Raw genomic sequence first — 576,716 nt, 5'->3', positions numbered from 1 at the left:
GTAACCCCAAGATGGAAGCCAAGATGAGGATGAGAGCAGAGGATGAGTACAAGGATTCTGCATGCCCACGGGTGGTAGTGTTCGTGGAGGTTGTGACGGGTGATGTTCCACTTGTATTTGAAGTGGATGATGCATTATGCCCCGCCAAGGTCGTACTGGTATCATTGAACTTAGGAGTAATCTGACTGTGGACCTAAAATATTCAGATATAAATCAGAATAAGTTATAAATTGAAACCTATCAGTATATCAGTCAAATGCATACAGGGTAAGCCAAAATACAAGAATAAGAAATAGTTCAAGATATCAGAGAGGTTAAACAATCTACTACATAGGAGCAGTTCTTTATCTTACACTGTTTCTCCCATCAGAGTTTACGGCTGCCTATCTGCTCGTGGCTGCAGATGCCATGCAAAGATTAATATATTTGAATGTGGCTTTTTTAGGATAATACAGAACTATACTAATAAGTTCAGTCCAACATTATAGGGGACCTGTCAGCTGATTCATGTTTCCCGAACTACGAGCAGTGAGCTACACATAACTAATTCATTATTGCAGAGGTTTATGCTTCACACAGTGTTTCAGAGAACACCTACCAAATCCTGTCTTTGCCATGCCCTGCTCACCTAAACTTACCAGTCTCTTCTTATGTGTATATAGGGAGATACTCATCAGTCTAGGTGAGAGGGCAGAAAAAAGTCACTGAGGACCTTGGTCTTGGTCCAGTCACTTGGTCTCTGTTTTTGCAGAGATGTAGGTTTTAAAATGCCTCTTAGGAATTATGTGATTAGGATGACCAGTCCAAGAGGCAGGTCCCATGAGCTCCTCCCACCTTGCTCACCTAGACTGACAGGTCTCTCCTTATACACACACACACACACACACACACACACCTGTCAATATAGATGAGTGGATCCAGGGGAAGGGGTATGTTTTCTCTGAAATGTCCCAGTGCCTCAGAAAAAAAACATACATGTTTGCAATAATGTCTCCAAGTCTTGCAGCTTGTCCTTACAGAAGCATGAATGAGTTGTCAGGTTCTCATTAAATATCCTACTCAGATATTACTCTTGACTTATAACTAAGGGGCACTTTGCACACTACGACATCGCAGGTGCGATGTCGGTGGGGGTCAAATCGAAAGTGACGCACTTCCGGCGTCGCTGTCGACATCGTAGTGTGTAAAGCATTTTTTATACGATTAACGAGCACAAAAGCGTCGTAATCGTATCATCAGTGTAGCGTCGGTCATTTCCATGAATTGGGAATGACCGATGTTACGATGTTGTTCCTCGTTCCTGCGGTAGCACACATCGCTGTGTGTGAAGCCGCAGAAGCGAGGAACATCTCCTACCTGCGTCCCGGCCGGCTATGCGGAAGGAAGGAGGTGGGCGGGATGTTTACGTCCCGCTCATCTCCGCCCCTCCGCTTCTATTGGCCGCCTGCCGTGTGACGTCGCTATGACGCCGCACGACCCGCCCCCTTAGGAAGGAGGCGGTTCACCGGCCATAGCGACGTCGCAGGGCAGGTGAGTGCGTGTGAAGCTGCCGTAGTGATAATGTTCGCTACGGCAGCTATCACCATGATATCGCAGCTGCGACGGAGGCGGGGACTATCGCGCTCGGCATCGCAGCATCGGCTTGCGATGTCGTAGTGTGCAAAGGGCCCCTTAGAATCTATGTCATGTTCTGTAGGTTCTTTGTAAAATCAATGTCAGCCTAAGGTTGGATTGACACGTGAAGTTCTTGATACTTTTGAGTTGGATTTCAGTAGCTTCCTCAGACCACTTTATTTGTTGTATGTCTCCATTTTCTATCTAGACTATAACATCTGTAATGTGAAAACGCTATTGCCCTCAACCAATTCCTTGGCAAATGTTTCCTAGATGTTTTCACATTTGCCCCATCTGTGCCCTATATGTGTTACAATATGAGGTATGTTCACCAGACTTTGCTCGTAGCTATAGATGCCATTTTTTTTCTGACAATACAATGCATATCTAATAAAATTACATGTTTTGGAGACATTTTTCTTTTGTGGTTGGTTCTACATTTTTTTTTTACATTTGAAATGAACAATAATTTCACTTGGCATTAGGAAGGAAAATTTAAAAGTACTGTAAGTACTTAAATGTAAGCTAAACATGTCCCTTTATGAAGGGAGACATGAAACTTTCACCAAACTTTCCTTTAGTTGTAAGCAGTTGACATAAAAATGTTACGATACAAAGTAAAAAAAACACTAAAAAGAAACAGTAGGTACTCCTTCTGCAATATGATGGCACCATATTTAGTATTTGTATGTGTTTATGTTTCAGAAAACTTAGAAATATCAGACTATTTCCCCTTCAAAAGACAGATGCACCTATTGTTTGCCCAATTATAAACTCTACAGACCTTATAAGTTACTGCAAATTGAGTACAATAAGCAAACAAAGAAGGTTTAAAGTGTAACAATCAGGTATACAAACATTGCACGTACAAGGATCGCAGCCAAAATTGTGGACTTGAGGCTTCTAAATATACGTTTTCTAAAACACGACTCAAGACTTGTGAAGCTGATGGACTACGTCTGCGGAAATTACTATAGAAGTGATACAAGACTGGTTACATATGGCTGGGATCACTAGATGGGAATTATAATCATAGTCTTGTTACTTCTTAGATACATGGGAACTGATGGTAAAATCTGAGTTACATTGGTAAGTAGTTATTTTATGTCAGATTGCTTAAAAGTGGTAAATCAGTGTCTATAGCTATAATGAGAATACATTAATTACAGTATCACCTCAATCGCCAATTTGGATCAAAATTAGAAGATAAAAGTTCTGCACAAATAGAATATGATCAAGACTTTGTATAATATTATCTGTGTAATGTATGTCTGCTCTTGTTACAGTAAAGTACAGTAAGATTGTGCAGAGCAATGTAATAAATGTATAAGCCTCACCTGGCTGGGTATGAGGAGGGTCAGGAGGACCATTCCTAGACAGAGAACAATGAGCTGATTCATCCTGTTCTTGCTCTTGCTGTGCCCCCTGATTTCAGTTTTGTCACAATTTTACTCTTGCTCTATTTGTAGTCACCAGCTGTTGAGTTCCTTTCTTTTCAGAAGGGTGAATGCCTCTGGTTGGGGCTTTTATGGGTTATGTATGAGATAGCAATACCCATGACGTGCAGGTTTCCTCCCCCATCACATGGTGCTGCACTTCATCCACCCTCATTCTTGTCTCTCTTTGTGCAGACCCCTTTCTGTTTACTTATCTTTTTTGTGTATGCAGTTTTATTGTGGTTATGATCTTTGTCTTTCCACTTTAATATTTCTCTTTCTATTGCTGGTTTAATCAGTGTGAGGTCTGTATATTTTTTCTTCTTCACCCAAAGATTACTTTTTTAAGTTTGCAATTTTTGGGATCTTAATGGTCTGTTTATTATACACTTTCCATCACAAATCAATATATTGTTAGGTTTTTGTTTTTAATATTTTACTTACAGTTTTGGTTCACTTTTATCTTTGTTTTTTAAATTGTTCTTGTTGTTGAATCTTATTAGATATATTAATTTTTCAATGTATGATAACATAAAAGAATTGTTTTTTTTGATATTTTTTGTTTTCAGTTTTTACTTACAGTTTTGGTTCACTTTTATTTTTTCTTATTAAAATTTGTTGTTATTGTTGGATCTTATTCGATATAGTAATTTTTCCATGTATTATAACATAAAAAAATCTTTTATTGTTGTTTTTTAATTTTTTACTTACAGTTTTAGTTCACTTTTATATTTTTATTAAAATTTGTTCTTATTGTTGGATCCTGTTGGATATAGTAATTTTTCAATATATTATAACATAAAATAATTATTGTTTTTCTTGTTGTTTTTAGTTTTTTACTTACAGTTTTGGTTCACTTTTATTTTTTTTAATTAAAAATTTGTTCTTATTATTGGATCCTGTTAGATATATAATTTTTCAATGTATTATAACATAAAAATTTAGTATTCTACATTTAAAGTAAGTAAATTATTCTATGTGTTTATTAGCCAATCAGCTATCCTTGGCAAGTTTTTGGAGTGTTTCGCTAGGTAAAGTACAGAACGCTGTCAGTAATCACAACAGTGACACCTACAGGCTGTCAACCAGAAAACTAGATGAGACCCATTCCCCTTACATCATGTGAACTAAGGCTATATGTGCACGCTGCAGTTGAACTGCACCCAAACTGCAACCAAAACTGCACCTTGTCACAGAGAGCCTGGAAATGTAAATAAACACTTGTAATGATAGTGTGTTTTTGCCACATTTTTGTTAATGCATTTTTTTAAAGGAGAAACAAAATATGATTGGATAGAATAATTGATAGATAGCTAAAATAGATAGATAAATAGAAAGAATAGATAAATAGATAGAATATATAGAGTAGATAGAAAGAACATATAGAATGGATAATAAGAAAGAACAGAATACTTAGAAAAAACAGAATAGCTCGATAGAAGGATAACTAACTTGGCCAGCTTTTTTAATTTTTTGTGGGGTAAAAAAATGACATGGGGTCCTCCCCATTTTTCATATCCAGCACAGGAGCAGCAGCAGCTGCAGGCTGCAATTCTCAGCTGTCTGCTATACCTTGGCTGGTTATGAAAAATAGAGGGGATCTTATGCTTTTTTTTTTTTTAATTATTTGTTTGTTTGTTTGGTTGGTTTTTTTTTTAATGACGTGGGGTTCCCCCGATTTTTCTAAAACCAGTCAAGGTACAGCAGACAACTGGGGGCTGATAATATTAGGGTGGGAAGGGCCATGGTTATTTGGCACTTTTCAGCTTAACAGTACTAGCCCACAGCCGCCCCAGAAGATGCGCCAATCCTGGTGCTGGACCCGGCTCTTCCCGTTGCCCTGGTGCAGTGGCAATCGGGGCAATAGAGAGTTAATAAGAGCCCACGGCTGCAACTAAGCCCTAGATTAGTGATGGCAGGTTCTTTGAGACACCCCCCATCACTAATCTGTAAGTGAAAGTAAATAAACACAAACACCCCAAAAATCCTTTATTTAGAATAAAAGACAAAAAAACCCTCTTTCACCACTTTATTAACCCCAGAAACACCCCTGCAGGTCTGACGTAATCCACCTGAGGTTCCACTACACTTCCAACACTGCTACATCTGACGCTCACAGTGAACGCCAAAGAACATGACTCCCCGCCGTGAGCTCCAACTGAAGTGAGCTGCATGATAAGCAGTGACGTCACTCTGGTGATTTGCGGTCACAGCTGGAGTCCTCCACTTGTGACCACAAATTGGGCCGTGACTGAAGTGAGCCATAGGTGGAGGACTCATATGAGAGACATCACTGCTGATCGAACGTCACAGTGGGCAGTAATGTTCTATGGCACTTGCTGTGATAGTCAGATGTAGCAGTGTTGGAAGCGTTGTGGGACGCTTCCAATGGGTGACAAAATGTGACAAAAATGCAAGAAGAATGATCATGCTGCTTCTTTTTTGTCAGACCATTTTGACAAATACACTGCAGACAAAAAAACTGCAACATGCACAGCAAGTGAATTCTCATAGACTTTGGTGGGAAATCAACAGTCAGAACTCGCAGACAACAAAACTGCGCCAAAAAAACGCAGAAAAACCCACAGCATGCGCATGTAGTCTGAAAATGCCTCACTATTGCTCTTGGTCTTTATAAGAGTATGGTAGGGATGCATTTTTGTTCTGTTTTTGCTTTGAATTCTATGCAGACACCTTGAATATCTCCTGAAGTAATTGTTTTGAGGAACGAGTTGTAGTATTGAATGACACAATTTTTTTTACCATTCTGTGTACAGGAAAATGGGAGAAAAAAAATAAGAATTAGACCTACCGGTAATGATGTTTCCAGGAGTCCGTCATGACAGCACCACAGGAGGTTGCTCCCCTATCCTCTGTAGGGACAGGAAGCAAGCAAGAGGTTAAAACCCCTTCCATCCCCAACCTACTCAGTGACTTTCCAAGAACCACCGCAGGATGGGTACAACGCCATTTTATTTGAATCAAAGTTACAAAAACTGTGCAATACAAGACAGTAACACCAGACAAGCCGGAAAAAAGGGAGGGAATAAGAGTGCTGTCATGACGGACTCCTGGAAACATCATTACCGGTAGGTCTAATTCTTATTTTCCAGGACGTCCTTACATGACAGCACCACAGGAGAGTACCAAAGGAATCTGACTTAGGGGGGGGTCGACTGCCTGAAGTACCTTCCTACCAAAGGCTAAACGTTCGTCAGCCGACAAATCTAGCTTGTAATGTTTACAGAAGGTACTGGGCCCCGACCAAGTAGCTGCATCACAGACCTGCTCTAAGGTAGCCCCTGCCATAGTAGCCCAAGAGGCAGCCATAGCCCGGGTAGAATGAGCCAGAGGGAGGGTCCCGGGAGGGTCCCGCCCCACCCCGGAATAGGCCGATAAGATCAAGGACTTAACCCATCTGGCCAGTGTAGCCTTGGAAGCCTTTTTGTCTCTGTTTTTACCTCCGAATTGAACAAATAGACAATGGTCCAATCTCCAGCTCTTAGTTGCCTCCAGATAGGCCAATAGTACGCTACGCACGTCCAAGGAACTAAGCTCATGTTCTCTAGGAGTGGCAAGAGTGGTGCAGAAAGACGGAAGAACAATCTCTTGATTGAGGGTAGCCGGATACACCACTTTGGGAGAGAACCCAGGATCCAAGTTCAGAATGATGCAGTCATTGCGTTTCTGTAGATAAGGCTCCGATATGGAAACAGCCTGGATCTCACCAATTCGTTTCGCTGTAGTAATGGCGACGAGAAACACCGCTTTGTAAGTGAGGTCTTTGATGGATTACGCATCTCCCGATTAGAAAGGCGGGGAACACAGGAACTGAAGAACTAGACTCAGGTCCCACAGAGGTGAGGAAACACGAATCGTAGGCCGAAGACGCTGTGTAGCCTTGATAAAACAGGCGACCCAGGGATGGACAGCTAGGCGCATGTCCAGGTAGACACTAAGGGCTGCTACTTGAACCTTCAGAGTACTAGGCTTCAGGCCTTTACTGAAACCTGTTTGGAGAAAATCCAGCACTCTGGCAATACTGACGGTGCCTGTGGGCAAGAGACTGGTATCCTGATGGGCACAAAACGTCTTCCAAACTTTCCGATATATGGAATTCGTGACTGGTTTCCTGCTGCTCAGCATAGTGGCTATGACCGGATCTGAAAGACCCCAGGATTGCAAGACTTGCCATTCAGGATCCATGCTGACAACTGAAGCTGTTGAAGGTTCTGATGGAGTAGAGGCCCTTGGGAGAGGAGATCCCTCCGGAGAGGGAGAATGAACGGGGCATCCTGGGCCAGAATCTGCAGAAGAGAGAACCAACTCCGTTTTGGCAAGAAGGGAACCACCATAATCACGCGAGCCTGATCCACTTGAATCTTCCATAAGACCCTGGGGATGAGGGGAATCGGAGGGAAAGCGTAATGCAGAACGTCCCCCCAGGATTGGGAGAGAGCGTCCACTGCCAACGGCCGGTCCGCTGGATTGAGGGAGAAGAAGTGAGGCAGCTGTGAATTTCGCCAGGTAGCAAACAGATCCATCTGTGGCTGTCCTCATCTCCGGACGAGACTCTGAAAAACCACTGGGTGGAGACACCATTCTGAAGGATGAACCTGGTGATGGCTGAGATAGTCCGCTTCTGTGTTTTCTACTCCCCTCAAGTAAACTGCAGACACCAAAAGGACCGTCGTCTCCAAGAGCTGAAATATCTCGTCTGCCAGCTGCTGTAGAGGTGGGTGTCGTGCACCTCCCTGATGGCGAATAAAGGATACTGCTGTCGTGTTGTCGGAAAGGATCCGCACATGTTTGTTCATGATCCAACGCCGACACCGCAGGAGAGCCTCTAGGATTGCAAGCAGTTCCCTGAAATTCGAGGACCGTAACGTCACGTGATGGGGCCATGGTCCCTGAAGGTAAGACTGGTCCACCTTGGCACCCCAACCCGAAAGACTGGCGTCTGTGGTAATCAGTACGCATGGAGACGCGCCCCAATGGACTCCTCGCAGGAGATTGCTCGTGTCGCACCACCAGTGCAGAGACTCTCGGGCCACGTCCGTCAGAGAAAAACGCAGTTCCAAATTCTTGTGGTGACTGCCAGAGACTGTCAGGATGTTTCTTTGCAGCGCCCTGGAATGGTACTGACTCCACTGCACGCAGTGAAGGCAAGAAGTCATAAGACCTAGAATCCGCATGGCCCGTCTTACTGATGTCCTGGGCTGTGTGGCGAATCTTCCAATCTCTTGACTGATTGAGGACACGCTTTCTGCCGGAAGAAATGAACACTGACTAGTAGAGTCCAAAACAGTTCCCAGAAATATCCGCCGCGGGTGCGGCCGTAATTCTGATTTTTCGAGATTGATCATCCAGCCTAAATCCGCCAGGGTTTGTGTGACTAGCTGAAGATGAAATTCCATAGCCGGAATGGAGTCTGACACCAGGAGAAAATCGTCCAGATACGGAATCAGATGTATGTGTTTGAGCCGAAGGTAAGCCACCATCTCCACCATAACCTTTGAAAAGATGCGTGGGGCGGAGGAGAGGCCGAAAGGGAGGCAACAGAACTGGAAATGGAACACCTCCCTGCTTTTCTGAAGAGCAAACCGTAGGAAACATTGACTTGCGGGATGAATGGGAAGGTGGTAGTAAGTATCCCGCAAGTCTATGGTGCACATTAAGGATCCCGGGGATCTCAGGGGAACCGCCGAACGGATGGATTCCATCTGAAATCTTTTGTAGATAACCCACTGGTTCAGAAGTTTTAGGTTGATTATTGTACGGTGCAGTCCAGAAGGCTTTTTGACGGAGAACAGACGGGAAAAATGACCCCGAAGTTTCTCGGTCTGTGGGACAAGGAAAACCGCACCTTTTTGTAAAAGGTCCGTGACATCTGTCCAAAGACGAGCCATGGAGGAAGGGGAACCTCATGTAATGACGAATCGACTGGGGGGGATGCGAAAATTCTATCCTGTGCCCCTGAGCAATTAGTGACAGAACCCATGGATTGGTGGTGACTCGCCTCCAGCCCTCTAGAAAATGGGATAGCCGGCCCCCCACTGGAAAACCGTCAGGACTGTTTTGAGTTTGGCAGGTAATCCGGCGTGGGTTTGGAAACTCTGGGACCTCTATTGGACCAGGAAGAAAAACCCTTTCTGCCTCGAAAAGACTGCCTACGGGAAGAGGACGGTTTATTATGGGGCAAAAACCTGCGTCTTTCCTCAGGGAACCCCTTCTTTTTGTCAGAGGCTTTCTCCAGTATCTCATCCAATGCTGGCCCAAATACCCGCAATCCTGAGAAGGGAATGGTACACACCTTCTGCTTAGACGCAAGGTCACCGGACCAGGACCGTAGCCAGATAGATCTCCTGGCTGTATTAGATAGAACGCTGTTCTTGGCTGCGAACCGAACCGATTCGGCCGAGGCATCAGCCAAGAAGGCAGTTGCAATTTTCAACAGCGGTAAAGCCTCCAGGAGACTCTCAGTGGGAGTACCCTGCCTAAGATGGTCCTCCAAATTATTGAGCCAGAAGCCCATAGATCTGGCGACCGAGGTGGCAGCAATATTGGTCTTAATGAGCGCGGCCGACGATTCCCAGGTCTTTTTCAGCAAAGCGTCGGCCTTGCGGTCCATGGCGTCCTTCAGACCTGAAGAATCCTCGAAAGGAATCGAGGTCTTTTTAGCAATTTTTACAATCGGTACATCAATTGTGGGCACAGTGTCCCACAAAGTCACGTCCTTCGGATTGAAAGGAAGACGAGACTTAAAGTCTCGAAGTATGAAGAGACTACGCTCAGGGTTTTCCCACTCCTCTAGGATCATTTCTTTTAACTGGGAATTGACCGGGAAAACCCTAGAGTGGCGGGAGCACAGTCCTGCAAACATTTTATCCTGCACTGATGCAATGTCCTCAAGTTCATCCATCTGCATGGTGTACCTGACCATTTTAAGCAGCGCATCTGAATCTCCGGAATTGAAGATATAACGCTTTCGTTCCCCTGCTGGGGATGAAGAATGGCTATGGCCGTCCTCCGAGGATGATACGGAGCAAGAGCCCTCCTCGTTGGAGGACAAGTCAAATTCCCGACGGGGTCTTTTATGGGTCCCCTGGGAGGCGGAAGAGCATGAGGTCAGGGAGACCATGGACGCCTGCACCTCCTCCCGAATCATGCTTCTCATATGTGCTAGGAGGGAGGACTGTTCATCATTCATGATGGTAGCAATACAGGCAGCACATAGGTCCTTAACATAGGAAACTGCCAACTTCACATGACAGACAAGGTAGTGTTTTGACTTAGAAGCGACCTTCAGGCCAGCCGGCCTTTTTGGAGCTGGCACCGGTGAGGAGTCCCTGCCCTAAAATACAAGTAATGCAAAATAAGGCTAGTGGACACCCTAAAACTGGTTACTGGGCGAGTAAATCAAAAACCGCCTTACATGGACCAGGGGAGAACCCGGGGGGGCATCAGGCAGGGTAACATCAGCCATGACAGTGAGGAAAAAGCACATATTCACAGCGTTCCCGGATCCCCCCCTTTATACTGTACCATATCCTTGGCGTCCCTGGTCCGACCCTGCTGCTATGTTCAAATCTCCCGCTTCCACGTGGAGTGACGCGCCCGGAAGTGACGTGCAGAACGCAAGTGCATCCCAGAACTTACCGCACGCTGCAGCAGGGGACCCAGCGCTCCCGTGTTGGGAGATGCGGTCTGAGCTGGGAGCTCCCGCTCTACCAGCGCGGCTGAGGGACCAGCTTATCGGTTTCAGCCGCAGGGGATCCGCTTGAACGGGGAACAAGAGGCCTGTGCCCCCCTCTCTCTGGATCCGGTAAGACGCGCTCGCTAGCACGTGCACTTTTGCATGCCCCTGTCCTGTGTAGGGACAGGAAAAACACTGAGTAGGTTGGGGACGGGAGGGGTTTTAACCTCTTGCGTGCTTCCTGTTCCTACAGAGGATAGGGGAGCAACCTCCTGTTGTGCTGTCATGTAAGGACGTCCTGGAAAGTGTAATTAAAAAGAAATGGCAAAAAAATAGTTTTGTGTTTTGTTTTACGGCATTCTTTATGTGGTAAAAATTACCTGGAAACATGATTCTCCAAGTTAGTTGATTACAGTAATTCCATTTAATAGATTTTTTTTTATTCAGGTGGTAAAAAAAAATTACCCTACAACGCTTGTTAAAAAAAAATTGTTGTTGCTGCCGTCAGTTACCAATCTGTGTAAGAGCTGATTTTTTTTGTGGCGAGCTAATGGTTTTATTGATACCATTTTAAGGGTAGATATAACTTTTTTTATTGTTTCTTATCGTATTTTTTGGTGGGAAGTGTAGTGGCAAAACCCCCCATAAATATTTAATTTCCATTTTTTTCTGTTTATGCTGTTAAGCATATAGGTTAATTAACTACAGTATATTTTTAGAGAATCGACTGTTACGGCTGCAGCGATACCTGATACATATATTTTTTACATTTGTTTATTTTTGATAGGTGGGAATGGAGTATGATTCAAATTATTTTTATAGATATATATATATATATATATATATATATATATATATTTTATTTCTTTTTACATTTTTTATCACTTTTACAGTATTTTTTTCAATCCTTTTGAGAATATTATATTATTCAACCTTTTGATTTATCTTTTGAATTCCTATGTGTGTTTCCTAGATATTCATTTATTGTACTATATTTGGTGTGATTATAGAAACCTTTGGAGCTGAATATCATTTTCACATCTTTTTCTTTCTCACTTTACCATTACTTACCTTCCCATATTCACTCTCACTCTTTTTTCAATATATGTAGATACAGTCATAATATCTTATACTCTGTTTAATAACTGCATACTTCTCGATTTTACTTTTTAGCCATTGATAATTTATATTCAAACTTAATGTATTAACACCATAATAGTAGTGATGAGCCCGCATGCACACCAATGCTCGATAGTTGATTGAGCATCAGAGTTCTCGGGTATGCTCGCTACTCGATCAAGTATCGCTGGTGCTTGTGCGCTATGCTCAAGTCTTATCCCCGCATGTTTTGCATCTGTTAGACAGTCAATAAACATGTGGGGATTGCCTGTCATACACCGTAATGCTGTGGACATGTTGGCTACTGGCATTACTGTGATTGCCCAGCTACTGGCATTACTGTGATTGCCCAGCCGTATCACGTCATCTGGTTTTATATAAACCCAGTGACTTGATGCTCGGCACACTCTCCTCTGGAAGTTCAGTACCGCTGCTGCTGTAAGGAGTACCGGGGTGGATGGAGTTAAGCAGCCTGATCTTAGTCCCTCCACAGGTAGGGATGACCCCGGGTTCAGGGGTTTTGGTGGTTGTTTGGGAGAGCAGGGTGCAGGGGGATCAGAGTACTCACTGTAGGTAATCATGGTACAGGATGAGGATTACAAAGGAGACACACATGCTGCAAGTAAACCAAATTCTCTATGCATCACAGTCAATGTGGGAAGCCCGTGGAGGTATCCGCTCCCACCGGTGTCACTTGGTAGTCTGGAGCCTACATCCGTGCACAATTTAGTTGTCTGTTTGTGGCCCCGTGGCTTGAAGCTGTTAGGGCCCCGCTCACTATGTGTAGTGTAGCGGTGCTCTTGAGAGCTGGCACTTGGGACTTCAGTGGGCTGCTTTTTGACTGGAAAAACCTGTCCCCCGTGGTGTGCTGATGCCCCCAATCTCTGAGCTCTGTGGAAAAGTCCCTGAAGGTCTCCTTCCTCTGCAGGTTAATTGCCAGGACGTTGAATCGGCTCCTGACCTAGGGTCCTGTACCCCTTTGTGCTTGGTACCGGTCAGTTTCTTTTGGGTCTGCTAGTGCCGACAGTCCTCCTAGACTATGTTCGTTGCACCCCTTCCAATGTCACTGCCACCGGTCCCCGACTCCTCTGGTCCCGGACCACCGTCTGCGACCCAACCTCGGTCTAGCTCCCCGGGAGATCACTCTCCCCAGCTCCTCACTCTTTGATGTCTCTCACTCAACTTCTTTACCTCCCTCCCACCAGTCTGCCTGACCACTAGGTGGGTGGCCCTTTTCCAGCTAGACCAACCCACTGGTGTGTCTGACAGGTCATGATGTGAGGTGTTGATTGGGATTTGTGGTGCTGATGGTAGTGACACCGGTTTCTTAGGAACCTGGATCCATGGGGGGTACGCCCTGCACCCTGGGTGACAGGATACAGTTCCCTGTGGCATCCTGATATATTCAGGGGCGCCACACTTGCACCTTTTAGTGCCTTTCATGTGGCACTAAAGGGTGTTTAGCATGGTTTAACCTAATAAATAGTTTAAAAAAAACATGTGGGGTTCCCCCTATTTTTGATAACTAGCTAAGGTAAAGTAGACAGCAACGGGCTGATATTATCAGGCCTGTAAGTCCATGGTTTTTGGGCCCTTCCCAGCCTAAAAATAGCAGTCCGCAGCATGGGAACATACTGTATGTCGCACATACTGAGCCCTTATGCCATCCATCCTGGGCCCTCATGTCACCCTATCTTTGGTCCTCATGTCACCTATCCTCGACTCTTATGTCACCCACTCTGGACCCATATGTCACCTATCCTGGGCCCTTATGTCCCTCATCCTGGACCTTTATGTCCCTCATCCTGGGCCCTTATGTCACATAAGGATCCAGGTTGGGTGTTATAAGGGCCCAGAATGGGGGACATATGGGTCCAGGATGGGTGGCATGAGGACCCAGGATGAGAGGCATAATGGCTCAGGATACGTGACATACAGACGCAGGCTAAGGTACATGATGTTAGGAAGGGCCAGGATGGAGGAAATTATTACAGGATGGGTGACATTATTACAGGTAGGGGCCAGGATGGGTGACGTAATTACTGTATGGGGGCTAGAATAAGGAACATACAGTACATCATTGGTTTATGGTGGCAACTGGGGGTAATAATTACTATAGGGGCCAATTAGGGGATATCATCACTGCTGCAATATACTGTATTTTACTTTTGAGGATATTGTTTCCCATGGGGAGGGGAAGCAAAAGGGGGTTCTGTCAGGGGCGTACATAGAAATCAGGGGTCCCATAGCTGAATTTCTGATTGCCCCCCCCCAAAAAAAAACCAAAACAATCAATAATAATAAATAAAAATATTCAGCTGGGACACAGAAGAGCATATTTCACAACTTTACAGCCCTTACCAAGTAATTTTCCTCTTATTGAAGCCCCTAGATTCATTTCATTGCAGCCATAAAATATGATTGCAACAAAAGTGCCCCCTAAACACAGTCAGTATCTTGCATCAGTATTGGTATCCAAATCCAGGAGTGGGTGATAATACAGAAGTGGTGCCCGGGTTTCTATTATACATTTCCTCTGATTGTTCCACTCCTGGTTTTGGCTACAAATACTGAGGTAAAATACTGACCAAATACTCAACATGTGCACGAGGCTTTAGAAGACAATAATGGGCCTCAGATAGTCCCCATATAGTAAAATGAAGAGGCGATTACTTGTTTTCACCAGACAACCTCTGTAAGTGCATATGTGCTACAGTGTAATTGTGGTGCCCCTGACCTGGTCAGGCGTCACTGAGTACTGCACCTATGCTGGGTGAGTGCAAACAGGTAATTCCAAAGGCTGAATAGGGTGTGGACACACAGACACATAGTGACCAGGTCTCACACATATCTTAGAGGGGACCCCTGGGCAGACCCAGGAGGGGGCGTGACCTCCACATCTCAGCTAGTGGTGGGTGGAGAAGCTGGTTGCTAGGTTGCAGTGGCAGGCACAGAAGGGAGGGAGTAGTGAACCAGTCTGAAGTGAGGAAGCGCTGTGTGCAGTCGCAGAAGGAGGACGTGCACTGTGTCACTAGTCAGACCCTGCACATGTAGTGGCTGTCGGCAGGGGAGTTCGGTTGCCACACAGTCAGCCTGAAAGACACCTCAGGAAGGAGCGAGGTGATTGAGTACGGGGACTCCTGGTAGACCAGGCCCGCGCGGAGAAACAGGTCCCTAGAGCAGAAATCCACTTACTCGGTCTGCTAAACCTGCTGGTGAGGGTGCTGGATGTGCCTCACCAACAAACACAGAGTCTGCAGCATCAGCAGCAACGAGGGGGCCCATAAGTGAGATAGGGCAAAAAACATCTTTACTTGGTCCACGCTGCCAGCAAACGGGCCAGAAAGGGGAGAAAAGGCAGTTGCGACTTCCCTGGGTGATTCCTGCAATACTTCAAGTCAGGGGTCATCTCAAACAAGAAGGGCTAGGAAGGCGAGTTGACAGTCACCCCTGGACCAGCCTGAATGATACCTGGTTCTCCCTGAAGTTTGTCTCAGCATCGCCTGGGTTACCTCACAGTGAACAACTGAACGTGAGTAAAAACCCTGAAAGACATTTCTGGACTGTGTGTGAGTTCTTCTGCGACCTGTGGTTCTACGCACTTACACTCGAGCCCCTGGGGCCAGCCTCACTTTTGGGAGGTCACACCATCTAACTGCAAATACCATCAGCCCCAGAAGCTCACTAAACTGCAGTGGTGTTCACCCCTCATCCTGACTGCAAAACCGAGACTGGTGGCACGACTCCTATACAGTACAAGTGAACCTGACTTACCTGTTGCCAGAAGATTCCCAACACGTGAAGACCCTGTGGTGTCCCTGAAGGTGGAGAGAAATCCCTGAAGTCCTTGAGGTGACCGCTACAGGTGAGGGGCTTCATATCTGGCGTCAGGAACAGGATAAGGACTAGACCTGTTAAGACAGGTGACCGTGCGCCTTGGCGGTCCGATTGAAAAGTTTGAAACGCAGCCATAGTGCCATCGCAGAAAGCGCGCCAAAGAAACAACAGCAGCCCGCGCAAAAAATAAGTAACCGCCCATGAAGAGGCGTGGCTACCCCGAGACCCCTGGAACGCTCTAACCGAGTGCACAGAGAAGAGTCCTATGGGAGGAGAAAGAGAGAAAATGAAACTTAGGCTGCAGCGTGACCAGAACCTGGTGAGCCGCGACGGAGAAAGGATGGCGTCTGCAAGCAGTGAGCCAGAACCAGGTACTGCCGACTGATGGGACTGGGAGCTCGCCGAGTTCTGTAACTGAGTGCAAGCACGGATCCTCCAGCAAGTGATGGAGTGGCGCTCGGAGCTGTGGGAGATGGCTGTGGCGATCCGGGCCCACGAGAGGTGGGCCGCGCAACTAGTGCCGTGCCGAGAAGTGACCACCCAGACCCCCTTGCTGTTGCCCTTGGGTGAGTCCCACGATGCTCCTGCTCGATCGGGTGTGCTGACCCCGCCGGCGCTGTCCCCTGAGACCGATGTGATGCCTGCAGCAGCAACACAGCGCCCGGCCAGACCAGACAAGGCCGCAACGCCTTCTACTCCTACCTGCAGACCAAAAGCGGTCACAGCGCCCTAGTCGCTGACTGGGGATGCCGCCTCTACATTCCTGCCAGAAGTGGCCGAAGAAATGGCTCAACTAAAGAAAGATTTCAAGGCTCAGTTCCCAGCCCACCTGGTGGACATGTACTTGGTCCTCAGGCTGCTGTCCAGACCCGGAGTGGTCCCAGCAACCTCTGTGTTAAAAAAAGAGTCCACCACCCTGGCCAGCTGATGAGACCTCATCCCCGGAGCTGCTGCCAGTGCAACCAGAGGAAGAACTAAAAGCCTTTATGCCCAGCATACTTGTGACCTGGGAGCCCGCAGAGGACCAGGTAATGGTGATGCGGAGACCAGCCCGCGGAGCACGGCGCCGCGTGAGGACAAGACATCCCCCGATGCAACCCCCCCTTGAGAAGGAGTTGGTGGAGGCCCGAGATCTGGAAGAAAAACAATCCCTGCGACGAGCCAAGCACCAGGCCAGATGTACTATCCACCGTGGTGTCTTAGAGAGGTTCAACCTACGTATCGGCTACGGCTTTATTGTGGAGGCTGGGGTCAAAGAGGGCATATTTGTGTCCAGAAGGGATGTCCAGTCCCACCTGCTGAGAGGACACCCTGGTCGCGACTTGTATATGGGAGACATCGTAGAATACACCAGGCACATGGGTGAAAGATGCTGGTATGCCTTAGACGTTGTGCAGTGCCCCAAGCATACAGCGGCAAGCCCAAGCTACGTCCCTACAGCTCCCACCAGGTCCCCAGAGTTACTGCCACCAGGGGACGCTCAAGGTGCCAATGAAAATGAAGCTCAAAGTGAAGCATCAGATGACAACACAAGTACAGTTCCAAATGACAACGCAAGTACAGTGCCAGATGACAACGCAAGTACAGTTCCAGATGACAACGCAAGTACAGTGCAAGACACCACTTTCCCAGAGCAGAGCACCACAGTGCCAAGCACCAGTGAGAGAAGGAAGTCCGTTTAAGTCTGCAATGTTAGTTACCAGTTGAAGCAACGTTAAAGTTCAAAAATGCGCCCACAAGTAATTTTGTGAGAATCTCTAAGTTTTTGCTCCCTGCACCTGGTTTTGTGCACTTTGAAAACACAGACCATAAGGCTATGAACTGGCTATAGCCACAAACTCCCGCAGTGTAAAAAGTTACCCCAGAGGTACCAACTCAGAGCACGCCTGTTGAGGGGCCTTGCTCTGCACCACCAGGAAGCACGCCTGTGATGAGCCTGCTGTCCAAAAGCCAAGAGCATGCCTGTTTATGGGGCCTGGCTCGCCTACGACAAGGGAGCACACCTGTTTATGGGGCCTGGCTCTCCACCATGCGGAAGCGGGTATGCCTGTTTATGGGGCCTACCTTTAACCACCATCCCCAGGAGAGGAAGATTGGAGGAAAGGCTGGGATAGAGCTGGCCCAGACCTGGTTGCCAAATGGACCGGTGACCTGCCTCCTGAGAGGTTTTTGGGTGGGTTGCGGACTTGTGGGTGGAGGGTGGTGAAGAATGGTACCTGGTATAATGTTTTATAATGTTTTATGATGTTTTTATGTAAACTGTTGTATTAAAAGAACATTTTCTTGTCTTTACAGCCCGAGACGTGCTGTCTGTTGATAAGTAAGGGGGAATGTGGCGCCCCTGACCTGGACAGGCACCACTTAGTACTGCACCCACGCTGGGTGAGTGCAAACAGGTAATCGCAAAGGCTGAATAGGGTGTGGACACACAGACACATAGTGACCAGGTCTCACACACATCTTAGAGGGGACCCCTGGGCAGACCCAGGAGGGGGCGTGGCCTCCACATCTCAGCTAGTGGTGGGTGGAGAAGCTGGTTGCTATGTTGCAGTGGCAGGCACAGAGGGGAGGGAGTAGTGAACCAGTCTGAAGTGAGGAAGCGCTGTGTCCAGTCGCAGGAGGACGTGCGCTGTGTCACTAGTCAGACCCTGCACGTGTAGTGGCTGTCGGCAGGGGAGTTCGGTTGCCACACAGTCAGCCTGAAAGACACCTCAGGAAGGAGCGAGGTGATTGAGAACGGGGACTCCTGGTAGACCAGGCCCGCACAGGGAAACAGGTCCCTAGAGCAGAAATCCACTTACTCAGTCTGCTAAACCTGCTGGTGAGGGTGCTGGATGTGCCTCACCAACCAACACAGAGTCCGCAGCATCAGCAGTAACGAGGGGGCCCATAAGTGAGATAGGGCAAAAAGCCATCTTTACTTGGTCCACGCTGCCAGCAAACGGGCCAGAAAGGGGAGAAAAGGCAGTTGCGACTTCCCTGGGTGATTTCCGCAATACTTCATGTCAGGGGTCATCTCAAACAAGAAGGGCTAGGAAGGCAAGTTTACAGTCACCCCTGAGCCAGCCTGAAGCATACCTGGTTCTCCCTGAAGTTTGTCTCAGCATCGCCCGGGTTACCTCACAATGAACAACTGAACGTGAGTAAAACCCTGAAAGACATTTCTGGACTGTGTGTGAGTTCTTCTGCGACCTGTGGTTCTATGCACTTACACTCGAGCCCCTGGGGCCAGCCTCACTCTCGGGAGGCCACACCATCAAACTGCAAATACCCTCAGCCCCAGAAGCTCACTAAACTGCAGTGGCGTTCACCCCTCATCCTGACCGCAAAACCGAGAGTGGTGTCACGACTCCTATACAAGTGAACCTGACTTACCTGTTGCCAGAAGATTCCCAACACGTGAAGACCCTGTGGCGTCCCTGGAGGTGGAGAGAAGTCCTGAGGCGACCGCTACAGGTGAGAGCTTCACATAATAATCACAGGACAGGGAGGGTTTAAACATTCAAGTATTTAATCTCTATTGGAAATAAAGAATCTTTCCCATATTGATATCAGAGAGAAAAAGTGACCTTCATACACAACACAATCCACTATACCACAATACCAAGACCAATAATACCACATACAAGGGGGAAATACCGCCACACCATGACCAGACAACATATTACCACCACATAGTGACCGAATACAACCACATACAAAGGAAGAAATAGTTCAACACTATCACTAGACCACATAGTGACCGAATAATACCACATGCAAGGGAGAAATACCGCCACACTGTGACTAAACCACATGGTGACCAAATAATACCACATTCAAAAGAGAAATCCTACCATATCATGAGCAGACCACATATTAACACATTACACACATTAACATTAAATTAAAATTAAAAGCATCCATATAGTCTTAGGTGATTTCCCAGAAGATTGGCCTATGCACAATGGAGCAGTGATTGTCCCTGTAATAACCTTCCCACAGCCAGTGGAAGAACCAGAACAGGAAAGGCTTTCTGACACTGCGCGAATTCCCACACTGAGAATAGCACCCATACCTTTGCCACGAACACGTAGGCTCTTACCATCAACACCCGCCACCAGTAGTGAGGAACTTGTAGCAGACATTGCCACACCACAGGGGCTAGAAGGGAGTCCAGAGTTGAGGAGATTAACCCGTATCAATTTTGGTCAGCCTCCACTTAGATTCCGAGAGTAGTGGTAGCTGAACCAGGCTACCCCAGCAGTTATTACAGTTGTTAATGTTGAAATGTTATAATAGATGTTATATTGCTGCTAATCATTTAAAAATGTTTCAAACTTGTTGAATTATTCCGGGAAAGTAACCTGATTTTCCACCAGTTAATAATGTTATTAATACTGGACCATGGCTGCAGGACTGGCAGCAGCCAGCACAAACTTGTGCTTTTTGTAAATAGTTGCACCTAGTGTGCCATCAGGATATTAATCCCGCCACCACGGAGAGGAAGGTTGGAGGAAAGGTGTGGGATAGAGAAGGCTCAGGCCTGGTCACCAATGGGACCAGTGACCTGCCTCATCAAGGGGTTTTGGGGAACCAGGACCTTTTTGGGTGGTGGGTTGATAAGGATGGGGTATTGCAACGTTTAAGTGAATTGAATCCCCTGCGTGGGAAGACTACTTATGTAACCTTACTTTTCAGTTTCCAGTTTAATAAAAATCTTGCCTGCTTGGTAGCTCGTGGACGAGCTACGTTTAACCAAGGGGGAATGTAGCGCCCCTGCAGGTTTCAGGGTGCTACAGGGAACTGCATCCTCTCCTAGTTCTCAAAGTTCGTAACGTTATAAGAAATGTGCCTCCCCTGCGTGGGAAGAATATTTAACATGTTACCTTTTACTTGCCGGTTAAATAAAACTCTGTGTGCGTTGTAGCTCGCGCATGAGCTATGTTTAACCAAGGGGGAATGTGGCGCCCTTGAATACGTCAGGGTGCTACAGGGAACTGCATCCTTACCCAAGGAGCAGGACCTACCTCCCCATGGTTCCAGGTACCCGGGAAACCAGTGTCACTCCCATCTGCACCACAAAACCCAATCACCTCACATCAGTCACTGCCAGACACACCAGGGGGGTTGGACTAGCTGGAAAATTGGCCAGCCACTTGGGAACTGTGGAGACTGAAAAGGGAGAGTGAAGAAGTGAGCTCAAGCGAGTGAGGAGCTGGGAGAGTTAGCTCCTGGGGAGCTAAGAAAAACTGATTGGGTCGCAAGCAGTGATCCGGGTCCAGAGGAGTCGGGGACCAGTTGCAGGGACGTTGGACAGGGGTGTGACAGACGTAGTCTTGGAGAGATTGTCAGCACCAGAAGGGCCCAACAGAACTGACCAGTACCGAGCACGACGGGGTACAGGACCCTAGATAAGGAGCCGATTCAACATCCTGACAATTCACCTGAAAGGGAGAGGATGTTCAAGGACTTCCCTAAACGATCAGAGACTGAGGGCATCAGCACAACGAGGGGGAAAGGCTTTTTCCAGACACAGCAACCCACTGAGGTCCCAAGTGCCATACCTTAGGAGCAAGGCTACACTACATATAGTGAGCAGGGCCCCCCAACAGCTTCAAGCCACGGGGACCATCAACGGATAACAAATTGTGCATGGAGGCAGGCTCCGAATCACTAAGTGACACCGGTGAGACTGGATACTTGGATGGGCTCCCGACAGCGGCAGCTGTACTCAGAGACTTTAATTTACCTACGGTGTGTGTCTCCTTTCTCCACCTCATCCAACACCATGACTACCCGCAGTGAGTACCCGGTCCCTGCACCCTGTCCTCCCAATCCTACCAACCCCCTGAGCCCGGGGCCTTCCCTACCTGCGGAGGGACTGACACCTTGTTTCTTCACAGAATCTGCCCCGGTCCTCTCTCCAGCAGCGGCGGTACTCCTATTACCACAACCCGCAGGTGGCGTCATGAACTTTTCCCCTGTAAATAACCCCTTTTACAGATCAGAGTGTCCGCCATGCTGGGTCCGGACCCCTCGAGCCACGACGATCCCAGATCCGAGCAGCCCGATTAACACCGGGGTGGCACATATATATGCCAAGCCTCTCCTGTGATGTATGTCCCCAGCCACTCTTGTGATGTATATATGCCCCAAGTGTCTTCTATATGATGTATATAATTTACCAATCTTATTATACAAAGAGTTGACTGCACTCCAGACTGAGACAAGACTGGAAATAGAGTTGTGAGAAGCAACATGATCAATATCTCCTAACATCACAGCTGCATCAAAATGATGCAGATCCAGCCACCACAGTACGGGTGCGTTAATTGTTTGAACAAATATAGCAGGGTCATTTTCAAGTTGATAATTTTGTGTGGCCCTGAAGGTTGGTATAAATTTCCAAATGGCCCCCAGCAGAAAAAAAAAATCCCCACCCCTGGTATAATGAGTCATGTAACTAAATCCTAGCAGAAAGGCATGGAACTAAACCTTTCAGACTTTTTACAATTACACACAAAGCTATGTGTGAATCATTTACAAAGTATAAAAATCGCTGATAATGGAGGCACTTACCAAAGCCCACCTATTTGGTCAGCAGTGGTTTCAACAGGAATAGGCTTAATCAGAAACTTTCCCTCATCGGTTTGCTAGGTTACTGTATAGTCTGCTAAAAACAAAGAGGAAAATAATATGAACATATATCCTCCTGTAACTAAATAAAAGCATAAGCATATAAATGAATATATATATAGGGTAATTAGTAAACACTATATTTGAACAAAAAAGCGTAAAGTCATCCCACTGCGACAAGGTGTAGCCAATCAGGACAGTACCTACACTCTCTAATATTAAAACCTCATGTAACACCCCAGCAGCGGTCGAACAGCTCGGATCCAGACGTCCCTACTCGTGGCTCGAGGGTCTCTGGACCCGGGGGTTAAAGGGTCACACCCAAATGAAGAAGGGGGGGTATTTACAGGGGAGATATATAGTTTGTGACGCCACCCGTGGTGTGCGGTAATAGGGAGTAACGCCGCTGCCGCTGGGAATACCCGGGGTGATGGAGTGGGGCAGCTAGATGACGTTACCCTCCACGGGCAGGGAAAGGTTCCGAGACCCCGAATGGCGGTATGGGGTGCAGGAGGAGCGCAGGCTTGCTGGTTGCATGGGTTAATTAGGTACTCAGCAAGAAACCAGACGCTGACAACATAGTAAACCAAGTCTCTGGGTGCCACTGCCCTCTTGGGGAGCTCGTCCGGGTCCCGTCCCCTGCATTACTGCCTGGTGGTCTGTGGCCTGCCTCCTGGCACCATATTTTAGAGTGTTCAGTTGGCCCGTCAGCTTGGAGCTTTCCGGGCCTCGCTCCCTACTAAGAGTAGCAGAGGAGCTTGCTCTCAGGAGCTCACGCTTGGGATTTCAGTGGGCTGCTTTGTTTGGAAAGCCCTATCCCCCTCGTTGTGCTAGTTCCCCCGATCTCTGAGCTTCATGGGAACAGTCCATACAGACCCTGTCCTCTGCAGTTTAATTGCCGGTCCCAGCCTGACTATTGAACTGTGGCTGCTGGCTATCCTTCAAGACTAGCCAAGCACCTAGTCCCAATCTCCTGCAACCGGGTCTCCGACTCCTCCTGGTCCAGACCACCATCTGCGACCTAGTCTGCTTTTCCCCTGGGACCTCCAACTCCCAGCTTCCTCCGAGCTCCTCACAGCTCGAGGGCTACCACCGAACTCTTTCTCACTTTGCTCCCCTGGAGCTGACTGCTCTCTCCGCTCCCCTGGAGCTAACTCACTTGTCACCTCCCACCTCCCTGCCTGACCCCTAGTTGGGCGGCCTTATTCCAGCTTAGCAGTCCACTGGTGTGCCTGACAGGGTGTGGTGCGAGGTATAACTAGGATTTGTGGATGCTGGTGGAGGCAGTACCGCAAGAGGGGGATCCAGAACCATGGGGGGTTGAGCCCTGCACGGGGAGAGAAAGATTGTGCAGAACCCTGTGATGACCTGACTAGTCCAGGGCATCACATTACCCCTTGGTTAAAAGTAGCTCATCCCCCGAGCTACAGGACATCCAGAGGTTTGTTTTGTTACCTGAAAAGAGAAAGATAACAAGTTTAATGAACAATTTCTCTTCCCTCACAGGGAGGCACATTACTTAAATGTTACATTGAAAACTCTTAAGTGGGCTTTAAACTCTAGCAATGTCGATGGAGAACGCACCCGCTCCTGTCAGTTGTGCGTCATGGGCAAATCGCTGCCCGTGGCGCACAACATCACTTACACCTGTCACACATACTTACCTGCCTAGCAACGTCGCTCTGGCTGGCAAACCGCTTCCTTTCTAAGGGGGCGGTTTGTTCGGCGTCACAGCGGCGTCACTAAGCGGCCGCCGAATAGAAGCGGAGGGGTGGAGATGAGCGGGCCGAACATCCCACCCACCTCCTTCCTTCCTCATTGCGGGCGGCCACACGTACGGTGATGTTCCTCATTCCTGCGGTGTCACACGTAGCGATGTGTGCTGCTGCAGGAACGATGAACAATCTGCGTTCTGCAACAGCAACGATAATCGGGATTAGAACGACCTGTCAACGTTCAGCGATTAGGTGAGTAATTTTGATCATTAACGGTCGTTCGTGCGTTTCACACGCAACAACGTTGCTAACGAGGCCGGATGTGCATCACGAATTCCGTGACCCCATCGACATCTTGTTAGCGATGTCGTTGCATGTAAAGCCCGCTTTAGAGTTAATTTTTTTTAAAGAACCCTGGGAATGCTACCGCTTGTAGCAGTAGTCGGTGGCTCAGCCTACTCCACTGCAGCACCTTCCTTCGACAGTCAATTCCCAATGTCCCTCTCCCTTCAACCCGCCACCTAGACAACCTGACTTGCACCACTTCCTACTTGGTTCCGTGACAGGGTTGAAGTCCTGGAGGCATAAAAGATGACTCTGGTGGGCGCACTGTGCGCAACTATATACAATAGCACAAGTTCGTGCTGGCCGCTGCCAGTCCCGCAGCCATGGTCCATGTTTAACTTTAGATATTTGGCAGTACATCAGGTGACTTTCCTGGATATTCACATTTTCATTTTTCAAAACATTAGCAGCATTTTCAAAGCTTTACTTATTACTTTTCAGGAAAATAACAAACTAAGAAAACCAAAAAAAGAAAACACAGAATTAACACTTTAGGTAGCTGGGTACCGCTACCATTAATGCTTGTAATCCACGGCGGAAGCTGGCATGACCTTTTCATCAATCATGACAAGCCTTTTCACATCCAGGGCATACCAGCCCCGCTCTCCACAATGCCGGGTGTAAGAACCCCCCTCTTCCGGTTCCAGGTTACTGCCCGGGTGCCCCCTCAGGAGATGCTCCTCTACAGCTCTCCGGGACACAAACACCCCAGCCGTGAGGCCCGCTTCCCTGATGAACCCCCATCCTTGGTCGGGGTCGAAGCGCCTCATATGACCCTGTTGCTGAGGTCCTGACTTAGAAGGTGGCACTCCTCAGATGCTCTTTCTCTTTTTTGGTGCTGGCAGAAATCTCCCGTCGTCGCTGTTCTCTGTTAGTCATCTCCATGTGCAGCTTTTGCAGTTGTTGCTCTCTTTCCCAGTAAGGGGCGTCGGCGTCCGGCCTCGCCTGCCTCTCTGGTACCTCTCGTAGGTGGACTCCTGCGGCCCCAGCAGCCGCTGGGATGCCGCGTGGCAGCGGAGCTGGCATCTTCACAGGCTCCGCCTCCACTATGGTGGATAAAGAAACTGACTGCTCCGCAGCCGGTGGTGCAGAGTCCGGGTGCTCCGTATCGGGGTACGGGCCCGGTAATGCGGTCGGGTCTGGTCGGGCCAGTGCTGGGATAACCGTTGTCGTGGCCTGGTCAGATGGTAGGTTCAGGGGCTCTGCAATCTGCTTCTTACAAACGGGGACTGGAGGTTCCGCTGCTGGTGTTGAGGTTGGCAGCTCGGCATCCGCCGAGGATGAGGGCGACGGTGGCGGAATGCTTGCAGCGGGCGGGGGCAGACCGGATCTCCCAGCCATATAGGCCGGGTCAACCGGGACTGGGTAGCTGCTTACCCTCTCCTCACGTGGGACTTCTATCTCACGGGCTTGCACCGCCATTGCCAGGTTCCTCATCTCTTGCCTCCAATGATCCAAAATGAAGAGGAATTGCGTACGCATCCTCCAGCAGAGTTGCTCGGTCTCCTGTTCTATCAAGGCCGTGGTCCCAGGAGCAGCGCGCTCTCTTGCCTCTGCGGTGCCCAGGAACTTTATCACAGAGTCCTGGCATCCCTGCTTCACTTCCGTTGCTACATCCTGTCATGCCCCTTTGGTTTTTACCAGCCACTCACTTTCGCGCTGGGGCACTCTGGGAACTTCCGGTTCTGGCCACACTCTCAGGACGATGGGCGGGGCTTTGGCTTCGTGCGCTTTTGGTCTGGAAGATGGCGTTTTGTTGCCAAAGATGGCGGAAACTGACGGGAACGGGATTTTGACACCGCAGCTTGGATTCTAAGGCACACGTCACCCAGGTTAGTGGCTCCTGCCCGAATCCTGTTTGTGACGCCAATGTTTTTCGCGATTGTAACACCCCAGCAGCGGTCGAACCGCTCTGATCCGGACGTCGCTACTCATGGCTCGAGGGTCTCTGGACCCGGGGGGTTAAAGGGTCACACCTGAATGAAGAAGGGGGGGTATTTACAGGGGAGATATATAGTTAGTGATGCCACCCGTGGTGTGCGGTAATAGGGAGTACCGCCTCTGCCGTTGGGAATAACCGGGGTGATGGAGTGGGGCAGCAAGATGATGTTACCCTCCACGGGCAGGGAAAGGCCCCGGGACCCCGAATGGTGGTATGGGGTGCAGGAGGAGCGCAGGCTTGCTGGTTGCATGGGTTAATCAGGTACTCAGCAAGAAACCAGACGCTGACAACATAGTAAACCAAGTCTCTGGTTGCCGCTGCCCTCTTGGGGAGCTCGTCTGGGTCCCGTCCCCTGCAGCACTGCCTGGTGGCCTGCCTCCTGGCACCGTATTTTAGAGTGTTCAGTTGGCCCGTCGGCTTGGAGCTTTCTGGGCCCCGCTCCCTACTAAGAGTAGCAGAGGAGCTTGCTCTCAGGAGCTCACGCTTGGCATTTCAGAGGGCTGCTTTTCTTGGAAAGCCCTATCCCCCTCGTTGCGCTAGTGCCCCCGATCTCTGAGCTTCGTGGGAACAGTCCATATAGGTCCTGTCCACCGCAGGATAATTGCCGGGTTGCTTGAAGCTTCTCCCCGACCTAGGGTCCATGTACCCCGACGTGCCTTCAGTCTCAGCCCAGCTATCCTCCAAGACTAGCCAAGCACCCAGTCCCAATCTCCCGTAACCGAGTCTCCAACTCCTCCTGGTCCAGACCACCATCTGCGACCTAGTCTGCTTTTCCCCTGGGACCTCCAACTCCCAGGTTCCTCCGAGCTCCTCACAGCTCGAGAGCTACCACCGAACTCCCTCTCACTTTGCTCCCTTGGAGCCGACTGCTCTCTTCGCTCCCCTGGAGCTAACTCACTTGTTACCTCCCACCTCTCTGCCTGACCCCTAGATGGGCGGCCTTATTCCAGCTTAGCAGCCTACTGGTGTGCCTGACAGGGTGTGGTGCGAGGTGTAACTAGGATTTGTGGATGCTGGTGGAGGCAGTACCGCAAGATGGGGATCCAGAACCATGGAGGGTTGAGCCCTGCACGGGGAGAGAAAGATTGTGCAGAACCCTGTGACGACCTGACTAGTCCAGGGCATCATATTCTCCCTTGGTTAAAATTAGCTTGTCCCTCGAGCTACAGGACATCCAGAGGTTTATTTTGTTAGCTGAAAAGAGAAAGATAACAAGTTTAATGAACAATTTCTCTTCCCTCACAGTGGAGGCACATTACTTAAACGTTACATTGAAAGCTCTTTAGAGTTCTTTTTTTTTTTTTTTAAGAACCCTGGGAACGCTAGCGGTAATCGGTGGCTCAGCCTACTCCACTGCAGCACCTTCCTTCGACAGTCCATTCCCACCATGTGTCAAAAGACATTAATCTGAATAAGGGCAGAGAGTGGATAGGTCCCAACTGGACACACAGCCATGGGAAGAACTATATGAAATGCCCAGCTCACTAAGGGTAAGTTCACACAGTGCGTTTTTCGCTGCATTTTTGCGCAGTTTTCGGGTGCGTTTTTGCTCAGAAAACTGCATGACTTTGTTTCCCCAGCAAAGTCTATGAGTTTTCATTTTTGCTGTCTGCACACAGCGTTTTTTTTCAGCTGCGTTTTTGTGGTGCCACAAAAACGCAGCATGTCAATTATTCCCGCGTTTTTCACTGCACTTTTCATCCATTGAGTGCAATGGGATGTTGAAAGACGCAATGAGAAACGCAAATAGCTGCGTTTTGGTGCGTTTTGGTGCGTTTCTAAGACCAAAAACGCAGCTATAAACGCAGGAGGTGGGTAGTAAAGGGACATGTACAGGAAGAGGATTCCTTCTGTCAGTAAACACAGAAGCGTGAATCCTCCCGGTACCGTCACTGCCGCTTCCACCTCCCGTCCTGGGCATGTATGCTGCCGTGCGGCGCCATGTTCGGGCGGGAGGTGGAAGCAGCTGCGAAAACAAAAGTTAACAGTAGAAAAAAAAAAAAGTTATACTCACCTGTCTGCAGCCTCCTGGTGCCATGCCCGCTCCCAGCTCCTCTCACGGTATCGCCGCTCCGGGTGTGTGCAGTCTCCCCGGGCAGTACGATAGATGCAGGACCTGGCGATAGATCACCTGATGCAGTCACCTGACGCATCAGGTGATCGTAAGTCTCGGGCTGACGCCAGCGGCCGGCCAGCTTCACCTATCAGCAGATGCGTCAGGAGACTTCATCCCTGATTACCGGCAGCTCCTGCAGCGATCGGACGGGATCTGACTCCGCTGCAGGAGCTGCCGGTAATCAGCACATAAGTGAGTATTTATTTATTTATTTTTTTGCACCGATGCATCTGCTGATTGTATAATCGGCTTTTATACAATCAGCTGATGTGTGATGTGCTTCAGCCCCTAGAACCTGACACATCATCTGATCGCTTTGCCTTCCAGCAAACCGATCAGATGATATTGGATCCGGATTGGACGGCGCGGGACCCTTGACCCAGGATTACTGCAGAGGGGGGTTCTTTATTTCAATAAAGATGGAGTCACTAATTGTGTTGTGTTTTATTTCTAATAAAAATATTTTTCTGTGTGTTGTGTTTTTTTTTTATCTTTACTAGAAATTCATCATGGCCATGTCTAATATTGGCGTGACACCATGAATTTCGGGCTTAGGGCCAGCTATACAACTATCCCTAACCCCATTATTACCCAGCGAGCCACCCGGCATCAGGGCAGCTGGAAGAGTTGAATACAGCGCCAGAAGATGGCGCTTCTATGAAAGCGCCATTTTCTGGGGTGGCTGCGGGACTGCAATTCACAGCGGGGGTGCCCAGAAAGCATGGGCACCCTGCACTGTGGATTCCAATCCCCAGCTGCCTAGTTGTACCCGGCTGGACTCAAAAATTGGGCGAAGCTCATGTCATTTTTTTTTTTAAATTATTTCATGAAATTCATGAAATAATTAAAAAAAAAAAAGGGCTTCCCTATATTTTTGGTTCCCAGCCGGGTACAAATAGGCAGCTGGGGGTTGGGGGCAGCCCGTACCTGCCTGCTGTACCCGGCTAGCATACAAAAATATGCTAGCCGGGTACAGCTAGCTTGTTTGGGGGGGCAAAGAAATCCTGCATACAGTCCTGGAAGGAGGATGCTGAGCCTTGTAGTTCGACAGCTGCTGTCTGCTCTCCTGCATACACTATTGGATGGAGGATGCTGAGCCTTTTAGTTCGACAGCTGCTGTCTGCTCTCCTGCATACACTATTGGATGGAGGATGCTGAGCCTTGTAGGTCTGCTCCCCCTGACTCTCCCTCAAGCATACAGCAAAGCAGCAAAAAAACGCACCAAATCGCGGCAAAACGCGTGCGTTTTTTGCCGCGGGTGCGTTTTTGTGCATTTTTGCCGCAAAAAACGCACAAAAACGCAGCGTCAAAAAAACGCAGTGTGTGAACCTAGCCTAAGAAGGGGGTCGCACCCTATTTGTACTAAGTACAAAAGTAAACAAAAAAGTGAGCCGGAGTATGAGTTGGTTTACATGTAGCTTATAAGCTCATGTTCACATTAGCCATGAGGAATAAAAAAACAAAGAAGAAAATGAGTAGACTGACATATAGCTACCATAAACATTTTTATTACTTGATCATTTTCAGCTTCTCTCACTATAACATGTGCCTTTTAGCAAACTATACAGTGCACAGAAGAGACCTGTCCTGTGCCCTGCATATATCACAGGATTTCTTGTAGCATCTTATTTTTTGTAGCTAATACTGGAATCCATTATTTACAGTCAGTCGCAGTTTTTTTTTCTTACACACGGACATTCCTTGTCCTAGGTAACCCACTGAGTCCATGAGCCAAATAATATTCACAGCGAAGCAAAATGTTATCCAGCATCTTCAAATCGAACAGGTTACTAAAATGAATCCCCCTATGCCCCCATCTATCCACCATATAGGGAAATCCCTATAGAGTCACTATGTGGATTTGTGAAGCATTACCCTCCAATACACTTTTCCATTTGGAGACTCTGGTGAATGTTTGTCTTCTCTTTCCACTTTCATACATTACTTAAAGGGGTTGTCCGACATAAAAAATTTTGAGTTTAAGCTAATCTGTGCTGTACTGTCATATAAAACACCCCTACATTGTTATTTTTTGTTTTCTAACTTTTGTTCCTCTTGAATTATCCCTTTATTCTCTGCAGCCCTCTGTTTACATTCAGCTCCAGCAAACTGACCACTTCCTGTGCCAAACCTCCCAGTCAGAGCTGGCAGCGCCCGGCCTCAGTGTCCAGCCCCTCCCCAGTGTCCAGCCTCGCCACCTGCCCGCCCCCTGCACACACATTCTGTCGCGGGCGGAGGAGAGGACGCTGAGCTCACCACGCTCGGGTCTGGCGCTGCTGCTGCTGCTCGGTGGCTCGAGCGGTGGGCCGGATCCGGGGACTCGAGCGGCGCTCCTCGCCCGTGAGTGAAAGGGGATGATTTCTAGGTTTGGGTATGTTGTCTGTGACGCCACCCACGGTTTGTGGTGATAATGGGACACCACCGCTGCTCTGGACGGGGATCCCGGGAGCGATGACAGGGAGCAGCTGAGGTGTTTCTCTCCCCTCTGTGGGTAGGGGGGGTTTGGTGGGCCCGGTGATAGCGACTGGCAGGAGTTGGGGAGGTGCAGGGTCACGGGGCGGCAGCGCAGTGCCAGGCGGCACGGTGGTACTCACTCAGCCAGTAACGTACACGGAGTCTCTGGTAAAACAAATGGCTGGATGGACGGGTCCCACAGACGGCTGCGGTGGTCGCTCCCGGTAGGTTGGTGGTAACTGTCTCTCCCTGCACCTTGGATGTGTTTTCGGCCCCCGATGGCTTCCCACCGGTGACCCGCTCCCCAGTGGTGTAGTTGCCAGAGGAGCCCCTTTTGCCCGCAGGCGCTAGCCCTGGGAACTCTAGCTGTGGCGGTAGCTGTATTTCCCTTCACGGTCGAGCGGTTGCCTTCAGTCGGGTCTTTGCTGCTGGGAAACCCTGGAGGTTCCCGTCGCTGATGGATTTGACCGGTTTAACGGCGACTCCAAGCCTGGTCGGGGTCCGTAGGCCCTGCCGAATGGTGCTGGCTTCTCTTCGCTCCCCGGTCCGGTACTGGCGGGCCACCGCCCGACCCCGGTCCTTACGGTTGTGCGTCAATCGGCCTTGCCTGCAGACGGTCACCACCATCTGCCAACCTTGTTGTAGGTGCCCGGGCCATGTACCCGGACACGGTCAGTCTGCTCCTCCACTACCACTTCCCTCCTTCCACTTTACTTTCCCTTCCAGTTCTCTTTCTTTTTCCCGCCTCCAGGACTGTGAACTCCTCGGTGGGTGTAGTCAACCGCCTGGCTCCACCCCACCTGGTGTGGACATCAGCCCCTGGAGGGAGGCAACAAGGATTTGTGTGTGACTCTGATGTTCCTAACCGGGGTGTCGGGTGAGTTGTTGCTGTACCTGTGACGTTCTGGCTTGTCCAGGGCGCCACAATTCCCTGTCAGTATATTCTGCCCCATCACTGACCTGTATCACTACAGCATTGCAAATAACAGCCCCACATCGGGCTCTGCACCACATACACACATCGGGCTCTGCACCGCATACACACATCAGGCTCTGCACCGCATACACACATCAGGCTCTGCACCGCATACACACATCAGGCTCTGCACCGCATACACACATCAGGCTCTGCACCGCATACACACATCAGGCTCTGCACCGCATACAAACATCAGGCTCTGCACCGCATACAAACATCAGGCTCTGCACACACACACGGCGCTCTGTACCTACCCCCCCTACCCCCATAGGGAACACATGTAGGGAGTACATACTCACCCGTCCTCGGTCCCTGCCGCTCCTGCACGTTCGCGCGCTGTCTGTGCTCTGGACATATCAGCACAGTAGTGACGTCACCGCTGTGCTGAAGAGAGCACAGACAGCGGGACAGTGATGAGAAGCAGTGCAACGCTCCTTCTCATCAGCGCTTTCAAATATACCGGCATCTGTGATCTGTGATCTGTGATGCCGGTACATTTGAATGTGCGATCCTGAGCAGGGGGTCCGGTGCTGGCGGTGACATCATGGCAGCCGCCGCCAGGCCTCGCCTCCAGGTCACGGACCCCACAGAAGTGCAGGGGGAGGTTGTGGGCAGAGTACGGGTTGCGGGGGAATGTGTGGGAGGGTGCAGGGAAGGGGGGGCGGGGACTCCACGCACTGTACCCGCCCAGCAGGGAGGCGACATGCTGTTTCCAGATTTGCATGTCAACATGGCCCTGCCCATGTTGACATGAAATGACCGGAAGCAGCAAAATCGCGGCAGGAGCGGTCACATGACCGCTCTGAGCCGGGGGGAGAGGGGCTGACAGCAGGGCAGGTAAGTGGTCTCTATCTACTTACCTGCCCCAACGTAGCCCAATAGGGTAATAATGAAAAAACTCAAAATAAGCCGGATAACCCCTTTAATTATCAAGTAATGATCGGCCTCCAGTATCTGTACTGGATGTGGACACTCATTCTGTGGGGACAGAGGCCTAGAAAAACCTCACTATGGTTTCCAAATTAGTTTTACATGTTGGATAAACCCTTTACTAGCCCTGTATATTCTGACAATACTGCTTTATAAGTAAATCATGCTTTTTTTTTTACATGTATTTATATTGAGGTCCTTCCTGTACTATCATCAGATATAGAGGCCTGAAGAGTAATTATATATAGCCTAAGATAATGACACTGACACTGAGGGTACAGGATACTGACGCTGACGGTACAGCATATTGACTCTGACACTGGGGATACAGGATACTGGCACTGGGGGTGCAGGATAATGACACTGGCACTTGGGGTACAGGGTAATGACACTGACACTGGGGGTACAAGTTAATGACACTGGGGGACAGGATAATGACACTGGGGGTACAGGTTAATGACACTGACGCTGGGGGTACAGGATAATGACACTGACACTGGGGGTACAGGATAATGACACTGACACTGGGGGTACAGGGTACTGATAGTGGGGGTACAGGATACTGACACTGGGGGTACAGGATAATGACACTGGGAGTACAGGATACTTCCATTGACACTAGGTGGGAACAGGATAATGACACTGGGGGTACAGGATACTGATATTCACATTAGGTGGGAACAGGATACTGACACTGGGGGTACAGGATACTGACACTGGGGGTATAGGATACTGACACTGGGGGTACAGGATACTGACACTGGGGGTACAGGATACTGACACTGGGGGTACAGGATAATGACACTGGGGGTACAGGATAATGACATTGACACTAGGTGGGAACAGGATAATGACACTGGGGGTACAGGATACTGACATTGACACTAGGTGGGAACAGGATAATGACACTGGGGGTACAGGATACTGACACTGACACTGGGGATACAGGATACTGACACTGGGGGTATAGGATACTGACACTAACACTGGGGGTACAAGCTAATGACACTAAGGGTACAGGATAATGATACTGACACTCGGAGAACAGGTTAATGACACTGACACTCGGGATGAAGGATAATGGCACTGGGGGTACAGGATAATGACACTGACACTGGGGGTACAGGATAATGATGCTGACACTGTGGGTACAGGATACTGATACTGGGGGCACAGAATACTGACACTGGGGATACAGGATACTGACTCTGGGGATGCAGGGTAATGACACTGACATTGGGGGTACAAGTTAATGACACTGACACTGGGGGTACAGGATAATGACACTGACACTAGTGGTACAGGATAATGACACTGAGGGTATAGGGTACTGATACTTCAGGTACAGGATACTGACACTGGGGGTACAGGATACTTCCATTGACACTATGGGTAACAGGATAATGACACTGGGGTTACAGGATACTGACATTGACACTAGGTGGGAACAGGATAATGACACTGGGGGTACAGGATACTGACATTGACACTAGGTGGGAACAGGATACTGACACTGGGGGTATAGGATACTGACACTGACACTGAGGGTACAGGATAATGACACTGGAGGTACAGGATAATGACACTAACACTGGGGGTACAAGATAATGACACTAAGGGTACAGGATAATGATACTGACACTCGGAGAACAGGTTAATGACACTGACACTCAGGATAAAGGATAATGACACTGGGGGTACAGGATAATGACACTGGGGGTACAGGATAATGATGCTGACACTGTGGGTACAGGATACTGATACTGGCTGTTCAGAATACTGAAACTGGGCATACAGGAAACTGACACTAGGGTCCAGGACAATGACACTGACACTTGGGGTACAGGTTAATACCACTGACACTCGGGATACAGGATAATAACACTGGCGGTACAGGATAATGATACTGGGGGTACAGGATAATGACAATGAAACTGGGGGTACAGGATAATGACACTGGGGTACAAGAGAATGACACAGGGGGTGCAGGATAATGACACTTGGGGTACAGGAGAATAACACTGGGGATGCAAGATAATGACACTGACACTGGGGGTACAGGATAATGACACTGGGGTTACAGGATAATGACACTGACACTGGGAGTACAGGATAATGACCCTGACAACTGGTGTACGGGATAGTGACCCTGACACTTGGGGTACAGGATAATGACACTTGATACTCGGTACAGGATAATTACACTGCCATTGAGGGTACAGGGTAATGACACTGGGGTTACAGGATAATGACACTGACACTGGGGTTACAGGATAATGACACTGACACTGGCGGTACAGGATAATTACACTGGGGGTACAGGATAATGACACTGAGGGTACATAATGACACTGACACTGGGAGTACGGGATAATGACACTGACACTGGGGGTACAGGATAATGACGCTGACACTGGGGGTACAGGATAATGACACTGACACTGGGTGTACAGGATAATGATAACTGATACTCTGTACAGGATAAGACACTTGAGGTACAGGATCATTTCTCTGGACATTTGGTTCTTTTCCTCAGCACCCAGCTTTTCTATGTTCTGATAGCCATCTTGTCCTTAGCACCTAGATTTCCCATAATATCAGAGAATGGGACAGCTGGGAGCTGAGGACAAGATGGATATGAGAACATAGAAAAGCTGGGTGATGAGGAAAAGAGCCTCTATCTCTCAGCTCAGGATCCAGCTTTCCCAATCCTATCCCATGCTCTGACTGCTGCTATCCCTCTTTTCCTAATCCCTACTGATATATGGTTACTGTGTGGACTTCATTCACGTCACGCAGCAGGGACCAGTGCACACACCCTGCACCCCCAAATCACACACACCCTTCACCCTCATATCCTGCATATCTCACACAGCCTGGCTGTACCCCAAATTATCTCTCTCAAACACACTGAAACCCCACATCCCACACACTGTGTATCCCTTAATACCCCTCTGTCACAGTCTGGACCCCTCATATGCCACTCACCTTGCACCACCCCTCATTACTGGGCACAATCTCCTTCAGTATCTCCTGCCCGGCTCCTCCCACATGGTCACATGGGCATGAGTCATCACAGATCCTGGCTGCTAGACCAACTAGGATGCATTTTCTTCTTCTCAGAAGGAGCTTCTGGTCTGCCCCTGCCGAACTCGCAGCTCAGAAGCTCCAAGTGTATTCCTCCAGGTCAGGACCGCCCCATCTGCCCCCCTGTAGCTATGCTATCATCTAATTGCTACATACAGAGTCATCACCTGCGGTGGCGGCCCGACGGTCTCAGGAGCCGCAGCCGCAGATCATGTTAATGCACTCGACGGGGGCCCCTGCAGGCTGCTGGAGACAGCTTAGATCCCTTAGATTGAAGACAAGGTCGGGGCCTACTGGGGGTTTCCGGCAAGCCAGACTGTGTGTATATATATATATATATATATACACACACACACACACACAAACACTAAGTAGCAAGTATTTGTGAAGTGTACAGTAAATGATACATGGCTTTCTATATATTTAGAAAAATATTTAGTCATGGCTGAAAGTGTTCCAGAAAATGAACTATGTCTCCCAAAGAATCATTGCAATTACACATGTATTGTTATACACATGTATATTTCCTTTGTGTGTATTCGAACAACGCACAAAAAATACAGAGGGAAAAAAAGGCAAATTAGATAATATAATTTCACACAAACAAAAAAATAGGCAAAACAAAATTGTTGGTACCGTTCCAATATTGTGAGTAACCAACTTTGTTTCAAGCATGTGATGCTCATTCAAATTCACTTATGGCAAGTAACAGGTATGGGCAATGTGAAAATCACACCTGAAACCAGGTAAAAAGGGAAGAAGTTGACTCAATCTTTGCATTGTGTTTCTGTGTGTGCCACACTAAGGGCCATTTCACACATCTGGCATTTTGCCGGATTGACAGATCCGCCACACTCCAGTACAGTGTTAATACTGTACAATGGCATCGCGGCAAGCTCCGGTCATATGCTCCGGTCACATGACAGCATGTAACCGGAGGTTACCGCGATGCCATTGTACTGTATACACTGTACTGGAGTGTGCCGGATCCGTCAATCTGGCGAAATGCCGGATGTGTGAAACGGCCCTAAGAATGGAGAACAGAACAAGGAGAAGAGAACTGTCTGAGGACTGGAGAGACAAAATTATTGAAAAATATCAACAATCTCACGGTTACACGGTGAGCAACATAATCAAAACGTTTACAACCTGAGGCACTGTAACTCATCTCCCTGGATTTGGACGATAGAGAAAAATTGATGAAAGGCTGCTAAAGCATCGCACTGATCAGGAGAAGCAATCGGACAGTGTAGCAATAAAGTGCCGTAGGGACTAGTAAAATCAATAAAGATTGTTACCAAAAAAAGTTTAAAATCTGAAGAAAAAACAAAAACCTAAAAGTTCAAATCACCCCCCCTTTTACTCCATTGAAAATAAATCAATAATAATAATAATAAAAAAAATACACATATTTGTTTTTTCCATGTTCCAATGTTCCCCTGGGAACCAAAAATATAGGGAAGTCTTTTTGTTTTAATTATTTCATGAATTTCATGAAATAATTTAAAAAAAAAAATGACATGGGCTTCGCCCATTTTTTGTGTCCAGCCAGATACAACTAGGCAGCTGGGGATTGGAATCCACAGTGCAGGGTAGCCCAAACTTTCTGCCCCAACCGCCCCACCCCCCTGCTGTGAATTGCAGTCCACAGTCGCCCCAGAAAATGGCGCTTTCATAGAAGCGCCATCTTCTGGTGCTGTATTCAACTCTTTCAGTGGCCCTGGTGCCAGGTGGCACGCTGGGTAATAAGGGGTTAATACCAGCTTTGTTTTACCAGCTGGTATAAAGCCCGAGATTCTTAATGTCAGGCCTAGTTTGACCCGGCCATTAAGAATCTCAAAGGGTTAAAAAAGATCCACACAGAGAAGAAATACTTTATTAGAAATAAATACACAGGCACACTTAGGTACTCCATGTTTATTACTCCCTCTCACCCCTCCATGATAGATAGATAGAGAGAGAGACTTCTGTACTGACCATGCCAGGAGAGAGAGAGGGAAAAGAGAGGAGAGAGGGAAAAGAGAGGAGAGAAAGAGGGAAGAGAGAGAAAGAGGGAAGAGAGAGAGGAAAAAGAGAGAGAGGGTAGAGAGAGAAGAGAGAGGGAGGGAAGAGAGAGAGGGAAGAGAAAGAAAGGGAAGAGAGAGAGAGAAGAGAGAGAGAGTGAGAGGGAAGAGAGGTGCTCTGTCACATGCTGTGTTGCATGTCCCCAATTTGCTCCACTCTGTGACTTGTTGTGCAGGTGACAGAGTGGAGAAAGTTGGTCCCATGCAGCATCCGGTCACCTGTAGTGCTGGTGGGAGTACAGGATCACACTGCCCGATACCGCACACTCTCCTTACACCTGAGCAGAGCAGGCGGCTGGATAGTGTGATCACATACTTGCGTGACAGGGGGGTTTCAGCTGAAGAAACCCTCCATGTACTCCACACTGGCGCCCTGTACCTCACAAATCTGCTAAGTGCTCTTCACTCCTCCACACTGGCACCCTCCGGATCCTCGATGCTGGGCTGTGACATGCAGTAGTCACCGCCCACAGCCCAGTCAATCGGTGTGAGTGGCGCCAGCATGGCCAGATGTAATGTCAAGTCTGAGAGCCCGGAACTTGACGTGACGTTAAAGGATACTAGCGGCCACAGCACCAGGGGGTCATGTTGTAGCGCCCCTGAAGGTTTCAGGGTGTTACAGGGAACTGCATCCTCTCCTCTTGGGGATGCAGAACCTACCCCCTGGGACCTGGAGTACCAGTGCCGATACCATCAAAGCACAACCAAAATCCTAGTTCTCCACTCCCCACCGGGCATAGAGGGTTAACCATGTAAGGGGATGGTCGCGATGGAAAGGAACGAGTCCCTGGGATTAGCCAGCCTGGTGGGAGGGGTCAGCAGTCAGTCAGTAGAGAGTCTAGGAGAGTGCAGCACACAGGAGAGGTGTGCGGACGTGCCTGAGCTGGGCCCGTGCAGCGGTGACCCGGGGGCACAGGATAGAGGTCGCCAGGATGGGTACCTGAGATACCGCTGGGATCGGAGCACACATGGGGCACAGGGCCCTAGATCAAGTGCCAGTTCTACATGGCTTGATAAATACCTACCCAGTGAGGACACCTTCACGGACTTCACCGAACCAAATAATTCGGTGGCCTCAGCAGTAAACTAGGATCGGGGTTCGGACATTTACCTCCCCACAGGGTCTGCACTGCCCGCCGTACGGAGAAGGAGACTGTACCCCAATAGGGACAGTCGGGCCCCAAACGCTCCACGCTACGGGGACCCAACCAACAGAGAGTGTCGGGGACAGAGCAACCTGGGTCACTACATTGGCACTGATAATTCATGGGACCTGAACCAGTATCCAAGGGCCTGAGTGAGTAGAGACTGTTAAAGACAACCTGGTGTTGTCTCCGTTATTGCCCCTTATAATCTCCCAGGCACGGCCCTACCTGCGGAGGGCCTAACACCAGTGCTGTAATCACCACCAGCTCTGGGAGTACCCACATTTAGCAGCGGCGGTTTTCCATCCTTAACCGCAACCCGCAGGTGGCGTCACATGACATTAACTATTATCTCCCCTGTAAATAATCCCCCCTTACAAAAGGGGCCTAGGGCACGGAACCGGGCAACGGCCACCAAAGTGACATCCCTAACAGTATACACTGCCTGGGACCGAGTACCCCATTCCCTGGGCACTACATCCCCTTATTTCTGGCGTCATGAACAGGATAAGGACTTGTCCCGCTAACCCGGGAGACGTGCGCCTTAACGAACTGTGTTATCTGAATTGTGACTGTTTGTTTGAAAATTTGCCACCGTATTTTTGCCGCCATTTTTGATGCAAAAAGACAACTGCACCATCACTGTGAGAAAAAGGGCGCGAAACCAGTGTCCTGTGGCGCGAAACCAGATCCCCGCCCCCTGGGGAGAGTCCAGGATGTGAGAGTGGAAGCTGGCGCAGGGACACCAGAACGCTGCAAGAATGTTTCTGCACACGAGAACAAGCAAGATGGCTGCTCCAGGAGGTCGGGAGTCCAGCCATCCTGCACTGCCTGACAGGAGGGAGAATTAACCCGGTTTTGCATCCGGGTGCGGGTGCAGTTTTTCCTGCAGGGCGTTGTGATACCAATGTGATATGACTGAAGTATGTGTGATTAGATAGGAATCATAATCATAAGATAGGAGTGATCCCAGATATTATTTGATCCATCAATAATTCAGTATCAAAGAAGATGTCCTTTGGAGGGCCAAAATGATTACCAAGGAATACATGTCACACATGTCTTGAAGCAGTTGAAGATAAAGGAAGTAACATTTACAGTTCCACTTACAGGAAACTTGTGGTTAGCTTAAAGACAGTTTTAAGGATGAAATTTACGGCTCATTGCAATATTTCACTAACACTGGTCAAACTGTGGTCAGCCAGTTGTCAACTGACAGGATGTGCTGGAAATGTGCAGGAAGCTGCCGTTACCTACAACATTTTGTGGTCAAGTTACATGAACATGACTCAGCTGTCATATGCTGGTGACCATTTAGACACAACCTACAATATTTTCCTATAAAATATACACGGAACTCGCTTAAGGTGGGGAAATACCTTCCAGGACAATGAAGTGTACGTACGCACTGTTCCTGTGATGCCATGCCATGTTGATTCCTTCATTAACTCGAGTTCCCTCCGATGTGAAAGGATTGCTACAACATAACGGTAATGTTGATGCATATTTCTGTTATTGTATAAGTTTCTATGACTATAAGATTCTAAATGCCTATGTACCATTGATTATATTCATGTGCTATTAAAATAAATAGTATCTTGCTATAAAGAATATTAGTATTCGTGCCTGATTAGGATATCAGTGAGCGCTTCGTAAGTACGGGCTTTCAGCCCCCTTTTTAGTAGAATTTAGCAAGACATAAATTGGCGTAGTCGGCAGGATTACTTCTATAAGAAGTAATTAAACTAATTTTTGTAATTTAGAAATTAAAAACATATATTTGGCAAAATTCCAGATATTTTTTTCAATCTTTTTGCATAGTGTCAAAATGTTCAGAAAACGTAAGGATAATGTTAAGGAGGTTGTTGTGGAGATCCCCAGCTGTAGTGAGGCTCCCTACCATCTTATAGCACATGAATTGGTCAATTGTGGATTGGCAGAACAATGGCAGAATAAGCTTAAGGGTTGTGAAGCTACTGATGTTGTGAATGTACTCAGTGGTGCCCCTGTGAAAACAGGTGATGTAGTGTCTTGTGGATTGGCAGAACAATGGCAGGATAAGCTTAAGGGTAGTGAAGCTACTGATGTTGTGAATGTACTCAGTGGTGCCCCTGTGAAAACAGGTGATGTAGTGTCTTGTGGATTGGCAGAACAATGGCAGGACAAGCTTAAGGGTTGTGAAGCTACTGATGTTGTGACTGTACTCAGTGGTGCCCCTGTGAAAACAGGTGATGTAGTGTCTTGTGGATTGGCAGAACAATGGCAGGATAAGCTTAAGGGTAGTGAAGCTACTGATGTTGTGAATGTATTCGGTAGTGTCCCTGTGAAAACAGGTGATGTAGTGTCTTTAGCACGGCACATCTGGATTTTGGCAAGTGCATATAGTGTAATGCATGAGCGTAATCTAAATATGCAGAAGAAAAGTTCCCAGGTGGAACAAAAGATGATAGAATTAGGTGGCCTGAAAACAGTTCTGGAATGTAATACCAGACTGTTGAAGGATAAATTGGAACATTATCAGAATGTGGCAGAAAAAGCTGCCATAAAAATTGCTCAAAATAAGTACAAGAAAAGAAGAGGAAAAGTAAATAAAACCAAAGTACATAAAAGTATCGTCTCAGCTTCTATAAACTGGGATCCCGATACTTGGGATGGGGATGTGTGGGATTCATCTTCATCATCTGATGAGGAGGATTACCATAAAGGGAAGATTCAGGCTAACCCAGTAAGGAGGCGCCTAGAGAGGACAGAGAATGAGATCATCCGGGAACATGTCCGGGATGGTCAGGGGAATCTGCAATATGACGAAGATGGTAATGCCATCACAAATGAGAGAACGATTCCTCATGTAAAAAATCGAGTAACCATTGAAGATTACTCTCAGGGAGAAGTTGATAGCATTTTAACACAGTTTAGACAAAAACCAGGAGAAGGAGAAATTCCCTGGTTGGTCAGGGTGCACGATCTCGGAGGAGGTGCAGTGCACTTTGACGCCGGAGACGTGACAAAATTTGTCACCATGTCTCGTGACCCAGTAATTCAGAGATCAATAAAAAATTATTTTGTTGATCATAATGAGCATGGTACTATCTTAGCCCATGCTTTTCTGGACAAATATCCATCAGAAGCAGACTTTCCTATCAATGATAAACCTTGGTATACCTTAAAAGATGGTATGGAAAGGCTGAAGGAAGAAGCAATGAGGAATGCTCTTCCTCTTTTGGGAATGGATGATGATTATCTCCAGTACCCATTGACAGCCAGCATAAGAAATAGGCTGGTTAAACATGCTCCTCCAGCATACAAAAAGCCAAACAATCCTGATTGTAAAGAGAAATCAGTAGGGGAGGCCCCACGGGTGTCTCACAAAGACATGTTCCAGGCTTTGCATAAAGCCGGGATCAATAAGGAAAGGATTGATGGAAAGGAGACAGGAGAATTATGGAAGTTGTACAAACAGAAAGTTCTATCTGCAAAGAAAGTGACCACTACAAATGTGGAAGGGGGTTCAAAAACCCCCAAGGTAAAGAAATCAGAAGGAAAAGGGGAAAACCCCCCAAAGAAAGTGTCTTGGGAAGATTTTCAGTCAGTTTATCCATGGGAAGAACTGTCTGCAGCCGTGGCCACAAAGGTTACGGAAGGAAGGGCTAATGCACAGACTGAAGTCTGTGTAAATGAAAGTTCAGAAGGAAGTGATTTACTATAGGTAGCCAGCCAAGCCCCCCTATTGATAAAAAGGGACGAACGTCCCTACGTCAATCTTAGCATACATTGGAAAGGGGGAAATGTTCAAAGAGTCCCAGCTTTGATTGACACGGGGGCGGAGGCTACTTTAATTCATGGAAACCCAGAAAAAATAAAAGGACCTCGAGTAAAAATTGCTGGACTAGGTGGTCAAGTGATCACTGGGGTTCAGACACAGGTAGCTTTGAAGATAGGTAATTTACCTATCAAGGAGTATACGGTACTGGTAGTACCTATACCTGAATATATTTTGGGAATTGATGTCCTAAAAGGGATGACTCTTAATCTAACCGAAGGAAAATTCTCCTTTGGGGTTATGTCTTGTCATAAGGAAATGCAGATCTCACATTATATCAATGATATAATGATACAAGGACAAGATGAGCAAAGTGTGAAAGATCAATTGACAAAACTGGTTGCTCATATGTGGAGTAAAGGATGGGAGGTCAGTGATGCCAAGGTTCAAGGACCGTCTCAGGTGGTAACATGTCTAGGGATTCAGTGGAACAAGGGGCACAGAGAGATCTTGCCCAATGCCAGACAGAAAATTATTAATTTTCTGGTCCCTAAATCCAAACAGAAGACTCAGTCTTATATTGGATTGTTTGATTTTTGGAGACAACATATCCCTCATTTGGGACAAATGTTGGCTCATTTGTACAACGTAACGAGGAAAAAATATGAGTTCCAATGGGGAGAGGAACAGCAAAATGTGTTTGAGATGGTCGGGGAAGTGTGGCAAGACATTGAAGGGATTATTCAATCTACCAAGACCACTGTATTTCATGTCGATGCTCATGTCCCTACTAACTCACTTGAACGTTTGTTTAATTCAGAAGCAGATAAAGCAGCAGCCATCAGACAAGTCAGTCCAACAGTTGACAAGGCAAGGTACAGCTGTTTGGGCACACCAGAAAGAGCGACACCTTATTCAGCAGGTTTAGACCTCAGTACATTGGAAACTGTCGTGGTACCCCCAGGTAAGGTAAAACCAATTTCAACAGGATTGGGTTGCCATATACCAAAGGATCATTATGGTCAAATAGCCACTAGTTCTAGTTTAGTGTTAAAAGGAGCCATAGTGGTGGGAGGGGTAATAGAGGAAGATTATCAGGGAGAAATCAAGGTACTGATGCTAAATTTTGGAAATGAACCTTTGATATTGATGAAACACCAGAGGGTGGCTCAGATGTTGATTATCCCAATAAACTTGTCTGAAATAAGAGAAGGAACTGCCCCAGCAGAATTAACAATACGGGGTACTAAAGGTTTTGGATCCTCTAATATTACAAATGTAGGAGCAAAAATATGGATTCAAAACCTCCAAGGACCGCCCTCAGAGACAGAGGTAATAGCGGTCGTTAAAGATCGTACTCTCCTGATAATGAGACCAGGAGTGGGGAAGTGGGAATATGTCCCACAAGAAAAATGTTATTTACGAGAATAATAGTGTATCTTTATTTGCAGAAGGTGTTGTAAATAAGCGGAATCCATGGTATCGGTTACTGGGAAGAGCTCGATAGTGATGAGATGGAGAAATTCCTGTGTTTGATGTTTGCCTCTCTGGTCGTTGGATGGACAAGTCTACATCAGGAGGAACCTATGGCGAATGAATTTCTGATGCATCATCACATTTTCAACACACAGATTGCTGGCTCTGTACACATTCTCCGGTTACAGCCACCAGTATCCCTTATCTGGATGTCCCGGTATCGATGGAGGAAATCTTAAAGTAGAAAAGTTGTTCTGATCATCTTGCTGATAAAGACACTCGATGTGTTCATCTATAGAATACTACAGTACCCATTTCCATAGTGGGATGGATCAATCTTCCATGGTGGCAAGGAAATTTGAATGCAACAGTCACCAATTTGCAATATCTGGCTTTTAAGGGAGGAATTTGGGTACCAACAAATAAGACTGGACTGACTAACCTGGGATTCATCTCTATGGACTGTAGATGCTTTTAAACCCAGCTTAGTGGAAAGGACAATTCATGATATGTTATGGCCTTATGCCAATATGTTCATAAATGGGACTAGTGAAACTTCTAGTAACATATCGGGAAATGTAATGTGTAATGATTCCTTTGAATATCGAGCAAATGCCAAAACACATGATGTTCAAGGGAGCTTTTCAGATAATATTGCTTTTAGTTTTAATATACTGTACAAAAGTAGTGAAAGTGATTATATTTGTGATTCAACGTTTATCTAAACAAACCAAGAAAACAAAATTTGTGGCAAACAATATTTCTTGGTCATGGTATGGTATATTCCGAGTGATCTTCTTCTAGTGGAATACTGATGATGGAAAATAATCTCTGAGATCAAGGACCGATTGTGATACCAATGTGATATGACTGAAGTATGTGTGATTAGATAGGAATCATAATCATAAGATAGGAGTGATCCCAGATATTATTTGATCCATCAATAATTCAGTATCAAAGAAGATGTCCTTTGGAGGGCCAAAATGATTACCAAGGAATACATGTCACACATGTCTTGAAGCAGTTGAAGATAAAGAAAGTAACATTTACAGTTCCACTTACAGGAAACTTGTGGTTAGCTTAAAGACAGTTTTAAGGATGAAATTTACGGCTCATTGCAATATTTCACTAACACTGGTCAAACTGTGGTCAGCCAGTTGTCAACTGACAGGATGTGCTGGAAATGTGCAGGAAGCTGCCGTTACCTACAACATTTTGTGGTCAAGTTACATGAACATGACTCAGCTGTCATATGCTGGTGACCATTTAGACACAACCTACAATATTTTCCTATAAAATATACACGGAACTCGCTTAAGGTGGGGAAATACCTTCCAGGACAATGAAGTGTACGTACGCACTGTTCCTGTGATGCCATGCCATGTTGATTCCTTCATTAACTCGAGTTCCCTCCGATGTGAAAGGATTGCTACAACATAACGGTAATGTTGATGCATATTTCTGTTATTGTATAAGTTTCTATGACTATAAGATTCTAAATGCCTATGTACCATTGATTATATTCATGTGCTATTAAAATAAATAGTATCTTGCTATAAAGAATATTAGTATTCGTGCCTGATTAGGATATCAGTGAGCGCTTCGTAAGTACGGGCTTTCAGCCCCCTTTTTAGTAGAATTTAGCAAGACAGGCGTAGACTGGAAAGAAGAGGTGCGGAGAATGGTGGCAACAGTGTGGGCCCATGAGAACCGGGCCGTGCATGCAGAGCCGCACCGAGAGGTAGAAACGCAGACCCCCTGACCTTACTGACCCGTCTGGAGACGGAACCCATCCCCAATCTGGCTACGGAGCACCAGCCAGCCCTGCTTCCTGAGGCCATACCATCGCCGGTCACACCGCTTCCATCTCCAGCTGCTCACCGGGCAACCAGGAGGTGTTGTGTGTGTCCCTGGTAGCGAAACCAGGCTACCCCAGCAGTTGTTGTTGTTTAATGTTTGTGTTTGTTATTTTTATTGAAAAGTCTGCATAATTGATAATGTTGATTGAATAAGCTGCTAATGAATAATCTCCGAATAAGTAACCTGATTTTGAAAAGTTGCCAAATGCTGAAAACCTAAAATTTGAGAAAGGTTAATTTAAAAATGGACCTAGGCTACAGGACTGGCAGCAGCCACAAACTGTCTTGTGATTAGGTTGCACATGTTGTGCCATTCAGAGTATACCTTGACCCACTGGACTACTTACCGCCACCATGGAGAGAAAGGTTGGAGGAAAGGTCTGGGATAGAGATTGCCCAGACCTGGTCACCAAGTTAAAGGGTGACCTTCCTCCAGGACAAGGGGTTTTAGGGAACCAGGACCTTTTTGGGTGGTGGGTTGATGGGGATGGGGTATTGCAACGTTTAAGTGAAGTGACTCCCCTGCGTGGGAAGACTACTTATGTAACCTTACTTTTCAGTATCCAGTTTAATAAAAATCTTGCCTGCTTGGTAACTCGTGGACGAGCTACGTTTAACCAAGGGGGAATGTAGTGCCCCTGAAGGTTTCAGGGTGCTACAGGGAACTGCATCCTCTCCTAGGGTGCAGGTGCCTACCCCCAAGGTTCCAGGGAACTCAGTGCCACTACCACCACAACACAGAAAATCCCAGCTACCACCCACACCAGTGCCTGACAGGCACAGACCAGGGAGAGGGTCCCATGTCCCAGGGCCAGCCCGGGGGTGACTAGACAGCCTGGTGGGTGGGGACAAGTCAGTTTAGTGTAGGGCTCCAAAAGGGAGAGGAGCTGGAAGTGGAGTGCAGAGCTTCCAGGAGTGGGGAGCTAGGAAGGAAACTTGACAGCTGGGTGTGTAGCGGTGACCCAGGAGCAGAGGCGGACAGTTGCCAGTCAGGGGTGACCTGTACCTGAGGTTTGCCAAGGACACTGCCTAGAGGGGGCAGTGGACGCCAATACGGTGCAGCAAATCCCTCTGGAGCTGTGCACGGATGGGGCACAGGGCCCTAGATAAGGGAAGAGCTTCAGATGCCTTGATAATTAACCTGCCCAGGGAGGGATCTGCACGACCATCTTTGACCCAAAAGATCCGGTGGCAACAGCAGCATCGATTACAGACCAGGGCCCGGAGACTCCAAGTACCGGCCCTACAGGGTCCACGCTGCCAGCCGGACGGACAGAAGGGCTGTAAAACTGCCGGAGAACCCAAAGTTTCAGGCTTGGGATCTCACCACAGACTTCAACACAAAGTTCAAAGGTAGAGCAACTGGATCAGTATGTGGCACTGATAGTATTGGGACCGGAACGGGCGTCCCAGAGCTCTCAGTGAGTAGGGACTTAGTTTGCAAACTGTGTGTGGTCCCTGTCTCCTACACCGTCCCCCTTATCCAGCACCATGATAACCAGCAGTGTGTGTTCCTGTTTTCCTGCATTATCAAGCCTATCCCGCACCACGATAACCAGCAGTGTGTGTTCCTGTTTTCCTGCATTATCAACCCTATCCCGCACCACGATAACCAGCAGTGTGTGTCCCTGTTTCCTGCATTGTGCAGTTCATCCAACACCAAGAGGTCTCATAGACTGTTCCTGCACTAGCCACCTCATGCAACACGATGAGGGCACCAGGGCCTTCCCTACCTGCGGAGGGACTCACATCTAGCTGCTCCATTCCATCAGCCCCAGCCCCATTACACAGCAGCGGCAGCATACACGTTACTGCAACCCACAGGTGGCGTCATGAACACATTTCCCTTGTAAATAACCCTCTTCATTGAGTGTCTGCTAAACCCTGGGTCTGGGCACCCTCGAGCCACAGTAATTCCGGATCCGAGCAGCTCGCCTGCCTAGTGGAGGCACAATGTGACCGGCACTGAGCGTGCAGGATAGCCCCGCTCAGTGCCAGAACTGCAAATAGAGGCTAATGAAGAAGACATCTAAAATTGTAAGTTGCACTGATATAGAAAATAAAAAATGGGTGAACCACCCCTTTAAATACATATCAGTAAAGCGGGCTTTACACGCTACGATTTTGCTACAGCAATCTCGTTGGGGTCACGGAATTTGTGACGCACATCCGGTCGCTGTAGCGAACTCGTAGTGTGTGACTCCAAGGAGCGATTTTGGATCGTTGCAAAAACGTCCAAAATCGCTCCTCGTTGACATGGGGGTCCGCTCCCAATTATCGATACTATCGCTTTACCGTTGTTGTTCCTCGTTCCTGCGGCAGTGCACATCGCTGTGTGTGACCCCCGTAGGAACGAGGAACATCTCCTACCTGCCGCCGGCCATAATGCGGAAGGAAGCAGGTTGGCGGGATGTTCGTTCCACTCATCTCCGCCCCTCCGCTTTCATTGGGCGGCCGCTCAGTGACGTCGCTGTGACGCCGAGCGGACCGCCCCCTTAGAAAGGAGGCGGTACGCCGGTCACAGCGACATCGCTATGCAGGTAAATATGTGTGACGCGGGTGCGCGATTTTGTGTGCGACAGGCAGCGATATGCCCGTTTCGCACAAACAATGGAGGCGGGTCGCATGCTAGCGATATCGGTACTGATATCGTAGCATGTAAAGCCACCCATAAGGCTACTTTACACACACAGATAAATCTTTGGCAGATCTGTGGTTGCAGTGAAATCATGGACATATTGTTCCATTTGTACACAGCCACAAATCTGGCACTGATTGTCCACAATTTCACTGCAACCACAGATCTGCCGCAGATTTATCTGTGTGTGTAAAGTGGCCTATAGTGTGTTCAATAGTTTTTCCCTGTGTAATTTCTCATTATTACACATCCCTAAATTTATGAATATCTATGGTTTGATTTCTTTGCCTGTGTGGATTGGATGTGATTTTTACTGACACCTGGTGAGAAATTAATTTTAATATATATACGTATATTCACACACATATGTATGACTCCTCTTCATACAATGTGTAGGAAAGATCCTGAATGAAGAGATAAGCTGCCATCAGAGGAGTCTGCCAGTGACTCTCACATAGAAAACACAGGAGCACTTAGCACAGTGAGCACTCACTCATGTATGGAGGAGTCATGAGAGACATCTGATGGCTGATTTATCAGATCGGCAATGTAAAGTGTAAGGCAAAAAAAAGAGAATGCAGTGCAATTGTGGCCCTCCTAATTCTATCCTGCACATCGGCATTCCCCATCTTTGTCTTTACATTGTAAAGCTACATGCGCACGCTGCAGTTTTGTTGTCACAACAAAACTGCACCTTGTCCAATAATGTAAAAAAAAAGTGCTTGTAATGATGCTGCGTTTTTGATGCATTTTTAATGCGGTTTTTCAGTAGAAGCAAGCCAAAAATGCAAGAACATAGAACATGCTAAAATATTTTTGTCAAACAAAGAAACTGCATTGTGCACACAGCAAATCTGACTTCTCATAGACTTTGCTGGGAAGTCAAAAGTCAGAACTTTCTGACAACAAAAATGGAACAAAAAACGCGACAGAAACGTGACAAATACTGCAGCGTCCGCATATAGCCTATAGCGGGCTTTACACGCTACAACATCACTCAAGTGATCTCGTTGGGGTCACGGAATTGGTGACGCACATCCGGTCGCTTTAGCGATGCAGTTGCCTGTGACACCTATGAGCGATTTTGCATCGTCGCAAAAACGTGCAAAATCGCTCATCGGTGACATGGGGGTCCATTTTCAAATATTGTTACTGCAGCAGTAACAAGTTGTTCCTCGTTCCTGCGGCAGCACACATCGCTCCGTGTGACACCGCAGGAACGAGGAACCTCTCCTTACCTGCCTCCCGGCCGCTATGCGGAAGGAAGGAGGTGGGTGGGATGTTCGTCCCGCTCATCTCCGCCCCTCCGCTTCTATTGGGCGGCGGGTCAGTGACGCTGCTGTGACGTCGCTGTGACGCTGAACAAACCGCAGGGAAGGTAAGTCCGTGTGACGGGTCCGGGCGATGTTGTGCGACACGGGCATAGATTTGCCCGTGTCGCAAAACCGATGGGGGTAGGTGCGCACGCTGGCGTTATTGGTACCGATATCGCAGTGGGTAAAGCGGCCTTTAGGGGTACTTGCAACGCTGCGACATCGCTAGCGATTGCTAGCGATGTTGCGTGCTATAGTACCCACCCCCGAACATTATCGTTACGGCAGCGTCACACGCACATACCTTGACAGCAACGTCACTGTGACCGCCGAACAATCCCTCCTTCAAGGGGGAGGGGCGTTTGGCGTCATAGCGACGTCATTGCCGCGTTACTAAGCGGCCGGCCAATAGAAGCAGAGGGGCGGAGATGAGCGGGATGTAACATCCCACCCACCTCCTTTCTTCTGCATTGCCGGTGGACACAGGTAAGGAGATGATCGTCGCTCCTGCGGTGTCACACAGAGCGATGTATGGTGCTACAGGAACGACGAACAACATCGTACCGGCAGCAGCAACAATATTAAGGAAATGAACACTGTTTTGGAACGATTTTGCGATTGTTGATCATCGCTCATTAGTGTTACATGCTGTGCATCACTAACGACGTGACCCCGACGATATATCGGTAGCAATGTCGCAGCGTGTAAAGCACCTCTAAGTGTGATTTTCACCACAAACTTGGCTGAATGGTGGCCAATGGGCGCATCCTTCCCGTTAGGACTTGTTCACACAGGTGTATTCCTCAGACATGTATGCCACGAACTGCAGCCGGAGAGCACGCACCCATTATAGACAATGTGCCAGTCAACATAGCCAATTTTCGACATGGACCAACGGTCTGCATGGGAGAAAATGGCAGCATATTCGAATTAGGTTCAATTTAGAGACCAGACTAGTGAATGTCAGCAAAAGGACGTTCCTGCACTTGTCTGTTATGTGGATGAGCACATACGGAGCCGCACACGGAGCCACACACGGAGCTGCATATGGAGCCACACACGGAGCCGCACGCAGAGCTGCATATGGAGCCGCACATGGAGCCACACACAGAGCTGCATACGGAGACGCACACAGAGCTGCATATGGAGCCACACACAGAGCTGCATATGGAGCCACACACGGAGCCGCACGCAGAGCTGCATATGGAGCCACACACAGAGCTGCATATGGAGCCACACACAGAGCCGCACGCAGAGCTGCATATGGAGCCACACACAGAGCTGCATATGGAGCCACACACGGAGCCGCACGCAGAGCTGCATATGGAGCCGCACACAGAGCTGCATATGGAGCCACACACGGAGCCGCACGCAGAGCTGCATATGGAGCCACACACAGAGCTGCATATGGAGCCACACACAGAGCCGCACGCAGAGCTGCATATGGAGCCGCACATGGAGCCACACACAGAGCTGCATACGGAGCCGCACACAGAGCTGCATATGGAGCCACACACAGAGCTGCATATGGAGCCACACACGGAGCCGCACGCAGAGCTGCATATGGAGCCGCACACGGAGCTGCATATGGAGCCGCACACGGAGCCACACACAGAGCTGCATATGGAGCCGCACACAGAGCTGCATATGGAGCCACACACAGAGCCGCACGCAGAGCTGCATATGGAGCCACACACAGAGCTGCATATGGAGCCACACACAGAGCCGCACGCAGAGCTGCATATGGAGCCGCACATGGAGCCACACACAGAGCTGCATACGGAGCCGCACACAGAGCTGCATATGGAGCCACACACAGAGCTGCATATGGAGCCACACACGGAGCCGCACGCAGAGCTGCATATGGAGCCGCACATGGAGCCACACACAGAGCTGCATACGGAGCCGCACACAGAGCTGCATATGGAGCCACACACAGAGCTGCATATGGAGCCACACACGGAGCCGCACGCAGAGCTGCATATGGAGCCGCACATGGAGCCACACACAGAGCTGCATATGGAGCCGCACATGGAGCCGCACACAGAGCTGCATATGTAGCCGCACATGGAGCCACACACGGAGCCGCACACAGAGCTGCATATGGAGCCGCACATGGAGCCGCACACGGAGCCGCACACAGAGCTGCATATGGAGCCACACACGGAGCTGCATATGGAGCCGCACACGGAGCCACACACAGAGCTGCATATGGAGCCACACACAGAGCTGCATACGGAGCCGCACACAGAGCTGCATATGGAGCCACACACAGAGCTGCATATGGAGCCGCACACGGAGCCGCACACAGAGCTGCATATGGAGCCACACACGGAGCTGCATATGGAGCCGCACACGGAGCCACACACAGAGCTGCATATGGAGCCACACACAGAGCTGCATACGGAGCCGCACACAGAGCTGCATATGGAGCCACACACAGAGCTGCATATGGAGCCACACACGGAGCCGCACGCAGAGCTGCATATGGAGCCGCACATGGAGCCACACACAGAGCTGCATATGGAGCCGCACACGGAGCCACACACAGAGCTGCATATGGAGCCGCACACGGAGCCACACACAGAGCTGCATATGGAGCCGCACACGGAGCCGCACACAGAGCTGCATATGGAGCCGCACATGGAGCCGCACACGGAGCCGCACACGGAGCTGCATATGGAGCCGCACATGGAGCCACACACGGAGCCGCACACAGAGCTGCATATGGAGCCGCACATGGAGCCACACACGGAGCCGCACACAGAGCTGCATATGGAGCCGCACATGGAGCCGCACACGGAGCCGCACACAGAGCTGCATATGGAGCCACACACGGAGCTGCATATGGAGCCGCACACGGAGCCACACACAGAGCTGCATATGGAGCCGCACACGGAGCCACACACAGAGCTGCATATGGAGCCGCACACGGAGCCACACACAGAGCTGCATATGGAGCCGCACACGGAGCCGCACACAGAGCTGCATATGGAGCCGCACACGGAGCCGCACACAGAGCTGCATATGGAGCCGCACATGGAGCCGCACACGGAGCCGCACACGGAGCTGCATATGGAGCCACACACGGAGCTGCATATGGAGCCGCACACGGAGCCACACACAGAGCTGCATATGGAGCCGCACATGGAGCCACACACGGAGCCGCACACAGAGCTGCATATGGAGCCGCACATGGAGCCGCACATGGAGCCGCACACGGAGCCGCACACAGAGCTGCATATGGAGCCACACACGGAGCTGCATATGGAGCCGCACACGGAGCCACACACAGAGCTGCATATGGAGCCGCACACGGAGCCACACACAGAGCTGCATATGGAGCCGCACACGGAGCCACACACAGAGCTGCATATGGAGCCGCACACAGAGCTGCATATGGAGCCGCACACGGAGCCGCACACAGAGCTGCATATGGAGCCGCACATGGAGCCGCACACGGAGCCGCACACGGAGCTGCATATGGAGCCACACACGGAGCTGCATATGGAGCCGCACACGGAGCCACACACAGAGCTGCATATGGAGCCACACACAGAGCTGCATACGGAGCCGCACACAGAGCTGCATATGGAGCCACACACAGAGCTGCATATGGAGCCGCACACAGAGCCGCACACAGAGCTGCATATGGAGCCACACACGGAGCTGCATATGGAGCCGCACACAGAGCTGCATACGGAGCCGCACACAGAGCTGCATACGGAGCCACACACAGAGCTGCATATGGAGCCACACACAGAGCTGCATACGGAGCCGCACACAGAGCTGCATATGGAGCCACACACAGAGCTGCATATGGAGCCACACACGGAGCCGCACGCAGAGCTGCATATGGAGCCGCACATGGAGCCACACACAGAGCTGCATATGGAGCCGCACACGGAGCCACACACAGAGCTGCATATGGAGCCGCACACGGAGCCACACACAGAGCTGCATATGGAGCCGCACACGGAGCCGCACACAGAGCTGCATATGGAGCCGCACATGGAGCCGCACACGGAGCCGCACACAGAGCTGCATATGGAGCCGCACATGGAGCCACACACGGAGCCGCACACAGAGCTGCATATGGAGCCGCACATGGAGCCACACACGGAGCCGCACACAGAGCTGCATATGGAGCCGCACATGGAGCCGCACACGGAGCCGCACACGGAGCTGCATATGGAGCCACACACGGAGCTGCATATGGAGCCGCACACGGAGCCACACACAGAGCTGCATATGGAGCCACACACAGAGCTGCATACGGAGCCGCACACAGAGCTGCATATGGAGCCACACACAGAGCTGCATATGGAGCCACACACAGAGCTGCATACGGAGCCGCACACGGAGCTGCATATGGAGCCGCACACGGAGCCACACACAGAGCTGCATATGGAGCCACACACAGAGCTGCATACGGAGCCGCACACGGAGCTGCATATGGAGCCACACACGGAGCTGCATATGGAGCCGCACACGGAGCCACACACAGAGCTGCATATGGAGCCACACACAGAGCTGCATACGGAGCCGCACACAGAGCTGCATATGGAGCCACACACAGAGCTGCATATGGAGCCACACACGGAGCCGCACGCAGAGCTGCATATGGAGCCGCACACAGAGCTGCATATGGAGCCACACACGGAGCCGCACGCAGAGCTGCATATGGAGCCACACACAGAGCTGCATATGGAGCCACACACGGAGCCGCACGCAGAGCTGCATATGGAGCCGCACACAGAGCTGCATATGGAGCCGCACACAGAGCTGCATATGGAGCCACACACGGAGCCGCACGCAGAGCTGCATATGGAGCCGCACATGGAGCCACACACAGAGCTGCATATGGAGCCGCACACGGAGCCACACACAGAGCTGCATATGGAGCCGCACACGGAGCCGCACACAGAGCTGCATATGGAGCCGCACATGGAGCCACACACGGAGCCGCACACAGAGCTGCATATGGAGCCGCACATGGAGCCGCACACGGAGCCGCACACAGAGCTGCATATGGAGCCACACACGGAGCCGCACACAGAGCTGCATATGGAGCCGCACATGGAGCCGCACACGGAGCCGCACACAGAGCTGCATATGGAGCCACACACGGAGCTGCATATGGAGCCGCACACGGAGCCACACACAGAGCTGCACATGGAGCCGGTCATAAGTTGGTGAAAGATCCACTTTAACATTTTCTGCTTTATGCGGGGACTGTAAAAAGCGTCGGATTTTCCACAAGTAAATATGTAGCGGGAAATCTGCTGTTTTCACTATGTGTAAATTTACCCTAAGAAAACAGACGCGCTGATGAAGATGGCACATCTGTAAGAACACCCCTGGATTATGTTTGATGAATCGTGTGGCCAGATAGGTGAGCACTCCTTGGAGAAGTCAGGCCCCCAACATTTCAGTACAATGACAAAGTATAAGGTCAGCCAAATGCTGCTGTATTGGGGCACTGCGCTTTACAATGCACACACACTGCCATCTACCGGACACTATATGAATTGCAACACACCCATTTCTACATCAGCAGCTTTGCTACACTCATAGACAGCACGAGGCGCAGATCCGGAGTCTCGTCCTTCAGGAGAGGATTGTCTGTATGTAGAACCGCTGTCCTCAGAGCTGCAGTTTCAGTCACAATGATAGAATCACGGGCACCTCGCTATAGCCATTAGTTAATGGTGTTTGTTGATTGCTTGTAGTGATGCGAGTCTCCAGCAGGTGGCGCACACACGTCCGAGACGGAGAGAAGAAGTTGGAGAGCGGAACAGGAAGAGCAGTGAGAAGGAGGCTTGGGATGCAGAGCTGCAGTGCAGGGAGGTCAGCACTCAGGCAAGTGTCTGTGGGTCTGCAGGTGAGTGTGAGTGCACGGTATCGGGAGTAGCTCTGCCTCTGCCTGCACGGCACTGCAGCCCCCATGGCGGTCAGCACAGGGTGCATTACACAGTGCTATTTATTGCTGCATCACATGGAGAACTGGACGAGTCTCCTCAGGTTTCTGTGTATTCTAAGCAGGCAGTGACCTTCCCAGGCGGCTGACCTGCCAGTATCGGGGTGCCCACCCTACTGGAGGGGTCCCTGCGGCAGGTGTTGGGGGTGACCATAGCATAGGCACTTTGGATCTCAGCATGCTGTTTCCACAAGAGATAAGGGGTCTGGCGATTTCCAGTGCCCATAGAAAATGTGTCTGTATGGTGGGCATAGCTGTAAGGCTAAAAAGATTGGTTTGTGCCCACTTCTCCAGAACCGTGCGATCAGTTTGAGGGGGCGAGCACTCCAGCCTGTGTTTGCATGGATGCCAGCTACTGGGCGATTTATGGGGGTGTGCTTTATTCTTAAAGGGAACTTGTCAGCAGAAATTTTGCAATAAACCTAAAAGTTTCCCCCTCTGCAGCTCCTGGGCTGCATTCTAGAAAGGTTCCTGTTGCTATTGTGCCCCCTTTGAGACCTAAATAAATACTTTATAAATTCTTACTTTTTTTGTATGCAAATGTTTTTTATGGTCACGGGGTCGGGCTGTCTTGCGTCCGTTAGTCGCCCTCCTGCCGCTTTACGCCGTCCCCCATTGCTCATTTCCATACATGAGGATGCCGCCCAGTGCTCCCGTGGTTTCGCGCATGCCCAATGGCACTATCGCGGGACTGAGCACTGTGTAAAGCATGACCGCTAGTGATTGTCATCAGCAGCGTCATCTAAGTACCCGCCCATAATCTCGTGCCTGCGCTTTTCCCTCTACCTCCACTGTTATGTGGAAGTGCTGGCCATATGAATCCACGTCACCTATTACCGCAGGCGCGAGATTATGGGCGGCGTTGTGATTGTCATCCAAGTGCCCGCCCATAATCTCATGCCCGTGATAATAGGTAACGTGGTTCATATGGCCTGCGCTTGCGCATAACTGGAGGCAGAGGGAAAAGCACGGGCACGAGATTATGGGCGGGTACTTGGATGACGCTGCTGATGACAATGAAAACGCCGCCCATAATCTCGCGCCTGCGCAATCACCTCATCAGCGTTGACACTTTACACAGTGCTCAGTCCCGCGAGAGTGGCACTGGGCATGCGCGAGACCTCGGGAGGACAGTTACATGAGGAGAGCGTCCTCGTGTATGTAAATGAGCAATGGGGGACGGCGTACAGCGGCAGGAGGGGGAATAACGGACGCAAGACAGCCCGCCCTCGTGACCATAAAAAAACATTTGCATACAAAAAGGTAAGAAAAGTATTTATTTAGGTCTCAAAGGGGGCACAATAACAACAGGAACCTTTCTAGAATGCAGCCCAGGAGCTGCAGAAGGGGATTCTTTTAGGTTTATTGCGAAATTTCTGCTGACAGGTTCCCTTTAAAGAGAACCTGTCAGGTCCCATATGCATTCTAACCTACAATCAGGGTGATGTGTGGCCTAGAAACCCTTCCTACGCATCCCTGTGTTGTAATATGAATGTCTAAAAATATTTTATTACTTAATGTTCCCTATGTAAATGAGCAGGTCTCTAGCTCCATGAGCGTCGCATCACCTTGTGCGCGTAATACCATGGATTTACATGAGCGACGTCCCGTCGCTCCTTGAGATCCCGTGCATGCACTTACCATTCTCACAGCCTTGTTATCCGGGTGCTTGTTTCTCCTCTTCAGACGTGCACTACGCATGACCGGAACCGCAGGAGTCTTCTGAGAATGCGCAGAGCACGTCTGAAGACGAGAAGCAAGCACCCGGATAACAAGAGTGCGGGAATGGTAAGTGCGCATGCATGGGATCTCCAGGAGCGGACGGTGACGTCACTCATGTCAATCCATGGTATCATGCCCACAGGGGTATGATACCACACTTACTAGATTACTAGGCCACACATCACCCTGCTACTAGGTTAGAGCACATATGGGACCTGACAGGTTCCCTTTAATCCAGAAACCCATTTTAATACCTTTTTAAAGGAAACCTTTCCCCATGAAAATGCCGTCTTCTCTGCAGACACCATGTTATAGAGCAGGGGGAGTGGAGTAGATCTACAGTTTTGCTAGAAAATATTCCATATACCCGGTGCTTTCATGATTTAACCCTCTGCTCTGTGGGCGGTCCTAACAGTGACTGACAGCTCTCTTTGTGTAAGTGTGCATACAGACATCACTGTCAGTCACCAATAGGACCGCCCACAGAGCAGAGGGTTAAATCATGAAAGCACTGGTTATATGGAATATTTTCTACAACACTATCAATCTGCTCAGCTCCCCCGGCTGTATAACATGGTGTCTGTAGATTAGACTGCATGTTCACAGTTGCATCGTTGGCTATAAAAAACCCAGACACCGTCTCCCACACAATATAATGAAGGGAGACTGTTTATGTGGTCTCCTATGAGCTGCAAATGGGCCAAATTCCCACCCTTCAACCATTTCCTAGCACCATGCAGGGAGTGAAGCATGACAGCATTGTCTTCACCTGTTGCAGTCTTTGAAATCATTACTAAGGTTGAGTTCGGATGTCCCTGAAACACTATCCAAGTCTGAAATATGATTTCTGGACTGTGGTTGTCCTAACCGAAACGCAACTGCTTCGTTGGCACATATGAGCCTGTGGAGTTTGGGTCAGGAGGACACATGTAGGATGATCTGATTTTCTTTGCTGGGTCTCTTAATCTTTTTTGCAGTACTTTACGTGAAATTATTGCAGCAGGAGCCCTCTCAATGTGTTGATGCAGTTGAGCCCTCGGTTTTCATGAGCTTCTGGATCCCTGCCCACTGACTTGATTGACAGATTTCTCCTCATGCACGGTAAAGGGGGGGGGGGGACCTGTCTATTAGGCCCCTTTCAGTGTCAGTGATTCTGGGACGTTTGTGCTTTTTTTTTAAACGTACCAGAATCGCTGACATACGCAGACCCATTATAATGAATGGGTCTGCTCACACATCAGTGAATTTTCACAGCACGTGTCTCCGTGCGGCGTACCCGCGTGTACGTGATTGCCGCACGGAGACATGTCCATTTTTTTTCTGGCATCACTGATGTCCCACAGACCACGCAGTGGTGTGGTCTGTGAAACACGTGCCAGAAAAAAACGTGCTTTTAAAATAAAAATCATTTTTACTCACCCGGCGTCCAGCGATGTCCTCTGTAGCCCGTTCTCCCTGCTGCTTCTGAGCCGGCTCATTATTGTCGCGCATATTCATTATGCGCGACACAGCCGACCCGGAAGCAGCTGCTGCGGGAGTCACTGCCGGCCGGATGCTGCACCGTGGGAGAATTCAGCACCACGGAGAGCGGGAGCGATCAGCACCATGGACAGCGGGAGCGCGCACAGGTGAGTTGTTTTCTAAGTGCAATCACGGGCCACGGAGAACGGAGCCCGGATTGCACTTAGACAACCCACGTGTGCCGTGAATCACGGCACACGCAGGAACATGTGCGTGTTTTACATGCCAGTGAAAAACGTCACTGTTTTTCACTGACGTGTGAAACGGGCCTTAGTGGAGCGAGAGAGGGCATGAATAGAAGGCCTCTGGATTAGCGTTGGTGCAAATCAGTCTTCAGGACCTGGTCCAGCAACCAGGTCAGAAATCTGTGGCCATCAGATGAGAGCTGTGAGAACCACTTCTTGGCATCCATAGCTCTTTTTATTTTTTATTAGTTGGCCTGGCTCTACATCACATGTGCACCATGCTGCACCGATGACACTGCATCAAGCCAGCAAATCAAAGCAGTGGATGCCGGGACATAGGAGGCTGTACTCAGCGCTTCCATCCATTAGCTACATTATTGACGGGGCTGATGCACGAGGAACGGGCAAATCTCTACAGTGGACATAAATACCATTTCAGCAAAAAACCTGTGATTTCGTGAATTGGTCCAGCAATGGGAACCAGATCTGTCATTACTACACACTGATGGTAGAAGAAACCTGATTGTAGATTGCCTTTAAAGGGGTGGTTCACCCATATTTTTTATTGTCTAGATCGATATTATATTGAGAAACAATTTTTCTCTCAAATACCTTGTGTTGTCAATAGTGCCTGTGAGAGGCGCTATTGCAGACTGCTGTTCCCCGTCCAGTGACGTACCCGTCCAATGCTGCCTCGTCACATCCGTGCAGCCAGCTACATTCTGAGCCCATCTGCTCCCTGCTCCTCCTCCCTCCTCCCTCACAGCACGTCTCTTGCTTGCAGCGTTCTGTGAGGAGGGAGGGGGGAGCAGGAGCCGCGCCGTGCTGTGCTAGGAGGGAGGAGGGAGGGGGGGAGCAGGAGATGCGCCATGCTAGGAGGGAGGGGGGGAGCAGGAGATGCGCCATGCTAGGAGGGAGGGGGGGAGCAGGAGATGCGCCATGCTAGGAGGGAGGGGGGGAGCAGGAGATGCGCCATGCTAGGAGGGAGGGGGGGAGCAGGAGACGCGCCATGCTAGGAGGGAGGGGGGGAGCAGGAGACGCGCCATGCTAGGAGGGAGGGGGGGGAGCAGGAGATGCGCCATGCTAGGAGGGAGGGAGCAGGAGATGTGCCATGCTAGGAGGGAGGGAGCAGGAGATGCGCCATGCTAGGAGGGAGGGGGGGAGCAGGAGATGTGCCATGCTAGGAGGGGAGGGGGGGGAGCAGGAGACGCGCCATGCTAGGAGGGAGGGGGGGAGCAGGAGACGCGCCATGCTAGGAGGGAGGGGGGGGAGCAGGAGACGCGCCATGCTAGGAGGGAGGGGGGGAGCAGGAGACGCGCCGTGCTAGGAGGGAGGGGGGAGCAGGAGACGCGCCATGCTAGGAGGGAGGGGGGAGCAGGAGACGCGCCGTGCTGTGCGAGGAGGGAGCAGGAGATGCGCCGTGCTGTGCTAGGAGGGAGGGGGGAGCAGGAGATGCGCCATGCTAGGAGGGAGGGGAGGAGCAGGAGACGCGCCATGCTAGGAGGGAGGGGGGGGGAGCAGGAGACGCGCCATGCTAGGAGGGAGGGGGGGAGCAGGAGACGCGCCATGCTAGGAGGGAGGGGGGGGAGCAGGAGATGCGCCATGCTAGGAGGGAGGGAGCAGGAGATGTGCCATGCTAGGAGGGAGGGAGCAGGAGATGCGCCATGCTAGGAGGGAGGGGGGGAGCAGGAGATGTGCCATGCTAGGAGGGAGGGGGGGGAGCAGGAGACGCGCCATGCTAGGAGGGGAGGGGGGGGAGCAGGAGACGCGCCATGCTAGGAGGGGGAGGGGGGGGGGGGGGGAGCAGGAGACGCGCCATGCTAGGAGGGAGGGGGGGGAGCAGGAGACGCGCCGTGCTAGGAGGGAGGGGGGGAGCAGGAGACGCGCCATGCTAGGAGGGAGGGGGGAGCAGGAGATGCGCCGTGCTGTGCTAGGAGGGAGGGGGGGAGCAGGAGATGCGCCATGCTAGGAGGGAGGGGAGGAGCAGGAGACGCGCCATGCTAGGAGGGAGGGGGGGGAGCAGGAGACGCGCCATGCTAGGAGGGAGGGGGGGGAGCAGGAGACGCGCCATGCTAGGAGGGAGGGGGGGGAGCAGGAGACGCGCCATGCTAGGAGGGAGGGGGGAGCAGGAGACGCGCCGTGCTAGGAGGGAGGGGGGAGCAGGAGACGTGCTGTGCTAGGGAGGGAGGAGGGGGGGAGCAGGAGATGCGCCGTGCTAGGAGGGAGGGGGAGCAGGAGACGCGCCGTGCTGTGCGAGGAGGGAGGGGGGGAGCAAATGGGCTGTGACAGCAGTGAAACACCGCTCACAGCTCAGAGTCTGGAAGACTGTAGCCGGCTGCACGGATGTGACGTGGCAGTATTTGACGGGTACGTCACTGGACAGGGAACAGTGGTCTGCAATAGCGCCTCTCACAGGCACTATTGACAACACAAGGTATTTGAGAGAAACATTGTTTCTCAATATAATATCGATCTAGACAATAAAAAATATGGGTGAACCACCCCTTTAAAGGAAATCTGTCAGCAGGTTTTTTTCAACCTCATCTGTAAGGAACATAATGTAGGCAAGGAGGTTCTGAATCCAGCAATGTATCACATAGATGACTGGCTGAAGCCGGTCTGAAACAATCATAGAATTTAGATTCGGGAACACAGCAGAGCTGCCCTGTCCACACCAGGCTCTCAATAGAGATTTGTGCATTGACTGTGAGGTGTCAATCACAGCAGGAACTTGTCAGGCTGACATGCAAGTGAGTGTCTAGTGCTGTAAAGGTAATCACATGGTAATAAACCCTTTAATTTACGTAAACAATTGCACACACACACTAATAAGAGAAGCACAGTTGCTTTTTATTTTTTAACTCTTAAGGGCATGTGCGCACGTTTGCGTTCAGTGTCTTGCAGTTGTAAATGCATCCTCTGGCAGAATTTGGCAATGTCAAATTTGGTTTTGACCACAAAAACGCTGGAAATACGCATGCGTTTTTATAGCGTTTTTGCTGCGTTTTACATGCATTTTCTGTGCTTAAAGACAAATGCGTTTTCAATACAATACACTACTAAATAAAGTTTAAACATTCAAAAACTATAAAAAAAAATGGAAAAAAATAAGAAATATCATGCTTTCAATCATACACAAAATAGCTAATTTTAATAAAAATATTAATGTGATCGAATATTTCTGTATTAAATAACGATAATTTATTGTTTTTCACTTTTTTTTTTTTATTGTCGGACTATGTGTGTGTGAAAAAGGAGACATCATGATCTCAATATAATGTCAAAAACGCATGCTTTTATTTTGTCAAAAAAGCATGCATTTTACATTAAAAAAAAGCATGTAAAACGCTAGGATTTTGATTTTGGATGTGTTTTGAGACTTCTCATTGACTCTAATGTTAGCAAAACGCTGCCAAAAGGGCAAAAACAATTGACATGCTGCTTCTTTAAACGCAGAGATTTTGACAAATTTTCTGCAACTAAAACGCAGCGTTTTAACAGCATTGTGCGCACAAGAAAGCCCAATTTCCCATAGACTTTGCTTGGAAATCAAAACGCATGCAATTTTTGCATCAAAACGCTGCGGAAAACGCATGAAAAAAAACGCAACGTGCGCACACAGCCTTAGGGTATGTGTGCATGCTGCGTTTTTGGTGCTTTTATTTGCCATGTGTGTTTTTTTTTTTTTTTTTTTTATTAAATCAATGCCTGGAAGGGTTAAAAAAGCAGGAAAAAACACACCAACAATTGAAATGCTGCATATTTTTATGCACCCAAAACTGCAAGGAGAGAAGAAGAAACATGCACACAGCACTTCAGAATTCTCATTGACTTTGCTGGGATAATGATAGACAGGCAGATTTGGACAACAAACTGCACCAAATCTGCAACACAAAACTCAGAGTGCGTACAGAGCCTTACTGCATGCTGTCCTCGACTTACATAGCAAAAACCTGCTGACAGATTCCCTATAAAGCGTAGATTAAATTTTTATATTGGGAATAGTGCATTAGAGGAAGTGAAATCCTTCCAGTGCAGACATTGTAGGCTGCCTCCTCTATAATTTCGTATGGTGAGCAGTCACATACAAACATTTCTGTTGACATTGCCCTTGGTAATTGAGAATGTGCTTCAATACTTGGTGGACCTGTTCTTGTAGCTATTGTGACCTATTTTTTTTCTTGCTTGTTAGTTATCACATTAAAGGAACCTGTCAGCAGAAATTTTGCACTAAACCTAAAAGATTCCCCCTCTGCAGCTCGTGGGCTGCATTCTACAAAGGTTCCTATTGTTATTGCGCCCCCTTTTAGACCAAAATAAATACAGTACTTTATAAAGTGGTACCTTTTTGTATGCAAATCTTGTTAATGGTACACGGGGGTGGGCTGTCTGTTGTCCGTTATTCTGCCTCCTGCTGCTTTACGCCGTCCCCCATCGCTCAATTTCATACCTCAGTGCGCCCGAGGTCTCGCGCATGCGCCGTGCCACTCTAGCGGGACTGTGCACAGTGTGACCGCTGGTGACGTGTTGCGCAGGCGTGAGATTATGGGCGGCGCTGTGATTTTTCATCAGCAACTACCCGCCCATAATCTCGTGCCCGCGCTTTTCACTCTGCCTCCACCGTTATGCTGCTCCGCTCCTCCCATCGATTTCCTGCTCCAGGGCAAGATGGGAAAGAGGTGACATGGGGTCATCTGGCCAGCGCTTGCGCAGAACGGTGGAGGCAGAGGGGAAAGCGCGGGCACGAGATTATGGGTGGGTACTTGCTGATGAAAAATCACAGTGCCGCCCATAATTCACGCCTGCGCAACGCGCCACCAGTGGTCACAGTGCACAGTCCCGCTAGAGTGGTACGGCGCATGCGCAAGACCTCGGGCACACTGGGCGGCGTCCTGAGGTATGAAATTGAGCGATGGGGACAACGTAAAGCAACAGGAGGCAGACTAACGGACACCAGACAGCCCGCCCCCGTGTACGATTAACAAGATTTGCATACAAAAAGGAACCACTTTATAAAGTATTTATTTTCGTCTAAAAGGGGGCACAATAACAGGAACCTTGCTAGAATGCAGCCCAGGAGGTGCAGAAGGGGAATCTTTAAGGTTTAGTGCAAAATTTCTTCTGACACGTGCCCTTTAAAGGGGATGGTTCACTCATTTTTTTTTTTTTTTATTTTCTCTAAGTTGTACTTACCATTACAGGTCTTTTCTTCATTGGCTTCTATTTCCAATTCTGGCACTGAGCGGCGCTATCCTGCACGCTCAGTGCCTGTCACATGACCCCCTGGTGCTGTGGCCGCTACTATCCTCTTACGTCCCGTCAATTCCGGGCTCTCAAACTTGACGGGTACGTCACAGGATGCTGGCGCCACTCACACTGACTGGGCTGTGGGCGGACGCACGTCACAGCCCAGCATCGAGGGGAGGATCCGGAGGATGGCACAGTGTGGAGCGGTGGCGTCCGGCAGATGGTGAGGCACGGGGCGCCTGTGTGGCGTACAGGGGGGGGGGGTTCTTCAGCTGAAATCCCCCCTGTCACGTAAGTATCTCATCACTCTCTCCACCCGCCCACTCTGCTGCAATGTCAGGAGAGCGGGCGGTGTCGGGCGGTGTGATCATGTGCGCTCCTCCCAGCAGCACTACAGGACGCAGCAAGACACTGACAAGCTGGTCCCATGCAGCACCGCATGTGTCAGAGCAGAGCATGTCACCGTTCTGCTCTGTCACCTGTCCTGCTGCATGGGACCAACGGTCTCCACTCTGTCACCTGCACCAGAAGTCAGAGTGGAGCAAGTTGGTGACAGAGCACCTCCCCCCCCCCCCCTCTCTCTTCTTACCCCCCCTCTCTCTTCTTACCCCCCCCTCTCTCTTCTTACCCCCCTCTCTCTTCTTCTCCCCCCTCTCTTCTTCTCCCCCCTCTCTTCTTCTCCCCCCTCTCTCTTCTTCTCCCCCCTCTCTCTTCTTCTCCCCCCCTCTCTCTTCTTCTCCCCCCCTCTCTCTTCTTCTCCCCCCCTCTCTCTTCTTCTCCCCCCCTCTCTCTTCTTCTCCCCCCCTCTCTCTTCTTCTCCCCCCTCTCTCTCTTCTTCTCCCCCCCTCTCTCTCTTCTTCTCCCCCCTCTCTCTCTTCTCCCCCCCCCTCTCTCTCTTCTCCCCCCCTCTCTCTCTCTTCTTCTCCCCCCCTCTCTCTCTCTTCTTCTCCCCCCCTCTCTCTCTCTTCTTCTCCCCCCCTCTCTCTCTCTTCTTCTCCCCCCCCTCTCTCTCTCTTCTTCTCCCCCCCTCTCTCTCTCTTCTTCTCCCCCCCTCTCTCTCTCTTCTTCTCCCCCCTCTCTCTCTTCTTCTCCCCCCCTCTCTCTCTTCTTCTCCCCCCCTCTCTCTCTTCTTCTCCCCCCCTCTCTCTCTTCTTCTCCCCCCCTCTCTCTCTTCTCCCCCCCTCTCTCTCTCTTCTCCCCCCCTCTCTCTCTCTTCTTCTCCCCCCCTCTCTCTCTCTTCTTCTCCCCCCCCTCTCTCTCTCTTCTTCTCCCCCTCTCTCTCTCTTCTTCTCCCCCTCTCTCTCTCTTCTTCTTCTCCCCCTCTCTCTCTCTCCTTCTCCCCCCCTCCCTCTCTCTCTCCTTCTCCCCCCCTCCCTCTCTCTCTTCTTCTCCCCCCCTCCCTCTCTCTCTTCTTCTCCCCCCCCTCTCTCTCTCTCTTCTTCTCCCCCCCTCTCTCTCTTCTTCTCCCCCCCTCTCTCTCTCTTCTTCTCCCCCCCTCTCTCTCTCTTCTTCTCCCCCTCTCTCTCTCTCTTCTTCTCCCCCCCTCTCTCTCTCTTCTTCTCCCCCCCTCTCTCTCTCTTCTTCTCCCCCCCTCTCTCTCTCTTCTTCTCCCCCCCTCTCTCTCTCTTCTTCTCCCCCCCTCTCTCTCTCTTCTTCTCCCCCCCTCTCTCTCTCTTCTTCTCCCCCCCTCTCTCTCTCTTCTTCTCCCCCCCTCTCTCTCTCTCTCTCTTCTTCTCCCCCCCTCTCTCTCTCTCTCTCTCTTCTTCTCCCCCCCCCTCTCTCTCTCTCTCTCTTCTTCTCCCCCCCCCCTCTCTCTCTCTCTCTCTTCTTCTCCCCCCCCCTCTCTCTCTCTCTCTCTCTCTCTTCTTCTCCCCCCCTCTCTCTCTCTCTCTTCTTCTCCCCCCCTCTCTCTCTCTCTCTCTCTCTCTTCTTCTCCCCCCCCTCTCTCTCTCTCTCTCTCTTCTTCTCCCCCCTCTCTCTCTCTCTCTTCTTCTCCCCCCTCTCTCTCTCTCTTCTTCTCCCCCCCCTCCCTCTCTCTCTTCTTCTCCCCCCCCTCCCTCTCTCTCTTCTCCCCCCCTCTCTCTCTCTTCTTCTCCCCCCCTCTCTCTCTCTTCTTCTCCCCCCCTCTCTCTCTCTTCTTCTCCCCCCCTCTCTCTCTCTTCTTCTCCCCCTCTCTCTCTCTCTCTTCTTCTCCCCCTCTCTCTCTCTCTCTCTCTTCTTCTCCCCCCCTCTCTCTCTCTTCTTCTCCCCCCCTCTCTCTCTCTTCTTCTCCCCCCCCTCTCTCTCTTCTTCTCCCCCCCCTCTCTCTCTTCTTCTCCCCCTCTCTCTCTCTCTTCTTCTCCCCCCCTCTCTCTCTCTTCTTCTCCCCCCCCCTCTCTCTCTCTTCTTCTCCCCCCCCCTCTCTCTCTCTTCTTCTCCCCCCCCCTCTCTCTCTCTTCTTCTCCCCCCCCCTCTCTCTCTCTTCTTCTCCCCCCCCCCTCTCTCTCTCTCTTCTTCTCCCCCCCCCCTCTCTCTCTCTTCTTCTCCCCCCCCCCTCTCTCTCTCTCTTCTTCCCCCCCCCTCTCTTTCTCTTCTTCTCCCCCCCTCTCTCTCTCTTCTTCTCCCCCCCCCCTCTCTCGCTCTTCTTCTCCCCCCCCTCTCTCGCTCTTCTTCCTCCCCCCCCCTCTCTCGCTCTTCTTCTCTCCCCCCCCCTCTCTCTCTCTTCTTCTCTCCCCCCCCTCTCTCTCTCTTCTTCTCTCCCCCCCCTCTCTCTCTCTTCTTCTCTCCCCCCCCTCTCTCTCTCTTCTTCTCTCCCCCCCCTCTCTCTCTCTTCTTCTCTCCCCCCCCTCTCTCTCTCTTCTTCTCTCCCCCCCCTCTCTCTCTCTTCTTCTCCCCCCCCCTCTCTCTCTTCTTCTCCTCATCCCTCATCTCCTCCTCATCCCTCATCATCCTCATCCCTCATCATCCTCATCCCTCATCATCCTCATCCCTCATCATCCTCATCCCTCATCATCCTCATCCCTCATCATCCTCATCCCTCATCATCCTCATCCCTCATCATCAAGAATCTCGGGCTTTATACCAGCTGGTAAAACATAGCTGGCATTAACCCCTTATTACCCAGTCTGCCACCAGGGCCACTGGAAGAGTTGGTACAGCACCAGATGATGGCGCTTCTATGAAAGCGCCATTTTCTGGGGCGGCTGTGGACTGCAATTCGCAGCAGAGGCGCCCAGAAACCTCGGGCTTACCTGTGCTGCGGATTCCAATCCCCAGCTGCCTAGTTGTACCCGGCTGGACACAAAAATATGGCGAAGCCCACGTCATTTGTTTTTTAATTATTTCATGAAATAATTAAAAAAATACGGGCTTTCCTATATTTTTGGTTCCCAGCCGGGTACAAATAGGCAGCTGGGGGTTGGGGGCAGCCCGTACCTGGCTAGCGTACAAAAAATATGGCGGAGCCCACATAGTTTTTTTAAAACAGCTTTTAGGCAAAACCCTTTTATTTTTTTTATATATATATATTATTAAAGAAAAAAAGGCTTCCCTGGATTTTCCATTGCCAGTGAAGGTAACACCAAGCAGCGGGGGTTAGCATCCAGTAGCTGCTTGGGTTACCCTCAGCAATAGAAAATGCAGCGGGAGCCCACATCTTCTTTTTTTTTTTTTTTTTTTTTTTTTTAATTTTTTAAAAAAAAAAAAAAAATCGACATGGGCTTCGCCCATAGAGCACCGGGGCATTTTACTGCTCATTCATCCCTACTCCTGACCACAGCGCCAGCAGAACAAGTAATCAGATGGCTCCAGTGTCGGCCGATTGCTTGTTCTGTGTCCCCCTGCATCCGTGTGCGGGCTGTGAGGTCACCTGAGTTCAGTCCAGCACTGGAATCAGCTGATCTGAACTCCAGCCCGCACACGCTGCGATGGATGCAGGGGGACACAGAACAAGTAAGGTCTAAGCCACACGGCAAGAAAAAAAGTGTGAGTGGAGTGCGATAAAACATTGCATTCCATTCGGACCAATATTAGCCTGTGTGTCAGCGCACATGAGCAATTATTTTCTCAGCCCTAATTGGACCAAGAAAACAATCGCAGCATACTGCAATTGTAATGCAAGACTATTCCTCTTTTACCCATTGAAGTGTATGGGGTGAGAGAAAAATCGCACTGCACTTGCGGTACATCGGTGTACCGCAAGTGCAGAGCGAGAATCGCAATAGCCTACTACGGACAAGAGAGGGAGAGAAATTCCTCCCACCCCTCCTGAGTGCCGGACCGCCCCCCGCAGCTGAGGTCTGCTCGCACAGTCGGACCTCAGTCGCAGGGACACACGCATGACACTCGGCTCTGCTGTACTGAGCATGAGCCGAGTGTTATGCGAGGGGATCGCAGTAATCCCTGTGTGGCCCCAGCCTAATCGGCTAACACTTGTCAGCTGATCTGAAATCCTGTACACACAGCCCGCACATGGTCACATGTGATCGGCAGCAGGCAGTGACTGCTGTTAAGGCTACATTCACATGACCGTTCCGTTTTTGCAGGCTGCAAAAAACAGTCCTTTCTTTTTCACAGATGCATCCGTGTGACATTTTGCGTACCGCAAAAAACGGAAGCAGCAAGAAAGATAAATAGATGAGTAGATATAGATATAGAGAGAGCGATAGAGGGATGGATGGATGAATGAATGAATAAATGAATAGAGGGATAGATAGAAGAGAAAGACATATATAATGTCCCACCTCCCTGCATATTCTAAGCTGGCACCCTTTTGTGACTTTCATGTGGCACGAAGGTGCTTAGCCTTGTATTTAGCCAAAAAATAAATAATAAAAAAAAATGACGTGGGGTCCCCCCTATCTTTTGTAGCCAGCTAGGGTAAAGCAGACAGGTGCAGCCTACAAACCACAGCTGGCAACTTCACCTTGGCTGGTAATCCAAAACAGAGGGCACCCCACGCTATTATTTTAAATTAAACAACTTAAAACAAAAAACACGGAGTCTTTCCCCCCCCCCCCCCCTCTCCACCCCCTCCAAATTGGATCACCAGCCAAGGTAAAGCGGACAGCTGTGGTCTGGTATTCTCAGACTAGGTAGGTCCACCGTTATTGGACACTCCCCAGCCTAAAAATAGCAGGCTGCAGCCGCCCCAGAGGTGGCGCATCCATTAGATGCGCCAATTCTGGTGTTTCTCCCCAACTCATCCCGTTGCCCTGGTGCGGTGGCAAACGGGGTAATATATGGGGTTGCTACCAGGTGTGTAATGTCACCTGGCATCAAGCCCTGGGGTTAGTGATGTTAGGCGTGTATCAGATACTCGACATCACTACCCAAAAAATAGACAACAAACACATTTTTATTTGAAAAAACACTGCCCAATACATTCCCTCTTTCACCAATTTATTTAAAAGAAAAACAAATCCAGGTCTGGTTTAATCCAAGGGGGTCCCACGACGATCCATACCATAGTCAATGTCCCAGTCAATGAAGAACAGAATGTTCCCTATTGGCTGGGAGAGCCGTGCAGTGACCTGAGCTAACATCAATAGGTCAGCCCAGGTCACTGCAGGGCACGAGTGCTGCTGTCAGGAGATCAGCGATCATCGCAGGTAATGTACCTCGCTAACCTCCTGACAGCAGCGCTGTCACTGAGTTCAATGACCGCCGCCTTCACAAACCAAGTATCGTGAGCAGCCCGAGATGTCACCACTAGTCACAGTCTTGGGTCGACAGGGAGAGGTGATGTAACAAGTGGCGGGCATAGAAGGCATTGACGACCGCTGACGTCAGGAGTGCAGGACTTCATCACCGCAGGTAATGAACTTACTAACCTCCTGAAGGTAGCGCTTGTCATCCCTGCGGCTGCTGACACTGCAGTGCGGGCAGCTGGGGCTGGAGCGGGACACACTGCATGGGTACCCAACGGAAGTCACATGGAAGTGCTTCTGTGGTGCTTCCGGGAATTTTGCGGGCCCATTGACTTCTATTGAGTCACGGTTCGTTATTACGGAACAGAATAGGACATGTTCCATAATAACGGAGCGGACATACGGCATCCGATGTGGGTTTTTTTGTAGGATCGGATGCACATGGAGATGCTACCGTGTGCCATCCAATCCTACACAAAAGACATTGAAAAGATGGTCCTGTCCGTGGGTCCGCAAAAAAAACAGGAACTGACCAGGACAAACGGAACGGTCATGTGAATGAGCCCACCTGCAGCTATTGCAGCGTGTGCGGGCTGTGAGATCAAAAGTCAGCTGACTCCAGCGCCGGCCGATAAATTCTGTGTCCCGCTGCAGAAGGATCCGGTAAAATAACGGTTGCATGCGCTGCACATTTAATCCACAGGATCCAGTCATATGCGGTTTGCGGTTGTTTGCCTACGCTGATGTGAAAGTAGCCTGCAAAATGCATGCCACACGAATGATACAGACGACACACAGACTAGGCAAGAGGGAAAAAAAGCAATCTTATCACCCCTTCATTTTTTTTCCCCAATTTTTTTCACATGTTCCGCCGGCTAATAATCATAATTTCTGTACACACGCAGAGACACAGACACACACGCACACACACTCTATATGAGAACAAGCTGAAGATAGCTGCTTTCTTCCCCTGGTTGTGCAGAGCTGCTGCTGTCTCTGTGTGATTGCTCTCAGTGCATCCACAGGGAAGAGGCAGGGAGGAGACTTTGGGTGGAGAGCAGAGTGGGTGTGTTAGATAATTTAGGCACAGCCCTAGAGCCGCAAAGAATTATGGGAGTTGTAGGAACTGAACCCAGGAAGTTAGAAGAGAGATTAACCCCATCAGAGCTGGAGCCAGCAATGAGGATGTGCTGCTAGTGCACAATAAAAGGTAATATAGCTGAAAAATCATGATAGATGTGTGGAGAGACATATATCAGCAAGATTTATCAGAAAAAAAAAAATCAGTTTTGGTAACTGGACAACTTCTTTAATGTGCAGGTCTGAGAGTAGCCTTGGACAGCTGTAGTTCTAACTAGCAGCTTCTTTCTGTGCGAATGTCAGCTTGGTTTACCCTCGTACTTTTTGGATATTTATGTGGTTTCGTAAGTTTACACCTTTTGATGACTATGATTGTCATAAGAATTACTGAATATATAGATATTACTATGTGTCTACTTATTTCAGGCTTTTGTGTATGGTAAATTAGTTGGAAGGTATAATACTGTGAAGGAGTACTTGGTATGCCACAGCTTATTTCTTTGTCTACAAATTGTAGAAGTACCTGCCTTGGTCATAGGCTTACATTAGTCTAGTACAGCCCTCTGTCTGTCTGGCTCATGTATGTCAGCATAGAGCACTTTAACCCTTCACCCCGGGTGATTTTCCGTTTGTTTTTTTTTCCCGCTCCACTTCTTCCAAGAGCCGTAACTTTTTTTTATTTTTCTGTCAATCTTCCCATATGAGGGCTTGATTTTTGCAGGATGAGTTCTACTTTTAAATGAAACCATAAGTTTTACCATATAGCGTACTGGAAAACGGCAAAAAAAATTCCAAGTGCAAAAAAAAATTGCAAAAAAATAGTGCAATTGGATGATTGGTTTTGAGATATTATTCATTTTGGTCTCTATATGGTAAAACTGACATGTCAGTGTGATGCCTCAGGTCGGTACGAGTTCGTAGCTACCAAATATGTATAGGTTTTCTTTTATCTAAGGCAGACCTGGGCAAGGGGTGGGCTGCATTCGGCCCGCCTACTGTCTGTGACCGACGTTCCTGTCTTAGCTCAGAGTTGGAGGCATGGGCTGATCTACGATGTTATGCCTCAGCCCCGCTCTCACGGCCTGGAACTATGTATCCCGCAGTGCAGTCACAAGCAGCTGCCACACCCCCTCTTGCTGCCAGTCATGCCCCCTCTGGATGCTGGCCACAGTCTCTGGATGCCTTCCATGGTATCTATGCTGCTGGCCACGCCCCTCATGCGATCATCCACGCCCTCTTAATGCTGGACACACACACACACACACACACACACACACACACACACACACACACACACACACACTCTCTCCTCAGATGCCTTCCTTGTCCCCTCTTGCTGCTCGCTCGATGCTGGCCATGCCCCCTTTGCCTGCCCCTTCTACCCGGGATCCTCACACGTGACCAGCTCATCTCCACAGCGGCCACTTCAAAAACGTATGTTCTGCAACTGAGGTAAGTGCACCAGTAGCAGCAGGGAGAGTGCAGAGTGCCTGCAGGAGAGGGGAGCAGCACTTGTCTTCTCAGGTCCCCCCTGTGCCTGCAATAGAAGAAGCAGACACACAGGGGACTCAGAAGGCAGCCAGAGGAGCCCTCAGGCTCTGCTGCTGCAGTGCTGCCTGCCTATGCCCTCAGCGTCTTCCAGTGCTTCCAGCCTGTGCACTCAGCACCCCCAGGGTCGGCATGTCTGCTCCACAGGCCGCCAGGGTCGGCATGTCTGCTCCACAGGCCGCCAGGGTCGGCATGTCTGCTCCACAGGCCGCCAGGGTCGGCATGTCTGCTCCACAGGCCGCCAGGGTCGGCATGTCTGCTCCACAGGCCGCCAGGGTCGGCATGTCTGCTCCACAGGCCGCCAGGGTCGGCATGTCTGCTCCACAGGCCCTAGTAATGTGTATGCCCCCTACTGACCTCCATATTTTAATTGAATCTTTGTATTGTTTACCTTACTGTTTTTTGTTTATGATGAGATAGTGTGTGTATATATACAGTGCCTACAAGTAGTATTTAACCCCCTGCAGATTTAGCAGGTTTGATAAGATGCAAATAAATTAGAGCCTGCAAACTTCAAACAAGAGCAGGATTTATTAACAGATGCATAAATCTTACAAACCAACAAGTTATGTTGCTCAGTTAAATTTTAATACATTTTCAGCATAAAAGTGTGGGTCAATTATTATTCAACCCTTAGGTTTAATATTTTGTGGAATAACCCTTGTTTGCAATTACAGCTAATAATCGTCTTTTATAAGACCTGATCAGGCCGGCACAGGTCTTTGGAGTTATCTGGGCCCACTCCTCCATGCAGATCTTCTCCAAGTTATCTAGGTTCTTTGGGTGTCTCATGTGGACTTTAATCTTGAGCTCCTTCCACAAGTTTACAATTGGGTTAAGGTCAGGAGACTGACTAGGCCACTGCAACACCTTGATTTTTTTCCCTCTTGAACCAGGCCTTGGTTTTCTTGGCTGTGTGCTTTGGATCGTCATCTTGTTGGAAGATGAAATGACGACCCATCTTAAGATCCTTGATGGAGGAGCGGAGGTTCTTGGCCAAAATCTCCAGGTAGGCCGTGCTATCCATCTTCCCATGGATGCGGACCAGATGGCCAGGCCCCTTGGCTGAGAAACAGCCCCACAGCATGATGCTGCCACCACCATGCTTGACTGTAGGGATGGTATTCTTGGGGTCGTATGCAGTGCCATCCAGTCTCCAAACGTCACGTGTGTGGTTGGCACCAAAGATCTCGATCTTGGTCTCATCAGACCAGAGAACCTTAAACCAGTCTGTCTCAGAGTCCTCCAAGTGATCATGAGCAAACTGTAGACGAGCCTTGACATGACGCTTTGAAAGTAAAGGTACCTTACGGGCTCGTCTGGAACGGAGACCATTGCGGTGGAGTACGTTACTTATGGTATTGACTGAAACCAATGTCCCCACTGCCATGAGATCTTCCCGGAGCTCCTTCCTTGTTGTCCTTGGGTTAGCCTTGACTCTTCGGACAAGCCTGGCCTCGGCACGGGTGGAAACTTTCAAAGGCTGTCCAGGCCGTGGAAGGCTAACAGTAGTTCCATAAGCCTTCCACTTCCGGATGATGCTCCCAACAGTGGAAACAGGTAGGCCCAACTCCTTGGAAAGGGTTTTGTACCCCTTGCCAGCCTTGTGACCCTCCACGATCTTGTCTCTGATGGCCTTGGAATGCTCCTTTTGTCTTTCCCATGTTGACCAAGTATGAGTGCTGTTCACAAGTTTGGGGAGGGTCTTAATTAGTCAGAAAAGGCTGGAAAAAGAGATAATTAATCCAAACATGTGAAGCTCATTGTTCTTTGTGCCTGAAATACTTCTTAATACTTTAGGGGAACCAACCAAACAGAATTCTTGTGGTTTGAGGGGTTGAATAATAAATTACCCTCTGAATAAACTTTTCACAATTTAAAAAAAATAATAAAATAAATAAATAACATTCTTTTTTGCTGCAGTGCATTTCACACTTCCAGGCTGATCTACAGTCCAAATGTCACAATGCCAAGTTAATTCCGAATGTGTAAACCTGCTAAATCTGCAGGGGGTTGAATACTACTTGTAGGCACTGTACTATATACAGTATTGGGTACAACTGAGTTAATTATACTAGTCCTGCCCTCTAAAACCATCCCAATTTCTCATGCGGCCCCATGGGAAAATTAATTGCCCACCCCTGATCTAAAGGGTTAAAAAAAAAAATCAGAAATTTGTCCCAAAAAAAGCTCACTTTTGGCGCTATTTTCCGTGATCCGTAGCGTTCTCATTTTTCAGGATCTATGGCTCAGTGACTGCTTATTGTTTGCGTTTTGAGCTGACGTTTTTACCGGTACCATTTTTGCACAGATGCTATGTGTTGATCACTTGGTATCGCATATTGCGCAAAATTTCCGGCAACCAAAAAAACCCGTAATTTTGGCATTTGGAGATTTGTTGCCGCTAAGCTGTCTACCGATGAGATTAATTGATTTTTTATTTTGATAGCATTTGTAAACGTGACGATACCAAGTCTGTGTTAATTATATTTTCAACCCTTTTAATTATCACTGGGGTGAATGGGGGTGTTTTGAACCTTTTTAGGTTTAATTTTTTTTTTTTTTTATTTCACTAGGCCCTATAGTGGACTATAAGGCTATGTGTCCACGGTAGAATGTACCTGGGGACTTTTCTGCCTGAAAATCCGCGGGTGCGGATTTGCCGCGGATTTTGATGCGGATTTTTTTTTTTTTTTTTCTTTTTCCCATTCTATACCCAAATCCGCACCAAAATTCGCAACAAACAATTGACATGCTGCAGATTTTTCCGCATCAAAATCCGCGGAAAATCCGCAGCGGAAAAATCCGCAGCATGGACACAGCATTTCCAAAATGCCATTGAAATGGCTTGGAAGTGCCGCTGCTGCAGATTTTCGGCAAATCCGCGGCAAAATCCGCGGTAAATCCGCAGCGTGGGCACATAGCCTAACAATCAGCAGTCTGATCGCTCATTCTTCCTTGTAGATCAGAGCAGCATTGTTGCTCTGATCTGCACAAAAGCAGCTCTCATCTCACACAAGGCCCTCTGCCGGCTGTGAGAGGAACCGACTCATTATAGCCGCAAGAGTTATCACATGACCCTGTGCTACCATGGCGACCATCGGATCCACGTGATCACATCATGTGACTTCCGATGGAGGCGGGTAAGTGAATGCTTACCGCGACCCGCTATTGCATCGCGCTGTGACATTTTCACAACGCAATCTAAGGGGTTAACAGGCGCAAGTGGGAAGCAAATCCACTGTTCAAATCAGCGGACATGTGCAGCGATCGCTGCCGGTGGCAGCAGGCAGGGGTTAACCGGACACGATCCATGACTTACCCAGTACGTCATGTGTCGAAGAGTTGGGGGGTCCAAAGGCTGAAGAAATTTTCAACTAAATCCCCATCTATTTAGTGCTGTAATCTAAACTAATTTTCTAATATGCTTGCATTAAAAATTCTCTACCGTTCCCTAACTGCACTAACTTGCATAGTATTTTTTTTTTTCCCTACCTTCTGTGGGATGACCCTTTGTTGGAGAATCCCAGTGCATGCCCAGCCACCGAAATGAGCAGCGCTGATAATATTTTATTTCAGTGAGGGGGCAGAGGCTATGGCAGTGATCGCAGACTCTGCCCCCTGATGATGCTTTGTTTGCATATTCCAGCATGCAGTGGGATTCTCAAACGAAGCACCATCATACAGGAAGTAGGGAAAAGAAATACTATAGCAGTTATTGTTCAGTAGCAAAGGAACGGTAGGGAATTTTTAATGTAAGCGTATTAGAAATTTAGTTTTAAATTATGGCACTAAATAGCTAAACATTTTTTTTTTTTTTTGGTCTTTGTACCACCACTTTAAGGTATTTTATGGCATAGTAGATGTAGTAATGTGAAGAGAGCCTTAAACAAAAAGCAGCATGCTACATACAGTGGTGTAGCTTTGGGTGAGACAGGTGTTAAAGTCTATGGGGGCACATAGTTTCACCTCCGTTCCTCCACGCTGCCCCCAATGTATATGATTGGCGCTTACAACCGCTGCTTCTTCTAGGAGTGTCTGCCTGCCCAATTCCTCTCACACAAACCATATAGAGCAACTATTGATATGTTTTTTTCTTATGTTATTTTTAGGTTATGAAATGACTGGGATCAGACTGTCCATCAGAGCCTTCAGAAACTTGCACTTTTATTCAAGCTCTTGTCAGAGGCCACCATCACTCACGTATAGCTCTGCCCAATGCATCAGATGGTGGACACAATGTAGGCAGCTATCAAACTGTGCTGACTACAGACAGCAGATCATCGGTTTACGGCACACAAACTCCAATGGATTTTTGTCTACTTCTCCTTTGAAACCATTTCTGGATGCTGTGAGGCATAAAGGGAAGAAAAGTCAAAAACGGAACAAGACCCATGCATCTCAAGACGATGATGATGAAGATGAAGAAGAGGTGGATCCAGAAGATGTCAGTGATTACGAAGATGAGCATATGGAAGACCCCAACATACCAAAAGACTATAAAGACTTAGAAAAAGCTGTGCAGTCATTTCGTTTTGATGTGGTACTCACGGCTGGATTAGACACGTCTCGGAAGTAAGTGTTACGTCTTATCACTTTATCAGAAAGTCCTTAGTTTCCTAAATGGTGGGTCTAAGGCTGGGGCCACACGAGCACTACTACGAGTGCATCGCATGACCCTCAAATCCCGCTTTGCTCTGAGTGTAAGCCAAGTGTCATGTCACTGTGATGCGATCCTGCGGAGGACAGGGAGGGCGCTGCGGAGGAGAGGGAGGGATTAATCTCCCGATCTCCTCCATTATCAGCTGATTGCATATATCGCACTGCACTCCGCTGTAATGTGAGTGCAATGTGATGTTTCTCTTGCATCCATAGACTTCTATGGGTGCAAGACAAAACAAATCAGATTCCACCCACAGTCCGAAGGCCATACGAAGTCCACAGGGTTTGGAGATGGAACATCCCAGCTCCATATAATTTTGTGGTGGTTCTTGCCTGCTGCAGCGCTGCACCCCGTTCGCTCCAGTGAGATTGGTAACTGATATCTTAAAGCAGTTGGCCACTTTCTGTGTTAGTGCAGCTTTGCTCAGCAGCACTTACAGGGGTTTTCCCCACAAACAAAGTTCATTTAATCAATAGATCTTAGAATAACAATAAGTTCCACATTTCGATGTGTTTTTAAAAAAAAAAAAAAAAAAAAGTCCCTGTGCTGAGATCTTATATATGTGCCCTTGCTATGTGCTGTGTAATGGCCATGTCTAACTGTATAGCTGTGTAATGGCCATGTCTGACTGTATAGCTGTGTAATGGCCATGTCTGACTGTATAGGGTCTGATCATATCACATCTCCTGGGCCAGGTAGGACGCACAAGAGTATAAAGACATTACATCACATGATCCTAGTAAGGTAATCTTTTTGTGAGGTAAAACATTTCCTTGGCTTTTTTTTTTAAATGTTTTTCCCCCATGAATGAATTCTTTTCAATTCTGTGCTGTATTGTCTGTATCTTCAGAAGCCCGAGCTGGCTACAATATATTGGACCCTACACTGGCGTATTTGCAATTTTCTCTATGCAGCATCTGTTTATTCCTCAAACGTCCATGAATCATCACTACACCTGTACATGAATTCCCAGAGGAGTGTAATTTCCAAAATGGGGTCACTTGAAGGGAGTTTCTGTTGTTCTGGTTCTTGGGGGGTTCTGCATATGGAGTCTACAAACTATTCTTGGAAAATATTCGCCCTGCCGTGTGACCAGTTTGTGGCCAGTTCTATTTATTTTCCCTTGTGAAAATGTAAAATCTGGGGCTAAATCTACATTTTAGTGGTAAAAATGTAATTATTTTTTTCTTTACTGCCCAATAGTGTAAAATCTTGTGAAACACCTGTGGTGGCAATATGCTCTTTGCAGCCCTAGATGAATTTATGAATTTATTTAGGCGTATAATTTGTAAAATGGGGTCAATTATGGGGGGGGGGGAAAGGGGGGGGGGGGGGGGGTTTGCTGTTATAGCACCTCAGAGGCTCTGCTATTATGCCAAGGCACCCGCAAAGCATTCCAGGAAAATCTGACTTTAATATGGCGCTCCTTCCCTTCCAAGCTTTGCACTGTGGTGGATAAGTACCATATATTTCGGATAAGATACACTTTTCCTCCCAAAAATGTGGGAGGAAAATGAGGGGTGAGTCTTAAAATCTGAAAATAGCTTTACCAGGGGGCCTGTCTGTGCGGCGACAGTTTGCGTGCAGGTGGCAGCCAGGTGCCTGTCTGTGACGGCTGCCTCTCTGTGCCGGTGGGCGGGCGGGCGGCCTGCTGGCTGCCACTCTGAGTGTGGGCGGCTGTGCGGCAGGTTTCCCGGTGTGTCCGCGGTCCCAGTTTCAAATGATGGCACCAGGAGTCAGCGCGTGCACAGATGGAGCCCTTGGATGAGCGCTCCATCTACACATGCGCCGCTCCAGGCACCATCATTTGAACCAGGACCGCGGACAGATTGGGACACTCACCCACTGCTGCTGCCACTACTCACTTGCCACCACGGACCCGCCGTGGCATCCAGCACAACCTTTGCTTCCTGTGACCCCTGCTTCACCACCACTGCTGCCCTCCTCCGGTAAGGCAACACCGGAGTATAAGACGGACATTTTTAATTTTTTTTACCTTTTATTTTTATCTCTAAATTTGGGGTTCGTCTTATAATCCGGTGCGTCTTATAAAGCGAAAAATACGGTAGTTTCTGCCCACATTTCTTCGTACTCAGGAGAAATCTCATAACAAATTGTATGGTCCGCTTTCTCCCATTAGCTCTTTTGAAAGTTAAAAACGTGAGGTTAAAACGACATTTTAGTGGAAAAAATGTTGTTTTTTTTTTTTCATTTTGACAGCCCACTGCTATATAATTCTGTGAATCACCTGTGAGTTTAAAATGATTACTACAACCCTAAATGAGTTCCTCTAGGGTTGTAGTTTCCAAAATGGGGTCACTTGTGGCAGTTTCTGCTGTTTTGGCATCTCAGGGGCTCTTCAAATGTGTCATGGTGCTATTCTAACAAAACTTGTTCTCCAAAAGTCAAATAGCGCTTCTTCCCCTCTGAGGCCTGCTGTGTGTGCCCAAACAAAAAAATTGCATAACAAATTGTGTCCGTTTTCATCTGTTACCCATGTGAAAATGAGAAATTTGGGGTTAAATCACCATTTTCAAGGAAAAAGTGTAAGCATTCAGCAGCCACTATTATAAAGTTCTGTAAAGCACTTATGACTTTAAGATGCTCATTCGACCACTAGATAAATCCTTCAAAGGGTGTAGTTTCAAAAAAAGGAGACACTTGGGGGGGCTCCTTTCCTTCCAAACCCTGCCGTGTTCCGAAACAGAAGTTTTCAACTACATATCTCTGTACTCAGGAGAATTGCACAAAAAATTGTTCGTCAGTCTCCTTTTAACCTTGTGAAAATAAAACATTTGAGGCTAAAGCAACATTTTAATTTAAAAAAAAAAAATGTAATTTTTCATTTTTTTTTTTTCTTCTGGTTTGCATTAAATATCAGCACCTGATGAGTGAACAAACTTTTTCAATGCAGTTGTAAATAGTTCGAGGTGTCCAGTTTTTTAAATGGGGTCTTTTGTGGGTTTTCTGTCATATAAGCCCCTCAAAGTCAGAATTGAAGGCCCTAAAATTATACAGTAGATTTTGTAAGTTGATTGAAAAAGAAGGGAATTTTGTTACTTACCGTAAATTCCTTTTCTTCTAGCTCTTATTGGGAGACCCAGACGATTGGGGTATAGCTACTGCCTCCGGAGGCCACACAAAGCACTACACTAAAAAGTGCAAGGCCCCTCCCCTTCTGGCTATACCCCCCCGTGGTATCACGGGTTCTCCAGTTTTAGTGCCAAAGCAAGAAGGAGGAAGCCAATAACTGGTTTAAACAAATTAACTCCGAATAACGTCGGAGAACTGAAAAAACCGTTCAACATGAACAACATGTGTACCCGCAAACAACAAAAACATCCCGAAGGACAACAGGGCGGGTGCTGGGTCTCCCAATAAGAGCTAGAAGAAAAGGAATTTACGGTAAGTAACAAAATTCCCTTCTTCTTCAGCGCTCTATTGGGAGACCCAGACGATTGGGACGTCCAAAAGCTGTCCCTGGGTGGGTAAAGAAATACCTCATGTTAGGGCTGCAAAACAGCCCTCCCCTACGGGGGTGTCACTGCCGCCTGCAGGACTCTTCTACCTAAGCTGGCATCCGCCGAAGCATAGGTATGCACCTGATAATGCTTGGTGAAAGTGTGCAGACTGGACCAGGTAGCTGCCTGGTACACTTGTTGAGCCGAAGCCTGGTGTCGTAATGCCCAGGACGCACCCACGGCTCTGGTTGAGTGGGCTTTTAGCCCTGAAGGAACCGGAAGCCCCGCAGAACGGTAGGCCTCTAGAATTGGTTCTTTGATCCATCGAGCCAGGGTGGCTTTAGAAGCCTGCAACCCCTTGCGCGGACCAGCGACAAGGACAAAAAGTGCATCGGAATGGCGCATGGGCGCCGTGCGGGAAATGTAGAGTCTGAGTGCTCTCACCAGATCTAACAAACGTAAGTCCTTTTCATACCGGTGAACCGGATGAGGACAAAAGGAAGGCAAGGATATATCCTGATTAAGATGAAATGAGGATACGACCTTAGGGAGAAACTCCGGAATGGGGCGCAGCACTACCTTGTCCTGGTGGAACACCAGGAAGGGAGCCTTGGATGACAGAGCTGCCAGCTCAGACACTCGCCGAAGCGATGTGATCGCAACGAGAAACGCCACCTTCTGTGACAGGCGAGAAAGGAAACTTCCTTCAGAGGCTCGAAAGGCGGCTTCTGGAGAGCAACTAATACCCTGTTGAGATCCCATGGATCTAACGGCCGCTTGTACGGGGGTACGATATGACAGACCCCCTGTAGGAACGTGCGCACCTTAGAAAGACGTGCTAGACGCTTCTGAAAAAACACGGATAGTGCCGAGACTTCCCCCTTAAGGAAGCCGAGCGACAAGCCCTTTTCTAACCCCGATTGCAGGAAGGAAAGAAAAGTAGGCAATGCAAATGGCCACTCCCTGAGCCGAGCACCAGGTTAAGAAAATCTTCCACGTTCTGTGGTAGATCTTAGCAGAGGTGGACTTCCTAGCCTGTTTCATGGTGGCAACGACCCCTTGGGATAATCCTGAAGACGCTAGGATCCAGGACTCAATGGCCACACAGTCAGGTTCAGGGCCGCAGAATTCCGATGGAAAAACGGCCCTTGGGACAGTAAGTCTGGCCAGCCTGGTAGTGACCACGGTCGGCCGACCGTGAGATGCCACAGATCCGGGTACCACGATCTCCTCGGCCAGTCTGGGGCGACGAGTATGACGCGGCTGCAATCGGATCTGATTTTTTGCGCAGTACTCTGGGCAAGAGTGCCAGAGGTGGAAACACATATGTGAGCCGGAACTGCGACCAATCTTGCACTAAGGCGTCTGCCGCCAGAGCCATCTGCTCGGTGGGGAGGTGGGGCCGTTCTGAAGAATGGAGTCGGAGGACGAGAACAGAACACTGTCCTGTGCACGTAAGCACAATGTCCGTCACCCACCGGTCTGTGACCTGTGGCAGCTAAATGTCGCCAAAGGCGGGGGAGTCTGCCATCAACCGCGGATGCGGAGAGAGAGAGAGAGCGGAGAGTCATGAGGAGACCGCCTTGGTAGCGGTTCCTCCGGCTGCCTTCCTTGGGCGTGATTGAGCCCGGCCGGAATCTGAGCCCGTCTGAGGTTTTGTAGCCCTTTTGCACGAGGACAATTGGGACCTGCCCGAGCTTGGGAAGGACCGAAACCTCGACTGTACTTTTAGGACAGCATTAATAGGGTAAGTCGCAGTGCAGACATTGCGGAGTTACGGACGCCTCTGCGGTACAGATGTACATGTGCTCAAGGCCAGCTGCGCAAGAACAGCTGAAAAGGTTAGGTTGCCTATACGGCTGTGAATGCCGGAGCAACCGACACGCCGATAGCCTCCTAGACAGATTTCAACCAGAGTCCATCTGTCTGTGAATGGCATCTTTAAGTGAAGCCCCATCTCCAGTGCAACTATGGCTCTAGACGCAAGCCTGGAGATTGGAGAATCCACCTTTGGACCCTGGGTCCAGCGCTTGACCACGTCAGGGGAAAAGGGATAACGTGTATCTTAAAAACGTTTGGAGAAGACGCTTATCTGGTAAGCGTGGTGTTTCTGGACTGCTTCTCTGAAGTCAGCGTGGCCAGAAAAATACTCAATATCCGTTTGAGATACTGAAAAGGGACTTCTCCTGCTGTGAAGCTGACTCCTCCACTGGGGGAGCTGAGGGAGAAAGATCCAACCTTCCATTGATGGACGCTATAGGATCATTCCGTATGGCGTTACCATCCGGTGTATCCGGATTGATAGCGATGTCAGGATCAAAGTCCTGGAGAGCTGCCTTATCATACAGAGAGTCCTCCTGGGACCCCCCCGTTCCAAATGAGGTTGGTCAGGACGATTGCCCATGGCCTGTCTGGACTGCAAGTCTCTATCTTATGACAATATATCTGTCGAAACTGCAACTCCGTCCCTGTCCTTGGACAGGGATGACAGGTGGTTTCTTTGGCCACGACTAGTAGAGACCCCGGCAGACGAAGTGCTAGAGACCCCGGCAGACGAAGTGCTACAGGGGAGCATGCACACAATGGGACGGTGTCATGAACAGCATCCCATGTAGTAAAAACAGCACTGAAAATCTGTGTTGCTTTTTTTGCCGCTGCCGACTAGCCATCTAGAAGTATATAGCCAAGATTGGTGACCGTACAGTGCAATGTATAGCATACAAGCATAAAGTACAAATGAACACTGCAGCACATGCAATACAAGCAGCATAGAAGCCTGTGCCCTGGCACCTCTGCTCTTCTGCTGCTGTAGACTAGTCATCTAGGGGAATATAGCCCAGAAGAGTGACCATACAGTGCAATGTATAGCATACAAGCACAAGTACAAATGCACACTGCAGCCCATGCAATACAAGCAGCATAGAAAAAAACCTGTGCCCCAGCACCCTTGGTTTTCTGCTGCTGTAGTCTAGCCATTCCAGGAGAATATAGCTAAGACTAGCGACTGTACAGTGCAGTGTATAGCATACAAGCATAAACACAAATGAACACTTCAGTACGTGCAATACAAGCAGCCTAGAAAGCCTGTGCCTTAGCACACCTGCTTTCCTGCTGCTGATGTGTCGCTCTCCAAGCGGGCATATAGCGACCTATGCAGTTAAAATACACATGTACACACTGCAGTATATATTGGGGTCAGCACTATGTGTGCCGCTTACCGCCCGCCTATAAGCGGGTGTATGGTCGCCACCGTCCTGCCTGGTTGCCGAAAGTCCGAGCTCGGACTGCAGTAATGGCTGCCGGCGTCTTCCCCAGCTCGTGTGAGGAGGGGCGGGCCGTGGGCGTGCCCCAAGTCAGAGCGGGAATCCGGCGTCCGACAGTGTGCAGTGAGAGGGCTGGAGCATGTAAATAAGGCTCCAGCCCTCGGCGCTGCTGATTGCTCAGCGTCTGTCCCCTTCCCTGAGTGACAGGGAGGGGGCGGGAACGAAGCGGCACTAGGCCGCAGAAGCCGGGGACTGGATTTATAAGCGCCGCCGCCGTAAAAGCGCGGTCGGCGCCCAGTCCCCGGCGAACTACAAGTCCCAGCCGCGCCGCCGCTCCCGGAGCGTCCGGCGCGGTAGTTCCCAATACACAAAGTCACTCAGCAAAGCTGCAGTGACTGTAACCCTTTACTGTCCCCGGCGCACTAGCACACCCAGCAAGTCTGGATTGTGCTGTCCCTGTGTGTACGGGGACACAGAGTACCTGTAATGGTGCAGGGCCATGTCCCTGAACGGTACTCCAGCTCCGTATCCAGCAGGTTCAAATGGGTCTGTGGATGGAGCCCGGCGTCAGAGCTTTGAGGCCGGCAGGATCCCACTTCCTCAGAGCCCCCCAGGGGGATGTGGAAGGAAAGCAGCATGTGGGCTCCAGCCTCCGTACCAGCAATAGGTACCTCAACCTTACAACACCATCAACGGGTGAGAAGGGAGCATGCTGGGGGCCCTATATGGGCCCTCTTTTCTTCCATCCGAAATAGTCAGCAGCTACTGCTGACTAAAATCTGTGGAGCTATGCATGGATGTCTGACCTCCTTCGCACAAAGCTTGAAAACTGGAGAACCCGTGATACCACGGGGGGGTATAGCCAGAAGGGGAGGGGCCTTGCACTTTTTAGTGTAGTGCTTTGTGTGGCCTCCGGAGGCAGTAGCTATACCCCAATCGTCTGGGTCTCCCAATAGAGCGCTGAAGAAATGAGAAATTGCTTTTAAAATTGTAACCCTTTTTAACATCCTACCCACCCAAAAAGTCTTGGTTAATAAATTACAATTACCACAGGTCTCCTATTTTCTGTGGTATGACCATCTGTTTTAACTCCTTCACCACCTAGGCTGACCAGGACTAATCTTACATTTCTGACAAATATCCCTTTCTGTGGTAATAACTCTGGAACGCTTCAACGTATCCCAATGATTCTGGATTGTTTTGGGGTTTGTTTGTTTTTTTTGTTTGACATATTGTACTTCATGATAGTTGGTAAATTTTAGTTGATATGATTTGCATTCAAAATGAAATATGGCAAAAAAGCGAACATTTTGCAATTTTCAAACTTTGAATTTTTGTGTCCTTAAAGGGGTATTCCCATCTCCAAGATCCTATAGATCCTAATATGTAGAAGGTGAAATAATAATATTAGCAAATATCTCCAATTAGAAATGTAGTAAAGTTTTTTTTTTTTTTTCTTTTCTCTGATTCACTGTCTCTTATCTCATAAGCAGGGCATTGCAGGACCTTACTATATCTGGTTGTAACCATGGATACCTAAGGTCCTGCAATACCCTCAACATGATGTAAGTGTCAGTGAATGAGAAGAACTATACTACATTTCTAACTAGAGGTATTTGCTAATATTATTATACCTACTACATATTGGGATCAGATCTTGGAGATCGGCATACCCTTTTAAACCAGATGGTTATATCAGACAAAATCATTAATAAATAACATTTACAACATGTCTACTTTACATCAGTACCATTTTTTTTATTTTTAAATCCAATTTATTTAATTTTTTTTTTTTTTTTATTAGTAAGTTTGAAGGGTTTAAAACTTTATCAGCAATTTCTCACTTTTCAACAAAATTTAAAAACATTTTTTTTTTTAGGAACCACGTCAAATTTAAAGTGACTTTAGGGGCCTGTGTGGCAGAAAATACACAAATGCCACATTTTAAAAACTGCACCCCACAAAGTGCTCAAAACCATATTCAAGAGGTTTATTAACACTTTTGGTGCTTAACTAAAGCAGTATTGAAGGAAAAAATGAAAATTTTCCTTTTTCCAACAAAAATATTTCTTTTAAACCCAAATTTTTCATTTTCACAAGGGAGAAAGTGGACCATACTACTTGTTGTGCAATTTCTCCTGAGTACGCTGATACCCAATATGTGGTGGAAAACTGTTTGGGCACATTGCCAGATTCAAGGGAAGGAGTACCATTTGATTTTTGGAGTGCAAATTTGGCATAGTGTATACAGGGACGGTTAGACAGGGATTACTAGTATGCACCCAGAACTGCTCGTGGTTCTGGGTGCATATTGCACCTGACAGGTTCCCTTTAAGGAATTTACTTAGATGTGTGGTGAGCACTTTGAGACCACAGGTTCTTCATAGAATTTTATAACATTGAGTTGTGAAAATGAAAAAAATACATTTTTACTAATGTTATAATAATATTTTTGTATGTGTAATTTCATAATACTGTTGGTGACATTGTTTTCACTTGCTTTAAATTAGCATGTGCGTTTGATTAGCTGTTATCTTTATGCAGATGTATGGCCCATTGTATGTTTTAATTTGGGAAATTTCCGAATTATGTGGGCCTGAGCATATGTGACCAATTGAAGGTGATCACATTATGAATATTCATTGCTTTGTCTTTTTTGGTCCTTTTTGGTTATGATTTCACGCACTGACCTGCATATGTATACTACGTTTTTTCTGCTGCTACCCCCTGCGGGCAAATGGGCGGCCGTGCTGTGTGGGCCGTGCAAATGGGACTTCCGGGTGCATACACCCAGCGGTGTCAGAGATCAGGCCGCGCATGCGTTAAGTGACGTCTGGGAAAAAAAATTTTCCCACGCATGCCCGATGACTACCGCCGGGTGAAGTGCAAGTGACTTCCGGGTCCCTATGACGCCGCACGCGCAATAGACTGCTCGCTCAGCTGTTCCGCGGCAGGAATTCTGAATATAAAAACGAGCTTATTGGGTCTATTCAGACGTGTGGTGGCCCTTTGAAAAAGGATCACGAAACGCGCGTCGGGCTTGGACCAGTGACTATCGGATCCTGCTTGTTTATCAGAGGGTATGTAACACTTGTATTCATGTGTCCCTAATGCAAATGCCATTGAGTATTTTTAGACTACATTTACGGAGGAGGGACCTTTGGTAGTTATAGTGTATGTAGCCCCATGGTTACAAGTGGAACCTTAGTGGGATTTTAGGTTTGTGGAAGGTAAGATAATGAGTGCTTTTCATATAATCTGTACTGCACTGCCTTCTTTTCCCCCAGGCTTTTCTAGGTAATGGATATTAATTTAGTCACTTGGTCCCCATCTTGTTGAGATTTACTTCCTCCTTGTTGGTGTCTCTTTTCTATTATGTATTATATCAGAGAAAAAAACTCTATAGAATATGTTTGCACATTATATATCAAATTAATGGATTTTTATACTCCATTGTGTGTTTTCATATTTTTTATATTTTTACCACAAACTTGTTGCTTTAGCCCTAAATTTTTGATTTTCACAAGGTTAACCGTTGAAAATGGACCATACAATTTATTGTATAATTTCTCCTTATGCAGCTGGTAAAATAAGAATGTGATGCACTGTCGAGTTTGTATGTTTTCCCACCTACAAAAATGGAGAAGTCTGTGTAATTTTTTTTTATCGTAGGTACACTTCAACTGTGACAAACGAAAAAAAATCTAGAAAAATCATTGTATGATTTTTAAATAAAAAATAATTTGCATTTTATTGCATGAAATAAGTATTTGATATGATGGAAAAATAACAATATTTGGTACAGAAACCTTTGTTTGCAATTACAGAGGTCAGACATTTCCTGCCGTCCTTGACCAAGTTTGCACACACGTCAGCAGGGATTTTGATCCTCCTCCATACAGATCTACAGATCTTTCATGTGTCGGGCGGTCAACATTAAGTTTCAGCTCCCTCCAAAGACTTTCCATTGGGTTCAGGTCTGGAGACTGGCTAGGCCACTCTAGGAAATGCTTCTTACGGAGCCACTCCTTAGTTGCCCTGGCTGTGTGTTTTGGGTCATTGTCATACTGGAAGACCAAGCCATGACCTATCTTCAACGTTCTTACTGAAGGAAGGAGGCTGTTGGCCAAAATCTTGCAATATATGACCCCATCCATCCTCCCTTCAACAGTTGTCCTGTCACCTTTGCAAAAAATCACCCTTAAAGTATGATGTTTCCACCCTCACCACCATGCTTCACTAATGGGACGATGTTATTGGGTTTGTTCTCATCCATCTTCTTCCTCCAAACATGGCGAGTGGAGTCATTACCAAAAAGTTCTATTTTGGTTTCATCTGGCCACACTACCTTCTCCCATGCCTCCTCTGGATCATCCAGATGGTCAGTGGCGAACTTCAGACGGGCCTGAACTTGTGCTGGCGTGAGCAGAGGGACCTATCATGCGCTGCAGGATTTTAATCCATGACAGCGTAGTGTTACTTAACGGTAATCTTTGAGACTGTGGTACCAGCTCTCTTCAGATCATTGACCAGGTCCTCCCATGTAGTTTTTGGCTGATCCCTAACCTTTCTCAGAATCCTCCTTACCTCACATGGTGAGATCTTCCATGGAGCCCCAGACAGATTGACAGTCATCTTGTGTTTCATCCATTTTCTAATAATTGTGACAACAGTTGTTGCCTTCTTACCAAGCTACTTGCCTATTGTCCTGTAGCCCATCCCATCCTTGTGAAGGTCTATAATGTTGTCCTTGGTGTCGTCAAACAGCTCTTTGGTCTTGGCCATGGTGGAGAAGTTGGAGTGTGATTGTGTGGACAGGTGTCTCTTTTTCACGGGTAGCTAGTTCAGACAGGTGCCATTAATACAGATAAGTGCACAGTAGAAAGGCTTTAAAAAAAATAATAAACTAAATACAATAAATAACATGTCTGAGAGAACCAGAAGTCTGGTTGGTGATCTAAAATACTTCATGCAATAAAATGCAAATGATTTAAAAATCGTCATATAATCTGATTTCTTGGATTTTTTTTTTTGTTATTCTATCTGTCACAGTTGAAGTGTACCTACAATATAAATTACAGATCTCACCATTGTTGGTAGGTGGGAAAACATGCAAAATCGGCAGTGTATCAAATACTTATTCCCCACTGCTTATGTTGGAAAGCTACTTTTTGGGCGCACAGTTCAGAATGGAAGGAGCGCTATTTGAATCTTGGAGGGCTATTTTGGCTGGAATAGATTGCGACGTCATGTCACATTTGAAGAGCAGAAACCCTTACAAGCGATCCTAATTTAGAAACTACACATTTCAAGGAATTCATCCAGGGGTGTAGTGAGCATTTTTAACCCACAGGCAATTTTACAGAATTCTATAACATTGGGCTGAGTAAATTTAAAAAAATTCCTTTTTTCTTTTTTTTTCCAATAAAATGTTTCTTTGGCCCCAAGTTGTTAATTTTAAAAAGGGTTAATAGGAGAAAATGAACTGTACAATTATTTATTGTGCAATTTCTCCTGAGTATGGCAATATGTATGTGGTCAAAAGCTAGTTTTGAGGCACAGTATATAGCTGAAATGGTTTGAGGGTGCCATGTCACATTGGCAGAGCTTCTGACATGCCAGAGAAGCAGATCCTCCCATCACCACCACACTAAGGCTATGTGCACATGTTGCGTTTTTCCCGCGGAAACGCTGCGTTTAGAACTGCAGCGTTTCAGTGGCAAATTGCATGCGTTCAGCTTCCTTAGCAAAGTCTATGAGAAAGCCGAAAAATCAATGCACACGCTGCGTATCTAAACGCAGCGTTCTGGATGCCAAAAATCGGTGCGGAAAAAGCAGCAGCATGTCACTTCTTTTGTGCGTTGTAGCTGCGTTCTCCCCCCATTGAAATCAATGATGTGGGTCAGAACGCAGCTACACCGCAGTTCGCTGCATTTTTGTTGCGGTCCGCATGCTTTATCGGCATACAGAACGCAGGCATGTTACCTGGAAGTGAGGTCAAGAGGTTTCCTGTTGACCTCACTTCCTGGCAAAGTTCAGGAAAGCACCCGGTGTCGTTAAAGTGCCCCCCCGACCCCCCCCCCTCCCGAAAATAAAACATGGCCGCGCGCACAGCAGCGCACCGGCCACCCTACTCCTCTGTTTCTGTTGCATGTGCAATAACACATGCGACAGAAAACTGCTCCCCAGGCCCTTCCCCCCCCCCCCCCCCGGTAACCCCCGTACCTGTCACAGCGCTGATCCCCCGCGGCCCCCTCCTTCACAGTGCGCGCTGGTCACATGTGCCGAGCAGCTGACTGCTTCCTGTGTTCAGTGTGAGCTGCGCTGGCTGCTGCTGCTCGGCACTGTGCAGCTGTGACCCGGGGAGAGTGGGTGCAGATTCTTTGCACCCACTCTCCTCAAATGGAGGGTCTGCACTACTAGAAAATGGGGGACACGTTCCCTGAGCGTGCCCCCCATATTCTAGAAGGTCCAGAGGCGACGTGGGACGTCAAAAATGGATACTGCGGACCTAATTTTTTTCTTTTCTTTTCAATAAATTGGTGAAAGAGGATATGTTTTTGGGGAGTGTTTTTTCAAATAAATTTTTTTTTTGTTAATTTATTTTTGCTATTACTGTCAATTAGTTATGTCTGGTATCAAATAGACGCCGTGACATCACTAATTGCTGGGCTTGATGTCAGGTGACATTACACATCTGGTATCAACCCCATATATTACCCCGTTTGCCACCGCACCAGGGCAACGGGATGAGTTGGGGCGAAGCACTAGGATTGGCGCATCTAATGGATGCGCCACTTCTGGGGCGGCTGCGGCCTGCTATTTTTAGGCTGGGAAGAGTCCAATAACCATTGCTCTTCCCATCCCGAGAATACCAGACCCCAGCTGTCGGCTTCACCTTGGCTGGTGATCTAATTTGGGGAAACCCCACGTTTTTGTTTTTTTTAATTATTTATAAATTAAAAAAAAAAAAAAAACAGCTTGGGGAGCCCTCCAAATTGATCACCAGACAAGATGAAGCTGTCAGCTGTGGTTTGCAGGCTACAGCTGTCTGCTTTACCCTGACTGGCTATCAAAAATAGGGGGGACCCCACGTCATTTATTTTAATTATTTTTTTTTTGGGCTAAATACAAGGCTAGGCACCCTTTAGTGCCACATGAAAGGCACTAAAGGGCGCCAGCTTAGAATATGCAGGGGAAGTGGGACGTTATATATATGTTTGACATCCATTGACACATTTTTGGCTGTGTGCCCACAATCAGGGTTTGCAGCGTTATGGGCGCAGAGTGTTTTCCCTGCATCCATAACGCTGCGTTGTGCAGTAGAAGCACAGTGGAAGGATTTTTAGAAATCCCGTGCCCACTGGGCTTCTTTTCTCCGCAGCATAAACTGCCCTGTGGTGCAGCTTCCTGAGCCTCAGCAAGTCAGTTTATGCTGCGGAGACAAGAGTGTTCTCTACAGGTAGAATAGAGCTAAAGTCCACAGCAGCCTGAACCCAAATCGTGGGCATGGGCAGCTGTGTTCTCCCGTGGACAACACTCACACCTCTGCAGGAAGGCTGGCACTGTGTACTGGACGTACTGTGGCACTCACTGGATCATGTGGTCAAAAACGCACCTGAAGAAAACGCATGAAAAACGCATTGTTTACAATTGTCATATCTGCCAGAGGGTGTGGTTTTTTTTTTTTTTTTTTTTTTTTCTGCACTGAAAAAAACGCAACGTGTGCACATAGCCTTAAAGTGACCCCACATTACAAACTGCACCCCTCAATGAATTCATTAGGGGTGCAGTGCAGTGAGCATGTTGATACCACATGTGCCTCACAGAATGATACCATTGAGAGGTGAAAAAATGTTATTTTAGCCCCAAGTTTATACCGTATTTTTCGGACCATAAGACGCACTTTTTTTCCTCCAAATTTGGGAGGAAAGTGTGGGGTGCGTCTTATGGTCTGAAGCTGCGGGGTAGGGAGCTGTGGGGAGTCAGCACTATGCAGTGGGATCACAGGAGTCAGGGAGGGTCGCAGCTACAGGAAGCCGGCGCTGGAGAAACAATGTGTGCCCGCTGCTTAAAGTCAGTGAATATTCATTAGCTGCTCCCCGCCCACCTCTCTGCAGTCAGCGGGTGTGAGGAGCAGCAAATGAATACTTGTTTAATGTAAACAGCGGTCACACATGGGTTCTCTAGCCCCCGGCTTCCTGCAGCGACTGGGCAGACTGTGTGTTCGCTGTTTAGGAGGCAGGAGCAGAGTGTTGCTGCAGTCATGTCTGGCCCGGGGGAAGTGCACATCACTGCAGTGTCCGGGCCAGAGCACGGCATACCATCACAGCACAGCCGCAGTCTCTGTGCTGAGGGCTCACATTACTTTCAATTTGCTCCTGCTGTCTCTGCACTAGAAACAGTCTCCCGTAGCTGACAAGGACCTACAGTGATGTAATGCAGAGGGGTGGCCAGAGCAGCACAGAACAGCACAGTGCCAGCCTCTTCATTACACCACTGCAGGTCCTCTACAGATATGGCAGACTGTTTCTAGTGCCAGGACCAAACTGAAGCATGGTGAGCAGCACATCAGTACAAGTAAGGCAATAAATAATATAGTATACAAAGACATTACCATACACCTGGATGGGGTTGGATCATATCTCTCTCTCACACTCACACTCACACTCACACTCACTCTCTCTCACTCTCACTCACTCACTCACTCTCTCACTCACTCTCTCACTCACTCTCTCACTCACTCTCTCTCACTCTCTCACTCACTCTCTCACTCACTCTCTCACTCACTCTCTCACTCACTCTCTCACTCACTCTCTCACTCACTCTCTCACTCACTCTCTCACTCACTCTCTCACTCACTCTCTCACTCACTCTCTCACTCACTCTCACACGCTCACACTCTCACACGCTCACACGCTCACACTCTCACACTCTCTCTCACTCTCTCTCTCTCTCATATCACACATATAATGATGGGGAACATACATATTCCACGATGGGGGCCATATATTCCTGGAAGGTACCCAGAATGGGGGATATGAGGACATAATTTGGGGATATTATTACCTCAGTAACACTTTCAGCAGTAAAAGAACAGTGTGTCATGACCACATACTTTTACTTTAATTTTTTTTATTTTTTCCTCCTCTAAAACAAGGGTGCGTCTTATAGTCCGAAAAATACGGTAATTTTTATATGGGCTAATAAGAAAAAATTGACTATACAGTTTCGTGTGAAATTTCTCCTGAATGCATACATACCATAATCAGGAACTACTTTTCAGGCACCGTGGAAGCTTAGAAGGGAAGGAGAGCCATATTATAGCTCAGATTTTGCAGTTATGGTTTGTGGGTGCCATGTCACATTGGCAGAGCCCCTGATGTGCCAGCCAAGCTTTTTGCCACCTTATATGAAAGCAGCATAACATTGGGGCAGAGAGCCTGATTCCAGCATTTCTTTGTCACTCCATTGGGAGACCCAGACAATTGGTGTATAGCTTCTGCCTCCGGAGGCCACACAAAGTATTACACTTAAAAGTGTAAACCCCCTCCCCTCTGCCTATACACCCCCCGTGCATCACGGGCTCCTCAGTTTTTATGCATTGTGCGAAGGAGGCACACATGCACGCAAGCTCCACAATTTAGTCAGCAGCAGCTGCTGACTATATCGGATGGAAGAAAAGAGGGCCCATAACAGGGCCCCCGGCATGCTCCCTTCTCACCCCACTCTGGTCGGCGGTGCGGTTAAGGTTGAGGTACCCATTGCGGGTACATAGGCAGGAGCCACATGCTGTTTTCCTTCCCCATCCCTTAGGGGCTCTGGGTGAAGTGGGATCCTAACCGGTCACCAGGCACTGGGACCGTGCTCCCTCCACAGCCCCTGGGGAATCTGCTGGACAGGAGCCGGGTATCATCAGGGACAGGGCCCTGCTACTCTGAGGTACTCTGTGTCCCCTTGGGGACGGCGCACAGAGCGCCTGTGTTATGAACGCTGCAGCAGCTGCTGGGTGTGTTGGTGCGCCGGGACTACCGCGCTGACCGCGCTTGTTTGCCGGCCGCGCTTATAACTTTACTCCCCGGCTTTTGCGGCCTAGTACCGCATACTCCCGCCCCCGGGCCTGCCAGTCAGGGGTAAGGGCGGGACGCTGCACTGGACGTCAGCGCTGAGGGCTGGAGCATACTTCGTATTCTCCTCCCCCCTCACTGAGCACCGTGGGGCACCAGATTCCCGCACTTTCTGAGGCACGCCCACGGCCCCCTCCTCCTCTCAGAACGCTGGCAGCCATTCCTGTCAGCACTTCAGACGCTGGAGAATTTCAGAGGGGAGACAACACCGAGCTCCACAGCTCTGGGAGGCCCGGGCAGGGAATCTGGTGGTCACACAACCGCTGCGGGCGGTCGGTAAGCCGCACCTGTTACTAGGTGCTGGCCCCCCTGGGTGCCGAAGTGTATATTTATATGCTTATTTTGTATACATTTACTCTATACGGCTGCACTATTTGCTTTTGGCTATATACCCTCACTGATTGCTCTAAGGGGAGACAACAGCATGTCGTCCGCAAAAAGCAAGGGTGCCAAGGCACAGGCTTACTTTGCAACCTGTACCTCATGTGCGGCTATGCTACCTGCAGGTTCCACCTACCCTCATTGTGTGCAATGTTCGGCCCCTGTGACACTCACTCAGCCGGAGCCTCTGCCACTGGTGGGAACCCCGGCCCAGGTGGAACCACCTGCTGCCACTGTCCAGGTGATAGGGACAGAGTTTGCAGTATTCGCTGACAAACTGTCCTGAGTCTATGGATAAATGGTCTGCTAAGATACTAGAAGCTTTGCAGTCCAGACCGGTAACACAGGCCCCGGGCACAGTTGAATCATTGACCCCAGGCCCCCCTCGGTTGGAGCAGCAAAGTGCTCCTGGGGCGACTCATAGGTCCCACGGTGAGGACTCTGACACGGACCGCAGCCCCAGACCGGCTAAGCGGGCTCGCTGGGAGCTTCCCTCGACTTCATCACACTGTTCAGGGTCTCAGCATGAGGACTCTCTGGAGGATAAAGCGGAGGTGGCAGATCAGGGCTCTGATCCTGACACCGCTCTCAACCTTGATACACCTGAAGGGGACGCCATAGTAAACGACCTTATAGCGTCCATCAATCAGGTGTTGGATCTTTCTCCTCCAGCTCCTCCGATTGAGGAGTCAGCTTCTCAACAGGAGAAATTCCATTTTAGGTTCCCCAAACGTACACTGAGTGGGTTTCTTGATCACTCCGACTTCAGAGATACAGTCCAGAAACACCGAGCCTTTCCAGATAAGCGCTTTACTAAGCGCCTTAATGACACTCGTTATCCCTTCCCCCCTGACGTAGTCAAGGGTTGGGCTCAGTGTCCCAAGGTGGATCCTCCAGTCTCTAGACTGGCGGCTAGATCCATAGTGGCAGTGGCAGATGGTGCATCACTCAAGGATGCCACTGACAGGCAGATAGAGCTCCTGATGAAATCCATCTATGAAGCTATTGGCGCGTCCTTTGCTCCGGCATTCGCAGCCGTATGGGCACTCCAAGCTATCTCAGCTTGTCAGGCTGAGATTAATGCAGTCACACGTGCCTCTACTCCGCAAGTTGTGTCCTTAACCTCTCAGGCGTCGGCGTTTGCGTCCTACGCCATGAATGCTGTCCTGGACTCTGCGAGCCGTACGGCGGTAGCATCCGCCAATTCGGTGGCAGTCCGCAGGGCCATGTGGCTACGTGAATGGAAGGCGGACGCTGCTTCCAAAAAGTTCTTAACCGGGTTGCCATTTTCTGGCGACCGCCTGTTTGGCGAGCGATTGGATGAAATCATTAAACAATCCAAGGGAAAGGACTCGTCCTTACCCCAGTCCAAACCAAACAGACCTCCACAACGGAAGGTACAATCGAGGTTTCGGTCCTTTCGGCCCTCAGCCAGATCTCAATTCTCCTCGTCCAACAGGCCACAGAAGGGTCAGAGGAACTCCGATTCATGGCAGTCTAAGTCACGTCCTAAGAAGACCGCCGGAGGAACCGCTCCCAAAGCGGCCTCCTCATGACTTTCGGCCTCCCCAAACAGCATCCTCGGTCGGTGGCAGGCTCTCCCGCTTTTGCGACGCCTGGTTGCCACATGTCCAAGACCGATGGGCGAGAGACATTCTGTCTCACGGTTACAGGATAGAGTTCAGCTCTCGTCCTCCGACTCGTTTCTTCAGAACATCTCCACCCCCCGAGCGAGCCGATGCTCTTCTTCAGGCGGTGAGCACTCTGAAGGCAGAAGGAGTGGTGATCCCTGTTCCCCTTCAGCAATGGGGCCACGGTTTTTACTCCAACTTGTTTGTGGTGCCAAAAAAGGACGGATCTTTCCGTCCCGTTCTGGACCTAAAACTGCTCAACAGACACGTAAAAACCAGGCGGTTCCGGATGGAATCTCTCCGCTCCGTCATCGCCTCAATGTCCCAAGGAGACTTCCTTGCATCAATCGACATCAGGGATGCTTATCTCCACGTGCCGATTGCACCAGAGCATCAGCGCTTCCTGCGTTTCGCCATCGGGGACGAACACCTTCAGTTCGTGGCACTGCCTTTCGGCCTGGCGACAGCCCCACGGGTCTTCACCAAGGTCATGGCAACAGTGGTAGCAGTCCTACACTCTCAGGGACACTCGGTGATCCCTTACTTAGACGATCTGCTTGTCAAGGCCCCCTCTCGGGCGGCATGCCAACACAGCCTGAACATTGCTCTGGAGACTCTCCAGAGATTCGGGTGGATCATCAATTTCCCAAAGTCAAAATTGACACCGGCCCAATCACTGACATATCTTGGCATGGAGTTTCATACTCTCTCAGCGATAGTGAAGCTTCCGCTGGACAAACAGCGTTCACTACAAACAGGGGTGCAATCTCTCCTTCGAGCCCAGTCGCACCCCTTGAGGCGCCTCATGCACTTCCTAGGGAAGATGGTGGCAGCAATGGAGGCAGTTCCTTTTGCGCAGTTTCATCTGCGTCCACTTCAATGGGACATTCTCCGCAAATGGGACAGGAAATCGACGTCCCTCGACAGGAACGTCTCCCTTTCTCGGGCAGCCAAGGCCTCCCTTCAGTGGTGGCTTCTTCCCACTTCTCTGTCGAAGGGGAAATCATTCCTGCCCCATCCTGGGCTGTGGTCACGACGGACGCGAGTCTGTCAGGGTGGGGAGCGGTCTTTCTCCACCACAGGGCTCAGGGTACCTGGACTGAGCCAGAGTCCTCCCTTCAGATCAATGTTCTGGAGATAAGGGCAGTGTATCTAGCCCTAAAGGCGTTCCAGCAGTGGCTGGAAGGCAGGCAGATCCGAATTCAGTCGGACAACGCCACGGCGGTGGCATACATCAATCACCAAGGCGGCACACGCAGTCGGCAAGCCTTCCAGGAAGTTCGGCGGATTCTGCTGTGGGTGGAAGCCACAGCCTCCACCATCTCCGCAGTTCACATCCCGGGCGTAGAAAACTGGGAAGCAGACTTTCTCAGTCGCCAGGGCATGGACGCAGGGGAATGGTCTCTTCACCCGGACGTGTTTCAAGAGATCTGTTGCCGCTGGGGAATGCCGGACGTCGATCTCATGGCGTCTCGGCACAACAACAAAGTCCCGGCATTCATGGCACGGTCTCAAGATCACAGAGCTCTGCCGGCGGACGCATTAGTTCAGGATTGGTCACAGTTTCGACTACCTTATGTGTTTCCTCCTCTGGCAATGCTGCCCAGAGTGTTACGCAAGATCAGGTCCGACTGCCGCCGCGCCATCCTCGTCGCTCCAGACTGGCCGAGGAGGTCGTGGTACCCGGATCTGTGGCATCTCACGGTGGGTCAACCGTGGGCACTACCAGACCGACCGGACTTGCTGTCTCAAGGGCCATTTTTCCATCTGAATTCTGCGGCCCTCAACCTGACTGTGTGGCCATTGAGTCCTGGATCCTAGCGTCTTCAGGGTTATCTCAAGAGGTCATTACCACTATGAGACAGGCCAGGAAACCAACGTCCGCCAAGATCTACCACAGGACGTGGAGGATCTTCTTATCCTGGTGCTCTGATCAGGGTTTTACTCCCTGGCCAATTGCCTTGCCCATTTTTCTGTCCTTCCTTCAATCCGGAATGGAAAAGGGTTTGTCTCTCGGCTCCCTTAAGGGACAAGTCTCGGCGCTCTCTGTGTTTTTTCAAAAGCGTCTAGCCAGGCTTCCACAGGTACGCACGTTCCTGCAGGGGGTTTTCCACATAGTCCCTCCTTACAAGCGTCCGCTGGAACCCTGGGATCTGAACAGGGTGCTAACGGCTCTTCAGAAACCACCCTTCGAGCCAATGAGGGATATTTCTCTTTCACGCCTTTCGCAGAAGGTGGTCTTCCTAGTGGCAGTCACATCACTTCGCAGAGTGTCTGAGCTAGCAGCGCTGTCATGCAAAGCCCCCTTCCTGGTGTTTCACCAGGACAAGGTGGTTCTGCGTCCGGTTCCGGAATTTCTCCCGAAGGTGGTATCCCCTTTTCATCTCAATCAGGATATCTCCTTACCTTCTTTTTGTCCGCATCCAGTTCACCAATGTGAAAAGGATTTGCACTTGTTGGATCTGGTGAGAGCACTCAGACTCTACATTTCTCGTACGGCGCCCCTGCGCCGCTCGGATGCGCTCCTTTGTCCTTGTCGCTGGCCAGCGTAAAGGGTCGCAGGCTTCTAAGTCAACCTTGGCTCGGTGGATCAAGGAGCCAATTCAAGAAGCCTACCGTTCTTCTGGGCTTCCGGTTCCTTCAGGGCTGAAGGCCCATTCTACCAGAGCCGTGGGTGCATCCTGGGCTTTGCGGCACCAGGCTACGGCTCAGCAGGTGTGCCAGGCGGCTACCTGGTCGAGTCTGCACACTTTCACGAAACACTATCAAGTGCATACCTACGCTTCGGCAGATGCCAGCCTAGGTAGGCGAGTCCTTCAGGCGGCGGTTGCCCACCTGTAGGAAGGGGCCGTTTTACGGCTCTTTTACCGAGGTATTCTTTTACCCACCCAGGGACTGCTTTTGGACGTCCCAATTGTCTGGGTCTCCCAATGGAGCGACAAAGAAGAAGGGAATTTTGTTTACTTACCGTAAATTCCTTTTCTTCTAGCTCCAATTGGGAGACCCAGCACCCGCCCCTGTTCCCTTCGGGCTGTTGTTTTTTTGTGTACACATGTTGTTCATGTTGAATTGTTCTTTTGGTTCATGGTGTCAGTTCTCCGAACATCCTTCGGATTGAATTTACCTTAGACCAATTTATAAGTTTCCTCCTTCCTGCTTTTGCACCAAAACTGAGGAGCCCGTGATGCACGGGGGGGTGTATAGGCAGAGGGGAGGGGTTTACATTTTTAAGTGTAATACTTTGTGTGGCCTCCGGAGGCATAAGCTATACACCCAATTGTCTGGGTCTCCCAATTGGAGCTAGAAGAAAAGGAATTTACGGTAAGTAAACAAAATTCCCTTCTTTTTACGGTGTTTACTGAAAGGATTAACTAGATTGAGTTGTTCTGGATGCATGGATACCAAATGTGCTTTGTTTTTACATAATATATACATATTTATTGGTTTTTTGTTTTTTTTTTACATTAAAAAAAAAACTCAACCCCCCCAACCTTTTTTTTTTTTATTTTTATTTTATACACCTGATGGAATCAACCTGACTTAAAAACGTGTGGCGTTACTAAAGATCCAGACAATATACCCCCTTGTCTTCACTCTGTGTGGCAGCGCCTGGGAATCTCCGCTCTTTTTCGTGTTTGTTTTGAACACTTTTGTTCCCATTGACAAGTGGGTCAGCCGTGGGTCCAGCAGCCCTTCATTCTTACTAATACAGAGTTGTGCCGGGTCACAGCCCATGCAGGGGGGCATATAGAATCCCTTTCTCTTTGTGGTGCAGAGGTATCACACTTGGAGTGCTTTATCTTTTCATGCTTCCTAATGAGGCCTCAACAATGATTGCTTTAAATTTCAAAATATCACAAGGAAAAATATAAAGGTATGAGATGTTTTTTTTTATTTGGCCTTCTTGATTGCGTTTTTGAGGAAAAACAATTTAAGAAAAAATGACCGTTTACTTTACTATCCATAATTTGTTCCGGTAACAAGTTTTTTTTGTTCTTTTTGCAGCAAAGTTGAAGACGCATTTTATGATGGCAAGTTACGCCTTAATGGAGAGAAGCTATGGAAGAAGAGCAGAGCGGTAGGTACTGGTTGTGCCTCTGAGTCCTGTTGTGGATTATACTTCCATGAGGGAAGGACAGATGAGACACAACACTGATGTCTCACCGACAAAACTCAAGGGTCACAACTGTTTTCTTGCAAAATCATGTGCCTCTTAAAGTATCATTGTAAAATTGCAGCGGCTTCTTGCAGGGGTGTTTTAGAACGTCACTGCAGAGTAAGGCTATATGCCCACGGGGAAAGTGTCTTGCGGTTATATCTGCAGGACATTCCGCAGGAGCTCCCAGAAATCCGCAGCACAACTTTGTCTGCTTCCATGCTGCGGTTTTCTTGCGGAATGTCCTGCGGATATGCTGCAGGTATTCTGCATTGAGGATACAGTACCACGGCTTCGGCACTGCATCCTCAATGCAGAACAAGTGTGCTGGAGTGATCGGGGCGTTCATACTTGCCTCCATCACGCAGCACTTCACTGTCCGGCCATCAGCGTCTGCACCATGCAGGAGGTGGGTAAGCCTGCACTAGCTCTAGCTGTCACAACCGGAGCTCGTGCAGGCTCCGCCCACCTCCTGCTGCCCACTCCTGGCTCCACCGTGCTCCTCTGCACCGGAGGAAGTGACTCCTTTTGTCTGCTATCAAGGCAGGTAAATATGGGACCCTGCGGAGAAATCCGCAGGAATAATTCACATGCTGCAGATTTTTCCGCAGGGAAATTCGCATTATTTCCGCTGCGGAAAAAAGTGCAGCATGGGCACAGCACTCAGCAAATGCCATAGAAATGGCTGGGGACTCGCTGTACTGTGGATTTTTGAAAAATCCGCCCAATTTTCGCAAAAAAATAACGGCAAGTTCCGCAAATTATGCGCAGCGTGGGCACATAGCCTAAGAGAGGGATCACCAAGGCATTTTAAAGTCTATGGGTGTCTAAGCAGTCAAAGGCTGTTTGCAATCATATTATTATTATTTATTTATTTTTTATTATTATTATTATTATTATTTATTATTATTATTTGTATTGCTTTAGAAAAAAAATTACATCTACAGAAGTCCTAAGATTATTTTTGTAGTCGATAGCCATGAAAATATCATTCAATCTTTACAGTACTTTTTTTTTTCTTTTTTTGACAAGCATGGCAATAAGCCATGTTTTAAAGTATTTTCAGTGCCGTTTCTCACTTTCAAAGAGAGCCTGTGTGGGCACTACACATAGAAAGCTGTGTTCTCGGAAAAAAAAGTCACAATCTAAGACACTGTAGATTCTGCAGTGTTTCACTATAGGCTTTAAAGGGGTTTTCTACGAACAATGTTCATTTTAAAGTTGAATTTAATCAATAGATCTTAGAATAATAATAGGTTACACAAGTGGATGTGTTTTAAAAAAAAAAGTTTGTGTGCTGAGATAATCTTTTATATATGAGTCCCTGCTGTGTACTGTGTAATGGCAGTGTCTGACCGTACAGGGACATTGTCTGATCATACCACATCTCCTGGGCCGAGGGGAGGAAGTGTAAAAGTATATAAACATTACAGCATGGGATTGCAAATTATTCTTTCTATGAGGTAAAATATTTTTTAAAAACAGGCAGGGAAATGCTTTACCTCACAAAAAGAATCCGATATGATCTCATGCTGTGCTATCTATATACCCTTTTGCTTCCTTCCTTGCCCAGGAGATGTGGTATGATCAGACCATGTCACTGTATAGTCAGACACAGCCATTACACAGTACACAGCAGGGGCACATATATAAGATTATCTCAGCACACAAACATTTATTTATTTAATTTATTTTTTTTAACACATCCCCTTGTGTAACTTACCTATTATTATTCTAAGATCTATTGCTCAAAATCAACTTTAAAATGAACATTGTTCATAGGAAAACCCTATAGTGAAACACTGCAGAATCTACAAACTGTGTCTTAGATTGTGACTTATTTCCGAGAACACAGCTTTCTAGTCACACAACCATTACACAGTACATGGCTGAGACACATATCGTATTTTTCAGACTATAAGATGCACTTTTTTCCCCCCAAATGTTGAGGGAAAGTGGGGGGTGCGTCTTGTAGTCTAAATGTAGGGCATGGCTGTGGGGAATGAGGGTGATGCAGTGGTGTGTGTCATCGACGGCATACGCCTGCTGTGACCACGTGGGCCGGCTCATTTCATATGCACGCCCATCTTTCCGCCCATAATATCTCAACGCTGACAGGTGGGCGGCATGATGGGTGGGGGATGCGCGCATAATTACCAGCCGGCCCGCGTGAACACCCCTGGCAACTACAGCCTGGAGTGATCATGTGCGGCTGTATTCACCGCCCCCGCGCATCATCATCAGCGCAGGGTGCAGTGAATAAGTATACTCACCCGTCACCATTGAATGCAGCATTGCGATGTCCTCCTGTCTGCCGGCCGCTGCTGTGTGTTGAGACTAGCGGTGCGTACAGGGATAACGTCATCACTGTGCGCACCGCTAGTCTCCACACACATCAGTGGGCGGCAGACAGGAGGACATCGCGATGCTGCAGGGAACGGTGACTGCTCCACACAGGTCAGCGGTGCTGCTGCTGGCACTGAAAGGAAGACTAGCGATGCTGCTGGAGTGAGGAAAGGTGAGTATAAATGTTTTGGGTTTTTTTTGTGTGTGTGTGCCGCAGGATGGGGGCTATACCAGGCTGAGGGATATATATAGATATAGATGGGGATTATATACAAGGCAGGAGGATCATTACCAAGATGGGTACCTTTAGTAGAGAATTTGGAGACATTACCCCCATAACAGTGTCAGCAGCAGATCCTCGCCCCATAACTGTGTCATGACCACATTTTTTGCTTAAAATTTTATTTTCCTGTTTTCCGCCTCTAAAACCAGGGTGCGTCTTATGGTCCGGTGGATCTTATAGTCCGAAGAATTCGGTATATAAGATCTCAGCACAAGCATTTTTTTTTTTATTTTTTTTTTTTACATCAAATTGTATAAATATTATTATTTATTAGAGCTATTGATTAAACTTAACTTTGTTCGTGGGAAGACCCTATTAAATTAATATCTGGCCCCAGCATTTATTTTTTTTCCCCATCTATTTTTTTTTGCCAATCTAATAATATATAAAACCTCCCACTATACACTCTCCATCTTCTGTGTCTCCCTTTCCTGGTCTCTCGACCTCCAATAATGATGTTGTATGCGATAAAATATCCCTGGATGCCTAGTTATGAGACTGGCACAACAGGCAAGGGAGACACAACTGCTAGGGTAGGCGATTATAATCTGTTAACGTTTGTGGGTAATCTGCAACATACTGTATATTGTGTTCTAGATTTTGACATCTATAATGCACAATGCTGATTAATTTCTAATCCGTGCCTAATTTTTCTGCAGTGTGTAGATAAACTTTCTTATTCCATCTAAACATAATATGGGCACAGTATTGTATGCATATTACAGCCACATTGCGGCCTGACCATGCCATAATAGAGATATTAACATATGGAGCTGTTTGTTGATGTTAGAGCCATATTGAACATAGCTTATGTACATCTTAATTATTTTCAGGTGAAAGTGGGAGACATTTTGGACTTGATTATTGAAGAAAACCGGGATGCAGGGACAGTAACTGTGATGAGAACGATCTTGAAAGATGTTCTAAAGGATAAAACATCGACCGACAAATTCAAAGTTCTGCTGAGGCGATGGAAGAAGCTGACTGTCCCAAAAGGCGTTGAAGCTTCAAAAACTGGCATAGACACAAGTGAATCAGACAAGTGACACTTATATTGTAAACTTCTACAGAGAGACAATAAATTGTTATTTTTTATTATATATGCATGGTGTTTGGGAGACAATATTGATATCCTACTGAAAGTTTGTGTTGCTTGGGTTTTGAAGTGACCTTCTAGCTCTCACATATTGTTAATATTGTGTATTGTTTTCATAAAAGTTTCTTTAAAAAAAGTTTTTACTTTTATATAAATGTAAATGCATCACATTACACCAAAATGTAATTATACCCACATGTACATGTTTATCACGTGGTGGCTTTTGATGGATATGGATGCTATGCATTGTAGGGGGGGGGGAAATATCTGCCTTTTTTTTTTTTTTTTGGTCCTTTTGTATCAGAAAGCAGTTGAGAGCAAAAATTATATGCAGGTACATTAGTCAGAGGCCAAACAAGTGTCCTTTAGGCCTCTATCTAATCAGTGGGTCTTACAGAAAAATTACAGAAGTTTATAAAAAGGAGTGCACAGACGCTGCAGACTGGAATCGTGACATTGTGCAATGGGAGGGCATTGACCTGACCGTATATATGCGATTTGCATGCTTGCGCTCATTTGTTGACTAGACTCTCCTGCACTAGAACATTGAGCAAATCGTGTACATGCATGTCTGCCCACTCGCATGGGGAATGCAAGAGATCATGATAGGGTTCCTTGTTACAAATTTCCTTGTTACAACCCCTTTAGTGTTCATGTTGGGAGATTTTGCTGGTATGTGTGTAAGCCTAGAAGGCAACTTTCGCTTGACCAAACTTTGCTAGGTGTCCCCAACAGAATAGAAGTAAATGTGGCCGCAATGCAACCCTGAGGGTACTTTGACTAATCACAAAAAACCAACACAGTTGGACTTCTTGTGACTTTCTTGTCACGGTTACAGTACCCTCAAGGGTTGCAATGTGACCCCATTCAAATATATTGCACCGCCATGTCGCAATGACGTCTAGCGAAGTTTAGTCTTGCAACAGGTTTTGTTTTTTTTTTTGTTTGTTATAATAGGTTTAATTTTGTTCCTTGGACTAATGTGAATTCGTTATCTTCATATTTTGCCTAGTGAGGTACCAATAGAAAAAACTGAGAAATCATGTTCTAGTATAACTGAAATTGCACAGGTTATCATTGTGGGTCCCAAGTAACTACTCTTGGCAACTTTGTTGCTATAAGGATTGGAATACTGAAACTTTCATATGTTGGATTAGCATAACTTAAAAATGTGGTACAAATTACAGCACTGCTCAACCTCAACTGCACTTAGGCTATAAAAAAAATACCCATGAGAAATTGCATGTGAATCTAGCCTTTTAACTAATTGTTGCATACTGCAAGTGAAGCTGTTGGAATGGAAAGACAGCTCTCCTAGTCCCTGTTTTATTTCTTCCTAAATGGAGATGAACAATAAAAATTCAAACTACACTTTGACTATTACTCTCTCTGTCAGTCATTTTTCTTTTTCCTTAATAAAAACTCAAGTACTGCTTTTATTTAGTTGTAATCCATTTAATTGTTGGGTGAAAAAATGTCTTTAAAGGGGGTTGTCTGGCTGTAGGGTACAAATACTCTGTGTGTGCGCTGTAAGGCTTCTTCGGTGCGGAGAGTTGGCAGGTGCAGATCAAATGGTATGCCCAATACAGGTGAATTAAGCAAAGCCAGATAAGTCTAGTCGTAATGTGACCAGAAGTATGCATATTGCATACACTGATGAGCTAAAGGGTAACAATGTTTGGAACTTTTGACTTTCAGCTTAGTTTGACCAAATTATCTTAGGGCCATTTCAGATCAGCGTTTTTCTGGCGCACTCCCAGATCCGGCACAAGGGCAGTACAGTACTTTACAGTTCACTGGCAAGCTCCGGGCACATGGGGTCATGTGACCGGAGCATGTGACAGCATGTGACCAGGGCTTGCCGCACTGTCTGTGCACTGTAAAGTACTGTACTGCCCTTGTGCCGGATCTGAGAGTGCGGCAGAAAAACGCTGATCTGAAACGGCCCTTAGATGAGTGAATTGAGGAACGCTATAAGGAGAAGATTGACAACAAAATTTCTTCATCTCCATTCTGTGAGTCTGCGGAAATCAGACTGCACTCAGATGTCAGAGTGCGGTCCATTGGTTGTCCACACACTCCTTGACTTGCATGGTCGAGTGCAATGCTAGCTGCTGATCAAACGCTGACATGCAATTTTTATTTTCCTCAGTCAGAGGATAAAAATCTGATGTGCTTAGTCCCATAGCTTAACATTGTTCCGTGTGCAATCCGATGCTTTGTTGGTTTGCACTCGAACTAAGAATATGGTCATCTTCACGTGCCCTAAAGGCTGGTTATTGAGGCTAAAGGGGGTAATTCGGCCCAACTCTCCTCACAATATTGTCCTGTTAGGGTCTAGCGGCAACATTACTGGCCACATTCAACTCCCGATACGAAAATGAGTGGTTCCAGTTTACCCCTTTCATGTACCCCAGTACTAAGTGGAAGGCAATGCTAAAATGCTGTCTATTTCCGTACTAACTTTCATACAGTATTTTCTATTGCTAAGCTGTATGTATACAGCATGTCTACAAAAGCAGGTGTGACTTTTCTGTACGTTGGCCATGTAAATGTTGAAAGTTTACTTTGTTTTCTGTCCTCAGAGGCTTATTCTATAGATACAATACATTTAGAGGTTCATTACAGGTTGGAGAAACTAAAGAACCCATTTCAGCCTTTTTCAGTATGAAATAAACAAAATTGTTTCCTTTTTAGGTAAAAAAAAATCATGTTTATTAACCCTAGTATAGGTTACCAACATTGGTGCATTACACTTACTACTAATAGTAAAACAACATAAAACATATTAAATGTTAACAAAAAGATGACACATAGGTGAAACTATACAGTGTCCACCGCCATTAACTTGAGAACGGTGGCAGCTATAGGCATAGAAGTGGTGTCTAGGTATAGTAAAGTAGCCATGCGCTACACAATGAAACCACCTATAGCGCCACCTGGTGGAAAACAACGGAGTTTGCATTTTTATCTTGAAAACGGAACGAGATAGAGGGGGAAAAAAAAGGAATTACAAAGTTGTAGGGCATCATCAATTCAATACGAATCGACACCTTGCATACAGAAATGCTATGATATGAAACCCATGACCCTCCCCAAAACATTGAATGCTGGTCACGCATATGGTGCTCATTTTACTTAGATGCTCAAAGTGGCCACTGTCAGCTGCAATGCACATCTGGCCTCTGGATAGCATACTGTATCTTGCTGCATGTTGTGCAGTATGGTAGGTGACACGTTTGCACAAGTATCTGTGATATGTGGTCGTAGGTCCTGCAATGTTGGTGGAGGGGTCGCATACACCTGCTCTTTGATGTGGCCTCACAGAAAGAAATCCAATGGGGTCAGGTCAGGTGAGCGTGGAGGCGACTCCACGCAGCCACCATACCCAATGACTTGTAGGAAGGTCTCCATGAGGTATCGCTTCACTTCCGCAGCCTTGTGAGTTTTCCACGTTCATAGACCGAAAACTGATTATAAATAAAAATTGTTTTTAGAGTAAACATTAAAATTATAAGTTCAAGCTATATCTCATTGTATGTAGCTATATCGGTCAGTGAACACACATCCAGTCGTGCAGAGCTAGATATACTCTAAGGGGATATCAGACTAGGGAGATTAAGGATAGCCCAGTGAGGTTCTTTTTGATAGAAATCGTAATATCAACTAAGATGTTAAAAAATGGCCAGGTCATAGATCCCTAGTCCTTCACCTTCCTGGCCACGGAGGTAAACACCATAATGTTTCGGGCGCCCCCCACTCCTCGTCGGCTATCCCTAGTAGGCCCTAGAACTGCCTGTGTGTCAATAATTGACCTAAAGCCCAGAAAGTGTGGTTAGTGCTGAAGTCAGGATTATTCAATCACACTAGGTGCATAGTCAATATGCTAATTAGTATTAAATATATTAGTTGGTCATAGGGGAAATCCCCATACAGAGTAGTTGTAAAAAATGCTCCCCTCAGATGCACTCTAATGGGTGAGAGGGAGTACACAGGTAGCTGTCAAAAATCCGTTACCCAGTGCAGATGACCAACTGCATTAAAGTGGACCTGTAAGAAGTAAATCCCAGTAGGGTAAACTTATCTTGCTAGAGAACAACCTCACAGAAGATTCCCGACGCGTTTCCCCCACTTTGTTCGGGGTTCATCAGGGGATGTTACCATCTCATGACAATGCACATAATCCAGGTCACCTTTAAGTTTTCAGTGTCCTGCCAAAGGATCCCTCAGAGAACTGTAAATGGTAGTCGGATGGTCCTCCTGTCAATGCAGAATGGACCTCAGCACCTCACCCTGTCCGTATTGGGCTGAATAGCATCCGCGGATCCGCAAGATAAGTTTACCCTACTGGGATTTAATTCTTACAGGTCCACTTTAATGCAGTTGGTCATCTGCACTGGGTAACGGATTTTTGACAGCTACCTGTGTACTCCCTCTCCCCCATTAGAGTGCATCTGAGGGGAGCATTTTTTACAACTACTCTGTATGGGGATTTCCCCTATGACCAACTAATATATTTAATACTAATTAGCATATTGACTATGCACCTAGTGTGATTGAATAATCCTGACTTCAGCACTAACCACACTTTCTGGGCTTTAGGTCAATTATTGACACACAGGCAGTTCTAGGGCCTACTAGGGATAGCCGACGAGGAGTGGGGGGCGCCCGAAACATTATGGTGTTTACCTCCGCGGCCAGGAAGGTGAAGGACTAGGGATCTATGACCTGGCCATTTTTTAACATCTTAGTTGATATTACGATTTCTATCAAAAAGAACCTCACTGGGCTATCCTTAATCTCCCTAGTCTGATATCCCCTTAGAGTATATCTAGCTCTGCACGACTGGATGTGTGTTCACTGACCGATATAGCTACATACAATGAGATATAGCTTGAACTTATAATTTTAATGTTTGCTCTAAAAACAATTTTTATTTATAATCAGTTTTCGGTCTATTAACAGTTGAATTCTCTAATTCTTATTAAAATTGGTGTGTAATAAGAGTTTTCCACGTTCTAATCATAGCATTTCTGTATGTAAGGTGTCTATTCGTATTGAATTGATGATGCCCTACAACTTTGTAATTCACTTTTTTTCCTGTCTCGTTCCATTTTCGAGATAAAAATGCTAATGCTATTGTTTTCCACCAGGTGGCGCTATAGATTGTTTCATTGCATAGCGCATGGCTACTTTAACCATACCTAGACACCACTTCTATGCCTATAGCTGCCGCCGTTCTCAAGTTAATGGCGGTGGACACTGTATAATGACTGCATATCGAATATCTAACCTGAGATGTAGGTAGCGCAGCGCAAATATCACAACTGCTACTGTATTTGACATGGACATTATCAAAAACAAAACATGTTCTTACAGAGATGTAAATATGAATCTCATATTTGTACAATATAGTAATTCAGTAGAAATGACACTAATGAAACTTAGCAACAAGAATGTCTGTCCACATCCAAGCATAAATTGTAATGCTTCCTTCAGTTAATGTTGAGTGGATTAAAAATGTGTAGCTTGCATGGTTAATTGGGTGACACTACTTTTACTATCACCTGCAGGTATTATATTAGCAGACATGATGTTACCAGCCCACTCATCTCCCAATATAGAAGTGCGTGGAGCTAGAATAAACCTTTAAATCTCATACAAACTAAGAAAAATTACTCCAGAAATATAATTTATATACTATAACTATGATACTGTATTGTTTCATGATATGAAAATAAAGCAGCGGATGTTCCTGACTATTTTTCTTAAATTTTAATTTTTTGAAAAAAATCTTATTCAACAAACAATAGAAATGTGCAATTCAATGAAAAGGTCCTGGGCATTTAAAGTTGTCTGATGAGGATAATCCCATTTCATGCAACTTTTTGGATGAAAATAGACATCATAGAGATGTGGAATCATCACAATAATTCTCATTCCTCATTCTAGGCCCTAGTTAATAACTGTTCTACTGCCAAATTGATTCAGAGACAAAAACAGTTAAACTGAACTAATTTTGTGGTGCTGAAAACGAATATGATTCTTAAATTTGCTGATTGGCTCTAATTTTTAAGATCAAGAAGAGGTTGCAATTACTTATCACACATTTCATGCAAGGTTATAGAAAAATTGCATCTTTATTATTTCCACATCATTATTGCATTGTTAGTAGCTTAGGCTATTACATAATCTATTAAGTCTATTGAACCTTCAGTATTCTATCATCCTAGGGTGACCAATCAAAAAAATGCCAATTCAGCTCCAGACAATAAATACACTTGCATCACCTAATTTTAGAAATTGTCTCGATGTAAAGTATATATTATCAGAATTGCTTAGCATATTGATGTTTATATATGTCTTTTCAGATATGCCTCGATCTAGCATTAATAAAGGAGTCACGGAATTTGTGACGCACATCCGGCCTCGTTAGCGACGTTGTTGCGTGTGACACGTACGAGCGACCGCTAACTAGCAAAAATACTCACCTTATCGTTGCTCGTTGACACGTTGTCCAGTTCCCAAATATCGTTGCTGCTACAGGTATGATGTTGTTAGTCGTTCCTGCAGCACACATCGCTATGTGTGACACCGCAGGAACGAGAAACCTCACCTTACCTGCAGCCGCCCACAATAAGGAAGGAAGGAGGTGGGCGGGATGTTTGTCATCTCCGCCCCTCCACTTTGATTGGGTGGCCACTTAGTGACGTCGCTGTGACGCCGAACGAACCACCCCCTTAGAAAGGAGGCGGTTCGCCGGTCACAGCAAGTAGCGTGACGGGTCCGAGCGATTTTGTGCACCACGGGCAGCAATTTGCCCGTGACGCAGAACAGACGGGGGTGGGGTACGCTCGCTAGCGAGATCGCATGTAAAGCGGCCTTTACTGCATAATGGCAATAGCTACCTTCAATTTCAGTTAGTTTTACAGTCCACATGAAAGAAACCTATGCCTACGACAACATGAAACAGCTGTTGAGGTGCATGAACTAGGACCAACATTTGTGGCCCCTCTTGTAACTTAAGTGTAGTTGCCCTCTTAGTTGGTCTTCAACATGGATTCACAAAGTACTGATACTCTATGAGTGGGATAGTCATGAAAGAGAATATCAATACACTAAAGGAGACTAGCCTCTTTGACATTCACTTCAGCCAGGGAGTAAAAATATTCTGCATCTAGCACCTGTTGACCTACAAAAAATATTGTTACCACCATTGCATATAAAGTTGGGCCTAAAGCCCCCACCACATTTAGCGACTTACCAGCGATCCCAAAAACGATGCGAAATGATAAGGATCGCTGGTAAGATGTCACACAGTCAGACCTTACCAACGAATTAGTAACGATACAGGTCGCAGTAGCGACCTGTATAACGATCTCTACTGTCATTGGGACCCTGTCACATAGTGTCAAACATAGCGATGCGTCCTGCCCAGCAGGACCGCCTTTGAAGAAAATGGTCCTGGACATTCCGCAACGACCGACGACCTCACAGTAGAGGCCAGGTTGTTGCTGGATGTCACACATAGCGACATCGCTAGCAAGATCGCTGTTGCGTCACCAAAACCGTGACTCAGCAGCGATGTCACTTAGTGAGACGGGGCCTTGAAGAACTTTATAAAGGCAATGGATAATGATTCAAGTATCTCTTTGCTTCCCTCAACCTTGGAAATGTATCAAAGATAAAGGAAGGAGTCTTTATCAGACCTCTGATTAGTAAGCGTCTTCAAGATGAGGAGTTTCAAACTTCCTCTGTTGCAGGACAAGGAAAAGGCTGCATGAATAGCATTCATATAGTGGAAACTAATTTTTGGGGAAACTCAAGAGCAGATAATTGAAGAGTTTGTGGAAAATCTCCTCAAAACATAAGGATCTAGGCTGTAACATGTCCTTAAAGATTAATTTCTAACTTTCAAATCTAGACTTTTCTTTACCAAATTGTGTAGCAGTGAGTGACGAGCACGGTAAGAGATTTCACCAAGATATTGCAGCTATGGAGAAAAGATATCAAGACAAAAGGGGATCCATCAATGGTTGCAGATTACTTTTGGACAATTGTAAGAGATGAACTGATGCAAGAATAAATAGAAAAAAAAATTGTCACAGAATGAGGATTAAATTTTATAGTGCAATTTCTTTAACGCAATAGGGCTTAGACATGGTTTAGTTATTTGAATTGTTGTCAAGTTTCCTGTAAATAAATATCACGAAACTGGTAAATATTTTGCATCTTTATATTTGCAAGAATAATGTTGCAAATTACTGAAACTTTTAGGCATTAATTATACATAGCAGTAAAAGGAACTCTGATGTCATAGCTATTAAGCAATTCTGTCAGATTTGAATTCAGGAGGTCAAAATCATTAAGAAATTGCTCATATCACGACAATCTGACAACTTTTGAAATTATGTAGAACAGTGCAGTGAGACACTAACAAAGAATGGAAGTGGTACCACGAAGGAGAGAGCCAAGTGAACATTGTGTGATAATATATTTTCCTGCACCAAAATAAAATATTTTTTTCATGAGACTTATGAAGGCATAGTTAAATAAGCATTACCTCTTCTACTTGCTAGTGCAAACAAAAACTATATGAAGCAACTAGCTCTTTGTTTCCATGGTAGCAGAAAGACAAACAAATGTGTATCAGTTTTTGCTATGGTCCTTTTACCTTGCGCTCTACCAATGGCATCCTCTGCTGCCTGTGTCTAAAGGATAGGTTCCACGGTAAAAAGAAAGAAAAAAAATCACAGTATACTTTTTTTTTTTATCAAATGCCTCTGTACTATACCAAACAGTGAAAAAAATAAAAATCCAACTCGTAGCTGCTAAATAGATGTTTTTCTGACGCATAATGTATGACACATTTATAAATATTGTATGTTCCCGTGTAACATCCTTTCTGCAGACCTCCCATGGGAGAGATGCCAAAATGTCCTCCACAGCGGACATCTTTGGAAAAAATGTACTGGAGAGCTACAATACAGAAGTCCACATGGTATAATACACAATGATATCCTTATGATAAATTGACATCCCGCACAGTTCAAGTTTACAGCATCGGTCAATTTAAGCTATAAAACAACATACAGTTGGGACCAATTCTTCAAACTGTTTTGGCGCAAATTTGAAATGTCTCCACAAATTTTTTACATTTGTCCTTTCTTAAGTCAGTTCCAGGAAACTTTTTGAAAAGTGCATGAAGCTTAGCCATGATTCATCATACAATATGCCTAAAAAGTTATGTAAATTACAACAGAGATAACAGACTGGAGACCTTTTCATAAAATGTACACAGCAGCTTGAAGATGTGCCGTATTCATTAATAGTGACACACCAGCATGAAGACTGTCAAGGATAAATTCACATAGCGGATATAACGCAGTTTACATCCGCAATTTAAATAGAAAGTTCCAGATTAACAGATACATTGATGTTAGTTGTGAGAATTTGCTAACAAATGCGCAATTGGACCACAAGATAATAGACATTTTGTAGATTGGTTATGCTTTGTGGATTTTCAGATTAGCAACAAAACAGATCTGCAACATGTGAATGGGCTTTTCATCATCTCAATCAATTGTATTGGACTGCGTTTGACCATTAATTTGTAAAGCTGAAGCTGAAATGTAAATCTGCAACATTTGAACTTGGCCTAAGTATTCATTTCTGCTGTCTCTTCTAACCATGCAGCACAGACTACACGACAATTATGCTGGAGGAAAAAAAAAAATAATAAACCCACAAGTACAGGAAATGTCATACATACATTAAAGTTTAGTGACATGTTAAAACAATCCTTAAAATTGCATTTTCATATCCAATATCCTCTTCAGTTCCAAATAACGTACAGTTATGTTCAAAATAACAGCAGTATAACATCACTAATGTGTTTACTATTTTTGGCAGAAAAGATGGTACATGGGGAAAAAAATTCATAACTAGGTGTAAGCGAATAATGGACAATCAACAGAATCAAAAGTAATGACATGCATGCTACGTGAGATTAATTAACTCAATTAATAAAAGTGGGTGGGTGTTCTAATTAATAGCAGTGCAAAGTTCAATTAGTGAGTTCATTCATTCTATGAAGGTGTCAATTATGGCCCCTCTTTAAAGGAGGACAGTATATGTTGTACCTGCAGGTTTTACCCCTTGGTCAGCGGTACAATGTCTGGAACAATCCATTTTACTCAAACGAGAAAGAACTTTAGGCCGGGGCCACACGGGGCAGTAGTCCAATCCTCGCATGACACTTGGCTCACGCTGGCAGCACAGCAGAACCGAGTGCCATGCTAGTATCCCTGCGACTGAGGTCCGACTGTGCGAGCGGACCTCAGCTGCGGGGGGCGGGCTGGCTCTGAGGAGGGGAGGGCCGGGTGCTATGGAGGGGAGGGAGGGATTTATCTCCCGCTCTCCTCCGTTGCCGGCTATTGAGATTCTCGCTCTCCACTCGCGGTATACCGGTGTACTGCGAGTACAGTGCGATTTTTCTCTCACCCCATACACTTGAATGGGTGCGAGAGAAAGAGTCTCGCATTACAATTGCAGCATGCTGCGATTCTTCTCGATCCGATTAGGGATGAGAAAATAATTGCTCATGTATGCTGACACACAGGCTAATATTGTGGTTCGAGTGGAATGCGATCTTTTATCGCACTCTACTCGCACCGTTTTTCTCGCCGTGTGGCTTAGGCCTTAATCAAGAAGTTGATTTGTAAAGGGGAAAACCTATAAAGAAGTCCAGAAAATAATTAATTGGCTGCTCAGCTACAAAGATTGCCAATGCTATCCAATGGCAAACAAAACCGGAAACACGTGGTAGGGGGAAAAAAAAAACAAAAAAAAAAACAAAATCCGCATCGATCATAAAATAACAAGAACGGCAATGAAGCATCCAATGATCATCTATGGGAAGATCAAAGAAGATCTTCAGTTTCTTGTGAGTACTGCACCCATCAAGCCAAACTATTTGCAAGAAACCCTCGTAAAACGAACATTGCTGCAAAAAGGTGTGCTGAAAAGGTTCAGTTTGCCAAAGAACACATTAAATAGAAGTGGCACCACATTCTATGGCCAGTTGAGAGCAAGATTGTTCTTATTGGGATGGTTTTGTAAGATGACCCGTAAACATTGAATTCAAGCCACAGTACACTATGAAGATTGTAAAACATGGAGGTGCAAGTATAATGGTTTGGGGATGTTTCTCATATTCTGAAGTTGGGCGCATTCAAAGCACCATGGATAGGTTTGAATACATCAGAATACTGGAAGAGGTTAGGTTACCTTATGGTGAAGGAAATATTCCATTGAAGTGGGTGTTACAGCAGGACAACCACAAGCACACTAGTAACCATGTAATATCATGGTTTCAGACCAACAAAATTGATGTTATGAAGTGACCAATTCAATCATAAGGCCTCAATCTATTTAAGAATTTGTGGAGTGATGTAAAAAAAAAATGTTTTTATATATAACCTAAATATGCAAAGAACTGTAGAATTTAGTCCAGTCAGTTTGGGCTGGAATATCTGTTAGCAGCTATCAGATGTTAGTTGACTATGCCACACAGATGTAAAGTAGTTATCAGTAGTGATGGGAGAATAGTAACTATTCGTGTTCGGTTAATGCTGAGTACTATTCCAGTATTTTTCACGAGAAAAATGCCCTTTTTCCCCCATTGACTTGTATTAGGTTCATTATTCGTGACAAATTCTAGAATAATACTTGGGATTCATTACAAATAATCTGAACACGAATGGTTACTATTCGCCCATCTCTAGTTATCAGAAATAAAAGTTTATACAACTAAATAACAAAAAATCTAAGTCTGTAAACAAATTTCAGTTTATACTGTAAATATTCAAGTTTGTATAGAAAATGCATACACTGCTACTTCTTGAATAGCCCATTATTACTTTTTTAGTTTCAAAATTTATATTTTGTTCATGTTTTAATCTGGAATTGAATGTGCAGTGCTCCCAGTGCCTTTGTGTATGTAAAATAAATATTATGAGGACTGAGCTTTTTCTCCCTTGTTTTAAACACAATGCTATTATTTTGCACGTAACTGTACTTTGGTGAGAGTTGGTCAATCAAGTGGTAGGAGTTTAGACCTGACCATAATATAAATCGTAATAGAACAGGGCAGGAAGACTTCACACTATGAAGCCAGAGAAGAAGGTGATTCTTATTCCTGGACTAGTTTGAAAAGGACAAAATTGGGCTTGTGCATAAACTAGGGGATGTTTTGCAGATGAGTAGAAGATACAGTATGTCACAAAAGTGAATACACCCCTCACATTTTTGTAAACATTTAATTGTATCTTTTCATGAGACAACACTGAAGATATGACACTTTGATACAAAGTAAGGCTGGTTTCACACTACGTTTATTTAACATCCGTCCATAACGTTTTTTTTAGCGGAAAAACGGATCCAGTGCAAATGCGTTTTCACTTCAATGCATTTGCAATGGACTCGCGTTAACATGCGTTCACCTGCGTTTGCGTGCGTTATAGTGAGGATCCAGCGACTTGCAGTTTTTTAACATCTTTCAAAAACGCTACTTGTAGCGTTTTTGAGCTGCGTCCAAATACTGCATGTCACCGGATCCTGACTAAACAGCACGCAAACGCAGGTGAACGCTGGCGTGCTGATAGACAGGATCCTGCTTGCTCTACTGAGCATGCCCAGAACCAGTCTCGCGTGATCAGTCCCTCTCTCCTCCTCCCTCCCTCACCCTCTCTCTCTATCTCTGTCTTTCCCCCTTCCTCCCCTCCCTCTCTCTCCCACCTGAGAGCTGCGGACACTCGTAACCAAGGTAAATATCGGGTAACCACTTCTCTTAGTTACCCGATGTTTACGTTGGTTACGTGTGCAGGCAGCCCTGCTCCTAGCAGCTGCAGACACTCGTAACCAAGATAAATATCGGGTATCCAAGCCCGATGTTTACCTTGGTTACCAGCGTCTGCAGCTGTCAGAAGCCGGCTCCCAGTCTAGTTCCCCTCACTCCCGATCACATGACTCCAATGCCCGCCCCTAAACATCCAGTGACAGGATCCTGCAAAATAACAGATGCGTTTGCATGCGTTTTTTGCTGTAAAAGCAGGATCCGCTTTTGCAGCAAAAAAACGTTCCTGACGCATGTTAAATAAACGTAGTGTGAAACCAGCCTAAGGCAGTCAGTGTACAGCTTGTATACCAGTGTAAATTTGGTGCCCTCTAAATAACTCAACACACAGCCATTATTGTCTAAACCGCTGGCAAGAAAAGTGAGTACACCCCTAAGTGAAAATAGACATATTTAGCCCAATTAGCCTTTTTTCCTTACCGGTGTCATATGACTCATTAGTATTACAAGGTCTCAGGTGTGAATGGGGAGCAGGTGTGTTACTTTTGATATTATCGCTCACACATTCTCATAGTGGTCAGTAGAAATTCAACATGGCACTAGTAATGAGTGAATTGGTCAGTGCTCATAACGAGCATTTTGATGCTCAGGTGCTTGGTACTCGTTTACTGAATATACATGAAGTCAATGGAGAACTCGTGCATTTTTTCGGGAAAATCTTCCGCAAAAATGCTGAAGTTCCAAATAAACTTCCATTAAACGAGTACCAAACACCGAAAACTTTGCTGATCACTGTGACATGGCATCTCAAGGCAAAAAAATCTCTTGAGGCTCCAACAAAAAAAGAAAAAAAATGTTGCTTTACATAAATATGGCCTAGGCTATAAGAAGATTGCAAACACCCTGAAACTGAGCTGCAGCACGGTGGCCAAGACCTTACAGCGGTTTAAGAAGTTAGGTTCCACACAGGGCAGGCCTCGCCATAGTCGAACAACTAAGCTAAATGCACGTGCTCAGCATCATATCTAGAGATTGTCTTTTCAAAACAGATGTATGAGTGCGGTCAGCATTGCTGCAGAGGTTAAAGGAATTGGGGGTTGGGGGAGGTGGATAGTGAGCCTGTCAGTGCTCAGACCATACACCGCATCAAATTGGTCTAAAGATAATGCACAAGAAAGCCCGCAAACAGATTACTTAAGACAAGCAGACTGAGGACATGGATTACCGGAACCATGTCCTGTGGTCTAATGAGACCCAAATAAACTATTGTGGTTCAGATGGTGTCAAGCGTGTGTGGCGGCAACCAGGAGAAGAGTACAAAGACAAGTGTGTCTTGCCTACAGTCATGCATGTTGATGGGAGTGTCATGGTTTGGGGCTGCATGACTGCTGCTGGCTGTGGGGAGCTACATTTCATTGAGGGAACTATGAATACCAACATGTATTGTGATATACGGAATCAGAGCAGGATGCCCTCCCTACAGAAACTGGGCCGGAGGGCAGTATTCCAAATTGAGAATGACCCCAAACATACCTCCAAGGTGACCACTGCCTTGATAAAGAAACTGAGGGTTAATGTGATAGACCTAAATCGTATTGAGCATCTGTGGAATATCCTCAAATTGAAGGTGGGGGAGCGCAAGGTCTCTAATATCCACCAGCTCCATCACTTCATCATGGTGGAGTGGCAGAGGATTCCAGTGGCTCCTGTGAAGCTCTAGTGAACTCCATGTCCAAGAGAGTTAAGGCAGTGCTTGAAAAATAATGAGGGCCACACAAAATATTGACACTTTGTGCACAATTTGGCAATTTTCACGTAGGGGGTGTACTCACTTTTGTTGCCAGCAATTTAAACATTAATGACTGTGTTGATTTATTTAGCAGGCACACCATAATTTACACTGTTATACAAGCTGTACACTAACTTCTTTACATTGTATCAGTGTCATACCTCCAGTGTTGTCCCATGGAAAAATATAATAAAATATTTATAAAAAGAAAATGTGTATACTTATAGTTAACTATGATAATAATGATACACGGTGCTTTCACCACTTGTACCCACAACTTATTTGGGCTGAACTCCACTTGTCTGGTTTGGAAAACATTTCCATTTATTAGCCAGAAAGACTGTAATGGATTTATGTATTTACGGTGAAAAACATCCAAAAGGGATAATATAGTCATTCTCACATGGATTATTAAAGTAACTATACCAGCCTCATCAGATGTAAGATATCTATTTAATAATGTATGTAGTTTGTATTGTGGAATCTATTGTTAGACATGCTTTAAGACCACGTAAGGTAACATTCAAAATTATTTACTTTATTACCATGTTTTGCTTGTGGGAAAACAGCAGAAGCAAAAAAAAAAGGTGAAAAGAGAAGAAATAACAGAGATAAGAGGACGCTAACCCCTTAGGGCAGGGGTACACAACCTGTTCTTTTGTGAGTCACATTGTCAGACAGCACCACTACCAAGGGCCATAATGATAATAATAATGATAATAATAATAATAAGCACACTTTCACAAGTTTTGTTATACATAATAGGAATTAAAAATGTTCTGGTCCCGAGACCACCACTTATCACTAAAAAAAAAAAACTGTTTAGAAGCATTCACTTTAAAGGGAACCTGTCAGGCCTAATATGCACCCAGAGCCACGAGCAGTTCTGGGTGCATATTGCTATTCCCTGCCTAACCGTCCCTGTATACACGAGAATAGACAAAGAGATCTTTAAAAAAAAGTATTTCTAAAGATCTTTTATCCTATGCTAATGAGTGAGGGGAATAGTTCCCTGGGCGTTAGTTCCCCTGGCTGGTCGACCCCATTAGCATGTTAGCAAGCCCACAGGGGTGTACTATCATGCTAATGAATGCGCGTCAGAGGATGATCTCACTCACCTCTCCGCTGCCATCGTGTCCGACAGGCGATTTCGGCTGTGTGCATGACTCCGAAGTTTCAGCCATGGCTCTATGAAGCCGGGTGTACGTGTCCTGGCTTCAAACTGAAGTAGTGCGCATGATCGAAATCCAGTGTCGGTCGCTCATTAGCATATGAGAAAAGATCTTTAGAAATAATTTTTCTAAAGATCTCTTTATCTATGTTAATAGATGCAAGGACGGTTAGGCAGGAATTAGCAATATGAACCCAGAACTGCTCGTGGCTCTGGGTGCATATTGGACCTGACAGGTTCCCTTTAAGTGTGCGTACCGTGCTGCATATGGATCTATAGATTTGCTATCTATTGCGCTGGTACAACACTAAATGCGTGCAGATTATCTCTTCTGTCTTCTAAGCTCAGTACTTCTGCATTCGAGTGCTTCTAAATATTCTTTCAAGTGATTAGTGGGAGTGGGGAATGGGGTCTCCAACTTCCTCTGACTTGCAAGACATTGCAATCCCTTGCAATATACAGTTCTGGCAAACATTACAAGACCACTTCCAAATTTTCAGTTTTTCTGATTTTTCTCTTTATAGGTATATTTTTGAGTACAAATGTAAATTGTTATTTTATTCTATAAACTACTGACATCTCTGAACTTCCAAGCAAAAATTTTGTATTTTCTGAAAATGAGAAATGGTCAAAATAACAAAATTATTCAGTGCTTTCAGACACCTCAAATAATGCAAAGAAACAAGTTCGTAATTATTTAGAAACAACAATACTAATAATGTTTTAACTCAGGAAGAGTTCAGAAATCAATATTTTGTGGAATAACCATGATTGCTAATCACAGCTTTCATGCGTCTTGGCATGCTTTCCACCAGTCTTTCACACTGCTTTTGGATGACTTTATGCCATTCCTGAGGCAAAAAGTTAAGCAATTCTTCTAATTTCATGCCTTGTGACTATCCAACTTCCTCTTGATTACATTCCAGAGGTTTTCAATGGGGTTCAGATCTGGAGATTGGGCTGGCCATGACAGGGTTTTGATGTGGTGGTCCTTCATCCACACATTGATAGACCTAGCTGTGTGGCATGGTGCATTGTCCTGCTGGAAAAAAACAATCCTCAAAATTGGGGAACATTTCCTGAGCAGAAGAAAGCAACTGCTTTTCCAGGATAACCTTGTATGCGACTTGATTCATACGTCCTTCGCAAAGATTAACCTGCCCAATTCCAGCCTTCCTGAAGCATCCCAAGATCATCACTGATCCTTCCCAAAATTTCACAGTGGGAGCAAGACACTGTGGCTTGTACACCTCTCCAGGTCTCCGTCTAACCATTACACAACTAGGTTTTGGGCAAAGCTGGTAAAGGTAAAGAAAATTCAACACACACCCAAAAGCAGTGTGAAAGACTGGTGGAAAGCATGCCAAGACGCATGAAAGCTGTGATTAAAAATCATGGTTATTGCACAAAATATTGATTTCTGAACTCCTCCTGAGTTAAGGCATTAAGGCATTAGTATTGTTGTTTCTAAATGATTATGATCTTGTATTCTTTGCATTATTTGAGGTCTGAAAGCAATGCATTTTTTTGTTATTTTGACCATTTCTATTTTCAGAAAATAAATACAAAATGTATTGCTTGGAAATTCGGAGACATGTTGTCAGTAGTTTATAGAATAAAAGAACAATTTACATTTTACTCAAAACTATACCTATAAAAGAGAACAATCAGAAAAACTGAAAATTTGGAAGTGGTCTCTTAATTTTTGCCAGAACTGTATAACACAAAAATGAAAGACTTGAAAAGTTTGGTGTTCTCATCTGAAACTCTTCTGACATTAACAGTATATGCCTTTAAGCCATTTGTATAAAAAGGAAGTATTTTTCTTAGCAATGTGTGTCTGCGGTAATATACAACTTACACACTGATCAAATAGCGCAGCACATACGGTGAAAGATCACAGGCTACCAAAAGGTTTCCAAGACTGCTGGGGTCTGTCTCAAATATGAGACGGACATGGAAACTACATTTGAGCAGCAACACATGCATTGAAATCTTTGACTTGTATAGGGAAAGAAAAAAAAGAAATGAGCCACACTATATGTTAGTATGAGTGCAAAGTACTAAGAACCCTGTGTTATTTACTGTTACTATTTATTTAATTTACTTACAGCAGGGTATTTGCTCATTTTCTTATTATGTTGGTTTTGTACAGGGAAGGAAAATAGGAGCTGACCTAATGGAACTCACTTCTCTGCATAAGAAGAATGCAATTGTCTTTCAAACGACGAAGTTACAGACAGGAACGTTTGTGTTCCAATGGTGTGGGGGGGGTGCAGAACTGCATTGTGGGTTACAGGGCATACACCCCTGCATTACATGGATAGCCAACTAATTTTAACATACAATGTTAAATGCTGTATAGGAATGAACACTGGTTTCAGACGTCTGTGTTTAGTCAGGTACAAGCTACAAGCATGGGTATGGTCATGCGGGTCCCACACGTGTGACATGTGTTTGAATACGTGTGACACGTACCGGAGAAAACACGTGTCTTTTAATTAAAAAGATTTTCTATGTTCACCTGTATCCAAAGCTACGGTCTTCAGCTCTGCTGTCCCCTGCTTCTGACCCCGCTAATTATGCTCATAAAATATTCATTGCACCTTGGACCTGGAAGCAGGAGCATTGTCAGGGACAGCATCCGGGACAGACACGCCAGTGACAGGTGAGTAGCCAGCAAGCAGTGTGTGTGCAGTGACGTCCAGGAGGTCATCGGAGTTCCCAATGAACTCTGATGAACCTGTGAAGTCACAGTCATGACACCCGCTGTAGCGTAGGTGTTGCGGGGGGGTCATCAGGAGACAGCAGAGCCAAAGAAAGCAGCACTGGATACAGGTGAATATAGAAAATCTTTTTTATTTCAAAGACACGTGTTTTCTCCGGTATGGGTCACACTGATGTCACATGGATCACATCAGTGTGCGGGCTATGTGACATCACTGCTGACGGAGAAAAAAAATTGACATGTCTCCTTGTGTGCGTGCGGGGCCACAAGGTCCATGTGAAAACACGAACATGTGTGTAACTCCATAGAATAACATGGGTACGTGTGGCATCCGTGTTAAAAATGGATGTCACACGTACCTGAAACACGGACGTCTGAAACCGGCCTTACTACCAAGGATTTTACACGTAGTACATTATGATTGCTTAGGGTCATAAAAGTAACCTTTGTAAAGATTTTTTTAACCAGTCAGCCCCTTTTAAAGGGAACCTGTCAGGACCCCAGGGCACCCAGAAGCACGACCAGTTCTGGGTGCATATCAAGAATCCCTGTCTAATAGTCCCAGCATATAGTAGCATACATAAAGAAATCTTTAGAAAAAGTTTTTCTAAAGACTATTTATGAGATGCTAATGAGGGCTGCGACTAGTTGCAGCAGCGTTGTTTTCCCCGACTAGTTTGCCCACTTACCATTTAATCACGCCCCTGTGTTATAGAATGCTATAGAATGCCTAGTATCACTGCATCTCTATACAAGGCCGCTCATACCTCTAAGTATTCCATGTGTCCGACACCGGGTGTAGGCTCACTGCGCATGAACAGATGTCATTGCACTTCCAGTCACTACTCTAAAGCCGGGTGTACACGTCGCAGCTTCAGAGAGGTGTAGTGCGCATGACAGGAAATGTGATGATTTCTGATCATGCGCAGGGAACCTACACTGGACGCACTTAATACCGAGAGGTACGCGTGCCAATGTACAGAGATGCAGTGACACTCGGCATTGAATAGCATGTTATCACGCCCACAGGGGCGTAATTACATGATAAGTGGGCAGACTAGTTGAGGGAGCTAACAACCCTGCGACTAGTCACAATTCTCATTAGCATCTCATAAACGGTCTTTGGAAATACTTTTTCCAAAGATCTCCATGTATGCTACTAGATACAGGGACTATTAGGCAGGGTCTAGATATGCACCCAGACCTGCTCGTGGTCAGGGTGCCCAAGTTCCCTTTAAGGCTGAATTTCACACTTTGACTGTATGCAGACTGGGTATAGATCCAGTTATATATACGCATTTTTATGCTGTTTTATGATTTTTTTGTGAAGCGGCGCCTCAAGAAAGGATAGCTATTTTTATATAAACATATATAACAGCATAAAAATGTATAAGTGTGAACTGGACTAAAAGGATTAGCTCCTTACTTTTGATGTGATCCAATCCTGTGTTTGTTGAAAAATCAGAATTGTTTGTTAAGATATTTAAGGCATTACAGACCGTAGCGTAAACAAGGTACCTACCAGTATACTCTCCTTACACCAAATCAAAACAGCTTTTACATAATGTTATAAATTACAAGTAAGAGCCTATGCTGTGACATTTCAAACCTAGATATGTAAAATGTAGGATTGAAAGACACATTTTTGTTACCTTGTTTTACAATTATATTTTTTATATTACCTTTTCTCAGCAACATTCATATTTTTAATAAAAAAATATAGTATTTCTAGCACACATAAAAAAGTAAAACTATTACATTATGTGGAAAACTAATTTTCAAGGGAATGTACGAAAAACAAAGTCGTAAAGAACATTCTATTGATATTATCATGTGGGCAATATGTTTCTGCTCAGTAATAAAAATACTAGTCAACCAATTAATACCCTAAGAGCATTGTCTACAAAAATATTAGAACTTTCTAAAATAAGAAAATAAAAATACAAGAAACTCAACAGCATGAAATACAAAAAGAAATGAAAAAAAAAAATAATAATAATGGAGTGCAAATATGCAATCGGTCTCACATTCTGGAAAGTACTAGTAACATTGTCCTACAACTGTAATACGCAGAAGAAGTCAACATGTTAAAGCAGCACTAGAAAGAAAAACAAAAAAACAATCAGAATATTTTACTAACAGGTTTTTTTTTTCAGCAGGTGTTATTTTGATTTTTTGTAGCTTTTTTGAGTATGTCACATTTTTTTCTGTTTGGGCGTCTGCACCTTTCATCAATACTTGGAATACATTCGTAATGCCATACTTCCTCCATCTTGTCCACAGGGTACACTGCCTCCACATAATGTCGAATTAGTCTCAGACGTAGGGGATCGAGCTGCTTCTTATTGCATGCACCTGAGTGGTTGTATTGAAGTCTTAAATTTTCTGGAGTAAATAACTCTGGAAAAAGTCTTACCAATAGCCTGGCAGCAAAGTTTCCAACAGAAAGACTCTGCTGAACAATGTCCCTAATTTCTTTGTCACTTAACAGATACACTGAAGGCACAGGAAAGTCTGGAGGTGGAACAACAATCTTATCTAGTGGTATTTTGCAGAAGTCCTTTGTGCTTCGTTCAGGAGGGAGAGGTGGTCCTTCAATAAGATCTCTGTATCTTTCGGTGTTCAAGTCAAAAGACACAAAGTCTTGCCTCTCAGGCATTGGAACATAGACCTTCCTCTGCTGCTGGTAAGATCTCCTTTGCTCAGTATCCCTTCGGCGACACCTCTCATCCAGCTTTCCTACAAATTCTAGAGTCCAAACTCTGTCATTCTTTGCTCTGGGATAAAGTAACTGCACATAATGTCGGATAAGTTTTATGCGAACAGGATCAAGTGGTTTCTTTCCCAATGATCCACTGCAGTTATATTGTTTTCTTAGGTTCTCATGTGTGAAAAGCTCAGGAAACAAACGAACCAGAAGCCGTGAAGCAAAATTACCAATTGACAAGCTAGTCTCATATATATTTTTAATTTGCTCTTTGCTAAGAAGGAATTGAGGAAAAGGAACCTCAAAATCTGGTTGGGGAATATCAACCTTGTCAAAGTCAAATGGAACAAGCCATATTTTTTTAGATCTCCTTCCTGGCTTGTCAGGATCTGAACCATCCTCTACCTTTATAGCAGACAAATCATCGGGCAGGTTTGACTCAAAACAGTCATCTCTAGCATCATCACATTCACTTCCATCCAAAAACATGCTTTCCAGCTCATCATTTATTCTTTGTATACACTGCTGAAGCCAAACCTCTTCTTCTTGCACTTCTGGAAAGTAGATCTCCGTATATTGGCGAATCATTTGCAATCGATGTGGGTCTAAAGTAAAACCTTCAGGATCTCCAAAGTACCGGTCTCCAAATTTTCTTTGGTTAAATATTTCAGAAAATAATCGATGAAACAAAAACAGAGCAAATTCACCTGGAGATGAAGCCTCTTCTAAATATTCGCTCAGGTCCTGTGAATTAAGAGAAACCTCAGAAATGAGGGGATTAGTCCTGTCTTGACACTCGTTTTCCTCTTGATCCTTATTTTCTATAAAATGAATATTTTCACTTGGTGAAGTTTCAAAAAAATTAGTGGTCTGCATTCCATGAGTGCTCTCCATTTCTCTTTCAGCCCAAAATCGATTAAAGAAGTCATTTATCTGAGGCAACACATCAACTTGCCATACAGTAGTGTTCTTAACAGCAGGATAGCATGCTTCTACATAGTTTCTAATGAGCTGAAGATGAAGGGACTCAAGTTTAATTTTACTGGAGAATCCACAAGTGTTACAGTTCCTTGGCAATGTGTTATTTCCAAAAAGTTCGGGAAACAGTTGAACCAGTAGCCGACACGCAAGATCACCTGCTGAGGAACTTTGATCCATGACCTGCTTTAGTTCAGTGCTAGTTAGCTGATACTCAGGCGGTGGGTGAAATTCTGCCACCATTTCATGAGGGCTCACTTTTTTCTTGATTCTATTTACCTCAAGAGACAGAAGGTCAACTTTACTGTGGAGCTGCGTCATATTGGAATTAAGAGTGTTCAGTGTAAAAAACATTTTTTGGATTAAGGAGTATATGTTTGAGTCGTCACTCATTTGGGAACTCATACCATTGCTGCTAACATCGCGTTTACGTAAGTCAGTAAGTATGCGAATATTTGAAGTGCTAACCTGATTTCCCCTGTCATAAATGTCATTAGATGATGCAAGATCCAAAGTAAAAGGATTTCTTTTTTCTGTGATTTTATGTGAAATTCCATATAAAGGTTTCTTATGAGAGGAGGAAAATTCATTGTACATTTCGTCTCCTTCATCGGAAGAAGCACTATGGGGCACAGAATTATTTCTTATCTCCAGATTTGAATGCTCAGGCTCTCTGTTTCTCATGCATGAAAGCAAAGTCTAAAATGCAAAAGACATGTAATTAACACACGCCGGTTAGTAATAGAGGCAAAGCTTATAAATTATGAAATTATAAAAAAATAAAGTCAGGTCTGTTCAAATATCATACAGTATTATACATAAAACATATATTGATATAGGTCAAGCAATCTAGAATCTCTGCCTCATTCAGTATGCCCAAAACAACGTCTTATTTTTCCCTTTCAGATAATAAATCGTATTCGCCGCACATTCTTGAATAGATACATTCCAGCCATCGCTGTATAATGTTTGTGCACTCATCTCCTGCTGTTGTGCGCCTCACAGTTGTATCACAGCTTTTCCGGCTCACCTTCTTTTGCTGCGACTACGTGAAAAAGACTACGGAGTGTCAAAATGTTATAGAATTTTAATCGCCTGCATAAATAAATAATCTATTCATCTATTGTGAGCACAGTGTATCACTATTAAACGTTCTAGGTGCATCTTTCCAAGAATGTGCGGAGAATACAATTTATCTGCTGCTATGGGTTCCACTCTTCTCTACATCTACGTTATAGAGTGCACTCCGAATCATTTTCTACCCTTTTATATAATGTTTGGCCCCAGATGCAGTTAGTTATTAAAAAAAACAAACAAAAAAACTCCGTAATGAACTCAACTTTCCCGGGTCCACCGACAATTCTCCGTTGCTGGACCCGGTAATTGGTATTGGCTCTAGCGCTGATGTCACACCAGTTAGTGAGTTGAGGATTGCTGCCAGTGCAGATGGAATGATCCCTTCAAGGCCCTAAGTTAACAGATTGCCTGCTGTGTTGGCGATGTAACATCAGCACAGTGCTCGTTCTCATCCCTATCCTGTCCGCACCACAAGTCGCTATTATTAATCCTATGTGTAGCAAATGGATGCTAAACACAGGAGAGGGGGATGAGAACTCTGCCCTGGTACACACTGACATTGTGTATGCAGGCACTCAGATGCTCCAGTGTCCGTATGTGCAGGGCTGGGGAGTTAGATCAGGCAGCGCTCAAAAAAGGATGCTGACAATCACCATGAGGGGATATGTTATGCAATGTAATTGAGGCAGCAAAAAGAAGCAACAAGCCCTTGGACACATTGCAAGAGTTTTTCCCCCTAAACCAAATTTACTAAAATCTACATTGCCAGTATAATTTTTTTAAGGGCTAAGAACTTTTGTGATTTAGAAAAAAAAAATACTGTATATATTTTTTTTGAAGGTCTAAATACTTCAAATTCAGTTTTGAGGGTGACCGACTTCATTTAAAAAAATATAATCCAATTTCTAATGAAAAAACAAGCACACAAAAACACAGCAATTTCCCTTTAACCACATTTTGTTGTCTTACATTACATTTAACTGTTGGAAATATACAAGCAATCATTCCAGATATATATCTACAAATCAGATTTTTATTGTCTTCTCTAGTCAGTGTTTTTTTTTTTATAGACTGACGTCAGAGTTCCTCAGAACCTAAAGGCCATGTCACACTGAGCAACATCGCTAGCAACATCGCTGCTGAGGCACGACTTTTGTGACGTAGCAGCGATGTTGCTAGTGATGTCGCTGTGTGTGACATCCAGCAAAGACCTGGCCCCTGCTGTGAGGTCGTTGGTTGTTGCTGAATGTCCTGGACCATTTTTTAGTTGTTGCTCTCCCGCTGTGAAGCACACATCATTGTGTGTGACAGCGACAGAGCAACAACTGAATGTGCAGTGAGCAGGGAGCCGCCTTCTGCGGACGCTGGTAACCATGGTAAACCATGGCTCCCTGCACACGTAGCCGGACTACACATCGGGTAATTAACTCGATGTGTACTGTGGTTAGGAGTGCAGGGAGCAGGGAGCCGGCACTGGCAGTGTGAGAGCGGCGGATGCTAGTAACGAAGGTAAATATCGGGTAACCAAGGTAAGGGCTTCTTGGTTACCTGATATTTACTGTGGTTACCAGCGTCCGCAGAAGCCGTCTCCCTGCTGCCTGCACACGTAGCAGAGTACACATCGGGTAATTAACCCGATGTGTACTGTGGCTAGGTGTGCAGGGAGCCAGCGATAAGCGGTGTGCGCTGGTAACCAAAGTAAATATCAGGTTGGTTACCCGATATTTACCTTAGTTACCAAGCGCAGCATGCTTCCACGCGTCGCTGCTGGCTGGGGGCTGGTCACTGGTTGCTGGTGAGATCTGCCTGTGCGACAGCTCACCAACAACCCGTGTAGCGACGCTCCAGCGATCCTTGCCAGGTCAGGTTGCTGGTGGGATCGCTGGAGTGTCGCTTAGTGTGACAGTACCTTAAGGATGACTCTTATGAGGGCCACATGTTAGGCAATACAACCAGAAAAGGTAAAGGGTACAAGAAAAAAAAAGCCTAAAACATATATCTTATTAAATATATGTTAAGACTATGTGCCCACGTTGCTTTTTTTTCTTTTTCTTTTTTTTTTTTGTGTGCGTGCTTCTCTGTTGTACACAAAGAAGCATGTTTTGGCAGGAAAAAAAGGCAGTTGAAAAAAAAACAAAATGCGCAGTCTTAATTGCGTTTGCACATTTTTTCACTTGCATTTTATCCTGCTTCTGTTTGTGCTTTTTTTTAGTCATGGCAATTGCGGGGGTTCAATCACCGGGACCCGGCTCTCGCTGCTCGGAGCAGTGCCCACATGGCTCCCGGCGGTTTAACCCCCGAATGCTGTGATCAGTGCAATTGTAGCATTCAGAAGGTAGTAAGAGGAATCGCTCAATTCTCCATGAAAATCGGGTCCCTGTAATACGATTACAGGGACCCCATCGCTACCATGGAAACCGTGGTTCATCACCATGACAACCCTGGGTTACTGAGCTACGGAGAGTTTTACACACCATGCTGTATACACGGTATGTGAGGCAAAGTGCTGCTCTATAATCCCCTATAGTGATAAAGAACTGCAGTGGATTATAGAAATGCAGAAACAATTGACATACTGCTTCTTTATTCAGCAATAAAATCTGCAAGGAAAAAAGTGCACAGCAAGTCACGAATCTCATAGACTTTGCTTGGATGCTATTTCCTTGTTTTTATTGATTAAAATAAGAAAGTAAAAACGCATATAAAAAAGGCAAAAAAAAAATGTCAAGTGGGCACATAGCCTAAAACATAGATACTCCAAAATAAGATAAGAAGGCCTGGCAAATATGAAAATAGCAAATATGGCCTATGTGCCCCTAGATGTTACCTAAATTAAAATTGCCTATGTGTGAGGGTTATCCACATGCTAAGCACTAATGTTTACTAGAAATGCCACTAAAAGCGAAAATTAAATTTATAGGTGGCTATAATTTTTATTGCACAAGTAATTGAAATGAATATTTAGGTCTATCATTTATCAATTTCTGCACAAAGTCATGATAACTGTCCACTGTAAATGGACTCTTTCTACATACACACTGTATATATATATATATATATATATATATATATATATATATATCAAAAAAAATTGTGGACTATAAGCTGTGACGGTTATAATAAATCAAACTGAGAATTATACCTTCCTGGGTCGTGCACTAGTTCTCTGCCACCGTCCTGGTCTCTGTTTGTCTGCAGCTATGTAGTCACATCAACTTGAAAGTGCTGCAGGCAATCACTGAGCTCAGCAGCTCATGCCGTCAAGACAGGTAGAGTCGATCAGCTCAGTGATTGGTTGCATTGCTGTCAAAGTGACGTCAGCGCTGCAGACAAGTGGAGCAAGGGCAGCGGCGGTGAGCCGGTGCTGGACCTGGGTGTGAATGGTAAGTAATACTGAATTTGCTTTATTATAACTGTTGCAACTTAAAGCCCATTAAAACAAGATTTTCCGGTACTTGGAAACTAAAAATGAGCGTCAATCACCTCTGGGACGAGTCGTCTTTTCTTTACAAGAATTTCAGCATCGTTGCTTGAAGTTTCATATGTATTAAGGGCTTGTTTCCTTTTATTGGACTGACAATTAACAGTAGATTCTGGAATTTGCTTTCGTATAGAAATGGAACGGGAACAAACTAGCTGATCCTCTTCACCGGGTAATTCCACTTTTACAACTTTAACTGTAAAGTTCAGAGAACAATCATATCAAATATGTAATATAATTACCAAGGCATAGCATTCAGATAACAGTAATTCAGTAGGTGCTGGCCAAAATTACCATAAATCTTATTGCACTAAGTATTTTGCTTTAGAATACAGTTCCATATGTACCCTCTTGTAACTCTTCTGTCGCCTACACTTGTCAACACTTCAAGTTAAGCGGTGAGAAAAGCGCACACTCTTTTAGTCACTTCTTCAGTCAGCCAATCAGTTGAAAAGCTTTTCATAGCCATTGACGTAAATATATAAATGATATCAAAGGACTTTGGGTGGTTCCACAACAATGTCATTTACGACACATCTTCATGAAAAGCCAGACAATTGAAATTGAGTTGGATTTCTTTTTACAGTGTCTCCAAAGTGAAGCTTTAAACATAATGTTCAAATAGATAAAAGGTGGTCTTTAAATTATATTATATTTACTAATACACTTTCATAGTGATAACTGCCCAGATGTTTCAATATCTGCAGAGTTCAATAGGTCCACAAAGCTTCACTTACAGGCTTGGGTATTTATTGGGGTCCCTCTCAGGAGGGTTTCATCTCTGTTTATTAATTGAAAATATAATTTAAAATAACAAAGTATACATTTTAGCATGAATCACTTTTTTGTCTTTAATATTTTGCTTTTGGTTGATTGGTTAATTGTCTCAGTGTCATGCACATATAAAGAGGTTTCCTGATGATTAATAAATAGTCACATGCTTGAAGTGGGTTGGCCGCTTGGCTCAGTTTAGTAATCTAGCTCCCTTCTCGATCTCTGCATGGGCTGTAATGGAGAAATAGGTTTGATGAACTAATAAGCCTTATAGCAAGCCCCATTCAAACAGGTCACTAGGGGTTGTGGCTTAGCAATGGCTGTGTAAGGAAGCAGGCTTCCAGAGCTCCCTGGACCCAGGCAATTATTCCCACGTTTAGCCATCCCTTACTGCAGCGACGATGTCCAGGAGGAAGAGGACAGGAGGCAGCATAACCCCAGCTGCTTCATCGCGGAGCGGTGGATCAGAGCTGGCGCGGCTCTTCACTAAGGTAGGGACCTCTAAGGACAAACCAACAGCTATGGCGTCTCAAGAGAAGGAGCGCGCTGCTGCGCAGCACAGAGAGGGGAAGCGGGGGACACCGGCCCTCAGAGGTGAGCCCTTATGTTGTCCAGGGACACCCAGAGGGGGCCATGCGTCGGATAATGACACTCACCCGGTCGGAGCTGCACAGGTGGGGGCTGGAAACACAGCAAGATCCACTTCTTCAATGGCGGCCTCCTGTGGTGACCAGTAATGGCGCCGAAGATACAGAGGACGCCGAGAGGGCTGACTGCCACTGCTCCTTCTACAGGTACAGAGGAATTGTGCCCAGGGCCAGCAGAACTTTCACCATTATCTAATGCACCAGCAGATCCCTGCCTGCACAGCTATGAGTCAAAAACTGATACATTACAGGAGGACTGGTCTGGCCTGTCAAAGTCTTCTTTAATCTTTCAGCTGCCTGAGTCTCTGTCAGAGCTAAAGAGCATCAGGGCATTGATTCAGGCCTTGCCATCTAAGAATGACCTGGACAGACTAGCCCAAAGATTTGAAGCCTCTCAGAAAAGGGCCCAGGCAGTTATTAAAGGGGACTTGGAATCTCTGACTGAGAGGGCCTCGGCTAATGAAGAGGCTGTGTCTGCCAATACTAAATTATCCACGGCGCAGTCTCATAAATAGGCTCTGCCACTGCTAGTGGATGATCAGGAGAAAAGGGGGAGACGGAACAATATTCGCCTTAAAGGCATCCCAGAGCAGATCCATGCTGAAGATCTACAGCCGTTTGTGAGGTCCTTTTTTGATACCATCATGCAGAAACTCCTAGACTTCACCTACATTGTGGATAGAGTCCATAGAGTGTCACGCTCCAGCTACTCAGATAACACAACAGCATATGATGTCTTATTGAGGGGCTGAGATAAGGCTGTTCCAACGTATCAAGCTGTACGCTATATATGCAGCAACAGCTACATCCCCTACTACTCAAAATCAAAGAGGCCAGGGCCTCCTACTGATGGGGCCACCCTTTCCACCTCGTGGTCCGCAGGAATGGCCAGGCATTTTTCCTCAAGTCCCGGCGGGATCTGGAGGGTCTTTTCGCATTTCTGGGCTTCAGGTACCGGACTAGCTTGCAGTTGAGGGCCTCTTCCAACCCGAGCAGAGAAACAAGAAAAATATTAAGCTGGCTCCGTCCCGCCGTAACCCGGATGGAGATTGCTCATTGACTTCTGATGATACACTACCAGAAGAACAGCTAGACCCATGAGCATTTTTCTTTCCAGTTTTAATGCTAGGTCTGGTGGACACTGTTAGGCATTGTTCTTAGGCATTAAATCTTACATACTGCCAGATCAGCGGTCAATGGTCCCATACTCGTCCTAGCGATCTGGCTCTGGACAGATAAAATCCCATCCTAGGGGTTATTGCATTTTAATGGGTGCCATGAGTCCCAACCTACTGAATGTTTTTGGTTATGAAAGAGTTTACCCACTATGTCCTGGTTTTGGTTTGTGGGTATATAAAGCTGCATAGAGTCCTGGGTCCTATGGGGCTCCACGCTATTGTTATCCTCATCCCCAGTGACACCCTCCTGTGCCTTTAGGTGGTGTCACCTAGTCCGGCTGGGTCAAAACTAGGTTTGTTTCTCTTGTACTCATTTCTTGCTTGTTTCCCTTTTTTCTCTATATCTCTTTGATAGGTCTGTAACTTTCCTTTTGAAGTTCTCGGTCTACACTTTATCTCGACTAACTCCTTGCTCCCTTCTCCCTTACTCGACTCTAGTCTCCTTCTTTCTCCTCCCCTTACCGCCTTTTTATCCCTCTTTCTCTCCCTCTACGTGAGGTGGTGGGTACTGTGCCTTTCCTCCCATCCTGACAACATGGCACAACAGGTGCAGAAGAAGTTTCAGCTCGGATCCTTGAAGGTCAAGGGCCTCCATAGCGATGGTAAGAAATCCATCATGTTTAAATATTTGAAAACTAGTCACATACAGGTGGCGTTTCCTCAGGAGACTCACATGTGCGTGAACAAGCCATTTAAACTAGCTTTTTCCCACATGTCTACCATAGTCACCTGATAAGAAATCATGTGGCACTAGTATTTTGATTTCGCGAGAGAGCCCTTGGGAATTTACTGACTGTTACTGTTTACTGAAAGTTGCTGCACAGCCCTACACCTTTGTCTCGCTATATCTGCCAAACACAAACCAGATTTCAGCATTAACACACTTGTTGGAACGTGTGGACGAATTTTCAGAGGGGACCCTGGTGCTGGGGGGAGACTTCAATATGGCCCTCGAACTACTAATGGACAACTCATCTGGCCATTCCTCCCTGTCAAGCGCGGCGCTACGTAAAGTTAAAAGGTTCTTACATGAATATCAACTGTTAGATACTTGGCATATTCTACACCCCGATAAAAAATATTTTTCATTCTACTCTACGGTCCATGACTCTTAAGGGGGCTTTACACGCAACGACATCGCTAATGAGATGTCGTTGGGGTAAGGGAATTCATGACGCACATCCGGCCTAGTTAGCGACGTCGTTGCGTGTGAAACACACGAACGACCGCTAACGATCAAAATTACTCACCATATCGTCGATCGTTGACACGTCGTTCTAATCTCAAATATCGTTGCTGTTGCAGGACGCAGGTTGTTCGTCGTTCCTGCGGCAGCACACATCGCTATATGTGACACCGCAGGAACGAGGAACAACATCGTACCTGCGGCCGCCGGCAATGAGGAAGGAATATAGATGGATCAAACCCCCTCGCTTCCTCCCCTGACTTCCGTACGTGGATTCAGGACTACATTATAACCTCTGGCCTTCCATCTCTGCAAACAGCGGATATAGAAAATCTAGAGACAGTGATTATGGAACAAGAGATAGCCTCTTCTATCTCCTCATCCCAATCAGTGAAGGCACCGGATCCAGATGGATTTTGTCTGCCATACTATAACAAATTTCAGGTGCGTTTGTCTCCTCACTTGTGGTCTTCATTTAATGCTATGTCTAGCATGACTCCTCCGCCGATGAATGTCCTGCGGGCGCTCGTTTCAGTGGTCCACAAGCCGGGGGACCCAGCACTATGTTGCAGCTATCGTCCCATCTCCCTCCTGAATGTTGACACTAAGCTTTTTGCCAAAATTCTCTCCTCTAGGTTGATGCCGCTATTGTAGGGTATTGTTCACCCGGACCAGGCAGGGTTTCTGATGGGGAGGGAGGCACGGGACAACACCACCAAGGTGATAAACCTAATCCTTAGAGCCAAACTTGCCTACATGCAGTTAATGCTCCTTTCAACTGACGCCGAGAAGGCTTTCGATAGAGTAAATTGGACCTTTATGGAATAAACTCCAGCACATATTGGATTGGGAAATAAAATGTTGGATTGGGTGTTGTCCTTGTATTCCTCCCATTCGGCCAGAGTGTGAGTGAAAGGTATCCTGACTCTTTTGGCATATCGAACGGGACACAGCAGGGCTGCCCTCTTTCCCCTCTGATTTTTGTACTAACCATGAGCCCTTTCTTAGACACCTTCAAGCTAATGGGTATATTAACGGGATAAAAATTCTCTCCTCCACACAAAAAATTGCCGCTTACGCGGATGACCTCCTTTTCTTTATCACCAACCCTAGAATCTCGCTCCCTAATCTAATGGCAGAATTCCGCATCTACTCTCACCTCTCTAACTTCAAAATTAATTTTTCCAAATCGAAGGCTCTGGATGTTTGTCTTCCTCCCCTGCTTGTGAGTCACCTTAAGGGAGCTTATTGTTTTAAATTGGCAGCGCAAACGTTAAGCTATCTAGGAATAAAGATTACTGCATCCCTTCCAATGTTATACCAATGCAATTTCCCAGGACTTCTTAAAACTATAAGAGTAGACTGTGAGGTGGTCCAAATCTAAATTTACCTTGTTTGGCAAGTGCCAAATCTTCAAAATAAATTGCCTTCCAAGAATATTATATTTGCTACAGGCCTTACCTATCGCAGTCCCTTCAGCCTTCTTCAAAACAATAAATGCAATTCAAACAGCCTTTATCTGGGCCGGCAAGGGGGCTAGGGTTAAACGTGCTGCCCTACGTAGACCCAAAGCTGAAGGGGGCATTGGCCTCCCGAATCTCAAGCTGTACCATGTGGCTTCCCACCTAAACGCAAATTGTTGACTTGTGTAGAAACAAATATAAAGTATGGGTCCAGCTGGAACAGAGCTTTCCAGACTTCTCATTATGCACCCTCCCCTGGGCTGCCTCTGCTGCTCCCATCCCCCTGAAAGCGCATCCTACAATTGTGCCCACACTAAAAGTTTGCTTGGATCCGTTAGTGGGCAGGGTGACGATTTCTCCCCTCTTGAATCTTGCACCAAGTCTCAGCCACCCCAGCTTTACTCCTGGCTCTTTTGATCCCATTTTTAGGGAATTGAGTAGGGCAGGTTTTGGCAGAGTAGTGGGGTGGAGCAGTGCTATGTATAGCTAAAACCACAATCTCATACGAGTGCCCGATAAACTCTGGTTTTCACAGAGGTATTGTAATGACAGAGAAGGGGGTCATCAGAAGATCCCCGGCTGTCATGGCAACGCATCAGAGCCACGAGATCACGTCAGAGACATGCCGATGGTTGGGTGGAATGATGCACACTTTTGCCAGCACATGTTAAATGCCACTGTCAGAGCTCCACTAAACCCACAGCTGTTAAAGGCACATGATGGCTGATTAAGTCAGCCGTCATCTTCCGGGAAACATGCATGCCTGGAAAGATGTGTGCAAACCTGCATCAAAGTCAGGGACACGACCATTCACATAAATATACGTCTAAGGACGTGGAAAAGTTGAGAAACCGAGCACCAGCTACAAATCATAAACCAACTTAAAAATAGCTTATCAAAATAGCTTATAAAATAGTTATCAAAAGCAAGGCAACCAAAGCTGAGCTTTCATTTTTTGTACTGCTCTTAAATACAACAAAGACTGACAAACCTTCAGTTTCATCATCTTCATCTCGGAATGCAACTGAATTCATTTTTCTTCTCCTGTATCAGAAAATAAAATAATAAGAATATATTAACCACATGGTAAAGCCTAAATTGCATAGGTGATTCAGGTGAAACCCCTGACAGATCCATTCACTAAAGAGGCAGCAGCGTTACTCTGGACTCCATTTGTTTTCTATTCAGCGGTGTCTGTCTTTTCAAAGGTGCACAAAACTGTTGTTGACCATGCTTTTGTGCACGTCTAAAAGGATGTGTAAAAAGATGGACACCGCCGAATCACAGGCCAGATAGTAGTTTAAAGTGACTCCCTCTACCTCATTACACTGAAATTTCAGTCGGGAATTTTGTCTGAATCACGTTTCTGAGAGATTTACATGTAATCCCTGGTATAAGCGCTCAGCATAGAGCGCAGGATATATTTGAGCTACGCCATACTGCGATCTTTGGAAGGCAGAATAACCAAATCAATAGCAGTTGAAGAATTGGCTTTATTTATTTATTTTTTTTGCCATTCACCTTGTGGTATAAATGATTAAGCGGCTTTGTTCCTCAGGTCAGTACAATTGCAGCGATACCAGATTTATATCAGTTTTTTAGGTTTGGCTAGTTTTTTTGCATCACTGAATTTTCAATGTCATAGTTTTTTTTATTCTGCTGACAGAGTTATGTGAGGTCTTGTTATTTGCGGAATGGGTTGGAGTTTTTATTAGTACCATTTTGGGACACTTTGATTGCTTTTTGAGGCAGAAGCATGAAGAAACAGCAATTCAGAAATTATTTTTGGTTTGTAATTTTTATGCCGATCACCTTGTGGTGTAAGTGATTAGGCGGCTTTATTCTTCAGGTCAGTACGATTAAAGCAATACCACATTTACATTTTTTTTATGTTTTGCCGCTTTTGCGCCATAAAAACTATTTTGTTGAAAAAAAATAGTTTTTGCATTGCAGTATTCTAAGCGCTATAATTTTTTCATTTTTTGGATGACGGAGCTGTATGGCAGCTTGTTTTTTGAGGGACAAGATGACGTTTTCAGCTGTACCACTTTTATTTATATATGACTTTTTGATTTATTCCACATTTTTTGTCAGCTGGATGCAAAGCTATAGTTTTTGCTGTTTTATATTTTTATTATATTCGCTGAAGGGGTTAACTAGCCTAGCATGACAGTTTTATACATCGAGTTGCTATGGAAGCGACAATACCAAATGTGTAGTTCGGGGTGGAGGGGGGTGGTTAACTAAATTTACATATTTATTGGATTAAGTTTTTATTTTTTTGTTCTTTATTTTCAGATTTTTATATATTTATCTTTAATTTTTATACTTAGTCCCTTTATGAGACATTATTTCCATCAGTCTGATCCACTACAATGCTTGATCACTGCAGTGGATTATATCTGTCAGTGCTGCACTCGCAGCACTGACACTTCGCCTCAGACACCATGCATCGGGCAGCGATCAGGTCCTTGTAATCGTATTACAGGGACCCGATCACTTGGGAGAGGAGCGTGATCCTCTCGCTGCCTACTCAATGCTGCGATCACTAATGATCGCAACATTTATCTGGTTAAATTGCCGGGAGGGGATCGCTTCCGTCAGTGAGTGCCGGGTCTCGACTACAAGATAAGCCGCAGACTCAGCGGTGATAGCAGGGTTACAGTGCCTGAATCCTGCAATCGCCATGACGTACTGGGTACCTCATCTGTCACAAACGCATCGACAATCATAACGTACCCAGTATGACCAATGTCGTGTAGAGGTTAATCATATACAGTACACAAATCATACATGTAATGTGCACTAAAAAAAAGCAGCAAAAATGCAGCATTTTCACTGCCAAAAAAGCATGTTGTGACTGTAGATAAAAAGCTGAATCTGAATATAGCGCATAGAAAATCTGTAAAAAAAAAAAAAAACAAAATTGGCAGAAATACCGTACAGTCAGTCATATATTTTTCAGGTTCAGTGGCTATTTTAGAAGTGACTGGTTAAATCCCAGGAAGTACACGTCGTGATGTCACTGGAGCTGGACCCTGGGAGGGTAGATACTGCCTCATTTTATTTTCTATGACTGTAAAGGCCCCTTTACACACTGAGACGTTCTAGCGATCCCACCTGCGATCCCAACCTGGCCGGGATCGCTACAAAGTCTCTGGTGAGTCGCTGGTGAGCCGTCAAACAGGCAAACCTGGAAAATGACGCAACAGCGATCCGGACCTGCAGAACAACCTAGCTAGTCATTGGGGACGTTGTAAAGCAGCTTTTTGAAAGGGAAGTCGCTAACGAAGTCGTTGTAAAGGCCCCTTTACACACTGAGACTTTCTAGTGATCATGCTGCACAGCGGGAAACAAAGGACCAAAGAATGGTCCTGAGAGGTGTGTAGTGATCAGCAACCTCACAGCGGGGGCCAGGTCGCTGATGTGTTTTACACACTGCAATGTCGCTATTACGTCACAAAACCGGTGACGTTACAGCGATGTTGTCTGCGATGTTAAAGTGTGTAAAGGGGCCTTAAGGGTATGCGTGTACGATAAGTATTTGATGCAGCAATTTCAACACCATTTCTGCATTTCTTGGCAGGTAAAACGCAGCAACAAAAACACGTTTTTATCGTTTTTTGGTGCAGATTTTTCCCACTCATTAGTATGAGTGAAATCTGCAGCAAAACTGCTTAAAGAGTTGACATGCTGCAGAGTTAAATCTGCACAAAATCTGCCAGTAGAAAATAAGCAATGTGTGCATTAGACAACAGGATTCTCATTCAGTTTTCTGGTATCAGGAAATTGTGACAAATCTGCGCACAGATAAATGCAACAAATTTGCAACGTGCGCACAGGCAACAATCGTTTGGGGACCAAAACTCTTAACTTTTCTTAATTGAGTTAGGTTAGGCAAGCTTTCAGGATGGCAATTCAATACAATCTTGTACCATCCAGTAAGAAAAGTATACATCAAGAGTATACTTATTGTGGGAGTCTGAGATGGTGTTTTATTTCACGGTATAAACTGGACACAAATTCTAAGTATACACCGTGTGCAGAATTATTAGGCAAGTTGTATTTTAGAGGATTTTTTGCCAAAAAGTATGGCAAAGAAAAAAAGGCAACAAAAAACACATGCGTTGCGTTTTTCTGCCACAAGGTGTGTTTTTTGGTCCAGAAAATCTCTGTAGCGTGCACATATACCCTTAAAGGGAACCTGTCATGTCCAATATGTACTCAGAACCAAGACCAGTTCAGGGTGCATATCTCTAATCCCTGCCTAACCGTCGCTGTATACACTATCATAGATAAAGAGATCCTTAGAAAAAGTATTTCTAAAGATCTTTTACCGTATGCTAATGAGTGAGGGGACTAGTTCCCTGGGCGTTAGTTCCCCGGCCAGTCACCCTTCATTAGCATGTTAGTACGCCCCTTTGGGTGTCCTATCATGATAATGAATGTGCAGCGTCAGAGGAGATCTCACTCAACTCTCTGCCGCCCGACGCTGGATTTTAGCTCAGTGCGAATGACCCCGGAGTTTGGGTCATGCGCACTATGAAGTCGGGTGTACGTGTCCTGGCTGGTCTTTTCTCTTTGTCTCATGGCCAGTGTGAACATGGTCTCACAAGTTCCATGTATATCATCTTATACTCCGGCTCACTTTTTTGTTTTTGTGTAGTTGTTTTGTATTCAGTACAAACAGGGAGTGGCCCCCTTCTCAGCGAGCTGGACATTTCATTCTGTGAATCCCCCTGACTGTGTGTGTCCTGTTGGGACCCGGTCGCTCTCAGCCCTTAGCCACATTGAGGCCTATTTTAGACCCATGGTAAGGTTTTAATATTAGAGAGTGTAGGTACTATCCCAACTGGGTACACCTTGACGTTTGGTGGGATAGCTTTATGCTTTTTTTGATCAAAAACAGTGTTTACTAAGTACCCTATGTTTATATGCACTATACTTTTATTTAGTTACAGCACGGTATGTTTTCACAATTTTTTCCTTGGTTTCTCTTTGTCTCATGGCCAGTGTGAACATGGTCTCACAAGTTCCATGTATACCATCTTATACTCCGGCTCACTTTTTTGTTTTTGTGTAGTTTTTTTGTATTCAGTACAAACAGGGAGTGGCCCCCTTCTCAGCGAGCTGGACATTTCATTCTGTGAATCCCCCTGACTGTGTGTGTCCTGTTGGGACCCGGTCGCTCTCAGCCCTTAGCCACATTGAGGCCTATTTTAGACCCATGGTAAGGTTTTAATATTAGGGAGTGTAGGTACTATCCCAACGGGGTACACCTTGACGTTTGGTGGGATAGCTTTATGCTTTTTTTGATCAAAAACAGTGTTTACTAAGTACCCTATGTTTATATGCACTATGCTTTTATTTAGTTACAGCAGGGTATGTTTTCACAATTTTTTCCTTGGTTTCTCTTTGTCTCATGGCCAGTGTGAACATGGTCTCACAAGTTCCATGTATACCATCTTATACTCCGGCTCACTTTTTTGTTTTTGTGTAGTTTTTTTGTATTCAGTACAAACAGGGAGTGGCCCCCTTCTCAGCGAGCTGGACATTTCATTCTGTGAATCCCCCTGACTGTGTGTGTCCTGTTGGGACCCGGTCGCTCTCAGCCCTTAGCCACATTGAGGCCTATTTTAGACCCATGGTAAGGTTTTAATATTAGGGAGTGTAGGTACTATCCCAACTGGGTACACCTTGACGTTTGGTGGGATAGCTTTATGCTTTTTTTGATCAAAAACAGTGTTTACTAAGTACCCTATGTTTATATGCACTATGCTTTTATTTAGTTACAGCAGGGTATGTTTTCACAATTTTTTCCTTGGTTTCTCCATGATAATGAATGTGCAGCGTCAGAGGAGATCTCACTCACCTCTCTGCCGCCCGACGCTGGATTTTGGCTCAGTGCGAATGACCCCGGAGTTTGGGTCATGCGCACTATGAAGTCGGGTGTACGTGTCCTGGCTTCAAACTGAAGTAGTGCGCATGACCCAAACTCCGGGAAATATAGCGATGGCGGCTGAGAGGTGAGTGAGCTCATCCTGTGATGCTGCGTATTTATTAGCATGATAGCACGCCCACAGGGGCGTACTAACATGCTAATGAGGGGTGCCTAACGCCCTGGGGACTAGTCCCCTCGCTCATTAGCATATCGTAAAAGATCTTTAGAAATACCTTTTCTAAAGTTCTTTTTATCTATGCTAGTGTATACAGGGATGGTTAGCCAGGGATTAGCAATATACACCCAGAATTGCTCTTGTCAAATTCGTAATAACAGTCCTCTCCAATTATTATGTTCTTGTTGTGTTTTGATAAATTTTTTTGGGCAGATTTTAAGCAGGTTTTCTTTTATGCGTTTTTTAGTACAAGAAAGTTATGATTGTGCACATAAACACAACTGTAACAAATAACAAAAAAACGCAACAACAAAAAAAAAAAAAGTTCAACAGCATGGGCAGTGGGCAGGTGTCTTTATGGAATCACAGACTTTGCTTGGACAGTTAAAAGGTAATAGACCCAGGGTGGGCGAGTACCAGCTGATTCTATTATTTTTAACAGAACCAATGACCTGTGAGTAAAGAAAGTTGACAGAGGGGAAACCTCTTTAACCCCTTCACGACATCCACCATACATGTACAGCGTAAGTTGGAAGTGGCTGAATGGAGCAGTTGGAAGCGGGTGCATGTGGGGTAAACCAACTTGATACACAGCCATTACATGCAGCGTATTACAGACACAACCTGTTTCTAATAAATGCAGATGCAGTGGAGCAGAGTTCCGCCCGCAATTGCTAACCTGTTAAATCCCGCTGTCAAACTGATTGCGGCATTTAACAGGTGCCGGCATGGGGCAAGCCATTTTAAGCGCCCATCGGCCCACCTATGATGTGATTGTGAGTCACCAATAGGTTGCTAGGACAGCAGGGGGTGAGCTGAATATCTGTGTTTGTCATAGCAGTGCTCCTTTGAAACCTATCTGTGTCTTGTCTTCAAAGGAGACAGTGATTTTTGCTATATACAGCAATGCTATAGCATTGCTGTATATCATAAGTAGTGATGAGCGGACTCGCAGATAACCGGGACCGGCGGATCCCAGTGATCCGGTTTTTAAAATCCGTTCCGGGCTGGATTCAGTCTATGGGGACCAGAATCCGGTGATTAAAAATTGTGGTAGAAGGGATAGGGGGATGGGAGCAAGTGCATCATACTTATGGAGGCTACGGTGCGGCTGTACACTGCTCCCGTGGCCTCTCCTTTACTTCCTGGGCCGCTCATTATTGCTCATGCACTGCTTTCCCCACCCACCGGCCGTCCTGGCATCTGTGGTTGGTTGCAGTCAGACACTCCCCCCAGCATGTTTGACAGTGTCTGACTGCAACCACTCACAGGCGCTGTCTGTGGGTCAGTATCATGGCATAAAAATAAATAAAACAATTTGGCGTAGGGTCCCCCATATCAGGATACCCAGTACAGATAATGCATACAGCTATAGGCTGCAGCTCCCAGCTGTGCGCTTATCTTGGCTGTGTATCAAAATAGGAGGAATCGCATGCGGCTTTTCTTTTAAAATTAGTCCCCCCAATTTTGATACCCAGTCAATATAAAGCCCGTCAGCTGGGGCTAGTATTCTCAGACAGGGGAGGCCCATGGTTATTGGGGCCACCCCATCCTGCAGCCACCTGGGATTGTCATATACATTAGATGTGACAAGCCCGGCGCTTTACAGGGCTCTTCCCGATTGCCCTGGTGTGGTGGCAATCAGGGTAATATAAAGAGGTTAATGGCAGCCCACAGCTGCCACTAAGCCCTAAATTAGTAATGGGAAGGGTCTATGAGACATTACTAATCGGTAAGTGAAAGTAAATAAACACAAACACCGAAAAAATCCTTTATTTGGTAAAAAATACAAAAAAACACCATTTCCCCACTTTATTAACCCCCAAAACACCCCTACAGGTCCAATGTAGTCCACACGAGGCCCCACGATAATTCCAGTTCTGCTACATCTGAACTGACAGCGCAAGATCATGGAACATAACTGCTTGCTGTGAGCTCCAGACAGAGAATGAATGAGCCGCAGCGATCAGCGGTGACGTCACTCAGGTTATTTGCGGTGAAAGCTGGAGTCCTCCATCTATGACCGCATATAACCTGACCTCTGGTGACCCCAAACTCATTGAACTCATCTGCTGGCAGAAAACCGCAGTTTTTTTGCCAAAAGATGCAGAATTGGTGCTGAAATTTTTACACCATATTCATATATGGTGTAAATATTCATATATACCATATGCAGCCATTCTACACCTCCTGGCAAAAAAACGCATCACTACCCCATCATACCTCATGCGTATTTGGGCCATCGCCTAGCAGAAAACTGTGCTGAAATGGTGTCAAAACCTTTCCTTTTTTGCATTTTTGGTCCAAGAAATGCAAATTTGGTGATGAACTTTTTACACCATATTCATGCATCCAATCTACACCTCCTGGCAAAAAAAAAAGCATCAAAATCGCATGTGGTAGAGATGCGGTTTTTGCCAGTAATGTAGATTGGGTGTAGGAATATGGTGTATAAATTTTAGCACCAAATCTGCATCTCTTGGCAAAAAACAAAACAAAAACCTCACGGTTTTCTACCAAGAGATTCAGGTCTGTGAACCTGAGTTTACTAAGGTCACCTGAGGTCAGGTTACCTGCAGTCACAGGTGGGAGATCGTGGGAACCTCCCGCTGTGTCCGCAAATAACCTGAGAGACGTCACTGTTAATCACGCGGCTCATTCATTCTCTGCCTCAACCTCCCAGCATTCGGTCATGTACCACGATCGTGCATTGTGACTTCAGATATGTAGCAAAGCTTTAATCATTGTGGAACCTCGTGTGGATGACGTTGGACCTGCAGGAGTGTTTTGGGGTTAATAAAGTGATGAAAGAGGGGTTTTTTTTGTATTTTATTTCAAATAAAGGATTTTTTCGGTGTTTGTGTTTATTTACTTTCACTTACAGGCTAGCAATAGGGGGGGACTCATAAACCCTCCACATTACTATGCTAAGGCTTAATAGCAGCTGTCGGCTATTAACCCGATTGCCACTGCACCAGGGCAATCAGAGAGAGCTGGGTAAAGTGTCGGGCTTGTCGCATCTAATGGATGCGACAATCCTGGGCGCCTGCAGGCTGCTATTTTTTAGGCTGGGGGTGACCCAAGAATCATGGGTCTCCCCAGCCTAAGAATACCAGCTGTCGGGCATCAAAATTAGAGGGGGGGGGGGGGGGAAGGGGACACCACTTGCTGTTTTTTTTTTAATTATTTATGTAAATAAAAAAAAAAGCTGCATGCGATTCCTCCTATTTTGATACACAGCCAAGATAAGTGCACGGCTGGGGGCCTACGCATGGAGGACCTTACACCAACTATTTTATTTACTTATTTTTATATCACGTTACTGACCCACAGACAGCGCCTATGATTGGTTGCAGTCAGACGCTGTCACACAAACTAAGGGCGTGTTTGATTGCGACCAATCACAGACGTCAGTGTGCGGGGAAAGTAGTGCATATGGATGAGCAATAGTGAGCGTCCAGGAAGTGAAGGAGAGGCCGCGGGAGCAGTGTACAGCTGTGACGGAGCCTCAGTAAGTATGATGCGCTTGCTTCATTCTTTTCTTTTTAATTTCCCAATCTGCTTCAATACCCGGAATCCCAAGACCGGGAACCTTTGAAAAACTGTGCAGATTCTGACTTTTACAGTCTGGGTCCGCCCATCGCTAATCAGAAGCAATCAGACGATTGCAGCTGCAAGTACTATTAAAAACAGGTAAAGTAAAAAAAAAAAAAAGAAAAGAAAAATTAAATAAAAACTAAAAAACGTTCAACACCACCCTTTTACCCCATTAAAAATAAATAAAAATACACGTGGTATCACCACATTCAGAAAAGATCAATCTATCAAAATATAAAAATAATTAACACGATTGGTAAACAAAAAAAATTCAATAATGCCAAAATTATGTTTTTTCGATCGCTACATTACAACAACAAAAATGCTGTGACAAGTTATGAAGACATCATATCTTTTCCAAAATGGTCCATTGACCAAAAAAAAAAAAAGAAAGAAAAAAGTTACAAAGTCTTGGAAAATGGCAACACAACCCCTCAAATTTTGGGGGGAAATGTCTGATTTCTTTAACACCAGTAAAATAATAAAAAAAAGAGCTGGACGCATTTGGCATTGCTGTAATCGGAGTGATGAGGAGAATCCTTGTGCAAGGCCATTTACCACAAAATGTACATCGTAAAAATAATTTGTCAGAATTGTGGGGGGAGGGTCACAATTTCTCCACATTTGGAATTTTTTCCCACTTTTACTATACAATATGTGGTAAGATGAATGGCGTCATTCAAAAGTACAACTCGTCCCGGACCAAGCTCTCACATGGCTAAAAGCTATGGCTCGAGGAAAAACGGAAACGCAAAAATGAACTTTGGCGACATCGCAAAGGGGTTCAAAACAAGGACTGGTCTGACCAAATCAGGACTGTTGGTCACCATGTTACAAAGGAGAGCTCTGATTACTTGGCAGGGGCAAATATAGTTTCCATTAGAGTGGGTCAAGTCACAAGTAACCCTTGCCATACCAGCAGGCAGGGAAAGTCATCCTGTCAGGGGACCCTCACTACAAAGTTACTGCACGTCCGGTGCCGGCTCTGGAGTTCCACAGCGCCAGTTCGCGGGCTGTGACGTCACAGCGGCAGTGTGTGAGGTGACGGCGGATCCACCACACGACGCTCCTCATCCCGGTACCCAATGGTGGGGCAGAAGTTGGCTTTATCTACCGCGGCTGCTTGCTTTCTGCTTCTGGCTGTAGCTAGCAGAATCAATGTACACATCTAGTCAGCCGTACAGCCGCCTCACCCCCGTGTTTCACGTCGCGCCGTGTGCTCCCACTTACCTCACATGAAGAGCAGTCAGCTGTGGAGCTATGTGTTATATGGACACGGTTCTAAAGATTCAGTCTGAGGGGGGGGGGGCTGCCTCAGCTTCTTGTCGGGTTCTTTCCCCACTGCCTCCCCCCGGCGTGTCTTTGTGTGCTGCGTGTCCGTGCGCTCTCGCGTGACGTGACGGGACTCCGCGTGTGTCATTTCCGCAGAAGGACACAGAGAGACCGAGGCTGCGGTGGGAACAGCCCCCTGCCCTCTCTCCACTCAGGCGAGACACGGCGGGGGATGGGGGATCACTTCTCAAGGACACAGTCACGCGTATATTGTCCACTGGAGGGTGAACAGCAGCTCTAGAGTTACACGCAGCCCTCACATGACTCGCTGCAAACTTTTTCTCTCACATGCAGAATTGTGCTGTCCACATGCTCGTCCAGTCATGCCCACTCTAATTATCCCCACAGATACATCTGCCCCCTCTCTGAATGAGATACATTGTATTCTGTGTAAGATAGGTGCTGCCTTCAGGCACCCCAAACAGCTCTACTTTTCTGTCCATTCTGTGCTCTATTGCATGGCAGCCTTCTTCACCACCTATGGAACATGAAGACAAAATATCTGTGCGACATATGATACTTTTATATAATGTCAATAATGCCAACTTTAGCTGATTGGCCTCTGAGATGTGCCAGCTGTGTATTGTGCCACACACATTTTTGCCCATCCATCGCATACCCTTTTTATTGCACTGCTGGAGTGGTGCTTTATACCCTAGGACTAGAGTTGATCAAACCCGCCAAAATCCAGGATCGGCAGATTACTGCCGGATTGAAAAAGAAGTCCGGATGCGCTCCGGATTCCAGTGCTTATATAAGTCTATGGGGACCAGAATTCGGAGATTAAAAACGTTTATGGAGGGGATAGGGGGGGTAGGAACGCGCGCAGTGTACCCGAAGGTGTGTCATGGCAGCAAACTCCTTCCGAGTCATGCTTTTCCCTTGCGGAGCCGACAATTCAATATTCATTGTTTTGCCCGCCCACCGGCGCATTTAATTGGTTGCAGTTAGACGCGCCCCCACCCTGAGTGTCAGCTGACTGCAACCACAGGCGGCAGGACAGCCGGTGGGCAAGGAAAGCAGTGCAAGTGTCTGTGGGTTAGTATGGTGAACGTGCATGTTTTTCAGAAACACATGCACGTTCCTGTCAAAAGTGTGCGCGGCTGTGGCAGTGATTCGATGTCAGACTCGTGTGAGTCTGGCATGACAGCACCTGGCATAGCCTGCTGCTCTCTGAACATGAGCGTGCATGTACCTAGAAACACGTGTACGCTCCTGTCAGAAGTGTGCGCGGCTGTGCTGCGATGTCAGACTCACGGGAGTCCCTCACAAGTGTGACTCCGGCCTTTTTTTATTATTTAAGTAAATAATTTTTAAAAAAAACAAAAATGACGTGCAGTTTCCCTAATTTTGATGTTCAGCCAAGATAAAGCTGGCTGGGGGCTGGTAGTCCCAGTTCGCAGCCGCTCGGTATTGCCGCATCTATTAGATGTGAGGATCCCAATGCAATACCAGCTCTTTCCGTTGGCCTGGAGTGGTGCCAATCGGGGTATTAAGGGGTTAATAGCAGCGCACAGCTGCTACTAAACCCTAGGTCAGTGATAGCACAGGCGTCTATGAGATACCTGCATCACACTAACCTGTTAATATAAGTAAATAAACAGACACTGAGAAAAATCCTTTATTTGGAATAAAGTACAAAACACACACTCACCTCTTTATTAATCCCCAACACCCTGCAGGTCCGGCGTAATCCACACGAGGTCCCACACCGCTTCAGCTCTGCTACATAACACAGCCAGCAGCCATAGAGCATAACCGCTGGCTGTGCGGACAATGTCTGAGTCACGATGACTGTACGGCAGGCAGATACTGTCATAGGCTAGGGGCACATCTGCCTGCAACCAATCACAGACGAAAAGACAGCTGTTACGCTCACCGAGGAGCGGCGAGCGTCCGGAGGTGGATCCACTTGACCGGACTCCCCTGAGAAGACGACCAGCAGCGAACCCCTATACAGGGACTGTGCGGTGCCTCCTCAAAGGGCCTAGATGCACGGCAGCCAGGAACCGGTAGTAGGAGTCTCTGTACGGCCAGGTGTAGCACGGGTGTGACGTCCGCAGCAGGCAGAACACGGTTGTGGCACCGGAGACGTTCACTGTAGGTATGGCACAGTGACGTCCACTGCAGGTATGGCCGGTGACGTCCACAGTAGGTATGGCCGGTGACGTCCACAGTAGGTATAGCACGGTGACGTTCACTGTAGGTATGGCATGGTGACGTCCACTGTAGGTATGGCCGGTTTGACATCCACAGCCGGGAAGGTACAGCTGGCACTACGGCGAGACAGAAGATTAGCAACAGGTAGATGATGCACAGATACAAACAGTAGTACACAGGGGCCTGGACACTAGCAATTCACTAGTAGGAGTGTTGCTCGGGCGCCTGCTGCCAGGGGAGGTGAACCTAAATACCCATATGGTAACAGGTGACCTCTGAGGTCACTACCAGATAATGGGGCGCTACCACTTTAAGAAAGGGGGCATGGCCTCACGAGCAGCCTAGAATCACTGCAGATCTGTGTGAGGACGGGAGACAGGAAGAGGCTGCAGCAGCTCCTGGAGCAGGGTGCCCGACCCGGGAGTGAGCAGGACGCACAGTAGGACCCGAACCAGGAGCAAAGCCTGCAGAGCCATGGGACCGGTAAGAGGAAGGACGTCGCTGCTGGGGGCTGGGACCGGGAGTGCATGTGGGGACCATGCTGGTGCTGGGCAGATATGAGGGAGAGCGCCCCCCTCGGGATCTGGCGGGACTAGGCGTTACAACAGCCGGTGGGTGGGGAAAACACGGAAAGCTGTGTGTATATGATGCACAGTACAGGAAGTGAATGCGCGACCCGGAAGCAGTGTGCCGCCATGACACCGAGTCCCGGTAAGTATGAAATGCTGTTTTATTTCTGTTTTTCTTTATTTTTCAATTATTTTCCCCAGTGCCGGATCCAAATCGTGCACCCAGAATCCCGGATCCGGGTCCGGCACCCGGGCATCTTTCAAACCGAGCGAATTCAGACTTTTACAGTCCGGATCCGTTCAGCCCTACACAGTACCACTACAGAGGCATGTCTAGGGGGGGCTGGCAGGGCATGTGCCCCTGGCACAGCTGTCAGGGAGCGCTGTCGGATTGCCTCATGCAGCACTTGGAGAGTCTCCTGGGCGGCTGCGTTTTCCGCCCTCCGTGGTGTAAGCCAGCTATTCTCTGCAGGTGCAGACTTGCCTGGGAGACAGGCAAATTCCCCCGGGCTTGTACCCCAGCAGCAGTTTTAGGCCGCCTGGCTGTCTGCTGACGACACTGTACTTTACAGGGGTGTATACAAGTGCCGGCTGGCCTAGGACTTCAGACACACTTAGTGCTGTGTGGGCATCTGCTGACCTGATGTCCCCAGCATGCCTGTCCGGGCTGCTTCTTCGTCAGAGACTGAAAGAAGAGAAGAGGTCGCAGGATCTGTGCAGGAGGTCAGGGCCAGCTCCTGTGTGACAATGGAGGCTCTGAGATGTGGTGAGTTATTGCTTCAGCCTCCGCACAGATCTGGTCGCATGGCCGAGCCACCTCAATAGTTCAAAGTGAGGGACAGCAGACACCGATAACCAACATCACACACTGACTGCTCCTGTGCCTTGCTGCGGGACATTATATATCATATACAGGGCCTTACATTATATATGTGATGTCATGAAGCCAGGACCAGGTGTGATCAGTAAGCACATACAGTACAGACGAAAAGTTTGGACACACCTTCTCATTCAAAGAGTTTTCTTTATTTTCATGACTCTGAAAATTGTAGCTTCATATTGAAGGCATCAAAACCATGAATTAACACATGTGGAATGAAATACTTAAGAAAAAAGTGTGAAACAACTGAAAATATGTCCTATATTCTAGGTTCTTCAAAGTAGCCACCTTTTGCTTTGATTACTGCTTTGCATACTCTTGGCATTCTCTTGATGAGCTTCAAGAGGTAGTCATCGGAAATGGATTTCACTTCACAGGTGTGCCCTGTCATGTTTAATAAGTGGGATTTCTTGCCTTATAAATGGGGCTGGGACCATCAGTTGTGTTGAGCAGAATTCTGGTGGATAAACAGCTGATAAGGCTGCTTTACACACAACGATATCGCTAGCGATCTCGTTAGCTATGTGACACGCCCAGATCGTTGTTACCTTTTGCTGAGATCGCTCATAGGTTGTTTTGTAGTGGTCACACGTACACATCTCACAAATGACGCTACATCGTTCACCGATATATTGTTTGACCAAGGCGGTCGTGTAGATGTTGTTCGTCATTGGCAGGGTGTCAAACGTAGCAATATGTCTGCTGCGTTCCAAACGATGAACAATATTTTGAAACTGAACGACGTGTCAACGATTGTCACCCTTTTTGCCATCGTTCGGAGTCGCAAGTAAGTGTCACACACAACGATGTCGCTAACAATGACGGAAGTGAGTCACGAAAACTGTGACCCCGACAACATATCGTCAGATAAATCGTAGCATGTAAAGCAGCCTATAGGCCTACTGAATAGACAATTAGAATTTGTATTATGGCAAGAAAAAAGCAGCTAAGTAAAGAAAAACGAGTAGCCATCATTACTTTAAGAAATGAAGGTCAGGCAGTCTGAAAAATTGGGAAAACTTTGAAAGTGTCCCCAAGTGCAGTGGCAAAAACCATCAAACGCTACAAAGAAACTGGTTCACATGAGGACCGCCCCAGGAAAGGAAGATCAAGAGTCACCTCTGCTGCGGAGGATAAGTTTATCCGAGTCACCAGCCTCCGAAATCGCAGGTTAACAGCAGCTCAGATTAGAGACCAGGTCAATGCCACACAGAGTTCTAGCAGCAGACACATCTCTACAACAACTATTAAGAGGAGACTTTGTGCAGCAGGCCTTCATGGTAAAATAGCTGCTAGGAAACCACTGCTAAGGACAGGCAACAAGCAGAAAAGACTTGTTTGGGCTAAATAACACAAGGAATGGACATTAGACCAGTGTAAATCTGTGCTTTGGTCTGATGAGTCCAAATTTGAGATCTTTGGATCCAACCACCGTGTCTTTGTGCGATGCAGAAGAGGTGAACGGATGGACTCTACATGCCTGGTTCCTACCGTGAAGCATGGAGGAGGAGGTGTGATGGTGTGGGGGTGCTTTGCTGGTGACACTGTTGAGGATTTATTCAAAATTGAAGGCATACTGAACCAGCATGGCTACCACAGCATCTTGCAGCAGCATGCTATTCCATCCGGTTTGCGTTTAGTTGGACAATCATTTATTTTTCAACAGGGCAATGACCCCCAAACACGCCTCCAGGCTGTGTAAGGGCTATTTCACTAAGAAGGAGAGTGATGGGGTGCTACACCAGATGACCTGGTCTCCACAGTCACCAGACCTGAACCCAATCGAGATGGTTTGGGGTGAGCTGGACCACAGAGTGAAGGCAAAAGGGCCAACAAGTGCTAAGCATCTCTGGGAACTCCTTCAAGACTGTTGGAAGACCATTTCCGGTGACTGCCTCATCAGTTAGGGCAGCAGCCCTATCCAAGGTGCAAGGTGTGCGCTCTCTGACCCACTCCCGTATTTCAGAGGGACACTTGTAAATAAATTGTTGTATAAGAAATACCTGCATAATGTCTTCCACAGTGAAGGTGTCTTCCGCTTTCAGCCATCTCCAACATGCCTGGGACATCTTATGGGCATACATCCTAAACAATCCCCCCATGGTGCATGGAAGGTCTCGGAACTGTGACCTATGTGAGTCTGAGATGATGGCATGGTAATCCAGGATAATCCGCTTTACAATGTTGTATTCCCGGTTCTGCTGTGAGTCAATGGTTCAATAAGCCTCTGCTAGGCTTCCGTTCAGGAGTCCCACTAACAAACGCACCCAGCCAGAGTGGGGAACCTCCATCATGACACACTGCTGCTCAAAATCCTTGAAGAACCCTTCCACATCTCCGGAAGCCTCATCAAATGGCTTGAAGTCTGCCCGGTTGATCCGTACAGGCTTCCGGATCGCTGGGTTTACACTCCAACACATATTACTCTCTCTGCCGGACTCCATTGCTTCTGGTCTCCACTGTGCTCGGTGAGCAGCCTCCTCCCTATACGCCTGAGATACACCGTGGCCAAGAGCTACCATCTCTTCTTCAAACCACACCAACCACTGTCCTTTTTGTCCCCAGTGCTCATCCGTTAGACATCTAGGAAAAGGTGGACTGGCTCCCACCCACCAGTAGATCAATTAAGGCTTCTTTACTCAGTCAATGGTGGTTCAGGCCCAGATCTCTGGCTCTCTCATGTAGACTGGATGCGGTCCAGTCTCTGTACTCACTCTGTGCGTGGATCTCCATTAGGCTGCACTCTGTTGATCCTACCACTGCTGCCTCCAGTTGTGACGGGGTCCTTCTCCCATATCACACAATCAACAGAGCGATTGATGATTGAGCAATCCAAAGCATACGTATTTATTCCATGCAATCCAGAATGTCCATCAAATAATCCACAAAACAGAGGATAAAATATTCCAGTAATGGTATAAATGTCCTGAGGATGAGTCACAATCCTCCAGCAGTCCTTTCCCAGGGAAATTGGGGTGTCACAGACTCTCTGGGGTGTTAGCCTCTCCTCAGAGGATCAATCGTCATCCTTCTCTCTTCAAGTTCTCAAACAGACTGCCAAATCCCCCAGGTAAGCAGAGAGTTTACTGTAGGTGGATCCCAGGCCCCTTCCCCCAGACTTTACCCCTTTGCATTTAAAATAAGTCGTGGAGGCAGATTCTCAAGGAGCTCTTTGTCCGGTCCATGAATGTTATCAGCTTATTTAAATATTAAGAAAAATGTGGATTTCCCTGGAATAAGACCTCAGATTGCATATTTCAAGGTATAATTTTATTCAGATCCCTATGACCTACATGCCCATATAGACGGCCTAGGAGGATTGATACTACTGATAGATTCCAATCCCTTCACTCCCAGCCAATTTTCCGTTTTTTGGGTTTTTTTTTGCTCCTCCTCTACCGAGAGCCATAACTTTTTTATTTTTCCGTCAATCTTGCCATACAACGGCTTGTTTTTTGTTTTGCGGAACGAGTTGTACTTTTAAATGAAAGCATTAGTTTTACCATAGAGTTTACTGGAAAGCGACAAAAAATTCCAGGTGTGCAAAAATTGCAAAAAAAGTTGGACGATTGTTATTGGGATATTTTATTAACCGCGTTCACTATATGGTAAAACTGATGTGTTTGTGTGATACCTCAGGTCGGAATGCGTTCGTAGACACCAAACATTGATAGGTTTATTTTTATCTAAGGGGTTAAAAAAAATTCAGATGTCTGTCCAAAAAAAGTGAAACACTTTTGGCGCCATCTTCCGCGATCCATAGCGTTCTCATTTTTTGGGATATGGGGCTCAATGATAGCTTATTTTTTGCATTTCAAGCTGACATTTTTAATGGTACCATTTTTGCGCAGATGCTACGTTTTGATCGCCTGTTATTGCATTTTGCGGAAAATTTGCGGCAACCAAAAATAGGAATTTTGGCATTTGGAATATTATTTGCCACTACGCTGTTTACCAATCAGATTAATTGATTCTATATTTTGATAGAAGGGGCATTTCTGAACACGGCGATACCAAATGTGTGTATATTTTTTATTTTCTTAACCCTTTAATTTTCAATGGGGCGAAAGGGGGGGTGATTTGAATTTTATGGTTTTTTATTTTTTTTTATACTTTTTTTATTTTACTAGTCCCCCTAAGGGGCTATAAGGATCAGCAATCTGATCGCTCCTTCATTTCTGTTGATCACAGCTACACAGTTGAGATCACCAGAAATGCTCATCACTTGTAACAGGCTGCGCTCGGCCAGCTGAAACAGGAAATGAGTCATATGAGCTACAAGAGTCATCACATGACCCTGTGCTACCATGGCAACCATCGGCTCACAGTGATCATGGGATTTAAATCGCACTGTCACATTTTGACAGCATTTAAGGGGTCAACCAGCGCGGGTGGATTGAGGATCTGTAGCGCCCCTGAAGCCATCAGGGAGCTACAAGGTACTGCATCCCCACCAGGATGCAGGGCCTACCCCCAGAGACCCAGAAGACCAGTGCCGGTAACAACAAAAACATTCCAGTTAATCCCTGTTTTACCCCCAAATTCCCCATAGACTGGTGACAGACTAGGGTTGGACCTAATGGATGGCCACTTAGAGGTGGAGCCTTTCCAGTTCACTAGATGACCAAGTGGGAGGGGCAGACAGTGGACAGTCAGAGAGTTGAGAGTCGTTGGTGACGGACTGTAATACTATTGTATGTTTGAGGATTTCGATAGCGTTAGGGCAATGACAGCCAGAGACGAGTTTGTGGTACAAGATGTTTTTATGATATGTAACCACGGTAGATACACAACGGAAATACACAGTATAACAAACACAAACAAATACCTTTCTGAAACGGAGCGAAGGGGATTCCCGGGGCCACGCACCGGACTCCCCCAGGGAGACCACCAGAGCGAACCCCTATACAGGGACTGTCCGGCAATCAACCCCGGAAGGCCTAAATGCGGTGCAGCCGGGACACAAGGGGCAAGCGGTAAAGTCCAGAAGTGTCCGTACGGAATGAAAGTCCAGAATGGTTATGAACCGGAAGAAACCGGGCAGACGTGCTGACAAAAGACGGCAGACGGAGTCCGGGCACAGTTTGAAGAAACCGGGTATGGTCCAGAGTCGGTCGGTAGATTTCCAGGAGGATCCAAAGGTAATCAAGTAGCAGCAGCAGCAAAGCAGGAGCACACAGCAAGCAGTATACTCAGGCACTGGACTAAGCTTAGAGGCGGCCTTTTAAGCAGCTGGACAGGAAGTAGGGCAACAGAACACAAAACTCCATGTTAACCGAGGGCAAGCTTTTTCAAAAGAGGACTGGAAAACCCGGAAACCTGACATTACTCCCCCCCCCCAGAAACGGCCTCAGGACGGGTCAGGGCCCGGCTTGTCCGGGTACCGTCGATGAAACTGAGCGATCTTCCGTGGTGCTCGAATGTTACCCACCGGTTCCCAGGAATCGTCCTCGGGGGCGTACCCCTGCCAACGTACCAGATACTGAAGCCGACGACGATGAAGCCGGGAGTCAATAATGTCCTCAACCACAAACTGCTCCTCGCCGTCGACCATCACAGGCGGAGGAGGAGGCACGACACGACCATGAAACGTATTGGGAGAGACGGATTTGAGGAGAGAAACATGAAAGACCGGGTGTACCTTTAGATGGTGCGGTAACCGCAGCCGACAGGCCACAGGGCTCACGATCCCGGTGATCTTAAACGGACCGATGAATTTTTGTCCCAGCTTCTGTGAAGGAACACCCAATCTCAGGTTTTTGGTGGATAACCATACAGAGTCCCCTACCTTGTACATGGGTGCCGGTCTCCGGTGAGTGTCTGCCGACCTCTTGTAACGCTCCTGAGCTGTAGCCACAGTGTCCTTCAGAACCTCCAGATTTTGTCGTAGCTCTGTTAATCTGTCCTCCACCGCAGGCACTGAGACCGCAACCGGTGACCTAGGCAAAATAGTCGGATGGTAACCCAAGTTAGCAAAGAAGGGCGTTACCTTAGTGGAGCTGCTCTGAGTGTTGTTATACGAGAACTCCGCCAACGGAAGCATCTTCAACCAATCGTCCTGCAGATGGCTGACATAACAGCGAAGGTATTGTTCCAGTGTTTGATTGGTCCGTTCGGTTTGCCCATTTGTCTGAGGATGGTATGCAGAAGACAAACAGACATCAATCTGGAGTGCCGTACAAAACCCCTTCCAGAACCTAGACGTGAACTGCACGCCCCGGTCAGAGATGATCTCGTCTGGTACCCCATGCAATCGGAATACGTTCTGGATAACCAGATCCACTGTCTCTGCGGCTGAGGGAAGACCGGCACAGGGAATAAAGTGAGCAGCTTTAGTCAACCGATCCACCACCACTAAAATGGTATTGTGACCGTCTGAGACGGGCAACTCCACAATAAAATCCATTGAGATAGACCCCCAAGGGCGAGATGGCACGGGTAACGGTTGGAGGAGTCCTGTAGGAGCCACACGAGGGACCTTGCACCGGGCACAAACCACACATGAGTGGACATAGTCCTTTACGTCCTTTAAACAGGTAGGCCACCAGAAAAAACGGTTCAGAAATTCCTGCGTCTTCTGTACCCCCCTATGACCAGCCAACACGGAGTCATGGACCAACTTGAGAACCCGAAGTCTTACGGCCTCCGGGACATAAATGCGTCGCTCTCTCAACCACACACCATTCCGAAGAACAAGAGTTACATCATTCGGGGGGGCAGCAAGAAATACGTCACCATCATAGGCCAGCTTGATGTCCTTCCACAAGTCCTGGTCCTGGATTACTCCAACGAAATTGGCATCCGATAACACGGTCTGAGACGGGGTTCCAGGCACGGAGTCCACGGCGTGGATTCGGGACAAGGCATCGGCTTTCCCATTACGTGAACCTGGACGGTAGGTAACGATAAAATTGAACTGGTTAAGGAATAGGCTCCAACGGGCTTGCCGTGGAGACAGGCACCTGGCAGACTTAAGAAATTCCAGATTACGATGATCTGTGAGTACTATCACTTGCTGCGCGGCTCCCTGTAAGTGGTGTCTCCATTCCTTGAAAGCGGAAATAATCGCTAACAACTCCTTGTCCGCAATGTCATAGTTCCTTTCTGCAGGGGACCACCGGCGGGAAAAGAAAGCACACGGATGTAAGAGACTCTTGTCCCCAGTCCTTTGTGAAAGGATGGCCCCTAATGCGTAGTCGGAAGCGTCGACTTCCACGATAAAGGGAAGTGCGGGATTCGGATGTACCAATATAGGCGCTGAGGTAAAACAAACCTTGAGACGATGGAAAGCTTCCTGGGCCTGGGCGGACCACACAAACTTCTGTCCTTTCTTGGTTAACAGAGTGATGGGACGAACGATCTCTGAAAAATTACGGATAAAACGTCGGTAAAACTTGGCAAAACCGACAAAGCGTTGTACCTCCTTGATGTTCCCCGGTTCCGGCCAGTCTAGAATTGCTTGTATCTTGCCAGACTCCATGTTCAGTCCCTGAGGAGAGATGACATAACCTAAGAATTGTATTTGTGAGCAGTGGAACTCGCATTTCTCCAGTTTGATGTACAGGTGGTTTTCCCTCAGCCGGGTAAGTACGGTCTTGACGTGTTCCTGGTGTTCCTGTAGGGAATCAGAAAAGATTAGGATATCGTCCAGATAAATCACCATGAATTGGTCCATGATATCCCTAAAAATATCGTTAACTAGATGTTGGAAAGTCGCGGGAGCGTTACAAAGTCCAAAAGGCATCACTAGGTACTCAAAATGTCCATACCGACATCGGAACGCGGTCTTCCACTCGTCTCCGGGACGTATACGGAGTAGATTGTATGCCCCACGGAGATCCAATTTGGTGAATATTTTTGCCTGTTGGACCCTCTCCAATAGCTCAGGAATCAACGGTAACGGATACCGGTTCCGGATAGTTACTTTATTCAGTTCCCGGTAGTCAATACAGGGTCTCAGAGTCCCCTCTTTCTTTTTCACGAAAAAGATGGGTGCCCCTGCTGGTGAGGTAGACGGACGAATGAATCCCTTAGCTAGACTTTCATCAATGTATTCTTTTAGTGCTTCTAGCTCAGGTGCCGCCAACGGGTAGACATGACCAAACGGGATCTCCGCCCCTGGGAGTAAGTCTATGGGGCAATCATACGGTCTATGCGGGGGAAGCCGATCGGCTTTTCTTTTGTCGCATATATCCGCAAAGTCATTATACACCGGGGGTAGAACAGGTACCTGTACAGTGCCCTCCGCATTCGGTGTTACTGGAACCGGAACAGTTGGACTAATGGTCGGAATACTCTGCGGTGGGAAGGATATTTCCTTAGTTTCCCAATCGATGACCGGATTTGTAGACCGTAGCCACGGAATACCTAGAATAATCGGAAAATGAGGAGAAGAAATTAACATGAAAACAAGGGTCTCCTGCTGACCTGGCTTCATGACGCATTCTAGCGGTACGGTTTCCCGATCAACTGGTCCAGAGATTAACAGAGATCCGTCAACCGTCTCCATGGTAACCGGTGAGGATCTTTGCTGAGTCCGGATACCGTGTTTCCTGGCAAAAGAGGAGTCCATGAAATTTCCCCCTGCCCCAGAATCTATCATTGCAGAGGTAGGTATTAGCTGTCCCTCCCACCGGATCTGAATGGGGAGCGAGCAATGGGTATATTTCCCTTCCGAGTCCTTCGGTGAGGTTGACATTACAGTCAAGGGAAATACCGCATCCAGGTGTCCACTTGCCTCAGAGATATCGGACTCTGCGTCCGTGTTGTCACACTCTGCCATGGCTGCCAATACCTTATTTGGGCGATTCGGACGTTTCGGGCAGTCGATCAAGAAATGGTCCGATTGACCGCAATAGAAACACAAACGCTCACGGAGCCGGTGTTCGCGACGTTCATTGGTCTCTCGCTTTTGCAGAGAGTCCACTTGCATAGGAACGTCCTCGGCCTCCCGTGGCGTCCTGAAAGCGGGTTCTCTGGAAGGAAAGGCAAAGTTGTTTACACGGTTTATAGCTGCCCATTTTTCCTGTCTACGTTCGGTCAAGCGGGTATCGATACGCACACAGTGCTGGAGAAACTGTTCAAACTCCCCTGGAGATTCGGAACGAGCTAACTCGTCTTTGATGGTACCGGACAAACCCTTTCTGAAAACAGACAATAATGCATTGTTTCCCCAGTCGGTGTCTACCACTAACCTCTTAAATTCAGTGGCGTATTCAACGACAGAACGCTTTCCCTGACGTAAGGAAAGGAGAGCCGATTCAGCGGTAGCACGGCGATTCGGATCATCAAACATCTGCGCCATTGCGGTCAGAAAGTCCTCTAGGTGATTTAAACGGATGTCCCGGTTCTCTATCATAGGATTAGCCCAAGCCAGTGCTCGTGAGGTTAATAACATAATTATACATAACACTTTGGACCGGTCAGAACGGTAATAATCAGCATGTACATCAAAAAACAGTATACATTGGTTCACAAATCCACGAAACTGACTACGGTCACCATTGAAACGGAATGGGGGTAACCTAGGCATACCGGCAGCTGATACGGACGTAGTGGGGCCGGCTTCCTGAGCCTCCACTCTGACTTGCAAATCCTGTATAGCCGGACCCAGTACCTGGTGATCATGGCCCAGCTGTGTCTCCACATCTCTAAGTTTAGTCTGCACCACCTCCATCTCCTGCTGCAAGGAGTTAATCATAGAAAAGAGCTGATCTACTCGTGTCTCAGTCATTGCCCCAGCGAAATCCTCTTATGGGCCTGAGTATAATGTAATACTATTGTATGTTTGAGGATTTCGATAGCGTTAGGGCAATAACAGCCAGAGACGAGTTTGTGGTACAAGATGTTTTTATGATATGTAACCACGGTAGATACACAACGGAAATACACAGTATAACAAACACAAACAAATACCTTTCTGAAACGGAGCGAAGGGGATTCCCGGGGCCACGCACCGGACTCCCCCAGGGAGACCACCAGAGCGAACCCCTATACAGGGACTGTCCGGCAATCAACCCCGGAAGGCCTAAATGCGGTGCAGCCGGGACACAAGGGGCAAGCGGTAAAGTCCAGAAGTGTCCGTACGGAATGAAAGTCCAGAATGGTTATGAACCGGAAGAAACCGGGCAGACGTGCTGACAAAAGACGGCAGACGGAGTCCGGGCACAGTTTGAAGAAACCGGGTATGGTCCAGAGTCGGTCGGTAGATTTCCAGGAGGATCCAAAGGTAATCAAGTAGCAGCAGCAGCAAAGCAGGAGCACACAGCAAGCAGTATACTCAGGCACTGGACTAAGCTTAGAGGCGGCCTTTTAAGCAGCTGGACAGGAAGTAGGGCAACAGAACACAAAACTCCATGTTAACCGAGGGCAAGCTTTTTCAAAAGAGGACTGGAAAACCCGGAAACCTGACACGGACAGACTGACAGGAGTGTGACGGTGACCTGAGGGCCCAGGCGTGTGGGTGCTGGTGGAGCACGGTGGAGTGCTCCCGGAACCATAGCACTGACATGGTACAGAATCCAAGGTCAGGCAAACGCTCCAGGCAGACCTGATAAAATCTGCACAGTGAGGGGAACATCAGGGACCTCACTGACCTTTAAGTTCGGGACTCAGTAGCAACGGGAGAACCGGGGAACAGGACCAGAGACTGTGACCCCCATAGTGTTCACGCTACCGTCATACGTACTACCGTTGATAGACTACCAGTAGGGGACCCCCAGATGCTCCAAGCCACAGGGACTCACCAACCAAAGACAGGTGCAGGGGAAAGAAGCCATCAGGTCACTAAACAGACACTGGGACTAAGGGGACCAGCGGTCAAGACCAGCCTTCCTCGGGTAACCAGTTTTCATCTCACTGTAAGTAAAGGGACCAGTTACACTGCAAACCCCTGTGTGGTCTACCTTCTTTCTGCACCCATCCACATCATCTATCCTCTGGGGCCCGGCCCTGCTTGCGGAGGGCCTAACATCCAAGCTGCCACCAACACCAGCCCCAGTAGTGAGAACTGTGCAGCGGTGGCTCAATCTACATAGCCGCAACCCGCAAGTGGCATCACGTTATAAACTTTCATTTAATCTCCCCTGTAAATATACCTCTTTTAAAAAGTGTCCCTAGGACACAGAACCGGGCAACGGCCACCAAGTGACATCTCCCCAGCAATACACCGCCCAGGACCGAGTACCCCATAGGCCTGGGCGACACAGCTTTTTTCCTGGCATCACAAACAGGATTGAACTGGACCCGGTCATACCGGGTGACATGTGCTTTATAGACTGTGTTTATGAACTGTGTTTTACTACTGGTGAAACCGCCACCATTTTTGGTGTAAAAAGTGACTGCGACACAGTAGTGAAAAAGGCACAAAAGGGATCTCGCCCACAGCTCCTGTAAGCGCGGGCGGAAGGGGGCAGTAACCTGACCCTGAAGTTTCCGAGGTGCTTGAGTCCCGCGAAAGAGTGGTGAGAAACACCAAGGGTGACGGAAAGATGCAGGCGCCTGACGATGGGAACGCAGCCTGGTGTGTGCTCCGGTGATACAAGCGGCAGCGCCCGGAGCCGGAGCGGTGGCACCGATAATGCCGATCACTCTGCCGTATATCCCGGCAGCGGCATGGCTTCCCCAGTATGATGGTAAACCAGATGCCTTATCTGGGTTCAAAAAGAAAATATGCACTGTATTGGACATGTATGCAATGACTGGCAAGCAATGAGCGTCTGTTGTGCTGGGACAGCCCTGCAGTCCCCTGCAACTACAGACTCTGTTTCCCAGCCCTGGCAAGCCAGTACCTCACCTATAAGAGTGGTTAGCCCTGACTGGTGACAAGATTCTGGCATATCCTGACTACAATCTACCCTTTGTGCTGTACACAAATGCTAGCAACGTGGGGTTGGGAGCTGTGCTGTCCCAAGCACAGAATGGCAAGGAACGAGTGATTGCCTATGCAAACAGGTAGCTCCGTCCTACAGGGAGGAACCCTGAAAATCATAGCTCCTTCAAGCTGAAGTTCCTCGCATTGGTCTGGGCTGTCATAGAGTGGTTCAAACACTATCTGGCAGCCACAAAGTTTACCGTTTTCACAGATAACAATCCTCTGACCCACCTGGATACGGCAAAATTGGGTGCACTGGAGCAATGTTGGGTGGCCCAGCTAGCGAATTATGATTTCACCATCAAATATTGGGCTGGTCGTAAGGACGCCAACGCAGATGCATTATCCAGGATGCCTCACTTACCAGAGGAGGGAGAAGATGTGGATGAGCTAGAAGAGATTGAATTGCCAGCTTTCAACCGCCCTAGTGCCTCCCAGTACCAGCAATTCTGTAACAAGCATCAAGAAGCTGCTTTAAACCTGTTACCTCATCACAGTTGGAAGGAAACCCAGGACGGTGACCCTGCAGTGAAGTTGGTCAAAGAACTGATCACCCAACCAGGTTCATGCCTAGGACCTGATTCCCCACCTTGTATGCAGATTATACCTTGGTGTGATGTATTTCCAGGAATGACTATTTTAGGGAAATATCAATAAAGAAAATATTCAGAGCGGGGGGAGGGGTGGGCGGGACTGTTTTGATTATAATGTCATCAATGAAATGCTCTTTGTATAAGAGCAGATTGTAAAAGAAATTCGGTTAAAATTTTATAAAAAGATATAAAAAAAAAATATTTTCTTTATTTTTTTTAAACATTTTATTGGATTTGTGCTGAGCCAACTCTTTCATCACTTTTTCGCCCACCTGAAGCACAGCAATTATGGAAAGAAATGAGCAGGCTGTGCATCCACCGAGGTAAACTATGCAGAAGTGTTACCAACCCTAAAACTCATGAAAGAGTATGTCAAGTGGTAATACCCAAAAGCCACATCCAAATTGTGCTGAAAGCCTACCATGATTGAACAGGACACTTTGGCTGGAAGACGTTGGAGGCATTGCTGCGTGACCGGTTCTATTGGGTTGGAATGAGAACCTCCGTAGAAAAATGGTGCAGAAACTGTGGTGCCTGTGCCCTGAGAAGAAAGGATCGCGACAGTCAAAGAGCACCACTGCAGCCCATTGTTACCATACATTCGTTGGAGCTTGTAGCTCTGGATCATGTGAAATTAACACCTAGTCGCACAGGTTACACCTATGTACTCACAATGGTGGATCATTACTCCAGATTTTTAGTGATCGTCCCAGTAAAGGACTTAGCAGCAAGAATCGCAGCAAAAAACCTTTCAGGCTTACTTTTGTAGACCACATGGATACCCAGAACAGGTATTAACAGATCAAGGTCCTGCATTTGAAGCTGAAATATTCCAAGAACTTTGCAAGTTATATGGGTGTAAGAAGATTCGTACCACCCCTTACCATGCACAAACCAATGGCATGTATGAAAGAATGAACCAAATCGTGATTGACTTGTTGAAGACTCTACCACTAGAGGAAAGAACAAGTGGCCAGAGAAGCTACCTGACTTACTGGATATATACAATAACATTCCAGTAAGTTCAACAAACTATACGCCAGCATATTTCATAGAGCAAGACCTGGAAGATTGCCAGTTGATCTTGAAATGGGAGTTGTCATGCCAGAATTAGATTCATCAGAGACTGATTGGAATTCTCATCGTCAAGCGCAGTACAAAAGAATACAAGAATGCGCCGAAAAGAGCTTGAACCAGAGTCAAGAAAAACAAGAAAAGGACTATAATAAGAATGCAAAAGCTGTTCCTTTAATACCTGGAGAAATAGTTCTGAAAAGGAAGAGAAAAGTCCACAAACTCGATGATCAGTGGTAAGCAGAACCCAACACTGTGCTAACTTCTAATACAAACAACAAGAAAGCTTGTGTAATTACCAAAGATAAAGGAAAAACTACATCCACAGTATCAAGGGATCATTTGAAGAAATGCCCAGAACAGTTAAGACCCCAAGAAGAGATTTCCAGTACACCTGAAGTACCAGAACAGAAAGAAAAGGTGATACACACAATACTTGGAGACCTTCCCGAGTAATGGTCTCAGTACAATGGAGCCATATTTGTACCAGTGATCACTTTCTCACAACCTGTGGAAGAAGTCTTTCAAGCTCCAGAAGAACTACCTGCTGTAGTAACACCAGAGGAGCCTACAAACAGTTTATCTACCAATCAAACCAGAAGATTGAGAAGTTACAGACAACCACTTAGTTCACTTACAGACACTAGAGTGACAAACCAGACATCAGAGCACAACAGAGACCAACTGTGACACCAGGGTTACGTAGGTCCAGTCATAGCAACCTAAGTCAACCTCCGCTCAGGTACAGAAAATGAAGTGTTCAAAACAGAATGTACATAAAATAAATGTTATAGTGTAAATAGTAGTTAAATATAGAAAATAAGAATCTTGCATTTAACCAGTTTGTACAATATTTGATAAAAATGGACCTAGACTGCAAGACTGGCAGCAGTCAAAAACTTTAGCCTGTAAATAGTTGCACCAGTTGTGCAATACCAGAATACAACCTTACCAGTGGACTGTAATTGACACCGCCGCCAAGGAGAAGATGGTTGCAGGAAAGGTCTGCAGCAGAGGTGGCCGAGACCTGGTCACCATAGAAACCGGTGACCTTCCTCCTAGGGATTTTGGGATCAGAACCTTTGGGTGGTAGATGAAGGGAAGGGGTACTCCAGTTGCAATGTTCAAGCCAATGCCTCCCCTGCGAGGGAAGACTGTTCTTGATGATGTTTACCATGTATAATAAAAAGTGTTAACCTGTGTCACTTTGCAGCCTGAGGATGTGCAGGAATTTACCAAGGGATGTGCTGGAATTAACCAAGGGGGTATGTAGCACCCCTGAAGCCATCAGGGAGCTACAAGGTACTGCATCCACATCAGGATGCAGGGCCTACCCCCAGGGACCTAGAAGACCAGTACCGGTAACAGCAAAAACATTTCAGTTAATCCCTGTTTTACCCCCAAATTCCCCATAGACTGGTGCCAGACTAGGGTTGGACCTAATGAATGGCCACTTAGAGGTGGAGCTGATCCAGTCCACTAAACAAACCGGTGAGAGGGGCAGACAGTGGACAGTCAGAGAGTTAAGAGTCATTGGTAATGGACGGACTGACAGGAGTGTGACTGTGACCTGAGGGCCCAGGCGTGTGTTTTATGATCCGGTAACCATGGAAGATTACAAAAAAAATCCCATTAGTAGAAAAACACCAAGAAAAACAAGAGTAGTTGGAACATGAGCTGACCGCAATCCCCTAACTATCAGACCACACTAGAAGTTGCCATGGAGCGTTCCTAAACACCTAGACGCCAAGTCACTGCCGGAGAAACTAGCTACACCTCACAGATAGAAATGAGGAAATCTACCTTGCCTCAGAGAAGTACACCAAAGGAATAGCCAGCTCCCGACATATAGAGATTACGGTGATGTAGGAAAATACAGAGAGGCAAAATAGATTTAGCAAAGGCAAGGCTCGACTACCTAGATACAAAGGAAAAAAAAGGAAAGTGATTGCAGTCAGTACAAAAACCCTGCAGAAAAATACCAATCTCCTGATAGTAAAAATGCCCCTGGAGGTCAAACGTCCTCACCCCCACTATATAAGGTACTCTTGTAAATAATGGGAGAAACAAAATACCAAAAAGAATACAAAAAATACAAAAGTGCAAATAATCAAGTTTGACAGGGAGAATCTCCCTTTTCTTGCAGAAGAGCTAGCAAAGGGGGAACCTCTATGCTCACCAAACTAGAAAAGCAAATCTTCACCTGCAAGAAAACAGATTCCAAACAAAACAAAAGAAAAACAAACATCCTAAGGTGGAAACCAGGATGCAAAGCAAACGCTTGCAAACTTATTACACAGGAAAACAGGGAAGGACAGAACTCCAAGCCAGGTTCAGAGACTGAGGAAAATTCAACTATCACCCGCACCAGCAAGGCAAAAAGTGCTCTCCTATATACACCAGGCTTTTCTGCAATAGGACTTCCTTAATTCCCAATTAACGCCGACGCCTGTCTGAGTCACAGACTCAGACTAAGCTTTACTACCATTCCTGGCCACCAGAGGGAGCTTCAAAAGAGCACCCACACAGACGACATTCACAACAGTACCCCCCCCTTGAGGAGGGGTCACCGAACCCTCACCAGGACCACCGGGTCTGTCAGGATGGGCATGATGGAAGGCACGAACCAATCTGTCAGTGTGAATGTCAGAAGCAAAGACCCAAGAATTGTCCTCCTGACCATAACCCTTCCACTTAAGAAGGTACTAAAGTTTTCGTCTATTCAAACAGGAATCCAAAATTTTCTCTACCTCATACTCCAGATCCCCTTCTACCAACACAGAATCCAGAGGCGCCGCCGTGGGAACTAGTGGCTCCACATGTTTCTTCAACAAAGACTTATGAAAAACATTGTGAATTTTAAATGACTCAGGAAGAACCAAACGAAAAGATATGGGATTAATAATCTCCGAAATCTTATAGGGCTCAATAAATGTAGGCTTAAATTTAGGCGAAGAAACTCTCATAGGAACATTCCTGGAGGACAACCAAACCATGTCACCCACTTTAAACCGGAGACCAACTGTCCTACATTGGTTGGCAAACCTTTGAGCATTCTCCTGGGACTGAAACAATTTGTCCACTACTTGAGCCCAAATCTGCTGCAATCTCTCCACCACAGAATCAACTCCTGGACAGGCCAAAGTCTCAACCTGCCCTGAAGAGAATCTAGGATGAAATCCAAAATTGCAGAAAAAAGGAGACATCAAAGCAGCAGAGCTCGCCCTATTATTGAGAGCAAACTCTGACAAGGGCAAAAAAGAAACCCAGTCATCTTTATCCGCAGATACAAAACATCTCAAATAGGTTTCCAAGGTCAGATTAGCTCTCTCAGTCTGGCCATTGGTTTGAGGATGAAAAGCAGAAGAAAAAGACAGTTCAATTCCTAATGTAGAACAAAATACTCTCCAAAATCTGGACACAAATTGAACTCCTCTGTCTGACACGATATTTTCAGGAATACCATGCAAACGAACCACCTGTTGAAAAAACAAGGGCACCAACTCTGAAGAAGACGGCAATTTCAGTAATGGTACCAAATGGACCATCTTAGAGAATCTATTACAAATAACCATCATCCTTTGAGAGACAGGAAGATCCAAAATAAAATCCATAGCAATATGAGTCCAAGGTCTCATAGGCACAGGTAATGGCAACAACAACAACCCAATAGAGCGTGAAGAACAAGGCTTGGATCTGGAACAAATCCCACAAGATTGCACAAAACCCCTGACGTCCCGAGACAAAGAAGGCCACTAAAAAGACCTAATCACAAGATCCCTAGTACCAAAAATCCCAGGATGACCAGACAATACGGAACAATGAATCTCGGACATAATTCTAGTCCTTCATATTGATCAGGAACATACAGTTTCTCCACAGGACATCTCTCAGGTTTGTCTCCCTGAAATCTCTCAAGTGCTAACCTTAAATCGGGCGAAATAGTGGAGAGGACCACACCTTCATTCAGGATATTAGATGACTCCACAACATCAAGAGAATCAGCAAAGAAACTCCTAGAGAAAGCATCGGCTTTAATATTCTTGGTGCCCGAAAGAAAAGAGACCACAAAATTGAAACGTGTAAGAAATAGAGCCCACCAGCCTGCCTAGGATTCAGTCTCTTGGCAGATTCTAGATAGGTCAGATGCTTATGATCAGTGAGCACCACAATTTGATGTCTCGCCCCCTCCAGCTAGTGTCTCCATTCCTCAAAGGCCCACTTCATTGCCAATAATTCTCGATTACCCAAATCATAATTTCGTTCACATGGAGAAAACGTCCGAGAGAAGAAAGCACAAGGCATAAGCTAGTAAGTACTAGGATCTCTTTGAGACAAAACTGCACCTGCTCCAATCTCTGAGGCATCTATCTCCACTTGAAACGGAAGGGAAACATCAGATTGCTGCAGGACTGGGGCAGAAGTGAACCTCTTTTTAAGCTCCTGGAAGGCCATAATTGCCTCTGAAGTCCAATTCTCAACATCAGCTCCCTTTTGGTCAAATCAGTCAAAGGCTTAACCACACTAGTGAAATTGCCTATAAATTTACGGTAGAAATTGGCAAAGCCTAAAAATTTTTGAAGGGATTTCAAAGAGGTTGGCTGAACCCAGTCATGAATGGCCTGAACCTTGACCGGATCTATTTCAATAGAAGCCGGGGAAAAAATAAACCCCAAAAAGGATATGTTCTGCACGCTAAAGAGACATTTTGATCTCTTAACGTACAATGAATTTTCCTTAAGTATCTGAAAAATTTTCCGAACCTGCTGAAGATGAGCATCCCAATCATCAGAAAAAAATCAAAATATCATCCAAATAGACAATCAGAAATTTGCCAATTAGGTCCCAAAAATATCATTCATGAATGAAAGACGGAGGAGGCATTAGTGAGCCCAAAAGGCATCACTAGGTGCTCAAAAATCCCCTCAGGGGTATTAAAGGACGTCTTCCATTCATCACCCTCCTTAATTCGAATGAGATTGTACGCTCCCCTAAGATCAAGTTTCGTAAACCACTTAGCTCCCTTTACTCTGGAAAACAGGTCTGACATCAAGGGTAATGGATACTGATATTTAAAAGTGATTTTATTAAGGAGACGATAGTCAATACAATGTCTCAACAACCCATCCTTCTTGGACACAAAGAAAAAAACGGCACCCATAGGTGACAAGGATGGTCTAATATGACCTTTCTCCATTGACTCCTTAATATAGGTTCTCATAGCATCATGTTCGGGAACAATAAGATTGAAGATTCGTCCCTTAGGAAATTTGCATCCTGGCACTAATTCAATGGCACAGTCACACTCCCTGTGGTGGGGGGGGCAAATAATCAGAAATAGTCTCATCAAATAGGTCACGAAAATCTGACAAATATTCAGGTACATCATGTGGCGGAGGGGAAATGGACAACACAGATCACTATGCACACATTGACAATCCCAACTAACCACAGACAATGATCTCCAATCTAGAACTGGATTATGGGTTTGCAACCAAGGGAATCCCAGTACCAAAATATCGGACAAGTTGTGTAATACTAAAAGTTTACAATCCTCCTGATGAACTGGCGCAACCTTCATAGTTACCTGGGTCCAAAAGTGGGGTTTATTTTCAGCTAGGGGAGTAACATCAATGTCCCTTAAAGGAATAGGCGTTTGTAAAGGTACCATAGGAAAACCAAAATTCTTAGCAAACCCAAAAACCATCAAGTTCAGGGCAGCCCCTGAATCAAGAAAGGCCATAACCGAAAACGAGGATAAAGAGCAAATCATAGAGACGGACAAAAGAAATTTAGGTTGCACAGTCCCCACAGCAAAAGAACGAGCAAATCTTTTTTCTCGTTTAGGGCAGACAGAAATAGTGTGAGACGCGTCACCACAATAGAAACACAACATATTTTCCGTCTAAAACCCTACCGCTCAGCATTAGAGAGGACCCTATCACACTGCATAGGTTCTGAAGACTGTTCCGCAAGCAATACATCAGCACGCATAATTTTGCGCTCGTGTAAACGCCTATCAATCTGAATGGCTAAAGTCATAGAGGCAGTGAGACCAGAAGGGATAGCAAATCCCACCATAAAATCCTTCACTGCATCTGCGAGACCCTTACGAAAAAGTACCGCAAGTGCATCATCATTCCATTTGGTAAGGACTGCCCACTTTTTTAATTTGTGACAAAAACGTCAGCGGAATCCTGACTTTGGATCAAAGCCAGCAAGGCCTTCTCTGCTTGATCAATAACATTGGGTTCATCATACAACAATCCCAGGGACTGAAAAAAAGGAATCCACAGTAGCAAGAATCGGATCATCAGAAGCCAATGAAAAGGCCCAGTCCTAAGGGTCACTGCGTAACAAAGAGATGACAATCTTAACCTGATGCACGGGGCTCCCTGAGAACTTAGGTATTAAGGCAAAACAATTTTTACAATTATTTTTAAATTTCAGGAATTTAGACCTATCCCCTGAAAACAATTCAGGAACAGGAATTTTAGGTTCTATAACGGGAGTCTGTCTAAGATAAGCCTGAACCTCAGAGGAGAGATCCTCAACACGCTCAACCAACTGTTTAGTATCCATGTCAACAGAAGATCTTCTACGGAACCCAAAGAATAAGAGGAAAAATATATAGAGATAAAAAAAATATATATTTTCCCTTCTTTAGAGTACCTTTTTTTGTTGGACGGTGATACTGTTATGATCCAGTAACCATGGAAAATTACAAAAAAAAATCCCATTAGTAGAAAACACCAAGAAAAACAAGAGTAGTTGCAATCTGAGCTCACTGCAATCCCCTAACTATCAGACCACACTAGAAGTAGCCGTGGAGTGTTCCTAAACACCTAGATGCCACGTCACAGCCGGAGAAACTAGCTACACCTCACAGATAGAAATGAGGAAATCTACCTTGCCTCAGAGAAGTCCCCAAAGGAATAGCCAGCCCCCGACATATAGAGATTACAGTGATGTAGGAAAATACGATACACAGATAGGAAAAATAGATTTAGCAAAAGCGAGGCCCGACTACCTAGATACAAAGGAAAGAAATGGAAACTGATTGCGGTCAGTACAAAAACCCTGCAGAAAAATACCCATCTCCTGATAGTAAAAATTGCCCCTGGAGGTCAAACGACCTCACCCCCACTATATAAGGTACTCTTGTAAATAATGGGAGAAACAAGATACTAAAAAGAACACAAAAAATACAAAAGTGCAAATAATCAAGTTTGACAGGGAGAATCTCCCTTTTCTTGCAGAAGAGCTAGCAAAGGGGGAACACCCATGCTCACCAAACTAGAAAAGCAAATCTTCACCTGCAAGAAAACAGATTCCAAACAAAACAAAAGAAAAAAAAAACACCCTAAGGTGTAAACCAGGAAGCAAAGGAAAGGCTTGCAAACTTATCTGCAGAGGTCTTGCACAGGAAAACAGGGAAGGACAGAACTCCAAGCCAGGTTCAGAGACTGAGGAAAATTCAACGATCACCCGCACCAGCAAGGCAAAAAGTGCTCTCCTATATACACCAGGCTTTTCTGCAATAGGACTTCCTTAAAGGGAACCTGTCAGCAGAAATTTCGCAATAATCCTAAAAGATTCCCCTTCTGCAGCTACTGGGCTGCATCCTAGCAAGGTTCCTGTTGCTATTGTGCCTCCTTTGAGACCTAAATAAATACTTTATAAAGTCTTACCTTTTTGTATGCAAATCTTTGTTTATGGCCACGGGGGCGGGCTGACTTGCGTTAGTCGCCCTCCTGCCGATTTACGCCGTCCCCCATTGCTCATTTCCATACCTGAAGACGCCGCCCAGTGCTCCCGAGGTCTCGCGCATGCCCAGTGCCACTCTCGCGGGACTGAGCACTGTGCACAGGGTGACCACTGGTGACGTGATTGCGCAGGTGTGAGATTATGGACGGCGCTGTGATTGTCATCAGCAAGTACCCGCCCATAATCTCGTGCCCGCGCTTTTCACTCTGCCTCCACCATTATGCGCAAGCGCTGGCCATATGAACCCACGTCACCTCTTACCCATCTTTCCCTGGAGCAGGAAATAGATGGGAGGAGCGGAGCAGTATATCACCGATCAAGAGGAGACGCAGAGAGGAGCTTACTGATGTACACAGTAAAAAAAAACAGTAAAAACAAACAAAGGCACACATTGTCTTCTGCAAAGTGACAAGCACTAAACTTGTTTTTTTTTCCCCAATGTCCTTATTATTTATGTATTCCACTATCTATACCTTATTCATTCTATCAATCGATAACTGTATCTATCCCTTTCTCTCCAACTCTCTGACTCTCCCTCTGTGTCTATATCTCTACCTTCACACTCTCTCTTTTTCTCGCTTTCTCACTCTGTTTCACTCTCTTTGTATTTCTCTGTCTATTTCTCTCTTTCTCTGTCTTTCTCTCTGTCCCTCTCTTTCTATATTTTTTCTCTTTCTCTATCCCTCTCTCTCTCTATCCCTCTCTTTCTTTCTCTCTCTCTCTATCTCTCTGTTTCTCTTTCTTTTTCTCTCTCTTTCTCACTCTGTTTCACTCTTTGCATTTCTCTGTTTATTTCTCTCTCTCTCCTCTCTCTTTCTCTCTATTTCTCTTTATCCCTCTCTCTCTATCCCTCTCTTTCTCTCTCTATCCCACTCTCTCTATTTCTCTCTATCCCTCGCTTTCTCTCTATTTCTTTCTCTTTCTTTTTCTCTCTTTTTCTCTCTCTCTCTTTTTCTCTCTTTTTCTCACTCTATTTCACTCTTTGTATTTCTTTCTGTCTATTTCTCTCTCTCTATGCCTCTCTAGCCCTGTCCATCTCTCTACTTCTCTCTCTCTCTTTCTTTCTCCTGCTCTCTATTTCTCTCTCTATCCCTCTCTCTCTATCCCTCTCTCTCTCTCTATTTCTCTATTTTTCTCTATCCCTCTCTTTCTCTCTATTTCTCTTTCTTTTTCTCTCTCTTTCTCACTCTGTTTCATTCTTTGTATTTCTATTTTTCTCTTTCTCAATCTATCTCTCTCTTTTGTGCTATTTCTCTTTCTCTCTCTCTTTTTTTCTGTCTCTTTTTCTTTCTCTCTCTCTTTTTCTCTCTCACTCTGTTTCATTCTCTTTCTATTTCTTTCTCTGTCTATTTCTCTCTTTTTCTCTCTCTGTCTATCCCTCGCTTTCTGTCTATCTTTCTTTCTCTGTCTCTATTTCTCTCTTTATTTCACTATTTCTCTCTTTATTTATCTTTCTCTGTCGCTCTCTCTGTCTCTTTCTTTTCCCCTCTCTCTTTCTCTCTATTTCTATCTCTCTATTTCTATCTCTCTTTCTCTCTCTCTTTCTCTCTGTGTATCTCTCTATCTCAATGTTTCTGTGTGTCTCTCTCTTTCTCTCTATCCTTTTATCTGTCTATTGACGGCAAAGTAGCAGAAAGCAAGGTTGGAACTTTGCAGGCAGAAGAGAAGAGCAGAAGAGAAGAAAAGAGAAAAGTACAATAAAAATAAATACACAACTATAAGCACATACTGTATACGCCAAAAAACAATAAACTATTAATTTAATAGCACATCTCTCCTTTTTTTATATCTATCCTTCTTGATATTTATCCCTCTCTATTAACCTCTATCTCTACACCTATATGTCTCTCTACCTCTGTCTATATCTCTCGCTCCCTATATCTGTCTCTGTTACCTTCTATATTTCTTTCTCTCTATCTTTCTCTCTCTGTCGCGCTCTGTCTTATTTTCCCTCTCTATCTCTTTTTATATTCATGTCTCTTTTTCTCTCTGTCTTTATCTTTCTCTATTTCTCTATCTTTCTCTCGCTCTTTCTCTCTATCTCTCTCTCTCTCTGTTGCTCTCTCTGTCTCTTTTTCTCTCTGTCACACTCTGTCGCTTTCTCCCTCCCTCTCTCTCTACCTCTGTCTATCTCTTTCTCTCTCTGTCTCTATTTCTCTTTCTCTCTCTATATCTGTCTATATCTTTCTCTCTTTCTCTCTCTTTATTTCTCCCTCTCTCTCTATCTCTGTCTATATCTTGTTCTCTCTCTCTCTCTGTCGCTCTCTTTATCTCGCTCTCTCTCTTTCTCTCGCTCTTTCTCTCTCTGTCTATCTCTGTCTCTCTTTCTCCCTCTCTCTCTCTGTCTCTATTTCTCTCTCTGTCTATCTTTCTCTTTCTCTCTGTCTCACTATATCTCTCTCTATTTCTCTCGCTCTATCTCTCTCTGTCGCTTTCTCTGTCTCTTTTTCTCTTTCTCTCTGTCACTCTCTTTGTCTCCCTTTCTCCCTCTCTGTCTATATCTTTCTCTCTCTATTTCTCTTTCTCTCTCTGTCGCGCTCTCTTTCTCACTATCTTTCTCTCGCTCTCTCTCTTTCTCTCGCTCTTTCTGTCGCTGTCTATCTCTGTCTCTCTTTCTCCCTCTCTATCTCTGTCTCTATTTATCTCTCTCTCTATCTTTCTCTCTCTCTTTTTCTCTCTGTCTCTCACTATTTCTCTCTCTCTATTTCTCTTTTTTTCTCTTTGTCAATCTTTCTTTATCTTTGTTGCTCTTTCTCTTTCTCTATTTCCCCCTCTCTATTTCTTTCTCTCTCTCGCTCTCTCTCTGTTTCTTTCTCCCTCTATCTCTTTTTATATTCATTTCTCTTACTCTATCTTTCTCTCTCTCTTTTCTCTCTTTTTGATACAAATTAAAGTAAAGGCAGAAGGCTGGTATTCTCAGACTGGGGAGCCCCACGTTATGGTGATCCACCCAACCTGAAAATTTTAGCCATCAGGCACACGGAATTGCAGCATCTATTAGACAAGGCCAATAGAAGCGGAGGGGTGGAGATGAGCGGGACATAACATCCCGCCCACCCCCTTCCTTCCGCATTGCTGGTGGACGCAGGTAAGGAGATGTTTGTCGTTCCTGTGGTGTCATACACAGTGATGTGTGACACCGCAGGAGCAACAAACAACATTGTATCTCCTGATGTAGCGACATTATGGAAATGTACGACGTAACACAGATCAGCGATTTTTTACGCTTCTGTACGCGTTCATCGTCGAACTTAGGATTTACACGTTGCGATGTCACTACCGGCGCCGGATGTGCGTCACTAACGACGTGACCCCGACGATATATCGGTAGCGATGTCACAACATGTAAAGTACCCCTAACTCTCTTTTTCTGTGTGTCTCTCTCTGTCCCTCTATCTCTATCTCGTTCTCTTTCTCTATCTCTCTCTTTATATTTTTGTCTCTACATCTATCTCATAATATATCTCTCTATATGTTTCTCTCTATATTTATCTCTTTTTATATGTATTTCTCTACATCTATATTTCTCTATATCGCTCTTTATCTATCTTTCGGCTTATAACTATCTATCTCCCTCGCTCTATTTATCTCTCTATAGCTATCGTTTTATCTGCCTATAGCTGAGAAATGAGCAGAACACAAGCTTGTGAAAATAACAGCATAACATAGGAATAGTTAAAAGTAAACTATAAATAAATACAAAAGGTATTATCACATATACATTTGCAAAAGGACGCCAAACGCAGAACAGAGTAGGCGTTGGACTGAGAGCTGAGTATAAAAAAACTTTTGTTTTGGTATAACAATTTTTTTGGGCTCTTATATCCAGTATTCTAGGATGCCATAAATAAGGGTTCAATGATGATGGTGCCGTCCCCCATGATCACCGCACACACCAAGACTACTGGCCCCATCACCACACACACACACACTGAGTGACATCAGCGCTGATAGCACAACTCACTTCAGTTACTGCGAGAAGCTGACAAAGAGCGGTCATGGTCTGTTGGCGCTCTCTGTCAGCTGCATGTAGCAGAGCTGGATGCGTCGTGAGACATCATGTGGATTACACCAGATCTGGAGCGGTGTTTGTGGAGTAATACATTTTTTTAAAGAGGTTTTTTTTGTTTTTATTTCAAATAAAGGATTTTTTTGGGTGTATGTGTTTATTTACTTTCACTTACAGGTTAATCATTGGGGGTGTCTCATAGCCGCCTGCCATGATTAACCTAGGACTTTTTGGCAGCTATGGGCTGCCATTAACTCCTTATTACCACGATTGCCATCGCACTAGGGCAATTCAGGATGAGCCGGTTAGAGTCACGTGACTGTCGCATCTAATGGATGTGGCAATTCAGGGCAGCAGCTGTCTGAAATTTTGAGGCTGGGTGGCTCCCCAAAATGTGCTGCTCCCCATCCTGAGAATACCAGCCTTCAGCCGTATGGCTTTACTTTGGCAGTTATCCAAGTTGGGGGTGATCGCACGTGTTTTTTTTGCAATTATTTATTTATTGTACGGCACGTTATAGACCCACCCATCGGCGGCTGTGATTGGTTGTAGTGAGACAGCTGTCACTCAGCGTGGGGCAAGACTGACTGACACCAATCATAGGCGGCGTTGGACGGGGGAAGCGGTGATTACAAGATGGAATAATGAGCGGACGGCATTTTCAAAAGAGAAGCCGCCAGACCAGTGTGACTGATGTGCATCGTCGCGCCGACGATTGGTGAGTATGACAGAGGGGAGAGAGGTGGGAAATAGGGGAGAGAGGGGAGAGATACAGAGGTAGAGAGAGTGATAGATGTAAAGAGGAGTAGATATAAAAAAAGAGGTGCAATCAAAGTATTATGTTTTGTTATATTTCCTATATTTGCTTATATTATTGTATTTATTTATAATTTACTTTTATCTTTTCTTCTCTTCTTATTTTCTCTTCTGCTTATACATTTTCAAGCTTGACTTCCGCTCCTTTTCTATCAATAGAGAGATAAACGGATAGAGAGAGAAAGAGAGATAAAGAGAGAAAGAGTGAGAAAGAGACATGAATGTAAAAAGAGAGAGAGGGAGAAAGAGACAGAGAGCACGACAGAGAGAGAAAGAGAGAAAGAAATATAGAAGGTAACAGAGACAGATATAGGGAGCGAGAGATATAGACAGAGGTAGCGAGACATATAGGTGTAGAGATAGAGGTTAATAGAGAGGGATAAATATCAAGAAGGATAGATATAAAAAAAAGGAGAGATGTGCAATTAAATTAATAGTTTATTGTTTTTTGGCATCTATGTGCTGATAGTTGTGTATTTATTTTTATTTTACTTTTCTTCTCTTCAGCTCTTCTCTTCTGCTTGCAATGTTCCAACCTTGCCTTCCGCTACTTTGCCATCAATAAACAGATAAAAGGATAGAGAGAAAGAGAGAGACACACACACAAACATTGAGATAGAGAGATACACAGAGAGAGAGAGAGAGAAAGAGAGAGATACACAGAGAGAAAGAGAGAGATACGGAGCGAGAGAGAAAGAGAGAGACAGAGAGAGAGAAAGAGAGATGCAGAGAGAGAGAGAAAGAGAGAGACACAGAGAGAGAAAGAGAGAGATACACAGAGAGAGATACACAGAGAGATACACAGAGAGAGAGAGAGACAGAGAGAGAGAGAAAGAGAGACACACAGAGAGAGACACAGACAGAGAGACAGACAGAGAGAGACAGAGAGAGACAGACAGAGAGAGACAGAGAGACACACAGAGAGAGACACACAGAGAGAGACACACAGAGAGAGACACACAGAGAGAGACACACAGAGAGAGACACACAGAGAAAGACAGAAAGAAAGAGAGCGACAAAGAGAAAGAGAAATAGAGAGAGAGAAATAGTGAGAGAGAAAAATAGAGAAAGAGACAGAGAAAGATAGAAAGAAATAGACAGAGAGAGAGAGAGAGAGGGAGAAAGAGAGAGTGACAGAGAGTGATAGACAGAGAAAGGAAGAGAGAGAAATAGAGAGAGGAGGGATATAGAAAAAGAGAGAGAGAGACATGAATATAAAAAGACAGGGAGAAAGAGACACATAGCGACAGAGAGAGAAAGAAATAGAGACAGAGAGTGACAGAGAGAGACAGAGAGAGCGACAGAGAGAGATAGAGAGAAAGAGCGAGAGAAAGAGAGAGAAATAGAGAAAGATAGAGACAGAGAGAGAAAAAGAGACATGAATATAAAAATAGAGAGAGAGGGAGAAAGAGACAGAGCGCGACAAAGAGAGACAGATAGAGAGAAAGAAATATAGAAGGTAACAGAGACAGATGGAAACGACAAAAACCCTCACCGTGGCCCTGATCCACTCTCGCCTTGACTACTGTAACACTCTATTAATTGGTCTCCCCCTAACTAGACTCTCCCCTCTACAGTCCATCCTTAATGCAGCAGCCAGGGTCACCTATCTGGCTAACCGCTACTCGGATGCCTCTGCTCTTTGCCAGTCATTGCACTGGCTGCCCATATATCACAGGATCCAATTCAAACTGCTTGTTCTCACCCACAAAGCTCTCCACAGTGCAGCACCCCCCTACATCTCCACCCTCCTCTCTGTCTATCATCCCACCCGTTCTCTACGCTCTGCAAATGACTTTCGACTAACATCCACACTAATTCGAACCTCCCACTCCCGATTCCAAGAATTCTTCCGAGCTGCACCAAACCTCTGGAACGCTCTACCCCAAGAAGTTAGGACAAATCACAACTTACTCAGCTTCAGACGCTCCCTAAAAACGCATCTTTCTAGGGCGGCCTATCACACTCCCTAGCCAAACTAATTTCACCTAATCCCTCTACAACTTCTCAGAACATAACCCCACGTCAAACCCCATGGCACCCAAATGCATCTCAAGGCTCTGGCCAACTGGTCCAGGAAGCCATTATCTATCCCCCATGAGATGGCTGGATTGTCATTGTAAATAAGTACTTGTACCTTGCCCCTCCCCCCATCTCATTGTAGATTGTAAGCTCTCACGAGCAGGGTTGCCATTTTTCCCTTTAAATATTGTATCTTCTGTGAGACTGTGACCGGGGTTATCTATGATGGCCGGTATGTCTCGCCCCGGTTGTGCTCACTCCATGATAGGAAGTAACTCCACTCTAGGGTTAATGCTGTTTCCCTACAGGCTTAAGGAAGGGTTAAAAGGAAACAGGAACGAGGGCAGGTGTGCCGGGGGTGAGGGAGTGATCACATCTCCCTGAGTTCTCTGCCGGAAAGGCACATATGTACTATTGTGGACTTTTTCTTTGGATAATAAACCGTGTGCTGTGAACCTTGGTGCCTGGATCCCGTGTCTTCTGCAGCGCAGCCGACGACGCTACCTCACATATGGTGGAGAATCGGCGGGCATGACAGCCGGTGAGGTGTAGCATCCATCCCTGGTGACCCAGCTGCGCATGTCCTGGATTCGAGCGGCTATACTACAGCCCAAACCCGGCGACGCCATGGAGGACATACTAAAGCATTTGGCTCAGGCTAATGCACAGCAGCAACAGGCTAATGCACAGCAGCAGCAGACCAATGCACACCTGCTCCAATCCTTGCAAGTGCAGGAAAAAAAACTCCAAGAACAGATGGATCAAGCCAATGCACGTCAGCAGCAATCCTTGCAAATGCAGGACAAAAGGCACCAAGAACAGATGGATCAGGCCAATGCACGTCAGCAGCAAGCCTTGCAATTGCAGGAAAAAAGGCACCAAGAACAGATGGTTCTCCTGGCCAAGTCGATCCGTGCCGGACCGGCAGCAACAACCTCGGAACCGGGTGACGACGGCAGCGTCCGGAAAGCGGTGAGACAAGCGTTGCAAAAGATGACCCCGGGTGATGATGTGGAAGCGTTCCTGGCGGTGTTTGAGCGGGTGGCCGAGCGGGAAAAGCTGCCGACCCCGCAGTGGGCTGAGGTATTGTCGCCCTATCTGACGGGGGAACCCCAAAAAGCGTACCTGGACCTCTGTACCGAGGACGCCATTGACTATGTGACCCTGAAAGCCGAAATACTGGCTCGGTTGGGGGTGAATACCTATGTACGGGCTCAGCGGGTAAATCAGTGGTTCTATGAGGAAGCCAAACCCGTACGCTCCCAGGCCTATGACTTGTTGCATCTTGTAAAAAAGTGGTTGCAGCCTGACACTCTGAGCCCGGTGCAAATGGTGGAAAGGGTAGTAGTGGATCGTTTTGTGCGCACTTTACCCGTCACCGTTCAACGGTGGGTCGGACAGGGTGACCCGAGTACCCTGGACCAATTAGTGTCCCTGGTAGAGCGGCATGTGGCTACGCAGGACTTGATACGGGACACTGAGACTTTGCGTACCGCCCGTCGGTCCGGCCCCTCCAAGCCTAGGGCCAAGGACCCACCGCTGACACCGGTGCGGGAGTCCGCTACCGTCCCATCTGAGGCCGCACCCTCCGTCCCTGAGGTCCGGACAACTATGTACCCTAAACGACAACTCGTCAAGGGGGTGTCCTTCCCTATTAGATGTTGGCGGTGCCAGCGGGTGGGACATATGGAAGCCCAGTGTCCACTCACCACGGAGCCCATGGATTGTGGGGTTACCCGGCGGGGTTCAATGTATGCTCAGGTGGTGTGTACCGCTGACCTGGTCTACCCAGAGACTGAGCCCCACTTGTGCCAAATACAGGTGAATGGATGTCCGGTTACAGGCTTGTTGGATTCCGGAAGCTTAGTGACCCTTGTGCGATCAACCCTAAGGGCTAAAGTAAAGGCCACAGGACGTACCGTGGGGGTGGTTTGCATACATGGGGACCGCCGAGACTATCCCATGGGGATAGTCACCATCACAGCACCGTGCGGTCAGGTGCAACATGAGGTGGGACTTATTAATACTCTTCCCTATGATGTGATCCTAGGAAGGGATCTGCCCTATTTTTGGACTTTATGGAAGGGACCTCCTAAGTCCCCTCAGATATTGGTCAGTCCGGGACCTGAGCCCTACAATCCTGAATCCGGGACGCCTGCCGTAGGGGTCCCCATGATAGGGACAGGATGTGAACCTGATAGGTCGCCCCTAGAGGTATTGGCAGGAGAGGCTGAGACGGTCGAGCCCATCCCGGAGTTGGAGGCGTCCCCGGATACGTTTGGGACAGCCCAACTCCAGGACCCTACATTAATACATGCCCGGAGTCGGGTGACAGTAGTTGACGGGGTGGCACAGTTGCCTGGTGCCCAGGTAAGATACCCCCATTTCGCTCTTAAGCAGGATTTACTCTACCGGATAGATGAAATACGGGGCGTAGGGGTAGAGCAGTTGGTGGTGCCCCAGCCGCATCGCCGGCGGGTCCTCGACTTGGCTCATAAACACCTGATGAGTGGCCACCTAGGGGTCAAGAAAACGCAGGAGCGAATATTGCAAAGGTTCTATTGGCCCGGGGTCTTTGGGGAGGTAAAACGGTTCTGCGAAACCTGCCCGGAGTGTCAGCTTACCGCACCCCTGACCCGCTTTCGCAGTCCGTTGGTACCGTTAGCCATTATAGAAGTCCCTTTTGAACGGATAGGGATGGATCTGGTGGGGCCCCTCGTAAAGTCTGCTCGAGGGCACCAGCATATCCTAGTGATCGTTGACTATGCCACCCGGTATCCAGAGGCGATACCTCTCAGACATACTGCAGCAAAGCTTATAGCTCGGGAGTTGTTTGCGGTGTTCTGCCGGGTGGGGTTGCCCAAGGAGATCCTTACGGATCAGGGGACCCCATTCATGTCTAAAGTGACCAAAGAGCTATGCCGGCTACTCCAGATCAAGCAGTTGCGTACGTCTGTGTATCATCCTCAGACTGATGGTTTAGTGGAACGATTCAATAAAACCCTGAAAACCATGCTCAAAAGGGTGATTTCCAAAGACGGGAAAGACTGGGATATGATGCTTCCCTATTTGATGTTTGCCATACGAGAGGTGCCACAGGCATCCACGGGGTTTTCGCCTTTTGAATTGTTATACGGGCGACATCCCCGGGGATTGTTGGACCTGGCAAAAGAAACCTGGGAGCAGGAGCCCACCCTCCATAAAAGTGTGATTGAACACATTTTAGGAATGCAGAACCGCATAAGCGCGGTCATGCCAATTGTGAAGGAGCATTTACAGGAGGCTCAGGCCGCGCAAAGCGGCCGCTACAATAGACAAGCCACCGTGCGGACCTTTAAACCCGGGGATCGGGTGTTGGTATTGATCCCCACGGCGGAGAGTAAATTCCTGGCTCAGTGGCAAGGCCCCTACGAGATAAAGGAAAGAGTCGGGGTGGTCAACTATAAGGTATTGCAGCCCAGTAGGCGGAAACCTGAACAAATATACCATGTTAACCTATTAAAACCCTGGCAGGAACGGGAAAGCCTGATGGTTGATTTTCCCCCATCTCCCTCCTCTTCGGGTCGTTCAAACCCGGCTCCAGCAACCTCCGGAGAGGACGAACCGGAAGTAAGGATTGGAGAAGCCCTCACCAAGCAACAGAGGCGAGAGGCCAGACGGCTGGTTCAGCAGAACCCCGATGTCTTCTCCGAGTTGCCGGGTAGGACCAGTCTGATACGACATGACATTGTCACCGAGCCTCACCTGAAGGTACGCCTGAAGTCATACCGGGTGCCGGAGGCTCGAAGACAAGCCATATCAGAGGAAGTGAAGACAATGCTACGCCTGGGGGTCATCGAAAAATCCCGGAGTGAATGGGCTAGTCCTATTGTCCTAATACCAAAACCCGATGGCTCCTTAAGGTTCTGCAATGACTTTAGGAGATTGAACGAAATATCCAAGTTCGATCTATACCCCATGCCCCGGGTGGATGAGCTGATTGATAGGCTGGAACAGGCGCGATATTTTACCACGCTCGACCTGACCAAGGGGTACTGGCAGGTGCCACTGACGGAGTCCGCCAAGGAGAAAACCGCTTTTGTTACGCCGGAGGGTCTCTTCCACTATGTTGTCTTGCCTTTTGGGTTACATGGCGCTCCGGCCACGTTCCAGAGGTTGATGGACTTAGTGCTGGAACCCCACCAGGCGTATGCATCAGCGTACCTTGATGACATCATTATTTACAGCTCCGATTGGCAGACCCACTTGGAACAGGTACAAGCGGTGGTGGACGCGCTTCGAACAGCCGGATTGACAGCCAATCCCAAGAAATGTGCGTTGGGACTCACGGAAGCCCGCTACTTGGGCTACGTAATAGGCCAAGGAGTGATTAAGCCCCAAATTAACAAGGTTGAGGCGATCCAGAAGTGGCCGAGACCCCTGACCACGAAGCAGGTTAGGGCCTTCCTGGGTATCGTGGGGTACTACAGGAGGTTTGTAAAAGATTTTGCGGGACTATCAGCCCCCTTGACGGACCTTCTCAAAGGCAAGAAGTCCGTCATGGTGCGCTGGACTCCGCAGGCCGAGGACTCCTTCCGGGCCCTGAAGGGGGTCCTGTGCGGACAGCCCGTTTTTGTAAACCCTGATTTCCGGAAGGAGTTCATAGTACAGACTGACGCCTCGGAGGTCGGCCTGGGGGCAGTGCTGTCTCAGGTGGTTCAGGGGGAGGAACACCCCGTCACCTTCTTAAGTAGGAAGCTCACCCCTCCCGAGCGGAATTATAGCGTAGTGGAGAAGGAGTGCCTGGCGATTAAGTGGGCCTTGGAGTCCCTACGCTATTACCTGCTGGGACGTCAGTTTCGCTTGGTGACGGATCACTCTCCACTGGTCTGGATGAGGTCCGCCAAGGAACGGAATGCCCGGGTTACCCGGTGGTTCCTTTCTCTGCAGAACTTCCGGTTTACGGTTGAACACCGGGCCGGTAGGTTGCAGGGCAACGCCGATGCCTTGTCCCGCGGCCCGTGTTTGATGGCAGGAGTTCAACCCCGCTCGCTTGAACTGAGGGGGGGGTATGTGAGACTGTGACCGGGGTTATCTATGACGGCCGGTATGTCTCGCCCCGGTTGTGCTCACTCCATGATAGGAAGTAACTCCACTCTAGGGTTAATGCTGTTTCCCTACAGGCTTAAGGAAGGGTTAAAAGGAAACAGGAACGAGGGCAGGTGTGCCGGGTGTGAGGGAGTGATCACATCTCCCTGAGTTCTCTGCTGGAAAGGCACATATGTACTATTGTGGACTTTTTCTTTGGATAATAAACCGTGTGCTGTGAACCTTGGTGCCTGGATCCCGTGTCTTCTGCAGCGCAGCCGACGACGCTACCTCACACTTCTATAATTGTTACTTGTTTGTATATGTTTATGTATATGATATGTATATGTATATGAGCCTCCTGAATTGTAAAGCGCTGCGGAATATGTTGGCGCTATAGAAATAAAGATTATTATTATTATTATATAGGGAGCGAGAGATATAGACAGAGGTAGAGAGACATATAGGTGTAGAGATAGAGGTTAATAGAGAGGGATAAATATCAAGAAGGATAGATATATGTGTATATGTGCTTATAGTTGTGTATTTATTTTTATTTTACTTATTCTCTTTTCTTCTCTTCTGCTCTTCTCTTCGGCTTGCAATGTTCCAACCTTGCCTTCCGATACTTTGCAGTTAATGGTCAGATAAAAGGATAGAGAGAAAGAGAGAGACACACACAGAAACATTGAGATAGAGAGATACACAGAGAGAGAGAAAGAGAGAGAAAGAGAGAAATAGAAATAGAGAGATAGAAATAGAGATTGAAAGAGAAAGGGGAAAAGAGAGAGACAGAGAGAGTGACAGAGACAAATAAAGAGAGAAAAAGAGAGAAATAGTGAGATAAAGAGAGAAATAGAGACAAAGAGAGACAGAGAAAGAAAAAGATAGACAGAAAGCGAGGGATAGACAGAGAGAGAGAAAAAGAGAGAAATAGACAGAGAAAGAAATACAAAGAGAGTGAAACAGAGGGAGAGAGAAAAAGAGAAAGAGAGAAAGAAAAAGAGACAGAAAAAAGAGATAGAGAGAGAAATAGCACGAAAGAGAGGGATAGATCGTGAAAGAGAAAAATAGACAGAAATACAAAGAGTGAAACAGAGTGAGAAAGAGAGAGAAAAAGAGAGAAAGAGAAATAGAGAGAAAGAGAGGGATAGAGAAAGACAGAGAAAGAGAGAGAAATAGAGAGAAAGAGAGGGATGGAGAGAGAGGGAGAAAGAAAGAAAGAGAAATAGAGAGAAGGACAGGGATATAGAGGCATAGAGAGAAAGACAGAAAGAAATACAAAGAGTGAAACAGAGTGAGAAAGAGGGATAAAAAGAGAGAGAAAAAGAGAGAGAAAAAGAGAGAAAGAAATAGAGAGAGAGGCATAGAGAGAAAGAGAGGGATAGAGAGATAGAGGGAAAGAGAAAGAGAGAGAAAAAAGAGAAAGAGAGGGATAAAGAGAAATAGAGGAGAGAGAGAGAAACAAACAGATAAATGCAAAGAGTGAAACAGAGGGAGAAAGAGAGAGAAAAAGAAAGAGAAAAAGAGAGAAAGAGAAATAGAGAGAGAAATAAAGAGAGGGATATATATATATATAGAGAGAGAGGGATAGAGAAAGAGAACAAAATATAGAAAGAGAGGGCTAGAGAGATGGATAAAGAGAAAAAATATAGAAAGAGAGGGATAGAAAGAAAGACAGAGAAAGAGAGAAATAGACAGAAATACAAAGAGAGTGAGACAGAGTGAGAAAGAGAAAGAAAAAGAGAGAGTGTGAAGGTAGAGATATAGAAACAAAGGGAGAGTCAGAGAGTTGGAGAGAAAGGGATAGATACAGTTATCGATTGATAGAATGATTAAGGTATAGATAGTGGAATACATAAATATTAAGGACATTGGGGAAAAAAAAACAAAAGTTTAGTGCTTGTCACTTTGCAGAAGACAATGTGTGCCTTTGTTTTTACTGTTTTTTTTTACTGTGTACGTCGGTAAGCTCCTCTCCGTGACTCCTCTTGATCGGTGATGTGCTGCTCTGCTCTTCCCATCTATTTCCTGCTCCAGGGAAAGATGGGTAAGAGGTGACGTGGGTTCACATGGCCAGCGCTTGCGCATAATGGTGGAGGCAGAGTGAAAAGCGCGGGCACGAGATTATGGGCCGGTTCCTGCTGATGACAATCACAGCGCCACCCATAATCTCACGCCTGCGCAATCACGTCACCAGCAGTCACACTGTGCACAGTGCTCAGTCTCGCGAGAGTGGCACTGGGCATGTGCGAGACCTCGGGAGCACTGTGCGGTATCCTCAGGTATGGAAATGAGCGATGGGGGATGGCGTAAAGTCGCAGAAGGGCGACTAACGGACGCAAGACAGCCCGCCCCCGTGACCATAAAAAAAGATTTGCATACAAAAAGGTAAGACTTTATAAAGTATTTATTTAGGTCTCAAATGGGGCACAATAGCAACAGGAACCTTGCTAGAATGCAGCCCAGGAGCTGCAGAAGAGGAATTTTTTAGGTTTATTGCGAAATTTCTGCTGACAGGTTCCCTTTAATTCCCAATTAACGCCGACACCTGTCTGAGTCACACTCAGACTCAGCTTCACTACCATTCCTGGCCACCAGAGGGAGCTCCAAAACAGCATGCACACAGATGACATTCACAACACGTGAGGTTGCTGGTGGAGTGCTCTCGGAACCATAGTACCGACGGGATACAGAATCCTAGGTCAGGCAAACGCTCCAGGGAGACCTGATAAAATCTGCACAGTGAGGGGACCATCAAGGACCTCACTGACCTTGAAGTTCGGGACTCAGTAGCAACAGGAGAACCGGGGAACAGGACCAGAGACTCCGACCCCATAGGGTTCACACTACCGTCATACGGACTACCGTTGAGGGACTACCAGGAGGGGACCCCCAGATGCTCCAAGCCACGGGGACCCACCAACCAAAGACAGGTGCAGGGGAGGAAGCCACCAGGTCACTAAACCTTTACTGGGACTAAGGGGACCAGCAGTCAAGACCAGCCTTCCTCGGGTGACCAGTTTCCATCTGACTCTGAGTAAAGGAACCAGTTACACTGCAAACCCCTGTGTGGCCTACCTTCTTTCTGCACCCATTCACATCACCTACCCTCTGGGGCCTGGCCCTGCTTGTGGAGGGCCTTACATCCAGGCTGCCACCAACACCAGCCCCAGTAGTGAGAACTGTGCAGCGGAGGCTCCATCTACATTGCCGCAACCCGCAAGTGGCGTCAAATTATAAACTTTCATTTAATCTCCCCTGTAAATGTACCCCTTTTAAAAAGCGTCCCCAGGACACAGAACCGGGCAACGGCCACCAAATGACATCTCCCCAGCAATACACCGCCCTGGACCGAGTACCCCATAGCTCTGGGCAACACAGATCCACCTGCGCCTGCGAGTCACACTTGTTTACTGTTCAAATCAGCAGTCATGTGCGGGGATTGCCCCAGGCTCACTGCAGCAGATGGCGGTGATTACACGGACATGACTTAGGACATACCAGAGCGCAGTGGTGTAACTAGAATTTGATGGGCCCCAGTGCAAAGTTTGGACCTGCCCCCCCTAGTAAACCAATACTTGGGGTACAGGATAATGTCACCGACACTCGAGGTACGGGATAATAATGCTGACACTTGGCTCTTACCCTCAGCACTCAGGTTTTCCATGATCTGAAATCCCTCTATCAGCACCCAGATCTCCTATGTTTTGATATTCATCTTGTCCTCAGCACCCAGCATCCCCATGCTCCACTATATATCTTTTCCTCAGCACAAAATGCTCCCATCTCATGCTTGTATCTTTGTCCCCCCTTGTATATAATTGTCCAAATACAATAATGGCCCCAACATAGCCTTCCATATAGTATAACATAACCTTCATGTACAGTATTAGAATGCATTTCCCATAGTCCTCCATGTATAATAATGCATTTCCCATAGTCCTCCATGTATAATGCTGCACCCCCGGGCCTCCATGTATAATGCAGCCCTCCAGACCTCCATGTATAATGCAGCCCCCTAAGCCTCTGTCCACCGTGAACTCACTGATTTAAGAAAATAAAAAAAGAAAGAAAAAAAACACAAGAAGTACTCACCCTCTCCTCTTTAGTACTCACCCTCTCCTCTTTCACCACTGCTTTGTCCTCACCTCTCTCCTCGTTCCCACACTGCTACAGTTAGCGTCCTCCCATCCTGCGCTCTGCATGCCTCAGCACAGCAGTCGCACAGGAGTGACGTCACTGCTCAGGCACAGGGGGTGAATGATGATGCATGGAGTGGAGTGCGCTGCTCGATGCATCATTGCTGTGTGCGATGACTAGCGAAGGGGGCACGGAGCCGCCGCTGACATCGGGCCCCCCCTGACTCTCGGGTCATATAGTGACCGCGTGGTCTTCCACAGAACAGAGCAGCTGCTCTCTCACAGAAAGGAGTCAGCTTTTGATCTGCAGGCGGGCCCCAAACCTGCCGGACCCAGTCGCAATGGCGACCTCTGCGACTGTAGTTGTTACGCCCCTGAGGGTCACATAGAGGGGATTAAACACACAGGGGAAACATACTGGGTATTATATATACAGTCATATGAAAAAGTTTGGGCACCCCTAATAATGTTAACCTTTTTTCTTTATAACAAATTGGGTTTTTGCAACAGCTATTTCAGTTTCATATATCTAATAACTGATGGACTGAGTAATATTTCTGGATTGAAATAAGGTTTATTGTACTAACAGAAAATGTGCAATCCGCATTTAAACAAAATTTGACCGGTGCAAAAGTATGGGCACCTCAACATAAAAGTGACATTAATATTCTGTAGATCCTCCTTTTAGAAAAATAACTGCCTCTAGTCGCTTCCTGTAGCTTTTAATGAGTTCCTGGATCCTGGATGAAGGTATATTTGACCATTCCTGTTTACAAAACAATTCCAGTTCAGTTAAGTTTGATGGTTGCCGAGCATGGACAGCACGCTTCAAATCATCCCACAGATGTTCAATGATATTCAGGTCTGGGGACTGGAATAGCCATTCCAGAACATTGTAATTGTTCCTCTGCATGAATGCCTGAGTAGATTTGGAGCGGTGTTTTGGATCATTGTCTTGCTGAAATATCCATCCCCTGCGTAACTTCTACTTCGTCACTGATTCTTCCACATTATTGTCAAGAATCTGCTGATACTGAGTTGAATCCATGTGACCCTCAACTTTAACAAGATTCCCGGTGGCGGCATTTTCCACACAGCCCCAAAGCATGATGGAACCTCCACCAAATTTTACTGTGGGTAGCAAGTGCTTTTCTTGGAATGCCGTGTTTTTTTTGCCTCCATGCATAACGCCTTTTTGTATGACCAAACAACTCAATCTTTGTTTCATCAGTCCACAGGACCTTCTTCCAAAATGTAACTGGCTTGTCCAAATGTGCTTTTGCATACCTCAGGCGACTCTGTTTGTGGCGTGCTTGCAGAAACGGCTTCTTTCGCATCACTCTCCCATACAGTTTCTCCTTGTGCAACGTGCGCTGTATTGTTGACCAATGCACATTGACACGATCTGCAGCAAGATGATGCTGCAGGTCTTTGGAGGTGGTCTGTGGATTGTCCTTGACTGTTCTCACCATTCTTCTTCTCTGCCTTTCTGATATTTTTCTTGGCCTGCCACTTCTGGGCTTAACAAGAACTGTACCTGTGTTCTTCCATTTTCTTACTATGTTCCTCACAGTGGAAACTGACAGTTTAAATCTCTGAGACAACTTTTTGTATCCTTTCCCTGAACAACTACGTTGAATAATCTTTGTTTTCAGATCATTTGAGAGTTGTTTTGAGGAGCCCATGATGCCACTCTTCATAGGAGGTTCAAATAGGAGAACAACTTGCAAGTGGCCACCTTAAATACCTTTTCTCATGATTGGATACACCTGCCTATGAAGTTCAAAGCTCATTGAGGTTACAAAACCAATTTAGTGGTTTAGTAAGTCAGTAAAAAGTAGTTAGGAGTGTTCAAATCAAGAAATTGATAAGGGTGCCCATACTTTTGCACCGGTCAAATTTTGTTTAAATGCGGATTGCACATTTTCTGTTAGTACAATAAACCTCATTTCAATCCAGAAATATTACTCAGTCCATCAGTTATTAGATATATGAAACTGAAATAGCTGTTGTAAAAACACAAATTGTTATAAAGAAAAAAGGTTAACATTAATAGGGGTGCCCAAACTTTTTCATATGACTGTATATGGCGCACATATAGAGGATTATATATATACCGGGGGTCATATAGAGGGGAGTATATACACATGTAGTCACATAGAGGGGAGTATATACATAGGTGGTCATATAGAGGGGAGTATATATACAGGTGGTCACATAGAGGGGGGTATATACATAGGGGGCACATAGAGGGGATTATATATATAGGGGGCACATAGAGAGGAATATATACACAGGGGGCACATAGAGAGTGTATATGCAGGGGGCACATAGAGGGGAGTATATACACAGGGGGCACATAGAGGGGATTATATATACACAGGGGGCACATAGAGGGGATTATATATACACAGGGGGCACATAGAGGGGATTATAAATACAAAGGGGGGCACATAATGGGGAGTATATAGAGGAGAAGATATATTCGTGCTGTATAGAGTGGGAGTCTCGCTGTGTTCTGCGCGCTCCGGATACATCTTGGTTGTGTTCCCCGGCTCCTGATAATGTTCTATGGAAACATATGGAAGCAGAAGAGAAGAACATTCTGCTGTGGAAGACGGAGGAGATCTGGGCGAGATTGTCTCTGAGCAGTCACATTATAGAGGGAGTGTACAAAGGGGGTACGACACACACACAAAAAAAATACATTTTGTAATACCACTAATGGCCACCAGGAGGCACTAAACTTAAAGCACAGGGGAGAAACCTGCAGAATGTAACTTGTCCACACATCCTATTGCTCCCTGTTAGCAGCCACGTGTCCCTTACTCCCAGCAATCACCTTGGTGTTCTGTAGTATCGCTCCAGAATCTCATCATACGCGATGTCCAGGTGCGTCATCTCAGAGGCCTCATCTGCCGCCTCCGCGCTAAAGAGCTACAAAAAAACCATGAAGATGATTCCCGGATCCATTTGAGGGGCATCGGGGGGAGGGGTCAGGATGCCACCTACACTGTCGTTATCACCGCAGTCATCTGAATATCTGGTCTCAATGTGGATGGCGAATTTCAGAAATAACAAGCACTCGAGAATGGACAGAAAGCAGAGTGTTATAACGTCCTCCAGTCACATCCAAAGCTACAGCGACAAACTCTTCAGCTGGAAGCGCAAATATTCGCCGTATCTGAGTGACGAATAATTCCATTTTTCTGTATACTCTGTGGGTGGGGCAATGACGAAGGGATAATATGGTTAGTTGATCACAGAGCAATAATATATATATATATACAGTGCCTTGCAAAAGTATTCGGCCCCCTTGAATTTTTAAACCACTTCCCACATTTCAGGCTTCAAACATAAAGATAAAAATGTTAATATTATGGTGAAGAATCAACAACAAGTGGGACACAAATGTGAAGTTGAACGAAATTTATTGCTTATTTTAAACGTTTGTAAAAAATAATAAACTGAAAATTGGGGCGTGCAATATTATTCAGCCCCTTTACTTTCAGTGCAGCAAACTCACTCCAGAAGTTCATTGAGGATCTCTGAATGATCCAATGTTGTCATAAATGACTGATGATGATAAATATAAGCAACCTGTGTGTAATCAAGTCTCCGTATATATGCACCTGCTTTGTGATAGTCTCAGTGTTCTGTTTAAAGCACAGAGAGCATCATGAAGACCAAGGAACACAACAGGCAGGTCCGGGATACTGTTGTGCAGAAACTTAAAACCAGATTTAGTTACAAAAAGATTTCCATAACTTTAAACATCCCAAGAACCACTGTGCAAGCGATCATATTGAAAGGGAAGGCAAATCATACCACTGCAAATCTACCAAGACCCGTCCGTCCCTCAAAAATTTCATCTCAAACAAGGAGATGACTGTTCAGAGATGCAGCCAAGAGGCCCATGATCACTCTGGATGAACTGCAGAAATCTACAGCTGAGGTGGGAGAGTCTGTCCATAGGACAATAATCAGTCGTACACTGCACAAATCTGGCCTTTATGGAAGAGTGACAAGAAGAAAGCCATATCTCAAAGATATCCATAAAAAAATGTCATTTAAAGTTTGCCCCAAGCCACCTGGGAGACACACCAAGCATGTGGAAGATGTCAGATGGTGTCAGATGAAACCAAAATCGAACTTTTTGAGCACAATGCCAAGCAATATATTTGGCATAAAAGCAACATAGCTCATCACTCTGAATACACCATCCCCACTGTCAAACATGCTGGTGGCAGCATCATGGTTTGGGCCTGCTTTTCTTCAGCAGGGACAGGGAAAATGGTGAAAATTGATGGGAAGATTGATGGAGCCAAATGAAGGACCATTCTTGAAGAAAACCTGTTGGAGTCTGCAAAAGACCTGAGACTGGGACGGAGATTTGTCTTTCAACAAGACGATTAACCAAAATATAAAACAAAATCTACAATGGAATGGTTCACAAATAAACGTATCCAGGTGTTAGAATGGCCAAGTTAAAGCCCAAACCTGAATGCAATCGAGAATCTGTGGAAAGAGCTGAAAATTGCTGTTCACAAACGCTCTCCATCCAACCTTACTCAGCTCGAGCTGTTTGCAAAGGAAGAATAGGCAAGAATTTCAGTCTCTCGATGGGAAAACTGATAGAGACATACCCCAAGCGACTTGCAGCTGTAATTACAGCAAAAAGGAGGCGCTACAAAGTATTAACTTAAAAGGGACGAATAATATTGCATGCCCCAATTTTCAGTTATTTATTTTTTATAGAAGTTTAATATAAGCAATAATTTTTGGTCAACTTCACAATTGTGTCCCACTTGTTGTTGATTCTTCACTATAAAATTTAAAAGTATTATCTTTATGTTTGAAGCCTGAAATGTGAGAAAAGGTTGAAAAATTCAAAGGGGCCGAATACTTTCGCAAGGCACTGTATAAAAAAAAGAAAAAACACCTGTGAGACTCATGTGTTGCCCACGGCAACTGCTCGTCAATTGGTTGCTATCAGTAACCATAATTTTTAATGAGTATTTTTTACACAATACCCCCCAGAATCCCCCGATACTTGTCCCTAAAGAACAAATATAGTCACATTTACACATAAAATGGCCACCGGCAATACAAGGATGGCATCAGAGAGAACAGCGGCCATTAGATCCATAGCAGCCAATCAGAAATCATTTTTCATGTTTCCAATGCCGGATTAGAAATAAAAGCCAAGCTCTGATTGGTTCCCAACGCAGTGTGTTGTTGGAGGTACTTGTCACCGTGTAGGGATAGTAGATCCATGCTTTTTCACACACGTAGAACATTCGAGGAACCACGCTGGGTAACTTACTGCAAAAAAGAGGTGAAAATTAATACTACAGTTATCACACAACGGGTGCAAGGGGGAGACAATGACAACCAATCACGTGTCTGCTTTCATTTGCCAAATTGCTTACGAAATATGAGAACTATAATCTGATTGGTTGTTAGAAAGTCCACAGAACAGAAAACTGGTAGTTACTGTAACCAGGTATAATGTGTTGCTAGGGAGCAAATTAAAGGATTTGTCATAACATCTGACATTAAATACTAATAAAAAGTTATGGTTTAAAAAAAATAAATAAAGGAAACATTGGAGAGACTGAGCCTGCCCTTTATAAAGGCAGCAGGACAATCTGAACTTGACACAAAGGGGCAGAGGCCTAAGATGAGGCTCAGGGAACGCTCACATGAGCATGAAAAACGGATGAGTGAAATGCGAGAAAATCTCGCAATGCACTCGGATCTATGTTAGTCAATGAGGGACAGCAGTTGGGCAGCTTTTCTCGCATCCAGATTCTGGATGCGAGAAAAGTCGCAAAATGCTATGATTTTCTGCGAGAGCCGTATCACTCGCACCCATTCAAGTGAATGGGTGCAAGAGAAACATCGGAGTGCACTCGGATGTTATCACAGTGCAGTGCGATATACGCACAGGCTGACAATAGAGGAGATGGGGGGATTAATCCCTCCCTCTCCTCCGCAGCGCCCGCCCTCAGCTTTACAGTTGTGACCCGATTGCAAGATCGGACCACAGTCGCATGATACTCAGCTCATTTTCGCAGCAGAGCCTGAGCCGGAGTTCACTAGCATATTGCATCCGATGCTCTCACATTGGGTGCCATACGCTAGTGTGACTCCAACCTCAGGAGCATAATCTGTAATAGTGTCTTATGAGGCAGAAGAATCTTTAGGCCCCTTCAAGAACCAAGGCCTGAGGATGACTGTACCTCTGCACTACAGCCTGTGCCACCCCTCCTCCCAAGCTTTACATCACCAAGCACAACGCCGAGCCATACATCACCAAGTACAACGCCGAGTCGTATATCACAAAGCACAACGCCGGGCTGTACATCAACAAGCACAATGCCGAACCGTACATCACCAAGCACAACGCCGAGCCAACATCACCTAGCACAACGCCGAGCCGTACATCACCAAGCACAACGCCGAGACGTACATCACCAAGCGCAACGTCAAACCGTACATCACTAAGCACAACGCCGAGCCGTACATCAACAAGCACAACGCCGAGCTGTACATCACCAAGCACAACCCTGTGCCATATATATCAGCAAGCACAACGCCAAGCCGTACATCACCAAGCACAGTGCTGAGCCGTACATTACCAAACACAATGCCAAGCCGTAAATCACCAAGAACCGAGGCTGTACTGGGACTAAAATTCAGCACTGGCATTTGGAGGTGCACAGGCCCACTTTTCGAGTGGTGAATGTGTACTATCTTTGTGCACTTGTAGGTTGTGTAACACGACCATATAACATGTAGTCACGGCTGCATCCAGTATTACAGCTCAGTCCTCTTTAGGCTATGTGCGCACTTACCGGATTTTGCCGCGGATTTTCCGCGGATTTGCTGCATGTTTCGCTGCAGAAAATGTTCATAACATCTCTGCAGTGAATCACCAGCAAATCCTATGGAGAAAAAAAATCCTGTGCGCACTGGGCGGAATTTGACAGCTGCATGTTTTGCTGCGGGAATCCCGCAGCAAAAACAATTGCATGTCACTTCTTTTCCGCACATCGCTGCGGGATTTCACTCCATTGACTCAATGTTAATCATGAAATCCCGCAGGGAATAACGCAGGAAGCAAATTCTGTGCGGTTCACCGCGTTTTCCTGCGTTATTCCCTGCGGTATTTCGCGGTTTACCTCCGGTAATGTGCATCGCTTGTCTGCGGTTTTGCAGGGAAGTGATGTCATTACAGGAAGAGGAAGCCGTGCAGAGAGTAAACACACATACACATCACAGACACATAGAACACATCACAGACATAGAACACATAGACACAGACACATAGAACACACATAGAAAGAAAACGGAAATATAGAAAACAAAGAACGTGGGCTCCGCTGCATATTTACCTTCCAGCCGGGGTAAGCACACAGCGGCGGCCCGGTATTCTCAGGCTGGGGAGGGAGAGGGGCAGGGATAATGGCCCCCGCCTCACTCCCCCTCTGGCAGCCGAGAATATCAGCCGCAGCTGCCCCGGGACTGTCGCATGCATTATGCGGCAATACCGGAGTGTCCTCGGCTCTTCCTGCAGCCGTGTAGCAGTGGCAGCAAGGTAATACAAGGGGTTAATGGTGATGGGGGACCACCGCCATTAACCCCAGGCTTGATCATGGCAGCGTCTATGTGACAGCTGGCATGATCAACCCGTAAGTAAAGTGAATAAAACACAGACACCGAAAAATCCTTTATTTTAAATAAAACAAACAAGCTTCGTTCACCATTTTATTAACCCCCCCCAAACAAAGCTCCGGCGTAATCCATAGGTCCGACATAATCCACAGCTCCGGCTCCGGCGTCCTGCACTGCTGACATCCAGCCGCGACTGTCACAGACACAGCGCTGAATGAAAGCAGCAGACAGCAGAGGTAATTACCGGTCATTTCCCACGGCCGGTAATGTGAACTCACTGCCGACCGTGGGAAATGCAGCAATCTGTCATCTATCTATCCCTCTATCTATCCCTCTATCTGTCTGTCTATCTATCTATCCCTCTATCTATTCTTCTGTCTCTCTACTATCTCAGAATTAAATGACTTTTTTTTTTTTTTTTTTTTCAATGTGCTTTATTGCATTGAATGCAATAAAGCACATCCCAACCCGCACGCGGCAAAACCGCGGCAATACCGCGAATAATACCGCGGTAAAACCGCAGCAAACCGCGGCAAACCGCATGCGGTTTTCGGGTGCGGTTTCCCGCGGTTTTTTTACCGCGGGTGCGGTAATCTTTGAGGGCATGCGGAATTTTCTCAAGAAAATTCCATTTCCCAGTGCGCACAGAGCCTAATTGTTCTATTTGCTGATATTTTCTCTACAGAGCTCGGTATCGCAGATAATGAAGAGGATGCTGCCCCCATAGTGCTGTAGCCTCTTCAAATTGCTGATGGGCAAATCAGATTTTTTTTCACCAATTTCTGAGACCCATAATTTAACTTTTTTTTTGAAAGGGTAAATGGAAGGAAGCTGTAGTTTTCACTAATACTAATTTTGGGTGCATACCACTTAGGGAATGCGCAATGACATTTTTGGGGGCAGATCCCACCATGGAAACCACTATGAAAAATACTCGAATGAACATCTGCATCTATTGCTGTGCACAGGTTCAGGCTTTTCAGCATCTTTTAACCACTTCAGGTTTCTAAAACCACCAAGCAGTTATAAGGAGTGACCGCTCCATTCTTCTGGTGTTTACCACTTGGAAGACGCTCTGTACTTTACAATGCAGATAAATGGGAAGGCTCAAAAGATGCCAAGATGTCTTTTGTTGCTTTTTACCATCACTTTTTCTTAAGGCCGCTTTACACGCTGCGATCTCGCTACCGAGATCGCTAGCGTGCGTATTCGCCCCCCATCGTTTGTTCGTCACTGGCAAATCGCTGCCCGTGGTGCACAAAATCGCACGGACCCGTCACACTACTTACTTGCCTTGCGTCGTCGCTGTGACCGGCGAACTGCCTCCTTTCTAAGGGGGCTGTTCGTTCGGCATCACAGCAACGTCACTAAGCGGCCACCCAATCGAAGCAGAGGGGCAGAGATGAGCGGGACGAATATCCCTCCCACCTTCTTCCTTCCTCATTGCCGGCGGCCGCAGGTAACGTGAGGTTCCTTGTTCCTGTGGTGTCACACATAGCGATGTGTGCTGCCGCAGGAACGACGAACAACATCGTACCTGCAGCAGCAACGATAATTGGGAATAGGGGAGCATGTCAACGATTAGCGATTTTGCACGTGTTTGCGATGATTTTCGATCGCACGTAGGTGTCACACGCAACGACATCGCTAACGCGGCCGAATGTGCGTCACGAATTCCGTGACCCCAACGACATCGCTTTAGCAATGTCGCAGCGTGTAAAGCAGGCTTTAGAAGCGCAGTAAAAAATGGGACAAAAACAATGAGAAAACACAAAAAAAACCCCAAAGATGGTCAAAAAAACAGAAAAAATGCCTAGGAAACTACTGTAAAACACAGGAGATGAGTCAGGAAAATAACACCATGGTTTTCAGCATATTCTGCTTCAGAAGCTTTGTGGTTCTGCTGGAGTTTAAAATACCTTGTGTGCACGTACCCTTAAAATGGTTTTGAAAACCCATTCCCTGGATTGTTTGTTTGAAAATAATCTGCTTTATTCACTGTCCCCAGTTCTGCTATTGTCTGCAACACTGATGTCACGTTACAATGACAGCGTTGCAACTAATCAATTATAGACAGCAGACACAACAGCAGTTTATAATTTTTATAACAAAAAGGAAGCATCAGACATCAAGAGGATGTGAGCAGTTAAGCGGGCTTTACACACAGCGACATCACTAGCAATGTCGCTGGTGAAAGCACCCGCCCCAGTCGGTTGTGCGTCACGGGCAAATCGCTGCCCATGGTGCACAACATCGCTAACACCTGTCACACGGACTTACCTGCCTAGCGACGTCACTGTTGCCGCCGAACCGCCTCCTTTCTAAGGGGGCGGTTTGTGCGGCGTCACTAAGCGGCCGCTTAATAGAAGCGGAGGGGCGGAGATGAGCGGCCGAGCATCCCACCCAACTCCTTCCTTCCTCATTGCGGGCGGCCGCAAGTACAGTGATGTTCCTCGTTCCTGCGGTATCACACATAGTGGTGTGTGCTGCCCAGGAACGACGAACAATCTGCGTCCTGCAACAGCAACGATAATCGGGATTAGAACGACCGGACAACGATCAACGATTAGGTGAGTAATTTTAATCATTTAACGGTCGTTCGTGCGTTTCACACGCAACGACGTCGCTAACGAGGTCGGATGTGCGTCATGAATTCCGTGACCCCAACGGCATCTCGTTAGCGATGTCGTTGCGTGTAAAGCCCGCTTTAGTATCATGTTAGGGGTAATTACATGAATACATCACTAGAACCACCATCAGTACATTAATGCATCCCTGGAATAAAGTTTTAAGGATTTAATGAGGATTTGGTGAGATTATGCTCAGTTTCTGCTGAAAAAATAAATATGAACATACGCTAATTTACACTGTCTTTGGATAAGAATCTCTCCAAATTCTCCTCATAATCTCAAAACAAAGTTTTGAATATTTTTACATTTTAACTTAGCCATGAAGCTTTTTTTTGGATTGTTTAATGTGTACAAGATCAGATTCACTGTCATTACATAAGTGCAGCACCAGAACCACCATCCGTACATAAATACAGCACCAGAATCAGCGTCAGTACATGAATGCAGCTCAAGAACCACCATCAGTACATAAATGCAGCACATGAATCGTCAGCACATGAATGCAGCACCAGAACCAAGGTCAGCACATGAATGCACAGCCAGAACCACCCTCGGCACATGAATACAAAGCCAGAATCAGGGTCAGCATATGAATACAAAGCTAGAACTAAGGTCATCCCATGATTGCAACGCCACAAGCACCGTTAGCACATGAATGCAAAGCCAGAACCAAGGTCAGCACATGAATCCAAAGCCAGAACCACCGTCAGCACATGAATGCAGAGTCAGAATTACCATCAGAACATGAATAAATAACCAAGCTTAGCCCCATGTACAATTGTATTGTACAAACATACAACTTCCAGGTTGTCCCGAAAAATGGTAAGGAGATGCTGGGAGTGGTTATGAGGCATCATCAGACTGCAGGGCATACAAGAACCACAGTACTGATGAGATTCATGCAGGTACCTTATAGGTGATGTCAACTCAAATCAGAGTTGTTCCCGTGCCGTGTGTCTCCATGTAGTAAAGACGCCATGATGAGATGTCACGCGCAAAGGTCATGTGTCATGTGTCCATATTTCCCTTTTCTCCACCTTCCACAGCACTTCCCAACATGGCACTCTTACAAATAAAAGTATCATTATACTTCCCCATAAATGTCTCCAATTCTGCACTCCTGAAAAAATAATTGCAGTGCTTCCTTCACAAAATATCCCCTCCACAAACTGAACCACTCCATCATATTCCCCCACAGGCTGCCCCTCTTCATCATATTCCCCCCACGCTGCCCCTCTCCATCATATTCCCCCCAGGCTGCCCCTCTCCATCATATCCCCCCCGCCAGGCTGCCCCTCTCCACCACATTCCCCCCCACCAGGCTGCCCCTCTCCATCATATTCCTCCACACCAGGCTGCCCCCTCTCCACCATATTCCCCCCCGCCAGGCTGCCCCTCTCCATCATATTTTCCCCCGCCAGGCTGCCCTCTCCAATATATTCCCTCCCCTGCCAGGCAGCCCCTCTCCATCATATTCCCCCCCCCAGGCTGCCCCTGTCTATCATATTACCCCCAGGCTGCTACTCTCCATCATATTCCTCCCAGGCTGCCCCTCTCCATCATATTTCCCCCTAGCCTTGCTCTCTCCATCATATCCCCCCCACAGCTGCCCTTCTCCATCATATCCTTGCTTCTCTCTCTCACACACACACACACACAACACACACACACACAGTTCCTCTCCACAATATTTCTCCCCACACTGCTCCAGTACAAAATCCACCCCCTTACAGACACATATTGCCCATCCATATAAAGTACTCCCTCCACTTTCTCTTGCAAAGCTGTGACCCCTTTCACCCATCTTGTGCCCTAATTCCCTCCCCTCTTGTCCACATTGATAAAACTTTTCATCTTCGGCTCCGTGGAGCACTTACCAGTACCCAGGGCCGAACTGGGACTAAAATTCAGCCCTGGCATTTAGGGGTACGCAGGCCCACTTTTTGCATGGTGAATGTCTAATATCTTAGATTGTGTAACACAACCATATAACATATAGTCACGGCTGCGTCCAGTATTACAGCTCAGGCGTATTTATTGCTCTTACTAGCAGGACCTGGTGAAGCCATTATTTTCCCTACAGAGCTGGGTCTCGCAGATAATGAAGAGGATGCTGCTCTCCACATAATGCTGCATCGTCATCACATAGCTTATTGGGCAGGGATACAAAATCAGATCCCCCTGAACTACCATAATTTTTTCGGACTATAAGACGCACCGGACCATAAGACGCACCCTGGTTTTAGAGGAGGAAAATAGGAGAATAAAATTTTAAGCAAAAAATGTAGTCATGACACACTGTTATGGGGCGAGGATCTGCTGCTGACACTGTTATGGGGGTAATGTCCCAAAATTCTCTGCTAAGGTACCCCATCCTGGAAATGATCCTCCTGCCTTGTATATGTACCCCATCCTGGTATATGCCCTTATCTTGCTATTTACTGGCATCCTGCTATATACTCCCATCCTGCTATATACTGCCATCCTGCTATATACTGCCATCCTGCTATATGCCTCCATCCTGATATATACGGTCATCCTGGTATATACCGCCATCCATCCTGCTATATACCCCATCTATCCTGCTATATGGCCCCATCCTGCTATATACACCCATCCTGCTATATACCCCCATCCTGGTATATGGCATGTATTCTGTATCACACACACAAAAAAAATGTTTATACTCACCTTTCCTCGCTCCATGCAGCATTGCTTCTCCCCCTGTCTGTGGTGGCAGCAGCGCCACTGGAGTGTGGATTCGTTACCGGTCACTTCCCTGCAGCATTACGATGTCCTCCCGTCTGCTGGTCAGCTGACCTGCATGACTAGCAGCGCGCACAGCGATGACGTCATCGCTGTGTTCACCGCTCTCTACACAGATCAGCTGACCGGCAGACGGGAGGACATCGCGAAGCTGCAGGGGAACGGTGAGTATGCCATACTGATTCACTGCACCCCGCGCTGATGATGATGCGCGGGGGGCAGTGAATACAGCCGCACATGATAACTCCAGGCTGTAGTTGTCAGGGGTGATCACAGCCGGCTGTTTAATATGCGTGCACCTCCCCGCCCATCATCCCGCCCACCTGTCAGCGCCGGCTTCAGCGCTGAGAGATGATGGGCGGGAGGATGGGCATTCATATGTAATGAGCGGGCCCACGTGGTCACGCCAGGCACTGCTACAGCCTGCTCGTGCCGCCGATGACCCGCTCCACCGCATCACCCTCATTCCCAGCAGCAGCCCTATATTCAGACGATTAGACGCACCTCCCACTTTCCCCCAACATTTTAAGGGGAAAAAAGTGCGTCTTATGGTCCGAAAAATACGGTAATATTGATGACCTATTCTACAGATAGGTGATCAGGGACGCTGTTGTTTTCACTGGTAATAATTTTGGACACTTACCACTTAGGGAATGTGCAATGACATTTTTGGGGGGCAGATCCCACCATGGAAACTACTATGAAAAATACTCGAATCACCATATGCAGCTATTTGCTGTGCACAGGTTCAGGCTTTTGAGCATCTTTTACCCACTTCAGGTTTCTAAAACCACCAAGTGAATAAAAGAAGTGACCGCTTCATTCTTCTGGTGTTTTCCACTCAGAAAACGTTCTGTATTTTACAATGCAAATCAATAGGAAGGCTCGGAAGATGCCGGAATCTACAACTCCCAGCTTGTCCTTAACAATGGTGAGGAAATGCTGGGAGTTGTTGTTATCAGACTGCGGACCATACAGGAACCACAATACTGATAAGACGCAGGCAATATCACAAATAATCATTTACATCCAGGTACCTTTATAGGTGACATCTTCTGAGTCAATCTCATCCCTTTTGTCTCCATGCAGTACAGATGCCATGATGAGGTTTCGTGCCCACTGCTCGTCTCTGAAGCCCTCCCTCTTTATTCTTCAGCAGCACTTCCCCACACAGCACCTTTAAAAATATAAGTATTATACTGCCCCAGAAATATAAATATCTCCCATGCTGTGCCCCTGAATAAATAATTGCTGTGCTTTCTTCACAAAATATCCCCCCACACTGCCCTTATCCAAAATACCTCCCACACTGCCTCTCTCCTTAATATAACCCCACGCTGCCTCTTTCCATAATGTCCCCATACACAGCTTCTCTCCATAATGTCCCCTCCACACTGCTCTTTGTAATATACCCCCACACTGCCCTTATCCAAAATACCTCCCACACTGTCTCTCTCCTTAATATACCCCCACGCTGCCTCTTTCCATAATGTCCCCATACACGGCTTCTCTCCATAATGTCCCCTCCACACTGCTCTTTGTAATATACCCCCACACTGCTTCTCTCCATAATATCCCACCATATTGCCCCTCTCTAAAATATTCCCCCTAAACTGCTCTTTTGTAACCTTCGCACACACGACACAATACAATGCACCCCATTACCTCTCCCCCACACACATAATGCACCCCTCATTACCCCATCCCATACACAATATAATGCACCCCCCATCACCCCTCCCTCCCACACACACACACACACACACACACAAACAAACACACACACTATACAATGCGCCCCCCATCACCCCCTACACAAACACACACACAATACAATCCACCCCTCAAACACACACACACACACACAATACACCCCCATCACCCCATCACCACACACACACACACACACACACTACAGTGCAATTACCGCATCACCCCCTCCACACCCACACACAATGCAATGCACCCCCCATCACTACACACACACATACACACAATACAATGCACCCCTATCACCACACACACACAATACAATGCACCCCCCCATCACCACACACACACTTACACACACAATACAATGCACCCCCCGTCACCACACACACACACACACACAATACAATGCATCACCGATTACCACACACACACACAATACAATGCACACCCAATCACCACTCACACACACAATACAATGCACCCCCCGTCACCACACACACACACACACACACAATACAATGCATCACCGATTACCACACACACACACAATACAATGCACACCCAATCACCACTCACACACACAATACAATGCACCCTCCATCACCACACACAAAAACAATGCACTCCCCATCATCACACACACTCGCGCCCCCCTCCCTCGGAATACAGTACCCCCCCTCCGCCTTTCGCAAAGCTGTGTTCCTTCACAAATGCTCCCCCATTATGTGCCCTCAGCTTCTCCCCACTCATCCCCATTAATTAAACCTGTCATCTTTGGCTCCTCCATGGAGCGCTTACCGCTGCCCAATGTGTCTGTGTCTTCCGCAGCACTGTGATGACGTCAGCAAGGTGCTGATCTCATCACGTTGCTACGCGTCAGGGGCGGGCCGCAGTCATGGCACTATACACTGTTCAAATGTATTTACATCTGAGAGACGCAAATACATTTGAATAGGAAGGAGGAAGCTGCGGTCACCGGTACCGCCACCGCCGCGCTCCTCAGCAGTGTGTGCATGCCGGGCACACTATCATACAGCAGGGTCGGCACAGCGCAGCACTGCCTTCTGGTCCTGCTACAGCTAGTGTGTGCCCGGCAAATAATGCTGCCTGGCTTGCACACTGCTGAGTAGAGCGGCGGTGACTGCAGATAGAGCGGCCCACTACAGGCACCGACCCACTACAGGGACCGGCCCATCTGGCATCTGCCAGAATTGCCCTATGGCCAGTCCGGGCCTGTAGTAGGGGCACATATATAAGATTATCTCAGCACAGTTTTTTTAAACACATCCAAATGTAGAAATTATTATTCCAAGATCTATTGATTAAAATAAACTTTGATTGAAAACACCATTAACAATAGGCAAGCCAATAGTAATTTCTTTATAATGATGCAGAGAAGGAAGGGAAGGGACTTCTCAACAGATACAACTTAGATGCATGCTACATAAACGGAGTGCAATTTCTGATCAGACAGCCTAACTGGATATCCATGAAGTTTAATTGACTTGGGTTTGAACTACGATGCTTAAGGATTTTCTGCCGATTTTTAAATAGTTTAGTTATACAAGTTACACTCATTATGATTGAATCAACAACATTTATTTTAAATTATTAAGGTCATCAAGCACTGTGTCTGTCCTGATACTGGATTGCATGTGGAGAATATGATTCTCTTTCTTACCACAAGAGGTCACTTTAGTACCAAACTCTTTTGTACTGTTTCCATCAAGATAATTTTTTGAATAAATACATAATGACAAAGAGAAAACATGAATCACATATACGAAACAAAAACGTGTAACCCTAGAAAAACAATAATAGTTTATTTTGCTGTGTAATTTCATGCATGTATATACTGCAATAAATTTCTGTGCATTAAAAGTTGCTTTCATATAGGTCAGCTTCTCTGATATCGTGGAGACAGGTTTCTCCTAAGCATCAGCGCTCCTGTGGTTTGTATATCACTGTAGATGTGCCTGTTAGTTCTAGATCAGTCGTGGACCCTGAAAATGGAACTTTCCACACATTTTGCATGAATCAATATTTCAGGCAAATCTAAGAAATTTTGTAATACAACTTTTTATCAATTAAATCATCGTCCTTCCCCACTTATCAGATACTTCTTCCCCTCTTCTGTCTCTTGAACTTATTATTAACGTAAAAAAATATATTGCTCAAATCCATCTTTCACAGACAAAATGCACCAACTCCCTGAGGTGTCGTGTGACACAGCCCATTATAATCTATAGAGATGAGAAGCAGGAAGAGTGAGGAGCAGGGACAGTAAACAGGCATAGGGAGAAATAGAAAGATTGAGTTGAGCTTTCTAACAAGTCATTTTTCTCAACCCAGAGCTGATCCATATGGAGATTGCGCCATCATATTATCATCATCACTGTCCCCATTGGGGATCCCAATCTAAATTCCCTATCAGTATGTCTTTGAAATGTGGGAGGAAACCGGAGAACCCGGAGGAAACCCACGCAAGCACGGGGAGAACGTACACACTACTGCTTGCAGATGTTGTCCTTGAGGGGATTTGAACTCAGGACCCCAGCACTGCAGAGTAATAGTGCTAAGCAGTTAGCCCAGATGCTGCATGTTCATGTTATAATTTTCCTTGTTCTTATTGGAATGTACATACCGTAGATTCAGACTGAACACAGCAAAGCCACGAAGGAGCACATATGCAATTAATGAATAAATACACATGTAAAGGAAAAGAAAATATGTGTTAAATATTAACAGCTATTTAAAATAGCCGGCATCTGCACTTTGTAATGACAAAGCATATCAATATGACTTCTGCATACTGTTTTTTTCCCCCAAACAATAAGATGAACCAGACCATAAGGCACACCTAGGTTTTAGAGGAGGAAAGTAGGAAAAAAAAATTACAGGGAAAAAATGTGATGATGATGCACTGGTAAGGGGGGGGGGTTGTTCTACTGCTGACTCTGTTATGGCTGGAATGTCCCCCAATTCTGTACTAATGTCCCAGATCCTGTGCCATTTCTAGTATATATGTATATTTGCTTTGGCAGTGTTTCAGCCCGGGACGCTATATCTGGCCACTCCTCCCTTTGTGCCTTGCCAGTTATATTCTGCCTTTGGTGTGTGTAGATGGCTCTGGTGAGTTCCTGATCTGTCCTACTGCATTTCTCTTATCCCCTTCCTGTGTCTTGTGAACATTGACTTCCTGGTCTGACTTCCGCCAGACCTGGGCAAGGGGCGGCCCGTGGGCTGGATTCGGCCCGCCTACGGTCTGTGACCGGCCCGCCCGTCTTAGCTGAGAGTTAGAGGCATGGCCTGATCTACAATTTTATGCCTCAGCCCCGCTCTCACTGCCGGGAGATATGTATCCAGCAGTGCAGTGATAAGCAGTGCCACATCCCCACCCACTCTGCCAGTCATGCCCCCTCTGGATGCTGGCCCCACTCTCTGAATGTATTCTATGACATCTATACTGGTAGCCATGCCCCTTTTGCTGTCGTACACGCCCCCTCGATGCTGGACACACACACACACTCCTCGGATGCCTTCCTTGTCTCCGCTTGCTTCTCTCTCGATGCTGGCCATGCCCCCTTTGCCTGCCCCTTCTACCCAGGATCCTCACATGTGACTGTCTCATTCCCACAGTGGCCACTTCAAAAATGTCTGTTCTGCAACTGAGATAATGTGCACCAGCAGCAGCAGGGAGAGTGCAGAGTGCCTGCAGGAGGGGAGAGCAGGGGAGCAGCACTTGTGTCTTCTCAGGTCCTCCCTGTGCCTGCAATAGAAGAGGCAGACACACGGGGACTCAGAAGGCAGCCAGGGGAGACCTAAGGCTCTGCTGCTGCAGTGGTGCCAGACTGTGTCCTCAGCGCCCCCAGAGCCAGTATGTATGCCCCACAGGCAGCCACTGTCAGTATGTATGCCCCACAGGTCACCACTGTCAGTATGTATGCCCCACAGGTCACCACTGTTAGTATGTATGCCCCACAGGCCACCAGGGCTAGTATGTATGCTCCACTGACCACCACTGTCAGTATGTATGCTCCACTGGCCACGACTGTCAGTATGTATGCCCCACATGCCACCAGGGCAAGTATGTATGCCACCAGGGCCAGTATGTATGCCCCACAGGCCACCACTGTCAGTATGTATGCCCTACAGGCCACTAGGGCCAGTATGCATGTCCCACAGGCCACCAGGGCCAGAATGTATGCTCCACTGGCCACCACTGTCAGTATATATGCTCCACTGGCCACCACTGTCAATATGTATGCTCCACTGACCACCACTGTCAATATGTATGCTCCACTGGCCACCACTGTCAGTATGTATGCTCCACTGGCCACCACTGTCAATATGTATGCTCCACTGACTACCACTGTCAATATGTATGCTCCACTGGCCACCACTGTCAATATGTATGCTCCACTGGCCACCACTGTCAGTATGTATGCTCCACTGGCCACCACTGTCAATATGTAAAATAAAAAAAAAAATTATTGATAAAGCAAAAGATAAAACTGATTTAAAATCGAGAAGTCAATATTTGGAGGATAAAATTCATATTGCTAAAAATAGTGATCTTAGTGATTCACAGGTAAAATTTTCCACCAGATTTAGCAAAGATTGTTATGATGTAGTTCACATCGTAAAAAGGTTCCTCCCAATACTGTCATTTGATCCAATTTTGAATAGAATTTTGGGACAAGGAGTGAAGTTTGTTTCTAGAAACAACATGTCTCTAGGAAATGTTTTGGCCCCCAGTGATCACAACACCAGATCTCATAGTGTTAAAATTTCAGACAAATGTATGTAGTTGCCCACCACAGGATCGGTCAAATGTGGCCAGAAAAATTGTGGTTTGTGCAAATATATACATAATACAAAAAGTTTTGTATCTTTTACAACTGGAAAAAAATATAATATAAATTCATTAATAAATTGTGGAACGTCTAATGTTATATATCTTTTGTCATGCGGCACATGTAAAAAACAATATGTTGGAAGCACTTTAAGAACTATGAGATGCCGTGTATCAGAGCATATACAGTTAGGTCCAGAAATATTTGGACAGTGACACAAGTTTTGTTATTTTAGCTGTTTACAAAAACATGTTCAGACATACAATTATATATATAATATGGGCTGAAAGTGCACACTCCCAGCTGCAATATGAGAGTTTTCACAACCAAATCGGAGAAAGGGTTTAGGAATCATAGCTCTGTAATGCATAGCCTCCTCTTTTTCAAGGGACCAAAAGTAATTGGACAAGGGACTCTAAGGGCTGCAATTAACTCTGAAGGTGTCTCCCTCGTTAACCTGTAATCAATGAAGTAGATAAAAGGTCTGGGGTTGATTACAGGTGTGTGGTTTTGCATTTGGAAGCTGTTGCTGTGACCAGACAACATGCGGTCTAAGGAACTCTCAATTGAGGTGAAGCAGAACATCCTGAGGCTGAAAAAAAAGAAAAAATCCATCAGAGAGATAGCAGACATGCTTGGAGTAGCAAAATCAACAGTCGGGTACATTCTGAGAAAAAAAGAATTGACTGGTGAGCTTGGGAACTCAAAAAGGCCTGGGCGTCCACGGATGACAACAGCGGTGGATGATCGCCGCATACTTTCTTTGGTGAAGAAGAACCCATTCACAACATCAACTGAAGTCCAGAACTCTCTCAGTGAAGTAGGTGTATCTGTCTCTAAGTCAACAGTAAAGAGAAGACTCCATGAAAGTAAATACAAAGGGTTCACATCTAGATGCAAACCATTCATCAATTACAAAAATAGACAGGCCAGAGTTAAATTTGCTGAAAAACACCTCATGAAGCCAGCTCAGTTCTGGAAAAGTATTCTATGGACAGATGAGATAAAGATCAACCTGTACCAGAATGATTGGAAGAAAAAAGTTTGGAGAAGAAAGGGAACTGCACATGATCCAAGGCACACCACATCCTCTGTAAAACATGGTGGAGGCAACGTGATGGTATGGGCATGCATGGCTTTCAATGGCACTGGGTCACTTGTGTTTATTGATGACATAACAGCAGACAAGAGTAGCCGGATGAATTCTGAAGTGTACCGGGATATACTTTCAGCCCAGATTCAGCCAAATGCCACAAAGGTGATCGGACGGTGCTTCATAGTACAGATGGACAATGACCCCAAGCATACAGCCAAAGCTACCCAGGAGTTCATGAGTGCAAAAAAGTGGAACCTTCTGCAATGGCCAAGTCAATCACCAGATCTTAACCCAATTGAGCATGCATTTCACTTGCTCAAATCCAGACTTAAGACGGAAAGACCCACAAACAAGCAAGACCTGAAGGCTGCGGCTGTAAAGGCCTGGCAAAGCATTAAGAAGGAGGAAACCCAGCGTTTGGTGATGTCCATGGGTTCCAGACTTAAGGCAGTGATTGCCTCCAAAGGATTCGCAACAAAATATTGAAAATAAAAATATTTTGTTTGGGTTTGATTTATTTGTCCAATTACTTTTGACCTCCTAAAATGTGGAGTGTTTGTAAAGAAATGTGTACAATTCCTACAATTTCTATCAGATATTTTTGTTCAAACCTTCAAATTCAACGTTACAATCTGCACTTGAATTCTGTTGTAGAGATTTCATTTCAAATCCAATGTGGTGGCATGCAGAGCCCAACTCGCGAAAATTGTGTCATTGTCCAAATATTTCTGGACCTAACTGTATATGATGCCACAAATAGTACAACCAGGAACCTGTCAGGGGCCTCTCAACATTTTTTTGAAGGAACATCATGGGAGTTGTAGTAGTTTGAAAGTGAATGCTATTGAAAGAGTTATTCTTCCCAAAAGGGGTGGTGATATAAAGAAATTGTTACGTTATCGAGAGGCAAAATGGATTTATTATATGCACACAAGATATCCAATGGGCATGAATTTGAAAAATGATCTATTATATTTGTATTGAATTGTCAGCCCTTTTTTTTTTTGTTTGTGGTTCATTAACATATGATGTCATTTCCTGATTCATTCTACCTTGCCTTTATAAGGAAATGTTTTATGTTAGTCTGTATAGGATTGTGAATAAGGAAGTATATTCCGAAACGCGTCCCTTGTCTGTATTTTAACTTCACCTTTTAACATGGATTAATAAAGCAAACAGAAGATTTTTATCCATTGGATGTCGTGCTGGATTTCCTTTTTTTGTATATCCTAGTGTCATGGCCATGATTCATTTTCCTTGCACCATCTTTGGACTTCATACATACTGGTGAGCTGGATTTGAGAATTTTTTTCTCTTTTTGATACTAGCCACTGTCAGTATGAATGCCCCACAGGCCACCAGGGCTAGTATGTATGCTCCACTGACCACCACTGTCAGTATGTATGCTCTACTGGCCACGACTGTCAGTATGTATGCCCCACATGCCACCAGGGCAAGTATGTATGCCACCAGGGCCAGTATGTATGCCCCACAGGCCACCACTGTCAGTATGTATGCCCCACAGGCCACTAGGGCCAGTATGTATGCCCCACAGGCCACCAGGGCCAGAATGTATGCTCCACTGGCCACCACTGTCAATATGTATGCTCCACTGGCCACCACTGTCAATATGTATGCTCCACTGGCCACCACTGTCAGTATGTATGCTCCACTGGCCACCACTGTCAGTATGTATGCTCCACTGGCCACCATTGTCAATATGTATGCTCCACTGGCCACCACTGTCAGTATGTATGCTCCACTGGCCACCACTGTCAGTATGTATGCTCCACTGGCCACCATTGTCAATATGTATGCTCCACTGACTACCACTGTCAATATGTATGCTCCACTGGCCACCACTGTCAGTATGTATGCTCCACTGGCCACCACTGTCAGTATGTATACTCCACTGGCCACCACTGTCAATATGTATGCTCCACTGGCCACCACTGTTAGTATGTATGCTCCACTGGTCACCACTGTCAGTATGTATGCTCCACTGGCCACCACGGTCAGTATGTATGCTCAACTGGCCACCAGGGCCAGTATGTATGCTCCACAGGTCCCAGTAATGTGTATGCTCCCACTGACGCTAGTAATGTGTATGCCCACCACTGACCTCCATATTTTCATTGAATCTTTGTATTGTTTAACTTACTGTTTGTTTATCAAGGGATAGTATATATACTATATACACAGTATTGGGTAGAACTGATTTATCATTAGTCTGGCCCTCTAAAACCATCCCAATTTCTCAGGGGAAAATTAATTGCTCACCCCTGACTTACGCTTTGGCCCAACCTGATTCTGTATTTCTCCTCTGACACCTCCGTTACTGACAGGATCTTGACCCCGTGACTTGTTTCTGACTACGTGTTTGATTGCTCCTCTGTACTTCGATTGACCTGTAGAATCCGTCCCGGCTTGTCTGACTATTCTATTACCACCTTGTGGTGACTTCTCTGTACTACTCCTGGGCAGGTTTATTCTGCTTTTTTTCTACTCTGCTGCCATCTAGTGAAGTTTGTATTGCACTTCCTCAGAACACCCAGTAGTACAGCGTGACACCTGGTATATATGTTCCCCATCCTGGGCTCCTTCCTAGTATAGTTAGTGTGACGGGGTGTACATCAGAGCAAAGAGAGACAACAGGCCGAGGATGATCCAACAGGTTTACTAACAGGAATACAGGAACAGCACACGACAAGTCCAAATAAAACAGATTCGGGGGCACCTCCCGATAATCCAAAGTGCCAGATCACAACGTAATAGTCCTTTTCAGAGTCCCAGAAATCCCACACAATCCACTGGACGGCGAGGTCTGTCCGCAGATTCAGATCTCGCTCCCTTCCTCTTCAAAAACTCAACTCCCAACTGCATTTAGAAACAGGAGTGTATTGTCTGAGCTCGTGGGCCCGCCCCTCAAGGGTAGGGGTCTATGCAATGGTTGGGCCCACTAGAAGATTCTAGAAGGTTGGCTCCGAGATGTCTACAGGTTTGTGTAGTTGGCGTTATCCACTGCTTACGAAACAATGAGAAGTTGCCCTGGCTGTGTGGACAAGAGATAATTGCATCATGGGCCCAGAGACACAGGAGATGGGGGGAAGGTATGGTTACTTACATCCCAAGACATTTCAAAGTGTTCAGTAAGTACAACCAAAGGAAAGTGACATCACATCCTGACATAGTATTACAGCAAATACAGTGAGAAGGTAAAATACATCATGACAGTTAGGTCCAGAAATATTTGGACAGTGACACAAGTTTTGTTATTTTAGCTGTTTACAAAAACATGTTCAGAAATACAATTATATATATAATATGGGCTGAAAGTGCACACTCCCAGCTGCAATATGAGAGTTTTCACATCCAAATCGGAGAAAGGGTTTAGGAATCCTAGCTCTGTAATGCATAGCCTCCTCTTTTTCAAGGGACCAAAAGTAATTGGACAAGGGACTCTAAGGGCTGCAATTAACTCTGAAGGCGTCTCCCTCGTTAACCTGTAATCAATGAAGTAGTTAAAAGGTCTGGGGTTGATTACAGGTGTGTGGTTTTGCATTTGGAAGCTGTTGCTGTGACCAGACAACATGCGGTCTAAGGAACTCTCAATTGAGGTGAAGCAGAACATCCTGAGGCTGAAAAAAAAAGAAAAAATCCATCAGAGAGATAGCAGACATGCTTGGAGTAGCAAAATCAACAGTCGGGTACATTCTGAGAAAAAAGGAATTGACTGGTGAGCTTGGGAACTCAAAAAGGCCTGGGCGTCCACGGATGACAACAGTGGTGGATGATCACCGCATACTTTCTTTGGTGAAGAAGAACCCGTTCACAACATCAACTGAAGTCCAGAACACTCTCAGTGAAGTAGGTGTATCTGTCTCTAAGTCAACAGTAAAGAGAAGACTCCATGAAAGTAAATACAAAGGGTTCACATCTAGATGCAAACCATTCATCAATTCCAAAAATAGACAGGCCAGAGTTAAATTTGCTGAAAAACACCTCATGAAGCCAGCTCAGTTCTGGAAAAGTATTCTATGGACAGATGAGACAAAGATCAACCTGTACCAGAATGATGGTTAGAAAAAAGTTTGGAGAAGAAAGGGAACGGCACATGATCCAAGGCACACCACATCCTCTGTAAAACATGGTGGAGGCAACGTGATGGCATGGGCATGCATGGCTTTCAATGGCACTGGGTCACTTGTGTTTATTGATGACATAACAGCAGACAAGAGTAGCCGGATGAATTCTGAAGTGTACCAGGATATGCTTTCAGCCCAGATTCAGCCAAATGCCGCAAAGTTGATCGGACGGCGCTTCATAGTACAGATGGACAATGACCCCAAGCATACAGCCAAAGCTACCCAGGAGTTCATGAGTGCAAAAAAGTGGAACATTCTGCAATGGCCAAGTCAATCACCAGATCTTAACCCAATTGAGCATGCATTTCACTTGCGCAAATCCAGACTTAAGACGGAAAGACCCACAAACAAGCAAGACCTGAAGGCTGCGGCTGTAAAGGCCTGGCAAAGCATTAAGAAGGAGGAAACCCAGCGTTTGGTGATGTCCATGGGTTCCAGACTTAAGGCAGTGATTGTCTCCAAAGGATTCGCAACAAAATATTGAAAATAAAAATATTTTGTTTGGGTTTGGTTTATTTGTCCAATTACTTTTGACCTCCTAAAATGTGGAGTGTTTGTAAAGAAATGTGTACAATTCCTACAATTTCTATCAGATATTTTTGTTCAAACCTTCAAATTAAATGTTACAATCTGCACTTGAATTCTGTTGTAGAGATTTCATTTCAAATCCAATGTGGTGGCATGCAGAGCCCAACTCGCGAAAATTGTGTCACTGTCCAAATATGTCTGGACCTAACTGTATATGCTCCCCATCCTGGTATATACAGTTAGGTTCAGAAATATTTGGACAGTGGCACAATTTTCGCGAGTTGGGCTCTGCATGCCACCACATTGGATTTGAAATGAAATCTCTACAACAGAATTCAAGTGCAGATTGTAACGTTGAATTTGAAGGTTTGAACAAAAATATCTGATAGAAATTGTAGGAATTGTACACATTTCTTTACAAACACTCCACATTTTAGGAGGTCAAAAGTAATTGGACAAATAAACCAAACCCAAACAAAATATTTTTATTTTCAATATTTTGTTGCGAATCCTTTGGAGGCAATCACTGCCTTAAGTCTGGAACCCATGGACATCACCAAACGCTGGGTTTCCTCCTTCTTAATGCTTTGCCAGGCCTTTACAGCCGCAGCCTTCAGGTCTTGCTTGTTTGTGGGTCTTTCCGTCTTAAGTCTGGATTTAAGCAAGTGAAATGCATGCTCAATTGGGTTAAGATCTGGTGATTGACTTGGCCATTGCAGAAGGTTCCACTTTTTTGCACTCATGAACTCCTGGGTAGCTTTGGCTGTATGCTTGGGGTCATTGTCCATCTGTACTATGAAGCGCCGTCCGATCAACTTTGCGGCATTTGGCTGAATCTGGGCTGAAAGTATATCCCGGTACACTTCAGAATTCATCCGGCTACTCTTGTCTGCTGTTATGTCATCAATAAACACAAGTGACCCAGTGCCATTGAAAGCCATGCATGCCCATACCATCACGTTGCCTCCACCATGTTTTACAGAGGATGTGGTGTGCCTTGGATCATGTGCCGTTCCCTTTCTTCTCCAAACTTTTTTCTTCCCATCATTCTGGTACAGGTTGATCTTTGTCTCATCTGTCCATAGAATACTTTTACAGAACTGAGCTGGCTTCATGAGGTGTTTTTCAGCAAATTTAACTCTGGCCTGTCTATTTTTGGAATTGATGAATGGTTTGCATCTAGATGTGAACCCTTTGTATTTACTTTCATGGAGTCTTCTCTTTACTGTTGACTTAGAGACAGATACACCTACTTCACTGAGAGTGTTCTGGACTTCAGTTGATGTTGTGAACGAGTTCTTCTTCACCAAAGTATGCGGCGATCATCCACCACTGTTGTCATCCGTGGACGCCCAGGCCTTTTTGAGTTCCCAAGCTCACCAGTCAATTCCTTTTTTCTCAGAATGTACCCGACTGTTGATTTTGCTACTCCAAGCATGTCTGCTATCTCTCTGATGGATTTTTTCTTTTTTTTCAGCCTCAGGATGTTCTGCTTCACCTCAATTGAGAGTTCCTTAGACCGCATGTTGTCTGGTCACAGCAACAGCTTCCAAATGCAAAACCACACACCTGTAATCAACCCCAGACCTTTTAACTACTTCATTGATTACAGGTTAACGAGGGAGACGCCTTCAGAGTTAATTGCAGCCCTTAGAGTCCCTTGTCCAATTACTTTTGGTCCCTTGAAAAAGAGGAGGCTATGCATTACAGAGCTAGGATTCCTAAACCCTTTCTCCGATTTGGATGTGAAAACTCTCATATTGCAGCTGGGAGTGTGCACTTTCAGCCCATATTATATATATATAATTGTATTTCTGAACATGTTTTTGTAAACAGCTAAAATAACAAAACTTGTGTCACTGTCCAAATATTTCTGGACCTAACTGTATATTCCCCATCCTGGTATACATGTTCCCCATCCCGGGCCCATCTTAGTATACATGTCCCTCATCTTGGTAAATATAAACTTTTATACTTTGCACCATATTTAATAAGCATTTTTTTTTTTTTAAATCTTTTATTGAAGTGTATCAACGAGACAGGATACATACAAAGTAAGTGCAATTGCACCATTACAATATAGACAATAAATCACTCAAAATAGACCGCCCAAGCTCGACAACACGTGTCTAAGTATCCTGCAGAACTAAACTCAAGGGCGAACATAGAAACATAAGTGTCTCATATAATGTGAACATAACAATCCCAGTATTTGCTACCGTATGCAGAAACTGTTTTTTATTGTAAATCTAAAATCATAGAATAGTGTAGTAAGAATTATAAAGGAGAGAAAAGAGAGACGGAAGGACAAAGAAAAGAAGAGAAGAGAAACAAAAAAAAAAAAAAAATAAAAAGGGGGAGGGGGAAGGGCGAGGATGGTGCCATGTATTATTTGACCATGAATGGAATGTCACTTTCCGAGGACCATGGAGAAATCAGAGGACTCTCTAAACATAATCCAATCCTGCCACGTGTGGAAAAACTGTTCAGATTCAGACTCACTGTGAGCCAATAATCTTTCCATTCTACAGATATAATCCATCTCTAGAGACCAGTCTCCAACGCCTGGGAATTATAGACTTGGTGGCAGAAAGACAATGTTTAAGTAGACCCCTTTTGATAGTCTTAAAGGACCCTGGGAGCATCGACAAAAGGGCAGTTTGAGGAGAAATGGGAGGTCGCTCACCTGAGATATGACTAACGATCTCGAAAACCTTACCCCATAGTTGGTGAATCGAAGGGCATTCCCACCATATGTGTAACATAGTACTTTTGGCTGTCTCACATCTCCAGCAATTGTCTGATGTGGTGGGATAGAACCTCCGTAGATCGGCGGGGCACCTATACCACCTAGTGAGAATTTTGTAGTTCCTTTCCTGAAGTTTACAAGCCATGGTGAGTTTATGTGCACATAAGAAGGCCTTCTCCCATTCGCGCTCTGGAAAGGAAACATTCAACTCTTTTTCCCATTCCCTGACAAACCACAAATCTTTAAGATCAGGTATAGATATGAGGATATTGTAAATTTGGGAAATCGTGTGTTGAGGAGTCGAGGTTTGGATCAGTAGTTTCTCAAAGGCAGAATGCGGAACTCTGATTCTGGTGATCGACAGGAAAGATGAAAGAAAGGATCTATATTGTAGGTAGGAGAACCATGGAACAGGGCAATCCGGACATAACGTTCTCAACTCTTGGAAAGAGGGGACAGCTAGAGAGCCAACGAGGGTCTGCTGAAGTCTCGTTTTGGAGTTACGGGACCAGATTAAAAATTTATCAACTCCCACTGCTAGAGGAAAGGCAGGGTTATCAAATAAAGGTGTCATCGGTCCAAGTTTGTCCGAGAGCTTATATTTAGCTACTGCTTTATCCCATACCCGAAGGAGATCCCTTATCAAAAAGGAGATAGAATCTCTAGCCAGACGCGTGTTTCTTGGGATCCATGGCAAGGATGATAGGCTCAAATCGGACAAAGAGGACTCTACAGCCATCCATCCCTTCTGGTCCGATCTGTGGAACCAATCTACCACCCTAGCCAAAACAGTGGCGATATAGTACAGGTGGAAGTTTGGTAACCCCGTTCCTCCTCTACTTTTGGGTCTGGTAAGAAATCTGTTCGCCAATCGCGGTTTGCTCGTTCTCCAAATAAACCGATTACATGCTTTGTTTAGAAGTTTTAAAAATGTGCTAGGAAGGATGACTGGCACCGCTTGAATTAACCCCTTAACGACCGCGGGCCATAAAATTACGTCCTAGCGGTCATAACGTTACTGCCCGCGGTCTGCCGGCAGCATCATGCTGCGATTGGCACACATCTCAGCTGATTTTCACAGCTGAGATGTGTGCCTGCTAGGCACGAGCAGAATCGTTATCTGCTCGTGCCGTTTAACCCCTTATATGGCGCTGTCAATATGTGACAGCGCCATTATAAGCGCGATCGCGGTAAACTTTTACTTACCGCCCGATACCGGAAGTCACGTGACGCGATCACGTGACTTCCAATAGTTGTCATGGTAGCACAGGGTCATGTGATGACTCCTGTACTACACCTGACTTGCTTTCACTTTCGCTGTGCCCGCTGCACAGTGAAAAAGAAAGAGAGCGTATCTGCTGTTTACAGCCTTGTAGCTGTGATCAGCAGATACTGCAGAGCGATCGGATTGCTGATCGCAATAGCCCCCTAGGGGGACTAGTAAAATAAAAAAAAAAGTTTTAAAAAATTAAAAAAAACCCCAAAAAACCTAAAAGTTAAAAAAATAAATAATATACACACATTTGGTATCGCCGCGTTCAGAAACGCCCGATCTATCAAAATATAAAATCAATTAATCTGATCAGTATACGGCGTAGCGGCAAAAAATTCCAAACGCCAAAATGACGTTTTTTTGTCGCCACAACTTTTGCGCAAAATGCAATAAGAGGCGATCAAAACGTGGCATCTGCGCAAAAATGGTACAGTTAAAAACGTCAGCTCGAGACACAAAAAATATGCCGTCACTGAGCCATAGATCCCAAAAAATGAGAACGCTACGGGTCACTGAATATGGCGTAAAACGTGCGCCACTTTTTTCGGACAAACTTCCGATTTTTTTTAACCCCTTATATAAATGTAAACCTATACATATTTGGTGTCTACGAACTCGCACTGACCTGAGGCATCACACCCACACATCAGTTTTACCATATAGTGAACACAGTGAATAAAATATCTTAAAAACCATAGTGCTATCGCACTTTTTTTTGCAATTTTTCTGCATTTGGAATTTTTTTTGCCGTTTTCCAGTACACTATATGGTAAAACTGATGGTTTCATTTAAAAGTACAGCTCGTTCCACAAAAAATGAGCCCTCACATGACCATATTGACTGAAAAATAAGTTACGTCTCTCAGAAAAAGAATGGCGAAAAAAAAAACGGAAAGCGAAAAATCGGCCGGTCGTGAAGGGGTTAATAAGAATTTTTGACAATTTCTGCTCATTGTCTGACAGTCATAGTCTTGCAGAAAAGGAGTATTGCATAACAGGAAAGGCAAGTGACCTACTATGCAACAATCAGCGACCGGAAAATGTGCCAAACTGGCACACATTTCTGGCACAAAATAAGTCAAATATGTAGTTTAAATTTAGAACATACAGTCCAAAAATACACCATATTTATTGAACAACATGAACCACTTTAATATATCTGGACCATTTTAACACTATCTAGTCTACATTTGGACAAAAAAAAATGCAGTGGAATAAACGAAAACAAAAAAAACAACAGATGTTGCTTTTAGGGTTAGTATGTCAGCACACAGAAGGCTAGAAGGAAATAGGGATGCAGGGCTCACTTTTGGAAGTTGTACAATGTATAGACACAACTTTATTGAATAACATGTAAGCAAAACTAAAAAAAATGTACGTGCACACCTGTTGATATAAGTGCCAAGTGTAGGTGCACATTCACATGTGGCCATTAAGACAAAAACCCAAGATAAAAACAAATGAGTAAATACCCTACAGTATGTAAATAAGCAGTAATAGTCACTCCCCTGTATCTACTAAGTACACAAAACTAAAGTAAAATGCAAGAAATGGGCTGTCTGGCACACCTGTTAATATAATCTCACACGTGTCACGATTGACAGACAAACCTGTGATGTCCGGCAGCAGGTCGCTGTGCTTACCTGCACAAACTGCTCCTTGATATTCCATCCTTTCCTCTGTAGTGTTGAGTTTTGTGTGTCTTCTCTGTCAGGGTTTACTGTTTCCCCTTTAGGACCCTACAGAGATATTTTCCTTTCAGCTGCTACCATTATTCCTCACCCTCTGTTTCTTTTTATGCCTGCATTTCCCCTTGGTAAGCTGCTGGTGATAGTTTCTATACGGTCCTGAATGCAAGCAGTTGGCTTGTAATCATCTGGAGAAACATTGTATGTTGCCGTTCCTCTTCCTAAGTCCTCAGTCAGTAGAAACTTATTGTTCTAAATTTTGTAGATGGGCAACCAACACCAAATGAAATGACCCATCCCAAAGAAGCCAATTTTGTTAGGGATTGTCAGAGAGGTTGAAATATGCTTTGGTTATTTATGAGACCACCAACTCCCTGGAGGCCAACATATCATTGGCTATACGTGTGGATAGACACATGGTGAGACCTGGAGACCCTATCTAGGGGCCTCACTCCATTACCGGTGGGGGGCAATCTGAGGGTGAACCATGACTCATGGGTTATAGGAGTCCATGCAGTTAGAGGGAGCTACTCCATTACATGTTTCCATTGAATTCTGCTGTAAAAAAGGGGTTGTTTTTTGTGGTACAAGGGGTCATTTTATTAGAGTCTGCTCCTCGGTTCCTAAGCAAAAAGGAACATCTGGGACTCTGTTGACCATTGATGGTGTGGAGGTGGACAATTGAGGTGTGTGTTTTTCCTCAACATGTAATTCTCGGTTTGTCCTTACAGCAGAGGTGGTGCTAAAGAGCAAGACTGAGAATATTTTTGTGTTCGTGAACAGTGGAGCAGGAGTCAGCATGGTGGATGCTCAGTTTGTAAGGATTTATTCATGGGATTGTTTTTAGTATGTTAACTAAACCAATCTCCATCTTTGCTATCGACTCAGCGCCACTTGTTCAGGGATGCCTTACGCAGATTGTACATGATATACGACTGAGGGCAGGACCCCTGAGTTTATGAAGTCATTTTCTGTTATGTCTTCGAGGGCCTTCCTATTCGTATCGTATTGATCTACCCTGGCTGGTGAAGCACAATTCAGTGTTGGACTGGCAATCCAGGGAAATTGTGGAGTGGGGAGAGTACTGTTCTGATAACTGCTTAAACACTTCCATCTCTGTGGTCTCTATGGCGACTTTACCAGCATTTTTATCAGGTTTTGAGGATGTGTTTTCAGAGAGCGGGTGTCAAGATTTGCCTCCCCATTGTGTATACGACTGCCCCTTAGGGGGGCTTTGCACGTTGCGACATCGCTAGCCGATTGTAACGATGCCGAGTGCAATAGTCCCCGCTTCCGTTGCAGATGCGATATCTTGTGATAGCTGCCGTAGCGAACATTATCGCTACGGCAGCTTCACACACACTTACCTGCCCTGCGACGTCGCTCTGGCCGGCGACCCTTCTCCTTCCTAAGGGGGCGGGTCGTGCGCCGCCACAGCGACATCACATGGCAGGCGGCCAATACAAGCGGAGGGGCGGAGATGAGCGGGACATAAACATCCCGCCCACCTCCTTCCTTATTGCAGGCGGGACGCAGGTAAGGAGATGTTCCTCGCTCCTGCGGCTTCATACACAGCAATGTGTGCTGCCGCAGGAACAAGGAACATCGTACCTGTCGCTGCAGCGAAATTATGGAAATGACCAACACTACACAGATCACCGATTTTCGACGCTTTTGCGATCGTTTATCGGTGCTTCTAGGCTTTACACGTTGCGATGTCATTACCGGCGCCAGATGTGCATCACTTTCGATTTGACCCCAACGAGATCGCAGTAGCGATGTCGCAACGTGCAAAGCCCCCCTAAGTCTGCTTCCTGAAGCAAAACTACCTAAGTGGAGTCTGTATAATCTTTCTGGTCTAGAGAGCCAAGCCATGAAAGATTATATTGCTGAGAGTCTTCAGAAGGGACATATCAGACCCTTCTCTTCGCCCTTGGGGACAGAGTTCTTCTTTGTTAAGACAAAAGATGGGGTTCTTCAACCTTGTTTTGATTTTTGGGAAGTGAATCAGATAACCATCCGTGACCCATATCCTCTTCCTCTGAGTCCAGATCTGTTCAACTAGATTGTTGGAGCTAAATGGTTCTCCAGGTTGAACTTAAGAGGAGCTTACAATTTGGTTAGACTCAGTGAAAGAAATTAATGGAAAATGGCTTTCAATACATCTGAGGGGCATTTCGAAAGTCTGGTCATGCCATTGGCCTTGCTAATGCTCCAGACAATTTCCAACATTTTGTGAATATTTTTCACCATTTGGTGGGCATATTTGTGGTATAATTGGACGATATCTTGATGTACTCACTCATTATGGAGACACATCAGGTACATGTGAAACAGGTATCACTATACAGATTTTAAGAGATAAAGTGTATGCCAAACTGGAGAAGTGTGTTTTCACTGTTCAAGAGGTGCATTTTTTGAGGTACCTGCTGTACTTGACTAAAATCATCCAGAAAACCTGAAAGCATTACAGCGCTTTCTAGGGTTTACAATTTTTTTTACCAGAAATGTATTCAAGATTATGTGGTAATTGTGAAACCTCTTACTTACATGATAAAAAAGGGGTTGGATTTCTCTAAATGGTTGGACTACGCAAAGCGGGCTTTTTTTCTCTATAAAGAGATGTTTTTCCACAGCATCTATACTCATCCAGCCAGATGTTTCACAGCCATTTATTGTAATGGTTAATGTATCTGAGGTGGGGGTTGGGGCTGTGTTATCACAAGGTCCATCACCTGGTAAATGGCGTCCATGTGCTTCCACCCCCAAATTGTCTTCAGCCAATAATAACTATAATGATAGCAATCGAGGACTGTTGGGAGATTAAATTAGCTTTTGAGGAATGGCGTAATTGGATGAAGGGAGCAGTTCATCCCAAACATACCATAAAAACCTGTCATATCTTGAATCTGCCAAACATCTCAACCCTAGGCTAGATGCTATTTATTTTTTACCAGGTTTACTTTTACTGTCATTTACTGTCCAGGGTTTAAAAATATCAAAGCAGATGCATTATCCTGGAGATTCCCGGGTGGAAGTGATTATGTGATCTCTACTGGCTAACACGGTACAAAGATATATTTTACTTGTATGTGAACCTTGTCTCTATTTTGCAGAAGGGGTGGTCATTTCGGTCTTGTGCCCGAACCTGGAGGGTGAGACTCAGGGGGATGCCCCGGACCTCCTGCCCTTCAGGAAGGTTGTTTGTGTGACTTAATTTGCGCAGCAACATAATTGGGGAACATTACAATACTGTACTTACGGATCATCCAGAGAGTAAAGCAACTGCAGACTTCCTTTCTTATCCTTTTTGGTGGCTGAGGTTGCATCAGGATGTAGTTGACCATGTGTCTGCTTGTAGTATTTGTGCACAAGGTAACACATAGTTGCCGTCCGGATCTCTTCTACCATTGGCTATCCCTAGTAGACTAGGGACACAATTATCCATGGATTTCATTACTGACCTACCTTTGCAGGAAAGACTGTGGTTTTAGTAGTTGTGGATTAGTAAACTGGTACATTTTATCGCATTATAGTCACTACCAAATGCCAAGACTCTGACTCAAGTATTCATCAAGAAAATTGTAATGCTTTATGTGGTTCTTTCCGATGTGGTCTCAGGTCGGTGAGCTCAGTTTGAGTGCAAATTTTGGAAAGCATTTTGTGCTGAATTGAGGGTGTAATTGTCTTTCTCTTCTGTCTTCCATCTTCAGTTGAATGGTCAGATTGAACACATAAATTAAAATTTGGAGACTTACCTTAGGTATTTTGTTTCTGAGAACCAGGATCATTGAGCATCTTACTTTCAATTGGCCGAATTTGCTATAAACAATTGTTGCCAGGAGTATACTGGCAAATCATCATTTTTTGGTGCATACGGATATCATCCACAATTTGGTACTGTTAGTAGTAGGGGTGCTTCAGGAGTTCCTGAGAAAAAGCATTTTGCCTCATCATTCTCTTCTGTATGGCAAGAGGCTCACAGTAATTTAAAGCTAATGGAAGACAGATACAAATGTATGGCTGTCAAGAAACGCTTGCTAGGTCTGGACCTAAGTGTGAAGGACTGTGTGGTTGTCTACCAGCCATATTAAGTTGAAAGTTCCTTCCCGGAAGCTGGGACCTAGGTTTATTGGTCCCTTTAAAGTAATCACCAATATTAACCCAGTACTGTTTCGCCTGGCGTTCTCAGTCTTTTAAGATCCACAATGTGTTCCACAGATCACTACTCAAGCTTTTATCAGTGGTTACCATACTTTCCTCCCCTAGACACAGGGTTTCCCTCTCCTCCCTTTTCGTCGTTCTCTCAGTATTTCCCCACACTTAGCGTGACATATAAGTGCTGTGGGGGGAGTTTTCATACTGTGGTGTTGGGATCATATTGCATGTGGGATCATACTTGATGGGGGTTGTTAGGGATCACACTGTGTTGGTGACAGTAGCAAGGGCATCATATTGTGTTGGGGGCTGTGAAGTCCTGCATACTGTGTGGGTAACTATATGACCACCATACTGTGTTGGGAACTGTGGGGGCATCAAACTGTGTGTAGTGGCTGGGGGACATCATACCGTTTTGGGGGACCTGTTGATCATCACATACAAAGGCTAAATATCTGGAGCAGTTGTGCATATCAATAGCGCAAAGCTTTTTTTCTTTTCACTTGTTGCATATATACTTTAGCATGATTAAGCATCCTTCTTGTTTTTTTGCGGTGCACCTCTTTTTTGTGTAGGAAATTATATCGTTTTGATCTGCTCAATAATAGACAATAAAATGTATATAAAATATGTTAATATTAATAATGAAGAGAATTAATGAAGAACTCCTAGCAACTTTTTTTCATTAAATGTGTGTACATGTATATACATGTATGTGTGATAATATACTCACTATACCCTACGGCAGCCTCGTTCTTCTCTACTACTCATTGATGTCACCGCTCTTCATACGGATGGGGTCATGCTGCACTCTTCGTGACCCAGAAGTCTCTTTTACAATAAAGGCCTATGGAGCACCAGGCCAAGGCTCCATAGGCTTTCATTGTAAAACTGACTTCAGGCTAGTGATGGGCAAATCCGGACTGTAAAATTTGGGATCTGTGTGTAATACCTAGTACGCCGGACACAAAGTTCTCAGGGAACTCCATGCAACTATCTGGGTCTGACGATCTGGATAATTTAAAAAAAAAAAAAGAAAAAAAAAAAATAGGAATAAGCAGGTGCGTTATATTTACAGAGTTTCCCGCACAGATGCAACACTACTTCTGGGGCCACTCATTACCCTCATACATATTCACTGCTTCCCCGCCCACCGGCAGTCCCGGCGTCTGTGATTGGTTGCAGTCAGACCGTGTCCCCACCCTGTGTGACAGTGTGTTTTACTGCTTGGAATCACACACGCTGTCATGTATCTATAGTGGTGTAAAAATAAATTAAAAAAATTAGCGTAGGGTCCCCCATATTATGAAACCCAGCAAAAATAAAGCATTCGGCTACAGGCTGCAGCCCCCTACGGTATGCTTATCTTGGCTGTGTATCAAAATAAAAGGGATCCCCATGCGGCTTTTTTTAATTATTTAAATTATCTAAGAAAACGGTGTGCAGTCTTCCCCCATCTGTAAGTGTAAGAAATCTGTAAGTGAACAGAAATAAATACACCAAAAAAATCCTTTATTTAAAATAAAATTTAAAAAACCCCCACCCTCTCTGACCCCTTTATTAACCCTTAAAAGACCCAGGTCCGACATAATACGATGATTCTATCTCTGTTACATCCTGCATTCGCAGCACGCAGGCAAAAAACATGACCATCTGATACAGCTAGAGATTGATCTTGCCGCAGCGGTGTCGTCACACTCCTTTTTTTCAATTATTACTTAAATATTTAAAAAAAAATAAAAAAGCCGCATGAGGTCACTTTTATTATGGTACACAGTAAAGATAACCACACAGCTGGGGGTTGCAGCCTGTAGCTGTATTCTTTATCTGTGATGGGTATCACAATATGGGGGGACCCTACAACAATTTTATTTATTTTTACACCGCCGTAGCTACACAAACAGTGTGTGTGATTCCAAGCAGTTACATACCCTGTCACACAGGGTGGGGGCACAGTCTGACTGCAACCAGAGACGCTGGGACAGCTGGTTGAAGGGGGAAGCAGTGAATATATGTGAGGGTAATGATTGGCCCCGGAAGTAGTGTTATTGCTGTGCGGTAAACTTGGTGAGTATAATGTGCCTGATCTAATTCCCCTAGCCCTTTTTACCATCATTTTAAAGCACAATATTCAGGTCCCCATAGACTTTAATGGGGATTGGCGTCCGGACATGTATTCGGGATTAATTCTGTATTGAACCGTTTTCTTTTAATTAAATATAAATAAATAAAAATCCGGTTGAACCCGCTGATCCCGAATATCGGTGGGTTCGCCCATCACTACTTCCGGCTCATAAATGTTGCATAGATCGAGCTGACTAGCAGGAACTGCGGTGACATCTCAAAGAAGCAGAGAAAACTGGTGCTGGATCATGGAAACAGTGGCGGTAGGTGAGTATATTATCACACCTACACTACATACATTAACTTAAATCGTTGGGTCATTACTTTTGCTTAATAAATGTACACACATTTAACAAATAAAAAAAAGTTAGTGGGAGTCTGTCTTTTTTTTTTTTTTTTTTAAATTCTTTATTTATACAGCAGACCCTTACAAACCATAAAGCAGTCCGTTGGCAAAATAGACAAAAACAGTTGAACAGAGATCAGGAGAATACATCTCAATACAAAATCACTAGCATCAGAGCCAACCCCACAAAATGTCGAACAGGTCCGTTCTTTTTCAATTTTTATCATAGATAAGAAAGAGAAGTACCAAAAAGGAGGCAAGAGTGCCTAAAGATCATTCGGACCTCTCTCAACAAGGAAGAGTTCCCACCAGCTGAGAGAAAAGAAAGGGGGAGGGATGTATAGAAAGAGTGGAAGGGGGGGGGATAGGGCAGAGCGGGGGAAGGTGAGAAAGAAGGAAGGGAGAGGGAAAGGAGGGAGAGAAAGGGGGAAAAAGATGGGAGAAGAGGAGAAGAAGGGGAGAGAATGTGAAGAGGAGAGAGAGAAGAGAAAGAGAAGGAAAAAAAAAAAAAAAAAAGGGGGAGGGAGGGGAGGGTTTGCCAGGGAGGAAAGGCCAATGACAGAGGCGAATTCGCTCCACCTACGCATCACGCAGACACGCAGAAGGAGGTCGTATTCATTGGAGAGCTTAAATTGCATCCAGGGAAGCCAGATCCCGTGGGAGCGCTCAAACCGATCATACAAGGAGGAGGTCAGTTCCTCCATCTGCAGAAGCTCATTGACCCTAGAGGCCCAGAGGGACAGAGCAGGGGGGGCGTCCGACTTCCACTTCAAGGGGATGCATGACCTGGCCGCCATCACCAGGAAGTGCAGAAGCGACTTTTTGTATGCAGAGACAGACATTCTCAGTTGGAGAAGGAACAACTCCGGACCCAAGGTCTGTGATGTTCCAGTCACATGTTTAATCACCTCCCCCACTCCGCTCCAGAACCCTCGGAGGGCCGGACACGACCAGAATATGTGTACAATGTCCCCCTCCGCCGTCCCACATCTCCAACAGCAAGGGTCTACACCTGGAAACATCTTGTGTACTCTGGTTGGGACCCTATACCACCTCGACAGAAGTTTATAATTGGATTCCTGAAGTCTGGAGCTTATGGAGGTCTTGTGGGCGAGCGCCAAAATTTTATTCCTTTGCGTGTCTGTCAGGGAAAGACCCAAGTCATGTTCCCAGTGTACGAGAAATGTGGGGGGGGGAGGTCGCCAGGGTCCGTCAACATCCTGTACACCAGGGAAAGAGAGTGCCGTAACACTCCCTCCCGGGTACACAGCGCTCCGTGGGGCGAGCTGTGTACTGTGAGTGGTCAGGGAGAGAACTGATGTAATGTCTAAGTTGCATAGACCTCCAGGTTCCCAACTGTCTCGGTGTCTCGCATGCTGTGAGTGCCCCGAGCGAGGGCCAGCCCCCGTCAGTTATTAGGTGACACGCCCTGAAGCGTCCCTCCTCTATCCAGCGGTGAAAGACGGGATCCGTCAGACTCGGGTAGAAGTCAGGGGAACCAATTATGGGTGAGAGAGGAGAGGGGACTGGGAGTAACAATCTGCGGACCTGTCCCAGGGAGCAGCACTCCAGAGTGGCGCCGATTGTAGGGTGATGCCTCAAGTTAGCGGGAAGAGGGCTCGATATCCACGGGGATGCGTTGAGACTGATCGCAGAGAAACTTTGTTCCAGTGCCACCCAGGGTTTCGTCTTGGCGTGGCGACACCAGTCGATAACCCTGACCATGTGTGAGGCCCAGCTGTACACCTTCAAGTCAGGGATTCCCATCCCCCCCCTCCTCTTAGGTCTGCACAGTAAGGAGCGGGAGATACGAGCTGGCTTGTTGTCCCAGATGAACTTGGTTTGTAGGGCGGCCAGTTCCTTAAAAAAGGAGCTGGGAATCCGTATTGGAAGAGCCTGGAGAAGGTAAAGGATGCGAGGGAGGACATTCATTTTAAAGATATCACATCTACCGAACCAGGTGAACCAGCCTTTCGCCCATCTCGTGCAATCCTCTCTGATAGTCCCAAGGAGGGGGAGAAAGTTTAGTTTGAAAAGCGAGTTAGTATCCGCCGCCAGCCGAACCCCCAAGTAACCAAGAGACCTGGATGCCCATTTAAAAAGCTAAAAGATGATTGAAGTGAGGCAACCATGCCCGGAGGCAGGTTCACATTCAGAGCTTCAGACTTGGTCATGTTTATTTTGAAATTGGATAGGCAAGAATAAATCTCGAATTCCCGGAGCAGATTGGGCAAGGAGACCAAGGGATTCGTGAGGAAAGATAAGAGGTCATCTGCGTAGGCTGCAATTTTGAATTCGTGAACCGTAGTGCGAGGACCCGTGATGTCACGATTTCTTCTAATATGGCACAGTAGGGGCTCAAGGGTCAAAACAAATATCAAAGGAGACAGGGGGCAACCCTGCCTGGTCCCGTTAGTTATCGGGAACCTGTCGGAAAGAAGGCCATTCACCCTGACCGCTGCGGTAGGACCACTGTAGAGAGAGCCAATCCAGTTCAACGTAGACCTTCCTAGCCCAGTCGCTCTCAAGGCCTCCGTCATGAAAACCCAATTAACACGATCGAAGGCCTTTTCGGCGTCTGTGGAAAGAAGCATCAACGGCAACTTTTCCATGCGGGCTTTATGAATCAGGTTTAGCGCCTTGGTCGTGTTGTCCCTGGCCTCCCTCCCAGAAACCCAACCTGGTCCGAGTGAATAAGGCCTCCCATCAAAGGAGAAAGCCTGTCCGCCAGGATCTTCGCAAAAAGCTTTAAGTCAGTGTTCAACAGGGAGATGGGTCGGTAACTTGCGCACTGAGAAGGGTCCTTGCTCTCTTTAGGGATGACGACTATGGTAGCCGACAAAGTGTCTTTAGGGATGGGGGACGAGCCACTCATTGCAACATTATTGAAGGCCTGAAGGAAGGGAGTATTTAGCATTGATCCCAACTTTTTGTAATAGGCTAGGGGGAGGCCGTCGGGGCCCGGGGCCTTTCCCGTTGGGGAGTTTTTGATAGCCTCAAGTAATTCTAATTCTGTAATAGGTCTCTCCAATCCTTCTGCATCCTCCGCGCGGAGCCCTTGCATTCCTGAATTACTAATATATTCCCTAATCCGCAGACGTAAGTCGGCTTGGGCTGAATTGGTTTTAACTCCATCAATAGAGTAGAGGGAGGCGTAGAAGTTACCAAAGGCCGTGGCGATATCCCTGGGCAGGGTCGCCATCCTCCCACCCGGGTTCTGGACCCGCTGGACATAACCCCGCGTTCTTTGTAAGCGTAGCGCTCTGGCCAGTGTTCTGCCGCTCTTATTTCCGAACTCATAAAAATGTTTCCTGCATTTAACCATGGCACCCTTTGCCTTATGAGTCAATAGGGTGCGCAGCTCTTCCCTTTTTTGGGTCAGTCGAGATCTGGACGCTGGGTCACAGGATCTCTTATGGAGGGCCTCTACTTGATGAATTTCGGAAAGAAGAGCCACTACCTTCGCTGCCCGTTCTTTTTTCAGACGCGAGCCATGCTTGATAAAAAGCCCCCGCACGACGCATTTGTGGGCTTCCCAGACCACATTTGGCGACACCTCCCCAGCTGTATTTTGCCCAAAGTATTCCGACAAAGCCGATTGGATCTCATCCATGACTATCGGGTCATTTAGTAGTGAGTTGTTCAAGATCCATTGGCACTGCCTGTCGACGGGATGGTCCAGGGCAAGCGAGGTCGTAATCAACGCATGGTCAGAGAAATAGATGCTTTCAATTGTCGCTGCACACAGGGCATGGAGGTCCCTATGACGGACGAAGATGTGGTCGAGACGGGAGTAACTATCATGAACGGGAGAGTAGAATGAATAGTCCTTATCTGCAGGATGGAGAAGCCTCCAGGTATCTATCAGCTGAAATTCGCGCAGTCCCCGTTTGATACGCTGTGTTGCCCTTTGTGGTAAACAAGAAGCTCCCCCAGAATTGTCAATTTTAGGGTTTAAGGTGAAATTAAAGTCCCCTCCTATCACTAAAGTGCCTTCAGCAAAGTCGTCTATTATGTCCAGGAAGCGTAGAAACTAGAGATGAGCGAACCGGTCCCGGTTCGGCTCGAGGCCGGTTCGCCGAACGGGGGTCCCGTTCGAGTTCGGTTCGTCGAACGTTCGACGAACCGAACTAGAACCTATAGGCTATAATGGGAGGCAATCACAAACACATAAAAATGCATGACAAATGTACACAAACAGTTAATAAACATTGCCATAACACTTACCGGTCCTCGCGATCCCTTCTGCACTCTGTCTCCTGCCGCTATTCCATCCGATGATCGCTGAATCCTCCCAGTGACCTGCACTGCCAGCAGAGATGCAGGACCTATCGTGACGTCAAAATAGCCATGTGACGAGTCACGTGGCTATTATCTCATTGGCTACAGACTGTTCACATGACTATGACACGTCATGTAGGACCTGCGAGTGCATCTCTCCGGTACACGGTGCACATATGTGTATCGCCGTGTACCGGCGACATGCTCTAGCACACGGTTGACTCCCCGTTCCGTTAGGGACCGGCTGACACAGCAGGTCATTAACGGAGATCACCGTTGCCATAGCAACGCAGTTAGCGGTGACGTCACCGCTAACCGCGGCTCCGAGAGCACCGTTGCTATGGTAACGCGTCTGTCAGCGTTACCGCTGTTACCGCTAGCAGCCAGCACTGATCACTCACGGAGTGAAGGCTGCACGCTGCTTCCCGATTGTAGTGATGATTGTAGTGAGGATGAGGTTCCCCAGCCCCAAGTGATGAGCTGGTGAATCTCATCCTTCCTCACTACAATCGTCACTACTACTACACTAGAAAGAAAGAAGACAGAAGAGCAGGATCGTGGAGGGCTGACAGGGGGTAATAAAGATGGAGTCTCTAATGTGTCTGTGTATTTATTTCTATTAAAGTATTTTTTCTCTGTGTGGTGTTTTTTTTAACCCTTTATTGGAGATTCTTAATGGCCGGGTCAAACGTGCCTGACATTAAGAATCTCTGGCTTAATACTGGCTAGTAAAACAAAGCCAGTATTAACTCATGATTACCCAACAAGCCACCCGGCTCCAGGGCTGTTGGAAGAGTTGGATACAGCGCCAGATGATGGCGCTTCTATGAGAGCGCCATTTTGTGGGACGGCTGCGGACTGAAATCTGCAGTAGAGGCGCCCAGAAACCTCGGGCTAACCTGTACTGCGGATTCCAATCCCCAGCTGCCTAGTTGTACCCGGCTGGACACAAAAATGGGGCGAAGCCCACGTCATTTGTTTTTTAATTATTTCATGAAATAAGTGAAATAATTAAAAAAAAACGGGCTTCCCTATATTTTTGGTTCCCAGCCAGGTACAAATAGGCAACTGGGGGTTGGAGGCAGCCTGTGGCTGCCAGCTGTACCTGGCTAGCACACAAAAATATGGCGAAGCCCACGTCATTTTTTTGGTGGGCAAAAAAATTCTGCATACAGTCCTGGATGGAGTATGCTGAGCCTTGTAGTTCTGCAGCTGCTGTCTGCTCTTCTCCATACAGACAGACAGCAGCTGCAGAACTACAAGGCTCAGCATACTCCATCCAGGACTGTATGCAGAAGTTTTTTGCCCCCTGAAAAAATTATGTGGGCTTCGTCATATTTTTGTATGCTAGCCAGGTACAGCAGGCAGGTACGGCTGCCCCCAACCCCCAGTTGCCTATTTGTACCCGGCTGGGAACCAAAAATAAAGGGAAGCCCTTTTTTTATTATTTCATGAATTTCATGAAATAATTAGAAAACAAATGACGTAGGCTTCGCCCCATTTTTGTGTCCAGCCAGGTACAACTAGGCAGCTGGGGATTGGAATCCGCACCACAGGTTGGCCTGAGCTTTCTGGGCCCCACTGCTGCGAATTGCAGTCTGCAGCCGCCTCAGAAAATGGCATTTTCATAGAAGCGCCATATTCTGGCGCTGTATCCAACTCTTCCAGCACCTGCCTGCTATACCTGGCTAGCATACAAAAATATGGCGAAGCTCACGTCCTTTTTTTGTAGTTTTTTGGCAAAAAAAATAAAAAATGCTTCCCTGGATTTTCCATTGCCAGTGAAGGTAACATCAAGCAGTGGGGGTTAGCAGCCAGTAGCTGCTTGGATTACCCTTAGCTAGCAATACAAAAAATGCAGCGGGAGCCCATATTTATTTTTTTTAATTATTTATTTAAATAACTAAAAATAAAATGGGCTTCCCTGTATTTTGATTGCTGGACATCACAGTGCTGTAAAAATAAATCTTTAAAAAAATGACGTAGCGCTCCGCGGTATTTTTGATTCTCAGCGCAGATAAAGCAGACAGCTATGGGTTGCCACCCCCATCTGCCTGCCGTTACCTTGGTTGGCAATCAAAATACAGGGAAGCCCATTAATTTTTTCTATTTAAAAAATAGTTAAAAAAAAAAATGACGTTGGGTCCCCCCATTTTTGATAGCCAGCTAGGGTAAAGCAGACGGCTGTAGCCTGAAAACCACAGCTGGCAGCTTTACCGTGGTTGGGGATCCAATGTGGAGGTCCCCTCAGGCTCTTTTTTATAATTATTTTATAAATATTAATAATTACACAATAAAAGTAGGGTCCCCCCCAAATTGGATCACCAGCCAAGGTAAAGCGGACAGCTGTGGTCTGGTATTCTCAGGGTGGGAAGGTCCATAGTTATTGGGCCTTCACAGCCTGAAAATAGCAGGCCGCAGGCACCCCAGACGTGGCGCATCCACTAGATGCGCCAATCCTGGCGCTTCACCCCAGCTCATCCCGTGCCCTGGTGCAGTGGCAAACGGGGTAATAAATCGGGTTGATACTAGCTGTAAAGTCACCTGAGATCAAGCCCAGCAGTTTATGATGTCATGGCGTCTATTAGATACCCAACATCATAAACTGTCAGTACTAACAAAAACAAAAAATCGACAAAAGAAATTTATTTGAAAAAACAGTCCCCAAAACATTTCCTCTTTCACCAATTTATTGTAAGAAAAAAAATAAAGGGGTCCCACGACGACTCTGAACCGTCTAGAATATGGGGGGGAGACACTCAGGGAACGTATCCCCCATTTTCTAGGAGTGCGGACCCTTCATGTGAGGAGTGTGGGTGCAATGAATCTGCACTCACTCTCCCCGGGTCCACAGCAGCAGAGTCCATGTCGTAATGGTTGCTACCAAAGCTGCAATGCCCTGCTCATGAGGTAAGGGCATGCTTAATCAGGAGAACTACTGTAGAGGAAGCTCTGCTCACTGGTATATAGGTGCTCAGAGGTAATAATAGATAAAATTAGTGAGTAACCTCGGCACTCTAAATCTCCCAGACTAAGTCAGTAAGTCACAATGGATAGTAATGCAAAATCACTCTTTGTTGGTCCGTATTAAGAAATTTTTTTTTTTCATAAGCATATATGTTTTTGTCCAAAACAAGTTACAAATGACGTTTCGGCCTGAGCCTTCGTCAGATTGGACTTATCTGCATGTAATCATGAAAAATGACAATAATCAGTATCACATAAGAGTGAGAGAACAATAACATAAACTCGAACAATGTAGAGGTACAATTGGGATGCAGCAAAAAAATTGCAACACAGCAAGAAAAGAAACACATGATACAAATGTCATAATACAGTACAAGGACAATATAGTAATGACAAATATGGGGTCAGAGTAGACTTAGACAGCTCTGGTACGAAAGAGATGTCAATCATAAAGTAACATGTGCAGTAGGTGTAGAGCTACAGTATGCATGGCAGAGCTAATGGGTAGACCGACCATAGAAAAAGAACGGAGAAAAAGTGGAGAATAAGTGGAGAAAAAGTGGAGAAAAAGTGGAGAAAAAGTGGAGAAAAAGTGGAGAAAAAGTGGAGAATAAATGGAGAAAAAGTGGAGAAAAAGTGGAGAAAAAGTGGAGAATAAGTGGAGAATAAGTGGAGAAAAAGTGGAGAAAAAGTGGAGAAAAAGTGGAGAAAAAGTGGAGAAAGAGTGGAGAAAAAGTGGAGAAAAAGTGGAGAATAAATGGAGAAAAAGTGGAGAAAAAGTGGAGAAAAAAATGGAGAAAAAGTGGAGAAAAAGTGGAGAATAAATGGAGAAAAAGTGGAGAAAAAGTGGAGAAAAAAATGGAGAAAAATTGGAGAAAAAGTGGAGAATAAGTGGAGAAAAAGTGGAGAAAAAGTGGAGAAAAAAATGGAGAAAAAGTGGAGAAAAAGTGGAGATAAGTGGAGAAAAAGTGGAGAAAAAGTGGAGACAAAAATGGAGAAAAAGTGGAGAAAAAGTGGAGAAAAAGTGGAGAATAAATGGAGAAAAAGTGGAGAAAAAGTGGAGAAAAAAATGGAGAAAAAGTGGAGAAAAAAATGGAGAAAAAGTGGAGAAAAAGTGGAGAAAAAAATGGAGAAAAAGTGGAGAAAAAGTGGAGAAAAAGGTGGAGAAAAAGTGGAGAATAAGTAGAGAAAAAAATGTAGAAAAAGTGGAGAAAAAAATGGAGAAAAAGTGGAGAAAAAAAATGGAGAAAAAGTAGAGAATAAGTGGAGAAAAAGTGGAGAAAAAGTGGAGAAAAAGTGGAGAAAAAGTGGAGAAAAAGTGGAGAAAAAAAATGGAGAAAAAGTGGAGAAAAAAATGGAGAAAAAGTGGAGAATAAGTGGAGAAAAAGTGGAGAAAGAGTGGAGAATAAGTGGAGAATAAGTGGAGAAAAAGTGGAGAATAAGTGGAGAAAAAGTGGAGAAAAAAATGGAGAAAAAGTGGAGAAAAAATGGAGAAAAAAATGTAGAAAAAGTGGAGAAAAAGTGGAGAAAAAGGTGGAGAAAAAGTGGAGAATAAGTGGAGAAAAAAATGTAGAAAAAGTGGAGAAAAAAATGGAGAAAAAGTGGAGAAAAAGTGGAGAACAAAATGGAGAAAAAGTGGAGAAAAAGTGGAGAAAAAGTGGAGAAAAAGTAGAGAAAAAAAATGGAGAAAAAGTGGAGAATAAGTGGAGAAAAAGTGGAGAAAAAGTGAAGAAAAAAATGGAGAAAAAGTGGAGAAAAAGTGGAGAATAAGTGGAGAAAAAGTGGAGAAAAAAATGGAGAAAAAGTGGAGAAAAAGTGGAGAATAAGTGGAGAAAAAGTGGAGAATAAGTGGAGAAAAAATTTTAGAAAAAGTGGAGAATAAGTGGAGAATAAGTGGAGAAAAAGTGGAGAAAAAGTGGAGAAAAAAATGGAGAAAAAGTGGAGAAAAAGTGGAGAATAAATGGAGAAAAAGTGGAGAAAAAAAATGGAGAAAAAGTGGAGAAAAAGTGGAGAATAAGTGGAGAAAAAGTGGTGAATAAGTGGAGAAAAAGTGGAGAAAAAGTGGAGAAAAAAATGGAGAAAAAGTGGAGAATAAGTGGAGAAAAAGTGGAGAAAAAGTGGAGAATAAGTGGAGAAAAAGTGGAGAATAAGTGGAGAAAAAATGGAGAATAAGTGGAGAATAAGTGGAGAAAAAGTGGAGAAAAAGTAGAGAAAAATATGGAGAAAAAGTGGAGAAAAAGTGGAGAATAAGTGGAGAAAAAGTGGAGAAAAAGTGGAGAAAAAAATGGAGAAAAAGTGGAGAAAAAGTGGAGATAAGTGGAGAAAAAGTGGAGAAAAAGTGGAGAAAAAAATGGAGAAAAAGTGGAGAAAAAGTGGAGAAAAAGTGGAGAAAAAAATGGAGAAAAAGTGGAGAAAAAGTGGAGAATAAGTGGAGAAAAAGTGGAGAAAAAAAATGGAGAAAAAGTGGAGAAAAAGTGGAGAATAAGTGGAGAAAAAGTGGAGAAAAAGTGGAGAAAAAATTTTAGAAAAAGTGGAGAAAAAGTGGAGATAAGTGGAGAAAAAGTGGAGAAAAAGTGGAGAAAAAAATGGAGAAAAAGTGGAGAAAAAGTGGAGAATAAATGGAGAAAAAGTGGAGAAAAAGTGGAGAAAAAATGGAGAAAAAAATGGAGAAAAAGTGGAGAAAAAGTGGAGAATAAGTGGAGAAAAAGTGGAGAAAAAGTGGAGAAAAAAATGGAGAAAAAGTGGAGAAAAAGTGGAGATAAGTGGAGAAAAAGTGGAGAAAAAGTGGAGAAAAAAATGGAGAAAAAGTGGAGAAAAAGTGGAGAAAAAGTGGAGAAAAAAATGGAGAAAAAGTGGAGAAAAAGTGGAGAATAAGTGGAGAAAAAGTGGAGAAAAAAAATGGAGAAAAAGTGGAGAAAAAGTGGAGAATAAGTGGAGAAAAAGTGGAGAAAAAGTGGAGAAAAAATTTTAGAAAAAGTGGAGAAAAAGTGGAGATAAGTGGAGAAAAAGTGGAGAAAAAGTGGAGAAAAAAATGGAGAAAAAGTGGAGAAAAAGTGGAGAATAAATGGAGAAAAAGTGGAGAAAAAAATGGAGAAAAAGTGGAGAAAAAAATGGAGAAAAAGTGGAGAAAAAGTGGAGAAAAAAATGGAGAAAAAGTGGAGAAAAAGTGGAGAAAAAGGTGGAGAAAAAGTGGAGAATAAGTAGAGAAAAAAATGTAGAAAAAGTGGAGAAAAAAATGGAGAAAAAGTGGAGAAAAAAAATGGAGAAAAAGTAGAGAATAAGTGGAGAAAAAGTGGAGAAAAAGTGGAGAAAAAGTGGAGAAAAAGTGGAGAAAAAGTGGAGAAAAAAAATGGAGAAAAAGTGGAGAAAAAAATGGAGAAAAAGTGGAGAATAAGTGGAGAAAAAGTGGAGAAAGAGTGGAGAATAAGTGGAGAATAAGTGGAGAAAAAGTGGAGAATAAGTGGAGAAAAAGTGGAGAAAAAAATGGAGAAAAAGTGGAGAAAAAATGGAGAAAAAAATGTAGAAAAAGTGGAGAAAAAGTGGAGAAAAAGGTGGAGAAAAAGTGGAGAATAAGTGGAGAAAAAAATGTAGAAAAAGTGGAGAAAAAAATGGAGAAAAAGTGGAGAAAAAGTGGAGAACAAAATGGAGAAAAAGTGGAGAAAAAGTGGAGAAAAAGTGGAGAAAAAGTAGAGAAAAAAAATGGAGAAAAAGTGGAGAATAAGTGGAGAAAAAGTGGAGAAAAAGTGAAGAAAAAAATGGAGAAAAAGTGGAGAAAAAGTGGAGAATAAGTGGAGAAAAAGTGGAGAAAAAAATGGAGAAAAAGTGGAGAAAAAGTGGAGAATAAGTGGAGAAAAAGTGGAGAATAAGTGGAGAAAAAATTTTAGAAAAAGTGGAGAATAAGTGGAGAATAAGTGGAGAAAAAGTGGAGAAAAAGTGGAGAAAAAAATGGAGAAAAAGTGGAGAAAAAGTGGAGAATAAATGGAGAAAAAGTGGAGAAAAAAAATGGAGAAAAAGTGGAGAAAAAGTGGAGAATAAGTGGAGAAAAAGTGGTGAATAAGTGGAGAAAAAGTGGAGAAAAAGTGGAGAAAAAAATGGAGAAAAAGTGGAGAATAAGTGGAGAAAAAGTGGAGAAAAAGTGGAGAATAAGTGGAGAAAAAGTGGAGAATAAGTGGAGAAAAAATGGAGAATAAGTGGAGAATAAGTGGAGAAAAAGTGGAGAAAAAGTAGAGAAAAATATGGAGAAAAAGTGGAGAAAAAGTGGAGAATAAGTGGAGAAAAAGTGGAGAAAAAGTGGAGAAAAAAATGGAGAAAAAGTGGAGAAAAAGTGGAGATAAGTGGAGAAAAAGTGGAGAAAAAGTGGAGAAAAAAATGGAGAAAAAGTGGAGAAAAAGTGGAGAAAAAGTGGAGAAAAAAATGGAGAAAAAGTGGAGAAAAAGTGGAGAATAAGTGGAGAAAAAGTGGAGAAAAAAAATGGAGAAAAAGTGGAGAAAAAGTGGAGAATAAGTGGAGAAAAAGTGGAGAAAAAGTGGAGAAAAAATTTTAGAAAAAGTGGAGAAAAAGTGGAGATAAGTGGAGAAAAAGTGGAGAAAAAGTGGAGAAAAAAATGGAGAAAAAGTGGAGAAAAAGTGGAGAATAAATGGAGAAAAAGTGGAGAAAAAGTGGAGAAAAAATGGAGAAAAAAATGGAGAAAAAGTGGAGAAAAAGTGGAGAATAAGTGGAGAAAAAGTGGAGAAAAAGTGGAGAAAAAAATGGAGAAAAAGTGGAGAAAAAGTGGAGATAAGTGGAGAAAAAGTGGAGAAAAAGTGGAGAAAAAAATGGAGAAAAAGTGGAGAAAAAGTGGAGAAAAAGTGGAGAAAAAAATGGAGAAAAAGTGGAGAAAAAGTGGAGAATAAGTGGAGAAAAAGTGGAGAAAAAAAATGGAGAAAAAGTGGAGAAAAAGTGGAGAATAAGTGGAGAAAAAGTGGAGAAAAAGTGGAGAAAAAATTTTAGAAAAAGTGGAGAAAAAGTGGAGATAAGTGGAGAAAAAGTGGAGAAAAAGTGGAGAAAAAAATGGAGAAAAAGTGGAGAAAAAGTGGAGAATAAATGGAGAAAAAGTGGAGAAAAAAATGGAGAAAAAGTGGAGAAAAAGTGGAGAATAAGTGGAGAAAAAGTGGAGAAAAAGTGGAGAAAAAGTGGAGAAAAAGTGGAGAAAAAGTGGAGAAAAAGTGGAGAAAAAGTGGAGAAAAAGTGGAGAATAAATGGAGAAAAAGTGGAGAAAAAAATGGAGAAAAAGTGGAGAAAAAGTGGAGAATAAGTGGAGAAAAAGTGGTGAATAAGTGGAGAAAAAGTGGAGAAAAAGTGGAGAAAAAGTGGAGAAAAAGTGGAGAAAAATATGGAGAAAAAGTGGAGAAAAAGTGGAGAATAAGTGGAGAAAAAGTGGAGAAAAAGTAGAGAAAAAAATGGAGAAAAAGTGGAGAAAAAGTGGAGAATAAATGGAGAAAAAGTGGAGAAAAAAAATGGAGAAAAAGTGGAGAAAAAGTGGAGAATAAGTGGAGAAAAAGTGGAGAAAAAGTGGAGAAAAAAATGGAGAAAAAGTGGAGCAAAAGTGGAGATAAGTGGAGAAAAAGTGGAGAAAAAGTGGAGAAAAAAATGGAGAAAAAGTGGAGAAAAAGTGGAGAAAAAGTGGAGAAAAAGTGGAGAAAAAAATGGAGAAAAAGTGGAGAATAAGTGGAGAAAAAGTGGAGAAAAAGTGGAGAATAAGTGGAGAAAAAGTGGAGAAAAAGTGGAGAAAAATATGGAGAAAAAGTGGAGAAAAAGTGGAGAATAAGTGGAGAAAAAGTGGAGAAAAAGTGGAGAAAAAGTGGAGAAAAAAATGGAGAAAAAGTGGAGAAAAAGTGGAGATAAGTGGAGAAAAAGTGGAGAAAAAGTGGAGAAAAAAATGGAGAAAAAGTGGAGAAAAAGTGGAGAAAAAGTGGAGAAAAAGTGGAGAAAAAAATGGAGAAAAAGTGGAGAATAAGTGGAGAAAAAGTGGAGAAAAAAATAGAGAAAAAGTGGAGAAAAAGTGGAGAATAAGAGGAGAAAAAGTGGAGAAAAAGTGGAGAAAAAAATGGAGAAAAAGTGGAGAAAAAGTGGAGAATAAATGGAGAAAAAGTGGAGAAAAAATGGAGAAAAAAATGGAGAAAAAGTGGAGAAAAAATGGAGAAAAAGTGGAGAATAAGTGGAGAAAAAGTGGAGAAAAAGTGGAGAAAAAAATGGAGAAAAAGTGGAGAAAAAGTGGAGAATAAGTGGAGAAAAAGTGGAGAAAAAGTGGAGAAAAAAATGGAGAAAAAGTGGAGAAAAAGTGGAGAAAAAAATGTAGAAAAAGTGGAGAAAAAGTGGAGAATAAGTGGAGAAAAAGTGGAGAAAAAGTGGAGAAAAAAATGGAGAAAAAGTGGAGAAAAAGTGGAGAAAAAAATGTAGAAAAAGTGGAGAAAAAGTGGAGAAAAAGGTGGAGAAAAAGTGGAGAATAAGTGGAGAAAAAAATGTAGAAAAAAATGGAGAAAAAGTGGAGAAAAAGTGGAGAAAAAGTGGAGAAAAAGTGGAGAAAAAAATGGAGAAAAAGTGGAGAAAAAGTGGAGAAAAAAATGGAGAAAAAATGGAGAAAAAGTGGAGAAAAAGTGGAGAAAAAGTGGAGAAAAAAATGGAGAAAAAGTGGAGAAAAAGTGGAGAAAAAATGGAGAAAAAGTGGAGAAAAAGTGGAGAAAAAAATGGAGGAAAAAGTGGAGAAAAAGTGGAGAAAAAGTGGAGAAAAAGTGGAGAAAAAAATGGAGAAAAAGTGGAGAAAAAGTGGAGAAAAAGTGGAGAAAGAAATGTAGAAAAAGTGGAGAAACAATGAAGAAAAAGTGGAGAAAAAATTGAGAAAAAGTGGAGCATCCTTTGGTGCCTTTCATGTGGCACTAAGGGGTGCTTAGCTTTGTATTTAGCCAAAAAAATGAAAAAAAAATGACGTAGGGTTCCCCCTAGTTTTGTAGCCAGCTAGGGTAAAGCAGACGGCTGCAGCCTGCAGACCACAGCTGGCAACCTCACCTTGACTGGTAATCCAAAACTGAGGGCACCCCACGCTGTTATTTTAAATTAAATAAATAATTAAAAAAAAAACACGTAGGGGTCCCCCAAAGAAAAAGAAATGTAGAAAAAGTGGAGAAAAAATGGAGAAAGAGTGGAGAAAAAGTGGAGAAAAAGTGGAGAAAAAAATGGAGAAAAAGTGGAGAATTAATGGAGAAAAAGTGGAGAAAAAGTGGAGAAAAAAATGGAGAAAAAGTGGAGAAAAAAATGGAGAAAAAGTGGAGAATAAGTGGAGAAAAAGTGTAGAAAAAAATGGAGAAAAAGTGTAGAAAAAGTGTAGAAAAAATGGAGAAAAAATGGAGAAAAAGTGGAGAAAAAGGTGGAGAAAAAGTGGAGAATAAGTGGAGAAAGAAATGTAGAAAAAGTGGAGAAAAAATGGAGAAAAAAATGGAGAAAAAGTGGAGAAAAAGTGGAGAATAAGTGGAGAAAAAGTGGAGAAAAAGTGGAGAAAAAAAATGGAGAAAAAGTGGAGAATAAGTGGAGAAAAAGTGGTGAATAAGTGGAGAAAAAGTGGAGAAAAAGTGGAGATAAGTGGAGAAAAAGTGGAGAAAAAGTGGAGAAAAAAATGGAGAAAAAGTGGAGAAAAAGTGGAGAAAAAGTGGAGAAAAAGTGGAGAAAAAGTGGAGAATAAATGGAGAAAAAGTGGAGATAAGTGGAGAAAAAGTGGAGAAAAAGTGGAGAAAAAAATGGAGAAAAAGTGGAGAAAAAGTGGAGAAAAAGTGGAGAAAAAGTGGAGAAAAAAATGGAGAAAAAGTGGAGAATAAGTGGAGAAAAAGTGGAGAAAAAAATGGAGAGAAAGTGGAGAAAAAGTGGAGAATAAGTGGAGAAAAAGTGGAGAAAAAGTGGAGAAAAAGTGGAGAAAAATATGGAGAAAAAGTGGAGAAAAGAAGGGAATTTTGTTACTTACCGTAAATTCCTTTTCTTCTAGCTCTTATTGGGAGACCCAGACGATTGGGGTATAGCTACTGCCCTCTGGAGGCCACACAAAGCACTACATTAAAAGTGCAAGGCCCCTCCCCCTCTGGCTATACCCCCCCGTGGTATCACGGGTTCTCCAGTTTTAGTGCCAAAGCAAGAAGGAGGAAGCCAATAACTGGTTTAAACAAATTAACTCCGAATAACATCGGAGAACTGAAAAACCGTTCAACATGAACAACATGTGTACCCGCAAACAACAAAAACATCCCGAAGGACAACAGGGCGGGTGCTGGGTCTCCCAATAAGAGCTAGAAGAAAAGGAATTTACGGTAAGTAACAAAATTCCCTTCTTCTTCAGCGCTCTATTGGGAGACCCAGACGATTGGGACGTCCAAAAGCTGTCCCTGGGTGGGTAAATAAATACCTCATGTTAGAGCTGCAAAACAGCCCTCCCCTATGGGGGTGTCACTGCCGCCTGCAGGACTCTTCTACCTAAGCTGGCATCCGCCGAAGCATAGGTATGCACCTGATAATGCTTGGTGAAAGTGTGCAGACTGGACCAGGTAGCTGCCTGGCACACCTGTTGAGCCGAAGCCTGGTGACGTAATGCCCAGGACGCACCCACGGCTCTGGTTGAGTGGGCTTTTAGCCCTGAAGGAACCGGAAGCCCCGCAGAACGGTAGGCTTCAAGAATTGGTTCTTTGATCCATCGAGCCAGGGTGGCTTTAGAAGCCTGCAACCCCTTGCGCGGACCAGCGACAAGGACAAAAAGTGCATCGGAACGGCGTATGGGCGCCGTGCGGGAAATGTAGATTCTGAGTGCTCTCACCAGATCTAGCAAACGTAAGGCCTTTTCATACCGGTGAACCGGATGAGGGCAAAAAGAAGGCAAGGAAATATCCTGATTGAGATGAAAAGAGGATACGACCTTAGGAAGAAACTCCGGAATGGGGCGCAGCACAACCTTGTCCTGGTGGAACACCAGGAAGGGAGCCTTGGATGACAGAGCTGCCAGCTCAGACACTCGCCGAAGCGATGTGATGGCAACAAGAAACGCCACTTTCTGCGACAGCCGAGAAAAGGAAACTTCCTTCAGAGGCTCGAAGGGCGGCTTCTGGAGAGCAACTAGTACCCTGTTCAGATCCCATGGATCTAACGGTCGCTTGTACGGGGGCACAATATGACAGACCCCCTGCAGGAACGTGCGCACCTTAGGAAGACGTGCTAGACGCTTCTGAAAAAACACGGAAAGTGCCGAAACTTGCCCTTTAAGGGAGCTGAGCGACAAGCCCTTTTCTAACCCCGATTGCAGGAAAGAAAGAAACTTGGGTAATGCAAATGGCCAGGGAGACACTCCCTGGGCCGAGCACCAGGATAAGAAAATCTTCCACGTTCTGTGGTAGATCTTAGCAGAATTCGACTTTCTAGCTTGTCTCATTGTGGCAATCACTCCTTGAGATAATCCTGCAGATGCTAGGATCCAGGACTCAATGGCCACACAGTCAGGTTCAGGGCCGCAGAATTCTGATGGAAAAACGGCCCTTGGGACAGTAAGTCTGGTCGGTCTGGCAGTGACCACGGTCGACCGATCGTGAGATGCCACAGATCCGGGTACCACGACCTCCTCGGCCAGTCTGGGGCGACGAGTATGATGCGGCTGCACTCGGATCTGATCTTGCGTAGCACTCTGGGCAAGAGCGCCAGAGGCGGAAACACGTAAGGGAGCTGAAACTGCGACCAATCTTGAACCAAGGCGTCTGCCGCCAGAGCTCTTTGATCGCGCGACCTCGCCATGAATGCCGGGACCTTGTTGTTGTGCCGGGATGCCATTAGGTCGACGTCCGGCACTCCCCAGCGGCGACAGATTTCCTGAAACACGTCCGGGTGAAGGGACCATTCCCCTGCGTCCATGCCCTGGCGACTGAGGAAGTCTGCTTCCCAGTTTTCTACGCCTGGGATGTGAACCGCGGATATGGTGGATGCTCTGTCCTCCACCCACATTAGAATGCGCCGGACTTCTTGGAAGGCTTGCCGACTGCGCGTCCCTCCTTGGTGGTTGATGTATGCCACCGCTGTGGAGTTGTCCGACTGAATTCGGATCTGCTTTCCTTCCAGCCACTGCTGGAAGGCTAGTAGGGCAAGATACACTGCTCTGATTTCCAGAACATTGATCTGAAGGGTGGACTCCTGCGGAGTCCACGTCCCCTGAGCCCTGTGGTGGAGAAACACTGCTCCCCACCCCGACAGACTCGCATCTGTCGTAACTACTGCCCAGGATGGGGGCAGGAAGGATCTTCCCTGAGATAATGAGGTGGGAAGGAGCCACCATTGTAGAGAGTCCTTGGCCGTCTGGGAAAGCGAGACTTTCCTGTCCAGGGACGTTGACTTCCCGTCCCATTGGCGGAGAATGTCCCATTGAAGTGGGCGCAGATGAAACTGCGCAAAGGGAACTGCTTCCATGGCTGCCACCATCTTCCCTAGGAAATGCATGAGGCGCCGCAAGGGATGCAACTGGCCCTGCAGAAGAGATTGCACCCCTGTCTGTAGTGACCGCTGCTTGTCCAGCGGAAGCTTCACTATCGCTGCTAGAGTATGAAACTCCATGCCAAGATACGTTAGTGACTGAGTCGGTGATAGGATCGACTTTGGAAAGTTGATGATCCATCCGAAAGACTGTAGAGTCTCCAGCGTAGCATTCAGGCTGTGCTGACATGCCTCCTGAGAGGGAGCTTTGACCAATAAGTCGTCTAGGTAAGGGATCACCGAGTGTCCCTGAGAGTGCAAGACTGCTACCACCGCCGCCATGACCTTGGTGAAGACCCGTGGGGCTGTCGCCAGACCAAATGGAAGAGCTACGGACTGAAAATGGTCGTCTCCTATCACAAAACGTAGAAAACGTTGATGTTCTGTAGCAATTGGCACGTGGAGATAAGCATCTTTGATGTCTATTGAGGCAAGGAAGTCTCCTCTGGACATTGAGGCAATGACAGAGCGGAGGGTTTCCATCCGGAACCTCCTGGCGTGCACATGTTTGTTGAGCCGTTTTAGGTCCAGAACAGGACGGAACGAGCCGTCCTTTTTTGGAACCACAAAGAGATTGGAGTAAAACCCTTGCCCTTGTTCCTGAGGAGGGACTGGGATAACCACTCCTTCCGCTTTTAGGGAATCCACCGCCTGCAGCAGAACATCTGCTCGGTCTGGATGTGGGGAGGTTCTGAAGAACCGAGCTGGAGGACGAGAATTGAACTCGATTCTGTACCCGCGAGACAAAATGTCCGTCACCCACCGGTCTTTGACCTGTGACATCCAAATGCCGGAAAAGCGGGAGAGCCTGCCCCCGACCGGCGATGCGGAGGGGGGGGGCTGGAAGTCATGAGGTAGCCGCTTTGGAAGCGGTACCTCCATTTGCTTTCTTGGGGCGTGTGTGAGTCCGCCACGAATCTGAGTTTCTTTGCGTCCTCTGAGTCCCTTTGGACGAGGTAAATGGTGTCTTGCCCGAACCTCGAAAGGACTGAAACCTCTGCTGCCACTTTTTCTGCTGAGGTTTGGATGTTCTGGGTTGTGGTAAAGAGGAGTCTTTACCCTTGGACTGCTTAATGATGTCAGCCAATGGCTCGCCAAACAGTCTATCTCTAGACAAAGGCAAACTGGTTAAACATTTTTTGGAACCAGCATCTGCTTTCCAGTCCTTTAACCACAAGGCTCTGCGCAAAACTACCGAATTGGCGGACGCCATTGAGGTGCGACTGGTAGATTCTAGGACCGCATTGATAGCGTAAGACGCAAACGCCGACATCTGCGTGGTAAGGTGCGCCACTTGCGGCACTGCTGGATGCATGATAGCATCCACTTTTGCTAAGCCAGCTGAAATAGCCTGGAGTGCCCATACGGCTGCGAATGCCGGAGCAAACGACGCGCCTATAGCTTCATAGACAGATTTTAACCAAAGGTCCATCTGTCTGTCATTGGCATCTTTAAGTGAAGCTCCATCCTCCACTGCAACTATGGATCTAGCTGCAAGTTTGGAAATCGGGGGGTCTACCTTTGGACACTGTGTCCAGCGCTTGACCACCTCAGGGGGGAAAGGGAAACGCGTATCTTTAGATCGTTTAGAGAAACGCCTTTCTGGGTGAGCGTCGTGCTTCTGGATTGATTCTCTGAAGTCAGAGTGATCTAACAAAGCACTCAATTTACGCTTGGGATAAAGGAAACGAAACTTTTCCTGCTCCGCAGCCGCCTCTTCTGCTGAAGGGGCTGGGGGAGAAATATCCAACAGCCTATTGATGGCTGAGATAAGGTCGTTTACCATGGCATCCCCATCCGGGGTATCCAGGTTGAGAGGGGTTCCAGGAGTGGATTCCTGATCACTCTCATCAGACACATCACAGGGAGACTGATTGCGCTGAGACCCTGAGCAGTGTGAAGACGTCGAGGGTCTTTCCCAGCGAGCTCGCTTAGGGTGGCTGGGGCCATCATCTGAGTCATAATCCTCGGCCTGTGAAGCCGGGGACCCCCCTGTGGGCTGGAGCCAGTACACTGATACACAGTGAGGCACTAGAGGGACCAGCACAGAAAAAACGCTTACCGCCCGCTTAAAAAGCGGGTGTGTGGTCGCCAGATAGCCCCTAGCCAGGTCTCCCAGAGCCTTGCGTCCTTCCTCCAGCCAGGCATGCATGTAATGGCTGCCGGCGTCTCGAGAGAGGAAGGAGGGCGGGCCCTGGGCGTTCCTGGCCGAGAGCGGGAAGCCTGCTTCCCTCTGTGCCAAGTGAGAGGGCTGGAGCATGTAAAACAGGCTCCAGCCCTCGTCGCTGCTAGCGAACAGCGTCTCTCCCCTACCCTGAATGACAGGGTGGGGGCGGGAACGTAACGGAGCTGCCGGCGTCCTAGGCCCAAAAAGCCGGGGACTAAATTTAAAACCGCCGCCGCCGTAAAAGCGCGGACGGCGGATCCCCGGCGCACCACAAGTCACAGCAGCGCCGCCCGGTCCAGAGGGGGTCGGCGCTGCGTTCCCAAACACAAACAATCCCCCAGTAATCTGTAGGGACACCAACTCCACGTTGCGGTCCCCGGCGCACTACAACACCCAGCCAGCCCGGAGTGTGTCTGTGCCTGCCGGGGACACAGAGTACCTGTATGATGCAGGGCCTGTCCCTGATCGTACTCCTGCTCCGTCTCCATCAGGTTCTAATGGGTCTGTGGATGGAGCCCGGCATCAGAGCTGAGAGGCCGGCAGGATCCCACTTCCACAGAGCCCCCAAGGGGATGTGGAAGGAAAACAGCATGTCAGGCTCCAGCCCTGTACCAGCAATAGGTACCTCAACCTTACAACACCATCCAGGGGTGAGAAGGGAGCATGCTGGGGACACTATATGTGTCCTCTTTTCTTCCATCCGAGATAGTCAGCAGCTACTGCTGACTAAAATCTGTGGAGCTATGCGTGGATGTCTGACCTCCTTCGCACACAAAGCTAAAACTGGAGAACCCGTGATACCACGGGGGGGTATAGCCAGAGGGGGAGGGGCCTTGCACTTTTAATGTAGTGCTTTGTGTGGCCTCCAGAGGGCAGTAGCTATACCCCAATCGTCTGGGTCTCCCAATAGAGCGCTGAAGAAAGTGGAGAATAAGTGGAGAAAAAGTGGAGAAAAAGTGGAGAAAAAAATGGAGAAAAAGTGGAGAAAAAGTGGAGATAAGTGGAGAAAAAGTGGAGAAAAAGTGGAGAAAAAAATGGAGAAAAAGTGGAGAAAAAGTGGAGAAAAAGTGGAGAAAAAAATGGAGAAAAAGTGGAGAATAAGTGGAGAAAAAGTGGAGAAAAAAATGGAGAAAAAGTGGAGAAAAAGTGGAGAATAAGAGGAGAAAAAGTGGAGAAAAAGTGGAGAAAAAAATGGAGAAAAAGTGGAGAAAAAGTGGAGAATAAATGGAGAAAAAGTGGAGAAAAAATGGAGAAAAAAATGGAGAAAAAGTGGAGAAAAAATGGAGAAAAAGTGGAGAATAAGTGGAGAAAAAGTGGAGAAAAAGTGGAGAAAAAAATGGAGAAAAAGTGGAGAGAAAGTGGAGAAAAAAATGTAGAAAAAGTGGAGAAAAAGTGGAGAATAAGTGGAGAAAAAGTGGAGAAAAAGTGGAGAAAAAAATGGAGAAAAAGTGGAGAAAAAGTGGAGAAAAAAATGTAGAAAAAGTGGAGAAAAAGTGGAGAAAAAGGTGGAGAAAAAGTGGAGAAAAAGTGGAGAAAAAGTGGAGAAAAAGTGGAGAAAAAGTGGAGAAAGAAATGTAGAAAAAGTGGAGAAACAATGAAGAAAAAGTGGAGAAAAAATTGAGAAAAAGTGGAGCATCCTTTGGTGCCTTTCATGTGGCACTAAGGGGTGCTTAGCTTTGTATTTAGCCAAAAAAATGAAAAAAAAATGACGTAGGGTTCCCCCTAGTTTTGTAGCCAGCTAGGGTAAAGCAGACGGCTGCAGCCTGCAGACCACAGCTGGCAACCTCACCTTGACTGGTAATCCAAAACTGAGGGCACCCCACGCTGTTATTTTAAATTAAATAAATAATTAAAAAAAAAACACGTAGGGGTCCCCCAAAGAAAAAGAAATGTAGAAAAAGTGGAGAAAAAATGGAGAAAGAGTGGAGAAAAAGTGGAGAAAAAGTGGAGAAAAAAATGGAGAAAAAGTGGAGAATTAATGGAGAAAAAGTGGAGAAAAAGTGGAGAAAAAAATGGAGAAAAAGTGGAGAAAAAGTGGAGAAAAAAATGGAGAAAAAGTGGAGAATAAGTGGAGAAAAAGTGTAGAAAAAAATGGAGAAAAAGTGTAGAAAAAGTGTAGAAAAAATGGAGAAAAAATGGAGAAAAAGTGGAGAAAAAGGTGGAGAAAAAGTGGAGAATAAGTGGAGAAAGAAATGTAGAAAAAGTGGAGAAAAAATGGAGAAAAAAATGGAGAAAAAGTGGAGAAAAAGTGGAGAATAAGTGGAGAAAAAGTGGAGAAAAAGTGGAGAAAAAAATGGAGAAAAAGTGGAGAAAAAGTGGAGAATAAATGGAGAAAAAGTGGAGAAAAAAAATGGAGAAAAAGTGGAGAATAAGTGGAGAAAAAGTGGTGAATAAGTGGAGAAAAAGTGGAGAAAAAGTGGAGATAAGTGGAGAAAAAGTGGAGAAAAAGTGGAGAAAAAAATGGAGAAAAAGTGGAGAAAAAGTGGAGAAAAAGTGGAGAAAAAGTGGAGAAAAAAATGGAGAAAAAGTGGAGAATAAGTGGAGAAAAAGTGGAGAAAAAAATGGAGAGAAAGTGGAGAAAAAGTGGAGAATAAGTGGAGAAAAAGTGGAGAAAAAGTGGAGAAAAAGTGGAGAAAAATATGGAGAAAAAGTGGAGAAAAAGTGGAGAATAAGTGGAGAAAAAGTGGAGAAAAAGTGGAGAAAAAAATGGAGAAAAAGTGGAGAAAAAGTGGAGATAAGTGGAGAAAAAGTGGAGAAAAAGTGGAGAAAAAAATGGAGAAAAAGTGGAGAAAAAGTGGAGAAAAAGTGGAGAAAAAGTGGAGAAAAAAATGGAGAAAAAGTGGAGAATAAGTGGAGAAAAAGTGGAGAAAAAAGTGGAGAAAAAGTGGAGAAAAAGTGGAGAATAAGAGGAGAAAAAGTGGAGAAAAAGTGGAGAAAAAGTGGAGAAAAAAATGGAGAAAAAGTGGAGAAAAAGTGGAGAATAAGTGGAGAATAAGTGGAGAAAAAGTGGAGAAAAAGTGGAGAAAAAGTGGAGAAAAATATGGAGAAAAAGTGGAGAAAAAGTGGAGAATAAGTGGAGAATAAGTGGAGAAAAAGTGGAGAAAAAGTGGAGAAAAAGTGGAGAAAAATATGGAGAAAAAGTGGAGAAAAAGTGGAGAAAAAGTGGAGAAAAAGTGGAGAAAAAGTGGAGAAAAAAATGGAGAAAAAGTGGAGAAAAAAATGGAGAAAAAGTGGAGAAAAAGTGGAGAATAAGTGGAGAAAAAGTGGAGAAAAAGTGGAGAAAAAAATGGAGAAAAAGTGGAGAAAAAAATGTAGAAAAAGTGGAGAAAAAGTGGAGAATAAGTGGAGAAAAAGTGGAGAAAAAGTGGAGAAAAAGTGGAGAAAAAGTGGAGATAAGTGGAGAAAAAGTGGAGAAAAAGTGGAGAAAAAAATGGAGAAAAAGTGGAGAAAAAGTGGAGAAAAAGTGGAGAAAAAGTGGAGAAAAAAATGGAGAAAAAGTGGAGAATAAGTGGAGAAAAAGTGGAGAAAAAAGTGGAGAAAAAGTGGAGAAAAAGTGGAGAATAAGAGGAGAAAAAGTGGAGAAAAAGTGGAGAAAAAAATGGAGAAAAAGTGGAGAAAAAGTGGAGAATAAGTGGAGAATAAGTGGAGAAAAAGTGGAGAAAAAGTGGAGAAAAAGTGGAGAAAAATATGGAGAAAAAGTGGAGAAAAAGTGGAGAATAAGTGGAGAATAAGTGGAGAAAAAGTGGAGAAAAAGTGGAGAAAAAGTGGAGAAAAATATGGAGAAAAAGTGGAGAAAAAGTGGAGAAAAAGTGGAGAAAAAGTGGAGAAAAAGTGGAGAAAAAAATGGAGAAAAAGTGGAGAAAAAAATGGAGAAAAAGTGGAGAAAAAGTGGAGAATAAGTGGAGAAAAAGTGGAGAAAAAGTGGAGAAAAAAATGGAGAAAAAGTGGAGAAAAAGTGGAGAAAAAAATGTAGAAAAAGTGGAGAAAAAGTGGAGAATAAGTGGAGAAAAAGTGGAGAAAAAGTGGAGAAAAAAATGGAGAAAAAGTGGAGAAAAAGTGGAGAAAAAAATGTAGAAAAAGTGGAGAAAAAGTGGAGAAAAAGGTGGAGAAAAAGTGGAGAATAAGTGGAGAAAAAAATGTAGAAAAAAATGGAGAAAAAGTGGAGAAAAAGTGGAGAAAAAGTGGAGAAAAAGTGGAGAAAAAAATGGAGAAAAAAATGGAGAAAAAGTGGAGAAAAAGTGGAGAAAAAAATGGAGAAAAAATGGAGAAAAAGTGGAGAAAAAGTGGAGAAAAAGTGGAGAAAAAAATGGAGAAAAAGTGGAGAATAAGTGGAGAAAAAGTGGAGAAAAAGTGGAGAAAAAGTGGAGAAAAAGTGGAGAAAAAGTGGAGAAAAAATGGAGAAAAAGTGGAGAAAAAGTGGAGAAAAAAATGGAGGAAAAAGTGGAGAAAAAGTGGAGAAAAAGTGGAGAAAAAAATGGAGAAAAAGTGGAGAATAAGTGGAGAATAGGTGGAGAAAAAAATGGAGAAAAAGTGGAGAAAAAGTGGAGAAAAAAATGGAGAAAAAGTGGAGAAAAAGTGGAGAAAAAGTGGAGAAAAAGTGGAGAAAGAAATGTAGAAAAAGTGGAGAAACAATGGAGAAAAAGTGGAGAAAAAATTGAGAAAAAGTGGAGCATCCTTTGGTGCCTTTCATGTGGCACTAAGGGGTGCTTAGCTTTGTATTTTGCCAAAAAAATGAAAAAAAAATGACGTAGGGTTCCCCCTAGTTTTGTAGCCAGCTAGGGTAAAGCAGACGGCTGCAGCCTGCAGACCACAGCTGGCAACCTCACCTTGACTGGTAATCCAAAACTGAGGGCACCCCACGCTGTTATTTTAAATTAAATAAATAATTAAAAAAAAACACGTAGGGGTCCCCCAAAGAAAAAGAAATGTAGAAAAAGTGGAGAAAAAATGGAGAAAGAGTGGAGAAAAAGTGGAGAAAAAGTGGAGAAAAAAATGGAGAAAAAGTGGAGAATTAATGGAGAAAAAGTGGAGAAAAAGTGGAGAAAAAAATGGAGAAAAAGTGGAGAAAAAGTGGAGAAAAAAATGGAGAAAAAGTGGAGAATAAGTGGAGAAAAAGTGTAGAAAAAAATGGAGAAAAAGTGTAGAAAAAGTGTAGAAAAAATGGAGAAAAAATGGAGAAAAAGTGGAGAAAAAGGTGGAGAAAAAGTGGAGAATAAGTGGAGAAAGAAATGTAGAAAAAGTGGAGAAAAAATGGAGAAAAAAATGGAGAAAAAGTGGAGAAAAAGTGGAGAATAAGTGGAGAAAAAGTGGAGAAAAAGTGGAGAAAAAAATGGAGAAAAAGTGGAGAAAAAGTGGAGAATAAATGGAGAAAAAGTGGAGAAAAAAAATGGAGAAAAAGTGGAGAATAAGTGGAGAAAAAATGGAGAATAAGTGGAGAATAAGTGGAGAAAAAGTGGAGAAAAATATGGAGAAAAAGTGGAGAAAAAGTGGAGAATAAGTGGAGAAAAAGTGGAGAAAAAGTGGAGAAAAAAATGGAGAAAAAGTGGAGAAAAAGTGGAGAAAAAGTGGAGATAAGTGGAGAAAAAGTGGAGAAAAAGTGGAGAAAAAAATGGAGAAAAAGTGGAGAAAAAGTGGAGAAAAAGTGGAGAAAAAGTGGAGAAAAAAATGGAGAAAAAGTGGAGAATAAGTGGAGAAAAAGGTGGAGAAAAAGTGGAGAATAAGTGGAGAAAGAAATGTAGAAAAAGTGGAGAAAAAGTGGAGAAAAAGGTGGAGAAAAAGTGGAGAATAAGTGGAGAAAGAAATGTAGAAAAAGTGGAGAAAAAATGGAGAAAAAAATGGAGAAAAAGTGGAGAAAAAGTGGAGAATAAGTGGAGAAAAAGTGGAGAAAAAGTGGAGAAAAAAAATTAGAAAAAGTGGAGAAAAAGTGGAGATAAGTGGAGAAAAAGTGGAGAAAAAAATGGAGAAAAAGTGGAGAATAAGTGGAGAAAAAGTGTAGAAAAAAATGGAGAAAAAGTGTAGAAAAAGTGTAGAAAAAATGGAGAAAAAATGGAGAAAAAGTGGAGAAAAAGGTGGAGAAAAAGTGGAGAATAAGTGGAGAAAGAAATGTAGAAAAAGTGGAGAAAAAATGGAGAAAAAAATGGAGAAAAAGTGGAGAAAAAGTGGAGAATAAGTGGAGAAAAAGTGGAGAAAAAGTGGAGAAAAAAATGGAGAAAAAGTGGAGAAAAAGTGGAGAATAAATGGAGAAAAAGTGGAGAAAAAAAATGGAGAAAAAGTGGAGAATAAGTGGAGAAAAAGTGGTGAATAAGTGGAGAAAAAGTGGAGAAAAAGTGGAGAAAAAAATGGAGAAAAAGTGGAGAATAAGTGGAGAAAAAGTGGAGAAAAAGTGGAGAAAAAGTGGAGAATAAGTGGAGAATAAGTGGAGAAAAAATGGAGAATAAGTGGAGAATAAGTGGAGAAAAAGTGGAGAAAAATATGGAGAAAAAGTGGAGAAAAAGTGGAGAATAAGTGGAGAAAAAGTGGAGAAAAAGTGGAGAAAAAAATGGAGAAAAAGTGGAGAAAAAGTGGAGAAAAAGTGGAGATAAGTGGAGAAAAAGTGGAGAAAAAGTGGAGAAAAAAATGGAGAAAAAGTGGAGAAAAAGTGGAGAAAAAGTGGAGAAAAAGTGGAGAAAAAAATGGAGAAAAAGTGGAGAATAAGTGGAGAAAAAGTGGAGAAAAAAATGGAGAAAAAGTGGAGAAAAAGTGGAGAATAAGTGGAGAAAAAGTGGAGAAAAAGTGGAGAAAAAAAATTAGAAAAAGTGGAGAAAAAGTGGAGATAAGTGGAGAAAAAGTGGAGAAAAAGTGGAGAAAAAAATGGAGAAACAGTGGAGAAAAAGTGGAGAATAAATGGAGAAAAAGTGGAGAAAAAAATGGAGAAAAAGTGGAGAAAAAGTGGAGAAAAAGTGGAGAATAAGTGGAGAAAAAGTGGAGAAAAAGTGGAGAAAAAAGTGGAGAAAAAGTGGAGAAAAAGTGGAGAAAAAAATGGAGAAAAAGTGGAGAAAAAGTGGAGAAAAAAAATGTAGAAAAAGTGGAGAAAAAGTGGAGAAAAAGGTGGAGAAAAAGTGGAGAATAAGTGGAGAAAAAAATGTAGAAAAAGTGGAGAAAAAAATGGAGAAAAAGTGGAGAAAAAGTGGAGAAAAAGTGGAGAAAAAAATGGAGAAAAAGTGGAGAAAAAGTGGAGAAAAAGTGGAGAAAAAGTGGAGAAAAAGTGGAGAAAAAGTGGAGAAAAAGTGGAGAAAAAAATGGAGAAAAAGTGGAGAATAAGTGGAGAAAAAGTGGAGAAAAAGTGGAGAATAAGTGGAGAAAAAGTGGAGAATAAGTGGAGAAAAAATGGAGAATAAGTGGAGAATAAGTGGAGAAAAAGTGGAGAAAAAGTGGAGAAAAATATGGAGAAAAAGTGGAGAAAAAGTGGAGAATAAGTGGAGAAAAAGTGGAGAAAAAGTGGAGAAAAAAATGGAGAAAAAGTGGAGAAAAAGTGGAGAAAAAGTGGAGAAAAAGTGGAGAAAAAGTGGAGAAAAAGTGGAGAATAAGTGGAGAAAAAGTGGAGAATAAGTGGAGAAAAAATGGAGAATAAGTGGAGAATAAGTGGAGAAAAAGTGGAGAAAAAGTGGAGAAAAATATGGAGAAAAAGTGGAGAAAAAGTGGAGAATAAGTGGAGAAAAAGTGGAGAAAAAGTGGAGAAAAAAATGGAGAAAAAGTGGAGAAAAAGTGGAGAAAAAGTGGAGAAAAAGTGGAGATAAGTGGAGAAAAAGTGGAGAAAAAAATGGAGAAAAAGTGGAGAAAAAGTGGAGAAAAAGTGGAGAAAAAAATGGAGAAAAAGTGGAGAATAAGTGGAGAAAAAGTGGAGAAAAAGTGGAGAAAAAAATGGAGAAAAAGTGGAGAAAAAGTGGAGAATAAGTGGAGAAAAAGTGGAGAAAAAAAATTAGAAAAAGTGGAGAAAAAGTGGAGATAAGTGGAGAAAAAGTGGAGAAAAAGTGGAGAAAAAAATGGAGAAAAAGTGGAGAAAAAGTGGAGAAAAAAATGGAGAAAAAGTGGAGAAAAAGTGGAGAATAAATGGAGAAAAATTGGAGAAAAAAATGGAGAAAAAGTGGAGAATAAGTGGAGAAAAAGTGGAGAAAAAGTGGAGAAAAAGTGGAGAAAAAAGTGGAGAAAAAGTGGAGAAAAAAAGGAGAAAAAAATGGAGAAAAAGTGGAGAAAAAGTGGAGAAAAAAATGTAGAAAAAGTGGAGAAAAAGTGGAGAAAAAGGTGGAGAAAAAGTGGAGAATAAGTGGAGAAAAAAATGTAGAAAAAGTGGAGAAAAAAATGGAGAAAAAGTGGAGAAAAAGTGGAGAAAAAGTGGAGAAAAAAATGGAGAAAAAGTGGAGAAAAAGTGGAGAATAAGTGGAGAAAAAGTGGAGAATAAGTGGAGAAAAAGTGGAGAAAAAGTGGAGAAAAAGTGGAGAAAAAGTGGAGAAAAAAATTGAGAAAAAATGGAGAAAAAGTGCAGAATAAGTGGAGAAAAAGTGTAGAAAAAATGGAGAAAAAGTGGAGAAAAAGTGGAGAAAAAGTGGAGAAAAAAATGGAGAAAAAGTGGAGAAAAAGTGGAGAATAAGTGGAGAAAAAGTGGAGAATAAGTGGAGAAAAAGTGGAGAAAAAGTGGAGAAAAAGTGGAGAAAAAGTAGAGAAAAAAATGGAGAAAAAGTGCAGAATAAGTGGAGAAAAAGTGTAGAAAAAATGGAGAAAAAGTGGAGAAAAAGTGGAGAAAAAATGGAGAAAAAGTGGAGAAAAAGTGGAGAAAAAGGTGGAGAAAAAGTGGAGAATAAGTGGAGAAAGAAATGTAGAAAAAGTGGAGAAAAAAATGGAGAAAAAGTGGAGAAAAAAATGGAGAAAAAATGGAGAAAAAGTGGAGAAAAAGTGGAGAAAAAGTGGAGAAAAAGTGGAGAAAAAAATGGAGAAAAAGTGGAGAAAAAGTGGAGAAAAAAATGGAGAAAAAATGGAGAAAAAGTGGAGAAAAAGTGGAGAAAAAAATGGAGAAAAAGTGGAGAAAAAGTGGAGAAAAAGTGGAGAAAAAGTGGAGAAAAAGTGGAGAAAAAAATGGAGAAAAAGTGAAGAAAAAGTGGAGAAAAAGTGGAGAAAAAGTGGAGAAAAAGTGGAGAAAAAGTGGAGAAAAAGTGGAGAAAAAGTGGAGAAAAAAATGGAGAAAAAGTGGAGAAAAAGTGGAGAAAAAGTGGAGAAAAAATGGAGAATAAGTGGAGAAAAAAATGGAGGAAAAGTGGAGAAAAAGTGGAGAAAAAGTGGAGAAAATGTGGAGAATAAGTGGAGAAAAAGTGGAGAAAAAGTGGAGAAAAAAATGGAGAAAAAGTGGAGAAAAAGTGGAGATAAGTGGAGAAAAAGTGGAGAAAAAGTGGAGAAAAAGGTGGAGAAAAAGTGGAGAATAAGTGGAGAAAAAAAATGTAGAAAAAGTGGAGAAAAAAATGGAGAAAAAGTGGAGAAAAAGTGGAGAAAAAGTGGAGAAAAAAATGGAGAAAAAGTGGAGAAAAAGTGGAGATAAGTGGAGAAAAAGTGGAGAAAAAGTGGAGAAAAAGGTGGAGAAAAAGTGGAGAATAAGTGGAGAAAAAAAATGTAGAAAAAGTGGAGAAAAAAATGGAGAAAAAGTGGAGAAAAAGTGGAGAAAAAAATGGAGAAAAAGTGGAGAAAAAGTGGAGAATAAGTGGAGAAAAAGTGGAGAATAAGTGGAGAAAAAGTGGAGAAAAAGTGGAGAAAAAGTGGAGAAAAAGTGGAGAAAAAAATTGAGAAAAAGTGGAGAATTAATGGAGAAAAAGTGGAGAAAAAGTGGAGAAAAATGGAGAAAAAGTGGAGAAAAAAATGGAGAAAAAGTGGAGAAAAAGTGGAGAAAAAGTGGAGAAAAAGGTGGAGAAAAAGGTGGAGAAAAAGTGGAGAATAAGTGGAGAAAAAGTGGAGAAAAAGTGGAGAAAAAGTGGAGAAAAAGTGGAGAAAAAGTGGAGAAAAAGTGGAGAAAAAAATGGAGAAAAAGTGGAGAAAAAGTGGAGAAAAAAATGGAGAAAAAGTGGAGAAAAAGTGGAGAAAAAGTGGAGAAGAAGTGGAGAAGTGGAGAAAAAGGTGGAGAAAAAGTGGAGAATAAGTGGAGAAAGAAATGTAGAAAAAGTGGAGAAAAAAATGGAGAAAAAGTGGAGAAAAGTGGAGAAAAAAATGGAGAAAAAGTGGAGAAAAAGTGGAGAAAAAGTGGAGAAAAAGTGGAGAAAAAGTGGAGAAAAAAATGGAGAAAAAATGGAGAAAAAGTGGAGAAAAAGTGGAGAAAAAGTGGAGAAAAAGTGGAGAAAAAAATGGAGAAAAAGTGGAGAATAAGTGGAGAAAAAGTGGAGAAAAAGTGGAGAAAAAGTGGAGAAAAAATGGAGAAAAAGTGGAGAAAAAGTGGAGAAAAAAATGGAGGAAAAAGTGGAGAAAAAGTGGAGAAAAAGTGGAGAAAAAAATGGAGAAAAAGTGGAGAATAAGTGGAGAATAAGTGGAGAAAAAAATGGAGAAAAAGTGGAGAAAAAGTGGAGAAAAAGTGGAGAACAAAATGGAGAAAAAGTGGAGAAAAAGTGGAGAAAAAGTGGAGAAAGAAATGTAGAAAAAGTGGAGAAAAAATGGAGAAAAAGTGGAGAAAAAAATGGAGAAAAAGTGGAGAAAAAGTGGAGAAAAAGTGGAGAAAAAAATGGAGAAAAAGTGGAGAAAAAGTGGAGAAAAAGTAGAGAAAAAATGGAGAAAAAGTGGAGAAAAAATGGAGAAAAAGTGGAGGACCCTTTGGTGCCTTTCATGTGGCACTAAGGGGTGCTTAGCTTTGTATTTAGCCAAAAAAATGAAAAAAAAAATGACGTAGGGTTCCCCCTAGTTTTGTAGCCAGCTAGGGTAAAGCAGACGGCTGCAGCCTGCAGACCACAGCTGGCAACCTCACCTTGACTGGTAATCCAAAACTGAGGGCACCCCACGCTGTTATTTTAAATTAAATAAATAATTAAAAAAAAAACACGTAGGGGTCCCCCAAAATTGGATCACCAGCCAAGGTAAAGCAGACAGCTGGGGCCTGATATTCTCAGACTAGGGAGGTCCATGGTTAATGGACTCTCCCCAGCCTAAAAATAGCAGGCCGCAGCCGCCCCAGAAGTGGCGCATCCATTAGATGCGCCAATCCTGCTGCTTCGCCCCAGCTCATCCCGCCCCCTGGTGCGGTGGCAAACGGGGTAATATATGGGGTTAATACCAGATGTGTAATGTCACCTGGCATCAAGCCCTGGGGTTGGTGAGGTCAGGCGTCTATCAGATACCCGACATCACCAACCCAGTCAGTAATAAAAAAAAATAGACGACAAACACAATTTTATTTGAAAAAACACTCCCCAAAACATTCCCTCTTTAACCAATTTATTAGAATGAAAAACAAATCCAGGTCTGGTGTAATCCAAGGGGTTGCCATGACGATCCACACTGTCCCAGTCAATGAAGAGCAGGATGTTCCCCATTGGCTGGGAGAGCAGTGCAGTGACCTGAGCTAACATCAATGGGTCAGCCCAGGTCACTGCAGGGGATGACAAGTGCTGCTGTTAGCGAGGTACATTACCTGCGCTGATCTCCAGCACTGCCGACAGCCCCTGTCACTGAGTTCAATGACCGGCGCCTTCACAGCCAAATATTGCGAGAGGTCCGTGACGTCACCGCTAGTCAGTCTCGGGTCGGAAGCGAGAGGTGATGTGACAAGTGGCGGCCATGGAGGACAGTGACAGCGCTGGGGTCGGGATGGCGGGACTTCATCACCGCAGGTAAGCCGAGTGGGACCATGTGTGTGTGTGTGTGTGTGTGTGTGTACATGCCGCGGGCAGGAGGGGGCGGAGCGAGCTGAGCGGGGAAGTGTGGGCTTCCTGCACGTAACTAAGATAAACATCGGGTTACTAACCAAAGCGCTTTGCTTGGATACCCGATGTTTATCTTGGTTACCAGCTTCTGGCAGGCTGCCAGCGATGGCTCCTGCACACTGTAGCTGTAAAAAGCCCTGCTTTTTGCTGCTAGAACCGTTCTCGAACGTATCTAGAACTATCGAGCTTTTGCAAAAAGCTCGAGTTCTAGTTCGATCTCGAACAGCCCCCAAAATCACTCGAGCTTAGAACTGGAGAACCGCGAACCGCGCTCAACTCTAGTAGAAACGTTGTGCACTGGCCTGTGTTTGGCAGGTATATGGCCGCAAATGTGTATAATTGGGAGGCGATACGCCCCTTCACAAGTAGAAGTGTCCCCTCCCCTTCAACCTTTGACTCCAGTGTCTCCCATTGTAGTGAACCTGCTATTAGTATAATGGTTCCCCTGGATCTGGGGTCGGGAGAGGGGGAGTGAAAACACAACCGGGTACCTTTTGTCCGAAAGCTTATAAGGTTTCTCCAGGCTGTAATGGGTCTCCTGCAAGAAAGCAACCTGTATGCGGCTCCTCCATAGGAGGTTCAGAAGAATTGAGCGCTTCCCGGGATCGTGCAATCCCCTCACATTCAGTGAGCCAATACGCAACTCAGAACACGTCTCCTTCATCACTGGCCAACCTTAGCCCCCGGGAGGAAGGACTGGGGAAAAAAAAAAAAGGAGAAAAGAGAAAATGGAGGGTGGGAGCAAGAGGGGGGGGTAGGAAGGAAGGGAGGAAAGGGAAAAAAAGAAATGAAGAAAGAGAGAAGAGGTGAGATAGGGGGGGGAAATGAAGAGTAGCTTTAGATAAAGGGAGAGTGAGCAGAGGTTTAGGGAGAGGATAGAAGGAGAGAGAGTGTCCGCCCTGCTAGAGGGAGAGATGAGAACTAACTCGGAATCAGGGGGCAGTTACAAACAGAGGTACAACCAAGACAAGGGAATAAGAGAGAAAAAAAGGGGAAAGAGAGTACACAGGGTATAGAAGCTCACGCAAAGCTCGCAGACCTAGGAACCAGCCGCGGGTCCACAGGGAAGATAGGAAAGCGGGTACGAATATGGAATCACGGAGGAGTCAAAGTCCGGGCCCAACTGTAGAGAAGCCGGACTTTATATCCCAGCACTCCAGCCGGGGCTAGGAAAAGTCCCCCCCCCACCGGCCGCGCGCGACACAACGAATATTACTTATGAGAGAAACGACCTTAAACTTTAAACCCTAAGGCACCTGGAAGGTAAACATTATGCACATGTCATCATACAATGCTGTAGAAATATCAAGGGGCTCGATGATCAAGCGGGATCAGCCCCGCTCATCCGACGAGGAAGAAGGACCACCCCCCCACCCCTCTCCCTCCGCCTCACAGGGGTCGGGGGGTCCCAGGCGAGCCAATCCGGAACCGACATCTCATCAATCCCCAGGAATGTGAACAGTCCCGGTAGATCTGGGGGTCTCCTCAACAGATAGACAGCAGTTCCTTTGCGGGCTATAAGATGGAAGGGATGTCCCCAGCGGTAGGTGGCGCCCGCTTCTTTGATTCGGAGTAATAGCGGGTGAAGTAGCCTCCTCATATAAAGGGTACGGCTGGAGACGTCTGGGAAAAATGATACAAGTGCGCCGTCCATCTCTATTGGGCCATGTGCCCATGCCCCTTGAAGGATCCGCTCCTTATCTCCATAATAATGGAGACGGCATAGGACGTCTCTGGTGTTGGAGGATGCCCTGGTGTTAGGGCGGGCCACCCTGTGGATCCTGTCGAAGAGGTAGGTTGCGTCCGGGGGTCTGCCTGTGACAATATTAAAGATAGCCAGAGCATTGGAGCGCAGGAGTTCAGGCGACCAGTCCTCCGGAATGCCTTTCAGTCTGACATTGTTTCTCCTGCTTCTGTTTTCTTGGTCATCCAGAAGCAGGGACATGTCTCTAATACGTATGTTGGAAGCTTCCCAGCCTTTCTCCAGGCGCTCCAGCCTGCCCTCCATTGATCCCTGGGCCTGCTCAGAGGCCGTGATCCTGTCCTCCAGAACCCCCATCTCCTCCCTCACTGAGGACAGTGCTGACAGCTGAGCCTGTTCTATTCTAGACGCCACCTCATCCAGATCCTTTTTGCTGGGGAGGGCGACGATAAGCTCCCTCAGGGCCTGGATATCCAGCATGTCAGAGGGGGAGGCCAGGGGGGCACCCATGTTCCCAGAGTCACCATCTCTCAGGCTGGGGGCGCCAGAGGGCCCGGAAGCAGCCTGAGGCTCCCATGTGAGGGTACCTCCCGGGGTCTGCTCTCCATCCTTTCTCTGTGGGGGCCCCGCTAGTTTGGACGTGGCTGGGCTCCCTCCATGAGCAGCAGTGCCTCCAGCCGCCTCCTCCCCCCTCTCCCCTTCACTTAGCTGGCGCTGCAGCCGCGCTGCCTGCGGGGGCCTCCCCTCCACCACGCTCCCTGTTCCAGCCGACGCCATCTTGCTTCTGCCGGCGCTGTGGGGTGCCGCTGCCGGGGGGGGAGAGGAATCGTGCCAAACCTCCGGAGGATCCTCTGTCAGATGCCGGATCGTGTGCTGCAGGTGGCCGTTTTTTTGGGGGCATTGTATCTGCGTGCGGCCGGAGGAGAAGAGAGTGTAAAGCTCTGGGCCCGGGAGCTCCGGCAATGAGCGTCTTCACTCCTCCATGTCCAGGACACACCCCGGGAGTCTGTCTTTAAGGCCGGGGCCACACGAGGACTAATGCGATCCTTGCATGACACTCGGCTCACGCTGGCAGTACAGCAAGAGCCGAGTGTCATGCAAGTGTCACTGCGACTGAGGTCCGATCATGCGATTGGACCTCAGCTGCAGGGGACGGGCCGGCACTGAGGAGGGGCTGGCCAGCGCTAAGGAGGGGCGGGCCGGCACGGAGGAGAGAGAGGGATTTATCTCCCTCTCTCCTCTGTTGCCGGCTATTGCCAGTCTCGTCCTGCACTCGCAGTACACCGGTGTACCGCGAGTGCAGTGCGATCTTTCTCTCGCCCCATAGACTGGAATGGGTGCGAAAGAAAGAGTCTTGGATTACAATCGTAGCATGACTGCGATTGTTTTCTCGGTCTGATTAGGGCTGAGAAAATAAATCGTTCATGGGTGCTGACACATAGGCTAATATTGGTCCGAGTGGAATGCGATGTTTTATAGCATTCCACTCGCTCCGATTTTCATGCCGTGTGGCTTAAGCCTAATTTCAACATTATGGTTTGGTCCTGCAAAAATAATGGTCTCTCAAGTGGTCCCTTGTAAAATGTAATTGCCCGCCCCTGATTTAGATAAATACAAGGCAGTTTATCTGAACCAACTGAACTGTTGCTGTTACCAGTACAATTTACTTATATAGACAAATTACTTGCACTTATAACTTGCATCTTTAAGTTCATCAATTCCCAGAATTTGGTGGCATTATTATTCATAGAAGCAGATGAGATCCAACTTGGAAAGGAAACTGCATTATCACCTATTGCAAGAGCCATTTTTATAATCACATTTAACATGTAATAATAATTTGATTATAATATGGCTATTTCTTTTTGAGCAATATCAAAGTGACTGTGAGCATGCTGAATACTTATGTTTGTTATTACATAAATGTTTTTAAATTGTTTTATAAAATACTGATGATATGTCTATCAGAAGATGTAGACACGTTATTTGATTCCTGTATAATGTTGTATTACCATTACATTTTTTGGATAGTAATATGGCTGAAAAAATATATCCCGGTACCTTCATTACTGCAGTCAAACTTTTTCTGTGAAAGTGTTTTCTGACTAATTTCAGTTTTGCTAATTGAAATGTACCTTTCCATGGGTGCTGAACAAAAGCTCTGATTAATGGATGAAAATGACCATGTTATATGAAGGACTACATCTGTTTCTGCTGACAAGATCCAATAATTCTCTCCTTGGGACTGCCTTAACATGAATGTTACAGAATACTTAAGCATGAATTTTAGAAAGAAAAAAAAAGACACTAACTTTTTTCACATGACTTTATGAGGATAAGTTCTTTTTTACCTTTAAAAGCTGAAGAACTTATCTTCCCCTCTTATTTTACATTTATTTGATTAACTTTTCTAATTTGTCCAAAAACTTAGTTGATAAATTCCTCAATTTTTGCTTACTATATTTAGTCATGATTATTAGGAAGAAGTCAATTCTAAATTCACTGCACACAGCCAGCCCTGATTCACTCACTTAAAGGGAATCTGTCAGCAGTTTTTTGCCACCTAATCTGAGAGGAGCATAAAGTAGGGGCAGAGATCCTGATTCTAATGGGGTTTCCCTTACTAGGCTGTTAAGCTGGGTTTACACACTGCAACATCGCAAACGACATCGCTGTAACGTCACCGGTTTTGTGACGTTACAGCGACCTCCCCAGCGACACTGCAGTGTGTGAAACCTATCAGCGACCTGGCCCCTGCTGTGAAGTTGTGATCGCTACAAATCATTCAGGACCATTCCTAGGTCCTTTGTTTCCCGCTGTGCAGCATGCATCGCTAGCAAGTTTCAGTGTGTAAAGGGGACTTTACAGCGACTCCGCGGCTCTGTCTGTGTAGCGTCCTGATTAGCGGTCACCGGTGAAGGATTCACCGGTGACCGCTAATCCCCCGAGTGACTGAAGTGTCCCCCCCTCTCTCATGCTCTCCGATCCCCGATCACCGGCGCTGCACGGCGTTCACTCTGCTCCAGCGGCTTTTCCTTTTTTGAAAAAGCCGGCCGCTCATTAAACAATCTCGTATTCCCTGCTTTTCCCCGCCCACCGGCAAATATGATTGGTTGCAGTGAGACACGCCCACACGCTGAGTGACAGCTGTGTCACTGCACCCAATCACAGCAGCCGGTGGGCGTGTCTATACTGTGCAGTAAAATAAATAAATAAATAATTAAAAAATCCGGCGTGCGGTCCCCCCCAATTTTAATACCAGCCAGATAAAGCAATACGGCTAAAGGCTGGTATTCTCAGGATGGGGAGCTCCACGTTATGGGGCAGCCCCCCACCCTAACAATATCAGTCAGCAGCCGCCCAGAATTGCCGCATACATTATATGCGACAGTTCTGGGACAGTACCCGGCTCTTCCCGATTTGCCCTGGTGCGTTGGCAAATCGGGGTAATAAGGAGTTATTGGCAGCCCATAGCTGCCAATAAGTCCTAGATTAATCATGTCAGGCGTCTATGAGACACCCTCCATGATTAATCTGTAAATCACAGTTAAAAAACACACACCCGAAAAATCCTTTATTAGAAATAAAAAACACTAACAAATTCCCTCATTACCAATTTATTACCCACAACAAAGCCCTCCTTGTCCGGCGTAATCCACGGTCCTCCAGCGTCGCATCCAGCTCTGCTGCATGCAGGTGACAGGAGCAGCAGAAGACACAGCCGCTCCTGTCACCTGCACGCAGCTAATGAAGAGAGCCGTGTGATCGGCTGAGCTGTCACTGAGGTTACCTGGATCCAGCGGTGGATCCAGCGGTGGCCGCGGGTAACCTCAGTGACAGCTCAGCTGATCGCGCTACTCACCGCCGCTCCGGTCAGCTCCACGCAGCAAATGAGGTGAGTAGCGCGATCAGCTGAGCTGTCACTGAGGTTACCCGCGGCCACCGCTGGATCCACCGCTGGATCCAGGTAACCTCAGTGACAGCTCAGCCGATCACACGGCTCTCTTCATTAGCTGCGTGCAGGTGACAGGAGCGGCTGTGTCTTCTGCTGCTCCTGTCACCTGCATGCAGCAGAGCTGGAGGACCGTGGATTACGCCGGACAAGGAGGGCTTTGTTGTGGGTAATAAATTGGTAATGAGGGAAATTGTTAGTGTTTTTTATTTCTAATAAAGGATTTTTCGGGTGTGTGTTTTTTAACTGTAATTTACAGATTAATCATGGAAGGTATCTCGGGGTGACGCCTGACATGATTAATCTTGGACTTATTGGCAGCTATGGGCTGCCAATAACTCCTTATTACCCCGATTTGCCAACGCACCAGGGCAAATTGGGAAGAGCCGGGTACAGTCCCAGATCTGTCGCATCTAATGTATGCGGCAATTCTGGGCGTCTGCTGGCTGATATTGTTAGGCTGGGGGGCTCCCCATAACGTGGGGCTCCCCATCCTGAGAATACCAGCATGCAGCCGTATGGCTTTATCTGGCTGGTATTAAAATAGGGGGGGACCGCACGCCGGATTTTTTAATTATTTATTTATTTACACGGCACACAGAGCTGCGCGGCATTAAATGAAGTCGGGTGAAGTTCACCTGCTTTTTTGACACGTCCCCAACGACCAGCTAGTCGCTCTGCAGGTCCGGATCGCTGTTAGGTCGTTGGCCAGGTCTGCCTGTTTGACAGCTCACCAGAGACTTTGTAGCGATCCCGGCTAGGTTGAGATCGCAGGTTGGATCGCTAGAAAGTCTCAGTGTGTAAACCCAGCTTTAGTGTAGTTTTGATAAAATCACTGTTTAATCAGCAGTAGATTATCATTAGAGGAGTACTTGGCCTGCTGCCAGGTAGTCCAGCATATTCATGAGCTCTGTATAACTGCTAGATCTGTAGCAGAGAAAACATTGATTTGATGAAAATGACAGCAAACAGTACAGTAAGTGACACATCGCTGGAATCAGGGTCACTTTCTCTACATTATGCTGCTCTCAAATAGGGTAGCAAAAATCTGGTGACAGATTCCCTCTAAAGGGAATTATCATGTCCCCAAATGCTATTAATCTGCACGTATGGGGTTAATCTGCAGTTTAATAGCGTTCTAAAACTACATAGCCACCATATAGAAAACCCAGCTACTGGAAGGAAATTAACTTTATTCCTCTTGGCAGCCTCCAGCTTTTAACCATAAGGGGGTGTCAGGAGCAGCTTTAGTCACAGCTTAGTATACAGTGAGAGGCTTCAATCACACCCCTGGCACTGATTGACAGCCAGCTCAGCACTGATATGCTGCTGAGTTGGCTGTCAGTCAGTGCTGGGTTGTGATTATAGCCGTAGCTCACTTTTTAGTGGTGGCTGAAGATGAGTTGGCCATGCCTCCATGACTGGAAGCTGAAGGCTGCTGGGAGGAATAAAGTTGATTTCCTCCTGGTAGCCCAGCTTTCAGCACAAATCCTGATAGATTTTGAAGCCTATTAATCTGCAGATTACCCTCATATCTATAGGTTAATAGTGTTTGCAGACATGAAAGGTTCTCTTTAAAGGGAACCAACCATCAGGATTTTCGTGTATAAGGTGCAGCCAGTGCAGTACTGGCACTATCATGCACAGTGTGTACATACCATCAGGGGGTAGCTCGGGTATTTAGGCAGCGAAATCCAACTTTATAAAGTTTGAAATTTCGTGCACTTTTTGATTGACGTGTGCACCTCTGCAGATAATGTCCGGGCGGGTTATGCAGGAGTTCCCCGCCCCCCCACCAGCCTGTTCCTCCCTCTCTCCTGATGTCCGGGCGGGTTATGCACGTGTTCCCCGCCCCCCCGCGCTGCCTGTTCCTCCCTCCCTCCGGCTGTATGTAAAATGCTAATCTTCAGAAACATGGCGCCGGAGTGGGCCTCTGCGCATAGCGCTTATCTCCGGCGCCATGTTTCCGAAGCCCGCATTACACAGCTTGGTGTCTGCAGACTGCAGAACAGCTGATCGGAGGACGCGATCAGCTGTAGCTATGATGACGTGCCGCCTCAGGACACCGGGCCAGGACAGGAGCTTGCCAGCGACATCGGGGGTCAGGTGAGGTAAGTTCACAATGGACTCACATGACCCCGTGACGGCAGTGCTGCGAGACCCGGTCACGGTAGTGATATCGGGTGGCACTGTCTTCACGGGGTCAGGTGAATGAAATTACTAGCACCTGTGATGTCATTGCCCCAGCAGGCACGCACACATTATACACACACATACACACACTATATATATATACACACACACACACCCACACTGCTGTGTGTGCGCCCCTGCGTTGACCTGGGCTCACCTTCTGAGTTCCAGGTCACTGCAGGAAAGCACTAACAGCTGTGTGTGTGTATAATGTGTGTATGCGCGTGTGTATAATGTGTGTATGCGCGTGTGTATAATGTGTGTATGCGCGTGTGTATAATGTGTGTATGCGCGTGTGTATAATGTGTGTGTGCGCGTGTGTATGTGTGTGTGCGCGTGTGTATAATGTGTGTATGCGCGTGTGTATAATGTGCGTATGCGCGTGTGTATAATGTGCGTATGCGCGTGTGTATAATGTGCGTATCCGCGTGTGTATAATGTGTGTATGCGCGTGTGTATAATGTGTGTATGCGCGTGTGTATAATGTGTGTATCCGCGTGTGTATAATGTGTGTATCCGCGTGTGTATCCGCGTGTGTATGTGTGTATCCGCGTGTGTATAATGTGTGTATGCGCGTGTGTATAATGTGTGTATGCGCGTGTGTATAATGTGTGTGTGCGCGCGTGAATATAGTGTGTGTGTATATAGTGTGTGTGTGTGTGTGTATAGTGTGTGTATGTGTGTATAGTGTGTGTATATATGTGTGTATAAATGTGTGTGTGTATAAATGTGTGTGTGTGTATATAATGTGTGTGCGCGCGCGTGTGTATATAATGTGTGTGCGCGCGCGTGTGTATATAATGTGTGTGCGCGTGTATATAGTGTGTGTGCGCACGCGTCTGTATAATATGTGTGCGCGTGTGTATAATGTGTGTGCGCGTGTGTATAGTGTGTGTGCGCGCGTGTGTATGTGTGTGCGCGCGCGCGTGTATAATGTGTGTGTGCGCGCGTGTGTATAATGTGTGTGCGCGTGTGTGTATAATGTGTGTGCGCGCGTGTGTATAATGTGTGTGCGCGCGTGTGTATAATGTGTGTGTGCGCGTGTGTATAATGTGTGTGTGCGTGTGTGTATAATGTGTGTGCGCGCGTGTGTGTGTATAATGTGTGTGTGCGCGTGTGTGTATAATGTGTGTGCGCGCGTATAGTATGTGTGTGTGTGTGCGCGCGCGCCTCTCTGCTGGGGCAATGACGTCACAGGTGGAAGTGAGGGGCTGCTCTCACAATCAATGGGGGACTTTTAGTTCTGCATTGAACGTACCAGGGAGTATGAGATCAACCCCAGATTTGGATCTCGGTGGACCTGGATTATGGATGTCACAGGGAATTAAATTTGAAAATATGGCGTCTATTGTGTTCTAATTTCTATTTTTATGTCTTTTCAGGGTCAACTTTGGAGAACGTCGGGGGACATCTAAATGGATTACGGCGGACCTTTAGCATTTTAATAATTTTGTTAATAAATTGGTCAACGAGGGATGGCGTCGGATTTTTTTTTGTTCTAATAAAAAGTATTACTTTCAAATAAAGGAATTCGTAATGGGGATGTCTACTAGATGCCCACCCATTACTAATACCAGGACTTGATGTCAGCTGGCAATTCACAGCTGTTATCAACCCCATATATTACCTCGTTTGCCACCGCACCAGGGCAACGGGATGAGTTGGGGCGAAGCGCCAGTATTGGCACGTCTGATGGATGCGCCACTTCTGGGGCGGCTGCAGCCTGCTATTTTTAGGCTGGGAGTGTCCAATAACAGTGGACCTCCCTAGTCTGAGAATATCAGACCCCAGCTGTCCGCTTTACCTTGGCTGGTGATCCAATTTGGGGGGGACCCCACGTTTTTTGCTTTAAATTATTTATTTAATGTAAAATAACAGCGTGGGGTGCCCTCTGTTTTGGATTACCAGCCAAGGTAAAGCTGCCAGCTGTGGTCTGCAGGCTGCAGCCGTCTGCTTTACCCTAGCTGGCTACAAAAAATAGGGGGGACCCCACATCGTTTTTTTAAAATATTTATTTATTTTTTGGCTAATTACAAGGCTAGGCACCCTTTAGTGTCACATGAAAGTCACTAAAGGGTGCCAGCTTAGAATATGCAGGGGGTGGGACATTATATAGGTCTTTCTCATCTATCTATCTATCTATCTATCTATCTATCCATCCATCTTTCCCTCTATCCATTATCTGTCTATCGATTATCTATATTATTTATTGCAGTTCAGCATAAAAAAACCGCAGGAACCAACCTGTGGAAAAAACGCGCGAAAACTGCAGGAAAAGCGCATGCGTTTTTCCTGCGGTTTTGGTGCGTTGGTTGCACAAGCCACCTTCCAACATACATATCGATGAAAAATTCATTATACAACCGCAAGTAGCAGCAGCATAGGTGGCGAGGACGCGGCAGGCAGCGGGGATAGGTAAGCTCTATGAATACTCCACCTCCTCCTACTTCTCCATCATCATTCTCCTCCTCCTCCTCCATCATTATCATCCTCCTCCTCCTCCATCATTATTATCCTATTATACACACACTATACACACACTATACACACACACACACACACACACACACACTATATATATATATACACACACACTATACACACACACTATACACACACACACACACACACATTATACACGCGCGCACACACAAATTATACACGCGCGCGCGCACACATACACGCGCGCGCACACATTATACACGCGCGCGCACACATTATACACGTGTGCGCGCGTGTATAATGTGCGCGCGTGCGTGTATAATGTGCGTGCGTGCGTGTATAATGTGCGCGCGCGCTTGTATAATGTGCGCGCGCGTGTATAATGTGCGCGCGTGTGTATAATGTGCGCGCGTGTATAATGTGCGCGCGCGTGTATAATGTGTATAGCGTGCGCGCGCGTGTATAATGTGTGTGCGCGCGCGTGTGTATAATGTGTGCGCGCGCGCATTATTCGCGCGCGCACACACATTATACACGCGCGCGCGCACACACATTATACACGCGCGCGCGCACACACATTATACACGCGCGCACATTATACAGCTGACATCAAGTCCTGGTATTAGTAATGGGTGGGCATCTAGTAGACACCCCCATTACGAATTCCTTTATTTGAAAGTAATACTTTTTATTAGAACAAAAAAAAATCCGACGCCATCCCTCGTTGACCAATTTATTAACAAAATTATTAAAATGCTAAAGGTCCGCCGTAATCCATTTAGATGTCCCCCGACGTTCTCCAAAGTTGACCCTGAAAAGACATAAAAATAGAAATTAGAACACAATAGACGCCATATTTTCAAATTTAATTCCCTGTGACATCCATAATCCAGGTCCACCGAGATCCAAATCTGGGGTTGATCTCATGACAACACAAGGCCTACCCATTAAATTAAAGACACCACACTTGAATAAAGTAAATGGCATAAAATGGCCGTGACATTTATTAAGGGTTACATAATAAATAAATTAATTAATAAATAATTAAAACCAATATTTTATTAAAATTCTTCCATAACCATATACCATAAACAACCAGTCCGCCAGTAAAACTGGCGACTTTACCCAATACTTTCAAAAAGAAGTCCATAACCAACCAGTCCACCAGTAAAACTGGCGACTTTCCCACTAACAAATGTCACGACGAGAGCAGTTCATGAAGTAGTCTTTTTCCAGGGGGGGGAGGGTGGGTGTTCTTCTTGATCTTCAATTCTTCTGACAGCCAGCTGACGGAAGCAGCTACTTTTATAGTTAAAATTACCCGCACTTTCTCCCAGCTGATCCAATCAGCTGGCAGCAAAACGGGCGCGCAAAAACCAGACTAAACCTGTCAGAGCCAGAATACCTCAGAGCCACTGACTGAAAATTTGTTAACCCTTTCTGCACCTGAATAAAATGTTAACCAAATTCACAACCAAATAGTGAGGCCTGTGTTATCATGCGGTCGCTACGGCATACAAGATACCGTGCTCTGAACATGACAACACAAGGCCTACCCATTAAATTAAAGACACCACACTTGAATAAAGTAAATGGCATAAAATGGCCGTGACATTTATTAAGGGTTACATAATAAATAAATTAATTAATAAATAATTAAAACCAATATTTTATTAAAATTCTTCCATAACCATATACCATAAACAACCAGTCCGCCAGTAAAACTGGCGACTTTACCCAAACGCCAAGGACTAACAGTCCTTGGCCCACCCCCACTAACAAATATCACAGCTATTTCTCGATACAATTTTGGAGCCCCAAATTGAATATGTCCAATCCCACGTCTGACAGATGGACTAAATCATCCCTGTAAAGGCCACTCAGAAAACCTTCCAGATCAAGATGTCTGTAGGTTGACCCATTTATAACTGGTAAAAACCTTTCCATGGCACGGTTTATCCTTTTCCGAATCCGCTCCCGGAACCTCAGCCTGTCACAATGCCACTGCAAACGGGGAACGATTTCGGAAAAGACCAAACCCGCATCAGGAAACCATGACCTAATGATTGAAAGGTCTCTTCGCATGGCAGCAATCAGATCAAGAGTTTTCACTTTTCCAATATCATTCCCGCCCAAGTGCAAAATGATTAAATTTGGAGAAGGCCACAATGTTTTTAAACAGCTCATCTCCTTCATCAGTCCGTCCCAGCTCATACCTCTAACGCTGTACCACAAAATGTTAAAATGTTCAATATTAATGGCTAAATTCTCTCCATATGACCTTCCTGATGCTCTTCTCTTGGCCCAAAATATGTAAGAGTGTCCCACTATCCAAATGACAATGGGACCTACAAAAAAGAAAAAGAAATTTTATACTAACAACCTTGGACGGACATAAATTTTGTAACGCTTTGACTCCCATCTCCCAATCCCCATAATTTTACTAGCCGGTAACCCCCTTATGGCTGCTTCCGTAGCTGCCCCTATACGAAAAGAATGGGATGACAGTTTAAGATGCTCTAGATTCAGTTTAATCAAGGATTTTTTAAAAACTGAATTAAACTGAAACACTGTCACCGGACTCCCATCCTGATGGATAAAAAACGCCCCATCAAATGGAGGTCTAATTTGAAGCCAATTGTTAACATTGGAGACAGGACAAATAACTGAATTCTTTATCCGAAATAACCTGACGTTTGATCCCAAACCATCCTGATCAGACTTAGACCTACCAATACAAATCCTCAACGACTTATCAGTAACAAAAACATCTGAAAACATCAATCCTGACAACCGACTCCTACTAACAGAAACTAACTCACTAATCCTAAAAGCTCCAAAATATGCTAAAACGAATGCCACCCTAAACACCATTGACTCAAAGTCATTAACGCAAATATATGGCAACACATTCCACAATGAGAGCAATAACTTAAGCGAAATAGGTCTACGATTATCCGGCTTCCACGTCCTTTTCCTATAACCTTTCAATGCCTGTTGAACTGGGAAAAAACTCTTCAATGACAACAGACCATGCAATCTCAAGAAAAAAGACACACCTGAAAAAATATTAGAAACTGACCCCACCGCTAAATTCTTTCTCATCAAAAAATCCAGAAATTCAAGCGCTAAACCCACATTACTCTGAAAACAATCCACTTTATGAAAAACACAAAAATTCTGCCATTCTAACCATGCGGCCGAATACCTGGCCCATGTTGAATCAGCAATAGACCTCTTAATAGCCGAACCAACTTATTAACCCTGTCTGATTCCTGCTATCTGATACCAACAGCATCCTTTGATTTGACCACAACTTACCCCAGACCTCAACCAACCGCAAAACTGGAAATAAGGACATTACCGTACTATTGCCCGTCACAACACTAACCTTCCAGTAATTGCGCCAAAACTCAAATAAGAATTCACCTTGACAAAAAACACCAAAACCGTACTCACCCTGACCAAAAAACAACTACAAAACGTAGGAAAGTTCAAAACTCCCGCTGAAAAAGTACCGCCACATAAACAAATCTTCCTTAAGCTGATGTGCCAAACTAATATAAGAACCCGAAGATGATAATCCCTGAGTATCAGCCTTCTGTCTGTCTAGGAAGCGCCTTAACCAACCCAGCATGTTTTGTAACCTCACTAGAGTCGCCGCCTTTAAAAATGGACTCTTTACTGTTGTGTTGCTGCTGGTTACTCTGATTCTGTTTCTTAAAGCATTTGATGACGGCATGATTGCCCCCGCAGAAGGAGCACTCATGCCGAAATCTGCAGTTAGCTGCAAACTTACAATTTGATTCATTGTAAGCGAAACAAAATCCTTTACTAACAGTAGAATTATTAATACTCTGTCTACCAAACTGGCTTCTCTGAGGAAGCATCAGATTCAGCCAAAGACCGATGTCTTTTTGACCCCACAGCATACTGCGATGGATGGCTAACTTCTGACGAAAACTCTCATCATAAGTCAGCCATGCCTGACCGCCGAAGCTGCGATAAGCTTCCAGTATGCTGTCAAGGTGCTGAAATAACCCCGAACAAACAGAAGGGTTCCTTTCCCCTAAAACAGAGGAAAAGATGCAAAATGCCTGCAGCCAGTTATGAAAAGATCTAAGGGGACCTTTCTTCCTATCATCCAACTCCGTCTTATCCTCTTTATTAACATTTTCTCTGTTAGACGGAAGCAGAGAAAATAAATCAATAAATTCCCCCTTATAAATCTTTTCTTTAACTGGCTGCGGCAGATGAAAACCCAGGGGAGACAAGTCACATGTCAATGCCTCTTTAAATAAATAACCAGGCAATGACATGGACTCCTGACTACCAATAGGGGCTGCACTACCCCCCCTAGGCGTCCCTCCCCCTGCTAACAATTCTCCTAACACCTTCCTAACTACAGACTCCATACTAACAGACAGAGGGTCGACACACGAGACAGACAGGGGAACATTGAACATCTCACCCCTCCTTCCGCTCTGCGATCCTCGGCCCTCCTCTGGAATTCCAGCTTCTGCAGCTGAGCCACGCTGACGATCCTGTTCTCTGGCTCCAGCTGGCAGATCATCTTCTTCAGACGGGGAGTCAGACCAGGGGGCCCCCGTCGCTCTTCCGGCCTCCGGCACGCTCACACTTGCTGGTGCAGCCCTGCTCCTGCTAGGATTTTCAAATCCCTGGGTCAGCGCCGCGCTTTTACGACGGCGCTGACTAGATGATCCACTCTTCCTCTTCCTGGACACATGACCGGGTGCAGGAGGATGACGTGCTGAAGTCCCGGCAGACAAGATGGGCGGTGATAACTCCGCTCCGGCATTCCCCTCTTCTCTGGACGATGACGTCGGGGGGAGGAAGCTGCTGCGTCTCCGGGACCTCCTCCTTGCTGGGATTTCCTCAGTCAGCGCTGCCATCTCCTCAGGAGCGGTGAGTTGAATCACCGCAGCGTCGCAGTCCATCTCTTCCTCAGCTTCTGCTGGCCGCCTGGGCACCGCCAGGCATTGTTTAAGCCAGGCTTCTCTGCCGACCTCGCTCGCCCTCTTCATGAACTCCTGTAGCAGGCTCTCCATCAGCTGTTCTTCTTGATCTTCAATTCTTCTGACAGCCAGCTGACGGAAGCAGCTACTTTTATAGTTAAAATTACCCGCACTTTCTCCCAGCTGATCCAATCAGCTGGCAGCAAAACGGGTGCGCAAAAACCAGACTAAACCTGTCAGAGCCAGAATACCTCATAGCCACTGACTGAAAATTTGTTAACCCTTTCTGCACCTGAATAAAATGTTAACCAAATTCACAACCAAATAGTGAGGCCTGTGTTATCATGCGGTCGCTACGGCATACAAGATACCGTGCTCTGAACATACTCCCTGGTACGTTCAATGCAGAACTAAAAGTCCCCCATTGATTGTGAGAGCAGCCCCTCACTTCCACCTGTGACGTCATTGCCCCAGCAGAGAGGCGCGCGCGCACACACACACACATACTATACACGCGCGCGCGCACACACATTATACACGCGCGCGCACATTATACACGCGCGCGCACATTATACACGCGCGCGCACATTATACACGCGCGCACATTATACACGCGCGCACATTATACACGCGTGCACATTATACACGCGCGCACATTATACACGCGCGCACATTATACACGCGCGCGCGAGCACACACATACACACGCGCGCGCGCACACACATACACGCGCGCGCACACATTATACGCGCGCGCGCGCACACATTATACACGCGCGCGCACACATTATACACACGCGCGCACACATTATACACGCGCGCATACACACATTATACACACGCGCATACACACATTATACACACGCGCATACACACATTATACACACGCGCATACACACATTATACACACACACAGCTGTTAGTGCTTTCCTGCAGTGACCTGGAACTCAGAAGGTGAGCCCAGGTCAACGCAGGGGCGCACACACAGCAGTGTGGGTGTGTGTATATATATATAGTGTGTGTGTGCCTGCTGGGGCAATGACATCACAGGTGCTAGTAATTTCATTCACCTGACCCCGTGAAGACAGTGCCACCCGATATCACTACCGTGACCGGGTCTCGCAGCACTGCCGTCACGGGGTCATGTGAGTCCATTGTGAACTTACCTCACCTGACCCCCGATGTCGCTGGCAAGCTCCTGTCCTGGCCCGGTGTCCTGAGGCGGCACGTCATCATAGCTACAGCTGATCGCGTCCTCCGATCAGCTGTTCTGCAGTCTGCAGACACCAAGCTGTGTAATGCGGGCTTCGGAAACATGGCGCCGGAGATAAGCGCTATGCGCAGAGGCCCACTCCGGCGCCATGTTTCTGAAGATTAGCATTTTACATACAGCCGGAGGGAGGGAGGAACAGGCAGCGCGGGGGGGCGGGGAACACGTGCATAACCCGCCCTGACATCAGGAGAGAGGGAGGAACAGGCTGGTGGGGGGGCGGGGAACTCCTGCATAACCCGCCCGGACATTATCTGCAGAGGTGCACATGTCAATCAAAAAGTGCACGAAATTTCAAACTTTATAAAGTTGGATTTCGCTGCCTAAACACCCGAGCTGCCCCCTGATGGTATGTACACACTGTGCATGATAGTGCCAGTACTGCACTGGCTGCACCTTATACACGAAAATCCTGATGGTTGGTTCCCTTTAAATGAACGGTAATTGAACCAACCGGATACAATACATACTAGATTAAAAAAAAACAAAAACTGAAATAAACAGTCAATCTCACCTAGCACCGAGAAATCTCAGCGAATCCAAAGAACCTTAAAAAAATTAAACATGAAAAAAAAAGTTCCATCAGAGGAAGTTTATATGAGGGGCTGCTGATAAGTCTTTGGCTTTGTGATCTTTTTTTGTTTCTATGTCTAATTTATGTTTTCAAAATTTTGTGTTATTTGCTTATGGCAAGTGTTCTACACACGCGGGAAAACAAAATGGCGAAGTCTAATGCGATATTTACAGCAACTGAGAGCAGAGGAGTGATAAAATTCTTGTTTCTGCAAGGAAAGTCCGCAAAAGATATTCATGGTGATATGGCACAGACATTGGGGGATCAATGCCCTTCATATTCCACAGTTAAAGGGACCAGATTTGGTGACTAAAAGCTGCGGCCACCACAAATGGGCTCTTATATACAGCATTCTAACATCATTTCACGGTAAACCTGCCACAATCAGGTGTTCCCTGCAAGATTTCAGAAGAGTTGAACAAGAGCCCAGAACCACCTGTGGAAAGCTACAGAATGACCTGCAGGTACAAAACAATAAGTAATACACTCAACCTCCATGGCCTATATGCACACTTACCAATGAAGACTCCATTGCTGTACAAAAGCATGTTCAAGAGTGTTTAAAGTTTGCTCAACGACATTTATACAAGCCTGTGAAATACTGGGAGAATAGGAATAAAGCTGGTAGAATGACCTAGGTAATCACCTGACCCGGATCTAATAGAAAATTTATAGAAGGAACTAAAACTCAGAGTTCATAGCCCACAGAACATTCAGGATTTGAAAAGTGTTTGTGTGGAAAAATTGGCCAAAATCACACCCGAGTAATATATGTGACTAGTTTCTACATAAGGAGGCATCTTGAATCTGTCATTACCAACAAAGGCTTAGGTGCAAAGTGTTAAAGGGAACTTGTCACGAGATTTGGGGCCTATAAGCTGCGGCCACCACCAGTGTAGGCTCTTATATATAGCATTCTAACATGCTGTATATAAGAGCACAGGCCATTTTGTATAATGTAAAAATCACGTTATAATACTCACCTAAGCTGCATTGCGGTGCAGACTGGTCGGATGGGTGTCTCCTTTCTCCGGTACCGGCGCCTCCTCTTTTGGCCATCTTTGTCCTCCTTCATCTGAAGACTAGGTGCATGACGTATCCTATGTCATGCACACGAGCCGGCATTGAGGTTACGCACAGGCGTACAACAATACTTTGATCTGCCCTGCTCAGGGCAGATCAAAGTGCACCTGCGCAGGACCCCAGTGTCAGTTTGTGTGGATGATGTAGGACGTGTCATGCACCGAGGCTTCAGAAGAAGGAGGACAAAGATGGCTGAAAGAGGAGGCGCCGGAACCACAGAAAGGAGACACCCATCCAACCAGTTTGCACTGCACCACTCCTCAGGTGAGTATTATAAAGTGATTTTTACTTTCTACACAATGGCCTGGGCTCTTATATACAGTATATTGGAATGCTGTATAAAAGAGACCACTGGTGGTGGCCGCAGCTTATAGTCGCCAAATTTGGTGACAGGTTGCCTTTAAGAACTGGGTTGCCAAATTTAAAATGGGCCTCTTCAGCACCAATGATGAGGAATGTCCTGGACGACTAAGAGTGGTTGTTGTTCCGGAGATCGTCGATGCTGTGTACAACCTCATAGTGGAGAATCGACGAATTTCAGCTAAAGCAATAGCAAACATGATGGGAATTTCCCGTGAATGTGTTTTTGTGTCATAATCCATGAACATTTGGATGTGAGGAAGCTATCTGCAAAGTGGGTCCCCAAATGTTTGACAACAGATCAGATAAGCATGCAAGTGAAAACTTCCGAGTCCATTTGTCAGCATTTCCAGACTGATAAGAACTTCCTGGATCGACTGGTCACTATGGATGAGACCTGGATTTATTTGTATGACCCTGAAAACAAGGAGCAGTCAAGAGTGAAGACACAGTGGTTTTCCTCGTCCAAAGAAGTTCAGGGTGCAAAAATCATCCACTAAAGTAATGGAGTCTGTGTTCTGGGTTAAGGAGGGCATGCTGCTAGTGGACTACCTTCAAAAGGGTTCCACCATCAATGCAAGGTATTACATTGAACTTTTGGACCAATTAAAGGCAGCCCTGAAGGTCAAAAGTCGCGGCAAGCTGTCCAAAGGAATCTTGTCCTGCAAGACAATGCCTCCGCTTACACTGCACAAGCGACCACAGCAAAACTGGCAGAGCTGGGCTTCCAGCTGGTTGACCTTATTCACCAGATCTAGCTCCCTCCATCTATCGTCTGTTTCCAAACCTGAAGAAACACCTCAAGGGTACCATATTTCACAGCATTTCTGATGCCATGGCTGCTACATATACCTGGTTTGAGGCACAAACGAAATCCTTCTTTTTGCTAGGCTAACAGAATTTGGAATACCGATGTAAGCAATGTATTGAGATCACTGAAGAGTATGTGGAATAAAGGTAAAGTTTCATCATCCTATCTTGTTTCTTTCTGGGTAAAGCCAAAGACTTATCAGCAGTCCCTCATATTCACATGAAGCAAATTTGTTGGCAAAATTCTGTGACAAACCCATTCACCTGAATGTGATTTACAGAAATCAATATTGGTGGTAAAATAACAACCAAAGTGGAATGCAGATTATTTAGATAGCTATGGAACAAATCTGCTGCATGAAAATATATCTAAAACTCCATCAATCTTGAAGGCATAACAATAAGGGGGTCATCCAACCTTAAAAATCCTTTTACAAAAAGTTGTCAACAGTCTAACATAACGAAAGATGAGATACTCACCTTATGCCCTGTTGTTCTTCCACTGGTCTCTGGTCACGAGACTCCAAAGATGACTTTGTCAACAGGTCATGTGACCACTGCAGACAGATAGTGGCCACAGCTGTGACCTCAATGGTGCTGATACGTCATCCATATATCCAGTGAAAGTGATTGGCACACCAAGGCATCTCTAAAACCCAATAAACAAAACAAGGGTCCGGGAAGCAACGGCACAAAATGTCAGAGGCTTGGTAAATTGAGTATTATTACTTTTGCTATTTTAGAACACTGCCCGCTATTTTATAGGGTTGAACAATTTTTTTAATGACTGGAAAATAAAACGTTGTGTGTTGCGGAATGGAGTGGGTATCATATTATCTAACAGAAAAAGCTGCAGATTTATCTAAAACCTCAAAAAAAAAGAATAAAACAAAATGCTGTTCTTGCACAGAATCACGCAACAAGCTCTTCGGCGATAACTTTCTGACATATTTTCCGGCTAGGTGAGACAGATAAAGGATAACTTAACTGAAATAACTTTACTTCAAGTGTCTAAGTGAGCGATGTAATGAAATCTGTTTGCTGTGCTAGCTGTCTCCGGATTGGGCTGTAATTACACCACAGAAGGAAGAAAGGTAGCTGAGTCTCAATCTAGATCATTTGTGTAAACTCAGCCTTCTTGTCAACGATGTTCTCACGTTGCATGCATGCAAACCACAAAAATCATCTCCAATGAACAAAACAGAGACAGGCTCGAGTTCCAGGCTTGTGATTACCTTATATTCTGTCACCGAAGTTTTCAGAGTTGTTTCATCTGACAAACTAAGGTTAGGAAAGAAACCCATTCAGATACTGGATAACCGCACATAGCTGAGGAAATCCATTCGCCGTATACAAACTTCGCTCCAGCTGGTAATCCTATATGGTTTGTATTCGTACAAGGATAATTTATTATAACAAGCCTTAGAATTATATGTTTCTGAAAAAATGAATTATTTTACCAATGTCAGTAAAAAATGTACGAAAACAAGACTAAAAACAAAGGTCAATTTATTATATCAATTATATATTTCCCTCTGATGTTCACACTGGGACTAACACAAATGGAATTAGAAAAGAATATACACACAAGAGACATGTTACATTTATATTGATGACATCCAGTGCTGGAAATACATACAAAATTTAAAGTTAGACAAATTAAAAAATAAAAAAGGTAAAAAATAATATTTCCATTTCACAAGTTCTAATAAACATTTTGAAGATGAGCTGTACAATTACAGTAACTAAATATAACTCCCAGTTAGCAACTGATGCTTTTCAAAGAGGTTTTCCTCTACTTTTACACTGATGGTCTATCCTATGTCTATGTCTGATCATCCACAGTCCCGCACCCTTGCCGATCAGCTGCTCCCGGTGCCGGCAGTGGCAGCAGGCAGACAGAAATGCTCAGTTCCGGAGCTGCTCCGTCAACTGATAGGGGCCGCGTACTATACATCTGCCTTCCATACAAATCAATAGGAAGCAAATGTGCAGCAACCGGACGTAGCCACTATCAAAGATGGGGCAACTCCGGAACAAAGCATTTCAGGCTGCCTGCTGCAGCCGTCAGGACCAAGAACAGGTGATCGGTGATCAGATATTGATGGCTAGAGATAAGCAGACCCATGCAAGTTTGGGGAGTTCAGCCGGACTTTAGATAAAGTTCAGTTTGGGATGCGACTTGACCTAAACCTGAATGGAAGTCACTAATTGGGCAGTTCAGGTCTCCGCTCACATACAGCCACCCATTAACAGATCACTTCCTTGGGCGGGTGGACTTTGTTTTTCCTATTTTTTTTTGTTTGTACACAATACATCTGATCATGCTGTTTTTACCTCCAGTGTGAGCGGTTTTGTTTTTTTAATTCTTTATTTATAAACAAATCAAATCAAACCAAGGCTGACAAACCACAGCCCAATACACATAACAGTGGGTATAAGGGCGAGCCAACTACATTTAAAAGAAATATTCCAATCGGCCTACCCAAACCGGAAAGTGGATCTGAACATTTTAATATATACAAAGAGGGGGATTTAGACGGGCAGCAAAGCACCGGACAAGGACCGGGCCCCGCTGCCCTTAGGGGAAAGAGACCCCAAGAGAGAATAGTATTGAAGGAGAGGAGAGAAGGAGAGGAGAGAAGGAGAGGAGAGAAGGGGGAGGAGAGAAAGGGAGAAAGGAAAGAGGGAGAAGGAAAAAAAAAAGGGGGAGGGGGGTTAGAGGTAAATCGGGAAAGGGAGAGGTGGAGCAAAGAGGGAAAAAGGGGGTAGAGGGCCACAAAGGAGGTGGGGGACAACAGTGTGAGCTGTTTAAACACTGCAAGGGGCTCACAGTGGGCTGAGGACCGAGCATACACAAGTACAGTGATGCTTGTGCTAGTGGTTTGCATACATAAAGCACCCGAACTCCAAACCTGAACACTGTTTTTTATTGTAAACTCTGTGTTTCGTCCAAACACCAAACCTTGGGTTCGCTCATCTCTATTGGTGATCTATCCCCTAAGTATAGGCCATTAATTTAAAAGTAGCGGACAACCTCTTTAAGTATAGCATCTGCACAATGCTGAATCTTATTGGTCACTTAAAGGAAATCAATCACCAGGTTTTTGGCAGCTAATTTGAGAGTATCATAATGTAGGGGCAGAGACCCTGCTTCCTGCGCTGTGTTACTTACTGGGCTGCTTGCTGTAGATTTTATAAAATCACTGTTTTATTAACAGAAAATCACTAGCGGGCTATTAAATCTGCAGTCCTACATAGTCATGAGCTCGCTTTAACCCTGCTTTCTGCCTATGTACAGTGTACGCAGAAAGCTGTGAATCAGTGATGTAGGAGGGGTTATACAGACTTCAGCATTCAGAGAACTGGTAGATCTGCAGCAGATTTTATAAAAATTGTGGCAAGCAGTAAAGTAAGTGATTTATTAGTGGAATCCGGGTCCCTTACATCACGCTGCTTGCAAAAACCTGTTGACAGATTCCCTTTAAATGATTGCATATATTATATTCTTTTCATTAGACATTCTTATTTACTAGCAGCACATTACATAAGATGTAAACTGGAAAAGGCTCTTTCCTTAGAGGAATATTATTATCTGAAGTACCAGCGTTGTAGAAGGTTCGGGGCACGTATATTCACATTTCATGCTAATGAGGAGTGTCCTTGATGTGGGCATACACTGCATGGTATTGTGGAACTCAGTTTAGAAGAGATTTCCTATTGACACCTGCAGAATCCCACCCCTTCTGTCCTCCCAGGAGCAGGAAAACCACAGGCCACCACGCTGGCGCCATCCCTGGCTATGTCCAATCAATAAGAACTTATTTCCTGGCCATTTGCTGAGGTCACAGCAGCAAACCTCATTAATTATTTCTACTAGTTCAGCCTCAAGTGTGCTTCTGGCATGACAAGAGAAAATGATTTGACCTTTTTTTTTTTTTCTCTTATTCTATTTTTATCAGTAGCGATCCAAACAAGATAAAAAAAATAGGCTGTACATCCACCGTTCAATGTAATTGATGAGAAAAGAAGGAAAACAAGTCCGATGGAGACTACCTCATTCTTAGCCGAATAATCAGGGTAAGGAATACAAAAGAAAGGAAAAGGAAATAAAACTAAGCAGCGGGAATCATCTGCTGACAATGTCATGGAAATCTGGTCACAGCGTATACAATGTTCTCCAAGGCAGATCTGGCCTTTGAGGGAGGGAAGCAGTGGAGGTTCTCCCGAGCTTTGTTTCCATGGTAACGGCACAGGTCAATCGCTGCAGTCACACCTTTGCCAGCCTTGATTGCCTCTTGCAACTGTCAGGAAAGCACAGGCGCACATGAGATGCGAGGCACACTGCCACATGGCACACAGTATTTTTATTATGGCATGATGAATAACAAGCTCACCCCTATTGTCCTCAACAAAGGGAAATGCCACCGCCACTATAACACACGCCTGTGATGATGACTGCATAAAGAGATGGCATCATGCTGAGCGATCGGGAGACAGCTTTTTTTGTTTAGTTAAGTGATGGGGGACGTTATGGGTTCTCATTCTGGAGCTGAAAAGTTAAAATCGCTACCATTCAAAGGCGCTTTTCTTTACCAGTGACAGCGAGTTTCCGATCAATACAGAGTTGTACTATATTCAGACATCTTCAGAAGAAAGCTGAAAATGTGAGCTCAAAAGACTACCCTTTCCATAAATAATATTGTACACCTCTACAGTCTTTACATTTTTCACTTTGTTTCTGGTAAATTCAAAAAAGTTCATTTTTTTCTCATTAATATACACTCTGCATCCCATCTTAACAGAAAAAAAACCCCAGAAATGTAAAAAATGTTTTCAAATTTATTAAACAAGGAAAAGTGAACTATCACATTGTCAAGTATTCAGACCCTTTGCTCCGTGTTGAGTAGAACTACCCTTTTGAGTTACTAGAACCGTGAATCTTCTTGCATATTTGGGTTTTGGGGATCCTCTGCCATTCTTCCTTGCAGATCCTCTCCAGTTCCGTCAGGTTGGATAGTGAACGTTGGTGGACAGCCATTTTCAGGTCTCTCCAGAGATGCTCAATTGGGTTTAGGTCAGGGCTCTGGCTGGGCCAGTCAAGAATGGTCACAGAGTTGTTCTGAAGCCACTCCTTTGTTATTTTAGCTGTGTGCTTAGGGTCATTGTCTTGTTGAAAGGTGAAGCTTCGGCCAAGTGTGAGGTCCAGGGCACTCTGGAAGAGGTTTTCTTCCAGGATATCTATGTACTTGGCCGCATTTGTGGCGCCCTGTGCTTTGTCGCCACAGATCACAATTTCATGTATATTTCCATCTGTATGACATGAATTGTTAGCCTTAATGAGAATTGGATTTCGCTGCTGTTCACAACATAACATATATTTTCCCACACTCCCTTACTGGGGTTATTCACTTGAGAGAAAACCAACTCGTAAGTGATGAGCCCTAGAAGGAAAAAGGGGAGGAGCTTAGTTGTTAGGTACATTTCAGTGAGTGGCAGTTAGTCTGAGTCGGTGTGAGGTGAAGTGAGGAGTGTACTGAGGAGAGGTCCTGTCCTGAGGTGACTTTTAGAAACCTCTGGTGGGACCAGCTACACTTGTCAGGGTATCAGACCCTAGGTCTTTGGTGCCTTCAAGGTCGGTGACAAAACTGAGAGACTAGAACCTATTTACAAGGGGTAGTGAAATTTGCCTGGGAGCACAGTGGCACGTGTGAGTCACATTCATCTTTCCTTGAATTGCAACTAGTCATCCTGTCCCTGCAGCTGAAAAACTTTCCCATAGCATCATGCTGCCACCATGTTTCACTGTTGGGATTGTATTGGGCAGGTAATGAGCAGTGCCTGGTTTTCTCCACACATACCGCTTAGAATTATCACCAAAAAGTTCTATCTTCGTCTCATTAGACCAGAGAATCTTATTTCTAATAGTCTGGGAGTCCTTCATGTGTTTTTTTGCAAACTTTATGCGGGCTTTCACATGTCTTGCACTGAGGAGAGGCTTCCATCGGGCCAATCTGATATAAAGGCCTGATTGACTGGTGGAGGGCTGCTGTAATAACTGACTTTGTGGAACTTTCTCCCATCTCCCTACTGCATCTCTACAGCTCAGACACAGTGATATTGGGGTTCATCTTTATCTCTCTCAACAAGGCTCTTCTCCAGCAATTGATCAGTCTGTCTGGATGGCCAGGTCTAGGAAGAGTTCTGGTGGTCCCAAACGTCTTCCATTTAAGGATTATGGAGGCCACTGTGCTCTTAGGAACCTTGAGTACTGCAGAAATTCTTTTGTAACCTTGGCCAGATCTGTACCTTGCCACAATTCTGTCTCTGAGCTCCTTGGGCAGTTCCTTTGACCTCATGATTCTCATTTGGTCTGACATGCACTGTGAGGTCTTATATAGACAGATGTGTGCCTTTCCAAATCAATTCCTATCAGTTTAATTAAACACAGCTGGACTCCAATGAAGGAGTAAAACCATCTCACGGAGGATCACAAGGAAATGAACAGCATGGGACTTAAATATAAGTGTCTGAGCAAAGGGTTTGAATACTTATGACCATGTGAAATTTCAGTTTTTCTTGTTTAATAAATTTACAAAAATTTCTACATTTCTGTTTTTTTTCTGACAAGATGGGGTGCAGAGTGTACATTAATGAGAAAAAAAATGAACTTTTTTGAATTTACCAAATGGCTGAGATGAAACAAAGAGTGAAAAATTTAAAGGGGTCTGAATACTTTCCGTATCCACTGTATACAGTGCCTACAGGTAGTATTCAACCCCCTGCAGATTTAGCAGGTTTGATAAGATGCAAATAAGTTAGAGCCTGCAAACTTCAAACAAGAGCAGGATTTATTAACAGATGCATAAATCTTACAAACCAACAAGTTATGTTGCTCAGTTAAATTTTAATAAATTTTCAACATAAAAGTGTGGGTCAATTATTATTCAACCCCTAGGTTTAATATTTTGTGGAATAACCCTTGTTTGCAATTACAGCTAATAATCGTCTTTTATAAGACCTGATCAGGCTGGCACAGGTCTCTGGAGTTATCTTGGCCCACTCCTCCATGCAAATCTTCTCCAAGTTATCTAGGTTCTTTGGGTGTCTCATGTGGACTTTAATCTTGAGCTCCTTCCACAAGTTTTCAATTGGGTTAAGGTCAGGAGACTGACTAGGCCACTGCAACACCTTGATTTTTTCCCTCTTGAACCAGGCCTTGGTTTTCTTGGCTGTGTGCTTTGGGTCGTTGTCTTGTTGGAAGATGAAATGATGACCCATCTTAAGATCCTTGATGGAGGAGCGGAGGTTCTTGGCCAAAATCTCCAGGTAGGCCGTGCTATCCATCTTCCCATGGATGCGGACCAAATGGCCAGGCCCCTTGGCTGAGAAACAGCCCCACAGCATGATGCTGCCACCACCATGCTTGACTGTAGGGATGGTATTCTTGGGGTCGTATGCAGTGCTATCCAGTCTCCAAACGTCACGTGTGTGGTTGGCACCAAAGATCTCGATCTGGGTCTCATCAGACCAGAGAACCTTGAACCAGTCTGTCTCAGAGTCCTCCAAGTGATCATGAGCAAACTGTAGACGAGCCTTGACATGACGCTTTGAAAGTAAAGGTACCTTACGGGCTCGTCTGGAACGGAGACCATTGCGGTGGAGTACGTTACTTATGGTATTGACTGAAACCAATGTCCCCACTGCCATGAGATCTTCCCGGAGCTCCTTCTTTGTTGTCCTTGGGTTAGCCTTGACTCTTCGGACAAGCCTGGCCTCGGCACGGGTGGAAACTTTCAAAGGCTGTCCAGGCCGTGGAAGGCTAACAGTAGTTCCATAAGCCTTCCACTTCCGGATGATGCTCCCAACAGTGGAGACAGGTAGGCCCAACTCCTTGGAAGGGTTTGTACCCCTTGCCAGCCTTGTGACCCTCCACGATCTTGTCTCTGATGGCCTTGGAATGCTCCTTTGTCTTTCCCATGTTGACCAAGTATGAGTGCTGTTCACAAGTTTGGGGAGGGTCTTAATTACTCAGAAAAGGCTGGAAAAAGAGATAATTAATCCAAACATGTGAAGCTCATTGTTCTTTGTGCCTGAAATACTTGTTAATACTTTAGGGGAACCAAACAGAATTCTGGTGGTTTGAGGGGTTGAATAATAAATGACCCTCTGAATAAACTTTTCACAATTTTTTGCTGCAGTGCATTTCACTCTTCCAGGCTGATCTACAGTCCAAATGTCACAGTGCCAAGTTAATTCCGAATGTGTAAACCTGCTAAATCTGCAGGGGGTTGAATACTACTTGTAGGCACTGTATATATACACACAGTACAAAAATATAAATATTAGTGATGTTTTACAGTTTTTTATGCCTAATCCTGTAAATTTGTGTACTTTTTTCACAGGTCCAGTTTTATAACACCCAAATGGATGAATAAAAGAAAAAAAAAAGCGGGTGCTCGGTACTCATTAAGAGTAGTTGGATGCTCGGATGGGTGCAACCTGAGCATCCAATTTTAATGGAAGTCAATGGGAAACTCAAGCATTTTTCTAGGAGATCTTCCAGAAAAATGCTCGAGTCCCCCATTGACTTCCATTATATTTGGGTGCCTGAGTTGCGCCCATCCGAGCATCCAACTGCCCTTAACGAGCACCGAGCACCGTAGTGCTCACTCCTCACTAATGTATATTTATATATATACATATATATATATATATATATATATATATATATATATACATATATATATATATATATATATATATATATATATATATATAAATATATATAATATCATACATATAGTTGTTTATATTTAAGGGCTTTGTTTCCATTTATTCAGCCATTTGGGTGTTATAAAACTGGACCAGTTTTGACAGGCTTAAAATTTTTTTATGGAAATGAAGCCTAAGACATCCCCAAACGTTTATGAAAGAAATGGAAGGGGAAAATAAATCAGTCAATTTATCCATCCTATACTATCCATACTGCTAAACATTGCTTACAAAAACAGTACTGCACATATTTTTTCCATAAAAAAAACAAAACAAAAAACCCCTTTTATTTAGAAACAGTAACTCCATAAAAAGCAAAAAAATATTTTTAGTAACAATACAATGATATATTTTTATTTCTAAACTGTGTTACCAAGAGAGAGGGGGGCCAGCATGATCTGAAAATGGCATGCGTCATATAAAAAGTGCAAATTCACAGATTTATTCCAACTGTACTATAATATGAATTGAGATTTTTAGCAAATAATTGATCAATTCTTTGAGCCACCCCTGCCAACATCACGGCAAATCTCAACAGGCAGGTCCTACACTATATTATGTATTTCATGTGCCATGCGGCCTCCTAGATAAAGTTAAAAGCAGAACCATAATGGAGCACACATACCTGTAACCTGTATATATAACCGCTTCCATATTGCAAAAGAGGCAATTATGGATAGAGGCTAGCCCAGGTCCCAGCATGTGGAGTAAGCTCTACACATACCAGGACTATATCAGAACTGACCCTCCCAGTGCCAGACAGCAACCATTGATAAAGGCGGACCAGATCCAAGTATGGTGCTTAATTGTCAATGCCTGTGGAAATGGTTCTGCTTTTAACTTTATCTAGGAGGCCGCATGGCACATGAAATACATAATATAGGTTAGGACCCCCCTATTGAGATTTGCCGTGACGTTGGTAGGGGTGGCTCAAAGAATTGATCAATTATTTGTTAAAAATCTCATTTTTTTATTATAGTACAGTTGGAATAAATCTGTGAATTTGCACTTTTTATATGATGCATGCCATTTTCAGATCGTGCTGGCTCCTTTTTCTCTGTTATGACTGTAGTTATGCTACAATTTCTGGTGACTGACCATCACCATACCATGCACGCCTGATTTTGGTTTGCAATGTATTCCTCCTGTTGGTAGCTGTTCACATTCAGTTGCCTCACCCCTTTCCACAGGCAATGCTACTTAAGCACCATACTTGGATCTGGTCCGCCTTTATCAATGGTTGCTGTCTGGCACTGGGAGGGTCAGTTCTGATATAGTCCTGGTGGGTGTAGAGCTTGCTCCACTTACTGGGACCTGGGCTGGCCTCTATCCATAATTGCCTCTTTTGCAACATGGAAGCGGCTATATACAGGTTACAGGTATGTGTGCTCCAGTATGGTTCTGCTTTTAACTTTATCTAGGAGGCCGCATGGCACATGAAATATATAATATAGTGTAGGACCCCCTATTGAGATTTGCCGTGACGTTGGCAGGGGTGGCTCAAAGAATTGATCAATTATTTGCTAAAAATCTCATTTTTTTTATTATAGTGCAGTTGGAATAAATCTGTGAATTTGCACTTTTTATATGACGCATGCCAATTTCAGATCGTGCTGGCTCCTTTTTCTCTTTTTAAACTGTGTTACCAGCAAAGTTTGATCTAATCTTTTTTCTATACTTGGGATTGTTTTTGTCATTTTTAGATTATCTGCATAATAAAAAAGCTGCCGGAATAGAACATGAGCAGATAAATATTTTTTACGTTTTCTTTGTCATTCTAAATGTCATAGCTTTTATTTACATATAACAAGGTGGCACTTTGTTGTTTTTTCAGGTACAGTATTTTTTTCTGAAGTGAATAAGTAATATTTGTACATATACTAACCTTTGCTAAGTCTATCAAATTTCCCTTTAGTTGAGCCTGGAAAAGAAAAGAAGACAAGATATGTTACAAAAATATGTGAAGCTTTTATAAAACATCATTGACAGCTCTGGTTGTGTTTGGTAAATGTACACTGAAAAAACATTGTGAGCATAGCCTTTCAAAATGCAACTAAAGTGGATGATTAAAAAAAAACCCCATAAAATAAATAAATAAAAAAATAAACCCAATAATTTGAACATGGCGGTAAAGATCAAGGCTGCTTTAAAGGGCTGATGTGTTCATATATCATGCTGAAAGGGCATATATCATGATGGTGGTATTATTAGTTTGTCTTTAAATAAGTTACTAAACAAATAGGTTTTTACAAGTAACTTATGGACAATAAAGGTTTAGTAATTTTTATTTGATAGCAATAATAGGATTAAAGATACTGGAGTTGACAGCTTTAATACAGGTGAGACAACTGACATGTTTTTCTTGACACTTCCACCACTTAAATGTCTTATTTCCACTCACACAGGAGCCTTTTTATAGCTTGTTTGGCAGAACGTTTGCACCAGAAATGCTAGAAAAAAATTACTTTTATACACAATGGCCTTATGCCCAGGGCTGTGGAGTCAGAGTCATGGAGTCAGTGTCCATTATGGTGGAGTTGGAATTGGCATAATATGGACCAACTCCTAAAACACATTAATTTGGGTACAGTAGTTCAATGCAGTATACAGGTTCTTGCTATTGTAACTGACAATGCTTCAAATATGCTAAGTACAATCAAACTGATGAATGAGAATAATGAAGGTGAACAGCAGCTAGAAGAAAACTCCAGATTCAGTAAGTCTGAGATGGAATCACAGTCCTGGTCTTGAAACGGAGGAACAAACAGATATTACTACACAAGAACAGCAAAATGATAGTTCAAAACTAGATGATCTTGTTGAAGCTGCTTCTCTCTCCTATTCATCTCCCTGTTGAGCACATGCTGCAGCCGGCAATAAGAGATAGCCAGTAAGAGGGACATGCTGGAACTCTGATTGGCAAAGTGAGGAAATTGGTTACTGCTGCCAGAACCCCTAAAATTGATTTTATCTCTAAGAGACATGCTGAAAAACAGGCAATTTTAGATCCAGCCACTTGTTGGGGCAGCGCATATTTAATGATTGAGCGATTGCTTGAGCTGAAACCCTTTCTTGTAAACATGGCCAACACTCAGGTAACACTAAATGAAGGTCAGTGGACACAGGTGGCTGAATTGAAGGAATTGCTTCATCGTCCATTTACAGTGACTAAAAGATGATAAGCTGAGGATTTATGTCCCAGCATTTTCATAAAGGAGTGGATGAATTTGCTGTTTTGCCTGTTCCAAAGAGGAGGTTTAATTGCAGATGGCATTGCTGCTTCAATGAAACTCAGAGAGACACGCTATTAGAAAATAAAATTCTTCTGGCAGCTGTTTATGTGGACCCAAGTCATCATAAATTGCTGGATGATCAACAGCTTACTAAAGGAAAAGAGGCTCTGACAGAGGTAGCAGTTAGGATTAGAGATGAGCAAACCCGTGGAAGTTCAATTCGGCGGCTTCAGGTGGACTTTAGATAAAGTTCAGCTTGGGAACCGGATTTCACCTGAACCTCAATGCAAGTCACTAGTTGTGCACTTTGGGTCTCTGCCCACTTACAGTCAGTCATAAACAGATCTTTTTTGGAGGGTGGGCTTGGTTTTTCCATTTCTTGTTGTTTGCTGCACACTACATCTGATCATGCTGTTGTTACCCCTAGGGCGAGCTGTTCAAACACTGCAAGTGGCTCGTACTGGACTGAGCATCGAGCATACCCAAGTACAACAATGCTCACTCAAGTGGTTTGTATATGTAAAGCACCAGAACTCCGAACCCCTAATGTTTTTTTTTGTAAAGTCTGTGTTTCATACGAACACTGAACCTAGGTTCGCTCATCTCTAGCTAGGATGAGTGGCTATAGGACTGTCAAGAGCAAGATGACTTGAGTCCTGCCAGTGCTACTGCTGCTGTATCTTCGGCCTCATCTGATGAAGAGTTTAATTTTGAAAAGTATTTAGACAACATGGAGCAGGAAAAGCGTTGTCGCAGGGAAAAAGTTTCCACTCTCATAGCAAACAGACTGACTATATTTCAGAAAAAAAAATCAGCTGTTCATCAAAACTGACAGTTCAGGCGGCAATTCCTTTATACCCTGAAATTGTTAGAGATGTTGCCACTTTGCCACCAACCCAAGTTAGTGTAGAGAGGTTGTTCTCCAACCTTAAAATAATTACGTCAGATTTTAGTTCATCTATGAAGAAGGATCCTTGGAAGATGATACAAATTCATAGACTGCAAAAGTATTATTCAGTACGCTTTTGGTGAAAACGTTTTTCCACTTACTGAATAACGTAATGCATATTTACAATTTAAAGGGTTTTTTTGTTTTGTTTTCTAAAGTTGTATTCCAATAATATATTTTATATTCTATCTAAACAGCTTGATTATTCTATCATAATAATGATTAAAAGCCTGATGTTAACATTTTACTACAGTAAATATATCACCTACACATAAGCCATGAATGAGGGAGTCGGAGTCAGGGAAATTGAGGAGTCAGAGCTAGAGTCGGAGGTTTGGCTTACTGCCTCCACAGCCCTGGTTATAACTTGGCATAAACTACTTCAATTTGACACACACCCTTATCTCTCACCAGACTTCTACCAACTGAGTGCAGTTATTGGAGTTTATAGCACCATAATTACAGACAATAATTAAAAAACAAGTGCATAAACTATTATTTCAGGCAAAATAACTCTCCAGAGGTTCTAAAGAATTATTTTAGTAACATATACTGTATTTAGGAAAAATAATCTTTACAGTGTGTAACATGGCAGAGGGTATATGTATCATGAAGGTGGTAAACCTGGATGTCCACCCTGGTACTTGTAGAGCCACGAGGCTTATTAGGGCATTTCAGGGACAGGTTTTACGGATAGCTGGAGAGATGAGCGGGTCTGGCTATCCACATACCTCCACCCATGGGTGTGTCTCATGTTTTTAAAATGGTGTCTGTTTGTTTGACACATGGTCAGTGTCAGGAGGCTGCTATGCCCTTAGAAGTAATCCCTGAGAGAGTGGGATTAGCTTGACATGACCAGTAACAAACGTCATACTGTGTTTGTGTTCCTTGAAGCCGCATAAGGGCCTATGTTATTTTTCTAAAGAGCAAGTTTATTTCTTCCACATAAACTGGCTTTCCAGCAAAATAACATAGGCCTTCTTGCGCCTTCAAAGCAACACACGGTATGGCGTCCGTTCCTGGTCAGATCAAGCTAATCCCCCTCTCTCACGGATTACTTCCAAAGGCATAGCAGACTCCACACACTGGCCATGTGTTAAACAGACACAATTTTAAAAACATAAGACGCAGCCATGGGCGGACGTGTGTGTATAGCCAGACCCGCCTGTCTCTCCAGCTGTAAAACTAGTTCCCGGAATGCCCTTATAAGCCTTGTGGCACTACATATACCAGAGAGGACATCCAGGTTTACAGCACCTTTGTGAAACATACCCTTTGCCATGTTCCAAGTGGTATCAGAGCCTTTACATTGCGAGTGCACAGGTTCCATTCATAGTGCATATTTCAAGTTAAACACATCTAACAATAAAGTTGACACAACTATTCAAAACTCTTAATCATATTGTTTTGGGTTTTCAGTTCTAGCGCATATTAATACACGGTCCAGCAGCACAATGCAATTAATGAATACATGAAAGTGGTTGGATGGCTTTTGTGTCATTTGATATAAAAAAACGCTAAGTAGCTCAAGTTTAAACGTTTATAGCAATATTGGAATTCATATATTCATTAATCGCAGTGTGCTGCCGCAGCGTCTATGTATATGTCTGTATATTGACCACATAGTGGATTAATGCACCTATACATTAATTCAATACCAAAGGTGCAGGTTCTATATATTTTTTTTTATTTCAGTTCTTGCAGATTTCTATGTCTTGCCATGGTAACAGACTATGATGAGACTCTGGGTATTTGATTTTGAGGCTATACTCATGTTCATCTGCGCCCTACTTCTTACTGACTGATTAAATAATAAATAAATAATATAATAATCAAAAATTCCGTATAAAATCACCATTAAATGTCAATATATATAAAAAAAACCTTTAGATAAAAATCCCCAGGGATACAATAAATAAAGGAAATGATGATGAAATTGATATAAAATTAATATTTGTATTCAATCATTAAAATAAATATTTATTACAGATTCATAGAAAAACTAGGCAGGAGAAAGTCCCATAAATTATAGCAGAGGTTTACCAGAAAATAAAGTGCCTAATTCAATGACCATTATTATATATAAATATCTATTTTTCATATATAACAAAGTGCACAGTGCGAAATTAAATAAAATAATCCAGGCGTGCCGCTATTCCCCGACGTGCGTTTTAGGATCGCTGAAACGCGCGTCGGGGAACAGCGGCACGCCTGAATTATTTTTGACCACATAGAAGGTATAATTCCCTTTATAGATTAGCATATTTTAGCACTTTATAATTTTTTATATTAAAGGCATTTATACCATATCTTATTCATATATACCATATCACTTTGATATTTAATTCCGCATTGTGCACTTTGTTATATATGAAAAATAGATATTTATATATAATAATGGTCATTGCATTAAGCACTTTATTTTCTGGTAAACCGCTGCTATAATTTATGGGACTTTCTCCTGCCTAGTATTTCTATGAATCCGTAATAAATATTTATTTTAATGATTGAGTAAAAATATTAATTTTAATATCAATTTCATCATAATTTCCTTTATTTATTGACTGATTAAATGTATGGTAAAGGGAACCTGTCAGTTGGTTCATACTGCCTAGACCACATAGGTAAGGATGGTTAACCTCGGGGAGATCAACATCCACCACCGCGGAGACACCATCACGTGTTTCTCAACGCAGTGACACTAGAACAAGGCCCCCTGGGAAAATATGGAAAACAAGAATGCCGCGGAGACACCATCACATGTTTCTCAACGCTGGCAGAAAATTAGCCAGGTCTTTCACCAGGAAGGAACAACAGGTCTTTCCTCTTTCATCGAGGAGATCAACATCCAACACTGCGGAGACACCCTTCCCATGGTTGTTCCTTTCCGGTGAAAGACACGGCTAGTTTCCTGCCAGCGTTGAGAAACATGTGATGGTGTCTCCGTGGCATTCTTATTTTGAATATTTTCCCAGGGAGCCTTGTGCTAGTGTCACTGCGTTGAGAAACACGTGATGGTGTCTCCGCAGTGTTGGATGTTGATCTCCCCGAGGTCAACCATCCTTACCTATGTAGTCTTCTACTAGGCATTGCTCCCACTAGCCAGTTTCCTACTCAACACTGATGAAGGGCAAATACCCCGAAACAGCCGTCTGTGGATGGATACCATGTTTTGGTATAGGCGGATTCCTTGACTGGAGACTGCCCTTCCCGTGGTTGTTCCTTCCCAGTGACAGACCTGGCTAGTTTCCTGCCAGCATTGAGAAACATGTGATGGTGTCTCCGCTGCATTCTTGTTTTGCATATTTTCCCAGGGGGCCTTGTTCTAGTGTCACTGCGTTGAGAAACACGTGATGGTGTCTCCGCGTTGTTGGATCTTGATCTCCCCGAGGTCAACCATCCTTACCTATGTAGTCTTCTACTAGGCATTGCTCCCACTAGCCAGTTTCCTACTCCACACTGATGAGGGGCAAATACCCCGAAACAGCTGTCTGTGGATGAATACCATGTTTGGGTATAGGCGGGTTCCTTGACTGGAGATTGCCCTTCCCGTGGTTGTTCCTTCCCGGTGAAAGACCTGGCTAGTTTCCTGCCAGCGTTGAGAAACATGTGATGGTGTCTCCGCAGCATTCTTGTTTTGTACTACCTAAGCCACAGGCAGCATGAATCCGAGATTGTCCGCATGATTAGAACTATGGCAGGTATGTTTTTCTCTGAAGTGCTCTAGTGTTTCAGACAAAACAAAGGCCCCAGTAAATTTCAGTAAATTTGGTGCATCTAATCACTGGTGTGCACCTCGACAGAAAGGTTACTGCAGTGAGAAACTGGAGTAACATTTGTAGTGTAAGAAAAGACACAAGTTCTGTTAAATTTGTCTGGTGGATGTGACACTGCATTCCATCTCGGCTCTTCCCATTTTGACAAAGCTGTGAAAAATTGGCAGGATAATGCCAAAAATTGAAAAAAATGTTTGCATAATGACACATTGAGCACAAAATTTGAGTAATTTGAAAGTGTTTTATACCAGAATTCTTGCGTAAACACCTTGATGAATTGAGGTCATAATTAAAAAAACTGGACAGGGACCATAAGATGAGATTGGACTAGACCAGCACTGCTGCCGGTCAGCTTGTCTTAGCACCAATCCAGGTGATTGACACATCTCCCCCTATGAACACACATGCAGAAAACTGTCAATTAACCAGGACAGTGAAATGCCAGAACACTTCATAGAAACACATACCTAGGTGCTACCGTGCAGCCAGACTCTTTCTTATTCATGCTGCTCGAAGTTTGGGCAACATGAATCAACTTACAGGATCCCTTTAATTAGAATCAGAAGGTAGATAGAAGAGTGTGACTGAGGAATGTTAGTATGGGGATGTGTGAGAGATGTAGACACAATGCAAATGGAAATTTTTAATTAAGATTATTTAAGTTGCTTGATTTTTCATTTTTAGAAAATAATTTGTTGCAGACACAGACCAAGTTTTAAGTGGTTTTCTCATGCTGTTGTTACTACCTTTTATGTAATTACAACTTTGTTAGAAGGAACAGAAATGTGCGTGCTATATAAATCATTTATGCTGGTAAATAATATAACAGACAAGATAAATTCTATCAATTATTTATGTAAGACATGAATAGGTAAATGCCGCAGTTTTGAACAGGGCCATCACACGACCAGAAACAGTTATTACCTGTTTGACCTGCTCCATCCATGCCTCTCTTCCTATAAAATCCTGGTGAAGGACAACAGGGGCAGAATTCAAGCTGAAAGATGTGTCACTGTACTTCCCATTCATGAAGGGTTGCAGGTCTGAGTTCAGCTGAAATACAGTTACCAAACAAAGTATATTCCATATTTCAATTTCACAAGGGTAGCAGGTGAAAATAGACCTCAAAATGAGTTGTGCAATTTCACTTGATACCCCCATATGCGGTAGAAAACTACTGTTTGAGTGAACATCATGGCTCGGAAGGGAAGGAGAGACATTTTGACTTTGGTGGAATGTATTGCGATCACCATGTTGCATTTGCAGAGCCCCCGATGTATCTAAGCAGTGAAAACCCCTCAGAAGTGACCCCATATTGGAAACTGCACCCCTGAAGGAATTTATTTAGACGTGTGGTGAGAACTTTGAATCCACAGGTGTTTCAAGAATTTTATAATGTTGAGCTGTGAAAATTAAAAAATACTGTATATTTTTTTCCCCACATGTTGCTTTAGCCCCACACTTTTCATATTCACAAGGGTAGTAGAAAATGGACCCAAAATTTGTTGTGCAATTTCTTCTAAGTGCACTGATACCCCATATGTGGTTTGTGGGCACCATGTCGCATTTGCAGAGCCCCTGATGTGCCTAACAGTGGACACAAGTAACCCCATATTTGAAAAAACACTCTTCAAGGAATTTGCCTAGAGGCATAAGTATAACAACAATGATTGCGGTTTTGTGTATGGATTTAAAATGTGGTGGTATATGTAAATTGTGCGGCGTACATCGGGCTATAAAAGGGTGTTGCGTGCCAGACACCACTGAATGTGAGCATTTGCCTACTCAAGTCGGTTACAATGTCAAACTACAGTCAGGTGGAGACCCCGATGAGGACTATGAGCATGCACATGAGCTTCCCCGAGGCGGTATCTGACAGTTTGTGCTGAAATTCTTTGGTTATGTAAACGGATTATTACAGCAGCTATTTGGGTGGCTGGTCTCAGCCAATTTTGGAGGTGAAGATGCTGGATGTTGGGGTCCTGGGCTGGTGTGGTTACACATGGCCTGTAGTTGTGAAGCCCTTTGGATGTACAGCCAAATTCTCTGAAAAGCCTTTGGAGGCGGCTTATGGTAGAGAAATGGATATTCAATTCACGGGTAAAAGCTCTGGTGGACATTCCTGCAGTTGGCATGCCAATTACACGCTCCCTCAAAACGTGCAACATCTCTGGCCTTGTGTTAAGTGACAAAATTGCACATTTTAGAGTGGCCTTTTATTGTCGCCAGCCAAAAAGGCAAACCTGTGCAATAATTATGCTATCTAATCAACAACTTGATATGCTACACCCGTAAGGTGGATGGCTTAACTCAGCACAGGAGAAGTGCTCACTTAGTGCTCTTTCAGATGTCCGTGCAACAAACAATGCACAGATTGGCTGCGGCTCTCCTGTCCAGAGCCTGACAGCTTCATATATCTTTATGAGGCTGTAAAGCTTGGCACAGGAAACCCGTGGCCAGTCTGTGCACAGACTGCTATGCAACAGATTGGCTGGGATCTCCTGCCCTGAGCGCGACAGCCTCATAGAAATACTGTATATGAAACTATCACACTCCGGTCAGGAGAGCTGCGGCCAGTCCGTGCATTCTGGTCTGTGCATGGATCATATTGCACGGCCGTCTGAAAGAGCCATACACAGCTACAGACAAATTTGTGAACAACATTTGAGGGAAAAAGGCCTTTTGTGTACATAGAAAAAGTCTTAGATCTTGGAGTTCAGGTAATGAAAAATGGGAGCAAAAATAAAAGTGTTGCGTTTTTATATTTTTATATTTTTGTTCAGTATAGTTGGAGGTGTGAAATACTGTAATACTGACGGATTTTAATGATAACAACAATTCATGCTGCTTTGGTTCTCCAGCTGAATGTCTATTACTTTGCTATACATAATCTGCGCCTTATATTTATCTGCTAAATTCCCCTAAGGAACTTTGCAATAAACAAGAAAAAGTCATTGCTGTTACCCAGAGGACCCTATGGTGCTCCTGGGCACGAGTTAAACTTCAGGGAATACATCACTAGAGTGCAGTGTACATGAGAAATACTATTAAATTATTAATGCAAAATCTGTTTTTCTCCCATTACCACAAAAAGAATAAAAAAAAAAATCTTATCTCAAAAGAAGTCTTTGTAAAGCTAGGAATTTCATGACTAAATATGCACAGATTCCTTTATCGCTTTCCTTTGTTATAATTACAAAATTAAAGAAAAAACAATCATGTGCTCAAGAATAACCAAGATTACTGTAGCCCACATTTAAGACAAACGTACTGAATCTAACACACATATACGTGGTATGCACTATATTTAATAAAAGGTGCACATCACTAAATAGATTTGGCACTTTCGCTTCTAAAGGCCGCTTTACACGCTGCGATATCGGTACCGATATCGCTAGCGTGGGTACCCGCCCCCATCGGTTGTGCGACATGGGCAAATCGCTGCCTGTGGCGCACAACATCGCCCAGACCTGTCACACTATTTACCTGCCCTGCGACGTCGCTGTGACCGGCGAACCGCCTCCTTTCTAAGGGGGGGGAAATCGTTTAGCGTCACAGCAACGTCACAGCTGCGTCACTGATCCGCCGCCCAATAGAAGCGGAGGGGCGGAGATGAGAGGGACGTAACATCCTGCTCACCTCCTTCCTTCCGCATTGCGGGCGGGACACAGGTAAGGGGAGCTTCCTCGTTCCTGCGGTGTCACACGGAGCGATGTGTGCTGCCACAGGAACGAGAAACAACTTCATTACTGCTGCAGCAACGATATTAGAGAATGGACCCCCATGTCACCGATGAGCATTTTTGCACGTTTTTGCAACGATGCAAAATCGCTCAAAAGTGTCACATGCAACAGCATCGCTAAAGCGACCGGATGTGCGTCACAAATTCCGTGACCCCAACGAGTTTGCATGAGGGATGTCGCAGCGTGTAAAGCGGCCTTTACAGTCTGAAAACCAAATATCCTTGTGTAATGAGCAAGTAAGAACAGCGTCTTGTTTTCTTTCACAAGGGAAAGAGTGAAAGACGTTTTTTACTTGCTATAATTTACCTGTATTTTGTGAGTGTAATAAATACGTTAGCAAAAATCTTTTTTGGAAGTGCGATATGACTATTGTGCGTTTTTTTCCCAGATTCTTGCTTAAATCTCATAGATTTGAAGAGAATCTGTCAGCAGGTTTTTGCTATGTAATCTGCGGATAGCATGAGGTAGGGGTTAAAACATAGAATTCCACGATGTGTCATGTCAAGCTCCCGTGATTTTGTTCACTTCAACTGAGTGTTTTATTACTAACACATTATCATTGCTTTGACTAGCTGGCTTGTGCCTTGTTGTAAAATCTGCCCCCTCCTCTGATAAGCATCTTACTGTCTATGGTCACTGTATATAGAGAGCCTGGTGTGGGTGGAACAGCTTTTTCAGCTCTGCTGCATGGATAAATCTAAAAACTCTATTTTGTCAGAGACGCTGCACCTAGTAATCTAAGTGATACATCGTTGGATTCAGGGTCTTTATGCCTACATCATGCTGCTTTCAGAAAAATTAAAAAATTCTGCTGACAGATTCCCTTTAACAAGTGAACCACTGATGTGCTTGAGACTGGAAGCAGTGGTTCCAAGCAAGTTGGTATATTTTTCATTTAAGTCTACCTGCATGGTGTGCCTACATATTTCAAAATGCGCTTTCATGTCAATGTAGCTTTATGAGCACTTTTTTGGGGGGGGAAGAGAGTTGTATCTTTTAATGACACCATTTTGGGATATGTAAAGTACCAGTCAAAAGTTTGAACACACCTGTACATGCACTGTTTTTCCTAGTTTCTTATTGGAATGTGCACATTGGATTAGCAAACTAAACAAAGGACCACACATGGAAACAAGGAGTAAAGAGAAACAAACCAAGCTATATGTAAAACTTTTGATTCCTCTAAAGACCCCAAATAATTCTGATAACCGCGTTACACACCCTTGGCTTTCTCTCAAGTAGCTTTACCAGGTAGTCACCTGGAATGACTTTCCAAGAGTCTTGAAGTCGTTCCTTGAGATGCTGAGCACATGTTGGCTTCTTTGACTTCACTCTGCGGTCCAACTCATCTCCAACCATTTCAAATGCGTTGAGGTTGGGTGCTTGTGAAGGCCATATCATCTGACACTGGACTTTTTCCCTCTCCCTCTTAGTCAAATATCCATTACATAGCATGCAGATGTATTTTGGGTCACTGACCTTTTATAACATAAATGATGGTCCCACAATGTGAAAACCAGATAGGTTGGAATCTTATTGTAGCTTGCTGGTTAGCCATACTGGGCAGGTGTGCTTTGAACTAGAATTAAATCACCAACAGTGTCAGCAGTAAACCACCTCCACATTATCACAAGTTTCCCTAAATAGTTCACATTGGGCACCGCACATGTACAAACCATCTACTCACCTTTCTGCATCTCAAAGAATTGGTGGTTGGTACCAAAAATCTAAAATTTTGGCTCATCAGATCATAGTAAAAATTTCCACTGTTCCAATATCTAGTCCTTGTGGTGCATGACCTAAACAAGTATCTTCTTGTTTGCAGCCCTCCATTGTAAATTCCTTGCTCCAAACCAACCATAAATGCCTGGTTCTTGCAGGCTCGTCTGGACAGTTGATTTTGAAATTTGTGTATGTCTGTGCATCCTTTGTGACGGCTGTTGCTTTGTCTGAGGTTGGTAACTCTAATTAACTTCACTGCAAAAGAAGTAATTCTAGGCCTTACTTTCCTGGGGTGGTCCTAATGAGAGCAAATTTCATTACAGTGATTGACCCTTTTCATTTTTGCACAGAAGGATACCTTCAAAGAGCTAGCAATTTTTCTGACTGAGTGAACTCAAGTCTTAAAGGGGTTGCACCACAAACAAAGTGTCACTAATAGATGTTGGAATAATAAGTTCCACAATAAGATGTGTTAAAAAATGTTCCTCTGCTGAGATAATCCAATACATGAGCTAATGGATGGGTTCTATTAACCACTGGTAAGTATATTTATGACCAATGCACACTCTTATTTCATTCTTGCAAACAATGGTGTTATTTATTAAATAATATACACAGCACATCAGCTACAGCACGGAAATGCCAGCACACCTACTACCCTAAGCGACTTGTGACTAAGACCAGTAACAGTCGAAATGTTCTTCAAAAGTCACCCATTACCTATACTTACCTGTATTTTTTTATTTATTTATCTATTGATTAAAATGTGCCGTATTTTTCGGACTATAAGACTCACCTGACCATAAGATGCACCCTGGTTTTAGAGGAGGAAAATAGGAAAATAAAATTTTAACCAAAAAATGTGGTCATGACACACTGTTATGGGGCGAGGATCTGTTGCTGACACTGTCATGGGGGTAATGTCCCCAAATTCTCTACTAAGGTACCCTTGCTCATATACCCCCATCCATCCTGCTCATTACCCCCATCCTGCTCATATACCCCCATCCATCCTGCTCATATACCCCCATCCTGCTATATACCCCCCATCCTGCTCATATACCCCATCCTGCTCATATACCCCCATGCTGCTCATATACCCCCATCCATCCTGCTCATATACCCCCATCCTACTCATATACCCCCATCCTGCTATATACCCCCATCCTGCTCATATACCACCATACTGCTCATAATATACCCCCCATCCATCCTGCTCATAATATACCCCCATCCTGCTCATACCATCCTGGTATATGGCCTGTATCCTGTGGCAGAGAAAAAAAAATAAATGTTTATACTCACCTTTGCTCACTCCCAGCAGCACCGATCAGCTACCTCTCTGTCTCAGCTGCAGCGCCGCTGTGTGGAGCCATCACCGTTGTCTGCAGCATCGCGATGACTTCCTGTCTGTGCCGGTTAGCTGATCCGTGTGGACACTAGCGGCGCGCACAGCGATGACGTCATCGCTGTGCTCACCGCTCTCTACACAGATTAGCTGACCGGCACAGACAAGAAGACATCGCGATGCTGCAGGGGGACGGCTCCACACACGGCGACGGGTGAGTACACTGATTCACTGCACCCCGCGCTGATAATGATGCACGGAGGGCAGTGAATACAGCCGCACATGATCACTCCAGGCTGTAGTTGCCAGGGGTGATCATGCGGGCCGGCTGTTAATTATGTGCGCACCCCTCGCTCATCCCCCCGCCAGCGCTGGCTTCAGCGCTGAGAGATGATGGGCGGGAGGATGGGCGTGTATATGAAATGAGCGGGCCCACGTGGTCATGGCAGGCGCTGCTACAGCCTGCTCGTGCCCCTGGAGACCCGCTCCACTGCAGCACCCTCATTTTCCGCAGCCACATTCAGACCATGAGATGCACCTCCCACTTTCCCCCAACATTTGGGGGAAAAAAAGTGCGTCTTATGGTCCAAAAAATACAGTACTTGATAGGACAACCTCTTAAAGTTTTAATGGCCTGTCATTTTTTTTTTTTTTTTGTTTAAGGCTATTTCCACACATCTCTGGCATTTCGCCGGATTGCTGCAACCGCCACACTCCAGTACAGTGTAATATAGAGTGTACAATGGCATCGCGGCACCTTTGGTTACATGCTCCGGTGACATGCTCTGGTATACTTACCAGTGTGTCGGATCAAGCAATCAGGCAAAAACTAGCCTTACTTAGTTGAGTGGTTCTTGCCATAATTTGACTTAAAAAAGTTGTGGAATAGGGCTCAGCACTGTATGATATGTACCAACTATGCCTCTAAAAAATATTCAACAAACCAGTTTTGAAAGACCGTGCTTCCTCAAATGAGCACTTGACTAGGTATATCTCTTTATTGGAAGCCATTGCAGGTGGCTACCTGATGAAGTTGTGTGAAAGAATGCCAAGGGTTTAGAAAGTTGTCATCACAGTAAAAGGGAGGTACTTTGACAAATTTACAGCAAGTAGATCCAAAGAACAACAAAGTTAAAGGGATCCTGTTAATGCAATATGCACCAAGAACCATGAGCAGTTCTGGGTGTATATTTCTAATCCCTCCCTAACCGTCCCTGTATACACTAACATAGATAAAGGGATCTTTGGAAAAAGGATTTCTAAAGATGTTTTATAACATGCTAATGAGCGAGGGGACTAGTCCCAAGGGTGTTAGTTCCTGCGCTCATTCCCCCCTATTAGCATGATAGCACCCCACAGGGGCGTACTAACATGCTATTCAATACAGCATCATCAGCGGTGACGTGCATACCTGTGTCCGCTGTCACCGCTGATCAGAAGTCCCAGCACTTCTGGTCATGCACAGTATGAAGCCGGGTGTGTGTCCTGACTTCAGAGAGGTCTAGTGCGTATGACTGGAGTGCTGGACTTCTGATCAGCAGAGACAGTTGATGTGCAGAGTATTTAGTGTAATGACATTAGGCAGGCCTGCAATGTGTTGCTGACATTGTCATTATACTACCTTCAGCGATGTAATGCCGCCGTGATCTGCAGCAGAAGACCTCTGATAGGCCCAAGGATGTAGAGTAAGCATAGAGCAGGAAGATATCTAGGAGACAAAGAAAGAGGACATAGCTGGTATCCGCCACATGTGGAGGAGGGTCCTCAGCTTCTGAATTCCCTCCACACGTGAGGTCCCCTTCTCAGGTCGTGAATAGAACGTCCTTGTGCTAATGTATGGGGACATATCAATACTACATGATAGCCACAAAATGGAATTGGTATGAGGACATAATAGGTGGACAATGCTACTGTATGGGTGCTACAGCGGGGGCAGCTCTGTATTTTGGAGGAAGGTGAACACAAGGATTACTTTTGTGTGTGGGATACATAGGAGAACATTATTACAGTAAGGTATTTTATTTTGGGGAATACTGTTACTGTGGGACAAAAGCGAGGTAAGGCTATTGTTGAAGTGGGAGAAAATTTAGGAGGGTGCTCTAAAAGTGATTAGCTATATAGTAGATGTCTGTGTTACATCTTACAGAGACAGATAATGTCGAAAAGCAGCCAGAGCAGCATGTGCTGTGTACAAAAGAAAGAGAAAATGAATTACTTCAATTGGAGATGTACCACAGGCGAGTCATGTGTGACAAGCAGTCATGTGGTTTCTGGCCTTAGAAGGTCACAGCGTCTGGCTGCGCAGAATTCTCCCTGACTTTCCTTTGTTCCTGCTGTCAGTATTCATTGGTATAGGTAGCTTTCCTGCTGGATTAATCTCTCTCCCTTTTGGACCCAGCAGGAGCTCGACTTCCACCCAGTTGTTGATCATCAGTATTGCCTTAATATTTAAATACCCCTGCCTTCCATTGGACTGGGTCACAGTGTTGTGGTACTTTTTCTCCATGTTATATTATGAGTATATACAGTAGGTCTTGGTATAATGAGTTTTATTCAGTAAGAGTATGGTGGTTATATTCAGACATTTTGTGATAGTAAAACATGGTGATGGTGTGGCGGCATTATTTGTTTCTGGCATGAGGTACTATTTTGATCTTGGTATAGTGGACTATAATATTATTTGTTATTTGGTAACAATGTTACTGTATAATTTAGACATATTACTTAGAAACGTCTCTAAATGCTGTATGTTTTCGTTTATATTGTTTTTTAATATTTTTTTTTATATGGGCTAACAGACTCTATAGTGCTAGGGTCACTCAGTTGAGCAACATACCAGTGTGTCTGTGGGTGTGTAGATGGGGCCCATAGGACTGTAATTACGCTGCCTGGGACGAGATATACAGTATATAAATTATAAAACTATAAAGTAATAATACATAAACCAAGACTATCACAATAAATGTACCTTATAGCTCAAAGACATGTGCTTTCCATATTGGTAAGCCATGGACTGGACCTCTGGATCATGCTTTGCTAGCTCCATTGCCGCTTGACAGCTCTTAGCCAGCAGTGCGCCATGAGAAAGGAAAATGTGCTCCTTCCAGTTGGTTATTCCTATGTCATCAGTAAAGGAATTTTTCTGAAAAAAAATAAAATAAAAATATATATAGATATTGAAATGTAGTTGACTGGATGACAATTATATAATTTTACTAAGAAACCCTAAATACTGTTATTACTACAAACCTGACAAGATATAAAAGCAACATACACATGGTATAAAGGACAATTAAAGCATTTTGTATTACCACACTGATCAATTTAGGAATCTTTCTCAAATGTACTTTTAGGCAAAATGGACTGTGCAACACTTGTGTTTATTCAACAGACACATGTCTGTTGAATAAACACAAGTGTTGCACAGTCCATTTTGTCCATCTGTCTGGCCATCCGTGTGAAGGGTATGTCATCCATGTGCTATCCGTGTGACACGTATCGGAAAAAATACAACACTGAAATTAATGTTTTTTTTGTGTGTTAAAGATGTGCAAAGATAGATGGCTATAGATAGATACTTAGCTAAACAACTTGTACAGCTTTTAGCCAAATGCATAAATAAAAAATAGAGGGGACCCCATGCCGTTTTTTATATATATATATATATATATATATATATATATATATATATATATATATATATATATAAATATAATAAAATAAAATATAATATATATATATATATATATATAATATATTATTATAGATTTATTATTATATTTTATTATATTTCTTTATATTTATTATTAATTAATTAATTATATTTATTATTATATTTCTGTATATTTATTATATTTTATTATATGTATTTTATATATATATATATATATATATATATATATATATATATATATTTATATATATAAAATATATATATATCTTTATATTAAATATCTAATATATATATAATATATATATATATTTTTTGTGTGCATATTTTACTCTTTACGCTTCCTGGGTTAGTAATGGGGGTGTCTCTCTCCATTGCTAACTTCTGGGCTTGGGGCCTGAAGCCAGCTGTCAGGTCACAGCTGACATCAGCCCCATAAACCATTACCCCAATTGCAACTACACCAAGGCAATCATATAGAGAGTCGGGTAAAGCACCTAAATTAAAGCATGAATGGATACGCCACTTCTGGGCGGCTGCAAGATGCTATTTTTAGGCTCGGAATAGCCAAATAACCATGGGTATAATACTGATGATACCAGTCCCCAGTTGTCTGCTTTATGTATTCTGATTATCAAAAAAAGGAAGGACCGCACGTAATTTTTTTTTTAATTATTTAAATAAATAGTTAAAAAATGGTGTGGGGACCTCTCTATTTTTGATAACCTGCCAGGGTAAAACAGACAGGTGAGGGTTGCAGCCTGCATCTACTGGTTATCAAAACGCAATTTTTTTTCTGATTTAATTGTTTATTTGGCTAAATAGCTGTACACACTACGTAGCTAAGAATCTATTATCTATGTATTTATTATCTATCTCCATCTATCACCTATCTGTGCACATCCGTAACACATAAAAAACCCATTCATTTCAGTGTCATGCGTTTTTTTCTGGCAAGTGTCATGTATGCAATCCGTGATGAGTACTTCATCCGTGCTGCCGAAAAAAATGAACATGTCTCCGTGTGGATCAGACACGCACGTGGTTCACACGGACACACAATCCATGTGAAAACACGTAGTCGTGAACTTCCCCATTGATTTTAATTAGTATGCTTGTGAACGTGTCTTTAGTACTGTGAAAACAGACACCACACGTACTGGAAGCACGGACGTGTGAAGTAGGCCATATAAGTAAATCTATACAATTTATTCATAGAAACAAAATTCCAAGTATGCCCAACCTTCACTATTTATAGATTGTGAGTAGTATATAGTAGAAACTAAAAAGTCAGGTTTTAGTAGTTTTCTATCCCAGGGCTAATTTTCATCTGGCAGTGTAGTATCCCAACAATGTTCATGCTTGGCAGCATGTGTCCTTAAGTATGCAAATCGCATATGAGCAATCTTGTAACGACCTCTCTAACTGGCATGCAAGACAGAATCCGAACAGTATTTCTATAATATGCTGATAGGATTAGGCATAATACAATGATGGCTGAAAATTTCTGATTGGAACACCCTTTTAATTTTTCATCATGATGAAGAAAAGCCCAAAACTATTGAATGTCAACCCAACTTACCATTGATATCATCAAGTTTAATTAATCAGCAAACACAATATTTAGTTGAAACCAGAAGTTTACATACACCATCTAAAAAGGCACATCTGCATGTTTTTCTATCTGACATGACATGAGAATAACCATTTCCCGTTTTAGGCCAAATAGGAACCAAAATGACATATATTTGCCAAACACCAGAATAATGAGAGAGATAAATAAAAAGTTTATATACATTTCATAATCCAACAATATCTTCCTAAAAAGAAGAAAGGGAAGGAAAAAAACTACAGTTTCAATAGTTTAATCATCAACTACAATAAATAAACATTAAAGGAGTTGTCCGACATAAACACAAACATTTTTTAAGCTAATCTGTGCTGTATTGTCATATAAAACATCACTACATTTTTTTTTTGTTTTCTAACTTTTGTTCCTTTTGAATTAACCCTTTATTCTCTACAGATACTTTATTCACCTGCAGCTCAACCAAATATGAAATCTTCCAATGCCGAACCTCAAAGTCAGAGCTTGCACCGCCCGGCCTCACTGTCCAGACCCGCCCTCTGCACACTCATTGACCTGTCAGTAGTCTGCTCAGCACTGACCTCTCATCACTACAGAATTGAAAGTAACAACCCGACATAGGGCTTTGCACCACCCACACGGCGCTCTGCACCCCCCCACACACAGCGCTCTGCACCCCATTATAGCATTATATGCCCCCACCGTGTAGGGAATAAATACATACCTTTCCTCGGTCACCGCCGCTGCTCTTTGTTCGCCCACTCTGCCCATCAGCACAGTAGTGAAGTCACCGCTGTACTGAACTGTCAAAGAGCACAGACAGCGGGACAATGATGAGAAGCAGCGCAGCGCTCTTGCTCATCAGTGCTTTGAAATGTATTGGCATCTGTGGTACTGATACATTTGAATGTTCGATCCTGAGCAAGAGGCGTGATGCTGGCGCTGACACTGCGGGCAACCGCCACCAGGCCCCTTCCCTCAGCTCACGGGCCCCAGCGGTGGCGTGGGAGATTATAGAATGTGTGGGAGGGTGCGAGGGAAGGGGAGGGGACTCCAGCACACTGTACATGCCCAGCAGGGCAGCTACATGACGTCGGCTGTAATGTATGTCTACAAGGCGAGCATAAGCTCCCGCCCATGTTGACGTGACATCACAGAAAACAGCAAAATCCCAGCATGAGCGGTCACATGAGCGCTCTGAGCCTGGGGAGAGGAGCTGACAGCAGGGCAGGTAGGTAGTTGCAATAAACAAAAATAAGCAAAATAAGCCAGATAAACCCCTTTAATTTTGATAAAGATCTACCTTGTCTAAGGCTGATTACACTGGGAGTGCCATATGTGATCTTGTTCTTGTATATCTTTTTGACATACATTCATTAGTAATTGGTACCATTGCCCTTAAACTGTATGACTTGGGTCAAACGTTTTGGATATCTTTCCACAAGCTTCTCACAATAGTTGATAGAAATTTGTGCCTATTCCTCATGATAGAACTGAGCCATGTTTGTAGGTTGCCTTGCTCACACCTGCCTTTTCAGCTTTGCCCATACATTTTCAATAGGATTAAGATCAAGGTATTGTGATGGCCATCCCAAAACATTGACTTTGTTATCCTTAAGCCATTTTGTAATCAGTTTGGCAATATGCTTCTAGTCATTGTCCATTTGGAAGACCCATTTCTGCCCAAGCTTTAAGTTCCTGGCTGATGTCTTGAGATGTTGCTTCAGTATTATTATTATTATTTATTATTATAGTATTGCCACATAGTCATCTTTCCTCATGATGCCATCTATTTTGTAAAGTACGCCAGTCCCTCCTGCAGTAAAACAACATGATGATGCGATTCCTGTGTTTCACAATTGGGAATGGCATTCTTAGGCTTCAAAGCTTCTCCTTTTTTCCTCCAGATGTAAAGATGGTCATTATGGCCAAACAGTTCAATTTTAATTTTGTCAGACCACAGGACATGTCTCCAAAAATTAAGGTCTTTGTTCCGGTGTGTATTTGCAAACATTATTCTGCCTTTTTTATGTTTCTTTTATAGTAATGGCTTCTTCCTGGCAGAGTGGCCCTTCAGCCCATGTTGATACAGTACTCGTTTCACTGTGGATAATGACACAATGTTACCAGCTTTCGCCAGCATCTTCAAAAGGTCTTTTGCTTTTGTTCTTGGGTTGATATGCACATGTCTCACCAAAGCACGTTCATCTCTGGTACACAGAACCTCTCTCCTTCCTGAGTGGTATGATGACTTGACATTCCCATCTTGTTTGTACTCGTGCCTAATTGTTTGTACAGATGAACAAGGCACCTTCAGAAGTCTGGAAATTGCACCCAAGGATGAACCAGACAAGTCCACAACTCTCTTCCTGAGATCTCGGCTGAATTCCTTTGACTTTCGAATGGTGTTACACAATGAAGCAGTATGTTTCAGATGTGCATTAAAATACATCCACAGGTGTGTCGCCAATTGACTCAGATGTTGCCAATAAACCAGAAGCTTCGAAAGACATGACATCATCATATGGGCTGTCTCATACTGTTTAAATCTTCAATGCTGGAGAGTAGAAGGGGTTAAAGCCGCGCTGTCGCCAAAGGATGATAAAACGTTTTGTTGATTTAATGAAAGATTATTTTATTCCATAGGTCTACGCATTTCGAGGTGAGGACCTCTTCTTCAGAACCACAAATTGAAGATATCAGCACTCCACCCCCTCACCTCGAAACGTGTAGACCTATGGAATAAAATAATCTTTCATTAAATCAACACATTTTTTTATCATTTTTTTATCATCCTTTAGCGACAGCGCGGCTTTAACCCCTTCTACTCTCCAGCATTGAAAATATCTACACATGGGGCTGCGGCAACCGCCTATTATCTGTGTGCTTTTTGTGTTGGTTGTGACTTTCACAACCACACTAGGTGAGTGTACAGTAACATACTTTTATTTTAATATCTGCTAAGACACTATTTTGCGCTCTTTTTCTCTTAGTTTTACTTTTATATTGTTTAAAGGCATAGTACCGTACTCATAGTGTATGTAAACATTTGACTTTGCCGAAAGTAATAAAAATGCCTTAAAACATTCTCTCTCTCTCATTATTCTAGCATTTGGCAAATATAAATAATGTTGGTGATCCTAATTGACCTAAAATGACCAAATCGGGAAAGGTTTATTCTGATTTAATGTCAGATAGTGCGAAATACGTGCATGTGTGTCTTTTTAGATAGTGTATGTAAGCTTATGGTTTCAACTATAGGTCTAATTTATTAGCAGAATTATGAAGCTTTCAGAAGTTTAAAGGGGTTGTCCACTACTTCAACAATCCCTTCTCAATCACTTTGTTTCCTGCAAGTAAAATAAAAACACTCATACTCACCTCCAGTCTCTGTGCTGTTTCATCAGTGTCTGCACTGGCTCTCCCATGGATCAAGTGACATTGTTATGTCACGTAACCCCTTCGTACAATCTGTAGGCTTCGCAATCCTTTTCTACGGACTGAGTTGATATCTGGAGGAATAGAGCAGCCGCAGCTCTCACTTCCTCCGAATGACTGATTTGTCCGAAATATCGGGAGAGTGAAGTCAGAGCTGATTGGCCCCAGGGATTGTGTGACATAATGTCACACAAGCCTTTGGAGAGCCAATGCAGACACTGCTGAAACAGTGCTGAGACCGGAGATGAGTATGAGTGTTAATATTTTACTTGGGGAAACAAAATGATTGAGAAGGGGGTTTTCTGAGTAGAGGACAACCCCTTTAAGTGTTAATAAAGAGAAGATTGAATCTGCCATAATTTGAATTTGGCAAATCATACCAATTTAACAGTGAAATTTGATTTGCATCGAAGTCATAATGAATGTGAATTCTCCTTAAGCTTTGGGGTTCTTTCAATACACCTCAGTAAACATAAGAGTGCTTGCAGTCTAGTCCTCTGTATCTCTGGGATGATATAGTGAATCCTGATTTGAGCAGGGGGTTGGACTAGATGACCTAGGAGGTCCATTCCAACTCTAATAGTCTATGATTCTAGCTCTTCTTTTTGCATTCTGACAACGCACACATCCTCCTCTGCATCCTTCACTCAGTGCTGGGACTACCGTCGCAAAGTAGGTATCGTGATGTCATAATGTGTGTCTCCCAAGATGCTGATTTGGCCTTGGCTGATGCATGGAGTAATGTTACAGAGCCCAATGACATTGAAGTGTACTTGGTGACGGAAGCCCTAGCAGGACGAATTGGATGCTGTTGAGTTGGCCAGTCCAAGCATTGCGCTGCAATCTTCAGGCAATAATACAGCAGTCTGACTGAATCACTGATGCCAGCATAGAGGAGTGGGCAGGATTATGGGAGAATGAAGGGGGGTGGGGTCAATAGTCATTTGCAATTAATATACGTTCCACTCACTGACACCGCAACAAAGAGGTGGGTGAGAGAAGGGAGTGAATATTCATTTTCCATTAACACATGTTCCAATCACTGACGCTGGCACAGAGTGGTGGGTGGGGGAAAGGGTGAATATTCATTTTCATTAACTAGCAGGCATATGTCCATAAACGTCTTGGGCTTATGGCAACACAATGGTGCATAGTACACCCATACAAGTTACATATCCTGAAGGGGCTGCCCAAACAGAAAAATTGTACAAAATAAAACAAATGATTAAGGGATTGATTTCTCACAATCCAATATCGATGTGGCATGACAAGTAAAAATCTTGTAAAAGAAAGCGGCCAAAACTTTACCATGCCTATGTGTTGGGACTAATCATGAACTAAAGAGGATGACACGAGTAACTAAATGCAAATGTTTGACTGATATAGACAATTCATGCTACAATATATGAATTAAAACATATTTGCTCAGTGTTAAATATGAAATACAATGCCCATTACATTTCTGATCTGTATTGATGTCATTGTTTTACAAGGCTGGGAAATAGTCTTCTTCCCAATAATATTAATGCAAATTTGGAGAAATGCAGTTACCTTATTTATATGCCATGTTTAATAATAACCAGATTTTATGTTAATGGACTCATTACTTTATGAAAAAAAAAAAAAATATTCTTGTTGAACTGTTGCCCACAGTAGAAAATGCAACACATGATATGCCTAGAAAAGAATGAAATTTAAGCCCATCTCACTCTTATGAGGTATCATCTTTCTAGAAATCAAAACCAGAGACTAAATCAAATTCCTACAGCAGACTCTAATCTTACTAACTTGAGCACGTGCCAAGACGTGCAATGTTACATGGAGAGGAGGGATCACAAAATTGGAGACTGATTTGAAAAGAAACAATATCTTTTGTAGCAAGAAAGCATCATATCAAAATTCACCATGCACAGACAGACTATTAATTCAGGAATGGTAAGAAGGTAATATAATGACAGTTCAGAACTTCGTGGAAGATAGGATGAACGAGCAGCATATTAAGTCCATAGTAGGACTTGGTTTACGGTTTGGAAGAATTCATATGTTGATATAAGAAATATAGTGAAAAATAGCAAATGTCCAGTCATTCAACAGCAAATCTACTCTAAATTAACCTATAAAACCCCATTTCCATTACTGTTGTGAAGGGATAAGGCCGGGGCCACACGGGGGACTACTGTGATCCTTGCGATCCTCGCATGACACTCGGCTCATGCTGGCAGCACAGCAGGAGCTGAGTGTCATGCGAGTGTCACTGTGACTGAGATCCAATCTTGTGATCGGACAACAGCTGCGGGTGGCGGGCCGGCACTGAGGAGGGGCAGGCCAGCGCTGCGGAGAGGCGGGCCAGCGCTGAGGAGGGAAGGGAGGGATTTATCTCCCTCCCTCCTCCGTAGCCGGCTATTGTCATTCTTGCCCTGCACTTGCAGTACACCGGTGTACTGCGAGTGCATTGCAATTTTTCTCTCGCCCCATAGACTTGAATGGGTACGAGAGAAACAAAGATCGCATTGCACCCACAGCATGCTGCGACTGTTTTCTTGGTCCGATTAGGGCTGAGAAAATAATCGCTCATGGGTGCTGGCACATAGGCTAATATTGGTCCGAGTGGAATGTGATTTTTTATCGCATTCCATTCGCGCCGATTTTCATGCCGTGTGTCTTAAGGGTGCTTTACACGCTGCGACATCGCTAGCGATCTCGTTAGCGATGTAACACGCCAGATCGCACATACGATTTGCCGAGATCGCACATGTGACCGGTGCTACAAAAATGACCTATGTGCGATCTCGGTAAATCTTATCTGCGATTTGGCGTGTCACATCGCTAACGAGATCGCTAGCGATGTCGCAGCGTGTAAAGCACCCTTTAGGCCTAACTGAAAGGATGTAAAGAGGAAGAACCTATCCTATCTCTTGGTCTACTCCACAGGATTGGTGCAGAGACAATGTAGCATCAATATTCAAAATTGGGTCAAAATGTTGCCATTTTTACAAGACCCGTAACTTTTTTCTTTTGTTCATTGATAGAGCTTTCTGAGGGCTTATTTTTTGTGGGCAAAGGTGATTTTTTTTATTGATGCCGATTTGCCATTTTTTTCGCTGTGACAATAAAAATCTCAATTCTAGCGTTCCAAATTTCTTCTCTTTCCAGTATTTATCGATTAGGTTGATCATTTTGATAGATCAGACTTTTACAGAATCAGTGATACCAAAAACGTATATTAACATTATATCTTTATTTGTAACTAGCTGTACTACCCGGCTTCGCCCGGGTTAATAACTGCTGTTAACAAAATAGAATGTATTAACAAAAATGTATTCTGCACACAAACACCACAAAACAAATAGATAGAAATGTAATTATTAAATTGTTGCCTATATTAACCAATCAGAGCTCAGATTAATTAACTGTAGCAAAATAGAAGCTAATCTGTGATTAGTTGCTATTGGCAGCCTGATAAATCTACAGGCAACAGAAATCCCTCCCCCTGACAGTATATATTAGCTCACACATACACATATAGACAGGTCATGTGACTGACAGCTGCCGTATTTCCTATATGGTACATTTGTTGTTCTTGTAGTTTGGCTGCTTATTAATCAGATTTTTATTTTTGAAGGATAATCCCAGACTTGTGTGTGTTTTAGGGCGATTATGTGGCGAGGTTGGTGTATGTGTGGTGAGATGTGTGCTGAGGGTGGTATGTGTGTTCATGTACGGGTTAGTGTGTGGCGCATTTTGTGTGTGTGTTCATATCCCCGAGTGTGGTGAGTATCCCATGTCGGGGCCCCACCTTAGCAACTGTACAGTATATACTCTTTGGCGCCATCGCCCTCATTCTTTAAGTCCCCCTTGTTCACATCTGGAGCTGTCAATTTGCCCCCAACACTTTCGTTTCACTTTTTCCCCATTATGCAGATGGGGCAAAATTGATTGGTAAATTGGAATGCGCGGGGTTAAAATTTCGCCTCACAACATAGCACCCGGCACTGCCTGAGATAGTAACTGTCTCTCTGTTTCTCTCCCATTCTCTGTCTGTCTCCCCCTCAGTATATATCTCTCTGTCTCTCTCTATCTCTTTCCCTGTCTGTCTCTTTCCCTGTCTCTTTCTCCGTCTGTCTCAATCTCTTTCTCCGTCTGTCTCTTTCCCTGTCTATCTATCTCTGTCACTTTCCCTGTCTGTCACTTTCCCTGTCTGTCTCTTTCCCTCTCTTTCCCTGTGTGTCTCTTTTCCTGTTTGTTTCTTTGTCTGTGTCTGTCTTTTTGTGTCTGTCTCTTACCCTGTCTATGTCTGTTTCTTACCCTGTCTGTGTCTGCCTCTTTCCCTGTCTGTCTCTTTCCCTGGCTGCATTGTGACACGGCAACATTCCATATAAGGGCGTGGCTGCGCATTCTTCTGAAGTTCTGGCTGCACTGTGGCTCCCAGCTCCATTCGCTTTAATGGAGGCAGGTTTTTTGGTGAATAACTGTAAAGAGCGGGGTTAAAATTTCCCCTCAAAACATAGCCTATGACGCTCTCGGGGTCCAGACGTGTGAGTGTGCAAAATTTTGTGGCTGTAGCTGCGAAGGTGCAGATGCCAATCCCGGACACACACACACACACACACACACACACACATTCAGCTTTATATATTAGATGGGGAAAAGGGAGGGATACAAACTTTTGTTTTGTTTTTTTTCATTGCTTTATTTTTTAGTCAGTTTAAAAGACTTGAATCTGCAATTGTCTGATCACATACTGTATATTGTTATACAATTGTAAAAAATCATGGTCTTTTATAAAGCTCAACCACAGGCTAGATTTCAAAAGAGCATCATAATGGAAGGTATATCAGCTGCGCCTGCCCCTGGTCCATGTGCCCCCCACCTACTGCCTCCTTCCTATTATCCTATAGATTGTACGCCCACAAGGTTAGGGCCTCTCTCCACAGTACCAGTGTGTCTACTGTAATTTATATCTGTATTTTCTATGTAACCTCTTCTTATGTACACCAGCATGGAATCAATGGTGCTCTATACATAAATAATAATAATAGTAAAGTACCGTTGTCGCAGATTGACAGCAGCATTTAACAGATTAGCTGCTCTCCGAGGCAGATGATGGCTGAGTAACAGAGATATCATCTGCCATTAAAGGGGTGGGCTGAGCTCTGAACTAGGTTCATACACCTGCTTACAACTTGCTCCATACATGTATGCTGAATGTCAGGAAGGGGTTAGCCCTTTTGAAATGAAACATTGCCCCATGTAAAACATCAATGGTCTGGGAGGTGAGTATATGTTGTTTTTATTTTAAATAGGGCATACTATTATTTAAGAAGAGGTTGTTCAAGTAGTTGTCAGCATGTTGCTCAGTGGTTAGCACTGGAGCCTTGCAGCACTGGTATCTTCAAACTCCACAAAGAACAACATCTGCAAGGAGTTTGTATATTCTCCCTGCGTTTGCGTGGGATTCCTCTGGGTTCTCCGGTTTTCTACCACACTCCAAAGACATATTGAAAGGGAATTTAGATTGTGAGCCCCTATGAGGAACAGTGTCATTTGTGTCTGTACAGGGCTGCAAAATATGATTCCATATATGATATGAAAAAGCATAACAAGTCCCAACAGATCCCGAGTTCAGGATGAGCTATAGAAAGAACATATGTGGCAGCTTCTTAAAGCACCACTCCAAGGAGGGGGGATTTCATCGCTGCAGTGGTGCTTTAAAACTAAGTCCTACCCACAGTCCTATGCCTAACCTCTGGCATATGTTTTTCAGGGTCGCCCCAATCCCGCAGTGCCATCTTGTGCCTGTGATGTCCGACTTGAAGGAAGGCAATAATTCCATCACAAGCTTTCAATACAATTTTCAGAGAGCCAGAATGAGGCAATAGACTTGTATTGAGTTGTGACCCCTGGCTCGCTTAATGAAACACTGGAGCAGCCAGCAGGTCCCAAACTGAAAGAGACCAACTGGAGATGCGCTGAAAACTGATGAAGACACCAGACGCCGAGTATAAGACAAGGGGTCAGGGGACTTACATTTAAAGCACTACTCCAGTGGTGAAATAGAAAAAAACAAAAACAACATTAGAGTGGTGCTGTAATCTAGAACAATAATTCTATTACCTGTGTATTTCTCAGGAAATCATGAAAACTTGACTTGTTGGGAGTACCTAGAGATGAGAGCTGAGAAACATTGTTCTAAAAAACGCCATCCTGGAGTACTGTATTTATGATGGATCGGTCCTGTCAGATTTATGTAATCAGCTTCTATGAACAGGTAAGTTTAAGACTAGACCAGGGTAAAGCTGTGAATAGTAAAAAAGGAAAGGTCCTGCACCAAAATTTTCCATAAAAAAAATCTGTCTTCTTTATTGAGAAATCACATACATGATAAAATCAAATATGTCCCATGATGTGGACCTTATAAGGCTACCCTGCCTTACGCATTTTGGATGACTCCTTACTCATAGGCATTCACAGATAAATAAAAACAAATCATATATAAAACCAATCTAGTACAAAACACACATGAATGTGATAATCTATGTATAAAATAGGATTTAGATAATATTATGCATTTTGTGCATCATTCACACATATGGGATTTTTTTTTTCATGGTTATTGAACCGCCGTGGGTTATTTAATGATCACAGTTTGTGGATATATACGGATGACATCTACCGTATTTTTCGTATATAAGACGCTCCAGATTATAAGACGCACTCGAAATTTAGAGATAAAAAAAAGTAAAAAAAAATGGGGTCAGTCTTATACTCCGGTGCTGTCTTACCGGAGGGGGGCGGCAGTGGAGCGGGGTCACAGGAGTCAGAGGCTGTGCTGGCAACGGCGGCATGGTCAGTGGTGGCAGTGGCAGGTCAGTGGGAGCAGCGGTGGGTCAGTGGTGGTAGCAGCGGTGGCGGTTCAGTGGTGGCAGCGCCGGGTAAGTGGGCTCAGCGCCGGCTCAGTGGTGGCAGCGGAAGCTGCGGTGGTTGTGTGGTGGAGCAGGCCGGTGCGGCGAGGTGAGTATCCCAGTCTGTCCGCGGTCCAGGCTTCAAAGAAATGGCGCCTGGAGCGGCGCGTGCGCAGATTGAGCTCTCATCCAAGAGCTCCATCTGCGCACGCGCTGACTCTCGGTGCCATCATTTGAAGTCGGGACCGTGGACAGACTAGGACACCCGCCGCACAGCCACAGCAGTCCGCATAGCCACCAAGAGTGGCAGCCAGCAGGCCACCCGCCCATCCGTACACAGAGGCAGCCGGCCGCCGGGAAAGAGAGGCAGCCGACTGCAGGCACCGACAGGCAACTGGCCGCCCGCACGGACAGGCACACTGCCGGCCACACGCACGCACCGACAGGCACCTAGCCGACCGCATGCACCCGGCCGCCCGCACGGACAAGCACGCTGCCAGCCGCACACACGCACCAACAGGCACCTAGCCGACAGCACGTACCCCGCCGCCCGCACACAGTGCTACACAGACAGCCCCTCACCAATTAACCACCCGGTAAGCTATATTAGGATTTTAAGACGCACTCTTTATTTTCCTCGCAAATTTTTGGGAGGAAAAGTACATCTTATAATCCGAAAAATATGGTATGTATAAAATAGGATTTGGATGATATCATGCATTTTGTGCATCAGTCACACATTTCGGATTTTATTTTTTCCTAAGTTTCAAATGAACATGTTATTGAGGAATATTTCTTATTGAGTATAGTAGGGGGATATAGGCACATAAGATGTAAATTCAGGGAGGGGGTGACAAAGACTTAAATTATTTTATTTCATTATAAAATTATATATGTATATAAAAGCGTGTGGTATGCAGCCAGAAGAAATGTTTGTGGTTGCATACTGTGCGATCTGCCTCATTCTTGGGAAAATAAATATGTATTTAATATGTTGAATTTGTTATTCTGATCATTAAACAGCTTTTTAGGTATTCAAATAATGCGACTTTATAGAATTAGGTAGTGTTTCTCCAAAAGGGTTAATGTTTGAAATGTTGTTAATTGATTATCACATTCATGTGTGTTTTGTATTAAGTTGGTTATATAAGAATTTGTTTTTATTTATCTGTGTATGCCTATGAGTAAGGAGTCATCTCCGAAACGCGTAACCGGGCCTTATTAGGTCCACGTCATGAGACATATTTAATTTATCATGTATGCGATTTCTCAATAAAGACAGAATTTTTTATGGAAAATTTTGGTGCTGGACCTTTCCTTTTTTTCTATTTAACTTGTGGTAGCTAGCCACGTCCACGCACCTATGGGTCTGCAGACCTAACAGTGAGCTTTCTCTCCACCAGTTTCCTTTGACTTACATAAAGCCGTGAATGTTGTCTATCTAGAACTTTTTAAAAAATGGTCATCCCCAGCTGTAGCTTGTTATAAAATAACAATCTGTCCTTTACTCACAGTCACCGGATCCACATTGGTCTATGGCATTGCCAATACTGTACACCAGCAGCAGAGTTTTGTGCTGGACCGTAGGCCGTTGTATAAAGCGAAGTTTGTTATTTTATAACAAACTATTGCCCGGGACAAAGATTTTAAAAGTCCAAATAGGCAACCTCCATGGTCTTATCCTAGTGTAGTTATTTACCTCTTCATAGAAGCTGATCACATAAATCTCACAGGACCAATCTCTCATAAATCTAGTTCTCAGGGGTGATTGAATTTTTCACAAGTACTGGTTGTGCACTGCAATTGTGCAAATAATTTTACTTGTTCTTCAAATGTCTGGCTGAAATATGCTTACATTTTGCCAAAAACGACATCAAATCTGTTCAAAGCATGTATGAAAACATGTTATGGTTTGATGAGACCAAAGCTGAAAATAGTTCCAAATGGTATGTTTGGCACAAAACCAACATGGCACATCAACCAAAAGAACACTATACACATAATGAAGCATGGTGGAGGTAGAATTCTGCTTTGGGCTTTTTTTCGAAAGCTGGAACTGGGGGGCTTTAATCAGGGTGAAAGAAATTATGAAAAGTTCCAAATACTAATTTTGCATCAAAACCTTCAGGCCTGTACTGAAAAACTGAAGAAGGAGAGGAATTTCACCTTTCAGCACAACAACGACCCTAAGCATAACTCCTCATCAAAAAAAAGAATGGTTCTATGAGAGAAAGATCTAAGTTTTGGAAGGACCCAGACCTTGATGCAATTTAAAATCTGCTGTTTGATATAAAGAGGGCAGTATATAAAAGATGCAATCACAAGCTGGCAGATTTAGAGCACTACGGCAAAGAACAGTGGGTAAAGATTGACAATTCTAGATGCTAATAGATTCCTACCCAAAAAGAATGAATGCAGTCATAATTCAAAGGGCGCTTCACCAAGGTAATAGTTGGATTTGCATATTTATGCAACCACATTATTTTAATTCTTTATTGTTCATTTCCACCCAATAAGATTTCAGCTTGTTTTTCATTTAAATTGTTTTGTGTATAAACAACATTAAAAGGTGGGAAAAGTTCTAAAATTCTTCTTGTTGTTATTTTTTTTACATGAATAAAACCTGGCATTTTAACATTGGTGTGTACAATATTTATATTAGTGATCAGTGAGTTTGCTCGGCATTGATCGTTACTTGATTGAGCATCGGGGTGCTTGGGTACTCAAGAATCTCGGTCGAGTATCTCAAGTGTTCGGATATTTTAGCCATGAAACAATGACCACAATGCACAGGCTTGCTTCGCTGCCTGATGTGTGCAGGTACTCCAAGGAGAGCCATAAACAGCTTCTGAATGGCTCTCTCGAGGAATAAAACAATGTTCTCAGACATAGTGTAGCCCCCCAAAAATCCATCCTCGCCAGAAATGCTCTGTTTATGGCTGACTGCATGTGGGCGAAGACCTAGACAGGCCAATTATTTACATTCTATAATGCTCGTTACTGGCGACAAACTCTTCTGAGTATCTGACCAGCTTGATTCAAGAAACAAGCATTCGAGTATTTTAGTGCTTGTCCATCACTAATTTATATCCATTTTACATTTCCTGTTTCGGCATTACCAATTAATTAACATTATAAATAGTATGCAACTTAAGTGTTAAGTGCTCTGGGTGTAACAGAGAACTTTACGAGCCAATGCCTTCAGAGTTTGCTTCCTGACCCAGCACCGTATCCTTAGCTTCATTGATGGCTCGAAGTCTGTTCTTTGTAACGTCAAGGACCAGGCAAAGAAATCAGTCAGTGAGCAATCAATCAAGCTAAAGAAGCTGGTGCTGGGCTGGAAAACAAGCTTTGGAGGTAGTTGCTCCTTAAAGGAGTTGTCCAGGCTTGGGGCACAAGTTTGCAGTCACTCTGACTGCAGACTGATGGATTCTCATTATGTGCTGCGTGCATTTGCAGGAGCCGGTGGTCTTGTGACTACAAGTATATGATTTGCATACTTCTGGCTACAATATAACTAGATGTGTCACGCCTCACTCAATTCACTCATATACTGAGTGAGGCCACACACATACAGTCAACACGTGATCTCATGTATGCAAACCACATACTTGCGATCACGAGCCCACCTGCCCCCGGCACCAGAGAATTCTCCTAACATACACATGGCGTGATGTGAGAATTCACAAGTCTGCAGTCACATAGACTGTCTGTAGACTTGCACACCTAGTCAGGACAATCCCTTTAAGTGTCTCAGACGCCCAAAGCACTTAACACCTAATTTCTCAGAAGTGCAGCAAAAGATAGAACATATAACGGTTTCAGTGTACTTAGATCTCAAATACCTGCATGCACATATAAGTGACTTGGGAGGTTCATCTTACTCATAGGTTACTTTTAACCCCTTCAGCCCCCAGCCTGTTTTCACCTTAAAGACCCGGCCATTTTTTGCAATTCTGACCAGTGTCACTTTGACAGGTTATAACTCTGGAACGCTTCAACGGATCCTGGCGATTCTGAGATTGTTTTTTCGTGACATATTGTACTTCATGTCAATGGTAAATTTATGCCGATATTTTTTGCGTTTATGTGTGAAAAGTTTGGAAATTTGGCGAACATTTTGAAAATTTCGCAATTTTCAAAATTTGAAATTTTATGCCCATAAATCTGTGAGATATGTCACACAAAATAGTTACTATGTAACATTTCCCACTTGTCTACTTTACACCAGCACAATTTTCGAAACAAAATTTTTTTCCGTTAGGAAGTTAGAAGGGTTCAAAGTTCATCAGCAATTTTTCATTTTTCCAACAAAATTTACCAAAAAATTTTTTTAGGTACCACATCACATTTGGAGTGACTTTGAGAGGCCGAGGTGACAGAAAATACCCAAAAGTGACCCCATTCTAAAAACTGCATCCCTCACACTGCTCAAAACTACATCCAAGAAGTTTATTAACCCTTTAGGAGCTTTACAGCAACCAAAGCAATGTGGAAGGAAAAAATGAAAATTTTACTTTTTTACACAAAAATGTTACTTTAGCCATAAAATTTAGCATTTTCACAAGGGTATCAGGAAAAATGCACCATAAAATTAATTGTGCAATTTCTCCTGAGTACACCGATATCTCATATGTGGGGGAAATCAATTGTTTTGGCGCACGGCAAGGCTCGGAAGAGAAGGAGCATCATTTGAATTTTTGAAAGCAAAATTGTCTGGAATAATTAGCAGATGCGATGTTGCGTTTGGAGAGCCCCTGAGGTGCCTAAACAATGGAGCTCCCCCACAAGTGACCCCATTTTGGAAACTAGACCCCTCATGGAATTTATCTAGATGCTTATTGAGCACTTTGAACCTCTGGAGGCTTCACAAAAGTTAATAACTTTGAGCAATGAAAATAAAAAAAAAAAAAAATTACCACGAAATTGTTACTTCAACCAGGTAGCTTTTTTTTTCACAAGGGTATCAGGAAAAATTGCAACATAAAATGTATTGTGCATTTTCTCCTGAGTACACAGATACCTCATATGTGGTGGAAATCAAATGTTTGGGCACACAGCAGGGCTCGGAAGGCAAGGTGCGACAATTGACTTTTCAAACGCAAAATTGTCTGGAATCGTTAGTGGATACCATGTTGTGTTTGGAGACCCCTGAGGTGCCTAAACAATGGAGCTCCCCCACAAGTGACCCCATTTTGGAAACTAGACCCCTCATTGAATTTATCTAGATGTTTACTGAACACTTTGAACCCCTGGAGGCTTCACAAAAGTTAAGAATGTTCAGCCGTGAAAATATATATATTTTTTTTTACCATGAAATTGTTATTTCAACCAGGTAGCTTTTTTTTCCACAAGGGTATCAGGAAAAAATGCACCATACAATGTATTGTGCAATTTCTCCTGAGTACACAGATACCTCATATGTGGTGGAAAGTAATTGTCTGGGCACACAGCGGGGCTCAGAAGAGAAGGAGCGGCATTTCACAGCAAAATTGGTTGGAATTATTAGCGTACGCCATGCTGCGTTTGGAGACCCCCTGAGGTGCCTAAACAATGGAGCTCCCCCACAAGTGACCTCATTTTGGAAACTAAACCCCCATGGCATAAATCTACATGGGTAATGAGCACTTTGAACCCTCACGTGCTTCATACATTGAGGCATAAAAACAAAAAAGTACTTTTTTTTTCCACAAAATGTTATTTTAGGCTCCATTTTTTAATTTGTACAGGGGTAACAGGATAAAGTGGACCGCAAAATTTGTTGGGCAATTTGTTCTGAGTACGCTGATACCTCATATGTGGCAGAAAAACACTGTTTGGGCGCACGGCAGAGCTCCAGAGGAAAGGAGCGTCATTTGACTTTTTAAATGGAAAATTAGCTGGAATCGTTAGCCGCACCATGTCGTGTTTGGAGATCCCCCTGATATGCCCAAACAGTGGAGCTCCCCCACATGTGACCCCATGTTGGAAACTAGACCCCCCCCAATACAAAGAAACATTAGTTTGGCATAATAAAAAATACAGACGTCAGTAAAAAAAAAAAATATATGCACCTGCAACTGACACTAAGGCAAGCGCCACACGTGAGAGCAATGCACAAATCTCGCATCGCATCACCAGACACAGCTGCACACTCCTGTCTGGAAGAGAGCGACCGTGCCGGATGATGCGGTGTGAGACTCGAGCATCGCTCTCATGTGTGGCACTGGGCTGACCCTTACAATATTCAGTAAAAAATACTGTAGTTGATGATTACTACAGTATAATTTTACTGGCCCTAAACTAAGTTTATTTGTATTTCTTTCTTAGTTTACAGAAAAAAAAATTAGGACGAACGCACAGATGTACTGCAAAAAGGGGGGGGACTAGGTGGGATAGAAAAAAGATGGATGGAGGATAGAAGGGCGCAACGGATGCAGGAGCGGCGGAGGATGGGTGAGGGGGCACGGCGAGGATGGGAGGGCGTGGCGGATGGAGGAGCGGTGGAGGATGGGTGAGGGCACAACGGATGCAGGAGCGGCGGAGGAAGGGGGGGCGAGGGGAAGGGTGGAAGGGGAGTGGGAGATGAGATTGGGGATAGCTACCTTACAGAATGGATCTAGGCAGCAGGATTGCAGCAGATCCGGGAGGGGGGAAGAGGGGGCAGAGGATTAAGGGGATGGGAGAGAGCAGGCAGCAGATCAGGGAGGGGGCAGAGGCTGATGGGGGAGTGAGGTGGCAGATGCAAGGGCGCAGAGGCTGATTGGGGAGTGAGGTGGCAGATGCAGGGGCGCAGAAGCTGATTGGGGAGTGAGGTGGCAGATGCAGGGGCGCAGAGGCTGATGGGGGAGTGAGGTGGCAGATGCAGGGGCGCAGAGGCTGATGGGGAGTGAGGTGGCTGATGCAGGGGCGCAGCGGCAGATGGGGAGAGTGTGGTGGCAGATGGGGAGAGTGCGGCGGCAGATGCAGGGGCGGTGGAGCAGCTGATGGGGAGAGTGCGGCAGCTGATGCAGGGGCGGTGGAGCGGCTGATGGGGAGAGTGTGGCGGCTGATGCAGGGGCGGTGGAGCGGCTGATGGGGAGAGTGGAGCGGCAGATGCTGGGGAGTGCGCAGTGGCAGATGCTGGGGAGTGCAGCGGCAGATGCTGGGGAGTGCAGCGGCAGATGCAGGGGAGAGTGGAGCGGCAGATGCAGGGGAGAGTGGAGCGGCAGATGCAGGGGAGAGTGGAGCGGCAGATGCAGGGGCGGTGGAGTGGCAGATGCAGGGGCGGTGGGGCGGCAGATGCAGGGGCAGTGGAGCGGCAGATGGGGAGAGAGCAGTGGCTGATAGGGAGAGTGGAGCGGCAGATGCAGGGGCGGTGGAGCGGCAGATGGGGAGAGAGCAGTACCTGATGGGGAGAGGGGAGCGGCAGATGCTGGGGCGGTGGAGCGGCAGATGCTGGGGCGGTGGAGCGGCAGATGCTGGGGCGGTGGAGCGGCAGATGCTGGGGCGGTGGAGCGGCAGATGCTGGGGCGGTGGAGCGGCAGATGGGGAGAGAGCAGTGGCTGATGGGGAGAGGGGAGCGGCAGATGCTGGGGCGGTCGAGCGGCAGATGCTGGGGCGGTGGAGCGGAAGATGCTGGGGCGGTGGAGCGGCAGATGCTGGGGCGGTGGAGCGGCAGATGGGGAGAGAGCAGTACCTGATGGGGAGAGGGGAGCGGCAGATGCTGGGGCGGTGGATCAGCAGATGCAGGGGCGGTGGATCGGCAGATGCAGGGGCGGTGGATCGGCAGATGCAGGGGCGGTGGAGCGGCAGATGCTGGGGCGGTGGAGCGGCAGATGGGGAGAGAGCAGTACTTGATGGGGAGAGGGGAGCGGCAGATGCTGGGGCGGTGGATCGGCAGATGCTGGGGCGGTGGATCGGCAGCTGCTGGGGCGGTGGATCGGCAGATGCTGGGGCGGTGGAGCGACAGATGGGGAGAGAGCAGTACCTGATGGGGAGAGGGGAGCGGCAGATGCTGGGGCGGTGGATCGGCAGATGCAGGGGCGGTGGAGCGGCAGATGGGGAGAGAGCAGTACCTGATGGGGAGAGGGGAGCGGCAGATGCTGGGGCGGTGGATCGGCAGATGCTGGGGCGGTGGATCGGCAGATGCTGGGGTGGTGGAGCGGCTGATGGGGAGAGTGCAGCGGCCGCCGTGACGCTCTCCTCCCGCTGCGCCACCCCCTGCATCTGACGCCGCTTGCTCTTACTGCTGAGTAGCGGCGTCACATGCAGGAGCGCAGCGGGAGAGCAGGGGGCGAAGCACATGGAGCAGGGCAGCGGTGGATCGGGGACTGTGACTCACAGATGGGCACCCGCAGGGATCGCTCTCCTCAGATTCCACGGAGGGAGACGCTGAGGAGAGCGATCTCCTACAGCGAGCTCACCCGGTCCCAGAGGCACGGTGCTGCTTGGAGAAATCGGTCACAAGGCCGATCTCTCCAATCAGAGCTGGGGGTGGGTGCAGTAAAGCTCACTGAGCTCCAGCCAATGGCCAGTGCTGCAGCAGCACTGACATAAAAAAAACAAAAAACTGAGCTGTGACAAAATGTTCAATAAACATGCAACATTACAAGCATGTGAATTGCAGCCTCAAGACTAGAAAAAAACCAAGGAGAAAATTGTAGAAAAAATACCCTGACTATAAATAAATAAATTGCAAGTGCTTAATAAACAGGGTACTTAGTATATACATTTTTGCAAAAAGGTAAGAAGCTGTCTCACCTCGTCACGGTGTACCCATCTGAGACAGTCCCTAACCTACTAAAGTTAAAAACATATTTTGTACCTGACTAATTTATTTATTTATAGTCAGGGTATTTTTTCTACTTTTTTCTACAATTTTCTCCTTGGTTTTTTTCTAGTCTTGAGGCTGCAATTCACATGCTTGTAATGTTGCATGTTTATTGAACATTTTGTCACAGCTCAGTTTTTTTTTTTTTTTTTGTCTGTTATCTTGCTTTAATGCAAGTTGGGGGTGCAGCCCTCCTGATACTGAGGCTGAACAATTACCTGCTTCTCACTTTTTGCTGTGTATTTAATCTGGGACCCAGCTAACCACTTTACCATCCATATTGAAGTTTTGACATGACACTAGTCAGGTACAAAATATGTTTTTAACTTTAGTAGGTTAGGGACTGTCTCAGATGGGTACACCGTGACGAGGTGAGACAGCTTCTTACCTTTTTGCAAAAATGTATATACTAAGTACCCTGTTTATTAAGCACTTGCAATTTATTTATTTATAGTCAGGGTATTTTTTCTACAATTTTCTCCTTGGTTTTTTTCTAGTCTTGAGGCTGCAATTCACATGCTTGTAATGTTGCATGTTTATTGAACATTTTGTCACAGCTCAGTTTTTTGTTTTTTTTTGTCTGTTATCTTGCTTTAATGCAAGTTGGGGGTGCAGCCCTCCTGATACTGAGGCTGAACAATTACCTGCTTCTCACTTTTTGCTGTGTATTTAATCTGGGACCCAGCTAACCACTTTACCATCCATATTGAAGTTTTGACATGACACTAGTCAGGTACAAAATATGTTTTTAACTTTAGTAGGTTAGGGACTGTCTCAGATGGGTACACCGTGACGAGGTGAGACAGCTTCTTACCTTTTTGCAAAAATGTATATACTAAGTACCCTGTTTATTAAGCACTTGCAATTTATTTATTTATAGTCAGGGTATTTTTTCTACAATTTTCTCCTTGGTTTTTTTCTAGTCTTGAGGCTGCAATTCACATGCTTGTAATGTTGCATGTTTATTGAACATTTTGTCACAGCTCAGTTTTTTGGTTTTTTTTGTCTGTTATCTTGCTTTAATGCAAGTTGGGGGTGCAGCCCTCCTGATACTGAGGCTGAACAATTACCTGCTTCTCACTTTTTGCTGTGTATTTAATCTGGGACCCAGCTAACCACTTTACCATCCATATTGAAGTTTTGACATGACACTAGTCAGGTACAAAATATGTTTTTAACTTTAGTAGGTTAGGGACTGTCTCAGATGGGTACACCGTGACGAGGTGAGACAGCTTCTTACCTTTTTGCAAAAATGTATATACTAAGTACCCTGTTTATTAAGCACTTGCAATTTATTTATTTATAGTCAGGGTATTTTTTCTACAATTTTCTCCTTGGTTTTTTTCTAGTCTTGAGGCTGCAATTCACATGCTTGTAATGTTGCATGTTTATTGAACATTTTGTCACAGCTCAGTTTTTTGTTTTTTTTTTTGTCTGTTATCTTGCTTTAATGCAAGTTGGGGGTGCAGCCCTCCTGATACTGAGGCTGAACAATTACCTGCTTCTCACTTTTTGCTGTGTATTTAATCTGGGACCCAGCTAACCACTTTACCATCCATATTGAAGTTTTGACATGACACTAGTCAGGTACAAAATATGTTTTTAACTTTAGTAGGTTAGGGACTGTCTCAGATGGGTACACCGTGACGAGGTGAGACAGCTTCTTACCTTTTTGCAAAAATGTATATACTAAGTACCCTGTTTATTAAGCACTTGCAATTTATTTATTTATAGTCAGGGTATTTTTTCTACAATTTTCTCCTTGGTTTTTTTCTAGTCTTGAGGCTGCAATTCACATGCTTGTAATGTTGCATGTTTATTGAACATTTTGTCACAGCTCAGTTTTTTGTTTTTTTTTGTCTGTTATCTTGCTTTAATGCAAGTTGGGGGTGCAGCCCTCCTGATACTGAGGCTGAACAATTACCTGCTTCTCACTTTTTGCTGTGTATTTAATCTGGGACCCAGCTAACCACTTTACCATCCATATTGAAGTTTTGACATGACACTAGTCAGGTACAAAATATGTTTTTAACTTTAGTAGGTTAGGGACTGTCTCAGATGGGTACACCGTGACGAGGTGAGACAGCTTCTTACCTTTTTGCAAAAATGTATATACTAAGTACCCTGTTTATTAAGCACTTGCAATTTATTTATTTATAGTCAGGGTATTTTTTCTACAATTTTCTCCTTGGTTTTTTTCTAGTCTTGAGGCTGCAATTCACATGCTTGTAATGTTGCATGTTTATTGAACATTTTGTCACAGCTCAGTTTTTTGTTTTTTTTTGTCTGTTATCTTGCTTTAATGCAAGTTGGGGGTGCAGCCCTCCTGATACTGAGGCTGAACAATTACCTGCTTCTCACTTTTTGCTGTGTATTTAATCTGGGACCCAGCTAACCACTTTACCATCCATATTGAAGTTTTGACATGACACTAGTCAGGTACAAAATATGTTTTTAACTTTAGTAGGTTAGGGACTGTCTCAGATGGGTACACCGTGACGAGGTGAGACAGCTTCTTACCTTTTTGCAAAAATGTATATACTAAGTACCCTGTTTATTAAGCACTTGCAATTTATTTATTTATAGTCAGGGTATTTTTTCTACAATTTTCTCCTTGGTTTTTTTCTAGTCTTGAGGCTGCAATTCACATGCTTGTAATGTTGCATGTTTATTGAACATTTTGTCACAGCTCAGTTTTTTGTTTTTTTTTGTCTGTTATCTTGCTTTAATGCAAGTTGGGGGTGCAGCCCTCCTGATACTGAGGCTGAACAATTACCTGCTTCTCACTTTTTGCTGTGTATTTAATCTGGGACCCAGCTAACCACTTTACCATCCATATTGAAGTTTTGACATGACACTAGTCAGGTACAAAATATGTTTTTAACTTTAGTAGGTTAGGGACTGTCTCAGATGGGTACACCGTGACGAGGTGAGACAGCTTCTTACCTTTTTGCAAAAATGTATATACTAAGTACCCTGTTTATTAAGCACTTGCAATTTATTTATTTATAGTCAGGGTATTTTTTCTACAATTTTCTCCTTGGTTTTTTTCTAGCAGCACTGACATAGCTGGATTTCAATGCTTCAGCCATTTTCAATGGCTGAAACATAACACTGGCTGTGATTGGCTGACGAACGCCGTTCAGCCAATCACAGCCTCCGTAGGTCCGGGAAGGAGACACCACCCCTCCTGAGGTCAGGTACAAGTCCTCTCCTTCCCGAATCTACAGTTTTTTAAAACCGATCGCGGTGCCCGGTGCTCCGGGGCCGCGATTTCGCCATGACGGATCTATCCGTCATGGGTCTTTAAGTACCAGGGCACCATGACGGCTAGATCCGTCAAAGGTCGTGAAGGGGTTAAAGAAAAACATACATTACAAAATACCGTTTTTTAATGTACTGCTTGCAATTTGATACCGGGAATTAAAAGGCAGAGTTGCACTGCACATACTGAACATACCTTACTGACAATTTCAGACTTACCTCTGGTAAATATGAATTTTCATAGTATATACCTTGCACCAGGTCACCAATTGCACTAGATACTAACTCTACAACCTGCAAAAGATAAATATGATGAGTTCATGAGAACAAATATAAAAATACATTGGTGTAGTAAGAACATGCATTGAAGAAATGGTATTACTGATAGTTTGAGCTAAGGATTAATTAATTAGTTCATTTTGGAGCTTTTGTTTGGTTTTGGACTTCATTTTTGATAATCTCATTTACAAACTACTTTCTAATACCAATGGGATGAGACTGTTTTTAAAAAAGATCTCACTATGTGCTATAATTTTTCTTCTGTATATAGTGAGTGTTAAATTAAAAACAAGTTAGTAATGTTGCTAACCCAAAGTTTGCTGCAGACTTTGATCAAAAGGCAACAAATGCCAAAAGGAGTCCTCCATGATTCTCATGAAGATAACCCCGTTATAGATGCATTTGGATGTCATACAGGGGAGTTACCACACTTCAGACGCCTCCTGTGTGAGCCAAAAGAGGAGCCCAATTGATGCTTCAGCAGACTTGGTTTGTCCATGTATTACTTGTATGGGCAAAAATCCATATGGATTCTGTACTATCAGATACCTTTCCAATGATAATGTTTGACCACCCACTTTTTCATGAGGTGATGACATCTGATCACTTGGTATTACAAAAACAGCGGTAATAGTTATGAAAACCACTTTAGGCTCCAATGTTATCAAATTATGTATTTAATTTAGGCACAGTATATTGATCTTTCTTTTCTTAAAAGGGTTCTCTGAGCATATCATATACAGTAAATGACCTGTCTTTAGGAAAGGTCCTCACTATCAGATCAATGGGGCCAATATGCAGCACCCCCTAGATTAGCTGTTAGTAGCTCTGGCAGTGACTGGATGTAAATTTCAAACATATCTGCATTGTAGAGCGAGCCTTAGGGGCACTTTGCACACTGCGACATCGCAGGTGCGATGTCGGTGGGGTCAAATTGAAAATGACGCACTTCCGGCATCGCATGCGACATCGCAGTGTGTAAAGGCTGGATGATACGATTAACGAGCGCAAAAGCGTCGTAATGGTATCATCGGTGCAGCGTCGGCGTAATCCATGATTACGCTGACGCGACGGTCCGATGTTGTTCCTCGCTCCTGCGGCATCACACATCGCTGTGTGTGAAGTCGCAGGAGCGAGGAACGTCTCCTACCGGCCTCACTGCGGCTTCCGTAGGATATGCGGAAGGAAGGAGGTGGGCAGGATGTTTACATCCTGCTCATCTCCGCCCCTCCGCTCTGATTGGCTGCCTGCCGTGTGACGTCGCAGTGACGCCGCACGACCCGCCCCCTTAACAAGGAGGCGGGTCGCCGGCCACAGGGACGTCGCACGGCAGGTGAGTGTGTGTGTGAAGCTGGCATAGCGATAACTTTCGCTACGCCAGCTATCACCACATATCGCTGCTGCGACGGGGGCGGGCACTATCGCACTCGGCATCGCAGCATCGGGCTGCGATGTCGTAGTGTGCAAAGCCCGCCTTAGTGTGTAGTGGTCTCTACCGAGGACTGAACATCAGTGACAGCTATAGTGTGAATAGAGCAGTGCAGTGTCTACAGTGGCTACATTCAGCCACCCCTACAGCTTATAACAGCTGATCAGTGGGGGTGCCGGGTATAAGACCTCTACCAATCTGATATTCATGAGCTATCCACATAATCAACATCATATCCCCTGTAACTACCTTGTGCAGAAACACACAAGCAAATATCCTTACACTAATCAGATCATTTTATTGTTTATAACCTCGTGCAATTTTACTAGTTTTCACACATACAGTACAAAGACAAAGTATAGTACATAATCCAGAGAAAAAGAAAAAAACAAACCCTTCATAGGAGGGACTGTAACTTTATAATTATCATAAATATTCCCCCATATCCCCTGGCTCAAGTACATAGAAAACCTCACATCAAATTCTTTATAGAGGCACAACAATAACTGAATATCCAAAGTATAACCACAACGACCGAGGCCTTTAGCCATGTGTAGGACTAGGTGGCACAACAGAAATCGCACCTAGGCCATAGTATAAAGGTATCACAAAAACACTTGTTATAAGCGCTTGTTAGTGGTGACAATACGTTATGGATCCATCAAAACGTATATTACGTGCAGTGCCTGGAGAGTCTACCACGGTACACATAGGTTTTCATATTTTTGTAAAGCATTTCATTTTTGGCATATTCTTCTTTCTAGGTACATGAGATTATTATTTTTTATTTCAATATCCATACCAATGGGGTTACGGGATCCAACCAATAAAAAGCTAATAAACTGCTTGCTCAGAGCAGAATACAAGATATGCAATGTGAGGCCTCGGTTACATCTGCACATGCAGTTTCGATGCGAGAGCATCGAAAGCAATATACTAATGATGCTTGGCTCCTGCTCTGCTGAGGGTCATGCGACTGTGATCCGATTTTGTGATTGGATCACAGCTGTGGACAAGGGGGGGGGTACTTTCTCCCTCCCCTCTGCGGCCTGTCTCTGCATACATTGCACTGCACTCGGATGACATGTGAGTGCAGTGCGATGTTTCACACGCTCCCACAGACTTGTATAAGGTATAAGTGTGTGTGAGCTGAGACTCACGGCCAAACGCAGCATACTGCGATTCATTTCTCATGCAGACATGGCATGAGAAATCAATCGGAGATGGACGCTGCCCATAGTTTTGCACTGGTAGGAGTGCAATATGATGTTTTATCGGATTGCACTGGTCTGTGTAAAACACAAGTGGAACCGAGCCCTGACAGTCGGAATCTGCACACTCAGGACAGAGTTATTTTATACTTTCGACTGATTACAAAAAACAAACCAAAATCCCTATACGAGATGTTAATAATTTTGGCTCAGATAGCACATTTCAAAAAGAATGTTTGATAACTTCTGAATCGCGTTTATTAAGAAATACAAAAAGACTTACAACTTTTATCGTTTTATGTGTAACTTTAATACAAATGTTTGACAGCCCAGCAGTTTAACAAATACACAAAAGCGTTAAGGAACATAATTATTTCTGTTCATGTGGGAAAAGGACAGTATACATAAGTGCTGATTGCAATAATAAAAATGCCTTCAGGCGTCTCCATCTGCTCTAATATGGTAGAGTTTGCTGCAGGGTGATCCCAGCCATCTGAAGATCATTTGCTGCCTTCTGCCATCTCTCTTAGTGGTAGAACAACATATATCCAGATCCAGTACGATGGCACTAATCTGACCCCATAACTAAAACCTAGCATAATCAAGATTTTACAAAAGGTAGATTACGTCACAACACAGAATCACTGAACTGGGAGAGGACTGTAGATATATAACAATATAATATTTCATTTTTCAATTTAGAAACAAGTGTGCATCATTATCATTACTAATTTTCATATTTTAACAAGAAATATTAAAGCAATTTATATAAACCTGTTAAATACTTATTTTATTTAATACAGGAGATAGTGACTAACAAAATCTACAATAAAACCTGTTCAATACCTAGTTTCCACTATGGCAGTGCTGCCGGGGCATTGGACACTAGCTGCCAGTTTTTACAGAATGCAAAGGATTGCTATGGACCCAGTCCTGTGATTAGGTTATCACTTGTGGGGGAACCTCCTAACTAAAAATAATTGTATCAGCCAGACAACCCTATCATATACAATCCTTGGCAAAAATTATGGAATCACCTGGCTCTGAGGATGTTCATTCAGTTGTTTACTTTTGTTTAAAAAAATCAGATCACAGACATGTCACAAAACTAAAGTCATTTCAAATGGCAACTTTCTGGCTTTAAGAAACACAAAAAAAATCATGAAAACATAATGTGCTAGCCAGTAACGGTTACTTTTCAAGACCAAACAGGGGGAAAAATTATGGATCACTCAATTATGAGGAAAAAATAATGGAATCACCCTGTAAATTTTAATTCCCAAAACTAATAGCGGGATCAAATAAGATCTGCTCATTAGTCTGCATCTAAAAAGGAGTGATCACACATTGGAGAGCTGTTGCACCAAGTGGACTGACGTGAACCATGGCTCCAACACGAGAGAGGTCAATTGAAACAAAGGAAAGGATTATCAAACTCTTAAAAGAGGGTAAATCATCACGCAATGTTGCAAAAGATGTTGGTTGTTCACAGTCAGCTTACATCTGGACTATATACAAACAACATGGGAAGGTTGTTAAAGGCAAACATACTGGTAGACCAAGGAAGACATCAAGGTGTCAAGACAGGAAACTTAAAGCAATATGTCTCCAAAACAGGAAATGCACAACAAAAAAAATGAGAAACGAATGGGAGGAAACTGGAGTTAATGTCTGTGACTGAACTGTAAGAAACCGCCTAAAGGATATGGGATTTACATACAGAAAAGATAAACAATAAAAAGAAGAGCCTGAAGAGAACAAGTACATTTCCACAGTCATTGATGATATGTGGCTGCATGTCAGGTAAATGCACTGGGGAGATGGCTGTCATTACATCTTCAATAAATGCCCAAGTTTACATTGAAATTGTGGACACTTTTTTTATTTCATCAATTGAAAGCATGTTTGGGGATGATAAAATCATTTATCAAGATGATAATGTATTCTGCCATAGAGAAAAACTTTGAAAACATTCCTTGAAAGAAGACACATAAGGTCAATGACATGGCCTGCAAATAGTCCGGATCTCAATCCAATTGAAAATCTTTGGTGGACGTTGAAGAAAATGGTCCTTAACAAGGTTCCAACCTGCAAAGCTGATCTGGCAACAGCAATCAGAGAAAGTTGGAGCCAGATTGAAGAAGAGCACTGTTTGTCACTCATTAAATCCATGCCTAAGAGACTGCAAGCTGTTATTGAAGCCAGAGGTGGTGTATAAATATACTAGTGATGTATTGGAGTGTTCTTTTGTTTGTTTGTTTTTCATGATTCCATACGTTTTTCCTCATAATTGAGTGATTCCATAATTTTTCCCCCTGTTTGGTCTTCAAAAATAACCGGTACTGGCTAGAACATTATCTTTTCATGATTTTCTTTTAGTGTTTCTTAAAGCCAAAAGGCTGCCATTTGAAATGACTTTAGTTTTGTGACATGTCTGTGATCTGCTTTTTTTTTTTTAAACAAAAGTAAACAACTGAATGAACATCCTCAGATCCAGTTGAGTCCATATTTTTTGCCAGGGGTTGTATATGACAGACTAACCATAGTAGGCTCTATGTTACATTTAAGTTTCACATCATTTATAGCTCTTTGTAATATAAAGAAAATAAAGTTGGATGTGTGTTTATGCTATTGACATCTCAGCTCTAATGTGGAAACCTGTAACCTGTCCAATTAATTATACAGTTAGGAAGTATTGAGGAGTACTCTGCAGCATCTTGTAGGATTTAAAGACCGTGCCCAAGGTGTATTTTGTGTATATGACTCTTCATTGAAAAACTATAATCTATAGAATTGGTCAAAATTTTGGACACACCTGGTCATGCGAAAGTTTCCATTCTAATCGTAATGTGCAAAATTCAACAGAATACATATGGAAACTAGGAGTAAAGAAACACATGTGAAACAAACCTGAATATGTGTTAAACCTTAAACTTCTAATCACCTGGAATGGCTTACAATGCACTGATATCCCTTGTCAAATTCATTTATGGAATCACTGGCCTTCAGAAACTTTTTATGACCATCATTAGTGTTTTGCTGAGACAGTGTTAGTATGCAGTGGCATAAACTGCCGAGACCTGTTCCATAACTGTTCAAAGCCAGAATATAGAAGGAACCACTTAACTAAGTAAAGAGAAACGACAAAGTCTGTCATTACGAGAGGAAGGTCAGATAAGATGTAAAATTGGTACGTATCCTTGAGTGTATTCATGAAAACCATAATTCGCTATGAACAAGTTGGATCTCACAGGACCTCTACCAGAAAGGAATATCAAGCATTATCTCTGATGCAGAGAATAAAAGTTATCAGTGCAGAGTTAATAGCCCATCCTGCATTATATCTCCCTTTCCAGTTCACGCTATACACAGCCCCATCCTGCAGTATATCACACTCCTCTCAGCCTTCTATATACACATACCCATACAACAATTTTTCACTTGTCTCAGCCCTATATATCTATTGCCATCCTACAGTACAGCTTTACTTTCAGCCCCATCCTGCTGTAAATTTTTCATTTTATCCCCTTTACATAAAGCTGCATCCTGCAGTATATCAATCCTTAGACCCTCTATACAGAGCCCCATCCTACAGTTTATTACTCCTACAAGCTTCCTATATACATCTCCATCCTGCAATATAGCTCTCCTTCCAGACCCTTTAGATGCAGGTTCATTCTGCCATATAACAATCCTCAGCCCCTCTATATACAGCCCCAATCTGCACTACATCACTCCTCTTAGCTACCAGCACACAGGCACACTTTTTCTTCCTGATATGATCTGTGTGCAATGTAATGAAGAAACCTCCACCCATTTTCTTCCTCTATCATAATGGAGCATCTCCATTATAGACATCTCATAGAAAAATGCTATATTGTCAGAAAGCCAGCTAAAGGAGACTACACTGTACATGAATGACCATGAGCACCAGAACTACAGTGGAATAGCTCTGATGGCTTGTGTCATTATCCACAGTGAAACGAGTACTGTATCAACATGGGCTGAAAGGCCACTCTGCAAGCAAGAAGCCATTACTGCAAAAGAAACATACAAAAGCCAGATTAATGTTTGCAAATGCACACAGGAGCTAAGACCTTAATTTTTGGAGACATGTCCTGTGGTCTGATGAAACTGAAATTGGACTGCTTGGTCATAATAACCATCGTTATGTTTGGAGGAAAAAGGGAGAAGCTTTGATAATAATAATAATAAGTTTTATTTCTATAGTGCCAACATATTCCGCAGCGCTTTACAATTAAGAGGGGACATGTACAGACAATATGAGACACTACAAAATAACAAAATGAAGATACCAGGAGGAGTGAGGGCCCTGCTCGTAAGCTTACAGTCTATGAGGAGATAGGGGAGGCACAAAAGGTGAATGGGGGGGAGAAAAGCTTGTCATATATGGTCCAGCCATCTATTTAATAGGGTATTCAAAAGCAGCTGCATGAACCCGTCGGTAAGAATTTATACAGATACAGGGGACGAGAACTGGAAGTAAATTTTTTGAAGGGCAGAAAGGGACTAGGTTAGATCAGGGCAGTGAGTTGATAGGCTAATCTAAAGAAATGCGTTTTTAGGGCCCGCTTAAAGGTGTGGATGTTGGGAATTAATCATATTTCTCTTGGCAGTGTGTTCCAGAGCATAGGCGCAGCTCGTGAGAAATCTTGAAGACGGGAGTGGGAGGTTCGAATTGTTGAGGATGTCAGTCTTAAGTCATTAGCAGAGCGGAGGGCACGGGTGGGGTGATAGACAAAGATGAGGGAGGAGATGTAGGGTGGTGCAGAACCGTGGAGAGCTTTGTAAGTTAGAGTGATGAGTTTATAATGGATTCTTTAGGCTTTGAAGCCTAAAAACCCCATCCCAACTGTGAAACAGGAGGGTGGCAGCATCATGTTGTGGGGTTGTTTTGCTGCAGGAGGGACTGGTGCACTTAACAAAATAGATGGCATCATGAGGAAAGAAGATTATATGGCAATACTGAAGGAACATTTCAAGGCATCAGCCAGGAACTTAAGGCTAGGTTCGCACACTGCGTCTTTTTGACGCTGCATTTTTGTGCGTTTTTGGCCGCTAAAAACGCACAAAAACGCACCTGCGTCGAAAAAACGCATCAAAAAACGCATGCGTTTTTGCCGCGATTTGGTGCGTTTTTGGCTGCATTTTGCTGCGTTTTTGATCTCTGCGTTTTACTGCGTTTTTCCAATGCATTGCATGGGGGGAAAACGCAGAAAAACGCAGGAAAGAACTGACATGTCCATTTTTTTTTTTTTAACTCAAAAACGCAGGTAAAAAAAACAGATGTGTGCGGACAGCAAAAATTAAAACTCATAGACTTTGCTGGGGAAGCAAAGTCCTGCAGTTTTGAGGCCAAAAACGCACCCGAAAAAGGCGCAAAAATGCCGCGAAAAATGCACTGTGCGCACATAGCCTTAAGCTTGGGCGAAAATGCGTTTTGCAAATGGACAATGACCTGAAGCATACTGCTAAACTGGTTACCAAGTGGCTTAAGGATAACAAATGCAAAGTTTTTGAGTGGCCATCGCAAAGTCCTTATCTCAATCCTATTGAAAATTTATGGGTAAAACTGAAAAGGCCAGTGCGAGCAAGGTGACCTACAACCATGGTTCAGTTACACCAGTTCTGTCAGGAGGAATGGGCCCAAATTCCTACCAACTATTACGAGAAGCTTGGGAAGTGTATGTAAACTTCTGATTTCAACTGTATGTGCAAATCGGGGCAGATTAAAAACATAGTTATATTGGCACTGGGAATAACCTTTTAAGTACAAGTTTCTCACTAAACATCATTACATATTACATCCACTGTGCTGATAAGAAAAAAATGTTTGCAAATTAAATATTGTTTTAAAAATATAATCCAGTGAAAATTTATTCCATTCTTTTGCAGAATATATCTCCACCTGGATTTCAAAGTGTACAGAAATGTGCAGGTTCATTTAATAAATCAAATGCAGTTTGTCACACATGCTTAACTAGCCCTATGCATGTTCATTACAGAGCAGCCAACAAAAATAGCTTTCAGTGAACGAACAGTGCCATTTAGGGTTTTCTATAGACCACACTCAAAACCCGGTGGTGTCATACAGACAATGTGAAGGCCCTTCAGATGATCATTTTTTTAGCTGAGATCAGCTGATAGTGCCTGTATTCGACTGACTTGCCTTAGGCCCCTTTCACATGTCAGTGATTCTGGTACGTTTGTGCTTTTTTTTAAACGTACCAGAATCACTGACATACGCAGACCCATTATAATGAATGGGTCTGCTCACACATCAGTGATTTTTCACTGCACGTGTCTCCGTGCGGCGTACCCGCGTGTGCGTGATTGCCGCACGGAGACATGTCCATTTTTTTCTGGCATCACTGATGTCCCACGGACCACGCAGTGGTGTGGTCCGTGAAACACGTGCCAGAAAAAAACGTGCTTCTAAAATAAAAAACATTTTTACTCACCCGGCTTCAGCCGCGCTCTGTGCAGCCTGTTCTCCCTGCTGCGTCTGAGCCTGCTGATTACTGTCGCGCATATTCATGATGCACGACACAGCCGACCCGGAAGCAGCTGCTGCGGGGGTCAGCGCTGGCCGGATGCTGCACTGCGGGAGCGATCAGCACCATGGAGAGCGGGAGCGGGCACAGGTGAGTTGATTTCTAAGTGCAATCACGGGCCACGGAGAATGGAGCCCGGATTGCACTTAGGCACACAGAGGGACATGTGCGTGTTTTACACGCCAGTGAAAAACGTCAGTGTTTTTCACTGACGTGTGAAACGGGCCTTACTGTGATAAAAAGAAATACTACTTTTTTGCAATACAAGATGTCTGAAACCTAAGGAATCCAAGAAATGAGGTCATAAAAAGTGATACAAGCATCCAGAGAAATATTTGACTAATAGGAGACATATTTCGCAACATTTTCTAGCCTTCCATTTTTCCAATAAAAAAACCCTGTATGAACAAATGGGGCAAATGTGGTGGGAACATAGTTTAAACGGATCTAGGCCATTAACGGGGATGTCTGCTTTCAGAAAAGTTTTTCCTATGATCTCTGCCAGTAGTAAGAAAACAAAAAAACTGTGGATTATTTACCTTACCCAGGTCCATCAATGAGTTTCTGCCACCGCTATTGTCAGCAGAGATATTGAGCTAATTTTCTGTATTCTGTGGTTGTGACATCAGCGCTGCAGACAACAACAGACCCAAGGAGCAGCCACGACTCAGGCCTGGAACCGGGCAGGCTAAGCAAAGAACAGTTTGTTATCTTACTGCTAACAGGACGTATAGGAACAAACTTTCCTGAAAAGAGACAAGTCATTTAAAGGGAACCTATCTCCGTGAAAATGTGGTTCAATCTGGAGGTACCATGTTATCACTGGCGGACGTAGACAAAAAAAGGCCCCGTGCAAGAATAATATATGGACCCTTTGCAGCCTAATAGCTCATCAAAATATACAAAGTTAGAAATTGTTGGTCTGGGCCTTGATTTTTATCTCATACAGTAAAGATCATAACTCAAGTAAGTTATTCTTGCAAATAGGTTATTCTAACATTTCCTTATGCTTTTTAGGGATTTTGGATCTAATGGGTGGTCCTATGTGTGATTGACAGCTTTCTTTCTATGCAAACTTATACAATCACTGATAGGACCTTCGGCTCTCTGTATACTCATTTTATTCTATGCCTGCTTTTGAGGTCCAAATGGGCCCCCCAATCTCTTGGACACCTGTGCGGCCGCACAGGCTGCACCAATGATATGTCCGGCTATGGATGTTATAGAGCAGAAGTTGCGTAAATTGATATATAGTTTTGTGAGAAAAGATTTAGTAGAACCTGTGCTTTAAACAGTTAAACATGCTTTTTGGGGATTTTGGGTCTAATGGGTGGTCCTATGAGTGATTGACAGCTTTCTTTGTATGCAAACTTATACAATCACTGATAGGACCCCCATTACACCAAAAATCTCAGAAAGAGAAGATGCTTAAATATTTTCTAACAAAATTATTTATCAATCTACTATCAATCTAATGCTGCTCTATAATATGATACCTGCAGATTGGACTACATTTTCCTTGTGACAGGTTCCCTTTAAGTGCATGGATAGGGATCATGCTATGCTCAATACTAAAAGTAGAGCTGTATGTAGATACGGTCTTGTAAATTATGTAATTTTTTGGGCCAGTGGATATTATTTTATATATCTGTTACACAGCAATAACGGATAAATTGGGTCTTTTGAGTTTAAACAGCAGTTATTGTTATCAGCAGAAGTATAATTTCCCTGTAGGAGGCGACATTCTGCACTGGCATAAATAAAAATAAGATTCACATCAGATTTGTGGTTGACTGTAAACGTAACGCACCGATTTCACACAAGTAGAGCTGCAGGCTCTCCCTTCAGCTGCTCTCAAACTTTTCGCTTCTTGAATGTTTAATTTCCTATGCATGCACTTCAGAGGACATCTGATCCTTCCTATAACTCTGCCTAGTTCTGATTGAATTAAGGGATTTTGTTTCAGTCTTTATCATTCTTGTAATTGAAGACATCAAGCTGAAGGATGTAGCCCTAAATAACCCTATACCTCTCAGTATCACAGTCTGTCTTTATTTGATAATAAAACTTCCTAAAGACCTATTGTGTTTCAGTTATTCTTTCCTGGCCCCTCGATTAACACATTCAGTACTGATAAGAGCTCACAGGAAGCCAAAACAGAAAATCACGTTTTACCCCAAAATAAAATATTAGCACTCGGAAGGGCTTTGAATGGCTGATTTCTTAAGACCCTAATCTTAAATGTTTAAAAGAGGAATAAAATAACAAATAAAGCAATACAGTAGTCTTTCCTTAATCATGATGATCTGTCATTTAGCCTACGCTATGCTCGCCTGCCCCAAAGACTTGTAATAGGATCTATTGGAAATATTGCTGTAACCGGAGCCCCGAAGAAACTAAAAGGACAATGTATCTACAGTGTTACCAGATGTGTTGAGTTATTTAACTGGGGAGCTGGGTAAAATGAGGTGCCTTTCATCCTCATCATTTTCCCAGATATTAGATAAGACCGGACTCCCTGTTGCATTTCGCCTATAGGTTTGCAACAAACTGAAATGAAATATCACTCCTCGTATTAGATTACAATGCACGCAAGAAGAATCCCCAGATTATTCCGACGGCTGAGACGTCATAGGGGTCAATCACTCAGAAGAAAATCTTATAGCTAGTAAAGGGGTCTAAGTCCTGAAGCTGGTACTGGTAATATGAAGAGGAATGTACAAAGTCCTGTTCTAAATGTCAAAGTGATAGAATGAACTTTTAACAATGCATCTAGCAGTGGAGATCCAGCCTTCTTCCTCCCTCTGCTGAAACATGAGCCACAGTACAGATTAGCTTTCTACTTCAAACAAACTATCCACCACCACAAGGTTAAATACATTCTGTGCAGTCTCAAAATATCATCAGAATCATCTCTGCTCCAAAGTGTGGCAAAAAATGGAAAAAATATCAATGCGGAATTCTTAGAAAGTCTAATATATTGTCATTTACAAAAAAAAGTCCATGATTGTAGTTGCAGCATCCTTTGCCATGGAACTATGTTTTTTTTACAGTAGTAATTTTTGTCTCCTTTTTTAATTCCACAGAAAAAAGTAAAAAAATGTTTTGGTTATCCTTTCCATTAATTTTAAGGGGGTTATTGCAGTATCAGGCTGCACCATTAAAAAGAAAACATTGGAAACCTGATTAGTTGAAAACAGAAGTCATATAGAAACTACCAGATAATATTTTAGATTTTTTTATTTTTTTTTACAATTTTCATATTGCTCAGTCTGTGCAACTCTTGTCCATATCTGGTGGTGCCGCTGCTTTTGACTTACCGTATTTTTTCGTTTTATAAGATGCACCCCAAATTTGAACGAGTAAAATAGGAAAAAAAAATATTTTTAATGTTAAAATGAGGGTCCATCTTATAATCCTAGTACCATACAGTCCCTGACAGAAGTTCTTTCGCTTATCCATGTTATGTAAATAAAAGCTTATAACCTGACTTTAAATTCATCCATTGGTTTCATAAATTACTCTTTTGAAAGCTGAAACCCTCCCAAATTTGGTTTAGGTTATGAAAATAAAGTTGCTGCAAAGCTGAAATATTGATCATTTAATGAACACAGAAAGGTCAGATTTTGGCAAGACAAAAGTTTTGTCACCTTGTCATATAATGCACCCAATCCTAGTTTACATCCTCACCTGTGCTCACTAAATGATCGGTTAATTAGTGAGTGTGTATAAAAAGAAACCCAGCACCCCAGACCTTCACTTGAACTGCAACTTGACATCTGACAACATGCCAGTGTGCGGGAGCGGAAGGTTGGAGATACTGCAGGCTCGAGGGGTGTAGCGGCAGCGAGTGCCATTGATTTACAGTCGTACTGCGGGCTCCACTGAGTCGCCAGCCGTTGATGTAATGGACTTCAAGAAAATGGCCGCGGAGGTTGCGTGTACGCAGATTGGCTTCCGTGGCCATTTTCTTGAAGTCCATTGCGTCAACAGCCGACAATTCAAAGCAGCCCACAGATCAATGGCGCCTGCCACGACACCCCACAAGCCCGCAGTATCACTGACCCCCCGCTGCTCCACACTGACCCTCTTGAGCCGCGACTCCCGATCCCCATATAAGTCTATGGGGATCAGAAACTGGAGATTAAAAATGTTGGTTATTTACCAAAGTTCTGTCACGGCGGTAAGCTGCATCCTAGTATTCACTTCCAGAGCAGCTAATTAACATTCATTGAATATGCACTGCTTTCCCTGCCCACTAGTGCTTGTGATTGGTTGCAGGGCAGCAGCGCCCCCACACTGAGTGGCAGGGTGTCCTGCTGACTGCTTCCATTCACAGATGCTATGCACATCTAAATCGTAGGCCGGAGTCACACTGGCATATGGGAACTGATGCGACAGTGTCAGATGCAATATGCTAATGATCCTCGGCTTCCGATCTGCTACGAGCATGGTCCGAGTGTCATGTGACTTTGATACGATCGGAACACAGCTGCGGAGGAGAGGTAGGGATCATCCCCCCATCTCCTCCACTGTCAGCCTGTGAGTATAACACACTGCACTTGAATGTCATCTGACTGCAACCCGATGTTTCTCTCGCACCCATAGACTTGTATGGGTGCGAGTGATAGGAGACACCCCCCATCACTAATCTGTAAGTGAAAGTAAATAAACACAAACACCAAAAAATCTTTTATTTGGCATAAAATACAGAAAACACCCTCTTTCACCACTTTCACCACTACGGCAATTGAGCTCTGCTACATCTGAGTCAGTGCATGGCCATAAAGCATGACTGCCTGCTGTGACTGCAGACAAATAATATAGAGATAGACCTGGCTCACTCAACGTGGGGGTGCTCTGGAATAATAAGTCCAATATAACAAAAGAATATATCCGGCACACCACTATGCAAAAGAGGAATCTTGGAATTGGTTTGAAAAAAACATGGATTTATTGTGTATGTACAGGAAAGTCCGTCCAACGTTTCGATCCAAAAGGATCTTTCACAGGGACAATGGGACTAGTGTGAAAAAACACAAAACATACATAGAAGTAGCCCCTTCACGACCGCGGGCAGTAAAATTACGTCCTATTTTAACGTGACTTAACGACCAGGGACGTAATTTTACTGCCTAAACTTCATTTGATTGCCGTGGCCATAGCAACGGCTTTCAAATGATGTCCCCTGCTGTTTCTTACAGCAGGGGACCTTTGCTTGACCCCAGGGGGGGCGGCATCGCCACCCCCTATCGACGATCGATGTGATTGGCTGTTCAAATCTGAACCGCCAACCACATCGATCGCACTAATTTCGGCAAAAATAATGCCCGAATTAGTGCGATCCTGTGAGATCCAGCTATGAGATGCCGCAGCTGCTGCAGCATATCATAGGTGGACCTCAAACATGCCGCCCCCAGCCCCTGCAGCACTGATTGGAGCGATCGTGCTATGACGCGCAATCGCTCCAATCAGTGTGCAGTGGGGCGGTCTGATCTGCCGGTGGCCGCCCTCCCCAGGCCTGTGCTGCTCTGGGGACCCTCCCCCAACATGGCTGCAGCGTGGAGTGGCTGGTACTTTTGGTACCACGCCACTGCTGCTGCCGCCGCAGACGCCGCCTCTGCTGTCACCGCGCCAGCTCCAAAGGTAAGTATTGCGCTCCGGCGATGGCCCCTGCGCGCTCCCGTGAAGGCCCCTGCGCGCTCCCGTGAAGGCCCCTGCCCGTGCCCCCCCCCGATCTGCCCCCCTACGCCCCGATCTGCCCCCCTACGCCCCGATCTGCCCCCCCCGGCATCCCGATCTGCTACCATCGCTGCTGCTGCAAAGTGAGTACTGTGCTCACTTTGCAGCCCGTGCGCGCTCCCGTGGTGCCCCTGCGCGCTGCCGTGATAGCCCCTGCCGTGCCCCCCCCGCGATCTGCTCCCCCCAACCCCCCCCCCCCCCCGACATCCCGATCCGCTCCCCCTGCGATCTGACTGCCTCCCCCATTATTTCTATTCTGCTTCTGCAGCTCCCTCTCCGGTCTCCCCCTCTGCTCTCCCCCCCTCTCCCTCTGCTCTCCCCCCCTCCCCCTCTGCTCTCCCCCTCTGCTCTCCCCCCTCCCCCTCTGCTCTCACCCCCCCCCCCCTCTGCTCTCACCCCCCCCTCTCCCCCTCTGCTCTCCCCCGACGTCCTCTTACCTGTCTTCACCGGCCTGATCACATCTGCGTCCATCGCTGGGTCCTTCCTGGGCATTCTGCTGATCTGCCTGCTGCTCCTGTAAAGCTGTCCATCTCTCTGCCATCTGTTCCTCTGCAGCTCTTCTGGTCAGTGATCCTCCTGCTAGTCCTCTGGGTACTGTGAGTATAACTTTTTTTTTTTTTTTCCGTATCCCCTGTCCATTTTTACACCTCATCCGTCCGTGCGTCCCGCCAAGCGCTGATCAGGGATGCAGATAACGGATCGGCATCCCTGCTCAATTTTTGGCGTGACTTTTTTTTTCCGTATCCCCGACGCTTTTTGTATCGCATCCGTCCGTGCGTCCCGCCGAGCGCAGATCAGGGATGCAGATAACGGATCGGCATCCCTGCTCAATTTTTGGCGTGACTTTTTTTTCCGTATCCCCGACGCTTTTTGTATCGCATCCGTCCGTGCGTCCCGCCGAGCGCTGATTAGGGATGCAGATAACGGATCGGCATCCCTGCTCAATTTTTGGCGTGACTTTTTTCCGTATCCCCGACGCTTTTTGTATCGCGTCCGTCCGTGCGTCCCGCCGAGCGCTGATTAGGGATGCAGATAACAGATCGGCATCCCTGCTCAATTTTTGGCGTGACTTTTTTCCGTATTCGCGACGCTTTTTGTATCGCATCCGTCCGTGCGTCCCGCCGAGCGCAGATCAGGGATGCAGATAACGGACCGGCATCCCTGCTCAATTTTTGGCGTGACTTTTTTTTTCCGTATCCCCGACGCTTTTTGTATCGCATCCGTCCGTGCGTCCCGCCGAGCGCTGATTAGGGATGCAGATAACGGATCGGCATCCCTGCTCAATTTTTGGCGTGACTTTTTTCCGTATTTGCGACGCTTTTTGTATCGCATCCGTCCGTGCGTCCCGCCAAACGCTGATCAGGGATGCACATAACGTATCTGCATCCATGGTCAATTTTTGGCGTGACTTTTTTTTTTTACGTATCCCCGACGCTTTTTTTTATCGCATCCTACCGTGCGTCCTGCAGCGGCCGATCAGTGCACTGCGTTTGAAAAGTCAAATGGCGCTCCTTCTCTTCTGAGCCCCGCCATGCGCTCAAACAATTACTTTCCACCACATATGAGGTATCTGCGTACTCAGGAGAAAATGCACAATACATTTTATGGTGCATTTTTTCCTGTTACCCTTGTGAAAAAAAAAGCTACCTAGTTGAAGCAACCATTTTGTGGTAAAAAAAAAAAAAATTCTTTTCACGGCTCAACGCTATAAACTTCTGTGAAGCCCCCAGGTGTTCAAAGTGCTCACCAAACATCTAGAAAAAATATTTGAGGGCTCTAGTTTCCAAAATGGTGTCACTTGTGGGGGAGCTCCACTGTTTAGGCACCATAGGGGGTCTCCAAACGTGACATGGCGTCCGCTAATGATTCCAACCAATTTTGCTGTCAAATGGCGCTCCTTCTCTTCTTAGCCCCGCCATGCGCCCAAACAATTACTTTCCACCACATATGAGGTATCTGCGTACTCAGGAGAAAATGCACAATACATTTTATGGTGCATTTTTTCCTGATAGCCTTGTGAAAAAAAAAGCTACCTAGTTGAAGCAACCGTTTTGTGGTAAAAAATTTTTTTTTTCTTTTCACGGCTCAACGCTATAAACTTCTGTGAAGCCCCCAGGTGTTCAAAGTGCTCACCAAACATCTAGAAAAATTATTTGAGGGCTCTAGTTTCCAAAATGGTGTCACTTGTGGGGGAGCTCCACTGTTTAGGCACCATAGGGGGTCTCCAAACGTGACATGGTGTCCGCTAATGATTCCAACCAATTTTGCTGTCAAATGGCGCTCCTTTTCTTCTGAGCCCCGCCATGCGCCCAAACAATTACTTTCCACCACATATGAGGTATCTGCGTACTCAGGAGAAAATGCACAATACATTTTATGGTGCATTTTTTCCTGTTACCCTTGTGAAAAAAAAAGCTACCTAGTTGAAGCAACCGTTTTGTGGTAAAAAAAATTTTTTTTCTTTTCACGGCTCAACGCTATAAACTTTTGTGAAGCCCCCAGGGGTTCAAAGTGCTCACCAAACATCTAGAAAAATTATTTGAGGCCTCTAGTTTCCAAAATGGGGTCACTTGTGGGGGAGCTCCATTGTTTAGGCACCTCAGGGGGTCTTCAAACCCGACATGGCGTCCGCTAACAGGTGCAGCTAATTTTGCACTCAAAAATTCAAATGGCGCTCCTTGTTTTCCGAGCACTGCTGTGTGTCCAAACATTTGATTTCCACCACATATGAGGTATCTGCGTACTCAGGAGAAAATGCACAATACATTTTATGGTGCATTTTTTCCTGTTACCCTTGTGAAAAAAAAAGCTACCTAGTTGAAGCAACCGTTTTGTGGTAAAAAAAATTTTTTTTCTTTTCACGGCTCAACGCTATAAACTTTTGTGAAGCCCCCAGGGGTTCAAAGTGCTCACCAAACATCTAGAAAAATTATTTGAGGCCTCTAGTTTCCAAAATGGGGTCACTTGTGGGGGAGCTCCATTGTTTAGGCACCTCAGGGGGTCTTCAAACCCGACATGGCGTCCGCTAACAGGTGCAGCTAATTTTGCACTCAAAAATTCAAATGGCGCTCCTTGCCTTCCGAGCACTGCTGTGTGTCCAAACATTTGATTTCCACCACATATGAGGTATCTGCGTACTCAGGAGAAAATGCACAATACATTTTATGGTGCATTTTTTCCTGTTACCCTTGTGAAAAAAAAAGCTACCTAGTTGAAGCAACCGTTTTGTGGTAAAAAAATTTTTTTTTCTTTTCACGGCTCAACGCTATAAACTTTTGTGAAGCCCCCAGGGGTTCAAAGTGCTCACCAAACATCTAGAAAAATTATTTGAGGCCTCTAGTTTCCAAAATGGGGTCACTTGTGGGGGAGCTCCATTGTTTAGGCACCTCAGGGGGTCTTCAAACCCGACATGGCGTCCGCTAACAGGTGCAGCTAATTTTGCACTCAAAAATTCAAATGGCGCTCCTTGCCTTCCGAGCACTGCTGTGTGTCCAAACATTTGATTTCCACCACATATGAGGTATCTGCGTACTCAGGAGAAAATGCACAATACATTTTATGGTGCATTTTTTCCTGTTACCCTTGTGAAAAAAAAAGCTACCTAGTTGAAGCAACCGTTTTGTGGTAAAAAAATTTTTTTTTCTTTTCACGGCTCAACGCTATAAACTTTTGTGAAGCCCCCAGGGGTTCAAAGTGCTCACCAAACATCTAGAAAAATTATTTGAGGCCTCTAGTTTCCAAAATGGGGTCACTTATGGGGGAGCTCCATTGTTTAGGCACCTCAGGGGGTCTTCAAACCCGACATGGCGTCCGCTAATGAGTGCAGCTAATTTTGCGTTCAAAAATTCAAATGGCGCTCCTTCCCTTCCGAGCTCTGCCGTGCGCCCAAACAATTGATTTTTACCACATATGGGGTATCAGCGTACTCAGGAGAACATGCACAATAAATTGTATTGTGTACTTTCTCTTTTCTCCCTTGTAAAAATGAAAATTTTATGGCTAAAGTAACATTTTTGTGTTAAAAAGTAAAATTTTCATTTTTTCCTTCCACATTGCTTTGGTTCCTGTGAAGCACCTAAAGGGTTAATAATCTTATTGGATGTGGTTTTGAGCAGTGTGAGGGGTGTAGTTTTTAGAATGGGGTCACTTTTGGGTATTTTCTGTCACCTCGGCCTCTCAAAGTCACTTCAAATGTGATGTGGTCCCTAAAAAAATTATTTTGTAAATTTTGTTGGAAAAATGAGAATTTGCTGATGACCTTTGACCCCTTCTAACTTCCTAACGGAAAAAAAATTTGTTTCGAAAATTGCGCTGATGTAAAGTAGACAAGTGGGAAAGTTTATTTAGTAACTATTTTGTGTGACGTATCTCTCAGATTTATGGGCATAAATTTTCAAAGTTTGAAATTTGCGAAATTTTCAAAATTTTCGCCAAATTTCCTAAATTTTCACAAATAAACGCAAAAAATATCGGCCTAAATTTACCACTGACATGAAGTACAATATGTCACGAAAAAACAATGTCAGAATCGCCAGGATCCGTTGAAGCGTTCCAGAGTTATAACCTGTCAAAGTGACACTGGTCAGAATTGCAAAAAATGGCCCGGTCATTAGGGTGTTTTAGTGGCCGGGGGTGAAGGGGTTAAAAAACAGAAACAAAATATCATCAGTGGTACACTGTAGTGATTATATTACAGACATCATGAAAACAGCAGATACTGCAGTGACAAAAATAACAATATGAACATTTAAATCCATAGATTTCATAGGCACCAACTGATGAAACATGTAGATCTCCATTAAGACATAAAATAAATGACAATCTGTTGAAACATGAAAGAATTCGTTAGAGAAGTGACCATACATAAAAATAAGACACGTACCCTGAAGTATACAAGGGTTGTCAAATCATATCAGTGCAGGAGGCCATCAAAGTGTACCAGAAGGATGCGTAAGCGGTCTATGAAAAGGTAGATGAGGAAATGAGATGATGGTTTGAATAAAAAAAGTCTGATTACACAAGTCAAACAGGAGAAAGGGAACATACCTCAGTATTTCTATTAAGTGATATAGTGCTAGGGGAGTGTCCAACAAGAACGTGTCGTGGTCTTGTGTATAGCAGGGAAAAATCCTAAAGGGGATACATAGGAAAAAAGAGAGAGAGAAGTGAGGGGTAATCTTATGGTCCTACTTATAGAAAAACAGTTCTTTTTTACAGAGGTCTTTTGTATGAAAGTGTAATGGGGCATATATGTATCAACCTACCGGATCAATGGAACCAATAAATGTTAGTCACACAATGTCGGATGGGGAAACCGATCATGCCACTGACTGGGTCACATTAATGTAATTCCTTTATATAACGTGATCTGTATAGGCAATAAAATGTACAATGTGAGTAACAAAGGAGGAAGAAAGAAGCAGAAGAGAACAAGGTAAGAGGGTGAACGTACCGGAGAAGGGGAAACCTTGCTGGTAAATAGGGCATTAATATTAAGCGTGGAGTGGCACTATGACGGTCACTAAGATGAGAACAAATAATAGGTAGTATATGTTACATGACCCTATATCTCAATAAATGTTAGTGACAAGAACAATTGGGAGTACGTAATTCTCCTGTACCTGTTAAGTGCGTATCACTGGGTATATGGCTGGTTTGTAGGTAATGGTTTTTATTGGAAAGACATATACCAGTTCCCTACAGAAGAGGGATCCAATTTGTCTGAGGGGAATTCCCTTACAGCAAGCAGAGCAGGAATGCTGGATTAAGGAGAAAAAAAGGGGGGAGACCTGTAAATACTATACACTTATCCCACTGGTGCATATAGGACAAAAAGAAGTGTAAAGCAGAAATAGTATACCTTCCAGAGAGGAGGAATGGCAGTGCTGCCGGCTGAGAATGGGTAAACGGAAGCCTGCAACTAAGGTAATGTAATTATGATTAGCAAGCAAACAAGCATGAAGAGATAAGCATAAAGAAACGAAAAAGGAGAAACAAAATCCCCATGTGGTGCCATTGTTACTGTACCTGCGTTGGTGGGAAAGTGGATCTCCAGTGATGGCGTCAGCACTGTATGTGCACCTCTGAGGGATCTTTATACACCTCTGTATTAGGACGCTGCGTCCACTTCCTGTATCGGAGTGGAACGCAGCGTGGAGTATGGAGCGCACGCCTGCGCATGCGCATTGGTCTCGTAACCCGCGCATGCGCAGAGCGAATGTGAAACAGTGGTAGCCAATAGCAAGCACCTAACATACCATCACAACGCCACACCTCCTTCATTTAGAGACAAACACTGTTTCACATTCGCTCTGCGCATGCGCGGGTTACGAGACCAATGCGCATGCGCAGGCGTGCGCTCCATACTCCACGCTGCGTTCCACTCCGATACAGGAAGTGGACGCAGCGTCCTAATACAGAGGTGTATAAAGATCCCTCAGAGGTGCACATACAGTGCTGACGCCATCACTGGAGATCCACTTTCCCACCAACGCAGGTACAGTAACAATGGCACCACATGGGGATTTTGTTTCTCCTTTTTCGTTTCTTTATGCTTATCTCTTCATGCTTGTTTGCTTGCTAATCATAATTACATTACCTTAGTTGCAGGCTTCCGTTTACCCATTCTCAGCCGGCAGCACTGCCATTCCTCCTCTCTGGAAGGTATACTATTTCTGCTTTACACTTCTTTTTGTCCTATATGCACCAGTGGGATAAGTGTATAGTATTTACAGGTCTCCCCCCTTTTTTTCTCCTTAATCCAGCATTCCTGCTCTGCTTGCTGTAAGGGAATTCCCCTCAGACAAATTGGATCCCTCTTCTGTAGGGAACTGGTATATGTCTTTCCAATAAAAACCATTACCTACAAACCAGCCATATACCCAGTGATACGCACTTAACAGGTACAGGAGAATTACGTACTCCCAATTGTTCTTGTCACTAACATTTATTGAGATATAGGGTCATGTAACATATACTACCTATTATTTGTTCTCATCTTAGTGACCGTCATAGTGCCACTCCACGCTTAATATTAATGCCCTATTTACCAGCAAGGTTTCCCCTTCTCCGGTACGTTCACCCTCTTACCTTGTTCTCTTCTGCTTCTTTCTTCCTCCTTTGTTACTCACATTGTACATTTTATTGCCTATACAGATCACGTTATATAAAGGAATTACATTAATGTGACCCAGTCAGTGGCATGATCGGTTTCCCCATCCGACATTGTGTGACTAACATTTATTGGTTCCATTGATCCGGTAGGTTGATACATATATGCCCCATTACACTTTCATACAAAAGACCTCTGTAAAAAAGAACTGTTTTTCTATAAGTAGGACCATAAGATTACCCCTCACTTCTCTCTCTCTTTTTTCCTATGTATCCCCTTTAGGATTTTTCCCTGCTATACACAAGACCACGACACGTTCTTGTTGGACACTCCCCTAGCACTATATCACTTAATAGAAATACTGAGGTATGTTCCCTTTCTCCTGTTTGACTTGTGTAATCAGACTTTTTTTATTCAAACCATCATCTCATTTCCTCATCTACCTTTTCATAGACCGCTTACGCATCCTTCTGGTACACTTTGATGGCCTCCTGCACTGATATGATTTGACAACCCTTGTATACTTCAGGATACGTGTCTTATTTTTATGTATGGTCACTTCTCTAACGAATTCTTTCATGTTTCAACAGATTGTCATTTATTTTATGTCTTAATGGAGATCTACATGTTTCATCAGTTGGTGCCTATGAAATCTATGGATTTAAATGTTCATATTGTTATTTTTGTCACTGCAGTATCTGCTGTTTTCATGATGTCTGTAATATAATCACTACAGTGTACCACTGATGATATTTTGTTTCTGTTTTTTAATTCTATGTATGTTTTGTGTTTTTTCACACTAGTCCCATTGTCCCTGTGAAAGATCCTTTTGGATCGAAACGTTGGACGGACTTTCCTGTACATACACAATAAATCCATGTTTTTTTCAAACCAATTCCAAGATTCCTCTTTTGCATAGTGGTGTGCCGGATATATTCTTTTGTTATATTGCAGACAGACAATGACTGAGCCGCGAGGAGTGATGAAGTTACTCAGATTATTTGCGGTCACAGGTGAGAACCTCCAGCATCATCGCGGCTCAGTCTCTGTCTGCACTCACAGCGGGCAGTCATAGTCTCTGGCAGCGTGCGGTGACTGAGATGTAGCAAAGTTGAATCACCATGGGACCTTGTGTGGATTATGTCAGAACTGCAGGGGTGTTTAGGGGGTTAATAAAGTGGTGACAGAGGGTGTTTTTTGTATTTTATTCCAAATAAAGGGTTCTTCTTGGTGTTTGTATTTATTTCTTTCTATTTATAGGATTAGTGATGGGGGGGGTCTCATATACCCGTACCCATCACTAATTTTGGGCTTGATGACAGTTGTGCACTATTATTAACACCCGGAATCCCAAGCCAGGCACCCAAGCAGCTTTGAAACCGCACAGATCTGGACTGTTACAGTTCGGGTCCGCCCATCCCTACTTAAATCTAGTGAGTGAGCACTAAAACGGTCAAATGCCCGTTACTCGATTCAAGCTGGTCAGATGCTCGGAAGAGCGCAATGCGATTAACAAGCATTATGGAAAGTAACTGATTGGGCAGCACGGGTCTCCGCTGACACACAAACAGCCATAAACAGGGCATTTCTGGTGGGTGGGAGCGGGGGGTTCCAATATGTCAGAGAATGTTGTTTTATTCCCCGGGAAAGCCATTCAGAGACTGCTCTCCCTGGGGTGCCTGCTCACATGATGCAGTGAAGTGAGCCTGTCTGTTGTGGTCATTTCACGGACAAAATATACGAGCACCCACAATACACTGTGAGTACCCGAGCACCCCAATGCTTGATCAAGTAACAAGCAGTGGCGAGCACTCTCGCTCATGACTACTTATACCCTCCAACTTACAACTCTAGTGGAGTCTGCTTTCTCTGTTCACCCAATTCATTTGAAGTTAGACCCTGTTAAAAACTGCATCTATGCGGTGCACCAGTGTGTTCAGTGTGAGTCCCCCAGAAAACAGGGTTCAGAAGAACCCCCATCAGAGCCATAGACTGCACTCACACAAATCGAGTTGAAATAAACTATGTTTGTGTTTGTTTTTTAACGGTTTGTCTTTTCAGAAGCCCACAGAAAATTGAGATATTTCACTGAATTCTCTAGAGAGAATTTAGCAGCTGACAGCGCATACAACAGGGACTTGTTTTTGCTGGTGACAGTGATGTAAGGGTACACGTTACAAGCAGGATAAAGAACTGTCAAACAATGAAAATAAAAGAATCACAGAATATTATTATTGGTGCAAATCACAATGATTATATATACTGGATGCAATCATGTAAACAATGTATAATAGAAAGTTATTGCATTCAGAGAGCACAGTACTTAAAGGGGTGGTCTGATACCTAAATAGTCCTATTTTTACACCTAAAACCTTTACCTTTATTATACAATATGCTACACTTCTCCCTATCTGGCTAATCCCTAAGAGTGCATTTTTACTTCACTTCCTGTGATGTTTCATTGGATTCTCAAAGGAGGTGTCATCAGGAGGCTGGACCTGCACTCACTTCCCCACAGCATAAATCACCCAGCCTTGAACAGGACATTATCATGGGTCAGCGCTGCAGTTACCTAGTTACCTACTATAGTTTCAATCATCGTCCCCTCTGAGAATGTTCTGGATCCATGGTACTGATAGAAGTTGTGGGGGAAGTGACTGAGGAGCCAGCACTCTACTTTTGTCCCTGCCAGCCACAGCTTCTTACTGTAAAAAGGAGAAGTCATCAGGGGTGGTGAGTGATAGAAGCAGGGTGAGCGACAGCAGCACCACTCCACAAATTCTATCACTGCTCTCAAGCAAATCAACATCAGGAGTGGTGATATAAGCAGGGTGAGTGACACCAGTGCTCCTCTACCCCACTACCAATGATGATTCGTTTGAGGTCTGTGACAGAAGGTGCTGATGAAATCCTGTTCCAGGTGGGATGTTAGATGCTGTCCCAGTTTCCTGATGCCTTGTTTGAGAATCTTCTGTGAATGTGACAAGAGCAGAAAAAAAATTAGGAAATAGCTGGAAAATGGAGACGTGTAGGGTATTTTTTAATTAAGCAAATTATAAGTGTTTAAGGTGTAAAAACAGAGATTTATGAACGGTCTATTAAGGTTTTGTGCACACAGTAAGTTTTTATTGCGTTTTTCAGTGCGGTATTGTCACAAAACTGCATGCAAACCCTTATGTCAGCAACGCCAATGAGAATCCTGAAGTTTTGTGCAGCTTTTGTTTTTTTTCTCTTGCAGATTTGCTGCAGAAATAAATCTGCAGCATGTAAATTCTTTCAGCGTTATTCCACCTCAGAATGCCTAGAAAATGCATGCAAGAAAACGCACCGAAAATGAATCTAAAACATGCATTTTTTCTTCCAAGAGATGCAAATTTGGTGCAGAAATTTCTGTGCACAGTCTTAAGGGGGCTTTACACGCTGCGACATCGCTAATGATATATCGTCGGGGTCACGGTGTTTGTGACGCACATCCGGCGCCGTTAGCGACGTCGCAGCGTGTGACAGGCTGGAGCGACCTAAAACGATCGCAAAAAGGACAAAAATCGTATGTTTTGGAGAGGTCATTTAATAACAAAAAATCATTGTCAGGTAAGTAGTGATGTTGTTCCTCGTTCCTGCGGCACCACACATCGCTATGTGTGACACCGCAGGAGCGACGAACATCTCCTTACCTCCGTCCCGCCAGCAATGAGGAAGGAAGGAGATGGACGGGATGTTACGTCCCGCTCATCTCCGCCCCTCCGCTTCTATTGGCCGGTCGCTTAGTGACGCCGCAGTGACGTCGCTATGACAACGAACGCACTTCCCCCTTGAAGGAGGGATTGTTCGGCGGTCACAGCGACGTTGCTGACAAGGTATGTGCGTGTGATGGTGCCGTAGCGATAATGTTCACTACGGCAGCAATCACCACATATCGCACGTACGACTATAGCTAGCGATGTCGTAGCGTGTAAAGCACCCTTTAAAGTCATGATACAATCCATTTAAAAGGGTTGTCCAGTCTAAAATGATGTCTGCAGTCACTGCAGTCGAGTTCTGGTCAGAAACATGCATATCGTATACTCGCCGTTCCAGGCTCAGAAACTGGCAAATCCATGAAGCACACAGTGCATACGCTGTGAGGAATTCATGAGTCTGCAATCACATAGACTCTTGTCCCTATTCTATAGACATGTGCCCACCTTGTTCCTATTCTATAGACATGTGCCCACCTTGTCCCTATTCTATAGTAATGTGCCCACCTTGTCCCTATTCTATAGTCATGTGCCCACCTTGTTCCTATTCTATAGACATGTGCCCACCTTGTCCCTATTCTATAGTCATGTGCCCACCTTGTTCCTATTCTATAGACATGTGCCCACCTTGTCCCTATTCTATAGTCATGTGCCCACCTTGTTCCTATTCTATAGACATGTGCCCACCTTGTCCCTATTCTATAGTAATGTGCCCACCTTGTCCCTATTCTATAGTCATGTGCCCACCTTGTTCCTATTCTATAGACATGTGCCCACCTTGTCCCTATACTATAGTCATGTGCCCACCTTGTTCCTATTCTATAGACATGTGCCCACCTTGTCCCTATTCTATAGTCATGTGCCCACCTTGTTCCTATTCTATAGACATGTGCCCACCTTGTCCCTATTCTATAGTCATGTGCCCACCTTGTCCCTATTCTATAGTCATGTGCCCACCTTGTCCCTATTCTATAGTCATGTGCCCACCTTGTCCCTATTCTATAGTCATGTGCCCACCTTGTCCCTATTCTATAGTCATGTGCCCACCTTGTCCCTATTCTATAGTCATGTGCCCACCTTGTCCCTATTCTATAGACATGTGCCCACCTTGTCCCTATTCTATAGACATGTGCCCACCTTGTCCCTATTCTATAGTAATGTGCCCACCTTGTCCCTATTCTATAGTAATGTCCTCATCCTGTAGTAATGGGGGTGGGGGCAGTGGCGGCGGGTGAAAGGGGGCGCTATAATTTACCGATCGCTCTCGGCTTCCTTCTACACACGGACGCTGGAGTGAAGCTGAGGGAGCGGTCTCCAGCCCCAGATCCACAGTGATTGGAGAGACCGGCCTTGTGACCGGTCTCTCCAATCAGAGCTGGGGGCGGGTGAAACTGAGGTCACCCAGCTCCAGCCAATGATCGGTGCTACAGCTGCACTGATCAGGGCTGGATTTCAATGTTACAGCCATTTTCAATGGCTGTAACATTACAGTGGCTGTGATTGGCTGATGAACGCCGCACAACCAATCACAGCCTCCGTAGGTCCGGGGAGGAGACACCACCCCTCCTGAGGTCCCCTCCTCCCCGAATCTAAGGTATTTGCTATTTGCAATGCAAACAGCGATCGTAGCCACCGGGGCTGCGATTTCGCCATGACGTACTGGGTATGTCATGGATCCTTAAGTACCAGGGAGCCATGATGTACCCAGTACGTGATAGGTCGCTAAGGGGTTAATGTGCCGTCCTTCACATACACAAAAAATAAAAAACCACCATTCTTCTCACCTGTCCTGCGCTCCCTCGGCTCCTCACCTCTGCTTCTTGCTGTCTGCAGCCCGTGCCCCGGTGACTATCGCGGCCGGTGCAGCCACTGGCAGCGATTTATGTCAGATGAATGTTTTGCCGGCGCTGCGCGCACACAGTCCTTGCCTCTGAGAATGCAGCGCCGGCTAAACACTCATCTGACAAAGTGCAGACAGTGGCTGCGGCCCCTGCACCGGCCGCGATAGTGAACAGGGGCACGGGCCTGGGGGCCACACGAAGCAGCCTGACGGGCCGCATGCGGCCCGCGGGCCGCGTGTTTGAGACCCCTGACATAGAGTGACTGCAGACTTATTTTAAATATCCAAAAAAATGACCCGCACATCCAACAAATGTGAACAGGTGCTAGCCGAAAAAACATAGTATCGCTACAAATATCTAAAAAACTGACCCTCTGTGTTCATAACCTTTATAGCAGGAGCCTAGCTGCCCATACATGGAGGTTTGTAGTCCAAATAGTGGCATTTTTGCCCAGACATGGATGTTTTTAACCTAGATAGTGGTATTTAAATTAGGTTCCCGGATTAAAGAGATTACCTTTCCCTTGGTGTCCAGGCTTACATGCACTGGCCAATACATAAACTAAATATATCTCTTTTGCAGTAATGCAGTAACATATTTTCCCTTATCGTAAGTCAACAGTACAAAATAAAAAATAAGCAACTTTGTAATATATCTTATAAGGGAAATCTACTTCTTTCTCCTTCTGGACTGATCTTTCACACTCAATTCATGGGTACAATCTGTATTCAGTGAAGACAGACTTTCCCATTACTTAGAAAGGAGATTACAGCTGCTCATTACATTTTATGAATGGGTTAGCGCTAAAGGGAGAGACACACATTCTGCTGCAAGTTCGCCTGAAAAGACAGGTTCAGTACACCATACAACTTTAGGAGTACCATGTCACCTCCTACCACAGCAATAAGAAAACCTGTATTCACTGAAGACAGGCTTTACCCATTAATTGAGAATGAAAGGTCAGTCCAGGAGGAAGTAAAAATGGATTCCCTTAGTAAGATATGTTTCTTATTATTATATGTACTAAAGATTTATGGGGAAAAAAAATTAAAATGACAGTAAGGGGTACTTCTCACATAGCGAGATCGCTAGCGAGATCGCTGCTGAGTCACGGTTTTTGTGACGAACCAGTGACCTCATTAGCGATCTCGCTGTGTGTGACACTGAGCAGCGATCTGGCCCCTGCTGTGAAATCGCTGCTCGTTTCACACAGTGCTGGTTCATTTTTTGGACGTTGCTCTCCCACTGTGAAGCACACATCGCTTTGTTTGACAGCAAAAGAGCAACGATCTGAATGTGCAGGGAGCAGGGAGCCGGCGTCTGGCAGCCTGCGGTAAGCTGTAACCAAGGTAAATATCGGGTAACCAAGCGAAGCCCTTTGCTTGGTTACCCGTTATTTACCTTGGTTACTAGCATCCGCCGATCTCAGGCTGTCAGTGCCGGCTCCCTGCTCCCTGCACAAGTAGCCGGAGTACACATCGGGTAAATAAGCAAAGCGGTTTGCTTATTAACCCAATGTGTACTCTGGCTAGGAGTGCAGGGAGCTAGCGCTAAGTGGTGTGCGCTGGTAACCAAGGTAAATATCGGGTAACCCAGCGCTTGGTTACCCGATATTTACCTTAGTTACCAAGTGCAGCATCGCTTCCATGCGTCGCTGCTGGCTGGGGGCTGGTCACTGGTCGCTGGTAAGATCTGCCTGATTGACAGCTCACCAGCGACCATGTAGCGACGCACCAGCAATCCTGACCAGGTCAGATCGCTGGTGGGATTGCTGGAGCGTCGCTAAAGTGTGACGGTACCCTAACTCTTTAGATCAAATCTTAAATACACACAAATTGATCTGTGAATGAAATCAGTCACAGTTGTAGGGCGTGAATTCACATGGTCTTTGCAGCTGGCTATTCCTTACAGACCTTTTACTTGTACCGTCATAAAAGCCATTTAACAAATGTCAAATAACATTGACAAATCAGAATAGAAAAGCTCTCCTGGCATTCCTACCCTGCGGAAATAATCAAGCAATGTATTTGCATTCATTTAAAGAACTGTGATCATTTATACACAATCAATAAGGCTCATGTGCAAAGTGTCAACCATTTTGATGAGATTATACAGCCTCTTGGTTTGCAGCTCAGGACCAGAGTCTTATTCTAATGAGGAACTATATATACATGGAGTTCATGCGTCCCCTAGTACCTATGACATTCTAGAAAATTGCTCTGACATTAGAGCATGTAATAAAATAGGGCATCATGCAACAAATCCTAGAAAGCAACATCAGCCGTTAAACATACCTTATGATGGAGACTACCACAAGAGTGAGGAGCCCACAAACTCCAACGTCCGTTTTGCTCAAGGTTTCTTCAAGAAGTGAGGGACATGCACAGACAAATGGTATATAAATGGTTTCTCATTCAATGAGTTTAGAGCAATTAAAAGATAAGGATGCAGTTCAGGCATTTATTCAGAATTGGGGTGTGTGCTATAGTCACAAGGTTAAAAATAAACCATTTGATTGATTCATACAAAATGCCCTATGTAGTAACAGTATATAAAATAATAAAAACTAGAAAGGATCACAAATTTCATACATAACATATCCATAGGATTAGATAATTGCTTGTCTAAACAGCCATAAATAGTAATTAGCACGTCGGCAAGTACATACAAGCAGTCCAAAGACTGGAAGTGTACATATGCGCATGCGTTCCACTCTGAAGTGCACAGCACTGCGAGCATAACTGGAAGACGTGTGCGCTAAAGGTGGCTGAAAAATGACCAATACAAGAAGGCACGTGCGTGACAAGTATGTGTCCCAGGCTGAGATGCATAAGAGAACAATCCTGCACCACAGCAGGGGATGAAAATCAAGCTGCGCACGCCCAGAACAAACATGGAATCACATAAGGGAAAGACTTCATATCTACAGCAAAATTGTATACCAGAAACTCTCACAGGGGGCTAAAAAATAGGACAAATCTGTGCGTGCAATAAGTGCATATCAAGCAAAAACCGATAATATTACAATCACAGGCAATACTAAAAAATATATAATTGGTGAATGAGGAACTGTCTCTTGCTTTTATATCTTTAGTTCTCTCTTTCTATGTCTTTCAGGCTTCCATTTGTGGACCACGTTGGATCTTCATGGCTTTTGAGTTGGGGAGTGGTGTTTTTTTTTAAATAAATGTGTGTGTGTTTACTTTTCACTTACTGGGCGAGCAATGGGAGTGTCTGATAAACACCTCTCCGTTACTAACACCAGGGCTTGATGTCAGCTGACACTACACAGCTGACATCAACACCATAAGCCATTACTCTGATGGCCACCGCACCAGCGCAGATTGGAAAGCACCAGAAATGGCGCAACTAATGTGATGCAACACTTTTGAGGTGGCTGTGAGCTGGAATTTTTAGGCTTGGAAGGGCACAATAATCATGGACCTTCCCAGCCTGATATCAGCTCGCAACTGTCTGCTTTACCATTGCTGATAATCAAAAATAGGGGTGATCCCACGTCATTTTTTTTTAAATTAATTATTTATTAGGTTAAACAAGGCTAAACACCCCTTAGTGCCACATGAAAGACACTAAAAGGTACAAGTGTATAATACGTAGGGGGTGAGATATTACTTTGATTTGGTGAACTTCCTGTTTTTAGTTTCCGGTCTTTCAACGAACTTTATTGATACCTCAAGTATTTGTGTAGATGTGTTTTTAGGTGTCTTTACACATTTTTTTTTTTTTTTTTAAACTGCACATTTACCGAATCTAATGCAAGTCTATGGTGAAAATGCGCACACAAGGCTCAGTGTCTCCGCAAGAGAACTTGACATGTGTTAGGTCCAGGTGGTAGTGGATTCTCTGGGCCGTGTACGGGACTCCCCCAGTTAGGTAACCCGGAGCTAACCCCTATACAGGGACTGTCCAGTCACCCCACCAGAAGGCCTAGGTACACGGTAGCCGGAGTACAAACGGGCAAAGTCAATGTCCTTCAGGAGACGAGTAGAACGGGGTCCCAGGAGCCACGGGGTTTCAAACGGAGATGACTTGAGGGTGGTACCGGTGCCGGGAATGGACCGTGGGCGGGATCCAGGTGAAGCTGGTGTGACGGTATCGATAGCCGGATGGGACCGGGAACCAAGAAGGAGACCAATCTAGTTTTCCTCAATATCGGTAGGAATATCAAATGTCAAGCACTTATTCATCTAACTGACCGGTCAACAGTCAGCCCCTTTTAAACCAATATCCAATTAAAAATAAAACACTAACTTGTAAGGAACAAATCTTCAGAACACCGCTCCCAAAAATATGACATCTGGAAACACATTTCCACCTTTCCAGCTGATGTAAATAATTTCCTTCTGGTCTAAAAGAAAGCAATATCAGTATTTTTGGCAGTGTAGCTGTCTTTTACATAGCATGGCGATCGGTGGCAGGTTCCGTGTATCGAGGTAATTATCTTGGGATATTATATAGGAACTTGTCATAATGTGGGCAGTTCTCTGTTGATACATACCGTACTATATACACTACAGTTCAAAAGTTTCGGGTCACCCAGACAATTTTGTCTTTTCCATGAAAAATCATACTTTTTGTCATGATTCGCCTCCCTATCCACATGGCTAGAGGGCGGAGCCATCTCTCAGGCCTCACTTCTGGACCCTGGATGCCTTAAAAGCTGACACTTCCAATGAACCAGCGCCGGCTTAGCTCTGCTTTGCCTGTGATTGCTGGTCCTGTGAGTGATATCCTGATCTGTCTGTTCCTGTGCCCCCGTGCCCTTGTCTGTGTTCTGTCTCCTGGTCATCCCTCCTGTCCTGTGTCCCCCCTCCTATTCCCCACTCAGTTGCTTCCTCGGTACTGACCTTAGCCTGACTTTGACTTCGCTTCTGCTTGCTCCTCCGGTCTTGCTTCTGCCCATACGGTGTCTGACCCAGCCTGTCTGACTATTGCTCACAAACCCTGCAGTTCTGCCTGAGGTTCTGAGGACAGGATCATGTGTCTCACTCAGGGAAACCACACTGCTGAGCTATATTGTTCCGAGTTTCGGCAGTGGTCCACTGAGGTACGGTGGAATGATTCTGCACTTAGGTGCCAATTCCGGAGAGGTCTTTCGGACTCACTGAAAGACGCTTTGGCTCTGCACCCACCTCCCAGCACCTTGGATGATGCGATGACAAAGGCAGTTCGTATGGACCGCAGATTACGGGAAAGAAGGGCAACCATGCATGAGATTCTGCCCCCTCTACCTAGGGCACCTTCTTTGCCGGCTATGGAACAGATGGAAGTTGGAGCCATCAGTCCAGATGAGAAGGAGAGGAGAAGACGCCGGGATCTCAAGCTGTGCTTCTATTGTGGACACCATGGACACTGGAGGAAAGACTTGCCCCTCCGCTAAACAGTCGTCGGGAAACTTCTAAGTCTGGGTAACGGTCGAGGAGGTTGCCCAGACTATCAGGTACCTTTCCTCTCCTCCAATAAGATACTTCTGAATGTTGACCTCCGGGTCAAGGAGTCGGTCTGGTCTGCTACTGCCTTTGTTGACTGTGGGTCCGCTATGAACTTCATTGACTCTGAGTTGGTCCAAAGACTAGAGTTAGGGACAGTGAGGTTAGAAGGACTCTGAGTTGGTCCAAAGATTAGAGTTAGGGACAGTGAGGTTAGAAGGACCCATTCAACTCCTGGCAATTGATAAAACACCGCTGCCTCAAAACCTCATTCGGTTTGCTACTGAAAAATTTACTCTGGTGATCGGGTCTCTGCATTCTGAAACTATTTCTTGTTTTGTAATGGCCAATCTCCCTGCTGGATTAGTGTTGGGGTATCCATGGTTAAGGTTACATAATCCCGTTATTGATTGGGAGTGTCGTACCATAGTCAAATGGAGTCCTGCTTGTCATAAAAGGTGTTTACAATCTGTACCTGTGTTCTCCATAAGTCCTGAGGGTCTTCCGGAATACCTGAGGGACTACGGAGACGTATTCTCGGAAACAGAGGCCGAGGTTTTTCCGCCTCATCGCCCATATGACTGTGCCATTGATTTACTTCCCAATACCAAATTGCCCAAGGCCCGTTTATATCACCTCTCGGGGTCCAGAAAGGGCTGCTATGAAATCGCACATATCTGAGAGTATACGTAAAGGGCATATCCGTCCTTCTTCTTCCCCTGTGGCCGCTGGGTTCTTTTTTGTAAAGAAGAAGGACGGAGGATTAAGGCCATGTCTCGATTTCCGAGAATTAAACAAAATTACTGTGAAAAACACGTATCCGCTTCCACTCATCCCTGATCTCTACAACCAACTCTCTGAAGCCCGGTGGTTTACCAAACTAGATCTCAGGGGGGCCTATAATCTTATCCGTATTAGAGAAGGGGATGAGTGGAAAACGGCCTTTCTGACATCAGAGGGGTTATTCGAGAATTTAGTGATGCCTTTTGGTCTAACAAATGCCCCTGCGGTATTTCAAAATTTCATCAACAATATCTTCTCTGATTTTCTTGGTCGTTTTGTGGTCATCTATCTCGATGACATTTTGATTTATTCTGCCGATAGAGAAACGCATATTATGCATGTTCGCTCAGTATTACAGAGATTACGTGATAACCATCTGTTTGCCAAGCTTGAAAAATGTGTTTTCTCTGTTCAGGAAATAGCCTTTCTTGGGTTACTCCTTTCTCGTGATGGGTTTAAAATGGACCCAGGAAAGGTGCAGGCTATCGTGGATTGGGTGCAACCCAGGGATATCAAGGCGCTACAACGCTTTTTGGGTTTCGCAAATTATTATCGAAAGTTCATTAAGGGGTTTTCTCAAATTGCCAAGCCATTGACTGACCTTACACGGAAAGGGGCGGATCTGCAGAACTGGTCGCGAATGGCTGTCCAGGCCTTTCTTGAGTTAAAGGACCGGTTCATGTCCGCCCCAGTCCTGGTACAGCCTGACCTCGAGGCGCCGTTTGTTGTTGAGGTGGATGCCTCAGAGGTGGGGGTGGGAGCTGTTCTCTCTCAGGGCCCTGCTACTCTGACTAATCTGCGACCATGTGCGTTCTTCTCCAAGAAATTCACTCCAGCTGACAGGAACTATGATGTGGGTAACCGTGAATTATTGGCGGTAAAGTTGGCATTCGAAGAATGGAGGCATTTTTTGGAGGGTGCTGTTCACCGTATTACTGTCATCACTGATCATAAAAACCTCGCGTATATCGAGTCCGCCAAGAGATTGACGCCTCGACAAGCGAGGTGGGCTCTTTTCTTTACTAGATTTCATTTTTGTATTACTTTTCGGCCGGGGTCTAAAAACGTGAGGGCAGATGCACTGTCTCGTAGTTTGGACCCGGTGTCACCTCCAGAGCCTCCTTCCTCCATTCTTCCATGAGGGGTGGTGGTCGCTGCCTTGTCGTCCGAGTTAGAGGCTGAGGTTAGGGAGGCCCAGTCCTCAGCGCCATCTTCCGCTCCAGACACTAAACTGTTTGTCCCTTTGCACCTCCGGTTACGAGTACTTCAAGAGTTCCATGAGTCCGTACTTCGTGGCCATCCTGGAGTTACAGCCACTCGCAGGGCTGTTGCTCGACTGTTTTGGTGGCTGTCTCTTCACTCAGATGTTGCTCAGTTTGTGTCTGACTGTGCTACATGTGCCCGTGCTAAGGTATGTCGTAACCGGCCGGCCGGGGAACTGGTTCCATTACCTGTTCCTGAAAGACCATGGACCCACTTGTCCATAGATTTCATTACGGACCTCCCTGTCTCAAATGGTATGACTGTGATCGGGGTGGTGGTAGATCGTTTTAGTAAACAGGCACATTTTGTTCCCCTCTCCGGTCTACCTTCTGCTGCGACCCTTGCCAACCACTTCATTGACCAGGTGGTTCGGTTACATGGGTTGCCCCTGAATATTGTGTCTGACAGGGGGGTACAATTCATTTCTCGGTTTTGGAGGGCCTTGTGCAGGCGGTTGGGAATTGAGTTGTCCTTCTCGTCCGCCTATCATCCCGAGTCTAATGGGCAGACGGAAAAGACGAATCAGACCCTTGAGCAAATCCTGCGGTGCTTGGTTTCTGCTCAGCAGGAGGATTGGTGTACGTTTTTGCCCCTTGCGGAGTTTGCATTGAATAGCAGAGTCCATCAGTCTACGGGAACTTCTCCCTTCTTCTGTAATTACGGGTTTCACCCTCACTTCGGGAACTTCTCTAGAGTGGATTCGGGGTGTCCAGGGGCCGACTCCATCGTTCAGCATCTGGGGGAGGTGTGGAAGGAGGTGCGGCGGTGCATCATGACGGCTCAACAGTCCCAGAAACGCCATGCGGACAAACGCCGTTCTCTGGGACCCCCCTTTCAGGTGGGGGACAAAGTGTGGCTGTCCACTCGGAATATCAGGCTCAGGGTTCCGTCTGCTAAGTTGGGTTCTAAGTTTATAGGGCCCTATGAGATCATCGAAGTGATCAACCCGGTGGCCTTTCGGTTGCAACTGCCCCAGACCTTGCGTATTCCCAATGTATTTCATACCTCCTTGCTTAAGCCATTTGTTCCTTCGGTGGTGGATTCTCAGACCCCTCCCGCTCCGATACTGGTGGACGGTGAGGAGGAGTAGGAAATTCAGCGTATTATCGACTCTCGTTGGGTTCGTAGTTCCCTCCAGTATCTGATTCATTGGAAGGGTTACGGTCCGGAGGACCGGTCCTGGGTGCCGGCTCGCTCCGTGCGGGCCGATCGGTTAGTTGCGGCTTTCCACCGTAAGTATCCTGGGAAGCCTGGGGGTCCGGTGGCCCCCCCTTGAGGGGGGGTACTGTCATGATTCGCCTCCCTATCCACATGGCTAGAGGGCGGACCCATCTCTCAGGCCTCACTTCCGGCCCCTGGATGCCTTAAAAGCTGACACTTCCAATGAACCAGCGCCGGCTATAAGCTTAGCTCTGCTTTGCCTGTGATTGCTGGTCCTGTGAGTGATATCCTGATCTGTCTGTTCCTGTGCCCCCGTGCCCTTGTCTGTGTTCTGTCTCCTGGTCATCCCTCCTGTCCTGTGTCCCCCCTCCTATTCCCCACTCGGTTGCTTCCTCGGTACTGACCTTAGCCTGACTTTGACTTCGCTTCTGCTTGCTCCTCCGGTCTTGCTTCTGCCCGTACGGTGTCTGACCCAGCCTGTCTGACTATTGCTCACAAACCCTGCAGTTCTGCCTCTCAGCTGTGCTGATTAGGCAGTGCATGAGAACGCTGTGCATTTCCTTCCTGGTTCTCATAGCTCTGTGTAGTGTCGTCTGCTGCAGAGCTCTGGCTCCCCCTAGTGGCAGCATTACACTTTTATTTATCAAATGAGTTGCATAATGAATAGAAAATATAGTCCAGACATTGACTAGTTTAGAAATAATGATTTTTTCTTGAAATAATAATTTTCTTCTTCAGACTTTACTTTCGGCAGAGAATGCTCCTTGGAAGCAATTCCAGCAGACCTTTGGCATTCTAGCTGTTAATTTGCTGAGGTAATCTGGAGATATTTCACCCCATGCTTCCAGAAGCCCCTTCCACAAGTTGGATTGGATTGATGGGCACTTTTTACGTACCATACGGTCAAGCTGCTCCAACAACAGCTCAATAGGGTTGAGAGCTAGTGACTGGGCTGGCCACTCCATTACAGATAGAATACCAGCTGCCTGCTTCTTCCCTAAATAGTTCATGCATAATTTGGAGGTGTGCTTTGGGTCATTGTCCTGTTGTAGGATGAAATTGGATCCAATCAAGCACTGTCCACAGGGTATGGCATGGCGTTGCAAAATGGACTGATAGCCTTCCTTATTCAAAATCCCTTTTACCTTGTACAAATCTCCCACTTTACCAGCACCAAAGCAACCCCAGACCATATATCACCTCCACCATGCTTGACAGATGGCGTCAGGCACTCTTCCAGCATCTTTTCAGTTGTTCTGCGTCTCACAAATGTTCTTCTTTGTGATCCAAACACCTCAAATTTCGATTCGTCTGTCCATAGCACTTTTTTCCAATCTTCCTCTGTCCAATGTCTGTGTTCTTTTGCCCATAGTAATCTTTTCCTTTTATTAGCCAGTCTCAGATATGGCTTTTTCTTTGCAACTCTGCCCTTAAGGCCAGCATCCCAGAGTAGCCTCTTCACTGTAGATGTTGACACTGGCGTTTTGTGGGTAATATTTAATAAAGCTGCCAGTTGAGGACCTATAAGGTGTTGATTTTTTAAACTGGAGACTCTAATGTACTTGTCTTGTTGTTCAGTTGTGCAGCGGGGCCTCCCACTTCTCTTTCTACTCTGGTTAAAGCCTGTTTGTGCTCTCCACTGAAGGAAGTAGTACACACTGTCCTAGGAAATCTTCAGTTTCTTGGCAATTTCTCGCATTGAATATCCTTCATTTCTAAGAACAAGAATAGACTGTCGAGTTTCACATGAAAGTTCTCTTTTTCTGGACATTTTGAGAGTTTAATAAAACCAACAAATGTAATGCTCCAGATTCTCAACTAGCTCAAAGGAAGGTCAATTTTTTAGCTTCTCTAATCAGCAAAACCATTTTCAGCTGTGCTAACAGGATTTTCAAGGGATTTCTAAACATTCATTAGCCTTCTAACACAGTTAGCAAACACAATGTACCATTAGAACACTGGAGTGGTGGTTGTTGGAAATGGGCCTCTATACACCTATGTAGATATTACATTAAAAACTAGATGTTTGAAGCTAGAAAGTCATTTACCCCAATAACATTGTATAGAGTGTATTTCTGTTTAATTTAATGTTAGCTTCATTGAAAAAAAATATGCTTTCCTTTCAAAAATAAGTAAATATCTAAGTGACCCTAAACTTTTGAACTGTAGTGTATGCATACATATATGCCATTATAGAAGATTGCGATTTTCTTGGATCTCCTTGGTAACATAGATCCTTATACAGGATTGGGTAATCAGCCATACATCCCTTCTATGGGTGGTTCTAGGATCTCTAGGACAACATGGATGCAACTCGATGATTTGAAGAGCAAGACACACTTTGATTCAGTGTTGATCGGCTTTGATTTTTATGATGACTTATATTGATATCGGTGATACATTTCGGTAGTGTTATATACGGTATGTTTGCTGTAATGAAAATTGCTATTCATATGTGATGTTTTAAATGGGTCATTGATTGGCTTATGTTCTGTGGGAGTGTTGCTCCTTTTTGATTGGATCTACCACACGACTTAAATCTGTTTGGTGACACCATGTTTGCTTGAAAAAGACCTATACAGGTCGAAACGTTGCACCATTGCAGAATAAAGGGTATTGTATATTTCACCTTTGCTGGATGTGGCGGTCATTTTTCATTCATTCATTCATGTAAAAAAATGTTGTCTGCACACTTATACGCCCATCTGAAACGACGGAGATTAAAAAAAATAAAAAAAAAATAAATATATATATATATATAAAATATATATATAAAAATGGAGTTCTTCAGAAAAAAAACAAATGGAGTTCAGGTCACTGCAGCCTATGTTCCCATCCGTGGTTCTTCTGAAACTTTTTTTAAGGGCATTCAGGTGAAACCCCCGGATGTACTGCAGAAACGCAGTGTGAATCCTGGTTTTACTGGGATTCAGATGGAAAGCCTCAAATGCAGTACAGAAATGTAGTGTGAACAAGGCATGAGAGTTCGTAAGAAAGATCTTACTTCAAAACGAATAGCGTACATGGTCACCTGACCGCTATTACTAAGTCCCTCAAACATAGGCAGTGAAAAGGGTTAAACCAGTCTAGAACTGGAGTTTGTTATTTAATGTTTGTTCTTGTCAACCTATAAATGCCTTATTCTCAGACTATATTTATGAGATGGCTATTTTCCGCAATCCCTGGCTTGTTAGCCTGCAGGTCGAATCCTTAGAACTCTAGTATCTCAGTTCAAGAAAATCTTCCAGGCGTTTTGAAATGAGTAAAAATTAAGTGGAACATGTTCTGCTGCTTCTATTTTCAGCTGCTTGTTTCTAACTAATAGAAAGTGGCAGGGACAGAAGTGACAAACAAATAAGAAAATGAAGCGTGTAATGCGATCAATAATGCCACTTAATATTAGCAGTGATGGCTGCCATGAGCTTCAACATCCCTTATACGTTAGCAAGAGACAGACTGAAGGTTCCAAAACACAAGAGATCAACTTATAATGAGATCCATGGCAGAATCTCTTCTTTATGCTCCAACGTTGTTTATTTTCAGCGCTGCAGTGGTTCTTTAAATATAAGCCCCTTGTCTTATACTTGCCCTCTGGCATTTTCACCTTTTTTTCCAGTACCGCGGAGCCATCTTGCGCCTGTGCCTGTAACTTCTGACTGACTGGAAGTTAGAAGTAACATCAGTAGATCTCAATGAAACTCTATGAGAGCCAGAACGAGGCTCTCGTAGAGCTGTATTGATTTGTGACCTCCAGTACTCAATTAAACACTGAAGCAGCTGCAAGTCACATACTTCAAAAGATGGACGAGAGCGATGCTGATAACAGATTAAGACATTGGAGGGTGAGTATAAGAGTATGTTCCCATATTGAGTTTTTCTTGCATTTTTGACGCTACTTACTTTAATTGTGTCAGAAACTCAGCGTTTTACAGTACAAGCGCAGTAGATGGGATTAATAGCAATATCATGACCACTGTGCTTCTTTTTTACACTGCGCAAAATGACCTGGGTGTGTATTTTCAATCCGCAGCATGTCAATTTATCTTGTGCGCTGAGTTTTCTGTGCAGAATTTCGACATAGACTTGCATTAGATGCAGAATTTCTGCAGGTAAAAAATACACATGTGCTTTTGGTACGTTTGCAAGGCAGAAATGCATCAAAAACTTGTGCAATCTGTAACTAACAATATCCATACCAGTAAGTTTCAATAACAAAACAGCTTTATTGGATGACACACTAAACAGAGCCGAAAAAAATGCAGCGTCAAAAGCACAATGAAAAAAACGTAAGTAAACTAAGGTGTGGATATGGCGCAGAAATTCTGTATCATCAAAAACACAACGGATACTGATCCTGGGAATGGAGCCTAAAGGCTACTTTACACACAGCGACATTGCTAGCGATGTCATTGCCGATCGCACCCGCCCCCGTCGTTTATGCGTCATGGGCAAATCGCTGCCCGTGGCGCACAATATCATTAGTCCCCGTCACACATACTTACCTGCCTAGCGACGTCGCTGTTGCCGGTGATCCGCCTCCTTTCTAAGGGGGTGGTTCGTTCGGCGTCACAGCGGCGTCACTAAGCGGCCGCCCAAATAAAAGCAGAGGGGCGGAGATGAGCGGCCCGAACAGATCAGATCGCTGGTGGGATCGCTGCAGCGTCGCTTAGTGTGATGGTACCTTTAGACTCCTTTTATCTTATTCAGCGTAATTCCTGCAGACGGGTTGGTTCCTCAGAGTTACATTCTCCTATACAGTAACATGAGAGTCACTGCTTTGTTCTTGGTTCTCTTCTTCAAACTGAGCACTCCAAAATTGTGAGCTGCCCTTGTAGCTTATAGTAGTCCGGTCCAGCATTTTTTTTTTATTTCATCACTGGAGTGGTGCTTTAAAGGGAACCTGTCATCAGAAATTTAGCTATCCACCTAAAAGTTTCCCCCTCTGCAGCTCCTGGGCTGCATTCTAGCAAGGTTCCTGTAGTTTTTCTTGCCCCTTTTAGCCCAAAATAAACACTTTATAAAGTAGTACCTGCTCGTATGTAAATTTTCTCATTTTTCCATGTGGGCGGTCTGTCTGGTGTCTGTGCCTGTCCTCCTACCGATTTACGCCCCCCCCCAGAACGCAGAATTTCAAACCTCAAGACGGCGCCCCTGGGCGCCTGAGGTCCTGCGCATGCGCTCTGCTACCGTAGCGGGACAGTGCACAGCGTGCACGTGTGACCGCTGGTGACGGTATGCGCAGGCACGATGTTATGGGCGGCGCTGTGAGTGTCCTCAGCAAGTGCCGCCCATAACCTCGTGACCGCACTTTCCTCTCTTCCTCCATCGTTCTGCGCCAGCGCTCGCTGGCGCGGTGACCCGACGTCACCTCCTCCCATCTTGCCCTGCAGCAGGAAATAGATGGGAGGAGGTGACGTCGGGTCACCGCGCCAGCGAGCGCTGGCGCAGAACGATGGAGGAAGAGAGGAAAGTGCGGTCACGAGGTTATGGGCGGCACTTGCTGAGGACACTCACAGCGCCGCCCATAACATCGTGCCTGCGCATACCGTCACCAGCGGTCACACGTGCACGCTGTGCACTGTCCCGCTACGGTAGCAGAGCGCATGCGCAGGACCTCAGGCGCCCAGGGGCGGCGTCTTGAGGTTTGAAATTCTGCGTTCTGGGGGGGGCGTAAATCGGTAGGAGGACAGGCACAGACACCAGACAGACCGCCCACATGGAAAAATGAGAAAATTTACATACGAGCAGGTACTACTTTATAAAGTGTTTATTTTGGGCTAAAAGGGGCAAGAAAAACTACAGGAACCTTGCTAGAATGCAGCCCAGGAGCTGCAGAGGGGGAAACTTTTAGGTGGATAGCTAAATTTCTGATGACAGGTTCCCTTTAAATCAAAGTCCCCTTTTCTTAGGGTTCACTTACATCTGCGTATAAATACGCCGAGTGCAGTGTGATAAAAAAAAATCACACCAATGGTCGCTACATGGTCGCTGGTGAGATGTCAAACAGGCAGATCTCCACAGTGATCAGAGATCAGCCTCCAGCCACCAGCGACCCGTGTAACGACGCTGTGCTTCGTAACCATAGTACACATCGGGTTACTAAGCAAAGCGCTTCGCTTATAGTTACCCGATGTGTACCTTGGCTACGTGTGCAGGGAGCAAGGAGCCGGCTTCAAGAAGCTGCGGATGCTGGTAACGAAGGTAAATATCGGGTAACCAAGCAAAGCTTTTGCTTGGTTACCCGATATTTACCTTGGTTACCAGCGTCCGCAGAAGCCGGCTCTCTGCTCCCTGCACATTCAGTTCGTTGCTCTCTCGCTGTCAAACACAGCGATGTGTGCTTCACAGCGGGAGAGCAACGACCAAAAAATGGTCCAGGACATTCAGCAATGACCGGCGACCTCACAGCAGGGGCCAAGTCGTTGCTGGATGTCACACACAGCGACATCGCTAGCAAGATTGCTGTTGCGTCACAAAAACCGTGACTCAGCAGCGACGTTGCTAGCGATGTCGCTTAGTGAGACGTGGCCTTAAGGAATACAGAGCCACAAACTGGCAAAAAGGGTTCAACCCAATCATTCTCATCCTCAGGTGTATACATCTGGGATTCAGACTACCTACACATGTTGTATATCAAGAGTCTAGGGTCTAGGGCAGGGGTCCCGAACCCGTGACTTGGAGCCACATGTGGCTCACAATCCAATGATATGTGGTTCACGGCTGTCTGCCAGCTTAGAGCATTAGCATCATGATTAGGTAGAAAGAGCAGGTCTCAAGATTGTGGCCTCACACAGAAGATCAGATCTGGACGTACATATACCGGCCTTTTGGGGGTTTAGAGGTAAATTATGTATAGTGATCTGAAGATATGATGATACTGACAGTCAGTGGAGGTGCTTGAAACTGGAAGTAGGAGTGTGGTGGGAGTCCTTGATGTAAGAGTACCGAATCATGATATGGTGGGAAAACGTGGATGTAAGCTTGCTACCTCAGTGTGATTTCTATGTGAAAAGTTTGTCTGTCATTATAGCGACAATGTTGGCTTTGGGTGTCAGAACTTTGAGGACGATGGGAGCAGGATGTCATTACTTTGAGGGAGAAGGTATGGATGTGGCATTCCTGAAAAGGCACAAGCTGCTTTTTTTTTTGCCGCTTCAGCTGTTGTAACACTAGAGTAGGCCCATTGCAGTAACAGATCAGCTCTTTGATGACAACTCTTCATTGGGAAGAGTTTAGTAGGGTCTATTTCCTTCCTAACAGAGGATGGTTCTGATTTATGTATTTTACTCGATTATATAGTGCCACAGCGCCTTACAGACATTATCACTGTCCCCATTGGAGCACACAATCTAAAATCCCTATCAGTATGTCTTTGGCGTTGGGGAGGAAACCAGAGAGCCCAGAGAAAATCCACACAAACACGGGGAGAACATACAAACTCCTTGCAGATGTTGTCCTTGGTGGATTTATAAAGAGCTAGTGCTAACCACTGAGCCATGGTACTGCCCTGCTCTTACGTTGCTATTTAGCAGCAGATTATACCCGGACAGGGCTTATGCTTTGCCATTACCTCTACTCTATTATACAGTAGTGTATGTGAAAAGTTCAATTTTATATTCGAAAGCTGGAACTGCAGAACTTGGAAACCCAGCTGGTAAATGAAATCTATGAAACCCACAACTTCTGTTATTCCCCTTACATTATTTATAGATTATTAACATATAAAGACAAACATTTTAATTACCTTTGGACTAAATATTTAGCATAGTAAAATGCAATTAGAAGAATTAGAAGCATGTTATTTCTGTTACTTAAGAATCAAAGTACAACCTAAGGCAATTATTTTTTATCCTCTTAATATCTACAGTAAAAATGCCTAAGGGAAAATAATTGACTTTGCTAATTTTACCACTGACAATTATAAAATAGCTTTGCTTTTCATTATGGCTTTAGATATTCACAACTAATTGCTAGTCCCAAGAGTGGACCTGAAAGAAGTTAATCATACAGAGCACAATAAAAGACTCTAGTAAAATACTGTAGCTGCTTAGTGTTAAAGCTCAACTTTGAAAAGAGCTACCTGGGAAAAAAATATACATCAGATTGTTTAAGGTGCTGTATTTTTTTCAACTTACATATTCCTAAACTTTTGACAATGGGGAAGCCATAAAATGTTCCTCTTCTGTGGAGCTTCTACAACTACCTCAAAGTGACAGCTCTCATGGACATGCTAACCATCAAGGAACACTAAGATTCTGCCAAGAAAAGTCCTCACACGGTCCTCTAAGAAGTCAATATTGGTAGTGGTCCTGTAGGGATTTATTATTAAGCCAACCTAATCAGAGGAGCATCTAGAATGACTTAGTACCACGGCAAAATGACAGGCTGGATACAACCTCTTTGACATGAGATGAGTTTTCTAAACCACAAATCCAACGCAATTTACAATGTAATACATAAGGAGAGAATTTTAACAACCCAAACAACCCAAAGTGGAAAAACTCCTCTCTCCACTGAAAAACAAGAATGCTCATTTTTAGGGCTGAGCAGACACATGGCAGTTTGGGTTCTCCGGTTTCAGCCAGACTTTAGTTACAAAAGTGCGGTTTGGGACCCGAACTTGACCCTGAACCCCGAACCTCATATAAGTCAATGGGGAGCCAAACTAATGGTGCTCTAAAATGGTCGTAATAAGGGTTGCAAAAGGATTCAAAATGAGGATAAGAGCAGGACAATTGCCCTGCAGACAAAAATGGATAGGAAATAAATAGATTAAAAAATGACTTAGGGTCCCCCCATTGTTCATAATAAGCGCAGGTAAAGCAGACAGCTGGGGGCTGGTATTATCAGACTAGGGAAGCTCATGGTTATTTGGCCCTTCCCAGCCTAAAAATAGCAGCCCACAGTCATCCCAGAAGTGGCGCATTCATCAGATACGCCAGTTCTGGCGGTTTGCCCAGTTCTTCCCAATTGCCCCGGTGCAGTGGTAATCGGGGTAATACTTTTGGGTTTGATGTCAGCTGTGAATAGAGAGCTGGCATCAAGCCCAGGGATTAATAACACAGAGGAGTCTATCTGACACCCCCATTACTAACCCGGCAAGTGTAGAGTTAAAAAAATACACACACACACAGGAAAAAAATAGTTTGACTAAAGACTCCCCCCCCCACACCACCTTTTTCATTAATTTAAAAGAAATTCTTGAAGTTCTGACGTAATCGGGTTCGCTCATCCCTTCTCATTAAGTTGTGGATGAATCCAGAGCACAATCCAATTCAATATTTGGATGTAATGTGTACATTTCACTGCAGAATTGACACATAATAGCACATATGCAGTAAAAATCTCTGTTAGAATTTTTCTGCTATTTCATGAATATACCCCGTATCTAGAAGTCAGTGTCCTATGACACTGGCTCTTGTATGTGATGATGTAAAGCTTATGTGATGTCAATCAACTTGAAAATAGCATGGATTAGTAAACACCATGGAAGAAATGCTTCCCGCATATGATAAGTTCAATGGTTGGGGTGAAATGACATGATGTTTTATGGATGTCTGTCACCTTGCACATTTTCTAGGTAAAAAGAACCAGGACAGGAGTTGGGAGCTGAACTTAGCAGCATTGCTTGGTTAAGCACATTAGGAATGATTTATCATGTATCTATTGATGTGGGATTGATAATTGTTCATATTATGTGGATTCGCAGGGCTGATGGCATTTAAGTCGTTAATTCATATGGTTATGATGAATTCACACATGATTGGAGGTTACTGGTTCTAAAAGGTTTTCCCATTATTCTATGATTTAACTATGCTGAGAGGCACTCTGTATGACAGAAATGCATCAGTCTATATGTCATGTGGAATACAAATTATTAAATGGAATTTTGAATTGATTTTTTAACCTCTTTATGACATCCGCTGTACATGCACAACGAAAGTTCGAAGCAGGTGTATAGCTGTGTGCTACATCCAGGTCCTACCGTTAACAATCACGGGTAGAGTAGAGCTCCGTCCGTGACTGTTAATCTGTTAAATCCCACTGTCAAACTCGAACAGTGGGATTTAATACGTTATGGGCCATTCTAAGCACTCATCATGGTGCCCGTAACGTAATCGCGGGCTGCAGATATAGTAGGAGATATGCTGAAGACCTTCGTACTTGTCATAGTGGTGCTCCTTTGAAACCCTACCTGTGGTCGGGCATCAACCTAGACAGTCATTTTCACTATATGGAGCAATGCTGTGGCATTGCAGTATTATATAGCACAAGCAATAAGATGATTGCAGCTTCAAATCTTACTAGAAACCTTAGAAAAATGTTCAGGGGGGTCTTTAGACAAAGTACACCTCAAAAAATCAAACCCCACCATAAAATTCAATACTTTATTCCATTAAACCAACAAAGTGCAAATTAAAAACAGAGTGGTTTGATGCATTAAGTTACGGTCACAGGGAGGATCCTGGGCAGATTCCCTATTCTTTCCTTTCCTGACCGCAGGGGTCGGCACCCTACAAGGGTAGACGCAGTGGTGCCCCCGCTCGACGTGGACTGACCCTTCAAACCCTGTACTGACAATCTTATTCGTGCTGCTGATCTCTGTGAGAGCCTTATATAATATCTCATGAGGTTCTCATGCACCCACACAGGCACTCTAGGAAAATATGTATTTAGTGTGACATTTATGATTTTTCCTTTTAAAAACACTAGATAAACATCTTTTCTTCACTCAGCATTTTGTAAATAACGTAGTCAGCTTCTCAAGTGGAAGACACAGTCCATGTTTTAAAGCAACAAACTTCTGGATTTCACCAGTAGATGATGTAGCTAATAGCTACTACTTCGCCATTAGGCGTAGCTCACTGCCTATTGCATTTTAATGCATTTTTCAGGGTTTTTTTCTTGCCACGCCATGTACCGATCGTTTAACTGATTTTATACTTTGATAGATTGGGCATTTCTGAAAGCGGCAATACCAAATATGTGTTTTTTTTTTAAATAGTCTTCTTTTCAATGAGGCAAAAGGGGGGTGATCTGAACGTTTAGTTTTTGGGGGTCAAAGTTTTTAAAACTTTTTATTTATTTACAATCTTTAATGATTTTACTAGTCCCCTTAGGGGACTTTATGACTACACCCTCCAACCGCTTCTCCTGATCAGAGCAGTGCTTCTGCATCGCTCTGATCGGGAGAAATCCTGCTCTCCTGTGAGTGTTGGCGCCACACGAGCCCGCATTTCAGGGACATACACGGCTAAGGAAGTGCAGTTACGTACCTGGTCAGGAAGGGGTTAAAAAAGTTGTCTCGCCTCACAAAAAAATAAGTTATCACATAGCTCCATCGATCGAGAATTGAAACCGCTATTGGTCCATTGAAAAATGGCCACACAACCCCCCAAATGTTTTGGGGGAAACTTTTTTTTACACCACTGAAATAATAAAAAAAAAAACTTTACATGTTTGATATCACTGTCATTGTACTGATGAGGTCAATGTTGCCACAAAATGTACACCAGGAAAACAATTACCAAAAATTAGAATTGTGGGGTTTTTTTTTCACAATTTCTCACCATTTTGAACTTTTTACATGTATTCTCATATGCTATGTTGTAAAATGAATGGTGTCTATCACAAGTACAACTTGTCAGAAAAATAAAAAAGTCATGGCTCTAGGAAGAAGGGGAAAAAATAATGAAAACACAAAATCAGAAATTGGAAATTGGCCCCGTTTTCATAACAAAAATGTTTTACAGACGTGGAAGTGCCTCTATGTTTTCATGAAGTGTATTGTTTGTCCATAATGGAATTGGTTCTCATAAATACCAAACTGGAGCGCAAAGAATCATAAGTGAATGTGGGAAGGCTTGTCGGACTGTGTTGTGCTTGCTGTTCTTTATTACTGTACTCTGGGGCTTCTCAAACGTTTTCTACAGGAACCACCTTACAGTTTTAGAAGCATTTCTTTATTTTATCCCTATACGATGCACTGACATCACAGTAAATACAATATATGGATACATTCAAATGAGAATATGCAATTACATAGCTCTGTATTTGAAAGATAAAGTCTAAGTACCATATGGAAAAAATATATACATTTTTTACCTTTGTGTTTTGTAGTTGTGCAAGCCCAGTGCAAGCATTTGCCAAGAGGAAATCTCCACTCAAAATGGCCATTTTATTTCCAAATTGCATGTCCTTTAGAGGCCCATCACAACTCTTCAGCTCTTCAATATTTACGATCCCACGATGTACTAGGAAAGCTGTATGGATCAGCTCTGTAATTTCAGCTAAGTTTCTCTGGCTGTGAAAATAAATTAAATTAATCATCAGTTAGTGGCAGTATCAACATTTGACATTTATTCTCAAAAATGGCAAGTTACTACTGATACAAAAGTTAGGCATTTGAGTGAATAACAGTTTTATGTTATTTAAAGGGGTTCGTCACGTTGAATATAAATGTCCAGCCTGGTAGTAAATGATAGCAAAAACTGTGGAAAGAAAGCGCACATAGGGTTTTAACCGATAGATATAGGTGCAGGGAATAGGACAGGTACTCACCTGCTTCAGTTGTTACAGGCACAACTCCTTGTCAGCATGGAATAAATGAATACAAAAGTGGTCAGCTGCAGCCCCGATATTGCAACAGGATGGGGGATGATCAAAAGAAATCGGGTTAAATGCTGCGCTAAAAACCACAATCCAAAGATATATCGTGAATTCCTTTTCTTTATTTTCACAGGTCAACGCGTTTCAAAGGCATCTCCACCTTCTTCATCAGGACAAAAGTCAGAAAGGAACAGCATAACACATGCTGCATGCAGAGGATATATATATATATATACAACTGAAGTAGCCACGTTTACAGAGATGACGTCAGCTGGCTGATGACTAAGAGTCACATGGGGAAGGCAGGAACATACAGACAAAAAGAGAACAAAGAGAAAAAAAAAACAAAAAAAAAAAACAAAAAAAAAAAACACACCTATGGGGGAAGTGTTATTTGTGAAAATGAAAAATCATGGTAGAACATTATAATCGTCCTTTGAAAATAATGTTATAAGGGGCAATAAACTTGGTACCTTGAAACCTGCAGGTCTAAATGAAATTACTGATCTCTTTTATTAATTTATTTCTTAGGGTATCACGATATATCTTTGGATTGTGGTTTTTAGCGCAGCATTTAACCCGATTTCTTTTGATCATCCCCCATCCAGCCTGGTAGTAAATAAGGCTTTTAGGTGCTGCCCACTTCTTGGGGGAATGAGTGCTGCGGTTGAAGACATCTGCACATGCCTGGGAGAACTGCACAGTAGGCAAAAATGTGCACCTCTCTTATCTAGAACGGCAGGTATGACAGATGCAAGATCATCAGCAGCAATCACCTCCACACACAGAAATCAACAGCACAGGTCTACACTTTTATTAGTCTAAAACTGAAAATGGTGCCATCTATACTCATTGCTGAAACCCCTGTAATCAGTCAGACCGCTCTGGTGCTCTTGGCCAACTTCGAAAGTGACGACGTTCCTCAATACAAGGCCAAAAACACGCTTCAGAGTTCAGGTGACTGAAACGGGACATCAATGATGGTGCATTCGATGGCATCTCCTTCCTGTGATCTTACTGCTGCAGGTAATCACAAGTCTCGGTGGTAAAGTGAATTAAAGGGAACCTGTCAAAAGGTTTTTCCCTTATGAGCTGTGGCCATCACCAGTGAGCCCTTATATACAGCATTCCAGATTACTGTATATAAGGGCCTAGGCTGCTCTGTATAACGTATAAGACATGTTTATTATACTCACCTAGGGGGCGGCAAGTCCGATGGGTGTTGCTGCTCTCGATCCTTCGCATCCTCCATCTTTTGCGATTGCCGTCACCCTGCCCAGCCTCGTATGCATGACACATCCTGCATAATTCCCACATTGGCCTCTATTGCGCTCCTGTACATGTGCACTTTGATCTGCCCTGCTGAGGACAGAACAAAGCACTGTAATGCGCAGGCACGAGGAAAGATCAATGACCGCCCATGCAATGCATACGCACTACAATACTTTAATCTGCCCTCAGCCAGGCAGTTCAAAGTACACTTGCGCAGGTGCGCAATGGAGATCTCTGTCTATGGAAATGTACACTAAAAGCGTGAAGAGGGCAGCTCCCAAAGCTCTGCCACATGGAAAAAAATTAAATCTGTCACTGTGTCGGAACAGCTGGAGCCAGTAATCTAAGTAATACATCGTTAGAGTCAGAATCTCTTTGTCTACATCAAGCTGCTCTCAGTTGAGGTAGTAAAAACAATGACTAATTCCTTTTAACTGCCTGCCTGAAAAAATTTATTTACCGTGGATAACTCCTTTAATCAGTTACAGTATACAATATTGTACATTGTTTTTCTTACATTTGACATGTGAATTATAAAAGAATATTATCTAATTTAATATAGGATTCAAAGAACATAGTTCAATTTAAATCTGCATTTAAAATTACATACATTGAAAAACCTTCAAAAACTAAATTGATTACAGTAGTACCTCAGTTTTCGGTGACGTCGGTTATCGTTGGCTTCGGTTTTCGTTGATTTTTTTCCACTAAAAATTTGCCTCAGTTTTTGTTGATTGCCTCGGTTTTTGTCTGCATGCCCATGTGACTACACTGCTAATTTTGAGACAACAAAGGGTGATCCATGCATTCTCCGGCTTTGTGTGGCATTGTGTGTCACCCTGCTCGTCAGTTACAAAATGTATGTAAGAAATGTAAGATAAAATGTATTTATTCTTTACATTAGTGTTTTATATTCATTTAATACTCCTTTTATATTCCTTTTATATTCATTTCTTATTGTTTTTAGTATTAAACACTATCTTTATTCCCTATAAAATGTGCTTTTTTTGGTATGTATTTTAGCGTGTCTAAAACAAATTAATTGGATTTACATTGATTCCTATGGAAATAATTGCCACGGTTTTCAGTAGTTTCGGTTTTCATTGATCGTCTTCAGACGGATTAGCAACGAAAACCGAGGTATCACTGTATTTTATCCAAATTTTCTAGTCTGCCAGCTACCCACCTGTAATGTTCACAATTTGCTGTTAATGGTTAAAAGCAAGACCTAGATTATTTGATAATGAATGAAACACATTCACACCTCATTCTGCAATACCGTAATCCCAAAATGAGTGTGAAAAGCAATAACTGTATTATCTCACTAACCAGTAAATCTTGCTTAAAGGGGTGGTTCACCCATTTTTTTTATTTTCTGTAGGAGTTCTACTTACAATTCTAGGTATTTTCTCCATTGGCTTGTATTTCCATTTCTGGCACTGAGCGGCGCTATCCTGCATGCTCAGTGCCTGTCACATGACCACCTGGAGCTGTGGCCGCCAGTATCCTCTTACGTCCCGGCAAGTTCCGGGCTCTCAAACTTGACGGGTACGTCAGAGGAGGCTGGAGCCACTCAGAATGAGTGACAGGGCTGTGGGCGGTGACTACCGCACGTCACAGCCCAGCATCGAGGGGAGGAGCCGGAGGACGTCAGTGTGGAGCCGGCTAAGCGTCCTGCAGATGGTGCGGCACGGGGCGCCAGGGTGGAATACAGGGGGGTTCTTCAGCTGAAATCCCCCCCTGCACGTAAGTATGTGCTCACACTCTCCACCCGCCCGCTCTGCTGCGATGTCAGGAGAGCGGCCGGTGTCGGGCAGTGTGATCATGTGCTCCTCCCAGCAGCACTGCAGGACGCAGCAAGACACTGACAGGAATGTCACCGCTGTGCTCTGCCACCTATCCTGCTGCATGGGACCAACTGTCTGCACTCTGTCACCTGCACCACAAGTCACAGAGTGGAGACAGTTGGTGACAGAGCACCTCTGCCTCCCCCTCTCTTCTTTCCCCACTCTCTTCTCTCCCCCCACTCTTCTCCCCCCCTCTCTTCTCCCCCCCTCTCTCTTCTCCCCCACTCTCTTTTCTCCCTCCTCTTTCCCCCCTCTCTTTTCCCGCTCTCTTTTCCCCCTCTCTCGTTTCCCGCTCTCTTCTCCCCCCCTCGCTCATTTCTCCCCCCCTCGCTCATTTCTCCCCCCCTCGCTCATTTCTCCCCCCCTCGCTCATTTCTCCCCCCCGTTCTCTCCTCCCCCCTCGCTCTCTTTTCCTCCCCCCTCGCTCTTTCCCCCCCTCGCTCTCTTTTCCTCCCCCCGCTCTCTTTTCCTCCCCCTCGCTCTCCTTTTCTCCCCCCTCGCTCTCTTTTCCTCCCCCCTCACTCTCTTTTCCTCCTCCCCCCCTCACTCTCTTTTCCTCCCCTCCTCGCTCTCTTTTCCTCCCCCCCTCGCTCTCTTTTCCTCCCCCCCTCGCTCTCTTTTCCTCCCCCCCTCGCTCTCTTTTCCTCCCTCCCTCGCTCTCTTTTCCTCCCCCCCTCGCTCTCTTTTCTTCCCCCCTCGCTCTCTTTTCCTCCCCCCGCTCTCTTTTTCTCCCCCCTTGCTCTCTTTTCCTCCCCCCCGCTCGCTCTTTTCCTCCCCCCCGCTTGCTCTCTTTTCCTCCCCCCGCTCGCTCTCTTTTCCTCCCACCCCCCCGCTCACTCTCTTTTCCTCCCCCCCGCTCGCTCTCTTTTCCTCCCCCCCGCTCCCTCTCTCTCTTTTCCCTCGCTCTCTCCTGGCATGGTCAGTACAGAAATCTCTCGATCGTGGAGGGGTGAGAGGGAGGGAGTAATAAATATGGAGTCCCTACTGTGTCTGTGTATTTATTTCTAATAAAGTATTTTTCTCTGTGTGATGTCTTTTTTTTTTTTTTAAACCCTTTGTTGGAGATTCTTAATGGCCAGATCAAACTTGGCCTGACATTAAGAATCTCGGGCTTTATACCAGCTGGTAAAACATAGCTGGTATTAACCCCTTATTACCCAGCGTGCCACCTGCCACCAGGGCCACTGGAAGAGTTGGATACAGCGCCTGAAGATGGCGCTTCTATGAAAGCGACATTTTCTGGGGCAGCTGTGGACTGCAATTCGCAGTGGGGGGCCCAGAAAGTTTGGGCACCCTGCACTGCGGATTCCAATCCCCAGCTGCCTAGTTGTACCTGGCTGGACTCAAAAATTCGGTGAAGCCCACATCATTTTTTTTTTTTTAATTATTTCATGAAATTCATGAAAAAAAAAAGGGCTTCTCTATATTTTTGGTTCCCAGCCGGGTACAACTAGGCAGCTGGGGGTTGGGGGCAGCCCGTAGCTGCCTGCTGTACCTGGCTAGCATACAAAAAGATGGTGAAGCCCACGTCATTTTCTTAAAAAAGTTTTCAGGGAAAAATCTTTATAAAAAAAAAAATGCTTCCCTGGATTTCTATTGCCAGTGAAAGTAACACCAAGCAGCGGGGGCTAGCAGCCAGTAGCTGCTTTGGTTACCCTTAGCAATAGAAAATGCAGCGGGAGCCCACAAACAATGTGATTTTTTGTGTTTTTTTATTTTTAATGAATTTTTTTTTTTAAAAAATCGGCATGGGCTTCGCCCATCGAGCACCAGAGCATTTTACTGCTCATTCATCCCAAGTAATCAGATGACTCCAGTGTCGGACGATTACTTGTTCTGTGTCCCCCTGCATCCATCGCAGCGTGTACGGGCTGTGAGGTCACCTGAGTTCAGTCCAGCACTGGAGTCAGCTGATCTGAACTCAGCTGAACTCCAGGCTGCACATGCTGTGATGGATGCAGGGGGAAACAGAACAAGTAAGGTCTAAGCCACACGGCGAGAAAAACAGTGCGAGTGGAGTGCGATAAAACATCGCATTCCACTCAGACCAATATTAGCCTGTGTGTTAGCGCACATGAGTGATTATTTTCTCAGCCCTAATCGGACCGATAAAACAATAGCAGCATGCTGCGACTGTAATGCAAGACTCTCTCTTTTACCCATTCAAGTGTATGGGGTGAGAGAAAAATCGCACTGCACTTGCGGTACATCGGTGGACTACGGAGGAGAGAGGGAGAGAAATCCCTCCCACCCCTCAGTGCTGGCCCACCCCTCGAGTGCTGGACCGCCCCTCGCAGCTGAGGTCTGCTCGCACAGTCGGACCTCAGTCGCAGGGACACACGCATGACACTCAGCTCTGCTGTACTGAGCGTGAGCCGAGTGTAATGCGAGGGGATCGCAGTAATCCCCGTGTGGCCCCAGCCTAGAGAGATGAATGAATGAATGAATAGAGGGCTGGATAGATAGATAGATGAGAAAGACATATATAATGTCCCACCCCCATGCATATTCTAAGCTGGCACCCTTTTGTGACTTTCATGTGGCATTAAGGTGCTTAGTCTTGTATTTAGCCAAAAATAAATAATTAAAAAAATGACATGCGGTCCCCCTATCTTTTGTAGCCAGCTAGGGTAAAGCAAACTGCTGCAGCCTGCAAACCACAGCTGGCAGCTTCACCTTGGCTGGTAATCCAAAACAGAGGGCACCCCACGCTGTTATTTTAAATTAAATAATTTAAAACAAAAAACACGGGGTCCCCCGAAATTGGATCACCAGCCAAGGTAAAGCGGACAGCTGTGGTCTGGTATTCTCAGACTAGGGAGGTTCGCCATTATTGGACACTCCCCAGCATAAAAATAGCAGGCTGCAGCCGCCCCAGAAGTAGCGCATCCATTAGATGCACCAGTCCTGGTGCTTTTCCCAGCTGCTCCCGTTGCCCTGGTGCGGTGGCAAACGGGGTAATATATGGGGTTACTACCAGATGTGTAATGTCACCTGGCATCAAGCCCTGGAGTTAGTGATGTCAGGCGTGTATCAGATACCCGACCTCACCAACCCAGGCAGTAATAAAAAAAAAAAATAGACAACAAACAGATTTTTATTTGAAAAAACACTCCCCAACACATTCCCTCTTTCACCAATTTATTAGAAAGAAAAACAAATCCAGGTCTGGTGTAATACAAGGGGGTCCCACGACGATCCATACCATAGTCAATGTCCCAGTCAATGAAGAACAGAATGTTCCCTATTTGCTGGGAGAGCCGTGCAGTGACCTAAGCTAACATCAATAGGTCAGCCCAGGTCACTGCAGGGCATGACGAGTGCTATCAGGAGGTTAGCGAGGCATATTACCTGCGATGATCGCTGAACTCCTGACAGCAGCGCTGTCACCGAGTTCAATGACCGCCGCCTTCACAAACCAAGTATCGCGAGCGGCCCGTGACGTCACCACTAGTCACAGTCTCGGGTTGACAGCGAGAGGTGATGTGACAAGCGGCGGGCATAGAAGGCAGTGACGACCGCTGACATCAGGAGGGCAGGACTTCATGACCGTAGGTAATGAACTTACTAACCTCCTGACGGTAGCGCTTGTCATCCCCGGGGCTGGGGCTGGAGTGGGACACTGACTGCACGGGCACCCGACGGAAGTCACACGGAAGTGTTTCTGCGTTGCTTCCGGGAATTTTGTGGACCCATTGACTTGTATTGAGTCACGGTTCGTTATTACGGAACAGATTAGGACATGTTCCATAATAACAGAGCGGACATACGGCATCCGATGTTTTTTTTTGTATGATCGGATGCACATGGAAGTGCTACCGTGTACCATCCGATCCTACACAAAAGACATTGAAAAGATGGTCCTGTCTGTGGGGCCGCAAAAAAACAGGAACTGACCAGGAGAAACGGAACGGTCATGTGAATGAGCCCACCTGTAGCCATTGCAGCGTGTGCGGGCTGTGAGATGAGGAGTCAGCTGACTCCAGCGCCGGCCAATAAATTCTGTGTCCTGCTGCAGAAGGATCCGGTAAAATAATGGTTGCATGCGCTGCACATTTAATCCACAGGATCCGGTCATATGCGGTTTGCGGATGATACGGACGACACACAGACTAGGCAAGAGGGAAAAAAGCAATCTCATGACCCCTTCACTTTTTTTTCCCCAATTATTTTTTTCACATGTTGCGCCGGCTAATAATCATAATTTCTGTACACACACACACACACACACTCACATTATACACACACACTCACACACACACACATTATATACACACACACTCACACATTATATATACACACACACACACACACACACACACACACACACACACACTTTCCTCCCCTGGCTGTGCAGAGCTGGCAGCTTCAGATGTCTCTGTGTGATTGCTCTCAGTGCATCCACACAGGGAAGAGGCAGGGAGGAGGCTTTGGGTGGAGAGGAGAGTGGGGTGTTACACACAGTGGGTGTGTTAGATAAGCTAGACACTGCCCTAGAGCCACAAAGAATTCTGGGACTTGTAGGAACTGAACACAGGAAGTCAGAGGAGAGATTAACCCCATCAGAGCTGGAGCCAGCAATGAGCATGTCCTGCTAGTGCACAATAAAAGGTAATTTTGCTGAAAAAACATAATAGATGTGTTAAGGGGCATATATTAGCAAGATTTATAAAAAAAAAAAAAAAATCAGTTTTGGTAACTGGACAACTTCTTTAAATTTTACTAACATAAATGACCTTGATCTTGGTGTGAGTAAACTCCCGAAGGAGCTAATCAAAATGTTGTCCTTGCTGTATAACCAAATCTCAAGGGGTCTATTAATCTGGTTACCCTGAACCTGTCTGGCTCTAGTCCCCAACAGAGTTCTGACCCAAAGTTACGAGACACTTTAACAAGATAGCTGAAATCATTAATTGGGAAATTGTAAGGACTTGTTCTGTAAGAATAAAGAAAACTTTATTTCTAATTGTACATAACGCACACGTATTTTTATTGCATAACATTAACGCTCAACCAAAAATGCATCATTTAGTGGGTCTCATGGCACTACACGGCAGCAAGGTATGCAATACCCCTTGATTTCCAATTTCACTGCAATGTTTTGGTCGCACAGTGAAAACAAGTATTTACACTGCTGTTCCCTGTGATAAAATACTATATAATTCATTCAGTATACAAGATTTAAAAAGGATGGAACAAAATGACAGCCTCTGTATTTATAACTGAGAGAACATAACACAAGTTTATTAACATGAAAAGACAAACAATACATGCAAGTCTACCTATAAAATACAAATGTTCAATGACTTCAACTGGTGATATGGCAGAAGTCTAGGTGGTTGTCCAGTTGTTTTAACTGATGAACAGTCCCAAAGATAAGGGCCTTTTTATGTTGTGTTAACTTACTTATTTTGACAAGAGGGTGTGGCTCACTAATCCTGTCAACCATGCCACATTAAGAATTAATATTAGTATTTAATGGCCTTCAGCTCGATTTCAAACCAAGGCGACTAGAGGGATGAACGCTCTGTATGAAGATCAATCTTGTGCAAGCTTAGATAGGTCTAGCTGGGTCTTCTCCGTCGTTATCTTGATTGTATAAAACCATAGTGTTTCTGGTCTTCCTCTTCACCTTGTTCCTTCTATACTTCTGACCATTATGTCCTTCTCCAGTAATTGTTCTCTCTTTGTATCATGTGTCCAAAGTAGGCAAGTCATAGCTTGTTGATCCTTGCTTCCAGCGACATGTCTGGCTTGAAGTGTTCCAAAATTAATCTGTTTTTCTTGCCATCCATGTTATTGATAACATCCAACACCAGCAACAGATTTCAAAGGCATTGATTCTTCTTCTCTCTTGTTTCTTTATCGTATAGGTTTCACATCCATATGCTACTACAGAATAGACCAGACTATGTACGAACCATGTCTTCATCAACAGTTAAATTTTACACTATTTGAAGACTTTATCTAGTGACTTCATTGTTGATTTGTCCATAGCTATTCTCCTACTGACTTCTGATGTTGTTGCTGCATCTTGTGTGATCATTAATCCGAGTAAATTGAAGTGCTTTACATCTAACAGTCTGTCGCCTTCGATCTGAAATGTGTCCAGGTCGTACCTGATAGTAGTCAATAAAATAAATAAAGTAAAATAATACGTACACATGATTGTATTTTGGCCACAGTATATGTGCACTTGCATATTAATTTTGTACCATAGGAGTGTTGGATATGTCCTATAGTATTCTGTATGTAATACAAATATATGTGTAAAGACAAAATTATACATATGTACAAAGACTGTAATGAAGAAAATCAATTTTCAGTACAAACTGACCAAGGTTTAATATCATATTGTTGTTTTATTTACTTGAAAACTAGGGGCACTTAGTTTTTAAGTAATAAATACTTTATGACAAATTCTTACATTTTAATAGCGCAATTAATCAGAAAACTACTGCAGTAGCAAAATTATTTAATTAGTTTAATGACTTAGTGCAGACTAGTTAATGAAATACTGACATCAGCTACTTATCGCAAATGCACAGGCCATAAAAATAAACTTTAGAGGTCATTGTCTGTAAGCAATCCTTACTTCATTCTGCATCGACCATATCAATTTTGGATCAGAAGCAACAGCTTCATGATTATCTCACTTATCAGAACACTGAAACCACCTCCTTGCATTCACCAGCCATTATCTTACCGATATTTGTGTGTGTGATCTAGTAAGTATCCTTATGTGGCTAAATGTTTTAACTTTAGTGAAGCTCAAAATTTCTATTCTATAGTGCCTTGTGAAAGTATTCGGCTCCATTGAATTTTTCAACCTTTTCCCACATTTCAGGCTTCAAACATAAAGATAAAAATGTTAATGTTATGGTGAAGAATCATCAACAAGTGGGACACAATTGTGAAGTTGAACAAAGTTTATTGCTTATTTTAAACTTTTAAAAAAAATAAATAACTGAAAAGTGGGGCGTGCAATATTATTCGTCCCCTTTAAGTTAATACTTTGTAGCGCCATCTTTTGCTGCGATTACAGCTACAAGTCGCTTGGGGTATGTGTCTGTCTTTTTTGCACATCGAGAGACTGAAATTCTTGTCCATTCTTCCTTTACAAAACAGCTCGAGCTGAGTGAGGTTGGATGGAAAGCGTTTGTGAACAGCAGTTTTCAGCTCTTTCCACGGATTCTCGATTGGATTCAGGTCTGGACTTTGACTTGGCCATTCTAACACCTGGATACGTTTATTTGTGAACCATTTTCATGTTTTTTTCCCTGAGGAAGGAGGCAGATTGAGCCTCTGAAACGCGTAGGAATGATCTAAAATAAAGAGAATAATTTTATTTATACATGCTCGTGGTTTTTAGCGCGGCAAGGAACCTGTTTTCTCCAGTCCTTCATATTTAAAAATCTGCTCTATAACGGGGCCGCTGCAGAACCACCTTAAACGCTCATCCATGCTAACAAAGGGGTTGTGACTGGCACAACCCGACCAGGTGAGTGCACTGGTTTTATCCTCTTTAACTTTGTAAACCGGGTAAAACCCTATTGCGCCTTTCTTGTCTCCCCCATCACAGCACATTTTTTGCACATCGAGAGACTGAAATTCTTGTCCATTCTTCCTTTACAAAACAGCTCGAGCTGAGTGAGGTTGGATGGAAAGCGTTTGTGAACAGCAGTTTTCAGCTCTTTCCACGGATTCTCAATTGGATTCAGGTCTGGACTTTGACTTGGCCATTCTAACACCTGGATACGTTTATTTGTGAACCATTTCATTGTAGATTTTGCTTTATGTTTGGGATCACGGTCTTGTTGGAAGACAAATCTCCGTCCCAGATCTTTTGTAGACTCCAACAGGTTTTCTTCAAGAATGGTCCTGTATTTGGCTCCATCCATCTTCCCATCAATTTTAACCATCTTCCCTGTCCCTGCTGAAGAAAAGCAGGCCCAAACCATGATGCTACCACCACCATGTTTGACAGTGGGACGGTGTGTCCAAGGTGATGAGCTGTGTTGCTATTACGCCAAACATATCGTTTGGCATTGTGCCCAAAAAGTTCAATTTTGTTTCTTACACATGTTTGGTGTGTCTCCCAGGTGGCTTGTGGAAAACTTTAAACAACAATTTTATGCATATCTTTGAGAAATGGATTTCTTCTTGCCACTCATCCATAAAGGACAGATTTGTGCAGTGTATGACTGATTGTTGTCCTATGGACAGACTCTCCCACCTCAGCTGTAGATCTCTGCAGTTCTTCCAGAGTGATCACGGGCCTCTTGGCTGCATCTCTGATCAGTATTCTCCTTGTTTGAGATGAAAGTTTTAGGGACGGCCAGGTCTTGGTAGATTTTCAGTGGTATGATACTCCTTTCTTTTCAATATAATCGCTTGCACAGTGCTCCTTGGGATGTTTAAAGTTTTGGAAATCTTTTTGTAACCAAATACGGCTTTAAACTTCTCCACAACAGTATCACGGACCTGCCTGTTGTGTTATTTGGTCTTCATGATGCTATCTGCGCTTTAAACAGAACACTGAGACTATCACAGAGAAGGTGCATTTATATGGAGACTTGATTAGACACAGGTGGCTTATATTCATCATCATAGGACAACATTGGATCATTCAGAGAACCTCAATGAACTTCTGGAGGGAGTTTGCTGCACTGAAAGTAAAGAGGATGAATAATATTGCACATCAAACTTTTCAGTTATTTATATTTTAAAAAAGTTTAAAATAAGCAACAAATTTTGTCCAACTTCACAATTGTGTCCCACTTGTTGATTCTTCACCATAACAATACAATTTTTACCTTTATGTTTGAAGCCTGAAATATGGGAAAAGGTTGAAAAATTCAAGGGAGCCGAATACTTTTGCAAGGCACTGTATGTGGCTACCATAGAGGTGCACCACTGTTCTGCTTTTAGCATTAATCTCTTTCCGATAGGGTGCTTTTGTATTTTGCACTTTTACTTTTTTCTCCCCTAATTCCTAAAGACATTTTTTTTTTAATTTTTCATTGATAAAGATGTGTGGGCATGTTTTTTGTGGGATTACTTGAAATTTTGAATGACACCATTTATTTTACAATTCCATGCACTGGAAAATGAGGAAACATTCTAAGCATGGTGAAACTGTGTAAATAGACACAACCCAGTTTTGCATTTCTTTATTATTTGTTTTTAAGGAATTTATTGTTCTATAAAAATGACCTGACAATAGGATTCTACAGGTCAATACAAACTTGTATAATTTTTTTTCAAGTGGTAAAAAAAAGAGGAAATTCGAATGTCAATAGAGCTGTGGGGAAGATATGAAGTTTTGATTGCTTCTTATTGCATGTTTTGAAGTGTTACAGGGCAACATTTCTGCATTTCTATTGTTTTTCCACTTTATGGCATTTACCTATCAGAATAATTTTATATTTTGACTTTTACAGACACAGAGATACATTTTTTTCAAACTACTTTTAATGTGTAAAAAGCGGGGCAATTTGATTTTTGCTTTCTGCTGTCATTCTGCTATGAGACCTTCTATCTCACATAGTCTATAGCTCGTTGCCAAGGAGATGGACAAGCAGAATCTGGCCGAGCTAACTCCTAAAATACCAGACACATCTCTCGAACCCATTGATTTCTGTACACCATTTTGGTGCTCTCCTCATCCTCTCTGTTAACTCCTAACCTTCCTGCCAGAGCTGCAAAACCACCATCGTCCAGCATCTGCAGTTTCCGGATCAGTTTTTCTAATCACTGCTCTCACTATCTCGTTCTATATCATTGTTCAAATGCATTGTCATCTCTTCATGTGAATGTAATAACATTGAGGAACTCCAGGACAGACACTTACTGCTAATCTGTTAGAGTAGTATAAGCTCAGCACCAGAGTAAGGGACACTTTGCACACTACGACATCGCAGGTGCAATGTCAGTGGGGTCAAATTGAAAGTGCCGCACATCTGGTGTCGCAGGCGATATCGTGTGTAAAGCCTTTTTGATACGATTAACAAGCGCAAAATCTTCGTAATCGTATCATCGGTGTAGCGTCGGTCATTTCCATAATTTGGAAATGACCGATGTTACGATGTTGTTCCTCGTTCCAGCAGGCAGCACACATCGCTGTGTGTGAAGCCGCAGGAGCGAGGAACATCTCCTACCTGCGTCCTGCGGCTCACGCCAGCAATGCGGAAGGAGGTGGGTGGGATGTTTACGTCCCGCTCATCTCCGCCCCTCCGCTCCTATTGGCCGCCTGCCGTGTGACGTCGCTATGACGCCGCACGACCCGCCCCCTTAATAAGGAGGCGGTTCGCCGGCCAGAGCAATGTCGCAGGGCAGGTGAGTGCTTGTGAAGCTGCCGTAGCAATAATATTCGCTACGGCAGCTATCACAATGATATCGCAGCTGCGACGGGGGCGGGGACTATCGCGCTTGGCATCGCAGCATCGGCTTGCAATGTCGCAGCGTGCAAAGTACCCCTTAACCTACTGAACCAGTACTGTATCTGCACCCCTCCCCCACCCAAGCAAGGAGATGAAGGAGACTGCAGAAGTGTTACCTGCTTAAGACACATTGAGAATAAACCTTTAAGCAATTCTGTAAACTATGATTGGGCCAAAAATGTGTAACCAATTCAGGTAAAAATTTGAGGGGTAGGTCGCAACCGGTTCGACTTAACAATTCAATAATGAGTTAAACTACTTAGGAATTGTGAATGAAACAATTTTTAATATTTACCCTATAAACAAGACTGTTGGTCAGAGCAGAACTACCTAATTTACGTGCTGCTGTCCACTGCTGACACAAGCCCCAATTTGAGGAGCATTTCCACACAAAAACAGTTTCTCATGTGCTTGAGTGTGCACTATTTCTAACAAGAATGTGAAAGTCAATTGACATCTTATTCAGAGGGATGAGAAGGCAAGGTGGTCAGGAAATCGGTCAGGATCTTTAGGGTCACCAGACTTATTATATTACTGGATAGGCAGTAAGACATCAATCAAGCCCATGTTTTTGGTGCTAGACAGGGAATAATGCAGTGCACTATTCAGCAATCAGCCAGCCATTGATACACTTGCAGATTCATTTATCTGTCAGCAGGTTTATGCTATGTTATCTGAGAGCAACATAATTTAGGGGCAGAGATCATGATTCCAGCAATATATTACCTAATTTACTGGGTGATGTAGTTTTGAATAAGCACTGTTTTCTCTGCTGCAGAGTTACCAGTTCTCTGAATACTGAGTCCTGTATAACCCCACCACACCTCTGATTGGCAGCTTTTTATACACACTGTACATAGGCAGAAGGGAGTCAATCAGTGATTAGGCATGGCTAAACTACCTGGCAGCTGGACCAGTAGTCCTCTATAGCGATGGGTAACCCATGGAAGTTCGATTTGGCAGGTGCAGTCGAACTTTTGAAAAAGTTCGGTTTGGGACCCGGACTTGACCTGAACCCCAATGGAAGTCACTAATTAGGCAGCTTGGGTCTCCGCCCACATGCAGCCAGCCATAAACAAAACACATTCAGGGGCAGGTAGGCAGGGTTTTTCCATTAAATTTTTTTGGTGCACACTACATCCGATCATGCTGTTGTTACTCCCAGTGTGAGCCGATAAATGATTGTAAGTGGTTCACATTGGGCTGAGCACCAAGAGCACCCGAGTAACAGCGATGCTCACGCGAATGGTTTGCATGCGTTATGCACTCAATCTCCGAACTCGAAGTCTGCTTTTCTTATAAAGTCTGTATTCGATACGAACACCGAACCCCGACTTCGCTCATCTTTAGTTCTCTAGTGATCATCTCTTGTTGATAAAACTGTGATTTTATAAAACCTACCCTGAGCAGTTCATCAAGTGATCAGGGTCTCTGTCCATGCTGTTTTCAGATTATGTACCAGAAACCTGGTGTCAGATTCCCTTAAAGGGAACCTGTCAGGTCCCATATATGTTCTGACCTAGAAGCAGGGTGATGTGTGGTCTAGAAACCCCTTCCTACCCATCCCTGTGTTGTAATATTGTGTAAAATGAATGTATAGTTTTCTTCCGGTTCCGGTCCTGGCCGCGGTGGAGGCATAAAGGAGAAGCTCCTGCCCCCCCCCGAGAAAAGCAGTCAGACAGCAGCCCCCCCGCATCGGAGTCCGGGACGGGAGGGACCCAGCCTGAAAGCGGAGATCTGCAGCTATGGACAGATACCTGCTGAGGAGCGCCAGCGGCGGTGAAGGGCCCGGGAGAGGCGGCGACGCTGTGGACATGAGGGGAATGGAGGAGAGGAACATGGCGCCGACGAGCGTGCCGGGGGCGGAGCCAGAGGTGCGGGGAAGAGACGCGATGGAGCCGGGTCGGAGCGAGGGATTAGCAGAGGACGCGGCTGCAGAGACAGAGGAATGTGGAGCTGGAGACAGGTGGCTGCAGGGGTCGGAGGAGGGCAGCTCGCAGTGGGAGGATGAGGGGGAGGTGGGGGGAGAGACTGGAGAGGAGGACGCTGGCGTTATGGAGGGGAGCTATGGAGGAGTAGGAGGGCTGGAGGAAAATGAAACCCAGCGAAGTAGAGGGCCCAGAGGGAGACAGCCGCAATACAGGAGGAGATCAACCTCAGGCACCCCCTGTAAAGGAGGAAAAAAAAAACAACAACAGGATCCACTGACATCTCAATTTTACAAGACATCTGAGGGAGGCAGAGATTCAATGCAAATAAGCAGATCTAAGAAAACAGCTCCACCTGCTGACCAAAACAAGCAAGTGCAAGAGTTTCATATGGATTATAAAAAACTGGCAGTAGAAGTAGCATCTCACTTGTCCAAAGACATAAAAATAGCCATTGAAGTAGCCGTACAAACTTCACTAGCCGCCATGCAGAAGCAATTGACTGATCATTCAAAGAGACTCACAGAAGCAGAGCAAAGAATCTCTAACTCTGAGGAGACAATCTTGACCATGCAAGCACAGATAGCAACTCTTGTAAAATCTAATGATTACCTGAGAGACAAGGCAGAGGACCTAGAAAACAGATCGAGACGAAACAATCTTCGCATTGTGGGGCTGCCAGAATCGGTAACACCGGGACAGCTGGACAATATTTGTGAGGCGGAACTACCACAGGCGCTGGGCATAAAGGCGAAATTTAGAGTGGAGAGAGCCCACAGAGTGGGACCATTGAGGCAGCAAGAGGCGAAGGAGGGAGAAGGGCAAAATTCAAGCAATAAACCGCCCTCAAGAGCCAGACAGGTGATAGTCAAATACCTTGACTACAAGCACAAAGAGGAAATTCTGAAAGCCTTTAGAGAACGAAAGCGACCTTTACAATACCAAGGAAATAGACTGCTGATTTTTGGGGATTATTCCGTTGATGTGTCCAAACGGAGGAAGGACTTCAGTAAACTGTGCACATTTCTGTACAATAAAAGAATAAAATGCCAACTACTCTACCCGGCAGTGCTGAAGGTCAGGAACTCCAATGGTTCGTTCTCATACTATAAAGATCACAAGGAGGCGGAGAATATTCTCATGTCAGAACATAAAGGGAACCGGACGGAGGGGCAGGAGAGGAGACCCAGTGGAGGAGAAAACTTCAGAAAAGGTTCCCCGGCGGGTTCGAGAGGGGAAGGTGGACAACGCGGAAGGCAAACACAACCCGAGGCCAGTGGAGAGGGGAGACGCAGTCCAGCCCAGCAGTTTAGCCCAGGGATGGGACCCAGGGAACAGCGTTCTTGAAAGACACCAAGACACAAGATGACTCTTGAACTGATCTCTACTAGCCCTTATCGATCTACCCCCCTGAGTGAGGAAGGTGGCCGAGCCGAGGGGGACGAGCCAGCGTGAAGGGGACGGAGGGGAGACTGATCAAGTCACCTACTCTCCCTCCCCTCCTCCCCCCTTTTTTTTTTTTTTTTTTTTTTTTTTTTTTTTTTTTTTTTTTTTTCTCTCCTTTTTCTCCTCTCCCCCTCTCTTCTTCCTCTCCCTCTCTCTGTTCTTCCCTACCTCCTCCCTTCTCTCCCCTAATTTGTCTCTGGTGTGTTCTCCCTTCTTTTCTCTTTCTCCCTTCCCCTCTTTTCCCCCCTCTCTCTCTCTATGCCCTCCCCGGTTCTACCTCTCTTGCCTTTTTTCCAATACTACTCCTCGCTTCTTTCTTCTCTTCTCCTCTGCGCTGTTTCTTCCCCTCTCGTGCTTCTTGGCTATGATATCCTTTATCTATTTCTATGCTGGGCTCTTTTATCTCTTTGTCTCTGCTCCGTTGTTCTTCTCTCTTTGTGGATTGCTTTGCAGGTCCAAATACAGTGGGCACGAATGGGTCGGCAGGAAGGTCCCACGAAACTAGGACTAACCCAGTAGATGAACTCTCTTTAAGGTCCTACCACTTATAACATAATGTTTTAATCTATGTATATTACTTCAGATCGTTATGTTTTACGCGGGGGATAGAGCTCTGAATCTGTCTATTGGGGGGGGACTAGGGAGACTCATATTTTGGCCAGGAAAAAGGGAAGCCACTAGCATGGCAAAAAGTGCCGAAAGTCCCACCAAAGGGACAACTTGTTATACTGTTGTAGGATTTATACTTTGCTTATGTTGTTTAAGAGTTTACACACAGGTTGGGGAAAAGAAATGCCATTCTGGGGAAACCACGTGTGAAGGATATAATGATAGTCGTGTCTCTCCTACAGCTGGGGACCTGGGGGGTGGTATTGATAAGAGCAAATTACCCAGACAAACATGGTGCAACTAACGACATGGAATGTTAAGGGCCTAAGATCACCTAACAAACGAGCAATGGTACTAAGACACTTGAAAAGATTAAAAACAGACATTGCTCTATTACAAGAAACTCACTTGGGGAGGGAAGATTTCTTTCGCATGAAAAAGTACTGGGTGGGCTCAGTATATGGGGCAGCGGCGCAAGGAAGGAAGGCGGGCACAATGATTTTGATAAACAAGCAACTTAGACATGAAATAGTGGCTCAGGAAGAGGATGACCAGGGAAGATGGCAGCACATAATAATTAATAGCCCAGCGGGGAAACTCAGCATATATAATATTTATGGCCCAAACTCGAAGCAGAATCAGTTTCACGACACCATAAAAGCCATAATTCTCTTGGACAAGGAGCCTAACATCATAGTGGCGGGGGACTTCAATGCAGTGCCAGACTCGGTGGAGGATAGAAGCAAGGGAGAGGGGGAGCCAGGATCCGGGGATAAGGGAACAAATCACAGAGATGTATCACTGGAGGATGTAGGCCTAAAAGACATCTGGAGACTAACTCACCCGCACGATAGAGAATATACGCACTTCTCTCACCCACACAACAGTTGGTCTCGCATAGACCAGATCTGGTTATCTATGGAACTTGCGAATGGTGTGCAAAACTGTATGATTGAGAATATGGTAATCTCAGACCACAGCCCGGTGAGAGTGGACCTTAGAGAAAAATTCAAAAGGGGATCAGATATTATTTGGAGATTCCCGACGTTTCTCCTTAGACAGGACAATTTTCGCAGGATAATAAAAGAATGGTGGGAGGAGTTCTCAGAGGATAACAAGGATCACAGGGTGACCCCGATTTTGTTCTGGGAAACTGCAAAGGCGGTCTTGAGAGGACGCTTGATGGGGTATGCTGCCATGGTCAAACGGAAGACGAATGCGAATTACAACTTGCACAGTGAGGCAGTACGTCTAGCGTATACTAATTATCTGTCAGACAGGTCTAGCAGGGCAAAGGAGAGGTGGCTGGCAACCAAGAGAGATTTTGACGAGTGGGCAAAAAAAAAGGAGCAATTATTTTGGTCACATAAAGAGGCAGATCTTCATAGATTTGGTAACAAGGCGGGGAGGATGTTGGCAAATCTAGCAAGAGGCAACAGAAAAATGACAGTAATCTCTTCATTGAAAACGAAGGATGGGGGGATGACTTCGGATCCTAAAGAAATCAACAAGGTGCTGGGAGAATATTATAGAAAGTTGTACGGGCCAGGACAGAATGACATGACTGACGAATCGGAGTGGCTACGACAAGCCCAACTACCTAGCTTAACGGAGGAGGAAAGGGAGGCCCTAAATACAAACATCACGGAGGAGGAGGTCTCAAGAACAATTGGGGAACTTAGCACCAACAAGGCGCCAGGGCCCGATGGTTTTAATAGTGAATTTTATAAAGCCCTCAAGGACCAGATTTCGCCGGATTTAACCTCAGTCTTTAATGCGATACTGGGAGGAGCAGAAATCCCTAAAAATGCAAATATAGCGTACATTAAATTAATTCCTAAGGGAGCCAAGGACCTGGACGACCCCTCGAGTTATAGACCCATTTCGCTCATCAACCAGGACTTAAAAATAATGTCTAAAATCATGGCTGACAGATTGGCAGCAGTCTTACCTAGATTAATTTCAGAACACCAGGTAGGGTTTATAAAAGGAAGAAATGCAGTGACCAATATTAGAAAGACGATTTTAGTGGTTGATGCGGTTAGACTGGGGCGTACAGAGGGAAAGGCAAGCCCTGCTTTAGTCACGCTTGATGCTGAGAAAGCGTTCGACAATGTTAACTGGAACTGGTTGGACAAGGTGATGGAGGCCGCAGGGATAGTGGGTAGGATGAGACTTTACATTAACAATTTGTATGCCAACTCGGGAGCAAGGATCCACACACCGGGATTTTTGTCTGACGTGTTCCCCCTGATGAAAGGGACGAGACAGGGATGCCCGCTATCCCCCCTACTTTTTAACCTTGCAATAGAACCCCTATCAAGAGTGCTGCAGGGTCACAATAGTTTTAAAGGGATCAAAATAAGGGGAAAAGAGATGAAGTTAGCGCTGTTCGCCGATGACGTGATTTTGTATATGGGGGACCCTGTTGCGGACCTACCCTGGACACTTGATATGATTGGAAAATTTGGTGCCTTTTCAGGCTTTAAGTTAAACAAAAAAAAATGCGAGCTCTTATTCCTGGGCGGAGGCAAAGGACCAACTGTGGGAAACCCAAGTGAGGGTCATGTGAATGGGATCCCTATAGCGCACTCATCAGTAAAGTACCTGGGAGTGCATATAGGGAGGACGACGGAATTAATTTATAAATTGAATTATGGTCCATTGATTAGAAAAATCATTAACCAGTTGAGGGGCTGGAAGGGGCTGCCCCTGCCACTATTGGCACGATGTCACCTCATAAAAATGATGAGCTTCCCTAGGCTGCTGTACCCCTTTCAGACGATCCCGCTATTGATAACACTGAAAGATGTCAACAGACTTAATTCAGCGTATGCAGACTTTGTTTGGAGGGGAAGGAAACCCAGAATAAAGCTGCGCACGCTGATGAAGTCAGTGGAGGAGGGTGGGATAAATTTTCCGGATGTCAGAGGGTATAACATTGTATGCATTATGAGACATGTGATTGACTGGCTGAGAGGAACGAGCAGGCACTCAGATTATGGAACGGAACTCAAGTATGCAGAACCATGGGACCTGACGTCCATTTTACACTCCCCAATGTCTAAGGTTGAAGGTCATATAAGAAACTCGGTTATATTTCGAGACACCATGTTGGCCTGGAGATTGGTTAGACGGAAATTGGGACTCTCCTGGAAGGTATCAAAATACCTAAATCCTTGGGCGTCACCAAACTTTCCCCAGGGGAGAGAGAATAAATTATTCCTCAAATGGAAAGAGAGAGGCATTAGGAGTCTGATAGATGTCATGAATGTGGAAGAGAGAAGATGGATGACAGGTCGGGAGGTGCTTGATAAGTACAATCTCAACGGCTCCCACATTATGCAGTACGAACAATTGAAACATGGAGTACTGAAAGAGCTTGGTGAGATTGGAAGGGAATTGAACAAGAGCATGATTGATGAGCTCATGGGATGTAGCGTAACAAATATAAATGTTTCCCGAATATACCAAACATTTAGAGGTGTGCTAATATCCAGGGAAGATAGTCGAACACTTCTAGCATGGGAAAAACAACTGAAAGGACAGGAAGTAGTGGAGGTCATACTGAAAGGATGGGTTCAGATGAGGAAACAAGTCACTAACGAGAGCTGGAGGGACACCCAATTTAGGATATTACACAGGGCTGTTTTGGGCTTCAACATCCCGGACAGGGAGGCACGGTGTCCTAAGTGCCACAAAGAAAAAACAGACATGCTGCACGGTTTGTGGGAATGCAGTCCAATAAAGAGGTTTTGGAACCAAGTCAGAGCGTTAGTTCAAACAACATGGAAAATTTCCTGCAAACTAGAACTAATGGTGTGGATCTTCCACTTTTTGGAGGGTGGAGTTAGAGGGGGATTGAACGCTCGGGACAAAAAAACATTTGTAATCATACATGACATAGCCATGATAGCTAAAAGATGCATCCTAAGGCACTGGATACAGGAGGAGGCCCCAGCCATAGGGGAAGTCATCAGTGAACTGCACAACCTTTTGAGGCTGGAGAAATTAGAAGCAGAAAGGGACAAGGATAATTTGACAACCAAGTTTTTTAGGAGGTGGAAAACTTTTATAGAAGTTCATTACAAACAGGAGGACATAAGCCATTTAGTGGCACCCTTCAGACATACGGAGTGGTACCTCATAAATGAAATCCAGGATAGTCTGGGAAAGCTGAGGACTAATTAGCAGGGACCCAGGTGAGGGACAAAGGCGAGACAACATGACGTCATCAAGACATGACATTGGCACTAGAACTATTAGAGAATGGCACAGGGGTTCAGGGGTTTGTTTCATTTATGTTATGTTTGGATTTTTTAACTCTGATTCATTATCTGTCAATGCAATCTGAAGCGGGATTGGAGATAGAGAGGGGATTCTACCCCTTCCAATGATACTTATCGACAGCTGCAATCTTGTCTTTTGTAAATCATACTACTTTTGATACGATATTGAAATAAGTTTGTAAAATCAATAAAAATTGTTTTGAAAAAAAAAAAAATGAATGTATAAAAAAGGTTTTATTACTTATGGGTTCCCTATGTAAATGATCAGAGGCTCTAGCCCCATGGGCATCGTATCGCCCTGTGGGCGTGACACCATGGATTTACATGAGTGATGTCACCATCAGCTTCTTGAGATCCCACGCATTAGTACTTGCCATTCCCGCAGCCTTGTTATCCGGGTACTTGCTTGTCGGCTTCAGACGCGCACTGTGCATGCTCAGAAGACTCCTGCGGTTCCGAGTCTTCTGAACATGTGCACAGCGCGTCTGAAGCTGAGAAACAAGCACCCAGATAACAAGGCTGCAGGAATGGCAAGCGCGCATGCGCGGGATCTCAAGAAGCTGATGGTGACGTCTCTCATGTAAATCCATGGTATAATGCTCACAGGGGCGTGATACCACAGAAACCATGCAAATGCTCACAAGGTGATGCAACGACCAGGGGACTAGACCCTCTCCTATTTACATAGGGAACATGTAAGTTCTAAAACTTTTTTTATACATTCATATTACACACAGGGATGGGTAGGAAGGGGTTTCTAGGCCACACATCACCCTGCTCGTAGGTCAGAACACATATGGGACCTGACAGGTTCTCTTAAAGGGGGATTGGATAATCACAGGAAAAAATTATCATGTACTTCTCTGAAATCTGCATTAGTATTATTCCTGCATTTTACAAGAGGTCAGTTCCTTTGGCCAGCAATCATCCCAAGAAGCGTTTTCATTGTATCATTAAGCAGATGGTCACCTCCAATATAATAATAGTGTGGATTTAATGGTTCATACAAATGATAGAAGCAGCTACTTTTGTCATTCTCAAGTGGATATCATTGTGAAGAAACTCCACTTTGTTCTTTGTCAGGAGCAGAGAATTGCTGGAAGGTTACAAATTCAAAGAACAATTATCTTGGCTGTCAGCAAATAAGCGTAGTGTTGCATTTAATTATGGTAACAAGCGGTAAAAGAGCAAATTACAATAGATCGTGTAAACAAACAATTGTTCATCTCCTGCTATTTATTTACTAACAATACACAGTTCTTGTCCTCCCATCCAATAAAATGGAACCGAAAAGTATAAAGAAAATGTCATTCTTATGTGAGCCGGCAAGTCAGTCCTCTGAGAAGATGTCCATAGGAGACTGCTACATCAGATGGACAGCTGATAGACAATAAAAAGTCTTGCTTTGGGCAAGGCAGAATACCTTTTCTGAATGCCAAATAATGAGCACAGCTTCTCTTTTCTCTTTATTTCCCCCTCCCATTTGTGGAGAAGATACAAATACAAATGGGAATCCCTGGTGCTGAGATCTAAAAGAAGCAGCTAATTTAGGGAACGGCTCATTTCCTCAGTTGAAGGAAACATCAATATCCCAAGGAGATCAGCTCCACCTCCGTGACCTAGCTATTCAGGCAGAACTGTGACTATATAATTTCTTTACTTAATAAGCTTTTAATGAACAGATAGAAAATTCCATCACTAATGCTCAGTCGGCCTGGAATAGGCTAGGAAAGAGCTTTGCATTACCATCTGCAGACTATCTATTCCTCTCTTCACCGCGCAAGCTATAAAACAGTCTGCTAATGAGGATTGTTTTAAGGTTCATTTCATAAAGGATTTGTCTCAGAGTAAAAAGCTTGGATGTGAGCAGAACGCTCCTTCGCTCCATTCCTTCCATTTTGCTATATATCTCCCAAACACCACACTTACAGAATAATGTCACTAAGAAATGCAGACTTTTTTCAATTTTCATGCACTTGATCCCAGTGATGAGATTATTGACGTCTGCGTAAAAAAAAAATGAAAATGTGTAAGGTGTGCATATCATTCTTATTACAAAAAAAAAAAAGAAATACTGCTGTAAATTACAGAACTATTTGACAAAGATTATAAATCTTGAAAAGGAAAATCAATGACTGCACAGACTTTCCCGAGGTGTGCGCCTATCCCTGGGAGTTTTTGCAACTAGATCTTACAGCCAGGCATCTTGTCTGTAAGACGGAATTGTCCAGGTGGGACAGCCATGTGAGGTTCAGAAGTAGATGGTCTCAAAAGATTATTAGTAAAACAAAAGTATACTTTGGGTGCCCAGAGCTTTAACTCTTCTCCCAAATGGAATGCGGTATATACTGTATGTATATGTGTATATATATATATATATATATATATATATATATAATAAATATACAGTATATATATATATATATATATATAAATATATATATATATATATATAAATATATATACACACACGGTACAGACCAAACGTTTGGACACACCTTCTCATTCAAAGAGTTTTCTTTATTTTCAGGACTCTGAAAATTGTAGATTCACATTGAAGGCATCAAAACTATGAATTAAAACATGTGGAGTGAAATACTTAAAAAAGTGTGAAACAACTGAAAATATGTCTTATATTCTAGGTTCTTCAAAGTAGCCACCTTTTGCTTTGATTACTGCTTTGCACATTCTTCTCATTCTCTTCATGAGCTTCAAGAGGTAGTCACCGGAAATGGTTTTCCAACAGTCTTGAAGGAGTTCCCAGAGATGCTGAGCACTTGTTGGCCCTTTTGCCTTCACTCTGCGGTCCAGCTCACCCCTAACCATCTTGATTGGGTTCAGGTCTGGTAACTGTGGAGGCCAGGTCATCTGGCGTAGCACCCAATCACTCTCCTTCTTAGTCAAATAGCCATTACACAGCCTGGAGGTGTGTTTGGGGTCATTGTCCTGTTGAAAAATAAATGATGGTCCAACTAAACGCAAACCGGATGGAATAGCACACCGCTGCAAGATGCTGTGGTAGGCATGCTGGTTCAGTATGCCTTCAATTTTGAATAAATCCCCAATAGTGTCACCAGCAAAGCACCCACACACCATCACACCTCCTCCACCATGCTTTACGGTGGGAACCAGCCATGTAGAGTCCATCTGTTCACCTTTTCTACAAAGACACGGTGATTGGATCCAACGATCTCAAATTTGGACTCATCAGACCAAAGCACAGATTTCCACTGGTCTAATGTCCATTCCTTGTGTTCTTTAGCCCAAACAAGTCTCTTCTACTTGTTGCCTGTCCTCAGCAGTGGTTTCCTGGCACCTATATTACCATGAAGGCCTGCTGCACAAAGTCTCCTCTTAACAGTTGTTCTAAAGATGAGAAGGTGTGTCCAAACTTTTGGTCTGTACTATATATTGACCTTCTGAAAGAAAAAGTTGCAATTGTAGCTATTTTTTTCAGTTTTACTACACTCTTACCACGTTTGTGAAAAGTGGGTGTGAAGCTTATCAGAAGAAGCAAGGGAAACGATCTCCCATGAGAAGTACAATGATTTTCTTTGGCATTTAAGCCAGTATCTTTACGGTCATGCATATTGTCAAAATGTGATTGTAGGAAACCGAGGGACTGGGTCTTCAATGCTGTCCCTCAGGCTAGGGGACCCTAACTTCACGGTTACCCCAATGATGGAGATGCTTGAGTACCATGCCTGGCTAAGCTCCTGGCCAGAAATTATCTGATTTCCTCCCACTAGGGAAGGAAGGTGCAGGAAAGATGGACACACAGATAAAGAAAGGCAGGGGAAAACTAAAACTCTGACACACTGCTAACATACAGGAACAAACAATGATAGACTCAGGAGAAAAGCAAGAGCAGGAAGTTATCGACAAAAAGACAACAAGGGTTAACTCTATAGCCACATACAAGTTCTACAACCAACAGTTTGGATCACATTATCTCACCAGACCAGCTAAGATAAACTACAGATGGCACTAATGGAAGTGTCCAGCCAGCATATATAGGAGGGGAGCAGATGTGATTGGCTCTCTCAAAACATGTAATCAAAGATGACTCACAAACAGACCAGCAGAGATTAACTCTTGCTATTGTGGCTATGAACTACCAATCTATTGGTCGACGCAGGAGTCAGCGTGCGCTAATTACAGAATTTAGTGAAGTTATCAGGCAGAATGTCAGAATCAGTAGTATGAACAGATCCCAATGCTACAATGACAGTTGGTGAAGTTTGTAAAACCTCTGTGGATGAACTCAGCTGTCAGCTTGGATAATGCAATCAGAAAATTTGAGTTATTCGAAGGATAAAGGTAGTTTAGTCCCAGTCTTGCAAAACTTAATGGATAATAATCTAATTGTTTGTGAATTACATTAATTAATTCACTGCTCTTGATGCTGTGATACCGTAAAATTAATTTTGATTCCCCCCCCCCAACCTTGCAGAATTGTCTACCTTTGTTCCAGGTCCTAACTATGATAGTTTTATGGTGGCCAATTTTGGAGTTATACTTTGTTTTCTGTTGATATCTTGCTTATTAATGTGGTGGCACAAGTTAAGTATGGTGCCCAGCCACAACTAGCTAATTTTCCATTGTATGGCATCAATGAGATAGAATCAGGAATACTTGTATTTTGCAGTTGTGGTAATTGTTCAGTCTGTGCGGTTGATTTCCTATGATTAAATTAATCTGCCTATTAGGACAGACTGTTCCTAAACCGCTTAGCATGTAATATTATTTCCAGCAAGGAAAGTGTATAACTGTTCTCATTTTCTCTTAGGCCTCTTTCACACGTCCAAAGAAAAAACACGCACGTTTTTCACGGACATGTCAGAGGTGCGTTTTGCCCTCCGTGAGGCGTGTTTATGGCATACGTGTGTTCTCCGTGTGTTATCCGTGATAACATACGGAGAACGGGAACTTTCTGCTCACCTGTCCCTGGCGTCGCTGTCCATGGTGCTGATCTTCGGTCCTGCAGACTCCCCACTGCTGCAGCTTCCGGCCGCAGTGAAGTGAATATATAATGAGCATAATGAGCGGCGGTCGGAAGCAAGTGACAGCAGCGGCAGAGACAGGAGGGCTGGAGAAGGTGAGTAAAGATTTTTTTTTTGTATTCTCAAACACGTGTGTTTTCTCCAGCACGTGTCACATGGAACACCTCTGTGTGGTCCGTTTGCGTTCCGTGTGACACCCGTGATGCCGGAGAAAAACGGACATGTTGATGTGTGGAGCACACGGACACACGTATGCTCCACACGTACACACGGTCCATGGCAGAACACGCACGTGAGCGCAGAGCCATTGATTTTAATGGGTCTACGTGTGCCCGTGTCTCCGGTACGTCAGGAAATGGACCAAACACGTACCGGAGACACAGATGTGTGAAAGAGGCCTTAGCTTGGGTGGGAAGGTTTAGGTTCTGAAACGATCAGCTAGTTGTTGGGACATTTTTATAAAGAGGTTGTTCTCATGAGACATGAGTATAAAAAGACAAGAAATGTTTATCCATAATTGTAGGATCCCACAAAACTAAAAATTGGCTAGTTGACACTTTGAACATGTGTACTAGCCAAGAGCAGTGAAATGACCAAAAAGCAAAATGACGGTAAAGCAGAACAAATAAAACTGAACCATATTTGTAGGTCGCCTTGCGCTCACCGGCATTTTATCTTTGCCCATAAATTTTCAATAGGATTGAGATCAGGGTTTTGTGATGGCCACTCCAAAACACTGACTGTTATCCTTAAGCCACTTTGTAAGCAGTTTGGCAGAATGCTTTGGGTCATAGTCTATTTGGAAGACCCATTTCAACCCAAGCTTTAAGTTACTGGCTTATGTCTTGAGATGTTACTTCCGTATTGCCACATAATCTCCTTTCCTCATGATGCCATCTATTTTGTGAAGTGCACCAGTCCCTCCTGCAGCAAAACAACCCCACAACATGATGCTGCCACCCACGTGTTTCACAGTTCGGATGGTGTTCTTAGGCTTCAAAGCTTCTCCTTTTTTTCTCCAAATGTTATGATGGTCATTATGGCCAAACAGTTCAATTTTAGTTTTGTCAGATCACAGGACATGTCTCAAAAAATGAAGATCTTTGTTCCTGTGTGCATTTGCAAACATTAATCTAGCTTTTTTTATGTTTCTTTTGGAGTAATGGTGTCTTCTTGGCAGAGTAACCTTTCAGCCCATGTTGATACAGTACTCTTTCAATGTGGATAATGACACAATCTTACTAGCTTCCTTCAGCATCTTCACAAGGTCTTTTGCTTTTGTTCTTGGGCTTATGTACACATGTCTAACCAAAGCACGTTCATCTCTGGTACAAAGAACCTGTCTTTTTCCTGAGCTGTATGATGGCTGGACATTCCCATCTTGTTTGTACTTGTGTACAATTGTTTGTACAGATGAACAAGGCACCTTCAGGTATCTGGAAATTGTACCCAAGAATGAACCAGACTTGTGCAAGTCCATAATTCTCTTCCTGAGATCTTTGCTGATTTCTTTTGACTTTCCCATGATGCTACACAAAGAAGCAATGTGTATCAGGTGTGCACCAGTATGGCTCTAGCTCAGATGTTGCCAATAAATCAGAAGCTTCAGAAGACATATCATCATCATATGGGTTGTCCCATACTGTTTAAAGGCATAGTACTCTTAGTGTATGTAAACTGTTGACCTTGCAGAAAGTACGATAATAAAAATACCTTAAAACATTCTCTTTAATTATTTGGCATTTGGCAAATAGAAATAATTTTGGTTCCTAATTGACCTAAATTGGGAAAGGTTTATTCTGATTTCATGACAGATAGTGAGCAAAACATGCATATGTATATTTTTAGATAGTGTATGGAAACTTTTCTTTCAATTGTACATAGCAGACTAAAGCGGGCTTTACACGCTACGATATATCAAACGATATGTCGTCGGGGTCACGTCGTAAGTGACGCACATCCGGCATCATTTGACATATCGTAGCGTGTGACAGCTATGAACGAGTAGAAATACTCACCTTCTCGTTGCTCGTTAACACGTCGCTCATTTTCTAAAAATCGAACGTCCGGTTGTTCATTGTTCTCGAGGCAGCACACGTCGCTCCGTGTGACACCCCGGGAATGATGAACACAGATTACCTGCGTCCCACCGGCAATGCGGAAGGAAGGAGGTGGGAGGGATGTTTACGTCCCGCTCATCTCCGCCCCTCCGCTTCTATTGGGCAGCCGCTGTGTGACGTCGCTGTGACGCCGAACGTCCCTCCCCCTTCAGGAAGAGGATGTTCGCCGCCCACAGCGAGGTCGTTTGGAAGGTAAGTACGTGTAACGGGGTAAACGACTTTGTGCGACACGGGCAAGAAATTGCCCGTGCTGCACAAACGATGTGGGCGGGTGCGATTGTACATGCGATCGCAAGAGAAATTGCAGCATGTAAAGCAGGCTTTAGGCCCCTTTCACACATCAGTTTTTTGCCATCAGTCACAATTCGTCGAATTTTGAAAAAAATGTATCCTGGTGACTGATGCTGCTGGAACTGCTTTTTTCTCATCGACTTGTATTAGCGGATTGAAGCCACGTTTCATCCGTCGTTGAGCGGATCTATCGAAAATTGTCTGTCCGTTGGACGGAGAAAACAGACAAAGTAACGTTTTTTGTCTCAGTCGAAAAATCGGACAGCAACGGATCTGTCGCTGTCCGTTGTTTGGTAGAATGGAAGCCTATGGGCGCAGGATCTGTCGTAATCCGTCAAATGATGGAATCCGGCGACGAATTCCGTTTTTTTAACTGAGCATGCTTCAATTTATTTTATTTAGTATCAAATAGCCAGTCGGATCAGTCGAAAAACGGATCCGTTGCATCAGTTTTTCCACAATCTGCGACGGCTCCGAAAAGCCAACAGATTGTGACTGATGGCAAAAAACTGATGTGTGAAAGGGGCCTTAAATATCAATGATCATCATATTTTTCATCATTGTGAATACATTTTCATAACATTGGATAAGCTCAGTATGACAGACCTGCAGGAGCACAATATAGGGTGATATAAGATTTTAATCTTGAATACACACTCTTTTTTTAATTTTATTTTTTAAATAACAAAAGCTTGTGTGAGGATGCCAGAACCTAGTGGGCATCAAAAAAATTTCAGACTGATGTATTACGACTGTAGAAATAATACGGTGTATAAAATCTTTTAATTCATTGACATGACAACTGTTTACATACCACTAATTGCAGAGACAAAATATTGGGTTGAACAATAGCGACAAGCAATCACGACAACATATTCCTCTCTCTGCGTAGGAAAAACCACTTACAAGCTTTGCTGAATCTGTGCCCTCCTGGCATCGTGTCTCCTCCCATGTCTCTCGTGGCTTGAAAGCCGACTCAAAAGCAGGTGGTTAAGCACCAGCAGAAAATAATTCATCTTTCCTAGCATGCCAAGTATTGCATATTTTTTCGCCTATTATAAAAATAACTATGATAACCGTTTTAGCAAGCTGTGAAGAAATGCAGTATGGAAAGTAGCACGTAATGTTCCGAGCTTGCTTCATTTTACTGTGCCCGGGGAGTGCAGATTTGACAACGGAAATCATATTGATGGCTCAGTAACATCTCTACTAATGTGCATATATGTGTTGCCCCAGATTTATGCTTAATAACTCAAAAATATTGTCTTTAATTATAGTTTGCCTTATAACCATTAGATGGCTCCAGTCAAGCACATCACATTTATTAGAGGCAGCATGTCAAATAGGAGTTGACAATTACTGGTTATATCAATACACATTATGCCAGATTGTAATGAGCCATACACAAAGGGCCAGCCATCCAAAATAATCACGCCATTTTCCTCAGAAATGCTGAAGAGGTTATGGTTTATTACACAGTACTCATTAGATATAGAGAGGCGCCATTAGCCATTTTTCCTTTTCCCGTGCTTCATTTAAGGCTCTGACTTTACAAGCTTTGTCAGGCTGGTTCACAAGGTTAAAACCATTACAGGAGACAAAAAAGTGTGCTGTATTGTAACACAGGAGAATGATGCTGGCTTCAAAGGGAACACAATAATATCAGTTCACATGTATTAATAGGTCACTTTAAAGAGACTCCTCTTTTAGAAATCGTGGCAACCTATGAAAAGCGCAGAGCAGCCTGTAAGCAGTGGAGCCTGCAGCCCTCACATGAACGCTGCGTCCCTCTCAAAGAGCTGATAGATGTGGATACTGAATGTTAGAGACCCCCAACAATCTAATATTATTGGCCTGTCCAAAAGATTGGCCTGCAATTTTAAAGGCATGGAAAACCCAACTATCGAGTAGAGTGTCACGTCTCCACCAGGGCCTGCTCCGGTGACGTCTGCCCCGGTCACCCGGCGCTGTTCTGCTCACACTGCAGACTGTGCTGGTGATGGGGGAGAAGTCAGTTCCGGTGGCTCTGGTGGGTGGAGTCGCCGCACATTCACCAGGCTTGGTCGGTCTGGAACTTGCAGTACTGCTGGCTGACTGTAGGGGTGTGTGCCTTCCAGCTAGTATCAGCTCCTACTCAAGCCTATGGGAAGGCACCACACCCTTTTCATATCCTTCAGTGTTCTTGGATCTTTGCCAGATATACTCTTGTGTTGCTGTGAGCCACATCCTTCCTGGGACTGCGCACCTTGCTTAATATCTCGTATGAACTCGGCTTTGTTTATTGATGTCCCTACTGCCTGCTGTTTTGTACCTTGCCTGACATCCCGGTTTAGACCTCTGCCTTGTTTCCGCACATTCCTGATGGCTGCTCTTTTGTACCTCGCCTAACATCCCCCTGCCTTCCTATTTTGTACCTTGCTGATGTTCTGATTTTGACCCTGCCTGGCGACTTTCCCTGTCTCTGTACTGAAGCCTACCTTAGGCAGTGAACCCCTGGACCCTGCAGTAATTCCAAATCCCTGTATAGGGGTTAAAGGGTTTCGGGTACCACGGGGTCCTGCTTATTGGGTGGCTTGCTGTTACACAGAGCCAACATGTAATTCTAATCCGCACCACTAATGCTGGATGCGTTTACATGATTATGTCACATTACTAGATGACTTAAAGGGGTTGTCAGGGACTAGAACTTTGGTGACCTATCCTTAGAATAGGTCATCAATGTCTGATCGGAGGGCGTGCGAAACCCAGCATCCCTGCAGATCACCTGTTCCCGGTGCTGCCACCATGCTGGCTGGAACTACGCCTCCATCAGTGGAATAGTGGTACTGCACATCCGCCTCCTATAGATCCAAATAGGGGATAGGGGGCGGATGTACAGTACTCAGCCATGGCTACAATACAGTTAATGGAGCGTCATAACTGAGTAGTTCCGGCTGGTAGCAGCACAGAAAATAGCTTTTCAGCAAGGGTGCTTAGTGTTGCACCCCCACCGATCAAACATTGAGACCTAAGGATAGGTCATCAATGCTAAAGTCTCAGATAACCCTTTAATATCAAATGCATGAACTGTATCTAAAATAAAAAGAAAAAAATAGGTTCTGCTCATCGCCTTAGGGGTACTTTGCACACTACGACATCACAAGCCAATGGTAGCGATGCTGAGTGCGATAGTCTCCACCCCCGTCGCAGCTGCGATATCTTGTGATAGCTGCTGTAGCGAACATTATTGCTAAGGCAGCTTCACATGCACTTACCTGCCCTGCGACGTCGCTCTGGCCGGCGAACCGCCTCCTTCCTAAGGGGGCGGGTCGTGCGGCGTCACAGCGACGTCACACGGCAGGCGGCCAATAGAAGCGGAAGGGCGGAGATGAGCGGGACATAAACATCCCGCCCACCTCCTTCCTTCCTCATTGCAGCCGGGACGCAGGTAAGGCGATGTTCCTCGCTCCTGCGGCTTCATACACAGCGATGTGTGCTGCCGCAGGAACGAGGAACAACATCGTAACATCGGTCCTTCTAAAATTATGGAAATGACCGACGCTACACCGATCATACGATTTCAACGCTTTTGCGCTCGTTAATCATAGTAAAACCGATTCACATACTCCGATGTCGACAGCGACGCCGGATGTGCGTCACTTTAGATTTGACCCCACCGTCATCGCACCTTCGATGTCGTAGTGTGCAAAGTACCCCTTAGGTTATGAAGACGCTGGGGAACCACATGTTCTAGTGGCAGACAGAAGGAAGGTAAGGATTTTATTTAGACATAATTAAAACATATGGGGGACACTAATGTCATGAAGAGTAAGGTCTACATGATTGTCTAAAATAAATGAGGTTTTTTTATGACGGATGTTTTATTTTGACTTTACCTGCAGCCACAATGTTTACTGGGCTGTAAACAATTTATACATTAAATTTTTTCGTAACTGCTCCATTTCTTATTGTTTCATATACTATATATTCACCTATATACACATTTTATCCTACTTTGGTTTAATTCATTACTGCATGTTACCACCAGATGGAACTCCAGTATTCACAGTTAGGAAAAACATACGTATATCCAAAAACAAAAATCGTCCATCCTGTACAAGTATGAAAAGCTTTGTCTTTTGGGAGAGCATACAATCTATAAACATACCGTACCTACTCACCAATAATAGCAACTTCCCCAATAATGCCGCACATAGCTCGCAGGATAAGATTGCCTATTGAAACTAACTGAAGAGATAGGAGCTAAAAGCTTAGCAATTTCTATTGTCATTAAATGGAATTACAAACAATGAAAAACCATAATACACAAATCAAATTATTTCTACACTTGAGGGTCTCAACACATGTTTTGTTCAGTGTGTGTGCCCATCTGCCAGAGACAAGGCAATCTGTCACCAGGTTTTTGACACCTAATCTGAGAGCAGCATAACGTAGGGGCAGAGATCCTGATTCCAGTGGTGTGTCACTTACTGGGCTGCTTAGTGTATGTTTGGAAAAAAACACTGATTAATCAGCAGTTGATTATCATTAGAGGACTACTTGGCCTGCTAACTAGTAGTCCAGCATATTCATGAGCTCTATATAACTGCTAGATCTGCAGCATAGAAAACATTGACTTTATCAAAATGACAGCAAACATCTCAGTAAGTGACACATCGCTGAAATCAAGGTCTCTGTCTCAACAATATGCTGCTCTCAGATGGGGGAGCAAAAACCTGTGGACAGATTCCCTTTAAGAGAAAGTACAATTATTCATTTTTTTTGCACTCTTGTCGTGATACTTTTCCTAGACGTCTTCCAATAGCTGTACATATTTTATTTTTTCGCTGGCATAGCCATGAAGGCTTGTATGTGCTGTAGTTGTACTTTTGAATGACGCCATCCATTTTATCATGCAACGCACTAAAAAAATGTGAAAAAAAAATACAGGTGTGATGAAACTGCGAAAAAAATAACAATTTTTTTGTGTTGCCATTTTTTATTTTTTTAACTGATTAAACTGTGGAAGGGCTTGATTTTTTTGTGTGACTATTTTGGAATAGATATAACATTTTGAAGACTTCTTTATGTATATTTTTGTGAAGTTGCAATGATGCGGATTTACTGTAATTTTTACCAAGCGGGTTAATTAATTTTAGATTTTAATAAAACAGATCTTTAGGCTACACTGCCACAATGAGTCTTCGTGAGATTTTCATGTTGAATATTTTCTGCTGCAATTCTGCACCTATTAGGTAAATTACCTTGTGTTTTTTTCATTGCCTTTTTATCACATTTTTTACCCAGTAATACTTGTCTTTTGTTGGTGTCTCATGATTTTATTAAAGCTACTTTGCTTTTGATACTTCCTGGTATACGGGTTTGGCAAAGCTTTATTGATACAGTCATGTGCAGATTACATGTGTTTTTCTGAATTTCCCCAGGAGAGGCGCACAATCATTTTGTACCCGAGGATTTTCTGCACCTAATTCAATCGGACCATCACTGAACAAGACACAGAAGTAGAGATGAGCAGACCCATGGAAGTTCAGGTTCAGCGGGTGCAGCCGGACTTTAAAGTTCTGTTCTGGACCTGACCTCATTGGAAGTCACTCATTGGGTAGTTTGGATGTCCACCCACATGCAGCCAGCCATAAACAAAACACTTACGGCGGACAGAGGGCAGGATTTTTCATTTTTTTTTCTTTTGTATACACTACATCTGATAACACTGATTTTACCCCAAGTGCGAGCCAAACACTGCAAGCGGCTCGCACTGGGCCGAGCACAGAGTATGCCTGATGTGAGACTGTGACCGGGGTTATCTATGACGGCCGGTATGTCTCGCCCCGGTTGTGCTCACTCCATGATAGAAAGTAAATCCACTCTAGGGTTAATGCTGTTTCCTTACAGGCTGAAGGAAGGGTTAAATAGAATCAGGAACAAGGGCAGGTGTGCCGGGTGTGAGGGAGTGAACAGAACTCCCTGAGTTTTCTGCTGGAGAGGCACATGTATTTTGGTTATGGACTTTTGTTTGGACATTAAAACCGTGTGCTGTGAACCTTAATGCCTGGATCCCGTGTCTTCTGCTGCGCAGCCGACCGTGCTACCTCACATATGGTGGAGAATGCGGGCATGACAGCCGGTGAGGTGTAGCATCCATCCCTGGTGAGCCAGCTGCGCATGTCCTGGATTCGAGCGGCTATACTACAGCCCAAACCCGGCGACGCCATGGAGGACATACTAAAGCATTTGGCTCAGGCTAATGCACAGCAGCAACAGACCAATGCACACCTGCTCCAATCCTTGCAAGTGCAGGAAAAAAAACTCCAAGAACAGATGGATCAAGCCAATGCACGTCAGCAGCAAGCCTTGCAATTGCAGGAAAAAAGGCACCAAGAACAGATGGTTCTCCTGGCCAAGTCGATCCGTGCCGGACCGGCAGCAACAACCCCGGGACCGGGTGACGACGGCAGCGTCCGGAAAGCGGTGAGACAAGCGTTGCAAAAGATGACCCCGGGGGATGATGTGGAAGCGTTCCTGGCGGTGTTTGAGCGGGTGGCCGAGCGGGAAAAGCTGCCGACCCCGCAGTGGGCTGAGGTATTGTCGCCCTATCTGACAGGGGAACCCCAAAAAGCGTACCTGGACCTCTGTACCGAGGACGCCATTGACTATGTGACCCTGAAAGCCGAAATACTGGCTCGGTTGGGGGTGAATACCTATGTACGGGCTCAGCGGGTAAATCAGTGGTTCTATGAGGAAGCCAAACCCGTACGCTCCCAGGCCTATGACTTGTTGCATCTTGTAAAAAAGTGGTTGCAGCCTGACACTCTGAGCCCAGTGAAAATGGTGGAAAGGGTAGTAGTGGATCGTTTTGTGTGCACTTTACCCGTCACCGTTCAACGGTGGGTCGGACAGGGTGACCCGAGTACCCTGGACCAATTAGTGTCCCTGGTAGAGCGGCATGTGGCTACGCAGGACTTGATACGGGACACTGAGACTTTGCGTACCGCCCGTCGGTCCGGCCCCTCCAAGCCTAGGGCCAAGGACCCACCGCTGACAACGGTGCAGGAGTCCCCTACCGTCCCGTCTGAGGCCGCGGCCGCCATTCCTGAGGTCCGGAAGGTTCTGTACCCTAAACGACAACCCGTCAAGGGGGTTTCCGTCCCCATTAGATGTTGGCGGTGCCAGCGGGTGGGACATATGGAAGCCCAGTGTCCACTCACCACGGAGCCCATGGATTGTGGGGTTACCCGGCGGGGTTCAATGTATGCTCAGGTGGTGTGTACCGCCGACCTGGTCTCCCCAGAGACGGAGCCCCACTTGTGCCAAATACAGGTGAATGGATGTCCGGTTACAGGATTGTTGGATTCCGGAAGCTTAGTGACCCTTGTGCGATCCACCTTGAGGGCTAAAGTAAAGGCCACAGGACGCACCGTGGGGGTGGTTTGCATACATGGGGACCGCCGCGATTATCCCACGGGGATTGTCACCATCACAGCACCTTGCGGTCAGGTGCAACATGAGGTGGGACTTGTTAACACTCTTCCTTATGACGTGATCCTAGGAAGGGATCTGCCCTATTTTTGGAGTTTATGGAGGGGACCCCCTAAGTCCCCTCAGATATTGGTCGGTCCGGGACCTGAGCCCTACAATCCTGAATCCGGGACACCTGCCGTAGGGGTCACCATGATAGGGACAGAGTGTGAACCCGATAGGTCGCCCCTAGAGGTATTGGCAGGAGAGGCTGAGACGGTCGAGCCCATCCTGGAGTTGGAGGCGTCCCCGGATACGTTTGGGACAGCCCAACTGCAGGACCCTACGTTAATACATGCTCGGAGTCGGGTGACAGTAGTTGACGGGGTGGCACAGCTGCCCGGTGCCCAGGTAAGGTACCCCCATTTCGCTCTTAAACAGGATTTACTCTACCGGGTAGATGAAATACGGGGCGTGGGGGTAGAACAGTTGGTGGTGCCCCAGCCGCATCGCCGGCGGGTCCTCGACTTGGCTCATAAACAGCTGATGAGTGGCCACCTAGGGGTCAAGAAAACGCAAGAGCGAATATTGCAAAGGTTCTATTGGCCCGGGGTCTTTGGGGAGGTAAAACGGTTCTGCGAAACCTTCCCGGAGTGTCAGCTTACCGCACCCCTGACCCATTTTCGCAGTCCGTTGGTACCGTTACCCATTATAGAAGTCCCTTTTGAACGGATAGGGATGGATCTGATGGGGCCCCTCGTAAAGTCCGCTCGAGGGCACCAACACATCCTAGTGATCGTTGACTATGCCACCCGGTATCCCGAGGCGATACCTCTCAGACATACTGCGGCGAAGCTTATAGCTCGGGAGTTGTTTGCTGTGTTCTGCCGGGTGGGGTTGCCCAAGGAGATCCTTACGGATCAGGGAACCCCATTCATGTCTAAAGTGACCAAAGAGCTATGCCGGCTACTCCAGATCAAGCAGTTGCGTACGTCTGTGTATCATCCTCAAACGGACGGTTTAGTCGAGCGTTTCAATAAAACCCTGAAAACCATGCTAAGAAGGGTGATCTCAAAAGACGGGAAAGACTGGGATATGATGCTTCCCTATTTGATGTTTGCCATACAAGAGGTGCCACAGGCATCCACGGGGTTTTCGCCTTTTGAATTGTTATACGGGCGACATCCCCGGGGATTGTTGGACCTGGCAAAAGAAACATGGGAACAAGAGCCCACCCCCCATAAAAGTGTGATCGAACACATTTTAGGTATGCAAAACCGCATAAGCGCGGTCATGCCAATTGTGAAGGAGCATTTACAGGAGGCTCAGGCCGCGCAAAGCGGCCGCTACAATAGACAAGCCACCGTGCGGACCTTTAAACCCGGGGATCGGGTGTTGGTATTAATCCCCACGGCGGAGAGTAAATTCCTGGCTCAGTGGCAAGGTCCCTACGAGATAAAGGAAAGAGTCGGGGTGGTTAACTATAAAGTATTGCAGCCCGGTAGGCGGAAACCTGAACAAATATACCATGTCAACCTATTAAAACCTTGGCAGGAACGGGAAAGCCTGATGGCTGTTTTTTCCCCACCTCCCTCCTCTTCGGGTCGTTCACATCCGGCTCCAGCGACCTCCGGAGAGGACGAACCGGAAGTAAGGATTGGAGAAGCCCTCACCAAGACACAGAGGCGAGAGGCCAGACGGTTGGTTCAGCAGAACCCCGATGTCTTCTCCGAACTGCCTGGTAGGACCAGTCTGATACGACATGATATTGTCACCGAGCCCCACCTGAAGGTATGCCTGAAGTCATACCGGGTACCGGAGGCTCGACGACAAGCCATATCGGAGGAAGTAAAGACAATGTTACGCCTGGGGGTCATCGAAAAATCCCGGAGTGAATGGGCTAGTCCGATTGTCCTAATACCAAAACCCGATGGCTCCTTAAGGTTCTGCAATGACTTTAGGAGATTGAACGAAATATCCAAGTTTGATCTCTACCCCATGCCCCGGGTGGATGAGCTGATTGATAGGCTGGGACAGGCGTGATATTTTACCACGCTCGACCTGACCAAGGGGTACTGGCAGGTGCCACTAACGGAGTCCGCCAAGGAGAAAACCGCTTTTGTTACGCCGGAGGGTCTCTTCCACTATGTTGTCTTGCCTTTTGGGTTACATGGCGCTCCGGCCACGTTCCAGAGGTTGATGGACTTAGTGCTGGAACCCCACCAGGCGTATGCATCAGCGTACCTGGATGACATCATTATTTACAGCTCCGATTGGCAGACTCACTTGGAACAGGTACAAGCGGTGGTAGACGCGCTTCGAACAGCCGGATTGACAGCCAATCCCAAGAAATGTGCATTGGGACTCACGGAAGCCCGCTATTTGGGCTACGTGATAGGCCAAGGAGTGATTAAGCCCCAAATTAACAAGGTTGAGGCGATCCAGAAGTGGCCTAGACCCCTGACCACGAAGCAGGTTAGGGCCTTCCTGGGTATCATGGGGTACTACAGGAGGTTTGTAAAAGATTTTGCGGGACTATCAGCCCCCTTGACGGACCTTCTCAAAGGCAAGAAGTCCGTCATGGTGCGCTGGACTCCGCAGGCCGAGGACTCCTTCCGGGCCCTGAAGGAGGTCCTGTGCGGACAGCCCGTTCTGGTCAACCCTGATTTCTGGAAGGAGTTCATAGTACAGACTGATGCCTCTGAGGTCGGCCTGGGGGCAGTGCTGTCTCAGGTAGTTCAGGGGGAGGAACACCCCGTCACCTTCTTAAGTAGGAAGCTCACCCCTCCCGAGCGGAATTATAGCGTAGTGGAGAAGGAGTGCCTGGCGATCAAGTGGGCCTTGGAGTCCCTACGCTATTACCTGCTGGGACGGCAGTTTCGCTTGGTGACGGATCACTCTCCACTGGTCTGGATGAGGTCCGCCAAAGAACGGAATGCCCGGGTTACCCGGTGGTTCCTTTCTCTGCAGAACTTCCGGTTTACGGTTGAACATAGGGCCGGTGGGTTGCAGGGCAACGCCGATGCCTTGTCCCGCGGCCCGTGTTTGATGGCTGGAGTTCAACCCCGCACGCTTGAACTGAGGGGGGGGGGGGGGTGTGAGACTGTGACCGGGGTTATCTATGACGGCCGGTATGTCTCGCCCCGGTTGTGCTCACTCCATGATAGAAAGTAAATCCACTCTAGGGTTAATGCTGTTTCCTTACAGGCTGAAGGAAGGGTTAAATAGAATCAGGAACAAGGGCAGGTGTGCCAGGTGTGAGGGAGTGAACAGAACTCCCTGAGTTTTCTGCTGGAGAGGCACATGTATTTTGGTTATGGACTTTTGTTTGGACATTAAAACCGTGTGCTGTGAACTTTAATGCCTGGATCCCGTGTCTTCTGCTGCGCAGCCGACCGTGCTACCTCACACTGAGCACAGCGATGCTCGATCGAGTGGTCAGCATACGTAAAGCACCCAAGCTCGAACAAGCCTGTGTTCGGTACAAACACCAAACTGTAAAGTTCAAGTCCGCTCATCTCGACCAAGAAATATCCCAAGACAGGTTTTTCAGAGGTTTTATGGACTGATGAGATTAGAGTGACTTGATGGACCAGATGAATGGGCCCATGATTGGATCTACAATGTGCACAGACCTCCACTTAGACATCAGCAAGGTAGATCTGGGGTACTGCTATGAGGTCATAAAGATAAGATACTTGAACGATTTTGGGTTGAAGATGGACTATAATCAACTCCCAAACCTACTGCCAGTGTTTGGAAGACATTTTCTTCGAGCAATGGTACAGGAGAATGATAATAATAATTGTATTCATTTATATAGCGCTATTAATTCCACAGTGCTTTACATACATTGGCAACACTGTCCCCATTGGGGCTCACAATCTAGAGTCCCTATCTGTATGTCTTTCGAGTGTGGGAGGAAACCGGAGTACCGGGAGGAAACCGGAGTACCCGGAGGAAACCCACGCAAACACGGGGAGAACATACAAACTCCTTGCAGATGTTGTCCTTGGTGGGATTTGATCCCAGGACCCCAGCGCTGCAAGACTGCAGTGCTAACCACTAAGCCACCGTGCCGCCCGGAGAATGTCTGCATCTTTCAAGAAAACCAATAATTTTATACAGGACAATGCTCCAATGCATGCCCTGAAGTACTCCACTGCTTGGCTACTAGTAAAGGCTTTAAAGATGAAAGAACAATGACATGACCCCTTCCTCACCCGACCTAAACCCTACTGAGAACTTGTATGTCAATCTTAATGGGAGATTTACATTGAAAGAAAACAGTTCACCTCTCTGAACATTGTCTGGGAGGCTGTGGTTGGTGCTGTCCAAAAATGTGAGTATGAATAGATTAACTCTTTCACAACATCAGCCGTACATGTACTCCGCAAGTCAGAAGTGGGTGTATGGAGCGGGTTCACAGGGTGACCCCGTCCCATACCTGACAGGTAAAGGCTGTGTGTTACATCCAGGACTTGTCCCTAACAATTGTTAACCTGTTAAAACCAGCTGTCAAACTCTGACAGCAGCATTTAACATGAGCCAACATGGGGGCGTGCCATTTTAAGCACCCATTGGAACACCCGTGACGTGATCACGGGTCACCAATGGGTTGCTATGACAGCAGGGGGTCTGCTATAGACTTCCGTGCTTGTCGTTAGAGCTCTCCTTGGAAAATCTACCTGTGCCCTGTGTGAGGTCATACCCATGTGACCAGAAGGGGCAGAGCCTCAGCCAACAAAACCGATACCAGAAAGCAACATTTTTCTGTTGGCCCTACTGGTCACATGGGTATGACCTCACCACAGGTCCTGCTAGGTCGACTGTATAATGCTTATGCTAATTCTAAAAGAGGGAGGGGATAACTACCCCCAGATATTATTTGATCCTCAGCTGCTGTCACTCAAAAAGCTGATGATTTTATAAACTTTACTTTCTTGGATTTCAAAACCAATACATCCGAGTTGACCACTAAAGGTATGTAGAGAATCAGCCTGATAGTGCCAGTATAGCACTGGCTTTAGGGTATGGATACAAAAATCCTGGTGATTGGTTCCCTTTAACCTCTGAGATTGCGCCATACACCCAATCCCAATGTGGGAGCAGGGTCAGATGTGACAGCACCTACTGTGAATAGTGGATCTTCTGTTACCAGCTGTGTATAGAGGAGGTAGCTGTAATTATATTACTACCTATGATAATATGGATCCTTGGTAAAACATTTCCTGAAAAAATACAGAATGCATGAGGCTAAAATAGTATCAGTGGCCAGTGTGAAAACTGCAAGATTACTGCCTGGAATCCACCGAAAAATAAGTACTTAAAAACATAATATGAACATGAACAAAAATGAACAACTCCAAAACCACTTGTGCATACATCTTTTTACCACTTCTTTCCACTGCTTTGAAAGCTGTGAAGAAGCTTAATGAAGTGACCTGACCAGTCTTCACGTGGTTCCTGCCAGAAAGCCGGCACCACTATCTTTTATTAAAATAAAATAAAAAAAAAAATAGTTTAGCCGCTGCAAACATGACACCACAGACATCACAGAAGATGCTTCAGGAGAAACACTACCAGTGATTTCCTTAAGTGGCTTCTGCTTAAAAAAATATTCGGGTACGCTGGCATCTAAATGATGTCAGGTGCACAAACCTTAGGATCGTTGCTGCACATGTGAAGCGATAACGGTGACATGCTGATATGAATTGCAACTTTCCCCTCTCAGAGCCATCACTTAGAAATACAAAGAATCATATAGTAAAACTAAAATGTCTCATCCTGCTTTGAGGAGACCGACTGCCATTGGTTCAGTATGTTGGCTGACAAATATTCATGCTACCTAGGGTACCTTTGCCTTGTGATGGAAAGTGTGTAAGGATCAATGAGAAAAAGCACAGTGCAGTCCTATATTCATTTTTCCAAATTAATTTTTCCTCCCCCATGAGCTTGCTTACTTAAAAACAATACATATTTGTGCAACAAACAAATAATTCTAAAATTACAAAAGCTACCATGTGCATGAGGACAAACACATGCTGGTGAAATAAATGCTCATATAAATACAAGGTCTTCTCCATTACAGTACTTTATACCAACGATCAGAGTAATAAAAGTTAATGTCCCATATAGGGACTAAGTAAAAAATTGAAAAATAAAAGTGAAAAAAATATGAAAATATTTTTTTTAAATCAAAATAGAGAACAAACAAATGAAAAAAATTATACCACTAAATATGCATATTTTTGTAACAACAGAAATATACAAAAAAGTACACGCATTTGGTATCGCCACATCCAGAACAACCCGATATATAAAACCATTACACTATTTAACCCTTTCTGTGAACACCGTTAAAAAATAAATGAAAAACGTAGCAAATACTGCCTTTTTCATCATCTACAGTACAGACCAAAAGTTTGGACACACCTTCTCATTCAAAGAGTTTTCTTTATTTTCATGAGGCATCAAAACTATGAATTAACACATGTGGAATGAAATACTTAACAAAAAAGTGTGAAACAACTGAAAATATGTCTTATATTCTAGGTTCTTCAAAGTAGCCACCTTTTGCTTTGATTACTGCCTTGCCCATTCTTCCTTTGCAAACAGCTGGAGCTGAGTGAGGTTGGATGGACAGCGTTTGTGAACAGCAGTTTTCAGCTCTTTCCACAGATTCTCAATTGGATTCAGGTCTTGACTTTGGCCATTCTAACACCTGGATACATTTATTTGTGAACCATTCCATTGTAGATTTTGCTTTGTTTGGGATCATTGTCTTGTTGAAAGACAAATTTCTGTCCCAGTCTTAGGTCTTTTGCAGACTCCAATAGGTTTTCTTCAAGAATGGTCCTGTATTTGGCTCCGTCCATATTCCCATCAATTTTAACCATCTTCCCTGTCCCTGCTGAAGAAAAGCAGGCCCAAACCATGATGCTACCACCACCATGTTTGACAGTGGGGATGGTGTGTTCAGGGTGATGAGCTATGCTGCTTTTAAGCCAAACATATCGTTTGGCATTGTGCCTAAAAAGTTCGATTTTGGTTTCATCTGACCAGAGCACCTTCTTCCACATGTTTGGTGTGTCTCCCAGGTGGCTTGTGGCAAACTTTAAACAACACTTTTATGGATATCTTTGAGAAATGGCTTTCTTCTTGCCACTCTTCCATAAAGGCCAGATTTGTGCAGTGTACGACTGATTGTTGTCCTATAGACAGACTCTCGCACCTCAGCTGTAGATCTCTGCAGTTCATCCAGAGTGATCATGGGCCTCTTTGCTGCATCTGTGATCAGTCTTCTCCTTGTTTGAGAGGAAATTTCTGAGGGATGTCTGGGTCTTGGTAGATTTGCAGTGGTATGATACTCCTTCCATTTCAATATGATCACTTTACACAGTGCTTCTTTGGATGTGTAAAGTTGTGGAAATATTTTTGTAACCAAATCCGATTTTAAACTTCTCCACAACAGTATCACGGACCTGCCTGTTGTGTTCCTTGGTCTTCTTGACGCTCTCTGGGCTTTAAACAGAACACTGAGACTAACACAGAGCAGGTGCATTTATACAGAGACTAGATTACACACAGGTGGCTTATATTTATCATCATAAGTCATTTAGGACAACATTGGATCATTCAGAGATCCTCAATGAACTTCTGGAGTGAGTTTACTGCACTGAAAGTAAAGGGGTCGAATAATATTGCACGTCTCAATTTTCAGTTTATTCTTTTTTTACAAAAGTTTAAAATAAGCAATAAATTTCGTTCAACTTCACAATTGTGTCCCACTTGTTGTTGATTCTTCACTATAACATTAAAATTTTTATCTTTATGATTGACGCCTGAAATGTGGGAAAAAGTTGAACAATTTAAGGGAGCCGAAGACTTTTGCAAGGCACTGTATATTTGTATGTGTATATATATATATATATATATATATATATATATATATATATATTTATATATATATACACACACACACACACACAGCTCCGGCAACAATTAAGAGACCACTGCAAAATGTAATTTTTTTCTGATTTTTCTCTTTATAGGTATATTTTTGAGTAAAATGTAAGTTGTTCTTTTTATTCTATAAACTACTGACAACACGTCTCCGAATTTCCAAGTAAAAATTTTGTATTTATTTCTGAAAATGAGAAATGTTCAAAATAACAAAAATGCATTGCTTTCAGACATCAAATAATGCAAAGAAAACAAGTTCATAATCATTTAGAAACAACAATACTAATGTTTTAACACAGGAAGAGTTCAGAAATCAATATTTTGTGGAATAACCATGATTTTTAATCACAGCTTTCATGCGTCTTGGCATGCTTTCCACCAGTCTTTCACACTGTTTTTGGATGACCTTATGCTCCTCCACTCCTTGTGCAAAAATGTAGGCAGTTCTTCTTTGTTTGATGGTTGTGACTATCCATCTTCCTCTTGATTACATTCTAGAGGTTTTCAATGGGGTTCAGGTCTGGAGATTGGGCTGGCTATGACAGGGTTTTATATGGCGGTCCTTCAGCCACACATTGATTGACTTAGCTGTGTGGCATGGCGCATTGTCCTGCTGGAAAAAACAGTCCTGAGAGTTGGGGAACATTGACTGAGCAGAAGGAAGCAACTGTTATTCCAGGATATCCTTGTATGCGGCTTGATTCATACATCCTTCGCAAAGTTTACTCTGCCCAACTCCAGCCTTGCTGAAGCATCCCCAGATCATCACCGACACTCCACCAAATTTCACAGTGGGTGCAAGACACTGATTTGTATGCCTCTCCAGGTCTCCGTCTAACCATTAGACGATCAGGTGTTGGGCAAAGCTGAAAATTAGACTCATCAGAGAAGATTACCTTTACTCCAGTCCTCTATGGTCCAATCCTCATGGTCTTTGGCAAACTTTAGCCTGGCTTTCCTTTGCTTCTCATTGATGAAAGGCTTTTTTTCTAGCTTTAAATGGCTTGAGCATCTGCCTCTAGGAGCCTGTTACGAACGGTTCTTGCCATGCACTTCACCCCAGCTGCCATTTGCCATTCTTTTTGTAGGTCACTTGATGTCATTCTGCACTTGCTGAGTGACATTCGAATAAGATGACGGTCATCCCGGCTAGTGGAGAGTCGCTTTCGCCCTCTGCAGATCTGTAGCTTTGTTGTCCCCAATGTATGCTGCTTGACCTTGTTGTAATGGACTGTCTTCTTAGAAATTTTGAGGATGGAGGCTCCTTCTATGCTTCTGCTAGTAAAGCCAGCATTGAGCCCTCACTCAAGACTTTTCTTTTCAACTCCTTTGGCATGGTTAAAAGTTATTTTTTTCATTCCTATTACTGTTGGGATAGTATTAGCATTTGTTTTGCAATCCAGTTTGTCCCATTGCAAGAGGATTGTGAAGACCACACCAATGTTTTTTAAACTTTCCCTCGTTAGATAAAATTTGGTTCAGGTGATCACCTAATCAGAAGCACATTAAGAAGAATGAAGTATACTCTGGTTGGAATTCAACTGACACTGGAATGGAATGGCTGTCAGATATGTAGAGAAGCTGATTTTTATAAAACTATGCAGTGGTCTCTTAAGTTTTTGCCAGAGAGGTATATATTGTATATAAAGGAATTGTTTTTGGAGTATCTGTTGACATTTTTAAAGAAACCATTCATTTAAAAGTGGGAAAAAAGTCCAAGTAGGGTGATTTTTCAGGTGTCACCTGAGACTCGTAAGTTTTTTTTATTTTCCATCAAATGAGCTGTGTGGGGATTTGATATTTGTGTGCAAAGTAGAGATGAGTGGACCCATGGAAATTTGGGTTCTGCCGAGCTTTAGATAAAGTTCTGTTCTTGACCTGAACCCCAATGTAAGTCACTTAAAGAGATGAGCGAACCTAAGGTTCAAGGTTCAGAAACCAACTTCCAAAAAAACAAAGTTTGGGTTTGAAGTTCCATTGAGTTACGAGTGCAAACCACTCAATCAAGCAGCGCTGTGCTTGGGTATGAATGATGTTCAGCCTTGTGCAAGCAGTGTGCAGTGTTTGAATGGCTTGCACTGGGGTTAAAACCAACAAGACACACAAACAAAAACATTTTTTTGAAAAACCCCGTCCACCCTCCCGCAGAAGTATTCTAAAGTTTTAATGTGCCCTTCAAACCAAACCTTCAAAAGGTCTGCTCATCCCTAGTCACTAATTGGGCAGTTCGGTTCTCTGCCCACGTACAGAGAGCCATAAACAGGACACTGACGGGGCGGATGAGGGTAATTTTTTTTTTCTTTTGTTTTTGTACACACTACGGTATATCTGATAACTGTAATTTTCCCCCAGTGAGAGACGTTCAGACACTGCAAGCGGCTTGCACTGCGCCGAGCACAGAGCATAACCGAGCATAGTGATGCTCAATAAAGTGGTTTGCATACGTAAAGCACCCAAATTCCAAACTTGGACACTGATTTTTTTTTGTAAATTCTGTGTTCAGTACAAACACTGAACTTCACTGTTCGGGTCTACTCATCTCTAGTGCCAAGCTGTAGTGTTCATTTTAACCCCTTCACGACCATGGACGGATCTTTCCGTCATGGATCGTGTCCCGGTAAGCCCCGCCCCCTGCCACGGGCAGGTGGCGTGGATCGGCACACATATCAGCTGTTTTCAACAGCTGATATGCGTGCCTACATGTTCCGAGTGGAATCGCATTCCACCCGGAACATTAACCCCTTAGATCTCGCTGCCAAAGTCTGGCAGCGAGATCTATATGCGCGCGGCCATGTTTTCTACTTACCGCCGCCCCCATCGGAAGTCACGTGAGTGATCACGTGACGTTGGGTGGTTGCCATCGTAGCACAGGGTCATGTGATGACGCCTGCTGCTACGAAGTTTCACTTTCCTTTTTCCTCGGCACGGAGCAGAGGAAAAAAGAAAGTGACTATTTCTGCTGTTTACAGCGGTATAGCTGTGATCAGCAGATAGCGATCAGCGATCGGATTGCTGATCGCTATAGCCCCCTAGGGGGACTAGTAAAATAAAATAAAAAAAGTAAAAAAAAGTTTTAAAAAATTAAAAAAAAACAAAAAACCTAAAAGTTCAAATCACCCCCCTTTCCCCCCATTGAAAATTAAAGTGTTAAAAAAAATAAATATACACATATTTGGTATCGCCGAGTTCAGAAATGCCCGATCTATCAAAATATAAAATCAATTAATCTGATTGGTAAACGGCATAGTGGCAAAAAAATTCCAAACGCCAAAATTACGTTTTTTGGTCGCCGCAAGTTTTACGCAAAATGCAATAACAGGCGATCAAAACGTAGCATCTGCGCAAATATGCTACCATTAAAAACATCAGCTCGAGACGCAAAAAATAAGCCATCACTGAGCCATAGATCCCAAAAAATGAGAACTCTACGGGTTTCGGAAAATGGAGCAAAACGTACGCCACTTTTATTGGACAAGCTTGTGAATTTTTTTTAACCCCTTACATACAAGTAAACTTATACATGTTTGTTGTCTACAAACTCGCACCGACCTCAGGCATCATACCCACACATAAGTTTTACCATATAATGAACAACGTGAATAAAAGATCCCCAAAACTATTGTGCCATCGCACTTTTTTTACAATTTTTCCACACTTGGAATTTTGATTGCTGCTTTCCAGTACACCATATGGTAAAGCTTATGGTTTCATTTAAAAGTACAACTTGTCCCGCAAAAATCAAGCCCTCATATGGCAAGATTGACGGAAAAATAAAAAAGTTACGGCTCTCGGAAGAAGGGGAGCAAAAAACAAAAACGCAAAAACGGAAAGTGCCCTGGGGCTGAAGGGGTTAACCATTTTTGGATACCTAAGACATAGTGATAACTTTTTATTGCATTGCTTGGTGACTGAAACAACAAATCTGGAGTTTTGATTTTTTTATTATGATATGTGTTAAATATTTTATATTTTGATAGACAGCTCTTCTATGGATGTGGTAGTACCAATTAGGTTTATAATAATAATAATAATAATAATAAAAAAAAATAATCTTTTAAAATATTTTTAAGGCTATGTGCACACGCTGCGTTTTTCTGACACTGCGTTTTTGGCCGCTAGAAACGCACAAAAACGCACCCGCGGCAAACAACGTGGCAAAAAACGCATCCGTTTTTACCGCGATTTGGTGCATTTTTGGCTGCGTTTTCCTGCGTTTTTGATCTCTGCGTTTTTCCAATGCATTGTATGGGGGGGAAACGCAGAAAAACGCAGGAAAGAATTGACATGTCCATTTTTTTTTTAAGCTCAAAAATGGCGCTTAAAAAAAAAGTTGTGTGCGGACAGCAAAAATTAAAACTCATAGACTTTGCTGGGGAAGCAAAGTCATGCATTTTTGAGGCCAAAAACGCACCCGAAAAACGCGCAAAAACGCCGCGAAAAACGCACTGTGCGCACATAGCCTAAAAACTATAAAATTATTTACTTTATTTTTCAGTCCACCTAGGGGACTTAAACCTGCAATCAAAATTGAACACTTGTACTACGTATGACAATACTATAACTGAGCTTCAGAGGAATACCGAGATGGAGGCGACAAAGGCCTTCAGCAGGGCCTCAGATGCCATGGTGACCCATGAGACCTTCACAAATGTTGGGTGGGGGGGTAAAGGAGACAGTTAGAGATGGTGAGCAAACATAATAGTATTTTCGCTATTGTTTGCCGTGGTCATTGATAGACAGTGGTATTTAAAGGGAACTTGTCAGGTCCGAAGTACCATCAGAACAACTAGTAGTTCTGGTTGCATATCTATAATTCCTACCTAATTGTCCCAGCATACTAGCATACATAAACAAATCTTGGATTCCTAAAGATCGTTTATGAGATACTAATGAGCGCAGGAACTAGTCACAAGGGAGTTAGTTCCCTGACTAGTCAGCCCACTTAGCCCCTGTGAGTGTGCAAACATGCTTACATAGCCACGCATGAGTGTGGCTTTGTATCCATTAGCATTGAGCTCCTTTGAAGCCGGGTGTATGCACCCTAGCTTCAAAGACGCTCAGTATCCATGATTGTATGTTGACCCAATGACACTGGGCATTGTGGAACATATTAGCATGCCCACAGGGGCGTGATAGCAGGGTAAGTGAGCTGATTAGCCAGGGAACTAAAGCCCCTGCAACTAGTCACTGCTCTAATTAGCATCTCATAAATGGTTTTTAGAAATTCTTTTTGTAAAGACCTGTTTAAATATGCTAGTAAATGCTGTGACAGATAGGCAAGAGTTCTAGATATGCACCCAGAATTGCCAGTGGTTCTGGGTGCATTGGAGAGCTGACAGGTTCCCTTTAAATAAACAGCAGTAACTGCAGATTATGGCTGTTAAGGGCTGATGCTGGATGGATGTATTACAATTGGCATCTGTCCTTTAACCGAGTAGGGACAGCTTCTGAGCCCAATCCAAACACACATAACCTGGCAGTGACATACATGTGCAATAATGCCGTCCAGTAATGCATTTATATGCATTTTGGATTGTTTGGTTGCGAGAAAGAGCAAGTTGGTAACCTAGTCCCAAGACCGGATGTACATTTTCTAATGATGTCCTGTATTATATTCATAGGGATAAATATGGAGTTGGTCCCACCTTTGCAGCTAAGAATTTCTACATTTTGAGATGAATATGTCAGATTTGCAATCAGACTACCATTATTCACCAAATGCAGACTCGTCTATAAGGCCTCTTTCACACGTCCGTGAAAATCACGTTTTTCACAGACGTGTCAAAGGTGCGTATTGTCCTCCGTGTGCTGTTTTTATGGCATACATGTGTGTCATCACGGATAACACACGGAGAACGGGAACTTTCTGCTCACCCGTCCCTGGCGTTGCTGTCCGTGGTGCTGATCTTCGGTCTCCGGTCCTGCCGACTCCCCGCTGCTGCTTCCGCCCGCAGTGAAGTGAATATGCAATGAGCATAATGAGTGGGGGTCGGTAGTAAGTGACAGCAGCGGCAGAGACTGAAGTGCTGGAGAAGGTGAGTATTTTTTATTTTTTTACAAACACGTGTGTTTTCTCCGGTGCGGGCCGCGTGACTCCCGTGATGCCGGAGAAAAACAGACATATCTACGTATGGAGCACACAGGCACACGTATGCTCCACACGTACACACGGTCCATAGCAAAACACGCAGACCCATTAATTTTAAGCAAAAATAAATCCCAGAGTTCCTTCTTTAGAGGTATGGTGTTGTGCTTGTTATATCAGCATGCTCTCTGATGGAGTCAGGGGCTTTCCTATGAGCAATATTCACCTCTAAAGGAGGAAATATGGGGGGGGGGGTTTGCTTATTATATGCAGACTCCAGTACGTATGTCCACTCTGAGTGTTTTTAATTGTTTTTAATAATGTATGTTGGTGTTTTTTGTCGATAAAATATTTTTTAATTTCATTAAAGAGCATTTGGTGATCCCATTTGTTACACACCCTCTCTTTTTTTTTTGTCTCGACTTGTATCACAGGTGTGTACTTTTGGCTAGATTCCATTTATTCAGTCGTGGTGCCCTCATCCTCCTCTTTTGCTAGAGTACTTCATGATAGTGGTACATTTAGGTCATTTGTTGCGTTTTGGAAAAATATCCAAAATTTGGTGAAAATTTTGAAAATGTAGTAATTTTTTAACTTTTACTTTTTATGCTTTTAAACCGGAGAGCTATGTCACATAAAATAGTTAATAAATAACATTTACCACATGTCTACTTTACATCAGCCCTAGAGATGAGCGGGCCCGTGGAAGTTCAGGTTCGCCGGGTTCAGCTGGACTTTAGATAAAGTTCAGTTCTGGACCTGAACCTCAATGGGCAGTTCGGGCCTCCACCCACATGCAGCCAGCCATAAACAGAGCACTTACGGGAGGCAGGGTTTTGTTTCTTATTTGACACACTACATCCGAAAACCTCTTTAACCCTCCAGTGAGGGCTATTCAGAGACTGCACTGGGCCAAGCACCAAGCGTACCAGAACACACCAATGCTCGATCGAGTGGTTAGCATACATACAGTCCCCGAACTTTGAAATCGGACACTGAAGTCCATGTTTGTTCCGAATTTCAAACCTCACAATTTCGAGTTCCCTCATCTGTAATCAGCTCCGTTTTTGAAACATAATTTTTTTTTGTTAGGAAATAAGAAGAGTAAAGTGGGCTTTACACGCTACGATATCGTTAATGAATTATTGTCGGGGTCATGGTGTTTGTGACGCACATCCGGCGTCATTAACGATATCGCAGTGTGTGACAAGTACGAGCGACCTTAAACGATCGCAAAAGCGGTCAAAATCGTTTGCAGTGGAGAGGTCGTCCTGAAACTAAAAATCGTTCTCTGCTTATTAGCGATGTTGTTCCTCGTTCCTGTGGCACCACACATCGCTGTGTGTGACACCGCAGGAGCGACGAACATCTCCTTACCTGCTTCCACCGGCAATGCGGAAAGAAAGAGGTGGGTGGGATGTTACGTCCCGCTCATCTCCGCCCCTCCGCTTCTATTGGATGGCTGCCGTGTGACGTCACTATGATGCCGCACGAACCGCCCCCTTAGAAAAGAGGCGGATCGCTGGCCAGAGCGACGTTGCAGGGCAGGTAAGTGCGTGTGACGGGGGTAAGCGAGGTTGTGCGGCACGGGCAGCGATTTGCCCGTGTCGCACAACCGATGGGGACATGTACGATCGCTTGCGATCTCGCTAGCGAGATCGCAGCGTGTAAAGTACCCTTTAATCATGTATGAGCAATTTCTCAACAAAATTTACAAAACTACTCTTTTTTTTGTAAGGACTACATCACTTTTGAAGCAACTTTGAGAGGCCTAGGTGACAGAAAATACCCCAAAGTGACACCATTCTAAAAACTACAACCCTTCAAACTGCTCAAAACCACATCCATGAAGTTTACTAACTCTTCAGGAGCTTCACAGGAACTAAAGCAATGTGAAAGGAAAAAATTAACATTTTACTTTTTCCCACAAAAATGTTAATTTAGCCCCAAATTATGCATTTTCACAAGGGTAACAAGAAATGCAATTTCTCCTGAGTACAGGTGTACTCCATATGTGGAGGAAAACTACTGTTTGGGTGTACAGCATGGCTCGGTAGGGAAGGAGCGCTTTTTGACATTTGGAACACAAAATTGTCTGGAATTGAAAGTGGACGCCATGTTGTGTTTGCAGAGCTTGTGATGTGCCTAAACAGTGAAACCACCATGCAAGTGACCCCATTTTGAAATCTACACCTTTTAAGAAACTTATCTAGATGTGTGGTGACCATATTAACCCCCAAGTGCTTCATATTATTTGATAGCGTTGAGCTGTGAAAATAAAAAAAAAAAATCACATTTTTCACACGAAAATGTTGTTTTAGCCCCAATTGTTACATTTTCACAAGGGTAACAGAAGAAAATCAACTGTACAATTTGTTCTACAATTTCTCTTGAGCACATATATTCCCCAGATGTTGTGGAAAACTACTGTTTGGGTGCACTGCAGAGCTCAGAAGGAAACTAGAGACATTTTGGCTGGAATAAATTGCAGACGCTATGTCAAATGTGAAGAGACTAGACATGCCAAACTAGCAGAACCCCCCACATATTACCCAATTTTGAAAACTACACCTCTTGAGGAAACCATCTAGGGGATTAGTGAGAATTTGTATCCTTCAGATGATTCACAGAATTTTATAACATTGGGCTGACTAAATGACAATTAATATTTTTTTTTCCACTAAAATAATGCCTTCGCCTTAAGTTTTCAATTTTCAAAGGGGTAATGGGAGAAAACAAATAATACAATTTGTTACACAATTTCTTCTGAGTAAGCCAATGCTCCATATGTGGTTGAAAACAACTACTTTGGAGGCACAGTGCAAAGCTCAGAAGGGAAGAAGCACCATACTATAGTCCAGATTTTGCTGTTATGGTTTGTGAATGCCATGTCACATTAGCAGAACCCATGAAATGGCAAAAAAGCAGAAACCCCCATAAGTGACTCCATTTTACAAACTATACCACTCAAATAATTCTTCTATGGGTGCAACAGTCATATTGACACCACAGATGTGTCCCACAATTTTATACCATTGGGCGGTGAGGAAAAATTAATTACATTTTTATCACAAAAATGTAGTTTTAGCCAATATTTTACATTTCCACACAGAAAAAACGGAGAAAATGGCACCAAAGTTTGTCACACAATTTACATAGTTACATAGTTACTTAGGTTGAAAAAAGACCTAGGTCCATCTAGTTCAACCTTCCTCCACCAGTTCTACATTTAGTCACTAAGTCATTTATAACCAATAATGTTTTGTGTACTGAGGAAATCATCCAGCCCTTTTTTAAAAGCTGTTATAGTATCTGCCATTACTACCTCTTGTGGTAGTGTATTCCACAGTCTGACCGCTCTAACTGTAAAGAACCCTTTCCTATTTAGCTGTCGGATTTGCTTTTCTTCCACTCGCAGTGAATGCCCCCTGGTCCTTAGTACTGTCTTTGGAAGAAATAAGTCATGTGCCAGTCCTTTATATTGACCACACATGTATTTATACATATAAATGAGATCTCCTCTGAGACGTCTTTTTTCTAAGCTAAACATATCTAACTTTTTCAACCTGTCATCATATGGGAGGCCTTCCATTCCTTGTAATAGTCTAGTTGCCCGCCTTTGAACTGACTCTAACTTCTGAATGTCCTTTTTAAAATGTGGAGCCCAAAACTGGATCCCGTATTCCAGATGTGGCCTTACAAGTGATTTATAGAGGGGTAACAATACGTTGGGATCACGGGATCTAATCTCTCTTTTTATACACCCTAAAATCTTATTTGCTTTAGCAGCTGCTGCTTGACATTGAGTGCTGCTGCTCAGCTTATTTGTAATGAGAATACCCAAGTCCTTCTCCTGTTCTGTAGCCAGAGTTTACTTCCATTTAATGTATACGCAGCTATAGGATTACTCCGTCCTAGGTGCATTACTTTACATTTATCAACATTAAATCTCATTTGCCAAGTATCTGCCCATTCTGACATCTTATCCAGATCTTTTTGTAATATTGTACTATCCAGGTCAGTTTTTAATATCCTACATAGTTTGGTGTCATCGGCAAAGACTGACACTGTACTATCAATCCCATCCACAAGGTCATTAATAAAGAGAGTAAAAAGAATCGGTCCAAGCACAGATCCCTGCGGCACCCCACTGCTGACTATAGCCCATTTAGAGAATGTACCATTTATGACTACTCTTTGTTTCCTATCTTTTAGCCAATTCCTTACCCAGTTGCATATTGTGTCCCCTAGTCCTTGCTTCTGGAGTTTTAGTATAAGGCTATTATGTGGTACAGTATCAAATGCCTTTGCAAAGTCCAAATAAATCACATCAGCTGCATTACCAATATCCAGGTTTGAACTTACCCCCTCATAGAACCCCAACAGGTTGGTTAGACACGACTTATCTTTCATGAATCCATGCTGTTTGTCAGTTATCATATTATTTTCTGCAATATATTTTTGCATGTCATCCCTTAAAATGCCCTCAAAAACTTTGCATACTACTGATGTCAGGCTTACTGGACGGTAGTTGCCTGGATCTACCCTCTTACCTTTCTTAAATATCGGTACCACATCAGCAATCCTCCAATCCTGAGGCACCAACCCTGTTACAAGTGAGTCTAAAAAGATGAGATACAGCGGTCTGTCGATTACGGAGCTCAATTCCCTCAATATTCGTGGATGAATGCCATCTGGCCCTGGGGATTTGTCAATGTTTAATTTACTCAGACGTAGGCGTAGTTCATCTTGTGTTAAATTAATTATATCGGGTGGTGGACTTTGATTTTTCACTTGTTGAATGATCCCTGGTACAGTCAGTTCCTTGGTGAATACAGATGAGAAATGCCTATTTAATATCTCAGTCTTTTGTTTGTCCTCTATAACTAACTTGTTATTATATTTTAAGGGGCCGATACTATCCTTTGTTTTCCTTTTGGCATTAATGTATTTATAAAAGATTTTGGGATTTATTTTAATGTCATTGGCGATTTTTGTTTCAGTAGCTAATTTTGCTTGTTTGATTTCTTTTTTACATTTCCTATTGATATCTTTATACTCCTGCAATGCTATTTCTGTATTCTCAGCCTTTAAGATTTTAAATGCCCTTTGTTTTTGTTTTATTATACTGTGTACAGTCTTATTTATCCATAGTGGTTTCTTTTTATTCCTGGACATTTTATTAACAGAGGGTATACGTTTTTTACAGGACTCTAGTAGTATATCCTTAAACGTACCCCATTTATGTTCGGTATCCCCAGTTACCATGACTTTGTCCCAATCTACACATTTAAGCTCTTCCCTTAATTTGTTGAAATCAGCTTTCCTAAAATTCCAGGTTTTAGCATTCCCCCTTTGAAATGTTCTATTGAATATTATGTTGAAGCTTACCATATTATGATCGCTGGTGCCCAAGTGCTCCCGGACCTGTAGATCTGAAATTGTATCCGGTCTATTTGACAGGACCAGATCTAGCAAATTATCTCCCCTGGTCGGTTCACCTACCATCTGAGAGAGGAAATGGTCTTGAATGGTAGATAAGAACTTACAGCTTTTAGCAGAACCAGAAGATTCTATGTCCCACTGAATGTCTGGATAGTTGAAATCCCCCATAATAAGAACCCGATTATTATTATTATTATTATTATTAGCTGCCTTTTCAATTTGTTCCAGCATTTCACCCTCTATTTGTTCAGGTATGTTAGGAGGCTTATAGCAAACTCCAATTAGCATTTTTCCATTATTCCCCTCCCCATGTACATTTACCCATACTGACTCTACATTGTTGCTGTTCCCCTCAATGTCATCATACAACACAGGTTTTAGGTTAGATTTAATAAATATACACACCCCACCACCTTTTTGGCCTTTCCTGTCCTTCCTAAATGTACTATAACCCTGTATGTTTGTCACCCATTCATGGCTTTCATCCAGCCAGGTTTCCGTAATGCCCACCACATCATAATCCATGGTTGACATAAGAGTCTCCAATTCATTCATTTTGTTTGCAAGACTTCTTGCATTTGCCAGTAGACATTTAATCCTATTAACACCTTTATTACTCCTAGCCTCCCTACATTCCTTGTATGTCCCATCCCCCCCTAATCCTTCATTGACCCCTACTGTCTCCCTGTCTCTATCTGCTCTATCTATCCCCTTATTTGCTCCACTACCCTCCCTCCCCCCCCCCTCGATCCTAGTTTAAAAGCTCCTCCATTTCTGCTGAATATGGCAATATATATATGTAGCTGTACATTACTGCTTAGCTACACGATGAGATTCAGGAGAGAATGAGCGCTAATTCACTCTTGGAGTGCACATTTTTGTACAGCAGTTTGCAGACTCCATAAGCAGAGGCCCTAAGTGCAAGAAGAGCAGAATCCCCTTCAAGTGACCCCATTTTGGAAATTACACCCCTCTAGGAATTTATCTACAGGTGTAATAATGATCCTGACTCTATGGGTGTTTTCCAGAAACAAGCAGCAATGGATGTTGCTGAGTGTAAATTGCAAATCTGCCATTGTAGAGCCCAGTACGTTGTAGTGCCCACAGATTATGCCCAGCTTTTGCTTCTTGAGATATGCTCAACGTAAATTAAGCGGGCATTCCTCACTACAAAAATGCCAAACACGTGGACGCTAAATGTGGTTTGGGCACAATGTGGGACTGAGAGAGGAGGGAAGCATTTAGATTTGCGAGCGCAGATTTTGCTGGATTTCTTTTTTTTGGGGGGGAAGGAGCTATAACGCATTTTCATAGCCTTTGTGCTACCAGCAACATGGAAGCCCCCTATGTTTCCGTTAATAAATGACAGACCTGAGTAGGGACTTGTAATTTGTGGGTTGAGTTGAATGCTATTTGGTGGCAATTTGGATCAGTTGACATTTATCTTGTGCCCTATGCTAAGCACAAAGTTTTCATCTACATCTCCGAAATATGTGATTTTAGTTAAAACCCCATGGATCCACTCACTAATGAAGCAGCAGAGTTACTCTGGACTCCTTTTGGCCTCTGTTCAGCAGTGTCCATCTTTTCAAAGCTGCACAAATCTGTTGTTGAAAGCACTTTTGTGCACACCTAAAAAGATGCATAAAAAGATGGACACTGCCAGACCATAGGCAAGATGAGAGGTCCAAGTGACTCCATCTGCAGCATTACAGTGAATTTTCCATTGGGAATTTTGTTTGAATTACGTTCTTCCTAGACTTACACATAATCCCCTGTGTAAGCACTCAGCGTAGAGGGCAGGATAAATGTGAGCCGCACTTTACTGCGATCTCTAGGAGGCAGAATAAGCATATCAACAGCAGGTGAAGAATTGGCTTTATTACTATTTTTTACGCTGTTTGCATTGCATTATAAGTGATAAGGCGGCTTTACTCCTCAGGTCAATACGATTATAGTGATATCAAGTTTATATAGTGGTTTTAGTTTTGAATACTATCACACTAAAAAAACCCCACTTTTTTACATAATATTTTTCTGCCGACAGAGTCATGTGAGATTGTTTTTTTGCAGGAAGAGTTGGAGTTTTTATTGGTACCATTTGGGCCATGTAATATTTTTTGATCGCTTTCTAGTCTACTTAATGTAAGGCAGAATGAAGAAAAAACTGAAATTTAGGAATTGCTTTTTGTTGTTTTAATTACGCCGTTCAAAGTGTCAGTAAAAGTTATAAGATAAGTTTTAAACTTAGGGTCAGTATGAATACAGCAATACACCATTTATATTGGTTTTTTATGTTTTGCCACTTTTGCAACATAAAAACAATTTTATAGAAAAAAATTGTTTTTGCATTGCTGTAGTCTGAGATCTATAGCTTCTTTATTATTTTCGGTGACAGAGCTGGGGGCAGCTTGTTTTTTTGCGGGACAAGATGACGTTTTCAGCAATACCATTTTTACTTACATATGACTTTTTGATCTCATTCTATTCCACTTTTTTGTCATCTACAGTACAGATCAAAAGTTTGGACACACCTTGTCATTCAAAGAGTTTTCTTTATTTTCATGACTCTGAAAACTGTAGATTCACATTGAAGGCATCAAAACCATGAATTAGCCCATGTGGAATGAAATACTTAACAAAAAAGTGTGAAACAACTGACGATATTATAGGTTCTTCAAAATAGTCACCTTTTACTTTGATTACTGCTTTTCACACTCTTGGTAATCTCTTGATGAGCTTCAAGAGGTAGTCACTGGAAATGGTTTTCACTTCACAGGTGTGCCCTGTCAGGTTTAATAAGTGGGATTTCTTCCCTTATAAATGGGGTTGGGACCATCAGTTGTGTTGTGCAGAAGTCTGGTGGATACACAGCTGATAGTCCTACAGAATAGACTGTTAGAATTTGTATTATGGCAAGAAAAAAGCAGCTAAGTAAAGAAAAACGAGTGGCCATCATTACTTTAAGAAATGAAGGTCAGTCAGTCCGAAAAATTGGGAAAACTCTGAAAGTGTCCCCAAGTGCAGTGGCAAAAACCATCAAACGCTACAAAGAAACTCGCTCACATGAGGACCGCCCTAGGAAAGAAAGACTAAAGGGCACTTTACACGCAGCGACATCGCTAGCGATGTCGCTGCCGATCGTACCCGCCCCCGTCGTTTGTGCGCCACGGGCAAATCGCTGCCCGTGGCGCCCAATATCGTTAGTCCCCGTCACTTGGACTTACCTGCCTAGCGACGTCACTGTGGCTGGCGAACCGCCTCCTTTCTAAGGGGGGCAGTTCGTGCGGCGTCACAGCGACGTCACACGGCAGCCGTCCAATAGAAGCGGAGGGGTGGAGAGCAGCCAAAAGAAAGTGACGCCCACCTCGTTGCCGGAGGACGAAGGTAAGGTGTTGTTCGTCGTTCCTGGGGTGTCACATGTAGCAATGTGTGCTGCCTCAGGAACAATGAACAACCTGCATCCAGCAACAGCAACGATATTTGGGATTAGAACGACGTGTCAACGATCAACGATAAGGTGAGTATTTTTGATCATTAGCGGTTTCACAAGCAACGACGTCGCTAACGAAGTCGGATGTGCGTCACGAATTCCGTGACCGCAACGACATCTCGTTAGCGATGTCGTTACGTGTAAAGCGGCCTTAAGAGTCACCTCTACTGCGGAGAATAGGTTTATCCGAGTCAACAGCCTCAGAAATCGCAGGTTAACAGCAGCTCAGATTAGAGACCAGGTCAATGCCACACAGAGTTCTAGCAGCAGACACATCTCTAGAACAACTGTTAAGAGGAGATTTTGTGCAGCAGGCCTTCATGGTTAAAGAACTGCTAGGAAACCACTGCTAAAGACAGGCAACAAGCAGAAGAGACTTGTTTGGGCTAAAAAACATAAGGGATGGACATTAGACCAGTGAAAATCTGTGCTTTGGTCTGATGAGTCCAAATTTGAGGTCTTTGGAGTCAACCACCATGTCTTTGTGCGACGCAGAAAAAGTGAACGGATGGACTCTACATGCTTGGTTCCCACCGTGAAGCATGCAGGAGGAGGTGTTATGGTGCTTTGCTGGTGACAATGTTGGGGATTTATTCAAAATTGAAGGCATACTAAATCAGCATGGCTGCCACAGCATCTTACAGCGGCATGCTATTCCATCTGGTTTGCGTTTAGTTGGAGAATCATTAATTTTTCAACAGGACAATGACCCCAAACACACCTCCAGGCTGTGTAAGGGCTATTTGACTAAGAAAGAGAGTGATGAGGTGCTACTCCAGATGACCTGGCCTCCACAGTCACCAGACCTGAACCCAATCGAGATGGTTAGGGGTGAGCTGGACCGCAGAGTGAAGGCAAAAGGGACAAGTGCTAAGCATCTCTGGGAACGCCTTCAAGACTGTTGGAAGACCATTTCTGGTGACTACCTCTTGAAGCTCATCAAGAGAATGCCAAGAGTGTGCATAGCAGTAATCAAAGCAAAAGGTGGCTACTTTGAAGAACCTAGAATATAAGACATATTTTCAGTTGTTTCACACTTTTTTGCTAAGTAATTCATTCCCCATGTGTTAAGTGTTAATTCATAGTTTTGATGCCTTCAATGTGAATCTACAATTATCAGAGTCATAAAAATAAAGAAAACTCTTTGAATGAGAAGGTGTGTCCAAACTTTTGGTTTGTACTGCATATGATGAAAAAGCAGTTTTTGCTATGTTTTTAATTTATTTTTTAACGGTGTTCACAGAAGGGGTTAAATAGTGTAACGGTTTTATACATCGGGTTGTTCTGGATGTGGCTATACTAAATGTGTGTGCTGCTTTCTTTGTATATTTCTGTGGTTACAAAAATATGCATATTTATTGGAATAATTTTTTTTCATTTGTTTGTTCTCTATTTTGATTTAAAAAAAATATTTTCACATTTTTTTCACTTTTATTTTTCAATTTTTTACTTAGTACCTATATGGGACATTAACTTTTATTACTCTGATTGCTGGTATAAAGTACTGTAACGGAGCAGACCTTGTATTTATATGAGCATTTATTTCACCAGTATTTTCACCAGCTTTTGTAGTTTTAGAATTATTTGTTTGTTGCACAATTATATATATTGTTTTTAAGTAAACATTATTCTTAATAAAAGTTCAATTTTGGGCTTAATATTTTTTATTGAGTTATTTTTTTGTGACAAGTATTTCAATGGCCTAAACAAAAAAAAATATACGGTATATATGATCAAAATCGGTTTCATGTAAACCTCCTCAAATGACAAGAGGACAGTTTGTAGAAAAAAACAAAAGAACAGTTCCATCTCCTAAGGAGACAAGCCTTCATTATCATGGTCAGAGTGAGAACTGCTAAAGGTTTAAAAAAAAGGTTTCAATGTTCCCCAAGAAAATAACTTTACTACTTAAGTCCATGTATAAAATTCTTATTCTGAATGTTGATCTGGTTGATTAATACTCGGGATTGAGAAGTTAGGTCACTTGACTGGATCATGCATTATGTATATACCTTTAATCCATTTTCATGATCCTTTCTATCCCTTAAAGAGACTCAGAAGATTTCTGCAATGTAACCTGAAGCCAGTAAGCTGTAAGAGTTAAAACAGAAAATTCAGCCCTGCATCTCTTATCTCAAAGTTGTTTTTTGTTTGCATGTAATGTTAAGGCCCCGTCACACTAAGCAACATCGCTAGCAACATCGCTAGCAACATAGCTGCTAACGAACAACTTTTGTGACGTTGCTAGCGATGTTGCTGTGTGTGACATCCAGCAACAACCTGGCCCCTGCTGTGAGGTCGTTGGTTGTTGCTGAATGTCCTGGGCCATTTTTTAGTTGTTGCTGTCCTGCTGTGAAGCACAGATCGCTGTGTGTGACAGCGAGACAGCAACAACTAATGTGCAGGCAGCAGGAGCCGGCTTCTGCGGAGGCTGGTAACCAATGTAAACATCGGGTAACCAAGAAGCCCTCTCCTTGGTTACCCGATATTTACCTTTGATACCAGCCTCCCCCGCTCTCACTGCCTGTGCTGCCGGCTCCTGCTCTGTGCACATGTAGCTGCAGGACACATCGGGTTAATTAACCTGATGTGTGCTGTAAGTAGGAGAGCAGGGAGCCAGCGCTAAGCATTGTGCGCTGCTCCCTGCTCTGTGCACATGTAGCTGCAGCACACATCAGGTAATTAACCCCATGTGTGCTGTAAGTAGGAGAGCAGGGAGCCAGCGCTCAGTGTGCGCTGCTCCCTGCTCTGTGCACATTTAGCTGCAGCATACATCGGGTAATTAACCCGATGTGTGCTGTAGCTAGGAGAGCAAGGAGCCAGCGCTCAGTGTGCGCTGCTCCCTGCTCTCTGCACGTGTAGCTCCGTGCAGTGGTAACCAAGGTAAATATCGGGTTGGTTACCGATATTTACCTTAGTTACCAAGCGCAGCATCTTCCACGCGGCGCTGGGGGCTGGTCACTGGTTGCTGGTGAGCTCACCAGCAACTCGTGTAGCCACGCTCCAGCGATCCCTGCCAGGTCAGGTTGCTGGTGGGATCGCTGGAGCGTCGCAGTGTGACAGCTCACCAGCAACCTCCTAGCAACTTACCAGCGATCCCTATCGTTGTTGGGATCGCTGGTAAGTTGCTTAGTGTGACGGTACCTTTAGTTTAAGCCTCTTAGCTTTATCGTTAGTGGGTCTCAGCATGAGCTGTAGTCCAACTCCACCCCCTTCTGTGATGAACAGCTTCTTTCTATGGCACTGTACACTGAAAGCCTGATAAGGAGGGCTCTTCTACATAAAAAAACCTAAAACCTTTGATTGTGTCAGAACCGCTGCACCCAATTATCTAAGTGATACATCATTGCACTCAGGGTCTCTTTGCCTAAATCATGCTGGTCTCACATGAGTGAGCAAAAACCTGCTGACAGTTTCCCTTTAATTGATCTTGATGAACATGTGCCTTTTTTCAACCATATAACCTATGTAACTAACTATAGGAATAGAGAATAACATGCTGATTGCTGGAAGTTTGACCAATGTAACCCACAACAACTACAAGATCGAGGCACAGGAACAGGGCTCTAACCACTATCCTGACTGGAGCAGAGATGTGCATGCTCGACCTCCACTCCATTCATTGCCTATAGAACTGCTATAGAGAGTCAAGCACAACACTTGGCTATTTCCAGCAGTCAAATTCTAAAAACAAAAGAGGTGAAGACAATGGAAAGTGGTCAACCTGTCCAGGCTATTGTCCTGCACAATATGTCTTTCTGTTCTTGAGGATAGAGCTTGTGATGACATTCCCTACTTTCAGGAAAACGTTGGGCAGCAAAAATTTTCTAACTTTAATTGGGAGCTCTGCCCTAAATTTCCAACAACTTTGTTACCGCTCCCCATGATAAGCATCATGGAATATGCAAAACAATACTTTCCTAATTCAGGGATAGAGATAAAGTAAGCTGAAATGACCATGTTTGCTTGTTACTAACCTGATTACAATTTACAGATAGTTTTAGAAAATCTGCAAGTACTAAAAAACCATAGCGTATGCCGAAGTTTCATGTTCCCCTTGCTTGCTCATCCTCAACGTTAAGCGTGCCCATTGAAGTAAAATGTGATTTGCAACGAATATTTTAAAACAAATTGCAAACGCGTAACACATTTCAATTACAAAGTGGTGTCAGTTTCCTTTACACACCATCAAATCTATGTATGGATGCACAGTCAGCCAAGTGTTTCCCTGAAACATATTATCTCTAATGAGTGTGTATGTAACATTAGAAGTGAATATACTGCTGTTTTAACACTTAAAGGTTCAATAACAAGGTAAGTAAAAACAAATCTGACCCAGGTCTCAAGGCACAAGTATGTAAAATTGATGTGCCAAGGCTGCAATTTGTAGAAGTGACAGAATATATACCGTATATTGGATAAGTACAAAATCATCTTTTTTTTCCAGATAAGGCAGCCAAAGCATGTACCATATTACAATTTGCCTGCTGCTAAGTGGTGCATACAGCAATATATAGCAGCACAAACTACTTGGCTTTTGTAGAACGCCATCTTTCTGTTAATGGAGTTCACAAAGTTTTTGTCCAATCCAGTGTAACAGAAGATGCAGGACAAAGGCTCATTTACACGACAGTGCTCTTCCTTGTATATTCTGTAACTTGTGGCCGGCGTTCATAGCAGATCTTGATTTTTGTCATACACAGCAGTGCTGTAATATTGTTTTGTGTAGTGCAAGAGATCAGGCGATTGCAGGTTTAAGCCCCTAGGACTATATAGGTAAGGATGGTTGACCTTAGGGAGATCAACATCCAGCACCGTGGAGCACCATCACGTGTTTTCTCAACGCAGTGATTGTAGAGCAATGCCCCCTGAGAAATATGCGAAACAAGGAAGCCTCGGAGACACCATCACATGTTTCTCAACGTTGGCAGGTAACTAGCCAGATCTTTCACCGGGAAGGAAAAACCACAGGAAGGGCAGTCTCCAGTCAAGGAAACCACTAGGGGACAGTGCTCTAGAATCACTGCGTTGAGAAAACACGTGATGGTGCTCCGCGGTGCTGAATGTTGATCTCCCTAAGGTCAACCATCCTTACCTGTATAGTCTTCTACTGGGCATTGCTCCTACTAGCCAGTTTCCTACTCCACACTGATGAGGGGCAAATACCCCGAAACAGCTGTCTGTGGATGGATACCATGTTTGGCATAGGTGGTCTCCTTGACTGGAGACTGCCCTTCCCGTGGTTTTTCTTTCCCGGTGAAAGACCTGGCTAGTTACCTGCCAGCGTTGAGAAACAAGTGATGGTGTCTCCGCGGCTTCCTTGTTTTGCATAAGCCCCTAGGACGACTACAAAATACGGTAAAAGGTTAAAAAACTAAAATATATATCTGTGTGTATATTTATTTTATTTTTAACTATGAAAGATACAATCTAAAGGTTTAAAACACCCCTTTTTAGTATTGAAAAATATACATACACTACAGTTCAAAAGTTTGGGGGGGTCACCCAATTTTGTCTTTTCCATGAAAAATCATACTTTCATTTATCAAATGAGTTGCATAATGAATAGAAAATATAGTGTAGACATTGACTAGGTTAATAATGATTTTTACTTGAAATAATAATTTTCTTCTTCAAACTTTGCTTTCGTCACAAAATGCACCTTTGCAGCAATTCCAGCTTTGCAGACCTTTGGCATTCTAGCTGTTAATTTGATGAAGTAATCTGGAGATATTTCACCCCATGCTTCCCCCCTTCCACAAGTTGGATTGGCTTGATGGGCACTTTTTGCGTACCATACGGTCAAGCTGCTCCCACAACAGCTCAATAGGGTTGAGATCTAGTGACTGGGCTGGCCGCTCCATTACAGATAGAATACCAGCTGCCTGCTTCTTCCCTAAATAGTTCATGCATAATTTGGAGGTGTGCTTTGAGTTATTGTCCTGTTATAGGATGAAATTGGCTCCAATCAAGCGCTGTCCACAGGGTATGGCATGGCATTGCAAATTGGAGTGATAGCTTTCTATACTCAAAATGCCTTTTACATTTTACAAATCTCTCACTTTACCAGCACCAAAGCAACCCAAGACCATCACATTACCTCCACCATGCTTGACAGATGGTGTCAGGCACTCTTCTAGCATCTTTTCAGTTGTTCTTCATCTTACAAATGTTCTTCAGTGATCCAAAACACCTCAAACTGGACCTGTGAGACGTTGATTTCTCAAACTAGAGACTTTAATGTACTTGTCTTGTTGCTCAGTTGTAGAGCGGGGCCTCCCACTTCTCTTTCTACTCTAGTTAGAGCCTGTTTGTGCTCTCCTCTGAAGGGAGTAGTACACCATTGTAGGAAATCTTCAGTTTCTTGGCAATTTCTTGCATGGCATATTCTCATTTCTAAGAACAAGAATAGACTGTTGAGTTTCACATGAAAGTTCTCTTTTTCTGGCCATTTTGAGAGTTTAATGGGACCAACAAATGTAATGCTCTAGATTCTCAACTAGCTCAAAGGAAGGTCAGTTTTATAGCTTCTCTAATCAGCAAAACTGTTTTCAGCTGTGCTAACATACTTGCACAAGGGTTTTCAAGGGATTTCTAAACATCCATTAAGCTTCTAACACATTAGCAAACATAATGTACCATTAGAACACTGGAGTGGTGGTTGTTGGAAATGGGCCTCTATACACCTATGAAGATATTGCATTAAAAAACAGACGTTTGAAGCTAGAATAGTCATTGGTCACATTAACAATGTATAGAGTATATTTCTGTTTAATTTAATGTTAGCTTCATTGAAAAAAAAAAAATGTCCTTTCCTTTCAAAAATAAGGAAATATCTAAGTGATCCTAAACTTTTGAACTGTAGTGTAAATGGTACGGCCATAAAAGTGTAATGTATTAAAATACAAAATTAACCTGATCGAATAGCAATATAATAAGGAGAAAAAAGGTACAATTTAGGTTTTTCAGCTGCTGCAACACTGGAAAAAGTGCAATAGGAAGAGTTCAAAACATCGTACTAACCCCAAAACGGTATTAATAAAACACATTAGCTCAGGATGCAAAAAATCAGACCTCTCACAGCTCTAGTGAAAACGTTGCAGGTCTCAGAAAATGGTGACAAGAAAATATTTTTTACTTTTTGTAATTATTTTTTCACTCCTCAAAAAAACCGAACTATGCTTGTTTGATATCATTATAGCCGTACCGACCTGGAGAATCAAATTGCCAGGTCAGCTTTATAGTATAATGAACCCTGTGAAAACATTAGCTCAAAGCACAAAGAGCAAGCCCTCACATAGCCTCATCAACCAAAAATAGAAAACGTTACAAGTCTCGGAAAATGACGACAGATGCACTTTTTTTATTTTAGAAATTACGTTTTTTTATACGCTACTTAAACACCCCCCTCCCCCGAAAACTAAGCATGTGTGGTATCGCTATATTCATACTGATCTCAGAACCGTACTGCCAGGTCATTTTTGTCATATAATGAAACCTGTGATTTATGGGATAAAAAAAATTGCGGAATTACAATTTAAACACAGAACTCTTTTCCCGCAAAACAAAAGCCCTCATATAGCTATGTTGACAGCTAAAATAAAGAAGTTGGAAGTAAAGGAAAAAAGGCAGACACAAAAACGAAAACTGGCTTAGGAAAGAATGGTGTTAATAAACCTATATATTTAGGAAAATAACATTGAGGTTTTGTCTTTCTTAGATTATCTATGTGTGCATTACTGGGAAACTATTAGGGCTCATTCAGATGTCTGATAATCTCGTATAAGTGCCATCCGTGATTTTCTACCCATGATAGTCTATGGAGCCATTGATATGTCCGTAATTTTCGGAGAGACAGCGTTGGATAAAGAAAATAAAAAAACTTGTCTCGCCAAAAGTCAAGCCCTCATATAGCTATACTGACGGAAATATAAAAAGTTAAAGCTCTTGGAAGACGGGAGGAAAAAAAACAAATATGAAAAATGGAAAAATCGCTGGGTGGTGAAAGGGTTAATATCAATAAGAATCCATACAAGAAGCTTTTTATGCCGATGATTAGTTACATGAAATGCTGAATTTCTTTGGAGCATTAGATATAAACTGCACAGAATGTGTAAAGGACCCAGCATAAGATAAGAATATGCAAATTGTCTAGGCCACCAAGGGTCTAGTATTTTGCTTTAGAGAATGTTCTCCGTGACAGCAATTAGAGAGGGAATTCTGAGCAATGACCACATTTTAAGACATGTATAATTTGCCCTTAATTGCTCTCTTTGTGAGATCTAAACTAAATATTAATTTTACATTTTACATTTCTTCCCCACAGAGATTAGAAGAGCCTTTGCAAACTAAGCAGATTGCCTTCTTATTAAATAACGGAGGTAAAAAAAAACTATACAAGCATATAAACAAATTACGACTTGTTCATATTTCTGAGCAGGTTATAAAGTAAAAGTACAGTCCTGAATATCTTTTTATTTTATTTTTTTTTACCATCTGAATTGTAAGAATAGGCCATTAATATAAAAACGTCTAACCACTTTTCACTGCAGCAAATTTTCATTTTAGCACTTTCGATTCCCTTTGTTCTTTCAAGGATCATAACTTTTTTCTTCGATGTAACCATATAAAATCTTAGGATTGAGAGACGACTTGTTGTTTTGAATGATTTATCTTTCCAGTCCATGCAAGGAAGAGGGGAGAGGTTGTCATACATGGAGGTCAATATTAGTGGTGAGCGAGCACTACCAAGCATTGGTATTAGTAACGAGTAGTAGTAAGTAGTGATGAGTGAGCACTACCATGCTTGGGTGCTCGGTACTCATAACGAGTAGTGATGAGCGAGTACTATCATGCTTGGGTGCTCGGTACTCATAACGAGTAGTGATGAGCGAGTACTATCATGCTTGGGTGCTCGGTACTCGTTAGGAGCGGTTGGACGCTTGGATAGCCGCTACTTAAGCACACGAGTATAATGGAAGTCAATGGGGGAACTCAAGCATTTTCCTGGGAAATTTTCCCTAAAAAAGCTTGAGTTTCCCATTATACTCGGTTGCTCGAGTCGCAGCCATCCGAGCATCCAACTGCTGTTAACAAGTACAGAGCACCCGAGCAGGGTAGTACTCGCTTATCACTAGCCAATATTATTAAAGGGACTCTGTCACCACTTTGTCCTTTTTAACCTAATAATATGGGCATACAGGTTATAGAATGCAGAAAAAAAGCTATACCTGTCTGCCTCATATCAGATTCCTTGAGCTGGAAATAGCATCCTTTTTCACTTTATATAAACAAGCTTTTCCAGGATATGGGGAGGATACTGCCTGGAAAATAACTCTTCCTCCAAAGCTTATTTTAAATAAAAGGGGAGTTACCAGTGTGATGTGTGATGGACGCTCTTTGCTCTCACTGTAGAGCTGTATGTGATTGTAACTGACACATCTGCAGGTTCCTCTTTGCTTCAGTCCGGGGCCACACGGGGAACTACTGCGATCCTCGCATGACACTCTGCTCACGCTGGCAGCACAGCAGGAGCAGAGTGTCATTGCGACTGAGGTCCTACCATGCGATCGGACCAAAGCTGCAGGAAGTGGGCCGGCACTGAGGAGGGGCGGACCAGCGCTGAGGATGGGAGGGCCGGCGCTGCGGAGGGCAGAGAGGGATTTATCTCCCTCTCTCCTCCGTAGCTGGCTATTGCCATTCTTGCTCTGCATTCGCATTACACCGGTGTACTGCGAGTGCAGTGCGATTTTCCTCTCGCCTCATAGACTTGAATGGGTGCGAGAGAAACAAGGATCGCATTACACCTGCAGCATGCTGCGATTGTCTTCTCGGTCCGTTTAGGGCTGAGAACATAATCGCTCATGGGTGCTGGTGTGCCGCCCCCGCGTCAGCAGCCGTGCTGCTCGGATCCGGATCCGGGGTGGCTCGAGGGATCTAGGTGTTTAACCCCTCCACGGGTAATGGGATGCCCCGGGACTCGGTGATGGTGACGGGGAGGTGCAGTTGGGATGGTAAGGGTCACTTGTGTACTCACTCAGTCCAATAACGCTGACACCGACAACTGTGGTAATCCAAAGTTCTGGCCACCGCTGCCGCTGAGAGGGAGCACGCCTGGATCCCGCGCCCGTTGGTGTTGCCTCGTCAGGTAAATTGCCAGGACGCCTGAAGCTACTTCCTGACCTATGGTCCACGTACCCCGTCGTGCCCTCGCCTGCCCGATAATGGCACAAGGCCGCCGGCTGTCCTCCTCAACAGTCTGTGCCCCTTGTCACGATCCCCTGCGACCGGCGTCCAGCTCCTACCAGGCCCAGACCAACGTCTGCCACCTAGTAGTTCCAAGGAGCTTAGCTCCTGACATCCTCTCACTTTGAGAGCTACTTCTATTCTGCTCCTGGCCCCCCAAGTGGGCGACCCTATTCCACTCAGGTCGGCCACTGGTGTGTCTGGTGGGTATGGTGCAGAGTTTTCCTAGGATTTTGATTAGCTTGTTCTTGGCAACACCAAAGGTCAGGGACCCGTAACCAAGGAGGAGGTGGATATTGTAAAGAAGGGCAGATTGCACAATACCCTGTGATGACCTGATAGGCCAGGGCGTCACACTGGCACATAGAGTAATATTGGTCTGAGTGGAATGCAATGTTTTATCGCATTCCACTCGCTCCAATTTTCATGCCATGTGGCTTAGGCCTCAGCCTCCAGCTTGTAGGCAGACAGTGTTGCAACACTGTTGCAATGACGCAGTTTGTAAAATGAGCAAAAGAAAAACAAAAACGGAAGAGGACCTAGCGTCACCTATCACAGGTGCTCAGAAGGAATAAATGCCACGAGAAACAGGAGATAACTCCGGCACACTGTTATATTTCCCAATTGGAAGTCAAAAATAATGAAAGTAATGAAAAAGTCTTGATCTTTTTCTTTATCTTTTTATTGAAAGAAAAATAGGGAGTGCTGTACAATTGCAGAAAGTCCGCCTATGTAAAATGAGCAGCTTCTTGAGTGACAGTTGAATTGGAGCAGATCATATATTCATAGTTATCCCTTCCCTCTGTTAGAATTAGCATAAGTAGTATACAAATGACTCACTTTGTCTAGCAGGACCTGTGTGAGATCATACCCATGTGACCAGAAGGGGCGGGGCCTCAGCCACCAAAGCTGGATACCAGGTCACATGGGTATGACCTCACCACAGGTCCTGCTAGACAAAGTGAGTCATCTGTATAATGCTTATGCTAATCCTAACAGGGGGAGGAGATAACTATGAATATATGATCTGCTCCAGTGCAACTGTCACTCAACAAGCAGCTCATTTTACAAACTTCACTTTCTTGGATTTCAAAACCTAAACATTCAAGCTGACCACTACAGGTATGTATAGAATCAGCCTGATAGTGCCAGTATAGCACTGGATTTAGGTTATATGCGAAAATCCTGGTGATTGGTTCCCTTTAAGTTTAATGCACTAGTATAGAACAGGGTGGTGATATCGTGAGTGTTTCCTTGTATATAATATACATATACAGTTTTACAGCATGCACAACATATGCTCTCTCTGCAGTGCACACAATTACACAACAGTGTGGCATGAACACATGCACAGCGTCATTTTCACGTCACTGCGACATACACAGCTCTGCTACACAGAAATACACAACACTGCTACATCAATACTAAGAGCTGTGCTACCTTAACCCACACACTCCAAGTTCTTTTATATGAAAGCACATACACCTTTGCTACTAACAATAACTGAACTACCACACTGTGAATTAACTTTCAGACATGTGACTGATCACCAGACCTGAAAAGATATCCACCCTCTTAGCATGGTAGCGCGCCCAATTCAATGCAGCATCACCAGCGGTGACGCGCGTACCTGTGTACGATGATCTGAATGTCCGGCACTCCCAGTCATGCACAGTATGTAGCCGGGTGTACGCGGCTTTAGAAAGGTCTAGTGCACATGAACGGAAGTGCTAGGACTTCTGATCAGTGGTCACTGTGGACACAGGTAGGCGCAGCACAGCTGATGATGCTGCATTGAATAGCATGGTAGCACGCCCCTGTGGGTGTACTAACATGCTAAGAGGGCGGAATGAGTGCAGGAACTAATGCCCTTGCGACTAGTCCATGCGCTCACTAGCATATCATAAAAAGATATTTAGAAATACTTTCTCTAAAGATCTCTTTATCTATGCTAATGTATACAGGGACGGTTAGGCAGGGATTAGCAATATGCACGCATAACTGCTCGTGGTTCTGGGTGCATATTGCATCAGACAGGTTCCCTTTAATAAATTGGACAGTATATTTTTAAACTGAAATATGGCATCTTCCTGTAATTGCTAGTATCTGTACCATACTACTGGGAAAGGATTCTATGACTTGACACCCCACCTCCCCCAAAAACCTCAATCAGCAAATATTTTTTTCTAACCAGAAATTATATATCTGTGGATATGCCCAGCTTTATAGTTAAAACCTCTGAAAGAAGGTGGAAAGGGTATTCCCATCTTGTATTTTTATGGCATATCCACTGCATGCAACATAAATGTATAGATGTGGATCCGAACATTGGGAACTACAACTGTAGTGAAAATTGGACCCCGATGCGTGACAATGGAGAGGTGATCAGGAATTCAAATTCATTTGTGTGGGAATTCCAACCGCGTCTTCACCGAAAGTAGCACATGGCGGGCTCTGTTCTCTAAATAGATGTGGGCACCATTGGCAGAACCCGCATCTATTATACTATATATTTATGGCATATCTCATGTATGACAGTATATGGGTCTCAACTTTTAAAGCAGGAGCAGCTGTGACTTATCCAGAGGTCCCAAATGTTTTTGTTAGCTAGTATGAATGATATTGCGCAGAAAAGCAAACCTCATGTTTTCTTAGGACCTGACTCTCTTTTATTATATAATATTATGCCATCGGAGTATATTTTTATTATATAATGTGTAATAAAAGAATGGAACTGAGACTAGTGCCGCAGAAAAACAAATATATTGTCCTTGTAAATTATTAGAAGGAGATTTCCACTCTTACGGTTTATGGCCTCTCCTAACGACATGGAGTTTGATTAATGGATATCCATCTGGTTACCATGGGACCATAATACTGCACACCGTCAAGCCAAGGACTACATAGTTCTCTCATATAAAGGCCAAATTTTATTGGATGCTATTCTAATGGGTTGTACAAATTTTACTTGTAACCTTATGTTCTGTACAATCCACTAAAGGAAAAATTGTCTCTACTACTTAATCCCAAAGACTTTTCCATTTCCCTCCAAAATACTGAAGTTTATATTACCAACTTGAGTATCAAATTCAAAGCTGGCAGTTACCGCTACAGAAAAAAAAATGTAATTTCATATAAAACACTAAGAAAAAAAAATAATGTTATTTAAAATATATAAGTGGAAGAAATCTTGCACATCTTATTTAACATGTGAAAAAACATTATAAAATAAGAAACCACTGGAAAAATATTATCATCTACAAATATATAAATCATGGATTACTTAAATTATCGACATAAATAGATCAAGAACTAGGAAATGCTTGTGCCCCAAAAAGTCTAAACTAAAAGGACAGTAATCTGCTGAACGATAATTCATAAGAATTCATAAGAACACTAGTTCACAATAACTGGCCTGTATAAACATGGTAGAAAAAAATCTATCAAAGGAGCAAGCAGTCTATTGTCAGCTGATCATTTTTTTTTATTTTGCTTAGAAAAATATTGATTTTGGCAGCAGATCTCCCCATGTATACAGGATGATCATCAGGTGCCATTCCAGTTTATAGACTAAAGGGTACTTTACACGCTGCGATATCGGTACCTATATCGCTAGCGAGCGTACCCACCCCCGTCAGTTGTGCAACACGGGCAAATCGCTGCCCGTGGCGCACAACATCGCTAACACCCGTCACACGTACTTTCCTGCCCTGCGATGTCGCTGTGGCCAGCGATCCACCTCCTTTCTAAGGGGGCGGTTCGTGTGGCGTCACAGCCACGTCACACGGCAGCCGTCCAATAGCAGAGGAGGGGCGGAGATGAGCGGCCGGAGCATCCCGCCCACTTCTTTCCTTCCTCATTGCCGGTGGACGCAGGTAAGGAGATGTTCATCGTTCCTGCGATGTCACACATAGCGATGTGTGCTGCCGCAGGAACGATTAACAACATCGTACCTGCAGCAGCAATGATATTAAGGAAAGGAGCGACGTGTCAACAAGCAACGATTTTTCCCCTTTTTTGTACTTGTTGATCGTCGCTCCTTGGTGTCACACGCTGCGATGTCGGTAACGGCGCCGGATGTGCATCACTAACAACGTGACCCCGACGATATATCGTTACCGATATCGCAGTGTGTAAAGCACCCTTTAGGTCAGCTCTATGACCAGTGCTTTAAACTGAGGGTTGTTTTGTCCTGTTAATAATGCGTTATAGGATTCAGTCACATAGCTGTTGTATCACATAGCACAATAGGTGCAGCCATTGTGACACAATCAAAGCTTTTAGATGTAGTAGACCTCAGAAAGCTAACCCCACCCACATCACAGTGTTCTGTGAGAATTGTATATGGACAGTGAGCAGCCTATTAAAGGAGGAGGCGTGGTCAGTCTAGCAGGTGAGATGAGGCCTAGTCCAGGCAGTGATTTTCTCCTGGTGATAAAATCTTCATTGTAATTAAACAACAGCACATAGCCTAATAAGTGACACATTGCTGAATTCAGTGTTTCCACCCCTACACCATGTTGTCCTCAGATTATGTAGCAAAAACCTGCTGACAGATTCCCTTTAAAAAAAAACACCTTTCACTGACCCAAAGTTTAGCCTCCTTACTACCGAAACAAGTTTGATCCTTCCAAACAAAACTCCATTGTTCAAATTTGACATGTGATAAGTTTCTTCTGATCCCAGTCATTCTAAAATGTTTTTTGTTTATTTGTCATTATTTTTTTAGGACATTGGATATTTTTTTTCTTTAAAATAGATGGTCATACCACACAAAATAGTTAAAAATAGCAATTTCTATATATGTTAACTTTTTGTTTGCATAATTTTTTAAACATCCGTTTATTTTGTTAGGATGTTACGAGGCTTAGAAGTTTAGCAGCAAATGTTCATTCTTTTTCAACAAAATTAACAAAAACTTTTTTTTATGGACCACTTTAATTTTAAGGTGACTTTGAGAGCTTTATAGGTTAGAAAATACCCAAGCAAGACCTATTTTTAAGAACTGCAGCCCTCGAATGGGTCAATAAATTCAGGTAATTGTTAAAGGGGTATTACTTTCTCCAAGATCTTATCCCAATAAATAGTAGGAGTAATAATAATATTAGCAAATATCTCCAATTAGAAGAAGGGAATTTTGTTACTTACCGTAAATTCCTTTTCTTCTAGCTCTTATTGGGAGACCCAGACGATTGGGGTATAGCTACTGCCCTCTGGAGGCCACACAAAGCACTACATTAAAAGTGCAAGGCCCCTCCCCCTCTGGCTATACCCCCCCCGTGGTATCACGGGTTCTCCAGTTTTAGTGCCAAAGCAAGAAGGAGGAAGCCAATAACTGGTTTAAACAAATTAACTCCGAATAACATCGGAGAACTGAAAAACCGTTCAACATGAACAACATGTGTACCCGCAAACAACAAAAAAACATCCCGAAGGACAACAGGGCGGGTGCTGGGTCTCCCAATAAGAGCTAGAAGAAAAGGAATTTACGGTAAGTAACAAAATTCCCTTCTTCTTCAGCGCTCTATTGGGAGACCCAGACGATTGGGACGTCCAAAAGCTGTCCCTGGGTGGGTAAATAAATACCTCATGTTAGAGCTGCAAAACAGCCCTCCCCTACGGGGGTGTCACTGCCGCCTGCAGGACTCTTCTACCTAAGCTGGCATCCGCCGAAGCATAGGTATGCACCTGATAATGCTTGGTGAAAGTGTGCAGACTGGACCAGGTAGCTGCCTGGCACACCTGTTGAGCCGAAGCCTGGTGGCGTAATGCCCAGGACGCACCCACGGCTCTGGTGGAGTGGGCTTTTAGCCCTGAAGGAACCGGAAGCCCCGCAGAACGGTAGGCCTCTAGAATTGGTTCTTTGATCCATCGAGCCAGGGTGGCTTTAGAAGCCTGCAACCCCTTGCGCGGACCAGCGACAAGGACGAAAAGTGCATCGGCACGGCGTATGGGCGCCGTGCGGGAAATGTAGATTCTGAGTGCTCTCACCAGATCTAGCAAACGTAAGGCCTTTTCATACCGGTGAACCGGATGAGGGCAAAAAGAAGGCAAGGAAATATCCTGATTAAGATGAAAAGAGGATACGACCTTAGGAAGAAACTCCGGAATGGGGCGCAGCACAACCTTGTCCTGGTGGAACACCAGGAAGGGAGCCTTAGATGACAGAGCTGCCAGCTCAGACACTCGCCGAAGCGATGTGATCGCAACAAGAAACGCCACTTTCTGCGACAGCCGAGAAAAGGAAACTTCCTTCAGAGGCTCGAAGGGCGGCTTCTGGAGAGCAACTAGTACCCTGTTCAGATCCCATGGATCTAACGGTCGCTTGTACGGGGGCACAATATGACAGACCCCCTGCAGGAACGTGCGCACCTTAGGAAGACGTGCTAGACGCTTCTGAAAAAACACGGATAGTGCCGAAACTTGCCCTTTAAGGGAGCTGAGCGACAAGCCCTTTTCTAACCCCGATTGCAGAAAGGAAAGAAACTTGGGCAATGCAAATGGCCAGGGAGACACTCCCTGAGCAGAGCACCAGGACAAGAAAATCTTCCACGTTCTGTGGTAGATCTTAGCCGAATTCGACTTTCTAGCTTGTCTCATTGTGGCAACGACTCCCTGAGATAATCCAGCAGATGCTAGGATCCAGGACTCAATGGCCACACAGTCAGGTTCAGGGCCGCAGAATTCTGATGGAAAAACGGCCCTTGGGACAGTAAGTCTGGTCGGTCTGGCAGTGACCACGGTCGACCGATCGTGAGATGCCACAGATCCGGATACCACGACCTCCTCGGCCAGTCTGGAGCGACGAGTATGACGCGGCTGCACTCGGATCTGATCTTGCGTAGCACTCTGGGCAAGAGCGCCAGAGGCGGAAACACGTATGGGAGCTGAAACTGCGACCAATCTTGAACCAAGGCGTCTGCCGCCAGAGCTCTTTGATCGCGCGACCTCGCCATGAATGCCGGGACCTTGTTGTTGTGCCGGGATGCCATTAGGTCGACGTCCGGCACTCCCCAGCGGCGACAGATTTCCTGAAACACGTCCGGGTGAAGGGACCATTCCCCTGCGTCCATGCCCTGGCGACTGAGGAAGTCTGCTTCCCAGTTTTCTACGCCTGGAATGTGAACCGCGGATATGGTGGATGCTCTGTCCTCCACCCACATTAGAATGCGCCGGACTTCTTGGAAGGCTTGCCGACTGCGCGTCCCTCCTTGGTGGTTGATGTATGCCACCGCTGTGGAGTTGTCCGATTGGATTCGGATCTGCTTTCCTTCCAGCCACTGTTGGAAGGCCAGTAGAGCAAGATACACTGCTCTGATCTCCAGAACATTGATCTGAAGGGTGGACTCCTGCGGAGTCCACGTCCCCTGAGCCCTGTGGTGGAGAAATACTGCTCCCCACCCTGACAGACTCGCATCTGTCGTGACTACTGCCCAGGATGGGGGCAGGAAGGATCTTCCCTGAGACAATGAGGTGGGAAGGAGCCACCATTGTAGAGAGTCTTTGGCCGTCTGGGAAAGCGAGACTTTCCTGTCCAGGGACGTTGACTTCCCGTCCCATTGGCGGAGAATGTCCCATTGAAGTGGGCGCAGATGAAACTGCGCAAAGGGAACTGCTTCCATGGCTGCCACCATCTTCCCTAGGAAATGCATGAGGCGCCGCAAGGGATGCAACTGGCCCTGCAGAAGAGATTGCACCCCTGTCTGTAGTGACCGCTGCTTGTCCAGCGGAAGCTTCACTATCGCTGCTAGAGTATGAAACTCCATGCCAAGATACGTTAGTGACTGAGTCGGTGATAGGATCGACTTTGGAAAGTTGATGATCCATCCGAAAGACTGTAGAGTCTCCAGCGTAGCATTCAGGCTGTGCTGACATGCCTCCTGAGAGGGAGCTTTGACCAATAAGTCGTCTAGGTAAGGGATCACCGAGTGTCCCTGAGAGTGCAAGACTGCTACCACCGCCGCCATGACCTTGGTGAAGACCCGTGGGGCTGTCGCCAGACCAAATGGAAGAGCTACGAACTGAAAATGGTCGTCTCCTATCACAAAACGTAGAAAACGTTGATGTTCTGTAGCAATTGGCACGTGGAGATAAGCATCTTTGATGTCTATTGAGGCAAGGAAGTCTCCTCTGGACATTGAGGCAATGACAGAGCGGAGGGTTTCCATCCGGAACCTCCTGGCGTGCACATGTTTGTTGAGCCGTTTTAGGTCCAGAACAGGACGGAACGAGCCGTCCTTTTTTGGAACCACAAAGAGATTGGAGTAAAATCCTTGCCCTTGTTCCTGAGGAGGGACTGGGATAATCACTCCTTCCGCTCTTAGGGAATCCACCGCCTGCAGCAGAGCATCTGCTCGGTCTGGACGTGGGGAGGTTCTGTAGAACCGAGCTGGAGGACGAGAATTGAACTCGATTCTGTACCCGCGAGACAAAATGTCCGTCACCCACCGGTCTTTGACCTGTGACATCCAAATGCCGGAAAAGCGGGAGAGCCTGCCCCCGACCGGCGATGCGGAGGGGGGGGGCTGGAAGTCATGAGGTAGCCGCTTTGGAAGCGGTACCTCCATTTGCTTTCTTGGGGCGTGTGTGAGTCCGCCACGAATCTGAGTTTCTTTGCGTCCTCTGAGTCCCTTTGGACGAGGTAAACGGTGTCTTGCCCGAACCTCGAAAGGACTGAAACCTCTGCTGCCACTTTTTCTGCTGAGGTTTGGATGTTCTGGGTTGTGGTAAAGAGGAGTCTTTACCCTTGGACTGCTTAATGATGTCAGCCAATGGCTCGCCAAACAGTCTATCTCTAGACAAAGGCAAACTGGTTAAACATTTTTTGGAACCAGCATCTGCTTTCCAGTCCTTTAACCACAAGGCTCTGCGCAAAACTACCGAATTGGCGGACGCCATTGAGGTGCGACTGGTAGATTCTAGGACCGCATTGATAGCGTAAGACGCAAACGCCGACATCTGCGTGGTAAGGTGCGCCACTTGCGGCACTGCTGGATGCATGATAGCATCCACTTTTGCTAAGCCAGCTGAAATAGCCTGGAGTGCCCATACGGCTGCGAATGCCGGAGCAAACGACGCGCCGATAGCTTCATAGACAGATTTTAACCAAAGGTCCATCTGTCTGTCATTGGCATCTTTAAGTGAAGCGCCATCCTCCACTGCAACTATGGATCTAGCTGCAAGTTTGGAAATCGGGGGGTCTACCTTTGGACACTGTGTCCAGCGCTTGACCACCTCAGGGGGGAAAGGGAAACGCGTATCTTTAGATCGTTTAGAGAAACGCCTTTCTGGGTGAGCGTCGTGCTTCTGGATTGATTCTCTGAAGTCAGAGTGATCTAACAAAGCACTCAATTTACGCTTGGGATAAAGGAAACGAAACTTTTCCTGCTCCGCAACCGCCTCTTCTGCTGAAGGGGCTGGGGGAGAAATATCCAACAGCCTATTGATGGCTGAGATAAGGTCGTTTACCATGGCATCCCCATCCGGGGTATCCAGGTTGAGAGGGGTTCCAGGAGTGGATTCCTGATCACTCTCATCCGACACATCACAGGGAGACTGATTGCGCTGAGACCCTGAGCAGTGTGAAGACGTCGAGGGTCTTTCCCAGCGAGCTCGCTTAGGGTGGCTGGGGCCATCATCTGAGTCATAATCCTCGGCCTGTGAAGCCGGGGACCCCCCTGTGGGCTGGATACATTCCAAGTAAGGGGGACCTGAGGACAGAGGCCTCTCCGTGCCCAGAGACTGAGCCCCATGCATAGATTGCAAGGTTTCAAGGATTTTTGCCATAGATACAGACATATTATCTGCAAAAACTGCAAAGTCCGTCCCTGTCACCGGGGCAGAACTTACAAGCGTCTCAGCCTGGGTCACTACCTCTCCTGACTCCGGCTGGCGAAGCAGCACCGGGTCGGAGCATTGCACACAATGGGGGTCATCGGAGCCTACTGGTAGATTAGCCCCACATGCAGCACACGCAGTATACACAGCCCTTTTTGCCTTGGCCGCCTTGCGTTTTGAGGATGACATGTTGCTGCTTCCACAGAGCGATCTGGGATATGCAGCCAGAAGCGCACCTCACAGTGCAAGAAATACAATATCTATATATATGTACCCAGTACACTGACACACAGTGAGGCACTAGAGGGACCAGCACAGAAAAATCGCTTACCGCCCGCTTAAAAAGCGGGTGTGTGGTCGCCAGATAGCCCCTAGTCCAGGTCTCCCAGAGCCTTGCGTCCTTCCTCCAGCCAGGCATGCATGTAATGGCTGCCGGCGTCTCTAGAGAGGAAGGGGGGCGGGCCCTGGGCGTTCCTGGCCAAGAGCGGGAAGCCTGCTTCCCTCTGTGCCAAGTGAGAGGGCTGGAGCATGTAAATCAGGCTCCAGCCCTCGTCGCTGCTAGCGAACAGCGTCTCTCCCCTACCCTGAATGACAGGGTGGGGGCGGGAACGAAACGGAGCTGCCGGCGTCCTAGGCCCAAAAAGCCGGGGACTAAATTTATAACCGCCGCCGCCGTAAAAGCGCGGACGGCGGATCCCCGGCGCACCACAAGTCACAGCAGCGCCGCCCGGTCCAGAGGGGGTCGGCGCTGCGTTCCCAAACACAAACAATCCCCCAGTAATCTGTAGGGACACCAACTCCACGTTGCGGTCTCCGGCGCACTACAACACCCAGCCAGCCCGGAGTGTGTCTGTGCCTGCCGGGGACACAGAGTACCTGTATGATGCAGGGCCTGTCCCTGATCGTACTCCTGCTCCGTCTCCATCAGGTTCTAATGGGTCTGTGGATGGAGCCCGGCATCAGAGCTGAGAGGCCGGCAGGATCCCACTTCCACAGAGCCCTACAAGGGGATGTGGAAGGAAAACAGCATGTCAGGCTCCAGCCCTGTACCAGCAATAGGTACCTCAACCTTACAACACCATCCAGGGGTGAGAAGGGAGCATGCTGGGGACACTATATGTGTCCTCTTTTCTTCCATCCGAAATAGTCAGCAGCTACTGCTGACTAAAATCTGTGGAGCTATGCATGGAATGTCTGACCTCCTTCGCACACAAAGCTAAAACTGGAGAACCCGTGATACCACGGGGGGGGTATAGCCAGAGGGGGAGGGGCCTTGCACTTTTAATGTAGTGCTTTGTGTGGCCTCCAGAGGGCAGTAGCTATACCCCAATCGTCTGGGTCTTCCAATAGAGCGCTGAAGAAATGTAGTATAGTTCTCCTGATTACTTGTGTTGTTTATCCAACGTGCAGGACATTGCAGTGGCTTAGATATCCATGGATATAGCTAGTATGGTCATTCCTTGCCTGGCCAACTCACCTTTTGCTACAGAACGACTGTAGTGCATGCATACTAACAACAGAGATGTCCTGTCCAGATTTCTCTTCTCATGAAGCGACATATAACAAAAAGTAACAGTCACTATGTGAGAAGAGAAACCCGGACAGGACATCTCTGCTGTTAGCACGCATGCACTACAGTCGTTTTGTAGCAAGACTAAAGGCCACTTTACACGCAGAGATAAATCTTTGGCAGATCTGTGGTTGGAATGAAACCATGGACATATTGTTCCATTTGTACACAGCAACAAACCTGGCACTGATTGTCCACAATTTCACTGCAACCACAGATCTGCCAAAGATTTATCTCTGTGTGTAAAGTGGCCTTTAGGCTGCTTTCACACCTCCGGTTTCTGCAATCCGGCACAATCCGGCACTTTGCAGGAAAATCGCAACCGTTTTTTATTGCTGCCGGTTGCGTTTTTTTCGCATAGCCTTTAATTAGTGCTGCATTGTGCCGCATGGCCTTGCGTTCCATCCGGTTTTTGCCGCATGCGGCAGATTTAGCCGATGCGGCGGCCGGATGGAATGTTGCCTGGCACGTTTTTTCGTGCGGCAAAAAAAAAAACGCATTGCGCCGCATTCGGCCGATGTGGCGCATTTTTCAATGCATGCCTATGGCGGCCAGATGCGGCGCGATGTGGCAAAAACGCATCCGGCCGCCGCATGCGGTTTTTGCCACTGCGCATGCTCAGTAGCATGCCGCAAGCGGCAAAAACCGGATGGGCCGCATGGGAAAAACTTATGCAAAGGATGCGGTGTTTTCACCGCATCCGTTGCATAGCTTGCACAGCCGGATTGAGCCGCACAGCTCAAGCCGGATGTGTGAAAGCAGCCTAAGATGGTCAGACAGGGAGCTTCTGTGCAGACTCTAGCTATAAGTACAGAAAAAAAAAGGGTTTTCAGCTCACCAGTTTGTTGAAAATTCAGCTGGATGAAAGCTGCTGGACGGTGCTCAGTAGAACAAGGGAGGCTGTAGAACAATCAAAGTAAGGAGGTGCTCCGGCACAAAACGTCCATGCAGACAGAATTGTTAGAGATTAAAAGAACATCTTTAATTCCTAATAGTTAAACAACATGGTGAGGATAAAATTTCCTATGATTGACGTGTTTCAGATGCTGGGTCTTTAGTCATAATCAATTATTGCTGTTGATTATGACTAAAGACCCAGCGTCTGAAACGCGTCAATCATGATAAATTTTATCCTCACCATGTTTTTTAACTATTAGAAATTAAAGATGTTTTTTTAATCTCTAACAATTCTTTCTGCATGGACATTTTGTAACGGAGCACCTCCTTACTTTGATTGTTCTCTAGCTATAAGTACACCTGAAAACCCGGCCATCAATAATGATAAACTCCTTACTCACTGCACAAGCTTGTTAGGCAACACCATAATGGCCATGACCATGGATATCTGAGATACTGCGAGATATAACTGTTACTTTTTGTTATATGTCGCTTCATGAGAAGAGAAATTTGGACAGGACATCTCTGTTGTTAGTATGCATGCACTACAGTCGTTCTGTAGCAAAAGGTGAGTTGGCCAGGCAAGGAATGACCATACTGGCCATATCCATGGATATCTAAGCCACTGCAATGTCCTGCACGTTGGATAAACAACACAAGTAATCAGGAGAACTATACTACATTGCTAATTGGAGGTATTTGCTATTATTACACCTACTACATACTGGGATATGATCTTGGAGATGGGAATATCCCTTTGACCCTTCAGATGCTCCACAGGGATTAATTCAAAGTGAAATGTAAAAATTTAAAATTTCATTTCCACTAAAATGTTGCTTTAGCCTGCAATTTTTAATTTTCACTAGGGGGTAAATGGGTGACAATGGACCTGATCATTTGTCCCTTAGATGTGGTTGGTTGGATACTGTTCTTTCACCACACAACAGAACTTGGAAGGTAAGGAGCACTGTTTGATTGTTGGAGCATAAATGTGGATGGAATAAATTGTGGACACCAGGTTGCATTTGCCGGGTCCCTGAGGCAATAGAACAGCAGAAAACCCCCGAATGTGATCTCACATTGGACAAGACAACCCACAAGTGATTCATTTAAGGGTGTACTGGGCATTTAGAACCCACTGATGCTTGACAGAATTTTATAAACATTGGGCCATGGAAACGAAAAATTACATTTTTCCTACTATATTGTTTATGCAGTCCAATTTTTTTGTCATTTTCAAAAAGGATAACATGAGAAAACAGAATCCACAAATTGTTTCTTCTGAACGTTGCAGTACACAACACTTTTGTTCACGCTATTCAGAGTACAGTGAGAATCAAAGACAACTATGTTTTTTTGGAGACAGCATGACTACAGCAAGACCAGAATCATATAGTAGGGTTTTATTAACCCTGCTGTTCTGTTTCCATTTACTATACACTTGTATTGCTCCAGGGTCACTATGACCCGGTTTATTAAATCTTGATTTTAGATACTCTAACTCAATTATTTGTATACCTTTTGCTTACTAGACTGTATGGGAAACATGTTTGCAAATAAAAAAAAAAGAAAAATGAAGAAGGGAATTTTGTTACTTACCGTAAATTCCTTTTCTTCTAGCTCCAATTGGGAGACCCAGACGATTGGGTGTATAGCTACTGCCTCCGGAGGCCACACAAAGCATTACACTAAAAAGTGTAAGGCCCCTCCCCTTCTGGCTATACACCCCCCGTGGGATCACGGGCTGCTCAGTTTTAGTGCTAAAGCAAGAAGGAGGAAAGCCAATAACCGGTTTAAACAAATTCAATCCGAAGTAACATCGGAGAACTGAAACCGTTCAACATGAACAACATGTGTACCCGAAAAAAACAAAAATCCCGAAGGAAACAGGGCGGGTGCTGGGTCTCCCAATTGGAGCTAGAAGAAAAGGAATTTACGGTAAGTAACAAAATTCCCTTCTTCTTCGGCGCTCCATTGGGAGACCCAGACGATTGGGACGTCCAAAAGCAGTCCCTGGGTGGGTAAATTAATACCTCAAGTTAGAGCTGTAAAACAGCCCTCCCCTACGAGGAGGCAACCGCCGCCTGCAGGACTCTTCTACCTAGGCTGGCGTCCGCCGAAGCGTAGGTATGCACCTGATAATGTTTGGTGAAAGTGTGCAGACTCGACCAGGTAGCTGCCTGGCACACCTGTTGAGCCGTAGCCTGGTGTCGTAATGCCCAGGACGCACCCACGGCTCTGGTAGAATGGGCCTTCAGCCCTGATGGAACCGGAAGCCCAGCAGAACGGTAGGCTTCAAGAATTGGTTCCTTGATCCATCGAGCCAGGGTGGATTTGGAAGCCTGCGATCCTTTGCGCTTACCAGCGACAAGGACAAAGAGTGCATCCGAGCGGCGCAGGGGCGCCGTGCGGGAAATGTAGATTCTGAGTGCTCTCACGAGATCCAACAAATGCAAATCCTTTTCATACCGATGAACTGGATGAGGACAAAAGGAAGGTAAGGAGATATCCTGATTGAGATGAAAAGAGGATACCACCTTAGGGAGAAACTCCTGAATCGGGCGCAGCACTACCTTGTCCTGATGAAAAACCAGGAAGGGAGCTTTGGATGACAGCGCTGCCAGCTCGGATACCCTCCGAAGAGACGTGACCGCTACCAGAAAGGCCACTTTCTGTGAGAGTCGAGAAAGTGAAACATCCCTCAGAGGCTCGAAGGGCGGCTTCTGGAGAGCAACTAGTACCCTGTTCAGATCCCATGGATCTAACGGCCGTTTGTACGGAGGGACGATGTGACAAACCCCCTGCAGGAACGTGCGTACCTGAGGAAGTCGTGCTAGACGCTTTTGAAAAAATACCGATAGCGCTGAGACTTGCCCTTTAAGGGAGCCGAGCGATAAGCCTTTTTCCAAACCAGATTGCAGGAAGGAAAGAAAAGTAGGCAATGCAAATGGCCAGGGGGACACTCCCTGTGCCGAGCACCAGGATAAGAAAATCTTCCACGTTCTGTGGTAGATCTTAGCAGACGTGGGCTTCCTAGCCTGTCTCATGGTGGCCACGACCCCTTGAGATAATCCTGAAGATGCTAGTATCCAGGACTCAATGGCCACACAGTCAGGTTCAGGGCCGTAGAATTCAGATGGAAAAACGGCCCTTGTGACAGTAAGTCTGGCCGGTCTGGTAGCGCCCACGGTTGGCCGACCGTGAGATGCCACAGATCCGGATACCACGACCTCCTCGGCCAGTCTGGGGCGACGAGCAGGACGCGGCGGCAATCGGACCTGATCTTGCGTAGCACTCTGGGCAAGAGTGCCAGAGGGGGAAACACATAGGGCAGCTGGAACTGCGACCAATCTTGCACTAAGGCGTCTGCCGCCAGAGCTCTGTGATCGCGAGACCGTGCCATGAAAGTTGGGACCTTGTTGTTGTGCCGGGACGCCATTAGGTCGACGTCCGGCCTTCCCCAGCGGCGACAGATTTCCTGAAACACGTCCGGGTGAAGGGACCATTCCCCTGCGTCCATACCCTGGCGACTGAGGAAGTCCGCTTCCCAGTTTTCTACGCCGGGGATGTGAACTGCGGATATGGTGGAGGCCGTGGCTTCCACCCACATCAGAATCCGCCGGACTTCCTGGAAGGCTTGCCGACTGCGTGTCCCGCCTTGGTGGTTGATGTATGCCACCGCTGTGGAGTTGTCCGACTGAATTCGGATCTGCTTTCCTTCCAGCCACTGCTGGAAGGCTTGTAGGGCAAGATACACTGCCCTGATTTCCAGAACATTGATCTGAAGGGTGGACTCCTGCTGAGTCCACGTACCCTGAGCCCTGTGGTGGAGAAAAACTGCTCCCCACCCTGACAGACTCGCGTCTGTCGTGACCACCGCCCAGGATGGGGGTAGGAAGGACCTTCCTTGTGATAATGAGGTGGGAAGAAGCCACCATTGAAGAGAGTCCTTGGCCGTCTGGGAAAGGGAGACTTTCCTGTCTAAGGACGTCGACTTCCCGTCCCATTGGCGGAGAATGTCCCATTGAAGTGGGCGCAGATGAAACTGCGCAAACGGGACTGCCTCCATTGCTGCCACCATCTTCCCCAGGAAGTGCATGAGGCGTCTTAAGGGGTGCGACTGGCCTTGAAGGAGAGAGTGCACCCCTGTCTGTAGTGAACGCTGCTTGTCCATCGGAAGCTTCACTATCGCTGAGAGAGTATGAAACTCCATGCCAAGATATGTTAGTGATTGGGTCGGTGACAGATTTGACTTTGAAAAGTTGATGATCCACCCGAAAGTCTGGAGAGTCTCCAGCGCAACGTTCAGGCTGTGTTGGCATGCCTCTTGAGAGGGTGCCTTGACAAGTAGATTGTCCAAGTAAGGGATCACCGAGTGTCCCTGAGAGTGCAAGACTGCTACCACTGCTGCCATGACCTTGGTGAAAACCCGTGGGGCTGTCGCCAGACCAAATGGCAGGGCTACGAACTGAAGGTGTTCGTCTCCTATAACGAAGCGTAGAAAACGCCGGTGCTCTGGAGCAATCGGCACGTGGAGATAAGCATCCTTGATGTCTATTGATGCTAGGAAATCTCCTTGAGACATCGAGGCAATGACGGAGCGGAGAGATTCCATCCGGAACCGCCTGGTTTTCACGTGCTTGTTGAGCAGTTTTAGGTCCAGAACAGGACGGAAAGAGCCGTCCTTTTTTGGTACCACAAACAGATTGGAGTAAAAACCTTGACCTCGTTCCTGAAGAGGAACAGGGATCACCACTCCTTCTGCCCTTAGAGAGCACACCGCCTGCAGAAGAGCATCGGCTCGGTCGGGATGTGGGGAAGTTCTGAAGAACCGAGGCGGAGGACGAGAACTGAACTCTATCCGGTACCCGTGAGACAAAATGTCTGTTACCCACCGGTCTTTGACCTGTGGCAGCCAAATGCCGCAAAAGCGGGAGAGCCTGCCACCGACCGAGGATGCGGAGAGAGGAGGCCGAAAGTCATGAGGCAGCCGGCTTGGAAGCGGTTCCTCCGGCTGCTTTCTTTGGGCGTGAGTCCGCCAGGAATCTGAGCTCCTCTGCTCCTTCTGAGTCCTTTTGGACGAGGAGAATTGGGCCCTGCCCGAACCTCGAAAGGACCGAAACCTCGACTGTCCCCTCCACTGTTGAGGTTTGCTTGATCTGGGCTGGGGTAAGGAAGAGTCCTTACCCTTGGACTGTTTAATGATTTCAGCCAATTGCTCACCAAACAGTCTGTCTTGAGATAATGGCAAACTGGTTAAGCATTTTTTGGAAGCAGAATCTGCTTTCCATTCCTTTAACCATAAGGCTCTGCGTAAAACCACAGAGTTGGCGGACGCCATTGACGTACGGCTGGTAGAGTCCAAGACCGCATTGATAGCGTAAGTCGCAAACGCAGACATTTGCGAGGTCAACAACGCCACTTGCGGCACTGATGGACGTATGACAGAGTCCACCTGCGCCAGACCAGCTGAAATAGCTTGGAGTGCCCACACGGCTGCGAATGCTGGAGCAAACGACGCGCCGATAGCTTCATAGACAGATTTCAACCAAAGGTCCATCTGTCTGTCATTGGCATCTTTAAGTGAAGCCCCATCTTCCACTGCAACTATGGATCTAGCCGCAAGCCTGGAGATTGGGGGGTCCACCTTTGGACACTGGGTCCAGCGTTTGACCACGTCAGGGGGAAAGGGATAACGTGTATCCTTAAGACGTTTGGAGAAACGCTTATCTGGATAAGCATGGTGTTTCTGGACTGCTTCTCTGAAGTCAGCGTGGTCCAGAAAAGTACTCAATTTACGTTTGGGATACCTGAAATGGAATTTCTCCTGCTGTGCTGCTGCCTCCTCCGCTGGAGGAGAAATATCCAGCAGTCTATTGATGGCCGCTATAAGATCATTCACCATGGCGTCACCATCAGGGGTATCCAGGTTGAGAGCAGTCTCAGGATTAGACTCCTGATCACCTAGCTCTGTCTCATCATACAGAGAATCCTCTCGCTGAGACCCTGACCAGCGTGATGACGCCGAGGGTCTCTCCCAGCGAGCTCGCTTAGGCTGCCTGGGACTGTCGTCCGAGTCAGAGCCTTCAGCCTGTGATGCCTGGGACCCCCTTGGAGCACGGATTAGTTCCAACTGAGGGGGACCGGGGAACATTGAATCAGCAGTGCCCATGGTCTGAGTGACCGGCCTGGACTGCAAAGTTTCTAGAATTTTTGTCATAGTCACAGACATCTTATCAGCAAAAACTGCAAACTCTGTCCCCGTCACCGGGGCAGGGTTCACAGGCGTCTCTGCCTGGGCCACTACTAGCATAGACTCCGGCTGACGAAGTGGCACAGGGACCGAACATTGCACACAATGGGGGTCAGTGGAACCTGCCGGTAGATCAGCCCTACATGCGGTACAGGCAGCATATAAAGCCTGTGCCTTGGCACCCTTGCTTTTTGCGGATGACATGCTGTTGTCTCCTCAGAGCAATATAGGGGTATAAGCCAAGAAGCGACCGTACAGTGCAATATATAGGTACAGACAAAAGTACACCAAACAACACTGTGGCACTAGTGGGGTCAGCACCTAGGTGCTGCTTACCGCCCGCTTAACAGCGGGTGTGTGGTCGCCAGAATCCCCTGTCTGGGTCTCCCAGGGCTATGTCCGTTCTCCAGCTCAGACTGCGTGCAGGAATGGCTGCCGGCGTCCTGTGAAGAGGGGCGGGCCGTGGGCGTGCTGCAGACAAAGAGCGGGAAACTGGCGTCACACTTTGCCCAGTGAGAGGGCTGGAGTATGTAAATAAGACTCCAGCCCTCGGCGCTGACTATTGTACAGCGTCTCTCCCCTTCCCTGACTGACAGGGCTGGGGGCGGGAACGAAACGTAACTAGGCCGCAGAAGCCGGGGACTAGATTTATAAGCGCTGCCGTCGTAAAAGCACGGTCGGCGCGAAGTCCCCGGCGCACCACAAGTCTCAGCCGCGCCGCAGTCTCCGGGGGCGGCCGGCGCGGTAGTTCCCCACACATAAACTCACTCAGCTAAGCTGCAGTGAGTATAACCCAAGCGCGCAGCGCTACTGTCCCCGGCGCACTAGAACACCCAGCAACGCTGGAGTGTGTCTGTGCCTGTCTGTACGGGGACACAGAGTACCTGAATGTTGCAGGGCCTTGTCCCTGACGGTACCCAGCTCCGTATCCAGCAGGATCTCCGGGTCTGTGGATGGAGCCCGGCCTCAGAGCCTGGAGGCCGGTAAGATCCCACTTCACCAGAGCCCTCAGGGGGATGGGGAAGGAAAAACAGCATGTGGGCTCTAGCCTCCGTACCCGCAATGGGTACCTCAACCTTAACAAACACCGCCAACAAGAGTGGGGTGAGAAGGGAGCATGCTGGGGGCCCTTTAGCATGGGCCCTCTTTTCTTCCATCCGATATAGTCAACAGCTACTGCTGACTAAACAGTGGAGCTATGCGTGGATGTCTGACCTCCTTCGCACAAAGCTTGAAAACTGAGCAGCCCGTGATCCCACGGGGGGTGTATAGCCAGAAGGGGAGGGGCCTTACACTTTTTAGTGTAATGCTTTGTGTGGCCTCCGGAGGCAGTAGCTATACACCCAATCGTCTGGGTCTCCCAATGGAGCGCCGAAGAAATTGAAATTTTTTTTTTTTATTATTCAGAAAAAACTTAGTAATAAGCAAAACGAAAAATAGCAAACTACACATATGTGGTAAAAAAACCAAAACAAGCAAATCAAACATTTTGTGAAAAAAAATTAAAGATAATAAACACTTCAATTTGAACATATTCACATGGTAATATTACTTTATGTATTCTTGAAAGAAGAACAATAAACATGGGCTTTGCATAAGAATTTTTGGCATCCAGAACATGTAATACCTATTTTATTATCACAAGAATAAGGGCAATAGCTGCACCTTTTTCTTTTTATTCTTGAAGCACCGCTGGTAGAGGCCATGGGGGTAGAAGTGGTTGTGGAGGCCATAGTTTCACTTTCCTGAGCATGTTGCTGGATGTGTATAACATATGTGTACTGATAAGGGCAGAGAAGATAAGAACCCTTCTGAAAACAAGGAGCTAAAGGTGGCTTTACACACTGCAACATCGCAAACGACATTGCTGTAACGTTACCGGTTTTGTGACGTAATAGCGACCTCCCCAGCGACATTGCAGTGTGTGAAACACATCAGCGACCTGGCCCCTGCTGTGAAGTTGCTGATCGCTACAAATCGTTCAGGACCATTCTTTGGTCCTTTGTTTCCCGCTGTGCAGCATGATCGCTAGAAAGTCTCAGTGTGTAAAGGGGACTTTACAGCGACTTCCCTTTCAAAAAGCTGCTTTACAACGTCCCCAATGACTAGCTAGGTCGTTCTGCAGGTCCGGATCGCTGTTGCGTCGTTGGCCAGGTCTGCCTGTTTGACAGCTCACCAGAGACTTTGTAGCGATACCGGCCAGGTCTCAGTGTGTAAAGGGGCCTTAAGCCAGGAAGACAGACTTACTTAGCAAAAAAAAAAAAACATTTGGAGGCCTTTAGAGCTCAGCTTTACAAAATAAGGCCCTCTTACCCAGCGCGTTCTGCGCAGTCCGTTCTGCGCAGAATATACATGTGTAGTGCACACCTAGTGATCTTTCTGGATACGCTCTACATTTTAGTATAGACTGCACACCAAAAATAATCAATATAAACCATTTTCATGGTGCGCAGATCTCAATGCATACATTCGGCAGATCATGTGTACGACCCCATTGAAATAATCTTGGAAATAAATAAATTGATATACAATAGTAGATGCAATAAATAGACCCAACTGAGGTTATAACTCCTTTATTTCACTGAAAATATGGCCTCACAGCTGTAAAAAATGATACTGGGTCACTATGACCCGAACACGACTACTGCACAAATCAGCGTGTAGCTAAACGTAAACACAAAAAAAAAAAAATATACTCATAGATAGGTCCCTCCAAATGAGGGAAAGTCAAGTAACCTCAAGTTTTAGAAACTTATAGAAAAATATCTACAGGGCCACAAAACATTGTCTACGGGTCACTATGACCCGAACACAACAGCAGGGTTAAAGTTTGGCTACTTTTGAACACTAGCAGCTATTTAAAAGAAAATCTAATTTGTTTTTGCCGTGATTTTGTTTTTTATGGTGTTCACTTCATGGAATAAATAATGTGCCATCTTTTTTAGGTCAGATTGTACACATGGCAATACCAATAATATATACTTTTTTTTCTTACTTTTTATTTAAAAAAAAAAAATGTGATTTTAGCGGTGAAACATTTTTTAGAACTTCATTTTATTTTGTGCAAAATGTGGTGGATTTTTTACTTCGTCCCTTTGTGGGAGTTTACCTTCCACTGGTTTGATCACTAGTCTAATACTCTGCAGCATATTAGACCTGTCAGTTTTACACTGATAGGAGGACAGTTACTCGCTGTCACCGTAGCTGGCAGACCTGGAGAAAATTGGTTGCGTCGTGGGGGTGCCAATAAGAGTGGTAAATGGAGCCCCATTCATCTCACAACCATTTAGATGCCACTACCATTATTGACGGCAGAATCTAAAGGGTTACATGGCCATGATCAACACTAGCACTGATAGGAGCCATTGCAGCAAGGTGTCATCCATAATATATAGATAACTCCTGAGCCAGCTTCATCACAGCATTATAAGTGTACAGCTCTTTGCAGGAACTCCTTGCCTGCTGCGCCATACATGTACAGCGATGTCTGTAACGGGTTAATGGAACTATTATTTCATGGATTTGTGTGACCGTTCCATTAAACTCCGTACATGTTCTTTTCGCATTTGTTTTCTGGATCAATCTTGGCCATTCAAGTCTATGGGGATCCATTTTTAACTGATTTAGTGGTAAGAGGGAATGGGAGAAAAAAGTTCAGACACCTCCTTTAGTTTTTAATAATGAACAAGCAAATACAGAAGTCAAATGGAGGCAAAACAGATGACACAAGATAAACAGTCCATTTAAAAACTGAAATGGGTGGGTTAAGGTGGTCTTATTTCCTGACCTGCAGAGAACCTATAAATTAGGAGTGTATTGTCCAGAAAGCTTCAATATAAAAATGGACTGTTTATTTTATACATCAATATACTGTATATGACTTAAAAGATTCTGTCAATACATAACAGTTCAAACCCAGTAGAGGCAATCGGGGCATCATGGCGTGGACAATCATTTAAGTGCACCTCCCAATCTGCTTGTTTTCCCTCTATTTTCAGCACCCCCCACTTCTTTGATTGACAGCTCTGGCTGCATAGACCCAGAAAAAGGCGCAGTTTGTTACCCTAAAACACAAATCAAACAGTTATATGGGATACTTAATCTATATAAAAATGCTACCTGCAGAACAATTAAGTATCTCCTGCAGGTGTGGTGGTTTTTATAGGTGCAAAGTCATCTATATGACTGTTCATTTGCATTTGGGGGTGACAGACTCACTTTAAAATTTAACTTCTTTTAGTTGGGGGGGAGGAGGGTGTTTCATAAAAGCAAAGGAAAACTTATTATGATAAGCCAAAAGACATATTATACAAGAGACATACATTTTACATGTGGATAGTAAAAAAAAAACACCTAGGTATTGCTCACCTTGCGTAAATACCGCTAACCATGTCATGCTGGAGAGTGTCATCTGCTGACTTACTAGGCCCAGCTGCTTTGGAAATAAGTAACACCACCAAGCCTCTCATCTGTAGATTGTTGCGACTGTCATGCACAAAGGCCCTGCAAGGAAAGACAGCAGAATTGTATATTCATTATGCAGCTATTAACATACACAGTGCATGCGATGTGAGGATTCACAAGTCCGCAGTCACATAGAGTGATACACAGAGTGACTGCAGACTTGTGGATTTAGACTGGATGTCACCTTTAATGATTACTTGATTATTTCAAGGGTATGTGCCCACGATCAGGACTCACTGCATCCCGGAGGCAGCGGGTCCTGGAGGCAGCGGGTCCACAAGTCTCCTCCGCAGGAGAACGCAGCTGCCTGTACCCACGATCAGGGTTCAGTGCGCTGCGGTCTCTCGCTTGTGTTCTCCCGATGGATGACGCATGCAAATCCGCAGCAAACAATTGACATGCTGCAGTCTGGAATGACGCACCGCAGGTCAGTGATTGCTGCAGAAAAAACAAGCACAGTGGGCACAGGATTTCTAGAAATCCCATTCACTATGCTTGTACTGTACAACGCAGCGTTTTGGACGCAGATGAAGCACGCTGCGTCCAAAACGCTGCAAACACTGATCGTGGGCACGCAGCCTAACACATTTTCTATTGCCAGTAATATGTTCTTGCTATTAAGTTGCTTAACGTATACTTTTCATAGACTATTAAGTCATACAGACAATGAACATCCAACCTCTGGGACCCCCAAGGAAACAGAAAATGAAGGGAATGAATGAAATGCCAGTGTGATTGGAACTTTTGGATATACTGACAATTGCTCATTATCATTCAACCTTTCCACACATATTGGGGTGTGTTCCAAAAAGGGCACTGGACCCCAAGCTTTCTTACCCTTACAATAACATTTAACTCAGAGATGGTGTTGCAAGTTATGTCCACAACCCCCTACCCTGAGCAGTGATATCAAGATCCCCCTTCCCCCACAGAAGCGAAACTCAGAGTCCTCATTACTGGTATAACAGCCGAAGCTTCCCCATAAAAATCACACTGAGGAAGAGAGTTCTGTCCAGGGGTTCCCACCTTACCTCCATTTGGTATCTTCGCATCAGGCACTCCCTCCATACTATTGCATCTGGCTTCAAGTATCCTTCAGCTCTGTCTTGCCATACTTAATTTATCCCTGCAACTCTAAAAAGAAGTGGTTCACCCATATTTATTATTGGACACAACATACCGTATGTTGAGAAACAAGGTGTCTCTTAAATACCTTGTGTTGATAATAGTGCCTGTGAGTGGCGCTATTGCGAACTGCTCTTCCCATCGCATGACCCCGGGCTCCGTGAGCTCGGGGATTCGGTGATCTCACGTCAAGTTCCTGCTCACCTGACATCACTGCAGCCGGCCCCAGTCTCCATGAATGACTGGGCTGTGGGCGGACTTTCACCGCTCGTCACAGCCCAGTATCGCTCCTGCTTGCGCGCTCTGCAGCGAAGGAGGAGTTTGCAGGGAGGTGCTGCGCTGTGATGCTGGGCTGTGATGAGCGGGGAAACCCCGCCCATAGACTTGTCACTCACAGAAACAGTAGCTGCTGCGGTGATGTCAGGTGAGCAGGAAGTTGACGTGACATCACCGGGAACCCAAGGTCATGGAGCCCGGGGGGGTGGGGGGTGGGGTCAGGCGATGGGAAAGAGCGGTCCGCAATAACGCCACTCACAGGCACTATTGGCAACACAAGGTGTGTGAGAGAAACCTTGTTTCTCAACATAATATCGGTGTGGCCAATAATGAATATGGATGAACCACCCCTTTAAAGTGAACTTGTCAGGTCCTGGACCACGAGCAGTTCTGGGTGAAAATTGCTAATCCCTGCCTAACCGTCCCTGTATACACTAGCATAGATAAAGAGATCTTTAGAAAAAATATTTCTAAAGCTCTTTTACTGTATGCTAATGAGCGCAGGGACTAGTCCCCTGGGCGTTGCTTCCTTTGCTAGTCGGCTCAATTAGCATGTTAGTACGCCCCTGTGTGCTAACATGCTAATGAATGCACAGCATCACAGGTTGATCTCACTCACCTCTCTGCTGCGATTGACACCCGACACTGAATTTCGGCTCAGTGTGCATGACCCCGGAGTTTGGGTCATGCACACTATGATGCCGGGTGTACGCATCCTAGCTTCAAACTGAAGTAGTGCACATGACCTAAACTCCAGGGTCATGCGCACTGAGCTGAAATCCAGAATCGGACACGATGGCAGTGGAGAGGTGAGTGAGATCATCCTGTGACCCTGCACATTCACTAACATGTTAGCACACTCACAGGGGCGTACTAACATGCTTAGGGGTCGACTAACTAGGAGAACTAACACCCAGGGGATTAGTCCCTGTGCTCAGTAGCATACGATAAAAGATCTTTAGAAACATTTTTTCTAATCTTTATAAAGATCCCTTTATCTATGCTTCCAGATACAGGGACGATTAGGCAGGGATTAGCAATATGGACCCAAAACTGCTCGTGGCTGTGGGTGCATATTGGACCTGACAGGTTCCCTTTAAGTATTTGCCCATCTAGATCTTCTCTTCTGTGCAGAGCTACTCACAAGTGTCACCATCTGGAGACCTCTTCATAACTGTTTGTTGGACCTGGTGCTAATGGAACAAGATGTCAGACATCCGCTAGCCACACATAGTGAGTCCGCGAGCAACAGGTTGGGGACCTTTGCAGTAGAATGAGACTATCAGCGATGACTGACATGGGTAGGGGCATGCGGTATTGAAAATGAGAATATGATTACCTCTGACTACCAATATATTCATATGTTTGCTGGAGAAATGACATAGGAATGGCACAATGCAGACTTCTAAGAAACCTACATGTGAATATAAATAGTTTGGGAGGTGAAATGTGCTGACAGATTCTTTTTCATTTCTTTATAGCACACTCGAGCCACATAAATTAAAACAGAATGAAAATCCCTTTAATAGCAAATTACACAAACATAATATTTAAATATAGTAATAATGCACTTTTCTTGTCAAAATCAGACTGAAATCTGAAATATCCTAAAAACAAAATTCTGCAAAGAAAACTAAAAAATCTCAAAAGTGAGTTAAAGTAATAAACTGCTCCCTCGCACTTCAGTCTAAGGCCTCAAATAACAATTCTTCCTTGAGTTCCCAAGAGGACGTTTCGCCTTGACAGTCCACAAGGTCTCATTTTGTTTTTGGGTTGGATCTCTATACCCTTAGGCAGCTGATAATGAACAGCTTTATCAGAATTACTAAATACTTACATGAAAATGTTAACCTATCATTCATTTCTTTTCTGCCTAGAACATCTGCCCTCCTGACATAAAGATAAGCTATTTCTGGTGAGAAAGCCAAGGGGCACACAAACTTCAAGAATACGAAGAGCGCAGCACACAGAAAGGAAGGAGGTAAATCCCACAGGCTTCCAGCTGCTTTACCTTTACTGTCACTGTCGCTTTTGAGGCTGCCATCTGATCCTAGTTACTAAAACACCGGCCTTCATCATCACTACAGCCATCATCGTTATATACTTAGTATTTGGAACTTAGTATTTTCCAAGGATGTACATATTAGCCACAGTAACTTCCAGCAATTCCAGGACTATTTGTATTTGCTGGTGAGAACTCAATAGGTATTAATTTTAATTAGTTTTAAGGGCATTAGAGGGGTGGTTCATTACTCTGTAGTAGTAACCACATCTCTGTAAAACTGATAGGGGAGGCTTTTTCTAAATATCCTGTGTTGCCAATTCAGCCTCTGAGCGGTGGTATTGCGGTCCGCTCATTCCCATCACGTGACCCCCGGGCTCAGTGACCTCAAGGATCTGGTGATGTCACGTCAACTTCCAGTTGACCTTAGATCACTGCGGCCGGCCGCAGTCTTCCTGATGAAAGGGCTGTAGGCGGAGTTACACCGCTCATCACTGCCCAGCGTCACAGCCCAGCATCGCTCCTGCTTGCAGCACTCTGCAGTAAAGGAGAGCGCACACAAGATGCTGGGCTAGGACGCTGGGCTGTGATAAGCGGTGAAATGCTGCCCACAGCCCAGTCACTTAGGAAGACTGGAGCCGGCCGCGGTGATGTCAGGTCAACTGGAAGTTGACCTGACATCACCGGATCCCAGAGGGGTCCCACGATGGGGATCAGCAGACCCCAATTGTGCCGCTCAGAGGCTGAATTGGCAACACAAGGTATTTAGAAAAAGCCTCTACTGCAGAGTAGTGAACCACCCACTTAGATTTTTAGGAAAATAGAATATTTTGTAGTCTCTGATATGTTACAACAATAAGGCTTGTGCCCTTGAAGAAAATTTGCCTTCATACAGGTTCTCCATTAAATAGGATCTCACATGTTTGTTTAACTAAACACTTGCATTCTCCATAAAATAACAAAGCTAAGGTATCTTTTTTAAAGGTTCCTACATACATATAACAGTTGACCCAACCAGTCAACCATCTAATGTGCATGGGGGGGGCTTCCTTCCGCCCCCCAAAGACTATGTTGGGGGACAAAAGTGTTGAGTATTTTAAAGAGGTTGGCCACTACTCTTTATTTATGGCCTCTCTATAGGAAAGGCCATTAATATATGGCTCCCTCCACATATTCACCTCCACTATGCTGCGATAGGCATTTCTCTGGTGCTCTCACCATTCTCCCAATTACCATTAGTATAACAAGTCCTCACCCATTGTGTGGTTCACCTACCATACCATGTATGATTGATTATCATACTATATACATTCAGGTTGCCACCTATTGCAGCATTCATCCATCTCTTCATCTATCTTTGTGAGCCCCATCTACACTATATGACAGGACACTACTGTACTTTTCTGACCCTGATGAAGGCTCTTGTACGAGCCGACACGTTGGACAGTACCGTTTAATTGTGAAAATAAAAATCATTCAAGCATACCATACCTGGACTGTTCAATTTTTCTTGTACTGTGTGCCGGGGTCCTCCTTCACATTAATATATGATTGGCAGAAGTGCAACACCCAGCCCCCCTCAAGCCCCACACACCGATCAGCTGTTATCGGCGCTGAACTGAAGTTCTCGAATGCTGACGGAACACAGCAGCTCCGTCATTTCTATAGTGGGAGTGAGCTACAAATCCACCCCTATTCATATGAATAGGGGTGAATCTGCAGTACACGGAAGTGGCCACTAAAGAAATGTTGGAGCTGTTGTGTTCCGTCAGCATTCAAGAACTTCTATCAGGTGCCGATAACAGCTGATCGGCAGGGGGGAGGGGAGACTGGGTGTCGCACTCCCATCGATCAGATATTAATGACTTGTCCTAAGGAGAGACCATCAATAAAAAAGTAACGGCCGCTCTTTTAAATATAAACACCTGATCCTTTTGTTCCCTGGTGGAGAAGCTGCTGCCAGGGGTCTGAGAGCAGCTTGCTCTCCATGTGACATGCTTGGCCGAGCTGAGTGTTCATGTGTATGGAAAGTCACAAATGATAGTTTGGCCTAGAGCCAACCAAGAAATATGGGCATCTTAAGAAAATCCTTTTTGTGCAGTTCCTTTGTGATTTCTCATGGAAATAGAAAACTGACAACTGGACATTACTACTCCACCTTTCATTAGGTTATTTCCCTCATTGTTATTGGGGATGGTAACATCTAGTTGCCAATGTATTCATAGATTTCCAGAATAACAGGTCAACAGCACAACAAATTGTTCTATAAAAAGACGCTCCTGAATTGTGATACAACATGATGATCAAAAAGAGAAGTAAATAATATATAAACCCTTTAATAAAAAAAATCTCAATGAAGAGGATTATTATAATACAAATTATGGAGCAAAAAACATTAAGGCTATGTTCACACAAGGCGTTTTTTTTAGCATGATTTTTGCCTTGGTTTTTTGCAAATTCATGCTAATAAAATGCATGCTTCACAAGCCTAGCAAAGCCTATGAGAATCCAGAAATCTCATGCACGCACACACAAAACATTTTTTCCTAAATGTTTTGTCAACCACCTTGGTTTTTGCTCGTTTTTTCAAAGAATGAGTATGTCAATTCTTTTCACCATTTTTGCAAAACCTCGGCAAAAAATGTGGCAAAACTGCAGGTTATTTCCTGGCAAAAGATGAGGTTTAGCTGCAGAAAAAAAACCTGACCAAAAATACCCTGTGTGAACATAGTCTTACAATGCTAATTTGTTGGGGGGTTTCAGTGTCAAACTCAGCTCATTGCCAGTTTAGGATTTAGATCACAAGCACATGCTGATTTAAAGGGAATTTGTCACCACTTTGACCATTTTAAACTGTTAATATGGGCATACAGGTTATAAAATGCTGAGAAAATACATACCTTTATGTCTAATATCAGATGCCTTGTTGTGGATAAGTCATCTTTTATCATTTTATGTAAATGAGCTCTTCCAGGCTATGGGGTGGATGCTGCCTAGAAGATAACTCCGCCTCCAGAGATTATTTTAAATAAAAAGGTGTTACCAGTGTGAGACAAGTAACTGACAGAACAGGAGAAATAAAATGTGCCTTCTTGCAAACACAGTTTTTATAGCTTTCTGAGCTCTGTTTCATTGCAACAATATTGTACCCATGCCTGCCTGTGAGATGGAGGCTGAAGCTGAGAGGAACCTGCAGAAGTGTCAGTTATAATCACACACAGCTCTGCAGTGAGAGCAGCCATCACACATCACACTGGTAACGCCTGTTTTATATAAAATATTCTCTGGAGGCGGAGTTATCTTTCTGGCCGTAGCCTGAAATAGCTCATTACATAAAGTGATAAAAGATGATTTCTCTACAAGGCATCTGATATCTCTTTAATAGCATTAACAATGTGAAGTAGTTATAGAGGTTGTCCACTACTTTATTAAAGGTCATCAATGTCTGATCGGCCGGGGTCCGACACCTGGCACCCCACCGATCAGCTGCTCTCAATGCCACCGCCGGCAGCAGGCAGCTGGAAATGCTCACTTCCGGAGCTGCTCCGTCTTCTGATCGCAGCCACAGCGGATACTGCACATCCGCTTCCTATTGATTTGAATTGGAGGCGGATGTGCAATACCCGATCGAGGCCACGATAAGAAGACGGAGCAGCTCCGGAACTGAGCATTTCCGGCTGCCCCCGCCAGCACCGAGAACAGCTAATCAGTGAGGGTGCGGTGGGTTGGACCCCAACAGATCAGACATTGATAGTCTATCTTCAGGATAAGCCATCAATGTCTGATCTGTTGAGATCCAACTCACCGCACCCTCGCTAAGGATAGGACATCAATGTAAAAATAGTGTACAACCTCTTTAACTTTTTAATGGCTGCCAAGCTTCAACCAAAGTAGTTGAAGGATCCTAAGGGGTCAAGTCCAACAAATTAAAACCCAGAGGATGCAATGGATTTCTCATGGCTTCCTAGTTCTGCCCTTTTCAGTGAGAAGTATAGTTTTATCACATGACAGATTAGAATAACTACATTGTGCTTGAGGGAAGAAGTTTCGAACAAACTTTTAACAAGTCCGTGCACTATAAAGATGAACTAAATTCACTAAATCAATTGCTGCAATCCAACTGTCATAAAAAGTCAGAGGATTTAATTCAGAGATGGACTCTGATAATACCACTCTGAAGCAAGATTAAAACATATCCCCATATCTATTTGTATAAGAAGTTATATTCTTTGGACTCGGCCATCAATTCGCGACTGACAGCATCCCAGAAGACTGAGTAAGTCACTAGAGGAGCGCTGGCTTCAACCTAAAGGCATTATCTGACATAATGTAGCTGCTCAACATAACCTATTACATTAAACACAAGTTTGGATGGAAATGTAATCACTATTGGATCAAACAGTACAACTATATATAAATCTGATGTTGCAGCAATATCAGCTTCATTTACAGAATAATTACAGTCTAACCACTAGACTCATTGAGACCTGTCCCAAAGAAACCCAAGGACATCATCATCTAGATGACATTGCTTTAGGGGCACAAAGAATATATGTACCTGAGTGAGCCCTCCAAGGGACATACATCAACCAACTATTAAAAAAGTGGAAACAAAAAAAGCCCAGATGCAGCAATTATATTTGATGAGCATGTGGCAGCAGTCAGACGCCTGGAGAGAAGAAGGAGAGCAACATAAGCAAAAAATGGAACAAAAAAAGCACAAAACATCAAACTGGATTATTTTCAGGAACTCCTACTGCAACCAGATGAGAACATTTAGGTGTCTAACTGTAGCACACGAGAACCCTGGACAGCAGGTGACTGTGCGCGGTGCCAGGGATCATTTGGCAAAATTAAGGCTACGAAAGAACAAGAGCAGAAAATAACAGATTGAGTAAATAAAATAGAAATGCTCAAATCCAAAACGGCTTATCATGTTTCATCAGGTTTGCGTTTTATGTAGGTCTTACCGATTTACTGTATATTCCTGGTATACTGTAGTTGAAGTATCATGCAGCTTCATAGGGAAACTGTCAGGTGCAAAATGTACTCAGAACCACGAGCAGTTCTGGGTGCATATTGCTAATCCCTACCTAACTGTCCCTGTATACACTAGCATAGATAAAGGGATCTTTAGGCCTAAGACACACGGCATGAAAATCAGTGCGAGTGGAGTGTGATAAAACATCGCATTCCACTCGGACCAATATTAGCCTGTGTGTCAGCACCCATGAGCGATTATTTTCTTAGCCCCAATCGGATTGAGAAAACAATCGCAGCATGCTGCGATTGTAATGCGAGACTCTTTCTCTCGCACCCATTCAAGTGTATGGGGTGAGAGAAATATCGCACTGAACTCGCGGTACACTGGTGTACCGCGAGTGCAGTGCGAGAATGGCAATAGCCGGCTACAACCGCGAGTGCAGTGTGAGAATGGCAATAGCCGGCTACGGAGGAGAGAGAGAGATAAATCCCTCCCTCCCCTCATCAGTGCTGACCCGCCCTCTGCAGCTGAGGTCTGCTCAGAGTGGTTTAACATAAATATTCTGTGAAACATTTAGTAATTGCAATAATTTTTCTACAAAACTTCCTCATTTCATGGTCTCAAAAAGTAATTGGACAAATTTATTTTACCATAAATGAAATGTTTATTTTTAATACTTTGTAGAGAATCATTTGCAGACAATGGTTGCCTGAAGTTTGGAAGCCATGGACGTCACCAGATGCGGAGTTTCCTCCTTTGTGATGCTTTGGTGGACTCTACTGCAGCTGACTTCAGTTGTTACTTGATGGTGGGTGTTTGTGCCTTTGGTTTCATCTCAAGCATGTGAAATACATGCTCAATTGAGTTTAGATCTGGTGATTGACTTGGCCATTAAAAAATATTCTACTTCTTTGCCTTAAAAAACTCCTGCGTTGCTTGCATACTATTGTTAATAATCTGCAACCACTATAATACTTGGGTGGTTGGTACTCGTAATAAACAGTTGGATGCTCAGATGGAGCTCTTCCGGAAAAAAGCTTGTGCTCCCCATTTACTTCCATTACAATACAGTGCTCAAGTCACGCCCATCCGAGCATTCAACTGCTCGTTACAAGTACCGAGCACTCAGGCATGGTAGTGTTCGCTCATCACTAGTCACTGTACACCTTAAGGCTATGTGCGCACGCTGTGTTTTTTGCGGCGTTTTTGCACATGTTTTTGGGTGCATTTTTGGGCTTAAAACAGCATAACTTTGCTTCCCCAGCAAAGTCTATGAGTTTTCATTTTTGCTGTCCGCACATTTTTTTTTAAGCTGCGTTTTGGAGCTTAAAAAAAAAAATGGACATGTCAATTCTTTCCTGCGTTTTTCTGTGTCTTCCCCCCATGCAATGCATTGAAAAAACGCAGAGATCAAAAACGCAGCCAAAAAAACGCATGCGTTTTTACCGATGTGTTTTTCAGCGTTTTTGCTGCGGGTGTGTTTTTATTCGTTTTTAGCGGCCAAAAACGCAGCGTCAAAAAAACGCAGCATGCGCACATAGCCATACTGTGAAGAACTGTCCAGTCAACCTTGCTGCATTTGGTTTAATCTGAGCAGAAAGTAAAGTCCTGTACATATCAGAATTTATCAGGCTGCCTTTATCTTGAGCAATAAACACTAGTGACCTGATGCTATTGGAAGTCATGAATGCCCATGCCCTCAAATTGCCTCCTCCGTGTTTTACAGAGGATGTGGTGTACTTTGGACCATGAGACCTTTCAAGTCTTCTGCATACTTTCTTCTTCCCATCATTTGGGTACAGATTGATCTTTGTTTTATCTGTCCAAAGTATGCTTTTCCATAACTGAGCTGGCTTCTTTAGATATTTTTTGGCAAGATCTAATCTAGTCTTTTTATTTCTAAAGGCCCAGTCACACACAACGACTTACCAGCGATCCCGAAAAAGATGCGACCTGATAGGGATCGCAGGTAAGTCGCTGGGAGGTCGCAGGTAAGATGTCACACAGTCAGATCTTACCAGCGATGCAGGAACAATACAGGTCACAGTAGCGACCTGTATAACGATCTCAGCAGTCACTATGACCCTGTCACACAGTGTCAAACACAGCGATGTGTCCTGCCCAGCAGGACATCGCCTTTGAAGAAAATGGCCTAGACCATTCTGCAACGACTAGAGATCTCACACCAGGGGCCTGATCGCTGGTAGATGTCACACATAACAAGATTCGCTAACGGAAACCGTGACTCAGCTGCAATCTCGCTAGCGATCTCATTATGTGTGACGGTACCTTAAGGCTGATTAATGGTTTGCACCTTGTGGTGAACCTTCTGTATTTACGCTCATGAAATCTTCTTTGTATGGTAAACTTAGATACTGAAACAATTAGTTCCTTCAGAGTGTTCTTCACCTGGGTGGATGGCAAGAAGGGGTTTTTCCTCACCATAGAAATGATTCTGCGATCATCCACAACTTTTGTCTTCTGTAGACGCCCAAACCTTCTCCAGTTCCCAGTCTCAAGAGTGTGCTTTTTTTTTCTTTTTTCTGCAGAATGTACCAAACGGTTGATTTGACATCTCCTAACATTTCTGCTAGCACTCTTTTTTTTTTTTCAGCCTAATGATTGTCTGTTTCTTTACCATTAAGAGCTCCTTTTACGGCATGATGTTGTTTCACAGCCAGGGCTGCCACCTGGAATTTCAGGGCCCCATACTGCCAAAAATTTCAGGCCCCCTTCAGACTCCGCCTAAACCACAGCTCCGCCTCGAACCTTCGGCAATAGAAAAAAGTAGTTTCCAGCATCACGTCCAAGTAATAAGGTTAAAAAACAACTTTATTCCATAAGGTTAAAACCAACACTAGGTTGGATGGACGTCCACGAAGTATAAAACAATGTCTTACGTTTTTCAAACTTAAAAGAGGTAATTAATCTTAGATATATTCTGTTAGATTTGCACAACTAAGTTATGGAATAAAATTGGTATTTAACCTTATTTCTTGGACGTGATGCTGGAAACAACTTTTTTTCCACTGCCGGATTTTGCCTCTTTGAACACGGAGCTGACCTCCTTGCACCGTCTCCCAGAGAACAGACCCAGGTGATGCATTTACCGGATGAGCGGAGATCCTCCTTTGCATACTTACCTCGAACCTTCCACAATCCCACCATCACTCTTGGAAAATCTACAATTCTGCAAACAGTCCTCCCCAATCAAACATTAACCGCTAGTCATCATTTTGCCAGCCCGAAAAAGCTGCATGCACCATTTTTCGGGCCATCAAAATGATGAGCCGCAGTCAGTATCGTCAGCCATATGCGTATATCTAATATATAAAGCTAAGTGTAAGTGTATGTATGTGTATATGTATTTGTATGTATGTATGAATGTATGTCCACTAAAGGAATCCGCACCATCACATTTACAATTACAATATTTTGCAGACACCCCATTTGACTCAGAGAATGTCATAAACTACATTTTGAGGGGAAAATTTAACCCCGCGCTTTACAGTTATTCGCTAAAAAACCTCCTTTCATTAAAGTCAATGGAGCTGGAACCTACATGTCATTAACAGCAGATGTGATTGCTTGCTATAAGCAACGAAGGACATTCTTAGTATAAGAAGCTTATGTGTGAGGTAATATGATTTCTGTGGAGAGACGGACAGAGAGAGAGAGAGACAAACAAGGAAAGAGACAGACAGACAAGGAAAGAGACATACAGAGACAAACAGACAGGGAAAGAGATAGTCCCAGACTGGCAGACAGAGACAGAGTCAGACAGAAAGAGACAGACAGAGAGGCAGAAAGGGATTGAGACAGAGACACAGACAGACAGACAGGGAAACAGACCGACAGGGAAAGACACCGAGACAGACAGGGAAAGAGACAGGGAAAGAGGCAGAGACAGGCAGGGAAAGAGACAGGCAGGGAGAGAGACAGGCAGGGAAAGAAGCAGACAGGGAAAGAGGCAGACAGGGAAAGAGGCAGACAGGGAAAGAGGCAGACAGGGAAAGAGGCAGACAGGGAAAGAGGCAGACAGGGAAAGAGGCAGACAGGGAAAGAGGCAGACAGAGACAGACAGACAGGGAAAGAGACAGACTACTTGCACATATGCACACACAGCCCTACAACAGGCACATTTACTTATACACACTATATATTACCTCATCTTGCAGTTCCTGATTGGTGCAGAGCAGGAGAGGAGCCACTGGGGTTTGCACGAAGGCTGCAGCAGCTGAACAGCTACAGGACCTTCCACTTCACCGGTTATGTGATCAGGCATATGATTAGTCAGATGACCGGGAAGGTCCTTCACCTTCTCAGCCTCTGTTCTGGTCCAGTACATTTCCTGTCCTGATCTGCACCGATCAAATAAATCAGTGCAGAGCAGGAAGAGAGAGGGCAGATCTCTATGAGTGACCCGGGTCTCCCTCATTGCCCTGAGGACTGTCCCGCCCCCTGGGGCCTAATGAACAGAGGAATAAAAGGGGAGGGGCCTGGGCTGTCAGCGGCCGGGCCCCCAATTGGCTTCTGCTCACGAGGCCCCTTACAGGAGTCACGGTTGTAATGTCTTGATGGCGGCCCTGTATCAATCTACTTGACTAATCCTGCTCTATAATGTGATGCCTGTAGATTAGACTACATTTTCCTGGTGACAGTGCCTCTTACAGGAGTCATGGTTCTATGCCCTGATAGCAACCCTGTTCACAGCAACAGCTACCAAATACAAATGCCACACCTAGAATCAGCTTCAGACCTTTTACCTGCTTACATGATGATGGACTAAAGAAGAAACAGCCCATGCAGCTCATTAATAATTTTTTTTAGATAGCTATCCAATTTCTTTTGGTCTCTTGAGAAAAGCAGTTAGATATTAAAGAGCTGTAATTACAAAACCCTTACTCCAATTTGTGAATACCTTCAAACTAAAGCTGAGAGTCTGCACTTTAAAGGGAACCTGTCACTAGAATCTTCGCTATGAAACTAAAAGAATCCCCTTCTGCAGCTCCTGGGCTGCATTCTAGAAAGGTTCATCTTGCTACTGGCCCCCCTTTCAGACCTAAATAAACACTTTATAAAATCTTACCTTTTGGTATGCTAATGAGCTTTGCTGGCTACGGGGGCGGGCTGTATTGCTTCTGTTATTCCCCCTACTGCCGCTGTTCGCCGTCCCCCAGTGTTGATTGACATAGATGAGGCCGCCGCCCTTATGTTACTCAGTGCTCCTGAAGTCTCGCGCATGCCCAGTGGCACTATCGTGGGACTGAGCACTGTTCAAATCACGAGCGCCGGTGATCATATTGCGAAGGTGCGAGATCATTGGCAGGTACTTGGATGACGCTGGTGATGACAATGTCATCACTAGCGTCATCCAAGTAGCCGCCCACAATCTCGCGCATGCGCAATAACATCACCGGTGCTCGCAATTTGAAAACAGTGCTGTCAAGCGATAATCTCGCGCATGCGCAGTGGCACTATTGCTTGACAGCACTGTTTTCAAATTGCGAGCACCGATGATGTTATTGCGCATGCGCGACATTATGGGCGGCTACTTGGATGACGCTAGTGATGACATTGTCATCACCAGTGTCATCCAAGTACCCGCCAATAATTTCGCGCCTGCGCAATACGATCACCGGCGCTCGCAATTTGAACTGTGCTCAGTCCCGCGATAGTGCCACTGGGCATGCGCGAGACTTCAGGAGCACTGAGTAACATGAGGGCGGCGGCCTCATCTATTTCAATCAACACTGGAGGACGGCGAACAGCGGCAGGAGGGGGGATAACGGAAGCAATACAGCCCACCCCCGAGGCCAGCAAAGCTTATTAGCATACCAAAAGGTAAGATTTTATAAAGTGTTTATTTAGGTCTGAAAGGGGGGCCAGTAGGAAGATGACCCATTCTAGAATGCAGCCCATGAGCTGCAGAAGGGGATTCTTTTAGTTTAATTGTGAAAATTCTAGTGACAGGTTCCCTTTAATCCCTTATTGTATGTTAAATATGTTTTGGTAAACAGCTAAAATGCCAAAACCTGTGCCACTGTCCAAATATTTGTGGACCAAAGTGTAAAAGTTTTGAGACGCAACTTTCCTAGTGACTCATTACAGTTCATAAATTGCAAAGCCGGCAAGGATAAGACATTATTATAAGAAAAATATAATGTATATATATAAAAACATGTGGTCAGACCGCTCTGACATGTTAAGTCTGACTAGATCAACTAAGCACAAGTGTTCTGGCATGCAACGGATATTTCTTTAAATCCTAGAAAAGGCATGTCTGCTTCTTAGAAGTGGCTATGGCTGAATGTATTCCCAGATCCTTAATAATTCCTGTTATGTAAGGGTTTATCACACACGACTGAAACAAGCAGGCTCATAACATGTACAATTTCATTCAATAAAAAAATTATTCCAAAAGCTGGGTACAAAGCATATGTTTAAACGACTTTCACAGAGCTGTGCCGATTGGCAAACCCAATACACATTTCTATTCTTTATAGACCTGTTCTAATGGAGGAGAGAAACTAATATGAAAAGGTTGAAGAATTTGTGCAAACACTAGTGGTTTTGGAAATGTTAGTTCCTATGGAAACCAGTCCGACTGTCTTTATATAGCATTATAAACAGATGGTAAAAAGTGGTCACGTTAGCTTCCCTGCCAGCATATCAATAAAACGGCCATAGTCGTGTGTTTGTTAAATAACTTAAGTATACTAGCAACAAGAGCTACTCCTAGTCCAGAGGACTACAATGACTTATCTCTTTTTTCAAGCAAAAATGCGAATTTGCCCAGTCAATTCTCTGCAGCTTACGCTGTCAACCAGGCTGACTTGGCTGGGGTCCCTACAAATGTTTTCATAGCACTTGTAATGCAGGGCACGTCACAGCAAATATGATTCTGCCTGGTAGGGGGACACAAACACAGAACCCATTTGCTTAAAAAGAGCTCATAAAATGTGAAAGCAAAATAAATGGAAATTTAAGAATAGCTGTTTTCTAAGGGTTGTACTTTATTTTTACGTAAGCCCCTATTCAGAAAAGGAGGCAGTCTTTACCATTTGCGGTGGACGGCCAAAGACATACCTCATTTATTGGACTGGGGGAAACTGTGCTAATTATATAAAGTGAAGAATTGAGATCATAAAATCACAATTAGTTCTGAAATGGTATAGAATGGTTTTAAAATATAAAATAAGTGATACTCACTCTCGCCAATCTCCGAAGCCTTATCCACACTTGGAGGTCCTGTCTTAACACACTTGTGACCACCTTAGCTATCGACCGGCTGAGGAGGGATTTTATTGGGAAATTCTGGTGTGTCTGAATCTCATACATAGAGAACAGTGGAGATTAAAGGGAACTGGTCACCACATTTTTGGCCTATAAGCTGCGGCCACCACCACTGGGCTCTTATATACAGCATTCTAACATGCTGTATATAAGAGCCCAGGCCGCTGTGTATAACATAAAAAACACTTTATAATACTTACCTAGAAGGTTGCTCCGGTGCACAGCAGTCGGATGGGTGGCTCCATTCTCCGAGACCGGCGTCTCCCCTTTCAGCCAGCTTAGTCTTCCCTATTCTGAAGCTGTGGTGCATGTCGTGTCTACATCATACACACTCACCGGCATTGAGGTCATGCGCAGGCGCACTTTGATCTGCCAGGCTCAGGGCAGATCAATGTATTGTAGTGCGCCTGCGCAGGACTTCATTGTCGGTGAGTGTGTATGACGTAAACGCTACATGCACGGCGGCTTCAGAATAAGGAAGAGCAAGATGGCTGAAAGGGGAGGCACCGGTCCTGGAGAACAGTGTCACCTATCCAACTGCTGTGCACCGGAGCGACCTTCTAGGTAAGTATTATAAAGCGTTTTTTTATGTTATACACAGCGGCCTGGGCTCTTATATACAGCATGTTAGAATGCTGTATATAAGAGCTCAGTGGTGGTGGCCGCAGCTTATAGGCCGAAAATGAGATGACTGGTTCCCTTTAGGTAGTTGGAATTGCAACTGAGAGATCAGTGAAGTGTAATTTAACTTCTTTTATTCATTTAGTGGGCTCACAGACTTAAATAAGCAGTGTTATAAACAATCCAGAAGGTCATTGGTGTGACCACTTGTTTTGAGAACCGAACAAACAAGCTACCACAAAGTCTTTCCCATCCTAAGGCAAAGAAAGCCACCAGGAAGTGCATATAAAAAAAATGTCTTGCTGACTATAGAATGACCGGCAATCTTGAAATAAGGTCTGTGCAAGAAGAACCCTCTTCTTAAAGGAGTTTTCCACTACTTGCCATATAACATAGCTCTTCAAAACAATACATTTTTTAATATACTTGTATTAGATGTATAGCTTCTATGAGCATCTCTCAGCAGGGATCACATAGTACTCCATTATTATGCAGATAATTACTCTGATACTTTCTTTTCCAGCACAGAAATCAGACCAAATGAAAGGAAGTCATCACTGGGCTCCTGATGGTTGGAAGAATCGCAGCTTGTCTGAGCATGCATCCTTAAGACACAACTAAGGCGATGTGTGCACGCTGAGTATTTAGTTGCAGAAATTTCTGCAATAAATCTGCATAAAAAACAAAACATGATAAAAATGCACTGTGAGCACATAGCTTTAGTCTGCCTCACACAAGCTGATCTGACACCTTTGCTAGTTAAGTGCTGCTATTGGGATTTGAAAAGCAAAGGGTTTAGGAAATCCAGTCACTGACGTGGACAGCTGAAAAGATCTGAAATTTGAATAACACACACAGAGACAGGGCTGTACTGGCCACCTTGTAACTGCCAGATTGGCTGGTACGTACCCTGGGCTAGTCTAATGCGGGCGTCACACGAGACGATCTATCGTGCGATGCATCGTCGGGGTCACGGTTTTCGTGACGCACATCGGGCATCGTTTGCGACGTCGTTTCGTGTGACACCCCGGGAACGATGAACACAGCTTACCTGCGTCCCGCGGCACCCGCCGGCTATGCGGAAGGAAGGAGGTGGGCGGGATGTTTATGACCCTCCACCTTCAGGAAGAGGATGGTCGCCACCCACAGCGAGGTCGCTCAGCAGGTAAGTACGTGTCACGGCGGTTTAACAACTTTGTGCGACACGGGCAGCGATTTGCCCGTGACGCACAAATGACGGGGGCGGGTACGATCGCTCGTGCGATCACACGATAGATCGTACCGTGTGACTCCCGCATTACACTTGGCGTCTCCCAATATTTTTGTCAGAACTCTTTCTATGGCAATATGAAGCTGTTGAGAGTGAACAAAAGAGTGAGGGAGGAGTTTGGGTTGAGAATGAAGGCCGCATGCTAAGTGTTGGCTCACAAGCTACTGAAATGCATGATGGAGCTTGCAATAGTAGATCACAATAAGCCTGGGGAGAGGAAGGGATGGATGTAAACATCAGAGCTACAGAAGGCAGACACCAAATGATGCTATCTGCATGCTAAAAAGTTTATATTACTATAATAAAGAGTATGGATGCATTAAGTGGCACATAATAGCCTGATTGAAGAATAACAAATGAAATTATTTAGGGTGGATAACATCTTTAACTATTGAGTTTCAAATAATTCAATGGGGTCAAATCTACAAGTAAGAGGCTGCAACTGCAAACCGCTTTTGGAGATAAGGCCCCTATACACATTAGATGAAAATGGGCAAACACACAATTGCTTTGAGAAAGGCCACAAATAAGTCACAGACATTTTCGGCGAATATTGAATATCTTCCCAAGGCACCAGACCCATGTTTTTCTATGGGCGGCGTCCATAGGCATGCATTGCAAATCGCGCCGCATCGGCTGGATGCGGCGCGATGTGGTTTTTTTTGCCGGACAAAAAAACGTGCCAGGCAACGTTTCATCCGGCCGCTGCATCGGCTAAATCTGCAGCATGCGGCAAAAACCGGACGGAACGGAAGCCCATGCGGCACAATACGGCACTAATGTAAGTCTGTGCAAAAAAACCCGCAACCGGTGGCAAAAAATACCGGTTGCGGTTTTTCTGCAAAGCGCCGCATTGTGCCGCACAGGAAAAAACGGATGTGTGAAAGCAGCATAAGCAGGCAGGAACCTTGATACACCAGTAGAGTTGAGTGTGCAGACAACACTTTGAATCAGCAAAGTGGAGTAGGCTATTGGATTTCAGGACAGCAACTTGAAATAGCAAAGGAATAGACTTGGAAGACCTGGTTGTAGCAGACCTGGATGTGCATACATCACTCAGGAATAGCAAAGCTCTTGTTGACAGTTAGGCATCTAATTGTACCAGTGTTGCACGTGTGCACAGTAATCAGGAAAAGCAGCGTTGAGTGGCATGGAAAATCATCAAGGATGCGCAGTGAGTTACTATAAAAACCTGACATGCACTAGACCAGAAAGAGCCAGCTGTAGGATGCAAAGTCCAGCATTAGAGCCAAGACTAACTGTACCATCTTTTAGGACCTAGAAGACTGTAAAAAGAAAAAAAAAAAAAAAGAAAAAGAAGGCTTGGTATGAAACTTCTTGAGAAAAGACGAAGAATATATACTTTAATAAAAAAGCATTTTTCTTCCGGGCCAAATCATTTCCAGTCTATCAAGTAAAAAAGGACACCCAAGAACCTATGTACATTTCAGAATTTTGTTAATCCTGAACATCATATCAGAATCAGTGGTGGATGAAGGTACAAATGTGATCGTAAAGTAGAATTTATTTAAAAGATGAAATAAAAGGATATGAAAATCATAAAAAAGGGTAAAAAAAAAAATGGAGGGTAGTTTCAAATGGAAAGTGACTGGATTGATTTATTCAAAGATTTGGCAAGGACCTAAGAATATAGAAGTCAGCATGTTGAGTCTTTAATTGGATGTTTTTGATTGAAAGCCAAGCCTTATCAACAGGAAAGATGTTGGGAACAGGTCGATGTTTATCAGCACTCCTCATTGCTTTGGCTCAAAACTACTGCCAAATTGGATTGCACCTCAGTGCAGATGTCATGTATGTCCCAAAAGACACTGTTCACAGCATGATGCTGACTCTTGGAAATAATTGGCAGAGGACTGGAAGACTCTGAAACTGAATTGTCCTGGGCGAGTTTAGCCCAAGGAAGAAAATACAGCCAATTCTCTTCATGGGAATTTTAAGATATTGTCCTATATAATTTGTGGGAGCTAGGTAGATGAAAAGTCCAAGAAGATTTTGACAGAGCCACTTCCAGAACCTGGGAACAAATCACCCACCATGGACAGAAACTATAAAATCTGGTAAACTGTGGAATTAGAAACGTTTTTTTGAAGAACACTTGGGCCAGCAGTGGAGAGATTAGGAGTCCAGGTAACAAAACAAAACAAGATATCATAGAAAAACAGTGCACCATGACCCAGATGGTAGTGAACCATTGTGATTCAGGAAGATCTGTAGAAAAGTCCAGGGAAATTTCAACCCAAGGTTGGAATACGAAAAGGTTGTAGATGACTAAAAGGCGCATGCAGGGCCGGATTAAGGTTGGTGGGGGCCCCTGGGCAGAAAATCTGGTGGGGGCCCCATAACATTAACATTTTTAGCCATAACAGTAGAGCGCGAACTGTAGCATTTAGATATAAATCCAATGAACATTTATCTTATCCTGTTCTGCCACATTCAGATTAACAGTACTACAATACAGATACAGTCCAGGATAACTCACATCCGTCACTTATACACAGAAAGTAGTGTTAGGCTATGTGCGCACGTTGCGTTTGTCTCTGCAGAAATTTCTGCAGCAATTTGAACAGCACACGTGCGCTTCAAATCGCTACAGAAAGAGTCCGTAATGAAAAGCCAATTTCATGCGCTCTGAGTGCAGCCCCTCCCATAGACAGAGCAGGGGCTGCATCCAAAGCACATGAAAGAAGTGACATGTCACTTCTTAGAACGCACGCTTCAGGCAGCAGCCGAATCGCTGCGCTCTAATACACCACGTGCGCACGGCTCCTGCATAATCTTCATAGATTGTGCTGGGGACGCAGGATGCATGCAGTTACGCTGCAGTGCAGATCGCAGCGTAACTGCATGCAAATACGCAACGTGTGTACAGAACCTTACTCACATATTTTTTATTGATCCCAATGTTAAAGCAGCCCGGGCCGGCTCCAGGTTTTTGTGGCCTCCGGGTGAAAGTCTCAGTGGACCCCATCCACACACAGACACGCACACACACATACAGGCATACGTACATATACATATTTGAAGACAAATTCAGAAAAATACATATAAACAGACAAATATATGCACAGTCATATACACTGACATACATGCAGACACAGACGCATTAGGGCTCGTGCGCACGTTGCGTAATTCCATGCATTTACACTGCGTATAGCACTGCAGTGTAACTGCATGCGTCCTGCGTCCCCAGCACGATCTATGTAGATTGTGCATGATATGTGCACACGTTGCTTTTATGAACGCAGCGATTTGGGTGCTAAAATGTTGACCCAAATCTGTGCGTTCATAAAATGAGCATGTCAATTATTCTGTGCGCTATGGATGCAACTCCCACTCTGTCTATGGTGGGGGAAGCAGCCAGAGCGCATGAAATCGGCATTTTTTGTAAAGAAAAACTGCATCCATTATGCAGTGTTTCTGCAGCGATTTGACACGCACATGTGCTGTCAAATCGCTGCAGAATATTCAACAGTTACGTGTGCATAAGCCTTTACAGGTATTAATATGGGGAAATCACCAGCAGCCTCACTCACCTCTCCCGCTTGTTTCCGTCCAGCTTCTTTAGGACATGTGGCTGTGTTTCACGATGGCTGTCACTAACAGACATGACTGCACACTGACAGCACTGCTGTATTTACATCACAGGAGGGGCTGGGGGCTACAATATATACATTACAGGAGGGGCAGGGGGCATAGACGTTACTGGAGTGGCAAACAGCTCTGGTGGTGTACTCATTACTGGGATAGGTGACATAGCGCTCTGGGGGAGCCATATAGTTCTGGGGGGCTGCACAGACTGCTTCTTACACACACAGCTCTGACACACACACACACACACACAGCTCTGACACACACACACAGCTCTGACACACACACACACAGCTCTGACACACACACACAGCTCTGACACACACACACAGCTCTGACACACACACACAGCTCTGACACACACACACAGCTCTGACACACACACACAGCTCTGACACACACACACACAGCTCTGACACACACACACACAGCTCTGACACACACAATGCACCCACCCATCACCCCCCCCCACACACACACAATGCACCCCCCTTTACCGCCTACACACACACAATGCACCCCCCATCACCTCCTACACACACACAATGCACCCCCTTTACCCCTACACACACACACACACAAAATGTACCCCCCATCACCCCCTACACATACACACACACACAATGCACCCCCCTTTACCTCTACACACAAACACACACACACAATGCACCCCCCATCACCCCCTACACACACAAACACACACACAATGCATCCCCCCTACACACACACACACACACACAATGCACCCCCCATCACCCCCTACACACACAATGCACCTATCACCCCCTACAAACACACACACACACAATGCACCCCCCATCACCACACACACACACAAATACAATGCACCCCCCATAACTCTACCCACACAAAACACACATACAATGCACCCACCCATCACCCCCTACACACACAAAATGCATCTCCCCATCACCCGCCCCACACACACAATGCACCTCCCATCACCTCTACACACACACACAATGCAACCCCCATTACCCCTCCCCCCACACACAATACAATGCAACGCTCATCACCCCCTACACACACTGCCCCATCCCTACACACTCCTGCCTCCCCCCCTCGGAATACAGTACTCCTCCTCTGCCTGCCACAAAGCTATGCTCCACTTCCTTCACAGATGTTCCCCGTTATATGTCCTCAGCCCCTCCCCACTCATCATCATTAATTAAACCTGTCTCTTCGGCTCCTTCATGGAGCACTTACCATCTGATGTCCCGTGTGCCGGCGCACGCAGCACTGTGATGACGTCAGCAATGTGCTGATCTCATCACGTTGCTGCACGTCGGGGGCGGGGCCCAGTCCCAGCGCGCTGTTCAAATGTATTTACGTCTGAAAGACGCAAATACATTTGAATAGGAAGAAGGACGAAGCTGCGAGCACCGGCTCCGGCTCCGCTGCGCTCCTCTGCATTGTGTGCATGCCGGGCACACAGCACACAGCAGAGCCGGCACAGCACAGCGCTGCCTCCTGCTCCTGCTGCAGCTAGTGTGTCGGGCCTGCATGCACACACTGCGGAGGAGCGTGGCTGCACATACAGCGGCCCATTACACCGTGCCCCTGCTTCTAGGGGGGGGGAAGGTGCCCCCCCGCCCCTCGCTGGGTACGCCCATGACGGCCGCAGCACATAGCAGGGAGCTCATTGGCACACCTCTGACCCCGGAAGTGCAAGCACTGGTACTTCCGGGGTCATTCAGCGTCCTGTGCCCGCAGTTTGTTTTTGCGTCTTAAAGACGCAGATACAAATAAATGCCGGTGCACCGGCCCACCCCCTCCCCCCTCCGAAAACACAGCTGATTTATTAGACTGTCTTTACGGAGGGGGAGAGGGTGTGAAGAAAAAAAAAAAATGCTGACAAGTATGGCCCTGGTGGTGGGGGCCCCCTTAGAAGCTCTTTTGGTGGGGGCCCCTGGGCTGGAGCCCCGCCTGCCCCGCCTATAATCCGGCCCTGGGCGCATGACTAGAATATTTTAACTGTGCTCACTGAGGACGAGATGTCATAAAGCGTTTGACATCTTGCTTCCATTTAGGTCAATAATATAGATGTAAAAGGATTTCTGCAGTTTATTTTAGTCCTGGGTTATTGGTTATTTTACTCCTAGGTGGAGAATTATTAAAAGAAGAAATAGAAGCAAGAATACATTCTGTTTCAATCACATGCAAAAGTGCTGTCTTCAGAAGCATCACATGGATCAAAGGACCCAAAAAGAAAATCAGTTCTGTGGCATTTTCCAACTAGATGTTAGGTGAGGAGGAAGTCAAACTATGAGAATTCAGGCTGACTGAAGATACTCATAATAGATGATTATTGCCATCTGAATGGTCCCTAAGATCCTAGCTCTTCAAGTAGGTGCCTTGAATAGATTGCTCAAAAACGTTGTTGAAGGTACACAGGATAAAAGGAAGAGTAGATATTTTTGGCTATTTACATTTCAAGAAAGGAGCATTGCAGGCCAAATCTTTAACAAAAAAATTATATATAACTCTTTCATTGACGTATAGAATAATGTTGAGTAACAACTAGTAATGGGCGAGTATTAAAATGCTCAAATTACTCCATTTAAGCTCAAATTGTCTCTCCAGTAAAGGACAAACTCTAGCACAGCGCCACCTATTGGAAGTAGCGATCCTAAAAGTCACAAGTGGATTTTTAACAATCCTTTGCAATATGACTCAGGATATATAAGCCAGATCAGAATCCCAATTTGCAGACACGGTGTTTCGGGGTGCTTGCCCCTCGTCAGTGCAAAGTATGGGGGTGTCTGATCTGGCTCATGAGAAAGCTATGTGGGGACCACAGGAGAACACTATTCTCCTTAAGGAGACTTTGCAAGCCAGTCTGGCTGCCAATTAAGGGGACTTATAGCTGCCACGCCCCTCTAAGAAATATTCAAATTGTCTCTCCAGGAAAGGAGACAAACTCTAGCACAGCGCCACCTATTGGAAGTAGCGATCCTAAAAGTCACAAGTGGATTTTTAACAATCCTTTGCAATACGACTCAGGATATACAGTGCCTACAAGTAGTATTCAACCCCCTGCAGATTTAGCAGGTTTACACATTCGGAATTAACTTGGCATTGTGACATTTGGACTGTAGATCAGCCTGGAAGTGTGAAATGCACTGCAGCAAAAAAGAATGTTATTTCTTTTTTTTTTTAAATTGTGAAAAGTTTATTCAGAGTGTCATTTATTATTCAACCCCTCAATCCACCAGAATTCTGTTTGGTTCCCCTAAAGTATTAAGAAGTATTTCAGGCACAAAGAACAATGAGCTTCACATGTTTGGATTAATTATCTCTTTTTCCAGCCTTTTCTGACTAATTAAGACCCTCCCCAAACTTGTGAACAGCACTCATACTTGGTCAACAAGGGAAAGACAAAGGAGCATTCCAAGGCCATCAGAGACAAGATCGTGGAGGGTCACAAGGCTGGCAAGGGGTACAAAACCCTTTCCAAGGAGTTGGGCCTACCTGTCTCCACTGTTGGGAGCATCATCCGGAAGTGGAAGGCTTATGGAACTACTGTTAGCCTTCCACGGCCTGGACAGCCTTTGAAAGCTTCCACCCGTGCCGAGGCCAGGCTTGTCCGAAGAGTCAAGGCTAACCCAAGGACAACAAGGAAGGAGCTCCGGGAAGATCTCATGGCAGTGGGGACATTGCTTTCAATCAATACCATAAGTAACGTACTCCACCGCAATGGTCTCCGTTCCAGACGAGCCCGTAAGGTACCTTTACTTTCAAAGCGTCATGTCAAGGCTCGTCTACAGTTTACTCATGATCACTTGGAGGACTCTGAGACAGACTGGTTCAAGGTTCTCAACCAAGATCGAGATCTTTGGTGCCAACCACACACGTGACGTTTAGAGACTGGATGGCACTGCATACGACCCCAAGAATACCATCCCTACAGTCAAGCATGGTGGTGGCAGCATCATGCTGTGGGGCTGTTTCTCAGCCAAGGGAATGGCCATCTGGTCCGCATCCATGGGAAGATGAATAGCACGGCCTACCTGGAGATTTTGGCCAATAACCTCCACTCCTCCATCAAGGATCTTAAGATGGGTCGTCATTTCATCTTCCAACAAGACAACGACCCAAAGCACACAGCCAAGAAAACCAAGGCCTGGTTCAAGAGGGAAAAAATAAAGGTGTTGCAGTGGCCTAGTCAGTCTCCTGACCTTAACCCAATTGAAAACTTGTGGAAGGAGCTCAAGATTAAAGTCCACATGAGACACCCAAAGAACCTAGATAACTTGGAGAAGATCTGCATGGAGGAGTGGGCCAAGATAACTCCAGAGACCTGTGCCGGCCTGATCAGGTCTTATAAAAGACGATTATTAGCTGTAATTGCAAACAAGGGTTATTCCACAAAATATTAAACCTAGGGGTTGAATAATAATTGACCCACACTTTTATGTTGAAAATTTATTAAAATTTAACTGAGCAACATAACTTGTTGGTTTGTAAGATTTATGCATCTGTTAATAAATCCTGCTCTTGTTTGAAGTTTGCAGGCTCTAACTTATTTGCATCTTATCAAACCTGCTAAATCTGCAGGGGGTTGAATACTACTTGTAGGCACTGTATAAGCCAGATCAGAATCCCAATTTGCAGACACAGTGTTTCGGGGTGCTTGCAAAGTATGGGGGTGTCTGATCTGGCTCATGAGAAAGCTATGTGGGGACCACGGGGGAACACTATTCTCCTTAAGGAGACTTTGCAAGCCAGTCTGGCTGCCAAGTAAGGGGACTTATAGCTGCCACGCCCCTCTAAGAAATATTCAAATTGTCTCTCCAGTAAAGGAGACAAACTCTAGCACAGCGCCACCTATTGGAAGTAGCGATCCTAAAAGTCACAAGTGGATTTTTAATAATCCTTTGCAATATGACTCATTTAAGCTGTCAGACGCTCGAACGAGTTCAACGTGAGTAATGAGTATTATGAAGAGTCAATGATTGGCCTGTTCTGGTTTCTGACCATATACAGCCAGCCATGAATCGAGCATTTTCGGCGGGAGGGAGGGCAAGATTTGTTTTTTTCACCCTACGTCTGAGAACTTTGTTTTATTCCCCAGGAGAGCCATTCAGAGGCTGTGAATGGCTCTCCCTAGGGTGCCTGCACACATCATTCAGTGAAGCAAGCCTGTGCGTTGAGGTCGTTATTTCACGGATAAAATATCAGAGCACCCACGATACTCGGTTGAGCTCTGCGAGTACCCGAGCACGTTAATGCTTGATTGAGTAACAAGTAGTGCTGAGCACGTTCCCCCATCACTAGCTACAACACCATACTGAACTTTTCTGGGGTTACAAAAAGTGTCTCATAAGTAGAGAAAAAAGCCCATTTAGATAATATACACTGTATATCTTATCTTTGCTCATATAAATGGTTGCAAAGTTTTTTTTGAAAATTTAAAGATGAAAATCAATGTCTCTTTGGGGACTACGTAAAACAATATAAAGGCAAAACATTTACTTAATACCAAACCTTTGGAAATGACTCAACTTACCATTAAAACATATTCAACTTTATATTTTGGGTAAAAAAATTACCGTATTTTTTCGGTTTATAAGACGCACCCCCAAATTTGGTGAAGAAAAAGAGAATTTTTTTTAATTTTAAAATGGGGTCCGTCTTATAATGCCAGTGTCCGTCCAACAAATCATATAGGGTATATATCCCTCATAGCCCCCATCCTAAAATTAGCCCCCTTAGGGCTGCTTCTCACTTGCGAGTTTCTCGCAGTAGAGCAATGCGAGAAAATCTCGCATTGGAATCGGACACATGTTAGTGAATGATTCAGCTCTCATCTGCGATTTTTTTCTCAGTCCAAATCGGACTGAGAAAAAAAATCGCAGCATGCTGCTTTTTTGAGAGTTTCTCGCACCATTTGTCCCAATGATTTCCTATGGAAGGGGATTAAAAGTAGGATCACACACGTGCACCAGCGTTCACATTTGCGAGTGTGGCAGTAACTTCGTTCATTAAATATTCAACAGATGAATGTGACATCACATTCCCAAAGGTAAATTAAATGACACATGTGTAATAGCTTTTATATAATTAAGATGTTGCATGAAACTAGCATCGCAAACGCGACACCCACGCGAGCAAAAAGCACTTGCGTTGCACTCGCACCTAACGTGAACTAAAATCAGCCGAGTATTTTTCAGCCCAGCCGGACCGATTTTACTCGCATAGATGTGTTTCCAGCCTTAATCTGGATATGGCCCCCTTATATTGAATATAGCCCCCTTGTGCTGGCACACGTCCCCCAGTGATGCCACATGTCCCCCATTGATGGCGCACATCCCCTATTGCTGGCACATGTCTCCTATTGATGGCACATGTCTCCTACAGCTGGCACAGGTCTCCTATGGATGTCACACATCCCCCTGTGCTGCCCATGGCCCCCTATGGATGGCACACGTCCCTCTGTGCTGCCCATGGCCCACTATAGATGGCACGCGTCCCTCTGTGCTGCCCATGGCCACCTATGGATGGCACACGTCCCCCTGTGCTGCCCATGGCCCCCTATGGATGGCACACATTGCCCTGTGCTGCCCATGGCCCCCTATAGTTGGCACATGTCCCCTATAGATGGCACACGTCTCCTATGGATGGCACACGTCCGCCTGTGCTGCCCATGGCCCCCTATGGATGTCACACGTCCCCCTGTGCTGCACATGGCCCCCTATGGATGCCACACGTCCCCTTGTGTTTGATATGGCCCCCATGCTGCTGTCCATAGTAAAATAAAAAACTCTTTACTTACCTTCTCCAGCGCTGTCCTCCCTCGTTTCTCCCTCCGTGCTGCTGAGCTCCTGCACTTCCTGGTTCTCGGTGCCGGTCATGTGATCGGCACAGCAGAGTGACATCATCTCTGCGTGCCTGATCCCAGTGGCAGCAGGGAGACCGGGGAGACACGCTGGAGGAGGTAAGTAAAGAGTTTTTTATTTTAGGATGGGCCGCAGCATGGGGGCCATATCTAACACAGGGGGGGTATGTCCTTCAAAGGGGGGGCGCAGGAACATATAATATGCGCTGCTCCCCCAGCACATCACCACGGTATGGTTTCAGCACCACGGTGATGGACAGCGGCAGTGCATATTATATGAGCGGGAGCAGGAGATCTCCTGCTGCCTCCTGCAGCCTTCACCAGCCTCCATCAGCCTGCCTTAGCCTCCAGCACAGCTCCAGAGCTGCCCCCACCTCTCCTGGGCCCTGCAGTATATAATCCGTATATTCAGATTATAAGACGCACCCCCTACTTATCCCCAAAATTTGGGGGAACAAAAGTGCGTCTTATAAAGCAAAAAATACGGTATTTCCCAAAAAAAGATTATTTCCCAAAAAAAAATTTAAAATAAGAATTTGAATGATACCTTTTCCTACGAAGATTAATGTTGAAACTTGCTACATCAGTAGTTCATCAAATAAGAAAGAAAAAAAAATTAAAAATTGACATGTCAACGCTCCATTATTTGGTCAACCCAAGTTCAGGAGCACAAATATTATAATTTAGAAGCCCCTATATTTCTGACTTTAGATGTCAAAAATTGCAAATTTCCATTACCTAAAGCTTGATGTGTAGAGATTATAATCCAGGAGCTGTAGTAATATTTCTAGAGTGAGAAACGTTGCCACTCCTCAAGAATTTAAAGGGGTGTAACTATGTCCAGTCTCCTCTCCGACTCCATCCCGAAACACAAGTAAATATACCAAAAGTTATCCATTTTTAAGGAACTTTGTGTTGCAACTTTTCTAGGTGTGTTGTACCCATCTTCTAGTGTAAACACTATGATCAATCGGGGCCACAGAAATGTAACCACAATATCGGCATTTTTCTCATGAAAACATAAACCATTGTTCATCAATGTTTTGGAACAGAGTTTAGTGTGTTAATTTTTACCATTACTGCAGTGTTTCATCAGAAATGTACGAAGTCTACACACATGCCACCCGTGTGCAGTTCATGATTTTCATGAATGTATCAACTTGTATGGGTAACTCTGATCCACGACTTGGATCACAAATAGACATGTCTCCATCATTTTTTGTGGACTGCTTGGTCCACAAAAAAAACAACACAGCCTTACAAATTATTAGGTACAAGTTTTATTTGTGATAAACACTGCTAGAACACGTATGTGACTCACGAATGTTAAAATAGGCATAAAGTTTCCTGACATTGTAATCTGAAAAAGTGACTCACTAGACACAAGGTTTTTGTAGAGGTCTAACCATTTAGAGGAGTTGTCCAATCTAAAATGATACGTTTGGAGTCACTCTATGCGACTGCAGACTTATCTATCCTCCCAGCAGACACATCATGGCCTGCAAGGGCTCAATGGTTTCTAAGCTGGAAACGGCGGACACGTGACCGCAATTGTGCAATATGCATGCTCCCGGTCAGAACCCAATTAGTGGGCGTGGCCTCCCTCAATATAAGTATATTGAGCAAGGCAGCTCCCACCAGACAGCCGCGCCTACTAGCCGAAAGTGCCCATTCAATACACTTGTATTGAGTGAGACCGAACCAACTAGTCGGCTTGTGGCTAGGAACATGCATATCGCACAACGGTGGTCACGTGACCGCCGTTCCTGGTTTAGAAACTGGTGAGTTCTCTAAAAGCACAGTGTGTACACTGGGAGGATTCATTAGTCACAGAGTGACTGCAGACTTATCATTTTAGACCGGACAATCCCTTTAACACCATTTTACCAACCTATTCTGGCATGGGGAAGACAACGATTTGGAAAATTTCAATAGGCAAAGCTAAACATTTTTATTGGAACAGCTTTTATAGTGTGGACACAGGACTTTACGCATACATATCCCAGATTTACTGTTAGTACAGCCAAGGCGCTGTAATATGGTCCCAAGTACCATAATGCTGTAATACCAGCACTTCAGTGTTTCATCACAAATAATGCTAACATCAATAAACTTTATTTATACGGCACATAAAAAGCCAGACCCTTGTAATTTAGAGTATTAATGACCACATATTGCACACAATTTGTATTCCTTTTAATATAAACAGAATATACCAGGTTTTCACAAGTTTTATAATAGTACAGATTTTTGATTCTTCATTTACATTTTCTCTGTAGAAAGCAAATACCTTGTACGATCCTGCAGAGTTCTGCAAAATACTGGAAACAAAATTAAGAGTATAAATTGTTCAAGGTAACAAGGCTGCTTAACCTCCAAAAGCAAAACCTAGACTCGAGAAGAACCACTATAATTGACATAACAGAAAAGTACCTTGGAAACATGGCTCTTACTCCGAAAATCAGAGGAAATTACATGTCACAGCACAGGGCTTTCCTAGGTCACCAAAAGCTATTCTGTACAAATCAGTTCAGTCATAGCATGAAGTATTGTCTGTGCTTTTTTTCTCTGCTCCAACTTTAGTTCCTATAATAAGCAAACCATGGTATGAACTTCAGAACTGCATTCACAATTCAGCAACTTCGGAGCTGAAAGCAACAAGCTTATTGCCAATCAACAGAAAAAAACCTTACTGTCTTGATAATGTCTCACTAACATATGCTCTTAAACTTTAGGCTTTACACGCTACGATATATCATACGATATGTCATCGGGGTCACCTCGTTAGTGACGCACATCCGTCATCGTTTGACATATCATAGCGTGTGACAGCTACGAGCGTCTGTGATCGAGCAAAAATACTCACATTATCATTGCTCGTTGACACGTCGCTCATTTTCTAAAAATCACACGTCCTTCTCTGCGCCGGTTGTTCATCGTTCCCGGGGCAGCACACATCACACCGTGTGACACCCCGGGAACGCTGAACTGCAGCTTACCTGCAACCCGCTGGCAATGCGGAAGAAAGGAGGTGGGCGGGATGTTTACATCCCGCTCATCTCCGCCCCTCCGCTACTATTGGCCGGCCGCTGTGTGACGTCGCTGTGATGCCGAACGTCTCTCCCCCTTCAGGAAGAGGATGTTCGCCGCTCACAGCGAGGTCGTTTGGAAGGTAAGTACGTGTGACAGGGGTTTACGACTTTGTGCGACACGGGCAACAAATTGCCCATATTGCACAAATGATGGGGGCGGGTGCGATCGCAAATGCGATCGCACGAGAAATTGAAGCATGTAAAGCAGCCTTAAGCTAATTGCATTACATAGTATTTACGGTACATACTTTTTAGGAAAGTAGAATAGTTTAGCATTAGCAAAAAAAAATTCCAAAAAATAAGAAGGATTGGAGGCACTCACCGTCATCGCAAAAGGTGCTTTATTCAGACTTCATGCTTCAGGGGAGGGAGTACGTGCAGGGCACATCCGGACTACGGCTGCCATTTCGCACCAGCTGTGGCGGCGCTTCAACGGGTCCATCCTGATGCATGAAGTCTGAATAAAGCACCTTTTCCTATGACGATGAGTGTCTCCAAACCTTCTTATTTTTTGGAATTTATCATTTGCTAGTGCTATGAAAAGCACCGCCGTCTCCGCATACTTCCATTGCAAAGGAAGCGTTCTATTTAATCATGCTATTCCCGCAAATATAGCGGTAATAGACACTGTATCATAAAGTGGACAGTGAAAAAGTGCAGTGCCCAAAATTTCTTGCTATATATATGATCAAAAAGAAATGTTGACCATCTTAAACCAAAACATTTAAGGAAAAGATTAATAAAGATTAACATTTTAGATGAACCGCTAAATGTTATGTAGTATACCAACCCGGAAAGAAGTGTCAAAACATCATCACAATTGTATTACAACAGAGCAATATGTTTAATCCTTATAGACATTTTAGGTGCTAGACCACCCCTTAAAAAGTTCTAAGTATCTGTCGTTACACCCTAACCACATCTGTAATTTGCTTTCTAACACATAACCCTATAATTCTCCCTATCCTGCTAATCCGTAAAAGTGTTTTTTTTTTGTTTAACTTCCTGTTTTGTTTGAGAGGAGTCTCAAATGTGATGTCACAGGAGGCTGGGGCTGCACTCACTTCCCTGCAGCGTCTTTCACCCCTCCTGGAACGAGACATCAGCAGCGGGCATCGCTTCATTTACTTACTACAGTTTCATGCATCACCACCCTGTAAAGATGTCCTGAATCCATGACGCCGATTAAAGCTGAGGAAGTCGGAGAGTGCAGCACCGGCACACTGCTTACATACATCTCTGCCACATCTACGATAACTGTGAAACAAGGTGTCATCAAGGGCAGAGATAGAAGCAAAGAGTGACAGTAGCTCTGCCCCACAGTTTCTATCAATGCCCTCAAAACAAGTAGTTAGAATGGAGCCTCCAAAGAAGATAGGAATAAAGCCTAAAATTACTGACAATTTTAGCAGTCAGAAACTTATTTCCAATCACAGATCATGAATGTAGGAAGCATCAGCTAAGCTTTACCAGAAACATTTTACAAGTAGTACTTTAAGAATAACTACCATAACTCAAGCAGGGAATGCTGCAAAACTAATCCCACAAACAAGTAGGTTTTGTAAAAAAAAAAGTGTATTATCACGAATGAGCATTCATACAAATGCACGCTTGTCGATTTTTGGTCATCTAAAAGAGGCTGCCAATCACTCAATGATCGAGCAAAGTGCTCGTTCTTCAGGTTAAATTATGTTTTTTCATTTGCTTCAAAATCATTGTTCTCGGCAGCACATATCTTACTTAGGCAAGACATATGTTATCAAAAACAATGCACACAGAACAATCTCATTAACGATTGTTCTGTGCGCATTGAAGTACAAGTCAACCTGTCAAAATAAGCTACTACATGACGACTGATCAACATTTAAATGGCCGTAGTTGGCCAATGTAAATGTGCAACTGGACTGATATTGCAATTAGTGAACGTAAAGGGTTGGTCCACTATAAAGCAAAGTGGCCACATCAATGTAAAGCTGAGACACAAGGCTTTTTATAAATACATTCTGTTGTCAATTCTGCCAGTGAGCGGTGCTATAGCTTTCCACTTATCCCTATCACGTAACCTCTGATGTCCAGTGAGGCCATGTCAACTTCCGGAATTGGAAGTTGACTCGGCATCACCGAGCTTTGGACCCAGTCTCCATGAGTGACTGGGCAGTGGGTGGAGTTTCATCACACATTACAGCCCAGCATCGCTTGAGCTTGCGGTGCTCAGCGGTGAAGGAGAGAACGCGTGATATGATAGGCTATGACATGTTATGAAACTCTGCCCACAGCCCAGACACTCAGGGAGACCGGGTCCCGCCTCGGTGATGGCGGGTCAACTTCCAATTCCCGAAGTTTACGTGACATTATGGCGGTGGTAAAGGGCCGTAGTCGTGGGCAGAGGTGAGCTCTTGCTTCCAGGCAGCGTCTCTCTTCTGTGCTGCACTCCTGTCACCTCCACAGTGCAACCAGGGACACCGCAACTTCTCCTCTTTAGGACAAATTCAGACACGAAGTCCAGGATAATGTTTAACACTCCTTTACTGAATAACTTGCACAGTTTCTGTGGAACACATCCACTGCGGGCACATAGCTGGAACGTTACGGTTTGGTTTCATTTCATATTTTCCTGCACACCGCTCCCTCCTGCACATCTCTCCGGTTACTGTAGGACTGTCTGTTTCCCCGAACAACACCACAGTGGCAGTTAGTAAATTCATGGAGTCCCACATGTATCTAATCATGTCCCCTCCCAGAGGGATTTGTTTCACCACCAGACAGAGTTCCTTCACCACTGTCTCTGTGACGAACCGATCGTCAAGGTCTATGTTACCTCACACCTAGACTGGTCGTATTGGAGTCCGTTGCTTCCTTGAAATGCCATTAGAATCAAGACCCAGGTCTTCAGGTCGTCCGTGCCTATTTCTGCACCTGCCTACTAAAGAGTTTCCTTTGCCCATTTGATCTGGGTTTCCTGGGGTGACCCTGAGGGTCTGGCCAAATTACTCGGGGCTTCTCTAAATATACCCCCCCTTAGGTACAGCTTCTTCTCTCTACTCAACCATGTCCCTATCTGACTAATCCCAACAGTCAACTCACTGTTGCTGGGCAGATTTAACTTTTAACTGCTTCAGCCCTGTTCTTCATTTCAACGCCAAGCGTATGGACGAGGAGCAGTGGCGCATGAAAACAGTGCACCTGAGAGCACACACATATAAACAACATTTCCAACACATAAATACACAAAATAACTATGATGTCTTCATGGGCTGCAGAGCACCGGTCACGCTCCTACAACAGCACTGGACATCAGAGCTCACGGCAGCCAGGGGTCATGTGATGGGGCTGAGTGGACAGCAATAGCGCCACTCACAGGCAAAATTGACAACAGAAGGTATTTAGAAAAAGCATTCTTTCTCAGCATTACATTGATGTAGCCACTTTCCTTTGTAGTGGACCTCCTCTTTAACTAGATACATAGATTGTATCCCTCAGTAGTATGCAATGTGGCATACTGGCCTTTCTTACTCTCATTTTTTATTCATTCTTTTGCTGGGTTTTTATCCATTACTATGCATATTTCGAACAATTTGGTCTCTTTTTATAACTATATTTTGTTTTATTTTCATGTATGTTTTAAAAGGATTAAGCAATTCACCAGAATTCAGAAATATATACTTTTTTTTATTTTCAGAGCCAATTTCCACCAAGGTGTTTGTCTGGATTAGACTGCCAGTTTCGGAAGAGGACAACTTGTGCCAGCAGTGGAGAGAAGTCAGAGAAATGCCCAAATGAAGACCATGATCTCAACACTTCTGGGCATAAGCCAAATACTTAAGCAGTTTTCACATTTTCTAGGAAATTTTCAAGTTAACTCATTACTACAGTAAAGTAAAAAAAAATCTCAGATTAATTCCAATACTTTTTTGGTATTCTGAAACTAAAGGGGGCTTTACACGCTACGATATCGTTAATGTTTTATCGTCGGGGTCACGGTGTTTGTGACGCACATCCGGCGTCATTAACGATATCGCAGCGTGTGACACAAATGTGCGACCTTAAAGGATCGCAAAAGCGTCCAAAATCGTTTGCAGCGGAGAGGTCGTCCTAAAACCACAAATCATTTACCTCTCATTAGCGATGTTGTTCCTCGTTCCTGCGGCAACACACATCGCTATGTGTAACACCGCAGGAGCGAGGAACATCTCCTTACCTGCCTCCACCGGCAATGAGGAAGGAAGGAGGTGGGAGGGATATTACGTCCCGCTTATCTCCGCCCCTCGGCTTCTATTGGACGCCTGCTGTGTGACATCGCTGTGACGCCGCACAACCTGCCCACTTAGAAAGGAGGCGGATCACCGGCCAGAGCGACGTCTCAGGGCAGGTAAGTGCGTGTGACGGGGGTGCGGGTACGCACGCTAGCGATATCGGCACTGATATCGTAGCATGTAAAGCCCCCTTAACACTTATCCCATAAGTTGTTACATAGTGAAAGAGGACTTATTTACTTTGGAATATACAATAAGTTACTGAAGAGCATGTATATTGTCCTAAAGATAAAGGAGATGAAAGATCAATATTCTTACTATTAAAAGGAATTAGTTAGCAAGTTTTTACTATTTAATCTGAGAGAAGCATAAGGCCCTGATTCCAGGGATGTGTCACTTATTAGGCTGTGTGATGTAGTTTCTCTGTAATCAGCATTTTCTGAGCAGGAAATTATCACTATAGGACTACAGCTCATATGCAGAGTAGTAGACCAGCTAATCTGTTGAATCCCACCCCCATCCCCGATTTGCAGCTTACTCACAATTCACAGTGTACACAGGAAGCTGCCAGTCAAGGGTGTGGGCAGGGTTATAGACAGTTTAACTCTATTCTATAAAAACGTCTCCAAGCAATCCAGTAAGAGACATCACTGGAATCAGGCTTTCTTGCCCTATCATATGCTGCTATCAGATTATATAGCAAAAACTTGCTACCAGATTCCCTTTAATTCTAGGGGCATAACACATGGTGAAATTGACAATAGTTTCAGAATAACCTGTGCCGTTGTCAAGTGAGCACTATGCTATATTGGGTGCGCTAGCCTGGAGATCCGATAGGACTGTTAAAGTCAATTAATTGAATTAAAATCAATTAGGATTAAAAGTGCCTTAAAGGGGTTTTCCACTACTAAGACAATCCCCTTCTCAATCCATGTTTTTCCCCATTAAAAAAAAGGGTCATAGTTCCAGTGGTGACGCAGTTCCCAGGGGTCGGGGCTCACGTTCTTGGGGCTCAAGTGAGGTTGTGACTTCACACGAACCCTCTCCCCCCAACCCCAACCAATCACTGCCGACTTCTCTCTCCTCACCTTTAAGCACAGGAGCATTCAACAGGAAGTGAACGGCAGCAGCTGCTCTCACTTCCTATTGATTAACTCATTTGTCCAAAGATGGGAAGACAGTGGTGATTGGTCGCAGGGCTCATGTGAAATCCCAACCTCACATGAGCCCCAAGAATGCACGTGCTAACACCACTGGATTTGCGCCACCAGTGGAGGCGAGTATAGGCTTTTTTTATATTAATGAGAGAAAACGTGGATAATTGAAAAGGGGTTGTCCTAGTAGTGGACAACCCCTTTAATTAATGAATAGGTAGGACATTGGTTATTCACTGAACTTTAAAAAGGTCACCAAGCAGGCAACACATTACCATATGCTAAACTGATAATTACTGCACTATTTTCTAGAAAAATGGCTGAAGATCGGATCAAAGATTATATATTTGTACAGTGCCTTGCGAAAGTATTCAGCTCACTTGAATTTTTCAACCTTTTCCCACATTTCAGACTTCAAACATAAAGATAAAAATTTTAATGTTATGGTGAAGAATCAACAACAAGTGGGACACAGTTGTGAAGTTGAACGAAATTTCTTGCTTATTTTAAACATTTTTAAAAAATAACTGAAAATTGGGGCATGCAATATTATTAGTCCCCTTTACTTTCAGTGCAGCAAAAACACTCCAGAAGTTCATTGATGATCTCTGAATGATCCAATGTTGTCCTAAATGACTGATGATGATAAATATAAGCCACCTGTGTGTAATCAAGTCTCCATATAAATGCACCTGCTTTGTGATAGCCTCAGTGCGCTCATTAAAGCACAGAGAGCATCATGAAGACCAAGGAACAGAACAGGCAGGTCCGTGATACTGTTGTGAAGAAGTTTAAAGCCGGATTTGGTTACAAAAAGATTTCCAAAACTTTAAACATCACAAGGAGCACTGTGCAAGCGATCATATTGAAATGGAAGAAGTATCATACCACTGCAAATCTACTAAGACCTGGCTGTCCATCCAAACTTACATCTCAAACAAGAAGACTGATCAGAGATGCAACCAAGAGGTCCATGATCACTCTGGATGAACTGCATAGATCTACAGCTGAGGTGGGAGAGTCTGTCCATAGGACAACAATCAGTCGTACACTGCACAAATGTGGCCTTTATGGAAGAGTGGCAAGGAGAAAGCCATTTTTCAAAGATATACATAAAAAGTGTTGTTTAAAATTTGCCACAAGCCACCTGGGAGACACACCAAACATGTGGAAGAAGGTGCTCTGGTCAGATGAAACCAAAATTGAACTATTTGGGCACAATGCCAAATGATATATTTGGCTTAAAATGAACACAGCTCATCACCCTGAACACATCATCCCCACTGTCAAACATGGTGGTGGCAGCATCATGGTTTGGGCCTGCTTTTCTTCAGCAGGGACAGGGAATATGGTTAAAAATGATGGGAAGATGGATGGAGCCAAATATAGGACTATTCTTCAAGAAAACCTGTTGGAGTCTGCAAAAAACCTGAGACTAGGAGGGAGAATTGTCTTCCAACAAGACAATGATGCCAAACATAAAGCAAAATCTACAATGGAATGGTTCACAAATAAACGTATCCAGGTGTTAGAATGGCCAAGACAAAGTCCAGACCTTAATCCAATCGTGAATCTGTGGAAAGAGCTGAAAACTGCTGTTCACAAACGCTCTCCATCCAACCTCACTCAGCTCGAGCGATTTGCAAAGGAAGAATGGGCAAGAATTTCAGTCTCTCGATGTGGAAAACTGATAGAGACATACCCCAAGCGACTTGCAGATGTAATCGCAGCAAAAGATGGCACTACAAAGTATTAACTTAAAGGGGATGAATAATATTGCACGCCCCAATTTTCAGTTTATTATTTTTTAAAAAGTTTAAAATCAGCAATAAATTTCGTTCAACTTCACAATTGTGTCCCACTTGTTGTTGATTCTTCACCATAACATTAACATTTTTATCTTTATGATTGAAGCCTGAAATGTGGGAAAAGGTTGAAAAATTCAAAGGGGCTGAATACTTTCGCAAGGCACTGTAGTTGCATAGCAATTGAATGAGGATGATGGGACATGGCACTGAAATCAGTCACGGTAAGTAAAAGGGACAAATGTTTCACGACCAAGAGGGAAAAAAATAATTATATGTAATAAATTATTTTTGGTTAAACTAGTAATTAATACCAGAGACTTGAGTAGTGTGACTTTCAATCAAATGATGAAAGCCTTGGCTGGAAAATTAGTTTATCTAAACTTTCTGGATGAATACAAGTGGGACACAAGATTGGAGAAGAGGGATATTGGGTTAAATTTTGGTGGCACGGTGGCTCAGTGGTTAGCACTGCAGTCTTGCAGCGCTGGGGTCCTGGGTTCAAATCCCACCAAGGACACCATCTGCAAGGAGTTTGTATGTTCTCCCTGTGTTTGCGTGGGTTTCCTCCGGGTTCTCCGGTTTCCTCCCACACTCCAAAGACATACAGATAGGGAATCTAGATTGTGAGCCCCAATGGGGACAGTGTTGCCAATGTATGTAAAGCGCTGTGGGATTAATAGCGCTATATAAATGAATAAAATTATTATTAATTATTATTAAATATATTTTTACATTTTAAGCAGCCTTAAGGGTGCTTTACACGCTGCGACATCGCTAGCGATAGCTAGCGATGTCGTGCGTGATAGCACCCGCCCACCTCGCTGTTTCGTCATGGGGGTGATCACTGCCGTAGCGAACAATATTGCTACGGCAGTGTCACACACGCTTACCTGCTTAGCGACGTCGCTGTAGACACCAAAAAATCTCTCCTTTAAGGGGGAGGTTCGTTCGGCGTCACAGCAGTGTCACTAAGCCGCCGCCCAATAGCAGAGGAGGGGCAGTGATGAGCGGCCGTTACATGCCGCCCACCTCCTTCCTTCCTCATTACCGGTGGACGCAGGTAAGGAGATGTTCGTCATTCCTGCGGTGTCACACATAGCAATGTGTGATGATGCAGGAACAACGAATAACCAGCGGCATGCACCACCAATGATATTATGAAAAGGAGCGACGTGTCAACGATCAACGATTTTTTATGTTTTTGCGATCGTTAATCGTCGCTAACAACGCTGGATGTGCGTCACAAACACTGTGACCCCAACGATATATCGTTAGCGATGTTGCAGCGTGTAAAGCACCCTTTAGTCTTTAAGCAATAGTTTCTGAGAATAAACTGTACAAATATAACCCACAGTAATGTATAATGACCAAAAGGAAAAAAAACACAAAACACATAAATGTAAACTTAGAAAACGGATGTGCAGGGTTCATGTATCCAGGGATGGAAAATAATCTTTAGTCATCCATATAATAGAACATATATAATAGCATACAAAAACAAACACAAAGAAAAACAGAAAAATGGGTGAAACTATGGAAAGGGACATGCTAGTTTTTATATTTTATATAAGTTTTTTATATAAGTTTTTATATTGCTATCAGTGTAGTGCTGTCCAACCATAATGGGTAATCTGATAGTAGGTAGGTCACTGCAAAATACAGGTGTGGATCCAGCCTAAATTATAGGAGTGTCCCAATACTTTTATCTACATAGGTCTCTATATATAGTGTGTGTAGTACCTTTCTGTGTGCTAAATAAAGTTTTTATATTGCTATCAATGTAGTACTGTCAGACCTTAGTGGGTAATCCAACAGTAGGTAGGCAACTGCAAAACACAGGTGTGAATCTAGGCTAATTTGTAGGAGTGTCCCAATACTTTTATTTACATAGGTCTATATAGTGTGTGTAGTACTTTTCTGTGTGCTAAATAAAGCTTTTCTACTGCTATCAATGCAGCACTGTCAGACCTTAGGCTAGTGTCACACATCCGACTTTTCGACAGTTTACCGGATTCAGTGGACTCCAGTACAGTGTGATACAGTACAATGGCAGCACGACAACTTCCGGGTCACATGCTCTGGTCACATGACAGCATGTGACCGGAGCTTGTCGCGCTGCCATTGTACTGTATACACTGTACTTGAGTGGATTCGGCACTGTGTGTGTGTGGCTGTGTGTGTGTGTGTGTGTGTGTGTGTGTTTAGTACCTTTCTGTCTGCTGAATAAAGTTTATTTACAAAAAAATAAACAGACATTTTTGAAAATATATACGAGATTTTATTTTTAAATGTATATGATTTTTCTAGTGACTGCTAATCAGAGCCTACAATATCCTTTCCTGCGAGGTGATCTATTTCACTACTTATGGGTTATGTGGTTAAAAAGAAGTGATATCAGGGTGCCATAAAACGAAGGCCAGAACTGATATTTTTTATTTTATCCTAACCCCAAAATTGCCCGAGGTGATCCCACATCTGTGTCTGGAATCTGCACCACATCTAATAAAATTGTGGGGTTTTTTTGCTCATTAATTTTTTAGATTTTTTTAACAAAAGACAGAAAAAGGGGGTGTCTTATGAAGACTCTAGTCTATGGAAGGGTATCGCCTGCTCCGAAACTCCATTATGCGCCTGAACAGGCATCCATTATATTACAAGGACAGCCATTCATCTGAAATGTAATAATACAAATACCATGCCTGGGTGGCGGTAGCGTCTCTGGCAAAATCTGCTGTTTGCCAAGACTGGGGTGCTGCTTTTTGAAATCGGTTGTGTCCCCCTTTATTACAAAAAGAGAAAATAGCTTAGCAAACAATTAAGTAGTAACTCCTCCACCTATAAAGCGGCTGGGCTTACATAGAAAAAACATGAAGACGATACTGCTAGTTTCCCAATAGCACCATTTTCCTCTTTGGAGGGTCCTGCTTAATATTTGGCAACATGACATCACTTGGAGAGCTTGTAAATCTGGATAAAGTTCTTTCAGTAGATAAGTGGGGCTGTTAGACTGCTTACACTTGATTATAAGCTTCCAGCATCTAAAAACATGTTTGATTTTGCTGTTTTGATGTCTTACAGATTTTAATTGTAGATATTAAAGTCCGCATGGCTGAATCCCTAACACAATAGCCAAGTTATCTTTCCAATTGAAGTGTTTCGGATTGCTTAATTAGGCAATATGTAAATTCTGATAAAAGTATTTTATTCATTAAAACACAATTTTGTCTAACAATGACTAAAGCTTTTTTTTTATCCACTCTCAACTGTAAGTTACGTAAATTTAAAGTTTATATGGTTCCATTTTTATTTTTTTTTGCTCCAATGCTACCTATTTGCAAAAATGAAAACTTGGCAAAAATTTTACTGTTCTCTCTATACAGCTTTTATGCAGATCTATATATCACCAGGGTAGCGGATGTAATTAAAAATGATGTGTCGTCTAATCTGCAGACATTCTTGTTCCATCTGTCCCCTACTCTGCTCATCTGTCCAGTGAAAAAGTAGTGGATAAACACTGAGGGGAAACAGAGAGCACCACACCATAGGGTGATACCTTTATAAAAAGATATTTTACATCCAGGTAATATGCTCACCTGAATGAATTCTGTAGGCACAACTCCGGTGATAACAATTGCTGTTGCCCCGTGGCCATGGGATGCACACCACCAGGATGCTTGACGGTAAATTCCCGGTTTTGGGCTGAGCTAACCAAGATGAAAGTCCTTGATCCGATAATAAAAAAAGATGTTTTTTATTCCACAATACATTTCCATGCCAGACTGGCTTCTTTATCAAGTGTAAAAAATAACTGTACCATTATATTGGATCAAGGATCTTCTTTTCAGTTAACATAGCCCAAAGCCCTGAATTGAACTACACTAACCAAAATAAACAAGAGAAAAAATACCCACAGATTAGATGGAATATATATCACATCTAAAGGGTGCTTTACACTCTGCGACATCGCTAGCGATTGCTAGTGATGTTGCAAACAATAGCACCCGCCCCCGTCGTTCGTGCGACATGTGGTGATCGATGCCTTAGCGAACAATATCGCTACGGCAGCATCACACACATACCTGTTCATCGACGTCGCTGTTGCTGCCGAACAATCCTCCCTCCTTCAAGGGGGAGGTGCGTTCGGCGTCACAGCGACGTCACAAAACGGCCGCCCAATAGAAAAGGAGGGGAAGAGATGAGCGGCCGGACATGCCGCCCACCTCCTTCCTTCTTCCTTTCCGACGCAGGTAGGCTGATGTTCGTCGTTCCTGCGATTTCACACACAGAGATGTGTGGTGCCGCAGGAACAACAAACAACATGCGGAATGAAACGCCAACAATCAGCGATTTATGCCATTTTTGCGATCATTGATCGTCGTTCCTAGCTGTCACACGCTGCGATGCCGCTAACGACGCCGGATGTGCGTAACAAACACCGTGACCCCGACAATATATTGTTAGCAATGTCGCAGAGTTGGTGCAGAAATTTCTGCAACCAAATAATCAGCATGCGCACATAGCATTCTCCCAGAAAATTATTACAATTCCACAAGCCTTGTTATACACGTTTATTTCCTTTGTGTATTGGAGAAACAGAAAAAAAATGAGGAATAAAAGACAAATTGGAGATAATTTCACATAAAGCCCCCAAATTGGGCTGGACAAAATTGTTGGCATCTTTCCAAAATTGTGATAATCAATTTTGTTTCAAGCATGTGATGCTCGGTGAAACTCACCTGTGGCAAGTAACAGGAGTGGGCAATATGAAAATCCCACCTGAAACCACATAAAAAGAGGAGAATAGACTCAATCTATTCATTGTGTCTGTGTGTACACCAAGCATGGAAAACAGAAAGAAGAGAAGAGAACTGTCTGAGTACTTGAGAACCAAAATTGTTGAAGAATATCATCAAACTCAATGTTACAAGTCTATCTCTAGAGATCTTCATGTTCCTTTGTCCATGGTGCACAATGTAATCAAGAACTTTACAACCCATGGCACTGTAGCTAATCTCCCTGGACATGGACAGCAGAGAAAAACTGATGAAAGGTTGCAACGCAGGATGGTCCAGATGGTGTATAAGCAGCCGCAATCAAGTTCCAAAGAATTTCAAGATGTCCTGCAGGCTCAGGGTTCATCAGTGTCAGCAGGAACTATCTGTCAAAATTTGAATGCAATGAAACGCTATGGCAGGAAACCCAAGAAGATCCCACTGCTGACACAAAGACATTGAAAAAATGGACTGCAGTTTACCAAAATGTATGTGAGCAAACTAAAAGTGTGAGATCAAGATAGAGGTTTTTGGCAAAAGCACATCAGTCTACTGTTTACTGAAAATGATAGGAGGCCTACAAATAAAAGAATACAGTACCTACAGTCAAATACTGTATAGTTGAAGTTGAAAGCTATTTTGGGGTGGCTTTGCTGCCTCTGGCACTGGGTGCCTTGACTGTGTGCAAGGCATCATGAAATCTGAAGATTACCATAGGATTTGGGATCACAATGTGGTGCCCAGTGTCAGAAAGCTGAGCTGGCATCATAGGTCCTGGGTCTTCCAGCAAGACACTGACCCCAAACATTCTTCAAGAAGCCAGAAATGGATGGAAACAAAGCGCTGGAGACTTCTGAAGTGGCCAGCAATGAGTCCTGATCTAAATCCCATTGAACATCTGTGGAGAGATCTTAAAATTGTTGTTGGGAGAAGGAACTTTCAAATATGAGAGACCTGATCCAAAATCTAGCTGAGAGGTGGAAGAAGATTGTTGATGGTAATAGGAAGCGATTGATTGCAGGTATTTATTCAAAAGGGTGTGCAATCAAATATTAAGTTGAGGATGATAACAATTTTGTAAGGGCCATTTTGGGGGTTTTATGTGAAATTATGTCTAATTTGCCTATTTTTCTCTTTTTTTGTGTGTGTGTTCCATTACACACAAAGGAAATAAACATGTGTATAATAAAACGGGCATTGCAATAATTGTATGGGAAAATACTTCATTTTCTGGAACAATTTCAAGGGTTCCATTTTCAGCCATGACTGTACTTATAGGTCAATGTCTAAGGGCAAAAATAATCTGCTCTGATAATATTCTATTTGTAAAACAGGCTAATGTTTTTAAGAGAAGATTCAAAGCACGAGCATACTGTAATGACCCAGAAGGAGCCAATATGAACGTTTCTGCATTCATAGAAGTATCATTCATAGAATAATGTATGGTTTAATATATTGCATGGTGACAGTCTGTAAAATATACTGTAAGTTGTGCTCTGTAATACCAGTGGAGACCAGCAGGTGGTGGTGTGTGTTGGCAAGGGACCGTATTGGATGCAGTTTGATCAATATTCTCTATCGCCTGGTCAATATGGTAACCAGGGAGAGATGACAGTTGGCAGTTGAGACAAGTCGAGCTTGAGGTGATAAGCAGGTTACAAGGGCGGCTAATGTCATGCACCAAAGATGTAACCTATGATTGTGCTATGCAGTAAGGTGCTGTATGCCTTATTGCTACCTACCTACCTCATACAGATGTAGGCTGGGAACAGGTTTGGAGCACCAAGAACCAGGTAGGAGCACCATGACACCCCAAACTACACAACACCATAGAAAATCCACACCACAACTCGGCACCTACGTCTGGGCCTAATAATGCCTCCTGGATCTACTACCTGGGTGTGATGTATGTTACATCTAAAATTTTTGATGTAACATATACGTCACACCCAGGTAATAGACGTAGGAGGGGCATTTCAAGCTATCTACTGCATAACACAATCATGGGTTATATATCTTTGGTACATGACATTAGCCGTCCTTGTAACCTGCTTATCACCTCAAGCTCAGCTTGTCTCAACTGCCAACTGTCATCTCTCCCTGGTTACCATAGTGACCAGGAGATAGAGGATATTGATCAAACATCATCCAATACGGTCCCTTGCCAACACATACCACCACCTGCTGGTCTCCACTGGTATTACAGAGCACAACTTACAGGATATTTTACAGAATGACACCAGGCAATATATTAAACCATACATTATTCTATAAATAATAAATACTCCTATGAAAGCAGAAACATTCGTAATGGCTCCTTCTGGATCATTACATACCCCTTGAAGAAGAACCAAGCTGTCCTCAGGTTGCCCAAGAGGTCTCTTCTAAACAGATAATGGGCATTCTTAGTAACCACTAAGATGTGTGGTGATGTACACCTGAAAAGAACACCTTTGGCCTATCATAGTGCAACTTTAGGATTTTCCTGTTACTGGTGTTCTAGAACTTAACTTGACTTCACAAGGCAACCTATGTTGCTTGTACTGTATATAATTGTGCATGTGCCTGTGTATATATAGTATATGTGTGTATGTTAATGTATATATGATGTGTGTATGTACCTGTGTGTATGTAGTATATGCATCTCTGTGCATAAATAGTATATGTGCCTCTGTGTACTGTATATATCAGTGATGCTCGAACCTATGGCACGCGTGCCAGACAGGGCACACAGAGCCCTTTGTGCTGCCACGCGCGCTATCGCCACACTGCGCCACTTTGATCTGCCGGTGTGATTGCTCCAGCAGCTCAAAGTGGTGTTTAGCAGAGGAGACATTTCTCCTTGCTCTGACACGCCTCCTCTCCTGGGCCGCAGGCCTGTTGCCTAGGAGATGGAGGAGCGTCAGTAGGCAGCGCCGGTGTCTTGTTTCCGCGCGGGAACTGAAGTGACTGAGGACGCAGCAGTGGAGGAGTGAGGGCTGGAAGGTGAGGGTTTTTTTTATTATTTTTAAGCTCTGTGCGGCTGTGCCAAGGTGTGGGGGACAGAGCCAGCACGGGGCAAACATGGAAGCACGGGGGACAGAGCCAGCACGGGGCAAACATGGGAGCACGAGGGGAAACATGGAAGCACAGGGGACAGAGCCAGCACGGGGCAAATATGAGAGCACGGGGGAAACATGGAAGCACAGGGGACAGAGCCAGCACGGGGCAAACATGAGAGCACGGGGGAAACATGGAAGCACGGGGGACAGAGCCAGCAGGGGGCAACCATGGGAGCATGGGGGACAGAGCCAGCTCGGGGCAAACATGGGAGCCCGGAGGACAAAGTCAGCATGGGGTAAACATGGAGCGCACGGGGGAAACATGGAAGCACGGGGGACAGAGCCAGCACGGGGCAAACATGAGAGCACGGGGGAAACATGGAAGCACGGGGGACAGAGCCAGCACGGGGCAAGCATGGGAGCATGGGGGACAGAGCCAGCACGGGGCAAACATGGGAGCACGGGGGACAAAGTCAGCACGGGGCAAACATGGAAGCACGGGGGACAGAGCCAGCACGGGGCAAACATGGGAGCACGGGGCAAACATGGGAGCATGGGGCAAACATGGGAGCACGGGGCAAACATGGGAGCACGGAGCAAACATGGGAGCACGGGGCAAACATGAGAGCACGGGGCATACAGAGCACGGAGAAAACAGGGAGAGCACGGGGCATACAGAGCACGGGGAAAACATGGCTGCAAGGATGGAGGAAACGTGCAAAGATGCAGAGAAACGTGCAAAGATGGGGGAAACATGGCTGCAAAGAGGGAGAGAAACATGCAAAGATGGGGGAAACATGGCTGCAACGATGGAGGAAACATGCAAGGATGGGGAAACATAGCTGCAAGGATGGGGGAAACGCAAGGATGGGGGAAACATGACTGCAAGGATGGGGGAAACATGACTAAGCATGGGTGGAAACATGACTGTAAGGATCGGGGAAACATGCCAGGATGGGGTACATTTAGCAGGAAGGGAAACATGCCAGGAAGGGGTACATTTACCAGTATGGGGGATACATTTACCAGGATGGGGGGATACATTTACCAGAATGGGGGGGGGGGACATGAAAGGATGGGGAAAACATGCCAGGATGGGGGTACATGAACGAACATGCCAGGATGAGCAAAAATGCCAGGATGGGGAACATTTAGCAGGAAGGGTGACATTTACCAGGAAAGGGGACATTTACCAGGATAAGGAAACATGCTTGGATGAGGTACATTTACCAGGATGGGGTCATTTAACAGCATGGGGGAACATGCCAGGATGGGATACATTTACAATGATGGGGTACATTTACCAGGAAAGGGGTACATTTACCAGGATGGGGCCATGATAGGGACAAACATACCAGAATGTAAGAAATATATATCAGGATGGGGGACATGTTTACCAGGAAGTGGCCCAGGAAGGGGGATATAACTACATAATGAAGGGGGAGGGGAGCAACTCGCACGTCTTTATGGGATTTCAAGATGTTCAGACTTTGAAATGTAGATGTGGATTACAGGGTGACATCTGATTGCATTCCAGGCTAAAATCTCTGTCTAATTTGCTGCAATTTTTTCCAGATCAATCAATCCAAGATCAATCCAACTGCTGTGTCTGGAAAGGGCAGTGGCACAGCTTCAATGTGTGGTAAGCATGCATGAGCTTGATGCCCCCTGCTGAAGAGAAGAGAAGACGGCAAAGGTAAGGTTAAAATCAACTGTTTACATAATAGGATTGGTTGGTACTTCGGAAAAAAAAATGAGTTCAGGGCTACAGTTTGGGCACTCAGTCTGTAAAAGGTTCGCCATGACTAGTATATATATAGTGTATGTGCCTGTGTGTGTATATACAGTGTATACATATATATATTTTCTCCTTCAGACTTTGCTTTCGTCACAGAATGCTCCCTTTGCAGCAATTCCAGCTTTGCAGACCTTTGGCATTCTAGCTGTTAATTTGCTGCGGTAATCTTTAGAAATTTCACCCCATGCTTCCAGAAGCCCCTCCCACAAGTTGGATTGGTTTGATAGGCACTTTTTGCGTACCATACGGTCAAGCTGCTCCCACAACAGCTCAATAGTGTTGTGATCTGGTGAATGGGCTGGCCACTCCATTAGAGATAGAAAACCAGATGCCTGCTTCTTCCCTAAATAGTTCATGCATAATTTGGAGGTGTGCTTTGGGTCATTGTCCTGTTGTAGGATGAAATTGGCTCCAATCAAGCGCTGTCCACAGGGTAAGGCATGGCGTTGCAAAATAGAGTGATTGCCTTCCTTATTCAAAATCCCTTTTACCTTGTACAAATCTCCTACTTTACCAGCACCAAAGCAACCCCAGACCATCACATTACCTCCACCATGCTTGACAGATGGCGTCAGGCACTTTTCCAGCATCTTTTCAGTTCTGCCTCTCGCAAATGTTCTTCTGTGGAGCACCCCATCTCAAACTTCGATTCGCCTGTCCATAACACTTTTTTCCCTCTGTCCAATGTCTGTGTTCTTTTGCCCATATTAATCTTTTCCTTTTGTTAGCCAGTCTCAGATATGGCTTTTTCTTTGCCACTCTGCCCTGAAGGTCAGCATCTCGGAGTCACCTCTTCACTGTAGACGTTGACAATGGCATTTTGCGGGTACTATTTAATGAATCTGCCAGTTGAGGACCTGTGAGGCGTTGATTTCTCAAATTAAAGACTATAATGTACTTGTCTTGTTGTCTCTAATGTACTTGTCTCAGTTGTGCACAGGGGCCTCCCACTTCTCTTTCTACTCTGGTTAGAGCCTGATTGTGCTCTCGTCTGAATGGAGTAGTACATACCGTTGTAGGAAATCTTCAGTTTCTTGGCAATTTCTCGCATGGAATATCCTTCATTTCTAAGAACAAGAATAGACTGTTGAGTTTCACATGAAAGTTCTCTTTTTCTGGCCATTTTGAGAGTTTAATGGAACCAACAAATGTAATGCTCCAGATTCTCAACAACCTCAAAGGAAGGTCAATTGCATAGCTTCTCTAATCAGCAAAACTGTTTTCAGCTGTGCTAACATACTTGCACATGGGTTTTCAAGGGATTTCAAAACATCTATTAGCCTTCTAACACAGTTAAGAAACACAATGTACCATTAGAACACTGGAGAGGTGGTTGTTGGAAATGGGCCTCTATACAGCTATGTAGATATTGCATTGAAAACCAGATGTTTGCGGCTAGAATAGTCATTTGCTATATTAACAATGTATAGAGTGTATTTCTGTTTAATTTAATGTTAGCTTCATTGAAAACAAATGTGCTTTTGTTTAAAAAATAACGAAATATCTAAGTGACCCTAAACTTTTGAACTGTAGTGTATATAGTTTATGTGCCTGCACGTACCCATATATATTGTTTATGTGCCTGCATGTACAGTTAGGTCCAGAAATATTTGGACAGTGACACAATTTTCGCGAGTTGGGCTCTGCATGCCACCACATTGGATTTGAAATGCAACCTCTACAACAGAATTCAAGTGCAGATTGTAACGTTTAATTTGAAGGTTTGAACAAAAATATCTGATAGAAATTGTAGGAATTGTACACATTTCTTTACAAACACTCCACATTTTAGGAGGTCAAAAGTAATTGGACAAATAAACCAAACCCAAACAAAATATTTTTATTTTCAATATTTTGTTGCGAATCCTTTGGAGGCAATCACTGCCTTAAGTCTGGAACCCATGGACATCACCAAACGCTGGGTTTCCTCCTTCTTAATGCTTTGCCAGGCCTTTACAGCCGCAGCCTTCAGGTCTTGCTTGTTTGTGGGTCTTAAGTCTGGATTTGAGCAAGTGAAATGCATGCTCAATTGGGTTAAGATCTGGTGATTGACTTGGCCATTGCAGAATGTTCCACTTTTTTGCACTCATGAACTCCTGGGTAGCTTTGGCTGTATGCTTGGGGTCATTGTCCATCTGTACTATGAAGCGCCGTCTGATCAACTTTGCGGCATTTGGCTGAAGCTGGGCTGAAAGTATATCCCGGTGCACTTCAGAATTCATCCGGCTACTCTTGTCTGCTGTTATGTCATCAATAAACACAAGTGACCCAGTGCCATTGAAAGCCATGCATGCCCATGCCATCACGTTGCCTCCACCATGTTTTACAGAGGATGTGGTGTGCCTTGGATCATGTGCCGTTCCCTTTCTTCTCCAAACTTTTTTCTTCCCATCATTCTGGTACAGGTTGATCTTTGTCTCATCTGTCCATAGAATACTTTTCCAGAACTGAGCTGGCTTCATGAGGTCTTTTTCAGCAAATTTAACTCTGGCCTGTCTATTTTTGGAATTGATGAATGGTTTGCATCTAGATGTGAACCCTTTGTATTTACTGTCATGGAGTCTTCTCTTTACTGTTGACTTAGAGACAGATACACCTACTTCACTGAGAGTGTTCTGGACTTCAGTTGATGTTGTGAACGGGTTCTTCTTCACCAAAGAAAGTATGCGGCGATCATCCACCACTGTTGTCATCCGTGGACGCCCAGGCCTTTTTGAGTTCCCAAGCTCACCAGTCAATTCCTTTTTTCTCAGAATGTACCCGACTGTTGATTTTGCTACTCCAAGCATGTCTGCTATCTCTCTGATGGATTTTTTCTTTTTTTTCAGCCTCAGGATGTTCTGCTTCACCTCAATTGAGAGTTCCTTAGACCGCATGTTGTCTGGTCACAGCAACAGCTTCTTCCAAATGCAAAACCACACACCTGTAATCAACCCCAGACCTTTTAACTACTTCATTGATTACAGGTTAACGATGGAGACGCCTTCAGAGTTAATTGCAGCCCTTAAAGTCCCTTGTCCAATTACTTTTAGTCCCTTGAAAAAGAGGAGGCTATGCATTACAGAGTTATGATTCCTAAACCCTTTCTCCGATTTGGATGTGAAAACTCTCATATTGCAGCTGGGAGTGTGCACTTTCAGCCCATATTATATATATAATTGTATTTCTGAACATGTTTTTGTAAACAGCTAAAATAACAAAACTTGTGTCACTGTCCAAATATTTCTGGACCTAACTGTATATATTGTTTGTGTCTGCATGTATATATACTTTATGTGGATGTGTGTATATGTCCCTGTGTATATATACTATATGTGCCTGTGTGTATATATAGTATATGTGCCTGTGTGTGTGTATATATATATATATATATATATATACAGTTAGGTCCAGAAATATTTGGACAGTGACACAATTTTCGCGAGTTGGGCTCTGCATGCCACCACATTGGATTTGAAATGAAATCTCTACAACAGAATTTAAGTGCAGATTGTAACGTTTAATTTGAAGGTTTGAACAAAAATATCTGATAGAAATTGTAGGAATTGTACACATTTCTTTACAAACACTCCACATTTTAGGAGATCAAAAGTAATTGGACAAATAAACCAAACCCAAACAAAATATTTTTATTTTCAATATTTTGTTGCGAATCCTTTGGAGGCAATCACTGCCTTAAGTCTGGAACCCATGGACATCACCAAATGCTGGGTTTCCTCCTTCTTAATGCTTTGCCAGGCCTTTACAGCCGCAGCCTTCAGGTCTTGCTTGTTTGTGGGTCTTTCCATCTTAAGTCTGGATTTGAGCAAGTGAAATGCATGCTCAATTGGATTAAGATCTGGTGATTGACTTGGCCATTGCAGAATGTTCCACATTTTTGCACTCATGAACTCCTGGGTAGCTTTGGCTGTATGCTTGGGGTCATTGTCCATCTGTACTATGAAGCGCCGTCCGATCAACTTTGCGGCATTTGGCTGAATCTGGGCTGAAAGTATATCCCGGTACATTTCAGAATTCATCCGGCTACTCTTGTCTGCTGTTATGTCATCAATAAACACAAGTGACCCAGTGCCATTGAAAGCCATGCATGCCCATGCCATCACGTTGCCTCCACCATGTTTTACAGAGAATGTGGTGTGCCTTGGCTCATGTGCCGTTCCCTTTCTTCTCCAAACTATTTTCTTCCCATCATTCTGGTACAGGTTGATCTTTGTCTCATCTGTCCATAGAATACTTTTCCAGAACTGAGCTGGCTTCATGAGGTGTTTTTCAGCAAATTTAACTCTGGCCTGTCTATTTTTGGAATTGATGAATGGTTTGCATCTAGATGTGAACCCTTTGTATTTACTTTCATGGAGTCTTCTCTTTACTGTTGACTTAGAGACAGATACACCTACTTCACTGAGAGTGTTCTGGACTTCAGTTGATGTTGTGAACGGGTTCTTCTTCACCAAAGAAAGTATGCGGCGATCATCCACCACTGTTGTCATCCGTGGACGCCCAGGCCTTTTTGAGTTCCCAAGCTCACCAGTCAATTCCTTTTTTCTCAGAATGTACCCGACTGTTGATTTTGCTACTCCAAGCATGTCTGCTATCTCTCTGATGGATTTTTTCTTTTTTTTCAGCCTCAGGATGTTCTGCTTCACCTCAATTGAGAGTTCCTTAGACCACATGTTGTCTGGTCACAGCAACAACTTCCAAATGCAAAACCACACACCTGTAATCAACCCCAGACCTTTTAACTACTTCATTGATTACAGGTTAACGGGGGAGACGCCTTCAGAGTTAATTGCAGCCCTTAGAGTCCCTTGTGCAATTACTTTTGGTCCCTTGAAAAAGAGGAGGCTATGCATTACAGAGCTATGATTCCTAAACCCTTTCTCCGATTTGGATGTGAAAACTCTCATATTGCAGCTGGGAGTGTGCACTTTCAGCCCATATTATATATATAATTGTATTTCTGAACATGTTTTTGTAAACAGCTAAAATAACAAAACTTGTGTCACTGTCCAAATATTTCTGGCCCTGACTGTATATGTTCTGTTTTAATTTGTTAATGCCTATAGTCTAGTTCTAGCGAAAAACAATACATTTAGGATAATTTATAATCCTCAGGACCAGCAATTCCTCTTCTGCTCTGGTTTATGTTTGCAGGCTGCAGCCATGATGTCATGATTAAATCACGTGACTGCTGTAGCAAATCCCTGAGCTCAGCAGTAACAGATGGGACAAGTTGCTGAGCCCTGTGATTAGCTAAAGTAGTCACGTGTGACATTATCACTGCAGCCAGTAAACATTCATAAGACGATTCAAAGAGCAATGGAAAGCAGGTTAATATACCGCGCCAAACCACAGGAGTCAAAATGTTATTAGTAAATCCCTTTTTCTTTATTTTCACAGGTCTACGCGTTTCAGGGACATATCCGTCCCCTTCCTCAGGACAATGTACAGACTATTCTCTGTACATTGTCCTGAGGAAGGGGAAGGATATGTCCCTGAAACGCATAGACCTGTGAAAATAAAGAAAAAGGGATTTACTAATAACATTTTGACTCCTGTGGTTTGGCGCGGTATATTAACCTGCTTTCCATTGCTCTTTGAATCGTCTCTTCACCGCGGGACCGCTGCCTCCCACACCATCTCCTCGTGATTTACATGCTCACAAAGGGGTTGTGACTGGCACAACCGCACCAGGTGAGTGTACCTGCCAGCATTAACTCCCACGTGTTTTACCGGGTAAGACCCTATTTGCGCCTTATCTTTCCACAGCTATCTCATCTAGTAAACATTCATAGACAGACCAGAAGCAGAGAGACATCACTAGGCCAGGTGAAAATGAGTAACTCTGATGTTATTATTTTTCTCCCAGTGCATATAGGCATTCCACAACTGTGGTTTTTGGTGTGTGGTCTCTCTCCACTGTGTGGAGTGCATCAGGTGCTCAACCACTATGATGTTTGGCATTGGAAAGTTAGGCCTTCATGCGTGACACCTGTATGGGATGTAGAGTGTCCAATCTGGGAGACGTCTGTCATGGGGATCTGCTCTCCACTGTCATGATCCAGGTCTGTATCGGCCGCTGTGGTTTGATTATTTCACCTAGCTCTGGCCTGGTCATGTCAGGGGTTAACTCCTCCCTGCCTCACTCCGGTTTCAGGGACAGTATATCCTGGTGCTGAACGTCCAGTTCAGTGGCAGTTTATGCTCTGCAGCGTGTGTTACTGGCTATGGTGAGTTACATCATCTGTCTGGCCTCCCAGCTACCTTGTTCTCACCCGCACTCTCTTTGTCCGTCTGTCCCGGTCCCTGACTAATCGCTCCTGTCTATGTACCCTTCCCTGTCTTTCTTATCTCGGTCCTGACCTGTTTGTCCTCCTCCCTTGTTTGTACTTGGACTTCCTGGCATCTGACCTGTATCCTCGTTCCTAACTTGGGTTAATTTCTCTCCCCTCAGTTGCATACGTGACTTCCCGGCTTCCGACCCTTGGCTATCACCTGACCACGATTTGATTATCCCTGTGGTATTAACCAGCCCTTCTGATGCACATCTGGTTTACTGACTACTCTATTGCCCTGTGGTGGTTTGCCTGCTAACTGCACTCTGAAGCTACACTGCTTTCAGTGTCTCTTTTAGTACAGTGTGACATCCACTATTTTGATTAGCAGATCTACCTGTCTATATACAAGTACAACCAAATACCCATCAAATGGGGTAGGACATAATTGGTATCTGCCCAGCACACCTGGAAGCATCAACATGTAAACCCCTGCAATGCTCTCATTTCTATGCTTCCCCAGGAAGAAGCGACAGCGAAACGTGTGTAGGACATCATAATGAAATATAATTGACACTATAGCACTTACTTAGTGCTAACAAATGAGATATTTATCTGGGTCTATGTGACTAAAAAGTTTGTCTTTGTAACTTGGGCAACTTAACACTTTTTCCCTATTATTTTGCACTATGCACATATGATTTTGGAGCGAATATGAATATATTCAATCATGTCCAGATTGTGCTTGTTCTACCCTTTTATATGCAAAAATATTTTTTGCAACTAAATATATGTTAGATGGAGATCTCTCCTTTTATTACTTTGTGCTATGTAAGTGCTACATTATATACCCTTATCTGTAATGTTTTCACCATTTTACAAAAAACTTTTGTCATTTGTATGCATTTTATATGGATTAAAATAAAAATCAGTTTTTTTACATACATGTGTGGTCTCACTTGTAGGTTTTCTATTGCTCTTTGATCACCAACATTCTGGTATAATTATTACATCTCTGGCTTTTCTGGCTTGCTGCCACTTTTGTAGGGTGTGTGTGTGTGTGTGTGTGTGTGTGTGTGTGTGTGTGTACACTCAAGACTAGAGATGAGACTAGAGGTTCAGTGTTTATACCGAAAACAGACTTTTCCCAATAAACAGATATCGGGTTCTGGTGCTTTTTCGTATGAAAACCACTTGCACGAGCAATGCTGTACTTGGGTACACTTAGTCCTCAGCCTAAGCCAAGTGCGAGCCTCTTGCAGTATTTGATTTATTCGCACTGGGAGTAACAAAAGCATGTGCGAATGTAGTGTGCACCCAAACACATAAAAAGAACAAAAAAAAAACAACAAAACCCACCCATTCGCCTCCGGAAGTGATCTGTTTAAAGGGAACCTGTCACCAGTTTTTTCACTATTAAAACAAAAGTATCACCTTCTGCAGCTCCTGTGCTGCATTCTATGAAGGTGCACCCTGTTGCTGACCCCCCTTGCAGACCCCAAAAAGAACTTTATAAAATCACACCATTTCCTATGCAAATGATCTGTGTTGGCCACATGGGCGGGTTCTATTTCAGCTCCTGTCCCCCCTCCTGCCGCTGTTCACCATCCTCCTGTCATGATTGACATGGATGACGCCGCCGCCATCATCCACGCTGCTGGCGAAGTCTCGCGCAGATGCAGTTCGCTGTGCCCATATCGTGGGCCTGAGCAGAAAACATTTAACCGCGCGCCGGTGATGTATTTGCGCAGGCTCAAGATTATGGGCGGGTACTAGGATGATGCTGGTGAGGTCATGCACAGTGCCGCACATAATCTCGCGCCTGCGCAAATACATCACCGGCGCGCACAAGGGAAACAGTTTTCTGCTCAGACCCGCGATAGTGGCACAACGAACTGCGCGAGACTTCGCCAGCAACGTGGATGATGACGGTGGCATTGTCATACATGTCAATCATGACAGGAGGACGGCGAACAGCGACAGGAGTCGAAATAGAGCCCGCCCATCTGACCAACACAGGTCATTTGCATAGGAAACGGTGAGATTTTATAAAGTTCTTTTTGGGGTCTGCAAGGGGGGTCAGCAACAAAGTGCACCTTCATAGAATGCAGCACAGGAGCTGCAGAAGGTGATACCAGTTTTTTCACTATTAAAACAAAAGTGACAGGTTCCCTTTAAGGCAGGCTACATGTGGGGGGAGACTTGAACGGCCCAATTAGTGACTTCCATTAGGGTTTGGGTCAAGTCCGAGTCCTAAACCGAACTTTGTCAAACTTCCACAGATTCGCTGATCTCTACTCAAAAAATGTGAGCATAAAGTCAAAGCTGACAGAATTTTTTGCCATAACTGTAATAATCCTGTCATGGGATGTAAATGGATAACAGGACAGTGGGACTCCTAGACTCGCCCTCAGGCTAGGTAGCCCCAGCAGTTCCTGATCCCAGAGATACCTCTAGTGGTGTACATGTCTGGGCCATCTTCCTTGCCCTTCTCCTGGCAAGCCCTGATCTTATACCCCCCACTCTCCCAACCCAGGGGAGGACCGGGACAGGAGAGGATGAACCCGCAGATATGGACAAATGGGGAAACCAAAAAACACTATCACACAACAAGCACACACGGCGATATAAGACAATGTGTGATAACCCAGGGTGGTGTAGACCCAGGGTTACTATGGCAGCGATCGGGTCCCTGTGATCGCATTACAGGGACCTGATCTCCAGGGAAAGTTAAGTGATTCCTGGATGATGTGTGCTTAAAGAGAATCTGGCAACAGCTAATTTGCTACCACATCTCAGAACAGCATGAGGTAGGGGTAGAGACCCTTATTCCAGAGATGTATCACTTAATGGGATGCTTGCTTTAATTTTGATTAAATCACTGGTATATCTGCAAAAACCTGGTGCCCGATTCTCTTTAACCATGGAATTAGTCAAATATAGGCTATGTTGGCATCCATATAACATGTATGTCTCAAGCTTCTCATAACATATATACTAAATGTATGCCATAATAGTCTATGGGCATTAGAAACCACTGTAAATCTATCCCAGACATTTCACATCCCTAAGCCATTATGGCATCCATGAAAAGCTCATGTTTACGTTTCATGGATGCTTGGGACAGTTTTCATATAGTGGCATTCATCACCCATAGGTTTCCATTTTAAAATGTGTTTTTGTTTTTTGTTTTTACTAAACTCCAGTGGATGAAATGCTATAGCCTGCTGGGCTTTTCCATTTGCCCATTTTTGCAATATAATGACATATAGCAGTCATAAGTAAGCTTGAAAGACACTCGTGTCCTCCTAGTGATGGAGCCCTATAGACACATTTAGCATGTACGTCAGGACCTTTTCTTGCCATAGATATAGCAAAAATGTGATGTGATTAGGAGCCAAATTAAAATGATTGTATAAACAGGCCAGTAAAGAACAGGAAAAAGCTTACCGTAAAATAAACCATTCAAAATAGATCAGGCACTTAAGTAACAGAGAGCAATGAAATCAGATGAGAGCAAAAGCACGTTCAAACACCCACAGTTTGTGCTTTGTCAGCCGGCTGCTGGAGACTCCCATTCTTCAGAGATCACATAAGAGTCACTTATCACAGCTGTCAATGCATTGAACCCAGTCCTGGCAACACAACAAGGCAATGTGCCACCACTTCTACTGCCATTAAGGGCTTCTCTAAATATGCGGTTTCTTTATTAAAGAAAGAAATTACACATTCATTTTTCAACTAAAATGTCCAATTCTTGTCCTAAATGGATAATAAACAAGGATGCAATGTAAATGAAACATAAGTAGTTACTCACTTCTTAACGAGTGATCGCAACACCAAATTGATGCATTCAGTTCTTCTAAAAGCAGAACATTATTTCATGACACTACCCACAAATTCACAGATTTTTCATTTTTAAATTATATTTATGCTTCCACCATGCCTAACAGGTCTCTACGTATACCTGCATATAGTTTTGTTCGGCCCATTTTGGGGGTTTGGTGTGAAATTATGTCCAACTTTCTTTTTTTTCCTCGTTTTTTTTGTGTTGTTGCAATACACTTAAAGGAAATAAACGTGTATAAAAAAAAAGTGTAATTGCAATAATTTTTTGGGAGACATACTCACTTTCTGGAACAAATTCAAGGGTGCCAATACTTTCGGCCATGATTGTATATTGCACTCACTTTCCTCCAATTCTGTCTCTGTATTTTCTGAGCAAATACCATCTTGAATTTCAGATTTCACATTGCTTTTTCCCAGTCTATGCCTGGCTACTAATCCCATGATGTGTCAGCGCAGTCAGTACAATCTCTGCCGATTCTTACCTCCTATTTTTTCCTAAATAAGCTAATACATGATAAAGTATAAAGTATACAATTAGTAAGGCTAAATGGTCATCTTTTACATTATAGCTGTGTGACAAGAGCCAGATAATTATCTCCACTAAGGTTACATTCCGATGTCTGTGCTAATGCACATTAGTCATGTCCACAAATGCATACATGACTTGATCCATGCAGCTAACTGCTGTCATGCCCTGACCCGCGGAACCGACCCCTACTGGGCAAGGGGGTCAGTGCCCAGCACGCGGCTCCATACAGTCCCATTCCGCTGTTCTTCCTTCCATACAGGGAAGCTGTCTGCCTTTGGCTTGTTCGTCCAGAAACATGCATGCACTGAACAGGTCATCCAGGACCATCCTTAGGCGATGCCTGACGCATTCTGCTGTGATTTAAAGGGCCAGTACTCCTTAACCTGTAAGTGCTTCTCAACCTTGTCCCTTGCCTTGTTATTTAACCTTGCTCTTGTTCCTAATCTCTGTACCTTGCCTCCACTCAGAGCCGGCTGTACCTGTCTGCTGCTCGAGCCCATACTTGGGTTCCTGTGCTTTGCAGAGTCCATAACTGTACAGCCGTGACCTCTCCGCTTCAGCCCTCTGGATCGGATCAAGCACCGCCAGAGGAGGTCCTTACCGAGTCACCTGTGTTAACATCTTTCCTACTACTGGATCAAGGCCTGGCTAAGTGTTACTATCTACCTCCTTTTAAGACTGGACTTCGAAGGTGCTCAGGTCATATTTGCTGTGCATTGCCATTCCTACAGGTATTCGGACTATTCCTGTGCTGACTGTACCTGCACTCTACCATAGGACCCTGTGTTGTTTGGCGCTGTTCGCACTCTAATCATTTAAGTCCTTCTCTTCCTTCCAGCTTTGTAAGAGTCTGTCTCTGGGGTCAGCTGCCACAGTCCTCTGTGGTTCTGTGGGTTCACTACCGCGATCCCCCATGGGCAGCGCAACACCTGCATCTCAAACTATGCATCATATGGCACAACTGAAACTACTGTAGCACTGTTTTGTCTGAAAAACTAAGGAAAATAGCTCATGTGAACTACAAGTACATTGACCTAGTCAGTCCGCAATTTGTAAGATCAAAAGGAGAAAAAAACTAACAAAAAGGTCTAAACAAATATTAGTTTTATTAGGTACATACAAGACATAAAAGTTGTCTGGAAAATAGGGCGTCACAGAAAATTGTATACAGCCTGAATATATTCTTCGCCAAAACGCACGTCGAGGTGGGTGTCACAGTCACATACCTGTTGCTGCACATCAGTAGTCGTTTAGTGCCGCTAATCAATTTGTGTAAATGGATCTTTAACTCCTTCACGACTTGACGTACATGTACATCAAAAATCGTGTCTCTCCCTTTGACACGGGCTTGCATGCAAAGTCCGCATCCTTCTCTACACAGGATGGCTGATTTAATCAGCCATCATATGCCTTTACCAGCTGCTGGTGGGGCTGAGCTCTGCCCGCGATTGTTAATCAATTAACAAATTGACAGCGACATTTAACACATGTCGGCGGGGTGGGAGCCTCATTCCTCCTGCACATCAGTTTGTCTGTGACGTGATCACAGGTCGCCAATGACTAGTCATGACAGCTGGGAGGCGATTCTCCTATGATAGCTGGCCCGTGGCTGGCGTTCATAGAAGACTGTGATTTTAGCTATACATAGTAGTGCTGATGCACTGCTATGTATAGCATAAGCGATCAAATGATGGAAGATTCAAGTCCCCTAAGGGGACTATTTAATACAGCATAAAAAAAAAGTTGTTAAAAAATAAGAAAAGGAAAAAAAGAACACATCCAAATTACCCCCCTTTTGCCCTATTAAAAATGTTGCAGGTCTTGGAAAATGGCGACATAATCAAAATTATTTATTTATTTTTACAAATTTAAAAAAAAAAAAAAATCACTATTTAATTTTTTTTAAAAACCCTAAAAACTATAGATGTTTGGTATCTACATACTCATACTGACTTGGATAATCATATTGCCTGGTCAGTTTCATTATATAGTGAACATGGTTAAAAAAAAAAAAGTTGTAGAATTGCACTTTTTTTTTTTTTGCAATTTCACCACACTTGGATTTTTTCCCCCATTTTCCAGTACACTATATGGTAAAAAGAATGGTGTCATTCAAAAGTACAACACGTCCCACAAAAAAACAAGTTATGGCTCTTGGAAGAAGGGAAGGAAAAACAAAAATGAAAGAATGGGAAAATCGCCGAAGGGTGAAGGAAGGAGTTAAGTATATATCAGTAGGCCTTTTTTTAGACAATTTCTCTAAGGGCAGAAAATGTAGACAATACTTTAACCTTAATATCTTTGAAGTGAAGTTTAGGGATTGTGAAGAATCAAGTACATTCACAAACTGCAGCCACTAATTCCCCTGGTGCAAAGACGTGTGTAACACGTGGCTCACAGTATAAGCTCCAAGGGGATTCATGGGCTTGAAAGTCACAAACTAGAACATAGTGTAGGTAGCTAGGGATACAAATTCCCCATGGATTAAAGGAAAAGAAAATCCATTCTACATTTCTGTAACCATGACAACATGAACGTGTCGTGTGATGTCGATTTTACCAAACAGAAAAGCTGAGGCTCGGGGGTCAAGGATCTATATCTAACTCCGTCCAAGAATATGCAGATTATAAAAAGCAGCATGGTAGCTGGAATTAAAATAAACACTATGTAAACTGCTATTCAAACCTGCTCTCATTTACTGCTCACAACGGGTTACAAACAAAGGAAAAGAAAAGTTGTGTTAATGGAGCTGGCCGCTTTCTTATCCATTCAGCTAAAACACAACAAGACTAAGGAGTCGGAGTTAGTAAGATGTTGCCTATTCACACTCAAGTTATATATCAATATTAGACCATTCCTTAAAAGCAGATTCAGAACATGTTTGAAAAGTTTGGAAGTTTGGACGCTGCATGTAATAATAATTTCTAGTGATGCAAAGTTAAAAAGGATTTCCGGTTTGGGAGAACCCCCTGTCCCCTAGTGTAGTTTGCTTTATAAAAAATAAGCTATCCATCTGCTGCATGTGATGTGGTCCTGTGGGAATATTGAGGAATACTGAAGGGCAGGATTAGCCCTGATGGCGCACATTTTCAGCATATGATGACAGCCAAGGCTTGTCACGTGTATTCTGGGTCTCCTGGATTGGGGGTTGGACTTGAGCTCACCAGCAACAGTCGGTATCACAAGGCTCCTATATCAGGCCAGGGAGCTGTTAGCCTACCACCGGCTGGACCCAGCTCCTCTGGCCATTGGGGACCATAGGGAGAGAGTTAACACTATACTTTGGTTAGAGAGGGAGGTGTACCTTAAAAGAAATGAGCTGAAAAAATTCTCTAAGATTTGGGGGATGTGGTTGGATACTCCCGGTCTTCCCTCCCCGGCACTATTGCAAGATAGTATGGGGGACCAGGTCCTTCTCCTTATAACTGGTTAATGATTTCCTGGACTAGGGTGGTCTTATGTCTTTCCAAAACACATATGGTGGCTGGGGAGGATGTGGTGTATTTAGGTCATGGGTAGTATACCGAAATGAAACATCTACCTCGTGACATGCATTGATGATGGGTGTGGACTGCAGGTGCACTGTTTATTTTACTGTATAATTTAAATGTTGTTTTTGTGATCGAAGACGGTCCTATTCCTTTCTCTGTACTCTTCTTGCAGGGAAAGTGACTTATCTGTACAATGTGTTTTTGGTGGCTAATAAAAATTAACCTGATTAAAAAAAAAAAAATAAATGAGCTGTCCGTTCCCCACCCTCTCTCTGTGCGTCTCCACTGCTCTCGGGGTGCGGCAGTGTCCGCAGGGCTGTCATCATGTCGACAGTGCTGTAGATAATCAGTGAGTTCACAAGTTACTTGAGCTCTCTGCATAGGCAGAGTGACTGAGCTCAGTGCTGTTGATTCTGCACAGAACAGACACTGGGATCAGCGGCAGAGGCTCAGCACTGGACCCCAAGGGAAGTGGGTAAGGCACAGTTTGTTTCTCTGAAATAAACTACAGCCAGAGGTATCCTGAAACCAGAAAACCCCTTTAAATTGAACAATGATTTAAAAATTTAATTAATGTTTTGCAAAGTTACAGTAGAATGTACACAATTTAAAGAGGCTGAACAAGACACTTTTATTTTTAGCTATGGCCTGAAAAACTAACAGGCAGGTAGTTCCTAACTACCTTTCTGTTCTACCTGGTACCAACTCAGAGCGGCCATGGATGACTCCTGCTGCTTCACGTCAACAGAGCAGCTCTTTCTCTTCTGTTTTGTTGACAGTATGTTACTGCAAACATCATAATGGTTAACTGCGAGGAGATGGCTGCAACGTCCCATCAACAGAACAGAGCAGAAGAGGAAGAGCTGCTGCTCCATAGACATGACGTCAGTGGAAGCCGCACAATCACCGGCAGGAGCAGCAAGCTGCCTGTAAGGCCCGTATCACACGTCAGTGAAAAACACTGACGTTCTTCACTGACGTGTAAAACACGCACATGTCCCTCCGTGTTCCGTGATTCACGGCACACGTGGGTTGTCCATGTGCAATCCGTGATCTGTGATCCGTGATTGCATATGGACATTTATTCACCTGCCTTCGCTCCTGCTGTCCATGGTCCTGAACTCCTTGGTTCTGCGGTGTCCGCCCACTGCTCTCTGCAGCTACTTCCTGGTCGGCTATTCCTGCTCTCATGAATATTCATGAGCCAGGCAGGAGCTGCCGAGAGCGGAGGCTGCACAGCGAATCGCAAGCAAGGTAAGTTGAAAATATTTAATATTCAATATGTCCGTGATTTTCTGGTACGTGTTTAGTGTGGTCCGTGGGTCATCAGTGATGCCAGAAAAAAACCTGACTTGTCTCCGTGCAGAATCACGGCCACGGGTGTACGCTGCATGGAGACACGTTCAGTGAAAAATCACTGATGTGTGAGCAGACCCATTGATTATAATGGGTTTGCATATGTCAGGGATTCTGGTACGTATAAAAAAAAAGCACATACGTACCAGAATCACGGACGTGTGAAGGGGGCCTCAGATCTGAGGCCGAAAGTAAAGAAAAAAAAAAATAATTCCGGAAAACCCTTTATCAATGTTTCTCTTTGCTTCCCGCTTATCATTTATGCTTCGCTTAGATCCGACAAACGTAACAAATAAACTAAAATATCCTGTGCATTCGTGTGTCAAACGGAAGTTCAGCATACAGAATGATTTCCGTTCTAAAAATAAACAAACAAACGGACAGCAGCGTACCGCTCATAAATGAGTAGGACCCCTCTGATTCTGTTTGACAAAGGAATTCACAGGATGCCATTTCCATTTATATGTTCCACTGTCTGTTCTAAATGCAACGGACAAAAGGAAAAGATAATTGGACAAGTGAATATAACTATTTCTAAATGGGTGACAGACTAAAGGGGGCTTTACACGCTGAGATATCGGTTTCCATATCGCTAGCAAGCGTACTCGCCCCCGTCGGTTGTGCGTCACGGGCAAATCGCTGCCCTTGGTGCACAACATTGCTTACACCCGTCACACGGACTTACCTTCCCTGCAACATCGCTGTGGCTGGCAATCCGCCTCCTTTCTAAGGGGGCGGTTTGTTTGGCGTCACAGCGACGTCACATGGCAGCCGTCCAATAGAAGCAGAGGGGCGGAGATGAGCGGGCGGAATATCCCACGCAGCTCCTTCCTCATTGCAGGCGGCCGCAGGTACGATGTAGTTCCTCGTTCCTGCGGTGTCACACGTAGCGATGTGTGCTGCCGCAGGAACGACGAACAACCTGTGTTCAGCAACGATATTTGGGAATGAAACGACGCGTCAACGATCAACGATCAGGTAAGTAATTTTGATCGTTACCGGTCGTTCCTGCGTTTCACACGCAACAACGTCGCTAACGAGGCCGGATGTGCGTCACGAATTCTGTGACCCCAACGACATCTCGTTAGCGATGTCGTTGCGAATAAAGCAGCCTTAAGTATGAAAGCAAAAAGGTTGTGCCCCTTTCCTGATTGCTTGTATTGTTTAGTATTGGAGGTGATTTCAGCATAAAAAAAACCCAAAAACACAAAAAAACATACATGGCGCCTGCCAAACTGAATTACAATTTGGACACCTTTTATGGGTCCTTTAAACGTTAAGGCGTTACACTGGTTAGATCCATAAGTGAATATCAGTCTTTCACACAGCTTTTTTGTCATTTGAAAAAGAAAATTCTATGTGTGAACAAATGCACAATTTCATACAGAAAGGGCTTGTACACAAGACCATTTTCTCTTCCTCTGAGAAAAATGGTTCATTATGCTAATCAGACTCCGATCACAGTGCAATGTGATCAATATTTCTTAAAGGTGGAGAGGAAAAAAAAACATTTCTCAACCTTCTCCGTTATGTCAGTCCATGGATATCGGATGTCATCCGAGTGCAGTCCAATGTTTTCCACAGACTCAGACTGGTACTGACAATTTTTTTTACTTGGACCAGTAGCGTAGCTAGCGGGGGGGGCAGAGGGTGCGGCCGCCCCGGGCCCCGTTCTCAGAGGGGGCCCACCTGGAGCTGCGATACCATTAACTATATCAGCGTGCACAGCGCGCGCCGATATAGTTAACCTCTGCGGCAGTGCGGAGGAGACACGGTCTCCCTGCACTCCTGCTGATAATAGCGCTCACTCAGGATACAGAGTCCCAGTGTGGTGACGTCATTGCTCAGCGCCAGGCAGGGGCTGCTATTGTAGAGGGCCGGCCACCTGCTGCATAATGTCATTATAACACACATGGCCGCGCACAGTGAATTGCGTGCGGCCGCATGGTACAGGAGACACGGCCGCTCGCAGTGAGAGCACAGTGCGCGGCCATGTGTGTTATAATGACATCATGCAGAGCGCGCTGCCTCCATCCAGCCGAGGAGCATCAGACAAGGGTTGCGCCTACATACCAGTGGCTAGGAGCTGCCTGGGTAGTGGGCGTGGCTGGATTTGTTAGTAGGCGTGGCCATGTTTCCTCCCTCTCCCCCTGCACCCCCCATCTGGAGGTCTTACCTCAGACCCCCTCTTCTATTATAAAGAACTCCAGGACACCTGGAGTTTCTTTCTGTTATCAGCTGCGTTGCGGAGGCCCCACCCTTTCTGATCACATGGACGTGACACGCCGTGACGTCACCACAGGTCCTTTAGCCTAGATGGATTTACCATGAAACAAGTCTGTTGCTGCACGGGAGAGAAGAAGTGTCCCCCAATCATCAGAAGTAAAAGCCCCCCAGTATGTGACTGTGTGTATAGGATTGTGTCTGTGTATGTGTATGATTATGATTCTGTGTATGAGTATGTGAATGTTTTCAAATATGTATACGCTTCTATGTGACTATATCTGTATATGCGTCTGTATATATGTGTGTGTATACGGCTGTACACAGGTGTGTGTATGTGTATATGGCTGTACACAGGTGTCTGTATATATGTGTGTGTATACGGCTGTACGCAGGTGTCTGTATCAGGATACGGCTGTACGCAGGTGTGTGTGTGTGTATACGGCTGTACGCAGGGGTGTGTGTGTGTATACGGCTGTACGCAGGTGTCTGTATATGTATACGGCTGTACGCAGGGGTGTGTATGTGTATACGGCTGTACGCAGGGGTGTGTATGTGTATACGGCTGTACGCAGGGGTGTGTATGTGTATACGGCTGTACGCAGGGGTGTGTATGTGTATACGGCTGTGCGCAGGTGTCTGTATGGAGCTATAGGCCCATCATATTGTGTATAGGGGAGGAGTAGAGGTATCATATTGTGTATAAGGGAGCCATGGGAACATCATACTGTGTATAGGGGAGGTATAAGGGCTTCATACTGTGTATAGGGGAGCTGTACATGGGAGGGACATTATTAAATATTAAGTGGACACTTAGGAACCATTATTGTTATAGGGATAGTCAGGGTATTGTGACCGTCAAAGGCACATTGGGGGCTCTATTACTTTCTAGGAACAATATGTGGGCACTTACACAGGTCATTAATATTTTCTAGGGGGAAATGTTAAGATTTAGAGGGCACAAATGAGGCATTTTACCATGTAAAGGGCACAGTAGTGGCATTAATATGTGGGGGGCACAGTGGTGGCATTAATATGTGGGGGGCACAGTGGTGGCATTATTATGTGGAGGCACAGTGGTGTCATTATGTAGGAGGCACAGTGGTGGCATTATTACCATGTGGGGACACAGTGGTGGCATTATGTGGGGTCACAGTGGTGGCATTATTATGTGGGAGGCACAGTGGTGTCATTACGTGGAGGCACAGTGGTGGAATTATGTGGAGGCACAGTGGTGGCATTATGTGGGGGGCAAAGTGGAGGAATTATTATGTGGGGGGCACAGTGGTGGCGTTAATATGTGGGCGGCACAGTAGTGGCATTATTATGTAAAGGCACAGTGGTGGCATTATTATGTTGGAGGCACAATGGTGGCATTATTATGTGGGGGTCACAGTGGTGGCATTATTATGTGGGGGGCACAGTGGTGGCATTAATATGTGGGGGGCACAGTGGTGGCATTATTATGTGGAGGCACAGTGGTGGCATTATTATGTGGAGGCACAGTGGTGGCATTACTATGTGGGGGGCACAGTGGTGGCATTACTATGTGGGGGCGCAGTGGTGGCATTATTATGTGAGGGGCACAGTGGTGGCATTATTATGTGGGAGGCACAGTGGTGGCATTATTATGTGGGGGGCACAGTGGTGGCATTAATATGTGGGGGGCACAGTGGTGGCATTATTATGTGGAGGCACAGTGGTGGCATTATTATGTGGAGGCACAGTGGTGGCATTATTATGTGGAGGCACAGTGGTGGCATTATTATGTGGGAGGCACAGTGGTGGCATTACTATATGGGGGGCACAGTGGTGGCATTACTATGTGGGGGGCACAGTGGTGGCATTAATATGTGGGGGCACAGTGGTGGCATTATGTGGGAGGCACAGGGGGGGCACAGTGGTGGCATTAATATGTGGGGGCACAGTGGTGGCATTATTATGTGGGGGCACAGTGGTGGCATTAATATGTGGGGGGCACAGTGGTGGCATTATTATGTGGAGGCACAGTGGTGGCATTATTATGTGGAGGGACAGTGGATGCATTATTATGTGGGAGGCACAGTGGTGGCATTATTATGTGGAGGGACAGTGGTGGCATTACTATGTGGAGGCACAGTGGTGGCATTATTATGTGGGGGGCACAGTGGTGGCATTAATATGTGGGGGGCACAGTGGTGGCATTAATATGTGGGGGCACAGTGGTGGCATTATGTGGAGGCACAGTGGTGGCATTATTATGTGGAGGCACAGTAGTGGCATTATTACCATGTGGGGACACAGTGGTGGCATTATATGGGGTCACAGTGGGGGCATTATTATATGGGGACACAGTGGTGGCATTATGTGGGGGCACAGTGGGGGCATTAGTATGTGGGGGGCACAGTGGGGGCATTATTATGTGGAGGCACAGTGGTGGAATTATTATTATATTTGGTGGCATTATTACCATGTGTGGCCACAGTGGTGGCATTATGTGGAGGCACAGTGCTGGCATTATTATGTGGGGGCACAGTGGTGGCATTACTATGTGGGGGGCACAGTGGTGGCATTATGTGGAGGCACAGTGCTGGCATTATTATGTGGGGGACAGTGGTGGCATTACTATGTGGGGGGCACAGTGGTGGCATTATGTGGAGCCACAGTGGTGGCATTATCATGCCGAAGCACAGTGGTGGCATTATTACCATGTGGGGGCACAGTGGTGGCATTACTATGTGGCTCAGTAAGAGGAGCATGGTTTTTGTGCCACACAGCAGGTGCAGTAATAGGGACACACACGGCAGCAGTGGCTCAGTATTGGGGTGACGGCAGGATGAGGAGTGTGTGCAGGTTGGGATTAGATGGGGTACGGTGCCGGAAGTGTGAGGAGTCAAATGTGTATTTGTTGTAATTTCTGTAGATGACTTGTGGCTGGAAGAAGTGGTCATGTTGGTCTGGGCCAGATGGAAAACACAGAAAAGGTGAACAACTCCATCCGAAAGAACGTCAGCAGTAAGTCACCATCTATAACTGCACTGTGATCTCTTGTATGTGCTGCAGCACCGATATCTACCACTATATAGTCACCATACAGCGGCAATATCAGTGTCATCTGCCGAGGTCCACTATACCCATGATTAGTCTGTGCCACCGGCCCCTTATCATAGTTACTTGGTAAGGGGCCCACTCAGATGTTCCCCCCCCCTGAGCTGAAACCCTAGCTACGCCACTGACTTGGACCTTTGGGTCCGGAAAAAAAAAAAAAAATCGGACATGTGCAGAGCCCCATAGAACATCATTGGATTGAGTGCTATCAGTGAAAGCCACAAAGAGTACTCAGATAAAAAAAAATTGATCATTTGCACAATCCAAAACAGTTGATCCAGAACACACTGCTTCATTATCTCCCTAAGGCTATGTGCGCACTAGAGCAAAATACCCGCGGATTTACCCGCGGATTTGCCGCGGAAATTTCTTGAGAAATGTCTGCAATCTTTGTGCAGACATTTCCCATGAAATTCTATGAGAAAAAAAAAAAGCTGTGCGCACTGGTGCGGATTTTTCTCAAGAAAGTTTCGGTGCGGAAATTTCTCGAGAAACTTTCTTGAGAAAATGAACATGTCCATTAAATCCGCAGGTATCCCGCGGATTTCTGCAGTACAGCCTGCAAAAATCCGCAGGGAACCACCCGCGGGAAAATCGCGGCAATTTCGCGGCAATTTCGCGGCAAATCCGCGGTAAATCCGCATGCGGTTTTGCCGCGGATTTTTTCCGGAGTTCAGCAAATCTTCACTCCCAGAAGTTTCTCGAGAAGATTTTCTCGAGAAACTTCACATCTCTAGTGCGCACATAGCCTTAGGGTGCGTTCATACTAAGTTATTTTCGGTCCAAGCACTGTCCATGTGGAAAACAAACAGCACACAGACTAATATTAGTGAATGGGTATGCGCACATGAACGATTTTCTACACAGACCAACGATCTGTGTAAGGCCCTGTGCAGTTTTCGATGCGTTTTGGGGGCAGTTTATCGTGTAGTTTGTTCAGTCACCGATCTGTGTACAGAGCGGCAGCTGTAAGAATGCCCCTCGCACTGACTGACAGCTTCTTCTAACGCTGAGCAGTTGTCAGTCAGTGTGGGGGGCGCAGTTAGAGCCGTTGCTCTCCATACACAGATCGATAACTAAACCCTCGCCAGCGCCACCCCATGACTGAAACCCAAACACTGCAGGGGGGAAATAAAATCCTTTTCCTCCTGGCAACCGGGCTAAATGTGCAAGCACCGGGCAGGTTGCGAACGCTATTAACCAGCAAATGAACCCCATATATCTGAAGGTTAATAGTGTTTTTTTTACACGTGACAGGTCCCTCTTCATGTATAAGGTTTTAATTATTGATGTATAAGAATGGATAGCACACAGATGTCATACAGGTTGCATATAGATGACAATACTGATGCAAAATTGAATTTTCTCTGTTTGAAAAATATATGATTTTTTATACACTCTTGTGATTTTAGCCTAAGGATGCCCTATATTCATAGTTGAAGTACACACCCCAGTGTCCTGAACGATTGCGGGTCTAATGACCTGAACTTAAAAGCCTCATAGGTATATATGAGATTGTTGAGTTTGCATCGGGAGACCTGTGGCAGGTCCGGACATCGCGGTCCATACTCAGAGCATGCATATCAGACATGTTAAATGTTAAACCGGCCTAAAGGGTGCTTTACACGCAACGATATCGCTACCGATATGTCGTCAGGGTCACGGAATTCATGACACACATCCGGCGTCGTTAGCGACATCGTTGCGTGTAACAGCTATGAGCGAGTGTCAACGATCAAAATACTCACCTAATCGTTGATTGTTGACACGTTCATTTTCAAAAAAATCGTTGCTCGTTGTGGACGCAGGTTGTTTGTCGTTCCTGAGGCAGTACACATCGCTACGTGTGAACGACGAACAACAGCTTACCTGCGTCCTCTGGCAACGAGGTGGGCGTGTCATTAATGTGGCTGGTCTCTGCCCCTCCGCTTCTATTGGTCGGCCGCTGTGTGACGTCGCTGTGACGTCGCACGAAACCCCCCTTAACAAAGAGGTTGTTTGCCGCCCACAGCGACGTCGCTAGGAAGGTAAGTACGTGTGACGGGTGTTAGCGATATTGTGCGCCACGGGCAGCGATTTGGCCGTGACGCACAAATGACGGGGGCGGCTACGCTCGCTAGCGATATCGTAGCGTGTAAAGCAGCCTTTAGACTTGGTTGGACAATGGCTGCTCATATGTGCTGACAAAGATCAGAATATCACCAGAGTTTCTTGCATATTACATTGATCTGTCATAATATTAATTGTGGAAAAACCGTTAAGGATAAAAGACACTGTGTACACATAGCCTTAGATGGTTTATGTGACTAAATACTTGTTGGCTAATATCAATGACTACCGACAGAATTGTGAATACAGCTCTGCCTAAATGGATAAATTGTTGAAGGATATCACAGAAAGGCTTGAAAAGTCTCCTGACTAGAAAATGCAAATACTTAAATTTACCAAAAAGCGTAAAAATAAATAAGGCATGATGTGAATCCACCGCAAATATTAAACTGAAAATAGTTCTAAAGACATTCATCTAGCAGAGGCCTTTTTAATGTGTTTCATGTAGGAACACATTACCTTACCTGGCTGTATTCAGCAGAGGATGCTTAGTTCCCACCAGCTTTCGAACTTGCATGGCTATGTTACTCAGTTCATCACTCAGAAGGCAGCGGAGACTCATAAAGGACGTTGGATAGCCCACAATTTTTTCTGCATCAGAAACCACTTTGCTCCACTGTGTAGTTGTAGATGAGCCAGAAAAGAGGCTGATTGTCCTTCTCGTGCAAAATCCACCGGGACTGTGTCTAAAAATCCGCAAGGGCAACGTAGCACACTGCATCACAGACATTGTGCCACCGCACCTACCAAAAATAGAAACATAAATAACTCATATTTACACACACACACACATATATATTATACATATATAAATTATATATATATATATATATATATATATATATATATATATATATATATATATATATATTTATATATATATATATATATACACACACATACATACATACATATTATATATATATACACATATATAATTACTAGCTGTAGTACCCTGGCATTGCCTGGGATAGTAACGGTCTCTCTGTCTCTCTCCCAGTATCTGTCTGTGTGTCGCTGTCTGTCTCGCTGTCTGTCACTTTCCTTATCTGTCTGTTTCTATCTCTCTGTCTGTACTTACATCAGTCTATCTGTCTCAATCTCTGTATCCGTCTGTCTCTCTTTGCCCGTCTGTCTGTTTCTAGGTCTGTCTCTTTGCCCGGCTGTCTCTTTGCCCGGCTGTCTCTTTCCAAGCCTGCCTCTTTGCCCGTCTGTCTCTTTGCCCGTCTGTCTCTTTGGGCAGTTGTCTCTTTGCTGGGCTGTCTCTTTGCCGGGCTGTCTCTTTCCCCGCTCTGTCTCTTTCACCACTCTGTCTCTGTCTGTCTCTTTCTGTCTCTCTTTCTGTCTCTCTATCCGTCTCACCACCGACATCTTTTCACCTCACACATAAGCTTCGTATACTAACAGTTTATTTTGTTCCTATAGCAACCACTGACAGTTGCTATTTACAGCCTGCAGCTCCCAGCTCCATTCAGTTTAATGGAGGCAGGATTTTCGTAGAGTAATTGGAAAGCACGGGGTTACATTTTCCCACCTAAACATAGTCTATGACGTTCCCTGAGTCACATGGAGTGTCTGTGCAAAATTTCGTGATTGTACATGCGACGGTGCGGATTCCTTTAGCGGACATACACACATACACTGAGATTATATATTAGAAATTATATATATATATATATATATATATATATATATATATATATATATATATATATATATATATATATAATGTGTGTGTGTTCTTTCTATATTAATTACTCCAACTGATCCAGAAATGAATGGCAAACACCAGTGGCAGTTGACCATTTTGTTTACACCCTATATATCATACAGGGCTTCTTCACGCTACGTTTATTGGGGGGAAAAAACGCAGTATTTTACAGTACCGTTTTTTCAAATCTGCAACATGTCAATTATCTCAGTGCTTTTGGCCCATTCAAATAAATGGAAAATAAACGCAAGAAAAAACATAGCAAGAACACGCATATTTTTTGCAGCATGTTTAGCTGCCAACAATATGGTGTTTTGCTGAAGAAAAATCTGCTGCAAATAATAAACATGTACACAGAGCCCTAAAAGACTTGTCAGTTCCCTTCCACATTGAGAGGTGAGTGGCGCTGATGACTTGGTGCCTACGCATACCCGCCAGAACAGATATTGAAAGGTATGGTGCATTTCTTCTGTTTGGTAGAAACTTTAAAGAGAACCTGACATGTATTAAAAAAAATACGCTATTAACCTCAGATATGGGGTTATTCTGCAGGTTAATAATGTTCTGATGCCGTGTGGACACTGCAATGAGAGCCGCACTGCCAGGAGGAAATTAACGTTATTCCTCCCGGCAGCATCAGGCTTTCAGTCAGAGGTGCAGCTGATGTGGTTTCATTCACCACCAATGCATGATAACCATCCCTGACATTGACTGACAGCCGGCTCTGTACTGATGTAACACTGAGCTGGCTGTCAGTGCTGGAAGCGTTGTTTCAGCTGTCATTCATTATGTACTGAGCAGTGACTGAAGCCGAACCAGGTGAAATGTCCCTATGACTGCACGTTCAAGACTGCCGGGAGGAATAAAGTTAATTTCCTTCTGGTAGTGGGGAAGCCACATGGCACCAAAACGCTATTAACCTGCAGATTAACCCCATACTTGCAGGTTAATAGCCCTTTTTACATGACAGGATACCCATAAGATAAAGAATGTTCCCAATGAAGAGGTTGACCCTCTAATAAAATGTGTTTCAATACTTTGCTTTCTCTCTTACAGGAAACTTTCTATGATGTCTCCAGTTTTGAAAACTTCCCAAAACATTCAGAGGGAATCTGTCAGCAGTTAAATGGTGTCCAAAATATGCGAAACAAAAAAGAAAGCCGGCTCCCTCATATGAAGCATTATGTTTTAGCTAAAATATCGTTGAAAATAACGTTTTGGTTTTAGAAAGAGCTGGGTGCAGGAAGAAGAGTTCCCTCAGCTTTCCTCTGACTTCTCTCTGCCCATCTTGATGCTTTCACTCAAACCTACACGACTAGGGAGACGTTTGGGGAGACTAACGTGAATCACTCTTTCATGTATTAGAAATAAAAACCTTGGATCATTCTACACTAGGATGGAAGCTATTCATCTTACCCTAGGCTGCATTATTAATATGACCGTGATTTCAAGTCTGGCTAAGACGTCTTCTGACCTAACCTTTGCAGCCTCATAGGCAAACATAGACTTGCAACCACTTTCCAAAACTATTGTCCATGCATGGACTGTGAAACAAGGACGTGTGAATGCTGCAGCCGTATGTCCATTGGTTTTATGATCCAGTGGGATTGTTTGTGGTGTTTCTCTGGCTGTTTGTGCCATGTATTAGGGTCAGTGGTATTTTTTTTTATTTTATTTCTAAACAGAGAAGGTTTCCCATTGTGGAGGGGGCAAGGTTGTCGTAAACAGACTTATAAGGCTGCTTTCACACTATGTTTTTTTAACATGCGTCATGAACGTTTTTTTGCTGTAAAAGTGGATCCTGTTTTTACAAAGAAAAACGCATGCAAACGCATGTGTTATTTTGCAGGATCCTGCCACTTGAAGTTTATGGGCGGGCATTGGAGTCATGTGATCGGGAGTGAGGGGAACTGAACGTGATAGATTGGGAGCCGGCATCTGACAGCTGCAGACGCTGGTAACCAAGGTAAACATCAGGTAACTAAGCGAAGTGCTTTGCTTGGATACCCGATATTTACCTTGGTTACGAGCGTCCGTAGCTGCTAGGAACCGGCTGCCTGCTTCCTGCACATGTAACCAAGGTAAACATCGGGTAACTAAGTGAAGCGCTTTGCTTGGTTACCCGATATTTACCTTGGTTATGAGAATCCGCCGCTCTCAGGCGGATGAGAGCGAGAGGAGAGAGAGGGAGGGGGAGATAGAGACTGATCACGCCAGGCTGGTTTCTGGGCATGCTCAATAGAGCAAGCAGGATCCTGTCTATCAGCATGCCAGCGTTCACATGCGTTTGCGTGCAGTATAGTCAGGATCCAGTGAAAAACAGTATTTGGACGCAGCTCAAAAACACTACAAGTAGCGTTTTTGAAAAAAGTTAAAAAACTGCAAGTCGCTGGATCCTCACTATAACGCACGCAAACGCAGGTGAACGCATGTTGACGCGAGTCCATTGCAAATGCATTGAAATGAAAACGGTAGCTCCCATGAGTGATGACTAATCGGACCGAGAAAATAGTCGCATAATGCTGCGAGTGTAATTCGATCCTGTTTCACTCGCACCCCCCCTCAGCTGTGGTGTGATCACACGATTGGATCACAGTCGCATGACCCTCGCATGACACTCTGTTCCCGCTGTGCTGCCTCGTGCACACATTGAATATTTAGTGAGTTTTTACCTCAGTATTTGTAAGCCAAACAGGAGTGGAACAATCAGAGGTAAAGTATAATAGACACATGTCACCACTTCTGTATTTTTTACCCACTCCTGGGTTCGGCTTACAAATACAGAGGTAAAAACTCACCAAATACTGAACATGTGAAAGTGGCTTTAGACCCTCAGTCAGAGGCCTCCCGCCCAGCCAAATCAGATCTCCTGCTTTGCACTGATGAGGAGCAAACACCCCAAAACACATCTGAAAATTGAGTTTCTTGGGTTTGGCTTCTTATCACAAGTCATGTGAAAGGGCTTGTTAAAGGGAACAATATATGACTTAAAGGCAGTGCTATACTGGCACTCAGATGCTGAATCCAGGCATACCTGTTGTCGAAAGATCGGATGCTTGGTTGCTGAAATATCTGTAATCAAAGTTAAAGAAATGCACTGCACCTTTGATTGACGTGTGCATCGGGTCCTCGGTGTATATTAATCATCCTGCGTCTTATATTGGATGGTCCCTTTTCTTTATTTAAATATAGCGCCGCGCTGCCATTGCTGCTGTTATCTGCACTAAGTCTTCTCCACAGTGTCTGCAATAAAATGGCGCCGGAGATAGAGGTACGCACATGCACGGAATCCGGCGCCACTTTAATGAAGACATAAATAATAAGGTAATGCACATGTGCCGCCAACAGCATCAATGGCGGCGTGGCACGATATTTAAGCAAAGGGTGCACGTCATAGAGGATGCAGGAGGAGGAATATACACCGAGGACACGACCCACAAAGGCCCACACCACTGCACACGCCAATCAAACACGCAGTACATTTCTGGAACTTTAATTAAAGATATTTCAGCAATAAAGCATCTGATCTTTCAACAAAAGGTATGTCTGGATTCAGCATTGTAGTGCCAGTATGGCACTGCCTTTACTTCATATAGCAAAATCCTGGTGACTGGTTCGCTTCAACCCCTTCAGCCCCCGGGCATTTTGCGTTTTTCTGGGGGCTTTTTCCCTCTCCGAGAGCCATAACTTTTTTTATTTTTCCATCAATCTTGCCATATAAGGGCTTGTTTTTTGTGGGACGAGTTGTAGTTTTAAATGGAACCATACGTTTTACCATATAGTGTACTGGAAAATGTCAAAAAAATTCCAAGTGCAGAAAAACTGCAAAAAAGTGTGATCGCACAATAGTGTTTGGTATATTTTATTCACCGTGCTCACTATATGGTAAACCTGATGTGTCAGTGTGATGCCTGAGGTCAGTACGAGTTTGTAGACACCAAACATGTATAGGTCTACTTTTATCCAAGGGGTTAAAAAAAATTCACAAGCTTGTCCAAAAAAGGTGGCGTTCTCATTTTTCGGGATCTATGGCTCAGTGACTGCTTATTTTTTGCGTCTCGAGCTGATGTTTATAATGGTACCATTTTTGTGCAGATACTACGCTTTGATTGCCTGTTATTGCACTTTGTGCAAAATTTGTGGCGACCAAAAAACGTAATTTTGGCGTTTGGAATTTTTTTGCTGCTACGCCATTTACCAATCAGATCAATTGATTTTATATTTTGATAGATTGGGCATTTCTGAATGCGGCTATACCAACTGTGTGTATATTTTTAATTTTTTAACCCTTTAATTTTTAATAGGGTGAAAGGTGGGTGATTTGAACTTTTAGGCTTTTTTTTTAATTTTTTGAAACTTTTTTATTTTATTTTACTAGTCCCCCTAGGGGGCTATAGCGATCAGCAATCTGATCGCTCTGCCATATCTCAGATCACAGCTACAGAGCTAAGATCTGCTGCTTTACTTTCAATGCCGGCAGTATTGCGGCATTGAGAGTAAATGACTCGTGTTAGCTACAGGCGTCATCACATGACCCTGTGCTACCATGGCAACCACCGGAAGTCACGTGATCATGTGACGTCCGATGGGGGCACGGTAAGTCAGCATAATGGCGGCGCGCATATAAATCTCGCTGCCAGATTTTGGCAGCGAGGTGTAAGGGGTTAATAGTCGCGGGTGGAAGCGATTCCACCCGCGACTAGCAGGCACACATGTCAGCTGTTGAAAACAGCTGATATGTGCACGGATCGCCGCAGCCTGCACACGGCAGGGGGCGGGGATTAACCGCACACGATCCATGACGTACCCAGTATGTCATGGGTCATTAAGGGGTGGAAGGGTTGATATTGACTTTTTAGAAATGCTACATCATATACAGTAAGGTCCAGAAATATTTGGACAGTGACACAATTTTCGCGAGTTGGGCTCTGCATGCCACCACATTGGATTTGAAATTAAACCTCTACAACAGAATTCAAGTGCAGATTGTAACGCTTAATTTGAAGGTTTGAACAAAAATATCTGATAGAAATTGTAGGAATTGTACACATTTCTTTACAAACACTCCACATTTTAGGAGGTCAAAAGTAATTGGACAAATAAACCAAACCCAAACAAAAAATTTTTATTTTCAATATTTTGTTGCGAATCCTTTGGAGGCAATCATTGCCTTAAGTCTGGAACCCATGGACATCACCAAACGCTGGGTTTCCTCCTTCTTAATGCTTTGCCAGGACTTTACAGCCGCAGCCTTCAGGTCTTGCTTGTTTGTGGGTCTTTCCGTGTTAAGTCTGGATTTGAGCAAGTGAAATGCATGCTCAATTGGGTTAAGATCTGGTGATTGACTTGGCCATTGCAGAATGTTCCACTTTTTTGCACTCATGAACTCCTGGGTAGCTTTGGCTGTATGCTTGGGGTCATTGTCCATCTGTACTATGAAGCGCCGTCTGATCAACTTTGCGGCATTTGGCTGAATCTGGGCTGAAAGTATATCCCTGTACACTTCAGAATTCATCCGGCTACTCTTGTCTGCTGTTATGTCATCAATAAACACAAGTGACCCAGTGCCATTGAAAGCCATGCATGCCCATGCCATCACGTTGCCTCCACCATGTTTTATAGAGGATGTGGTGTGCCTTGGATCATGTGCCGTTCCCTTTCTTCTCCAAACTTTTTTCTTCCCATCATTCTGGTACAGGTTGATCTTGGTCTCATCTGTCCATAGAATACTTTTCCAGAACTGAGCTGGCTTCATGAGGTGTTTTTCAGCAAATTTAACTCTGGCCTGTCTATTTTTGGAATTGATGAATGGTTTGCATCTAGATGTGAACCCTTTGTATTTACTTTCATGGAGTCTTCTCTTTACTGTTGACTTAGAGACAGATACACCTACTTCACTGAGAGTGTTCTGGACTTCAGTTGATGTTGTGAACGGGTTCTTCTTCACCAAAGAAAGTATGCGGCGATCATCCACCACTGTTGTCATCCGTGGACGCCCAGGCCTTTTTGAGTTCCCAAGCTCACCAGTCAATTCCTTTTTTCTCAGAATGTACCCGACTGTTGATTTTGCTACTCCAAGCATGTCTGCTATCTCTCTGATGGATTTTTTCTTTTTTTTCAGCCTCAGGATGTTATGCTTCACCTCAATTGAGAGTTCCTTAGACCGCATGTTGTCTGGTCACAGCAACAGCTTCCAAATGCAAAACTACACACCTGTAATCAACCCCAGACCTTTTAACTACTTCATTGATTACAGGTTAACGAGGGAGACGCCTTCAGAGTTAATTGCAGCCCTTAGAGTCCCTTGTCCAATTACTTTTGGTCCCTTGAAAAAGAGGAGGCTATGCATTCCAGAGCTATGATTCCTAAACCCTTTCTCCGATTTGGATGTGAAAACTCTCATATTGCAGCTGGGAGTGTGCACTTTCAGCCCATATTATATATATAATTGTATTTCTGAACATGTTTTTGTAAACAGCTAAAATAACAAAACTTGTGTCACTGTCCAAATATTTCTGGCCCTGACTGTAGGTGACACTAGAGTTCAAGTCCTCTTCCTTTCTGAAGAAACTCATGGAAATGTATTGGAACTTATCAGTGATGCTAGAAAAATCATAAGACTCCTCAATTTCTAGACAAAAAAAAAAACACAGATGTCTGAACGGCCCCATCACAGAAAATCACTGACAGAATACATATGTGAAAAATGGATGTCTGCTTAAGGCTTTAAATGGGTGACAGCAGCATTTACAATGATGACTGTCACTTCTGATGATGGCTTCCTGTCCCCATGCTACTCCATGATTGGGTGTCACGTTATCATTCCTATGAAGTCCAAGGTGTGGATGAACTTCATAGAATGTCAATGGAACAGTACACAGCAATACTAAAGTATTGTGTATTGTGTATTGCACAGTAGTTAATGAAACGGCGGCAGCACTTTGAAAGAAGGGGTGCAAACCTCTAAGGACTTGATCCAACTCCACCAACTAAGGAGAATGAGCAGCAGATCCAACGAACTGAACCTTTTATTAATCCATGAGACGTTTCAGCTCCAGTGACCATTCTGGGGGACTGGCTAAAGTGAATTGGTCATGTGAAAAACCGATATTAACCTACAGATACGGGGATAATCACGTTATGAACCTGCCCAGCTCAGTTGGCTGTCAGTCAGTGCCGGGGGCGTTTTCAGCCACCGCTAACTATACATTGACTAAACTCGCACCGGTGCCTTCCCTATGACTGGAAGCTGAAAGCTGCCGGGAGGAAGAAGTTCTTTTCCTAAAGCGAGGCTCTAAGTGCAGGCACTGGACAGGTTCACAACGCTATTACCCTACAGATTAATCCATAGCTGCACGTTAAGGCTGTGTGCGCACTTTGCGTTTTTTCATGCGTTTCCGCAGCGTTTTCAACTGCAGCGTTTTAATGCAAAAATGTATGCGTTTTGATTTTCAGGCAAATTCTATTGGAAATTGGGCTTTCTTGTGCGCACAATGCTTTTAAAAACGCTGCGTTTCAGTTGCAGAAAATTTGTCAAAAACTCTGTGTTTAAAGAAGCAGCATGTCAATTGTTTTTGCCATTTTGGCAGCGTTTTGCTAACATTAGAGTCAATGAGAACTTTCAAAACGCATCCTGAATCACAATCCTACCGTTTAACATGCTTTTTTGACAAAATAAATGCATGCGTTTTTGACATTATATTAAGGGCATGATATGTCCCTTTACACACACACACAGTCCGACAATTAAATTAATGAAAATCACTAATTTAACGTTATTTGAAACATAACTATTAAATCACAGTCATTTTAATAAAATTAGCTATTTTGTGTATGATTTTAAGCATGATATTCGTTATGATTGTTTTCCTTTTTTCATAGTTTTGAATGTTTAAACTTTATTTAGTAGTGTATTTGTATTGAAAACGCATCTGACTTTAAGCAATGAAAAAGCATGTAAAACGCGGTAAAAACCAGTTAAAACGCGTTAAAACGCCAGCGTATTTTTAGCATTTTTGTAGTCAAAACCAAATTTGGCAAAGACAATTTCTGCCAGAGGATGCGTTTACAACTGCAAGTAACTGAACGCAAAGTGCGCACATAGCCTAATAGTGTGTTTCACATGAAAGGTTCCCTTTACGTGTAAAAATAATCAAAAAACAAAAAGGGAAAAAGAAAACTTTAGATCACCCCCTATGTTCTACAAACATAAATAGCAAACGGTAAATAATTTAAAAAAAAAAGTAACAAACGGTATTGCCAGGTGTGTAAGGCTGCTTTCACACATCCGGTTTTTGCTGTGCGGCACAATCCGGCTCTTTGTAGAAAAAACGCAACCGTTTTTTTTTTTGCCGCCGGTTGCGTTTTTTCCGCACAGACTTTCATTAGTGCCGGATTGTGCTGCATGGCCTTGCGTTCGGTCCGGTTTTTGCCGGATGCGGCATATTTAGCCCATGCGGCGGCCGGATGGAACGTTGCCTGGCTGCCATGCATACGCATGCAGCCCCCATACAGCGGTGGATTCCGCGTCTGACAGCCCACACAGCGTTTTCCCTCACATATGTGCTACTGAGGAAGGTCCACATAGGACCGAAAACGTTTTTGTTACGCACATGAATAAGTTTTTCTTCAAATCATCTTGGGAGTGCCTTGTATAATTCTCACTGTTAGGATCCCAGCAATAACTTGCAAACTTGGTATAACCCCTTTAAAAGGAATCCTTCCAGCTCCATATTGGCTGCCTTGATATATTTATCCCTCCATTTGTGAAGAGCTCAAAATGAGACTCTGCAGCAAAACCCGATAGACCCGAGGATAAGACTTGGGATCTGCAATGTGGTAGCCATTTATGACAGCACAATGCAAGGCCTCCTTCCCATGTCTGTGTTTCCAATTCGTGCAATGTCCATTTTCATACGTACTGGAGACACGTAGACCCATTAAAATCAATGGGTCTGCGCAAACCTCCATGTTTTCACACGGACATGTGTCAGTGTGGAGCATACTCGTCTGTGTGCTCAACATGGCGACATGTCCGCTTTTCTTTAGCAGCGCTGATGTCCCACGGACCGCCCACTGGTTATCCGTGTGACAAGTACCGAAGGAAAACATGTGTCTGAAATAAAATAATTAAACTCACTTGTCTACGGTGCTGCTGTCTCTGCTGTTACTTCGGCTGCTTTCACCCATCCGTTTTTTCCTGTGCGGCACAATCCGGCACTTTGCAAAAAAACCGCAACCGTTTTTTTTTCCGCCGGTTGTGTTTTTTTTTTGCATAGACTTTCCTTAGTGCCGGATTGTGCTGCATGGGCTTGCGTTGGGTCCGGTTTTTGCCGCTTGCGGCAGATTTAACCGATGCGGCGGCCGGATGGAACGTTGCCTGGCACGTTTTTTTGTCCGGCAAAAAAACCTGCATCCGGCGCGATTTGCAATGCATGCCTATGGACGCCGCATATTTCAAAGAAAAGATCGACCAAACCAGACAAGTCTTTTCTGCTGAACCACCACAACCCCTTTATATAACAGACCACTGCCCCTCCCCCATAAACTTCCTCCCCACTATCACCGAAGGAGAGCTTGCACATCTTCTCTCAAAAGCGCACCTCACTACATGCGCACTTGACCCCATCCCATCCCACCTCCTCCCCAACCTCACCACTATCCTTATTCCCGCCTTATCCCATCTCTTCAACCTATCTCTAACAACTGGTACCTTCCCTTCTGCCTTTAAGCATGCAACAGTCACACCTATCCTAAAGAAACCTTCCCTCGACCCAACCTCTACTACCAGCTACCGACCCATATCGCTACTCCCACTTGCCTCAAAACTCCTGGAACAGCATGTCCATGCTGAACTTTCCTCCCACCTCTCCTCTAACTCTCTCTTTGACAACCTACAGTCCGGCTTCCGTCCACATCATTCCACTGAAACTGCCCTGACTAAAATCACAAATGACTTACTTACCGCCAAAGCTAACAACCACTTCTCTGTACTCCTACTTCTAGACCTATCCTCAGCCTTTGACACTGTTGACCACTCCCTGCTACTACAGATCCTCTCTTCCCTTGGTGTCAGAGACCTCGCTCTCTCTTGGATCTCTTCATACCTCTCCAACCGCACTTTTAGTGTCTCCCATTCCCACACAACCTCTTCATCCCGTTCTCTCTCTGTTGGTGTCCCTCAAGGCTCTGTCCTGGGACCCTTACTTTTTTCTATCTATACATTTGGCCTGGGACAACTCATAAAGTCCCATGGCTTCCAGTACCACCTATATGCTGATGACACTCAGATCTACCTCTCTGGTCCAGATGTCACATCTCTGCTGTCCAGAATCCCAGAGTGCCTATCTGCTATATCTTCCTTCTTTTCCTCTCGCTTCCTAAAGCTCAATATGGCCAAAACTGAACTGATCATCTTTCCTCCATCTCCCCTGCACTCTCCACCTGATCTATCCATTACAATTAATAACATCACGCTCTCCCCAGCACCCAAAGTTCGGTGCCTCGGAGTGACCTTTGACTCTGCCCTGTCCTTCATACCGCACATCCAATCCCTCACCACCTCCTGCCGTTTTCAACTCAAAAATATCTCCAGAATCCGCCCTTTTCTCAATCCCCAATCTACAAAAATTCTAGTGCACGCCCTCATAATCTCCCGCATCGACTACTGCAACATCCTCCTCTGTGGTCTCCCTGCTAACACACTTGCCCCTCTCCAGTCCATCCTTAACTCTGCTGCCCGACTGATCCACCTCTCTCCTCAATACCACCCCGCGTCTCCTCTCTGCAAGTCCCTCCACTGGCTCCCAATCTTCCACCGTATCCAATTCAAATTACTAACACTGACCTACAAAGCTATCCATAATCTGTCTCCTCCATATATCTCTGAACTAATCTCTCGCTACACTCCAAAACGTAACCTCCGGTCCTCCCAAGATCTCCTTCTATCCTCCTCTCTCATTCGCTCCTCATGCAACCGACTCCAAGACTTCTCCCGAGCATCCCCAGTCTCCTGGAACTCACTGCCTCAACACGTCAGACTATCTACTACACTCGCAAGCTTCAAACGGAACCTAAAGACTCATCTGTTCAGAAATGCCTATAACCTTCAATGACCTCACTGCTTCACCACCGTGCGGAGCTGCCGCCCCACCACCGTGCGGAGCTGCCGCCCCACCACCGTGCGGAGCTGCCGCCCCACCACCGTGCGGAGCTGCCGCCCCACCACCGTGCGGAGCTGCCGCCCCACCACCGTGCGGAGCTGCCGCCCCACCACCGTGCGGAGCTGCCGCCCCACCTACACCCCACCTACTGTCTCCTCCCCAAAATCCTTTAGGATGTAAGCCCGCAAGGGCAGGGCCCTCTTCCCCCTGTGCTAGTCTGTCTATTGTAACGTGTACATGTATTCTGTATGTAACCCCCTCATGTACAGCACCATGGAATCAATGGTGCTCTATAAATAAACAATAATAATAATAATAATGTGGCGTCCTGCGGCAAACACCGCATCTGGCCGCCGCATGCATTTTTTCCACTGCGCATGCTCAGTAGCGTGCCACAAGCGGCAAAAACCGGACAGGCCGCATGTCAAAAACTTATGCATAGGATGCGGTTTTGTCGCCGCATCCATTGCATAGGTTTTAGAGCCGGATTGGCCGGCTCTGCTCTAACCGGAGGTGTGAAAGCAGCCTTCCGAGCCCGTTCATTATGCTCATGCATATTTACTGCACCACAGACCCGGACGCAGCAGCACTGGAGACAGGTGAGTATAGACGTTCCTGCTGTCTGTGCGCTATTAGATGTCACACGGCTAGCGCACATACACACATGTGTTTTGCACGGATGTGTGAAAGAGGCCTAAGACTGTACAATGCAGACCATTCAGACCCTGTAAAGACTCTGCCATGTAAGCTGTGGCCATGCATGTTCCTTCACATACGTGTACAGGCGCAGGCTCACAGCCATGACTAGAAGGTCACAGCTAATCAGTCCCAGCACCACGTGCAGGAGGTCTGTACAGTACAGTACAGTACAGCGGACACACATGCGCACTGGGAGGCACTGGAGTAACTTCATCATTTACCGAATCCCTCTGCACTCTCCACTGACACCCTGCATACAGCACGCACACCTAGCCATAGAGAGCGCTAGCGCTGTACAAGCTGCAGGCGGCACCGGGAGCGTCTCATTTTATTACACCGAAAACAACAGACAGGTGATACACTGTCCGGTCACACTCAGTCACACGCGATTCGAACAATACTCACCGCGCATGCGCTTGGAGAAGACGTAAAAAGTACGCGAGATTAACTACCCCGCGGGAAGACGCGGGATTTCCTAGAGCATGCGCGGTAGAGGTCTCTCCACGAGACTTCCTTGTGCATGCGCACTAGTTATACAGCCACGGACAGCGGTAGTAGTAGAGTCTGCTGCTAGTGACCGTGACGTCTGTGCCGTGCTGCATAGGCTATAGCTCCACAGCTGCCGGCTCATGTCCGTGTGGTAGACTTTGTCGGTAGTGTTTTATAATTAGTTTGTTTTTTTATGACAAAAACCTTTGAGGAAGAATAATATTGACTCCGTTTTTTTCGTTTTTTGTTAGGAATTACCTGTGATTGACCAATCCTGCAGCCACCAGAGTGTCTGTTCACACAGCAGTGCCACACGAGCAGTGCCACGCATTAGTGCCATACATGAGCAGTGCCACGCATTAGTGCCATACATGAGCAGTGCCACGCATTAGTGCCATACATGAGCAGTGCCACGCATTAGTGCCATACATGAGCAGTGCCATACATGAGCAGTGCCACACATGAGCAGTGCCACGCAACAGTGCCACACATTAGCAGTGTCATACATGAACAGTGCCACACATTAGCAGTGCCATACATGAACAGTGCCACACATGAGCAGTGCCACGCATTAGTGTCATACATGAGCAGTGACACACATGAGCAGTGTCACACATGAGCAGTGCCACACAACAGTGCCACACATTAGCAGTGTCATACATGAGCAGTGCCACACAGCAGTGACACACATGAGCAGTGCCACAAATGAGCAGTGTCATACATGAGCAGTGCCATACATGAGCAGTGTCACACATGAGCAGTGCCACACATTAGCAGTGCCATACATGAACAGTGTCACACGAGCAGTGTCACACATGAGCAGTGCCACACATGAACAGTGTCACACATGAGCAGTGCCACGCAACACTGCCACACATGAACAGTGCCACACATTAGCAGTGACACACATGAGCAGTGCCACGCAACAGTGCCACACATTAGTGCCATACATGAGCAGTGCCACACATTAGCAGTGCCACACATGAGCAGTGCCACGCAACAGTGCCACACATTAGCAGTGCCATACATGAGCAGTGCCACGCAACAGTGCCACTCATTAGCAGTGCCATACATGAGCAGTGCCACACATTAGCAGTGCCACACAACAGTGCCACACATTAGCAGTGCCATACATGAGCAGTGCCACACAACAGTGCCACACATTAGCAGTGCCCCACATGAGCAGTGCCACACATTAGTGCCATACATGAGCAGTGCCACACATTAGCAGTGCCACACATGAGCAGTGCCACGCAACAGTGCCACACATTAGCATTGCCATACATGAGCAGTGCCACACATGAGCAGTGCCACGCAACAGTACCACACATTAGCAGTGCCATACATGAGCAGTGCCACACAACAGTGCCCCACATGAACAGTGCCACACATATGCAGTGTGACATTGCTGCAAGAATAGTCCCCATGTTATTCCCCTCGCTGCCCCCACTGCGCCAAATCCTCTTCAGCCCTTTAGGATGAGACACTTTTCCGTTTTGAGCTTTTGTTTTTTCTTTCCTTTAAAAGTTGTAACTTTTTACTTTTCTGTCTCCATAGCCAGGTGTATGGCTGTTTGAGGATAGAATTGCTATTTTAAATACGGTAACACTATTAATTTTACCATATTGCATAGAACAATGGGAATAAATACAGGTGCAGGGGCTTTGTGGGGGAAAAGACAATATCTCTTTTTTTATATATATATATATATATATATATATATATATATATATATATATGTATATATATATATATATAATGACAGCATGAGTCTCCAGGATGGAACAACTACATCAGTGCTAATGTATGGGCCCCAATTACCACCGTCCGCTTTCCACCTTCCTGGCCGGGCCATTTTTTACAACTGTCACTTTCACAGTTTATAACTCTGGAACACTTCACTGGATCCCAGTGATTCTGATATTGTTTTTTCGTGACATTTTGTGCTTTTGAAATTTTATGCCCTTAAACCAGAGCCTTATACAGTAGTAGACAAAATAGTTAATAAATAACTTTTCCCACATGTCTACCTTACATCAGCAAAATTTTGGAAACATTTTTTGTTAAGGCTCTGTGCCAATGAGAAAATGTACCTGCGGATTTTTCTGCAGGTATTTCGGCAGGTTCACACAGCAGCTCCCTGGAATCCACAGCTATCTGTTATTGCGAATTTCATGCAGAAAACGTGCGGAATTCGAGCGTTATTCCTGCGGATTTCACCCCCCCCTGTATCTCCATAGTAGAAAGGCAGGAAATCCGCAGGAAAATCCGCAGGAATAATTGACATGCAGTTCTTTGCGGCTGCGGGACATCCGTAACATTTTCCGCAGGTGCAAAATTCGCAGCATTGAAACAGCCCTCCCCAAATCCCATAGAATAACATGGGGAGTGTCTGTACTTGCACAAACCTGCGGATTTATCTGGAAAATCTACAGAATCCGCAGGTTTTTCAGAGCAAAATCCGCGGGTATTTTCTCCTGTGGGCACAGGGCCTAAGAAGGGTTAAAAGTTCATCAGCAATTTCTCATTTTTCCAACAAATTTCTAAAACCATTTTTTTTAGGGACCACATCACATTTAAAGTGACTTTGAGAGGCCTAGGTGACAGAAAATACCTGAAAGTGACACCATTCTAAAAACTGCACCCCTCACACTGCTCAAAACCACATCCAAGAAGTTTATTAAATCTTTAAGTGTATCACAGGAGCTAAAGCAATGTGGAAAGAACAAATGAAAATGTAACTTTCCCACAAAAATGTTACTTTAGCCACAAATTTTGCATTTTCACAAGCGTAACTGGAGAAATTCTCCCAAACAATTTGTTGTGCAATTTCTCCTGAGTACTTTGATACCCTACATGTGGAAATCTACTGTTTGGGTGCACGGCAGGGCTAGGAAGGGAAGGAGCGCCATTTGAATTTTTAGAGAGTAAAATTGTCTAGAATCGTTAGCAGACAGCATGTTGTGTTTGGAGAGCCCCTGAGGTACCAAATAGTAGAAACCCCCCACAAGTGACCCCAATTTGGAAACTAGACCCCTCAAGGAATTTATCTAGATGGTTGGTGAGCACCTTGAACCCCTGGAGGCTTCACAGAATTTTATATGATTGAGCCATGAAAATGTAAAAATACATTTGTAACCACAAAAATGTTACTCGTACCCCAAATTTTATTTGGACCGTACAATTTGTTGTGCAATTTCTCCTGAGTACGATGATACCCCATATATGGTCGAAAACAACTTTTGAGGGAAAGTACAAATTGAAGAATGGAAGGAGCACCATATTTGAGTTCAGCTATACTCAGAATGATTTGCGTGTGCCATGTCACATTGAGAAAGCTCCTGAGGTGCCTAAACAGTGGAGCTGCTTCACAAGGGAAACAAGACCCCTATTTCAGTTTAGATTTAGTTAGAATGGTTTGCGGATGCCATGTCACATTTGCAGCGACCCTGAGGTACCAGAACAGCAGACCCCCCACAAGTGACCCCATTTTACAAACTGCACCCCTCAATGAATTCATCTGGGAGTGCAGTAAGTATATTAACATTACAGGTGTGTCACAAAATTTCTTACTATTGGGTGATGGAAAAAAAAATAATTACTTTTTTTACCGCTAAAATGTTGTTTTAACCCCAGATCTCCAATTTTCACAATGAAAATAGTTTAAAAAAAAAAGGCCCATAATGTATTACACAAATTTTCCAGAATGTGGCAGTACCCCACAATTGACAATACTGTACTGTTTGGCCACACCGCATGGCTTGGGAGGAAAGGAGTGCTTTTTGATTTTCGGAGCACAGATTTTTCTAGAATAAATAAATATAAAAAATGTGCGGTAATAGAAAAGTTCACTTTTATAGCAATCATCCTAAGATATATTCAGATCCTGTAATTATAAACAAAAGGGTCATCCCTCAAATATTGTCCCCTATTACAAAATATATGATGCAATGATTACATATTGCCCAACGACTCCAGTTCAAAACCCTAGCCATAACCTACAAAGCCACCCACAACCTATCTCCTCCTTACCTCTGTGACCTAGTCTCCCGGTAATTACCTGCATGTAACCTTTGATCCTCACAAGATCTCCTTTTCTACTCCCCTCTCATCTCCTCTTTCCACCACCGCATCCAAGAGTTTTCCTGTGCCTCCTCCATACTCTGGAATGCTCTGCCACAACATATCAGACTCTCGCCTACCTTGACAAGCTTCAAATGGAACCTGAAGACCCATCTCTTCCGACAAGACTACAACCTGCCGTAACCGTCCGTCCGCTATAGCACTGCACGACCTTCTCTACCCTCACTTACTGTATCCTCACCCATGCCATGTAGACTGTGAGCCCTCGCGGGTAGGGTCCTCTCTCCTCCTGTACCAGTCTGTGCCTTCTTTTGTTTATGATTATTGTACTTGTCCATACTAAGTATAGCCCTTTTCACATGTAAAGCGCCATGGAATAAGTGGCACTATAATAATAATAATAATAATTAATAATAATAAAAAATAATAAGTAGTGGACAACCCCTTTAAGTGTCATTTTCCAACAATTGACCTTTGCCTTTAACCATTTGCTTTGACAGACTGCACTTTAGGAATATTTTAAAGCAGCCTCTAATATGGTAGGCTATTTTTGCCTCTTTTAGAAATCAGGACATGGGGAATCCCTCTAGGTCACATAGATGGGGAATGAGAAGGACAACCCCTTTAATAATTCTGGCATGTCTGAAAGTGGCTTGCACCTCACCACAAAACTTACTCTAGTTGAACTGAAGTAAGATTTCTGATGTGAGGTCCACCACAGCTTGTCATGAATTAGATGAGCATGGGTCACACAGAGCAGTCACTGCATTGTCTGGATTGTCTATCTGTTTTCCCCTTGTCATTAGCACAGGAGTGAGTGTTTGGCAATGGCAATCTGAAAACATCGCCTTGCTCAGCGCCTGTTCCTTACCTTGGGTGGCCGCACGGCCATATTTCCAACATGTTCATCTTCAGTCTTATTTCCTGTGATGTCAACAGCTTAGATGTCAACAGGTAATAATAGATGCCCCAGTTACAGAGAAAATTTGAGCAATAAAAAAGTCACATTCCCCAGTTGTTTTGTCTCTCTCTCTTTTTTTTTTATGAAATATAAAAAAAATATTAAAAATGCCCTACTCAAGTGAATACGAAAGATATGGTTATTTATTATGAATACATTTAACTGCATATATTGAAAATTGCAAAAAAATATATATATATCTTAGACATCAACATGACAGTAATATCCTGAAGAATTAATTTATTAGGTTATTTGGAGTAAAATGTAGCACTTTAAAAAAGGAAAAAAAATCCACAATATAGTTTTATTCTATTGGTCTCATACAGCCATATCAATGGGGAAAAAAGAAGATTATGGGGGGAGAGACAAAACTGAGAAAACAAATAAATAAGGAGTTATGGTAACACCTGGATTTTGATTAATTGGGGCTAAATCAGCATATCTCTTATATAGTATACCGTAGCAGTTGTTAAATTATATGTCACCGCTCCTGACATGTCTGTTTTAGCAAACACTTGTATTCACCGCAAAACAAAAATTGGGGAACATTATTTGTCATAGCTTATGTTGGGATGTTGTGATGCTCCTTTTTTATTCCTTCTAAACATTTATCCAATCAGTGCTGAACTGTTGTCATTTTACTAGTACTTTTCTGATAGGTTGACGAGAGGAATATGAGGAGCGATACAATACTGTTGATTGTTTTTAATATGCTCTAGAATTTTTATGTTATGGAGAATACAGCTATTTACTAAAACAGATATCCCTTTCAATGAGTACCTGTCACTTGCTCTAACAACATTGAGTTAAAAAAACTTGTAAAAATCTCTATACTCCCGATTCTGCTGCTCTTCTCATTTTATCACTCAATTCACATTTCACTCAAAACTCCGCAGTGTCAGAGACTGCTAGATCATCTGCCGAGCTGTGATTGGTAGTGTCTGGGAGGGAGGGGTGAAAGCATTTTCCCCCAGAGAAGACTCTGACATAATGCCCAGTTGGAGTACAATCAGAGATTTCACATACTGCTCTCCAAAAGCAACAATTATGAATCTCTGTTCAATTGAGTGATGCAGCCTACACGGCAAAAATTGGCATTGCCAGGGAAGCTTAGAGATTTTAAAATGTATTTAACACCGATTTTTTTTTTGAGCAAGTGGCAGGTCCTTTTTAAGAAGGCAGTTTTTTATGTCAGGTTGAAAGAGTGAGATTTATATTCATAGAACTAATTTGAAAACCAACTAAAAGAAAATCATTATAACTAATGTTAATATTTATCAGGATTTGCAGTACCCCATCATTTGACATTTTTGTTGACCAATATTACGTGAAAATAACTGAGCTTGAGATTATAATTGCATGGAAAATTAGGTATTGGTTCTGAAGATACCACAGTGTTGACCTATAGTATGAAAAAATGAGGGTTAGAATAATAATCAGATAATTATTACACATCTTATACAAATCTTTGTGTAAAAGTCAGAAAAAGCTGCTGGAAACTGGAATAATGTAACATTGAAATGTCATCACAATAATGACTAACATGATTCAATCTTCTAAGAATATACTTTTACTTAAAGTTGTGCTCGTCAGGTGAGCACGGGGTTAATTGATCCACTGGACCGAAGGTACCAATCATTGACCTGGAGGAACAAACTGGATTGGCTACCGAGTCTTCACTAAAGCCACTGGAGGTGATGATAAGCACACACACTGGTACAGTAGGTAGCCAACAGAGGGCAGCACCAGGGGATCACCGGTACCTTGGCAGCTGGTGCCACGGATACAGTCTCTTTTTGTAGAAACATTAGTAGCACCCGTGGTTGTGGATTCAGCCTGGATGGATAGATGGATGCAGCACCGGCGTGGAAACTTGCGGCAGCGGATATCATAGAAGGTGGTCGGTGGGGAAACTTGCAGCAGCGGCAGTGAATATCGTAGCAGGCAGCTGGCATGGATAGTTGCAGCAGTGGACTTGTCATGCACTGAAACACGTATAGTAATCAGCAACAACACACAACACAATAACAGCAGCACTAGGGACCTGAGAACTAGCAATATATAGAACTCGTTGCTCAGGCATCATCCTTAAGGGAAGGTGCCTTAGATACCTGATGCCTCTCAGCTGAGCGAGGTATTGGGGCTCGGTTACATTGATCAATGCGATTGCTAAATATCTCTTTTTTCCTAATAGTCTTGGCAGGTATGGATTTCATGATTCACATGTTCACTTTCCAGTTAGCAAATTGCATTTTTCATTATAATTGTCAATCAAAAAAGGTCTGTGGAGCCTCTGTTAGGAGTCTCAAGACAGAAAATAGCCAGATATCCCTCCGGGAAGGACCTAGCTAGCTCTTTTTAGGAGACCACCATAACCACCATATTAAGTGGCCTTTTTAGTCAATATCCAACTCTTTGATGAGTTTAAGGATATGACAAGAGAAACACCAAGGCCAGGCATCCATGCACAGACAGCCACCTCGGGCGTTGTCTCTCATCAGTGTGGAGCAGGATCCTGGCTATGTGGGAGCAATGCCTAGTAGACCAACAAGACAAAATAATCACTGATCTCGGGGGGACCAGCCAGAGAAAACACTGCCAGCAGCCAACAAAGGTGCTCAAAACAGTGAAATCCTAGGTGCATTGCCCCCTGGGAAGTATGCAAATCAAAAAAGGTCCATGGAGCCTCTGTTAGGAGTCTCAACACAGAAAATAGCCAGATATCCCTCCGGGAAGGACCTAGCCAAGGAGTGGCTCTTTTTAGGAGACCACCATATTAAGTGGCCCTTTTAGTCAATATCAAACTCTTTGACGAGTTTAAAGATATGACAAGGGAATGCATTGCATTTTTCATTATAATTGTCAGCATGCTTGTACCATTATACCATTATCTTATTATTGGATGTGCAGCCTTCATCTTTATTGATTATGTATTTTTTGGCTTGCATTCTGTATACATATATACATATTGGTGCTCACTTCAGTTATCCTTTAGTATTGTGTAGTGCAATAGAGCAGTCATTGCTGGGCATTCATGAAGATGAGAGAGCCGGCGTCCCTGCCACGGGAGGAGAGCAGAACAGGATGGGGATACCGATACGTGGGTTACAAGAATCATAGAGTAAATTGGTGATGTGCCTCCTGAGAGTGGGTTAGCATCCCTTTTATAATTACTGGTGGTGGATGAGTTGCTGTTACCACTTGGGATGTGGGGGGCTACAGATGGAGGTGGGAGCATTTGTCATTATTGGTGAAGTAGTGTGTAGGATTAGGCCAGTGGTATATACAGATGTACCGTAGCTTTTCTTAAACTTACAATAAAGATATCATAATCTTACACTTAACTGAATAAAAGCCATTGAATTTGTATATTTAGGTATCCAGTTACATTTCTCTGCATCTCCATATCTTTATCATTTTAAGAATGGTCACATCTATAGTCTAGATATTATGTGCACAGCTAAAAAGTGGACAATTTCCTAAATCCATGTGTATCTCATTCAGGCTGCACTGATGATAGTTCTTGAAGAATGTGTGAAGCCCAGGAGTAACGGGGACACCTATCCACCTTCAGGGACGCCACAGGGTCTTCTTTAGTATATGGCAAGGCAACAGGTATGTAGTTTTTGTTTGCATGTGTCGTGACGCCAATCACGGTTTGCAGTCAGGGATATGGGTGACTGCCACTGCAGGTTTAATGAGCGTCTGGGGCTGATGGAGTCTGCAGTCGGATGGTGTGGCCTCCCGTGAGTGAGGCCAGCCCCAGGGGCTCCAGTTTGTAGAACAACAGGTCCCAGAATAACTCAGTCTCAGTCCAAAATGTCTTTCAACTGCTCTTTACTCACTTTTGTTGTTTCTGTGAGGTAACCCGGGCGATGCTGAGATAAACCAGGTGAGAACCAGGAGCTCCTTCAGGCCGGTCTAAGGGTAACCGTTAACTTGCCTTCCTTGCACTCCTTTTTTCGGATAACCCCTGACTTGAAGTACCGTGGGGTCTATCCAGGGAAGTCGCTACTGCCTTTTCTCCCCTTTTTGGCCCATTTGCCAGTAGCGTGGACCAAGTGAGATGGCTCCAGGCTCGATCCCCTTATGGGCCCCCTCGTTGCTGCTGAGGCTCGGACTCTAGATGGTTGGTGAGGGACTTGTAGTTCCCCTCACCGGCAAGTTTAGCAGATCAATAAATGGACGTCTACTCAAGGGACCTGTACCCCGTACGTGCCTAATCACCAGCAGTCCCCGTTCTCGACTGACTCTCTTCCTCAGTCTTTCTTACTGACTGACTGGTAACCATTCTCCCCCGCTAACGGCTACTTCACGTGCAGGGTCTGACTAGTGTGAGCGCGCGTCTCCCTGCAACCGGCTCTCACCACTACCAGACTGGATCGCTCCACTCCTTCCTTTCTGCCTCTGCAACTTTAGCTCCCAGGCCCTCAACTGCACCCCTTGATGAGATGTGGAGGCAAGCCCCCTCTTGAGTCTACCCAAGGGTCCCCTCTGAAGGTGTGGGAGACCTGGTTGCTATGTGTCTGTGCGTACACACCCTATTCCAGCCCTTAGGATTACCTGGAAGTACAGCCCCAGCATGGGTGCAGTACTCAGTGGTGCCTGACGAGGTCAGGGGCGCCACAAATGCATAATACAAAAGGAGCTTCAAATGATCCACTTTTCTTAGTAGACAAAGCGATCAAGAGTTAATCACACAAAATCTGTTGCGGTATACAGATTTAAAGAAAGCTCAAAGAAGTCAAAGATTTAACAAAACATTTTTTCTTTATTGAAATATAAAAAAAATTTTTTTTAAAAATATATATGTAAATAGATAAATAATTCCACTATATAGTACCCAAGGACAGGATAATAAAGGTCATAGGTTTAATTAACCTTTACCAGCATATGGTTTCAAGATATTAACATATCATAGTGCCTTTACAATTAATAAAACTTGTATTAAGCTGCAGTGAAAATTTAAACCACTTTTTTTCATATAGAATTATTTAGTAACAATGATCACAGCAGCATACCTTGTGACAAAATAAGCATATTGGTACAAAGTCGTTAAGCATTAATAAGTGAAAGTTAGTGCTGTAGAATTCATCAGTTTAACATATACTACAATCAGATGAAATTGCAGATTGTCATATATCAGACACCAAATGCTAGTGCAGGAATCCTAATCATTAAATTCATTCTCCGTTCTATGGACATGAGGGCAGATCATTACAAATTTACACAGTGACAAACCACATAGTTTCAATAAAAGTAATGGATCCACAAACCCACCGCATAGAGGGATCTATTCATGCATTACCTTATTAGAGACCTAATATCCACGTCCTACAACCCCAACACGTGTTTCGCCGTTTCTTCTTCAGGGGGCGTGCCACGCCCCCTGAAGAAGAAACGGCGAAACACGTGTTGGGGTTGTAGGACGTGGATATTAGGTCTCTAATAAGGTAATGCATGAATAGATCCCTCTATGCGGTGGGTTTGTGGATCCATTACTTTTATTGAAACTGTGGTTTGTCACTGTGTAAATTTGTAATGATCTGCCCTCATGTCCATAGAACGGGGAATGAATTTAATGATTAGGATTCCTGCACTAGCATTTGGTGTCTGATATATGACAATCTGCACTTTTTCATCTGATTGTAGTATATGTTAAACTGATGAATTCTACAGCACTAACTTTCACTTATTAATGCTTAACGACTTTGTACCAATATGCTTATTTTGTCACAAGGTATGCTGCTGTGATCATTGTTACTAAATAATTCTATATGAAAAAAGTGGTTTAAATTTTCACTGCAGCTTAATACAAGTTTTATTAATTGTAAAGGCACTGTTACGGGGGGACCGGCAGATTAGGACCAGGGGGTATATATCCTAATCGCCAGTCGGGGCCCACCGTGCTCCAGATGACAAAGGAGCTGCTGGCACCTGAGGGTTAGGCGGAGACTATAGAGCTGGATGGCTCTGAGATAACGCAGGAACTCTGGGAACCGGTCACGTGTGTTGGGACACGTCAGACCGAACGACAACCCGATTAGCGTTTTGGTGCACCTAGCGCTACACCAACCACGTGTGCAGGAAGCACGTCAGGCCGGGTGGTAACCAGGTAGCGTTGACCGGAAGACCGCCACGAAAGCGCCCTGTCTGCCACGTGTGTAGGACACGTCAGGCCGAGCGGTCCTCCGATTAGCGTTTCTGGCCACCTCTCGACTGGCCACGTGTGTGTAGGACATGTCAGGCCTGATGGGTACACCAGTAGCGTTGACCGGGAAGCCGAGGAGGATAAAGAACACCCTGTTAACTCCACAGGGGTCCTGGGGTACGCTGTCCGTGCGCGTAGGGGGCACAACCGGACAGGTGGCGCAGCAGGTGCGTTGTCCGTGTGCGTAGGGGGCACAATCGGACAGGTGGCGCAGCAGGTGCGTTGTCCGTGTGCGTAGGGGGCACAATCGGACAGGAAGCACAGCAGCCGCAGCCCAGTTAACGCCACTGGGCTGCTATAGCAAGACTGGAACGGCAAGAGGGAAGCACGGCGCCTGACCCTGATGTGCCGAGCCACGAATCTTGGCGTGACAGGCACCGTTCGCCTATCCCTACCTATCGCTTCCCAACATAGGCTTATGCCGCAATGAGGCTCTAACATGGAGGTGTGCTCTGACTGAGCAAAAGTGAAGACTGCGCACCTCCATGTTGTCTCCAGCCCCTTTTATAACCTGGGTCCGCCCCAAACCCAGGGTGGAACCACCAAGGTCCAATAGCAGAGTGCCATGTCATCAGTGACGTCACATGCGACCTATCCGGAACCACCACGTCATTGATGACCTCATGGCAGCCACGCCCCAAACACTTCACCAGTCATCGTCTGACGACCAATACTGAGGTGCCAGATCATAGGGGCGGGCCTCTGCGAGCCAGTCCGGAGTTGCCACGTCATCAGGACACCTGACACCCTCTGCCCTATCAGGGCCTGCCACCTCACGGACATGCTCAGTGAGGTCCTTACCGGACCTAGCCTCTGGTGCACTAAGTGCCTGAGCATGCCCAGTAGCCTGAGCAGCATGCTCAGTAGCCTGAGCAACAGGCTCAGAAAGCAGACTATCAGTTTGAGCATGCTCAGTAGGCACATCCCAGAACTTAGACACAGCACGAAGTCCAAGTACCTGTGCAAAGAGGCTGTTAGGGTTAATTGTGGGAGCATGCTCAGTAGCCTGAACTGAGGACTTAGTCTCAGACATAACACAATCAGGCTGAGCATGCTCACTAGGCAAAACACCGGGCTTAAACTCTGGCTGGGGTAAATTGGCGCACGCATGCGCACTAGCCGCCTCTCCACACTTAGACGTGGTGGAAGGAACAGCCAACTGGATGACCCGAGGCACGGCCAAGAACGGCAGCCGGCGCCTGGGCGCAACAGGAAACACAGCAGGCTACTTGCGGCTATGGCGGTGCCGGTTCGTAACAGGCACTATGATATGTTAAGATCTTGAAACCATATGCTGGTAAAGGTTAATTAAACCTATGACCTTTATTATCCTGTCCTTGGGTACTATATAGTGGAATTATTTATCTATTTACATATATATTTTTAAAAAAATTTTTTTTTTTATATTTCAATAAAGAAAAAATGTTTTATTAAATCTTTGACTTCTTTGAGCTTTCTTTAAATCTGTATACCGCAACAGATTTTGTGTGATTAATTCTGAAATTGAAGCTTTACCACTTCGGTGGGGAGGTATGTGATAGTAGGCAAGATTTTTGTGAGTTAAAGCGATCAAGAGGTGGAAAACTGCAGGTTCTGTTAGTACTAAGCCACAGTCTAGTAAACCAATGGGGATTTCACACACAACTGTCAGGATACAAAGAAAAGCCCTGAAATAAAGCCTTGGTTGTTTCAGTATGCAGAATAAGGAGATGGTTGAACATGGTCTTCATGGTAGAGTTTTCAGAAAAAAAGCCATTGCTGCAGCAAAGCCACAAAACCAAATTAAACTTTAGAGTCATGACCATATATGCCTTGCTGTTTTTTACTTGAAATATAGCATCTGAAAAAAATCATAGCATCCCTACCTTGAAACAAAGACAGGGAACTTTGAAGTTTTGAGGATTTGGGACTGTGAGCTATACTGGCATAGGGAATTTAGTCAATTTAAGGGAGGATGAATACACCATCTAATATGAAAATATTGTTTTACATTATTACCAGCTTCCTGCTTTTTGTGACTTTTATGTAAGGATTTATGTAAGATCTGTAATTATCTGATTTTTTTTTTCCCAACGTAATTTTTTCCTACTATAGGTCAACATTTTGATGGCTTCAAAGTCATTTACTTTCCATGTAAATTATGACAACAGGTTCTGTTATTTTCAGGTGATGAGAGTCAACCATGAATGAATTAATACTAACATGAGGGTGTACTTAAAATCTTTCTGTACATTAATTTCAATGTTTTTGTTTTAGTTGGTCTTAAATAAATAATCTTCATAAATCTGAGTCTAAAGCGGGCTTTACACGCTGCGACATCGCTAGCGATGTCGCGAGTGATAGCACCCGCCCACGTCGGTGGCACATCACGGGGTGATCACTGCTGTAGTGAACAATATCGCTACGGCAGCGTCACACGCAATTACCTGTTCACCAAAGTCTCTGTGGCCGCCGAACAATCTCTCCTTTAACGGGGAGGTTCGTTCGGCGTCACTAAGCGGCCACCCAATAGAAACGGAGGGACGGAGATGAGCGGCCGGCACATCCCGCCCACCTCCTTCCTTCCTCATTGCCGGTGGCTGCAGGTACGATGTTGTTCCTCGTTCCTGCGGTGTCACACATAGCGATGTGTGCTGCCGCAGGAACGACAAACAACCTGCGTTCCAAATGAGGAACGATTTTTTAAAAATGAACGATGTGTACACGACGAACGATTTCACATCTTTTTGCGATTGTTACTGATCGCAAAAAGGTGTCACACACAACGACATCGATAACGATGACGGATGTGCGTCACCAACATCGTGACCCCGACGATATCTCGTTAGCGATGTCGTTGTATGTAAATGGGCCTTTAGCCTTAAGGGGGCTTTACACGCAATGACATCTAACGATATGTCATCGGGGTCACGGAATTCGTGACGCACATCCGGCGTCGTTAGTGACGTCATTTTGTGTAACAGCTATGAGCGAGTGTTAACGATCAAAAATACTTAACTAATCGTTGATCGTTGACATGTCGTTCATTTTCAAAATCTCATTGGTCGTTGTGGACGTAGGTTGTTCGTCGTTCCTGAGGCAGCACACATCGCTACGTGTGACACCCCTGGAACGACGAACAACAGCTTACCTGCGTCCTCCGGCAATGAGGTGGGCGTGTCGTTAATGCGGCTGGACTCCGCCCCTACGCTTCTATTGGTCGGCCGCTGTGTGACGTCGCTGTGACGGTGCACAAACCTTCCCCTTAACAAAGAGGTTGTTCGCCGCCCACAGCGACGTCGCTAGGAAGGTAAGTACGTGTGACGGGTGTAAAGGCCCTGCCACACACATAGATAAATCTTTGGCTGATCTGTGGTTGCAGTGAAATCATGGACATATTGTTCCATTTGTACACAGCCACAAACCTGGCACTGATTGTCCACAATTTCACTGCAACCACAGATCTGCCGCAGATTTATCTGTGTGTGTGACAGGGCCTTTAGCGATATTGTACGCCATGGGCAGCGATTTGCCCGTGACGCACAAACGACAGGGGCGGGTGCTGCGTGTAAAGCCCCCTTTAGAAAAAACTGCCATCTGAAAAGGACCTGTCACTTGCTCACAGTATTTGTAAAAATCCTAAGGGCGGCTTTGCACGTTGCGACATTGCACGTGCGATGTCGATGGGGTCAAATCGAAAGTGACGCACATCCGGCGTCGCAGTCGATATCGCAATGTGCAAATCCTTTTTGATACGATGAACGAGCGCAAAAGCATCGTTATCGTATCATCGCTGCAGCCTCCGACATTTCCATAATGCCGGTGCAGCGACAGGTACGATGTTGTTCCTCGCTTCTGCGGCAGCACACATCGCTGTGTGTAAAGCCGCAGGAGCGAGGAACTTCACCTTACCTGCCGCCGGCTGCAATGAGAAGGACGGAGGTGGGCGGGATGTTTACATCCTGCTCATCTCCGCCCCTCCACTTCAATTGGCCGCCTGCCGTGTGACGTCGCTGTGACGCCGCACGACCCGGCCAGAGGGACGTCGCACGGCAGGTATGTGCGTGTGAAACTGCCGTAGCGATAATAATCGCTACGGCAGCTTTCACTAGATATTGCACGTGCGACGGGGGCGGGATTATCGCTGCAGCATCGGTAACACATTGTTACCGATGTCGCAGCGTGCAAAGCCCGCCTAAGTGCTAAGCTATTCTGATTCTCCCCTTTTTTTCATCTTTTGTTGCGGCACCCCATTGTAGAGATATTCAGAATTGTTGCTTTTCCCTGGAGAAGGGTTTGTATTCTTTAGCCAAGAATCTGCATGTGTGGTGCAGTATGACAATTACGAAAAACTACCAGAGGCCCTATATGAACAAGCAATTTAACTATGCAAATAGTCCTGAATAAACACATAATACTATTTTGTACATACAACTATTATGCAAATCTATGCGTCTCCACACTTACAGACTACTATTGCCCAGTATGCAGTATAAATCATGCAGTCATTTCTTACTTTCTTCCATCTGTCATAAGTGCAGAAACCATCTTTATCGAAGTGCTAAATTTGTTAGTACCCGGGCAGTTAAATATGGCAGTTTCGCCTGGCGACAGGCATTCTATGAAAGATATTCAAACATACTTGTTTTCAATTAATTTTGTAAAATGGTTTATCATGTTTACAGCCTCCATGTTTATTTTAGCTGCAGCTTTTTTATTACTCACACTTAAGTTCAATGCATTCTATAAACATCAGCCTTTCTCATTCCCACTCCGATGTATAGCTGATATGCTCCTATTTCCTTTCTTAAATTAAAATATTTTAAACCATTCTCACAGAACCATCTGCTGTATGTTTTCTCCTGTTCTTAGCTGCAGAAAACGTTTCCCAACCCAAACCCACTTTGTACACCTAAATTTAACTTTTTGTCTGCCACATACAGGAACCCTCCGCCAATATGCAAATAGAGGCTCTTCCAACTAGAGTCTCAGCTGATTCGTTCAATAAATTCTATTGATTACTGAATAAAACTAGTTTCATGTGACCACAACTATGCAAATTACTTACTTGCAGTCTTATGACGACCGCTGGAACTGGCAAGGGGAGCTGAATCCTAGCAGCATGTACATTACACACCATTAGGATTCAGCGAGCTTGTATGTTCGGTTACTAGTGATGGGCAGACCCGGACTGTAAAAGTCCAGATCCACGAAGTTTCAAAAGTACCTGAGTGATGAGTCCGGGCCTAGAGTTCTCAGGGAACTCTGGGAATGATCGGGTAACTCGGGAACTAAAAAAATTAAAAAAAAGAATAAAGCAAGCTCTTTATACTTACCGAGTCTCTGGCGCAGCTATAACTGCTCATTCTTCTTCCGGGGCCACTCATTATCGCTCATCCATATGCACTGCTTTGCCCGCCCATCAGCAGTCCAAGCGTCTCTGATTGGTTGCAGTCAGACAGCGCCCCCACCCTGAGTGACAGCATGTCTGACTGCTTGCAATCATTGACTCTGTCTGCGGCTCTATATTGTGGTGTGGTGTAAAACTAAATACATTTTAAAAAATTGGCATAGGGCCCCCCATATGATTTTATCCAGCACAGATAAAGCATATGGCTATAGGCTGCATCCCCTAGCCATGCGCTTATTATGGCTGTGTATCAAAATAAAAGGAACCACATGCGTTGTTTTATTTATTTTTTTTTTAATTATTTAAAGAAATAATTTAAAAAATGGTGTGCAGTCTTCCCCAATTTTGATACCCAGCCACGATATAACCGAAAGCTGCCAGCTGGTATTCTCAGGCTGGGAAGACTCATGGTTATTGAGCCCCTCAGCCTAAATATAGCATCTCTTAGACACCCAGGATTGTCGTATCCATCAGATGCGACAATCCTTGCACTTTACCCTGATCATCCCAATTGCCCTGGTGCAGTGGCAATCGGGGTAATAAGGGGTTAATGACAGCTTAAAGCTGCCACCAAGCCCTAGATTAGTAATAACAGGCATCTATGAGACCCCTCCCTATTACTAATCTGTAAGTGAAAGGAAATAAACACAAACAAGAAAAAATCCTTTATTTGAAATATAATACAAATAACCACACCCTTTGTCACCCCATTATTAACCCACAAAACACCCAGGTCCGACTTAATCCACATGAGGGCTCACAACAATTCCAGCTTGCTACATCTGAAGTGACAGCTAGCGACCATAGAACATGACCGCCTGCTGTGAGCTTTTGGCAGAAAATGTCTGAGCCACGCTATGAGTGGTGACGTCACCAGATTGTTTGCGGTCATAGCTGGAGGTTCCCACACCCCTCCACCTGTGATCGCAGGTAACCTGACCTCAGTAAACTCAGTGATCTCACCTCAGGTGAGGTCATGGAGTTTACAGATCGGGGCCAGGAAGGAGACTCAGGCCTCTCCACCATTAGGAGTATCCATGAGAGTAGGGATAGCATAGCGCCCCCTAGCTTTAGGAACAGCTTAGAAGCCCCGGTTCTGCGCTATCCCACAGTCATCATGACATATCTCCCCATTACTTTTCACTCTCATTGAGGTCCACATTGTAAGACCTTTCTACCCCTTCTTTTTGAAAGTAATCATTTTATTCCAAAAAAGTGATAATGAGACTTGTCACAAACCATGACATCTTGCAGATTCCAGAGAAACCCCAACAGTATTCAGTGCATTTGACTTACAATAGGTTCCAGTGGATTGCTACCTTAGCAGGGCTGCCAACCAGAAGTATGATCCAAAGGCAGGAATGGTCGCCAAGCAGGGTCAAAGCCGATAAGTGGCAACAAGTACAAATTCAGGAGACAAGTGGGTAGTCAAAATACAAGCTGGAGTCTGAACACAGGCAATAGAGACCAGGGAACTAAGTTAGAGAACTTATGACTCTAGCGGAACACAAACTAATAACTGGCAGTGTCAGTCTGCTGGGGTTTACATGGAAGGGAGCCCTACCCATGACTCCCAGCAGTGAGCTAACTTACCTGATAGCTCACTAAAGCAAAACACAAGTGTATAGCATTAGGGGAAATTTCTCAGCAATCTGAAACTTAAAAACACCCACACAATGCCGGCGTCCAGCTGTAGCCGAAGTGTTACTGCGGCACCACCTAGAGACCAGGGCAGGGGTTACAGCAGCACACATGATGTGACAGATGCCATCATAAAGCCTTATTGCTAAAAAAAGAAAAAAAATCACTTGACCAATCCTACTCTACTAATTATGTAGTTGGCTGTAATCTCACCGTCATCTCTGAACTAGAACTCCTGGTCTACTTTCTTCTAATCCGCTATTTTATTTATTTATTTTATTTATCATTTAGAAAGCTGTTTTTTGCCTCTTTGCATTCTTATTTCTCTGGACTCTACACTCTCTAGAAACTGTCCATCAGCTATGTTCACAGGGTGATTTTTTGTCAATTTTTTCTGTATTTAAAACCTGATCTCTTGGCAGTAAAGAAGCTGCTTATAAAAGCAGGTTTTCCTGTGTTTTTTGCTACGATTTCTTCTGTCTTAGGCCCCCTTCACACGTCCATGATTCTGGTATGTATGAAGGGGGACTATGATTCCGGTACATATGACATCCGTTTTCATACTTACCGGAGACATGGTTATACCCAGACCCATTAAAATCAATTGTTTTGCGCTCTCATCCCTGTCTTCTTACGTCCGTGTGTTGCACGCGGTGAGATGTCCGTTTTTCTCCAGCAGCACGGGTGTGATGTCAGTGTGACACATACCAGAAAAAACGCGTGTCTTTGAAATAAAATAATTTTCTATCCTCATCTGTCTTCAGCCCTGCTGTCTACAGTGCTGCTGCCACTTGCTTCCGGGCCTGCTCATTATGCTCATCCATATTCACTGCAATGCAAACTCAGAAGCAGCAGCAGTGCCGGAGACAGCAGCGCCGAGAACAGGTGAGTATAGAAGTTCTTGCTCTCCATGTGCTATCATACATAGCACACTGACAGCACATGCTGAACACACACACAGAACACACAAACACATATACGCACCCACACACCACGGACTGTGAAAAACGTGCATTTGTTATAACGGGCGTGTGAAGGGTGCCCTAAGCTGCGTTTTTTAGGATCTCTTTGCAACATTTGACACTTTGCATAACCAAATCTTCCTCTGTATGGATATTGCTCTCTGGGGTTTTTTCAAACCTCTCTCGTCAATCCTTTAAGTGTCTTGTTTGCTTTCTTTTATTTTTCTCCTCTTCCCCTTTAGTCTGAGGTTGCATAGGTTTCAATCCTTGGTCTCATCCATTTTTTTCTCTACACAGCCCTTATTGGACAAACATTCAGCAGATTTATCTTTCAGTACCCTTTAAATGCTGATGACACCAAATTAGACAAATCTGTTCCTTTAACCCTTTCACTACCACAAAATACCGGTGACTGTCCACGACCTTTATTTTTAAGGTATAGTTGTTTGGACATTTGTGTTTGGTTAGTGGGTCACAGTAATATCACACATAAGATTAATATGAAAAAATGTGCAATGGAAACTTTAGGTTTAAATAAATCAAAATGTTCTTAAAAAGAATATTTAAACTATGTGCAATGCCCTGAACCTCTATAAGGCCAACAATATACCACATTTTGTATTGTAAGTGTGCAACAATTATGAAAACATTGAGATTCGTTAGCTAGTATGAACTTTACAATTATTTACTTACAATTATGATGTAAAATGTAATGCGTTGGCCACAAGGAATGGATAAAAAAAAATTATCCTGGCAGATGATGGCAGAATTATTCAGCCATCATCTACCTCTAAGGGTACGCTAACACGAGCGTTTAAATCGGACGAGTGCAACACGAGAAAATCTCGCATTGCACTCTGACCAATGCTTGTCAATGAGGGCGAGCAGTTGGTCAGCTTTTCTTGCATACAGATTCTGGATGCGAGAAAAGTAGCAGCATGCTATGATTCTCAGCGAGAGCCGTATCACTCGCACCCATTCAAGTGAATGGGTGCGAGAGAAACATCGGACTGCACTCGGATGTTATCCCAGTGCAGTGCGATATACGCACAGGCTGACAATAGAGGAGATGGGGGGCTTAACCCCTCCCTCTCCTCCATAGCTCCCAACCTCAGCTTCGCAGCTGTGACCCGATCGCAAGATGCAAGGTCACAAGTCGTATGACACTTGGCTCATGCTCGCAGCAGAGCCTGAGCCGGGGGCCATTAGCATATCACATCCGATGCTCTCGCATCGGATGCCATACGTTTGTGTGAGTCCAGCCTAACAGCCGCTGTTGGAGCAGAGCTTTGCCCATAGCTGTTAATCTGTTCAATACCACTGTCAGTATCTGAGGCGTTAATGCGTTGCCATGACAGCCGGGGTTCTGCTGAAAACCCTGTGCTTATGAGTTCTCCTGTAAAAGCCAGTGTTTATCTGGCATTCATAGGAAACCGAGTTTACAGCTATTTTTAACAATGCCAATGCACTGCATTGTATAGTATAAGTGACTTCATGATTCTATATTCAAGTCCCCTAAGGGGACTAACAAATACAGTAAAAAGTTTTTAAGAATATGGAAAAAAAAGTAAAAAAAAAACCCATAAAAGTTCATCTTGGCTGTGTATCAAAATACATGGGACTCCATGCGGCTTTTTTAGAATTATTTAAATAAATAATTTTAAAAATCGGCGCCTGGTCCCTCTCAATTTTGATACA

The 576,716-nt window shown here is 44.7% G+C and overlaps 3 protein-coding genes and 1 long non-coding RNA gene across 7 annotated transcripts in view; 1 reads left to right on the top strand and 3 right to left on the bottom strand.

Annotated features, from left to right (window-relative positions):
• The window catches only part of LOC142295262 (uncharacterized), a 5,868-nt gene extending 2,751 nt beyond the window's left edge, over positions 1 to 3,117 (bottom strand). The window contains exons 1-2 of the long non-coding RNA XR_012751398.1: positions 2,952 to 3,117; positions 1 to 193 (exon numbers count right to left, since the gene is read on the bottom strand). The exon at positions 1 to 193 is cut by the window's left edge and continues 2,751 nt beyond it. This is a non-coding gene — a long non-coding RNA (uncharacterized LOC142295262). The remainder of the gene's footprint in view (positions 194 to 2,951) is intronic.
• A 52,780-nt stretch (positions 3,118 to 55,897) lies between these two features.
• On the top strand, positions 55,898 to 104,463 carry MTRES1 (mitochondrial transcription rescue factor 1). Of its 2 annotated transcripts, none has more exons than XM_075338376.1 (4): positions 55,898 to 56,004; positions 77,165 to 77,627; positions 100,584 to 100,656; positions 104,197 to 104,463. In XM_075338376.1, exons 2-4 carry the CDS (start codon positions 77,173 to 77,175, stop codon positions 104,407 to 104,409), a joined length of 741 nt encoding a protein of 246 aa, XP_075194491.1. In that variant the 5' UTR covers positions 55,898 to 56,004; positions 77,165 to 77,172; the 3' UTR covers positions 104,410 to 104,463. The 2 variants fall into 2 exon arrangements, with proteins under 2 accessions (XP_075194491.1, XP_075194490.1); XM_075338375.1 differs by having other exon boundaries at positions 55,923 to 56,026.
• A 19,757-nt stretch (positions 104,464 to 124,220) lies between these two features.
• BEND3 (BEN domain containing 3) lies at positions 124,221 to 147,802 on the bottom strand. 2 transcript variants are annotated; one of them, XM_075338374.1, is made up of 4 exons: positions 147,438 to 147,802; positions 137,486 to 137,538; positions 131,249 to 131,442; positions 124,221 to 127,387 (listed from the first exon to the last, which is right to left on the bottom strand). In XM_075338374.1, the coding sequence occupies exons 2-4, from the start codon at positions 137,526 to 137,528 to the stop codon at positions 125,156 to 125,158; spliced, it is 2,469 nt and encodes an 822-aa protein (XP_075194489.1). In that variant the 5' UTR covers positions 137,529 to 137,538; positions 147,438 to 147,802; the 3' UTR covers positions 124,221 to 125,155. The 2 variants fall into 2 exon arrangements, with proteins under 2 accessions (XP_075194489.1, XP_075194487.1); XM_075338372.1 differs by lacking the exon at positions 147,438 to 147,802 and adding an exon at positions 147,124 to 147,202.
• Positions 147,803 to 278,997: 131,195 nt separating this feature from the next.
• Positions 278,998 to 555,727, bottom strand: PDSS2 (decaprenyl diphosphate synthase subunit 2). Of its 2 annotated transcripts, XM_075338370.1 has the most exons (10): positions 555,688 to 555,727; positions 542,175 to 542,453; positions 470,736 to 470,870; positions 377,372 to 377,570; positions 328,904 to 328,978; positions 304,000 to 304,173; positions 302,653 to 302,739; positions 295,143 to 295,271; positions 288,146 to 288,181; positions 278,998 to 281,789 (listed from the first exon to the last, which is right to left on the bottom strand). In XM_075338370.1, exons 2-10 carry the CDS (start codon positions 542,438 to 542,440, stop codon positions 281,631 to 281,633), a joined length of 1,260 nt encoding a protein of 419 aa, XP_075194485.1. In that variant the 5' UTR covers positions 542,441 to 542,453; positions 555,688 to 555,727; the 3' UTR covers positions 278,998 to 281,630. The 2 variants fall into 2 exon arrangements, with proteins under 2 accessions (XP_075194485.1, XP_075194486.1); XM_075338371.1 differs by lacking the exon at positions 302,653 to 302,739.
• Between the last annotated feature and the right edge of the window lie 20,989 nt (positions 555,728 to 576,716).

The sequence above is a fragment of the Anomaloglossus baeobatrachus genome, chromosome 3 (assembly GCF_048569485.1).
Source record: "Anomaloglossus baeobatrachus isolate aAnoBae1 chromosome 3, aAnoBae1.hap1, whole genome shotgun sequence".
Lineage (NCBI taxonomy): Eukaryota > Metazoa > Chordata > Amphibia > Anura > Aromobatidae > Anomaloglossus > Anomaloglossus baeobatrachus.
This window is presented reverse-complemented; position numbering and strand designations above follow the sequence as displayed.

Bases quoted from the DNA above. Each gene is read 5' to 3' on its own strand.
- MTRES1 (XM_075338376.1), top strand. From the start codon at position 77,173: ATGACTGGGATCAGACTGTCCATCAGAGCCTTCAGAAACTTGCACTTT. The intron at 77,628-100,583 runs GTAAGTGTTACG...TTCTTTTTGCAG, and splicing joins GGATTAGACACGTCTCGGAA to CAAAGTTGAAGACGCATTTT. The intron at 100,657-104,196 runs GTAGGTACTGGT...AATTATTTTCAG, and splicing joins TATGGAAGAAGAGCAGAGCG to GTGAAAGTGGGAGACATTTT.
- BEND3 (XM_075338372.1), bottom strand. From the start codon at position 147,143: ATGACTTTCCCTGCCTGCTG. The intron at 131,443-137,485 runs GTTTGTCAGTCT...TGAACTTTACAG, and splicing joins TGAAGATGATGAAACTGAAG to TTAAAGTTGTAAAAGTGGAA. The intron at 127,388-131,248 runs GTGATTGACGCT...TTTGCATTTTAG, and splicing joins AAAGACGACTCGTCCCAGAG to ACTTTGCTTTCATGCATGAG.
- PDSS2 (XM_075338370.1), bottom strand. From the start codon at position 542,440: ATGTCTGTGATGCAGTGTGCTACGTTGCCCTTGCGGATTTTTAGACAC. The intron at 302,740-303,999 runs GTACATTTATTG...TTTGTCTCCTAG, and splicing joins ACATGTCTTTGAGCTATAAG to ATATCTTCCTGCTCTATGCT. The intron at 295,272-302,652 runs GTAGTATAATGA...ACTGTATTTCAG, and splicing joins GCGGCATTACATCGCTGAAG to CTGAACTCAGACCTGCAACC.